General features: G+C 41.2%; 8 protein-coding genes and 3 long non-coding RNA genes across 23 annotated transcripts; 5 read left to right on the top strand and 6 right to left on the bottom strand.

Moving 5' to 3' along the window:
- The first annotated feature begins 25,710 nt into the window (after positions 1 to 25,710).
- Positions 25,711 to 114,283, top strand: CRYBG1 (crystallin beta-gamma domain containing 1). Its single transcript, XM_081904602.1, has 23 exons — positions 25,711 to 27,019; positions 54,491 to 54,629; positions 73,702 to 75,191; positions 82,916 to 84,338; positions 84,445 to 84,615; positions 86,397 to 86,444; positions 86,537 to 86,655; positions 89,154 to 89,316; positions 89,716 to 89,852; positions 91,629 to 91,755; positions 92,247 to 92,282; positions 95,208 to 95,365; positions 96,250 to 96,376; positions 97,603 to 97,748; positions 99,884 to 100,010; positions 100,155 to 100,187; positions 101,248 to 101,360; positions 101,931 to 102,060; positions 105,329 to 105,468; positions 107,890 to 108,013; positions 108,333 to 108,491; positions 111,280 to 111,442; positions 114,083 to 114,283. The coding sequence occupies exons 1-23, from the start codon at positions 26,460 to 26,462 to the stop codon at positions 114,169 to 114,171; spliced, it is 5,922 nt and encodes a 1,973-aa protein (XP_081760728.1). The 5' UTR covers positions 25,711 to 26,459; the 3' UTR covers positions 114,172 to 114,283.
- Positions 73,033 to 184,117, bottom strand: RTN4IP1 (reticulon 4 interacting protein 1). 5 transcript variants are annotated; one of them, XM_081904656.1, is made up of 11 exons: positions 184,026 to 184,117; positions 160,107 to 160,200; positions 128,920 to 129,071; positions 128,002 to 128,070; positions 127,057 to 127,181; positions 126,245 to 126,293; positions 123,653 to 123,789; positions 122,627 to 122,810; positions 122,399 to 122,491; positions 116,419 to 116,508; positions 113,438 to 113,980 (listed from the first exon to the last, which is right to left on the bottom strand). In XM_081904656.1, exons 3-11 carry the CDS (start codon positions 129,043 to 129,045, stop codon positions 113,774 to 113,776), a joined length of 1,080 nt encoding a protein of 359 aa, XP_081760782.1. In that variant the 5' UTR covers positions 129,046 to 129,071; positions 160,107 to 160,200; positions 184,026 to 184,117; the 3' UTR covers positions 113,438 to 113,773. The 5 variants fall into 5 exon arrangements, with proteins under 5 accessions (XP_081760781.1, XP_081760779.1, XP_081760782.1 ...); XM_081904655.1 differs by lacking the exons at positions 113,438 to 113,980; positions 160,107 to 160,200; positions 184,026 to 184,117 and adding exons at positions 73,033 to 73,068; positions 130,195 to 131,045; XM_081904653.1 differs by lacking the exons at positions 113,438 to 113,980; positions 160,107 to 160,200; positions 184,026 to 184,117 and adding exons at positions 84,653 to 85,113; positions 130,195 to 131,045.
- Positions 131,133 to 148,824, top strand: QRSL1 (glutaminyl-tRNA amidotransferase subunit QRSL1). Its single transcript, XM_081904649.1, has 11 exons — positions 131,133 to 131,279; positions 133,031 to 133,190; positions 134,402 to 134,500; positions 136,247 to 136,343; positions 137,183 to 137,359; positions 139,219 to 139,394; positions 139,501 to 139,613; positions 141,773 to 141,965; positions 145,053 to 145,170; positions 147,131 to 147,336; positions 148,186 to 148,824. Exons 1-11 carry the CDS (start codon positions 131,256 to 131,258, stop codon positions 148,395 to 148,397), a joined length of 1,575 nt encoding a protein of 524 aa, XP_081760775.1. The 5' UTR covers positions 131,133 to 131,255; the 3' UTR covers positions 148,398 to 148,824.
- A 14,470-nt stretch (positions 184,118 to 198,587) lies between the features above and the next one.
- Positions 198,588 to 204,008, bottom strand: CD24 (CD24 molecule). Its single transcript, XM_081905293.1, has 2 exons — positions 203,861 to 204,008; positions 198,588 to 200,134 (listed from the first exon to the last, which is right to left on the bottom strand). Exons 1-2 carry the CDS (start codon positions 203,927 to 203,929, stop codon positions 199,967 to 199,969), a joined length of 237 nt encoding a protein of 78 aa, XP_081761419.1. The 5' UTR covers positions 203,930 to 204,008; the 3' UTR covers positions 198,588 to 199,966.
- Positions 204,009 to 212,052: 8,044 nt separating this feature from the next.
- Positions 212,053 to 224,145, bottom strand: LOC309366179. Its single transcript, XR_014166551.1, has 3 exons — positions 223,137 to 224,145; positions 215,941 to 215,979; positions 212,053 to 213,156 (listed from the first exon to the last, which is right to left on the bottom strand). It is a non-coding gene; the product is annotated as an uncharacterized lncRNA (long non-coding RNA).
- Positions 224,146 to 229,248: 5,103 nt separating this feature from the next.
- Positions 229,249 to 236,822, top strand: MTRES1 (mitochondrial transcription rescue factor 1). 2 transcript variants are annotated; one of them, XM_081904685.1, is made up of 4 exons: positions 229,249 to 229,403; positions 231,745 to 232,189; positions 232,803 to 232,875; positions 234,993 to 236,822. In XM_081904685.1, the coding sequence occupies exons 2-4, from the start codon at positions 231,753 to 231,755 to the stop codon at positions 235,167 to 235,169; spliced, it is 687 nt and encodes a 228-aa protein (XP_081760811.1). In that variant the 5' UTR covers positions 229,249 to 229,403; positions 231,745 to 231,752; the 3' UTR covers positions 235,170 to 236,822. The 2 variants fall into 2 exon arrangements, with proteins under 2 accessions (XP_081760811.1, XP_081760812.1); XM_081904686.1 differs by having other exon boundaries at positions 229,294 to 229,399.
- Positions 236,823 to 238,598: 1,776 nt separating this feature from the next.
- BEND3 (BEN domain containing 3) lies at positions 238,599 to 250,596 on the bottom strand. Of its 5 annotated transcripts, none has more exons than XM_081904617.1 (4): positions 250,459 to 250,596; positions 245,287 to 245,339; positions 244,091 to 244,305; positions 238,599 to 241,856 (listed from the first exon to the last, which is right to left on the bottom strand). In XM_081904617.1, exons 2-4 carry the CDS (start codon positions 245,327 to 245,329, stop codon positions 239,631 to 239,633), a joined length of 2,484 nt encoding a protein of 827 aa, XP_081760743.1. In that variant the 5' UTR covers positions 245,330 to 245,339; positions 250,459 to 250,596; the 3' UTR covers positions 238,599 to 239,630. The 5 variants fall into 5 exon arrangements, with proteins under 5 accessions (XP_081760743.1, XP_081760744.1, XP_081760745.1 ...); XM_081904618.1 differs by lacking the exon at positions 250,459 to 250,596 and adding an exon at positions 250,044 to 250,064; XM_081904619.1 differs by lacking the exon at positions 250,459 to 250,596 and adding an exon at positions 246,876 to 248,703.
- Positions 250,590 to 266,922, top strand: LOC309366173. The gene is made up of 7 exons (XR_014166545.1): positions 250,590 to 251,077; positions 251,703 to 251,811; positions 252,014 to 252,721; positions 252,947 to 253,028; positions 259,073 to 259,167; positions 262,025 to 262,089; positions 263,456 to 266,922. It is a non-coding gene; the product is annotated as an uncharacterized lncRNA (long non-coding RNA).
- On the bottom strand, positions 259,740 to 330,737 carry PDSS2 (decaprenyl diphosphate synthase subunit 2). Its single transcript, XM_081904667.1, has 8 exons — positions 330,028 to 330,737; positions 314,463 to 314,597; positions 300,815 to 301,013; positions 276,382 to 276,456; positions 269,713 to 269,886; positions 268,386 to 268,517; positions 266,930 to 266,965; positions 259,740 to 260,770 (listed from the first exon to the last, which is right to left on the bottom strand). Exons 1-8 carry the CDS (start codon positions 330,303 to 330,305, stop codon positions 260,612 to 260,614), a joined length of 1,188 nt encoding a protein of 395 aa, XP_081760793.1. The 5' UTR covers positions 330,306 to 330,737; the 3' UTR covers positions 259,740 to 260,611.
- An 8,322-nt stretch (positions 330,738 to 339,059) lies between these two features.
- Positions 339,060 to 343,163, bottom strand: LOC309366177. The gene is made up of 3 exons (XR_014166549.1): positions 343,079 to 343,163; positions 339,532 to 341,943; positions 339,060 to 339,129 (listed from the first exon to the last, which is right to left on the bottom strand). It is a non-coding gene; the product is annotated as an uncharacterized lncRNA (long non-coding RNA).
- SOBP (sine oculis binding protein homolog) lies at positions 341,981 to 478,992 on the top strand. Of its 4 annotated transcripts, none has more exons than XM_081904613.1 (7): positions 341,981 to 343,111; positions 359,622 to 359,760; positions 361,871 to 361,990; positions 372,406 to 372,557; positions 419,246 to 419,341; positions 457,598 to 459,549; positions 477,050 to 478,992. In XM_081904613.1, the coding sequence occupies exons 1-6, from the start codon at positions 343,016 to 343,018 to the stop codon at positions 459,545 to 459,547; spliced, it is 2,553 nt and encodes an 850-aa protein (XP_081760739.1). In that variant the 5' UTR covers positions 341,981 to 343,015; the 3' UTR covers positions 459,548 to 459,549; positions 477,050 to 478,992. The 4 variants fall into 4 exon arrangements, with proteins under 4 accessions (XP_081760739.1, XP_081760740.1, XP_081760738.1 ...); XM_081904612.1 differs by having other exon boundaries at positions 341,985 to 343,111; positions 361,805 to 361,990; XM_081904615.1 differs by lacking the exon at positions 341,981 to 343,111 and adding an exon at positions 352,885 to 353,062 and having other exon boundaries at positions 361,805 to 361,990.
- Positions 478,993 to 494,268: the final 15,276 nt, after the last annotated feature.

Below are 494,268 nucleotides of genomic sequence, written 5' to 3'. Positions count from 1 at the left end.
TAATGACCATGGTCACTTCCAGATGACCTGTTTACTTAACATCCATTCCAGTGATAGTGAGGAAATTGTGACATCAGCTGTTACTAAGCATTCATTCTGAGGGATACATAGCCTTGTGTCAAACTATGGCCCCACTATTTCCAGTGCATTTTCCTGTCACCAATAATGGACAGCGTGGCCAGGCAGTGGCATTAACATGACCTCCTGACTTACTGGGAAAGAGAGGGATGAGGCATGGTGCATGGTAGAGAGATTGGCATGGTGCAAATGCACTGACGGAGCCAGCCTGGTGCTCCTGTTGGTGTGTTTGCACCACACTGACCTCCCCACTGCCTTCCTGGTTAGTATTGACTCAATTGTCAGGAGGTCAATGGAGTACTGTTGACCAGTTATCAGCTACTGCCTGTTGCTTTCCTTACTGCAAAAGTGTGCTGTTGTTTTAATGTAAGAGGGTTTGTTGAGCCAAAGCACCAAATCCACTTTTAATTGTGTAACCTGAATGCATTGGTATGTTAGACAAACAGTTTGGAAACACCCAATAATAATACTTTGAAAAAACACAGAGATCTGTCTTCAAAGAAAAGCCCACATAGAAATTTCATGTTGTTTTTATTATAAAATATGTTTTAAACTCATGTTTGAGTTACTTATTAAATGATTTAGTGATGAAAGTCTAACTCCAAGTGTATAGAAAGGGGAAAGAGAGAGCCTTGTAAACGTGACTGGATCTTAGAAGAACTTAAAAAGTGATTGCAACTTAAAACACCCACCACTAAAAGCAAGTTCTTTGGACAAGTTACATGCTCCCAAACCAATGATTTTAGGAGGGGTGTTAGTTTTTCTGGAACTATTTCAAAATAAGTTGCTTGGGAAATGTATTCTGTATTTTCGTTTCCTGCCAAGCAGTTTCCTAGGATGAAAGAATGGTCTTTTCAGATGGCAAGGTTGATGGACCAGTCCTTGCATGCAGCAAGGTTTGTTTTCCAGTAGAGGGAGGAACATGCAACAAGTTCTTTTCCCTGTACCTGGGCATCTCTACTTGGGTGAAGAATCAGCACACTGGGATAGGTGTGAACAGTCAGCCCTCGATGGAGGTTGTTCTTAGGAACCCTAGGCTCTACTGCCAAGTGAATATTATAAAGCAAAATGCATACAATGGTATCTCGGGTTAAGAACTTAATTCGTTCCGGAGGTCCGTACTTAACCTGAAACTGTTCTTAACCTGAAGCACCACTTTAGCTAATGGGGCCTCCTGCTGCTGCTGTGCCACCAGAGCACGATTTCTGTTCTCATCCTGAAGCAAAGTTCTTAACCCGAGGTACTATTTCTGGGTTAGCAGAGTCTGTAACCTGAAGGAGTCTGTAACCCGAGGTACCACTGTACTTAGATAAACTCACAGACACAATTCCTAGCTTTTAAAAAAACGAGGAGTTTGTGCTTCTGTTGAGAGTCATTTCAGATTATGACACAGTTGCAGAAACATTGCATATTGTTGCTTAAGTGCTACATTTTCTATGAGTTAGGAAGGAATGTTAATACTGTATCAACTATTTGAAACTGGAACTGATCCTACATGTCCACGTATTTTAAAAGTTATAAACAAACAAATAATTGCTGCAGTTGCGGGAAACATCCTTACTAATGATCTTCTGTTTCATCTTTGATCCCACATATTTTTAGTTGCATTGAAAACACTACTGAACTAGCTGCACAAGAGGACATTAAGTTAGTAAACAACTTAATGATTTGGAGCAGTCAGGACTTGCAGTTTCTGGTTATGAGCAACCACTGCTACTCCAACCAGTTGCTAGAGCCTTGGCAGATACACGGTTGCAAGCTAGCTTGTTTTCAAAGTTTGCATGGGCTTTGCTGGGGCTCCGATGCCTGCAGTGATAGTGAGGGGGGAAATGGAACTGCTTGTTAGTGCAGTGGCCTTTTTTGGTACTCCTTATCAGTGCAGCAGTTTTGTGTCATACAAAACTTTACATGCCTACTCAGAAGTAGGTGCCATTAAGTTTAAAGCAATTCATGCCCAGGTAAGTGTGTCTGAATTTGTTTTGTTTTGTTTTGTTTTACACATTCTCAGAAACATGCTATACAGAGCAATCTCATACAGTACTTACCAACTCAGAAGTCCCAGCAAGTGAAATGCAGTTTACTCCCAAATGGATGGATCTGTCAATTTCAGTTCTCTCGGTTTCTTCTTTTTCCAATCTTCAATTCAGCCCTCCACATTTCTGCAACAATTTGCATTTTAAAACATTTTCAAGAAAATACAGCACATTTCTCCCAATAAACAACTTTTTGTGTTCAGGTTTTACATTTATGCAAGCAATTCTCCCTACTGCAATGTACTTTTGTATGATATTTGCAGTAATGTGTTCACTTTAATAGCCTTTCCCAATATATTCATTTTTGTAAACAGTGTTTGGTTGGAGAATGCCATTGCAAAATTGAATAATTATGAATTTCAAAGGATGGCTGTGGTTTGGTTCACATATTGGTTCCAAAAAATGTATTACAGTGGTACCTCAGGTTACATACGCTTCAGGTTACATACGCTTCAGGTTACAGACTCTGCTAACCCAGAAATAGTACCTCAGGTTAAGAACTTTGTTTCAGGATGAGAACAGAAATCGTGCTCTGGCGGCGTGGCGGCGTGGAGTGGCGGCACCATTAGCTAAAGTGGTGCTTCAAGTTAAGAACAGTTTTAGGTTAAGAACGGACCTCCAGAACGAATTATGTACTTAACCTGAGGTACCACTGTATCTAGATTCTCATATATATATCTATATATCTCCTATCATGCTTTTCCCACCACTTCATTTTCAAAATAAAAAAAAGTATTATATTGTAGCTTAAACTAAATGTTGATGAAATCCTCATATCTTCACAATTATTAAAGGTGCCAGAGCCCTACCCTCTTTATCATCTGGCTACCCTATTCAGTATCCACACATATACCCCAAAATTGTAACTCTATGTATTTTAGATGGTCTACACCTACCTACACCATGCTGGCCACATGACCCGGAAGCTGTATGCTGGCTCCCTCGGCCAATAAAGCGAGATGAGCGCCACAACCCCAGAGTTGGCCACGACTGGACCTAATGGTCAGGGGGTCCCTTTACCTTTACCTATATATATTGGTTCAAATCATTTTGCATGTAGCATTCATGTATTTTCACACATTTTTCCCTCATTTAATATGAATTTGCTGACTTTTGATAGGTCTCCATTGCAAAATATTGATGATGATTGGCTTGCCCTAAAGAACCCCATTGTTGCCATACCCTGAGTCGCTAAAATCATAACGTATGGATGAATGTGCCGGTTTGCCCTTTCAGATCAGATCATTGGTTTCTTGTCCAAATGACTGTCTCTTTTAAGTGCTTAAGCAGCCACTGTGAATTCCACTTGGTAATATATGCACAGATCCAGTCACTCCCAAAAGCACCTTGCCGGCTTGCAGCAGAGAGTGAGATGGGTGAAGGGACAGAAAGGGTTGGGTGAGCAGGTGGGGGAAAGGAATGAGGAGCACAACAGGTGCAAACTCACCCACTGCCTTGAAGCATTTAAAAGGACAAGTCAGGATCTCTGTGTGAGGGCCTGGCAAACCTCCCCCTGACGCAATCTTAATTACATAGATCCGCACATATATTTATACTCTTGCTGATAAACTATAACAGAGCGCTTTCATTTTAAATGATTGATAATCTCAATATCCCTTGTTAAATTTGCTCATATAAGTAAGTGGTACTGAACTCAGAGGGGTTTGCTTATGAATCAACATGTTTATGCTCATCTGTGATCCAGTTGCAATGCTAGTTGTGTCTACACAGAAGCAAGTTCTATTGAATTCATGGGCCTTGCTCCCAGATAAGGATTGCAGCTTAGGCCTGTGTATACACTGTTCCTTTAAGCACATTCAAAGCACATTTACTCCCTCAAAGAATTCTGGGTATTGTAGTTTACACCTCACTACAGACAGAGTTACAATTTCCAGGAGCCCTTAACAAATGACGATGTGTTTTGAATGTGCTTTAAAAGTATAGTGGGTATACAGGGTAAGTCTATCATTTATTAATCCCTTAACGAATGAATGTTATGGATAAGAGCAAGTATTTCTCACGTTTCACTGAAAAGTATCCCATGCTTCCCCAGCAGTGGTAACTTACTGCTCTAATTTCGGTAACATTTATATGGCCAGATGATTCCATAACAGTCTTCAGTCGAAGCTTGCTTCAGATACAGTAAAACCTGTTTTACTGCAATAGTAAAAACAAAAATTGCTAGTGTTTTTCAACTGACTTTCATTCAGCCACGCCTAACACCCTTTGGCCCAAAATATTTGCTGTGTTAGTATGCTTCTTCCCTTTCATGTAATTTTAATGCACTGGTAAAAAACAAAATACTCAATTGACCGTCAGTCTGGTAGAAAGTGTGTACCGTATTTCAACACATACTTAATATAGATCTTTCCTAATGACAACTTATTTCCTAATGACAGCAATGAAGAAATCACTATTAAATTGTATGTTGTTTTTCTTTAAAAATTCCAGATTCAGTGGTGGTATGCTGTAAATCACCTATCTTTGACAGATTTGCAACCCTTTTTCTCATAGTTCAATTATAGTTTTTATATGAAAGCATGTAGGAACATTGGAACATAATGAAGCACCTGAGTTTCTGCTGACATATGTAGCTCAGGAGATTCATGTCTGAATCCATTTGCCTTATGGCTCTCCAGGTTGACAGATAGAAACTGTATTCACCTCTCTGAGTTAATCAATTGCAAGACACTAGAAAGAGGGACCATCTGCTAACTTCTGTGGCAGGGATGGGGAACCTCAGGCCTGGGGGGGAGGGGGACTCCAGCCCTCCACACCTCTGTCTGGCCCTCAGGATTCTCTCCAGGCTGAAAACCTTCTGAAGTACCAGCCCCGCTTTGCACCCTCCTTGAGAGAAGGAGAAATGTGAAGAAAAAGATGCTGCTGATTAGGCAGCTGGGAGCTGCTGGAATTGGCTTCTACTACAGCTATCCAGAGTTTTCTGTGCACATGATGACTTGTTTACAGATGGTGTGAACTGGGCTTAGAATGTCAAACCCACTCACTGCCTCTGAAGTCTGAGTCATAACATGAAGGTACAAGCAGCAAAGGACAGAATGGAGGCTTGTATCCAATAGTCATTAATTTTTTTTTTACTTTTAATTACAGTATTATTTTCCTGTTTATTATACTGTTGCTTTGATGATGATGATGGAAAGATGCAGTTTCACACAGTGGGTAGGCAAATGAGTAGTAGACGGGAAGCAGAAGGGATTCACGTTTCCTGTTTTTCCACATCATTTTCATGCCCCAAATAGTTTTTTTTAAAAAAGATACTCCACCCACAACCTTTAAAGAATGACGTCACAATGCCTGCTTTTAGAAATCGCATGAGTACCTTGGTTTGATTCATTGAATGTTGCTCAACATACTTCATGCTTGAACTGATTCCCAAAGTCTCTGCTGATCCTGTGTTGTTAACCCTGGGCTTCCTGTTCTGATCCTCATATTGGCATATCAAAGTATGGAACGCAACAGTGTTTTTCCCCAGGATTGACTTTCCTTTTAACCCTGACAGCCAGTACAGTCTGTACTTCAAGGTCTTCTTGTATGTAACTGCAGAAAAACATGAAGGAAGTGGTATTATCCGATTCCAGGGTTTGTCACAGATGGTTAATTAGCCAAAATTTGGAACACCAATTGGCATCTTCCTAAATATTCTCACTCATAGAATTGTAGAGCTGGAAGGGATCTCGAGCATCATCCAGTCCAATCCCCTGCAATGCAGGAATCTCAACCAGATCACACACGACAGGTGGCCATCCACACATATTAAGTTGAACCCAACAACATTCATCACGTAATCCACCAAATAGGCTCACAATGCAATTCAGATAGGAAGTAATTCCCCCCCCCCCCACAAAAGTCTATATCAGTATAATCATGCTCTGTATTTATGTAGTGCATTTCAGAGGACATTATATGCATTACTACTTCTATTTTTACACCAGCTCTGTGTGGTTGCCCAATACGATTATCCCCACGTTATCGAAGGCAGGCTCAAGCTAAGCAAATAGAAACTTGACTAAGACTAGCTAGTGAGCTCATGACTCAGGTGAGGTTTGAACCACAGACTTCTCTGCTCACAGTTCACACCCTTATCCAATACAATCTACATCCACACTCTCTACAGAAACTGTCATAGATTCTAATGCATGGATTCAGGGCACATCTTGGATTTAATATTCAGCCAAGAAACGGGTCTTCCCCTGGATGTGGGTATTAATATCGTTTCCGTATGATGGTCAGATCAATATGTGGTAAAAAGACAAATCACTATGAGCCACAGCCTGTGTTGACCTGATCTTCTCTCAGAGACTGATGGAATTATGTAGGTTTTTGAGTTCTCTGGAGAAAGTGGTGCCAAATTCTGGAAGTATGTTGGAGGTGGAGGCTGCAGCTTTGATTATGGCAACAGCGGCAGCTGTGGTGGTGGTGGCTGCGGAGGCCACAGTGGCAAAGGCAGTTGTGGCAGTGGAGGCGGGCAAAGATGACGGGCAAAGGTCAGAGGGAGGGAGCTGAGCGGGTGGGGCACTGTCTGTGAGATGGGACAGAGCTGCAGTGAGAGGAGGGGGGTAGCTTCTATTGAAGTTGTGTCCTGATTTCCCTCACTCCAGTGTTGGGAGGTATGGCAGTCGCAGCAACTGCAGCATTTCTTCCTTGTTCCCATTGCATTCTGAGGAATGCAGCTTAGCAAAGCCATTATAAATTATGGTCAGTTTAGTTAGATGAAGATGCCGCAGCCTGGATACTGACTCATCTGTGGCAAGCTTGTGTATGTGTGTGTGTGTAACTGCTTAGATTGGTTTGACTTCAAAGCAACTGTCACAGCTTGTCTTGTCCTTTGTCCTCTATTATCTGGATGGACTTCAAGCAGTGACAACCGAATAGTAAAAAATGTGCTTGAAGGTATGCAGGCGGTTTTATTTCTTTCATAAAATTTATATGCCACTTGTTTAAAAAAGACCCCTCAAAGTGGTTTACAACAATATGAGTTGTTTCTTTGTGGCTAGGAAAGCAAGCCAGGAGATGGTGGTCACAACAACCTAAGAAGAGCCCTGCTGGACCAGGCTAAAGGCCCATCTAGTCTTGCATCCTGTTTTCACATCCTTTGCTAGTAATGGCTGCCAGGGTCTTCTTAATGGTCTCCAATTTTAAAACATAAATTATGAGGCCAAGTTGGCAGCCCAGAAATAATCTCACATTCCCAATACGCAAGTGCTTTTTCTTTCCAAAACTGCAGATTCAGAACAATACTATCTACTGTATTTTTGCAAGCACCCCCATGTACTCGTGCACCCTCCATAAAGTGTTGTAAAGTGTGTGGGAAAGGGGCAAAGGAGTGGAGAATCTTGAGAGTTTTGTGCACTGTGAAGTAAGACAGGTTCTCAGTTGTTGAGCTAGAGCTAGACAGATTATTCTAGAGATTGGAGTTAATGAGAGGTCTTGGTGACCAGAACCTTAGCTGTGTGATCTTGCGCCCCTGGCAGAACTGTCCAGATTGTGCCCCCTAACCACGGACAAATTAACTCTTCTTTCCGCCTCTCCTTCAACCCCTCCTCCTCTACCCATTCAATTCACCCTCCATTTAAAACCTTTTCTTATGAGGCAATAATCAATATTTTTATTTATAGACATATTTATGGACACATTTTTAGCCAATTTTGCACCCACCCCTTGCCTGCACCCCTGGCGGGGGCCCACTTCACCACCCCCTAGCTACGGACCTGTTGGTGACTGGTGTACAGGTACAAATTTTCAGTGGGTGAGTCATTGGAAAAGTTCCATTTCCATTCTAAATGTCATTTTAAAAGTACTGCAAAGGAGGCACTAAGCTTGCTTTCAGAATGTTATCTCAGACTCTGCCCAAGGTCTTTACGAAATCAACAAATTTTACAACAGATACTTGGATAAAATTTTGTAAATAAGCAAGGTGCGTGAGAAGTCATTCCATCACAGGTTACTGAACCATAGCAATGAGGCCTATATTTAATGTTTTTGCTCCTCCTTTTTTTAAAAAGCCACACAGCACATTTTGAATTTCTCCTTTCATTACCTTTCTGAGAAGAAATTCAAATGTTGAATGCAGACAATCTTCCTGCATATCATTTCAGTGAATTTACTGGGTGTGGAAAGTTACAAGGGAGCCTGGTAACCACATGAAACTCTTACTATTACGGCTATATGCAACTAAATCCAGTATAATTGTATGAACACTGGATTCCAAACATCAAAGTATGACTAATTGAAAGGAAAGATTAATTTGTTCATTTAATAGCTGCCTCTTACTTAATATTAAAAGATAAAACAGCTCTTTGTCACTGAGGCTCCTGGTTTGTACTTTATGACGGTGAATGCTTCTTAGATAATGTTTGAACTTAAAGCAAGTACAGAGATTGTATGTCTTTGAATCTCTCCTGACTGGCAACATTAAAAGACCTCAAGGACCAGCTCTTCCCATATAAACCAACCCCGGGCTCTGTGATCATCATCTGAGGCCCTTCTTTGTGTGCCTCCTTCACAAGAGGTCCGGAGGGTAGCAACACGAGAATGGGCCTTTTCTCTCCTCAGGGAGGTTCGTCTGGTGCCTACATTATACATCTTTAGGCACCAGCTGAAAACGTTCCTCTTCAACCAGGCCTTTGGATGATTAATACTTTATGGCCTTTTGAATGTGTTTGTGGGAAGAGGGGTTATTGTTTTGTTTTGCTTTTGTTCTAACTATTTATGCTTTTATCCTGTGCTTTTATTTTGTGAACTGCCCTGAGATCTTCGAATGAGGGATGGTATATCAAAATAAGAAAAATAAAGACAACGACATTTCATAATAATTTGTTACTTTCCACTTCCTTATCTTAGGTAGAGGAATAAGGAAACACGTACACAAATGCATACATAATATACACAACCAAGCCTAGAGGTTGCAACAAGTGTTTCAGGTCTGTGCAAAGTTTAGAGCAGGATGCTGATCAGGTACTGGACAGGTCAGCTACTCATCAAAGCAAATTGCTCAGACTCAGAAGCTGCCTTGAACGTGTGGTGTAGTGGTTAAGAGCAGTAGTCTCGTAATCTGGGGAACCGGGTTCGCGTCTCCGCTCCTCCACGTGCAGCTGCTGGGTGACCTTGGGCCAGTCACACTTCTTTGAAGTCTCTCAGCCCCACTCACCTCACAGAGTGTTTGTTGTGGGGGAGGAAGGGAAAGGAGAATGTTAGCCGCTTTGAGACTCCTTAAAGGGAGTGAAAGGCAGGATATCAAATCCAAACTCCTCTTCTTCTTCTTCTTCTACAGGTTTATAGAGCAATGTAGGTTCCAGTCGGCATGTGGTGCCTGTCAGTCTTTGGGCTGGCACGGAAGCCCATGTGATTTGTTGTAGGAGTATTATGCTGGTGATGTGGGGCAGGGAGCTCCATTGCAGCATGTCTTATGCAGAATTGGGTGCTGAACGTCCTTTGCTATGAGCTTTTGTGTGCATGCACACTTCTTCAGAAGAAGTGTGCATGCACACGAAAGCTCATACCAAGAACTAACTTAGTTGGTCTTTAAGGTGCTACTGGAAGGAATTTTTTTTGTTTTGACTATGGCAGACCAACACGGCTACCTATCTGTAACTGGTCCTTTGCTATGTCAGCACAGGTGGTTTTTAACACAACCCACAGATGATACTGACAAGGCTAAGGAACACTGGCTGGCTACAGCATTTGTGCTATACTTTCTGGTTTTTCTTGTGTGGGCAGAACAATCCTAACCCTGCCCAGAGGATGATTGGAGAGGCAGAGCCACCACTGCATCTGAAGCCCTGCTGGCTTCTGCTGGTCAGGCTGGAAAGTGGAGTGGTTTTCTTGGAATGCTTCCCCCTCTGGGTGATTGTCAGCTACAGGCTGGTGCAGCAGAGGAGCCTGGCTTGGGCTCTTCACCTGACAAATGAGCCAGGAAAAAATCTAGCAAATCCTGGGTTGGCCCAGCCTTGCCCCCGCAGCGCTCTGATTTGGGCTGCTAGGCCAGCTACTGCCCATAGGAGGGCTGCTGTCAAACATTCCCACCTGCTTGGCTGGAGGTTAGCCCCTGCTGCAGTGCAGCCCCCCCATCAGCATAACGCAGGAGCTGATGCTTCATCACACACACACACACATGGGGGGGGGGACATTAACATTTGGGAGGGGGAATAAAATTGCTCCCAGAACAATGTACCACATTTAAGTAGTAAAAGCTTTCGTGTCCATGGACGTGCTTTCTCAACCTCAGTACTTATTAGAAAACAAGATAAAGTAAATCTAAAGCCTGCAGTTTGGGAAGGAAGTATGCATGCATCTGAAATGTGAAAAGAATTCTTTCTGAGCCAGCAGCTTGAAATGAAGTGAAATGTTAGTGACACAATTGTTTCTGCAGTGTTCTGGTGTTATGAGGGAGAAAAGCTTTACTCTAACCACTTTCTCTGCACCATGTACAATATTATACACTGCTATTGTACAAATAAATCATGCACCTTTTCTGCACTTGCTTTATCCTCTTTTAGCACTCCTTTGTTTCCAAAGGTCCAACTTCTGATTTTAATGATTTTTTAACAATAAATTATTTTTTGGTTTTTGGTCTCTATGTTTTTAGCAATGTACTTCTCAAATTCTTTTTTTTAGCATCCCTTAATGTCTACTTGCATGTCTTTGACTAAATTTGTGTTGCTTTTTGTTCTCAGCATTTGGACAAAAACATTTCTTGAAATCAAATGCTATCATGTTGGGTTTTCTTAGGAATCTGTTGGTTTGGGTGGGGACTATACCTTCTTTTTTGGTTTGTTTAATTTGTTTTTAGTGGATGTATTGGTGTTTTCCCTTTTTATGGGGCATGAGCTTTTATTCTGTGAAATGGGTATTCTGTGGTGCCTGTGACATTTTTCCAGTTTTGTCTATATAATGCTTGCATTGTTCTTTATTCTTAATAAGGTTGCACTTTAAAACAGAGCAGGTTGGTCTTCTCGCTGATGGTTAGGAATCCTACAAAACGGATTAATTGGATTTGCTGAAGTAAAGAGCTCATGTTGAAGATGCCAGGACTCTGATGGTCCATTTGTGCTCTCCCTAGCTCCAGCTTGAAGGATGTCAAAGGCTGCTGTGGCTACATTGACAGATATAGGGAGCTTCCTTTGACTATATGTGTTGTAGCCGTGCCTGTCCCCTGCATCAGATATAAAGTGGGATTGCCCTTAATTCTGCTACAGTATTCCCTTGACAGGACCAAAACCTGATTTGTCTGTTTCCCATCCCAATGCTTTATCAAGTCATCTGCCAACTTTAGCTGTTGCCGAAGTGAGGTTGTGGCTTCCCTTGTTGCCCTAGCAAAAGGTCCCTCCTGCAAGATGGATATTGTTCAGTTCTTCCAACTAAAGGAGGAGTGCTGGCATGTTTATTATACAGCCCAAATAAGTTGCCTAGGTGTTGCCCCTCCCTCTTTGTGGGTTTGTCATTCAAAAGAGTGGTTACTGACAGTCTGCAGTCACATCCAGACTATACATTCAAAACACTATGATACCATTTTAACATGGCTTCCCCCAACAAATCTTGGAACTGTAGTTTGTTAAGGGTGCCGAGAGTTGTTAGGGTGCCTGCCACCCTGGCCTTCTTTGGGAAGAAGTGCAGGATATCAATCAATCAATTAAATAGGAGACACCCCCCCACACACCCCTCACAGACCTACAATTCTCAGAGTGGTTTAACAATTAATCCCTGAAACTTCTGCATGGAATTTGTCACTGCTCTTCCCTCTTCAAGCCCCTTCTGGTTCAAGAGGACAGTGGGGCAGGGAGTGGTGGGGATTCAGCTGCCCTGTCTCCCACCTGAGCAGCCTCTTCCTCCTCTTCTGACAGGTTTTGTGCCCCCACCTCTGTCTTTGACTGCTCTGACCCTTCCACTTCCCCCTGACTTGGCTGCTGCCACACGGGTGGCACCAAAACCCATAAACCACTGGCCCCCCTCCCGTGCCAGTCTGACATTCCTGTGCAGATTGTGTTTTTGCTAATAGTTAATTCCAACCTGCACCATGTGATTTACTGCTGTCTTGCTTCTGACATAGCTGTGTGTGTTTTGGCTCCATCTATGCATGCCTAATGTGGACAGCTTTGTCATCATGAAACTCAGTGACTGGTGTGTGCCATTAATATTGGGAGCGTGGGACGATTCAGCTGCAACCAGATTCCCTTTTCCCCAGGATTGTTGACACAAGTCCAGAAGATCTGTATGGCAGCATCTTACTGATATAATTACAGTAATATTCAAAGTAGTACAGTGGCACATAAAGAAGATATGGAGATCTTATATGCTATTAAGTCAGGCTGAAATTATGTATTAACCATTGTTTGCAAAGGATCTTAATTACAGTTCTATTAGCAAGTTACTCATTATGCATTTCTCTGAAGCATTTACCAAAAAAGAAAAAAAGTTCTAGTTATTTCTATTTTATTGAATAACACTAAAATTGAATTATGGTATATTAGCGGTGTGATAATGCCACAGGCAAAAACATATGCATATGTAAAGGAACTTGGCATTCTAACATATGTAATTGACTTGTAAAAGATTTGCATTACCAATAGTAATTATCATGGCCAGTACTCTAGTGATGGCCTACCACAGCTATTTTGGGTTATTCTGTCATCTGTATGATTAAATTAAGTGATACATTCTAGTTTATACTAGAATAACAGCCCATTCATTATTTGTGTAAGTTCATCTTCTTAGTGTCAAAGGGCCAGGGGGAACCCAAAGAGTCTTTTGACCCAATGCAGATATTTTCCTGCGTTAACCTATTATTATTATCATTATTATTATTATTATTATTATTATTATTATTATTATTACTACTACTACTACTCTATCAGAGTGCCACTGATAGAGAATAGGCAAGGTGCATTGCACCAAACTGTCTACAGTTCAAATTGACCAAAACTACATGATCCAAACTACATCCTGCAATGGAGTACAAAATTAAGCCAACCAAGCCTATCAAAATGATTAATTTCTGATCCTCAAATACAGGGTTGGGTCCAAGACACCTACTTATGGAAGAGGAAAGTACTTAAACTTTGTAAGGTGTGGAGGGTGTCCCCCTGATTTCTGTGTATTTCTTCTCAGCTGCAAATCACATGTTATTCTGGCTGGAGGGTTTTCCACTTGTCAAAAATGGGTTTTTGAAGGTGAATAAAATTGCAGCAAGAGGCAGTAAAGCCTCATTCTGCCAGTAGATGTATGATTACAATTGTTTGGATCCAAACTGAATAAATGAGTCCTTTCCAGCCAGTAGCAGCACTATCCTTTAAGTGCTGACTCAGAAGGAAGTCCCACAGAGTTCAATGAAACTTAGTAAGTAACTGGGTATAGGACGGAAACCTAAAATCTCATCAAGAGCAAGTGCCATTGGGAAATTGCCCTATTTGCCATTTTCATTGTTGTAGAAAGAAGGAAGAACTCTAAGATCTGGGCTGTATATTATTATTTTTACCAGCTCTACCGGTTTAGAATTCTGAAGGCTCCATGTCAACAGCCAAAAAACAAAACTAAAGTCAACTGAAGTCACACACCTGGGGAAGGAGGAACTTGTTGGTTGGCTTTTTCCTTCTATTATTTTTATCTGATTATATTTCTATCATGACTAATTTGTCCCCTCCCCTTCTTCTTGTCAAGAGAGATTCAGAGATTTTGTGAGGATGAAATGGGATTAGACCATATATGCTACGTTGAAATCCTTTGAGGAAGAGCAAGTGGAAAATAAGATAAATAAATAAAGTACCGGTAACTCTTCCTTGTGTGTCTGGCTTCAATCCATTCCAGGTTTGTGGTGGGATGGGAGCTTACGTTTTAGCAGAGAGTCTTCCAAATTCTGAACAGGCAGAGTTGAATTACTTATTTTATAAGAAATGAGTAATAAGCTCACCCCAGCTGTGAGATCTTAGATCAGGGAATAAAATTCCTGGATTCATATGAACCACGACTATCTTTCCATATAAAAGTAATAAGATAAACCATAACAAATTATACAGTGTTCTGATGTCAAAATTGCTAAATATATTTGGATAATACAGGTTGGAACAGTACAGTCATAGGATATAAGTGGAAAAGTAACAGAATCAGATATTATAGTGCAGGGCTGTGATACTGGTAGCCTGTTGACTTGATGTGTCAGAAGAGGTGGCATAGACATACAGAGAGCCAAGGAAGAGGCAGATGTAAGATGTATGTGGCAGCAATACATCTGGCACCTTGATGGTACAGGGTTTCCCTCTGGGGATCTGACATGGGACAGTGTTTCTTGTGCCTTGTAGGAGTGTCTGCTATTTGTCTCTACATATGTTTTACTTTGTTTTTTAAAAAAGATATTAGGGAGGAAACCTTGTAAGTTTCAGTGTTTTCTCATCCAAATAAAGCCATACCCGTGTAGAGCTGCTACCTGCTGTCAGGGACTTGAGGAAATGGCCAGCAGGCAACAATAGAACAAGGGCATTTACAACCCTTGAGAGCCAACCTAAGTTCACCATTTGTTTATAGAGGCTACACACCCATAAACTTATATTTTAAACTCTTTAATCAGTTCTGAATTGTTATTAAGGGCTTATCCACACTTCATTTCCTCCATGCAAGGTCCGTGCTTCAAAGCTCCTTTTTTTGCTCCTGAGCTTTCCCTGTGAAAACCCACTCTTTACCACTGAATTAGACCAGAACACCCAAATTGCTGTTTGTTGCACTTGATATTTAAAGGGCAAGTTTTCCAGCGTGTGCCTGGAAAGTACACAGCAAAAGGTAAGTGTGGATAAGCCCTAAACTGATCTTTTAAACTTTAACCCTCCTTTTCAGTTTCAAAGCCATCCAAAAGTAAAGCTCTTTGCTGAAAAGAAAAATCAGTTTATCCAATACAGTAATTCTATTCTTCTTTCTAATTATTCCTGCACTGCAGGAGGTTGGGCTAGATGACCCTTCAAGTTCCTTCCAACTCTACAATTCTATGATTCTGTGATCTGTTCCCCATTGGATACAATGTTCCTCACTAAACTTGGAACCAGTATTCCATAGAAGGGCCTCGTCAAAGGTAATTATTAAGTTCCTTTTTATTACAGGAAATGCCATATCCAGTTCACATCCATGAACTGTCGGTTAGTCATTCCAGGATCAATTTGCAAAGCTCTTTTCTCATCTATCCCAGCTAATAATATCCTGATTCAAAGCAATTTTCTTTATTATTAGGTTTCAAGCTTATTAGCTTACATTATGAACAATTAAATGTTCATTATATCTAGCCCTCTTAAAGTGCCACTTATTTCTACAAAGCTCCTTCCAGTCTTTCAATGTGTTAACAACACGAACATAGTAAGCGTGTTTTGGATTTGTAAACTTCCTTTCTCTAGAAAAAATGAGATGAATTGAAAACTTGGCTACTTTGCTTCTACTTCATAGGTTAAATTCACACTCCATGTGTTTAATAATTAATTAATTAATTAATTAATTAATTAATTAATGAAAATTTCACTAGATTTGTACAAGGAATAAATTTGTATTAGTATGGCGGTTTTTCCTGGAGAATTTGGACCAGAGACTGTCCCATTCCTTCTGGTATCAGACAGAAGATGCCATTCTATGAGTAGTTGGAAAAAGCTTCATATGATGGTCATTCCTGCTATGCTGACTAAGGGATGGGAGAGAAACAATACATGGGCAGAAATGCAATGATCCACTTCTCCAAATTTTGTTGATGCAGTTCTCCAACCAAATATGTACAAAAATGCATATATTAAGGGAAAGTGTGCATTACAAGGCATATGTTTGTGACAATAACATACAAGACTGTAGTGTTGCTTGCAAAATATGTATATTAGGCAAAAGTGCATGGCTGTATTTGAAGAAGGGCACAGTAAAAGGCTGAGGAATTTTCATGTCACTTTTAAAAAGTTGCAAACTGTTGCTAAAATGTGGAGAACTTGAGATTTGCAGGGAAATTGAAAGAAATCAAAATGAACAGATTTCCCCATTCTACATGTTGTTGATAAAAAATGGTGGTTAGCAAAATTCACAGCTTGGTTTAAAGGTCTAGTCATGTATATTTAAGAGAAACTGAAAACAAGCTATGTAAAGTTTTTAAGGGAACTTTCAATCTGCTATTTGTTTATACTTCACAATAAATACAACAGTGTGAACAAAATAGGTCAGAGTCACTCCACTCTTTTAAAAAAGCAGGGAGGTTTGTGCCTTTGATAATCATGTCCACGAGGGATAGCTCATTCAGTGGAGAAGGTATACTTTGTACGTAAGTCCTTTTAATTATATGACAAAATAGTAATTCACCATGAATAGCCACTGAGTTGATCAGGATTATAGATGCTTTTTCGGAGCATTGCAATAGTCTTAAAACACAAGGGGCACAAATAATTTCCTCCTTTGCCAAATGGCACCCCTGACAGACAGCTGCACCCAATAAATAAATGTACAGGGCCTAATTCTGTGGGTGAAGAATTCGGGGGCCGGGGAGGAATGCTAGTTCTGTATAATGGAGGAGGAGAGATATTTCAGGTCTAAGAAAAGCCATAGTAGGATTATGGTGGTTTTGAGGTGTCAGAAAAGGAATAATTATGAATGAAGTGTGGGAGGGGTGGATTACACTAATTCTAAGGAGTGAAACAAGGGATCTATGGGTGAAGAGGCAGATGCTTACGGGAAGGCATCTGTTTCATTATCATTTTAATTTTCTTGATCCAACATAATTTTTATGCCTGCACAATGCTTCAGTTCTCACTACTCTACCCTGGCATTAGCTTAGAAAAACACAGTGCACCTGTATGGCTATTGTTCTGAATGTAGCAATGTAAATGACATGAGGGTGGAATTGAAAGTTTGGCCTGTAAGGACAACAGCATGTATCAGTTCTTTAAAGGGGTGTCTTTGTGGTTTATTTTATGATTGTAATAAAATGTATGTACTTATTTTAATTGTTATATTTTTGTAACCCACCCACTACAAATAATAAAGGCATGTGATTTCTATTTCTAATTTATCCTGCCTCATATCATGTTCCACAACAGAACAAAGTCTTACAACAACAGTATTGTTATTATTTAATTAAATTTGTATACCGCCCTTTATCCAAAGATTTCAGGATGGTTCACGTCTTAAAAATACAAAATAAAAACAACAAAATTTAGAATTATGCATTAAAAGTCTCCGAACCTTATGGTCTCCTTTAAAACATTTATCTGGTTTTATTAGAAGATGCCCATTAATTTAAGCTCAGCAGGGTACAAAAGGGCGATTTCCCCAATTTACATGCCACTATTACCTGCTTTAATTCTTTTGCCATTACAGTGGTACCTCGGGTTAAGTACTTAATTCGTTCCGGAGGTCCGTACTTAACCTGAAACTGTTCTTAACCTGAAGCACCACTTTAGCTAATGGGGCCTCCCGCTGCCACTGCGCCGCCGGAGCACGATTTCTGTTCCCATCCTGAAGCAAAGTTCTTAACCTGAAGCACTATTTCTGGGTTAGCGGAGTCTGTAACCTGAAGTGTATGTAACCTGAAGCGTATGTAACCCGAGGTACCACTGTAATTGACACTGGGATAGCTCAGGCAGTAGAGCACGAGACTCTTAATCTCAGGGTCATGGGTTTGAGCCCCGCGTTGGGCAAAAGAATCCTGAATTGCAGGCGTTTGGACTAGATGACCATTGTGGTCCCTTCCAACTCTAGATAGCAAATCAGAGGTGGGCAACTGCTGGCCCATGAGCTGATTACAGTCCTGGAGACCTCCCCATCTGGCCCATGGCACCCCTTCCTTGCCATCCCATTCCCTCATTGCAATTAGCACTTGATGAGCCACATCACCTCAAGATGCCTCCCAACCTTCAGCTCTTTGCCTCTTCTTTTTTCTCTTTCCTTCTGTATCTGTCAGTTCCAAAAGTCTACCACATACCTTTTGTGATCAGCCTTCTTACAGTCTAGTTTTTCCAGGTGAATTCCATTACAATTACTTTTAAAGGCATTATAGGAGATGTAATGGTAGTCATAATAGGAAACAATAGTAGGAATGCTGTAAAAAATAATGAGTGATGCATGCTACTGTATATTTAAGTGGCTTAGTTCCTGCAACAGTTCTGGAGCTCCGCATTATTTGTCTAATGGTGATGCCTTCTTAATACTCAGGTAATTATTGCTTCATTCATGTGTGCAAGTCAATAAATGTGTCAACAAAAACAGGCAGCAAGGTGATGTTAAAAGCAAGGCTCCCCCCACCCCTTGTTTCAGGAGCTGCTTCACTTCAAATCCCTGAAAAGAAGTGGAAAAACATACCTGAACCAAGGTACATCACTCTCCATTCACATCAGCCAATGCTGGAGGCGATGGGTTAGTGATTCTCCTTACCATTGGGTTCAAGCATGTGAGAGGCCTTCCTTGAAGGAGCTCTGGACCAAGCAGGGTCACTCTCCCCTTGCATCAGCCAATGCAGGGTGATCCTCCTTAGTGCTGGGTCTGGGTGCACAAGCAAGCTCCCTGCAGGGAATTATCTCACGCACCCGGACCAAGTAGGATCACTCTTGTCTCACATCACCTGATGTGAGGGGGAGGGATCCTGCCAGGTCCTTGATTTGCACAGCAGTTCAAAGGCTCCTGACAGTGAGTTGGCTGTTGGACACTTTGGAAGCTGCTCAAGCACATTTGACAAAGTCTCGCCCTTTGGGCCTAGCCCCAACATTGCCTGTATGTTGTTAGGTGTAGGGCGGATGGACATGGTTTGCCCAAAATGACTTCATGGGCCAAATGGGAAAGCCTGGCAGTCCATGATTTACCCACTGGCTGGAGTTTCCCCCACCCTTGCTATATATGAACAGATTAATGTACCCCTGAATGGGTTCAGAGTACATTTCCCCACCTGTGATAAAAGAATCATGGGATAGAGCTCCACATCAGAAGGTGCTGTTTAGGAATACATGGTCTCTACAATATATGTTGTTACACGCCACTCCTAGCTCCAAGCGATGTGAGATTCCAGGGGTTCTAGGTGCTTACCCAGGATTCGGGTTTCCTTCAGAAATCAGGCACAGTGGAGACTGTGGTGTCTTTATGATATATGGTTTAATTTACACATATATACAACCTGCACCTAGATGGTGAGTTTGCAAAGCATTCACATCTTATGAGTGTCTGGCTTCCCCCTTAAGGGCAGCACTGGACAACAAAAAGCCATACAGTCGTACCTTGGAAGTTGAACAGAATTGGTTCCAGAAGTCTGTTTGACTTCTAAAATGTCCAACTTCCAAAATGTGGCTTCTGATTGGCTGCAGGAAGCTCCTGCAGCCAATTAGAAGCCGCATAAACCACGTCGGATGTTCGGCTTCCAAAAGAACGTTTGAAAACCAGAACACTCACTTCTGGTTTTCGATTGTCTGGGAGCTGAAACATTTTACTCCCAAGGCGTTCAGGAGTCGAGGTACAACTGTACTCTGTGCCCCTTAGTTCCAGCCTGTCATTGCCAGCTCACATTCCCAGTTCTGCCCCTCCTTATCCTTCTTACTGGGCTCCAAGGACTTCCCCCAGCCGATGTCATTCAAAGTTGAAACTCTAAACCTGGCCCTTGTCTGCTGCCATTGGCTTTTTTCTCTGCTACTGAGGGGGGGGAGCTCCTCCCCTCTGCTGGCTGGCAATATTTGCATTACCAATAATTCTTAATGGCCCAGAACTCTGCTCTCTTTGCTTCTTGTGAATGGCCCATCTTGTCTCAAGTGACTTCCTGAGCATGGAAAACTGGTTTGGTGTGCTAGATCAGGGGTCAGCAACCTTTTTCAGCCATGGGCCAGTACTGTCCCTCAGACCATGTGGTGGGCCAGACTATATTTTTTTTTTGGGGGGGGTGAACAAATTCCTGTGTCCCATAAATAACCCAGAGATGCATTTTAAATAAAAGGACACATTCTACTCAGGTAAAAACACGCTGATTCCTGAACCGTCCACGGGTCAGATTGAGAAGGCAATTGGAATTTAGGAGGATCTAGCCCTCCACAAACTCCTAAAAGGTAAAGGTAAAGGTACCCCTGCCCGTACGGGCCAGTCTTGCCAGACTCTGGGGTTGTGCGCCCATCTCACTCAAGAGGCCAGGGGCCAGCGCTGTCCGAAGACACTTCCGGGTCACGTGGCCAGCGTGACATCGCTGCTCTGGCGAGCCAGAGCCGCACACGGAAACGCCGTTTACCTTCCCGCTGGTAAGCGGTCCCTATTTATCTACTTGCACCCGGAGGTGCTTTCGAACTGCTAGGTTGGCAGGCGCTGGGACCGAGCAGCGGGAGCGCACCCCGCCGCAGGGATTCGAACCGCCGACCTTTCGATCGGCAAGTCCTAGGCGCTGAGGCTTTAACCCACAGCGCCACCTGTGTCCCCCACAAACTCCTAACACCATACTAATTCCAATCTTTATGAGGAAAGTGCTTGTGCCCATGCAGCCAAATGTATGTACAAGGGGGAAGTGTAAGAATATTTGAGAGAGCAGCAAAATTTTTAGGAGGAATCTCAAAAAGTGCCACAGTATACTGCTGACTGACTGTTGGGGAAGGACAAAAAACTAGGTGAGAGGGGAAAGGAACAGAGTGGCTGGAATCCTGAACAGGGAGAATTCCACTCTGCAACATTTAGTTGCAAGTACCACTGGTACATGCTAATGGCAAACAATGGTGCTGAGTTGTGATGGCTATATAATTAAAACAGGGGTACTGAGAAACAAGGGGGGGGGGGTTGTCCACACAACTCTTTAAGAAAAATCCTCTCCAAAATAGCCCAATAAGGGTCGAGCATGCTCAGTGGCCACAAGGTGTTATTTATCCTGAACCATAACTTCTATAATTATTTATTGGCAACAAAACTATATAAAGGGGAATACGTCCTCTGTTACTATATCACCAACTCAGTATTGTGAGCTCAGCGGTATTTTCTGGTGGATCTTAGGCCCTGTTAACTATTTGAAGAATGTTCAGAAGTCAGTACGTATATGATTGCACATAGCTTGAGTGAAGATATGTCTCTCTTGACCATGCATACATTTTTCTGAAGGTATTGCTAGTTCTTTGACAGACATTGCATGCTGATTCTCTTCATAGTTTCTCTGGGTTGAGTACCTTACTTTTGCAACATCCAAATACAAGTTCTGCTGTTATTTTACTAATTCTGTTCCACCTGATTTCCACTGTACTCATGAAAGTGATATAACCTTCACCATGTTTCCATGAGTAAAGCAACATTGGAAATGCTGCATGTCAAAATGACACTTTGCCTGATTCTGGGTGTATTCAGATGTGGGGATTATTGAATTAGTTTTCCAGGTTATAATGAAAGCACGTCTGTCTCAGTTTCCTTTCACACTGCATTACCTTTTGCATTAATGGGACGCGGTGGCGCTGTGGTCTAAACCACAGAGCCTAGGGTTTGCTGATCGGAAAGTTGGCGGTTCGAATCCCTGCGACGGGGTGAGCTCCCCGCAACAGGGTGAGCTCCCGTTGTTTGGTCCCAGCTCCTGCCCACCTAGCAGTTTGAAAGCATGTCAAAGTGCAAGTAGATAAATAGGTACCGCTCCGGCGGGAAGGTCAACAGCGTTTGCGTGCGCTGCTCTGGTTCTCCAGAAGCAGCTTAGTCATGCTGGCCACATGACCTGGAAGCTGTCTGTGGACAAACACCAGCTCCCTCGGCCTATAGAGTGAGATGGGCGTGCAACCCCAGAGTCATCTGCGACTGGACCTTACAGTCAGGGGTACCTTTACCTTTTGCATTACGAATCTGTGGCTGCTTGATTGATATACCATTATGTTACACTAAATTTCATTCACACCAGTAGCTAAAGGGTGGACATCACCACCCTTAATGTGCATGCATGCTTCTGTTTCCCCACTATTCACCATGAAACTGGTGGAAAAGAACTATGCTGGAATGCCACCCCAAACTTAATCACATGACATGATCCATGTAATTTCCCCACCTGGAACTTCTGAGGCATGAAGTTCCAGGAGGGGAAGTTACAGCACAAACCTCCTGTGGATTTTTGGGTAAACGGGTTGAAAATGGATTTTTTCCCCTGGGAACAATTCACACAGAAATGAGTTCTAAGCTTCCACTAGATTTCCAGAAGTGGCTTTAATGTTGCGTTAGATCATTTCAAACATGGAAATTACCAGGTAAGGAAACATCAGAAAAACAGAATAAAGTGCTATCTGACTGAAACAGTTTTCTATTTGGCGAAGACACTGAATCATTCCCTGGTTCTCCAGATAATGCTTACTATTTTTTTATTATTATTTTTTGGTAGAACTGAAACACGGAATACTTCCAATGATTATTATGGATATCACACAGCAGTAAAGGTATATAGTGCTAGTGCAACCCTGAAATGAATTACTAACCCAACAGATTCAAATAATGTTACTCACAGACATTACCACTGCATACCCACAAATGCAGTCACACAGATTATATAGGCTCATAAAATTCATTGAAAAGGTGTGACCAGTTTCTCAAATCAAATCTATGTATTAATTTGGATCTATCTGTACTTCTCCATCTTGTGTAAGAATCTTAATATGCTAGGTTTTTCACCTTGTAAAAATGATACTTTAACTTATGCAGTATGTCTAGCTTGAGCAGCTTGCTTGACAATTAGCCAGAACAATCTAGTATGCTAAACTTTTAGTAGCATAACTGGATTTTTATTTTGAAAGGAAGCTACAGTAGCTAGTGTTTCCAGCCACACCTAGAAGGCTGTGCAGACTTTCCTGCTGAGCAATAAATACGATAAAGATAGCAAAGCTGCAATCCTAGGGTTGCCATACGTGCGGAAAGCTCAATAACTTTTGGGGGTTTACTTTTAAAAAAAGCTCACTTTGGGGGTGTCCTGGTTTTTACTTTTTGAAATATGGCAACCCTATAATCCAGAATATATTATTACAATCAACTACTACACTATGGAAAGAGGATTGTGGACTGAGAATACTGTGTAGCATGCATTGGATAAAGCAATGGAAACAAGTTTAACATGGGGTTTACAACGTTTCTCAAACAGTTAGGACACCCTTCTTCTGAGGCATGAAGTTCTAGAGTGGAATAGGATCCTGGGATTGGCATAGTCTTCATCTCCCATCATTTAACACCAGGATACATTGAATGCCCTCTGACAATGGATCCTTGCTCATCCTTTTTGCCCAATCATCCTAATATAATTTGGGAAGAAAATAATTTAGAACAAGCTGCTGCTTTGTTCTTTATGTTTTCCTAAAGTTAAGACCACATTAGGAGATAGTCTTCAGGAGAACTCTTCTGTTTGATTCTTCCTGTAATGATAATATCTGAGAGGCATGAGTAGGCAGTGTTAAGCTCAGAAGGGGGCTGTGAGCTCAAACTGTTTTGAGGACCATTGCTTTACAAAGACATCCATGTAAAAAGACATCCATCACAGAAAGAATACAATTTCAAATGGCTTATTTTTGATTATTCATCTAGTTTCTTTATCGTTCTGACAGTTTCAGAACAAAAAGTGGGTAGAGCCTTACCATCATGGTTAATCCCAAGACTTGCTGTGCTAGGAAATTGATTACTGACAGTGGTTCCAAGTGCAACATCAGAAATGACAATCACTAATGCCCCAAGTTTATGTCAATGCATATTGAGAAGTGTAGTGTCATGTTTCAACTCCCCCAAATACTTGGGGGCTATGAGTGTTCAGTCTGACCAGGGATAGTCAACATGGTGTCAATCATCCCTGATCATCAGCCATGTTGGCTGGAGCTGATGGGATTTTAGTCCACAACATCTGGAGGGCACCAAGTTCACTACCTCTCAGATTAATATTTATTTTGAGGCTTTTCCAGCCAGAGCTTCCTCAAGGTGACTCACAACAAGCTTCATTTCACTTCGGCCAAGCTTCCTTAAATGATTTGCGGACTGTGCCCTGTTAGGAAGTTCCTGAAGGCTGATATGTCAAGTAGAGGTATACTATTAAACCAATAATTACTGAAATATTGTGAATTCTCCAATTACCCCTTTGTCCCTCTACCCACACAAATTACTCCTTTGCGTGGAATAAGTGAAAATGGAATAACTGAAAATTACCATTCTTTCCTGCCCCACCCAATGGAGCCTCCACTGGAACAGTTTACAGAAGAGCAACTCAGGATCAAGCCATAGTGTACATAGTGTAATTGAGTTTACTCAATTAAAATTATGACAATTTCCTCTTGATTATAATAGATTTACCATTCTCTTCTCATGGTTGGCCCCAGTCTTCATCAGCTCCTCTTTTGAGCACTTGTAAACTTTGTTTCCATAATTGTCTACTGGAACTATTTTTTCTGCTTGTATATTTCAGTTCCTACAACTGACAGAGTGCACAGCAGGTCTATTAATACACCATGTCTACAGTTCACAGAGGAATTAAACCAGATTACTTGGGTTAAGACCAAACAGGGTGTTTTCACAGGTGTTGCTTAAACTTGTTTTTTTGACATCTTTTAATGCCATTGTAAAGCCCACATAGGATTTCTGTTCTACATTCTGCCCTACATTAGCAAGATTCACATATGTCATAAACAATGAAAAGAAAATTCCAAGGTGCATTTTTGTTTCATGCACAACTAAGGGTTGTGTTCCTACTTGCATTGCTCTCCAACACTGCCTACTCACCAAACCCCATAACCCCCTCCTCTCTCCCTTTACACTTTGCCACCCCCACCCCATTTACACCTCCCCACGGCTGCAGTTGTGAACATAAAGCAGGCTTCCTTTCCTCTCTTTGCATGGCAAGAGAGAGCAAAGGAGAGAAATAAGTTTATCTCCCCCCCCCCAAAAAAAAAACAACACCTTATGCTTTTTAGGACAGTAGCAACAATCTTAATCCTGTTGAAGTCTCTAAGAAAATTAAGAAAATATTATGGAAAACTGATTAAGAAAATTGGCTTTTTATCAGTTATGATTAGACAGATTCTGGCATAACTGGTCTGAGGGTTGTGCTGTTAAAAGAAACTCTTACTCATCTGCAATACAAACATAAAGCCTTTTCTAGTAACAAGATGCTAGTTTGCATCTTTTGTTCTGATGTTTACAGCAATGCAGACTGAGGGAAAGTGGTAGAAGTTGCTCCACTTGAGTCATGTGAAACCATGCTGAATAAAGCATTCCTGTATTAGAGAGAACAACTCTGGACTGATGGTTAAGCAGGCATAACACTCCATTATTAACTTGTGTGGTAAAATTCTGGTGGTAGTTGTTAATTCTACACTATGATAACAGATCACCCTCAGATAAAAAGTGACCTGGTCAGATAAAGAGTGATATATGTATTTAAAGAGAGAAAGATAATCTTTATTTAATGTCTTGGTTGATGATAATTCTAGCATGACACTGGACTTATTAATTGCCTAAGTATCTGTAAGGCACATCCTGCAAAACTCTGCTGTCATCATCTGATATGTCCACCGTCAGCTGGCAATAACTGAAGAACAGTTGCAGAAGTAAGCAAATGGTTACTTCTGAAGGCTAGCTTGAACAATATCTTTTCCTATTCCTTAACTCTAATAATTTGAATATATTCAAACGTCAGAATCAGACCATACTCTCTGTATGTGTGTCAGTAGACAGTCTAATTACTCGGAAATATCACTGTGTTTGTTATAAGAATTTTACTTATATCAAGTTCAATGGGGCTTATATACCCAGGGAAAATGGGTATAGAATTGCAAACTTAATGATACAAGAGGTGGGTAATTTCGGAGTCGAGCAATCTGCCCTCTTCTCTTATTGTGATCCAAAATAACATTGAGCTTTTAAGTAAGATTTTGGGGAAATCCTAACAAAAAAAGAACTCGCAGTCGAGAAGACAATTACAGTAAGGGAATCTCCAGAGTCTGTAGGAAACAGCAGCTGGTGTTCTCCAGGTGCGTTCCGAGCTCTTCTTGCAACCCTTGCACAAGGAATCCGGGTCTGTGGGTAATCTCGGCCTCATCAGGACAAACAAATGATAATGGCTTATAATTTGCACCCTCGGCGCGGATAAAGTCAGCCTCTCCCTTCCTGCGCAATAGAGCCCTGGCTAATGCGCTTCTTCCTTTGCGGAGCGAGATAACGATCGTCGGGCTTTGAGACGAAGGAATGCGAGGAAACTCCTGCATGAAGAGGAGGAGGAGGAGGCGGCAGTAGGAGCAGCAGCAGCACCGGGCAAAATAAGTAAGTAGAATGCAGCGCAGCGCATGGAATCTCCGCGGAGCCCGGCCGTTTTCGAACGCTCGGCCGCGCCGAGGAGGCGTGGCCGGGCGTGGGCGTGGCTTGTCTTGTCTTGGCTGAGCTGCCGCTGCCGCTGCCATGGCTGGTGCTGCCTTTAGGAGGCGCTTCGCCTTCCTCGCCAACCTCAACTGCATGGCTCGGCGCTACCAGGGCGCGCGCACAGGCGGAGCACCTTTTCATTTACCTGGCCGGCCTCTGGAGCCAAAGGCGGTTGCTGCTGCCGCCGCCGCCTCACAAGTGCCTCCGCCTGCCCGGGACAGGATCCCGTCGAGGACGCGAGCGGCGCCCAGCATGGAGAAAGGAGGCTTCAAGAAGCTCGGCAGGCTCTTCCACAAGAGCGAGTCCGAGGACTCGGAGCCGGACAGCGGCAGAGACGCGTCGTTCCCGTCGCCCTGCCCTTCCCCGTCCCTGAGTCAGGGGCGGCGGGAGCATCTCCACAGCCACGACGCCGCCGCCGCCTCCGGAGAGCGCAAGAAGCGCTCGGCTTTCGGGAACTGGCGCCTCAAGAAGAAGCGCAAGGACCGCCCGGCGGCGCTGCCGGACGAGGGGAGCCAAGGAGGGGCGAGCGAGCCCCCGTCTCCCTCGCTCTCCCACTTGTCCTACTTCACCACCTGGGAGCCCACGACCCCCACCAAAAGGTAACGCCGCCCCTCCCCCTGTCAGGGCGCGCCCACAGCCACCTGCCTCCCCCCAACGGTCACCTCGCGGCCGTTGGTTTCTCTCTCCCCGCCCCGCCCCTCCGGAACCTTCTGAGGGGACTCGGGGGAACGAGCTGCGCTATAGGGGCATCAGTGTTTTTCGGGGCTCAGGGGCTCCTCTGACTGCGCCCCTCTTTATGTTTGAGGGGGTTGTGTGTGTGTTTTGTGGAAGTGGCTGGGGCAACTCTATACGGGGCGGAATAACAACAACAACAATAGACGTCGCGTATAATTGTAGAGTAGGAAGGGACCCCAAGGGTCGTCTAGTCCAACCCCAAACCCTCTCCCCTCCGCCAGGCAGGTGCCCTCAGAGTGGCAGAGCGCTCCCATTGGACAGGTGTGTGGTAAGGGCTACATGCCCCGTCTCCCCCTGTCGTCGCCGCCCCCCCCCCTGCCAAAGAGAAGCGAAACCGACGAGCAGCGTGAGGGCGCCCCCCCCCCCCGCCAATCGCCTTAAAGGCACAGCGCTCTTTTCTGGGGTTGTTGATAATGCGGACCCAGCTGCCGTTGCCTCCGGCGTTCGCAACAGTTGGGAGTTGGAACCTTGGCTTCGCCTTGATTCGTCCTGCACAACGTCTCCCTACCTCCTGCAGCCCTTTCTTCGCGCGTTGTCTCCCCCACTCCGCCCTGGCTTTTAACCCAGGCTGCCATGGTCTCTGCTTTAAAGATTGTTATCTCTCAGTGCTTTGGATAAAAAGGAAGCTGTTTTGCAGGCTGTGCCAAACATTATCTCTCCCGCGCGCTCCACCCCACCCCCATTTCTCAGCATTAGAAATATAGTAATTATAATAATAATTTATTATTTATACCCCCGCCCATCTGGCTGGGCTTCCCCAGCCACTCTGGGCGACTTCCAAAAAAAAAATATTAAAATACTGTAATACATATAGTAAAATCTGTTCGGATGCTTAAATGTAAAGCTGCTGCAGGGGGCACTAAAACAGACCTGGGCAGTTGTATTAATCACCTGGAGAAAGGTGTTTTTGGTTTTTTAAGATCAAACCTGTTCGCATTTATGGAGGCTTCCCCTTGATTTCCTTTCCACTTCTTCATTGTAGGAATGCTACATTACTTGAATTTTAGCTGGTTATTCGTGGGAAGGGAAAGTGTGACATCTGAATATGCTTTTACTAGTTGCAAGGGTTTGTATTTTTATCTTGGTCCCTTTAACCTAAGATGGAATGAGCTTAAAACCATTTAAACGTATCCATTTCTTGGTTGTCCTTTGCTTGCTCAATGTAAGAAATTGCATTGGTGGATTAGAACAGGAGGGGGGAACTTCTGACCCCCAAATATTGATGGACTTCAATTCTCTACACCCCCAGCCAGCATTGCCAATGGTTGGAGATTATAGGAATCCAGCAGCTTCTGGAAAGCCACAGGTTCTCCACCCTTATATTAGACAACGTTCTACCTAGCCTCGCATTGTGTTTCCAACAGGGTCATCCAGATGTCCCTGAGAATCTTAAAAGCACAGCATGATGAAGGTGGCTCCCTCTTGCTGATCGTATCCAGAATCTGGCACTTAGGGATATATTCCTTCTAAATAGAAATATGAATATGAAGTTTTTGTTTAGCAGCAATGGCAAATAGAAAACAATTGACTGTCCTCCCATGACATTTTTGAAGCTGTGAAAACCATGGCCAACTCTGCATTTTGCAGAGATTAACCCAAATAGGTTAATTATGCATTGCATAATTCTTAATTGTCGGTACTGAACAATAGTGCCATTGCTTGTCAACTGAGATTGTAGCATCCTTGTTACTTTTTAATTTATACAGTAACAGGTACATACATGATCTCATGTGCTATGCTAGCATCCTGGGTGAATAGAACTTTTGTTTATGTTTAATGTTTATCACTTTTTCAAGTCAATGTGACATACAAAATAAATTTTAAAACAAGTAAATATTTTAAATGTTCAGGAAACACTGAATAAAAAAATATTGGTAGCTAAGGCTGCAGTCCCCTATGTACATTTGGTTATTAAGGCTGCAATCCAGTTCACAGGGGGGTTGGTGGCAGCCTAAGTATCTGTGAACTCAGGAAAACTTAACATTGAGTTCAGATTTGACTACATTGTTATTTTGGTTTATTTATATAGTTCCATTGGTTTTACCGGCAAGATGAAAATTGAATATCTGTGTGTGGAAGATTTTCTTTGAGGGCGTTCAATGCATGACCCTTTATACTTATAACAAATAATCTGGTGATACAGACAATACTCTCATAAAAAAGCAATCCTTACTACCTACCCTGCTTTATTTTGTTTGATTTTTTTTGACATAGTAAAGCTCCTTTTGTGTGTCATCTTATCTTGTGTTAAGCATGTACTAAATGTAAAGAAATTAGATAAATTGTGCAAACAAGCATGAAGAGAAATTTCACACACAAAACAAAGTTTCAGTCCAAAAGGGTCATATTTGTCTGTGAAAAAGAACTGAAGGATAATAGTCCATTACAACTATGTTCCTTATACCTGACCTATTACTCAAAATCTGTGCAAACTTGTAAATTTATGTTATTATTAATTAATATGTATTGCTTAGTAATAATCATTTCCATAGGAACAGTTAAGTTTTTATTAACATATTTTATGTGTACATCAGTTATTTTCTTAACAAACATAAATCATTTTATGCCTGAGGTAAAATTCCTGAGTAAAAATTCAAAATACAATCAAAATTCTGTTAAGTTTTTATTTACCTTCCAGATTAAAAAGAATTCTTGCTGTCTCCATCACTGAACCATCACTTTGTGTTCATTCTGATTTAAATCCCACTCATTCCACTGAAAGTTTGAAGTAACTATGCACAGGACATAGGAGCATCTTGTGGCACTGTGAAGAGTAACACATTTATCATGGCATTAACTTTCATACACTATAGAGTCCAAGTGGAGAGAGACTAGTCCATGAAATTTTATGCTGTAAATAAATATGTCAGGCTTTTGTAGTGTCACAAAATTCTCCTTTTTTGTGGCAACACATTAACATGGCTATCACTCTGGAAAATAAGACAACCCAGTTACATGCATACAGTTGACACACAATGTCGCTCATTGCGATGGCCCAAAAGCGGCCAGAAAAGGGAGCAGAATGGGCGTTGTAATGGAGTGGAGTGGGCTGGGGCAGAACAGGCTTATGCATGCTCTGCCATTACTGTATATGCAACGATCTGGATTGCAACCCCTGTTCAAATCAGGGGTTACTTTATTGCAGCTGTTCTAGAATTCTGTAAACTGCCTTTTAGTGGAGTGGATCTCACAGCATATTTTTTTGCTGGTCTGTCAGTTTAGATTCCACGAATTCTGTGGGTTGGTTTTAACTTTTAACCTTTAAAGCCATACATTGTCAGGGTTCTTGGGTTGGCTTGAGAAGGGGTCAGTGAAAGCAGGACCTTCTCAGACTCTAAAAGCTTCTGTCTGTCTGAGGCTGAGATGGAAGCTTCATGTAAACTGTAATGGTACAATGTTTGTCCAGTGCATTTATATCAGGGCTGGCCAAGACATTTTGGCACCTGAGGCAAACCACAAAATGGCACCGCATACCCCATTAGGGAAGAAGGAAGTGAGTGAAGCTCTACATCAGAAACAAGGGGAGAATAAAGATCTACGTGTGATGCTTTCCTTGGAAGATGGGTCTGCTGCTCCTGTCACCTCACCTTGCCTCAAGGGTGGGCTTGCCCTAATTTTTATATTTAGTATTTTTATGACTGAATATTTTGTGTGACAATTAGATTTTTGTATAATGCCTCATGTATTCTGCACAAAAGTTGCACAAAAACTGGAAAGAATTTAGAAATATTAATAATTATTTGGTTATGTGAGTAACAAGCATCATTATATTTTATGAGAGGGCAATATATAAATGCTTTTATAAATAAAAAGTATTTAGATGATCAATTTTGTGCAAATTTTAGTGGGGCCATTATCTCCCCTAAAAAATCTTGGTCAGTTTTGTTTGTTTGTTTGTTTTTGTTTTTTGCTGTTTGAGTGCTGTTTGTTCCCTGCACCATTTTGTTACTGCATAAGCAGGTTTCTTCTTATTGGCTAGGTCAGTGATGGCAAATCTTTTAGAGACCAAGTGCCCAAACTGCAACTCAAAGCCCACTTATTTATCGCAAAGTGACAACACAAAAATTTAACCTGAATACTGAGGTTTTAGTTTAGAAAAAACAACTCCTACATTAACATCTTTTGTCTTAAAAGAAAAACAGAATAACAGCTTTCAATGATGCAAATGACTTTTTCTTGAAAGGTAAAAGTTTGCCTTATCCTTGTTTAGGAAATCATGAAAAAGGGAATTACTCCCAGACATGACCGTTTTGATAATTTACCTCTAAGAAACTCTTCTTTGGGAGATTTCAAAGCAGAAGCAGAATGGCCATATGTCATGGATGCTGTAGTTGAGTTCCGTGTATTGCATGGGGTTTTACTTAGATGACCCTCGGGTTCCCTTCCAACTCACCACAACCCAATGAAAAAAACAGTCTCCTTTGCCTTCTGCTGTGTGTCCCCTAGCAGCGAGGGGACCAAGCAGGTGAAAAGGAAATGCTGAAGTGAAGCCCAGAGACATGCAGCAGTTCAGCACGTCACAGCCTGGAAGGGAGGCGCCCCATCACAAAGTTGGAAGGGCAGTGTGCACATCAAGTAGAACTGCACATGTGCAAGTAGCTGGTTTGCTGCCCGTGGGCTGCAGCTGAAATGCGAACGTTCCATTCCGCTGTCTTAATGCGCCTCGGTGCAGAATTGCCAGTAACCTGGCGGCATTTTGCTCTCTCCCGCACAAGCAGGCTTTAGAAGTGCAGCCTGACGGGCTAGCCGTCGAATCATAGGATTGTGGGGAGTTGGAAGGGGCGACGGCGCATGTGCTCACAGAGAGGGCTCTGAGTGCCCCCTCTGGCACGCGTGCCATAGGTTCGCCACTGCTGGGCTAGGTGATAGGTGGCCAGTGTAATGTAAAGTCAGTTTCAGTGTAAGAACAATGTTCTTTGCTCTTACTTGCTCTCATTTTGAATGGGCAAACACTTTTGGCACTATTCATGCATTCCCTGAGATTCCAAAAGACTTGCAAAAGGTTTCTTTAAAAAGCCACTCCCCAATTTTAGCTCTGGCCTAATCAGTATACTGTATGTAGATTTCAATGAGAAAAGTCAACCTAAAGTGTAAATATTGGTTCTTGAATGTAATGTCAACTGAGTTTGTTGCATTCTCATTTATAATTTATAATATGAATAATAAGTTTATTCAAATGAACAGGAACTTTGGAATGTAAATAGAAATATCAGCAAATATTTGAAGAAAGTGTGTGTGTGTGTGTGTGTGTGTGTGTGTGTGTGTGTGTGTGTTGTATGGTTAGTCTTCCCTCCTTGTTTTTAAAAAGAAACTTTGTACTCAAAGAAGCTCATTCCATAAACCATGAAAAGCATTTGTTATGACATCTCACACACAGGTTAGTAAGAGCTTTACTCATTGGAATAGACCATCAAATAACATAGAAAATGAAATAAGAACACCTGAACATTTATATGGCTAGTTCCATGTCTTCAAAGTGTATTAGGCAGCTCAGTATTCAGTAAACCAATATTGTACCCATAATTGCAAACTGAGTGGGGGTTTTGGCTAAAAGATAGTAGCTTACCTAAGTCCACCAATTGAACTTATGGATGAGGAGAGTTCTGAATTGGAAGCTTTCTTGTTTGTGGCTCAGGCTGCAGCACAATCCTTTACTTATCTATTCAGATGCAAGCCTCATTGATTCCAATAGGGCTTTTCCCCAGGTAAGTCCATATTTGCTGCAGGCTTTGCTATTATGCAACAGTCTGTGTTGAATGAGAGGGGCTGGGGAGTGTGTGTGTTTGTGTGTAGTGTGCCACTTAATAAACAGCAAAGGCTATAACTCATGCTACTTTTTTATTTTTCAAATCACTGTAATGGTCTGGTAAATTAGATTTAAGATGCTTAGTGAAGCTATTTGTTCCCAGCTTCTTATTATGGTGCTAAATCTGAGGATGGTCCAACATTTTATCTGTACAATTTTAAAGGAGCAGAGTTGCAGTCCAACTATTATGTCTGCCTCTGTTTAAGTTTGTAGGGCTTCTAAAATGCATAATACATCTTTTGACTTTATGTAGCCCTTTACAGAAGCTGCAAAGCTGTAAGACAGGCTTCCTCAACCTCGGCCCTCCAGATATTTTTTGGCCTACAACACCCATGATCCCTAGCTAGCAGAACCAGTGGTCAGGGATGATGGGAATTGTAGTCTCAAAACATCTGGAGGGTCGAGTTTGAGGAAGCCTGCTGTAAGGGAATAAAAACCTAACAATGCATGAATATTACAGTAAAAATTTAACATAAAACATTTCCAATTCTAATGTCCTTTTCCTCAATGCATGACGACCACCTGGCTGATTCTTAAATTATTTCATTTTGTATTTTTTGGTATTTTTAGGGTGCAATCGTGTTTGGGGTTTTTTAACACCAGTTAACATAAATCTCATTACATTTGATGGAACAGAGTTGCATCCCTAGTATCTCCCTGCCCCCCCCCCTTTAAGCTTGTGCCACCAAGGCTTCATCTGGGCACTGAAAAACTCTTGTAACAAGACAAGCATTTGACCATAGAAAGAAAAGGCAAACACACTGGTTTGGCATGGAGACAAAAGGCGTAGTAAAAGGATGTAAATGGATAAAGAAACATAATTGACCTAGACATGAAGAAGTGCTACATGATCAGTGGGAGACACCAAATTAACTCATGATTTATCTCTACTAATATTTCTTTTGCTCATTTTCATGGTGCTGTGCTATACTTTCAGTACTAGAAGTGTGGGAGCAGTGTCTCAGGGCATATGCAAGATGTAATATTTTGATGACTGAATAATTGAAGCTTACTGAGGGTTGACGTGTCCTCTTATTATTTTTTTGGCAAGTTTTATGAAAACAGAACATTTGTAACATAACATTCCTACCCCGCCCATGGGGCTTTGCAGAGCAGTGGAGCCACTGCCACATCTGTAGCCCATAGTGACAATGGTAGAGGATAGGTAGTGATCAGGTTGATCCTTACCCGAGCTCAGGTTACCAGCAGTTGAGTCCATATTAGGCCAATGCCATCGCCCCAAAACAGGGAAACCAGCTCAAGATCCAACAGATCTCAGGCCAGCTCAGCCCCATCTCCTCCCTGCTTTGTTTCTTTCCACTGGGTTCTACTGGTGGAAATACCACCTGCGGGCCTCCTGCCTCAATGTTTGGGAGCTGGTTGCTCAGCTGGGACATGGCTATTAAATCCAAACTCCCTGGTGTAAAAGGGATTAGGGTTGCCATGCTAATCATTATGTTCTGGATTTTTTATTTTTATTTTTTTGAATTTACAGTACAGTACATGTAATAGTGCTATCAGTGTGCCATTTCAGATAAAGCACAGCTTCCCAATGTGCATGAAATCATTCTGGCACCTTTGTGCTGATTTCTACCAAACACATGCAGAATTGTTTTACCAGAATCAAAGATTTCCCCCCTTCCATCTCCAAAAGAGGACCTAAGGGGGCAGGGAAATGCTCCTAAACATAATCCAATACAGTGGTACCTCAGGTTACATACGCTTCAGGTTACATGCGCTTCAAGTTACAGACTCCACTAACCCAGAAATAGTGCTTCAGGTTAAGAACTTTGCTTTAGGATGAGAACAGAAATCGTGCTCCAGAGGCGTGGCGGCAGCAGGAGGCCCCATTAGCTTCAGATTAAGAACAGTTTCAGGTTAAGAACGGACCTCCAGAACGAATTAAGTACTTAACCCAAGGTACCACTGTTGTTTGAAATTCAACCGCAGCAGCAGCAACATTTTCTATAAAGTGAGTGCTCTCTTTTTAGTCCTCTCAGGCACTAATAAAAACTCCTTGAGCATCTGTGCAATACACACACACACACACACACATATACCCCTGTGATACATATTTTTTGAGATTGGTTTGCAACTTTACTATAATTTTATTGTGTTTTTGAGGATAGAGGTGTGGTGCTGTGGTCTAAACCACTGAGCCTCTTGGGCTTGCCGATCAGAAGGTTGGCGGTTCGAATCCCCATGACAGGGTGAGCTCCTGTTGCTCGGGCCCTGCTTCTGCCAACCTAGCAGTTTGAAAGCATGCCAAAAAGTGCAAGTAGATAAATAGGTACCACTCCGGCAGGAAGGTAAATGGTGTTTCTGTGCGCTGCTTTGGTTTCACCAGAAGCGGTTTAGTCATGCTGGCCACATGACCCGGAAAAACTGTCTGCGGACAAACGCTGGCTCCCTCGGCCTGTAAAGCGAGATGAGCACTGCAACCCCAGAGTTGTCTGCAACTGGACTTAACTGTCAGGGGTCCTTTAACTTTTTTTATGCTGAAATATGAGGTACCAGAGCTCAGTCCTGGACTTAATTTGAATACTGTATTTTTACGAGATACAAGAGAGTAGGGTATCGTTAATAAACATGGTGTTTTTATGAATTTATAACGGCTGCCACTGATTCAGGAAATCTAGATTATTTGTTTGTATATGGAGGGTAGGATTCATCTAATGCGTCCTGTCAGCAGAAGTCTTTCTCAAGGACCTCCACTTGCACAATGGGGCTTCTCTCCCCACCCCTCCCCTTGCACTTCTCCAATTGTCTTGGGTGTGGTTGGGAGAACCCTGGAAACAGTGTATGGGGGAAACAGGGGGTATTGTTCTTGGGTATCTTTTTAGGTAACAGCAATACTTTTGATCAAACATAATTGTCCTTGAATTTATTTATTATTTTACTATTGTCATGTAACACAATATAGGACCAAGCTGAAGTTAGGTCTTCTAAGGTATCATTCAACAGCATCTTACACAAAACACATTTTAAAAGAATGTCAATGGCAAGCTAGGACAAGTCCTTACTATTACCGTGAAATAGTAATTACTATGAATTAATGAAATGTGGAATGTACCCTTTCATGAAATATTGGAGTACTACTCTACCCATAAAAAATAAAAAGTAATCTTTCAGAGCATAAGGATTATATAGATAAAATACAGCAAATATTTGTTGCAATTAATGGTTCTGCATCACTTATGACTAGGAAGTAATTGCCCTTGATATTTCATGATAAAATTCTATTCTTGTTATAATTCTTGCTTGTTAAATAAGTAGTGCTACAAATAGCTACATGATCCCACTTTTGGGATAATTGTTTACATAATAAATTATTCTTAGAAGAAATAGGTCTTAAGGTGTATGCATACATTAACATTTCATTCACTATCCACTATAGTGGATGATTTTAGTTTTTTTCATTAACACATATTGGTTGCATGTAACAGAGGTGTTATGTGGGAGCTGGCAGCCTGTGTGAGATATGTATGGGATACTGGGCTCAAATGGATTAAGCAAGGTGCTTTTTCTTGGAATGGGTCACTGGAGTTGTGTGGTTTATATCCCATGGATTGCTATGCTGAGAAGATCTGGGCATTGTATGGGCACTGGACATGTAATAAATGTATGGAATTCACTACAAAATGTTATGATGGTCATTGTCGTAGATGGTTTTGAAAACAATGGAATTTCAGGGTACAGAGATAGCAAGCCTTTGAGTGCTTGATGCCTGCAGTAAATCAAATGGATAAGCTTACCGCTTCTGAACTTTCCACAGTTGGCGGGCTGCTGTCAAAAAACAAAATCAGTTGGGCCATGATTTGATTCAGCAGGCTTCCTCTTAAATCTGTAAAGATAGTCTTGAAGGCATAAGGCTTGTTAAAATATCAGACTGGATACACATCAGAGTGTTAATATATATGTGGGCTCACAGATCCGATTTTTCTATGTGTGCTTTTGAGCATGTTTGTCCACATCTTAGTGCTTTTCACTTTAATGCCACCTCAGTCTTTCCCATCCACGCTAGTGGGCTGTGAGTGGTGGGATATATTTGTATTATGTATTGTTGTCCTCTCCCCTCAATCAGTACATCCCTACCCACTCTGAGTTCCAGAAACTTGAGGTTCATTGTGGACATGTGTGCAGGTATTTGTTTATGTATACATGTGGCTATTTTAAATTATTTTTGAAATGTTTTTTGATAAAACACTTGAACAAAACAGTGTTTTGATGTGTGTGTGTGTGTAATATAATATAATATAATATAATATAATATAATATAATATATAATAGGTATGTGTGTGTTATGAGTGTACCCAGTGGAGCCCACTGAAGAGTACCTCACAACAGGAGTAAGGTGTGTGTGGTAATAGATGGCACCCAGCAAAATGCCACCAACATGTTAGAAAACAAGCAGCTGCACAATGTACATCCACCATTGAGTAACACGCAATTTTATGTTGGATTTTTAAAATCTGTCTATCAGGTATGTGTAGGCAACCACTTTGATAAAGACAACATTATGTGAACTCAAAACATGCACAAATGGGATGCATGAAATCTGCTTTAAACTGTACACTGCCTCACAAGCCAAAGGGGAGTCAAGCAGGATTTGCAATGGCCAGATAATAAGCTTAAGTGTTTGTGATTCTTTGCTATTCCCCAGGACTTTCAGAATAATTAGCTTAATAGTTTATACAAGCTGTACAATTAGGTGTTGTGCAGATTTTGGGGTGCATGATATATTATTTGTTTTTAAAATGGCACTTAATGTATGTATTTTGGGGCACATCTGATTTCATATTGGAGTTTCTTGGTTTTCTGGTGAAATCAATTCTTGGAATTGATTAGCTTATGACCTTCTCTCTCATGCAACTAGGGCTTTATCACATTGTATACTAAAACAATGAGAACAGTATTGCAAGAGAAAGTTTAAAATATGTCATATGTATATTGCTTATACTCTCTGTGTGGCAAAGTTGTTGCCTGCACGCTATGGTTCCTAATATATTGTTTACTTTTCGCATTTAGCAATACTTCACTTCACACCTTGCAATAGTATCATTGTCATGCTGCATGTTTCAACTGGTTGACAAGCAAATGCAATCACATAGTGTAAAATCTTATGTAGTGTGTGTGTGTGTGTGTGTATGTGTGTGCGCGCATGCAAATTGTAATAAGGCACAAGAAATCAAGTGATTATCTGATAGAAAGATATATTGACTATTCATTGTGGAAAACCTGTTGATATTGGCACATCAGATGTCAAAGAAATAAACAACGACCTGATGTTTAGAAGACATCTGAAGGCAGCCCTGTTTAGGGACGTTTTTAATGTCTTTTTAATCTCTTGTTGGAAGCCGCCCAGAGTGGCTGAGGAAAGCCAGCCAGATGGGCAGGGTATAAGTAATAAATTGTTGTTGTTGTTGTTGTTGTTAAGTTATATTCATTTGGTAAGCCATGACATTCCTTTATTACAGCTCTTTGCTGTCTATAAAGTCGCCATGGTGCCCAGATGTTGAGTTCTACTCAGTACCTAAATGATGAGTATTCTGGTTCATCTCATCCTTCTCATAAACTCAGACTATATAGTGCACTAGGATGATGGTGCATATGGTGTGTGTTTTTCACAGTGAATGTATGTCACTGAAGGGGAAAGATTCAGATTTAGAAACCTTGCCAATGTAGAAAAAACAATGGCATTGCCAAGCCACTTGCCACCTGACAAGTCTGTTCCTGTGAAGCCAGCTGTTTAGTTCCTCCTCAAAAGGCCCGACTGAAACTACAGGAGCACACATACACTTTGCATAAATCATTCAACATCTCTCCCAGGCAAGCCCACGTGTGCTCAGTTTTAGAAAAGCACAATCTAAACCTCCAAATCATTTCCTTGTTTTCATTTAAGGAAAATACAGTATAGCTAAAGATATTTAGCAGAAGGAGCTTAAATAATTATTTATAAATTAAGAGAAAACCATGTATGTCAATAATCATTTTGTATTCAAAGTATGAAGTTTATATACTTCACTGAAAATAAATATATATTGGCACTGCAGCATCCTCACTGCTTGAAATATGGGAGAAGGAAGATGGTTTTATAGCAGGCATAGGCAAACTCGCCCTCCAGATGTTTTAGGACTACAGCTCCCATCATCCCTGACCACTGGTCATGTTAGCTAGGGATGATGGGAGTTGTAGTCCGAAAACATCTGGAGGGCAAAGTTTGCATATGTCTGTTTTAAAGGGTTGTATCCAAAGCAGCATGAACAGTGTTTGAGGCATATAATGGGAATTCCTTAGCTTCCCTCTTCCTGACCTGTACCCCACCCCCCTAAAAATTGTTTTGAAAGGTTTCCTAATCTGCTGGTGCAAATTATGAGGGTGCATGAGCGGCTGCAGGAGACAAGAGAGGAGGGTGTAGGCATGTTGCACAAGCAGAAGTTGGCTGTGTAATCCAAACAGCAGCGCTAAATGCAACCTATAGAGTTGGAAGGGTACCTGAAGTCATCTAGTTCAACTCCCTGCTGCTACAGGAGATTTCTGCTACAACACCCCTAGTATGTAGCCACTAGCTCTCTCCTTTAAAACTGCGCCTATCTTTGTCTGGTGCCAGTTCACACATGTCAACATATTATGACAACTTCAACGGTATACGTGTCTTCACCTGGCAAGCCTATGCGAACCATGTCATGCCAATGGTTTTTCACCAGACCACTGCTTGTGTATTAAGTGGTCACCATCCCATGGTTTGAATATATGAACATACCTTGGACCTATCATACACAACATAGCCTTTCTAGAGTTTAAAAAGTCAATATTCATAACAGCATTCATTGCACTATTGGGGGGGCAGACATATGCTAATTTCAGATAAAAAACGTTGGTAATTTAATGCTTAGAAAATGCAGTATCTCAATGAGAGAGAAGAAAAGAGAAGTGGGTATACAGTACATGTGTTCCACTAAATTAGGGTGAAAGGTTTTTCTTTTTCTGAAAGATGCAAATGAACCAAATTGTTTTGCTTTCTAAAGTATTTGGTCTATTTCCTTTTGCATCTATCTATTTCTACTTTTGTTTTTTCGTTTTCATGCATCTACCTCTACTACCTTGGAAAGGTTCAACTGCCTACTTAAGAGCCATGAAGCCATACCATGTGGAAACAGTTCAAACCCAAAAATGGATTGTGGAGATCCATTCTAGGCCTTACTGACAAGTTAAACATGAACAAAAAGTAACAAATTATCAGATAGTATCTACCAAAATAGAACTCAAGTGTGAAACTGCTAACAAAAATAAATAACATGTCCCTAAGAATGGTTTCTATATCTAAGGGCTGGAGAGTGCGCAATGTAATTCCATTTTTTAAAAAAGGATATAGGGGACATGAGGAAGATTACAGGACAGTTCTGGATAAATTGTAGAACATGGTTAAGCATAGTGGAGGAATTCTTTGTCACCCTAATTTGATCATTCTGTCAGTGTAAGGAGTTCTGCTTGTCAGATGGAATGATACCGCTCTTCTCCCTTTACATGCTGTTCTGGTTTAATATCATAAAAACAAGTTAATGTACCAGACTTTAAAAGTCCAACTGAAAAAAGGTGGGTTTTCACCTGACATCTAAAAGAATCTAAGGTTGTGGTGAGACACACTTCAGTGCGGAGGTGACGAAGCCCCTTACCAAAGGATTCTGAGCAAACCTTTCTCCCTTTCTCATAATACTAGAACCTGCGATCCTACAATGAAGCTGAAGGGTCGGAGAATCAACCCAGGCAAAATTAAGTACTTCGTCAAAGCACATAATTTAGCTATAGAAAGTTTGCTTTCCTAGGCAAAGTGTTTGCTTTCCTTGGTAAAGCATTGGTGTCAGAAGATCAGGGCTAGGGCTCCTCCTCCTCCTCCTCTTCTTCTTCTTCTTCTTCTTCTTCTTCTTCTTCTTCTTCTTCTTCTTCTTCTTCTTCTTCTTTCCCCACCCATCTGGCTGGGTTTTCCCAGCCACTCTGGGCAGCTTCCAGTACACATAAAAACATAATAAAACATCAAACTTAAAAAACTTCCTGATACAGAGCTGCCTTCAGAAGTCTTCTAAAAGTTGTGTCGTTTATGTCCTTGACATCTGATGGGAGGGTGTTCCACAGGGAGGGCACCACTGCTGAGAAGGCCCTCTGCCTGCTTCCCTGTAACTTCACTTCTCACAGTGAGGGAGCCACCAGAAGGCCCTCAAAACTGGATCTCTGTGTCTAGGCTGAACAATGGGGCGAAGACACTCCTTCAGGTATACTGGGCTGAGGCTGTTTAGGGCTTTAAAGGTCAGCACCAACACTTTGAATTGTGCTCGGAAACGTACTTGGAGCCAGTGTAGATGCTTTAGGGCCAGTGTTATATGGTTCCTGTGACTTCTCCCAGTCACCAGTCTAGCTGTGGCATTCTGGATTAGTTGTAGTTTCTGAGTCACCCTTTGAGTCACCCCACGTAGAGTGCATTGCAGTAGTACAAGCAGGAGATAAACAGAGCATGCACCACTCTGATGAGACAGTGCACGGGCAGGTAGGATCTCAGCTGGCATACCGGTAGACAGTTGCCCTGGACATGGAATTGACCTGCACCTTCATGGACAGCTGTGAGTCCAAAATGGCTCCCAGGCTGTGCACTTGGTCCTTCAGGGGCACAGTTACCTGCTGTCTCTTGATGTCAAGAAAGACTGTAAGATGCAGCAGAAGTTGGAATACCAATGCAGTGAGTTCTGATGCCATGCAAAAGAATTATTTGTAACTGAGTAAACAAATTATTTAATTTCAGACAATGGTGAGTGTTATAGTTGCTGTTTGAATGAGAATTAATAGGTTTGTGTGCAGGCAGAGAAGTCAGCTGAGGAATCTGACTGCTGGAAACTGCAGTGATGGAAAGCAGCAGGTCTTTCCAGTACTTTGTGTGTGGCCTTCTGTCATATTTTCCCCAAATGTATTCACATTGCATGAGAGCAAGAAGCAGAGAGCTCTCAGCTGCTTCACGTGCATGAACTGTAATCTGATGGGTGGGGGAACTACTTTGAAAGGCGTGTTTAACCTAACCATGTTTTCAGTCATTTCAGTTACTACACTGGATGTATTTTAAATAAAAGGACACATTCTACTTTTGTAAAAACATGCTGATTCCCGGACCGTCTGTGGGCTGGATTGAGAAGGCGATTGGGCCACATCCTGCCCTGGGCCTTAGGTTGCCTACCCCTGGACCGTTAGCATGATCAGAACTAGAAATCTGAAGTCAGGAGCTGGAGCTGGAGTATGGAAAGACCTATGTGAATCATTATGTTAAAAAACATGCACTGCACTGTTTGATTAGCCTGGGGCAAATTTCTGCCTGAAATGACCATGCATCATATATAGCAGCTCATGTTTACACAAGGACAAATTACAACATTTGTTGTAAATGATCTAAGATTTGAAAAATTAAGTTGTCTGCCTCAGAGCATTCAATGTACAGTATCACTCCATTCTTAATTTTCATAATTCTTTTTGTCTGTTGAAGCAAAAAGAAAAAAAAGTGTTGGAATTTTAAAAAATGTTTGTTAAGGTTCCCAGGCTGATGCATAACAATCTGATTTTTTAAATTAAAAAGTTACATCTGATTCATAAGTGCTTGTGTTCCTGTAGGATTTCTTAATGTTAAATCCTTCTTTCTTGTCTCACACTTATCTCTTCTGGCATTGAACTTGCAAAAACAACTGTTTGTCTTTTCAAATCAAGCTGAGTTGACCCTAGTTTATTATTTATAACTTCAGATTTTACAAACTCAGTCTGAATTCCTGATAATCAGGTGATAGGACTTCATAGATGCTTAACGCTTTACTTCTGAAGTGCTGGTGATCAGCGGGACATCAACGCACAGTGCCAGAGTCGTGTGTGATGCTCTGCGTCACCTGACATTACTGTGACACAGGGCAAAACTAGGCTTTATTTCACTTGGGTCAAAGTCCCAGTTTGGCAACCTCCCATGCACATTTGAGTGTATAGAGAGGGAGGGAGGCTGGGAGCTTCAATGTCACCCCTTTGGAGGTATAACCTGGGGCAAAAAACCTGGTTAGCCCCCCTCCCCGGCTCTGCTCTGACTTCAAGTGATTGATAGTATGTTTGTGCTTCTAGGGCAAATAGGATATTTACCAGGGAGAAGAATTTAAATTAGGAAAAGGGAAAAGCCTCCCTTCCCCAGTGCCACAACCCAGATCCAGTTTAGCCACCTGTTGCTACTTTTCAACTTTAAGAAGAAAAATAGGAAATCTGATTACACTATCTCTCTCTCTCTCTTTCAGTTCATCTTTATTGGCTTCTTTTAGCATACATTCATAAAATCACATTACTGCATAACATTTTGAATTTTCCTGTCATTAAACAAGTGATTCTAAAACATAATAAGGAAAACAAAGGTATATTCTTAATCATTTGATTAATTTATATTCCATTTACATGCCTGATCACACTATCTAAATCTTTACGGCAGGTTATCACTTTACAATATATTTTGCATTTTTCTTTCCCCTTTGAAAATTGATGTGGGGTGTGAAACCTATATTTTAACTTGTAATGCTGAATTGAGCAGGTGTACCAGATTTCATTTTGATATCCCAAAAAGATGCTACAAAAATGTGGTTTGTTCTATCTATTTTGCATTCCCCAAAGTCTTCATTTTTGTCACTCAGTAATGTAACTAATAAACCGCATGGCTTCTCATCAGATTTTAGATGCCTTATTCTAGAAATATGTTGTGCTTAATTCATGGGTTGTGTCATGTATTGGCCCACTGGGCTTGCCATAGGTGAATCTTCCTGAGTCACCTCTCAGGCAGTTTGCTTTTTGTTTCAGTTTTTCATTACAAGTATCAGCATGCCTCAAGGGGTTTCCCTTCATATACCATGTTGCGTAAAAGTTTACCTTTTAAAAAAACATGTTCGCTGTGTGACCATGTCGTCATGATATTGTTCAACGTGTGTGTGTGCTTGCTTCATCTCAAGGCTCATCAGATTCTACTGGGTAAAGAACCAGATGGGCTTCTGATATTTCTTACAATGCTATTTCATTGTCTTTTACACCCTGACTCTCTTTATAAACCTTTATTACTTGAGATCATAGTTACTTTTGTACATCACCCAGCATAATGTCTAATGGACCCAAGCTTGTAACCCTGAGGCAGTGAAGAAATGCAAATCAAACCATAGCTACCAATAATCTCACACATTATTTCCTTTTATGTTACATCTTTATGACTACTTAAGCTGTCTATGTTTTAATTGTTTTTCTTTCATTTTTTTCCCTGAAAGCTTTCTAAACCTTTTTTTTAACATTACTATAGAGTAAGGCTTAAAAGTTGTAAAAAACCCCCAAAGATTTAGCAAGCTCCTTGCTCCATAGAGAATTTATTTCACTAAGTAGAATGATGTTTACAATTCAGGTTTTACACAAGTAAAACTTGTGCATTACATTACTTGGCAGGACATTATGCTGAAAAACTTTGGCAGTAGTCCACTGCTGGCCTTTTCCATGCCTTTATTGAGAACAAACCTGATTATCCACTGACATTTCTTGGAACATTAATCTTCTTTTACTTTCCAGCTGTAATTCTTGTAAGTATTGTTCCCTAAATGTATCAGTTTACCAGATGCTGACAGAAATTAAGGAAGAACATTAATTTCATGTCTTGCTTATACATGCCTGGGAGAATCTGTCTGGCACTGCTGTTGCAAGTTGAAAGCTAGAAAGTTGGGTAGATCCAGACGGATCAAACAAAGCACTTCCTGTGTTCTCTCACCCTTATTGTTATGTTGCTGAAGTTGGTTACTCGTTCCCAGTTCCTTATTTGCTTGAAGATTCACTACACAAAGGAAAGTCAATATGTTCCTGAACTCTACAGTAAAGGGTTTCTTTTTGCCTGAACCTCCATATTAGCATGACCGGAGGACTCTCCCCTTTGAGGCCAACAATTTTATTCATTCAAAAGTATCATGGTTGTGCAACACTCATAAACATGTGATGACATCTAAAGACAATAAATAATAAAGACCTGAGCATCACAAAATATGCTTTGGGCCACCACATATAGCCACACATCTGGAAGAGTGTTTGTAGGAGATTCCCTTTTCGTATGAGATTCCCTACCCAGCCGAGGGCCTCCTCCAGGTGCAAGTCACCATCAAGTGCATCTATGCACACCAAAAATAGCCAAAAGATGTAGAAAAAAATAAAGGTGGCTACCCCCAAGATATGTTTTGGACTACAATAAGTTGTACACCCCACATATGGGAGAATGTCAGCCACAAGATGTTGGATGCTACCTGGCCCAGTGCATCTTCTGGACACAAGGCACCATCACATGTCCCAATGTACACCAACAAAAGCAAAAATAACTAGGGTGAGAAATGAGAAAAATGCTTAAATTGTGCAGATTAGAATGGATGAAACAGTGCCATCTTTCTTCCATCAAACTGAAATCAACTAGACTTGCTATAACCAACTATTGCAAACATTTACAGTGGTACCTCAGGTTAAGTACTTAATTTGTTCCGGAGGTCCGTACTTAACCTGAAACTGTTCTTAACCTGAAGCACCACTTTAGCTAATGGGGCCTCATGCTGCTGCCGCGCCGCCGGAGCATGATTTCTGTTCTCATCCTGAAGCAAAGTTCTTAACCTGAAGCACTATTTTAGGGTTAGCGGAGCGTATGTAACCTGAGGTGCCACTGTATAAGAGTGCATTTGGGTGATATTTAATAGCAAAATCAGTTGAATCCACTAGTCATTTCCACATTGGCTGCTCATCCTTTGTGTAGTCTTGAGATGTAATTTATGAATCTTTCTACCTAGTCAGATGCACATGCTCTCTCTGCATTGGGAGTTTTGCAGTCTGACTGTTGTAGGGAAAGATGTGGCAGTTTGTCGTTGAGCATAACAAAAAGTGTTGCCAAACAAATGTGGCATTAGATGAATGCTAAGAAAAATTTGTTTATGAGGCTTATTTTGTGAAAAATACATCATGTATTCAGAATATTTATAAAACTTTCTTATTTGAATATCTTGAGACAGTGTACGAAATATGACATATATAAACTGTAACAAATATTTTCATTTTTGTATGGTTTTTAATTGTACTATAATTGTGGTAAACCACTTTTATATTATTTATGAAACTGCAATAACCAAACATTTTAATAAATAAAATAAAAAGAAAATACTATAAAATGTTATCTAATTGCTCTCATAGTTGATAAGATCAAACTGCAGATTGGATGTTGACTTAAGCCATGTTTAATGATTCAAAACCTATGGAATGTATAAAGTGGGTTATAATGGTCACATATTAATATAATTGTATCCTTATGACTGTGCCTTTTTGCCTTTGGTTATGCTTCTATAAAATTAATTAATAATTTGATGGTAACTTCCTTTCTTGAGATCAAAGAAAGGTTTGAAGAGTAAATATTGTAAAAAAAAAGTTATTTGTGTCATTTTAACCTTAATATATACCTTCAGCAGGTATTTGTTAAAAGCACTATGTGTGTACTAACATAACTTGTCCTGGCAATTTACATGACTACTCCAAAGATCATTTCAAATGCTTCTGTCTGACTCTCTGGGATGAATGGGGTGGGTTTTTTTAACTATACTAAACATTTATTTTGTAATATGCTATAAGTTTTTGGAAGATGTACAATTGTTATTGTTGCATATGGCTTCCATTCACAGATACTCATTAATTCACAAGTTTCTGATCCTTTTGCATTACTGTTTTCTTCTGGGTAAGGCTGGTTTCATGCCAAAGCTGACTTTCACTATGGTTATGGAATTAGAGTTGAGAATGTGTTGGTTGGTATCAAACCACTCATTTGACTTTTTTTACAAAACCACTGTATACTATATTTTTCCATGTATAAGACGATGCTTTTTGCTTTAAAAATATAGGCAAAAATTAGGTGTCATCTTATATATGGATAGTGAATGCAGAGGGGACAATTAATGGCAGCAGCAAGCAGGAGATTGGCACAGCTGATTGATGGCTGTGGCAAGGCGGGCAGGTGATTGGCAGCTGTGACAAGTGGGTGGTGGGTGGGCTGTTGGTGGCTGCGAGCGGGCAGGTGATTGGCTGCTGTGGCAAGGTGTGCGATCGGCAGTGGCTGTGGCAAGCGATTGGCAGTGGCAGGCAGGTGAACTATTGGCAGAAGTGACCTCCCCCACCCCCAACAAAAGCTAAACAACTTAATTTATTAATTTCGGGTTAAAAAAATAGGGGGGTCTTATACATGCGTCATCTTATACACAGAATAATACAGTAATTTGTCTTATCGGATAATCATTGTTCCAGGAAACAAATTCATGGGGAGAGCAAGCTGTATTCCCGAAATCCTGATTTGTCTGCAGTCAGTTTACATCAGAAGCTTGCTCAGCAACTGTGACTTTTTAACAGTATCTATTTTCTCTCATGAATACTTACGTTGTTTTCAGAACATTCCCCGGCTCCTCCACTTACGTCTTTAATATTATATCAACATTGAAAGTTGTCTGGCCAAATGCAATTTGTGAAAATAATTGGAAGACCCTATAAATTATAGACTGCGGCAAGATGTTAAATAATGCTAATGAACTTAATATTGTACATGGTTGAAGTAGATCAAATGCTGAAAAGCTCTACTCACATTCTACTAGAAGGTACCTTTGCAAGAATAGTCTTGAAGTGAAAATATCTTTAGATAAATCAGTCAACAGAATCATATCTGGCTAAATACATACAAGTTATTCCAGGACCAGACAACAAAAAACCTCTGATTAGTTATACTGAAAATCCAATGACAGTATTGAAATATTATGTAAGGAATCAGTCTTATTACAAGGGGAGGTGATAGTATATCCCCCCCCTTTTAAAATGGAATCCTTATCTTCCTGATAAGGATTAGATGTGTGCACCTTCACTAGACTAGTACAGTGAGAGAAGCACTAATCCTCTGAGGAAATTTTTAAATATTTTCTTAATATTTAAAATATCAAAACATTCATTAAATGATTCAGGAATGGCAAATAAATTGTGTCACTGAAGACATAAGAATGAGGGCTGCCATACATTAAAAAAGCAGCTCAACAATTTGGGGGGTCTTCCTAAAAAACCTCAACAATTGAAATACGGCAACCCTACAAGAAGCCCTCATTACAATTGCGCAACCACATTTTTTGCAGCACTCAGTACTCTCAGATTAATTGCTTTTGTCCCCCCAGAAACAAAAATACGAGCGTGTAAGAAATTGTGATAACCCTGCAGCAGAATCTCTAACCAATTGAACAAAACATGCTGTTTATGTTTGTTTTTATTGCCAGAAAAGGCCCTTTATCACCTTTGTGGTTATTATAAGCATTAACTTTGCTTTGGAAACAGATGGCTGTGCCACCCAGTGGTCAAACTTTGTCTAGACATTATTGAAGGAAAATACAATATTTTTAAATGTTATCTGCCCCCAAATGTTATCTGCACCTACAGATCCAGCCTCCAAGGAGTGCTTTGCCTGCTGTTGCCACCGCAGTGGCATTGACAGCTGCAGCACATTCCTTGGAGGTGAAATTTGCCTTTTTCTAAGCAGTGCCCCCCCCATGATACCACCTCAGGGATGTGGCTTTTTGGCAAATAGCAGCCGCTGCTGGTCTCCTACCCCTCTTGTTCCTGGTGTTCATCTTTACTCCTTGTTGCGCGGGACAGGGACATTTTGTGGTTCTTCTCAGTTGCTAAAATGGCTTGGTCAGGCTCTAGCAAGAGGGCTCTAGAATCATAGAATTGTAGAGTTGGTAAGGTACCTCCAAGGGTCATCTAGTCCAACCCCAGCAATGCAGGGCATAGCTAAATCTAGATTATTATTTTTCTGCCTTCACCCGAAATTCATCCATAAAGTTTTCATATCAAACAATGATAGCACCTTCAGTTTTTAAAACTGCAGAGCCTGCTGCAGTCTGGCCATCTCTTTAAAATTGGTAGAATATTGCACTGGAGAGTGCAGAAGTAGCTACAATGCTGAGTACTGCTTTAATGAATAGATGTTTATAATATGTGTGTAATCCCATTATCCTTTTCCCAGCTACAAAAATGTTGCAATTTGAGTTCTGTGTTACTATACTTTTCAAAGAAGAACTAAACTATGAGGATCGTGTACAACAAATACAAATGTACTTTCATTGCATAGAAACAAATGATGGAGAATAGTCATTTTTATTAGTGACATTCAAAATATTCAGCTGCATCCCAAATCAAGATCTGAAGTGGGACCATCTTAGATAAATTCAGGGCTTTTGTGAGCTGAAGCAGGAACAGACAATGTGCTCAAGGCACTAAGGCATTAAAAAATACTGCAAGCAGTGGGCTCCTCCACACAACTTCACCATGCGTTTGAGGCTTTTTGAGTTCAATATTACTGGGTAGTGTTCACATGATATAGTCCTCAACCAGAACCCATTTCACTTTTTAAAAAATAGTGAACTAGCTGGGAGTGCTGTGTCCTGGCAGCCCTTAAGTAGGCAGTTGTAAGGCTGCCCCTGAAAAACCCTCCCTGAATGAAAAAAAATGACTGGTTGCTAATATTCCCATCTGGGGTAAGGTGAGTGAAGGAACAGCTGGTGTAGAGTCTGCATCAAGACACTAGCAGGAGCACCAGATTGACTCTGCTGGTATACCCACACAGCCCTGAGGTCACTGCCATGTGGCCCTGTCCCTTCATTGCCCAGGTAATTGCAACAGTGCTGCTATTGGTAGTGTAGTTCTATGGCACCACCCTGTGGCTACTCCTGCTCAAGTGGGTAACTCCAGGACATCTTTGATTACTCCAGTTATATGAATCCCAATACAGTGGTACCTCGGGTTAAGTACTTAATTCGTTCTGGAGATCTGCTCTTAACCTGAAACTGTTCTTAACCTGAAGCACCACTTTAGCTAATGGGGAGTCCTGCTGCCGCTACGCCGCCGGAGCATGATTTCTGTTCTCATCCTGAAGCAAAGTTCTTAACCTGAGGTACTATTTCTGGGTTAGCGGAGTGTGTAACCTGAAGCGTATGTAACATGAAGCGTATGTAACCCGAGGTACCACTGTACCCTATTGCTATCTTCCTGTTATTTGGGGAAGACCTTTTCATTAAAATGTTCAACCCTGCAATTGATGTGACTTTATGTTCCTGTTTTATTTTTCACTGTACATTATTATTGTTATTATTTAAGCACCCTGAAAATTTTATTTGAAGCACTGGAGTATAATAAAATAGGTAAGGTATAACCCAATAAAGAATTACTGTTCCGAATCTTATTTGTGAAAAAGCATAGTAATATGACCAAAACAATGCTAGACATGAGGAAGAGTTCAGTCGGTAGAGAATGGGACTCTTAATCTCAGGGTCATGAGTTCGAGCCCCACATTGGGTGAAAGATTCCTGCATTGCAGGAATCCAACTCTACTATTCTATGACAAATTTAGATTGAGTGTAGTTGCAAGTAGCTCTTTAATATACCTCCAATAATATAAAATATGCTTCTCTAATGAGATTGAATTCTATTGCTCTAATCTCAGCTCAACATAAGATACTCCAGCTCACTTTTTACCTTTACAAAATGTGCACATGCAAATTTAGGAAGAGTTTTGTGTGATTCAAAAATAGACATACAGTACTGCAATTTGAGTATTGGTTTAGCCAGCACTTTTTTTCAGCTGGAACTCACCAGAGCTCAGTTCTGGCACCTCTCAGGTGGGCACCATTGCTATTATAAGAGAAGTGAGGCATGGTGAGTTCCAGTGCTTCTTTTTCTAGAAAAATAGCACCAAGTTTAGCATTTTTCAAAAGCTTTTTATATTGCAGTACTGATTCATACAATAACTTGCTTGATATAATCAGTCCACTAGGTGGCAGGGTTTCATACAAAGTTGTAATATTTCCAACTTGCTCTTATTTGTTTCTATACATACTACTATCCTGAAATTTCATATCACAATGAAAAGGGTGTTTTCAGGCTTCATAGATGTGCAGCCAAATACTCTTCCTCATACATGCCTTTTTCATCCTTGTTTCAGAGGCTGTTCACAGCCCTGATTGGCTGCTGCTTCAGTGCCTCTGACATTGTGTTTTTTCTTGCTAGCAACATGGTGTCAGCTAAGTGGGAGCCGTACAGTCAGCATCCTGACACCACTGCTCCATGCAGCCAATTCAACTGACTACATGCTGGCATTAGAAAGCCAATTCTTAGTGAGGTCTAGAACCTTTGCCTTCATCCAGACAATATGTTGGTGGGTAGGAAGGCAGTTTACTATTCATCTCCCAGACCCCAGTTACAGTTTCCTAGAGAGGTACAGTTTTTAGACGAGAGGGATGCCCACATCTTGACTTTGCTATAGCTCTAAATCTATCTACATATCTCCTTACTATACTGTGTTGTTAAGTTCAAAACAATATGTGTCAGTTTTGCCTTACATCTTTTGTGAGTCTTTCTAGTGTGCTCCTCTGCTGTCAGATGTTGCTCTGCATTTTTCTATGTTCTCAGTCAAGAAACCCATATACCAAGTGTCAAGCCAAACACTTTTGTTACCCAGTATCTGATATTAACCTGGGTTAATGGGCAATTAATCAATTAGCTTCTCAATCAGTTAAATCTGCCTAAAAGTTTTTCTTGGTATTTAATTACAAAAATCCTCAAAACAGCTTACAGATAATCAACAAAAGTAAGATGGCTTAAAGCATAAAAGCAGTAACATCAGAACAGTATAATTAACACAACAGATATAAATCGCAGATAAAATGGAGGGAGGTGTCAGCCAATTCTGCACAACTTGGAGTTGATTAAGGAAAGGCACCCAGACAGAGTTCTGCATGAGCCAGAGACAGTTCCCAAGAATCCATGTACATGGGTTACATACGCTTCAGGTTACATACACTTCAGGTTACAGACTCCGCTAACCCAGGAACAGTATCTCGGGTTAAGAACTTTGCTTCAGGATGAGAACAGAAATCGTGCTCCAGTGGCGTGGCGGCAGCAGGAGGCCCCATTAGCTAAAGTGATGCTTCAGGTTAAGAACAGTTTCAGGTTAAGAATGGACCTCCAGAACGAATTAAGGACGTAACCAGAGGTACCACTGTACACAAACCTGCCAGGAGCTTCTAAACTGGTTGGAGAACAGCTGCTTCACTTCTGAAGACAAGTAGGAAACCAGGCATTCCACCAGAGGGCACTCAAGTGTGAGCATCTCCAGGAATATTAAACCCATAGGCCAACCAAGAATGAGATGACTCCCTTTGCTGCCTCGAATCAAGGCAGCCTAAGCCAACTCCAAATAAAACTGGTGCCCAGGGCTCTTCCTTGCCATGCCTGCTGTTCCTGAGAAACACGACAAAAGCCTTTATCTGGGGCTACAACATTTAGGCTGCAATTACATACCTTCGTGGAAGTACATGCTATTGAACTCAATGAGACTTACCTCTGAAAAGATGTGTAGGGTTGAACTTGTAATAGGATGGAACTGTTAGTCTGTTTTCATTTATATAAAGATAATGTCTGATTAAAAATGCCTTTTGTAATGCAAGTACGTATAAAAACTGAGCATGTAAGAGACCTGTGTAAGAAGGAATGAGAGATACTTATTTTAGCATGGTGTGTGTATGCTTTACAGTACATAATCTTTTTTTATTATTATTCTTTAGAAACATTATTTTTTCTCACTTGCAAATTTAGGTACTACTAAAACTAGTTTTGTTAATTGACTAAGATTCAGTGCTTTTTCTGGGGGTACGCAGGGGTATGCATACCCCTTAAACATTTTGTGAATCTAAGTTTGGCCTCATTGAGGAGCAGTATTTCAATATGAGTAGGAAAACGAGAGTACCCCTAAACATTTTTTAAGGGAAAAAAGCACAGCTAAGATTTATTTAATTGTAGGATTAATTTTGAGCCTAGTATTCTAAATGTAAGAAGGTCTGGTAGAACTCCCCACAAGAGGAATTCCATAACATAGATGCCACCAGTAAGAAAACTTGCATTCATTGAAGGCTGTAGTCTTGGCACAAAGGATTAATATTTTATTTATAACAAACAAACATTACATTAGGCATTAGAAAATGCCCACCAGAAAGCTTATGTCCTCAGCTGATTCAGGGCTTGGTCTTTGAGCTTTCGTGTAAGACCTGGAATTGACTGATCCAGACCCTGGTGAACATAAAGTAGGGATATTGTGCCAGTAGCTACCAATCTGGCCTTTCTAAATGATGGAATCCAGAGTAGGACTTCATTTGAAATTTGAGCAAACTGAGAAAGTGCCTCATACAGAAAAAGGTATTCTTTCCCAGACTTTAAGGTTACCCAGTTCAAAAGTGGCACTGTTAATTGTGTGTAGAACCCAATTAGTAAGTAAGTACAAATCTTTTAACACTTCTAGGAAATTTGTTGGCTAGGGCATTTTGCCTGCTGCATTCTGGATCTGTTAGAGTTCTAAACATACTTCCAGGCAGCTCCAAGTGGCATTCAGAGATAGAGCTGCGTACTGAAATTTAGGGCAATAGCACTCTCTCTATGTTGCCACCTAACAACAGTCACCTTTAGTAGTCATAGCTAATATCCATCGACAGACCTATCTTCCACAAAACCCATTTTATATCACCCAAATAAATGACCATGGCATCTTGTGGCAGTTAATTCCATTAACTAAATTATATGTGAAGAATAGCCTTTTTCATCTGTCTTAATTTTTACTGCTAATAAAGGGTTTTTGGACAGCATGTGCTCTGCGTGTTCTAGTGGGAGGGATTGGGGAGGGGGTTATTGCTTTGTTCTTGTTCTTGTTTTTATTGTCTTTTGTGTTTTTTGCCTTGTATTTTGTGCTGTGAACCACCCTGAGATCTACGGATAAAGGGTGGTATACAAATGTTAATAATGATGATGATGATGATGTTTATCTCCTATTGCCAGGCCAGCATGTATTGACAGATGGGAGTTCTGTATTATGTTTCATAATCTTTGTAAACTTTCTACTGTGTTTTTATGACCTAATAATCAGAGATGCAGGTGCTCCTGAGGGAATAATTGCATGGTTATTCAAAGGAAGAGACAGCCATTGGCACCACCCCTGAACCGCTGTAGCACTTTATAGTTTTTGCTATGTCCCAAATAGCAAAAGCTATAAATATTCAAGGCCTAAACTAAATCTAGGCAAAAATGAAAAATGCCTTTCAAAACTGGCCATATTTCACCTTCAACAAAACAGCCGTAATTTAAGAATAAAGAGAAATACAGTATGAGACCCTTCTTGATGCCTTTTTGGCCGGAAGTCAGGATGAAAGACTCATAAACCAGATCCAAGCATTATTAATTTAAAGGTTAGGTACAAAGCTGTTTTTATGTCGTTTTTGGATGCAGACACGCAATATTTATCAGATGTTAAGACTTTAATCACAATGATCTTTAATACAGCTTCCATTTAACATCCTACTACAATGTTTCTGGTGGTCAATTTAATTAAATGGCAAAAATATTATGTGTTTTTCAGAGATTTTGACATGCCAGATACACAATTTGCTGCTCAGGCCAATCAGCTGCCTCCACTACCCTCAAAAGAGACACAGTTTGCTTATGGTATTCCAATGGATTCAGTAACTACATCTACGTTGCCAGCATCATTTAAAAAGGTAAGGAGGAACTAAAAGTATGAAGTGTGACATTGTTTTTACTTTTTTTAAAAAAGTTAATTTTGAAAAATACCATACATAGAAATTTCTTAGGGAAGGTAAAAAATAAGTATCAAATTACTGGGGGAAATTTGATGACAAACAATGAAGCCAGATGTCTTTTTTCCATTTGGGTCCATGAAATATGTACAAAGTACAAAGATAAATTATATAAGAGTATAATGACATTGAGCTACACGTGCATTTATCCATAGATGGGATCAATAAGAGTTATAAAAACAAATAAATTCCTTGTGTTCCCAATTTTCTCCACAAGTAAATGCTTTTGATAGGCTGACATGAGGGAACTGGAATATTATCAATATTCTATATCAATGCTTATTCCAGTTTAGACCCACTGAAGCCAGTGAACTGAATTGGCTTAAACTGGTGTCCTTTGGCTTAGCAGGAGGTTTGAATGTACTGTACAAATTCATTTAATTCCTCCACTTGGGTTATTCATCTTATTTATATTAGTATTATATAACGCCAGCAACTTAGCATAGAGGGAGGGTGCTTATTACTTCTGTTGTAGTGTGAGAACTATGCTTAAGTGATTACCTTGTAGACAAGGTTGTGCAACGCCTTACTTGTCACAACTTACTTTAAAGGCGTCTGGCTTGGTGAATAGCCTAATTTTCTCATAAACAATAGTAAATCATAGGCTATAAGCTGAAGAAAACTGGCCAGTTTGCTTTTCTGCTGAAAGACAAGAATGTAAAAAAACAAAATAAAAGGATAACTTCATGAATTTTGTTTGTTTATTTTAAATATTTATAGGTTGCTTTTCTCAGGGCAGCAAGCAACAACATAAACATAACTTTATAAATAAAATTACAATGGCATTACACTATATTAGAAACTTTAGATGATAGGCAGCAAGGTCATACTTGGAGAAGACCCACTGAAAACACTGAAATGAGTACATTAAGCATGTCTAACAATGGAGATCACCCTTTAAAATAAAATAAAAAGTTATGCAGCGCTTTTTAAAATTGTGTTCGAAAATTTGCAAATATCGTAGCTAGGTAAGGAAGCATAGAATTTTATATCGATCAAACTTTTGCCTTTTAATTCAATATTGTACTTCATTTAAATATAGCTGATACTATATTTAATTTTGCCCGATTCTTGCTCACACTGTAGCTTCAGTTTCTCCTCTATTTAAGATGCCCATGATAACATCCATAGTCAGTATGTTCCTATTATTGCTTGATTGCTAAGAATTGTGACTTCTGGCCCCAGAGGTCGTGTTTCTCTTTCCCAGTGCTACACATCTGGCCATACTGACTATATTACAAGATCATGTTAATAGGAGTTCCCCTTTGTCCTTTATCATCTGTCCACTGCAGTAATAAACATAAGCTAAGCCAGTGAGCTTCCTGGTAAGACTCTTGCCTCAACTTCGAAAGAACTGATAAACATTCCTCCCACACCTGGATTTGCTGATGACATACAGTTTTAATTTCATTTGGCATCTTATCAGGCAAGGACAGCAAAATCCAGTCTGCTTAGTAAATGCTTTTGCAAAATCAATCCAAGGGTTGCCATAACAGGCCATTGCTTATCTCGAGCATCATCTGGCATTCTCATTACCCAGTGAATCAATTAATTGTTTTTTCTCTTCTTGTGAAAGTCTGCCTAATTCACCACTAAGGCTCTATTTGTGATTCAGAGTGATTCAACAGTAGTTTCCCAGCCTTTGATATCAGGCTAATTCCTCTGTAATGCATTGTCTCAGGGGTTTCCAAACTGTGATTGGGCTTCATTCAAGTGCTCCACAGCACGTCTGTGAAGAACACTTACAATTTGACTTCTATGGATTTCTAATCATAAAATTATAAAAATCATTTATAAACATGCAACATCTAGCACAGTTCATTACAGTTGCTTAAAATATTATTATTACCAATTATTATAATTATTACCAGGATCCCCACAGCAGTTTTCATAAAGTCTGTGGGGGACAGAGGGAGTTTGGGAAATTTTGTATTATCATAAACATTTTTCAAATGAAACAGTCTCTAGCTTCCTCATCACTTTGATACTATTATATAAAGTAAATCCACTGGTCTCCATTTGCCATTGCTTCTCAGATCAGTTAAATTTATGGTGGTAGACTTGATTTCTCTTTTTTTAAAATGATTGCTGCACCTTATTTAGTAAGATGCTCCCCTTTTTGTTGAGAATTCAACCTAGGACTGCAGATGTTCTTGATGCAGACATCCTTTATTTTCTGTTTACTTAGTCACAGTAATTTATATGTGGGATCAGTTTCCATAATGGTCTGTTTTCTTTACAGCTTTGTGTTGAATAACAATTAAAGTGACAGCTTGCTTTAAAATACACTTTATTTACCACTGCAGTGCTAATTGATTAATCAAACTACCCATTTAGGCTGCAATCCTGTACACACCTAGGAATATGTCCCTCTGAATTCATTGAGAGCTACTAAGATTAAACTGATAATCTACCCAAAAAGTGGCATTGATTAATTTTACATTAATATTACTTAAAATGTATTTTTGAAATGTGTGTAAGTATTGCAGAAGCTACAAAGCAGGATGATATAATACAAAAAAATTCAACATTTTATATGACAATTTAATTATTTTCTAATTAGATGAACATAGACTGTCTCTGCACTTTACCTTTCTGTACCATTAAAACACCTGTAAGCAGTAGAAACTTTCCACTGTTATATAGCTGAAATTGGAAGAAATCTTTGTAACTGAGCATAGTGTACCAGAGGATACTCTGAAAGAACAAGACTCAGTATGCCCAGTGCTATTTTTCTAGAAAAAAGGTGCCAGAACTCACCACAAATGCCTCCCTTGTTCTCTTATAATGACAATGGCTCCTGAGAGGTGCTGGAACTGAGTTCCAGTGAGTTCTGGCTGAAAAAAACCCTCGAGTATGCCCAAAGCATTACAGAAATACAGTGGTACCTCCAGTTGTGCACGGGGCATTCTGGAGCTCCGGTTGGATCCCAAGGTGTGCGTATCCAGAGGTGCCGCTTCTGCGCATGGCGCAGTTTAGCACTTCTGCACATGAGGTGAAACCCAGAAAAATACTTCCAGGTTTGCCGCGCATATATCCCAAAGGATACGTAACTGGAGGTGAACGTAAGTAAAGGTTCCACTGTATAATACAAAATATACAAGAAGGGCATTTAGATGCAATGGGAGCTTTTATATTTGTCCACTATGCATGCAGACATAAGATGGGCTCACCTGTAACGCTACACCATTTTTTATTTATATATATATAAATGTATTTACTGCTTGATTGTAAATAGAACCTCTGAGCAGTTTACTCTAAGCCAGGCATGGGCAAACTTGGCCCTCCAGCTGTTTTGGGACTACAGTTCCCATCATCCCTGACCACTGGTCCTGTTAGCTAGAGGTGATGGGAGTTGTAGTCCCAAAACAGCTGGCGGGCCAAATTTGGCCATGCCTGCTCTAATTCATTGTTTGTGTTAGCCATGGTTTGGTTAAGAAGCCAAACAAATGATCAAACCAACCAGGATTCTTCCTACTTCCTTTCCCAACACCACACCTTCTGTCCAGTATCTGGAATGCCCACCATGTCATCCACCTGCCTTGTCATTGGTTGGCTGACCAACACATCTGAGGTTAGGAGTGTGGTAACTGTAGAGTGTCTCTTTCTTGATTGGGGTTTGCCTCTCTAGGTGTGCTTACCTGGCATCTAGTCTGATGTCTTGATGGATCTGGGAATGACTTTTCTTTTAATTCGCCCAGCCATTTCAGCACACTGAATAGTTGTTTAATTTCTGTTTCAATTTTACTTTTTTTGTTTTTATTTCATAAAATTTATGTACCACTTGAGTGTAGAAAAAGAACTCAAATGTTTATGATTCAGCCTAGTTTTATTGTTATTTGGTATTGTTCCTTTGCTTTATGTCATTTTTTTATTCTATACTATATAGTTTTGGGGTGTTTTTTTTACTATAACGTATTTTGGGAACATATACTGAAGGATTGCTTATACATATCCCAAAACAGCCTCAATTGTCATTTACTGTAGGAAATATACACTGGCCATGCCTATAATAATGGCCTCAGGCCTACTTTAATGCTCTCCTTTACAAAAGCTATTTTTTCACCGCTACCAAAGGGGGCTGATTTGAGGAAAGCACTAAATAGAGCATTATGCAATCTACAAAAATCCCGTATTATATTGCTTAAATTCATCAAAATGTTAACCAGTTTGCCAACATTCTGTCAGTGTTGTTGAACATCTCTATTAATTCCTCCCAGTAGCATTAAAAAACCAAAGTATTTTTGGCTTGGTTGGGAGGGGGGGATGCCAAATATACACAGTGAAGAATTGTTATAGTTACAACACTGTCATGCCTTTTGTTTTATTTACTTGGTAACAAAATTACTGTTTTGCAAAACTGGACTGCCTCTTTAATTAGAGCTAAAAACAAGTGTGTGTCCACTCCCTCACTAGTCACTGTGGCAGTGAAACTTTTTCTTTAAACTTTATTTGCACTTTAGGACCTTCTATGGGAGGTATGGGGAGATAATATTTTTTCAATCCATGCTTGGGAATGAAGTGATAAAAATCCAAAGTTAAATTTATGGTGTTTTCACAAATATCACTGTCAGCTTTTCAGTCTGAAAGGGGCCTCTTGTGGATATGGAAGTGGTACAGAGCAGGAGAAATAATAATTTGAAAATATCTACATTTTAGCTACCGGGTATGTTTACTCAGGTATCTGTACCTTTCTGTGCTTTGTGAAAGTGTGATCTTCCCCTCTGAATTGAATCTCAGTTAAGAAAAATATCTGATAAGATCTGATTCAGCAGACAAGATCAGATTTTTGCAAGGCACAGCTGGGAAACTATAAGAAACAGGGTGTCTTTACCCGGGGGTGCAAGGGGTGCGGGGCACCTGGGCACCTTATTCTGGGGGGCGCCAGGCTGCTGCAGATTGCGCCCTGGTGGCTGTGTGGCTGGACTCCGGCGTCACTCCGAATTTGCGATGGCCGGATCTGGCGGAGAAGGCGGTACAGGGCCACTCCCTCCCCCAGCCCCTTCCATGGGCTGCTCAGCCGCGGGGTCTGCCGGTGATTTGCCTCACTCCACCTTTGCAATGCCCCGTCCACCTGGCACAGCCAATCAGGTACTGGGGCGCTGCCGCCACTATCCATGTGCACACCGGAGGAGAAAACCCCGCGCCGCCCCCAGCATGACCAGCCTCAACCTGCTGCTCCGAACGGGCAGCCAGAGAGGAAGGAGAAACGTAAGGAGCCCCGCCACGCGGCCCCGGGCTGGGCTGGTCCAGGCTGCGGAGCTTGGTGCGCAGAGCTGCACTCCACGTGGCTTTTCCATGGCTCCATCCCGCACACAACACAGTTTTCACCCAGGGCACGCACAGAGGTCTCCTGGTGCTTGCCTTTCCCCGGGAAGGAACACAGGAAGTGGTTAGTCATGAGATTAGTTGTGTCAAAATTTGAGGGCGCTGTGTGGATCTTTGCACCCGGGCGATGGATATGCTAAAGACGGCCCTGATAAGAAAAGCTCTCAGATACAATACAGTTAAAATATGGGTTAAGCAAAAGTGTGGATGAGCACTTAGTCTTTAAGGAGTTTCCCCAGTACAGTACTCTTTGTCGTTTTTGCTACTATGGACTAACACAACTACTTCTCTGGAAATAGTTTCCAGAGCTGCTTTATGTGCATGCTATCATTGGATCTCCTTTTGCTGATGAACTTAATTTTAATGAATTGTGTTAATGGCTTCTATATTTAGCAGTCAAGTGCAAGATATTTGAGACCCTTTGACTTTGTGAAAAATTGCTCCCTGACTTCTTTAGCAATAAGCTCCTTTTTATTGTGATATTGCAAGTGTTCTGAATGTTGTAAGACCTGTTTGTGCATTTTGATGATTGCACTGAAAACATGTTATGGGAAAGGGAGGCAACCAGCTGATGTTGGGGCCTCTTTGGAAATGTTATGCTTATAGTAAGTTATAAATAGAATTCTTAGGGAAAAGAATTCACAATATATGTAACTGAGGAAAAAGTAGGTGGCTCATTCTTATCCTTAACACAATCCTCACTGTTACAATCCTCACTGTTAAGGGGGCAGCCTCCAACTGACTAATTTTTATTTTAAACTGGCACTTCTTTCCTCACTCTTCTACAATCTTAACTATTCACACCATCCAGCATTACAGATGCATGCTTTGAAAAACACAGGATGCTTTACAGAGCCAGTATGGTGTAGTGGTTAAGAGTGGTAGACTTGTAATCTGGTGAACTGGGTTCGATTCCCCTCTCCTCCACATGCAGCTGCTGGGTGACCTTGGGCTAGTCACACTTCTCTGAAGTCTCTCAGCCCCTCTCACCTCACAGAGTGTTTGTTGGGGGGGGGAGGAAGGGAAAGGAGAATGTTAGCCACTTTGAGACTCCCTCGGGTAGTGATAAAGCAGGATATCAAATCCAAACTCCCCTTCCCCTTCTTCTTCTTCTTCTTCTTCTTCTTCTTCTTCTTCTTCTTCTTCTTCTTCTTCTTCTCCTCCTCCTCCTCCTCCTCCTCCTCCTCCTCCTCCTCCTCCTCCTCCTAAAATGAAGAAAACAATGGCTTTGCATCAAGACCTGGAAGTCTGGGTTCTGTGTGGGGGGTTTTTTGTTTTATGTTTTGCTTCACTGTGAAAGGAGACAAGCAAAACCAATTAATATCATTCCCTTGTTGACAGGGTGGATTTGATTTAAATAAAATTGATTTAAATCATGATTTAAATTGCCACATCGCCCCCATGCTGTACTGGAGGGTTTCCTGAACACCCAGAGCAATTTTTGAGGGTGACAAGACTGTAGGGGGGGGGCAATGCAAAAATAGTCTCCACTTCTGTTTCTGTGAATGTCAGGGTCCCAGCTATACTGTACTCAAAAGTGGAAGATGGGGGACTAAAGAGCTGGATAAAACTCTGCTTTCAGGGTAAGTTTAACCATGTGACCAGTGGAGTATTTTTACCCAGAAACTGAGATAAGATTTTAAATACTAACAATGCTTGAGCATTAATAATTTTATTGTTCACTTATTCTAAACTCCAGGAATGTTTGCCATTTCAGTATAGGCATTAAAAAATAACAACAGAAGATAATGTACCTCAAAAACATACTTTTAAGATTAGTCAGCTTTTTGTGTCAATTATTCTGTGAAAAGCATTTAGTTTTACATTAAAATTTCTGAAAGTATTTTTCATTACTTTGGAGCTGCGACTTCTAAAATAAAGAATATTTAGATAAGTGAAATTTTAATTTCATCATCAATAAATATATCATTACAGTCTTGTTAAATTAGACTCCAGAAAAAGCTCTCTTAATAAGCAGTGTGCCGAGTTAATTCAGATTGCCAACATATTTCTTTATAAGGCTCTAGTGTTGTCCTAGGGATCTTAGGTTTCATTTTGGAGAGAATTGATTTACAATGTTCAGCTCAACTTGGTATAAAATACTAATGTTTGAAGTCTGGAAAGACCTCTTCCCTAATACCTTGGAGAACTTCTGTCAATGACAGTGGACAATTCAGGGGTAAAAAACCCTTCAGTTAAGAGAAGAGCTAATGTAGTACTTGCACTTACTCATCTTGGAGAAGCATGCATTTGCTCAGGGGCAATACAAGCCAAGTACTGAGCATGGCCAGCAAGATGTGACCTTTCTATTTAAAACAATTAGGACTTTGAAAACCTAACCATTTAATGCAAATCCAATGGATTTTCACAAAAATAGGGAAAGACAAACTACACAAATTTTGGGTGCATTTGAAGGGGAAAGAAAACAAGCAGACAGTATGTTTTTATGGTAAGGAACAGTAATTAATTATTAGACTTGATTATTTTCACCACGTCTGTGTTAAATTAGGCCATCTTACTGTACTTGTCATATATATACTATAATAATTTTTGGAAACATTGTGCCAATTGTTTTAATCTTATTAACATTTAGACCATTCAGGGTTTTTAATGGGGGAATGCAGTTTGGCTTGCATGAGCTAGGTTGACAACTTCATATGTTTTATAATTTTTAATAGGCTGCAAAGTGGTTTTTAAAACTCAGTAACAGAACTATTACATTGTTCAATCCCAATTCTGAATTACAACCACAGCCGCCTTTTTTAATTATGAGAAGAGATTGTACCAAGATAATGCAAAATTGCAAAACCTATAGGAATGCAGAAAGAGCAGTCGGCAACATTGACTGCTTTTCCAAGAACATATATCTTGATTTGAATCCAGAATAGGGTGAGGCATTTTACTAAAAGAATCTGTCTTGAAAACAGAGGATTTTAGTCAAGATTGTTCAGCAAAAAAGGTTTTCTTTCAGTTTTTCTGATGTGATTTCATGCCTTCTTTATACACAAACCATCTGTATGGTCGATGCAGCCATTCTCTTTAGTGAACTATGCAGATAAAATGTGTGCAATACTTCAACACAGCATTGTGTTAATATCAATATTCTCACAGTATAGTTTTAAAATATTGTTTGTACCTATGAGAGTGTAGTGTGATTGGGAGAAAAATTATCTTCTGCACTCTCATTTCAATTAACTATATCTTGCTGTGGTTTCAAATGTGTTTTATGTATATATTGTGAAGCAGCTAAATAACTTGTATCATATATAAATATCCAGCGCAGGAACAAACAGGCTGTGCCCCAGGTGTGGGCTGCTTAAATGGGCAAAGGGCGGATCCGAGGGAAGCCCACTGTTGGCTCCATTTGCTCTGCCCCCTGGCACAGCCCACCTCCCAGCCTGCATCCCCATTCGCCAAAGCAGGGTGCAGGCTAAGATCCAGCTCCTGATAGGCGGTGGGGGCTTATGCCCCCTCCACCTATCAGGAGGGCACTGCTGTTTGAATTCCACCATCGGGGCCCCAGTGAAGTTTCTTCTGTCCAGCAATTCTGCTGCACCAAGAGAGGTGAGCAGACTTGCTGTGGTTTCAAATGTATTTTATGTATATATTGTGAAGCAGCTAAATAGCTTATATCAGTATACAAACATTCTAATGAAACAAGGCAGTAGGAAATGTGGCTACTTGCGCCTCCCTGTCCATCAACCCTACTTTTAATTGTACACCTGGAATGCTAATGAGAACTAATTTATGTGAAATATTTGTTTACATATTTTAAAAGTGCTTGCAATACCTGCTGTGATAATTAAGGACTTAAGGTATCTATTGAAGTCTCCCTCTCTAATTCTTTGTAATAAGTTTCTATCTTTTGGGGAGGTGCTTTTAGAAAAATACCTGTTTCCTTAACCATTATTTTTCAGAGGTGTCTCAATCTGTGACTCATGTTCTTAAGCGGATGTTAACTGCATCTGTGTACTGAATGGAACATATCAGTCAGCTTGGGCAGTGTTTTCTTTATGAGATTCTCTTGGCAGGAAATCAAAAAGGCAGCTAAGCGGTGGGAGGATCAGGGTTAATAGATGTATTGCATTAATGCACACATGACTGCAACTTTCAAATCCTTCTCTGCTTGCTGTTCTGAAAAAAGCAAATCTGAACATCACAATGGTAAGACAACTAATACTTTTAATGTCTATATTGTTTCTTGACTTGATATTATCTTTTTCGGAGTTTAGCCATAAAGCCTATCCTGTGTGACATTTGGGGCGGAGGAATTGTAATTGGTTCTGTTTTATAAAATTACAACAGAAGTAGAATGAAGAATTTGCTTTGGGAACATGTTTTGCTATTGTGTGTGTAGAAGCTGCAATCAGGCATGTCTTCCCAACCTTGCTTATTGTACTGTGTTCTGTAGCGTTTTCTAATCACTTGAATAAACATGAAGAATTTCATTTCACTTTCATTCATAACTTCCTCTTTACATCGTCTGGATGGCTCAACAAATAAACTTGGGCTTCATCTTGGAAGTAAGTCACATAGAGCAAAATTTGTCTTTTTTCTGATAGAGGAAGGGTTAATCATTTAGAATATATTTTTTATTGATGAAACAATGTGCCTAAATTTTCTGATAAATTCTCTGAGAACTGTAGCTTTGAACTGTGGCTAAATGTAGGAATATGGTAGTTTTATGGTGGTTAAGCTATGATTTCTGAAGAAAATAACAAATAGTACTGGGATTCTCATCTAATTTCATTCTGGAGCTCAGCGTTGTCCCTCCTGATTCCTTGCTAAAGCCAGTCTTAACACCAAGGTACATGTATAAAGCAAAATCAAAACACAGCCATATTGTTAAAGAAGCATAAGAAATAAGATTGTACTTTCTTAGCTAAGATTTTGTGGGAAAGTGTTTTATAAGAAAATTCTGAGAGATGTCTAGGTGAGTCTGCAAACACAAACTAGATCAGTGTAGCTGTTTAAAAAGTTTGAATACTGTGGTGCATTATGCAACATAGTTGGGTGGTTGTTGTTTTTAAATAAAAACCAATCATTTTTGTTTTTGCGATTTTTCTCTTGTCATTCTGTCATTCATTGTGCTCTATTAAGTTATTTCACTTCATCTCTCTTTTCTCTCTCTCTCTCTCTCTCTCTCTCTCTCTCTCTCTCTCTCTCTCTCTCTCTCTGTTGGCTATGTTATGGAAGAAAAATCAAACTTATTTATGTTTCTCTTCATTAGAATATACTTGTGTTAACATGTTTACAATGCAAATACAAGCAAAAATATGACCTTGACCCAATCCAACATATTTGTTGTAGTGCAGACAATAGGATCCCTCAAAAGCAAAACAGAGCCTGTTGAGGATCCTATTTTATCTCTTTTGCCTCACCAACACATACACACACCAGGGAAGAGAGAATTCTGTTGACCTCAAATATTGATCCCCTCTATCCTCCCTTTCTGACCAAGAAACATATAGAAGCATACTCAAAGAATTTGCTGAGCGCTCAGGTTCTTCAGGTACTCTGGTTGCCTTGTTTATGTTCTGTATTCAGTGTATCCTTGAAAACAAGTACAAAAATGTACTAGTTCACACACAAAAATTAGCTTGCCTCCCATTTATATCCTAAAAGAAAACACAATAACCCACTTATGTAATTATTTGCTGCCTTACTCTTAGGAGGCTATTATTACTCATCACAAGTACCTAGGTAACTAGCCAGTGGCATAGCGTGGGGGGTGCAGGGGGGCCGGCCGCACCGGGCGCAACATCTGGGGGTTAGGGTTAGGGGGTGCAAATCCACGGGTTAGGGGGCGCAAATCCATGGGTTAGGGGGCGCAAATTACTTGCCTTGCCCCGGGTGCTGACAACCCACGCTACGCCACTGTAACTAGCAATTTTCAAGCCTGAGCATATAGCTGATAATGAATTATTGCACACAGTGAAGAAGACTGTGACACTCCCTTTGTCAAAAAAAGTGATAATGACTGGTAAGCTTCTTTGCAACAGATGATTCCATAAAGCAGTTTCTAGAACTGTGGGCAACAGCTGTGCTCTGGAAACCAAGTTAATGCCTTTTCTGCATTTTTAATGCAGTTCCTCATTATTCTTAATCTCTATATAACTGGGATGAGCGGACCTTAGACTTGTTAGAGCTATTTCATTTTTCATTAGAACCCTAAGATCTGCCAGTCAAGGTATGCAGAAGGCAGCTTGAGCACTGAACCTGCTTTGGAAGTGAACTCAATGCATTTCAGAAACACATACTGTCATTTCACCTGTATTTAGCTAAGGAAGATCCTGTTTTTCTGGTTTAGAGGAGAAGCCGAGTATTCACAGTACTGATTGGCTGGTCCTTGTGTCATCAATGAAGCAACTGCATCTGTGTGTGCAGCACTGATTGTCCAGCACTTGTGTCAGTCACAAAGCCATTCACTTCTCTATTGGAGTAGTTGTAAAGGACTTGTGCACATCAAAGTTTAAAGGAGATTTATCTCTCTTGCTTTTTGGTGAGGTGGCTTTTCCTCAACTAGATTTGATTTTGCCAATCAGCAGATACAGTAATATGATAAGGGAAGAAAATCCAACATAAAGTTGCACGTTACTGAACCATATGGGTCTTTTCTTTCTTTTTTCCACGCATGGTGAGGTTTAGCTGGGTGCCATCTATTGCCACACTCCCTACTTTAATTTTGTTTCCATCAGCCCAAAGCAAAGAATGTTGCCTGCCCACCAGTTGTTGTTGAAGGCAGGTTTGTGGTAATTCTGGATTTTATTTTTAAACCATTCTTTTTGCAGAGAAAGGCTATTGCATAAAATAGCTGTATTAAAAAAATTGTCCTGCTTGCAGCAATACACACAAATTTTTGACTGCTTTTTGAGCAAATCTGAAATATTGGAAACATTCTGTTTAGCTCTGTACTGGCACCTTTAAAAATCAAACAAAAACAACAACGTATACCCATACTCGTGCCCACAAGGGACCCCTGATTTCCAGAACTTATGGTGGGTGAGGAAGCACTAATTGAGGGGAGAAAAACACATTGTATTGCACAAACAATGAGGGAGATTGTAGAAAAACCCAACTGAAGTGGAGCCCAAGAAAATTATAAGAGGCGAGAACAGAGAAAGAACTGTGCGTGGAGGGAGGCCTCTTTCCCCATCCTTTGGACACCCTAGGAAACTTTACAAACCTGCTGCATCTGGAACTGGGTATGGAGAGTGAAGCTGAATGGGACTCAGCTCTGGGCAGCCTGAGGAAGTAGCATCCACCCTGGACCTGCCCACAAAAAGCAAGTCTAGAATGAGAGACTAGGGTGATGCCCACTGTTTCCTGGAACTCTTCTCATTCTGAGAATTTTGTGTGTGAGCTGAGAATTTGTTTGGACCCCAGATGAGAACCTGGGAGTTGAGAGGGAGCAGTGTCAGAAAGAAAACAAATTGATATTATTATATATGTATTAGTAACTTTGCATTAACGTAATGTTTTTATATATAACTGTGCATTTTTGTAATATATCGTTTATGTTGTGTGTTGTTCTTTTTTTGCACACTGTTAGAGATATTTTAAATATATTAAGTAGTATAGAAATTAAATAATCAGTCAATCAAGCTCTGTCTACTATCCTGTAAACATTAATATAGATTTTGGAGGCATAAAATAGAAAGTGCTCATGTGTGGTTGAAGCGGCACAAACATGCACAAGGAAACAATGCATATTTGGGTCAAAATACTGCAAGAAAAATGGCGGATTTAAGCAACAGCAGAGATTTGAATAAAGCAGGAATGAAGGAAGACTGAAGGAAAAATTGGTGATTTTAAACAATGGCAGAGGTTTGAGTAGAGTGAGCAGAGGAGAAACTGAGTGGGGTGGAACTGGCCGTTTAAAACAAGGTTTGAATAGAGTGAGAAGGGATTTGGGAATAGCTCTGTTGTGTTAGCTTCTGTGTTGTACCCATTTCTACCATTTCTCCTGATTAAAACTGGTTTCTTTGTCTTACAAAAACAAGAACTCTGTCACTCCATCCTTGCTTTACTCAAATCTCTGTCATTGCTTAAAACCACTTTTTTTTAACCTCAGTGCCACTCCACTTTACTCAAACATCTGCTATTGTTGTGAATACAAGCTCTTACTGTATCATTTGAACGATACACTAACACTATCAACATAGGGCTCATGTGCAAAGGGGATTGTGGCATGGAAATGTGGGGTGGTCTGAGTGCAAGAGAGTTGAAAGAAGAGGAAGGAGGAGGTAGGAAAAAGGAGTGAGAATCATAATTAGGGTGCAAATGGAGTTGCAAAAAATAATAGGAGGCATGGGAATGAGGTTGAAGATTAAAGCAGGGGCATGAAAGGGTTTAAAGTATAGGCTTAGGTGGTGGCTGCATAATTGGACAGTAGGTGAAAAGGGTGCTTAGAAGTTGCCGTGTGTGGGAGGAGAAAGATGCAGGTTACCATGGGGGTTGTGCAAGTGGGGTTGCAGTAGAGGAGGAGGAGGATCCATAGACGGGTGCAGGTGAAAATGGACGTAAAGAGGGGCTGAAGGATAGAAGAGAGAAATTGCTTCAGAAATGGGGTTTGGAAGGGGCAAAGTGAGCTTTAGTCATTGCATGGGTTGGGAAAGGGAAGCTTTAGGGCAGCCCTTCTCAACCTTTGGTCCCCAGATGTTGTTGGACTATAGCTCCCATCATCCCTGAGCACTGGTCCCACTAGCTAGGGATGATGGGAGTTGTAGCCCAACAACATCTGGGGGTACAAGGTTTAGAAAGGCTGCTCTCTAGTAAGTTAATGTGGGCAGAATCACAGTGAGATTGATGAGCACAGTAAGCAAGGTGGAGCCTCTAGTTTAGAAATATTTACTTTCTGATACTGTGTAAAAGTTAGGCTTATCAGAAGGCAAATAACCATGTTGCCCTGTGGTTCTGAATGAATCACTCATCTGGATATTTTCCAAATTTGGAACAATGATTCATAAAGATAACCCTTAGCCCCTGCTATGATTTGGATCAGAATCCCTACTTCACCATTTACCTTCTGAGAAAAGCTCCCATAGTGAATAGCGGGCATGGGCAATTACAACTGTGACTGTGGTAGAGGCCTCCTCATCCCACCCCAAGGTTCTGGTCTGACTCCCCGCTTCCTTATTTTTTTAAAGGCTATGCAAGGACAAACTGCATGGCAAAAGTCATTTGAGTAATTCCTTTGTCTATATCAGGAATGATAAAATGATTTGATTACATGCAATGCAAAAGCATCATGAAATCCACCCCCACTCTCATCAGAGCCTGACTGGAAAGAGAAAAATAAAGATCAGATCAGCACATCTTGCAGATGTACAACAGGTAATCTTTTCTGCAGAAGAGGACTCTGGACTTATAGAAAGCTTTATTTCTCATACCCATACTAGAAGTGTGTGATGCACGTAGTGTATGTATAAAACATTAATACACAAAGGTCCGGATTGATATTAGCCAGAGGCATCTGCTCTTCCCCTGCCCTGAATAGATCTACTGAGAGTAGATCTATTGAAATGAATGGACCTAACTTAGTCATGTACTTTTCAGTGGATCTATTCTGATTAAAACTTAGTAGAATACCACCCATAGTCTTTTAGGACTCTGTTGCTTTCACTGTGCAGACTAAAACAGAAACACATATGTTGCTTAATGTTTTAACAGCTGTTTTTTATACATTATTATGTTAGAAACAAAGCTGAGGAATGTGAAAGTGACATAACACAATCTGTCTAAAAAGCTAAGCATTTTTAACTTCAGTCACCGACTTAAATCAGTGTTTAAATTTGATTGGGTTGTGTCGTTTTTAAAGAGTCTGTTTTCATGACATTAATCTGCCCTGCCCTGCAGCTGACAGACTCTCCAAGCTATATTTCATCACATATCAGGAACAATGGCAAATATTCAGTGACATATTTTGCTGTGGCCTTAAGGCTTGTAACTGGCTCTGGTTGACACAAGTTCACTTCTCATTCATTAGTGAAGGCGATTAACACAGTCAAGAGATGAGCTGGGGGCAGAATTCATTGATGGGTATCCATAGTTAATAAACGATGTTTGTTCCCCAATTGGTACTGAGTAAAAGCTTCAGAAGGACCTCCTCCTTAATTTTCAAAACAAATTTATAGTCTTTAAAGCTGCAGAAAAAAAGGACATGGAACTTGCCTAATGAAATCTGAGAAATGGAAGGAGTTCCTTGCCTCTCCTTATATCAGTAGAATTATAAACAAACTAATTACTCTGCCTCTACACAGGTCACAGAATTTAGCTCCTCCTTGCAAAAGACTTAGATTTGTGTTTAAAGTCCATAGCAGATAGCAAGTTACAGGAAAGAGAAGAGAAGAAGCAGAGTCAAGTAAACTATGACTGGAAGTTTGTCTTGCACTGTTGGTCAGTAAAGATGTGCTTAGGAAATCCCACTGGGTAATAAGAGTAGTGAACCTGTGGCCCTTGATACTAGAACTTCCATCATTCCTGGCTGCTAGCCATGCTGGCTGGTGTTGATGGGAGACTCAGTCCAACATTATTTGGATGGCCACAGCTTTCATTTACTGAAGGGACAGTCCAAGGGGAACATAATCTAGAGCAGAGCTTTCCAAACTCTGTCATGATATGTGAAGTGTGTCAGCTGCAGTTTGTAGGTGTGTCATGCAAATGCTCCTCCTGGGGCTGGAAAGGGGTTAGTTTAACTTCCAGTATGCTAGTAAAACGGGATTACTGGGTCATGAAATGATATATGTCTAAAAAGCGTGTCACCAACATTAAAAGTTTGGAAAGCTCTGATCTAGAGTCTAAACCCATGCAGTGTAATATGAAAACAGACTTAAAGGGCACTGTTAACCAGCATCTGTAACGGTACAATCCACCCTACAACTACTTGCAAAGGCAAGGTTGGGTTTTGGCTTCCTTTTCTCTGAGCTGATTGTGTGGAGGTTGTCTAATTATTTTAACCAGTCAGAGGCAGGCTGTTTAATCTAGACTTTTGAAAAAAAGTGCCCTTGGTAGAGCTTCCCACTTATTTTGATTTAGTGGGAGTGGCTCCACCTTTCTGAATTTATACATCTTAGTCTACTGAATAGCAATGACCATTGACTGTCATTGTGATCAATTAAGCCAGCAGAAATTGTATTTTGTTGCAAAAGCAATTCAGCAGGTATGAGAACACTGCCTTCCTGTGCTGTTGAGTTTGTTTTGCAGTGCTCATTTTGCATTTTAGACAAATGAAGCTAAAAGCTTTCTGGTATATACATTTCATGAATATGTAGAAAGAATTTATTTGCTAGTGCCTCTTCTGTCTCCCCCTGTGTATAAGTGAAACAATAAAGTAAGTAATTTTGGGGACGGAGTGAGGGTAATGGAAGTGGAAAAGTTTGTTCAATCAGTACACTGCATTCTTACCAGACTTTTTTGAAATTGGTGCTTTATAAATAAGGCAACTTCAGACATGGCATGTTGGCAGCGATTTTTTGTTTGTTTGTTTTAAATCCAACAAGAGCTTTTGGCTTTTCACATCAAAGTTTGTCGGTTTTGCTTGAGGCAGCTTTTTGTCCTGAATAGATGGAAATAGGCTGGGCAGAAAAGCACTTCATATTGCTCAGACTTGTGCAGGGCAATCAGCAGCGTGGAAATATCTTTGCATTTCATGGGCATTTGCTGTGTTTGTTGGCACCCTTTCCTTTTCACCTCTAGAAAATTCTGCCTGTCTCCTTGGCACCTCTGAGCAATCAGCCTTCTCCGCCTTTACGCTTTCCTCTGGCTTTACTTAGGCTGGAGAGGCCCTCATGAAATGATGGCGCGCCCTTCCTCCTGCTGCCAGTGGTTCATTTTTAAAAGGAGACATGCACTCTCTTATTACACGAGATGCACTGGAAACAGGTTTTTCGGGGCTGAGTGACCAGGGGATCAAATGTCTCCCACTACACATCAGGTTGATTTTTGAGGGCGTGTGGGGTTCTCTTTATCTCCCAAAAGATGCTGGGGCTCAGACGTGCCTGGAAGCCGCGTCCTTTGAGACTTGCGCTCTGATACACGTCCCAGATTCCTCTACCCGCTGTAGGCCTGACCTGGATGGAGGAGGCACGAGGGAAACCTCTCTCTTTGACGCCCTTCCTTCCCCGGGCGCCGAGGTCCCACGTGGCTCCTTCTTCCGTGCGCCGTCTTCAGCGTCGCGCTCTCCTCGGCGCGGACCCCTTGGGCGGTGACCGGAACTCCGCCGTCCTACCTGAGACGCCCGTGCCAGGGAGAGAGCAGCTGCTGTTGGCGCTGCAGGCGGAGGCGGGCACCGCTCGCTCGGGCGGCCGGGCGTGGCAGGCAGGCAGGCTCTGGCATTCAGACAGTTGGCGCCTCCGCAGGAGCCGGCTTCTGGCGCTCTCCTCTCGAGAGCTCCCCGCGCCGACTAAACGGGAAGCTCCTCTGAGGTGGCCGGTGAGCTCCGGACTGAGGCTGCCGAAGGAGGAGCGCGAGTGAGCGGTCATTAGCTAGTGAGTACAAAGCAAACCCAGCGCGGTTTCTCAATGGGCCGGAGAAGGGCGGGAAATGGACGTCGTTGGCGCGCGGGAGAAGTTGCCACGAAATCCCTGCGGGCCAGAGAGGAGCCTTATCTCCCCAGTCTTGCCGAAGGGTGGGGTGGGGGGGGACGGCAAACGCTTCCTGCCTCTCATTGGGCGGCAAGGATGCCCTAGCCGTAGACCTGAAGGGAGCAAGAGCTAGCTGGTTGGAAACCGCGCACCTGGGGCCGAAGTCCGCTTTCGCTCAATCACGGCAGCCCTTGAAGCCGGCCGTTGTTTGGCAGGGGCCTCAATTGCGAGCCCAGGGCCCCGCCGCCTCCGTGGCATCCAGATTCTTTTTTTAGGTGAGCGCGCGGAAAGAACTGGAGATGGATCCTCGTCCTCTCTAGGCAGTTGGTCGCATAGCGTCTTGCTGGGCTGTAGAGTTTAAACGCTTCCGTCCTTTCGCAACACAATTATTGGATTGTTGCCAAATATCACAGGATTATCGATGTACGCTGAAAGAATGGGGGAAACAGCTTTGTTTAAAAGAAAACTAAACGTATCTCCTAACAACGATTATAGTTCAGGCTAAATGCATTGCAATCTAGAATTTGTTTTATTTTTGTCTTGAATACTAAAAAAAAAGCTTTTTTTTATCCATGCCACAGATTTTAAGGTGACACAAACTGTGGCTGATAAAAGGAACATTTATACAACTTTTAACCTTCATACAAATTTTAGCAAAACTACTGCAGAAGTTTACTGCTAAAGGTGCCCTCTGATTTACCTTTACTTCAGTATCAAAGACACATTCCTGCTTGAGGCAGGTGCATACATAAAATGTAAGCAATTCCTGTATGTGTTTATATGCTTCATTCATTTGACTAAAGATATGAGGAAGTTTATGAATGTTTGCATTATAAGTCTTAAATATAATGATTCACATTAACATACTGTAATTATTATGTTAACTAAAAATGATGATTATGTTACATGTAAAGATAACCTTTTCATAGAAAATTCTATAGTTCAGTGAACAATTCAATTTCAGGTTTTTTTTCAACATATAAATGTTTAGTAATGAATTATGTGTCTTGAAAGAAACATTTAGTCTAACTTTTTTTCCTTTTCTTGTTCTTCTTTTTCAGTCCAAAACATCCTCTGCAGAGTCTTATAAGGAAGAAAACAAAAAGAAGCCAGTTTTGGGAAAGTTTGGAAATTTTTTTACTACAGGGAGAAGAAAAAATCCCAAAAACACATTAGAAGCTTCTTTAAGATCAAGTGTTAAAAGTGCAAGCTCGGGTTCGCCTCACAAGGGTATCGCTCCACTGGCATCAATAGATATTGAAGACTTCAAAGATCTGTCTAAAAGTGAGGAATCTCTTATTGACCAGGTTTGCAATCAGGACCAGGAAAGGATACGGAATACTGTTAAAGACACAGAAGAATATCTCTCCAAAAGGGATCTGACACGATTGTATAATGATATTGTTTCAGAATGGAACACTAAAGGAATTAATTCTGACAGTGAATTGTCATCTGATTGGCGCAGCAGTAGTGAGACAATAAAAAATACATTATTTGACAGCAATCTTACACTTCAGACACTGGAAGCAGAGAATGATCTAGTCGCTGACACAAAAAATACTACAACTCCAGATTTCTTTAGAAGTTTAACTAATATATCCAGTGAAGACCTAGAACATAACATATTAAACCACAAGGAATTAGTGGATGTTCATTCATGTTCAGAATCAGAATATGCACCATCAGAGGAGCCATCTATTTTGGAGTCCAGTGAACGTGCCCACACTTCTAGAGTGTTGACATTGGATATTTTTCTTCGTAGAGCTGAACAACCATATTCCAATGAACCAGTGACTGTTGTATTAGACGACTGTAGTAACACAATGGATAAAAAATCTGCAGTAAGGAGATCTGGAAAGAGGAGAAAATCTCAGTCCTCCAGTGACATGCCAAATGGGGACAGAAATGTAACTGAGAATACTGCAAAAGAAGAATCTGTTTTTGATGGTATTGCTTCAGATTTGGTTTCAGAAAAAATAACCACCCCTGAAAGAAAAGCTAAGACTTCTCAACAGCTGAATTCTCCCACAACTAACCATGACACAAGGACTGGAAGTAATCACAAGGGACTTACTAAGACAGAGTTAGAGAAAAACAAGCAGCAGACCCCTACTTCATCCCCATACAGGAGGAAATCCTTAAAAAAGAATCAACCTGACACAAATCCGCTTTCACCCACAGGCTTGAAGAGTCATGGGAAAGATTCATCCACCAAACGACAGATTGAAGGTGCAACAGATAGTAATCCAATATCAAAATGTACTTCAGCAGAGAAGCTGTCTTCTGGTGAAAGCACTGTAGAGACTCCTAAAATTTCTTCTATAGGCATCACAGACAATAGCACCGTGTCACATTCTGAAAGAAGAACAGAGTCTAAGGTACCAGATATTGTCAACAATTCTAATGGCAATGCTTTGCTGCGCACTGACAAGCAAAGAAATGGCGAGTTGGGAACTACAAATGGAAAGCAAACTACCTTTGGTTTGGATGGTGCAAAAGAGAGAAATCCATGCTTTGATGTTTCCAGAACTGTCACAACAAAAGTTAGTCTGTAAGTAGTTTCATATTTTAAATTACATTGCTTGTTGCAATAAGATGTTCCTTAAATCCCTTGATAAACATGTATTATAATTGCTAAATCTGTATCCTAATTGCATGGATTCCATGTCAGCATAATATTTTGACTACCTCACAGGAACTCCAATATGTTCTACCACTGCAAAAGTCCACTTAGTATTTATGTGACTGAAGTTGGTATAGAATATTTTCTTCTTGTTAGCTTCTATTATGAAGCTGTGTATTGCCACCCTTTGTCTCACTCATTGTTAAACTTTTCCTTACTTGGGAAAAATAAGTCTTGCTATGGAATATAATTATTATTTTTTTTAATTAAATAGCATTCATTGTCTATGTGTCCTCAATAATATTTTCTTTGGAGAAGACTTCCATTGTGCTTATTGTAATAAGTATCTGGCTAAGGGCCAAATAAATGTTACCTAGGGTTCCATATAAATTTCTCCCAGTGGTTGTTTTTTGTTTCATTAAAAAATGAAAACGACCTCTAGACTACAGGCTACCGTCAGAAGTAGAGGAAGACCAAGTGAGGAAGAGCCACATGACCCTCTCACTGCTGCTATTTGTCTTCTCATAATTATCTCCCTCAAGCTGCCTTTTCTTCCATCCAATGCAGTGGGGGGGGGGAAGGTCCAAGTGAAAGCAGCTTGAGGATGATTGCCAGAGAAAATAAACAGCTGTTGGGGTGGGGAGGGGATCCTCCCCCAGCCCTTCAGTCTTTTGAGTCTGGGTGTTCCTGTGGATGATGATGACTAAGAGAGGAACTGCAATGTTGGGGGAAGGTTACAGAGTACTTAACTGTAGCCTGCGGTTTGGACCTTATACTGAGTAACGCTACTGGCCTTTGTAACCATCTTGTCTGGCAGAGGTTTTCTAGTTTCAGACTGTCCTCATACTGCTATTGAAGGTCTTTTAGCTAGGGTTGGACTGAGTATCGCTGTTACGTTGAGCATTGCTGTAGAGTTCCTAAGCTATAGTTGATAAATCAGTGCCTTTTCAAGAACAGGAACAAATTTGTCTCTAGCTCAGTGGCTGTGATTTTTTTCTTGGTTTACTTGCTTGAGTCATTTAGAAGGATCTGTGCTGTGGAATCATAGGCCCAGACAGCATTTGAAATCAACTGGTCGGCAGTTGCTTTTTGCGAGTAAAAGAGGTTTGGTTTTTACTTTTGCTAGAATGAAACTGCAGCCACGCCTCTTACAGGCTGCTTTTCTGCTTGATTGCTATTTTGGTTTAAAAAAACTTGTCTTTTGCACACAGCATTTATTCCATTTTCAGCTAAATCGCCCACCTTGTCTTTATTTGCTTTGTAATCGTGTAAAAAAAATGTCCCTAGACATACTGTTGTGGCAACTGAAAACTAGGTTTAAGGCACCATTTGGCTACCAGCTTTTATATCTCAAACACTGGGCCAGTTCATAGACATGCAGGGCATACCCATGTGTTAAGGTGTTTATGGCGAGTTATGGCAGGTTTAACTATTCCAAAAAGAACCACAAAGTATTGGGGGGGGGCAGTTCATTGCCTCTTAGAGCTGTGTCCAACTGTATTTCAAGAGGCTACCCTGCAGCACTTTTAGGAACAGGAATTGGATCTTAGTTTTATATATGTTGCTCTTACCTCTTCTTTGTGCCATAATCACTAAAATAAGTGACTTAGGGGCTTGATGTGTAGTGCTGTGGGGCAAAGTATTATTTTTAAAGAAGACTGAAATATGTGGCCTTCAGCACTTATTTAAAGGTATGAGTGCACTTTTACAGCTGTGTCAAGAAATGTGAGACTTGCCACACCTTGAATTATCTTAATGAGAAAGCCTGGTAACATAACTGTGTGTATTATAACACAGCATTGCACCCTCATCATTAAACAATCATTTGGAAAAAAAATTGGAATCAAAAGTTATATTTCATTTAGATCCCGTCTACTAAAGACACTGAGGAGTAGAATATATTGTGCAATTTGATCCTGGGGTGGGGATAGTTGAATATCCTTTGTACTTTTCTTCACCTGTGCACTGATAAAGCTTATATTGGACATTGAATCAGGTTTTTTTTAATAGTTTTTGAATGAACTTGTCACTCATAAATTTATGTGATTTGGACTGATTTATATAATCTTTGGGTCTGATTGGCTAAATACCTGGTGGGGGAACGGGGACTCTTCAATTTTCAATTTTTTAAGGGTGCTGAATAGTTAAACAAGAACTTGAGCTTTTCTCCCACCATAGGGTAATAGGTTTCTCAATCACTTGATATGATGCCTGTAAGGAACTGAGTCATTAACCACTCCTGATTCCTGAGGCTTTTAAAATACCTGTTGAACTCTCTAACATCTTGCAGCACAATCCTATAAAAATATGCTCAGAAATAAATCCCACCGAATTCAGTGAGACTTACTTTGAATTTTTAGCTTTGATTTTACATGCATCTTATTTGTAAGTGCAACAGAAAAGATACAGCTTTAAGGTAATAAAGCAGTGAAAGTCTTAGTTGAGACCTAAGCTGCCAAACATTTATAATTATGGGTGGGAATAAAACTATGTTCTCAAGAAGATGACACATTCACCATGTTACTCATTTAAGTAGTTTTTGTGTGTGTAAGTTGTAATATAACAGCATGTTATACAGAAACTTAGAAAGCAGAGCATCTGTGTCTATTCAGAAATGAAAATTTAGTTGCTCTGCCTTTACATTGTATACTGTTATTAATTGATTTTCATATATTATCTGACTATGATAGGTTGGTTCACAGTGATGCTTTGTGAGCCACTGCTTGTCTGTTTACACAGAATTAAGTTCACTGACAATATCATAAAATGTGGGATGGATTACACTAGTGTTAAGTAGAGCTTCTTGAACAATTGTTCATTAATGGCTCTGCATCATAGAGTGAAGTATTGAACAGAGAGCCACAGAGATACCCTAGGCCAATTCCTTTTCTTGTTTTTATAAATGACTTGGATCGGAGTGTGAAGTGGATGCTTATCTGATCTGCAGATGATCCAAAATCGGGAGGAATATCTAACACCGTATAATATATCAAAATCGTAGAATTGTAGAGTTGGATATTTTTTAAATAGCTGGGACAGTGGCTAAAACCAACTAAAGTAAATTCAACAGAAAAGTCTTGTGTGTAGGTATAAAATAAAAAATAAAAGGATGAGAGAGGCAGACAACAGTTTTCAAATGTCTAAAGGACTGTCATGCAGAAGATAGAACAGACTTATTATCTCTTTCTCCGGAGGGCAACAGAGGTGGAAATTTCAGTGGAGAATATTTTGGGTAAATATGAGGAGAAACATCCTACCAAAAAGAGCTGTAAGTTTTGTTTGACAGTGAAACATACATCTCAGAAGGTGGTTTCTTTCCTTTGCAGAAGCTATTTAAACAGAAGCTTAATGGCTATTTATTAGGGAGATGAGCAGCAATATTGGACATGATGACCTCCAAGGTCCCATCCCTGCCAACTCTGTAATTGATTTTATGTGTGTTTATGGCTGAAACCTTAATTTAATATATTGAGCTTCAATCCTAAATACAATTTATCCAAACCAAAGTGGTTCTTTCTTCTGGGGAAATATGCAATAGGATTGTTCTGTAAAGCCAAAATTGTATGCATGCTTACCTAGATTTAAGCCTTGAACACAGTGGGACAAACATCTAAGTAAATATGCACAGAAATACAGATTTGCTTGGGTGGAAATACTTGCAGTTGTACATATACATTAAAATCAAAACCACTAATATCTGAGGAAGCATTGGGCTGCAAGACTATAGCCTTTCTTTGAATAAATTCAATTGAAATAAACAGAATATACTTGCAGATAAATATGCTTAGCAGTAGGGTGTTAGTGTCATTTTCCATGATATTCAAATTAATAATTCACTAGCACCTTCCCTTGATTTACATTGCTTTTCCTGTCCTGACACATCTGTTAGCATAGTTTCCAGTGGAGACTATGACTTATAACTGTAGGCGTTGTATTATGGGAACTATAAATCATTTATAAGTAGATGTTGTTTTCCCTTGTTTCATTTTAATAGAATGGATCATAGCTTCAACATCTGTCAAGGGTATGGGTCAGTCTTTTAGGAAGATATAGATCTTTTTCTTAACCATTTGACTTTGCATTCTCATCAAGTCTTCAAAAGAGAAACAGAAACATACACTACAATTATCCAACTAGACTATAACTCAAATATTTACTTCAGCTTTTACATTTTTTTGAATGAAAGTATGATGGCCCTCTTCGGGCAGTCTTCTTCAGTGTTAAGTTTACTGTACAAGTACAGTGGTACCTCAGGTTAAGTACTTAATTCATTCTGGAGGTCCGTACTTAACCTGAAACTGTTCTTAACCTGAAGCACCACTTTAGCTAATGGGGCCTCCTGCTGCTTCCGCGCCACCGGGGCCCGATTTCTGTTCTTATCCTGAAGCAAAGTTCTTAACCTGAAGCACTATTTCTGGGTTAGCGGAGTCTGTAACCTGAAGCGTATGTAACCTGAAGCGTATATAACCTGAGGTACCACTGTACATGGGGAGTCATGGGGACACTAGCCCCTTGCATTCCACCCAGATGCGTGTAGACAGCTGAACTTAATTTTTCAGAATCAGTGCTGTATGCAGTAGCAGTTGGTTTGTTGGCATGGGTGGTGTGGCATTGCTTGGACTTCCCAACACCAAACATTGTTACTGATTACTATGACAGGAGAGGAGCTTGAAACAGTACAGATGCAGCAGCAGAGCCAACCCAACACTCCCACTGCTGCCCCCACACTAGGCTCCCCTCCCCCTTACACCTGTCCTTCTTGGTAACTGGCAGCAATGTTCAATGTTGGAAAGCCAGGTAAGCAGGATTGCTCTGCTGACTGCTACCGAGTACATGATTCCAGCTAATTCTGTCCATTGACAGTCAAATTTTCAGCACAATATTCAGCACAAACTGTAGCCTCTTCAAGGGAAGATCCACATAGAGCACATTTATCCAGTCAGGAAGTTACCAAAGCATGCATCACTGTGGTCAGGCCATCTTCATCCAGGAATGGTCATTGTTGATGAACCAGCTGGAACTGAGCAAAAGTACTCCACACAACTGAAACCATCTGGGCCTCAAATTACAATGCCGAATCAAAGAGTTCCCCCAAATTATGCAAGTTTCTTTAGGGAGAGTAAAACCCATCTGGAACAGGCTAGGTTAGAAATATTCACCACTCCATTACTGTTTTTATATTGTAAACCGCCCTGTGATCTTTGGATGAAGGACAGGATAGATATTGAATAAATAATAATAATACTGCCTCCACTCCATTCCTGCCTTCAAGCAATAGTCCGGCATCTTAGATCCTCCCATTCTATTGGCTCAGTCTTCATGAGCACATATGAACATTTTTCTTGCTAAACAGGTAAAGTCAGTGTCTGCATGTGTCTACAGGACTGTGCACTGTTGATGCTAAAAAGATGGCATAATACATCACAGCAGCAATCAACTTTTAATTACATATGAAAGTATGTTAATGGAGTGCATCCATGCTGTATGTTTGAGTAAATAGGAAGTGTGAATAGTGTTTGTGTGTGTGAGAGAGAGAGAAAATTGCAAGTGATTTGCAGTCTATAATTTCTGAAAGAAATAAAGTGAGCTCTTGTGAGAGTAAATAATGCTTATAAATCTTTCTGATATGTTGTTGTTGCTGCTGTTTGTTGAATTTATATACCACCCCATGCCTAGGGGGTCTCAGGATGGTTCACATAATAAAATAGATTGTAAGAAACACTTTAAGCTAACTTGCAACTTAACAAAGGTAAAAGGAAATAATTGTATTAATGTATTTTCAATAAACCCACATTCTAAGGAATCATATGTTTTCTGTTAGGTTTTCGGTAAGGCTATTCTTAAAAAACCCCACACAACCCACTGTCCTAACAATATATATTTTTATTTCATTTCAAGGAAACTAACTCTAAATACGTTTTCTTAGGACCGTAGACTTTACGCAGCATTATAAAATTCATTTGCCTTTTTTATGCCGAGTTAGACCAGTGGTTTTCAACCAGTGTGCCTTGAATGATGGTCAGGGGTGCCACGGGCAACACTGGACTCTGTCCCTCTTTCCTTCCATCCTTCCTTGGATGCCTTCTCATTTCTCTGCCTCCCAAAGGCTTCCACAGCTGTTTGTTGCAGCAGCCCTGCCTATGAGCTCCCCAGATGAATGGTGCATCTGGGGCTGGCCAGGGAGTGCTGTTTGCCAGGAACTGAGACAGCCTCGGAGTAAGCAAGCAAGCCAGTGAGGGAGCCCAGCCAGCCAGTCCACCAGCCCTTACTGTTGGGAATGGACAGACAAGTGGGAGGCCAGGCAGGCAGGCGCTGAACTGGCCTTTCTTGTGCTTGCTGTGTGCTGAAGGGGAGTCTTTCCACCATGCAGGCCCGCCAGCGCTGGCCTCACATTCACCTTTGGCCAGTCTTGGTTGTTCCACTGAGGCTGGGGGCATCTTCTTCCCAGGCCCCTGGGGGGCAATGTGAGGAGGCACATCTCTCTGGGGCAGTGAAGCTCAGAGATCAGGGGCAGCAGCATCAGCGGATGCCTGGAGGACTCCCAAGGAGAGGGGAGAGGAAAGGAAGCTGAGGGAACACTCCACAAGGGAAAGTGTTCAAAAAAGGATGAGAGGCTGTCATCTTCAGGCAAGGGGTGACATAACTGGGCTCCTGAGCCCCACAGGGGTGCCACAGAAAGAATGTAGTTGGTCAAGGGAGCTGTGAACTCAAAGATGTTGAAAACCTCTGAGTTAGACCTATAAGGATGTTTCTTTAGCAGAAATTTTGCTACAATGTTGTGGGTTCAATTCAGATTTTCCCTGAGTGAAAAATCATTCCACTGATTGAAGGGGTGTGTGTCAATTTTCACCTCCACAAAATCTGCTTCTGAGAGTTGGGAGCCCCTCTAGATCAGAGTGTGTGTATGTATGTGGAGATGCAAAAGAAGGGGGAATTGGCAGATTGGAGTGTGTTCCATGAATGGAAGGAGGCCTTCTGTCAGCAGTTTGACAAGTCTGGAACCACCCATGCATATTTAATTAGTACATAAGAAGAACTGTGCTGGATCAGACAAAGGCCTGTTTATTTCAACACTCTGTCCTCAGAGTGGTCAACTAGATGTCCATGTGAAGTCCACAAGCAGAACCTGAGTGCACTTGCACTTAGAGAATAATAACTATACTCATATAACACTTTCCTGGGAGTAAGTCTCATGGAAGTCAATGAGACATACAGCACAAACTTATACATATTTACAGGGGGCACTCCTAGTGCCATCGCTATCTATTTTAGGCACCAGGTAAAAACATTTTTCTTTCGCCAGCCCTTCAATGCGTAACTCTGAATATTTTTAGTTGAGTGGGGTTGGGTTGGATTTGCTCTTTTATGCATATTATTGTATTTTAGGTTACTTTTACTCTGGTTTTTAATGGTTATGTCACTCTGAATTTATATTTTTTGGAAAAAGTGACTAAATGTAGTAGTAATAATGATAATTAATAGCAGTAAGTCCCCTTATATTGAATGTGGCTTACTCCCTAGCAGGTGTATTTAGAATTGCAGCCTTATTTTAAAGAGGCATGCATATAGGATTGTGCTAGAAATAAAATACATCTTTAAAGTATTGTTGACAAGGACTGTAAAGTAATTGTTGTATTATTTTGTTTTTACAGTCCAGCTAAACCAAAGAATGTAGAATTAAACCTTAAGGCGTCCAGAACTCTAGAAGATGTGCAAACTGAGCAAGATTCTATGGACAAAGCTGTTAAAATTAACTTCAGTATTGCCAATAAAATATCCTTGTTTGAAAGCAAACAAACTAATCAGAACCAATCTGCTGAGATCTCTTCTTTAAAAAAAGGTTCTGTATCAAATACATTTGTTGGCAGAGCAAAGCTGAAATTTGGGAAACAGCACCCTGAAAGTGAGCAGACCAAAAGAATAACAAATAAGCCAAACAATCGACAGAAAGCATTGCAAAATGGTGCAAAGGTGAAGGATGTATCTTCAGATATAAAAATCAAGTCTGAAGAAGGGACTCAATCAAATATTATAACTAATGAAGAAATTGAAAATGCTGCTGAATCTCAGTTTAGTCAGAATGGAAAAGTAGATGATAACCCTGAGAGTGTTTTTATTTCTAAAAAAGTTGATACAGAATTAGCCAACGATAATTGTTTGCCTAAAACACCATCTATACTACAAACTGAAGAAATTGAAACAATCCAAAATGATAACAGGAATACAAATGTCAGATCCATATCTCCTGAAAGTGGAGAGGAACTTTTCTTGAAAACAAACATGCATTCTCTAAGTAAAGAAGACCAGTGTCTCCTGCAGCCTGACCCAGTGCCCCCCAAAGTAGAACACAACATGACTTCTCAGACTGAAAATGAAGACACAAAGATGACAAATATGTTTTTGGACAACAAACAGATATTCGAGCAGAATTTCAGTGGACAACCTGATTCAAACAGTGATTGTAATGTCCCTAAAGCTGGCAATGAGGATACCATTTGTGATTCGCCAGACATGACGAAGTTTACTGAAACTATTAAAAATCTAGACAGCTCTATTTGTGTACCTCAAAAAAAGAAAAAATCCAAAGTTCCAAAATCTCCAGCACCTCCCTTTGCTATGCCTCCAATTCATGAGGACAATTTAGAGAAAATATTTGACCCCAATATATTTACAGTTGGTTTAGGAATCAAAAGAGACAAACCACGAGATTTAGCCCCATCTCTGCAGCTGAAATTGCATAGTCTAGAAACAGAGGCTAGAGTCAGACCCAAACGTGCCTCAGCTGAGAACAGCCTTCTTCTCCAATCTCTGAAATTATCCAACAGACCAGACCTTGCACTTACCCAGGAAGTAAGTGGGAAAGAAAGCAAGGATGGTACCGATGGCGACATTAAGAGATCTCGACTTGAAAAGAGTGCCATATTCTCAAGCCTTCTATTACCTTCAACTAAAGAAAATGTGTTTACTCCATCTGTAACATCTATAAACACTATCACAACAACCTTTGCATCTCAGAAGAGTGCTAATTGCCCAGGAATTCCTCCTCTAATATTTGATGTGGCTCAGAAATCTGAGGTAATAGGACAAACATCATATAACTACATATAAACTCATATGCTATGTATGTTGTGTTATACCTTAGCAGTAAACAACCACTGTTATTTTTTATTGTGCTGTTCAGTCTCTTTCAGATTTCAAAAATCCACAATTTATGGAGAAATTTTTGCAAACTGAGGATCCAAAGAAAGAGAGAATTTTGCAGATGGCAAACTTTGGAAACCCTGACACCAGTTTTTCAAGCTGGTTGAAACCTGGACAGTATGAACCAAATAGCTTCTTACCAGACATTGAGGTGTGTTTAATGTTGTTTGTTTTAGAAATCTGTCTGCATGCTTTGTGCAACTAGAATGTCAAATTGATTTTTGCTTTGCATTCTTTTGTTTGATATTGGTTTGATTTATATACATACCTACATATATTTTGTTGTTAGAACAAAGAAGAGCTTGAATTGGAAATGACTATTTTCCAGGAAAAAGATTATCTTTTCAATAAAGTGAGATTTCATTAGCATGCTGCATTTCTCTAACCAAATGGTCAAAATGAATCTGGAATGAGAAGATCATGGCTGCATCTAGGCACTACTGATTGCCCAATTTAGCATAAAGGCAGGAAATAGTAGAAGAAAAAATATACAATCATACTGCAGTATGTCAGTTGTTGTTTGGATTCTGCTGCTGACCCCACCAGTCCTCACATTTACAGATTGTTCAGCAGTCAGTTATGCTGAACCAGCATACGTGTTGGTTGAAAAGCCTTCTAGAATCACTGTAAGAATGCCTTCAGTCTGCAGCTGTTAAGAATGGTCATTTAAGATAGGTTTAAGATTTACTAGATAAAAATGAAATGTAATAGTAATAGATTCAGCAATCATTTGACAAACCGACTCCTCAAAACAATTTTAGACTGTGTTCCCACATCCCATTTAACTTGCGCGCATTCAGCTTTACATGCATGGCAAAAAATTAAACAAAATGAAAAGGAACAGTGTTCTGGGGGAAAAGACACTGGCGACCACACCTGCCATTGAACACAACATGATTTTGACTTTAGGCCAATGTAACCCCCATGTAAGTTGCAGGCTTACTGTATGTTCCTTTAGAAATTCTATTCTGAATAATAAAAGGCATATTGGGAATCTATGGATTCATATATATTACAGGTCATGTGTGTGTGGAGCGGGGCACATGGTTGCACAGATACTATTTTTGGTGCCCCCCTCCCCCGAAATTAGTCTTCAAAACCATTCTGTTGTTGGGGTGAGCCTGGTTGCCATATGTCTGCCATCCCACAACAGTTTTTTTTTGGTTTGCAACTGTGCTCATGGGTGCAAAAAAAATTGGTGGCCCCTGCTGTATATCATGAGAGGCAGGAAATTGTTATGCTTTTGAAATATACTTCTGACATACATTTTTCATAGACCAAGTTTTATGCTAAAATTAACAGTACAACAATGGAATAGGGGCAGCAATATTGACTGAAAACTCCTAGAAAGCAACCATCTTGATAATTTACAAAACAAATCAGACTTGATTCAAACAGTTTCTTCCTACCAGCTATAAAGATATATAACTTCTTCAGAATAATTGGCTGTACCACGTGGTGCATTGGGTGGTATGAGCTATTTGCAGGGCTGGGCTACAGTAATAAAATGCATACTCATGCCTTTATTGGCTAAAGGTGTAGTTCAACAGGCACTCCTTCCATACAAAGCCCCTGTTCGTTTTAGTGTGCTGTAAAATGACAGTGATTTGTGGTTGCAACTTCAGCATGTTCTGCATAATATATCTATGCAAACTTAAGGGACAGCTTTAAGTGGCTTAATGGTTTGCATGGGCAACTTGAATATGTGGTAATGTGTCAATAAGATTTGAAAGCATGCCAAGCACTTGCAGGCCGTATAGCCTTAACCTGACCCCATTTTCATAATACTAAAGTGTGACTTGTAAACTGTTTTAATGGATGTATTTTTTGAAGTTAAATACACTAAATGTATTTCAGCATTTTCCAATATTAGGTAAGATATATCTCTTTTACAAATTAATTTCTTATTGTTTGTTCCCTCTGCTTTAACAGGCATTTTCAGGAAACAACCAAAATAAAATTAATCCTAGGCCTGGAAAGGTGAGGTGATCCCCATCCCATTGATTACTGTTTTCCTTTATTTTTCCTTGTTGGATTAGAAAAAACTGAAGTTTTCCCCCCTATAAATACAGGTCGTTATCTGCAGTAAATCAGACCCTTTGGAAAATGCTATTGAAGTTTTTCATGATATGGAGGACTGCACCACTTGGGTACTGTCACCTGCAATTCTAGTTAAAGTCGTCAGAGGATGGTAAGAATAAAATGCTCGCCCTACAGCTAGTTCTAAATTCAATCTGCATGTTCCCATTCTGCTTTAACATACTTTATTCACTCCTTGACTGTATGCTTCTAAAGTCAGTTTGGTCTCATGCCTTTTTGCTTAGCCTAGCTTGAGTAAACTAGTTTTCACTAGTTTATTCTCATGTGTGTTGAGGCATGTTTTGAACTGTTCCAGCGTGTCTGATTCTTGATCTGATGCATGTAGAAGCTTATTGTTAAATTTGCTCATGTGTTCCTATTTTCCTTCTTTGATGTTCTAAAAAGCTTTTCCTGTGACCTTAAGTAACTTCTAATTTTATACTACGTTGCCTTAATTCTCTTGAAAGATTATTGCTTTTTGGCTTTGAAAAGACTAACAAGAAAGCTAGATTACTGTTAGGGATCTTTTAAAAACACTTCCTGAAGCTTTGATTAAAAACATCAAACAAATTTACATTGCTGGATTATCAAGTGATAAACTGTTTCACTTGGCAGAATTCCTGCAGCTTCCAGTGTGCTGCTGAAACCAAAGGCATACAGAATGAAACTGATAAAGTTTAGGGATTTCATGGGGTCATCAGAGTTTGCTAGTCAAAGCAAAAGAGGTTGGTTTCAATGCAGGAACGCATGTCTGTAATTATCTAGTTGTCGTTTAATGCTAGTCTTTTACCAAACAGCAAACAAATACCACACTCTATGCAATAAAAGAAACATAGTTCTTTGCACCCATTAGCTATATCTACAATTGTTTTTAAAAAATACATTTATTATATGCCATTTTTTCACAATGTGCCCAAGCAGATATATAACAAGATGGAAATGTCAAAATAAAAATATTTGCGTTTCAATTTAGTTTTCTGAAAAGCTTGTATTTTATTTATTTGTTGTGATTTGGTTTGTGGAGAGTTGTGGCATAGAGCATGTGACTCAACACCCTAGTATTAATCAATTAGTTTGATAGTCCTGCACTGTTTAGTTACTTGCTTTGTTCCATTGTGGTAGGATGCTTCATCTGCTTTGTTCAGCCATTTTGTTTGATTCATCCAATGCGAAACTTGCAAAACCAGAATTAATTTTATGTTGTTCAGATTTCCAACTTAAATTGATGTTAATTGCAAATTGTTGGTATGTCTTAGTCATCTTAATACAGTTACATGGCACACACTTTCCTCTACCCTACATGCAGAGGCTTCACACATACCGTTATCCAAATGTCCATTTCTTTCCAGAGTCCCAGCACACATCATTCTCATGCTTTTTATGGGATTACCATGCACGCTTAGGTGTTGTATGGGAGAGCCTAACATTAAATATGAATCAATGTCTTCTTTTCTCATGCCTTTTAAAGTTCCTGCCTTTCTTCATCCTCCTCCTTGACTTGTAATTCTTTCCAGCTCCTTACTTTCTTTCACCTCCTCAATGTTTCCTGTCTTTGACTTTCTTTATTAGCTGTTCAGCTTTTGAAGTAGCTTCGAGTCTTGACTCCACTGTTTTGACCTGCCGTTTGGATTTGGCTGAAGCTCTGTACTTTCAACACCTGATATCTGGTTTGGTCTGACTTCTAGCTCTATGCTAAATTATCTTTGGATCTCTGTTTCCTGGTTTCCCACTTGGCTATTTTCTTGATGTCCATCCTGACTTTGATCTTTTGAGGTAGACACCACCCTCTCCAAAGTCTTGACAACATCTCTCCACTTAGTGAGAGGTGCTCCAGGTGAAGTATGTTCATATTCTTATTTTGGAAATACTGGGTTATATATCTCTGTGTTCTTCTGATCTTCTCACTCATCTTGCTCACAGGAAAGTAGATGGCTTGTTACAACAGACCATTATTTCACCATTGCTGCCCTAGTATTTGAAGATATTGCTCTTTCCCTATGTTTATTTCTTTCATTGCATGTTAATCATCTTTCGGTGTTGCACTAACATTCTTGACTATAAGTAAGACATTGCTATTTATTGCATCTAGTTTTCTGCTATATAGTTGTATAGTTAAACCCCTACTGTGATAACATTATATACTGGCATTTCTTGGTATGGCCAATCCATTACAGTGGTACCTCGGGTTACATACGTTTCAGGTTACATATGCTTCAGGTTACAGACTCCGCTAACCCAGAAATATTATCTCGGGTTAAGAACTTTGTGTGGATAAAAACAGAAATCATGTTCTGGCTGCGCAGCAGCAGCAGGAGGCCCCATTAGCTAAATGGTGCTTCAAGTTAAGAACAGTTTCAGGTTAAGAACAGATCTCCAGAATGAATTAAGTACTTAACCCGAGGTACCACTGTACTTGTATTTGTCACCTCTAAATGCTCTACTATGAGTACCCCAGTTTATATTGACCTTAAACCATTCTCTTTACAGTTTTTGTTAATGTGAGAGTAATGGTAAACTAAATGCTTTAACTCAAAATAAATTTGTAAATAAACTAATTTGCATGAAAGAAAACGAATGATTCAATGTTTGTTTTGGTGTTTTAATTTATAGTTGGATTCTATATGAGAAGCCAAACTTTGAAGGGCCCTCTATTCCTCTGGAGGAAGGAGAAATTGAATTTACAAACCTTTGGGGTGAAGAACCACTTGATAACAAAGATGAATGCAAATGTCCCGAGCCTGCAGTGATTGGTTCAATGAGGCATGTAGTAAAGGCAAGTATGGATAGGAGTAGACTATAGATTATGGCTTAAACTTTGTAGACTATGGGTGATTTGTCTGACATGGTAGACCAAACTATGGCTTACCAAGTCTGTACAAATATGTGGGCTCCGGGAGAGGAGAGGAGAGGAGCTTGTAGCCACTTTACTCCTTCCTGGTTCTTTTGGGTGGTGCCCATTGCATAGGCCCATTCCAAGCTGTCAGGATGCCTCTATGATTGGCCCCTCCCAGTTTCAACATGGCAGCAGTATAGATTAGCAACTTGCTACAAGGGTGCTCTCCTGTAAATGCTAAAGGGGCACCACAAGTATGTTTTGTCTTTCCCTTTGCTGCACAGAATAGACTCAGTCCTAATTTTATAATTTATCATTCTGTCTTCATAATTTTGCCAGGATTATAGCATTTGCCGAATTGACCTGTTTACAGAACCAGAAGGGCTGGGTCTTGTAAATTCATACTTTGACGACACGGAAGAAACTCGATTTGGTTCTGCACAGAAAACATGTTCTATCAAAGTGCATCGGGGCATGTAAGTATATAGATATGCATCCTTTAAAAAGGTTCTAGTTTATAGTAGATATCAAATGCCCAGATTTGGAAATGATACATTTATGCATGAGTTTATACATATATATTTTTTGTTCTGTTTTGTAGTGAGTGATGATCATATAAGGCATTGCTTTTCAACCAGTGTGCCATAGCACCTTGAGGTGCCTTGAATGAGTCAGGGGTGCTGTGGGCAACACTGGCCTCTGTCCCTCTTTCCTTCCCTCCCTCCTCTGATGCCCTCTTGCATCTCTGCCTTCCGGAGGCTTGCACAGCCGTTTGTTGCAGCAGCCCTGGCTACAAGCTCCCTAGTCGAATGGTGCCTCTGGGCCTGGCCAGGGGGTGCTTCCCAGGCCTCTGTGGGGCAGTGGGAGGAGGCACCTCTCTTTGGGGGGGGCAGCTCAGGGACCAGGGCTGGTGGCAGCGGCTGCCCGGAGAACTCCCAAGGAGGTGAGGAGAGGAGAGGAGAGGAGGCTGACAGAACACTTCCCAAGGGAGGGCATTTGAAAAAGGGTGAGAGGCTACCAGCTCTGCAGGCAAGGGGTGATATAACTGGGCTCCTGAGCCCCACAGGGGTGCCACAGAAAGAATGTAGTTGGTCAAGGGACTCATGGACTCAGAAAGGTTGGAAACCTCTGATAAAAGGTATGATTCACTGATAAACATTTAGTGAAGCAAATATAAGAATTAATATACAAATACTTAACATATCTACATATTTATACCCTTGTCATCTTGTAATGCATCATTAGTTCTACCTGAGAGCAGGAAGACATTCAATTAAACCAGGGATTCTGGGCTGCAACAAATATGACTGTCTTCTAAATTATTTTTACTCATTTTTGTTGAATAATGGAAAAGATTGCTGTCTGTTAAGTGCATTGGTGATTCAAAATAAATCATTAATACATATCCCAGGATTGTATTAAAGCGTTAAACTGAGATATAGGTGCTGACTAAATGTCAGTGATGAAACTGCCAAGGTACTTTTCAGAATGGGTGAGAATGATACAAAAGTCATACTAAAAGAAGGGGGGGATTAAATGAAAGGATTTCAATTGAGAATCAGTATCTGTTATAGTTTGATTATTTACCCCCACCCTACCATGTGGCATTCGGGTAGACTGTAATAGTGAACCTTGGGAGTTGGTTTGTAAGTGTCATACAACTGTGTAAGTGGCTTTATCTTGATAATTAATGGAGTCACCAGTACAGATTTCATTAAGTGTTGTATCATAGCGTCATTATAAACACTGAGAATGAATCACAAGCATTGTCAACTGTAGTGGCATACACTGTTATACATCTGTCAACATGTCTGAATTAGAAGTATGTATTAAGAAAAATAAGTACACTACAGTCATTTTAGGAGATTATTTATGAGCTTTGAAGTCAATGCTGTCTTTCAGTAATGATGATTAATCGCTGCAGAATGCAAATGATGGTGAACAGAAGTTAAAAGTTGGCTATGTATGTATGTATATGCCACAGTGAATACCTGAAATTTAGTGAATGCTTATAAACACTATATATTTATCCTTCAGAGTTATATTTTACCCTGATCAGTAATACAAAAAATATTTTATTTTACTGTTTATTCTACCCTGTTGTCTTAACAGTGGTTTAAAAGGGGCTCTTTGTCATCTCCCTTCTGGGAAATAGCTAGGATGAGGTGTCTTTAGTTTTAATAATGTAATAGCATCATGTTTTATCGCAGCATTGTCTGGACCTTTTTTCCCTTGTTGTTTTCAATTTGTAGATGGCTACTTTATGAAGAACCTGGTTTCCAGGGAATCCCTTTAATGCTGGAACCTGGAGAATATCCTAATCTATCCTTTTGGGATAAGAAAGAAGCATATGTTAGGTCCATGAGGCTCTTGAAAATGGTAAGATAATGATATGAAGATTACAGGGATGGTAGAACAGTTGTAACTTTATAGTGTCCCATAAAAGGGCTTCTTCCATTGGAGGAAGGAAACCTTTGTTACATTTTTACATACTTCAGAGTGTAAGAGACGGCCTGCTGCATCAGGCCAATTGCCCATCTAGCCCAGCATTTTGTGGTCATAGTGGCCAACTAGATGCCTATAGGAAGCCTGTGAGCAAGGCAGGCTGCTTCCATCTTGAACTGTTTCTAGTAATTGAAATCTTTCAATAGCTGCCTCGTAGTTTATTGGGGTTTTTTGTTGTTTTTAAATCTAATTTGGCTGAATTTAAAAGGAGCATTTTTATTTTTATTCCAACAGATGGCACATTTAACTTTCAGACTTTAGAAAGTGAATAATATCTGTTGAATCATTCTTTTAACTTCTTTAACAAAATTAAAATTCAATGACATTTCAATTACCTTTCTTCCCTGCCCCTTCAATATTTGCAGGGTGGACGCAAAGTTGAATTTCCTGAAAGCCCAAAGGTAAAAATATTGTAATATGAATTTCCTATATAATAAAGTGTAATGATAAAAGTGTATCCCTTGAGCTATATACAGTTGTACCTTGTTTTGCGACCGGGATCCATTCTGGAGCCCCAGACTCTGGACGAAAAGGACGCACGACAAAGTGCCGCTCTGCACACACAAGCAGAGCAGTTTGCGCTTCTGTGCATGCGTGAGCGGCAAACTTGGAAGTACAGTGGTGCCCCGCTAGACGAATGCCTCGCAAGACGAAAAACCCGCAAGACGAAAGGGTTTTTCGGTTTTTGCGACGCTTCGCTAGACGATTTCCCCTATGGGCTTGCATCGCAAGACGAAAGCCCATAGGGAAATCTCGGGGACCTTTTTTTAAATGCTGGCGGTGGGGAGCAAAGCCTTCCCCCCCCTCCGGACTTCAGAAGAGGTCCAGGAAGGCCGGCGGGGGCGAAAGGCTTTGCTCCCCACCGCCAGCATTTTAAAAGCGGTCCGGGATAGCAGGGAAGCGCTTCCCGCTATCCCGGACGGCTTTTGAAGGCAGGCAGGGGGGGCAAAGACTTTTGCCCCCCCTGCCTGCCTAACCGGGGGCTTTTAAATCGCCCCGGGACTGTCCGGGGCGATTTAAAAGCCCCCGGACGGCTTTTGAAGCCTCCCCCCCGCCCGGCTTCGGGGCATCATCCCGATGCCGGGCGGTGGGGCAGGAACGCCTCCCCCAGCCGCCCGGCTTCGGGGCATCATCCCGATGCCGGGCGGTGGGGCAGGAACGCCTCCCCCAGCCGCCCGGCATCGGAACGATGTCCCGAAGCCGGGCGGCCGGGCGGGAAAGCCTCCCCCCCCCCGCCCGGCTTCGGGGCATCATCCCGATGCCGGGCGGTGGGGCAGGAACGCCTCCCCCAGCCGCCCGGCTTCGGGGCATCGTCCCGATGCCGGGCGGTGGGGCAGGAAAGCCTCCCCCAGCCGCCCGGCATCGGAACGATGTCCCGAAGCCGGGCGGCCGGGCGGGAAAGCCTCCCCCCCCCGCCCGGCTTCGGGGCATCGTCCCGATGCCGGGCGGTGGGGCAGGAACGCCTCCCCCAGCCGCCCGGCATCGGAACGATGTCCCGAAGCCGGGCGGCCGGGCGGGAAAGCCTCCCCCCCCCGCCCGGCTTCGGGGCATCGTCCCGATGCCGGGCGGTGGGGCAGGAAAGCCTCCCCCAGCCGCCCGGCATCGGGGCATCGTCCCGATGCCGGGCGGTGGGGCAGGAACGCCTCCCCCAGCCGCCCGGCATCGGGGCATCGTCCCGATGCCGGGCGGTGGGGCAGGAAAGCCTCCCCCAGCCGCCCGGCATCGGAACGATGTCCCGATGCCGGGCGGTGGGGCAGGAAAGCCTCCCCCAGCCGCCCGGCTTCGGGGCATCGTCCCGATGCCGGGCGGTGGGGCAGGAACGCCTCCCCCAGCCGCCCGGCATCGGAACGATGTCCTGAAGCCGGGCGGCCGGGCGGGAAAGCCTCCCCCCCCGCCCGGCTTCGGGGCATCGTCCCGATGCCGGGCGGTGGGGCAGGAAAGCCTCCCCCAGCCGCCCGGCATCGGGGCATCGTCCCGATGCCGGGCGGTGGGGCAGGAACGCCTCCCCCAGCCGCCCGGCATCGGGGCATCGTCCCGATGCCGGGCGGTGGGGCAGGAAAGCCTCCCCCAGCCGCCCGGCATCGGAACGATGTCCCGAAGCCGGGCGGCCGGGCGGGAAAGCCTTTGTCCCCCCTGCCTGCCTTCCCAGGGGCTTTTAAATCGCCCCGGACAGCGGAGAAGTCCTCCGCTGTCCCGGGCGATTTTAAAATGCCGCCCGCCAGAAGAGGTCGGGGGAAGGCTTTTTCCATAGGAACGCATTAATTGATTTTCAATGCATTCCTATGGAAAACCGTGCATCGCAAGACGAAAAACTCGCAAGACGAAGAGACTTGCGGAACGAATTAATTTCGTCTTGCGAGGCACCACTGTAACCCGTTCTGGTACTTCCGGGTTTGCTGCGGACGTTCGACAAAATGGACGCTCGACGGGGCCGACTCAAAACAAGGTAACACTGTATACTAATTTTGTTGTACTCTCTTTCTGGTGTAAGTTAACAAGTTTACTGCTTTATCAATCATTCTCCCCTTAAAAAAGCTTTCTGGATTCAGTCATGTTTAGAGTACATTTATTAAAATCAATGGGACTTAAGTCACAAGTAACTTTTGTCAGATTGATTTCAGTTGGTTTTCTCCCTTGTACACATGACTTGGCAGGCCAATCCAACTCCTTACAGTTGCTGCCAGGATGCTGTGGAGCAATGAAGCCTCCGCCACATCCTGGTCACTCGTGTCAATAGGGGAAGGTGGCGGTGGTGGTCAGGCACCAGGCCTGATCCCAGTGCCAGTTCTAGGCTGGACCCATTGTTGCCATCTATGAGACTGGCTCAGATTCCAGCAGATCCCAATCCTCTCAGCTCTGCCTCCTCCCATCTGAAGGTAACCTGTGAGCATTCTACTGCATATTTGGCAGCCAGCAGGCACAAGTCAAATGACACTTCTGCTCAGTACAAACCCCCACAGCCCAGCATAAGGGGGTTTGTGTTGCATCCTAGGTCTGGATCTGACTGCTGCTTAAAGGCAAGTAATGGGGTTATCAGTTGAATCTCTTGGGGGATTCACCTGAGCCTAGGAGTGGGCCATGAGAAACTTCTATCTTATGTGGCAATGGTATTGATTTTTTTTTAAGCCCCAGTTTAAATAATGTATAAAGAATACTAAGGCTGAAATCCTACTTACTTGGAGGTAAGCCTTGTATTCAGTAAGGTTAACTTCTGAATAGGCAATGATTAGGATTGTCATGTTAGATAATACATGTGAAAGCATATTGAGGTCTTGGAAAAGGCACAATATTAAATATTATTTACCATCTCCCTCCTTTTGCTAAAGGTCATTATTTATGAAAAGCCATTCTTTGAAGGAAAGCATGTAGAGCTTGATTCAGAATTAGTAGCTCTTGCTGTGGAAGGAAATGAAAAAGAAGAATCAGCAGAGCTGGAAACAGAAACACTCACATCAATAGGATCCATAAAAGTGAAGGGAGGAATGTAAGTATTGCCTGGAGCAGGTGACTTTTCAGCAGGCAGCTACTATAGTATAGAGACTGTATTGTGTAACAAGAAGTTGACTCGACTGTCTATGTCCACAGCATACACCTCCTATGAAGGATCATAATGAATGAGTCTAGGGTCCTGCAGCATGTATGCACAATGAGACAGACAGACAGAGGGAGGAGGGTTGTGGTTCTATTACATTACAGGAAACACAATGGTCACTTCATATATGATACCTGCTAATTTCCAGAGTGTATGAAGCAGCCATAATACTTGTGTGATATGCATGTTTGTGATAAGATGTTACTCTTGAAAAGTGTTGAAACATTAGCTAGCAAACCTTCTTAATGCTGTGTTGATATTGTGATGTATAATGCAATCCTTCTGAGATCAGTAGGTAAGGATTGCAGCATATGTAAATATAAATGCCACATGATGCTTAATTTTAGAGATGTTGCTTGACTTCTGGAAGATGTATCTGACTTTAGTTTGTTACTGCTGTAACAGCATACCTGCTTATCCTGGGAGTAAGCCCCCTTAACACAAAATGGCTTATTTCTGAATAGGCATGTATAAGATTGCACTGTTGGTCCACATAGTTCTTTCCCACCTTCTTTTGTTAAAATGTGAGGTATTAAATCGGATTAAATGTGGCTAAGTTGGTCATGTGTTTAAAGATCTCCCACTGAAATTGTGGGTCCTGTCCCTTATTTCATTTGCAGTTTTTATAACAATTTATTTTAATTCTCATTTTTGCTGTTCATCTCATTATTTTATTTTTTGCTGTTAATGCAATAAGATCACATGTTTTGTACATACATTATTTTGTTTACACGTTATACTACTACTTTTTCAAAAATTTTGTTTACCCTTTTTAGTTGGGTTGCTTATGAGAAGCCAGAGTTTGCAGGGCATCAGTATTTGCTGGAAGAAGGAGAATACCAGGAATGGATGGACTGGGGTGGTTATGATGAGCAGGTGCAGTCACTCAGGCCTGTTCTAGGGGTAAGTTTTAAAATGATGAAAACAAGTGTAGACTTGGGAAAACACGTAATAACATTTGCGGTTCGCTCTGTTTTGCTTCATCCCACTGTCTTTGTTTGCATGGGGGGTGGGAATTGAAAGTGGGAAGACATTTTGCCCTTCTCATAAAATTCCATTCAATCCCCCCCCATGCTCCCCCACATCCAGTATGTGGGGTGGTTGGGTGGGTGTGAAAGAGGGAGGGAAACAGAAACCTGGTGGATCACAAACAGCAGGCCTAATTAGGACGTGCATCCAAATATGGAATGTACAGGCATGCATACAAAGGAGATGTTGGTTTGAATGTGTTTTTGAGTATGTATTCCATTGAAAGAACTGCTTCTTGACTAGACTGTATAGTAGACAGAAGCTTTCCTGGGGCTGCTGCCTGATAATGTGCAAGTTTGGGCAAACATTGTCAGCCTGCCCAATGCCAGGAAACAGCAGATGCCAGAGAAAGGAAGAAGACAGGGTGGATCAGAGAAGAGGGAGTTGTGCCAGGGATTTCAACCTCTCTTGTTTTCTCTGGAGGAGGAGAAAAGTAGGCAGGCACCCATCCTGGTGGCTAAGGGGAGGAACAAGAGCAAGTCAGCCTCTAATCTGAAGGCCAGGAAGGAATCTGGGAAAGAGCAGCATGGTTATTTGTGGCCTTGCTTGGCTCAGCTTGACCAGTACAGAGTGCTTTCATTTGGACTTCCTTTATTTCTGTTCTCACATTAAAGCTGGCCTGTATTCATCAACATAACTGAACACAGGACAACAGTTCCAGCCTAGTGTTGTCTGTTGTTAAATGGAACCAGCAGGTTGAAGACAGAAGCAGTGCAATGCTTACAAGAAACTGCATCAGTGCTTTGATACACACTTCAGTGTATACCCATATTTAAAGTGCTTTAAAGTTTAAGCTGGCATCTGCCCTTGCAATTTAAAGATGTGGAGCACCAATTCTGCAAGGCCACTTCTTTCCCCTGTCACCGCATATTGTTTTAACTATGCAAGGCATCTTTTCTCCTTCCAATTTAAATAAATCTTTTGAGTTTTGGAGTGGACTTCAGAGGAAGTATGTCTTTTACAGTGTAGGGCAGGGGTGGGAAACCTTAATGCACCCAACATCTGCACCCAAAACACCTGCTCAGAGTTATAGTCTTCTTTCACAGAGACTGTATTTCTTTTGCCTTGATGGCTTTCTGTTGTTTTCTTTCTTTCCACAGAGTTTTATGCAACCTCACATGATAATGTATGCTGAAAAAGACTTTGGGACTAAAGGTTCCAATATAAGCGTTTCAGGAATTGTTTCCCATTTAAAGGATACTGGCTACGGACTAAGGACTCAATCCATAAATGTGTTAAGTGGAGTGTAAGTCAGATGTGTAGCTTCATTTTCATTTTAAATGGTTAATTTGCTGTAAAGAGATAAGTACAAGGAAAAGAGGCCTGAATCAGCAACTTGGTATTACTTCTTTGTTGTCTTTGTATGTGTTTCCTGTTGTTATAGCTGTTTTAGCGTTGTGTTGCAGAAAGGATAATCTGTACTGTTCCTACCATGCAGATTAGTCTTCTAGATTAGGTGTATGAAATGAGAGCAACATAGCAATCTTCATCCAGCACCTATGGTCGTGTGTCTGTTGCTCCTAATTGAGTAATTGAGTACTACTAAACAGATATTTTCATCAGAACATGCATTGAGAGTGTACTAGTTCAAGACAGCCTTGGCAAGCCATGGTTTATGAAGTTGAGGGTATGTGACACCCATCCTTTCACATACCAGCTTTGGTGCAGGGATCCTGGTTTGTATTGAGCAACAGTTACTTACTATGTCTATACCATGGAACTCGTTTAATGTCAGTTAACAAAGCAGGATAATAATCCAATTTTAGAAGAGAGGGCACGAGTGAACTGTCATGATGCACATTCCTGAGGGATAAATAATTGAATCCAGCTAGCCTTCCTTGAAGGAACAGAGGAATCTGAGTTCTTTTCTTCCATTACATTTTTATCTTTGGCTGCCATATAGTTCTGGGAGTTATGTCTCAAGTGAGATCTGGTATTTTTTCACAGTTTATGGCTTCTTTGCGCAACATGTTTTTTCCTGCTTCCCACAGCAGTTTTTATGAATATATATACAGGATTCCTTTGGGTGTACCAACCAGGGTAGTTGCATATCAGCACTAACAGGAAGGCAAAACCTAGTTCTGCATCTTCCTTTTCTGGAATAATTGGCACATGGGTAGCACCAATCACTCAACTCATTTTCATGGAGATCCCCTAGAGAATGAGTAAACAAACATAATTTGTGTGGATTTTCAGACCTGAACATTTGCAGCATAGCCTTAGTGTTTGCAGCACTAGAAGCCTGATACATTTATTTGTCCAAGAGACTGGCCAAGCCTGCTTTATTTTCAAAAATTCTATTGCATGTGATGTTCAAGTATAAACATGTCCCATTTCAGTTTGATCTTCATGGTTAACATACTGTTCATCCCTCCGTCACTTTGACTAAGCAGTTTACAGAGCATGTTGGGTGTGTGCTTAGGCATATGCCTCAAATGATTAATCAACAGTGTGTTGATGGATCTGTTAAACATGAGTCAGAATAAAAGGAAATGGTAAACTTTTAAAATGTGGCACTCCAATGGGCAAAACATACAGTGCTTTCATGCTAGGCACGCTTCATATGCCTGGTATAATTTTACTGAAATGCAACTTTGCTTTACTAGAGTTTATTATCCATGTCTTGAACTAAGAAACCTAAAATCTTGCTTCTTCGGACAGAAACGAACTATGAGTAGTGAATAAAAAAAAAATCCTTCCAGTAGCACCTTAGAGACCAACAGGAAAAAGACCAATTACAGTCGTCAGTCGTCAACAGGTTTACCACACCTATCAGCCAATCACCCATTCCCATCACCCTTCTGAGTAATACCTCTCCCCACCCTCTCACTATATATAAGGGTCTGGTGACTTCTATTTCAGTGTATCTGAAGAAGTGTGCATGCACACGAAAGCTCATACCAATAACAAACCTTGCTCGCTCACATTACTAGCCCAGTGTGAAATTAGACAATGGTACATATATCTCTTAAGTTGTTAGCAAACTAGATTTATTCATTGGGCTATGCTAAATATAACTACCTGAACCGGACTTGAGAAAATTGCCTTACTTTCAGAGTAATGATGTCATGCTTTACCATTTTTACCTTTCCCCATCATAATGTTGCTTAATATATTTTGGGTGTTTTGAACTGTAATTTGAGTGTTTTGAGCTGTATTATTAGAGGCAAGCAATATAAAGTTTCATTCTGATGACTTTATAAAATCCTTGCTGTGTTTGCAAATACATTATTTTTATATGAAGCTAAGTACATTGAGTACAACTTACTTAATGTCAGTCATTTCCTACAAGATTCATAATTAAATGTTTGATTTAATTGTTTTTTAAAAATACAATGCATCAATTAATTAGAGCATAAATCATGGTTTTTCCCCCCACAGGTGGGTGGCGTATGAAAATCCTGACTTTACAGGAGAGCAGTATATCCTTGATAAAGGACTATACCCCAACTATGGTACATGGGGAGCTAAAAGTTGTAAGATCTCTTCAGTTCAACCCATAATTTTGGTAAGATTTGTTTGTTTGTTCTGCTGGGTTTTATTTTATTTCCTACCAAGCTAGCTTGCTCTGTATTTCATTAATCAATATTCTTTCTGTATAATGTATATTTCTGGCGTCATATTTGTTTCTTTTTCCCTCCATTTATTTTAGGACAACATGAGTGATCATACGGGGAAATTTAAGGTAAAGCTTTTACATAGCAAATATAGCAAGCTGAATTGAGATAACATAAAAAAAGACGAGTAGAGAGGCTGTAGGCAGAGAGATTCACAAAGTGGAATCAGTACCCTGGGAGGAGGCAGACTGAGTCCTTGTCAAGTTTTGCCAGATGCAGAAAATGTGTATCTAATGCAAATGTCCTGGTCCTTTTAATGCAAGAACAAATGTATTTGCAGGTGATGCTCAGGGTTTCCTAAAATACTCAGGCTTTTTTGTGAAAGGACTTTTCAATCTTCCCAGGGTGCTTCTCTACATGGTATCATGCAGACCTGGCCAACACATGGAAGGACAATATTGGTTTTGGCAATGGGGAAAAGCCCACAAATTTTGGTGAGCCTTAGCTACTGGCCAAAATGTGCAGTCACCATCAGCCCTGCTCATCCCCTGACTCTTGAGAGGGATCTTGCCTGATGTTGGCTGAGTTCCAAGGCACTTGGAAGCATGGGAGCGCTCTGCTTCAGAAGCTCAGTATGACTATAGGAGTGAGTTCCCACCTTTGTCTGAAGTACCAAGCTCAGGAATGGGATCTCATCAAGATTGAAAAATCTCACTGCTTTCAAGTTGAACCAACATTCAGTCTGTTCAAGCTCTAGCCTGTCTTTTCATTCTTCACTGTGGCAAGAACACATCAGATCAAAAGATACTGTTCCCAGTGCAGCCATAACAATAAGGGAAAAGACAGTTTGTCTATCTTAGAATAAAGTTTCACTTCCAGGTCAGCAAATGGAATCAAGAATTGACTGTCAAATTCTACTACAAAGTCATCTTTGTAAAATAGTTTGGAAATACGTCTTACATAAATGTACATTACATACATTTTTATTTTAGTTTAAAAATGTTTTGCTTGTATTCATAGATAATTAAAATGTTATCAGAATTATCTGTTTAACAACATGGGGTGATACCCAACTAAGTGCATTAGTTAAATTCCTTTATTTCTGCAGGTCTTTTCTGACACTCACTATGTTGGAATTGTCCTGAGCACAATCTTTAGTGTTTAACGTGACCTGCTTTGTCTTTAAAGGTCCAGCTATTTTCGGAACCAGAGTTCCAGGGTAACTGTCAAATATTTGAGAAAGATACTTCAGAGATCGAGGAGACATTCCCTGTTATGTCTTCAAAAGTATTATCTGGCAGGTGAGTATGAAACTGCATCATTGAACTCCCAAGCAAGCAAGCTTCTGAGTTTGCAGCAGATACAAACCATCTGAGTAACACTGAATAGGCTCAGGGTGGATGCATCTTCCCATTTGGGATTAGCGGAATCAAGGTTTTTGTTCTTAATAGTAAAATCTGTCTAAAAATGTAAGGGAGCAACTAAGGATAATGACAAGCATTTTGTGTATTCAAAAGTGTAGTGGAAGGGATTTGAATGCACACTTTTTGCCTTCATGATTATTTCCCCACCCTTTAGAATGCATGTCTCTGCTCATTCTGAATAACTTCGCATAAGAACATGTTGATCCTGCATTGCATGATGCTAAGTCTCTTAAACATATCAGTAAGGAAACATGTATTTTTAAAAGCCCATTAATGGAATATTCTTATTCTTTATTGATGAAGAATAATGCTACATCTGACGGAGCACTCGGGCAGCAGGCTTTCAAGCTACACAGAGCTTGGGTTGAAATGGCAATTAACAATTAAGAAAACTGGCAATTAACAACAAAGCAAGAATTTAACATGCCATTTTCTTCTTTTTTGCAGTTGGATTGCATATGATGAAGAAAATTTCTCTGGAAATCAGTATGTGTTAGAAGAAGGAGCCTATCCTAATCTGTCTGCAATGGGTTGCCTACCCAAAACATGCTTGAAGTCCTTAAAAGTTGTAAATATTGTAAGTTTTACAAAGAGTTGGATAGCCATTGCAAGCTGAAATTGCCTCATTACTGAGCTAAGTTCTTATGACTAGGTTATAGAAACAAAAATTGACCTAAAAATATGCTGCTAAATAGTTTATTTGGGGGAAAGGAAGCATATATTGTAGCTCTATGGAGCTGACAGCAAATTAGCATGGAACAACCTGCAAGGTTATCCATATTTTTAGATATTGCAAAATCCTACCATTAATTGTTGGTTTATGTAACAAATTTTGTATCCCACCCTTCAGTACATATTCCTAGGGTAGCTCATGATTAGAAAAAAAGCAGTTCAAAGAATAATCCAGCAGTTAAATCTTTGCTAAACTATTTTTCAGGGTTGATTCTGTGACTTCAGAAAGATCAGGCTGCAAACATGAATTAATTCAATTAGAATATTAATCAACTAAAGCAAAAATTCCCTCCATTAGTTGAGGGCCAGAGTAAATATGACAGGGCAGCTACATGTATTTCATAGAATCATAGAGCTATAGAATCATAGAGTTGGAGGGTCTTGCAAGGGGCATCTAGTCCAACCCTTGCAATGCAGAAATCTCAGCTAAATCATACATGAGAGATGCCTCTGCTTAAAATTTTATTTACCTTGTAAAGTTTTCCCTTATAATGAGAACCCTTAGATTCCCAGAACATATTCTTACTTCAGATGGTACGTGGTGAATCCCTCACTTTCGAGAGATATCAGGATTCTACCCATCACAAAGTTTTTCTTGCTGGCTCTTTTTAAAAGCATCCAAATTAATCCTAAGCAACATAGAGCATTTTGTGCCCAGCCCTCCTCCCCTTTGTATAACTTGAGTCCTTTCTGCTTCCCCTGACCTTTTCTCGATTCTTTAATATTCTCTAAATTATATTCCCTCCCACCTTCCTTTATACTTGCACTCCTTTATCTGTCCTTAAATCCTTAGTTCTTTCTCACTTCCAGCCAGCATTAATGCTTTTTTGCCTTCTGATGGCTGCCTTTTACACAGCCATTGTACACCAGAATGTCTTCCTCAACCTCCCCTCTCCTCAGCATTTCCCTTTCAGCCTGCCTACATTTACAATCAGGTCAGCTGTCTTGCTGGCCCCGCCCCTTCACATACATCTGTTGATATAAAGTAGAGGATGAGTTTCTGGGGGGAAGAGGGAGGTAATTTTCATGAAATAAAATTCTTGAAGGAGGAAATTAGTGAGCAAAATGTTCAGAGGTTGCAGTAGGACAATATTGCCAATTGAGTTGGCTGATTCCTGCTCTCTTGCTGTACTATGCAGCAGAAGAAGACAGGAATGCTCAATTGTCCCAGCTTCCCAGGGTGGTCAATGCTGCCTTATTTGCCCTTATTGCTAATGGTACATAATCAAATCTGATTGGCTACATAATACCATGATGTCATATTGTTAGTTTATAATCCCTGATTGGCTAGAATCACACAGGGAGTGGGTATAAAGTGCCATGAAATGAATAAGACAAAATATTTGGGAAAGTTTCAGTGAGTATTTCATACTCCACGCTTGTTTTTCTCAAGATAAAAATTCATAGTTCCACTAGAAAAAAATGTACTAGAAGTGCTTACTTCTTAATAAATACACAGTATTCATTTAATTGACCATGAAGGCCCAAAGCTCATAAATTACCTGCTCTACATTTGTCTAGTAGTAGTCGTCAATTTTAGGCACAACAGATTCAACCGCAAAGCAAAGCTTTGTATTTTTAGCAATTTGGTAGTTGTTAATTTAAGTAAATGTTTTCTTTGAAAGTTCTGTTAACAAAACAAACAAATGGCAAGGCACCTGCCTTTTCACATCAATAAACACCTTGAAGATTTGCAGGTTGTGCTAACATACTAAAGAAGTATCACTAAACAGCATGCCTGGAATCTAATTTATATCTTGCTTATATATAAACAAGATAATTCCATAGACTTGGAAGGCTGTTTTACTTAGATGTTCATGGGCTCTGCTGAGAAGCCAGCTGCCTTTGGCTTTTCCTCAACTGTCACCTAGTAGCGCCCATTCCATCAAGCTGCACCAGAGACACAGAAGGAAAGCAGGACCATTTCATCGGCTCTGCTAAGAAATCAACTGCCTTTGGCTCTTCATTTTTCTCATATGTCAGCTGCCGAAGGCCTCTTCATCAGGCCAGCTGAATTGTTCTATCTCAGCTGGTTTATATAAGAATTGTAATTCTAAGAATTGGTGCCCAAGTTCTCCTACTCAGTTTGAGACTATTTAAGTATTTTTGTCACACCCCTGTCATTTCACTATATTTTTTTCTTAAAGCATATACCGTATTTATTTGAATCTAATGTGCCATTGAATCTAATGCCTACCTCAATTTTCAAAACCATGTATACCCTAATTTTTGCGAAGTAATTTGGCCAAAAAAGGTGTGCATTACATTCGAGTAAATACAGTATTATTTCTCTCATTCAATAATTTTAATGCTGCAGAAGGATTTCTGTGCCAACTCCAAATACTTCCCTACAAACCATATGGTCCTCACCAATCTAAGCCTTAGCAGAAATGCCATGAGTACGTTTGAAACATTTTGTATGACAGTAAGGCCCATGAATACACCTTGACTTCATCTATACCTTGTCTAGAATTATAAATTAGTAACTCTTATGCATGGAATAAGTGCATAAAATAAGTGTTATGTATAAAACCCTGAGTAGCAAAGTTTAGAGTTCTTACTTTGTAAAGAATTACAGATTTGCAGCACATCCATATAGCTGTAGGAAAAGTTCTGCAATTTTAGCTGTTGCTGACTCATGAAGATGCCAGCCAGAATGGAAGGTGTGGCTGTAAGTCATCACCTTGCTTCTCTTTCCAGTTTTCATCCCACACTTGGAATAACTTTTTCATGAGTAATGCCTTTTATACAGACTTGCCACCTAGTCAGTTCCAGATCAGAGGACTTGTTTTTCATTTCTCTGAAAAGATAGCTGTGTTAGATAAGTTATTTAGCTTGAACTGAGGACTTGAAGCCTTTCCAGATGCCATGGTTTACAGTACAGTATTACTGAACTAACCTCCCCAACCATTCCTCTGTTGGAGAATTGTTCAAAGGCAAGTTGCTGTAACATTACAGTTTTAGCTAAGGTAATAGCAGTGTAATGCAGCACTGAGGTAGGGGATGACCCAGATTTAAGTGGTGTATAGTGCTTGATGAACATCTCGCAACTGTCCAGCACATTAGTAAACATCAGATGTACAAGAAATAAACAACCTTCTCTTTTAAAACAGGAACTTTCTGAGCCAACCATAGCCCTTTTTGAAAAGGAAGACTTCAATGGAAAGAAAATGGAATTTACTACCGAGGTCTTAAATCTCCAGTTCCTTGGCTACAACCGTCATGTGGCTTCAGTAGATGTCCATGGTGGCATGTAAGTTCACTTTCTGACATGAGGGATTTGTTCTTTGTAGAATGAACTAAGTGAGGCTGACTTTTAAGTATACATGTACAGGGTTGCACTGTTAAGTGGAATTTTGTAGATACACTGTCTTTTAAAAAGATGTTCCTGTCTCTAAGGCAGGGATAGGGACTATTTTTCAGTCCAAGGACCACATTCCCTTCTATGGAACCTTCCAGAGACCAGATCTCAGCAGCAAGGGGACCAAAGGCATAAGTAAGAAGAGCAATGACTCTGACTAGGACCTTTGTATACTGGGCTACACACCAAAGACAGGTGTTGGTGCACTCTTTGTGCAATCAAGAGGCATCATACAGTTCAAGGATGCATTCCAGCCAGACAAAAACACAAGGACAGTGCAAAGTGTGGCTAGTGAGAGGTGTGGCCTCTGAAGAATACCAAGGACCAGACAGAAAGGCCTGGGGTTCACATTTGGGTCCTGGGCCTGAGGCTCCTCACCCAGTGTTAGAAACTGAGATATGATGGCTAGGAGCTAAATGGCACCTGAAACCGAGGTTATGGGTGCAACAACAGAATGTCTAGGCACACTTTTTTATAACAAGAATACAAAGCTGAAAATGAATGAACCGCAGCTAAAATTCTATGTTCATTTTTTACATGATCTAGTCCTTCCCCTGCCCACCCCCTAATATTTTTAAAGGGTCTCTTCTCCATTCTTCTCAGAGTAGCTAGAAGTGGGGAGGCAGAAAAAAGTCTTCCTTTCCTTCCACTCTGCAGTTTTAATCTGAAATCTTAGGTGCAGTACTGCGTCCAGAGCTCAGAAATTGCTCACGCTTATGGATTTCTCAGTTGCAAAATGCGCCTAGAACAATGGAAGTTTTGAACACTGTCCTCACCCCTGCTGTAAGAATTTGAACCTGGGTATTTTAGGCTGTCTTAACTGAAGCGAGGATGAACCCAGGTTTGTTACTCTGTCAAGTTTTCAGTAGTGGTTTATGTAGCAGGACATTATCTAAATACACCATGTTTAACAGAATTGCCAGAAAACTCCTTCCAGGTGAAAATTCAGGTACCTGCATGTCCTCACTTTTTTTAAAAAAAAATGGTTAGTTGCCTTGGGCCTAGTGGTGACATAAGATTTATCCATAATTTGTAAAGATCCCAAATAGTGAAACAAAGCCAAGTTTACGTGGTTTCCCTATCCAAGCTAAGGCCTACTCCAAGACTGTAGGGTAGGGAGATGTTAGCAAGGTCTGCTTGCAAGCAGAGGCTAGAAAAATGGAAAAAGGGGTGGGATAGGGTGCTCAGTTCAGATATAATTCTTACTACACACTGAATTTTAAGCCCACTTCATACCCTGGCTTCATATCCCAGTTAGCATTGGATCATTAATTATGGATTAGACAAGTGTTACTGCATAATTTTTTGATTTTTATTTTTTTAAAAACCCCTGTAAATTAATGTCTGTGGATCAGTTTGTTAGTTACTTTACAAGCTTCGGGTGGCTTGAGCAAAGGACAGACTTGAACCCATCTCAGCTTTCACAGTGACATTTCCTGCTTTTTATTAGGCCTTTTAAAAGATATTGGCTATTTTGATGGTTTTATTGGACTCAAACATACACCACTGTTCTGTGCAATACAGTCATAAAGCCACCCACCTAAACGTATTCACTTAGAGGCAACTCTCACTGGTTTTCATGAGGCATAATAATAGTAGATCTGCTGCTTAAGCAAGATATATATACTGTTGTATGTAATTGTAAAAATGTCACCATGCTGTGTTTGGCAGCCATGCAAAGTGCAGTGTGACAACAGAATAGACAGGCAAATGAGCAGGAAGCCCTGGCAATATGCATGGGGGTTGGGAGGCCCAGATGAGCCACAGGAGAATAACCAGGTCAGACCAGAGCAGCTTCCCAGCAACTGTCCTGCTCTGCTGTTGCTGTACACCTCAAATCAACGATGCTGTTTCGGTGTTAGCTAGGTAGGAGGCCAAGATTGGGGGGCGCGGGGAGAGATGGCAGCAGAGCAGGAGGCTCGGGCCTGTCCTGCTTATTCATCTGGAGAGAAGGAGAAAGCAGCTTTCATCCCCACCCCACATTCCATGCAAGAGGAAGAAGGAAGTCTGCTTTCTAACGTTTTCTCTCCTATTCACATAGCATACTCCTCACAGTAGCAGAGAGGATGACAACAAAGGGGGAAAGGACTTTCTCCTTTGGTTTCCTCCCCACAGCTGGCAACAGGGTGTAAAAAAGGGGGAAGGGGGGTTGGTGAAGTGTAAAATGGAGGGCCAACAATGGGCTGGCAGAAGTGGTGAGCAGGGTGAGAAGAGACACTAGTATGCAATACTACTGCAGTAAATATTTTTAAAAGGTTGTTTCTCCTCAGCACTTTTTAATGTACCTAGTTAGTAAAATATTGTTTGTTTCAGATGGATTATTTATGAATACAGTAACTATAAAGGTCGTCAGATTTTATTATCACCTCAGAAAATACCAAACTGGTATGAGTCAAGTGGCTACCACAAAATAGGTTCTCTACGGCCTTTACTACAGGTAAGACACTACAATTTACTCTGGGATGTCAGAAGCGTCTGTGAATCTTCTATCTTTTTACTAGTACTATGGCACTGATCAGCTCTCCTCCGATTCAATCCCTTTATCCTAGTATTGCACGAGAGTACCAACTTAATAACGTCATATTTTATGTATTTCCCTAATCCAGGGTTGCGACACTATTGTCTGTAAAAAGGGGGAAGCATCTTGAAGTGCTGTTGGAAATATTAATTATATTATTAGGTCAAGGTGAGCCAGACAGGGCTCATAATGTTTGCCGGTACTGTAGTGTTAAAAGCCATGATTTATTTATTTACAGAAAAAAGCATATTTCAGACTGAGAAACAAAGTAACAAAGAAGTTCATGTCAACTGATGGAAATGTAGATGACTTGAATCTTCTTAGGATCCAGGTTGTGGAAGATGCTAAATCTGATGAACAATTCTGGATTTATCAAGATGGATTCATCAAATGTAGGGTAAGGTTCTGCCTTAATAATTACTTGCTAACAGCACCCATCCTATAGGAAAAATAGGAAATAACTTTTCTATACTGTGATAAGTGAATAGTAACTGAAATGGGAACGTGAGCTCTTCAGCAGTTCGATGAAAAGCATGGTTCTATTTTGTGTCGGCAGCTTCGTAAAAGGGCTGGTGCCAGGCTTAGCGGGTCCTTGGCTTTTTAACACCAGTGGCTTTCCCCATCTGCCACTGCTGCCTGGCTCTGTTGCTGCCCCCTGACATTGCTACTACTGCCAGTCATTTAACTCCCCCTCGGATGTATTTACGTGGTCGAAGCAGCATTGAAGCCTGGGAAATGGAGCACACTCATGAAGGATTGGGGATGACATGGCTGCCATCCAAAAGGTTGCCCACTGGGTATACCCACTGGTATAAGGAGAGTAACAGTTTAAAGAAGCACCTGGGTGGGGAGGCTCTGATGTCAGCCCTGGTGAGACTACCAGGATGCACTGAGCCCCAACAGCTGCCCATGTTTCCTATGAGTGCAGCCCCACAGTGATTCTTAAGAGGAAAGCAAAAAGAACTTTGACCAGAGGCTATATTCCTCTTGGCCCCCCCTTATTATTTGCTGCACTAAGTAGCTGTACCTTGTGTTCAATGCAACTTTTTAATGCTTTATATTAAAAAAACAAGATTACTAAAGACATGGAAGTGCTAAAATAATAGCTGCTTTACAGGAGGAAGATACTGGATTTTTCAGGGTTTTTATAGTCTCTCTTGCTGACTTTTTTGAGCCCTTTGAAAGCAATGAGTCTATATACCATATTTTTTGCTCTATAAGACTCACTTTTTCCCTCCTAAAAAGTAAGGGGAAATGTATGTGCGTCTTATGGAGCGAATGCAGGCTGCACAGCTATCCCAGAAGCCAGAACAGCAAGAGGGATCGCTGCTTTCACTGCGCAGCGATCCCTCTTGCTGTTCTGGCTTCTGAGATTCAGAATTTTTTTCTTCTTGTTTTCCTCCTCCAAAAACTAGGTGTGTCTTGTAGTCTGGTGCATCTTATAGAGCGAAAAATACGGTAATTATTATTACTGACCTGGAACCTTGACAAATATAGGAGGAAATGTTGAGTTTTGAAAGCAGTCTTTTAGACAATTTATTAATAATTCTATTACTGTTTGGTTCCTGCTTTATAGTGGAAATATGTGTTGTTTCAAAATCAAATTGTGAACTTCTACATCAAGGCTTGCAACAGTGGTGCCTGCCAACACTAGCCTAGCAGCTAGACCTAAAAAAATTTGCTTGGAGGTAAATCCTACTGAGTTACATACTTTGATGATCAAAGTAAAAAAAAAATTCAGGCCGTAACATCAAAACAAAGTGAACAGGGCTTGAGTGACAAGCCATGTGTCTTTTTTTTTAAAGTTGTATAACTTGACCTAAAACATTCTGCCAAAGGAATAGATTTCTCAACTCACAGTGGAATGGGTTTCTTTCTTGCAATAAACCAAGAGCATGTCTCAACATGGAGCAAATAGCTGTGCACTTACAACAGGCTGCAACACTGAACTGGTTGAGTTTAATGCCTCATCTTAACACATTGGAAACATTAAAGTGATATTAAACCATTACTTTTCATATGTCTTCATTTCAGCACTCAGCTGAATTCTTGCAACCCAGTCTGAAGTAGATAAGAATAATACCTTTTTTGTCAACGTACAACCTGTATACAGTGAAATTAACTGAGCCTCCCCCCCCAAACACTCAATCTCATTGCACTCCGTGTGCTTGTCACACAACACACCAACCCCGAAAGTCAGTTGCACTATATTATTTTCCGTTCAGCAGCCTAGCAACCTAGAACAGTAGAACTATTACTTAGCCATTGCTCAGTAATATACACTTTGTATGATCTCCAGCTGGGAATTGCATTACATCTAGCTTGTTCTGTCTCTCATGGCATCAGTCATCCATTCAACATACCAGGGATAAATTATCTTTAATTCAGACAAGTTTATGTGGAAGGAGAGTGTTATTAGCAAGCTGCTTTGGTGAACGTATACAATGATAATGAGTTGTGATATTTGTTGTGATAGTTGTGATACTGCTTAATTATAATACATTGAGACTGAATTGCTAGCCACCTTGGGCATTTTTAAATCCTGCTTTTCCATAAAAACGTAACAAATAGTTCACAGGCAGAGGGCCTTCTAGTAGTGGTGCCTACCCTGTGGAACACTCTCCCATCAGATGTCAAGAAAATAATTACACGACACCTGAAGGCCGCCCTGTATTGGGAAGTTTTTTATGCTCTAATGTTTCACTGTGGTTTTGTATTTTTAATATTTTGTTGGAAGCCACCCAGAGTAGCTGGGGCAACCCAGTCTGATAGGTGGGGTACAAGTAATAAAGCTGTTGTTCAAGGTACCTTGAATGCCAAATAATTAGTAGGCTTTTATTTTTCATCTCTAAAAATATGGCATTCTGCTACTACTCCATATTTTGTATGGCAAAAAGTAAGCCATGACAAAACTGCAACTAAACAGTTAATGCACCTCTAATAATATGTAAGATAGTCTTTTTTAGAGAATGAATGAACAAATGTTAAATAATGTTGCAGTAACAGCCGCTATATTGTGGGAATACTACTAGAATCTCCGAATACTGAAAATCAGTTTGTTCAGAGGAAAGTATCAAGAGAGACATGAAAATATCCGCAATCCTATCCATGCATATGCACAAATATACTAGTTTTGGAAGTAAGACCAAGATTTTTTGACTCATACTTTCTATTTAACTGCACAGCTGGCAGAAGAACTTTGCTTGACAATTGTGGGTAACCTGATTACACCTGGTGCCAAACTGGGCCTGGCACTTCAGCAGAATGAAGAAAAACAAAAATGGAGTATTAATCCAGATGGGAGGATTTACAGAAAGATGAAACCAAACTTAGTATTAGATATTAAAGGTAAGAACTTCCCGGCTGTAAGTTATAAACAACTCTGAATTGGTATTTAGTGAAAATGAATTTTGGTAAGGTAAGTGGAAAGAAAGACATGGCTTTGTGTTGTTTGTATTGAGTGTGCAATCTAAATTCCACGTTTTTCAGCAATAGTCCATTATCTTCGGAAATCCTTATGATCTGGTTATGCAGAGCAATATTTTTTAAAGGCATGCTTTCCATACTGGGTTGGGGTTGGAAGGACACACCTTTTGAGCCCTTTTAGCTAATGTGAATTGGTAGACAGAAATCACACTTTTGCTTGGGCCAGTTACTGTAAGGAGTCAAGAGCACTGTTTGCATTAAACAACTGCTGAAAACCAAACCACCTTGCATCGATTTGTGATGCTTTTCAAAGAATCTATATAGACTTCAGTTTTAATAATAAAGTTTTTATTATTAGTTTTAATAACTGGATTCAGATTATTGTCTTTTCTGAACACTTGAGCAGTTTAATCTGTAGATGGCATAGGTATAGTGTCAATTTTTGTAAAGAGTTCAGGATTTACTGTTTTATCATAAGCCATGTAGTAAATCTGCTTTTTCTCTGAAAAACTGCATAGGCTTAATATCAAAGTACAAAATCATTCTGGACAGACATATTGCCCCAAATAAGTTCGGCAAGCTTTGTTATTTGCATCAGAGCAGTTTAGTGTTAATACACGGTTAGTAAAGTTAATATTTACTGAGTTCCAGTCATACTAATGTCAGGATCTTTAGTTTAATAGAAAAACAAGGGGCCAGTGGCAACTCAAAGATGAAAAGAATAGCATTTGTCAGTATATTAATGCCTATTCCAGTTTGTGAGCTGATACTAAGCTTGTACTTTCTAAGTGTGTGTTATGTTGCCCTCTTGAGGCTGCAGTTAGAACTGACACTAAAAGATAGATGGACTTTTTCTTTAACAAACAAAACTTGATCTACTTGTTCACTACTAGCTACTGCAAAAAACCATCTTGAGTAATTTATAAAATAACCAAAACTGTTCCAATAGTTTCTACCACATGATGTTCCACAGCTCATACTTTTCCAGACAAGTTTCTTGCCAATGGAAATCTACAATACAACATTTGGAGAAAGCAGTATTGTTTTTATTATTGATGTGTAAATTAAATGCCAAATTTGTTGTCGTTTAGTTGTGTCCATGGGGTCACGAAGAGTCGGATGATGTCCTGCAGTCTACTTTGAGAATGCCAATTTACATTTTGTTAGTTAAATAGCATTCCTTTGCGGGTAACAGAGCTAGTCATTTTGAGTAGTAAGCATCCTCTCGTAAAAGTCCCCTTGATCAGTTGTGAACATGATATATAATTTTGAGTCCATAGAGGTGAGATGCAAAAGATATACAAACATTAATGATTATCAACATAGGCAAATGCCTGTTTAAGATTTAATTACACAAATTATCATATGATACACAGTCTAAATTCTAGTATGATCAGCCACATTTTCAGGGCGTGGTCTCACGTTAACGCAATGCAACATTCTAAATAGATGCAACATTATAACACTAGAATGGACCTTTTCTGCAGTGGCTTCCCCTTTGCAGAATGCTCTCCTCAGGGAGGCTTGCCCAGCACCTTCATTACAAATCTTTAGGCACCAAGTGAAAATATTCAGTCTTTGGCTGATAGAACAATCTATGGCCTTTTAAATATGCCTGGGATTTTTTTTTGGTTGTTATGTTATGCATTTTTTGTTTTTATTGTGTTTTATGTTGTAAGCTGCCCTGTGAACTTTGGATGAAAGGCAGTATATAAATTTAATAAATAATGACAATAGGTATGGCTTGGTTAAAAACCATGGGGAATGGCCTGAAAAGCCTGTCTATGCCACCTTGAAGTTCTATCTTGGAAGATAGGTAGGATGTAAATGTAGCAAAAAACAACCACCCTACATTTCCCCATAAAACCATGTTCTGTGGAATAATAGAGCAAGAATGCTTTAAAAAAAAAAAAACCCACAGCAGGATCCACTTAAAAGCACCATCAATGGAAGCCTTGAACAATAGGGTTTCCCCCCTCTCTGCTGCCCCCTCAAACTGGCTCAGTGGGGTTGGGAAAACCCCCAGAATGGAGAGGAGGGGGGATCATTCCATCTGGCATGTTGAAATGTTTTCACAGATGCAACATCCATTAAAGTGTGACGCTGAATTCCTTGAGATTTACCCCAGTGGACCCAGTCAAACCAAAGTCATGACTCACCTTCTATGCAACAAGTTAGGACTTTGATCATAGCTATCTCAGACTAAGCTCATAGTTCCTGGTTATTAAAGAAATGGATTTATGTGTAAGCCTCTTACAGTAGGGAATATCTGCATAGCATTATATAACGCATAGCATTATACTTCATAGATTGGGCACATCTTAGACTGAGGATTAGAATTTCTGATAACCAGTAAGTCATGTATACTTGCAGGTTGCAAGATAAATTTGCATGGCAGCTAGGGTGCAGGGAAGCAAATGTTGTCTTGAGAGGAGACTGCACAGAAACAAGAATGCCATCCTGCAGGAAGACAACAAGTAGAGGAATTGTGGGGATTCAGTGGTTCATCGAAGATTTGTTTTCGCTCACAAATGCTATACTGAAACTATTGTTTAATTTTAGGTGGGGAGCACTATGATCAAAACCACCTCGTTCTCAGTTCAGCCAGCGAAGACAGGCCAACGCAGTGCTGGGAACCACTGGTCGTATAAATGGCACAGGCTAAGAATCAGTTCCATCAACTTTATGAAAACTGGCAGAAAACAGGACATTGGAGCAGTCTTCACAGTAATTTTTAAAAACAATGAACAGAATTTGAGTGAGTGAATGCTGTTTGTACCCCTTTCCTATTTGTTATTCAAAGGTTAAAACATATTGCAAGCAGTTATTATACATCATTGATAAGTTACTCATTCACAATACATTTTAATCTGGTATTTTAAATTATTTACAAAGACTTGTTTTATTCTCCTTGGCTTCATGTTGAAACAGAATTTACATTTTTGCACTGGAATTTTTTTTACTGAAAATTTGCCTGCAGCTATTCTGTTTGGACCAAATATAATGAACTGTTTACTCATAAAATGAACCCAATCAAATCAGGCAATTTTTAAAATGGAGTTACAGCATTATTAATGTATTAAAGTACACTCTTAAGCCTGTGGTTGTACTTTTGTATCAAAGACAAATGCATATTCCATAAACATTTGCTGCCAGATAGAATAGGCTGCCAAATAAGCTGCTCAGTTCCTTAAAAATCTGCATGTCTGCCTTACTTTATACAACGTGGGACTCATCCAGACTTCTGCTTGTCTCACCACTTTCCCATAGCCAATAATTTACCACTGAATTGGAGTAAATGTCACTCATATTTTCTGATTCAGTGCTAAAGCGTGGGTTTTCCCAGGGAGGGCAGTGGGGCAAACAGAAAACCCATCAAAGTATGGGACAAGCAGAAGTGTGAATGAGCCCTTAGTAACTCTTTGTTAAAGGTCAAAATGTACCACTTTTGAAATGCAAGAGGAAATACTATTCCATAAAAACTGGCTTTGCTAGCATAGTAATTCTCTGTTTTCAAGCAGCTGCACCACCAACAACTGTTTGCTTCCCAACTTCTGTGCCCTAAAATTTCTTGGATGAAAATTGTTGCCTAAATTTTCATGTTAGTTTTATACTACTGATAATGTATTCAGAGTTATTTCAGTGTTAAGCTCTTTACTTCTGTACCCTGCTTTACAACCCATCCTGTTTGTTTCCCATCTTAGCATGTAGTGGGCAGACATTGCTGCATTTGAAAACCCACAGCAATAGCTTGTGTGATTAAGTACAAATTTTATCTGAATTCCACAATAATCCAAATTGTTCCCTGAAAAACACTAACACCATACTGTTCAGGTGAAAAACAGTCTAGAGGAGTTGCAGCCATTCTATAAAGTAGTCCCAGCAAAATGTCTACCTCTATGCTAAGGTGGGAAACATTTTGAATTCCTTGAGTATTCAACTACAGGAAAACTCGCATGTTAGAGGCAGTCATGGAGAAGCTTGCATTCTCATGACAAATATAATAGATGCTTGGTACCTAGGCATCTCTAGCAAACCAAAGCAATTTTCCAATAGAAAACAGAAATAGGTTTTATATATAGAAACTTAAGATAGCTCTTAAAGTACTACTCTTTCCTAGTGTGAAGATTATTCTGTTATTTCTATTACTACTCTTTCCTAGTGTGAAGATTATTCTGTTATTTCTATTACTACTCTTTCCTAGTGTGAAGATTATTCTGTTATTTCTATTACTTTGATCTTGAATGTTCTGATGCAAACCACTTAATACTATTGCTACTTGCACACCTGGGATGCTCTGTGAAGTGTCCTGAAAAGCTGTTAGGATTTTCCAATTCTGCACTGACTTGGTTAGAGAACACTATTTTGTTAATTTGTTTATTAGGAAATTAGCACACTTCCACTTCAATCTGCTGTACAAATTATTGCTTTTGGTTAAAATATTTCTAGTGTTCTTAATAAGAAGCTGCTGCTTATTTCTTTGAAACTTGGTTTTAAGGTGTGTTACTTAAAAATAAACATTTTTCTGTGCCCCAAACTATTGTATAAACATATTTTACAAATAAATATTCTGATGAATTCTATTGTGTATGTTTACAAACAGCTCCCTTTCCATACACCTTAAGGGTTTTCCAGCCTGTCTTCAATAAGTTTTATGAAAACGTTACATTTTTGCTTCCCAAAGACTGTGCATTTAATGACCATGTTTCATGGTGTCATAACAAAAAATCATTTCAAAATAAGAATTCTATTGCTGCTGCAGTAACAGAGCATTAACCTCTAGATATTAGTAGCTTACCAAAGTCCCATGTAAGAAAACTCACATAGGAACTAAAGAAATTTCACAGAAATCAGAGTACCTAGACAGAAAATATTTATTTATCTGTTACATTAATCACCGTTTTTCCACGTGCATGCCCTTCTTCCATCTTCTGGAAGGCCTTAGGAACATCAGAAAAGGAGAAAACCTGATCAATAACTGGATGTATCTGCAGGGGGGTGGAAATACATTGTTATTCTAATGGTTTGTATACAGCACAACAGCACAAACCCACAACAAAAATATTAGCATATAGCATTAAAAGATAGTAGCAAACATTTTCAGTTTGCTTGAAACTAGCCTGCTTCCCCTACAGATTGTGCACCACTGTAGCTATGCATCTCAAGAGGACTAAATATTATACCTCTGCAGAAATAAAGCATTTCTCAAGAAAGAGAATGCAGGTTTTCCTTTCAATATTGTACCCTTATTGGTACAAAAGCAATCAATTATAGGGGAAGATCATGAAGATCTAGGAAAGGGCAAAACACATGATCAGGTGTATCATTTTTAACTAAATGAAAAACAAAAGCTGCAGATATTTTTAGTGATGCCCCACACACTTCAAGCAGTTATTTATCTAGAGTAGATGAAGCCAAACACTTTGTAAAACACATGCACAATATAAACTGTCCTTTGATTCCAGGTCTATCTGCTCTTTCTTCCAATATTTTGGAAGAAAAAAATGGGAGGGGAGCAAGAAGGAAGGACCCAACATTTAGAACAGTAATCCCCCCCCCATAAGTGTATTATCTCCATTTTGTTGAAAAGCACATCCTGGCACCATCTAATTATACACATAACTACAAGGCTTTAAAAAACAATAGAAAACTTTTGTGTCAGCACCCCAGTACTTCATTTCTCTCCTATGACCTTTATACAGAGTCATACCATTGGTCTATCTAGCTCAGTATTGTCCACAGTGGCTAGCATCAGCTCTCCTGGAGTTCAGAAACAAGTTTCCCCAGCCCTACCTAGAGATGCTGGGAAATGAGTCTGGATTCTTCTGCAGACACAGCAGATGCTCCACAACGAGCTACAACCCTTCCCTTCTATAGGTGGACTTTTAATAAGCATTGGCACTTTTAAAAAAAATACTTTAAGAGTATATTTTGGGGGGAGCAATTCAAATAAATGTCCTAAAGAACTGCACCACCAACACCAACACTGGAAGGCAATAAAATGTGCACTGATCACAATTGACCCTGGCACCCACAGATTCAGAGTGGATGAGCCCAACAGGCGCATGAGCTAGTCAGGATTCTCCCTCATGTGGAGAAGCTCTAAACATGTAAGCTGGTGCACATAGAGGGCTCCATCACACTCTTTACCAAATGGGTGGCTGCCATGAATGCTCAGGATTAGCAATACAAAACCCACTACAAGTCTTCAGTCTTCCAGCTGCCACTGCCTTAATGCAGACTACAAACAAATCAAATCTGCACGTGATCTTCACAATTGAAGCTAATGAGTTCTTCCATTAAAACAAGCCTCACAGCTCAGAAAAAAGTGAAATAGGATAATGAGGAACATACAGTAATTCCACACACAATTGCTCAAATCAGTAGAACATGAGACTCTCAATCTCAGGGTTGTGGATTAATGTCCCACATCGGGCAAAAGATTTCTGCATTGCAGGGGATTGGGCTTGATGGCCCTGTGGTCTCTTCCAACTCTGCAGGTCTATGAATGCAGGTCTATCTATCACACACACCATTTTGGAAAAATAGCTTGTGGTTCACAGGACTAATCTCTAGGGGGCACAATCTTACTATTCCATGAAGTCTACAGCACTCTTTAAAAACAAGGCAAGAGAAGTAGTGTAGTCGGAAAGTCCCTTGAATTTAAACTAAGATCATTTTTGAAGGCTGCTGCAAAAGGCTGAAAACTCATACACTACATTGTTGCAGACATCTGGTCTGACGGGCTTGTTGACCCTCAGCAATGCAAAAAAGCGACATGAACACTACAACTGATGATCACAGCAATCTGGCGCATTAAACACTTTATCTGGCCAGCTGATCCCGACCCATTGTTTTCAATAAACCTGAAAAGGGCTGACCATGTACCCAGCACAATATGTCATTCAGTGTTTACTGCAATCAACCTGACTAAGACAAATATTTCTTCCTGTGCACAGGCGGGCAAGTCAGACAAATGCATTCAGCAAGTGATGACGTGATAGTAAGTGGAGATTAACTAGGCAATGAAAACACTATCTGTTTACAACTACGCATCAGCCCCCTGGCCACAGAACACTTGTTTGTTCAAAGGAGAGAGATTAAAATCATGAAGTCTGGGGAGGGAAGGGATTACATGCACTAATACAGAACTGCCAGCCTGAAAAAAAGAAGTGAAATTATTGAGCCTGAGTTCCAGTTACACGTATCTTTTGGTTGTCCATTCATGATAACAGTGACCTGTGAAGTATTCTCCCATGTACTAACAGTGCACTCGATCTGCAGAGTGTGAATCTTTATACAGCTAACATGGCACCATCCGTGCACAAGAGAGAGGGAAATGGCAAGTTTTGCAGGATCCCAAAGCTTTGCAGAAGGCCAAAAGACAAATCTGAATACAAAACATGAGGGGAAGAGGTGTGGGTTGGAAAGAAATCCAAACAAGAAATCCAAATAGTGAGGACTGTCCATACTCGGTGGGCATGGAATACTGACTGGCTGTTGGAGTGGGGGAATGGATTGGAGTCTCAGAAGGGGCATAGCTGGCTGGCCAGTTTCCTGAAATTTAACTCAACTAGCTAGGACTGCAACACTACCAAGGGAAAGAGCCAAAGGAGTCATTCCATTAGCAGAAGATGGCTTGGAACCAATGGAGGATTCAGAAAATGGAAGTGGGGAAAGGCAGTTCTCAAGTCATGGAAATAACCCCACAAAATAAACTAAGCTGCAAACAAAACTAAACAAAGAGCTAGCTAGGATGTTTCTGCAGAGGAAGAGGCTTCCCTTTTCAATACCTATGATCAGTGAGAGAGCCCTCTTCCCCTTCTTTGTCAGAAAAGTGTTGCAGTTTCATAGATTTGCAACATAAATCAGAAACGGAATATAGCCCTTAATCCAAACCAGTGAGGTAAGGGGTGCATGTAGGGTTAGGGAGAGCGCTTGTCTATGGCCACCTACTGAGTTCATGCCTGAGGGTATATTTCAACCACAGACTTCGCATGTGACACCCCTAGCTATTTAGTAAGGTAAGCTGCAGTAGAGATCTACCCCCAGATTTCACACGATGACAAGAGGCATAAAAGCAAGATGACTCACAGTTGGCAATGTGAAGGCCCAAGTGTCCTCAGAACAGAACAAGGCTACATATTCATTGATTTTATTATTATTATTATTAGCATGGGAGCCTGCCCAGACTACTGACTTTAAATTCACGCTTGTCAAAGGAGGCAACCCCATCCAAGTGTGGTAGGAAAGGGGGCGGAAATGCACAAAGGCTCTGCAGCAAGCAAGGTGGGCGTTTTCAAAGCTCTCTTGTACTTGCGAAGGCAGGCCCCGAGGCCTGCTGAAAGAAAGATGTAGCTCAACATTGGCAAGTATGCTGCGAGAAGCTGGCAGGAGGTCCAACTCAATAACGCAATGGATCAGATGACACAAGCATGGCCCAGAAAATCTTTATGAAGTTGGATACAAGCAGTGGCATTCAATGCTAGTCCTACTCAGAAGAAGATAATGGCCAGAACTAACATAGGTTCATTAATTTCAAGGCAACTGCTCCAAGCAGGACTTAGTTGAATGCAACTCAGTGGCATATATTTTATCCTGGTGTTTAAAAAATACGCCTATATTCCTACCCATCCAGGCAAATACCTCATTCACAGGTTAAATCACTACTTTCTGAAGTCAATGAGCAACCCAAGAAGCAGAAGTCTATTCTTTCTAATACACCACCACTCCCAGTATTTTTTCCATGGCATGGAAAGGCATTCAGACTGGCATCTTGCCCCTCCCAATGGGAAAGGCCTACTTTCCAGGGAAGCAGGAAGGCAGTGGAGATACTTTCCAGGCTCTTCACTGTTTGCTTCATTAGCTGCATTTGACCAGATTTAGATCAATGGTGAGCCACATGCAGTCCCCAGCCTAATTTTATGTCAGTACCAAGAAGGGAGAAAGGGGCTGGCGGAGGGAGAGATAAAAGGGGGTGTTCCAGCCCCACCCACTGCCAGTGTGCAAAAGGATACTGTTATAAAAAGGCTCCCCATTTTTGCCTTAGAGATGAGCGAAGTGTGAGAGCAGACCTCTCAGATGTATCTCATTTTTCTGTCTACACTACTCCAGAAGAATCTTGCTTTTTATGCAGGACATCCCTTCCTGCCTCACTTTATCTACTTCATAATTATTACTCCTCTGGGATGCAAAATGCAATGTCTGCCCCTTTCCCAGATCCCTAAAGTCAGCACCAAATTCTCACTGAGCTGTTGTGGGGACAAGCTGACTACGGCAGAAAACATACTAAGCATACATCTGTTTCCACCACTAAATAAAACCACAGCTTATGAAAGTGTGCATTCATAAGAATACACAAGAGATGCCCCAATTCCAGAAAGAAATCATTATTCACAATGCAACATTTGGAAACGTTCTCTGAACTTTTGTGAGAAGGTAACGGACAGAACCCCAGTTTTAATCACTCTTGTTCTAAATGCCTTCCATGCTTTAATAATCTGCCAATTTAGCTCCACTGACTCCACTCGGCAGGTTTTTAAACAGAATGCGAAACCCAGAAGTAATGCTTAGCACAAGCCTTTGCAAGCAATTGCCAGTAAGCTTACAAGTTAGAATTTGGAAAATGCTTTGCTTATCTCATTTTTCGCCCTGCCCTATTAGGCTTACAGATTCCTGTAAGTACAGCTTTACCGATGTATACAGGCAAAACCAGAACAATGGAATAAATGTATGTACATCAAAAATATTGGCTCAGCATTGTTTACAGGGATCTACAGGAAGCTAAAGCAAATGAGGAAAGCATAAAAGCCCTGAGAAGGAAAACTTTGGCATTAAGGATTTCTCTCTGAACAGAGAGAATGAGAGGGTAAGCAAACATTTCTCCTTCTTTGTAAACCTTATGACAAAAGAAGCCCCAAGCCATCCACAAACACACAATGGGCATTTTCAATAGCATTAGCCTTCACCTGCTCAGAGACTTATGCAGATGACTTAGTGCTATGCCCTTCCTCTCCTCATTACGAAGAGTTCTTCCCAAGCATGAAGCAAGGGGCGACCCAGGAGGAATGGGGCATCCCCAATACATCATGTGGCTACGTAGAAGTGCTTGTCAGTTCTGTCTAGGCCAAAGACGTCTTTGCTATCACCACCTGAAAGAGGCCACTGAATCTTGCTATTATGAGAAGCATCCCTGCGTCAGCTTTTTCTTATTTGCTGCAGGAGAGTAGGCTGGAATGTGAAAGAGCAAGTGATATGAACAGAGCAAAAAGGTCACATTTACTCCATGTATGCAGCAAACAAAACTGAGTCAATATGCATAATACTCTAAGCTGGCGTAGCCCAGTAGCTAAGAAACTGAGCTTAAGAAGTCCCTGGTTCAAATTTTGGAACAATTAGGCCAGCCACTATCTCTCAGCCTCCCTTCCAAAATACAAGGGATAATGATGCCAGATTACCTTACAGCAGCCTTCCACAACCTGCAGTCGCTAATGGGATCTGCAGTCAAATAACACTGGAGTTATTTTGCAGTGTTCAGGTGCACCAGCCAGTTGCCTAGACAGTTAAGGCTACAGCATGTTATGTGCTGCATGTATTGTAAGCATCTATCTTCACAGATTTAAATGATTATGCTCCAGCAGACTGGAAGGCAGTCCTAACCTCCAGGCACACTTCTTCTTTTTTTGTAAGCTGATACGCTATATAGGTAAACAACAACAACACAGAAGCCCCTATTAGGACTCTCAACATGGCAGCTCCACAGCCAAATCATTGAACTTGCTAAAATTTTCTTCCTTAGTTACAAAAGAAGCATTTGAACCCAAACGGCACATGGTTTATAGCAGATAATGGGAAGTAAAACTAGCAATTCAGACATACCTTTCCTGCATCAACGAGATCAGCTATTTCGTCCAGATAAGGGCCGCTTGGTGCAAAAAATGCCCACCGGTAATGAACCCCTTTACAAAGATGCTGTAACAGATAGCAAGCACAAGTTTAGATCACGACTGACATTAAAGAGCAGGTGAAAAAACAGCACACTGGAAAGGAATTGCTCACATACAGCAAATGGGTAGGAAGCTAAAGCATTTGATTTTGTTAACAGACCTTGAAAGTTTTTGAACCGAACGTCATTCCAGTCCGTAACATGCCATCCGCTACACCAAGCCTGTCCATGTTGACCAAGAAGGGTGTTATCAAGGAGACATAGGTGGCTCCTGACCATTTTTTGAGGAAATCAGGAGCCCATTTTTCAGTGGATCCACCAACATTATCTAAGATAAAATCAAACCTAGGGAGATAAAACAGGAAGAAAATGAATTGGAACAATTTCCTTTCTCTCCCAAAGAACACACCATGTCCCGGCCATGATGGTATCAATCAATTACATAACAACTTGAGGAAAGCTATCTAAGCATGTTTACTCAGAAAGAAGTTCAAAAGCTTTCATGTGCAAATGCTCTACATTACATACACATGTCTTTATATGTAAGTCATTAATAGTCTGGGCAGGGCAATTTGAGCCCCCAGTGTTAGGATGTGGTGGGTTCCCTGTATGTCTCCACCTGCAGGTGTCCCACCATAAGATCCTGCTGTGCTCACAGTGGGGATTTCTGACAGGCTCCTGCTGGTGATCTTCCTGCTGGTAAAAACCCCCCAAACAGGGTGGAATAGGAGAGGGCAGAGCTATGTGTTTGCGGGAGGGGAATTATTGGTTTGTTTTGGTTCTTTTTTTCATTACATACTTTGTGTTCTTATGTTGTATTTTTATGTTGTGAACTGACCTGTGATCTTCGGATGAAGGGCAATATACAAATTTAATTAATAATAATAATGTTGGTCACGGAGCCACTGGATCCTAAGTGAGTCCAGCAGTCAGAGAGGGACCGAATCCTGACCCGGCAAAGCAAATACCACCTTCTGTCCTGGCTGGTGTGAGCAGCAGGGCTTCGGATACAGTGATGGCTCCACCTCTGGATTCAACCCAGTTGCTCCCTGTAAGGATTGCTCACTAAATTACCAGCGCAGAAGGCTCAGGTGCAGGCAACCTGCTTAAACCCACCCAAAAATTGAACAGCCAACTTGGGGTTGTGCACATTCACCATGCACACTCATGATTTAGCCCATACATACAGCGGTAACGTTTTCAGCTGTTCTTCCACACTTCCAGATTTGTAGTCGATCACACCATCTGCTCCGAGACGTTTCACGAGTTCACTGGCATCTTGGGAACAAACTGCTGTCACATGAGCACCCCAGGCTTTCATTAGCTGAACGAGAAGACACAGTACAAAAAGAACACAGCAGCTGACTAGACTTGCTTTCAGCAGATTGCACACAAATACCGCCCTTCTCTAACTCAAATTTGTATTTCTTCTCAACAGCGCCGGACTTACGGCACCTTAAGCAAGGACAAAATTCCCCCACCCCTTATATTTATTTTCACAGTAATTCATTTTGGTACAGCTGGGTTTGTATGGATCTTCTCAGTAGGTACCTGTATAAATTATAAGATGATTAGTATTATTAGTGTTATTAATCATCATAGAATCATAAAGTTGGAAGGAGATCCCAAGGGTCATCTAGTCCAATCCCCTATGAATTATTATTATTAATTATTATTATTATTATCATCATCATCAACATCATCACCACCATCATCATTTGCATCGCCGCCCCCCACTCAGCACCCCATGGAGGAGAACTGCCTACACCCCCCTAAATCTGGCGCTGCTTATCAATGGCAAGCTGTTCTGTGCAAGAAAGGAGGAACTTTCTGACAGTAAGATCTATTTGAGAGTGGAGCAGACTCCCTCAGGAGGTGTTAAACTCTCCTTCATTGGAGGTTTTTAAGCACAGGTTGAATGGCTATCTGATTTGGATACTTTAGATGAGATTCCAGCACTGCAGGGGGTGGGACGAGGTGACCCTTGGGATCACTTCCAACTCTACAGTTCTAGGAAAAAGACACCCAACCAGCCACTGCTGGGACTATCTTGTTTCCTCTGCCTGCCCCCCGCCCCTGAATCCGGTTACAGTGGTACCTCGGATTACAAACACCTCAGGTTGCAAACACTTCGGGTTACAGACTCCGCTAACCTGGAAGTAGTACCTTGGGTTAAGAACTTTACCTCAGGATGAGAACAGAAATTGCACGGCGGCAGCGGGAGGCCCCATTAGCTAAAGTGGTACCTCAGGTTAAGAACAGTTTCAGGTTAAGAGCAGACCTCTGGAACGAATTAAGTTCTTCACCAGAGGTACCACTGTACTTCCATCTGGTAGTAAGATGGCCAAACTTGATTCTGTTCTGAGGGAGCTGGGTCCATAACCACCTGATGCCTTTCAAGTGAGAAGGCTCACCTGGATTTACCTGTGGCGTTTTTACATTAAGAACAAAGAAAGAGCTTTCTTGGATCAGACCACCAAATCCATCTAAGTTTAAATGTTTCTGACAAAAGACCACAAAGCAGGTTGTAACAGTAACTGCCCTCCCCAGGTTGTTCTTAAGAACTAGGGCTGGTATCCAACAAATGTGTCCCACTTGCACAATGGAACTCCCTGAGTACTCACCAAATTTCCTCTGGAGGGTTACTGTCCCCCAGACCCTCATTTTTCCTACCCAAATAAAAAGCTCAGTTTGACTTTCAGAATTTAGTTTCGTTACAATATACAGACAGATGGTACTCATATTTTATACCTAGATACTTTTAAATCACATTTTAAAAAATGTCAGCTCTGGAAGGAGATTCTATTTGATATTTTAATTGCATGTAATTCAATATTGCATAAAAGACTGCTTTTCTGTGATTTCCAAAGAGTGGAATGGGGCCCCTCTAAGACAACGCGGAGTAGATCAGCAAAGGGCAAAATCTACCACAGGACTTTCAAGGGATCTTTAGGAACTAGAAAGGACCAATATATACAACAGATTTCAAGCTGAATTCAAAACCTTGGTGGTTTGGGAAGAGGGCTGCCTGTCCCCATATGTGCCTGTGATTCAGTAAAATTCTCATCAGTGGGCCTTATCTGGCTTCCTCAACCATCCGAGAGATAGCAGGTAGCCTTTTTAGTGGAAGCACTCTAACGGAACCCAAGTGTCATCATTGCATTTCCACTTTCTAGGGCCTTTATCTAGGTCTGATCTGTTTTATCTTGGGTGCGTGCCAGTCACAAAATTAAGTTCAGATCCTAATTTGGTGCTTCATGAAACCGTCAGCCTTGCCAAGTCCAGCTGAGACAGAGCAAGGGTTTTGTTTCCCCTTTCATTCACTCTTGGGAAATTAAACAAGACGATATTTTTTCCCCATTTTGAGAGAACTGAATGGGTCTTTTAGGCATGGTCTCCAACAAGAGTACATTGAGCCTGCAAATAGGTCTTGGGAGATTTCTTCTCTCGGTACCTTTAACATTTGATTCTTCTTTCTTTCTTAATAATGAAAAATCTGTAACTTTTTTACACATGCAAGGAGCAAAAATGGGTGCAGCAACAAATGCTAATTTACTCACAAATCCATCTCTACGCTTCATCTATGCAAGCAAGAAGCATTGTCACAATTCAAAAACACATTCTAGATAGGAAAAAGCACTTAACTAATCAGTACTGTTATCTCACCATTCCAAGATTATGAGGGGTGGGGGATGATGTTCTTAGTCACTCATTGCAGAGAATTATAATCTAAGCTTTCCCAAAATATCAGCCAAGGTAGTTAGTTGTAACATATTTACCTGTATAGCAAAGGTACCTACTCCACCTGCTGCACCAAAGATCAATACTCTGTGAAGCGAAAAGAATTCCAGGTAATGAGGCATTTCTATACCCCAGCAATTCAAAGGTGTTAAATTGATTGTCTTTGTTGTGAAAATTTATTTCTAAATAGTTCTGCCTATATAGGGCAAAGCCAAAGGAAAAATAAAGGTAAACTGGAGGGCGATAGATAATAAATAGCTCCTAAGCTAGTTTTTAAAAATCATACTAAAGCCAGAGGAGAAACTTTTCATTTAACTATGACATTTTCTTGTGTATGGCATAATGGGATTTCCCCCTTCCCTCTTGGTCCCTAGGCTCTTTAGAACCCTTTAACTTCTGAGACCACCTGAAGACACCTTACTTTCAGGTGTGTTCTCTTATCGTAAGATCTACACCAGTTCTGCTGTCACTCTCCTCTAGACTCACTAGTGATGTTACTAACCCCAGACCTTCCCCCAAGGTGCCTACTGGCTCCTTGCCTCTTCCCACTCTGGGCAAAACCCCAGCCCAAGAGCTCCTTCACCCAAACCACAACGTGTTAAGTCCAACACACTTCAACATGCACGATAATCAAGGAACCGCTCGCAGTAGTTTATATAATGTGGAAACCTATCTCACTTATTAAGTGACTGTGGCCCTCACACTGTTGTTGGACAACACATAAGCCCTGCCCATTAGTCCTGAGGGCTGGGGCTGTTGGAGCTGGGAATCCAACAGCATTTGAAGAGCCACTGGCTTCCCACCTTTGCTCTACATGAAACTCCTGCTTACAGAACAACTGGTAACTTACCTCTTATTGCTGCAATTATCCTGATTTAGCCCCCCAGCGAGGTGAATGGCAGACCATGCTGTTAGACCAGCATAAGGTAAGGAAGCTGCTTGAGTGTGGCTGAGACATCTGGGCTTTCTAGAGATCTGCAGAAAGGGAGGAAAACAGACATGTATCCAAGAACCGGAAAGATTTTGCTATTTAGCATTGTAAAAAAGAAAGGATTGCCAAGGTTCTGCAGCCCAGATGATGATGATTCAATACAAATTTCAGATGCTGAGGGACAGTTTCGGGTTGCTGCAAACACATCATTTGCCCCTACATAAACATATAAAAATGTAAGAAAAGGAAATACTTGTATAATTTAAAGAACAAACAAAACAGAACTGTATACATGTGTCTATTTTGCCACATGCACATGGCTGGTAGCTGAAATGCTGGGAAAAACAGGCAATCACACATTTTTCAAACAGTACCATGCATCCTTTCCCCCCTACAGATGTGTACAGAGGTCACCTGGTTGACTGTAGCAAGTAAGCATTACCCACACACAATGGGTCCTTTCTTTCTTCACACTGCAGCAACACACTGCACTATATATTCAGAAATCGGACCCTGAAAACTCATTGCTGCCATACAGCAGCTGCAAGTTCAAGCTCACTGTCCTCCCACCCACTGGCAAAGGGTTGAGATTATGGTTCAGTGCTTTGTTTTGCAAGCAGGGAAAATAAAACACTGTGCAATTGTAGCCATCACTCATCTGCCTTCCTCCCTGTCACCTTACCTCCCGTTCAATGTTAAATTTAGGGAAGAGACAGATCTGCTACAGCATAGTTCAGATCAAAGTGGAGATTTCTGACTTTTCCTTTAACAGGAGAAGAATATGCAAAATGCAAAAACAACCCCACCCGTTTTAGAAACTGCACAGAAACATTTCATCTCAAATTAAATACTTTGCTTCGTTACCTCATTTCCACTTGCCAGAACAAACTCTGACAAAGTGCCTTGTTTCCAGGGAGGAACTGCTGCCCATACCTGGGGAAAAAAGAAGTCCAAAACTCAAACATAGTCCAAAGCTTTTCCTGGTTTAGCAGAATTTCTAATCCTTAAAAATATTATGTATCAAATTAAGAACATAATAAGAGCCTGCTGGATCTGGAAAATTGCCCATCTAGTCCAGCTTCCTGTTCTCACAGTGGCCAACCAGGTGCCTATGGGAAGCCTGAAAGAAGGCCAGAGTACAATCACAGCTGTAATCCCAAGCAACATGTATTCAGAGGGATGCTACTTTGCAGGACATGTTGGGAGAATAAAAGGCTAAGGACTAAACCATACACAAATCTGGAGTGAAGTCCCTAAAATGGTTGGATGGCCTCTTTCCAGCAACTCCTGCAGCCAAGCTGGTGCCAAACATATTGCTCCATACACACTGCCCAGGCTTCCGCCCTAGAGAGGTCACTTTGGTGCTCCTAACACAGGAGGCAGCAGTTACAAGTTCCTGGTCTCTGCAGCCACCACTGCTGTGATTCTCCAGAGGTTTGACTTTACCCCCAGAGGCGCACTCCATCGTCTACTGAGACAAATGGATGCCAGCAAAACAGTGGAATTGCAACATAACTTCCAACATGGTATTACTCAAGTTGGCACCTCTGTATGCAGCTTATGTACAGGATTATCCAAATTTTCCCTTACTGGAACTCCTAACACCTTAGAACTGCAGAAGAGGCAAAACAAGGAGTCCAAGAAAGAGGCACCATTTATAACTTCTGGTTTGGCAGTGCACAACTGAAGCAGAACATGCACACTGAGGTAGTGTTTCTACTGAGAGTGAGGATTTATAAATCCACTTAGAGTAACTCCCATTCCTTCCTTGCTCATCCTTACCTCATCTCCAGGTTTGAAATATTTCACGTCTAGTCCACACTCCATCACAACTCCAGAAACATCCCGACCAAGTGTGAGAGGGAATTCACTGCCTGTGTTTGTGATGTGCAACGGATCCCGCTTCATCCTTATAGCAGCAGCTCCATAACCGCCTGCCAAGCAAACAGAGAACAGTTGTCGCTGGTTTACACCGTTCAATTTCCTATGCTCAAAGAAGCCCTGCTCTGCATTAAACAGCAGTGTTGGACTAGGACTTAGGAGACGAGAGTTCAAATTCCCACTCAATCAGGAAGCTCAATGGATGACATTGGGCCGGTTGCTCTCTCTCGGCCTAACCTACCTCACAGGGTTGTTGTGAGGAAAAGGTGTAGGGGGGAGAACAGCGTGCACCATCTTAAGCTCCTTGGAGGAAAGGTAGGGTTTGAACAGCCCATTTTGCAGCCTTCCTGCTGGCTACTCACTAATGGCCCTCCTGCCTTCCTGCTGGGAAGCCAGTTCAGCCAGGTGAGCTTGATACAGCAGGGACTCCTTAACCTAATCCAACCCTCTCCCTCCAGCCCAGCATTCAGGGGAGAGAAGTGTTGGATTGCTATGTCGGTCTTCATTTTTGTTGCAGCAGAGTAACAAACTGAAACATGATTGAATGCAGAGCATCGTATCCAATGGTAGTCAAACTCACAGAAGACCCATTGACATTAATGTGCAGGACTAATCTATGCCCTGTAATTTCAATGGGTCTGCTCTGAGTAAAGCTCAGGTGGATACAGCCGCGAGTAAGACACATCTAAGCCCACTGATTTCAGTGAATTTAGGCACCATTAATTCTGCATATGGTAGAAACATTTGCAGGCCTAAAAGAAATCATGCCTCAATATATGCATTAAGCTTTATGGTGCCATTTTAATTAGATTTATTTGGGTGGATTTTGTTTTGTTTTTTGGCCTGTTTTTTCTATAAGACAGTCATACTCAACCAGAATAGGGCCAATGAAATCAAACTGCATAAGGCTAAAAAGGATATTAGGAGCACTGAATATGAAATGCAGTATTTCACACAACTAATGCAGACTTTACAAAGACCATATATTTAACATCACACTCAGAAAACACCAAGGTATGAAAATATAAGTAATTATAAATAATATTCATACAGCTCATTTCATAAGTTCAAATCAGTTTACAGTTTAATCCAAATTATTAATCCTTACTACCAATCTGCGGAATAGGTAAATATTAATGGTATTAACTGTGACATGCAATGTATATAGGCACTTACTTCGCATGTTAACATCTATGGGATTTAAGCTTGCAGCATGGACTTTAATAATCACTTCATTAGGGAAGTTGATTAAAGGGAACATCATGTTATTTGTGAATCGCAGCACATCATTCTTTCCGTAACGGTCAATCACCCAGGATGGCATCGTTGTACATCTTTGGCAGGAGACGTGTAAGTTTCTACACGGAAGCTGCTGGATTAAACTTTTTCCCATCCCAAGGCAGGTAACACCCAAGCCAGGGCAGTGCAACAAGCTACTGAACACTTTCCTACTAAACGTGTGTCCTTTTAGCAACATGACTGCAAAAGCAAAAGGAATATATATGGCTTGAATGCTGTGCTCTTTAATGGATATGCCTCAAACACGCACTTTCTTACAAAGCAGGCCAGTCAATTCTGATCTGAAATGCACATTTATAAACTTTGTATTTTCTTTTTTAAAAAGACAATTCTGACGTTTCTCTTTTCTTCCCAAAAAGAAAAGACAGGGAGAGACAGAGAGAATGGAAAAACCCAACTTTTCCTGTTACACCTCCATTCCTCACTGGGTTTCGCAAGAATCTGAGGTATACAGGAAGTAAAACACAGCAGGGTTTTTCGTTTGGAAATGTCAATTATGCGCCAGCCCCTAGTGAGACTATCAAGTCCTGAGGCTGGAGACCCCTTCCGCCTAGATATAAGCAGTCCTTAATGTCCTAACTTCCAGAATCTCTCCCTCCCACCCGCCTCTCTCGCCTTTCCTCCAGGAAGACCTGGCCGCGTGAGGAAAACAAGCTCTCTTTTAGCCTGCCCAGCGTCTCCTTCAGGCGGGCGCCCTGTGTTCCCGGTCACCCAATTGACACAGCTTCCCGCGGCCTGACCGCCCCCCAAGCAATAGGAACACAACATCATTTCAACCCCGAAAGTCTGAGCCAATCAGAAGCGCCGATGTTAGAACGCGTTATTCAAGATGGCAGCGCCCATGAACTCGTTCGCAAACTACCGGTAACAGGAGCTACTAATACGGGTGAAGTTTCGCGAGGTCACTAGATTATTTTTATTCCGGATCGGTAGAGAAAATGCTGCGAGCTTCGCTTCGAGAGGTGAGGCGACGCTGGGATTGGCTGCTTCCCCCCACCCCCCGCACCGCTGCCGTGGACGAAGCAAGCTATTCGCCCCTCTCTTCCCAGGCTTCATCTTCCTGCTCGGTTCTCTCTTTAGACAGAGTTCCCTCTTAGCGGGTGGGCATTGCTTGCTTTTCGATAGCAATTCGGTTCCTGCTGCAGGAAAGACAGTCAACCCACGAAGCGCTTCCATTTATTGCATTTTTATGCTATGGAAAGCTTCACCTGTCGGATTTCAGCCTGCTGCGTACTTGAAACATCAGCAAAACGTGATTAAAAGCAAGGCAATCATGAATGTGATTTTGTTTATATACCAAGGTCAGTTCGCAGGTGGAAATTCAAGTGACAGATATTTCCAGCCCTGAAACAGTTAATAATGCCTGCTAAAAGAGAGCTGTTTTCTCCAGTTTTCCATAAGTGAATCCTACATTCCACCACCTCCAGTCCTACGGCAGCGATGGGGCAGGGGCACTCTAGCAGAATTTCCCTGAGAAATCTCTACAGAGAGAGCATGAATTTTCTGCCCAACAAAACTCAATCATTTGCATTTCAGGCTTTAAAAAAATCTTAATTTGACAATAAAGAACTTTTATTTACTGACTGTACAGTCTATTAAGCATATTTTCCCTTTCTTTTAATTTTATTTCTAGCTGCTGGTAAACATACATGTTCATAATTGTATTTTTAAAATACAATTATATATTTTAAATTCCAAGCATGTCAAAACAATAACAGCACACATTGGTTACCTATATACGATCAGTGCAACCCAATGCACGCTTAGAAGAAATAAGGCCATGCAGTGGGGCACTTTTCAGTAAACATGTATAGATAGGATTGCACTGTTCAAATATACATAATTTCTTTCTGATTTTTTTTTTCAGTTAGTGAACTTAACACCAGTGTATTGATAGTGTACCATCCTCGGCAAATATAGAGGTATCTAGTAACAACAAGATACCCCACATGCTAGCCTGTTTGGCTGCTATGCGGGTTGCTATGCAAGACCTTCTAATCAACTGTAATCACAAAACCAGAATTTGCCTGTCTGTAACTGATTCCCACTCAAAACTACTGGCAATGTGGAAGAACCCTAATTGAGGAGATTGTGCATGACACCTCCAGGCTGGTATAGGTAAAGAGCCTAAACCTGGGGACTTGCAAAGGAACAGAAAGCATTTGGAATCACTGCCAGAGGAAACACAACCAGTGGTAGATCTTTCCATGGGCAGAGCTGGGGAGCGCTGTGGTAGATGTAGGCCCACTATTGGGCAGGGTGACTAACTCTTTGTTCAGGCATCTGATTTGTTCCTTGCATGCCATTTTTTTGGCCCCCAAGATCTGGGACCAATTTTGGTGATGGCAAAAAGAAAATTAAAAATAAAGTAGACTAACTGCTGGGGTGGCTATAATGTAAAATATGAAGTGATTACCTAACAAAGCATCTACAGATAATAGTATTGAGAAATCATTTGTGACCTCATTACTCACCTGTTTGGTAAACCAACTCCAATATTACTCCACATTTAGTTCACATCTTGAGGCCATTTTATACAATTGCACATTTTAATAGTTATATTTCACATAATATTCTCGCGTTGTTGCTTGTTCAATCAAAGGTAGTGTAAGTACAGACAAAGTAGAGAAGTTGCTTTGAAAACCAAGTAGACATAGTTCTTTAAAGCTTACTCTTGAAATACTGCTAAAAATAGAAAATTTTGATGTTTCAGATATCTATAGCACTCAAGGAAGGCCAAGTGAGTCCAACAGAGCTGTGTCAGAAATGCCTCTCCTTAATAAAAGCTACCAGATTTCTTAATGCTTATATCACTGTAGCAGAAGACACAGCATTAAAACAGGCTGAGGCATCGGAGAAGAGATACAGGCAAGGTAATTTCTGCTGAACAATTGTTCTTCCTTAAAGTATGTTGGCTGTGATCCTTACACTTTCTGCCCAGAATATTTGTTTACTCATATTGGGGCGGGGGGAATACTTCACTGTATTTCTGTGGTATTAGTTAGGCCTTATTCGCACATTACATTAACCTATAGTTAAAATAAATTATGGTTTAATATGAACAAGCATTCAGGGCTGCCCCACCCATGAGGCAAAGTGAGGTGACCACTTCAGGTGGCTGGATCCACAGGGGGAGTAGATCCTGATATAGATCTTTATTTCCCCCTTGTTCCTGATATAGATTTCCACTTACCCCTTCTTCCCAGGTGGAGATGGGGGTGGCCAGGTGCCAGAATGTCTTGGGCTGGCCCTGCTTGCACTGTTTCAGACCAGGTTTGGATCTAGCAGCTCTTGGGCCAGCTCAATCCCACCCGCTATCTGTCCTTGGAATGCCCATTAAAGCACTACTCAGGCCAGAGACCTACTTAGACTTGTAGGCAAAACAACAGCAGGCATTTCATTAAAAGTGCTCCAGGCAGAAAAAATGATGTTGGTGGGTCCTATGACTCTGAAACCTAGTACAGCATTTGGATTTCTGCATCCTCTGTCGTTAAAAAAGAAAAAAGTCTAGCCATTATGGTTAAAGAAAGTAACTCATAACTTACCTCATTTACAAAATGCCTTTCTTGTTGTGACGGGAGGGTTGCTGAAAATGTTGTAGAGCAAATTAGAACTGAGGGCAATTTCTAATGGTAAACCAAAAAGTGAGAATTGATGCACCCAATCCTACACTCTATTGACCATAGCAGCAGTTCACTTTTCTGAAAACAAGACCCATAATGCATGTTATTTTGCTCTGGTATTGGCACTAATGCATTGGCATGTGAGGACAGCCCCACTGCTGCTTCTGTGCTCTGTGGCCAAGCTGCTCACATTCCTAAGTGCTACACCATAGCTGCAGCACTACTGACCTAGCACTATCCACAGTTGTGCTAGGGGGAAGGGGTAGCAAGAACAAAAGGTTTAGGAGACTGAGAGACAACTGTGTGGTTTTTTTCACACCTTTTCCAAATCTGCTGGCACAGCAGGTCTAGCAGTTCAGACAACATGTCAAAAATTATTTAGAACAACCTCAATCTTTAAATAAGGCTGTGTGCATGATGCACTGATTGAAATAATCTTCACACTGTCATCCGTAATATAGGTCAGATATTGGGGGATTTGGATGGAATTCCTTTTGCAGTGAAAGACAACTTCAGCACAACTGGAATCGAAACAACATGCGCATCCAAGATGCTAAAAGGTAAAGTAGCATTTTTAAGATAAGCTGACAACTTTGAGCTCTGCTCCTCAATCTATTAAGGATATGGATAGGAGTACTGTGGTTCTGTCTTAAATGGATTCATTCTTTTGTAGATAACTATGAGTAGATGTATTGGATCAGAGGTTTTCAACCTTTTTGAGTCCACAGCTCCCTGGACCAACGACATTCTTTCTGTGGCACCCCTGTGGGGCTCAGAAGCCCAGTTTTGTCACTCTTTACCTGCAGAGCTGGCAGCCTCTCGCCCCTTTTCAAACACTCTCCCTTGTGGAGTGTTCCCTCAAGCTCCTCTCCTCTCCCCTGTCCTAGGGAGTCCTCCAGGCAGCAGCCGCCACCGCCACTGCCCCTGGTCTCTGAGCTACCAGGTATAAACCTCTTCAGATACCAATGTTGCACAGACACCAAAACAAAGACTCTAATCTTCAAGTCCACAGGCACTGACTAGTTCCACTGATTTCATTGATTCACTTGAATATTTTTAGAGCCTTCGTACCTCCCTGTCTTCACTTTGAAACTTGGGGTACTCTCAATAACAGTTTGCAGTTTAGTAAAGAGGTATGATGAATTCATAGAATCATAGAGTTGGAAGAGACCACAAGAGCTATCGAGTCCAACCCCCTGCCAAGCAGGAAACACCATCAGAGCACTCCTGACATATGGTTGTCAAGCCTCTGCTTAAAGACCTCCAAAGAAGAAGACTCCACCACACTCTTTGGCAGCAAATTCCACTGTCGAACAGCTCTTACTTTCAGGAAGTTCTTCCTAATGTTTAGGTGGAATCTTCTTTCTTGTAGTTTGGATCCATTGCTCCGTGTCTGCTTCTCTGGAGCAGCAGAAAACAACCTTTCTCCCTCCTCTATGTGACATCCTTTTATATATTTGAACATGGCTATCATATCACCCCTTAACCTCCTCTTCTCCAGGCTAAACATGCCCAGCTCCCTTAGCCGTTCCTCATAAGTCATCGTTTCCAGGCCTTTGACCATTTTGGTTGCCCTCCTCTGGACACGTTCCAGTTTGTCAGTGTCCTTCTTGAACTGTGGTGCCCAGAACTGGACACAGTACTCCAGGTGAGGTCTGACTAGAGCAGATTACAGTGGCACTATTACTTCCCTTGATCTAGATGCTATACTCCTATTGATGCAGCCCAGAATTGCATTGGCTTTTTTAGCTGCTGCGTCACACTGTTGGCTCATGTCAAGTTTGTGGTCAACCAAGACTCCTAGATCCTTTTCACATTGAAAATGGGCAGAAAAATGCTGACACAGTATATGTCTTATTACTTGCTGGTTATCTTACTGGATTACTGCCAATATGTATGAAACCCTATACTGTTCTACTATTAGTAGAGCACATCATTGTATAGGCTTTGAAAGGGGTATTAGAACCCTTCTGTATTAGTTGGGCAGCTGAACTCAGTATTTGTGGAACAAGCAATAAAGAGAGGGGAGATGTCAAGGTTGCCAAGACACGCTGCAGTTTTGAGAAGAGAATCTTCTCTCAGGCAGCTATGATAGCAAACATCTAATCTTATTGAGGTAGTTTCCTGAAACAAGTTAAAAGTGCACCCCCATAATACAAAACAATGAAATACCTGTGGTAGTCATATTCTCAGTAGGAATCCATGTAAACGGGGACTAATGGTAATATACATGGCATACTCATTAAAAAACAACAACAACCTCACTAATATAAAACAATTCATCCAATCCAGTCTTTGTTTTTCAGGTTATATCCCCCCTTACAATGCAACTGTAGTTCAAAAATTGCTGGATCAAGGAGCTGTGCTTCTTGGAAAAACAAACTTAGATGAATTTGCCATGGGGTAAGCCAAGTTAAATATTTTTATGTTGTTGGGTGCCTGATGTGTTGCTTCACTTCTGTTTAACTACAGATGCAAGACTGCCTATCTTGATGCTTGGCTGAGAACATGTGGTGCTAAAGCTCTGGCTGCTCAGTTTTCCTCCTGCTTCTGAGATTTTAGCAGACATTGGCCACATGGTTTCAAGCCTATCTTTGCAACCATATAAATTGGGTCACATGCTTCAGAGATGAAATTTCTTCACACTGCAAATACATAGAAACATGGAAAATTGCCTTATACCAGGTCAGGCCATTGGTTCATCTAACTCAATATTTTCACACCAGTCTTCCCTTAACAGGCACCCTCTAGATTTTTTTGGACTACAGCTCCCATCATTCCTGATCATTGGTCATGCTGGCTGAGGCTGATGGGAGATGATGTTCCAAAACCTCTGGTGGGTAGCAGACTGGAGAAGGTTGGCCTATACTGACAGGTGGCAGCTCTCCAACTTTTCAAACAGAGATTTCCCAATGGGGTGAAACTTTCCAGAGTCTATAGGAGAGCTTCAGGTTGTTCACCCTGTGTGAACCAATCAAATTTAGGAGTGTCAACCGATTTATTTTTTGGTTCTGTTTCAGAGCAAAGGATTTCATATGTACTTGGAAAGAGAGACAAAAAAGTTGTTAAATCTCTAGCTGAATTGATAAGCTTCAGGGGGCGTTCAACTAAGTTTTACTCAGAGTAGAGCCATTAAAATAATGGACCTAGCTTTTTTTGGGAGGGGTATTGGGTTGTTGTTTTAATTTTTATTATTTGCTTTTATTTTTATTATTTTATTTATTATGATTTTCTCATCTTAGCTCTGGAAGTACTGATGGGGCATTTGGACCGGTTAGAAACCCCTGGAGTTACTCACGACAGTACAGAGAAAAGTGTGTGCAGAAACCCAGTGCTCAAAATGAAGACACCAGCTGGTTGATAACAGGAGGAAGCTCTGGAGGCAGTGCTGCTGCCGTATCGTCTTTCACATGCTTCACGTAAGAGGCTTTTTTAGAACAGCTTAATTAAAAGCTTCATAATGCAACTTCATAATATTTGCTGAGTGCCAACAAGGGCCTAAGTGCTGTTCATACCCAAGGGCCTAGGAGCAACCTGGTCCCTGATTAGATCCCTTACTGTCTATTCTATATAGATAAGGCAGGACTTGGTAGAGGAGCACTGAGGACAGTGTAAAGTCCCCTTTTATGTCCAAAAGGTTGACTTAAGCCATGTCATTCTAGACAAATTTCCATCCTCTCAGTGTGGGCATTTCGTATTGCTTGGAAAGGATTTATTGTGGCAATAAAGAAGGAAGGATGTTGCCAATATCCTCTGAACCTCCTCTCTTTGACAAGTGTTGTGGGATCTTTCCAGCAACTCAGGCACGCAAAAAAAGGAGAAGGAATTTCGATTCAATGAAATCTACAGCATCTCCTCCCTTACAATAAAACACCTTTTCATCCCAGGCTTTTGTGTTGACATCACTGTGGGCTAATAATTCATATAGAGTAGGATTTTCAGACTAACATTCTTTAGATCCTCGGTTTATTCTACATTTCATAGCTGTGCTGATACCAGTGCTTTATGTTTCTTTCTGTTTTGTGAAGAAATATAGTTTTGAAAAAGTTTAAAACGCAAGCCAGCTTTAAAGTCCTATTTGTCTTCATGGAAAAAAAAATCTAAGTGGATTTTTAACTCTCCAATTTTCATAGAAGCATAGAAGAGTTTTGAAGGGACCCTGAGGATCATCTAGTCCAACCCCCTGGAAGGCAGGGATCTTTCTCCCAATGTGGGGCTCAAACCCACGACCCTGAGATTAAGAGTCTCATGCTCTACTGACTAGGCTATCCCTCAGGGTGAAAGAATAGTTTTTCAGATTGCTTAATTTTAGCTGAATATAGAGCCACTGTATGTTTATTCTAAAAGGTAGAGTGTTTATTTGAATAATAATATTTTAATATTTAATTCAGAAATTTATGCAACAATACACTTTTTAGTCAGGAAAATGTCTTTCTTGTTGCTATATATCCGTGGTTCCCAACGTGGGGCAATTTGATTTTTAAGGGGGGCAATTCGAGAATGAGTTATTAAGAGTGAATGGTCTTTTAGGCTTCCTCCACGTGAACAGGAGTTCACTTTTTGAATAATAAGAATATATGTCACTGGGGGGGCGGGGGGGCATCAGGATTTTAGAGATGCTTAGGTGGGGCATGGCCAAAAAAAGGTTGGTAACCACTGCTATATATCTATAGCTCACTCTTTTTTCAAGGAAGTCAGCACCATAAGACTCCCAAGTGATCTCCCATCAAGGTGCTTCTGAGAACTAAATCCCCTTGAGCCATATAATGTACCTTCAGATGACTTTGGTCTGCTCCTGATCTGGAAATGGTCTCTGTACTTAAACTGCATGAGAGAGGAAAGTCTGCTGAAACTCCATGAAGGAACACAATGTGAAAACTGCACCCTTTGAATTTCTTCCTGGCAAGCCTATATTCCAGATAAAACAGAGCCCTTTCAGACTAGGCACTTCACAGGCTGGCAGCAGTAATAGTAATCTGTATGTTGCTCTTAGACCAAGCAGTTTACATATTGTGGTTAATTTCATGTGCGTTTCTTCATTGGAAAAGTGTTAGAAGTGATTGGTAGGTCATGATGCCTTGTTTCTGTAAAAAACAAAGCCTGGGGAAGACATGCAATGGCTTCCCGGATTCCCATAGGCATCTGCTGGGCCCCTGTGAGAACAGGATGGTAGACTGGATGGGCCTTTGGTCTGATCCAACCAGGCTCTTATGTTCCTGCAGAGCAAATTGGGATGTGATGTCCTGACTGCTGTTATTATTATTTTTTTCAACCATAGGGCTCTGGGATCTGATACAGGAGGATCCACCAGAAACCCAGCTTCTCATTGTGGAGTGGTTGGCTTGAAGCCAACGTATGGCCTGGTTTCCCGTCACGGTCTTATTCCGCTGGTGAACTCTATGGATGTGCCGGGCATCTTTGCCAGATGTGTGGACGATGCAGCCACCGTGTTGGGTATAATGATTACACCTGTCTCCCTAGGGAATTCTGTCAAAGCTAGTTTGGCTCAAGGATTCTCTTTTCTTTCCTGTAGCTCATGAGTCTTTCTGCTTTGTTTCAGGGGCACTCAGTGGCCATGATCCAAAAGATTCAACCACCGTGCAGGACCCTGTCCACCCATTTCAGCTGCCCAATTTGACAGATGTGAAGGATCTTTGCATAGGCATACCAAAGGTAACTGGTATGTAAATAGCCACTTGGAGGGGGGAAACAAACACCAAAATTAAATGTTAGTGAATTCCTATTGCCTATGACTGACATAGGCCATTAAAACATTTCTCTTTAACCAGGCCTTTGGCTGGTTAACATTGGTTTTCCTCTTAAATGTGTTTGTGGGAGTGGGGTTGGTTACTGGTTTGTTTTGGATCTTGTTCTTGGTTTTGCATCATTTTTTATTGGAACTTTTCAACATACAATAAAAAACAAACTAATCTAATTAAAAATAAAAAACAAAACGAGAAAAAGGGGGAAGCATAATGTTTTCATTGTGTATTTTGTGTTCTCATTTTTTAATTTTTATGTTGTGAACCGCCCAGCGATTTTCAGATGAAAGGCAGTATAAAAATTTAAATAATAATAATAAGTCAATCCGCAGAACACAATCAGTGTTGAAGAACAATGGTACTGTATGTCTTATTCGACATTCATTAATCAGAATGAAAATATGCTTTAGGAAACGCTCTGTTTGGGCTTCCTCAGAACTGTCAGGAACAAGAAGTACTCACTGAATGCCTGTCACACATACACTTTGAAAGAATCATTATATTTAATTATTCAACCAAAGTCTTCAAGGTGTTCTTCTAAGTTGACATGTGCACTCGCATTTCGAGATGCTTAAGGAATTTGGAGGATGTGAATTCCAAAAGTGGACTCCCCTGAGCTGCCCCTCCAGGACTAGTGTAAAGACTGGAACATTCGCTTCAGAATCGACACTCACCCAATTCCATGGGGCAGGCTGAGTGTTGGAAAAATAGGCACACACAACCAGGAACAGCTAGGAAGCATGGCTCCTGCCGCACTTGTTGTAAATGGATATGCAAGTGCCCCTGAAAGCAATGATAGGAGTTGACATGCCACCCCCTTCAGAAAGATTATATTTTTTTAAAAGGCAGCTGCTCTTATGGGGGCAGCCTCCCTTGGGAGTAGGGAGGGAATGACACACCATTGCAACTCATCACTCCCAAGGCAATTATGTATCCACCTTTAAAATGATATTAATGTGAAGAGGGATTTTTGCCTTCTGAAGTTATTTACACATGTTCCTCATTTTGGGTTATACACACGATTCCCCACCCTTCCTTTTGTGGATATACTTTGTTCCCCCCCCCCCCCAGTGAGATGGACAATGATATTGAAAACCCATTGGGTTTTTTAGAGAACTAAATTCATAACATCCAGACCAAAAGTCATAGCTGACCATTCTGACTTACTGCAAAAGACTGTACTAAAAATAAGAGAGAAAGAACTATGCATGCTGCGAAAGAAAGAAGTGTTGAATTACAATGTGATCTTTGCCATATCTGCTCAGAAATAGGTTCTGTGAAATTCAAAGAGGCTTCCTCTCAGGTAACGGGGGTTAAGACTGCAGCCTTAATCAACCATGGTGCAGTCTGCTTGTTAACTCATTGCCAGGAAGTAGTGAAAACTTACAGCTCCTTCTGTTGAAAAAGAGCTTGGCTAAATCAAGAGGGAAAGCTATATACCAGCTGTTAATTAGTATTAATATTTTTCACAGTTATTTAAAATGGTTACAACACTAAGAATTTTGTTCTGATTTGCAGGAACATTTTCACAATAGCCATTAATGGAAACTGCTGGAACCAGGTCATCCCTGAATGCAGAACTGCGCCTTATTTGCAATCATTGCCCACCATTTAGTTTAATATGTCATGTTGTTTCAAAATCTACCTCTATTATTTATATTAGCCTAAAGTCCTCCATCTGCATTGGGGCTTGTGGAAAATCCTGGCAGGTCTTGGTTCTCCTTTTGCCAATGAGCTCCCCGTCAGTCATTCTATCCTAGCTCATCATTTTGGTTCCCTGGGCTTTATGACTCAGCTCATTCCAGCCATTCCCAAGTACCTTAGAAAGACAGGCTGGCCTCTGAAGCAAGCTGCAGTTTGGCACTGAATCTATAACTAAAACCAAACACATGCCATCCTAGCTGCCTGCCAAAGGAAGTATTCAATAATACTTTTTTTTGAAAAGGACAAATTTTCACTTGGGAGTTTAACATGCTACAAACCACTTGATAATTCTGGCTCAGAACTGAGAAGATGCACATAAAGTTGTTGGTGCAGAGGCTTATGCTTTTCACCCTCTCCCTTCTCTAGGAATACAACGTACCAGGATTGTCTAGTCAAACTCTGGCCGTGTGGTCCAAGGCAGCCGACCTCTTTGAGAAAGCTGGCGCCAAAGTGATTGACGTCAGACTCCCACACACCTGTTACTCCATTGTCTGCTACCATGTGCTGTGTGCAGCAGAAGTAGCATCGAACATGGCCCGATTTGATGGCCTGGAGTACGGTAAGGCTTCTTTCCAACAAGTGTCATGTAAATTAGATAAATTCATTGCCCTCAAGAGCTTATGCCCAAAAAGGCCTTACTAACGAGAACAACTAGGGTATAATATTATAAATTATTCCTGTTCTTTAATGGGCAGCCTATGAGCTGTGCCAGACCTGGTGTCAGATCTGTTTCTAGTCTGCTTCTTCCAGTCATTATTGCTCCTGCACTTTTCTCTGTTGCTTACTGTGGCTGCAAGCCTTCACAGCGCTGGCCTGCATCTTTCTATATGATCTACATCATTTGTAGCATTGTAGCATGGGGCACAGAACTGGAACACTAGAAACTACTACAAACATCCAGTGTGCAAATCAGGTGGGAGTTCTTAATGTGGTGGAGAGGTGTTTTGTCTGTGTGTGAGAGAGAGGGAGATGAGGGGGTGGGACTAGTCCTCCCCACAGTATGATTGAGCAATGCCGGTCCACTTTATACATTTGCCATAACCCACTAATGACTACACATTGATTTAATAAATCTAAACTAGAAATAAGTTCAATCCGAATGCATTTTGAATGGGAATGTGTTTCTGTGGTTAAAATCACACCTTTCAAAAGAGGAGTGGTTTTTTCTGCAAAAACATTACCTAGGACAATCACGTATGCTTTCCTCTGCTTTCCCCAACCCCTTCCTCTCCTCTCTTTGTCCATTCTGCCCAAACAGAGTAGTGAAACTTCCATCTTTGAAGGTAGGGGTTGGCTGACCCATGGCTAGGACTCACACACCCAGCAAGGTCAGGCAGCTGCCTATAGCGCATGTTCCACCCAACCAAGCATCAACCGTAGTATACCTCCTCCTGAAGTTTGAGATACCAACAGAAATAATAATTAAAAAGTGGACTGATTACTGTGGATGTGTGTGAATGGTGTGCTACTTCTGGGAGAAAGAAAAGCACAGCAGCAGGAGGACTGATACACAAACCCTGGAGCTGATTGTAGGCTTGCTGGTTATTTGGTTTGCAGAGTGGCAAAGTATATGAAAATCACTAGTCTCTAAATTTGGCAGGCAGACAATGTCTCCACAGAACAAGGTTAGGGAAGGAAGCAACAGATCAGTTCTCAGAGGCAACCTGTTTTTGAACCGAATGCCCTGTTCCAGCGTAAACACAGGGATAATTTATTTGTAACTGGGAAGCAGTTCAAAGAGTGATGATCTGAAAGGAAGTTGGTTGAGCCCTGCTAACCTGCCCCCAACAAGTTTCAGCCATAGTAAGCTGCAAGGCAGACAGTTCTGCATTAAAAACTAGAGCCAAGTACAGTAACTTAAATATTATCTTTAAGTCATTTGTCTGCTTACGTACACCTGCTTGTGAGTCTCAATTCACAGCATGTCCCTAGTTGATTAAATGCAGATCCATTAATTATGTCAGAGAAATGTGCAGCCTGCCACAATATGAACCAGCATATCTGATGTGCTTTTTAATTACAGAAAGATTATGTCTCTGCCAAAGCCTTTTTAGCACTGTGGAAAGTCTCTTATTAGTTGCAGTGAGGTCTGCTGGTGGCCAAACTTTCTGTATTATTTCTGTGAGCATGTTTTTATTATGACAGAAGTGTTGTCTCAGCTGTGTCCTTGGAAGAGTGCTCTGCAGGACAAAGTACATGCATTGTTCAGCTCAATTGTTCTTCTGCACTCAGGGTCAACTGATGAGGGAATACAATGTTATTGAAATACCTCTGCACTTCCTGGTCAGAGACAATGGCTCCTGTTCGGTATCACCCTCCCTGTACTTTCCAGTGTACTTTTTAAGTGCCAAGTCAGTTGAAATATTGTACTTCAACACATTGACTCTCAAATGCCTGTTCCCAGCATTTTTATCAGGAAAAGAATAACAAAGCTGAACAAGTCCTGGCCCTTTTTCAAAACGTTTGTGTCAAAATATATTGCGAAACATATAAGCCTGCTGAAATCTGCAGCCACTTCATTGTGTCCTTTTCGAATCTTAGATAATATATTCTAAATCAATATGAATGATTGGATATTATCAGATGAACCCCCTGACAGGGCATAAGTACCCTTGACGTACTCTGTATTATTCTTGCTAGATTGAAAATGTGTCTGCCTTAGGGCTGAGTTGAAACAGAACTTCACAGTCCCATTCACCAATCTGAAAAGAGGCTTCCACTTTCAGAAGTTTTGAAGGAGGTTCCAAAGAGGGAGTAAACTGCTCATTCAGATTAACAATAGTAGGAGCTCTAAGGGTGAAGCTGCAGGAAAAGAAGCACCTGTATGGTCCAGGTCAGGAAAGGAGAACCTTCCAAGTTCTAGAACTCCAGTTCCTATCAGCCCCAGCTAGCATGACTGCTGAGCGGGGATGATGGGAATCGTAGTCCAGCAACATCTGGCAATCCTCAAGGTCCACCTTCCTGACTTAGGCGATGGGCAAGCGGTGGCTGCAATAGCAGCTCCATGCCCTTTGCTTTCCTGCCATGCGCTCAAGCGCAGCCCCACTACACACGCCCTTCCAGAATGAGGACAATTTTATAAAGGAAAGTTTGCTTTCATTCCGAATCGGCTTTATTGGCCCTCAGAGGATCTAATCAGACCCTTAGAGGATCTAACTGGCTGCTTTGTGACATAATGCTATCGTGTTCACAACACAATCCCTGATATTCAGGGAACGTGTGAGGAAGAAAAGGTGCGGGGAGGAGTGAACAAAAACCTGGCACTAAAGCAGCTGCTCCGAGGGGCAGCGGGCAGCAAGAAAATTGGTACAAACAATGTAAAATTTTGGAAGGTTTTTTTGGATGAGGGAACATTCAAGTTCTTCCCAGTTATCCCTCTTCATGCTAAAAATGTTCAACCAAGACCATTCAACTTGTCCCAAGTCAAACAGCTACTTGTGGTGGCTGCTGCTGCTGCTGAAACCCACGTGATTTGTTTAGCTTCCTGGCCCATGAATAAACAGCACCTGACATTTAGCTGTGTGCAACAGCAGCAAATAAACCTCGGATATATTTGTACAGCACAGTGATTTCTATTGTTTATTCATGATGTGACTTTGAATGGTTTAAGATGCATTTCCAAATCACTGATGACTTTTAATTTTAGGGCACCGCAGCAGCGCTGACAAGTCCACCGAAGCCTTGTATGCAGCCACGCGCCGGGAAGGCTTTAATGATGTTGTAAGGGGAAGAATTCTATCAGGAAACTACTTCTTGCTAAAACAGTAAGTTCAGCACATTTGAAAGCTCAAATTTACAAAGCTAGCATTTTATTTGTGGTTCAGTTAAGGGTGAAATTACTCATGTGGACAGATTTTTCCATGCAGTTAAGACAATATTATTATTGCTGATGCTGCTATAGCTGTAATATACAGCAAAACACTATTTCCTAAAATTATGCACAATCTACTAAGCGTTTTCTTGTTTTCTATTCTCTCCTATGTACCCTCTTAACCAGGGGCTTATTTTAAATAATCAGAAGTGAAAACCTCAACTTTTTGTGCATGTGTTAACTATAAAGCCTTTCCCCCCTTGGTCTCGTGTTTTGGATTAGAGAAACCTGGGTTCACATGTCAGCTAAGGCGGGAACTATCATAGGTGACTCACCCTCTTACAGGTCCATTTGAATGACTTCATGGAAGCAACCCAGACAGTTGAGTTAAATTCCCAAGAAAGCTATTTTGTTCTTACTATAAAACAGTATCCTGGCCAACTGGGGTGAAAGAGCTGAGCAAAGAAGCAGATGTGAACAATGGGTGACCAGTGGGTTATGGTGTTTCGTTGCACCAGAAGCGGTTTAGTCATGCTGGCCACATGACCCGGAAAGCTGTCTGTGGACAAATGCTGACTCCCTCGGCCTGAAAGCAAGATGAGTGCCACAACCCCATAGTCGCCTTTGACTGGACTTAACTGTCCAGGGGTCCTTTACCTTTTGTATGCCAGTAAAATCTGATGTGGGGCGTGGGACGTGGGTGGCGCTGTGGGTTAAACCACAGAGCCTAGGAATTGCCGATCAGAAGGTTGGCGGTTCAAATCCCCGCGATGGGGTGAGCTCCTGTTGTTCGGTCCCAGCTCCTGCCAACCTAGCAGTTCGAAAGCACGTCAAAGTGCAAGTAGATAAATAGGTACCGCTCTGGCGGGAAGGTAAACGGCGTTTCCGTGTGCTGCTCTGGTTCGCCAGAAGCAGCTTAGTCATGCTGGCCACGTGACCCAGAAGCTGTACGCCGGCTCCCTCGGCCAATAAAGCGAGATGAGCGCCGCAACCCCAGAGTCGGTCACGACTGGACCTAATGGTCAGGGGTCCCTTTACCTTTACTTTACTTTAAAATCTGATGTACTCTCTTGCTTAATAAACTGTGATCATCATTTCCACCCTAGTCTCGTTGAAATGCAACAGGGCAGAAAAACATTCTAAAAGGCCTACTATAAGACCAGGATCAGCAACATGAATGGCTGTCTCTAGCTATGTAAAGATAGGTATGTTGAGGCAGATGACTTTAATCCAACCTTCTGATAATCCAGAAGGTGAGGGAGAAAAAAGCCATAAGCAGTAGCTGCATAGCACATCTGAAAAGACAGCTGAGAGACACCCAATACTTGAATTTGAGGTCCAGTATTGTACTACCCCACGTTCACTAAACTGTTACTATGCATCTGCTTGTTTGGTTAAATTATCCTTTTCTCATTTGTCAAGATTTTAAACATTAGCAATACAGTCGTACCTTTGAAGTCAAATGGAATCCCTTCTGGAAGTCCATTTGACTTCCAAAATGTTCGGAAACTAAGGCGTGGCTTCCGATTGGCTGTAGGAAGTTCCTGCAGCCAATTGGAAGCCACACCGGACGTTCGGGTTCCAAAGAACATTTGCAAATCAGAACACTCACTTCCGGGTTTGCGGCGTTCGGGAGCCAAAACATTTGACTCGCAAGTTGTTTGTTAACCAAGGTACAACTGTACTCTTCATTTCTAAGAGTAGCTAAGCACTGAAGTCAGATAGTCCTCTTATCTGAACAACTGAGGCCAGCATTACAATGCTTTGACTTAATTGGTTTTCTTTAGCTGTAGACTCAGGGAGAAAAGATAACAACTTGTTTGCAATTTTTGCACACACATCCAAATGCTGCAATTGACTAAAAGACTCAATGTCCTGTTGCTAGTTCTCACAAAATTTGTTTTCCCCTCTAGGAACTATGAGAATTACTTCATCAAAGCCCAAAAAGTGAGAAGACTCATTGCCAATGATTTTGCAAAAGTCTTCCATTCTGGTGTCGATATTTTGCTCACTCCAACAACTATGAGCCACACTGTACCATATGTGGAATTCATCAAAGAGGATAACAGAACCCGCAGCACCCAGGATGATATTTTTACTCAGGCTGCCAACATGGCTGGTGAGAACATCTGAGTGGTTCAAATACTTATCTAATCTTAGTTGTTGCTTCTTGAATTTGCCATTCCCAGACAGACATCTTCTTTGTGCAGCATTCCTGAAGGCTTCCCAGCAGTATGCAAAAATGGGGGGAAACCCTGTACTGATCACCACTATTATAGGAAAGGTTTCTTCCCCCACATCATTTTTAAATTAAAAAAAAAAAAGCATTACAATGTTATAGCATAATAATGTGCTTTTGTGGCATTTCACTATTTTAATTAAAAAAAAAAGTGTTGAGATTCCTGCATGGGTGTTGAGATTCCTGCATTGCAGGAGGGTCAGACTAGATGAGCCTTGGGTTCCCTTCCAACTCTACAATTCAATGATTCTACTGCACTCCTATAGTGGAGGCAAAAGGGTTCATTAATTTTGCTGCCTGGATAACTGCTCAAGAAGCCAAATCCATGTGGCCGAGTCTATCTTGGATGCTTTTGGAAGTAGTCTGGAAAAAAGAGCCTATTAGAAATGGAAGATGTGTATGCCTTGTCCTTAGTTGCAGCATGGGACAGTGAAAATGTGCTTTCTCCTCTTATACCTGTGCATTCTCCCCATTGAGGGTGGATGAGAAAGAAGTATGTTTAGCATGTTGCTGCTTGTGTTGTTTAGTCGTTTAGTCGTGTCCGCCTCTTTGTGACCCCATGGACCAGAGCACGCCAGGCACTCCTGTCTTCCACTGCCTCTGGCAATATTGCTGCTAGGAGAAGCAATAATGCCAAATTAATGCCTTGTGTATTGGTTTTTGTTTTACCATTGGAATAGTGTGTGATTCTGTCAAATGATATAAATAATGATCTATTTTGTCTTTCAGGGCTACCGGCTGTAAATGTTCCTTCTGCACTTTCAGAGACAGGCTTACCAATTGGGTTGCAGCTTATTGGCCGCGCATTCCACGAGGAACAGCTTCTCACAGTTGCCAAATGGTTTGAAAAGCAAGTGCAGTTCCCTGTCTTAGAGCTACAAGGGATGATGAATCATCTTGACACTGTCTCTCACCAGGAGAAATCAGCATTTTTTTCATGATGGGTTCAACTATGCAATGGAAAAAAAGATTGTGAAGAAGCTTTTATTATAGACCTGGTTTATAATCGGCTTCCAATTGCCATTTGATTTAGCCCAAGCTCAGTTCTGGCCAAAAATAATGTAATAAAATTACTAACATGCTAGCATGTTGAAAATTTTGTTTCTTCTTCTAGGAATCTTGATCACACTCAAGGAAAAACAAGTTATTACAGTGTGATAAAATGGTGTTTGCTTCCCATCTGAAAATGAATCGCCCTGAGTAGTACTGTCACATAAGTGTAAGAACTGTGTATACGAAGCCCAGCCATTATTAAGGAAAACTTTAGGTCTTTATAATTTCATCTTACTGAAGAGGAGTTAACACCAATTACGAAGTTCAGCAAATAAAGATGGAACAAAGCAATCTCTCTGTGCCGCAAGTCTGAAACACTGTGGATGCACATCCCATTGATTTCTGTTAAATTTATTTCAAAGCATAAATGCTTAGGATCAGGCTGTAATTTTCTTATGAAGTATCTGCAGCTATCCAGTCTGATACAGGAATCCTGATACCTGATAAGGAATCCTGTTAATTGTTTATGGAATCAGTTTTGTCTCTTCCATCTGACTTAGTTTTATGGCAGGGATGCAACTGCAGCAGAGACAGTTGCCCCTTTCTTTGAAACTGTTGTTGTAAACCAGCAAAACTCCTGGAAGGAAAGAGAACCACATGCTCCCTATTAACTTAGAATCATAGAATCATAGAGTTGGAAGAGACCACAAGGGCCATCGAGTCCAACCCCCTGCCAAGCAGGAAACTTCTGTGCAAGAACTTTCTAACCAGCTAGCACTGCATCACTGCATGCAAAGGTTATGTCTTCCAGATTGGCATGAAAGTCAAAGAGTGGGCCCCCAATTTTTTTTGGGGGGGGAATGGTTGATAGGAAAGATTCCTGCAGAAAGTATGGAGGCTGCTGCTGTATGTAGTAACTGCAGGTGAACCAACTCAAGACACAGAGTTTATTGGGTTGGTTCATGAATAAGAGATTATGATGAACCCATTATCGTATCTACCTATTGAGCTAGCAGTCTTCATAAAGACAGCATCCCATTTTGTACTAGTTGTCAGTTCAACTCTGGAAACAGATAAGCTCAGAGGGCCTTTTCAGGTATTTCATTTTGTAATGAAAAACCAATTGTCAAGCACAGGGCAGGAGTCATTTATTAATTGTCTAACATGTAAATTAGGGCGTCCACCCACAAAATACACACAAGTGGTTAACTGGCAACTGGATTACCAATACGAAAAAGGATATGATTTACACATGCATGCTTTGTAAGATAGCATTGTATTACATTTTGTTCACAGTAGTTGCTTCCTAAGCACAACGTATGATGTGCAGCCTCCTAAATGCTATTTATGCTTGTAATATTCCAAAAAGAGATTTGGTTGAATATGAGCGGATCAGCCCACCATGAAATTCACTAGGATGATGCTCTTGAGAAGATGGGCTAATTTGGTCATAGCGTAATACACTTAGCAGGTAAGGAAGCTGCTCCCAGAACTATGTCTTCCAACCGACCTCCTTTACGTTAACATAGCCATTTGTCCCTTCTGAATCTGATCAATATTAACACAAACCTTGTTAACACCAACACAAAGGCACTCTGAAACCTGGGAACTATGGTTTCCAAAGTCAAGTTCAGAAAGTCTCTCAGTTTGTGTTAAGTGGGGTTTGCAGTCATTCAACCGTAATTCCATACCATCATGGAGAAAATAGGAGGAATTGCTCTACAACAAGGGAGGTTAACTTGGGAAAGGAAGTAGTATGGGCCACTTCCTTAACTCTGGGTAAATGTCAGCATTGTGTTATGCCTTTACTAGTCTCTCTGCCTAAAGTATTTAACAAGGTTAAGGACACAGAAGAACTGGATAAGGACCATCAAGTGCCTAATTCACTGAAGAGTCTACTCTGAGTTGGACTTAGTGAATACCACCCTGTAATTTTGCAAAGGTTCACTAACCATGGGTCAGTTGTAGTTAATCATACGATCACAGAAATTATTCCATCCATGCAACATTCAGGATGGCTTGCCAGAATGTAAATGCCGCCCAATAAAAATGTATTCATATGCAAAGAATACAACAATAAAAGCGCACAAAATATAACAAATAAAATGTGCAACATTAACATCTGTCAGAAAGTCTGGACTTTAGGAATAAAATATCCTAAGATATAAAAAAAAAAATCAAGAAGCTGCATCCAAGTGTAACATTTTGTAATTCTATGGAGGTCCTTGGAAATTCTAAATAGTACTATGAAGTTCCAAAGTCTTTGGAGCATGGGCTTTTAAATTTTATTTTAAGGCAAGCCTTTCAAGCAGACATTTTGAGATAAGCAATTGTTCAGTTTGCATTCTGTGAAGAAGGATGAATATTTTCGTTTAGCCAAGTGAGAATATCAAAACAGGAAAGCTGCATTTGATCTAGTACTTTTCTATTTTGTGACTATAAAAATGGAGTGTTTTCCTTCCTCCTCCCACTCCTCCCCCACCTTTTCATTTTATTTCCTGCCCTAAATGAGCAAACCTGTTTTTCAAAGGCAAGATTCACCAATAGGCCATGAATACTTTAGATGCCTTTCAGAAACAGGAAGAAAAATGGCTCTGGCTGCTGTAAACGGATATGCTGCTGTCAGGGAATGGAGATTTAGATGTCTGTAACCATAGCAATCTACAAGCTTATCTCACAGAGGTGTGCAGAATTCCCTTTTTCCTGCCATTCTCCCACAGTTCATTAAACCGTCACCTGCGGGTTTCACTGAGCAAACTTATTAAGCAAATGTCACATTTCCATGCAGCCCAGCGCTTTTCAGAGTAGATGTGCTAATGAAATACTATACATATTTCAATTTCGTTTTACAAAAGCATGGGGGAGATTGCCCTTCAAACACTATTTCTCATCATGGCACAGGCCAATGTTGTTACCATTTCTGGATAAATTAACATTACAATAATGTAGTGGGGCTCTTTTGCTTACTTTCATAATGACCCGGACGATCTGTTTTGTTGTTATTCTGGTATAGTTATTCTTTGCTAGGTTCTCGGCAATATAATTTTCAGTTGCCAAGTCAGCCTGGCAGGTAGCCAAACAATTTAAAGCCTTTTATTTTCATATAGTATTTTGAAAACAATTCCCGTGGCCTCTTCCACGCAAGCATTTGTGTTTTCCTCTCCCACCTCCCTTTAATTTATAGGTGTGAAGTAGACTCTGTGCATGAATAAAGAGCCCAAGTCCCTGTCCACAGCCCTGACCACAGACAATGGCCCACCTAATCCAGCCTCCTGTTCTCACAGTGGCCACCTGGATGCCAGGGGAAACCTGCAAGCAGGACCCGAGCTGTCACCCCTCCTGTGGTTTCCAGCAACTGGTATTCAGAAGCTGCCGACTCGAGGCAAAGCATAGCTATCATGGCTAGTAGCCAACTTTATATGCAATTTAAAGTTGCACATTGCTGGTCTCTGAGTTAATACTCATCAGCCTGCACTCCACAACCACCAAAGTAGCACAGTTCTTCTTCTTATAGCAGCACCAGTTACCAAACCCCAAACATACCAATGTGTTTTATTTCCATGTACTGCCACTCCTGCTGCTTAGCATTTATTTAGAGGGCTTAGAAGAGATGGATAAATAGGCCACGAACAGAGAAGTTAGTAAGAATGATCCGACCACAGATATACAGTTCTCTCTTATCTCCTAGTGCATGGGTAGGCAAACAGGCCTGGGGGCCGGATCCAGCTCAATCACCTTCTAAATCCGGCCCGTGGACGGTCCTGGAATCAGCGTGTTTTTACATGAGTAGAATGTGTGCTTTTATTTAAAACGCATCTCTGGGTTATTTGTGGGGCATAGGAATTTGTTCATTCCCCCCCCCAAAAAATATAGTCTGGCCCCCCAGAAGGTCTAAGGGACAGTGGACTGGCCCCCTGCTGAAAAAGTTTGCTGACCCCTGTCCTAGTGCATTCAGCTGGATGGAAGCCCTTTAGGAACACTTGAACAGAGTTGGCCTTGCTAGACAGCATCTTAAAAAGCAGAGACATCACCTTGCCAACAAACGTCCGTATATTTAAAGCTATGGTTTTCCCAGGAGTGATGTATGGAAGTGAGAGCTGGACCATAAAGAAGGCTGATCGCCGAAGAATTGATGCTTTTGAATTATGGTGCTGGAGGAGACTCTTGAGAGTCCCATGGACTGCAAGAAGATCAAACCTATCCATTCTGAAGGAAATCAGCCCTGAGTGCTCACTGGAAGGACAGATCATGAAGCTGAGGCTAGAATACTTTGGCCATCTCATGAGAAGAGAAGACTCCCTGGAAAAGACCCTGATGTTGGGGAAGATTGAGGGCACAAAGAGAAGGGGACGACAGAGGACGAGATGGTTGCACAGTGTTCTCAAAGCTACCAGCATGAGTTGGAGCAAACTGCGGGAGGCAGTGGAGGACAGGAGTGCCTGGCGTGCTCTGGTCCATGGGGTCACGAAGAGTCGGACACGACTAAACGACTAAACAACAAATGTTTGCACTTAGCTCCTGGTGTGCTACCTTTTGTCACAGAGGTTCCATAATTGCTTAGAAGCCTTTGACAAACCTCCCCACCCCCCAGCTAAATATGTCATTGAGAAGATAGTGGCTGCTAGAAAATGTTACTTGAGAAGACAAATCTCTGGGAAACCTTGGATAGGGATCAAAGCAATTCCCACTCTTTTACCAAGCAACCAGCCCTGCTTCAACAGGTACCCACACATTTTCCCCAAGGCCAAGGGACTGGTGGTTCTCTAGATGCTGCCGGGCTACAGCTCCAATCATTCATGTCCTATTGGCGATGCTGGCTGGACCAGGTGGCAGATGAGAGCCAGCAACACCTTAAGGACCACAGTTTCCCCATCTGTGTCTTAGAGTAAAAGAAGCTTGAGAGAGGCACTTTCAGTCATGAGGGAGTGGAATGGCATGAGGAGAAGGGGATATAAAATGGGGGTGGGCAGATTTCAGACCTGCAGGATCTACTACTCCTGACATCCATCAACAAGAGCCAGGTGATAAAGAATCATAGAATCATAGAATGGATCAGCAGAGGTGGATTTAGAGGAGCGCAACCAACCAGTTCTGTCACACTGGGTATGAAGACTCAAGGGCGCCACAGGGTATACTGCAACTATGATTCAGAAAGGAGCAAGAGAGGCGGGGAGCACAGAATTTTGGCATCACAAAGGACTCTGGTGAAATTTGAGACCCCAAGGTCCACCACTGGGATCAGGTAGGCAAGCATACACTCAGAATTGAGAAACATGGTGCCTCTGAGCACATGTGCAGACCAGGATTTGGGACTGATTCCAGATTCAAGTTCATAATAATAATACCTTTATTGTCACTGTACAACCTGTGTACAATGAAATTAACCGAGCCTCCTCCCCCCCCCAAACACTCAATCCCATTGCACTCTGTGTGCTTGTCGCACAACACACCAACCCCGAAAGTCAGTTGCACTACATTATTTTCCGTTCAGCAGCCTAACAGCCCACGGATAGAAACTGTTTTTTAGCCTGTTGGTACGACTGATTATACTTCTATATTTCCTGCCCGAGGGTCGAACATTAAGGAGGTTCTGGCCGGGGTGTGAATCATCCTTCCACAAAAAAGTCCACTCCTGGTTGTCGACCCCCTTCCCTAATTATTCCTTTCAAATCTCCCAGAGATCTACCTCCCAGCCACCTCTTATATAAAGCCCCTCTTTTTCTCTCCCATTTATATTCTGCTTCCAATTACAGATTAAGTTTTTCATCTTTTTTTTTTAATTTAAAAAGTAAAGCAAAGTACAGTGGACACTCGGGTTGCGAGCATGATCCGTGTGGGATGCACGTTCGCAACCCGCAGAGTTTGCAACCCGTGTCTGTGCACTCACGGGTTGCAATTTGGCACTTCTGCGAATGTGCAACCACCAAATCCTGGAAGTAACCCATTCCCATACTTCCAGGTTTTGGCAGTCCGCAACCTGAAAAAACACAACCTGAAGCAGCTGTAACCCGAGGTATGACTGTATCACTAAACTGCAGATACTGGGTGGTATGCAACTTGGTTTTACTCAGATACACTGAAATTAAGGGCATTACCAAGGTAGGTCTATTAATTTCAATGGGTCTACTCTGAGCGAAACTGTTCAATACCACATTTTTTAAAAGCTCCACCCTTGTTCGTTTGACCTTAGAAATTCCATTAATGGATTGCCATTTGTAGGAACACTTAGTGCTTAGTGAAATCTGATGGATTATAATAATAATAATATTTAGCCATAAACAAAGTACAGGATGCGTAGAGCAGGAGAACACATTCCAACCTTGACCTGAAAGAAACTGCATGGGTCACACACTTCCTTGCTGCCTTCTTCCTACCTGCCTGCCTGTTCTTCCTGGTATTACTGTTGTATATCCTGTTTTTCTATGAATGGAAATAAAAATATACCGTATTTTTTGCTCCACTCTCCACACTCACTTTTTTCCTCCTAGAAAGTAACGGGAAATGTCTGTGCGTGTTATGGAGCGAATGCTTACAGATGGCGGGGGGATCTGCTGCAGTCGTGAGCAGAGGATCCATGGTTCCCTTCCTTCCCTCCTCCGTGGCTCACTTTGCTCATTTTGCAACAGCAAAGCGGGAGAAGAGCCGCTTAGTGGGGAGAAGAGAGGGACAGAGAGCCTGGTTACAAAGCACGGATCCACATGGATCCTCAGGATTTTTGCACTGGGTCACCCCAAATTCACCATCAGATCACATAGCATGTCCATGGCTACAGCTTGCACCCAAAAAACACGCACCCACTGTAGCCTGGGGCCACAGTGGTGCAAAAACGTGGTTACAAAGCATGGATCCACATGGATCCTCAGGATCTTTGCATTGGGCTACCCCAAACTCACCGTCAGATCACATGTCTGTGGCCACAGCATGAACCACAAAAATCATACATCCACTGTTTCATTTAGAATATTTTTTTTCTTGTTTTCCTCCTCTAAAAACTATGTGCATGTTATGGTCGGGTGCGTGTTATAGAGCAAAAAATACGGGTAATTAAGGAAAATAAAAGGACGTACTTTGCCTTGCTGGATCAAAATAAATGTCTATTTCTTCCCATACTCTCTCTCCTACAGTGGCCAGCCAGGTAGGACTTAATTATTATCAAACCAGAACAAGAAAGGACTTCATCAACGGACAGTAGGAAGCCATACATGAAGCAATACTGTGGCCCTTTGTCAGGGGCAACTATTTTTTATTTTCTGTTTGCTGGAGAGTGGAAATAATTGTCTTGACTTTCAATCATATAAAATGTCTGCTTCTGTTGAACTGCAGTTACATAGCAAAACAAGTAGGAGCACGGGGAGTGTCTGCGTGACACACCTACACACTGCAGCCAACACACTATTGTGTCACAACACACAGTTGGGAAAGCTCTGGGCTACAGTGGTGGGAGGGAGTTTCAGTGAATAGCTAACAACATTCTAAAACGAGCCACCAACATAATTTTAGTAATGAGGTGGTATTTTCCCCAGGAACTTAGGAGCATGATTTAGGTTGGTGAAATGGTAAAAGGGGGGGAAGTTAAAGTCCTGAACTCGTTTTCCAGGACACACACACACACACACAAACACACCTGGTTGGTTTGTTTTTTAAGAGAATGTCACAAGATCAATTCACTGATCTCCCACATCTTATCTACTATTAAGGCTTCAGAGACTGTTTCCTCAAAGTTAACCAGCTGGACAATTTTTGTTAAGTTCCAGTTCTCTTAAAAACAACATTTCCAAGAACCATAGCAGCACACAGTCCAGCTCAAACTGGCCCTTGACTGTTTACTCATGGGTACCACATGTACTTCATTGTGTGCTTACAGAAGCGTACCTGGGTGCCCTTGGCAAGGAGCTGTACCAACGCCACCCCCTCCCTGTCCCTTGCACCGTTGGCAAGGAGATGTATTGGTGTGGAGAGGCATGATTTTTGCCCCACCCAGAGGCCTGTGCCTTTGGTGGAGGCCAACCTAACCAACTCCTAGGTAAGCTCCTGTGTGCTTACAGACTTCTTAAATCTATGTACAGCTAGCAGACTGGACAGTCTCTATTAGTCAATAAATAGAATGCAATCTAAATAAATAATAGTCATTGCTATGTTCAGAAGGAACCTTTATTACAAACCAATCTCATAGTAGTTGGCAGTTTTCCTTTGTTATTTTACAGACTTGAGAGAGCACCACTGAACAAGGTATGCCATAAGTGGTGCTACAAACACAGTGCTATGCATTTAACTGAGAAGTGAGCAGAGGACTGAATCCGCCTCGGTGCCAGCAGCGGGACTTCCCAGGTGCCCCGCAAGGTCTAGGTTCTACCAGCCTCCACTGACATCTCAGCAGAATGTGAGGATGAGAAAGGGACACTAAGGTGTTAAATGCTCTCGCACAGCCCCACCAACCTCTGCCTCACCTCTGCCAGCCCCCACTGGCTTATTAACTTACAACCTGTCCAGTCTCTGGTTGTCAGCTTCCTCCTTCTTAGCCTCAGTGTTGCCCTTGTAGAACTCAGCAGGGAAGATGGGGACAAAACCAAATTACCTGGCTTCCCCCTCATTGGCTTCGGCTCCAGCTACTGTTGGCCTCCCTGCTTTCCACCCTACCAGTCCCAATGCTGAGGACTGCTGATTCCCCCCCCCCCCCATCTTCCCCATTGCTACTTGCATTATGAGAATAATGGAGTTAGATAAGGGGTTTTCTAGGCTGATATTGGGAGGCTAATGGGACAGACAGGAAATGATGGCTGGAGTGTTGCATTTTACCAAGGAACATTACATTGTGGGTGGATGCCAGTGATGCTTTGTAGAGCAGCCACTTGGGTTCCCATGTCTGGGGATTAGATTGACAGTGGGCTCTTATTACAACACTGGTGACAGAACAGCACCCCTCCACTGGACCTGAGGGCTGCAGGGGGCACAGGGCAGAGCATGTGGCACCCATAGCTATCTCCTCCAGCACCTCAGGTCCCCCCAAATCTCCTACCTGATATAGCAGCTTCACTCTGCCTAAGAGTAGGACTGGCCACACCTATAGTTTATCTTCTTTAATCTTTTTTCAAACTGATTTTTTTTAATGGCACCAAGGCCAAATTTCAAATATTTGCACAAAATATGCACTAAGGCCCTTAGGCTTTCTGTTCTTAATTAGATAACTGACCATATAATGCAGCTGTTATTCATTTACTTAATTAGTTTGTTTTTTACTTAAATTCCACCTTTTCTCTAAGGAGCTCAAGTTAGCATACAGTGGTACCTCTGGTTACATACTTAATTCGTTCCGGAGGTCCATTCTTAACCTGAAACTGTTCTTAACCTGAAGCACCACTTTAGCTAATGGGGCCTCCTGCTGCTCCTGTGCCGCCGGAGCACGATTTCTGTTCTCATCCTGAAGCAAAGTTCTTAACCCGAGGTACTATTTCTGGGTTAGCGGAGTCTGTAACCTGAAGCGTATGTAACCTGAAGCGTATTTAACCCCAGGTACCACTGTACTTAGTTCTCTTCACTCCACTTTATCCTCACAACAACCCTTTGAGGTAGGTCAGGCTGAGAGGCAGCAACTGGCCCAGGGTCACCCAGTGAGCTTCATGATCTAGTTGGGAACAGAACCCTGGTCTCCCAGGTGCTAATATGACACTCTAACTACTAAACCACACTGGCCCCTGTATGTTCACTCTGTTGCTTAAAGGGCTGTATTATTACACCTTATATTACATTACCAGAGTATCCTTTTATCATGACTGTTACCTAAGTGGTTTCAAAAGCCTGGGCACAATCCACTACCAATTTCTTGCCCATGAACCTGTTAAGACAACAGGGTGATCACAACCTCTTTGCATGCTTCTTAAATATGGAAGATAAAACAACTGTCCACAACAGTTCCAAAAACCCATAAAACACCAGTCCAGGTAAGCACTTGAGTTTCTGATGTTTATTTCGTTTTCCTGAAACACTCGCCTCTATTGCTTCATTTTGCTTATTCTAAGATAAAATCTGAGCCACCAGAAGTCAACGTCACAAGCAGCTTTGACCTGGGATGGGTTGTAGAAGCCCATTTTTCCTTTTTGAGTGGCAGCCACCAGAGCAGTTTATAGCAGACTGTTGCTCAAGGGAGACTCTCCTTTCATGGGAGTGTGAACAGGTTTTTCATGCTTAAGGGGCTCAATAAGCCTCTTTTCAGAAGCTCTTATACCTCAACTGTCCAAAGATTGATATGTTAGAGAAACAAGCACATCCTTTGATCCTGGAGCAGAATATTTTACCCAAAAGAATGGAAATGAGATGCCAAACCTGCCTCTGAGATCCGGTTTAATGAGATGCCTTTGACATTACTCAGGTCTGCTTGGAATGCTACCAAATTACACCCCCCTCTCTGCACATAACCGTCTTTGTCTGCTGAATGAACATCTTTTGCTTCACACAGGATAAGGAAATGCATCTAGTACAACACTGGCAACGGTTCCGGGAACAAATTCACAATATTCCTCTACTGACAGTCAAATTTGCAATTGTGCTCAGTCCAACAGCTTGGATTTTAAAGACGCTTCAAAAAGATCAGCAGTCTGATCTCAAGCTATCATGATAATACTTAGCAGAGAAGTTTCCATAGTGCTGCAATACACCTGCAAAGAAATACAGTCTTTATTCCCATACTGGGGAAGCAGGAGGAGGCTTGTGGATGAGAGATACTGGTTTGCCTAAATGTGCAACAAAGCACTTGGAAAAGACCGAGCTTTCTCAGATCTGCCAATAGTGGCATCAGAAGCTGCTGAATTCAGCCAGATTCTTAAAACCCTCAGATGCCCTGAAAATACCATGGAAAGCAGTGCAGCTGTGAGTGTGTACCGGAGCCTACAGAAAGGGGCGGGGAACTGACTGTAAAGGAGAAAATACCGGAATGCCTGGGCAACATGCTCCAGACAGAATGGAACCATTCAAGATGTGCATTAGGCATGCTTGATTGACAAGATCATGGTGAGCCAGCTTCCCAAAACCACTCCACTTCTTTTCTAAGTTTGTTTGCATTGCTAGTGACGTCATGGCAGGCAGCGGGAAGGATGCCTCCTGAACCATGACCTTCCCGATTCACAGCTCAGCCTTATAGCCACCCAAACCATTGTGTTTATTTTGTAAGGTACTGTTACACTCGCCCTGTTTCTATGAGTGGGAGGAACTTCCAGGGGCCCCACGCTTGGTTTCTTTTCAAAGTCACAGGAGACTTACTGAGTTTTGTAATCCTAAATATAGAAATTCCTGCATTGCAGGGGGTTGAACTAGGTGGCCCTTGGGTCCCTTCCAACTCTAAGATTCTATGATTCTGTGTTGAGCATAGGGGAAGGCAAACAGCTTAAAGCAGTGATGGGGAAACCTATGTCCCTCTGGATGTTGTGGGACTAAAACCTCCATCGTGGTGACCAGCGGCCATGCTGGCTGGAGCTGATGGGAGGTGAAGTTTCACAACATCTGGAGGGCCTGTTTCCTCAGCACTGGTTTAAGAACTCCAAGAGCAGAATCCCTTGATTCATATCAGATCTTCAGATATAGGTTGCCCCCTTGAAGCCATTTTCCAGAGCTAAAAGTAAAACTTCTGTCCTTTCCTGTTATTCTCTCTCCCCCACAACTCTTACCTTGTTTCCTTGGCTTCCCTTTAGAGCAGGGGGTCAGCAAACTTTTTCAGCAGGGGGCCGGTCCACTGTCCCTCAGACCTTGTGGGGGGCCAGACTCTTTTGAAAAATAAAATAAAAATGAATGAATTCCTATGCCCCACAAATAACCCAGAGATGCATTTTAAATAAAAGCACACATTCTACTCATGTAAAAACACGCTGATTCCTGGACCATCCACGGGCCGGATTTAGAAGGCAATTGGGCTGGATCTGGCCCCCAGGCCTTAGTTTGCCTACCCATGCTTTAGAGGCACACATGGAGACCTGGATAACATCAGCTGGGAGTCTGGTTGGCGGAGGGGGGGAAGGCTTTTTTGTTTGTGTCAAAATGGCCCTCACTATCCAGAGATGTCTCCAGGTGTTTTCTAGCCTGTGTGAACCTTTTACCTGTAATTCCCCTAACAAAAGGGGCACCTGGCAACTTTAATGCTGACTATTAAGGAAGTCTCTCCAGCAGCCCATCTGATTCCATTAACCCTCTCCTGTCTAAACTAACAAATTTATAGCAATGCGTTTTGAGATTGCATAGTGTTCACCCATGAAGCTCATTAGGACCGTGTACACACCATACATTTGAAGTACATGGAAAACATATCCCTCCCCCCAAGAATCCTGGAAAAAAATTGTTAAGGGTGCTCTGTGAACTATAATTTCCAAAATTATTGGATGGGGGAATAGGGAGAATTACTCTTTTGTGAGAGTACTCCAGCAGAGATTTCAAATCACAAAACATGCAACCAAGTATGGAAATGCAGGCTATTAGATATTTAAAATATGCCATTTAAAGTCAGTTCCAAAACGTTCCCTTAAAAGGTTTCTTTCCAAAGTTTCCCTCTTCCTAAGCATAGGAAAATACAGCAATTTGGTAAGTTTAAAAATGGTTTACTTACAAACCCTTTGAAGGTCAGATTCCTGTGTTTCAGAGAAGTTGCATGGGCAGTAAAACTTAGCAGACTTACAGTGTCCAAAGTTTTGGTATAGCAAGAATTGCTAACAAAGGCACCAGCTTCTCTGGAGGATTGAGGGAGCCCACACATGACATCACATCCAGACGCCATGCGCAGGGGGCCCTCTGAACATTGAGGGGGCCCAGCCCTTTCAAAAAAAAAAAAAAGATCCAGGAGCCCACAGTGCCTCAGCCCCTGGCCAGTGCCTTTGATGGCTGGTGGGAGCCATGTTGAACAACCAGCTCAAACCTAGTTCCTCCCAAGGTGAAAGGAAGTGGATTTAGCTAAGCTTGGCAGGACAGCTTACTCTATGGTATTAACCCCTTCATGCATTTATTAGACTTAAGTATGTTGGTTATATGAGGCAGGTTGCCTCACTCTAAGCTGCTTGGATAAAGAATGGAATACAAATGCAGTTATAGTACTTTTTCTAACATTATCAAAATACACTTATTTTGTACCTGTATGTAGCAAAACATGTTAAGTTTAGCGTGGCTTGACAAAACAGTTACCTAAGTTATGTTGGCAAAGTTTCAGATTCAAAAATCTTCTCTTTTTACAGGTCCAGTTAATAGATTTGTTATCAGGTGTTGCTATTGCTACAGCTCAGCCCCATGGAAGAGTGAACCAATCTGGCTTCCCTTCCCCTGTCACACTTGAGTTGCAGGAACCAGGGAAAAGCAAGAGGCAATAACTCTGCCAAGACCTCCCAAGTGAAACTGGAAAAACACCTGACAGGAATGAGGAACATAACAAGCTTTGCAAAGCCAGCTCACAGGCAGGTGAAACTAAGTATTCTCAGCAATCACCAGATGGAAATTATTTGTGATCTTCAGGCAGGACTGCCAACTCCAAGAAATGGGTGGGATGTTCTACCAAAAGTCTTGGGGCTGCTTCACCTGTTACAAACGGATAATATACACCAATACCTTAATTCTACACAGAGTTGAGAACACCAATAGCTATTGAAATCAACAGACACACCTGTGTGTGCATGATGCTTATGCAATTGTGTTTGAAGAAACAGCAAACGTATCTTTCACAATATATACAGAAAATATATATATATACAGAAGATGTAATAGGCACAAATCATTTGAAATATCCCAATGGAAATACAACAGTATAAATTTTGTGGGTGATATCCTACAAAGTCATACCTAGAGTAGACCCAATGAAATAAATTGACTTGTAATGTAAGGATCTCAATGGGTCTACTCTGAATACTGTATTACTTACATCTACATTCACACTATACGTTTAAAGCACTATGATACCACTTCGAACAGCCAGCCCCACTCCTCCTGCATTAATTGGGAGGGAACTCAGGAAATTAGCAGCCTTGTTTGCTATTGTTGATGGGCCCCTGTTATGAAGAAGTGCCTTTCCAGATTATTCATAACTCCCTGGGGTTGAATTGTCAATACATATGTAGAATAGATTAAGGGAAAGCTGTCTAACCAGCTCCTCAACCTCCATGGCAGAATACTTCTTGACTCAAGTGAAAAAGGCCCTTTGCTGAACACAGTCACCTAACAGGACTAAAATCAGTCTGACTACAACTGGTATGCCATGTTCTTGTTCCGCTTGTAAAGCCACATTTAATGCAATGTGCAGTTGTAACTAAAGCATCGCATCACTAACTGAGGCTATAAACATTGCTGTTCAACAGAGAGGGGGCAGAGGTGCCTTCACTCTATGCTCAGTACCTGGTTTGTTCCCCCCTTCCCCCACTGAAGCTGTCATCTGTGCATGCGCAATGGCTGTCTCAAACATGCACGCCTCAACAAAACCACGGCTTACATATCTGAATCAAATGGAAGCTGGTTGAAGGGAAATAAAATCCAACAGGAGTATTTCTCAAGAAGCTACAGGATACTTATGGATTGTGGGTAATACCACATGTATTCGGTTTCAGACACCAGCAGTGGGAGCGCATTGGAATGGTAATGTGTACACAATCTGAATGTCAAGCAACATATGACTATAAAGCAGCCATTAAAAAATATTAGGGAAACAAACGTCCAGCTGCTTCTGTGTTTTGATTGCAAAAGGCACCTGTGATTGAACTTTGAGTTGACTTTCACATTTTTTTTCTAGAAGTAATGGAGCATTCAAATGAGTCTCGTTTTTTTTAGGGTGGTGGGGAATGAAATCGGAATATTACTGAAGCTCCAGGAGCATCGCAGCTTTCAGTCCAAGTATGTTAACTGTTTCTGTTTTGCCTATTAGTACTTGGCAGCGGCCCAAGGAATGCAGTTGATCTGGGAACAGAGGAGAAGCATTTATATGGTGTAAAAGTGTAAACAGATTTAGCTTAAAAATAATGCATTTCTACAAAATTATTTAAAATTAATGTTATTACTTTCTCAGGTACCTGCCTTAAGAAGATTATAGTCTGCATGAAAGCAAGAATGTGACAAGATTTTAGGCATGGCCAAACTCGGCCATTCAGATGTTTTGTGACTACAACTCCTATCATCCCTAGCTAAGAGGACCAGTGGTCAGGGGTGATGGGAACTGTAGTCCCAAAACATCTGGAGGGCCGAGTTTGGCCATGCCTGGATTAAGGCCTTTTGCCATTATGAAAGTGACAGGAAAGTGTGGCTTGGCACAATGTTCTCTAACCTCACCCACAGTTAAAGCGGAGTGAATGCTCAACAAACAGGTCATCTGGAAGCGGCCACAGTCTACCTCAGAGATGGGGGACTTGTGGCCCACCAGGATGCTGGTTGGCTCCATCAGCCCCAGCCCACATGATCAATGGTCATAGAGGGTAGGAGTTGCAGTCTAGCAACATCTGGAGGTCACCCATCTCTGACATGTAGCATTTGCACTGATCACATATGGGAATGGATACAGGCACAGCACAATACCACTGGTCACAAAAAAATAATATTTTGCTGATTTAGCTTACCATCCTTAAGAATATATGAAAAGAACAGAACACTCACTGAAACCAAGCACTTAGATTATGAAGCTTTTAAACAATAAAACATCTATTGTTTTAAACAATAAAACATTTATTGTTTGCCAAGAAAATTATGTGTCTATGGTTATTTTTGTAATTTGTGTGTAATTTGGTATTTGTGTTTTTTTGTGTGTTTTTTTCCTTGTTGTATAAATAAATTTTTTTTAAAAAAGATTATGAAGTTTTTATGTAGATCTTGCAATAAACACACAACATTTTCTCTTATTACCATTTAATTCTGGCTGAGTACAATGTACCCAGTTTGGAATCCTGGAGAGCTGCTGCCAGTCAGTGCAGACAATAGTGATATAGATGGACCAATAGTCTGACTCAGGGTAAGGCAGCTTCCTATATTCCTACATGTGTCGTTCCCACCAGAGATTATGCGAACTGAAAAAGCAACTGTAATACCAAGCAAAAGTCCCAATGGCCCAGAATAACCCAGTGTATGTGTACATCGTATGCATTTACAATACACCAAACATGGGAGAACCGTTTTTGCATTCAACAGATGTAAATAAATGCACTAAAGAAGCATTGATGTCTGACCTGAAGCAATTCCAAAGTTCCTGCGAGATCCACCTCTCTCTCTCTCTCTCTCTCTCTCTCTCTCTCTCTCTCTCTCTCTCTCTCCAGGTGCCTCAATGCAAAATCTGCCATCATCACTCTACAAAGTTTTGGTACACTGTCCAAACTTTCAAGCAGCTTTTGGATTCCTGACACTTTCCTTGCTCACCAAGCAAAAGATATGAACTTTGTTCAATTACCTGATCAATATCAGGCAAGAGAGACACGATTGCAAATACAAAACAGAAAAGCTATAACATAAGCAGCTCCCTGACTAGAATAAATGCATGGCAAGGCACTGGGCTTGAATCTGGCCTTTGCTGCATTAACCTAAATGATTATTTTCCATTGTGTGACAATTCATCAAGGTCACTTAGCAACTAGCATTAGCATAATGAACTGTTAACTTGCACCTCTCTTTCCCTTCCCCAGTTTGTTCCAGCTGAAACGTGTGCTGCTTACTCTCCATCCTGAACTAGTGAGATCATGTATTGTTCAAGGCCCAAACAAAGGTGATAGTGGAGATGTGTGAATGCACATCCACTCCTTTAAAAGTGTTGCTAGTAACAGCCAATGGAGCAGGGTTCAGATCAGGACTGCGCCCCAACAGTTTAGCTCTTTTTTCTCGGTGCCATTTTCTCAATGAAAAGTTGGAAAAATAGGTGTGCAAGTTTGTCCCTCACCCAACCATTTTTCTGATCTGGATTACTCTTCCACCTAGCTAGGTGCTTGACCTTAGGGCCAAGTCCAGAGTCCCAAACCAAGGCTCCTCTTCAGATGAGTACCCAGAGAGTGGCAGATTATTGGGAAAGCAGCAAGCAGGCCCCCACATTCTGTGCATTGACTGACCTGGTCATGCAAGGGCCCACTGAGGCTGACATTCATCACTACAGCATCTTTTTTCCACTCATTTTTAAAAACTCTAGCCACAGGGGAACCAGCCAGGTATGCACATGTTTATAGGTGCTCATTTTATTATTTTTATTTCCAACAACAAACATGCTGCATATTCCAAAGTAAATGTGCTTAGCATCAGGGTAGCAGAAGCAAACTCCATTTTATTCCTGTACTCACAATGGTGCTGTGAGTTAAGTGAGTTTAAAATGACAAGCTGCACATACTCAGAATATCATTTTTTAAAAAACAAAACAGGGTTAGCAAACTGCTTGTTCATTCGCTCCCAACACATCAGGAATGTAGGAGCATGAAATGGCATCGAAAGAAATGGTAATTACATCCTTCATAACACAAGACAACATCAGCTCGGAAGGAATACATCTAGCTAGCTAAAGGGGGAGCCATGTCAGGCATTGCATCCAGGGTCTAAAGTTGCCTTGTTGCATCACTACCTCCACCTCTGCATGTTATTTGCAAAAGTTAAAATAAAGTAGGCGATGTGACTCCATCGTCTCTGGCCCTCAATCTCTCCTGATCAGATATATTCCTATGCAATTAGAGGAGGTTCTATTGAGGTTACATTGGCAAGAATATACATTGCTCCCCACCATTTTCAGTACATAAATAAAACTGCTTGCATGTTTCCAAAGATTAATCTTCTTGTAATAGTACGCCTGTATGCTCGATCTTCAGTGCAATGCAAGCAAGATTTGCCTGCTACAAATTCACTGATCAGAAGCTGATATGCATAAGAGCAACCCATTACATTAACCAGAAGCTGGAAAACAGCCGTTTTATTCTCCAAACATTACAAGCTATCCATGCTTGGTTTGTTTTTGTATCTTCATGCAGGAAGTTGTAATATTCAGAGCAGTCTCTCCTTTGGGTTGATGTTGATGGTGCTTGACGTTTGTGTTTCTTTGTTTCAAGACAGGAATTGTCTAATACTGTACGCTGGTCAGAAAGTCCCAAACCCCAACAGTATTCAAAACAAGGAGGGGGAGGGGGCAAGCATAAAAACGTATTCTCAAGAGAAACCCTGACCCCGTCATGTCCTGAGCAAACAGGTGTAACTCTTTCCAAAGTTGTTACACTGATACCTTTGTGCACTATCAATTATTCACATAGCAGGTCAATAATTAAAATATCCCAGAATGGGCTTGTAAGAAAACAGCCTTTAGTGCAGTTTGAAATCTGGAAAGATATGCCATTGGTACCCAATTTAAAAACTAATTCAATGAAAGAAAACATGAAAAATTATATGATGCAGAAGGAGGGACGCTTTGAATGAGTTCTATTTATTTTTTTTTTTTTATAAAAATTTTTATTAAGATTTTTTACAGATACATATTTAACAAACAAAATAGGTTTCATAACATCTTTTCATTCTATTGCGGACTCCCTCACGTCTCCCGCTTCCACTCTCATCATTAAAAACGAATTTTTCCAAGCAAATTATCATCTTGTTTATACTCTTAAGTGCAATGTTTAGGTTAAACTCAAATAAAAAATTATAATTTAATGGTAGACAGTTATTTCTGCTCTGGCTTCCTTGTTAGGATTCAACCAAATTACAATACTTTTGTAAATAAATCTTAAATTTCTTCCAGTCTTCTTCAACCCTCTCCTCTCCCAGGTCGCGGATTCTGCCAGTCATCTCAGCCAGTTGCATATAGTCCATCAGCTGCATCTGCCATTCTTCCAGTGTTGGTAGATCTTGTGTTTTCCAGCTCTTAGCAATAAGTATCCTTGCCGCCGTTGTAGCGTACATAAAAAATGTTCTATCCTTCTTTAACACGTTCTGGCCGACCATGCCCAGAAGGAAGGCCTCTGGTTTCTTGGTGAAGGTATACTTAAATACCTTTTTTAACTCATTATATATCATTTCCCAAAAGGCCTTCACTTTAGGGCAGGTCCACCAGAGGTGAAAGAATGTTCCTTCATTTTCCTTACATTTCCAACATTTGTTATCAGACGAATGGTATATTTTAGCCAATTTCACTGGGGTCATGTACCATCTATATATCATTTTCATTACATTTTCCTTCAGAGCATTACATGCTGTGAAGTTCAGCCCGGTAGTCCATAACCTTTCCCAGTCCTCAAACATAATGTTGTGCCCAATATCCTGGGCCCACTTTATCATAGCCGATTTAACCAATTCGTCTTGTGTGTTCCATTTCAGCAGCAAGTTATACATTTTTGAAAGTACCTTAGTCTTAGGTTCTAGCAGTTCTGTCTCCAGTTTCGATTTCTCCACCTGGAATCCTAACTTTTTATCAATCTTAAACACTTCCTTAATCTGAGCATAGTGTAACCAGTCTCGCACTTTATCTTTCATTTTCTCTAAACTCTGCAGTTTCCAATTGTCTCCATCCCTTTCTAGTATTTCCCAATATTTTGGCCAATTGGCCTCCATATTGGGTCTTTTTCGGGCCTTGGCCTCCAAAGGTGACAGCCACCTCGGTGTTTTGTTTTCTAATAAGTCTTTGTATCTTGTCCAGACATTAAATATTGCTTTTCTGACAATATGGTTCTTAAAGACCTTGTTGATCTTAACCTTGTCATACCATAAATATGCATGCCATCCAAATGCATTGTTAAAACCTTCCAAATCCAACACATCCGTGTCCTCCAGAAGTAGCCAGTCTTTTAGCCAGCAGAAAGCTGCGGCTTCATAGTACAACTTTAAGTCTGGCAGGGCAAAGCCCCCTCTTTCTTTTGCGTCCGTTAATATCTTAAACTTAATTCTGGGCTTTTTGCCCTGCCAGACAAATTTGGAGATATCTTTCTGCCACTTCCGGAAGCACTCCGTTTTATCTACAATCTGCAATGTCTGAAACAAAAATAACATTTTTGGCAATACATTCATCTTAATAGCAGCTATTCGACCTAACAATGAAAGTTTCAGTTTTGACCAGCTATCCAAGTCTCTCTTAATTTCAGACCAACATTTTTCATAATTATCTTTAAACAGACTCAAATTCTTTGCTGTTATGTTTACCCCTAGGTATTTAACTTTCTTAACCACAGTTAACTCTGTCTCTCTCTGAAACCGTTCCGACTCAATATCTGTCAAGTTTTTTCCCAACACCTTGGTTTTTTGCTTATTTAGTTTAAATCCCGCCACCCGACCAAAATCCTGGATTAGTTGTAGTACTCTTTTCGTACTAGATTCTGGCTCCTGTAATGTCAGAACTAAGTCATCTGCAAACGCTTTAAGTTTGTATTGTTTCGCTCCGACCTGTATCCCTTCCACCAACCTGTCCCCTCTAATCGTGTTCAAGAGCACCTCCAGGACCGAGATAAATAGTAACGGGGAAATCGGACAGCCTTGTCGTGTTCCTTTTTCAATTTTAAACTCTTCTGTAACCACATTGTTAACTATCAGTTTAGCCTTTTGTTCTGAATATATTGCATCAATCCCATTCTCAAACCCCCGGCCCACTCCCATTTCTTTTAGATTCCCTTTCATAAACTTCCAGGATATGTTATCAAAGGCCTTCTCCGCGTCTATAAAAATTAAAACAGCTTTAGTATTTATGTCTGTTTGTAAAAGCTCCAATATATCTATAATGTTCCTTGTATTGGCAGACATATGTCTACCTGGGAGAAAGCCTGCCTGGTCTTTATGGATTACTTTGTTTAAAACCCTCTTGAATCTACTTGCCATAACGTCTGCGAATATTTTATAATCCACATTTAAAAGGGAGATGGGACGGTAGTTCTTAAGCTGTGTCTTTTCAGTTTCCGATTTTGGTATCAATGTGATGAAGGCTTCTTTCCACGATTCTGGCGCCTTCTTCCCCTCTAAAATTTCATTGCTGACCTCCATCAGTGGTTGTATCAAATAGTCTTTCAATGTCTTATAATACTTGGAGGTCAGCCCATCTGGTCCTGGTGATTTGCCCTGTTTCATATTTTGGATGGCCTGCTCAATCTCTTGTCGTGTTATTTTGCCATTCAGAATTGATCTATTTTCTTCTGACAACTTTGCCAGTCCATTTGTCTTTAGAAATTGTTTAATCGCTGCTTCATCTTGTGGCCCTTGAGTGTATAATTTTTTGAAATATCTCTGGAAACACTTTCTAATCTCTCCGGGGTTCTGGATACATCTTCCTTCAATCTCTAAGTTTGTCACTGTGTTTAACTTTTGTCTCCTCTTCAACTGCCAAGCTAGCAGTTTTCCACATTTATTAGCCGACTCAAAAGTTTTTTGTTTCATTAGTTTGATTTTCCATTCTATTTCCTGATTTATCAGTTTACAATACTGTGCTTGGTAAAGTTTGATTTCTCTCAGAATCGGCTGGGACTTCGGATTAAGTCTTAACTTCTTCTCCAACTCCTTGATTTTTTCCAAAATTTTATCTTTCCTTTCGTTTTGTTTCCTTTTCTTTACTGTGTTCTGTTGTATCAGGAACCCCCTCATCACGGCCTTACTTGCGTCCCAGATAGTTCTTTTTTCCACTGTGGTGTTCATATTGATCTCAAAATAATCCTTTAGGGCTTTTTGGGCCTTCTTAGTGATCTCCTGATCTCTAAACAGGCCATCATTCATCTTCCATCTGAAGGAACCGGTTGGAATCAATGTCATGTCCATTCTCAATGCGTTATGGTCGGAGCATGTCTTTGGGCAGATTTCCACCTTTCTGATCTTAGGTGCCAGACCTCTAGTTATCCATATCTGGTCGATTCTTGTCCAAGTCAGTTGGGCTTCAGAGAAAAATGTTCCTTCCCTTCCCAAGGGGTTTCTCACTCTCCAAATGTCAATCCAGTCCATATTGTCTGTCATTTCAAAGAAGGTCTTTGGTAGTCTCCCATCTTTAGAAATTTTTTGGCTTTGTGACTTATCCATATTGGTTGATACAACTCCATTCATATCTCCCATCATAATGATGTTGTTGTAGTCCAGATAGTCCAGCATGGTCTCATGCAACTTCTTATAAAATTCCGATTTTCCTTCATTTGGAGCATAAATTCCTAATATCAGTATTTTTTCCCCTTGATGTTGTATTTCTATCGCCAAAATTCTTCCATGCTCATCTTTAAACAGAAATTTAGGTGAAAGGCTCTCTTTTGCATAAATTACCACACCTCTCTTTTTAACTGTATCCGAAGATATAAATTCCTGACCAAGTCTTTTATTTATTAACACTTTTCTGTGGAGCCTGGTCACATGTGTTTCCTGTAAGCAAATAATGTCCAAATGTTCCTTTTTTAAAATGTGAAAGATTTTTCTCCTTTTTCCTGGAATGTTACAGCCATTTATGTTCCAGCTCAAAAGTTGCAGAGACATCCTGAATATATCTGGTTATTCTTGCTGTGGGGGTACCTTATTGTCAGATTTTTGGGGATCCGAGGGTGCAGGAACCCCCGGAGGTTCAGGCCCTGGGGGTAATCCAAGTCCCTTATGAAGATCTTCTCCGTGTGCCACCAAAAACTTGTCTCTATCCTCCGGCGTTCTAATTTTAATCTTCCTCCCTCTGAAAGTAAACGACAAACCTTGGGGAAACTCCCACCTGAAGATGATTGAGTTGCTCCTTAGCAGTTTTACTAATTCCGAGTAGTCTGCTCGAAGATCCAACAGCTGTTTAGGAATATCCTTATAAATTTCAATTCTTTTGTCCAAAATATCCAGTGACTTTCCGTAGTGCAGGCCTAGAATCTTGTCCCTTTCCTCCTTTGATCTCAATATTATCAAACAGTCTCTGGGCTTCTCCTTCTTTATAAGTCTTCCAAGCCTAAAAGCAGATAGTATTTTAAAGTCTTTTTCTTCTAAGTTCCAAAACTTGGAAAATTCCTTGGTAAGGAACTCAGTTAAGTTACCTTCTTCCACTTCTGGAATTGAGCGTATCCTTAAATTGGCCTCCCTGTTCCGAAGTTCTGTCATGGAAAAGTAGATCTGGTGTTCTCCTACTTGTTTGCTGAGTGGTCTTACTTCTTTTTCAAGCTGTCCCAATCTTTGGCTAGTGTCTTCCGCCAGTTTCCGATTTTCACCTACAGCCTCCTTCAATTCTCCAATAGATTGAACATTCTGTGCAACTTGTCCAGTTAATCTATTTAAACTTTCTGTGTTTAAGTCAATTTTAGCTGATTGCTGGTCAGCCTTTCTGTCCAGAGCCTCCAATTTTTCAAAAATTTTCTCCAAAATAGTGCCACTTGCTCCTGAGGCCATATCTTCCAGTTGTAATTCCTCAGTTTCTCCCTCCCCTGATTGTAGCAGGGAGGCCGCTTCTGCCTCAGGAGGCAAAGTAGTAGGCAAAGCAGGCACAGATGATCTACGCTGTGAGACTGTCGGTAAAGTTAACGTTGTTTGTCTGGTTCTTCCCCTTTTTCTTGTTCCACTCATTCCAAAGTTATCTAAAAGCCAAGGTCAAACTGAATTGTTCCCATGAGAAAGTAAGAGCCCAGATGGTAACACTCAAACAGGAGGCCGGGAAAGAGAAAGTAAAACAAAGTCACTGCTGTAAATCCAAAAATCCTCTAGGTGGAGCTTAGAATGTCTTTGGGGAGGAAGTCCAATCCAATTAAAGTTAGTAAGTCTGAATTGATCTCCAAAGATCTTCACAAAGATAAGTTTTAGCAGAGTTAAAACTTAAAGCCAAACATTGTTTCCAAAAGTGCTTAGACCACAAGTGTTTCAAAGTAACAAATTCAAACTCAGTATGTTCCAAAGTTCAGATTCAAAGTATCCAAAGCTTGCAGGCTGACTGCTCAGTTACTCAGGCAGCTCCAGTACCTGGGTTTCTTACTTTTATTTGTAATCCAATAAATCAACAGAAGACAGGTACCCTTGTCTCAATGAAGGTCCAAAAAACAGCCACTTAAAGTCTTTAAATCAGCCAGAAACAACAGTTTAAATAGATGCCAGATCAGTCAATGCAAAAAATTACTCTTTGTCTCCACTCCTCCTGCTCTTTACTTTCAAGTTCAGTGTCAGCGGAAGACGGACTTCCTGTTTTTCGTCACTCCGCTTTCAGCCAAATTCACAATTTTTAGAGGCTTTAGAAGTATAGTGTCCAAATTACTCACGGGTTGCTGCTTTCCAAAGTTAGCAGTTTCAAGAAGAAAGGTCAGCGCTCACCGGCAACAGCGACGCGGCTTCGCTCCGTTGATCGCGCAACGACCCACAGCGCCGCTACCCCCTCCGCGGTCCGGAGCCCCTTACGGGGTCCCTTCGTCGTTTTAGGGGCTGCTTTTGGCGCCCGCCGGGTCTCAGGACCACAGGCTTCTGCTGCCTGTGGTTTTTCTGGATGGGTCCCCGCTTCGCCGTAGCGGGCGACCCGTTTCAACGGAGCTACCCTCTCCCGTTCAGGAGCTGGCAGCCATTGCCGTTCGCGCCGCCTCCGGAAGTCTGAATGAGTTCTATTTAAACAGTGGATGGATATACTGCAGTTGTGTAACTGCACACTTTCTAAAATAAGTGTTGTATAAGTCCTATTAGGATGAAAGCAGCAAGGTTAAAAATTGCAGCCAAGTCAAAATGTTACCAGCCACTGCCAACCCCAGCAGAGTAGGCTCCACTGTGTGGAACTATTGAAAACGATGGGACATACAACTGTGAAGGCATGTATAGTATTTATTCCACTGTCAGTCTCCTAATACCTCCCCCAACCTCAACTAAGCTAATCTCTGCTGATAATACGGCAGAGCTAACTTTAAATTTGAAGCCATCTGGAACAATCTATCTTTCCAGCCAGATGTGTAAGTGATCTATATTTTACATTAATTCCTAGCATGGTGGATAACTGCAATTTATAGGAGCAGAGCGAAGGGCTTGGCTTAGTGACATATTACAAAAGGAAATTAATTATAGATAATAATTCCATAGCTTTCATTTCCATATATATTGAAGTGCTTTTGATCTTTTAGATGGAGGAAGTTCTCTGTTGTGGGAAGCAAAAGAATCACATTGCTCCCAGTGTGTGATAACACATTTTAGCACTCTTAATTATTAACATGAAATCCATTAAGAGTTAGTTAAGCCCAGACAGTATGTTGGCTGAACGAGTCACCAGAGAGTTAAAAACAAAGAAAGCTTTACAATACTTCTCACAGGTATTCCTCACCCCCACCAGAATAATAAGAACAACATAGAGGAAATGATCTGAAGAGGGAGTGGAGAAAAAAATAATATAATGCATATAGAAAACCAGGTTGAGAGAGACTCTTATTATTTTCCCTGCCTAGATGGGTATAGCTTGATGTGAAAGTGAAACAGGACTTCTGTTAGTATGCTTTTATTATGTTTTTATTGTGTTTTTATCATTGATGCTCTGTAATGTGTTTTTAATGTTGTACACCACCCTGGGATCTTTTGATAAAGGGTGGTATATAAATTGAAACAACAACAACAATAACATGGCCACTGCCTTTGTGTGAGTCATACCTATTTGCTGATGTGGAATCAAACCAGTTTTGGCCTTGTGTGTGCATGCATCAAAAACTGGGTAGAAACATCTTGGATGTGGCTGGAGTGAATAATTTTGGAAATTTTAAGGCACTGTTTTGAAATCAGTGGGACTAGTCCCAGAAGCCACAACTGCACAGTACTACACAGATTTTGGGGTCTCTTAGAATTCCCAAGCAACACTGGTTATGAGGCTGCTAGTAAATAACAAATTATAGTTTTATTGCCATCCATGGGTGTTCTATCAACTACCAGCCCAGGAAAGCTTAGTGTTTCCTTACCAGCTGGGTCCAACAGTTAACACAGACCCACTGACATTTCACAAAATATGCATAGTCTAATGCCCCTGGAGGAATGCACATCTTTGCCTCCAAAGGAATCACTCCAAAGCACTCTTTAATCCATCTCCTTCTTGAACTGGAGCACAAGAAGCAGGGTGCTTTCAAATTATACTGGGGGAGGAAAATACTTGGGAAATGTTATGTATTGTAATGGAGGAAAAATGCCTTTTCAGAATTGACCATAGGGATATTGGACTGAGCAGATAACTTGACACTAGCCAAATAGTCCTGATCGGATGAAAAGGAGAAATTCCACCCTACTGGGCCTGCTTCAGAACATTTCCAAATATCTCAGGAAACTTCACTTCAGATTGCTCAGTTGGCTTCAGTCATCACTAACCATCATCCCTTGGGGTCACCTGCCAGGAATAAGTTGAAGTGTTTGAGAGTGATCCCAGAAATACATGTAGTTGCAGCAGTCGTACCTCTGCCAAATGGACACTATATAATTTTCCCTAGGCAAAGTCCATTGGCCAAATCCAAAAGCAAAGTCACAAGCCATACTGGGGTCAAAATCAACGATCCAGGAAGCCAAGACAACATAAAGTATGCCAGATGATGCAGAACAATCACTGGTTCTGCTAATTTATCTGAAAGCGAAAGCCGGGGTATAAGCAGTTATTTATTGGTTAGTGATTCAGCATCTCCATTTGCAGAGTGAGGGACAGGAGTGTATTGGTTTGTTCTAGAGTGGAAGATCTCAGCCCATTATACTGAGACAAGAAGCAATTTACTCAAACATGTTTGTAAGCTGCCTTGAAGATCTTAATGGTGGAAAAGTGGAAAATAAACCTATTACAGTTAGTAAATTGATTGTAAAGGTAAAGGTACCCCTGACCATTAGGTCCAGTCACGAACGACTCTGGGGTTGCACACTCATCTTGCTCTATAGGCCGAGCGAGCCGGCGTTTGTCCACAGACGGCTTCCAGGTCATGTGGCCAGCATGACTAAGCCGCTTCTGGCAAACCAGAACAGCGCACTAAAATAAATGAATATTTTAATAAAATATAATCTGCCACCTCCAGTAAACAAAGAGTCATATTTATATCAACTGACTGATTGACCAAACCATTTAAAATGTCAAGTAGTTAAGCAAATAACAGCTTCGATCCTATGCATTGCTTGAAAGTAAGACTCAATTGTGTTCAAGTGGATTTACACCAGTAGGTATGCAGATTACAGCCTAACACCCTTTAATAGATCAATGGCCCTTCTACTAAAAGGTAAAGGTAAAGGACCCCTGGAGGGTTACATCCAGTCAAAGGTGACTATGGAGTTGCAGCACTCATCTCACTTTCAGGCCAAGGGAGCCCCACAGACAGCTTTCCAGGTCATGTGGCCAACATGACTAAACCGCTTCTGGTGCAATGGAACACCATGATGGAAACCAGAGTGCATGGAAACGCCGTTTACCTTCCTGCCACAGTGGCACCTATTTATCTACTTGCACTGGTGTGCTTTCGAACTGCTAGGCAGACAGGAGCTGGGACAGGAGCTCACTCCGTTGTGCGGATTCGAACCGCCAACCTTCTGATTGGCAAGCCCAAGAGGCTCAGTGGTTTAGACCACAGCGCCACTCGCATCTGTTGGCCCTTCTACTATTACAGCAAGAACAACAGCAAACAAAGCACCAATGGTAACTCAAATTGCATTCTTGCTGAATGTTACAGCTATAAGAATACTGTGCCCATTTAATGCCAAAAGGATCTTGAATCACTGGAAAGAATTTTGAATGAGAAGAATTAGCCAGACTGAACTGGTTTATTTCAGTGTCTCTGGAAATGGTGCGTTAGCTTTCTTAAGTCATTTGTTGGTACCAATATCACTTTGTTCAGAACAGGATGTAGAACTGGAAAGACTGACATAATTAAGGATGTTTCCAGACGACCTGTTTACTGAGCATTCATCCTTATTTGTCTACACAAAGCTTGCAGGAAAGTTAGATGATGTCAGCTATTTATTGGAGCACTCATTCTAATTTGTTTGCAAGGAGGCTATATGATGTTGTCTCAAGTGTATTAGCTCACTATTTCCAGCACATTCCCTTGTCATGTTCATTATCATAAATAGTGGTGGTGAGACAGGTTGTGCAGGAACACCAAATCAACTTTAACCGTGAACCTGAATTTGCTGGTGTGCGGTTGAATTCCTCCCACTCAAATGTAGTGATTGCCTAGATTCTAAGAAGCACCCTTTGATACCTTATGCACATTTAAAGCTAAAAGCTAACATTTGGACATCTAGGGGCAATGTTTTCCAAATAATTGCAAATATAAATAGTAAAGAAGAAGACTAATTTAGCATAGTTTAATAGAGATGAAACTGTAGAAAAGACACTTAATGACATGTACTGGAAGATATTTAATTTAATGATAGCAAAAGATTACCTGTATTATAGATTACCTGTAAATTACTCTCAAGGGAGCAGTAATAGACAATAGATTGCTTAGGTCCTAAGCCCTAGGATAGAAAGCCTACAAAAATGAATTGCCCTTTTTATTTAAATAGTGCATGGTCTAGACAAAATGCAATGTAAGCATCCACCTCTAGCATAATTCTGCTCTCAATTACTCAAGGTAACACTTTGTTTTCATTAAGCCAATTATCACCAATGAAGAAATTAGGAGTGAACACTTGCTGACAGTACGATCCATTTACTGTTATTATGAAGAGATAAATACCCTGTGGTTTGTCTACCTTCATCTATCTTTTAAAAGGGAGGTGGTTCTGGCATTTCAGAAATGCAGTCATACTACCTTACATTTGGCATTTAAAGTGTGAGTGAGTGCCCAAAGGGGAGAAATTAAGTTACATCTTCATAGTTAAACATTTGATTCATCACAACAAATGTGTTACATATCTTTTCCCCCCCTTCCCTATAATGCACCACAAAAAACGTTAGGTGAGAATTTCATTATTAAGGGAACCATCCTGGGATTTCCCTGGGGGGCATTTGAGGGGGCTCTAGAGGCTGGAGATTTTCCACCAGCATAGTGAAGCTCTGCCACTGCTAGAGTGCCATCAGTGGTACCAGGAGAGAACATGGATCCCTGGGATTTCAAGTCCATTCTTTCCCCCCAACATGCCCCCCAAAATGGGCCCGGAGCTAAATCTGGAGTTCAGTGAGAGTCAGTGAGAGGAAGAAAAGGGAAAAGAGGCACCAGCACTACTAGTCCCATTCTTCCTGGCCTTAGTGGGCTCACATGTGGTGGTTCCTCTAACATGTTACTTCCAACCATCACCACCCCCACTTTAGGAATGCTCAGTTAGGCTGCAGTGCAGTCCTGTCTTCCTATGCACACTTACTTGGAGAAAGTCCCACTAAAATCAATGTGTTGTACAGTACTTCTGAGCAGACAAGCATAGCATTTGTGAATTTGTGGTTAACAAACCCATCCAAAGCACATTGATATGGGAGTAAGCATAGCCATGGTCAATGGTTCTTCCTCCATAGAAGTGAGCATCATTCTGCAGCCTAAGCTTGGAATGATATGTGCACTCATGTGACAGGCTTACACTGAGACTTACTTTTGAATCAACATGGGTAGGATTGTTCTGTAAGACTGTAACCCTAAATACACTTACGTGGTGGTAGGTCCTAATGAACACAGAGGAACTCACTTCAAACATCTTTAGTATTACATACTCCCTTGGAAGTAAACTCCATTGCACACGGTTGAGCTTATTTCTGAGTAAACATACGCAGGATTGTGCTGCAAGTGTCTTCACAACAGATCAAAAACAACAGATCTTGGTAATCATCAGAGCTTGGTGTGAGAACATCTGCTGACATCTCACCAAGAGTATTTTCAAAAGAATGCTAAGAATGCTTCACCATAGTCTGGAATGCAACACTTTATAAATTGAATGTATATCCTAGCCAAAGTTGCTTTTTGCAGACCCAGGACATGAGTCACTTTTCAACTTGACCTAAGGACTGTTCCACACATGCATGTTCTCCCCTCAATGTCTCTATCACCAAACAACTTGCAATCCAATCTATTAACTGCCTCCAGTAAAAAATGGTGTGTTTCAAATCAAGTCAAATGGGATGCAAGCTCATCTCTGCTTCATCTGTGACAGGTGCTTCCATCACAGAGAAGCCATCATCCCAGGCTGCATTCAAGGAACATGTGTCACCTAAGAGCTTCTGAAGGTAGTTTGCATACTGCACAGTACTATCCACATCATATCACATTGTAGGTCTTCTGCTGGGAAAAGGATATTGCCTTGTCTCAGCATTCTTCCCCACCCAAGTGCCTTCCTTCCTACAGGAAATGCTGTGTCTGTGTTTTAAGTAGCAATTCTCACCAAACACATAAACTGCTATAGTGACTCATTTGCAAGGAAGTATCCAGAGTGAAAACTTTTATATAAGTTAAATCCAATTACCGTACCTCTGCAGTCAGTTAACCTGACTAGTGAGACTTGCATATGAGTTACTGTAGTGGTTTGTGTAACTGTGAGGTTTAGGTTGCTACCTAAAATAGTTTCTCTCTCTCTCTCTCTCTCTCTCTCTCTCTCTCTCTCTCTCTCTCTCTCTCTCTCTCTCCCCCCCCCCCACCCCCGTCTCTCTCTGTCTCTCTCTGTGTGAATTTGATATTATTTTATAGATTTTTCTCTAGGCTACACCTTGAGCTTTAGAAATAAGTGCTGCTTTATTTATAGGATCTGGCCCAATTCCCCACCCCTGGTGTAGGCAACAGAAGATGTACAAATGGTCTGATCTAGCACAATGCACATTCCTACGTTTTTCTGTCTGTTTCAAAATGCAACTTGGTTTAACTAAAAGTGAAGGGCTCTAATGGATCACCCCTGGTTGCTTCCATCACTGCAGTGGCACACCCCTCCATTTCTTGCAGGTGGGCTGGTAAGTGGTGGAATCATGGACACAGAAGGCAGGCAGGTGGGTGGTGCAGGTAAGCCGCATTATGATGCCAGTGTCACAAGGTAGCCTCATGGGTGACAATTGGGGAGATGTATTCTGCCGCTTGAGGTGCATACCACATTCTGCCTGAACCTGCTTGTAGCTTATCCATTGTGGAGCTGTGCCTCTCAAGAGTAATATGTCTTTTAGTCTACAAAGGAAATCTGTTGAAGAGCAGGAGTGCCTGGACTTGCATAAGTGCTTGGCGTGGTAGAAGACCCCAGTTTCACAGCTTTCGCTTTGAGTTCTCAAATTATGACTCTTCAAAATTCAAAAAGGTGCTGAGTAACTGGGTTGGGCACTAAAGCGAAATGAGAGTTGTGTATGCTGCCAAGTCTTTTCAGGAACTGGTCCAAAAGATGCAGAGTCATGCCAGGCTCACTCTTGTGTCAGAAGATGCTTCCATTTTGTATATTTCCCTGTGCTGCAGTTGATTAGCATGCCAAGATGTTAATCAGACTATTGCTGATTTAAGCCTTTTGACTCTGGTACCTTCTGTCACCTAACGGCAACCTTCCATCAGGCCACTGATCAGAGGGAGGAAGGGGAAGGGGAAACAGGGCTGTTTCATCACCTCTGTTGAGAGGACCAGCTTCCTTTGACTCTCTCCAACTGTCACCCACTGGCAGCTCCTTCATGAGCCTACTTGAACCTGTTTCCATCCCAACTGGTAATTACAAGAACTGTAACTTGAAGAACTGGTGCATGAAGTTGCTTTTTTCTCTCTCCTCCCCATCCCCTTTTCCTTGTGTACCATGTCTTCTAGATAACAGCAAGACTATCTAACATGAGGTTGATGCCTAAGAAAGCAAGACTATCTAAATGAGAGTGCAGAAGGAGGAGTTGGCAGCCACCTGGCACCAGAGGTGCCAAAACAAGGTAGCACAATGTATTGTGCCGGTGCTGGTTGTAAGCAACAGAATGAATATGAGAACTTATCAGTGTGATGCTGTAGGTCTGTCAGGTGGTAATGTAGTAGGATGTTTGCTAAAAGAGAAAGGGAAAAAAGGAAACAAGTGACTGCCTGCGATAATCAAAACCAAAGTTTTCTATTTCCATGGCACAAGCAAACACATAATTAAATGTGGTATTTATTAACTATAAATATCACATTTGTTTATAGTGGCTTGGGAAGTCCCTTTCCCACTAATTTTAAGTGCCCTGAAAGTGCTACTTCTTACTTGCAACACTCCTGTTTCAAATGGACTTAATTTCTTCTGTTTGCATGATATCAAAGAGCCAATGGTGCAGCAGGTGGAATAATTTAACAAAGGAGCATCCATGTCAGCACCCAAGCATTGAAGTTGCTTTGGGCAGCCCATTCTAAGGCAGCCATGGTGTCCAAAGTGAGACTGGCAATACATGCTTTTGGGGGAGTAAGTCCTATTGAAAACAATGGGGCCTCCTTCTGAGGAGATGTGGAAAAGATTGCACTGTTAGCGGTTCTGTTGCCACTGAATTTCAGCCTAGTTCCATCACAGGAGTCAGAGAGTTTCTAACTCAAATGTTTTGCTCTTCAAAACCTTTTTAAAAATTAGAACAGGTGGAGTGCAGGACTTCTGCTGAAAAGCTGGTTGACTATGCCAAGACACAAGATACAAAGTCCTTTTGTCTAAACGCCTGTGATTCGGCACTTCCACTGCCTTCGGGGTCAAACAAGGAAGGAAACAGTTGTACTCTCAGATAAATGAAAAGGTTTCACAGAAACTCGTTACAGCAAATTTGATGGTTATCATAGATTGTTCAAAGCAAGAGTTGGGTTGTTTCTCCCTCTTGTAGTTTCAATGGTCAGAATACGAAAAGGGCTTTCATGGATGGAAAACATGTACCAAAGGAAATAAAAGCTGAAGTCCATACAACTTTGAGGGATGACACAATGATGTAGTGGGGGCATTTGAAAGTGTCCTCCCCATGCTCAGTACAAATCTAATATTTTCTGTTTGTCTCAGGCGAAACTAGTTTTGAAGTTTCCAATTTGAATAAGCAAAAAACTGACTACTGAGGATACCTATTGGCTAACATGTGTAACATCACCAACTCTCCTCCCCCAAATTCCTGGAACACTCTGATTGTTTTAAGAATATCTGGGTATTGTTGTTTTCAGAAAAGTGAAAAATGGAGGTATAAATTAATAAATGTGCAGAAAGAAAGAAAGATGAAGAGCTTATCAGTCATTTTTTAAAAAAATTGAAATACAAGTTTTCCAGTACACCAGATACGCACAATAGTTGCTTTAAAAAATAATAATGTATGTGCCAACAGCAGCTCACTGAGGAGTGCATATAGGGGATGTGGTGATAGAGGGCCGCACCTGGCAAAATAACACCACACTAAAAAAACCCCAAAACAACCCCAGTCACATAATGTTCTTCAGTTGGGTAATGTGCAATTTCATGTAGATTTTTTTTCTTTTACCACATTATCTGCACATCAAGAAAACCAAATTAATTGGGGGGGGGGGAGTATGAGCTGCCACTTGGATGAGAACAACATATAAGGTCCAGCAGTACAAACAAGTTTTACATACCTTGCTATATACTGATGGAGAAGGGGGGGAAACATAAAAAGGAAAACAATGTGTATTCAGGCACCTTAAAGCCCACATATTATCAGAGTCCCCCCCCCCAATCAAGCAGTATATAAATGGTATGAAATAAATAAACAAATAAGCAAGCAAGCTTTTGTTGGCTAAGGTCCACTTCATTACATGCCTGATCCAATCAGTCAAATGAAAAGTACAAACAATTATAATTACGTATTTGTCAGTGGCTATGCTCACGCACACACAAAACCCCCTGCTGTATTGATGACACAGACTATCCTGGCATTGGCTGGCCAGTGTGTACAGGTAGCGTGATAAAAATCCATTGTACCGAATCTATTCAGAAGTGACAGCACTTAACCTCATGATGTATTATATTGTGATGCAATCATTGCACATTGAACTCTCCCTTTGATGTTCCTTTGTACCAGTTTGGCCACTTTAAAGTCAATTACAAAATGTCCTGGGAAGCTGAAATGTTCCCTCAGTGTGGGGTTGGGTGTTTTGGGGTGGTGGTTTTTTTGTACGTATTGCCATTTCTAATGTATTTTTATGTCCATTTACTTTTTCACGTGTGCTTCTGTAAATAAGTGCTTAATTGTGTTCCTACTGCTGGTCAGAGCCGAGTGGGAAACAATAATTTGTCCAAGATCATCTGGAAAAGGTAGACAGGTGGCTCTGGAACAGCTGTGACTTTCACAACAGAAACACTGACTGACAGTTGCTTCCAAACTATCTCCAAAAGGCAGCCAGCTGACTGTTCTCATTGCCAAAGGAAAATGATAATTCCGTATAATAAAGAAGGAAAACAAATCTGCTGGGTACTAAAAAGCTTAGGCTAAAATAACCATCAGTCAAAGTGATGTGCACAAAACTCTGGTGTTTATCAGCATAGGAGCATTAGTAGAAGCAGAACTTCCAACCCCACAGATGCTCTTCCAAAAAAGTCATGTTGAACGCCACCCCAATCTCGGAGCTGTGTGAGTTTCCAGGGGTTTCTGTTTCCTTTTGGAATAAGGCAGTGCCTTTATGATATATGGTTTATTTACACATATATACAACCAGAGCCTATAATGGAGGAGTTCACAGCATTAACACCCCAAAAGGATCTTGATTCTCCCATAGTCACAGCCTTGGATTCAAACAGAAATAAAACATTGCTCTTACTCTCTCAACTCAGGATTTGTCCTTCTATCTCTGTGACACAGAGCCCCTTTTCCTTTGTTCTCTTAATGGCCCATCATCACCCAGGCTATTATCTCAACACAGGAAGCTAAACTGGCTTATATTTTAACATTTCTGGATCCAGGGGTTAGATGGATCCAGCATACAGTCTACTTCCTCCACCCCAAACTCATAACAGCGTTAAATATTGTAACTATTTGGACGTAGAAAGGGAAATGGGGTGATAATAAAAGATGCTTCTGATGTTAACCCCTAGTCTCACACAGTAATTTACACCCTGAGAACAAATATGAATGGCTTTATAATTAGAAAGGAAGCAACAGAATAATGTAAGGTGAAATATTTTGCCTTCTTAACTGTCTTTGCAGCAATAAAAAGTAGGAATGGGAATGCATTCTACCAGCTACCTCTTGTTGCCCTGCCTTTCACAAGCATCTTGGTTAAAGTTTTATGTAACTCTTTATTTGTGAAGAATTTATGCTGCCTAATGTAATAATAATAATAATAATAATCCATTTACATCAAAACAATAAAACTTCAGTGATAACATTAAGTAAAAATTCCTAGCAACTAGATCAAAGCAATATAAAAACAAAGCAAAACTGAAGAAAATACTGCAGTGTGCAAAACAAAAAATTAAAAATTAAGGGAGGAAGGTTCTGGTAAGCATAATTTTTTAAAAGAAGTATTGAAGGTCATTATAAGTTATTCAAGCGGGAGCATTCCAAAGGGCAGATCCTATCACCAAGAAGGGCCACTTGTGTGTTGTCACCAAGTGATAATCTGCTGGTTGAGGAAAGACCAGAAGAGCCTTTTCTAAAGACACTAAAGAACAGCTGGACCTGCATGGGGGGGGGGGGAGGCAGTTTGCTAGGAATCCTGATTGTTTGGGAGCTTTAAATGCCAGCAGCAAAACCCTGGACTTAGTTCAGTTGCTAATAGGCAGCCCGAGCAGATTTTCAACACCGGTGTAACATGGGTAAAGTCAGGTGCCCCCCTAGCAACTGCCTTTTGCACCAGCTCCAGTTTCCAAACCAGGCCTGAGGAGAGGCCCACTTAGAGCACATTATAGCTATATAATTGTGAGCTTACCAACTTATGGACCACAATGGAAAGGCTGTTCAAGTCCTCACTGTGTAGATAGTTTAGTTCCTGGGTCAACGGGAAGTACCGGTACTTGAAGAGGGAACATCCTGTAGAGGAGAGGAGAGGAGAGGAAGTCAGTGTGGACCAGCCAGGCTCCTTGTTTGCTGTGCTGTACTTGAATGAGCTCTGACTTTACCTGTAGTCCATTCCTAAGGAAGGCAGCCCAGCTGGGCAACAACACACTCATGATTGTACAAACTACCCTGAAGTGAAGCACTTAGGAAACAAGTCTATTGACTACATATCCACACTTACCTTTTGCCCTGCTCTTTTCAGGCACAAGTTTAAAGATGTGTGTCTGAGCAATTATTATCTTTTGCCGCAGAGCTTTCCCAGTGAAAACCCGCTCTTTACCACTCAATCGAAGCAAACGTCAGTTCATGTTTTCCAGAGAATGACGTTTGCTCGGATTGAGCTCTAAAAAGAGGGTTTGCACAGGGAAAGCTCTAGGGCAAAAAACGGTCAGACACAGAGCTTCAATTTGAAAAAACCTGCCTGCAAAACCCTTTCAGTCATGAAACCCCTAGCTTGTGCCTACACACACACACACACACACACAGTGTGGTCTAATGGCAAGAGTGATGAGCCAAGACCGGGAAGACTCAAATCCCCAATTTCATGCCCATCTCATTTATGCCTTTCTCTTTCCTCAGATGTTTTCTTTTACTTTACCCATATTTGATAAGCATGAAAAATGGAATTTCATTGACGAAAGGACATTCACAGCTTGATGTATCTGCTTTTTCTTGTAGAAGTTTCAAACCAGGGCAAAACATTTGTGTTGTCCTTAGTTATCTGTACTTCATTTCTTCAACACCACTTACATAGAGAGTTGGAGTGTTCCCTTTTCAGGAAGTGTGCATAAATATATGCACATTTAATATCAGCATTCTCATTAAATGCACTCAGAGGGAAATGTTTACAAGGAAGAATTTTCAGGAATAATTCACTGTTCTTCATGCAATACATAAACAGTAGTTATTATAGGGTGGGGGTGGTGCTGTGGTCTAAACCACTGAGCCTCTTCGGCTTGCTGATCAGAAGGTCAGCAGTTTGAATCCGCGTGATGGGGTGACCTCCTGTTGCTCTGCCCCAGCTTCTGCCAACTTAGCAGTCTGAAAGCATACCAGTGCAAGTAGATAAATAGGTACCGCTGCGGCGGGAAGATAAACAGAATTTCCATGTGCTCCAGCACTCGTCACAGTGTCCCACTGCGCCACAAGCAGTTTAGTCATGCAGGTCACATGACCCGGAAAGCTGTATGTGGACAAACGCTGGCTCCCTCGGCCTGAAATGAGATGAGCGCCGCACCCCATAGTCATCTTTGACTGGACATAACCTTCCAGGGGTTCTTTACCTTTACCTACATAAGCAGCACTGTACATACAGTACATTAGGAAGTTAACTTATCTTTATCTAGGCAACCTACATTAAAGAGATGAAACACTGAGATGTTTAAGATCAAAGCAATGATTCCAGTACAATGAAATTTAGTTAATAACTTTTCAATAATATAAATAAATATAGTAGCTCCCTTACCCTTTTAAAGAAAGAAGTGGTATGTTTTTTACACACACATGTAGAATATTCAAGCATTCTGGAATGTGTGCTTGCTTTAGGAGACAAGGAAAACAGGGTTCTGCTGAGTCTTGTGGGATTCAATGCATGGGTGATGGCCAGCTCTCAACCAATCAAACCCATTTAGATACTCCAGGGATTTTAGCTCACTGAGTTTCTGACATTAAGGGTTCTCAAGTACTTCGGTATTTGAGATTTCCATAGCGTGAAGAGCCAGAGCCATAGCAAAGCAAAGTTGAATTGATTTTGGATGGAGAAAATCACCCCAAACTATTTAATTTGCATTTCCCAGCAATGTCAAATAATACAGTGCAAATTTTGCTTCTCTTTCTATGGTTCATTTGCGACAATTTCACAGCTTTGTGACTTCTTTTACACAATTCATACTGACACATATGATATTAATCTCCAGAAAGCAATGTCAAAAATATGTAGCATGTTTCCAAGCCAAATGAAAAAAATGGGGATTAATTTCAGAAAGCCTCATTTCGTTATACATTAAACTGCATGACTAAGATTAATTTCTCATCTTTTTCACCATTAATATTCCGTCAGAACTCTGTAGTTATTTGTTATGTTTGGTAGAAATATGACCCTTGTATTCCACTATGGGATATAATTTACACCATTCATTCTTTTTAAGCTTTCTATGATTGTTATTTTATTATATTGTAGTTTTCTTTTTTCCAGTTTTTGTGACTGCTTCTAAGTACAAATAGGGTGAACCTACAGAATCAGCAGCTTGCTGCAATCAGAACTTTGGAACATTCTTCTTTATCAGGGCCACTTACTTTTAAGGAAAGGGCTGGTGCTGTGAAGCTTTTATTGTTAATCTGTAAGTAATTTTTATATGTATATATTGTATATGTGTATATGTGAGATTTGTAGAGGTGAGCCTATGGAGCTGACTATTGGTCTGAGTGGTGTTCCTTCTTTGTGTATCTTGGGGAGGCCGTAGAGTTTGGGGCATCTGGATGATTTTTCTCTGGGGATGATTCTTAGCTGGATTTCTTCACTGATAGGAGAGGCTTTTATTTTGGATTTGGTGGTTTTTTCCAGATAGGTGGTGGGATCTGTTTTTATAGGTTGGTAGGTAGGATCTTGGAGTAGATTTGATAGTTTTGCTTGGTAGTCCGATGTGTTCATCACAACAGTGGCATTACCTTTGTCTGCTGGGAGAATGATTATGTTGTTGTCTTTCCTCAGGTTGGTGAGTGCTTTCTGTTCTTCTTTGTGTAAATTGCTTCTGGGTGGTTTGCTGGAGCAGAGGATGTTGGTGACTTCAAGTCTGATTTTATTGGCTTCATCTGGGTTGATTTTGGTTAGGCTAGCTTCGACTCCGCATATGATGTTTTCCGTGGGGATGCGTCTCGGGGCGACTGCAAAGTTGAAACCTTTGGAGAGTACTTTGGTTTCAGTTGTGGTGAGGATCCTGTCTGATATGTTATGTACTGTTTGTTTCATGGGTTGTTGTGGAGGGTGGCTGGGCTTCTGGCGTTTCTCTAGTTTGTGGAGTTTGTTGGTGTGTGTGTCTGTCTTATGTGAGGTCTCCGTTTCAGCTCTCCAGACGGCTAGTTGTTTGCATTTGTCCCAGAGTGCAGGGTGGATTTTGTTACAGAGTTTGAGGTGAAGAGTGAGCAGATCTTTGTTGGTTTGGTTTAGTAGGTATCTTTTCTTGTGTAGTTCGTTTCTGATTAGGGATAGTTCAGTTCGTTTCAGGATCCTTTCGGTAGCTGGGGTTTTAGAATGGAATTTAAGTTGGAAGCATGTGGGAATTAAGTTGTTGTCTCGGCAGTTGCGTAGGAACAAGAGATCACATAAGATGGTGGCTCTTCGGACTTCTAGTTTCTCATAGGTTCTTGTCAGCTGGAAGGTTTCCTCCCCGTAGAGGTGAGATATGTGTATATGTATATATTTAAAGAAGCAGCAGCATATATGGCTCTGCTTATCACACGAATAACGTTTGTACATAATTTAAAAAAAGAAACAAATCCATATAGGATTCTTCCCCCCACCATCTCCATGTGCAGTGATATCCTATATGGATTTTCATATATAGGAAGTAGGGTGGTAAATCTGCTATTTGGCCCCCAGCATGAACAAATGGGATCATGTTGTGGGGGACGATACATGGATCGGCCAAAGTTCAAGTATCAGGTTTAAAATTCATCATAAAAATGCCTATAGCTTCTATACAGGAGTGAAGTCTTGACTCAGATTTTGTAAGGTCATATGAATATTTTCATGCAATAAATAGGAGCAATATGAAGGGGGAGAAATATTTCCAGACTCTAGATATTGTAGGCAAAAGTGCCTCTGCTGATTTTTATGATAATGGCACAATTCCTTTATGATCAGTTCCTTAATTTAGAATTGGATGAGCCTCCTTAAAGAATAAAGATTATCTCTTTTACCATCATTTTTCTGCCAGGACAACACCTGCTTATCAATCAAACGAATATGTGCTATTTTGCAAAAGAAAATTATTTGCCATGGAGGCTGATCTGATTAGAGCCAGAGCTGTCAACAAGATTGCAAATAAATTTGCTTTGGTATGATATGTGTGCTGTGGAGTAAGTGTTGCATTTCCATATTCCATATTTCCTTTTCAAAAGCACACTTCACTTTGGGAGTAGATATCAAAACTCTCACAACAGATGGTTCATTGGAAGAGTTCACATACCATCATGTGGTTAGTTAAAAATCTCAGGCTTTTCTCTCCTAATTCTTCATTCAACTAGAACCCAGTTTTGTGACCAAAGGACATTACTGTCAACAAAATGAAAGAGTTTCATTTCAGATTCCCCACTAATGACACTTCCCGCTGAGTCGGTTTCTGCTTTATTCTTGCCTTTACCAAAATCATCAATTGATGGAAAGTGGGAGGCGGACTGAATTATCTGCACATTTTTGGATAATAATGCTTCACCGTATGAGGTGATGATTATTATCCACTAAAGGGATATTTTACTTTAATTATAATGTTTCTCACGCTTCCTCCAACCAGCTCCAAGCTGTGTTTTAACTTTTTCAGTGATTCACCGAGACAGGTTAGATTAGTTAGTGCTTTGCCCTAGACTGGCCTGAAGCTTCATTTGTCTTTCCCATGTCAATGTCATGCCATGATATTGTTGGACTCCAACTCCCATCATCCCCAACCAGCTTGGAAAATAGTTCAGGATGATGGGAACTGTAGTCCTGGATCCCAGTCCTAGTCCAACTCATTCATGGCTTTTTCCACACAGCTTCTTAAATGCTTTACCGTATATTCCTCACTTTGTTTCTTCCTCAGTACTGCTTGGGTTTAAGCATTCTATATTCAAATCCAGCTATACAATGACATAATACAAAATATCCAGATAAAGCTCTGTGACTCCCACAATCAAACTCAAAGCAGTTATCACAGTAGCAATTAGACTGACTTTTGTTGAGCGATTTCTCAGTTTACTTCTGAAGATCCAGGACAAACAGCCACCTTCTGAAAAATTTCCCCTGGACATCACTTCTGCTTTTCATAATCCCAGTAATGTCCAGATACATGGTAGCCCTAGGTTAGTTTAATATCCAGTTAGCTAGTAAAACTAAATTACTGTGTTGCAAAATCATGTATGTCTAAAAAGTGTGTCACCAACATGAAAAGTTTGAAAAGCTGTTACCTATTACAAGGCAACTTTTCTTCTTCTCTATTGTGGGGAAATTGCATTGTCCTAAGCCCAGGTTGCATTTTTGTCACTGGGAAAATGTCCTGGATCTTCAGAAGTAAACTGAGAAATCGCTCAACAACATATGAAGGGGTGGTGGTCCTGGTTTCTACCTTTTGAAATATGGCAACCCTAACCCTTTCCAGTCCTGGGAGGAGTGAGAGGAGCGTTTGTGCGACACACCTACACACTGCAGCCAACACACTAATGTGTCGCTACACACGGTTTGGAAAGCTCTAAGCTACATATTGGTTTGGAAAGACCCAAACAGAAGCTGGAAATGCCAGAAAAATACAATAAACATTGGGAAATGCTAACATAGTTGCTGTTGGGAATATCATCAAAGAAATATTGAGGAAAATTAAAATGTAATAGTATAAATTGTGGGAAATGAGATACTACTGTATTAGACACAGTTTCCTCTCCCTAATACATTGTTTATATGGTTAAGTGAAAACAAAAGCACATACTTATTTCATATATATCGATAGCAGCACATATATTTATGGCATATTGCATGTGCAAAAGCAACACAACCATTGCTCTCATTTGTGTTATGTGATTAGGGTGGACTTCAAATATTTCAAGTGTTTAGGGAAACTTTTAATGTTTGAAGGACTATTGTTTTTTAATATTCTGTTGGAAGCTGCCCAGAGTGGCTGGGGAAACCCAGCCAGATGGGCTGGGTATAAATAAATTATTATTATTATTATTATTATTATTATTATTATTATTATTATTTAAAAAATAGAAATAGTTTCATAAGATGGAGCCGGTAAGCGCTGGCTGGTATTTTTCTGTTTATTATATCCCAAGCTTGCTTGATATCTTCTGACATTGTCCTGATTACAGTTTGTGTGACTTCCTCCTATAAACATAGCTGTCAACGTTTCCCTTTTTTTAAGGGAAATTCCCTTATTCCGAATAGGATTCCTCGCAAGAAAAGGGAAAAGTTGACAGCTATGCCTATAAAGTCACCTCAGCATACAAGTAGAATTCTCTTTCCAAGTGTTGCAGGTACACAAAGCTAAAACCAATCAGGAAATTTGAGAAGCTGAAAATCAACTTTGCTGAGACTGGTAGCATGTGGGTGGATCAGAGACGAAACTAGATTAAATCCACACAACCGCTGCTTAAATTCTGGGGCCTCTATGGAGATTAACAAGGGTGGGGGGGAGAGAACTACCAGTGTTTCTTCTTAGGCAGGCTCTGCTAGTTTTCTATGTGCCAGGAAGCCCCACTTGTGAGGCTTACTCTTGAAGTTGCATGTTAAGAAAAAGAAGGAGAAAGGCCAAATGACATTGATTCCTTGCCTTGTTTTTCCTTTTAGTTTTTGAATATTATATGCTGTGAAGGAAATGAGATTCAGGTGCTGCTTCTGAAAATTGGATATCCATAATGACCTTATTATCATCCTGGTGAGACCACCAGTTCTGGCTGTATATAGGATTGAAACTACAGTCTGAGCCGTAATTAAAGCTGCAATTCCTAACACATTTACTAGGTGGTGAACCCCACTGAACACAGCATGACTTACAACACAAGCCTGGCCATGGCTACTGAGAAGCAACTCCTAGTGAATTCAGTTCAATGGGGCTTGCTCCCAAGTAAGTGAAGTTAGGATTACAGCCTTACATCTGAGAAGATAAGTATAAGATTCAATTGTCAAGTTCTGATTTCTATATGCCTTAAGTACCATGTCGTTCCCCCACAATCAGGTCATAGTCTTCATATTGCTTCTGTTTACTTTGGGGTAGCTCCACAGCATAGAACAGGCATAGGCAAACTTGGCCCTCCAGGTTTTTTTTTGGGACCACAACTCCCATCATCCCTGACCACTGGTCCTGTTAGCTAGGGATGATGGGAGTTGTAGTCCCAAAACATCTGGAGGGCCGAGTTTGCCTATGCCTGACTTAGAATGTATTGATTCATTCTGCTGCATTGGAAACCAAGACCAGAGTTGTGGATGTTTGATGCTTTCCTTCCTCTTACTGAGTTTCCCTATTGACCAGGGTAAAAGTGGCCTGTTGTGCCTGTCATAATAGTTTGGCTGCAGAAATCAGCAGGTGACATTTTTGCACAGGCTGCAACCCCATGTAGGTCAGATGGAGGGGTGGAGAATCTTCAAAGGAAGCATAGAAAGAGCAGCAAAAGATGAAGGAACCAGAAGTATCATAGAAGCAGTAATTAAGGGAACTGCTGAGGATGTTATAGTCGACAGTAGCAATATAGCACTCCTCTCAAGTCATGCGCGTGGGCCCAGGAGCAGATGCAGTTGTCACAGGGAGATAGCATAGCAATCAAGGAGGAATAGATTGAGAAATGCACTTAAGATATGGCGAGACCTTGGTTGGTGTCATTTCAATAGATGAGAAAAATAAGAATGTGAAGATCAAGAAAAATTAGGCATAGGCCAAGAACAAAGAAGAACTTGGAAGATTTGAGGGGGCTGGAAAGCACAAGCAAAGAAGAAAGAGACGTTTGAGCTTAGGAGTCAACAAAACTTTTGGACAAATGCCCAACAACTCTTTGGTTATACTGCTAGTGAGCAATGAAGCACATTAAGCCAACTATGTAATGCAGAGAAGAAGCACCTTGCTAGCAGGGAGTTCTCAGTGTCTCAGGACATCAGCATCCCTCTTCAGTTACAGGCTAATTCTGAACAGAGCAGAATAACTTGCCCAAGACTATTCACTGGGCAGGTAACCTGAGCACCTGTGGAAAGTTGAGAAGCCAAACCACAGTCCTTCTCAGAAGCATTACATCCCAGATTAATTGGTGCAAGGAGTTAGAAGCCAGAAGGCCAGATTCATTCTGACATTACAGCAACTTTCTATTATTTTCATTTCATTTCAGTCATCCGTTGCTTATATAGTGGTACCTCGGGTTACATACGCTTCAGGTTACATACGCTTCAGGTTACAGACTCCGCTAACCCAGAAACAGTGCTTCAGGTTAAGAACTTTGCTTCAGGATGAGAACAGAAATCGTGCTCCGGCGGCGTGGTGGCAGCAGGAAGCCCCATTAGCTAAAGTGGTGTTTCAGGTTAAGTACAGTTTCAGGTAAAGTACGGACCTCCGGAACGAATTAAGTACTTAACCCGAGGTACCACTGTATCTTGCTTTTCCTTCCCAATGGAAGTCCAGAGCAGCTAACAATTAAACCAGGAGGAGAGGGTACGGGAATTAATACAAAATATCAAAATGATAATATATATCAACATACAAAACAAGCCAAAAACCAAAATTCATATTAAGACACTTAACAATGCATCAGTCTGTTCAGTCCATAATAATTAATTGCAATAACTGTCAGAGGAGAACAACAAAAACAAGATGAGCGAATACTACTCTCAAGCTATTTGCACTAGCTCAGAGATGTTTGCAGTTAGACAGAATCAGGGGTAGCAGAGCCAAAGACACAAACTAGTCAACATCAAAATTGGCCAGGCTCCTACATCAGCTCATCATTCTCATAGAACTGGGGTGGATAAACTTTTGAATCCCAAGAGACAACCTCCTGGGGGTCATATGACTGTGGTGTGTGGAACTAGAAGCAAAGTGGGCAAAGCAATATGTGTGAACTTTATTTTTGCACAGTAGGCTAGTTTTCACACACATTCCTCTCTTGATAAATATCCCCTGCATTTCAGGAGACCTTACTGAGAGCCATCTAATATCCAGGCATAGACACAGCTGTACGGGAAGGAAGGAAGAAGTGATAGAGTAAAAAGGGGAATGAAAACAAAATATCCTGTTAACTTCTGATAATATGTGCTATTATAAGACTGTTCACCCTATAACAATGCACAAGGATGGGGCATAACAATTTCAATCCATCCAGCTCAGGGCAGCAACTTTGTTGTTGTTGTTTAGTCGTTTAGTCGTGTCCGACTCTTCGTGACCCCATGGACCAGAGCACGCCAGGCACTTCTGTCTTCCACTGCCTCCCGCAGTTTGGTCAGACTCATGTTTGTAGCTTCGAGACTTTAACTCAACTCTGTTTGTAGCAGCAACTTTAACTTAACCTTTAATACAGACTTGAGAATAGTGGGAGATTCAAGCCCTCTTCAAGTGTTCATAATCAGGCAAAGTGACCACTGGGGTGGGGAATGGGGAACAAGCACATCTGCCACACCTCCTCCTTTTCTAACCGTGGAGGCTCAAACACATTGTTGAAAAGCAGCTTTTATCAGCTTTGATTTATCAATGTGCTAGTATCATTCGCATCTGGGTGACTTGCACATTAGACTACTACCATAACGTGCTTGAAAGTAACTCAGAAACTTCGGCCAGGTCAGAATGCATGTGTTTTGCTCCTGTTGGAGGGTGCTGGTTGGCATTCTCATGTATCACCTATTTAAGGCATGTTCGCTGGCCCCTGATATCTCCCCATGTCCACTTAAAAGTGCTGGTTGTGTTGGAATTCCTGGAAGCCAAGACTCAAGTTTGGGGCAGGTACGCTTTGGTGAGAGAACCCCGGAAGAAATTTCACATGGCAAAACATGCAGCAAAGGAAAGTGTAAAAATATAGGGTGTAAAACCTTTTAAATGTGCCCCTTTGATGAGTTCCAAAATGCCCCCCTTTCAAAAGCTCTTTCCCATTTCCCTAGCATAAAGATAGACCAGTTAGTAAGTTACAAAACAGTTTCTTTACAAAACTCTTCAAAGGTCAGATTCGTGTACTTTTCCATATAGCAGTCAGAAAAAGTTGCACAAGCAGTAAAATGTTGCTTGTTTACAAAATGGTTCCTCAACTATTTGTATAGGAAAAATAGTACCTACAGACTCCATTATTGTCTGGAACAAAAGAGGCTAGTTAAAGCCATGCTGCTGGAGGGAGTGGCTCAGAGCTCCTCATATACCAAATTCACATGTAAACTGGGTAGAAGAAATGGCTAGGTTGCTCATTTCCTCCCAGGATAAGGGGGAGTGACATAGGCTATGCCTGGAAAGACAGTTTACTCTGTGGCATTAAGGCCATATGGATTAATTAGACTCAAGCATGTTGATTATATGAGGCTTGTATTTCAAGACCAAATGCATTGTTTCACAAATACCTGAGAGAATGCCATCTCCCATATAAAGACCACCACCACTGACAGCATTTTAGATCTTCTGAACTGGTCCATCTCCATATTCCAATATAGAGAGACTAGGCTACTCTCTACAAAGAACAAGGCCTTCTCTGAGGAAGCCCCAGTGTTCTAGAACTCTCTTCTGAGACATGTTTGCTAACCTTTTTCCTGCTGGTCTATTTGGAAGTGGCTGACTGCATACATTTTTCAGAAAGCCTTTGATAAACTCTTCAAAGGTCAGATTCATGTACTTTTCCATACAGCAGTCAGAAAAAGTTGCACAAGCAGTAAAGCATCGCTTGCTTACAAAATGGTTCCTAAACTATTTGCTTTAGTGTCATTTTATTGCTGCCATATGAGATTGTTTATGACTAAAATAAATTTGTTTTATTTGCTAGGCAATTTTTCTTTTACATTGTTTAATTATTTCATGACAAGGGGTATATAAGTTTATTTTATATTTTATATTTTTATATTTTATTTATTATTTAGAAGGAGACAAAGCAGTGAGGAAACTTTGCAAATAAATGGGGTTTAGGTGGGTTCTCTCAGGAAACAGAAGTTACATCTCTGAGCGCCTTGTAGGCAGATGCTGTGGAGCCAGACTATTTGTGGTTTAGGAAGTATGTTAACTAAAATATTTCAATGACTTGTATTCATTTGTTAATAAACATTCCCTGTTAGATTATGGAAGGGAATTTTGATACAGTTTAAAATTCAATTTAAGGCAAAATATTGCTGCCTTGTTTGTTTTTTAATTATTGAATCAATGTATACCTAATGCAAAGAAAGCAAGAGGATAACTAGGAGGATGAAAACATAATGCATTCATCTATATGCAGCATGAATATTACAGGAGAGTTATGAGTCTCTGTAGGACATAAATGGTCATTTCTGGATAGGGAAAACAGAAAATTGGCCAAACAGTATAGAATTAATCCCATTCCCTCTGCAGCCTTGGGTCATTCATTAGACTAAAGCAGACCAATTATGCATTCATGAGCAGGAAGCTCAGAGTTTCACTTGGCTAATCAGAAGCTGATAACTGAATGCAAGATCCAGTTACTTTTCAAGGCCTCAGCATAATAATGTAACCAGTAAGCCTTTAAACACGAAAACTTCTAAGTGTTTAATGCTGCTTTAAAAATTATTGCATTCAGTAACTACCATCTATATAATATAAAAACATAGCAGGCCAATATAATGGTGTTAAAGGCTACAGTACCATAAAAAACATTCTGCACATACAAGTGGGGATCCAATTTCAAATCTACCTTTTATCGTACAAAAGAAATGAGAGCGCAAAATGTTGGCAATTGTTCCTATCACAATATAGTAACTGAATGGCGTCTGTTGCAGTAACCATTTCAGCCATATATGGAAATTTGAACATTCAGGTGTCTGAAAGGAAGCAAGGAGCAGACGGTGGCAGAAATGACTTTAAAGGTATGCATGTTTGAATATGTGCAGAAGTTCTTGGACACAAACGTTCCATTGTAAGGCTTACTAGGGGACCCGACGTAACCTGAACTGAGGAATGAGGTGACTTTGATAAATGCATGACAAATAAAGAACCTCAATCAATGGGCTTATAAAGCAAGAGTCAAATCAACTCTCATGAGAAAGTGCCAGGCCTAGGGGTGAGGGAGAGTATGAAGACTGGGGAAGTCTGTTCAGATTACTTCTACACCAGAAGCCTTCTATCTAGGTTCAAAAAACCTAAAATTAGGGCTGGGAGAGTAAGTTCAGTGCAGTATCGTACCCTAGCACTCTTGTTACAGAATGCTGTTCAGCAGTTGCTAAGGCAGTTGGTCAAATTATGCTACAGCTGATCATGCTACTCTTTTTAATTACTACTAATTTTTAATAGCACGCTCAATTTGTATCATTGCTGGTCACTTTTATGGCCTGCTCACAGTCCAAAGATGGAGAAAATGTAAAACACACAATACATTTAAGGCTACAGAACTACTTTATGCCCCTTTATCTGGGAGCAAGACCCATTGCAATCCATGTGGGATGTCCAGTGCTAGTCATATGTGATAGATGCAGTGGATGACTTATGGCAGAGATTACCCAGTGGGACTTACCTCTAAGTAGGCATGCATAGGATTGTATTGTAGAACTCCTTGCTTGATTGCTTGGGATATGTCCATGCCAGCAAAAATAAAAATGCTTAAGACTGGGGAAATACATTAATGTTGACTGTTCCCACCCACCCCATAGATTATACCCTCAATCTTCCTATCATGATTATTACGGTACTATTTCAGCAGTTTATCGTGCATTCAATGTATTTACAGTTATTTTTTAGCTACACAAACCTAACAGTGGGGGAAAACAACAGAATTCTATTCACTTCTCCATTCTTTTGTCCAAGGAAGGATCACTAAAATGTTGTCTAGAGTTTCCAAATATGAGTTGATAGTGACCTTAAATTGTATTATCTGTTTGCATTGCTGTAGTAATTAAACCTTGGCTGCCACTGAAAAGAAGCAGGATCTTTAAAGTTTCAATTTACAGTATATTATCCAGATTAAGTCCATAAAATCCAGAATATAGTGGGTGCTGCTGTGTTCTCCAGCGCTCTGATTGAACATAGATGTGGGTATTAAAAGTTGGCCCTGCCACTTCCCCTCTAGCTTAATAAAGACATATTGTTCTCTCTGGCATGCTTTGCTGCTTCCTCAATGATTTCATTGTCCTGTGACTAAATTATACTAGCAGTCTTTCTTAGGTTACCTGATTATTATTATTATTAGTTTCCCAAATCAGTGATCAGGTTAGATAGAACCCATTGAGTTTTAATATGGCTAGAAAGACCAAGAAGATGACAAGCAGTACTCTGCTATGCTCCAGATCCCTGAAGCAGTCTCTTTTCCAACTCTTCATGTTTACACTGCATTGATTTTCAGACACTGGACATGTAGCTAAGAAAATTTGATTGACCTATATCCAGTATAACTTAGGATTGCCATATTTCAAAAAGTAAGATACCCCAAGACACCCCAAGAGTTGTACACCTTTTTTTTTTTTAGGAAGACCCCCAAATTGTTGACTTTTTTTTAGTAAAAGCTACAAGAATTTTTGAGTTTGGGATCTGTCTTTGGCACTTTCGGCACAATTAACTGTTGCTGGTTTTCCAGGTCATTTGCCCAATTTCCGTAATATATAAGGGGAAGGGGCTACACATGCAGATATTTGAGTAAGTGCTTATTCTTCCATGTACTTAGACGACTCCAGAGATGCTCTGGGCACCAGGTGTGGTGACTTGTCACATGGAGTCAAACAGTCTCTAAAAGAAACCCAGCATTTGCTACATTGTCAAGGCACTGGGGTCTTAACCGTTTACATCTGATCACCCTAACTTAAATCAGGATTAATTTTTTTTAAAGCATCCTTCCTCTGGAGGAGCAAGCTATGAAGTATCACCAGCATGTATACCATGCAATTCATGCAACTGCTTGAATCTAAAATGTATGCATTAAGTGTGCTTCTCCAGAACCATGTCCCTGAGATGAGAAGGCTGCATGCAAGAGTGCAGAAATACTGCAAGTCATGCCTGAAGAAGTGTGTGTGCACACAAAAGCTTATACCCAGCACTAACTTAGTTGTTCTCCAAGGCGCTACTGGACTATTTATTTATTTAGTGCAAGTCATGTGTCATACAACCAAGTTTTCTTTATGATTGTGTAGGGGAGCTACCTACATAGACAACCTGACAGTATTCCTGTGCCATTGACGATCCTTGAGAGGGGCAAGGGGAATTCTGGGAGGTGGATTCAGGAATCTAAGCAGCCTTTGTGGTGTTTCTAGCCATTTATGTAAGTGATCAGAGGTACAGAAGCCCCTAACAGAAAAATGCTAACGTTAGCAATCTATCAGCCGGCCAATGAGTCATCTTCCATTTGCCTGGCTTTTAATTGATCAGCTGCAACATTACATACTGCAGGGCCTTCATGAGTAAACCTTTCAAAACATCCTAAAGAAAATGGGCAGCTTCTCCCATGTGTGATGTCACCAACATACAAGAGGGCCAGAAAGAGCTATCAACATTTTCTGCTGGAATGCAAAAAGCCTTCCTTCTTCTGCATCTGTTTGCTCTAACTTAGTTATGGTAAAGTGCTGAAGAAATGCTAGAATACACAAATCTTAGATCAGGGTTTTTTTTATTTACAATTTGCCCAATTAAATTTAAAGCATAATCACAGAGTCACAAAATCAAAACAGTGTACTTGATACAAAAAAGGAAGTAGTGCACATATACCCTACCATAGTATTTTATGGAGTTTACCACATGGTTATTCAACAATGCAAACTGTTAGATTTTGGGTAAACTGTCCAAGTCAAAGGATGGGTTCTCTTTAAAAGCTATGATTCCACAGGAACAGGTCAAGACTCTACATGGACATAGTACTGTCAACAAGCCTCTCCATATTTCTGAAAATCCAAGCACTTAGCTCAACCTGCATCTTAGTGCCAGCTTTAGTTCAAATTATTTGTTATCTAGTACACTTACTTACCTAGAATGTGTCTGTGCAAGTGTTATTTGGTTTCAATCATTGAGACATTCTCTAAAATTCTTGATAATTGAAGACTTCATCCCTTCCCACTTTTGTTTGAAAAAGCTACTCTCCATTCTTCTGCCCCAACATTACATTTCAAGCATAAAATAGAGTAAAATACAAATTGCACCAAATCAAAACGGACATCTGGAATTGACTCTAGAGGCTTTATTTTAGAAGGCGACTACTATGAGAATGAAAAATTAATAGCATTTCAAGTTTAGCAGTGGAGGTTTGATCCCTTGTTCAGTTTTATTCAAGCGGTTTTTGCCACTGCTTTGCCAAATAACTTGCTTTGCTGGCACATATGGTTCACTTATAGCTTTAGTAAAATGGGGAAAAACTGAAATACCACAGTAAAAGTAATTTTCCAATACATTTTAAAACTACACAGGCTTGGTTAGAACAGCCACACATTAACTGAGGCTTAAAATAAGATCTGCCCAACTGAAGCTGGAAATTCCAAAGCAAAATGTTGGATGGAACTCTGTGTCTGCTGGATACATCCTTACATACGAAACTGAGTGAACTGAACCAGTGCCATTTGTATTTTCTAGTGGTTTTCGAAGCTTCATTTTCATTCAAATTAAAGAGTCCTTATTTTGCATATCTTCATGATCTCTCTCCTATGTTTTTCATGGTAGTCATTATCCAGTGCCAGTCAAGCTGTACTTCTTTGTCTTGTATTTCCAATTCCAGCTGTTGAAGACTGGAGCCCACCCCAATGCCTTCCAAATCTTGAATGGTCATAGGGTTGATTTTCAGGGGAAATGGCTTTGGATCATCAGGTGCTCCTATAAGACTTTCAGTCCAATTGGTACCAGTAACTGAACTGTAGCGTAAACTGCACTGACTTGATGCAGGTATTCTGTGGTTCTTTTTCATGCTGGGATAGGAAGGTCTAGCCATCTCAGATGGTTCAGGGCACTGGGTAGGGAATGGTGGAAGTTTCCCAGCCAGGGTTTCTTAACAAACGTATAGAAGAGAGATTGTGAGAATGAAGAGGCCCGTAGTTGATTGAAGAGAGCTTCCATGTCCCTTGGTGGTGGTATTGTTCAGTGTGCTAAGTGGTGCGGACGTTGGACTTGAATTATTGTTTGCAGCCGATGGAGTTGTTCCATTACCGCCACTCGTCTAAACATGAAGAAAGAAAAGACTGTAAAGCCACAATTAATACCTTTTCCAACTTGCATTTTGCCTTCAAGGGCATATCCGCATGTATTTTCATCTGTCAGTTCAGGAAAGCTACTACCTTTAAATGGGTGCGATGAGAAGTGCGACAACGCCTGTCCAAGAAGATCCATCTCTAATATAATTGTTTGCCTGCTCAGAAGCAAGTCCTGATGTTAGCTTCCTTGGACATTTTGTGCAAATGGTAATACAGATTTATTTATTTTAATGAATAAATTAGAGCCTAAAGCAGGACTAACAAGGTGCCATGCAACTGGAAGCAAGGCTGACTGAATGAGGTGTCAGCTCTTAAGATTAGGGACAATACTAAGGAATTTTAAGGGCTTGAAAATCACTTGAAAATCACTTTACTTTCTGTGGCACACACAGGTTTCTTTTGTTTTGGTCACTATTTGTCACACAGCTTTTAAAAAAAGGATCTAGCAAAACCATAAAGACTAGTTTTGCCAATAGTTCAAGTGAGATGAATACACACACGACTACTATCCTATCTCTGAACAGCCATCTTCTTTCTGTCTCTAGCTTAATAGCTTTCACGTCACAAAGAGACAGAAAGAACACACAGAAATAACTGTCTTTCTAGTCAAGATCCAGTCTTTCATGTAGTATTTTGCACTGCCTAGCTGGTAATTTTGCGCTAGGGGTTTCAGTGTGGCGCTATTTATACTGGAGAGCTATTCCAGAATCAAAGTGTCAGTCTCCAGCAGTTACAAGAGGAGTGTTTTGTATGTCTGAAAGCTGGGAAGATGTATGGAATAGCTTTGGATCCCAAGATACAGGAAAATTGATGTTTTCCACGATAATAAGCAGTAAGAGATTGCTGTTGCAGGCATTACGATTTGAAATGTGCCTCTTAAACCACACTTACTAATACAAGTTCAAGTCAATGTAACTCTGCCAATCTGTTTTGGATATCAGTTACTTTCAAGCAAGCTCCACCAGTGAAGCATGTAGATCACAAAGTTTCAAAAGAGAAAGCAAGGTGGACTTGCTGTATGGCTGCAATGGAGTCTGTGTAACACAAACTAGCATGGATGCTTTAGCAGAGATTCCTGCATTGCAGGGGATTGGACCAGATGACCCTTGGAATCCCTTCCAACTCTACAATTCTATGAGGGGGGAAACCAAGGCTGCAGTCGTACAGTCAGGCTGTTTTGCCTTTAAAATTCAATGTGCTTTAAGCAGCTTGCAGCAGAGATCTGTAGCAATGTTAACTTATATGCTGCTTACTGTATAGAATTTTATCATTAGAATGCAACAAGAAAGCATGGCATCTGTTAGCATGTGACTTTCATCCCCAGAGGGTCTATGCTGGCAGACAGTCTATGTGGCATAAGTGGAGAGTACTGTACTTAGGAGACCAGCGTTTTGCTGCACACCTTCATATCAAACATTGCTTTCAGGAGTTCTTTTATGGGAGAAACCTCAAAGAGTTGAGATGCTCAGTATTTGGATGCTGCTGCTGCTAGTTCCTAGTGTTTTCCTAACAGAGCAGCACACCTACCTGCAAATTTTGTTTGCTTTCTAAAAGCAGCTTCAAAAAGCAGATCTAGTCTCACAACGGATCTTTTAAATATTCTCAAATACAGTTCCAAAAGTTGTTTCTTGGATGGCAGTCAAGCCTTGCCTGCTATCTTGGCTGCCTTATACCAGCTAACCCATCTCTCCTGGCCAAAGTTGCTTCAAGCTCTGTCCTACCCCTTCAATTTTTTGTTTGTTTGGGGCAAATGACGGAGCTAGGGAAAAGGGTGACTCATCCTTCTTTCTGTAGCTGGCTGCGTGAAGTACTAACTCACTGCAGCTTTTGTCATTTTATAGCCAGCAGCCAACTGTTTCACCTCCAGCAAAAAAACTCTGGAGCAGAATGTGGAACGAAACTAACACCGAAAGCCAACGGACATTCCAAATTCCTTAAGTGGTAAAACTGTGTGCCGCTATCCTTTATTACAGAAACAGCCTGCCCTGAAACACAGGCTAAGTACACACCATATATTTAAAGCACAATCCCTACCCACCAGTTCTGGGACTGTAGCTACAATTCTCAGCACCTTTAATAACTACAGTTCCCAGCACTGGCGGGAGTGGGGGTGCGAGGGAAGAGCTGTGCTTTAAATGTATAGTGTGTACACAGCTTTCTTTTATTCTAGCTGTGGCATATTTGACATCTTTTTTTTAAAAAAGTCTCCATTTACATCCCTAGGCTCCATTATATCTTAGGTATTTGATTACTAAACAAAGACAGAAGAAAGGTGCCTTTATGGTTCCAAAGCAGTGGCTAGAGGTAGATTACTAAATTGCAAATAGGGATACTAATGGGTCTGCAACCTAACACGCTTACTAAGGGTAGGTTGCACTGAACATAGTAACACTTACTTATGAGTAGACGTGCCTAGGATTACACTGAGTATTTTAAACAGCCACTTGTCTGTACCTAACTGAAGAAAAACAGACAGAAGCTAGGTAAATGAAGAGGAGAGAAATCAATACTGGGTGTCTGCAGGAATTTTCCCAGGGAGGGGAAGAGTAAAACACTGAAAAGGGAAGCAGGCTAGCATCTTGCACACGAAACAATAAGAGTCATATCTGTACAGTCTGCCTCATATCCCAGATTCTAAAAACTTACATAAAACAAGAAAACTGGGAATTATGGTTACCTCCTCCTGTGGAAACCCATCATGCAAAAGACCCATTTTCTTACACTTGCCACAATTTAAGATCTTTCTATATCCATCCTTGGATAATCTAAATGAGGTTCATATTCCAACAAGAGGTCCTATCTTCCCCCATTGTCTACACAGTGCAGATTCTACATTAAACAGCTCAACAATGTAGCACTGAGGATTTACATTGAAAGCTACCTGAGGGAGGGTGTTCTGAACCCTCACTGATACGGGTGGCACCCATTTGTATTTTGTTTGAGGTGTGGCAGAATATTGCAAGCCTGGTGCCCCAAGCCTCCTAACACGATCTCCTATCCAGAAGAATAGGTGGAGGTAATAATAATACTTTTATTATTTGTACTCCACCAATCTGATTTGGTTGCCCCAGCCACTCTAGGTGGCAGAGATAAGAGAGAGAAGTGCCATTTAACACGGATTTCAAAAGAAAACGAGTCAAGTCAATCCACCCTAGTTGGCAAAAGAACATGTGGTAGGCAATGGCACAGTTAACATTGTTGGAATCTGTCTGTCTCGAGAGACAACAAGCCTCCCCCCAAAAAAATCGAGATCTGGAAAGGACAGGGAGAAAAGCGTGAATGTTTAGGGCTCGACCGCAGCGCCCAGAAACATCGCACAACTTTAGGACCTTTTGTGGGAAGCCAGCACTGTAGAATCCGCCCTGGCTTGGGGATGCCACAATTATGCGCGCATTGTAGGAGAAGGCAGTGGATTGCTCTAAACTCGGACGGGACCGGGTCCGGGATCCCCAAGGCGACTTTGTCCGGGGGCGAGCCAGTCTTCCATCCCTTTCACACGTGCACAGCCAAAAGGAATTAATGGAAAGCGCAAAGCGTGGGGGGCAGGTCGGGTCGAGAACCCAACAGTAACCTAGAATAGGGATGGGGGCGAGGAGGAAAAACAGAAGGGAAAAACAGGATCCCTCGACCCTTTAGATTAGAGTATGGGGTCATGAGGACGATGCCACGCCAAGATCGCTGCCAAGGCTCACCTGAGTGGGTAAAAGCAGCGCCAGGAGCAAAAGCCCCAAGCCGAGCCGCGTAGCAAGTGCCGTGCCCATGTCTAATCGCGCTGCAAGCCCCCGACTCCCTCCGAAGCTGCTCCTGAGATGCAACGTGGAGGCGCCTGCGGAGGGTTTTTATGCTGGCGCCGAGCTCCAGCCGGGGCGGGGCGAAGCCCCTGTAGACCTCCTCCTCCTTCCCACCCGTCGCGTTGCCTCCTGCCCCACCTCTTGGGGGCTTTTAAAAACCCGGATCGGCTTCGTTCCCGCCCTCTGCCTTGTTGTCAGCCCTTCCACTGATCCCCGCAACTCCGCTTGGCAATTCAAAGGTCTATTCACCCCCCCCCCCATCAAACGCGGTAGAATAGGAAGCAGAGGTCTTTCGAAAGCTCGCTTATTTCAAAACAAAAGGTTCCGGGGCTCAGCACAGCCTGGAATTCACGCCGCCCGACCTGTAAGCTTTAACCCCTGTTAGATACATAACGTGGGGTAAATTCAGTGGTAAAAAAAAAACAACTCTGGATATGCTCAGAGGTCTCCCTCATTTTACGGTGACATCACCTGGTGCACTAGTAAAACTACACAATGGGTGATCAGAATTTCATTTGAGTGATGGCTTTAGAAGCTTAGCCCTTCTCCTTAACCAGAAATAACACTGAAAAAGGAAGAGTGTCTTGGTCATAACTCACTACTAAGTTAACGCAATAAGCTAATGCATATCTGGATTTAGGGGGGAGGCTTTTGAAGTCCGTCAACACGGCTTCATATGATCCTAAAGCCCCTTCACCTGTTGTTTTAGAAATGCATGACTGAACTGTGTAAATACAGTGGTACCTCGGGTTACATACGCTTCAGGTTACATACGCTTCAGGTTACAGACTCTGCTAACCCAGAAATATTACCTCAGGTTAAGAACTTTGCTTCAGGATGAGAACAGAAATCGTGCTGCGGTGGCGCGGCAGCAGCAGGAGGCCCCATTAGCTAAAGTGGTGCTTAAGGTTACGAACAGTTTCAGGTTAAGAACAGACCTCCAGAACGAATTAAGCACTTAACCTGAGGTACCACTGTACTCCTTTCTAGAAATTGACAGAGTGGCTGACTGTAGGTGATGTTTTCCTTAATACTTTTGATGCATCCGAGAACTGACCTCTAGTCCTGCAAATAAGCTCATAGAGATGACAGTTGTTAAAACTATTGTTGAAAACTGTCGGTGATATTGGTGCCTATGTGGATTCTTTATATACTCACCACTGTTGTGGTACCTGCTAAAATACCCACATAAAGGAGGCCTATATTTCACTGGGTGTCCCCTGGCCCCAGATCAACAGTGGTAGGTGGCGACACATTACGATGATAATTCCCTTCCATCCATTAGATAATTAGTAAGAGACTTATCATCTCTTTACAGGACTGTATTGTTAATGTTTAATTGATTGCAATAAGTATTCTGTGTGTTTTTACACTTCCTGTATATTGAACTCTGTCTTGAGACAATGCTCAAAGGCCACAGGTGTTGGGGGAAAGTCCCACAGAGATTCAAGGAACTTTCTTCCTAGAGTGTTCAGGTCAAATAGAGGACGAGTTCCTGTACCTTTAACACTGGAGTATGGAAGAGGAAGTTTATGCAGGTGTGGTCAGTTGTGTGGAAGAGGGAATTTTAGTAAGTGCATAACATATAGGCTTTACTGCTCCTTGGTAAGTACAGTATGTTCAGTACTGCTACCTTAATACAGCATGAGAAGAGCTTTCGTTGGCAACAACCCACCTCAGATTTAACATACAATTTCCACCTCTTTCTTTCTCAACACACAAATATTATTTTTTCAGGCTTCATACTAATACTTCAAATCAACTATTCCCTAGTAGGTGCATCACCGTTACAATCTTGGCCATTTTTTGGAAGTTGTGTCAAAATCATCATGTAGTTTGTTCGTTAAAATTCTGGAAAAATAATTGCAACTCAATGGGAAACAGCCCCAAATCTTGCACTGGACACTTGGTACTGCTCGCTCTGGAATATAACTATAATGAAAATCATGCATAATTTGAGACTTTGACAAGGACTAGAAGCTCCAGATATGTTTTATATGATTTGGCATTCCTTTATGACATATACAGTGGAACCATTATTTTCAAGATAACCCTTGTCACAAGCCTGGCAAATAAGGAACTATACTTGATGATCTGATAAAGTTGATAGTCTTTACTTGGATTTTGTTATGTTAACTCATGTGCAACTACTCATTCTACGTGCCTATTTTATAGTTTTGTTTTTCACCTTTTAATGTTGGCCTGTTGTTATAATGGTTATCTCTGTTTCATATACATTATAAAATTAAATAATAACAACAAACAAATTTATTTTGGTGTAAGCTTCAACAGACTTCAGTACTACATGAAAGCTTATAATACTTTTCGTCGCCTTTAAGGTGCCACAAGACCTTTCATTGTTTTTCTTGCAGTAGGCTAATATGGCGACTCTTCTGGAACTGATTTTAACTCTTTCATAAACTGAAATGTAAAAAAAGAAAAAAAGGTATTGCTGGCTTGTAAGTTTATAAATATTTTTATAGTTTAAAAATCATTCAAATAAATTATATAATTTCCAGTTTAAATGATATGGCAATAGTGAATGACTTTGGAATCTAATGCACAGACCCTTAAGAGCGAGGCAGCAAGAGCTGTTTGATCTGCAAAGGCATTTTTCAGCTAAGCCAATTGCCAGGGAGGAAATCTTGAAGGGATTTTTCCAGGATTGTCTTGTGCCTAATTGCTCCTTGCTGCCAGTTCCTTATGAAAGGAGACTCATCTAGTAAATGGAGGATAAGGTAAGAATGCTTTTGGATTTTTTTTATTTATTGGAACGCATAATCATTTAAAGGTGATGCCCATTCTGAGGGGAGCAGTGAACATGACAACAATATACTTTCTTTAGTTACAGATAGGTAGCCTTGTTGGTCTGCCATATTCAAAACAAAAAAAATTCCTTCCAGTAGCACCTTAAAGACCAACTAAGTTAGTTCTTGGTATGAGCTTTCGTGTGCATGCACACTTCTTCAGATACACGAAAGCTCATACCAAGAACTAACTTAGTTGGTCTTTAAGGTGCTACTGGAAGGAATACTTTCTTTAGTTAATCTCACTTGTGACCAGTTCTCTAGTAGTGATGTTTCAACTAGATTCATTTTACCTATGTTCCATAAGTCTGTGGGAGTTAATTATAGAGAAAAAGTGAAAATTCCCTTTGACTCAGCTGGAGCTATGAGTGTGTGGTTGGGCTGAAAAAAATAGTGGCTTCTACTGAAAACCAGTTAACGGTTAGCCTAGAGGATCTCATCCCATTTCCAAAACGTAAATAAGTAAAGCCCACACTGCCTAGGCATTCTCCTGAATTCAGGCTTGCTTTTCAATTACCAGTGGGGAGCCAGAGCCAGGAACATTTCTAAATAGATGGATGGATAGATGATAGATAGATAGATAGATAGATAGATAGATAGATGATAGCACTAGCACTTATTATGTATGCTGTGAGTCTACTTGAGGAACATTATTTATGTATTTATTATTCCATTCCTATTCCTTTTCATCCAAGGAGTTCAAGGTGATTCTCCCGCTGCCCATTTCATCCTCACAGCAACCCTGTATCTTGGATTAGGCGGAGAGCCGTAGACTGGTTCACGGTCACCCATGTTCTTGGCTGAGTTGAGGTTTGAACCCTGATCTCTCAGGACTGAGTCCAATGTTGTAACTGCTTTGGCACACTGAACATTGATTAAGCCATCATCAGCTATGCTTTTTCAAACTCTACGCTTGACTACTACAACACGTTTTACATGGGAATGCCTCTGAAGAGTATTCAGAAACACTGAGAACTTCAAGATGTGTTCTGGCTGCCCTTTAGTTTTGGAACACAAGTCAAAGTGCTGGCTTTTTAAAAAGCTATGAAGATTTTAGCCAGAGTAGTTCACAGGCTAAATTTCCATCTCAAGGTTAGTCAGGTGTGCTAGTGTACCCTGCCTGATCACTCTGGTTTTGCTCTGCTCTGGGTACAAGACGGGAAACAAGCCAGGAAGCTGCAGTTAAGTTGCTCTTCCCCTACATCCAAACCAGGGGTCATGGTTTGTGGCTCTCCAACATGCCTGGTTTGCTAGCCAACCTCAAATCACAGCTTGCTGTCAGCTTACTCATTATGGCTTTTTAGGGAGCAACAAACTACAATTCCTGGGAAGCCAGGGCTGATTAGTAGTAGTAGTAGTAGTAGTAGTAGTAATAGTGGTAGTAATCATTAAATTTATTAATCATTAATCAAGAAAAGCAGCTTACCCCCCCCAAAAAAACCCCCTACAAACATATACTAAAATCAAGGAAAAGAATCTGTTTCCTCTTTCATTTCTCCTACTTGCAACAGAGACGAGTGAAGCCAGAGCAGTCAGGCTTTTTGTACTAGCAGCTGCTCATACACAATAAACAATAGGCTAGAAACTTTTTCAAATTCTCATGCTCACAGGGAGCTGTATCCCAGGAGTGGGGATTTTTTTCCCAGCCCTATGACCACAGGCCAGTGGTGGGTGAGGCCAGAGACAGGGCCAGTCCAAAACATTTTGGTGCCTGAGGCAAACAAAAAAACTGTGTCCCCTTCCCCATCAGGGAAGAAAGCATGAATGAAGATCTGCATCAAGAACAAGAAGGGAATAAATATCTGCATTGGGATCTGCTGCCCCTATGGATCTTGCCATATGAGGCAGTCACCTCACTTTGGCCAGAGGCAAAAGCGGGAAGAGCAGTGGATGTAAAATGTACCTTTGTACAGAAGGCTAGTTTCTACACATTCACACACACACCTCTCTACCCATCTTCCAGGCAAGAATGAGGCATTGTCAAGAGTTCAAGGATTACATTCCAGCCAGGCAACAACACTCAAGGAAGATGTGAAGCAGAGCAAGTGAGAGGGTGTGGGCTGTTGGGTATAAGCAACTTTGCATGCTTCCAGTCAGTAGAAGGCAGAGTTGAGACTAACAGACAGAGAAAATACACTTTGTTGTTTCCCACCAAACACCTAGGTTCCACTCCTTTCTCCTGTTCCTTTCCTCTTTCCCTTCCCCTAGCAGGAGGCAGTCATGCTTCAGGGTTCAATGTATTGCCATTATCTACCACAGCAGACTTTTTGAATTAGCACAAACAACAATCCATTTGTTCCCAACGGAGGAAGAAGGATTGGGGAAATGTGAATATGCTTCCAAATGTTTCTGTCATATCCTTTTCCTTCAGTGCAGCTGATCAGGCACTGAGAAAGGGGAAGAAGTTTCCCTCTTAAAGGAAATAACTTTATATACTACAATTTCCTGTGCTACAGTGTTCACAATGCAATGGGGAATTTTTATTGCCATAAACACAAATCAGCTGTCTGATAAGTGTTCCTCTGGCAAAAGAAAAGCAAAGAAGACCCAAAATCATTTGATAAGTGGTTGTTGGGACATCATCCTATGTATGCTCACTTGGAAGTAAGGAGATCTGGATTGGGTCCATGTGGCCTTCCTCCCCTGCACTGCACGCCTGATCCAAAAACTCTCCCCCCACTTCCTTTGCAGTTCCTTATACAAAAAGAAAATTGCATTGGCAGTGCCAAACACAGGATTTCAGTATAGCATACACTTTGGTTCTAAGTTTCACTGAGTTCACCAGATGTTAACCAAGAACATAGCATTTTATCCATGTAATCTGATCCTATGCATGTTTACAGAGACGTTAGTCCCATTCACTACAATGGAACTTACTCCCCTACATCATATTGCAGCTTCAGAGTCAAATGTTGTGTAATGGCTAAAATGAGATCTCCCACCTTAACCATTGGCCCACCTGTCAGCCTTGGCTGTTAATCTGGTGGTGTTTTCACACACAATGCTACTATACTACAAAGCCTCTCTGGCGCCATTTGTGCTCGTGTCTGAATATTGTGTATCTGGGATAGAAAGTGGATGGGAGAAGTCATTAAAATGTTTTGTTGTTTTTTACAGTCTTGCTAATGTGGCTTTGACATTCTGAATTGCAGAAGTGGGAAATTCAAAGAACACCTTCAAGGGCACAGGGAAAGATCATACATTTCTGACTGTAAACTTATATCAAAGTTTATATTTATATAAAACTTATATCAAAGGTTTTCATGGAAATACTCATTATCATAGTAGACCATATGGACATATTAATAATAAACTTCATTGCTGTGTTGGTGGGGAGGACAAATGAGATGAAGCATAGTAAAACAGTGATATAAGGATTTAAAGCTCAATGTCACTGAATAAAGGGTATGCTCTGTTTAGGGAAGCTTTTAATGTTTGATTTATACTCTGCCAGATGGGCAGGGTATAAATTATCATCATCATCATCATTATTAGGAAGGGGCTTTTCACAAAGAGATTCTGTAGCACAGGGGTCTCCAACCTTTTTGGGCCTGTGCACAAACTGCTCTGGGCACCACACAGTACAACAAGGAGCATTCAAGTTGTGTTATCCCACAGTATTGTTCTCCACCACCATTGTTATTTGCCACCCCAATCTCCAAGTGGTGAGAGACCCCAGGGCTTCCAGGTGCTTTTTGGTTTCCTTGGACTGAAGGCCAGTTGAGACTGTGGTGTATTTAGGATATACTGAAACAAAAAATTTCCTTCCAGTAGCATTAAGTTTGTTATTGGTATGAGCTTTCATGTGCATGCACACTTCTTCAGATGCACTGAAACAGAAGTCACCAGACCCTTATATATAGTGAGAGGGTGGGGAGGGGTATTACTCAGAAGGGTGGTGGGAATGGGTGATTGGCTGATAGGTGTGGTAAACCTGTTGACGACTGTTAACGACTGCAATTGGTCTTACAAGAAAAGCAAGGGGTGAGATGGCTAAAAATAGCTTCATCATGTATATTGAGATAATAATTCAATGTCTCTATTCAGACCAGGTCTCTCCATGGTTTTAAGTTTGGTAATAAGTTGCAATTCAGCAACTTCTCTTTCCAGTCTATTTCTGAAATTCTTTTGTAATAAGACAGATACTTTGAGATCTTGTATAGAATGTCCTGGGAGACTGAAGTGTCCTCCTACTGGTTTCTCTCTCTTGTGATTCCTGATATCAGATTTATGTCCATTTATCCTTTGGCGTAGGGTTAGGATATATTGTTTTATTTACATATATATGCAGCCTGAGCATAGGATAGAGGGCTCTACACAGTAAACACCCCAACAGATATCGCTTCTCCATTGGATTTCCAAATAAGACCCCAAATCCAGCTTCTGCTCAGCACAGAGCAAGGTATGCCTCTGTCATCAGCTTCCAGAATTTCTCAGCTCCCACCTCCCCTTAAGAACTCAGGCTATTGTTCTTCTACCTACTAGGCAGGTGAGTGGGATGGTGGAAAGGCCCACACATTTGCTCACTCTCTTTAGATGCATATGTTGGGTACTTGGCTACTCAGCCAAGGTCATTACCCTGAAAAAGGGACTAGTTTGACCTGTTCATTAAGTTCCCTCTTAACACATTCTAACCTCACAGATAAAAGTTCAAAGGTTTGGAAAGGGGACCCAGGGTTTCATCCAGACCGACACCCACTTAACATCATAAAACTATGCTTTCTTAAAGCAAGCCTAATTTCAGCAGGGGGGGGAGGCCTCTGTTGGCACATGTACACCTGTAGGCACAGTGTTGACTCCTGCTATTGCACATTCATGTATCTATCCCACTTCCTTACTAGCCTGGGGGTAGGTGGAAAATAAAAGGGCATTCTCCAACAGCCAGCAAGGAATATTGCCAAAATGTTCAAATCTGAGAGATTGCAGTGTGGATTTGTTTTTGTTTAGTTGTTTAGTCGTGTCCGACTCTTTGTGACCCCATGGACCAGCGCATGCCAGGCACTCCTGCCTTCCACTGCCTGCTGCAGTTTGGTCAAACTCATGCTGGTAGCTTTGAGAACACTGTCCATCCATCTCGTCCTCTGTCGTCCCCTTCTCCTTGTGCCCTCAATCTTCCCCAACATCAGGATCTTTTCCAGGGAGTCTTCTCTTCTCACGAGGTGACTGATTTCCTTCAGAATGGATAGGTTTGATCTTCTTGCAGTCCATGGGACTCTCAAGAGTCTCCTCCAGCACCATAATTCAAAAGCATCAATTATTTGGCGATCAACCTTCTTTATGGTCCAGCTCTCACTTCCATACATCACTACTGGGAAAACCATAGCTTTAACTATACGGACCTTTGTTGGCAAGGTGATGTCTCTGCTTTTTAAGATGCTGTCTAGGTTTGCCATCACCTTTCTCCCAAGAAGCAGGCGTCTTTTAATTTGTGGATAGATGGCTTTGAAACCCTGCACAACCGTATTGGAATATACAGCCCTGGCTCCTGTGATAAACTCTCATGCTCCAGGGGGTTGCTGCACACTGAACCACAGCGGATGAAAAGAATAATTCCAACAACCACCTGTTTTCTATTCTGGACTGCCCCCCACCTCACACTCCTGGTAATATGAAGCAACGTAGTTCACACAACCTTCAAGGGATTCCTCAAAAGAAACAGGAGAGAGAAAGAGGTGGACAAGGCAGAATGGGCTCCATTTGTAAAATAAGAGGTGTTGAGGTGGGATTTTGGCTCTGATCTATGGTACCCCCTTTCCAATTCTGACCATGTGGAGGATAGGTATGGTTCAGTTTTGAGGGCAGGAAGATGCTTTTCACATGCTTGAACACTACCTTCTCAATTACAGGGATTTAAAAATGTATTGTTGCATTGAATATTTGCCCTGAAAACTAGTTTTGGAGCTAGGTCCTGGCAGGGTCCTCTCAAGACTATTTGCTGCCTGAAGCAAAGGACAAGATGGCAGCCACAACCCCCAATTCAGTGTACAAAGGCTGAGTGATGGTTGACTTACTTCAATACAGGCAATGGGATAGAGTCCTCTGCTGCACTTGAAGGTAGTTATGGGGGTACAGGACATGCCACATGACATATACGGTACTTTCTGTTCTCCAACAAAAGGTTCTGGTCAGGGGGCTCAGGAAAAACAGCTGGGGCAGAGGTGGTTTTAGGGTAGTGTGAGTGGTTCGGCCACAGGGGGCACCACAACAATGTTGTAGCTCAAGAGGTGGGGGGGGGGACCAAATTTTAGCATTGCACAGGGTGCTGCTGAAATCTGAGTCCAAAGACTGCCACTGGCTGGGGGTGCTGCCTCCACTGCCTGCTGCCTCCCAAGCATTTGCCAGCTGGGGAAGTTGCCTCACTCTGCAGGTCAGTCTTTGCTTAAATTAATCCTGGAAGAAGAAGCAAGCAATGGAGAAATTGAGCTGATAACGATGGACCTTATAATTTAGACTGTCAGACTAGTTATAAGGTCTCTGTGCTCTTAAGAAGAGCCATCTCTCATTCAGTGTTTCGTGCTTTAACAACTGAGCAGTGTTGATTAATGTCACCCACAGGCAGTTTGAAATTTCCTAATGTTTTACAGTGACCACTCAGAGTGCTCAAATATTTCTCTTTTTGCTACTTCAGCCTGTTCCCAGGGGTAGAACCGCTTGTAAGATCCAGCATCCTGAGAATGAAATACATGAAAGGAAGGGAACTGTCCTCTTCTATTCTCCCCCCCTCCTTTTCAGGATGTCTCTCTCAACAATACCTCGTGTATTTTTCCGGCACATACATTATGTTTAAAGTGTTTTTGTTTGCTCCACTCCCATTGCCACCCTGCCTTTTACTGCTTCCATTAGTTCCTAGCCAGTGTATGATATCACTCCTCCTCATTCTCTGGGGTTGTTTTCCCCATTAAAAGTGATGACAACTGCGGGTGGCCTCAGAAGAGCAAGTGTGACACATGATGCTGATTCTACTTGTTTTCCCACAGCTGCTGGAGGAAATTGTAAGATGAGAAGGACAGGTTCAGTGAAGAAAACAGGGAAGTCATTTGCTCACTTATTCATGTCCCTGTGAGCTTATCCATGCAATCTCCACACCACCCTAGTCTATTATCCACGGAATCTTGCTGCAAACAGTTAGTATCATTCAAATTCAAAAGCAGATAATCTGACAAAGCTTTTTATAACATCCAATATATTATTAGCATTTTTATAAAGTGTGTGAAGGGAATGTTGTGTTATATATGGAGTTGTACTGTTGTGAAGTATTCTGTTTGAAGTACTCAGCAGCCTTCAAGAGCCCACAAGCAGGGCATCAGAGTAAAGGACACTCTTCCTATATAAATAAAAATGTAATGCTGTTGTCATGCTACAGTTCATGTGGCCACCAACAGGGCATCACACCAACTGCAGCATGACAGAATGGCAGGCAGGGAGGCAAGCAAGCAGCGCAGATGGCAGGCGGCCCAGGCAAGCTGTTTAACAAAAGGGGAAGGCATTCACAGAGCACTTTGGCAAAGTGTTCTGTGTTCTGTGAAATTCCGCACCATTAAAGATGGAGGGGTTTCAGAAAATTGGTCTCTGAAATGCCTCCCCCTCCTTTAAAAGGGTGTTGGGATGAGCTGTGGGGGGAGATGATGTGAGGTTTGGGCAAGCTATGAGGGGCTGAAAAGGGGGTGGGTGAGATGTAAACAGAGGTGGGTTGGACAGGTGGGGAAGGAGGGTTGGAGGAAAGGCGGAGTTAGCAAGCAGAGTGAGCAGGGCAGCAGTCCTTAGACTTATGTGCTTTATTTAAAAAACAAAACAAAAACCTGTAGTCTTTCATCTACTTTCTAAACCTGCTACCAATCAGAGGCATTATCAACAGGAGCAACTGAAATAAGCAGCAAACTGCTAGCTGTGAGTGGCTGACATTATACCTACAATTCTTCCCGCCACAATTTGACAAACAAACTGCAAGAGGAGTTATTTGCTTGAGAAAAGAACCGTGCAATTGCTGAGAGCCCCTCCAGACAAGAATTTTATTGTGATGCCACCACATTATTGCTGTCCAGAAAGGCTATAGAAAACAGAAATAAATGAAAACATGTGTGCTACAAAAAGTTCTAGGTTTTTAGCAGCAGGAAGTTATGGGATAGGCACTGATTGGAAATGAAACAGTCTGACCACCTCAAAACGTTTCCAGGCACAAACAGTATTGAAGGCAGGATTGCATGTGACTATCCCCATAGCATCAAGAGTGCTCATCATCATGGATATGCAATAAAAAGGATGTCTGGAGAAGCTCTATGTTAACAACTGCACTACTTTGAGGATAGGTGTTTGGCTGCCCTTCAACACCTGAGTAATGGTTGAAGATTGTTTGTTCCCCAATAATACTGTAATCTGGAAAGGCCTCCTTGACATGGCTTCAGGCTAATTGTGGAGATGTGCTTTCTGGTTAGAGAGTTTCAGTGTATCCAAGAATGCTATTTTCCTTTTGTGTGTCTTGCTTTCTCTTGTGGGTTTCTGCAAAGCATGATTTTTGTAATGAAAGCAATGTATGCAAATACTTCCCTGCAAGTGAGATTTGTAATGCTGGGCATTGGCTCTGAAGTAACCAGTCTTCAAGCACATTCTTGGTTAGTGTAAAATTTTTGCTGCACTTACATACTGCAAAACAGCTGTGACTTGGCTGATGTTGAACATGTACTTTGCATCTCAAATTTTGTGGCTAGATACACCATGCCAAAGGTGTATTTTTCCTAAAAATGGAGGGACATTTTTAGCCATCCAACTCCATATGCCATATTTAGATTTTGGTGTCAGTAACCACCATGATGTAATTATAATGTGTTGCTACTATTTTGCTTAGCACTCTAAATAGCAAAACATTCCTCTGTACTCTGAAAATGTACACTGGTGTTGCCAATTTCCCCTTAGCTAGTCTTCTGATGTTCTTTTTCTGTGTTCAGGGTGCTCTGCGATAAAAAAGGGGGGATTTAAAGCTTGTGATTCCTACATATGCAAGCTGAAATGTCTGCACAGCACAGTCCTATGCAAATTTACTTTGAACTAAATCTAACTGGGTTGAATGGGTCTTATTCCCTAATATAAATGCTTATCAGGACTTGCAACATGCTATTCTTCTCATCCCATGAGTTTTAATTCTAATGGGATTTCAGTAGCAAGGCAAAGCATACTTACCAGATCCATTAACATCGGCTTCTGAAGGAAAACTAACATCTGAAAAATGAAAAAAATAAAAATTTAAGATTGCTGCTAGTCTGTATTGTGCCTAGTATGTTTTAGGAGTGGCTCTGATCTCAGAGCATTTGTTACATGTAACTGAAACCAGCTATTGGAACTAAGGGCTACCACATTTCTGAAATAGCTCACTAAATAGAATACTCTAAAATCTCAGTTTATATTCAGGTCAATATAACCACAAATTAAAATAATTCAGTATAATTAGAAATCAATATAGCTGAATCCAAGATTCCTCTCATTGCCAGTGTCCACATCTCAAGCTCAAGGGCTGAACACAACCATTTAGGTCTCTCTACCTGGCCCTTGGACGGACTCTCTCTGAGCTGCACATTATTCCTAGTAACACCCCCCTCACCAGCCCTGATTTAAAGTGCTTCAGCCTGGCTGATAATTCCTCTTGCTTGCCTGGAGGGGTGGGGGGGTGGGGATTGCTTCATCTACTTTTGCCTCTGGCCTCACCCACAAGTGGCTGCTGAAAGGTTTCCCAGAAGGAAATGAAGCCTTTTAGCTCAGAACGGTTCGCCAGCTCAGTCTGACATTAACCAAGTCACCACAGCATAGTTTGTACACGTACTAGTGCAGCTGCTCAAGTTCTTTGTCCCCAAGTGGCCATGTACCTAGCCCATTCTTTCTGGCAGGTCAGAACATTGGGCCAGGGAGAATTTGTCCTTGTGCTCAAGGGAGGCAGCTACAGTCAAGAACAATCCCTCACTTGGAAGGCCTTGTGTAGGCATTTTGCAGCAGCTGAAAACAAGAAAGAATTAGCATGGTTCACACGGTTTCCCCAACTAACACTATGGGAAGGCTATTTGAGATTAGTGCCCACACCTTGGCAAAAAAATATCAGGGGCAAAAGAGTTTTGCAACAGGGCCAGGGAACCTTTGGCCTCCCAGATGCTGTTGGATTACAGCTCCCATCATCCCTCAATACTGCCCATGCTAGTTAGGCCTGATAGATTTGGGAGTCCAAAAACATCTGGAGGGCCACAGGTTCCCCAGCACTGTTTTAGAAGCCCCAGCTTCTTCTCAAGCAGAATTAGGACTGAAATTTGTTGGCAGTTGATTCTTGAAGAAGAGTGGGTGCGTTATTGACCTGTCTAGTGCTATTTTTCTATTAAAAAAAGAGGGACAAAGCTCCCCATGAATGCCTCTCTTGTTCTCTTATAATGGAAATGGTGCACATCTGAGAGGTGCTGGGACTGAGTTCCGGCGAGTTCCAGCTGAAAAAAGCCATGGACCTGTGGCACTTTCATTGTGCAAGCTCATGTAATTTATCATTCTAACAGGGTCTGACTCTTTGTGGTGAGGTGCTGCCATCTGGTGGCCAAAATAGGTGCATGACATTTTATTTATCAAAAGTGAGGGACATATTGTATGCAAAAGAGAGAGAAAAGAACAAACCTTGTTGTCTGATTGGTTATAATTAAACAAAAAGATGTAGAATACACACAGAGTTTCAAGTTGAATCTTTTTTAAATTTCTGCACCAAATAATTTCTCACAGTTCTCATCTTAATGAGACTGCTTAAATGTGGCTCCTAGCCACAAAATGGAGGACCAGGCAAGATACAGAAGTGAGATTTGTTCAAGAAGGACACTGACAAACTGGAACGTGTCCAGAGGAGGGCAACCAAAATGGTCAAAGGCCTGGAAACGATGCCTTATGAGGAATGGCTAAGGGAGCTGGGCATGTTTAGCCTGGAGAAGAGGAGGTTAAGGGGTGATATGATAGCCATGTTCAAATATATAAAAGGATGTCACATAGAGCAGTGTTTCCCAACCTTTTTTGGGCAAAGGCACACTTGTTTCATGAAAAAAATCTTGAGGCACACCACCATTAGAAAATGTTTAAAAAATTAACTCTGTGCCTATATTGACTATATATAAAGTAACTCTCTTTAATAGGAATCAAATAAACACAAAGAAAGTATTTTATAATTACTTTATTATGAAATAGTAAGTAAACAGAAATATGAAAAATTATAAAATACTTTATTCAGTGCGCAACCTGGGCCTGTTTGGCTGAACACAAAGCTGATATTCTGGCTGGAATCGAAGAAAGACACACACGTAGCTCTTCGTCAACAGCTCTCAGTCTCTCTGTGTATTTAGTTTTATAGCAATCATGCTTGAAAAGCTCAACTCACAGAGATATGTACTGGAAAATGGGAGCAATGTCAAAATAGCTTTGTTTGCCAGAAGGGGGAACTCCTTGGCAGTTTCCAACCAAAAACTGTCCAAAGGTAGATCAGCAAATCTTAGCTTGAAACCACGATTTTGGTTAGGTGCTTGTAAAACTAGCTTGTAAAAAAGGCTTAGGTGCTTGTAAAACTAAATTCCTCCAAACTTTTGACAGCACCGAATCTCAAACTTGGAAAAGGCAAGAACAGCAGAGCCAATCAGAGAGCAGTTGGCAAGGCTGTCATGACTTCAGAGGAACTCTTGTACTGTCTTCCAGAGTAGAACTGCCGGATTCACTTCTTGGTGCACAAAACACGCACGCAGCAGGAATGCTATTTCTACTTCTACAACCTCCTTGCCACCTTTTGATTTAAAAGAGCAGCAACACTTGGCTGAGAGAAGACAACTTTCAGCTTTGATTTCTGCTTGCTCACTCACTTCCTCCTGCCCCCCCCCCCGCTCCAAATGCTGTCTGCCAAAAGTCACTCGCCACCCAAATCTCTCCATGCTCCTGAATGCACTCAGCCCTTCATTTCTAGGGAGGAAAAAAACTAAATAATAATAATTTATTATTTGTACCCCACCCATCTGGCTCGGTTTCCCCGGCCACTCTGGGCGGCTTGCAACAAAACACTAAAATACAATAACCTATTAAACATGAAAAGCTTCCCTAAGCAGGGCTGCCTTCAGATGTCTTCTGAAAGTTTGGTAGTTATTTTTCTCTTTGACATCTGGTGGGAAGGCCGCCTGCGAGGTCTTGCCCTTGCACCCTGCGCAAGACCCACCTCGCCACCTATGAACAACCACGAAACACCCCCGACTAAGTGCAAGGTGCATTTATTTTCCTCGGTGCCGCCAAGACATTCCCGGAGAGAAACTGGCGCCGTAACGACAGCAGCCCCTTTTTGCTCCCACCTCTTGGGAAAATCTAAATTTGACTCCTGCCGCCCCCAAACAACCGAGAAGCGGCATGGGCTCGAGTTCGCGTGAGAAGAAGAAACACTCTGCATGTGCCCAGAGGCACTCCGCTTTTCTTTCTGAGCCCGCCGCGATGCACTCTGTACATGCTCGCGGGCGCGCCTGCCTGTCTTTCCAGCCCCCGCAGGGCCCCCCCGGCTCACCTGAGGCCCCGCCGCGCTTCTGCTGCCTGCGGTGGTCGCTCTCGTAGAAGCCGAGCGTCTTGGCGGCACGCTGCTGCTGCCCGGGGCCAGGCGACGGCGGGCTGGAGGCGGGCGGCGCGGACCGAGCCGGGGATGGCTGAGGGGAGCGGCACTCGCCGCCCGTGAAGCTGCTCCGCCGCTGCTGCCCGGAGCCCGGCTGGAGCAGGGAGAGCTCCGGGGGGCCGCCACCACCACCACCACCGCCCCCCCCGCCGCCCCGCCTCTCGCCGCCCGACTCGCCCGCCTCCCTCCCACGGCACACCAGCCCACGTCTCGCGGCACACTACTGTGCCGCGGAACACCGGTTGGGAAACACTGACATAGAGGAGGGAGAAAGGTTGTTTTCTGCTGCTCCAGAGAAGCGGACACGGAGCAATGGATCCAAACTACAAGAAAGAAGATTCCACCTAAACATTAGGAAGAACTTCCTGAGAGTAAGAGCTGTTCGACAGTGGAATTTGCTGCCAAGGAGTGTGGTGGAGTCTCCTTTGGAGGTCTTTAAGCAGAGGCTTGACAACCATATGTCAGGAGTGCTCTGATGGTGTTTCCTGCTTGGCAGGGGGTTGGACTCGATGGCCCTTGTGGTCTCTTCCAACTCTATGATTCTATGACTTTGTGGGGAGGATGAGCCTTGTAACTTGAAGATTCGGGCCCTCAGCAACTTGATCACTGGTGGGTCTCCTGTTACCTCAGTGGGCTTACTTAGAGTGTATTCAAGGCCTAATGGAGAGGGCCCATTGTCTGAGGCTGGATGGTTAAGATCCTTTGTGTGTTGTGCAACTGATGACTGTGTATGGCTGAGTACAGGCTAAGATGAAACAGCAGCTTTGTACCAAGACTATTATGTTGTACTTACTGTAGGTTTGAAGGAATAAAAGCTTTTCCTTTTGAATCTTTGCCTGTTGTTGAAATTTATGGATACTAGGGGATGGGGAACTTTGAGTTGCTCTTCCCCAAGAGAGGGATGGGGAGGGGAAGGCAGGACTCAACTTTGCAGGCTGAGAAGGACTAATTTCCCCTTATACAGAAATAATTTCATTATACAGATTTCCACCAAACTTCACACTGAAGATTTTGACCTCCAGTTAATACATTTAATCTTTGTTTAACTTTCCAAAACTTTTTATTTTAATAATTTTTACCAGTATTTCCAATAGCTTTCCCAAAAAGAAAAGAAAGCCACATAGAACTGTCGTTTTGAAAAACATTTTGTTGTCAGGGGAAGCTTTCATATGCTTCAGCATGAAGTTTTTCCAAAACAGATTTTACAAAGCCAGATGGACATTTAGAAGCTTTTTTTTTTAAAAAAAAAAACCAACACCAAGGAGCATATATTTTTTCCTCTATAAAAATACATTTATTGAAACATTGGAAATGTGTGCCGCTATCTCCCCACTTTGTGTGTTACAGCTGAATCTCTTTCCGCCCCACCCCCCATAATGCCATTTTTTTGGCTTTTCAATAGCACTACAATAGATTAAGAATCTACAATAAACTTTATAGATTTTTCTAAAATTCTGGATTGTTCCTCTTGCCTTTAAAAACATATTAAAGAAAGAAGCTTTCTTTGTTAGGCCGAATTGCTGCAATTAAGATGAATGTGCTGCCAAAGATGTTGTTTTTGTTTCAAACATTGCAAATTGTGGACAAAACAGAGTGTTTCCGGAGGTGGCAGAGAGATATTTCCAAATTTGTCTGGCAGGGCAAAAAGCCCAGAATCAAGTTTAAGATATTAACAGATGCAAAGGAAAGAGGGGGCTTTGCCCTGCCAGACTTAAGGTTGTACTATGAAGCCGCAGCTTTCTGCTGGCTAAAAGATTGGCTACTTCTTGAGGACACTGATGTTTTAGATCTGGAAGGTTATAACAATGCGTTTGGTTGGCATGCATATTTGTGGTATGATAAAGTTAAGATCAATAAGGCCTTTAAGAACCATATTGTCAGGAAAGCAGTGTTTAATGTCTGGACAAAATATAAAGACTTATTGGAAAATAAAACACCAAGGTGGCTTTCACCTTTGGAAGCTAAGGCCCGAAAAGGAACCAATATGGAAGGCTACTGGCCAAAATATTGGGAACTGCTAGAAAAAGACGGAGACAATTGGAAATTGCAGAGTATGGAGAAAATGAAGGATAAAGTGCGAGACTGGTTACACTACGCTCAGATCAAGGAAATTTTTAAAAGGGACAAAAAGTTAGGATTCCAGGTGGAGAAATCGAAGTTGGAAACAGAACTGTTAGAACCTAAGACTAAGGTACTTTCAAGAATGTATAACTTGCTGTTGAAATGGAATACACAAGACGAAATGGTTAAGTCGGCTATGATAAAATGGGCACAGGACATTGGGCATAACATTATGTTTGAGGACTGGGAAAGGTTGTGGACCACTGGGTTGAATTTTACTGCATGTAATGCTTTGAAAGAAAATGTAATGAAAATGATATACAGATGGTACATGACCCCAGTTAAACTTGCCAAAATATACCATTCGTCAGATAACAAATGCTGGAAATGTAAGGAAAATGAAGGAACATTTTACCACCTCTGGTGGACCTGCCCTAAGGTGAAGGCCTTCTGGGAAATGATATATAATGAGCTGAAAAAGGTATTTAAGTATACCTTCACTAAGAAACCAGAGGCCTTCCTCCTGGGCATTGTCGACCAGAAGGTGTTAAAGAAAGATAGAACATTTTTCATGTATGCGACAACAGCAGCAAGGATACTACTTGCTAAGAATTGGAAAACTCAAGATCTACCCACACTGGAAGAATGGCAGATGCAACTGATGGACTATATGCAGCTGGCGGAGATGACTGGCAGAATCCGAGACCTGGGAGAAGAAAGGATGGAAGAGGACTGGAAGAAATTTAAGACTTATTTACAAAAATATTGTGATTTAATGGAATGTTAAAAAAGATGCTTGGTTATAAACAATTGGCCATCACTAAAATAGATCAGGAAATGACGATAAGAGAGATTAAGAGAAACAAAGTTGAAGGAGAATTATTTTAATGTATTTTATTGGTACACAAGTTGGAAATAAGATGATAATTTGCTTGACAAAAATTTATTAATGATGTAAATGGGAGCGGGAGGCGTGAGGAAGTTCAAAGATGACAGGAAACTTTGTTAAAGCAAAACAATACTGTTTATTATTAATGTACTTTTTTCTTTTTTCTTTAAAAATCTTAATAAATATTTATAAAAAAAACACCATATTTTTAAAAAGTTCAAAAATGTCTTACCAGTTTGCTAGTATTTTTATTTTTTTTATTTATAAAACCACTCATATGCTACTAAGCAACACTAAATCAGTAAAAGAAAAAGACAAAAAAACAATGGCAGCATCTGACATTGAGGGCCTGAGCAAATGCATTTTTAAGAAGGCACCCAATAGTTTGTGCCTGCTTAATTTCTGAGAGGTTGTTGCACAGGCAGGTGCCACCACAGAGAAAGCCCTTTTCTGTACCCAGTAAGATGCTTTGGCAAGCTATAATAGGTTAACACACTGGTTCTCAAACTTTTTTCCTCTGGGCCACACTTTCAGAATAAAAATTTGCCACACTGATATTTTTTTAAAAATAAAAAAAATTGAAATACATTGGAAAACAAAAAGAAACAACTCCTAGCAAAACACTCCTTGATTTGTAACACAGAACAAAATAATATGTTAATGAAACATGCAGGAAGTGTAAAACAATGCAGCTACATAAGAACAGAATTATAAATGAGCTTTTTACATGTGTACCTTAAGCAGAACCATTTTTCTAGGAAAAGAGGTGCTGGAACTCACCATGAACCCCTCCCTTGTTCTCTTATAATAAGACGATGGCGTCCACCTGAGAGGCGATGAGTTTTGGTGAGTTCTGGCTGAAAAAAGCCCTGCCTTTATGTATACAAACTCAAGGAGAGGTATGAGCTTGCTTCTGCTGGGTAACCTCATTTATATTAAGTCTCGTTTGAGGCAAACAAACTCCCATCGACACAAATGAAATGTTTAAATGTTTCTTTGATTGTCCTTGAATCTTCCCGCCACACTTCCTGTCATGACTAAAGTCTTTGAGGGCAGAAACTGGAAAGTGCTGGAAGATTCTAGAAGGTTCACTTCTGAGGCAAATATTGTTTTGACTATCTCAAGGTCACGCTGAGCCAGGAAAGATAAATTCCTGCGATCAGGAAGCTACTCTCTCTCTCTTTTGTTTGTATATCGCGTGTCTGACTTTTTTTTTTTGTAACAAGCCTTTGGCTTTTAGTAAAAGTTTTTCCTTTTGGACTTTTGACTCTGTGTGGTCTTTTTTTATTTACTGCAAGAACTGTCCAACACTTCTTTGCCATTCTCTCCTGCCCCACCAGTGTGGACACCGTTTGAGAACCATTGTGAGAACAGGCCTTTGGCCTGACTCAGATGGTCTGAGTCTTAACTATGACTTCACTTTTCATGAGAGAACCCTTCTCCAAAGTCCTAACCCTCCAAGTGTCCCTATTTTCCAGGGTCGTTCCTGATTTAGAGAAGCCGCCCTGGTTTCTGATTTGATCCCGGAATGTCCCACTTTTCCTTAGGATGTCCCTATTTTCATTGGAGAAACGTCGGAGGGTATGGAATTATCTGACCCCTGAGCCGTCTGAAGGCAATCCTGTATAGGGAAGGGTTTTTTAAAAAATGTTTTTATGTTAATATATATGTTGGAGGCTGCCCAGAGTGGCTGGGGCAACCTAGTAAGATGTGTGGGGTATAAATAGTAAAATTATCATTATGGAATGGGATATCCCTATTTTAATCAGAGATATGTTGGAGGATATGCTTCTCCACCCCAGTGCTGAATTTCAAACAAAGACCTACACCACTTCCATTCTCCCTCCCACCCGACTAATCATTCCTTTCACAGGTTCTCAACTGTTGTGGTCTGCAAGATACCGGTAATTCAGCTGGTACTAGAAAGGTTGCAGGACAGCTGAGGATATCTGTACTTGGCCCTGGGCTGGATTTATTTCTGATGACAGAGACTGAAGCCATTTTAACCAGGGCTGAATTATTCATCAGGCAAACGTATGAACTTCCTGATCTGGGGTACCTGATTTTCATAATACAGCACTGTATTATGTCTATTAATTTCCCCTAAAAACATATTTACCAGATAAAGAGGTCATTCTCTGGAGCCTGGCCAAACTTATAACACATCTCTGGTTTGATGATGAAGGGGGAGGGGAGAATGTTATTTTTACTACTATATGTTTAATCAAAAAGAAAACGAATGTGTTCTTACAATGTTAGAATGTAAGTGGTTTGCTGTGACCTCCAGTAAGGTTTGAGAGCTGCTGATCTATTTGATGGATGCCTCTGTGAACGCACTAAATGAATTCTGCACTATGCTGAATAAATATGACTTTTAAACACTTATAAAATCTACTTTCACTTGAAATTAACACACATTTGCAAGCCAGAGACTATGCATGCTTGTTTAGGAATAACCCTGCTTGTGATCAGTCAGCTTAATTCCCTGGAGATTATGAATTGCACTGCAATCCAAATAATATTTCTTGAGCACACAAATGGGGGGAACCTACATCCCCCCACTGAGAACTAACCATATTAGTCTAGCATATATCTACAGAATTAGGCACTATTAATTAGGTAAAAAAACATCCTCTTTCAAGTAGTAAAGCAATTAATCAGAAACAAAACACATGAGAATACAAAAGTAAGCAAATAATTCAAACTAATTAACATTTGCTGGTGGAATGCATAACTGTCATGGTTAATAAGGATATTAAAAATAACTAGCACTTAATTTGATTGCTATTTCCTTTTTCACTGCATTTGCCACCTGCTTAATGTGAGCTAGATAAGCCCCCAGGGCAACAATCAAAGGCAAGGCATACCAGAAAGATTTTCTGCAGCACTTCTGAAATAGTTTAGCATTCCCCCCCCCATAGAATACTTAATGTATATGATTTTTTTCTCTAAAAGCAATGGGGGAGGGAAACTTTATTCAAATGAAGGAATATGAGTAAGGAAAATCATTGTGTTCATCATTTTTCAAGAAAATGGACAGAGCAATCATATTCAAATTTCACCAGGTTAGCTGTGAAACGTACTACTGGTGGAATGTCCATTGTATCCAGTACTCTCTCAGCCCAGGGTGGAATAGGAAAAATGCACACTCATTAGAAAATCTGAAAATGATGGGGAAATAGTAGGTATGCACACCTCCCACACCAGTGCCCCTGGAAACACCATCAGCCCCACCCTCCTTAGATATGCATAATCTGGTTTTAAAGCTACCCAAGGCCATAACTATCATATCATTTGGAGAAAAAGAAAAATCTATCTTCAAACCCCATTTAATTTTACAGTATTTAAACCTCCATTAAGCAGTGGCAGTGGGGCACCAGGTCCTTTTGGCTCCATGTTTACAGAACTCCCTCCCCTTAGAGACTACCTCTTGGTTTTTAGGCAGGACCTGAAATTCTGAAGCATGTTCCTCTTTGTGTGTATATGTATGCGTGTCTGGTTTTATTTATTTCAAAGGATCCAAGAATGGTGTGGAATGCACAGATTGGTGCCCACAGGCAAGTGGAGAAATAATTAAACAAAAATTCATTCTGAAAGCTATTTGACTATAACAACGGATGTTAAAAATCTACTAAATCTCCACTGCCAGATAATGAAGTAGGCAATAAAAATCATTTATAAGTCACAGTGGGGAAATTATTGCTCCTAATTTAATTTTAATGTGAACAGTTTTAATAAACAGGGCATTCAATTTATGCAAGCTTATTTTTGTCTTTATGTTGTGGTTCAGGATGAAGCCAGGTGTTGATAGCTGTGCACCCAATTTCACAATGTCCTGCTCACATTTTTTTTTTATACTTGGAAGCTGACATTAGCCTATATGACTGTAAAAATGTTTTTATTAAAAAGTTTTAAAAGTGGTAGAATTTTTCTTCAGTTTTTTTTTGCAGATGGGATAGTGAGAGATGGGAGCAGTGTTGACAATATCAGTCTCCAAGTTCCTCTCCAGTGCTTCAGAGTCCACATTACTCTTTGGTTTACAGAAGAGCCACACATCATGAAGCAGACTGGGAGATGACTGGAGTACAGGGGACAGAAAATGCACTCCAAAGCCAACCAAATGCTTGTTATGTTATATACGTAATTCTGCCTACCAAGCAGCAGTGAAGGCAAAACAAAACAAACCACAACTCTTTTACCACCCCCACTTCATCCTCAAAGAGCTGTGCAGCAGAGTTGCTTTAGGTTATACCAGAAGTAGAGGATGGATCGCCCTTGAACACTGGGCAGCATGCTGTGAACAATTTGCAGGGTACTTTGAGGATAACATAACTCAGCTCTGTAGTGTCTTAGATGCCACTATTGCTGCAAATCCAGTTAAGGTGTCCATTGCAGTGCCTTCCCACACTGTGTAGGATCGATTTCTATGGATGTGGTCTGATTATGTGGGCAGGAATCTTGCAGTGATGGGATCTGCTTCTCCTTTTCTTGACTCCTGCCCTCCTGTCGGCTGAAAACTGAGTGAGGGGGAAGGAGAGTGGACTGTGTGGGTCTAGGGTGGGGGGGGGAGCTTTACTCAATGGAGTGGGATCTGCTGCCCTTAAAACAGGTGGTATTGAAACTACTCCTAAAGAAACCCAACCTGGTCTTTTTGCTCACTGTCCTGAATTTCTCCATGTACAGGTACAGTATCTACTATCCGGCGGCTTAAGAAATAACTGAGTGGATGGGAAGAGGGGGCACACACTCACCTACAGAAACATTATACACATACAGGCTCCATCTGCACTGTACATTTAAACAGCAGCATAGCTCAGCCTCGCCTCCGCCTTGTCCCCAGCTGTAGGGTGGCTGAGGGAGAAGTGGCAGGCAGATGCAAGCCCCATGCTGCTGTTTCAGGTAGCGCACAGCTTGCAGGCACTCAAGCCACTATGTGGAGAGACGTGGATGTAGCCTACCTTGATTTCAGCAAGGCATTTGACAACGTGCCCCATTATATTCTTGTAAAGAAGCTGGTAAAATGCGGTCTTGACTATGCTACCACTCAGTGGATTTGTAACTGGCTGACTGACCGAACCCAAAGGGTGCTCATCAATGGTTCCTCTTCATCCTGGAGAAGAGTGACTAGTGGGGTGCCACAGGGTTCTGTCTTGGGCCCGGTCTTATTCAACATCTTTATCAACGACTTGGATGACGGACTCAAGGGCATCTTGATCAAATTTGCAGATGACACCAAACTGGGAGGGGTGGCTAACACCCCAGAGGACAGGATCACACTTCAAAACGACCTTGACAGATTAGAGAACTGGGCCAAAACAAACAAGATGAATTTTAACAGGGAGAAATGTAAAGTATTGCACTTGGGCAAAAAAAATGAGAGGCACAAATACAAGATGGGTGACACCTGGCTTGAGAGCAGTACATGTGAAAAGGATCTAGAAGTCTTGGTTGACCACAAACTTGACATGAGCCAACAGTCTGACGCGGCAGCTAAAAAAGCCAATGCAATTCTGGGCTGCATCAATAGAAGTATAGCATATAGATCAAGGGAAGTACTAGTGCCACTGTATTCTGCTCTGGTCAGACCTCACCTGGAGTACTGTGTCCAGTTCTGGGCACCACAGTTCAAGAAGGACACTGACAAACTGGAACGTGTCCAGAGGAGGGCAACCAAAATGGTCAAAGACCTGGAAACGATGCCTTATGAGGAACGGCTAAGGGAGCTGGGCATGTTTAGCCTGGAGAAGAGGGAGGAGGTTAAGGGATGATATGATAGCCATGTTCAAATATATAAAAGGATGTCACACAGAGGAGGGAGAAAGGTTGTTTTCTGCTGCTCCAGAGAAGCGGACACGGAGCAATGGATCCAAACTACAAGAAAGAAGATTCCACCTAAACATTAGGAAGAACTTCCTGACAGTAAGAGCTGTTCGACAGTGGAATTTGCTGCCAAAGAGTGTGGTGGAGTCTCCTTCTTTGGAGGTCTTTAAGCAGAGGCTTGACAACCATATGTCAGGAGTGCTCTGATGGTGTTTCCTGCTTGGCAGGAGGTTGGACTCGATGGCCCTTGTGGTCTCTTCCAACTCTATGATTCTATGATTCTATGTGTGGCTCGGGCGCACTGCAGGTCCTGCAGTAAGTGCCACCCCTTTCAGTGTGGCACCCAGTGCCCCGCCGCCGCCACCCCAGCTACGCCTCTGTATTTAAAGCAGTAATTTGTACCAATTTAAAACAGTCATGGCTTCCCCCAAAGAATCCTAGGAAGTGTAGCTTCTTAGGGGTGCAGGAAGCTGTCAGGAGACCCCCCCCCCATCCCTCGCCACAGAGCTACAGGTTTCAAAGTGGCTTACCAATCAATCCCTCTTCCATAGGAACTATGAGAACTGTAGTTCTGTGAGGGGGGATTTACTGCCACCTCTACTCTGGGCACCAACTGCAGTTCCCAGGACCCTTGGGTGGGTGGGCAAGCCGTGACTACTGAAAGGGGGCATGCCACTGATTTCAATGCACCGTGCTGAGGAGGCCACAAAGCCTCTGCTCAGCAACCTCTTGCTGAGAGGAGCAGCCTAGTTCACCTAAGTCAGGCTCCTCGTTAGAAGCGGACCCGGTTGCAAAATGGCCGAAAACCAGCAACCTTCCTTGGCTGCCGGTTTGCGCGTGGAGCTGCTGTGTTCCTTAGACCCGCTGCAGCCCTCGCGTGATCGGGGCGGTCAGCCAGACTCCTCTGCGAGCCGTTTTTATTGGTGTGCGGGCGGGCGGGGGGGGGGGTGGCGAGAGGAAAGCTGCTCCCACGAAGGTCCTCAGAACTGGCTCCCAGGGAAGCGCTTCGACTGGGTGAGGAGCTGGCGGCGGCGGCACAAGCCCGCGGCCGAGTCCTCCGAGGCGCTCCTGGCCAGCAGAGGGCGCCGGCTGCGTCCGACCGAGCGTGGCTCCGCCTCCGCTGCTCCTTCGCCACCGAGCTGAGAGGAAGCGGGGAAAAGGACGGGCACGGGCCGAGCACCGAGGAGCAGCGGCAGGGCCGGGGCTGCGGGCGCCCGGCGGAGGCAGGTAGCGTGGCGTGCGCGAGCTGGTTCAGGAGAGCCGCTTTTTTTTGGGGGGGGGAGGGTTTTTTGCTGTGGGCTAAGAGAGGCCGGGGTCGGGTCCGAAGCTCCACCAGCTCCCCGTGCAAATCCCCCATGGACTGGGAAGCCTTAAGTCTCACCTAGTTCAGTGTCGCTGTCCGAGGCTTCTTTTTATTTGTACCGCACCAAAGGGGCGGGTTGCAAGAACCCCACGCGTGCGTTTCCTTGGGAGTGAAGGCTCCGTTGAGCGAAGGCTGCAGTCCTATGCGCACTTTCCTGGAAGGAAAACCCCCGCTGAAAAACGCGGCACCGTTAATATTTATTTCCGAGTAATTATGAGGCGTAGAATAGGGCTGGAGGTGTCTGCAGTCGTAAGGTCACTTACCTACTGAACTTACGGGGCTTGATATTAAATGGTGATCACCAGTTGTCCACCGCGATAACTTACGTGGAAAGTTTCACTCATAGGATTGAACTGTAAAAGCAATATACTGTATGATATTCTATGAATGTTATAGGGGGAAATTCTTAAAAAATAAAATATCAAAAATCCCTCAGAGGTTTAACTCCAGTTCCCTTTCCCATCGGAACTTGTTCCAACAATCTGGTGATAAGGCATGGACTAGGGGTAGATCCCCCCCCCTTATTTAATGATGTGTTTATGCACAAATGGTTTTGGTTGTACAGATCTAAGAAACAGTAACTATTGTAGAAGTATTTGTGAAGGAAGAGTATGGCACTGTTCTCTTTTGTGTGTTTGTGGTTCACACCTGTTCCAGAGAAAATGAAGTTGTATGGTTCATCGCTTCCGCACAACTGGACACCAAGGGCTTATGAGGTGGAGGAGAAAAAAAGTGTGTATGGTGGTGGAGAAAAATACAGATTTTTGGTGGTGGAGGGAACACCCTCTGCCAACTTTCTAAGTTTTGATTATTAATTTATAGTATTCTTGGGCTGCCTTTAAAGGTAAAACTCCTCTCAAGGCAGCTTGTAGTAAAATGCAATGAAATACACCTGTACAGATAAGACCATCAGAAATAACAATACAACAGTACCAAGTCCCACCCCCCTACTGCCTGAGAGTGATTTTTAAAATAAAATATGAGGGGTTGATACTCACATATTGATAAAGGTGCCATGGGTGCCAGCATAAAATGTCTTTGATGGGCAGCAAAAGAAGAGGTAAGGATCTGGTGAGTGCTGTCATGAAAAAGGCCCTGTTCCTGATTATAAACACAATGATGTGGAGAACTGTAAACCAACTTTGGAAACAGCAGTTGAGAACAAGTGAGTCTTTAGGGCTTTGCAGAACACCTGACATGACAGTGTCTGTTGGAGTGCAGGTGGCAATGGGTTTCAGAGAGATGAGGGTCAATGCAGAAAAGGCCCTTTGCCCTTTAAGTCCTTGGTATCTTGCAGGTTATAGGGGAGTGGATATTTCCCCATTGTTTGGCAAAGGTGACCACTGCCTCCAATAAGAAAAGCCAATGCATGGCCTTTTTTGGTTGTGACACAGCTCAAATGGGAGAACAGTAAGGACTTCCTTCTTTTGCTGCAATATTTAGGACTGGACAAGTTTTAAGACAGCAGTATTATGTTGGTCTTGCAGATCATGGTATTACTGAATTCGTATAGCTCTTTGTGACACTATGCAGGGAGTTAACAACAACATCTGCCATTTTGGCTTATATGGTGGGACTCTGGACAGTTATGAAATCTGTATAAGCAACTTACATGGCTTACTTCAGGTACATGTTCATACAAGTGCAAGATGCATTACCAGTAAAATACAGGCTAAGTAGAGCACTTTTAAGCCCTAGTTCAGATAATTAAGGGAAAATGGGCTTTAAAAATGCTTAACTTAATCAATTATGAACTATGGTGAATAAATATTATGTTAATGATTAGAACCTGGTTCTCTTGAAAAAAAAATTTTATAAAAAAAAAACCATCTGAAACTCTTTCTACAGTACAGTGGTACCTCAGGTTACAGACACTTCAGGTTACAGACTCCGCTAACCCAGAAATAGTACCTCAGGTTAAGTACTTTGCTTCAGTATGAGAACAGAAATTGTGCTCCGGTGGCGCGGCAGCAGTAGGAGGCCCCATTAGCTAAAGTGGTGCTTCTGGTTAAGAACAGTTTCAAGTTAAGAACGGACCTCCAGAACGAATTCAGTTCTTAACCTGAGGTATCACTGTACTTCTGTCATTGTTTAATGCATGGGGAGGTGGATTACTAATTCTTATTGAAGAATACTCAGCTTTTAGGAATCTTGTAAAACTCATTAGTTACTGAGCCAAACTGACTGTTAAATCTTTTGTTCCAGGGTATGCTATGACGGGTTGCAGATTGCCGCTTGGTGCTTTTAGAAATCTAAATGTTTGGCTTGGTCTCGTGGAGAACTCCCCTTATAAACTCTGCACACCCTGGAAAAGGCTTCTTTATTCTGCAAGCCAGCAGCAAGTAACGGCAATTGCCCCCAAACATTTATGTGTTTCTCCTTTAAAACACCAAGTATTTTTAACACCATTGCCCAAAAGTGCACTGAGGATTTCTGTACGTCTCAAAAGCAACAAAAGTTATCGGAAGAACGCAAAACAAACTGTGCCAGAGGAGACTGAGGAAGAAGATGAAAATGAAGAGATAAGTGATTCAGAAGATGAGTTTGAGGATGATCCTAATATAGTGAAAGATTACAAAGATCTCGAAAAAGTAGTACAGTCTTTTCGATATGATGTAATAATGAAAGCTGGTCTAGACATTGCAAGAAAGTAAGTATAATAATTTGCAAATAAAATAGATCAAAAGAGGTAGCCAATGGTTTTCTTTTATGCTCCTTACTACTAAAGCTAGTTGTAGATTATCATCTGCCTTTTTCATCAGGAATAAAGACAGTGGAAATTTGTCACTTCTACCATTAAGAAATGTTTTCAGAAATTCCTACCGGAGTAGACTGCCCAGTTAAAAAAATAAACGGGACCCTTTGAATTAGCAAATTCAACTTTAATAACAAAAGAAATCTCATTTTAAAACTTACTGAAGAGTCTGTACTTCAAAAATTTCTAACTTGCAGTCCAGTGACCTTGCCTTCAAACCTCAAGCTTCGCTGGCACTATGATATACCCAATATTAAACTTTGGTTTAATATATGAAAGCTTTACTTAGACTTAAGAATTACAGCATTGATTCTACCTCGCTAAGGCCCTGTTCTTGCCTTTTGCACAGACATTGTGCTTCTAAATCTGCCATGTTAGAAAAGATATGTGCAGAAGTAGCTGAAGGTGTTTTACTGGCTATGTGTATTCTTGGTGGCTTTTTTTTATGGGACACTAGCAGTGGTTAATGTATATGTAAGAAAAATTAAGGATTCTTTTCGTTTCAAAGCAAAGTGGAAGATGCGTTCTATAATGGCGAACTCAGGCTGAATGGAGAGAAACTATGGAAGAAGAGCAGAGCGGTAAGGTTTTCCAGAAAATAGTTTATGTCTTAAACTGAAAAGAGGTTATATGCCAAAAACTCAAATTATCTTTAACTGGCAAATGCTTATCCACATTATCTCATTCTACACATACAATATTTATATTACTAGAATAATAGATCCTCATAAAGGGCACACTTGTTTGCAGGATCAGCGCCTAGGATAAAGGTTGCCACCTGCTGCACCTTCATTGAGTTACTAGGAAGAGTTTAAAACATCAAAAATAGGAACGTCCGGCCTACCCTAGTTAAGTGAGTGGATGATTTCAGTAGTATGGATTGCACCCTGTCTTGCTTCGTTTATAGTATAACAGTCAAAGATGAAGAGCCATTGTGAAAACTCTGCCCTCCATTTTATTGGATAAGATTCAGGCTGGTGCAGCAGATGGGCCCAAATGGGTCCCATTTCCAGTGGATCCATTGCTGATCCTACTTCATTTCCCAAAGCCCTCTTCTGGGCCTTATGCCAGTAACTATTGGCAGTAGTAATAATAATAATAATAATAATAATAATAATAATAATAATAATAATTTATTATTTATACCCCGCCCATCTGGCTTGGCCTCCCCAGCCACTCTGGGCGGCTTCCATAGAAACCAAAAATACACTAAAATATCACACGTTAAAAACATCCCTGAACAGGGCTGCCTTAAGATGTCTTCTGAATGTCAGGTAGTTGTTTATCGCTTTGACATCTGCTGGAAGGGTGTTTCACAGGGCGGGCGCCACTACCGAGAAGGCCTTCTGCCTGGTTCCCTGTAGCTTTGCTTCTCGCAATGAGGGAACCGCCAGAAGGCCCTCGGCGCTGGACCTCAGCGTCCGGGCAGAATGATGGGGGTGGAGACGCTCCTTCAGGTATACAGGACCGAGGCCGTTTAGGGCTTTAAAGGTCAGCACCAACACTTTGAATTGTGCACGGAAACGTACTGGGAACCAATGTAGGTCTTTCAAGACTGGTGTTATATGGTCTCGGCGGCCGCCCCCAGTCACCAGTCTAGCTGCCGCATTCTGGATTAGTTGTAGTTTCCAAGTCACCTTCAAAGGTAGCCCCACGTAGAGCGCATTGCAGTAGTCCAAGCCTCCTAACCCCTCACAATTTGGGTGGGTGCCTCAGGCCTCAAATGCCTGAAAGGCTGCCTCGTCTACAGACCCTCTTCAGTGTTGACATAAGTACAGAGGGCCTGCCTGGTAATTCCACCGCCCTCAGAAGGTAAGGATTGTTGGCCTGGGAAAGAGCATTCTTTGGGCATCCCCTAAGTTGTGGAAATCCCCAGAGAGTTCACTAAACAGTTTTCATCATATGCTGAAGACGCACCTCTTTCCCCTGGATTTTGACACTTGAGATATATATTTTGAAGACAACCCCCCCCATTATTATGATTGTAATTCGTAATTTATTTTGGATTGGGGTTCCTTTTCGCTCTATTTTAAATGGTCGCAAACCACCCAGGAACCTTAGGGTGAACAGCATGTAACAAATCAATTTAATAATAATAATGGTGGCAGAGCCTATTGAAGCTGAGAGACTACCTCTGCCTGTTCCTCATTTCCTCTTGCAGCACAGATTCGGTGTTAAGATTGCACTCTAATACTTCAATGATGCCATCAGCTTTTGTGCAACTACAACAGCTTGTGCCACCATAGATTAAGGACGTAAAAGCCCTGCTGCATCAGGCCAAAGGCACATCTAGTGAGGTATCCTGTTGTCAGTGGCCCACCAGATGCCGATAGGAAGCCCATACCATAAGCAGGACCTGGGTTCTTCCCACTTCATTTCCCAGCAACTGATACATTCTTTGCCTATCCCCCCACCCCTGGCAGTCCTCTTTGAGGTGCCACAAGACTCTTTGGCCATGGTTGCTTGGAAATCTCCATATTGTCCTCATTGCAGAAGCTCACAAGACAGTAGAGAGATGAAGCTGCAGCACTTCCATCATAGCCGATGCTCTGCAGCTCTGTTGGCTGCTTTTCTCTAAGGTCCCGGATGAAAAGTGCAGGGATCAAAATGCCAAGCAAGTTACTCCAACTTATTTCTGGAGGCAAAATAAAACATGTTGTGTTTCTTTCTCTCCCCCGCCCCCACCCCAAATCTTCAGGTAAAAGTCGGTGATACACTGGACCTGATAGTTGGAGAGGACAAAGAAACAGAAACTGCTGTAGTTATGAGAGTTGTCTTAAAGAAGGCATCTGACAAGGTCAACGATGAAAAATACAGAGTGGTGTTAAGGCGCTGGAGGAACTTAAAGGTGCCCAAGCAGGATGTATTTAAGTGAACTAGGATTTGCATGTGGCAGAGGTTTCCTTGTGAACAACTGTTGGTTATACAATATATGAATTTTGGTTAAACAAAATTCCTGCATTCTTTTTTAAAAGAAAATATTTAAATGGGTATGCGATGGCATGATGCCACCTTCCTTACTCTGAACATCACTTTGCCCGTGACTTTTTAGTTTACTGCTTTTGTTCCATACTGAGGGAGAAAGCAATGTTTCTATGAAAAGATAGAACAAAGGAATAAAAGGGAAGGCTAATTTTAAGTATTCTCTGCTTTTGTTTAAATGACATGACCCGGAAGCCCAAAACTAAACAACTTGAGTGGGAAGAAAGCCTGGCTTTTCTTTACTCATTGTGTGGTGTGATAACAGTAGCCAGTCAGTTCAGGAACCTGGTTTTTCTTTTTTAAATAATAACCCCCCAACCTGGTAGATTAACAATACAGCTTTCCATTTCCATGTGTAATCACTGAGCTGTGGTGCTGATGGTTTATGGTTGCTTTCCTTTTACATATTGTCTGGTGGTATCTTTTGTGAAATGTATTTTAGTATGCTGGCTGCTACGTTTACTAGAGCAGAGTTCCCTTACTCATAGGGGACATGGGCAAGATCAGGTAGGCCTTGTGCTTCCATGGAATGATTTGTCTCAGGAACTCCAGTGTATATAGGGATTGGCTTAGCAGTGCACTGTGTTATAAAGCCATAGTCATGTACACTGCACATGAAAAAGCCCCATGCTTGTTCCAGTGAGAGCATGGACATCTTAAACATGTAGATTGCTCCATCACTTCAACCCAAGTGGTGGTTCTGGATGCAGAGCCCTCTACATACAGAGTGATCTCCTCTGCAGACGTATACAGAAGTCTACATGCACACTGGAATACAGATGAGTCCCTGGATCAGACAGCATAGGTCTACAAATTTTAACGGGCATTAGCTTTGTATCACAAAGTACAGAGCTTCTGTTTGCAGGTAACTTATTGTGTCCCATGCATTAATTTGGACATGCAGCTTAGTAAAACACCTGTAGAATTCAGTTTGTTTCCATAGCCATTGTAGATTATGGGCTCATCCACACTTGCCTTTTGCCCACGCTTTCTAGGCACAGGTTCGCACTTTAAAGCAGTTTCCGGGCAATTATTTTTTATTTATTTATTGGCCGCAGCACTTTCCCCACGAAACTGCTCTTTAATGCTGAATTGGAATGAATGGTAATTTGGGTTAGCTGCGGATTGCTGTTTGCTCTGATTCAGAAGTAAAGAGTGTGTCTTTGCGTGGAAAGCGCTTGGGAAAAGAAAAAGTGCTCAGAAGCAGTGCTTTAAAGTGTGGATCTGTGCCTAGAAATGTGGCACAAAAGTAATTGTTGATGAGCCCTTAGCAACCAGATGAAGAGGTGCTCGAGGATAAAGAGAAAATCATGTGAAAATATAATGGTCGCCTTATCACCAACACTCATATGATATAGGAAATCAAAGCACATGATGAAACTTTAAAGGTAAGTATTGTATGTCACCCTAAAAATGCTTCCCCCACACACACTGTTATTTTTGTTAATACAGAATTGTGGCTGCCTTCAAATGTCATTTGTTGCCATGTGAATAAGAAATCCTAGTGTTAAAACTAGCTTAATAAAGTCCTTCAGAATATATGAAACAGTGTAAATGCATTCTTTGTGTCCTTTAAAGATTTGTAAGGACTAGTAAGGTCTTGGTTTTCAAAATGATTATGATGAACATAGTGAAATAATTATAGGACTGTATCCCATTGGTTGTATCAAAAGAAATTAGACCTGTTCTATGGTGTTACTCAAAATATTTTCTAAACATGGACAAGGGCACAAATCTATAGGTTTTGAGAGGGCATTCCAAGGCCCCAGGAAAAAGAGGGACGTCTGCCAAAAGTGGGTATGATGGGGGCTAATTTGGATCCACTAGGGCCAGAATATAGAGAGAAGTATAACAGCCAAGGGGACCAATCTGGGACCAACAGGAGGAAAAACCTAAAAAAACAACCAACCAATTTAGACAAAATAGGGGAAGAAAAACAGCACCTGTACAACTTTGGTGCTGCTAGGTTTGGCTGTCTTCTTACCCCAATAACCCTGTAGGATTTCAGAGATACACTGTTTTTTTTTTTTAAAAAAGTATAGTGTATATACTTTTAAGTTAAGAAATAACTACATTTTTCTAACATCACACTATTTTCACCGTTCTTTTATAAGCCTTCCCTAACATAGAACCTTCCATGTTTTGGTCGACAACTCCTATCACCCTTAATCATGCTGGCTGGGACTTGCAGAAATTGTAGTCCAAAACACTGGAAGAGCACCAGATTATGGAAGGCTGCTTTATGTTGTCCAAAGAAGTTGGCATTATTGGGGAGCACAACTAAAGAACACCCAAACCCTGCATTTTGCTAAATATGTAATATTATACAGAGAAATATAGACATATCAGTTTGCCTTGGGTAAAATGTTGACTTGACTCTAATTAGGACACAGGTAGTATATTAATGGATTCTAGTTGTGTTATTTTGGGATGTTGCTAACTCCTAAGTAAAAAATGACTATTGTCTACTACTAAACTGTCTCAACAGGGCCTGACCCATTCTTGGGGTTCAAAAGAAATAAAGAAAAAGGGTTTGTAATTGTGGGAGAAATATAGTCTTAAAAGCTGCTTTAATGTATCAAATTTAATTTGGTTGCTACAATATAAATTTTTATTTGGATATATAACGATCTAAATAATCGCACAAGAGTATCAAATGAATGTGCTAAACCAGAAATAACTGGTATTAAATGATCATTGTCACTGCATCAGACAAGCATCTGAGTCCAGAGCTCATTGCATAACCAATGTGCACATGGAGCTATTATTTATGCAGTCTGCCCTATTCAAGGAGACAGCAGATCCACAGACAGGGATTAGCAGAACTAAATGCTGGAAAGCTCCATGAGCATTTTAGAAATCCAGTGGGTTTCATCCAGAGGAAGTCAGCTGTGGTTTAGTCCCATTTATTTAAGCAAATGGGACTAAAGTGCAGTTAACTTCATCTGGATCCAAGCTGCCCAGTGCCTGTAAATAAAAAACCCCTGATGATTTTATTTATCCCTGTTACAACTGCCAAAGAAAAAGGAAAACAAAGCCTTAGTGTGATGTAGCCCTCCAGGAAAAGGGAGAAAGGCTGACATTTCACTGGTGTTTGGGCATACTGAATGGAAGCATACAATCCATTAGTATTTACCTAAACTCCAGTAAATTCAAAAACAAAGAGGTTTCAAGTTAATTATTAGTTACAATGATTAAGGAAAAGTTCACAGTCTCCATGATATTGAAATCCTCTGGGTGACACTGTACTTGAAGTTATAAATATAAAATCAACATACAATGAAGAGGGCCCTTGCTATATAGAAGTCCAAATAATCAAATATATAGATACATATAATATTTAATATTTTGAACTTTTCAAAGGCTGCAATCATTTTGCTAACAAAAATAATATGGGCTTAAATGTTTTTGTACATTCCTCAATTCAAGTATTTTTAAAATATAAGTAGTGAGAATAACAGGTAATAGCACCATATTCTACTGATACAGGGCAAGAGTCTAGTTCACAACCTATGCTTATACCAGTAGCTTTTATACCAAGAAGTCACACTGAGGACAATGGAATAACTTAGATGACTAACAACTGAAGTATTGGTACTACGATCTTAACACATGTTAAATAATGCCATGATCATAATCTTAACTTTTACAACCATCCAGCAACAAAATGGGAAACCTTTAAAGAAAATTGTAACTTTTCTGTTCATTGATTTTGTAGTACTTCACTCTCCCAATATTCAAACTAATACAAGGAGTAGCTGTAATTAGTACAGAAACTGTCTTGATTCTCTACTCTTTTTCAAAGAGTATGGCACTTCGAAAACTACAGCTTTGAAAAATTAAAAAATTAGTTAGTTTCCAAATGACTGATTAAAGGTACCTACAGAAACTGTTTTAAAGAGCACGAGACTACTCACTGCTAAAAAACCAATTAAAAAATTTAAAACTATATAATTTATTTTCACTGATGATTATATTTAAATGAGATGCTACTGGAACATCTGTAATAATTTATGATTATTTGCTGTGTACCAATTCAGGTAGGTAGCAAGGGCACTATCAGAAACCTAGCCTACATACAGGCATCCTGAAATGGTGTTACATCTTTTCCCACAATATGCATTCATTTCAATAGGTTCTTCTAAGTGACATTCCCACTGGATTGTCCTACACCCCTTTCCCCCATCCTCACTGTATTGCCCTTTCCCGTATGTGTTAGAGCAACATTTTTCTTATCAGTTGCCCTAATGCTGAGTGAATATTCTGAGTATTAGTCTAAAGCAGGCTGACTGATGTCTCAGTCTGCTTCTAAATAATTTAGTGGTCAACATCTTTGGAAACTAAAAAGATCCCATCACTTTTTTGCTTTCTTGGCTTTTTTCAGTATATCACACTTTTTTCTATTGGGACGTCTGCATCTTTCATCAATGCTTGGTATACATTCATAATGCCACACTTCATCCATTTTCTCAACAGGATAAACAGCTTCAACATAATGACGGATTAGTCTCAGTCTGACAGGATCGAGCTGCTTTTTGTTACAAGCCCCTGAATGGTTGTATTGCAGTCTGAGGTTATCTGAAGTAAACAGCTCTGGAAAAAGTCTTACAAGAAGTCTGGCAGCAAAATTACCAACTGAAAGGCTCTGCTGTACTATTTCTCTTACTTCCTTGTCAGACAGCAGATACAGAGAAGGCACAGGAAAGTCTGGAGGAGGAACAACAAGTTCCTCAAGTGGTATCTTGCAAAAATCTTTGTTGCTTCTTTCCGGAGGCAATGGCGGTCCTTCAAATTCTTCTTTAAATCTTTCCGGGTTTATTGCATAGGTCAAAAATTCTCTCCTTTCAGGTCCTGGCACATGGACCTTTCGCTGCAGTTGGTATGTGCGTCTTTGCTCTGTATCTCTTCGACGACATCTTTCATCAAGTTTTCCAACAAATTCCAATGTCCATACTCGATCATTCTTCGCTCTCGGATATAGCATTTGCACATAATGTCGAATTAATTTAATCCTAACAGGATCAAGTTGTTTCTTACCCAGTGATCCACTACAATTATATTGCTTCCTTAAGTTTTCATGGGTAAACAGTTCAGGGAATAAATGAACTAGCAACCGAGAAGCAAAATTGCCGATTGACAAACTGCTCTCATATATGTTCTTAAGCTGCTCCTTGCTTAACAGGTAGTCTGGAATAGGGACATCAAAATCAGGGGAAGGGATATCAAGCTTATCAAAGTCTATAGGCACAAGCCAAATCTTTTTTGACCTTCTGCCTGGCCTTTCATATTCAAAATTATCTTCCACTTTTATAATAGACACATCATCAGGCAAACTAGAAGAATCATAGCAATCCTCTCTCATCTGTTCACTCTCACTGTCATCCATATACATGCTTTCAAGTTCATCATTTATTCGCTGAACACAATGCTGCAACCAGGCCTTTCTCTCCTGCATAGCAGGAAAATAAATCTCTGTGTACCTGCGAATTACCTGAAGTCGCTGCGGGTCAAGCTCTTGTTTTCCACATTCTCCATAACAACTATATCTCTCGGCCAACTTTCTGTGATCAAAGAGTTCTGGAAACAATCTATGTAATAAAAAGACACAAAACTCTCCAGGAGAGGAAGCTTCATCTAAAAATTCATTTATATCCTGAGCATCAAATACCCATTCAGAGGCAATGGAACTACTCCTGTCCATGGGCAGAGCTTCATCCTCCTCCTTATCATCAATAACTTGATCAGTCTCATAAAAACTGGAGGACTGTAAGTCTGGCTGACTATTTTCCATGTCTCTCTGTGCCCAAAAGCTACTGAAAAAGTCATTGACCTGAGGCAAACACTCTGCCTGCCAAACCGCAGGATTCTTCACAGAAGGATAACAGACTTCTACATAATTTCGGATGAGCTGTAGATGAAGGGACTCAAGTTTCTTTTTGTTAAGATAGCCACAGGTACTGCAGGTCCTGCTTAACTCATCCTCACTGAAGAGCTCTGGAAAAAGCTGTACCAGTAGTCGGCAAGCCAAATCTCCACCTGATGTACTCTGATCCATGATCTGTTTGAGTTCTGAGGCAGTCAGCTGGTACTCAGGTGGTGGCCTGAATTCTGCTACAGCATCTGTAGGGCTGACATGCTTTTTAATTCGACTGACTTCTAGTGATAACAAGTCTACTTTGCTGTGAAGCTGAGTCATGTTGGAATTTAAGGTATTAAGTGTGTAAAACATTTTTTGTATCAAAGAATATATATTTGGGTCGGACTCAGAAGCAACAGGTGTGATAGCACTCATATCTCTTTTACGTTGCTCATTCAATGTCCGAAGATTGGAAGGACTGCTAGGATTAACCTTTTCAAACAACTCATAGGAAGTGAACTGCTCTGTTCCTGGCAGACTTTTCTTCTCTGTAATTTTGTGTGAGATCCCATACAGAGGTTTCTTATATGATGGCATGATTGTGTTATTTAAGGCTTCTTCTTCACCGAGCCACGTTATGCTAGGATTCTTGCTCTTGTTTAGCTGTTCCACATCTTCCTGAGTAGGTGATCCATCTCTGTGCATCAAGTTTGAAAGAAGGCCCTTTCAACGAACAAATGTAACATTAGTATTCAAATTAGTAACTTATTTATCCTTAACGAATAAATTATAAAACATGATTTTCTTAATTTTAAACACTAAATTAATTTAACACAATGCTGCCATAGGTTTGGATACAGACTATGTTAGTTGCTTCCACCTACCCTATGGGTTGGAAAGGGGGTGGAGGAGTTGGAGGGTATGGGAAAATTTCCCTGTGTATTTATTAGTATCTAAACTTTCATGTCTAGGAGCTGCCTAAAATACTCAAATCAATAGCCTTTCCTTAACATCAGAGTTCTGAGAATATTGCAGCTCATATATGCATAAGGATCCCCTACATCAAACTCACTGGCCTGGATTCCAAGTTTGTTCCTGTCAACAGGAGGGAGAGTCATCTTTCGCTGATTCCTCATTCCCTCTGTAGACTCTTATGCTCCGTGTCTGGACCAGTGGAAGACTGCAGGGGGAGTGTGAAATCAGGGGAACTGACTACCCCTTCTGCCAAAGAGATCCTCCGCTACATTTAAAACCTTCAATCTGTGAAAGGCATAGTTAAGATCCAAGCAACAGTACTGTATTCAACTAACAACACCCAGACTGAAAACCTTGCGATGCCCAGATTGAGAACCTTTCACAGCCTACTCACTTTCCACTAGGCACATCTGAAGGAAGAAAACTGTTGTAAGAGAATGTGTGTGCTAAATGATGTACAATATTTTCTGATAATGCAAATGGTAAAAGGTAGAGGGACCCCTGACCATTAGTTCCAGTCGCGGATGACTCTGGGGTTTTGGCGCTCGTCTCGCTTTGTTGGCCGAGGGAGCCGGCGTACAGCTTCCAGGTCATGTGACCAGCATGACTAAGCCGCTTCTGGCTAACCAGAGCAGTGCACGGAAACGCCGTTTACCTTCCCTCCAGAGTGGTATCTATTTATCTACTTGCACTTTGGCGTGCTTTCAAACTGCTAAGTTGGCAGGAGCAGGGACCAAGCAACGAGAGCTCACCCCATCGCGGGGATTCAAATCGCTGACCTTCTGAATGGCAAGCCCTAGGCTCTGTGTTTTAACCCACAGTGCCACCCGCGTCTTCCATTTCCATGCAAATGGAAGCAATGACAAAAGAGCTGTAGCCTATAAAGTGTTGACATTTGGAAGAGATCACAAAACATTTCAGGCACTATTTTATACCAGCAGTTCACATTATTTGGGTGTCTTCATTAATTCACTATAAGATGGATATTTTGCAAACATACTTTGCTTTGCTTTGCAGCAGCAACAGCAACATAAATTTCAATACTAGAATTAAAAAAGAAAGAATTTAGACTTTAAAAATCAGAAATATTTTTTCACAGCTTGCTGTATAAATACTAATTAGTAAAAGGTAAAATATACATATTCAAATACTATGAAGGCAAATCGGCAAGAATTGACTACTCCATCTTAAAAACATGAAAAACCTCAGCTTTGAGTTATGATCTCACTTTGTAAGCCACCTTGTGAGGGCTTGGCCCTAAAAAGCAAAACAGAAATAACTTAAACCCTAAGCATGCCATCTACAGAATGGAATTGTTTTTTTAGTTCACAGGTTTCTGGTGTAAGGGGGGCCAATCCCCCCCTCCAGTAGGCTCCCCGCCACACTGCTTTCCAACTCTCCAGAGCAATTCTTGGGGAACAGAAGAGGCTACAAGCAGGCGGAATCAGTGAAAGTACAAAATATCACCTAGGAAACAGCTCAAAAATAGCTGTTTGGGTTCTGGTTTAACCTTGCTGGACTGAAGTGCAAATGTTTATGTAGACTATTTTAGATGAAATCCAGACAAGAAACCATATTCATCAGTAGCAAGAAAAACTATGAAATTGGTTGCAACATCTTAAATAACTATTTTAGTAAGTCATGAGTTTTTACATGCAATGTCAAATTCACCATTTCCTCAGCTGAATTCACACATCTATTGAATTTTGCTCTTTAAAAAACAGCAATCACCTTGTTCCTCAGAAAAATCTATTGATCTCTAGGATGCATGTTTTCTCTTTGTTTGTTTTTGGCTAAATAGTGTCTTCTTTGCTTTGTTGCAGCCTACAATTTCCATAAAATAAAACACCCAAATGAGTATTTAATATTACGGAACAAAGATTAACTGGTTTGACTAAATTCATTGAACTGCTTGTCAATCTGAAATAGTTAACTACAAGTCTAAGCAAGATGCTGTTAATATCCATATGTAAAGGAATCACCTCTTGTGTAAGGCCTCTTTTTTTCAGACTTGGTAGAATTTCTTGGTGGCTTCCTGAGCTATCACAACCAAACGAGGTCCGTTTCCGTTTATTGGTTTCTTGCAGAGAAGTCACTAAACCATCCAGCGTGTTTTTTTCAGGTCTTGATATTACGGAGCAGTCTAGGACTTCATCTTCTTTGTCTGTTTCTACTTTCATAATATTTTTGATAATAACTGATGAAAGAGAAAAATAATTGGTCACTGACTGGATCTGAATTATATATAGGTAGCTATTCTGGATTCAACAATCTAAAGCTCAGCAATGGGACACCTCTGGTCCATGGGTCTAATTAGTCCCAATGGGGTCCTAATTTGACACATGAGGCCATTTCCCCCAAACCACATTGATCTGTCCCACACTTGACTCATTTATGACATCAGAGGTGGGGCAGGTAAAGTCACGGCTGCAAAGGAACGTTTGGGAGCCTCTAAGATGCTCTCCTGATTATTGCTTGCCATGAGAGGCTGGGATTATTGTTTTCAGGGACTGCCTGCATTAAGGAGTTCCTCATTGGTAACTCCATAATGCAGCTGGTCTTTGCCCAAAACAAGGGTTGCTGTAAGCGCTAAAGCAGGCATCCCCAACCTTTGGCCCTCCAGATGTTTTGCACTACAATTCCCATCATCCCTGACCACTGGTCCTGTTAGCTAGGGATCATGGGAGTTGTAGGCCAAAACATCTAGAGGGCTGTAGGTTAGGGATGCCTGCACTAAATGGAACTTATAGCAAGCTCCACAGGGAAAGCCTTTCTTAACCTACAGGGTTTGAAATGGGAAAATTGCTTCATCTAACACCATGATGACATAAAGTGATTTCCGGCCACCAACTTGTCAGTGTGACCATGAGGGTTGGTGTGGCAGATCCAGTTCCTCACCTCTACTATAGCTTAAACAGTCACCCCAACTTCTCTTGTTATTAAACACAGTAACCCTAGTTTCACTGCATTCGGAATGTAAGAGCTTCAACAGAATTACAGTGTAAAGAAGAAGCCAGAGAAGTGGACAAAACAGGCAGAAGGAAATTAGTGGAAAGCAATGTGTGATAAGATTTTTTCATTTGTTACAGTCTTTGTTATAAAAATGTAATTTTGGTATGGACTATATTCAAAAGTATTTTGATCTAATGAGAAAGTAGATTAAAAGGAATAACATTACCTTCAGCGTTTTCTTCATCATCAAACAGTTCATCTGAATTCATATTCCGTACTCTACAATAATAAGAGATAAAGAAATAAGTAAAAAGCCTATACAGCTTAGGAGAGACATGTTATGTGTACTGTAAAGCCATCTGCCCAAATCCAGCTTTTCTGGTTTATATTCAGAATGCACTCAAATAGTTTGCATACAAAAGCTGCCCCCATTTATATTGGTGTGAGGAACATTGCTGACTATTTATTTATAAAATTTATATGGCTCCCTTCATGCTAGGGTCCTAAGACAGTTTGCAACAATAAATAAATAAAGCAATAAATAATAAAAATTTAAATGTACAATATAGAAAAAAGAAGATCTATCAATTTTGGCAAGCTAGTCTTTAAAAAAGCATAATGGGGAGAGAGGTTTAAATGTGATGTTGCATGCAGAGGTAGCTTCAGCTCTTGCTTCTTGATGAACAAGAGACACCATTGCCAGCTGTGGAATAAGGATTAGCACTGGGGGTTTTTTTTAAGAATGCAGGGAACCATTATGGAACTTCATCAAAGTCTGAATGAAGACAGAGGTTATAATGGAGTAAGGGATCATAGATCAGCAAAAGAGATGTAGAACATGTTTACTTAACACAAAATCATGACGACATAGATATTTGTAATATACACGGTACTGAACCCAGCAGAACCTCTCCATTTGAAGAAGGGACTGGCATTCATGAGAGCTTCCATAAGCTAAAGCTGGGAGGGAGAGTGTAGAGAGGTGATTTACAACAATTCTCCCTACTTCAGTAGATTCCCAAAACTACCTCACATGTGTGGTATCCCAAACTTGAGAGATTTTGTTGGGGTAGAGGCATGTAGACCAGAGATCTGAACGTACCCTTTCTGTGAGCACAACCCAACTCGGGCAACTCTGGATACAACCCATAGTATTTCCTCTGAGCTACTAATGATTTCTTCTAGAAACCAAAACATCAGTTGACTCAGACATAAGTATCAACCTCGCTATGCAAAACCAGTTTTTTCTCGGAGCACCTAAGCCTGAAATCATTTTCCATTAAAAAAGTTGATTTCAGCATTTCACAGAATAATCTTATGCATTTGGAAGTAAGTCTCACTGTGTTCAAGAAGTCTTATGCTCAAGCCAGGTAGGTGTGTATAGGATTGAAACCCTAAAAATGATTGGTACAAAAAATGCTCATCTCAAGGTTTTAAGCTTCCAGGACCAATAAATACTAACACACTGAAAATTACAGTTAAGTATGAAATGAAGCTTTAATTATAATGGCAATAACTTGACAAAGTATTTAAAGTAATTACTACTCATAATTATTCTTTATTAAGGCAATATATGGCACACTTTTTAATTAAAAATTCAATCAGAGTCATTAGATTGTTATTGGATTCTATGTTGACTTCTAAAGTAGCTGTTCTCTTTGAAGAGGACACCAAATGGGTTAACACCAACAGCAGAAACTAACAAAACATCAAATAGCTGCTGGAGACCATTTAATGCAAGTGGTTTAAATTCCAACTCCTTTTGAGCAATTAGCTCTTCATTAGGGAAATGTCAGAAAAAGGACTAGCTCATACCTATTTCAATTATTTATGTGACTAACTCTGAAAAGAGTCACTAGCCTTCTAACCCCAACACTGTAGGCTCCTTTTAGAGCTACTCATTTAAACTGCAACAGATGCAAGTACCCTAATGAAGAGGTAATTGCAAGAAACACATTAGGATTAATGTCACTTTGATTAATACACTTGTCTCCTGAATTGTTTCGCTTTCTCAAAAGGTAGATCTTGAAATAAAAAATGTCTGCTCAACAGCCAACTGGCAATATCAGATTTCCCCTGTGACATCATAAACCCCTAACTGTGAGGCCTTCTCCTATTCATAAACATGAAGAGATAGTGACAGCATCCATGTGTGTTTGAAGTATTGTGTTAACTCCACAGTAAGGACCAGCAGGACCTAACTGGCCATGTGGTACGCCTGAGGTGGTGTGGTGGTGGGTGGGTAGCAGCAAGGACCGTATTCTCCAATTTTGTGTTATGCCACACCCAGCCAGCCATGTTATACCATGCTCCCATAACATTACTGGTTCCTACAGCATGGTCTCAGTGCCCAGTGGTCCAAAAACCTGATCTACACTTTTTCTGCCAACAGAAACAGAGACGTTTTTATTTTTCTACTCACAGAAGTAACCCAATGGGAATGTGTAATGTTCATGTGAGCTCATATATATGGCCAATTTCTCCCCCCCCCCCAAGTTGGCTTTTTGTGTTCCGTCAGAACAGGCAAAAGCGACAGTGAGATCCAGACTGTGGCCAGTCAACCCTATCCTGGATTCTTTAGTTATATTCTGATTTAAAGTGGGAGTGCAGGCGAAATATGCAAGAAGTATGGTTTAGAACTGTGCTATATCCATGGTGCACTTGTGGCAGCTACTACCTACTTAGGTTATTACCCCACTCTTTTCTCTTACAGTATTAGTGGGTGGCATAGAGAAGCTGAACCACTCACCTAGCCCCCCTCTGGCTAAGTCGCTGCTGCATACCAGGATGGAGAGGGGCAGCAGCATAACAGCAGTGAGGGCATGCTGGTACAGATGTGTTGGCAGAACCAATCTAGTGCTCCTGCTAGCATGTTTTCACAACCTCACCACCTATCTGTTCCAGAGTGAGGCCAGGCCAGCATCATAGCCCCACTGCGATTATAAAGTCCACTACTGTCTTATAAAGTTAGGTGGCTTTTAGCTTGATCCTATCATGGCTGCTCAGAAGGTTGCCCCACTGAATTCAATGGATCTCACGCCCCACATTAAGTTGAAATTCCCTCCATAGGGCCGTCTTGTTTACACAGTAAAAATATATGCAGTTGTCCATTAGTGTCTGGCCACTTAGAAGGACAAATTCTACTATGGCAAACAGACCAGTCCAAAGCTATTACTGAGATTTATTGAGAAATTCAATTCCTTATTCCATATCACACTTAATAAATTGTGACTGTAGTAGCAGATTTCTCAAGGTGGGGGTGTACTTATTTCTACATAGACAACCTTTACATATGTCTTTTTTTTAACTGCAAGAACAATTCTGAGCTGGATATTTAAAGATCAATGAGATTATATAATGTATTTTCACCATTTAAATACACATTCAATCTGAGTACCATGCTAGGAAACTAGACAAAAATATGAGGTTTTGTAATCTATATTTTATTATCAGGATATGAGACTCACAGTCAGTTTGGTGCCTCTACATCCAGTAAGAGTAATTGCACAAACCAACTTACCATTATAACCTAACTATGTGAGGTGTAGCCTTAAAATGGCCATGGATCCTTCCTGACTTCTGGCTGCCAAAGACAATTGTCAGCAGTGTCACATTGTTGCCTTACTGTAGGATTACAATGCAACAAATTATGTGCATTGCCCAGTGACTGCCCAAATTATTTGTAAGAGTTTAGCTACTTTGCGGGAAAAGGTTTTTCTTTTATTATGCAGCAAAATAAGAGCCAATGTGATCTAGCAGATAGTAAAATACTGATATAGGAAAGCAATGAAGACACACCACTGGCATAAACTAATGTAGTTTTAGCAAATCACCATCTCCTAGCCTAGCTTTACATTATATATGGGAATTAGGTTGCCCTAACTTACAGGACAGTAGCATCTTTTACTTTATAAATGATACCAAATACTAAGTACATAACTCAACATTGTAAGGTGTGTGTTAATTTGAATTTACAATATGGTTGTAACAACATCAAGACTGGCACCATCAGATAGTTGCCGGTGGGTTAGCCCAACAAGATTGACCAGGTACTGTAGTGGCAACTACCTTTGCAAGCAGCAACCACTCCAACTTTGTTTCCCTGCATGTTCTCTTTCTCTGAGCAGCATGGTGATGTCCAATCCACACAGCAGTGCTCCAAAGAGTCCTGTCTCTACCTGTGACCACTGCCTGGCCAGCCTATAGCTGTAAGCCACTTCCTTGCACACACTTTCTCTCTGGGCAGCATCACCCAAATACGGCCATTCCCTACTATGGCTCCACCCAGAGAGAACAAGTACGTGGCTGGCAAGCGGAGGTTGCTCCCAAGCAGGAGGAAAGGGTTGTTGCTGGGTGCCTTCCTCTCCAAACTCCAAAACGTTTTCCCCAAGAGCAGGATGAGTATCTCTTTTTTTTGCAATAAGGACTTTGTATTTGGATGTTGCCTGTAGAACAGAAAGTGCCGCCTGGAGGAAGAGAACTACGAGCCCCTCCCTAACAACCCAGGGCAACAGGAGGAGGAAGGTGTTGCCATTCCTGCAGTCATGCAGAAGCCATGCCTGGAAACTGGCCAATAAGACCAGGATCGCACCAGGCGCGCGGGAACTCGCAACGCCCCCTCCCGGCTTTGAAACGCGCGAGGCAGCGCTCGCGGGGTCACGTGGGCACCCCTTCCCCAGATTGAATGGAATAAGAAGGCGGCGGCGGCGGGGGGGGGGGTCCGGGGGCGAGGACGCTTCAATTATCACCCCCGCCTCCCTTTGCCTCGCCAGCCTTAGCACGAAGCGGAGCCCAAATTCCATTGAGGGAAGGGCCGACAGCGGCGGGCGCTGGGAGGATAGGCCTCGCGGCTGGTCGCGAAAGCGGGTTCCGTTGCCGAGCAGGGAGACAGGTTTCCAGGCAACAGGAGCCGGCGGTGCGTGTGCGCGCCTCCAGAAGCAGCTGGGGAAAGGGGAGAGCCGGCTGGCCAAGCTACCCGCTCACCGAAGCGCTTCTTGGGCCAACCCTCTTTTTGGTAGCGTGCCCCGCGGCTCGCGACGGCAGCTTCCGGAATGCCCCCACCCCCCTGTCCCCGCGCCCTCGCCGCCGTTCTCGAGAGCTGGTCTATGTGGCAGCTGGAAAGAGGGGGCACAATATAACATCCAGCTGCCCCCCTCCCCCGCTGGAGATGGAGGCGCCCGCGCTGCCTGGCCGTTCTCCTGCGCGAGGAACACAGCCATAGTTCTCCCCGAGGGGGAGGGGAGGCTGAGGGAGGACCGTGTTCCTCCTCCCGAGGCCGAAAGTAGAACTGTGGGGAGGGAGTTGGCCAACACACGCACACACCTACCTTGGGTGGGGGGGGGGTTGGGGGGGGTAAAAGCTGGTTTTCCTATCTAGAGAAAGTTGGGAAGGGGCTTACCTGGGTCCTTCTTAGGCACTGTGGGGAAAAGAGGGTGAGGGCCCCCCTTGGTCTTGGGTGGGTGTTTTATAAGAGCGGCCGTGGCTGGCTCCCGTGTCTTCCCCTCCCACTTAGCTCTTTGTGTATGTGCGTGTGTGTGTGTGTCCGTGTGCGAGAGAGAGAGGGGGTCCGCGCGCTGCGCTCTCGCGTGACGTGACGGGACCGTGTGTCATTTCCGCACAAGGACACTGAGCCCCGAGGAGCTGCTGCTGCTGCGGCCACCCGGGACAGAGAATGTGCATGCGGGTGGGGGCGGGGAGGAAGAGGAGGTGGGGGAAGGCGGACTGATTAAGTCGGGGCACCACAGCTCGCGCGCGAGGCAGAGAAGGCGGCGGCCCTCTCCGTTCCACACGCGTATTACGCATACCCCTCCCCCCCGCGCGCGCTTCTGAGCCCCGCCCCCTTTCCCCCGTGGCTGTACCTGGTGGAAGGAGCCGTTAGTTGCAGTCGGGTCACTCTCGCGCTCCTTCTCTTTTGCCCTCCAGCCAGCTAGTTTACACACTAACGGCCACTCCACAAAAAGCAACGGTTAATAAAACACCCACATTGCCCTCGTGAGGTTTGCCCGGCGCTACCGAAGGTGGAATTTCCGGGCTGCGAGAGGCGGAGAGGCATCTGAATTAATTGTCCAATTTATTTGTCGTCTAATACAGGACCATTCTGGGCGACTTAGATAGATAATAAATGTATATAGTATATATGGCCCTCTAGCTGGTCATGGAACGAACCAGGGGCAGCGACCCTGGAATTAACAGGCCCAGCACCTGCTGCCGCCGCTGTAAGATGTACATGAACCGATGGGGAAAACCAATACTTAACTGGACAAGTCACCTTTGACGTTGAAAGGTTCTCAAAAGTGATTGGAGAAATGCATATTGAGGGACAGAGGAGGTGAATTCTTTCTAGAATGCCTGGGGGCTGTCTTTGGGGTCTCGAATTTCAGGGGCACTCTCAACTTCAATTCTTTATCATATTTGCAGCGCCCCCAAGGTCCACTGTGACCTAACTAGTCACGCTTCCCCCTACATCCGCTTCTGGGGCTGTTCAAAATCGCAATAATAGTATCTTGGCTAAAACGTAGACCACAGATCAGGAATAGTACTGCTTAGGACTAAGGGGATTCAGGCATGCTTCATGAGCATTATAACTAAGAGAAGATTCACTGAAATTAATGAAGTTAACTTAGTGGTGTTCATTAATTTTAGGGGGTCTATTCCAAGTAACTTCGTTGAATATCACCCAAGGTTTCCTTTCGAAAATGGACATATTTTCCAAAAGTAAACAGAAGAAACACAATTTCTCACAAATACAGTGGTACCTCGGGTTACATACGCTTCAGGTTACAGACTCCGGTAACCCAGAAATAGTACCTCGGGTTAAGAACTTTGCTTCAGGATAAGAACAGAAATTGTGCTCCAGTGGCAGCAGGAGGCCCCATTAGCTAAAGTGGTGCTTCAGGTTAAGAACAGACCTCCGGAACAAATTAAGTACTTAACCCGAGGTACCACTGTACAAGCAGACAATAAGGAGTGGGGTGGGTGAAAGAGAATTTGAGGAGCACATTGATAAAAACAGAAAAACACCAACAAAATTATTATTTTTAAATACATTAGAAGCAGACCAGCCCACTGGTTGTTTAGACCTTTGTATAAGGAAGCCAAAAGTTTGGCGAATAAGTGAAAGGAGATTGTGGTGAAGCTGAATGTATTTGCGGTGAAACTGAATGTACTGTATCTGTTTTCACAATACAAGATGTAGGGCTGGTCCTTGTGCCTGAACTTTCTCAGGAAAGGAATCGGGTGACTTAAATGGTTTTAGAAGCAACTGTGCTATACTGTACTTTGAGCAAACTCTGCTATTAGTGTATCCATGGGTTTTGATAAAAGTGCAGAAAGTTATTCCTAGGCACATTCACATTAGTTTGGACCAGCATACGGAAGAAAAATCTGCTAACATCTCTCATATGCATGATGGCTTAATAGTCAAATTGGCTGAATATGACCAGGCAAACTGGTTTGCATATGTTTGGAAAACATCGAACAGCAAGCACTTTTATGATCACAATGTAAACTTGGGTAAGTCTTGATCTACTTATGCCTTAAAATACTAATATCCCAACTGGCAGAAATTATTGGCAGAATTCCAACAGCTGTTGCAGTTTCTTTCACCCCTGTGTAACAAACTACCGGCAGGAACACCGCCTTCCACATGAGAGCTATTCAAGGTAAAGGAATCCTGCCTTTGCACCGTTAATCATATATGTAATTAAAGAGTTAAATGATTTGGTACTTAGTTCTGCAGTCTTATTTGCTTACCTGAAATGCTTTACATTATGTTTAGCAAAAACACATTTTTAAAGTAAAGAAAAGCAAAAGTGTGCAAACCAGACTCTGCTTCAGAAATGAGAAAACATTTGCCAATTTGAACTCCACCTCATTTCTTTCTCTAGAGTGTTGGCCTCAGGCACTGTTCCCATTAGGGGACCCAAGCCCAGAAGGGACCCTGCAGGCCTCAGCTACCCATCCTGGAATGTGAGTATACCGTTCCTCTACCAATTTTGATTGAAAAAGGAATAAAAAGCACTGCAATTTCAAATAGACTATGCATAATAAGTTTTGCACACTTGTTCATATATGAAACAAAAACATTTGGGTGTGCTTTGCAGTGTTTTCAGTTTCCATTTTCATGCCTTTGATTCAGAAGTTACTATTTGATGCTTTTAAGAAACACCTCCCACTTAATTGGGGGGTGTCTGCTTTTCTTCTAGTTGTAATTAAAATTCACAGAGGGAAATGCAAGATTTATGATCTGGAACAAGCAATGGTCCCACGGACCTTCAGAAGTAACAGTTTATTTAATTTGAAAGCCTGAGACTGGTACCAATGCAATCAATAAAATGCAGTCTGCACAGATTTAATAATCTTATTGCAGTAAATACATGCAAAAACGACCCCATAAGATTAATACTTATATTTCCATTTCCCCTTCATTTAATGTGGGATCGAGTAGCATATTCTTGCTAGGCTTGTAGCCTGGATATTGGTGCATAAAAGTCAGAATGATTGTGATTTGGTACTGTGACAACAGATCATCTTTCACATACCCTCATTTGCCTCTATCATAAGAGGCCAGTCCTTAGGTCAAGGTGGGGCTGAGCCCTACTAGTATTTTTTCTGCAGGCCAGAATCCAAAGCTGTAGCCCAGCAATCCTGCATCACTAACAGGCAGATTCCTAAATTTCCTGTAATTCAGGAGTCTATTCTGTTACATCTTTTCTGCCAATCACTGCTGTGGCCAACAAGTTCTACCCTTCACCTTTGTCTCCAGGAGTAAAAGAAAAAAACAAAACCCCACTGGTTTGTCAAATCCAAACACAACATCCTTTAAATCTCCCTACACATACCAGGATATTCTTATTTGATCCAGCCCCCTTTACTGTATTCTAGTTCCTACAGGTGTAGCCTGTTCAGAGATCCAGTTAGCCTGACCCTTATCCAGGACACTCTATTCTATTTCCTATTCCTGCTTTTTAATTCCCTAAAGGTTGTTGATTTTTTAAAAAAATGTGGTGCTTCTGCAAATCTTTGGTATTTCTGTAAGCCTGCAGATACTGTATGTAGATGGTGTTGTTTTGGCTACTAAAGTATTCACAGATAACTGAGTTCACTATTACTTCATATAAGATTATTGTGTTTCTCATCTATTCATGCCTGAAGTGCAAGTGCGGGTTGGGCAGCTGATCTTACATAATCATATACTTGTTGATCCACCATTTCAGGCAGAGATGCTGAAACATCAGGCATAAACATTTAGGACTGGGATGCTAATGCAACAAGTTTAAACTGTATTCTGAAAGCGCTGGTGAAGACAGCCTATATATTTCTGTCATCTATGAATAAACTGCTTTATTAGCTAAAACGTGGAGAGTAGATTTGCCAAGACAAAACCACATTTCGGTAACATCCTTTGTTTCAAGCACTTTGTTATGCTGCTGTTGATCATAATGATGCAAACAACGAAGTAATTGTACAAAATTATTGCCGCTGATTTACATATGAAATGCACACCTTCCACTGCTGCATGCCAGCATTGTTGAACTAGGTTATAAATAGTGGATGTGGATGTCTGTGTATGTGGGGAGAGAAAATGGTCTCTGATGAGCAAAAGCGAGGAATGAAGAGTTTTTCAAACCATGTTGAAATTGGGAGATTTTTCACTGAAATCATAGTTCATTTCGCATTCATTATGTACAGAAACTCCCACAAGTAAATTTCTCTGTTTCTCAAAATATAAAACAGCGGAATCCTGGAGCTAGGTGAAAAGTAGAGGTCATTCAGTTTATTGGGGTTTTCTTAATAGTAGCGTGAAGGAGTCTGTTCTGTCAGCACAAGCATTTCTGCTTTCCTGAGCAATCTCCCCTCCCCCCCAATGCTGTTCTGGGGGTTCCCCCAGACCCTCCAGAGGAGATTTGGGGAGCACACTGGAGGAGAGGCAAAAAGTCCCCAAGGCCTTTTTTTTTATAAAAAAAACAATAGGTAAAGGGACCCCTGACCATTAGGTCCCGTCACGGACGACTGGGGTTGCAGTGCTCATCTCGCTTTATTGGCCGAGGGAGCCGGTGTACAGCTTCCGGGTCATGTGGCCAGCATGACTAAGCTGCTTCTGGCGAACCAGAGCTATGCACGGAAATGCTGCTTACCTTCCCACTGGAGCGGTACCTATTTATCTACTTGCACTTCGTGTTTACGAACTGCTAGGTTGGCAGGAGCAGGAACCGAGCAACGGGAGCTCACCCCTTCACGGGGATTCGAACCGCCGACCTTCTGATTGGCAAGCACTAGGGTCTGTGGTTTAATCCACAGCGCCAAACGTGTCCCTAAAAACAATAGGTAGCTGGTAGCAAATGCAACTGACAAGCCAGGAGTAGCTTTGGGGGAGTAATGAGGAAGCATTGACAGCTCTCTTGGCCCAAGCTCAGTTTGGGTGTACATAAATGAAAGTGCTAGGCAAATGATAGGGAACTGTCAGGTGACTAGCAAATAAGCAAGGAGAGCACTGGTTTCTCTAGATTAAGGATGTAAAGGATTACTTTAGCATCTTTGGGTCTGACTTACATTTTTCTATTCCACATTTTTGGTTAGGCAAATAACTTTCCTATCATCAAGTTAATACAGCACTGCAAAAATGTTTTCTTAACACCATTATGTTTTTAATAATATTGTTGCCAAAAGGTTGTTAGGAAATAAAATATTCATTTGAAAAACAATAGAGCCTCTACATTTACCTTCACTAACCTGATGTCCTCCCAATGTTTTGTGTTGCAACTCCCATCAGGACGCCAGCACACTGGTTTAAAGCACCTGGAGAGCACCAGGTTGGTAAAGGCTGCCCTTTATTGTATTAAGAAAAACTTTTTTAAAGAAAGTTGAAAGGTGTTCACAGAATATTTAATCAAAGGCCAACAATTCTATCATGCACACTTTAAATAATAATGTGTTTTCACCATTTGTCACTTTTATACCTTTTGATTTAAAAGAAAATATTAGAAGTTTAAAACATGCATTCATTTTATTTTATGGATGAGAGGAATCAACTCTCTTCCATCACAGGCATTTTTTAAAAACACTGATTCAATCCATTATTAAATGGAGGATTCAGAGCTTCATAGAAGTGTAAGAATCTCTTACACATGGGGGAGCCAAAGTACTCTTCTGACTAATGAAAAGGGTTACAGTGATTTTAGACAGTAGTTGAGCAAGAACTTAAGATAATTTGAAGGGAAAAGGTACTATAAAACCTGGGTATGCTAGGAGTAACACTAACTTTTCAAAAAACGGAAGGAGGTGGGTCTAATTCGGCTGGTTTGTAAAACTTGCTTCTTCATTTAGATGGCAGGTATTTTTATGCTTCACTAACTGCACTAGGTTTGACCACAAAGTAAACTACTATACAAACGCACTTACGGGGGGGGGGGGGGAATTAATTGAAGAAGATGTTATGGACAATACGTGGAGATTTTCAGTAGAATAAAATGTCTGCAGATTTTTTTTTGTAATGAAAGATTTTTGAACTACCTGTGTCATCTTTCTTTCTGCTGTAGAGGTTCTGTACATTATTGTTGATATCCTTGAGGATCAGCAAAAAATCTTCATACATGTGATGTGTTACTATTGGAGTCGTAAAGTCCTTGTGCCTATCTACTCTTCTCTGTGCAATAAGACACCAGGATCCTCTCCATTTATCAGTGGTAACAGAGGATGTGAAGTCTACAGTGCCCTATATAAGATAAGATGGTAGAAGTTATGTCTGTCTGTGAGGGAAACAAGCTCTCAGAGGTTGAAAACACTGACATATTACAAATGCTGGAACAAATAGTTTGAAGGTTTGTGGCAGTTCTCACTCACCAACACATTCTTAGATTGGAGAAAGTCGCTTTGCAGTGGTAACCAGGGCTTTTCTTCAGCAGGAACTCACCGGAACTCAGTTCCGGCACTTTTCAGGTAGGTGTCATTGCCATTCTAAGAGAACGAGGGAGGCTTTCATGGTGAGCTGCAGCACCTCTGATTCTAAAAAAACAGCACTTACTTGTGGTAACCAAGAATGTATATTTTATTTACAAGCTGTAAAAAACTGCATTTTTATTACCTCTGCAGCTCACAAAACATTCTGCATTAATAAATCAGGTTTTCTCTATATCTCTACACATAAATTATAATTTATCTTAATATTACAGATTGAAAAGTACAGACCAGGAGATTGAGTGGTTTGTGTAAAGTCACTCAGCAATCCTGACAGAACCACCTGAACCTCCTGATAATGTTTCTTGAAAGAGGCTACCTTGAGTTCAAGTGGTGAATTGGGTGTGTGTGTGTGTGTGTGTGTGTGTGTGTGTGTGTGATTTCTGTGCCTTTAATGTAACAGAAAAGCTATGATTACCTACCAAAGAACTGGAATATTTTTCTAATCACTTAATAGGACCAACCGCTAAAGGATCAAGCCTTTCATTTTTTACTGTCATACTTTATACTGAGAAATGTTAGGTTAAAAAAACACACTTAAAGGTACTAAGAACTACCAAGTCAGGTAGCTCCAAATTAATAAATGCAATATATTTTGTATATGTACACCTCTTGTCAAGGCCTATTCATAGTCTTCAGTTATTTAAAGTCACATCATTTTTGTCAGAAGTCAAAACAGCTTTGACTGGAATAGTTTGTAAAAATACGTATCATATGCAATTTTACTATAGTGGCTTAAACTGCAATCCTAAACTTTAAAAAACAATAGTAACAAGCTGTAGCAAAACCTCCCAGTATATTTTAATATATTGGTATCTGCAGCATAGTTCAGGTGGCAATGTTTTTGTTCAGTGCTTCAGTGAAATATCCTGCTAATGCACACAAATGAGCTTAATCTCTCAGAAACTTTTGCACGATCCAACAGGTATATCTCCTGTAATAGCCTTATCATTTTGTAGACTTGTTTAACAAGCCACTAGTTGATGTAAAAGGTTTGCTTGCTAGGATGAAGCATCCTTTGCCCATCTAGTAAATGTATTGCTTAAGAGTGTGTTGTAGAATTGGGTTGCACCAGAATCAAGGGGAACAATCAAATAGGTGCAATGAAATCATTAGTGGAAAATCATCCACCTCATCCACCATGAAGTTGTTAGATAACTGTGTTTACATAGAACTCACCATCAGATACAATTGTACTTGCATATGTGAGGTTTGGGGTCCAAATTCAGAGCAAACTTTTCGACTTCAGAAATATATTTGCTGGTTATTTTTAAAAGGTGTCGTGCAAGCTAAAATGATGTCTAAATCAAGACGCTTGCCAGAAATGCTCAGGTAGATGCCACAATTCAGCCCTTACATAAGTAAGGCTGCACCACTTAGTCCCAAGAGTTCTTGAGCTGTACCCTTTAGAAATAGTTTATGGCGTATGTATTGGGTTCCAGCTCATTTTTTCACTAATAAGATTATAAATACTGGTGATGTTAGTTGCCAAGAGCAGGACTCAGTCATTTTCTGGAGTTGTGTTGTAACTTGGCCTTTGAGGTTCCTCATCCCTAACCTAAGCAATAGTCTAGCATGATGCTAATGAGCATAGGTGAAGCTTTAGGCTTAAGTCTTGCCTCTCCATTTTTCTTCTCCTCCTCCTCCTCCTCCTCGTGCGGTTGGAAGGAGACAAGTTTGCCATTTCGTCTGAACTGCCAAATGGTGGTTAACATTAAGGGTGGAATTCAACATTGCTATTACAAACGTTCCATCTGTGCATGTATTTCAGCTCGCCAGAGGGAACAATTGCCTTCTTCCCATGTGCTGTTCTGGGGGTTCTCCTGACCTGCCCCCCCAGCCAATTTTGGGTGTGTGGGTGGAAGAGGGGGCAGGTTCCATTGTAGAAGCCCTTACGCAGGGGTTCCATTGACAGGGTTTGTTAGGTGAATCCCACCCTAAGTATGGGTTATTTGAAACAAGCCAACTTGAAGCCCTGTTTCTGACATAGTTTCAACAACAACATTCTCTTTGAAATGGAAAATACATTTATAACCCCGGATGTCCTCTTTTTCCAGACTGAATGTTGTTCAAGAGTATATCAAGAACATAATGGCTTGAGAATTCAACTGGTTTGATCTACATTTTCATCTAATTACAAAACTGAATTACAGTAAGCCAGCAATGTTTTTGTAGTGCTAAAATTTAAGGTATCAAAATACATAAATCATGTTAAGCTTTTTTAAAGTCCTCTGAGAATCACATACTGGCCCATTATATAGAAGGTTTGCGACACTTCACTTTAGTGTGTGTGTGTGAAGAAGTTAACTGAAATAACTCCACTTAGTGTTTGAGAGGGAGAGAGCAATGTAATGAAATCTGTTTGCTGTGCTAGCTGTCTCCAGATTGGGCTGTAATTACACCACAGAAGGAAGAAAGGTAGCTGAGTCTCAATCTGGATCATTTATGTAAACTCAGCCTTCTTGTCAACGATGTTCTCAGATTGCAAGCATGCAAACCACAAAAATCATCTCCTATGAACAAAATAGAGACAGTGTCAGATTGCAGGCTTCTGATATACCTTGTATTCTCTCTGTAATTGGACTTTAACATCTGACACAGTAAGGTTAAAAAACTTCTCATGTAATATACATCTATTCAGGGAATGAAATCCTGTACAGAAGGGGGTAGGGGGAGGGAGAAGAATGATCCTTTACTTCTTTATGGCATAGAATTGACACAGAGTTGTATGAAGAAACATTTATTTGGCGTGAATTAAAACAAAATGTTCAGTAAATCAAGGAAAATGTAGTACCTGCGTTTGCTGAAATAAGTGGCATCTTATACAGAAGGCAAATATATTACCCTGGAAGTTTAAAACCCCACCCACTGAACCAAATTGAAGACTATACAAACAGCACATTCAAAATTATTCTTTTCTGCAGAATGACATAAATATTACAAAGCTCTTACCATACCTGATGCGCGCTCTCAGCAACTCTTTCAAACACACAATGCATTAGGCAAAGGGTAATTTTATATGTAAATACATAACGAAACAGTGTGAGGAGACATAGCGGCATGTAGTCAGATAAAAGATTCCCTCCTTTCCCCTGCTAATTCATCGAGCTGCCCTTCATGTTGATAAATTGGTACATTAATTCTGGTTTTAAACAGCCCTCTCTCTGGCAGATTTAGAAAGCATTTCTCCCGACACCTGCAGCTTCAGGGCCCCCCTCTGTCTTCTCTAGTGCAGGAAAACCACAGGCCACCACACTGGCGCCATCCCTGGCTATGTCCAATCAATAAGGACTTATTTCCTGTCCATTTGCTGAGGTCACAGAAGCGAGTCTCATTAATTATTGCTACCAGTGCAGCCTCAAGTGTGCTTCTGGCATGACAAGTGAAAACTGTTTGACCTTTTTTCCCTAATTTTGTTTGTAGCAGTTCCGAAGGGTATATGTTAGTTTGGGAATGTGGTGAGTGGAACAGAAACACATTTTTTAAAGCCACTGACACATTTAGATGCGGAGCAATGACAGATCTTGACGCTCTCCACTATTATCTGTTCTGCTCATTAGCGCAAACAGAAAGTGGCTCCTTTTCCCAATTGTAGATCATGAAAATCTTGTCACAGCATAAACAATGTTTTCTAAAGCAGATCTGGCCTCCGAGGGAGGGAAGCACTCCAGAGCCTCCAGTGCTCTGTTTCCATGGTAACGACATAGGTCAATAGCTGAAGTCACACCTTTGCCAGCCTTGATTGCATCTTGCAACTGTGAGAAAACACATGCACAATATCATCAGTTTTGACAGAAATAACTATATGCAGAATGCTAAGAAAACATTATGGATTCTGTATTTTCATGACCTGAGCTTCAAAGGACAGTCTCGTTAAATGACTGACAAAAAAATGGAATCCACTATTCGATGAAACAGCCCTAATCAATTTAATTGTTCTTTCATTTATTGATAATTCAAGATGCACCTTTCAAAGACTAATGTAACTGCAGCAGAAGGCTCTCAACTAGTCATGTGTACAATTCTTGCCTAATGGGAATAAGCCCAACAAATAAACTTGTACTTATAATAAATTCATTAATATGCATTTTTAACTGAATTTCATCACAAGCAAGTAGATTAATATGTGCATTTACTTTCATGTTGTGTAGACTACAGCATAGTGTATATTGTTCTGTTTACACATTGTAATTTTAATCTGGAGTATAATTTCAAAATATTAATCCACAACCCGTTTCCTTTGGAGTACCAAGAGGCAAGAGTTCAGCCTATCTATGGGGATGACCCACCAAAGCCTGTTATTGTGCAATCTTCTTTCATAGGGGAATCAGATGGGCTTCTAGATGGTCTAATTTAGATCAGTGGGCACTGTGTGCATTAGAAAACATTTGCTATCAACAATCATAATTTCATCACTCTAGCCCTGCATAACAGAAAAGGAAAAAACAATCTACAGTGGTACCTCGGGTTAAGAACTTAATTCGTTCTGAAGGTCCGTTCTTAACCTGAAACTGTTTTTAACCTGAGGTGCCACTTTAGCTAATGGGGCCTCCCACTGCTGCCTTGCGATTTCTATTCTCATCCTGAAGCAAAGTTCTTAACCCGAGGTACTATTTCTGGGTTAGTGGACTCTGTAGTCTGAAGTGTCTGTAACTCGAGGTACCACTGTACTGTATTTCTGGATTTGTTTACAAGTATGACCAGGCCAAAAGTTAGATACATTTTAATCCCACTGATTCAACTGGAAAATGTTAAGAATGTGCTTAACTTTACTGTTGAAATAGGTGAATATAAAATGCTTAATTTCATCTGAATCATGCACTATATGAACCCTCTGCCTCACTAATGGAGAAGCGCACCACCATCTTGCACTGATGTGATTGGGAGCTTTCCCTAACCTGTCAAGATACAATGGAGGGGATATTTATTTATTATGTTTTATATCATGTCTTTCTCCAAAGAGCTCAAAGTGGAATACATGGTTCCACTCCCCTATTTTATTCTCACAGCAGTTAAATGAGTCAAGCTGAAAGACAATAATGGCCCAACGTCACTCAGTGAACTTCATGGCTTAGTAGGTATTCAAGCCCGCGTCTCCCACCCAGTCCTAGCTCACCAGTCTACAATACACGGGTGTACTGCTGTGCATCAGGAGTTATCAGAGTATCAAGTAACACAGGCACAGGAAAACTCCGGCCCTCCAGATGTTTGGGACTACAATTCCCATCATCCCTGACCACTGGTCCTGTTAGCTAGGGATGATGGGAATTGTAGTCCCAAACATCTGGAGGGCCAGAGCTTGCCTATGCCTGAAGTAACATATTTATGCCCTGTGTACTAGGTATTAAATGTACAGAATATGTGCAAATGGAGAATGTCTCACAGCTCTGTTAGTGAGGCCATGTGTCCCTTATCTACTGAAGCTTTTGCAAAACAGGAAATGCTTCTAAGTTTGTTTACACACCAGTTACCCTGAAGTGACTACTGGGACAGGTTAGAAGAAGAAGAAGACTCGATTATCCTGCCAGGGCTCCCCGCTACTTAACTCCTCCAACTTTAAATGAACCCCAGGGGAAATGCCCAATTTTGCACATAATGCTATGCCAAACAATGACTTACAATGTACAAGCAGAAGTGTGGGTTTCCTAAGCAAAGATTTTGTCAGTTGTGCTCCTCCCCTAGTCCTGCTACTGCTGAGCTGCTTGGGAAGTAAGCCATGGTTTGGCTCAGTGTTATGTCTGAAGCCAGGCGTGTGCTTTTTCTCCCCCAGACAAAGCATGAGCAATAAAGCAAAGAAGAAACACTGGCTATAGTTTGTGCTTTGCCTGCAAGACAAATAACACAAGACCTAGTTCAGACATAACTTTAAGTCAAACCATGGTTTAGTCTTGGGTAGCGCAGCAACAGAAGGACCAGGGGAGCAGCTGTAATTTCACTCTGAGAATCCACACATTTGCTTGTTCATACTTAGTCATGGTTTGGCTTAGCATTGTGTGAACTGGGTCTATGAAACCATAACTGATAATTATATGATCATTACATATGGAAGCTCTTAGAAACATGGAACACACATTCCTGTTGAAGGGTATATATAAAATTAAAAGGCAGGAAATAAAAAATTCCTGCAAGTAAAAAAATTACTCTAAATGACATGAAAGTAACTTGAGAACTAGAAGCTGGCTGCAAGATCCATCTATTTTATGTAGGCAATTACACTTATATATAATGAATGGTTGTTCTTATCTAAACATGTAACTTAAGTGAATTAATTATGTATATTTGAGGATGAACTCAATTCTTAGCAAGGCATGGTACTTTAGTGCTCATGTCCCCATTCATAAAAAAATTATTTTCCACATTACTTAGCAGTATACTTCAGGGGAAAATAGGTTTTTATGATATGCATGTACAGTGCAACATTAATTAAGCATTTCTTTTAGAGCCAACCACACTATACAGGATGGAACAAAGTAAGTGGAGCAAGGTAAGAACAGAAACTTAATACTGCAAAGGTGTGTTTGTTTTTATGCACATTTCTGATATTAGCAGGTGCTCCAATTGTGCAGCAAGCTGCTGATGTTTTGCTGAAGGTAAAAGGACATAAATTATTCTCTCAAATGATGGACAGGTTAGAGAGATTGCTTTTAAAGAGGTGGTAGGCAATCATCACAGATTAATCCTTTAGAAATGGTCATATTCAGAAGGGAAGCTAAGGGTCAGCTACAGATCTTGTAACTCAATGTTCCTTAGAAACTTGAGATATTCTGTTCCGTAATGGCTCTCTCTAAATGTCCTTGAACTGAGATACGTTGTACTTTTATCTATTTATTTATATCCTGCCTCATTTTTAAATAACCCAAGATTGCTGGCATAAGGCAGTGGAATACAATAAAAAACTAAAATCAACTAGACTAAGATAGCAGCATAAAAGTGTAATGACAGCTGTCCACTAAGTCATGACTAAAATCAAACTCCTCAAGATGCTTGCCTAAAGAGGAAAGTGAAAAAATGGTTTGCCAGAGAGAGCAAAGAGGTGTTCCATGTACTGCTTGTGGTCCCACCCACCACAAGCTCATATTGCCCACTACTATCAGCCCCACACAGGTGACCCACAAGGAAATGCAACCCTCACAGGAAAAGAGATCCCTCACCCCTGCTCTGAGGCCCAATTCCTCATTTCACATAGCCTTTCTGCAACTCTGCATGGTCAATAACTATTCTGGGGGTTCCCTTATTTGCTGCATAGAATATATTTTCCATTTCTGAATGTAATTTTTTTCAAACTTGTGAGGTGGGGGTAGTGATTCCTATCAAAGTGTTTAGGAGGTTTTGAAGAGAATTTCAGAGCACTGCTGAGGAAGGCCTTCTGATTCTCTTTAGGTTCCACCACAGAGGATACTTCAAGCAGGGGCTCCTGTAGTATTTACCCAAACTGTGAAAAGGACAGCAAAGACGAACAACTAGTTCTCCTTCCCTTTGCAAATCTATTCCTCCCTGCCCCACCACAACTTTCACTCATCAGCACTATTTCATTTAGTGCTCCAAAGCATTTTCCCATTACCATACCTGAATACCTGAATCACCAGGGCAAATATATTCCAGCCTTGGCACCTATGAAACTCAGCAAAGCAAACCCCACACAGGAACAATCTATCAAATGCACTCACTGCATTCCAGCCATCCACGGCTTCCCATGCAATCACTTCACACTCCATACATAAAACCCCACAGCCCAAGCATCCCAGTAAGTCTCCCTGCTCCTACTGGGAATTCCCTGTCTCACTCACAACCTGCTTTTCACTTTCTATACATAAAACTGGCTGTCCTTTTCTTACAAGGCATCCTATGTTTAACCTCATAACTTGCTAAAAAAAGAGAAGAAGAAAACTTAAATTGATTTGTGGTCAAGGAACTAACTAATGCATTAAGTGTTTGCCATGTTATGTACTGGATTTTCTAAATTTGTTTTCTCCTGTGAGGAACCATCTACTTTGCTGATATTTAGACTACCAAAATGTTACCTTGAGATAGAGCCAATACATTTTGTAAGCTAAGAGATTTACTTTCCCCCATTACTGTTGGAATGCTTCATAATTAGTTGCTATAGATCAGATTGGTGTTTACGGCTCTACACATTCAACTTTCCTCTTTTTAAATGGCAGCTGGACAGTCATTAATTTTAACTGCTATATTTTATCTATCTTTTTGGGGTATACTATGATGCCGTTATTCATGGCAAGACATAGAACTGCACTGATATTCTAACCTGATGAGTCTTCAAGCAACCTAACTTTTGTATTATAATGAAAAGTTCCTGAGCAAATTATACCCATTATCTTCACATTGCTCACAAGATGCGAAACTAGAAAATTTAAATGCTAAAGAAGGAAGTTTCAGTAAGATTGGATTTTTTCTTAAAAATATATGACGGTGCCAATCAGAAAAATATATTAATCTCTTTGTATAAAACTCTCATAGCAATACATTTATTTTTAAAAAAACATTGTTCCATATACAGAGGGTTATACTGATGTACATAATTCTGTGATACCCAAAAGGCCTTTCAGGAGGGTGCTTAGATAAGCCATCTGCTACATTGGCTGCACAAGTTATAGTGTTTATCATCTGGCAGCTCAGATGCAGATAACTATATTATGGAATATAAAGATCTGACTCCTCAAAAGAATAGTTTTGGAATAGGCTTTTTAGATATCAAAAAGGCTATTGATGTTTGTTATTATCAAATATCTGCCTTCAGTAGTCACCTGCACAAATGCTTCCCTGATTTGAATTATGCAAGGAACTCATTTTTAGCTTTACAATAAATTATAGCATCATGTATGAGATTAGCAGCATGAAACCAGTCAAGACACACAAAACTAGGTTGCAGTGCTCTGTGAAGAATAATCTTGCTTTGCCTTTTCCAAGCAAGTCAAAACAGAGAGATTGACTGCTGTTCTAGTCCCCAAACAATGCCTTGCCAATACAAAATAGACATTTGCGACATACACCCCAGGCATACAGTGGTGATTTTTTGTTGTTGTTAGGAGGCTTTTTTTGAGTGGGAGGGCTACATTGTGGTGTGAGGAATGTGCTAACTACAGTGCAAAATTTTAAATGACGGAAGGAGAGATATATGGCAGAGTCTGAGAGATCTGGACTCTAGTTGGGACTCTAGCAAATGTCACACAAGCATGCACACAAGAATTATTAGCTGTTTCCTTAAATATGACTATATCCAGCTGTGCTGTCCCTTCTGATGTCTTATCAGGAGAAAGTATCAACAGGAGCTGCTGCAGTGGACATTCTCTTCTTCAAAGGAGGAATTTCTAGCACTGATCCAAATTCACATGCATCTAACCCCAATAGTCCTCTTCTAATGCTTCTTTAGTCACCGAGTACTGAGGGAAAGGACTTTTCCCCCTCTCTGGAACAAGTCATCTATAATCATCATACTGGATCAATAATTTGTCTGCGTGTGATAGCCATACTCCAGAATACAGGACTGAAGTATAAACAGACTGATTAACTACTTGTGAGCAAAATGACTGTAGTAGCTGAAATGGGCATTTTGAAATAATGGAATACTGGGATGGGGGTACTATTTTAGAATACAAGCACTTATTGGCAACACTGGCATCGTACTTTGTATGCATATACCAGCATTTATTGTATCATAATTGCAGTGGGCTACTATGCAAGACCATTTTTTTTGGTTGAAAAGCAGGATGAAAATAATTAACAAATAAAATAAAGGAAATGATGAGATCTACTCCATCATGCATAAGATGTTACTGGGCCAACTAAACACTGCATACACATGCACAGACTTGACTAAAGCCATTTGAGAGAGAGAGAGAGAGAGAGAGATGGAACTTCTAAAAATAAGGCATGGTTTTTAAGCATTTACTTACCTTTGTATAGTCTATTAAGTTTCCTTTAACTTGAGCCTGAAACAACACAAGGATAAAAGTTAAAATCTGTTTTATTGTCTAAGGTATTATAATTCTAAGACTGCATGCTTCAAAATTTGTGTCATTGTCTATAGAATTATAGATTATAATTCTGAGACTGCAGATTTCAAACTAAACAATGGAAAACAAACATATTTCATCTAAAATAAGACACACAGATGGGCTATCGAAGGCAGTTGCAGAGAGAATGCCAAGCGCACCAGTGAACTGGTTCAATCAACTGTTATTCTAGTTCAGCCTTTCTCAACCAGGTACTCTTCAGTTTTTTTAGACCATTTTGGCCATTGGCTATGCTTTCTGGGGCTGAGGGAACTTATAGTCCACGACGTCTGGAGGGCACCAGGCTGGGGCTTCTCTGTGATGACTGTGTGGAAAGATTATAGGGAACTAAGTCTGCAGTCATAACCCTGCTTAGTTGGGAGTAAGCTGCACTGAATTCAATAAAGCATACACTGACCAAAGAACGTATTCATTAGAATAGATATGGATTTGTATCAAGATAGCAGCTTGAGAAGGGATAACAATCACAACATCAGAGAGCATATCAAAGCTAGTAGGCCTAAAATTAGTCCATCCAGCTGTGTTTTGAGTTGTAATCATATATGCATGAGCAGTTCCTTCCCTCTGCCTTCTCTTTGCTCTGTGCTTAGAAGTAATTAGTTGTTGAAAAACTAAAACTGTTATTTTATTTGTTTTAGTGACAGATAATGCTTGCATGTTTTAATAAAATCCCTACAGAATACAAAGCAGAGCAGTGTCAGGCTCAGCGGTGTCTAATACTACGAATTTTGATAATCTTGTTCCCTTAAGTGTCATAGTATTTTTATTGTAATCTTCATTTCTTGGTACCAACACTTTATTTTTATTGAATTTAAGTTGTAAATACACAGAAGCAGAATAATATTTTCATTTTATGCATGTTGGTTTGGTACCCATATGTTGGACGAATACACAGACACTTATGCCACATTCACTTGTATCACTGAATGGCAAAATCTGATGTTATACTAAAAACACAGTTTAGTGTGACAGGAACAAGAAAAACGTATGTGTTCCCCACCTCTCCTAGGCATGGCTGTGTAAAAGTTTGAAAGCTTTTGCTTCCCACTGTGCTTAACAATGATTTGACATTTTGTCTGAACTAACAAACTATGATTAATGCTAACTATGGTTTGGGACTCATTCCAAACAAACCATAGTTTAACACTAAGAAGTTTGTTGGTCTGGGCAAAGCAACAACTTGTGGTTAAACAAAAACAGAAGCTAAAGCTTTTGAACTTCTTGTGGCTCCAGCAGAAGAAAAGAGAGATTCACATGAGCTAGAGACTCATTCCTCTTGTGCTAAGCAAATGATGACTAAATAAGACTAAATATATGAACAGTGCTATTTGCCTACCTCTTCAACCTGCTTAATCCAGGCTTCTCTTCCAATGAGATCTTGATGCAAGACTACAGGAGCAGAATTTAAACTGAAGGCCACAGAATCATTAGAACTTTCATTCAAAAATGGCTGAATGTCGACATTTAGCTGTAAGAAGGGGGATCAAAATAGTTTGTAAAATAAAAGTAGTTCTTCACAGCTAATCCACTTCATCAGTGACTGACATCCCACGTGTGTGCAGAGTCTTATATATATTTTGTATGCTTGGCCATACAAAAATCCTTCAACCAACACACACTATTAAGGATTTATCAGGCTATTCCTGCCCCGTTGGTTCAAATTCAATTAATATTACCAGAGTCTCCAACTACAGTACAGTTTTTTAAGCATATTGGAAGATTCTGTGTCTGTGCATGTGCATACAAATGCCCTGTACTGTGGGAACTCTGTCAAAGCATGCCAAACCACCACAAGTGTGTGCCAAATTCAGCACTTTACTTTCCCAATAGGAGCTAACAGAAATTATTTGATAATAAGGGAGAAAGAAGTACAACTGCAGATACCAGAGTTAGGGGTTTAAGACTGCTCCCTGACTCTGGTAACCCAACCATTAAGAATGCGGCCTGCTCCTATGTGCACAACCCTACCCTGAGTTGTTTCTTGGTCATGCTTGTGACCTAGCTTTTTACAATGCATTGTTATGAAAGGAAAAATGATACACTACTGGTGCAAAACTCGGACATGCTTAAATCCCAGTGAAATCAACAGAACATGCATTCAATAGTAGAATTAGCTCTTCAGGGTTCTTTCAGTGTGCACCATTAAAATCAGTTCAGCTGGCTGGCACACACAAGAAATTGGGACTTCTGTGTGATGGCCCCAGAACTGTGAAACTTCCTGTTGACTTGTTCCTTGCCCCACCTGTACAGGTGCTTAGGCAAGCGTGGAATACTTTCCTCTTCAGTGCTACCTTTAACTGAGGCTGTAATTAGTTTGGGTGTTATGCAGCAATTTCTTAATTATTCTGAGCCCCTTCTTCTCCCCTGCATGCTGTTCTCCTTACCATCCCCCTCCCTAGCCAATTTCAGGAGGTAGGGAATGCAGGCACAGAATTGGGGGGGAAGCCCTATACATGGATGTCCACTGATAGGGGCTGGTTAAGTGAATAGCTTTTATGCCTACAATTTACGTGTGTGTGTGTGTGTGTGTGTGTGTGTATATCAGCAGCAGCAACCAAAACCTGCACCTGCTGACTACAAAGCTACGACAGAAAGAAAAGATACATATGGTTCTTGTTCATTATATCAGCTTTTCAGCTACTGCAGTAAAAGGAAGGGCATACCTTATGACTCATAGACATGTGCTTTCCATACTTAAATGCCATATTCTGGATCCTTGCATCATGTTTTGCCAATTCCATTGCAGCTTGGCAGCTTTTTGCCAGCAAGGCACTATGGGATAGGAAAACTTGCTCCTTCCACGTTGATATCCCAATGTCATTTGTGAGACCATTTCCCTAGAAATGCAAGAAAGAGTGAGTAGAATATGCTCCAAATCGAGGTATTATTAAACACAACAGTGAAACCATCTACTCTACATGAGACCTTCATATGGCAGGTGAAGCAGTACATTCTGCAGTCATCTTCCATCTTAAGAAGTTGATGGAAATTATAGAAACCAAAAGATTTGAACAACTTTTAGCTTTTATATTATCTTTGCACATGCTATTGGTGCCCATTATTAACTGAATATATTTTCTTTCGCAACTGATTCCATTTAACCCACAAACCAAATGTGATTTCTTTATATATCTGTATATTTGAATTATAAAGTCACTGTATTTTAACCACCAGCAACTAATTACCAACCTGCTAATCTAAGTTTATGTAATGAAATGAACATTTTACCCAACAGCAACATAAAAATTAAAAGCAAAAGATTTGCAAAAGTGACTCTGGAACTATGACTGTGAAAAAGCAGCCGTGGAGGCAGGGAGTTAGAGGAGAAGTGGTGCGTGGAGGAAGGATTAAGCAACTCTCTTCTCAGTGACTCTCCTCTTGCAATCCTTTGTTTTCCAGAGGAGAAGGAATTGCTGGAGCTTCAAGACACAGAAATTAGACTGCCTTAATTTCATTGGCCCACCAGCTTCTTAAAAAAACAAGTCTCTAGCCCTGCTAGAATGGGATGCAGGTGGTGCTGTGGGTTAAACCACAGAGCCTAGGACTTGCCAATCAGAAGGTTGGTGGTTCGAATTCCCGTGACGGGGTGAGCTCCCGTTGCTCGGTCCCTGCTCCTGCCAACCTAGCAGTTCAAAAGCATGTCAAAGTGCAAGTAGAAAAATAGGTACCACTCCGGCGGGAAGGTAAACGGCGTTTCTGTGCACTGCTCTTGTTCGCCAGAAGCGGCTTAGTCATGCTAGCCACATGAACCAGAATCTGTACGTTGGCTCCCTCAGCCAATAAAGCGAGATGAGCGCCACAACCCCAGAGTCGGTCACGACTGGACCTAATGGTCAGGGGTCCCTTTATCTTTACCTTTTAGGCCTGCTAGAAAGTAAGTTATGGGGCAAAATGTGCAGATACATTCAAAGCAACTGCTGTGTAATGAGAGTAGTGTTGCTACCTTGTCTATTTTCCAGGTACTAAGGAATGCTCCTGACAGGAACAGCACTAGTGTGTGCATGCCCATGTGGGGGTGGCGGGTAGGAGAAAGAGATCTCCATAATCAGGACCAGCAAATCAAAGCTGTCTTCCCAGCACAGCATAAACATAAATTTGTCAGGGGTGGTTTTCTTTCTAATTTTGCATTATGCCATGCTCCCCATGGCAGCCACCCCCATCCATTTTGTGAACCAAAGAATTCTCCTTTTTTTGTGGAGGGAGGAACTTTATGTAAGATAGCACCATAGTCCTTTTGTGACTTGTCTTCCTTGTCTCTTAGCCACCTTGAAGAGGATAAGAAATTTAAGGCTGTATGGATAAACAGCTACAAGGTTACTAAAACCTAGGATAAACGGCTACAAGGTTACTAAAACCTAGGATGCATTTTGTCATTGCCTTGAGGTTGAACCAGAAGGTGGATTTAAACAATCCAAACAAAAAAAGAGATTGTAGAAAAAGACCTATGTCATCTAAACAATCCTGTTCCTGTCAATTTCTTCAATTAAATTACTTAGAAACAAGTAAGAACTAAATCTGCATGACACCATAATTTTCTAGCAAGGTATTATCTGTCATGAAATTGGTAACAAATGAAATAAAATCCCTCCATTCAGCTCTAATCTTCCTCCCTTGTGGCTATTGCCAAGGAGTGCTGGGTTGCAAGGGAGGAGATAATATGAGACTGATGGGAAAAGTAGTACAATTCTGCAAAGCCAACTTACTGAACATTGTATCAAAATTCATTGCTTTCAAATACACCATTAACTTGCATGAAGGAGGAGGGGGAGGAGGGGGGGAGAGAGAAGGAGGCAAGAGAAACCACATGTTTATAGCTATATATGTGATGACAAAATCAAGATGAAAACTTCAGCTATGTCTCATCTGACAGTTGTGTTTACTAAAACAACATTTGTTTTGCAAATTTCCTGGATTTCCAGAATGACAAGGAGAGATAAGAAAAGGCACCCAAACAACAAGTCCAGTTATTTGGCCACTGTCATTCTATTCAAAATAAGCTCCAAAGATGAAATGTTGAAGAACTGGTGACTGCATTTGGGACCAAACCTCCTCAGATTAAAAGAAGAAGAAGAAAAAACTAAAAGCATGATGGACAATTAACATGATAGCCAGCTCAGAAATGTGATTTAGTATTATTCCACTTAAATTCCACTAAATCCCAGCCCTCATTAATGCAGAGATAAGAAGCATAAAATTAGTATATATATTAAAAAAAATCTACAAAGGAACCTGACAGGGATGGGTTGAAGGGAGCTCACTGGTTCTCAAGCGAGGTACACATTTATTTTCAATTTCTACATTTATATCTATGCTATGACTTATTTGGGCAACCTAAGCAAGGCCAGCAGACTAAATATGAGCAATCTGCAGTTTTATTGAAAGGCTGTGGATTCCAAAATACAAAAAACAATGGGTGCAAATCTACCAAGCACAGCTTCGTTCAGAACATATCATTTCAATGGGGCTCCTGCCTAAGTAGCCCCTCTCTCTAGTGGAATGTATATTTTCACATGATGCCACATTTGGTCAAACACCTGCACCAGTGCATCAGTCTGGAATGCCAGCACAAGGGCAATACTAGCACAGCAGTTGGGACGCTCTATCCTGAGCATCCTTTGCTAACAAAGACAATTTTAAGATTGTGCCACAAGTTTATATGACTTGATTTTTCAAATGATAAGTAGCAATGATAATACACAACACAAATCATTCATTTTTACATAAAATACCTAAAATGTTCATGTTGCTTTGTGTTTCATCTTAATTATTTTGGTGAGGTTTGTGAAATTAAAAACTAGCAACAGATTTGGGAACCGCAGTTATAACAACGTCTGTATGCTTTAGTTTCTAAAACAGCCTACTGGAGTAGAAGGCCATTCATCCCAAATGCCATTGCTGGGTATGGAACACTCACACACCTCAGCCTGGGGAGGCAATGATAAGGTTCTGTCAACAGAGACCTGTGCATGCACACACATACAAGAGCTTGAAGCCACTTTCTCTCAGTGAAATCTTACACCAGTGTTTGTTGCAAGAGAGATTTAGACAGGTGGGGCAAACAACTTGAGAGAAGATGCTGATCTATGCGATCAGCACCCTTCCTCTTTGCAAAGTGATAGCTGGTTGTAAAAGACCAATGTGATTAGTCAGTCTGAATGATTGCTTAATTCATGCATGTACACACCCAGCTGTGGGACTGCACATGAGGAAGCGGCGTGAGTGGAATAATTTATAATGGATGGTGCTACTTTCCAGTGCTGGCCTATGCCAAACCTACTCATAATCTGCAGAGACCTCTTACAGAGTACTATATGGATCCTAAGCATATTACTGTATTTAGAAATAAATTCCATTGGAAATTCTTTCTACAAAATGCATTTAGAAATGGAGAGCATGGTTGACTTTCCCCGGAATCCATGTTAAGTATATTGCGGCAACTCTGACATTTCAGAGTTACATTATCAAACCACATACCTATTGGAAAGGAAAGGAAAGGAAAAAGGAAAGGAGAAAGGAAAGGAGAAAGGAAAGGAGAAAGGAAAGGAGAAAGGAAAGGAGAAAGGAAAGGAAAAAGGAAAGGAAAGGAAAGGAAAGGAAAGGAAAGGAAAGGAAAGGAAAGGAAAGGAAAGGAAAAAGGAAAGGAAAAAGGAAAGGAGAGGAAAGGAAAGAGGAAAGGAAAGAGGAAAGGAAAGAGGAAAGGAGAGGAAAGAGGAAAGGAAAGAGGAAAGGAAAGAGGAAAGAGGAAAGGAAAGGAAAGGGGAAAGGAAAGGGGAAAGGAAAGAGGAAAGGAAAGAGGAAAGGAAAGGAAAGAGGAAAGGAAAGGAAAAAGGAAAGGAAAAAGGAAAGGAAAGGAAAGGAAAGAGGAAAGGAAAAAGGAAAGGAAAAAGGAAAGGAAAAAGGAAAGGAAAGGAAAGGAGAAAGAAAGAAAGAAAGAAAGAAAGATATCCCAACTGGGGTGGGGAACTCACGGGGTACATTTTTGGCCTCAAACAGAGATGTATAGGATATCTGAAAGCATTCAACTGGGAAGGGAAGAAAAAAGCTGCCCTTTGAAAGCACTGCCTTTTCCCAGGACTTTTCCCTTTTATAAAAGGCTTGCTTACACACACACACACACACACACACACACACACACGAGCCACAGGCGCATGGGGTCTGTTGAAAACCGTTTGCAAGCAGCAAAAGTGTTTCCACACCTCTCTGCACTTGCTTTGAAGACCCAGCAATTGGAACTTCAATGTGTGATGTCAATTGATTGACAGGTGGATGGCCTCACCCACTTGTCAAATTTGCCAGGAAGTGGAGAGATAAGCATCTGGCCCAATGGCCAGATAAGGTTCCCCTCCCCTTGTTTAGAACCTGGGAGCAGGGAAGGGTGGAGTGGCTCCTCCTGCCTCTATTTCTCAACTTCTATTTAACTCCTTTACTTGGTTTTGTGATGTGTTACTGCTGCTAAGCCTACTTAAAATGAATCTAGGTATGCTGCTAAGATCACTTGGATATCCCTGATTAAAACCCACAGCTTACTCATGATCCTTAATCATGGCTTGCAATACTTGCCAACAATTCACAACAGTTAGTTACTGTCAGCTGGAGATAACTTTAAATATTTACGTATCCCAGTTCCATAATCCCAACCCAACTATCTTAATTTATCCCAGTGAAATGCAACTACTGGGACTCATATGCAAATATATTATTCTCTTCAAGGCTACAGAGAAAAAGGTACAATTCTTCAAGGACTTCAAAATGATAAGCATGGACTGCTATATTCCTACATTTTAATTCTGATAAACTGCAGTGTGTTGCATGTACCACTTGGCACTATAAACATCAGTTAAATCTAAATCAGAACAATGCACAGACTTAAAAAATTGCCATTTGGATCACTCACTGTTTCAGCTATAAGTGAGATGATTCAACAATCTTTATTTTCCCATCTGGGTAGGAAAGAAGCCAATAAAATTATGAGTCTTCAGCAGCAACAACAGTTACCCTGCAAGCATCTTGCATGTGATTGATGTCTCACTTAGCAGATGTCTTACTGCTTGTTGAACATGACAGGACATATTTTATTGGTCTATTAATACATGCCTTTGATGTTTGTGATGAAAAGGGGCTAGAGTAAATGGGTCCATAAAACACACCCCGGAGTGCCTTAATCCTTTTATTTTACTCAAATTCCAGAGAAAACCATTTTTAAATTAAAAGAGGGACCTGTCCGTCCATTGCAGAATGCACCTTAAAGAGCAGAATAAACCCAAGGGAGGGAGGTAAATGAAATGAGAGTAAATTGTTTCCTTGCTACGATGTTATTTAGGGATGTACTTCAGTTCAGATGTGCCATCCCTTAAGGATCACATGTTCATTGCTTCTTGAACTCCGTCATTAGAAGCACTCCATCACCCCATTGTCCTCCTCCTTTGTCTTTCTTGCAAGGGGATTGGAGCATAACTGAAACTATCGTCTTATTGGGCCTCTGAAGAATCCGAAACCAGGTGAAAAAGCAGCCAGGGCTATTTGGGAGCATGGCCACTATGACAAAGAAACACTGATGACTAAAAAGAAATAGGGACATCCTGAAGCCACACCTGATGCAGCTGTTTCCAGGCAGGGCTAGCCTTGCATTTCAAAAGTCTTCCAGTAGCCATGAGCTGGCCAGTAATTCCATGCAGGCAAGTGGGCAGGTGGAGGTCTCTCCATCCCTTCCATAGCTGTCTACTTGGTTTCCATGCTAGCCGTGGAGGAAGAAAAGTCCCTTCCTCTGTGACCAGCATAAAAATGAAGCAAGCTGGCAGAGGAAGGATGGATTGCTCACTCTCTCCTCTGCCAGTCTGCTTGATAGATAGTTTTTCTTTTTTAGTAGTGTGTTAACATGCTAGCGGTCTGCATTTCCATGCTGGCTGCAGAATTGGGGGCAGGAGCCTTCATTTGCAGTCAGCATAGACACAGAAGCTACTAGGCTCTTAGCAGGCTAGTCATACATTTTGCAGGCTAGTGACTTCTGTGAGCTTATCTACAAGCCTTGACTTTATATTTTTTTCAGGCTGTAAGTGGGAGAATTGAATTTCGCAGTTCTCCCCACAAAATACATATAACATGTCAGAGAAAATTCAACGGGAGATAACATACTATTACATTTGGAAAAGATTTCAAATACTTGATTCACCTACCTACTACCTGAAATGGTACAACCCAGTAACTGAAATATCATGAGGAGTTTCTAATTTAATTCAGTTTGTTCTGTCAGACTCACACACCACCTTTTTTAAAGTGGGAGGGAAAGAGTGATTTATGCACACACTCTGAGTTTTGTAATTATAGGAACTTACGTTTTCCAAGTTTGAATTTTCATAATATATTCCTTGTATTAATTCACCAATGGCACTTGACATGATCTCTACCACCTGAAAGGGAAAAAAGAAATAATTGTTTTAAGTGGGTTGATTAATTACAGATATGCTAGAGTGCACCAAACTGAAAGAGCAAAGGAAACATTAATAAAAGAGAATCTCTAAGTTGGAGCCTTGTGCTTAGCATTTCCTCTTCCCACTACATTTCAAGTTAATGTAAACAAAAGCAAAATAATATATATTTTAAAGTATAAATTAAATAAGCTGCCAGTTATGTACACATTGCAAGATCCTCTGGAAATTGTTACAAACTCAAAAATTTATACCCACTGCAAAAAAGTCAAAGAGTCCATAAGCAGTTATTTATTATTCATTTTCATGCATTGGAAACATACTGTAGTTGTATTAAGTGTCTGCCCTGAGGGTCAACAGCAACACATGTATTGAAACTTTCACCAACATGCAGCTGTTCATATGATATTTAGAAAACTATTATCTTTAGGGTTCTCAGTTGTTCACATTAAAAAGCTGAATCAAATCCAAAATTTAAAAACCAGCCATAGTCTCACTGGAACTACTGGAACTCCCTTAACTGGAACAATATACCAGAATTTACTGTAATATATTCAATGCAGGCGTATCAAGTAGGCACACCTTAAGGCTATCCTGCCTGCTCACAGGTTTACTCTCTTCGGTGATTAATTTCCTATGTATATAGAGCTGTATCAGATTCCCCATCTCCCTTTCCTAAAATTTAGCCCATTTGTTATTGAATTAAAAAGATTTAGTTTCAGTTTTTATCATTCTTGTAACTGAAGACAGCATGGCCAACAATAAAGTCCCCAAAAGCAACACAAATAAACCCCTTAACATTCTTGGTAATCCTTCTTATTGTTTTATTTGCAAACCTCCACCAGCCTTACTATATTTAGACGGCAATCCTATGTACATTTGTCTGGGAGTTAGCATTATGGAACAGAATGGGATTTACTTCCAAGTAAGCATGCACAGATTGCACTCTTGGCCTCTTGCACAAACCTATGTACACACTTAGGCAAACAGTACCAATTAAATCCCTTTCTTAAAAAAGAAGACGCCTAGGAACTAATTTGTAAGGCCTATTTTAAAACAGCCTTGTTTGGGGAGGGGAAAAAATAGCCTTGCCTGTTCAGTAATCAGATACTTAAAGAAATATTGTAGCAATATGAGCTGCAGGGGAACTGAAAGGACAATGATCCTACAGTGTTAACCCAGATGTGTTGAGTTATTTAAGTGGGGAACAGAGAAAATGAGGGGCATTTTTTGGGAAGGTATCAGATAAGCCTTATGCCCAAATCCAGGAGGATTGTGTATCGCCAATAGGTCTATGAAAGCCTGTAACCAAATGCTCAGTGTCAGATTGTATTACGGTTTATACAAGCAACATCTCAAGATTTCTCTGATGGCTGGGACACATAATACAGATCAATCACTCACTAAAAAATATTATGGTTTGTGAAACGGTTGGAGCCCAGAGACATGGCAGTAATACGAAGAAGAAGAATTTACAAAGACACTGAGTCCTACCTCTAAATGTCAAAGTGATAGTATGAGCTTTAACAATGCATCTAGCTGTGAATAGCCAGAACTTCCTCCCCCCTCTCAAAACACACATCCAACCTTCTCTGAAACTCTAGACAAGACACAACTCAGCAAAAGTTCCTTTACTTCTTATACACACATATAAGGAAGTGGCAGGTTTTCACTAATTTCAAGGTAATTATTTCTTGAAGAATCATAATTTTTTTCTGTAAACATATATAAAACACCAAAAATCAAAACTATATGAAATTCATAGGCACACAATATACTAAACTGCAATTACTCATTACACCCTAAGAGCACTTCATTTCATCTGCAATGAATCTTTCTTGCAATAAAGCTACTGTTTATACATCCATAGAGTACAAGTCTATAAAAAGTTTCACATAAATACAATTGTGTTTTGCCCCTTTACAATCACCCTCTAAAGTTTATCTTCTCAGCAGCCTTGTTTAATGGTCACTAATGTTCTACTGCAATTATAACACTTAATCCTGGTTTAGGGATCAGGAGTGGACCACAGGTCCCTATGTTCACAGACCCTTCATTCAGGCACACGTTTCAACCCCTGTCTCTCTCTCCTGTTTCAGCATGGCATTATATAATCACTAGCCTTCACCAAAGAGAAATCTGATGCTCTCCTAACTCTAATTCAAAACAGTGGTCCACAATTGGCATGGGGCAATTGTAGAAAATGCCTGCTTTCATGGCCTTCGCACTATGATATACTGTAGGGTGCAGGACCACAAGCAGATTTCCCCCAAATGATTGAAGTGATTTTACAGGTCTACAAAGGGGCAGAAGAACTTGAACATGGTCTGGTCACTGATCAACAACCAGTTCAGCTCCCATTTCAGCTCAGGTGTAGCATGTGTGCATCCAGGTGTTCCACTCCTGTGGGCCACAACACCAGCTGCACCTACTGAACCAATCCCAAAGGAATGCCAACATAGTATTATGCCTGCACTGTGCCCTGCTGAGTCTATGGCTGAAGTGATATTTGAACTGAGGACCCAGAGCTCGTACTTTTGGTTACTGTACTACACAAGGTCATATACTTCTTTCCCTCTCCACTTCCCCGACCATCACCAGTGCTCCAAGTTTAGAAAGATGCTTCTGAAATCTGAAATATTCAGAGTATAGTAAGTTACTTAATCAGAACTTTACACCTACTAGATAAAGGTTATATAAAATATGAAAAATATTATTAATATTATCAATATTATTGATAGCATGATTAAGGTGCCAGGTAGTCTAGTGGTTTTGGCTTTGTGTTTTCGCCTGGGTTTAATTCCCAGTCATGGCAAATCACTTCAGGGAGGAGCTAAAGCTAAAGGTCTCGGATTCAATCCCTGGCATCTTCAGGTAGGTCTGGGAAAGACTCCTGTCTGAAATCCTGGAGAGTCTACTGCAATTCAGTGTGTAGACAATACCAACGGTCTGGCTCAATATAAGGCATTGTTTCTTAGGTATACAGCAGGGATTTTCAATCTTTGAACTTCAGACACTTGCTCTCCGAGTTGTGATTTTGGTTAATTTCTGCACATTAGGTTTTTAGGATCTGCACCATTTGTGCAAAGTGCCCAGGTGAATTGGACCTCAGTGTTGCTCTGCATGAAAAGCTCAGTTCAGATCACGCCCAACACTGCCCTGTAGTTGCAAATATTAAACAATGATTTGGAGTGGTAGGCAAGCTTTCTTTCATGGAGCCTGTCCATCATTTATTTTTTCATTGGGGATCACACCCCAGAAAAAAATTATGAGAAAAATCCAGGTTTTCTTGGAGCACAATTTGAAAACCACCGTTGGAGGACTATGCAAATTTTTTGGGGCCCCCAGAATTATCAGTCAAGTACATAGACTGAATATTGCCATCATAGCAGGACAGTTAGACTAATATAGCACCATATTTATGTTGCATTGCCAATCTAGTAACAAATGTCTATAAAGATGGTGGTGGGGAGAAATTCTCTGAGCAACATTAGCAGAATATAGCTTTGGAATACAAGAATAGGCATCTTACAGCTAAAGAAGGGAAAAAACCAGATCTCTGCAATATTTCAATAGCTATTGTATATTTTTCTCTAAGCATCGATGAGATTCAGGCTGTGTAAATTATCATTTTTGCTATTGTCTCAGTTGGGATCATCTGGGCGACTCAAATAATTTTCATTTTCTTCTCCTTGTCCAGCCCCTCTCTCACACACCCCATCTAACTGTTTGGACAAAATAGTTACATCAAGCAATGAATGCAGCCAACCAAACTGTGAGCAGCCATCTTAAAGGATCTTGAAGAATAAATAGCTTTTAAGAGCCTGAACAGGACAGGAGGGAGACAACATGCTGGTATGATGGAACACTTGCACTCCTTAAATAATCTGAAAAAAAGTTAGCATTATATGGAGAGCAAAAAAAGATACTCTCTGTTCATATGTCACAGAACGAAGAGTTTGAAATAACAAGGGAAACTCGAGAAAGCAGTGGATTGAGGCAAAAGTGTCCTGGGGAATTTCTTTTTAACTGAAGAGAAATAAAGGAAAAACGTTACAAGGGATGAACAAGAAAACTGCTTGTGCTGGACTCCCAAGTTCCAGATAGACTTGCTAGCTGAAAGCACACTTCACATTTCCAACTAACAATCTATTTGTTTGAAAGAGAGATGTTTTAAAAGCAGAATTAAGTTCTCTGTGATCATGCCTAAAAGTCAATTCACCATTAAGATAGAACTTGCTGGGTTTTGGGGAAATGCTATTAGATACCAGTAATTTGACGATGGCAACAACAACAACAGTGTGAAGCTGCTTTAAAGGGTCTCATTCAAGTTGCCTTCTCAAGTTGCCAATAACTTTGCCTCCTTGCTTCTTAAGGATATGTTTTCCTTTACTCTCCTAACCCACTGCTTCAGCAAGGGTGGGAAACTGCAGCCACCTAAGTCTCTCTGAACTCTGGTCTCTCCCAAGTCACAGCCTGTACTGGCCCAGCTTCACACCCACCATGAGTGTTTTTGCCTGACTAGAATGTATCCTTGAACACTGGTAATGCCTATTGCTTCTCTGGATGGAGGGCAAAGAGGGGTGTGTGAGTGTGTGTAGAAGCCTACTGAAACAAATACAACATTTACATCCACTGCTCTTCCCACATGCCACGCACCGCTGGCATGTGACCCTTGGAAGGTTGCACAGAAGAGAATGAGGTCCTTGAGCTGCAAAAGGTTCCCCACCCCAGGCTTAAAGCTTTGTCACACACTACTTTTTATTCCTTGGCTGCCTGTCCAAAGGGAATTGCCTTTATAAGACCAGATTAAAAATATTTTTGTAAATAATGAATAAATGCACTTAATAGAAAAGCACAAATATCCCTTAGCGCAGAAACTTGCAATTTGTAGACTGTGCACTACATGACCCCAGTGCTGAAAAACAGGGCTCCAATTAGAATTTTGAAAATGCACCTGAAAAGTTTCCAGACACAAACAAAACCAAGCCTTTATTATTTATTTTGTTCACCTCCAGACTTTAGCTGATTTGTTAAGTAAAAGCCTGAAGTGGACCTTTACAATTATAATATTGTCTGGCACGGTTTTAACATCTTCTTGGAAATGTAGAACTTGATATGTATCATTGCCATATTGATATAGTAGAACTCAAGGCAGTAATGTATCAGAGATTTAGTAAGCATGTGAATTATAAGATTAGTATTAAACTGTTGCAATAAATACTCTTATGTTTAATGATCTTCCAGGAAGTTTCATCTACTCAAGGGCTTTGCCCCCTATTATGACTTCCTATCATAATGTGTAAGTTTTCCTCTAGGTCAATGAAATGAACCTGGACTAATGTTTTCCACCAGCAGATAAAAAGTGTGTAGTGTCAACAGTGGAATAGACTCCCACGAGAGGTGGTGGGCACTCCTTCCCTGGAGGTTTTTAAGCAAACGTTGGATGGTCATGTATGAAAAATTGGGATTCCTGCATTGCAGGGAATTGGACTAGATGACCCTCAGGGTTCCTTTGAACTCTACAGTTCTGTGATTCTGTGTAAATAGGCTCACTTGGTACATAGAAAGCTACTTATACTGAGGCAGACAATTGGGTCCATCTAGCTCAGTATTAAGGGATGCGGGTGGCGCTGCGGGTTAAACCACAGAGCCTAGGACTTGCCAATCAGAAGGTCGGCGGTTCGAATCCCCGCGACGGGGTGAGCTCCCGTTGCTCGGTCCCTGCTCCTGCCAACCTAGCAGTTCAAAAGCACGTCAAAGTGCAAGTAAATAGGTAACGCTCCAGCGGGAAGGTAAACGGTGTTTCTGTGCACTGCTCTGGTTCACCAGAAGCGGCTTAGTCATGCTGGCCACATGACCCGGAAGCTGTACACCGGCTCCCTCGGCCAATAAAGTGAGATGAGCCCCGCAACCCCAGAGTCTGCCACAACTGGACCTAATGGTCAGGGTCCCTCTACCTTTAGCTCAGTATTGTCTACATGGACTGGCAACTGTTTTCCAGGGTTTCAGGCAGGGGTCTTTCCTAGCCCGACCTAGAGATGCTGGGGACTGAACCTACATACTGAGACTTGCTTAATACTGAACAGTTTTACAAGAACTTGCAAGAAGAGGTTAGGGATTCAACAGATAATCCAAGGTTGTTTTTTTTAATTAAATCTTTTTATTTTATTTGCTGCAAAAAGAGAGGTTGTCAGGCACCTGAGAGGTCTCACCAACAGAGCTGCATTCAGCTTGTGGAGTCACAAGTTTAGCAGGCTTGGTTCTACATCAATAAATAATGTTTAAGGCAGAAGTGCTATTTAGCACCCAATACATTAAACAGAAGTGTTTAGGAAAGGGTCACAGCTCAGTGCTCTGCATGCAAAAGGTGTCAGGATCAATCCCTGGAATCTCCAAGGGAAGGCTGGGGCAGCCTTCTGGAGAACTGCTGCCATTCAGAGCAGAGAACACTGAGCTAGATGAACCCAGGGTCTGACATCCCCTCCCACTTTTCCCCCATTAACAAAACGGAACATTAAGTCAACATTAGCTAACAGTGCTTGGATCCCAGACTAACATAAAAGGCACCTCAGAATGTGGAGTTCAATGACGACAAGATCTTGCAAGTTTTATTCTGTCAGTTTCAGTCTGTACAGAACAGCAGTACATGAAGAATCTACTTAATTATAGTCCCCCGTCCTTAAAAACTGAGTCAAGAAAATATTTTAAGACTTCTTACACCTTAAAGCAGGAAAATGCATTACAGATCTTTCTGTCCCTTCAGATAACAGGTGATCAAAGACATCTTAATCTTTCCTATTAGTTGCTTCTCAGGAAGGTTCTTAGTTTGGCACTTAAGCGTTTGCTGCAGTAGTAAAAACAATCACATACAAATTTATTACTTTTTTCCTGAATACCAAAGCACCATTAAAAACCATTAAGAAGACGCAGAATGCTCTCTAGGGAATATTTATCTTCCCTTTATGTGCTGAACGGGTGGGAAATTTATTCAAGCAAGAACCTCAGTAATCAATTGAAGCGAATATATATATATAAATGTCTGTCTACCTGTCTGTCTCCCTCACACACATCCTTAATCCATAGTGCTAACACTAGATTAACAAAAGTAAACCCTTTAGAAAAAATGGAGATGTCATTCGTTTGCCTATAATTCATACATCTCATTTTAGCACAAGTTTGGCATAGGACATTCATTTTCATTTTAGTGATGAGCCACTTTTTATCACCATCATTCTCATGCGCTGGAGTCTACTTTAGACATAGGACAATGGGGGTACTCCTGGATTCAGTCCTGAGCCCAGATTTCTACAGTGGCGATTCCTGGAGATGTCTGATCTGGCTACAGTGACATATTATTGTTGGAATTCTGGCCCGTCTTGAGGTATGTGCCTATCTGTTCAGGCACCGGCTGAATTCTTTAGACCTCCCTCCGTCGACTCCCGGCAGGAATAAACATACTCGAGGTCCGTTCCGGCGATTTTCCTCAGGCTGTGAGGAAAACACACCAACTGCTCCTCTCTCCCCTTTGGTGTCCCCAGGGAGGGGAAAGAAGCAGACAGAAATCTATTTACATCTTTTATTCCTGTCTTTTACTTCAGTACAGAGAAAACATGTCTGCACTCATCAGCAGTTAGAATAAACTCCACCCATGTCCTTCCAGCACAGGTCATATGACAAACCCACTGAGCTAACATCCGGTGCTCAGTACAGAATGGACTGCCCCTTTGTTCCCATGGCAACAGTCACAAACTTCCTGTTTGGCTTTCCAGCCACAAGCAGCAGTCTTGGCTGCTATAGCCTTTGCTTGCTGCCGCATTGCTGCTTTAGAATAACATACTCCCCCTAAAGTATCAATGCGTGCTGCGAGCAAAGCGTCATCCAGAGAAGAAAACAAACAGTTGTTATACTTATAACATTCCCCTGTTGTTTCAGTTCCACCCTTGGAACTACCCGCCACTGGTTTTACCAATGTACCTCTCTGGTTGTGTGACTTCCAAGGAATGAGTGCATCTGCTTTACCTTGGTTAGCAACTCTCTGTTGTGCCTTTGTCTCTGACTCAGACACAGCTTCAATCTGACCTTGGTCGTTTACAACAGCAACACATAAGTTAGCAAACTCTTGTGAATACCTCTTGGGTGGTACACCCTTCATTGCTCTCTCAGACCTACGTAAGAGGTGCTGCTCTTCTCTACTTTCTGGTTCAGCTTTTGAAGTCTCTGGAGAACCAGTACTAAGCTTAATCAGTGGTTCATCCTCCTCTTCTGAGGGTCTAGTCATTATGTGAGATTTCCTCTCAATGACTGTGACAACTGAGCTGTCTGAGCTATCGCTGTCATCATCAGTACCACTGAACTCAATAAGATCAAACTCATCATCATCAGAATCATCATCACCTGTGGGAAATGTTTGAACAATCACTCTCTCCTTTTCAGGAGCACTCTCTAGAAATTTTGTGAGAATCACCTTTCCAGAATCAGACAAAATTACTCTGTAGAGACCCTTTTCATAACCCACGAAAATGCCTCTGGCATTCTTTACTCCACCTGGAGCTTCTGTTCTCACATGAGACCCAAAAACCTTGAAATGGGCAACAGAAGGTTTTCTGTGGAACAGTTTCTCAAAAGGAGAACATCCCAACTCTTTTGAAAACTTTCTCAACCACGTGTAACAATATGACATTAGCGACTCAGCCCAGTACTCATGTGGCAAATGTGAACTTAGCAATTGCGCATGCATTCCCTTTTGCAATTCTTTGTTCACCCTAACACAAACACATTTGTTCCAAGCTTCTTCGGAACTAGCAGTTTTGTGTCTAATCCCTTTCTTCTTCAGGAACCTCTGGAACTCCTGTAAAAGAAAAATTGGCTTCTCATCTGTGCAAAGACAATCTATGTCAGCATCATGCATATTTTTAACCTTGTCACAAAACTCTTTAAACCTTTCTAAGGCTTCTTTCGGTCTCTCCAAAAGATAAATCCAGACAAAACCTGTAAAAGAATCAACACATATTAGGTAATACTTTGCATTGCCTCTAGAAGGTGCTAGAGGACCAATCACATCAGCATACACCCGCTGAAATGCCTTGTTGACCCTCGAGGTCACCTGCTTGGTGTTCTTCTTGGCTACACCTGCAAAAGAAATCATGTTAGAATCACAAGAATTACATTCCATGTAATCACTTTGATCAAAAGTCAACAAATACAGTCCATCTTTCTCTTTGGCAGAAAGATACAACTCTCCATCTTTGTAGATCTCGCAGTTCTGATCATCATAGGACAGTTTTAGTCCCTTCTTGGCAATCTGCGAAACGCTGAGCAGATTGTACTTCAACTCTGGAACCAAATAAACATTGCTTATAGTCAAGTTCAGACTTTTAAGATACACAGTCCCAATTCCGGTCGCTTCCAGCTCTTGACCGTTGGCTAGTTGCACCGCGAAGCTTTGCTTCTCAAACGTAGAAAATAGTCCTCTGTGTCGACACATATGCTGCGTGCATCCGGTGTCTAGGATAAAGAAGTTTCCCACCTCTGGTGTGGCTTTTAGCGACATCAAAGCCTTTGCAGTCTTTGCCTTTGGCTTGGTGTGACTTTTGTCTGACGCCTCAGACTTTGTGGAGCTCGCCTTGGCTCCTCTTTTCTGACGTGGCTTCTTGCAGTTCTGCTGAAGATGCCCAGTCTGGTCACAATTGTAGCATCGGACAACGTTCAAAGCTACAGCATTTTCTCCAGTAGCAACAGCAGTAGGGGCGTTAGAACTCCGTTCTTTGCTCCCCCTGTCCTTGACTTCCAGGGCGGAAAGTCTGTCATGTTCACAAAGAACCACGGCAAAGACCCTCTCCGAAGTCAAATCATTCGCTGGGAGGGACCCCAGCTGACTGGCAACTGTTTTGTAAGTCCGATTCAGACTGTTGATCACCATGAAGCAAAACACTTCCTCCTGCAAACGGAAATTGCGTTCCACCATCTGTTGACGCAGAAATTTCATTTCCGTCAGGTGCGCTTGAACATCTCCATCAGGCGCAAGCCTCAGGTTGGTCAGCTTCTCAAAATACAGCAACGCTGAAGAACCTGCATCTCTCTGATGTGTCCTTCTCAGCGTTTCCCAAACATCTTTCGCGTGGTCTAAATCTTGTGTGTGGATCAACTGCGAATCTGACACGCACAGAATTATAGCAGTTCTGGTCTTCACATTCTGTGACTCCCAAGCACGCGTTGGTGCTGCTGGAATGGGATTTTCAATCACCCCAAACAGTCTCTGATTCTGCAGCAGGGCCTTCATCTTAATAGACCAAGATGCATAATTGTCACTGGTCAGGAGGTCTGGAGTAGGCAGGCCTCCCCCCCTCTTGGCATCCATTTTTGAGTCCTTGCATTGACTCTCAATTACAAGCCTCTAAAATCCAATAGCTGGCTTGTTTACACTCTGTGCCACCTGGCAGCTCTGAACGCTGGCTGCGTTGGAAATTTCCAAGAGCTCCTCAGACTGTGTAGTCAAAACATCCATTTTAACTTTCACTTCTCCTCTCTGAGGCATGGCCTTCGTAGCTAAGCAACAGCATTCCTTTTCCTTGAACAGGAAACCACAGGAATGTTTGGAATGCGGTTTCTCTTTTGACTGGAGCTGTTTGCCAAACGTTTCTCCCTCGAAGCAGAGAATGAATCAATCTGCATTCACACTTCTAAGCCCGAAAATCTCATACCTGGACTCCGTTGCTTGGCTTTCAGATTCTTCTGGTCAGCTTCTGGCTGCAGAGAATCAGCTTTCTCACCTCAGGCTTCCATGGAGGCCACTTCTTGATGCAGAGGTCGATGAAAACAGCAACCGGCGTCTGCTACCACTGTTGGAATTCTGGCCCGTCTTGAGGTATGTGCCTATCTGTTCAGGCACCGGCTGAATTCCTTAGACCTCCCTCCGGCGACTCCCGGCAGGGATAAACATACTCGAGGTCCGTTCCGGCGATTTTCCTCAGGCTGTGAGGAAAACACACCAACTGCTCCTCTCTCCCCTTTGGTGTCCCCAGGGAGGGGAAAGAAGCAGACAGAAATCTATTTACATCTTTTATTCCTGTCTTTTACTTCAGTACAGAGAAAACATGTCTGCACTCATCAGCAGTTAGAATAAACTCCACCCATGTCCTTCCAGCACAGGTCATATGACAAACCCACTGAGCTAACATCCGGTGCTCAGTACAGAATGGACTGCCCCTTTGTTCCCATGGCAACAGTCACAAACTTCCTGTTTGGCTTTCCAGCCACAAGCAGCAGTCTTGGCTGCTATAGCCTTTGCTTGCTGCCGCATTGCTGCTTTAGAATAACAATTATATCCCATTTGGATCACTGTAACACGCTCTATATGGAGCTGCCTCTGACAGAACCCACCCGGGTTCTGAGCTCTTCAGGAGACACCCTTCTTTCATTCCCACAGGCACATTTGGTGGGAATGCAGGAGGTAGTCTTCCTGGTGGCAGATTCCAGACTTTGGAGCTTAGGGCAAGGAAAGAAGCTGGAAGATGGCTTGAATGCAAGTGGAGGAAAACTCTGGTTGAATGCAACTGAACACTGGTGAGGGCTCATCATCGAGCCTACCGAGTGGCAGTGAAGGTAACAGTACCACCTCTCCTCATATGAATTAACCCAGACCTTGTGATCATCATCTGAGGCCCTTCTTTCTGTGTCTCCTTCACAAGAGGTCTGGAGGGTGGCAACCAGACAGTAGTTCTTTTCTGCAGTGGCTCCTTGTTTGTGGAATGCTCTCTCCAGGGAGGTTCGCCTGGCACCTACATTACATCTTTAGGTGCCAGGTGAAAATGGTTCCTTCCCACTGATAACGTTCTATGCCTTTTTAAATGTTTGTGGGAGTGAGGGTTATTGGTTTGTTTTTGTATGTACTTTGGATTTTCATTTTGTTGTTGTTGTTGTTGTGAACTACCCTGGAATCTTTGGATGAAGGTCAGTGTACTAATTTAATAAGCAACAACAACAAATTTAATAAGCAACAACAACAACAAAACTCCTTTCCTAGAGAGGCTAGACTTGCTCCTTCTTTGTTGTCCTTATGCCAGCAGGTGAAACCTGTTTTAATCTGGCATGTTTTGGGGAACTGACTGCTTTTAAGGAATGGGCTCATGATAGTATGCTGTACTGTTGGTGTTTTTATCTGAATTTTAATAGATTTATTTTTACATTGTTTTATTTTTTAACCATACTCTGTTCTATGTCCTTAGTTATGTGCATTTTACCTGTATTTTTAAAATTTTTGTAAGCCATCTTGAGTTCTGTGAAAAAGGTAGGATACGTACTGTATATAAATGGCTTTGATAGCCTATTTGTATTGGGCTTGAAGATTGACTGTTTTTGCCGGCTTATTATTTAGTGCTGAAAACAATATTACAGTGCATCATTATAACACATCCCAAGGTGAAAGATTTAAGGCAGTAGGGCTGAGAAGGATGTCTGCCTGAGACCTGGCAGTAATAATGGGAAAACAGGACTGTGCTAGACAACCCACTAATTTAAATCTGTATATTAGCTACTTCCACACAGGTTTCAGAAACAAGACTATTTCTAGATCAAATGTTGCCTTAGGCAAGGAGTATCTCTCTCCCACTGCTCCACAATTGGTTCATCTTTTGAATACTCTCTTATTGTACTTGGAGCTCATTTCACAACTTCTGAGGCATGATTTGTATGACAATAAATTTGCACATACATCTGATCACAATTACAATCCATTTATTGAATGGATACTGAAACTGTAAAATTCTGCACATTTTTTTTAGGTTCACAATGCTATCTACACAGGTCAGTGTTGCCAGCTTTACAAGTGCAGATGAACCGATTGCACTATTCATTTCAGCTGCTGAGTGTATAGTTGAGTAGACAGCCCATGACAGACGCCCCAGGCAGTCACCTGGGTCTCCTGTTCCTAAATTCAGCCCTGAACAAGAGATCCAAATCCAAAGTTTAATTCTGGGCAAGTTACCAGTCTATGTGTAGATGGGTTGTTGTTGTTGTTTTTGTTGTTGTCTTCAGGCAGAGAGTTACACAGTCCTCTTTCTGACAGCATCTGGCAAGGTGGATTCCCAACAGTTATTAATCACTTTGCTTCTCTCACAACATATTCCCATTTTTATAGGAGGAAAATTCTATTCAAGTTTCTATATTGAAACTGTTGATAAAATTATGATAGTGTTATGTTGACAATGAAGGTACCAGTGATCTCATGAGTCTGGTATATTGTGAAACAATGACAAACATTTTGATTGCAATTCATACTGTCCAAAGTTTTAAAGATACCAATGGAAAATCACCCATTAGGGAGTGTCTATTGTTATGAATATAGAATCTACAATAATGTACAACTAGGAAGAACCAAAATTAAGTGGGTCTGGAAGCTTAACCTTTGGTTCTATCAGGTCTATAGTTTCAAGGGAAACTGTAACTACTATACAGAACTGCATCTGAAATCCTTCTCAGCAATGAGCTTCACAGGAGAATACCAGCTTGAATCCAACAAAGCCCTAGCACTGGCAAAAGTCACTTGCTCATTCAACAGGGCAGAGTCGTTTCTGATTTCTGTCAATTATTTCCCCCTTCTCACCCCTTCACACAGTATCTAATACTATTCCAGAGGATCCCTCATCACTTAGAAGCAGCTTTTCAAGGGGCAGAGGGGCTGCAGCAAGGAGGAGGAGCTAAGAAAGTATGTTCAGCAAACAGAACTATTCAAGCATCAAGCATCTAAGACTTTGCAAGACTGTACTTTCATTGTTCAGTTTGCTCCCCAATTCTTTTTTCGGGGCAGAGGGTGGTCTTATACAAGCAGAAGTGTATCTGTATAATGAAACTGCTGATAAAACCCAGCTATTATTGACACTGGGGGGTGCCAGCATACTGCGCTAACTACAACTCCACCACTCTATTCCATTTATCAGAGAGAACTGCTTATCTTCCCATTTAAATACAGGAATATTAGAATAGCTCTGTTGGATCACGCCAATGGCTCATCTAGTCCCACATCCTGTTCTCACAGTGGCCAGCCAGATATCCATGGGAAGCCTACAAGCAGGACCTAAGCACAACAACACTCCTCCTTTTGTGGTCTCCAGCAACTGGTAAATTTAGCCACTACTACATTTATGAACAGAAACTTAAGATTACTTGAAATTCACCAAGGTCAAACAAAAATAAACTTCAAGTCAAAGCTGGTATGCTGTTATTGAGAACCTTTTTTGTATTAAGAACGATAGGTAAAGATAAAGGACCCCTGGACGGTTAAGTCCAGTCAAAGGTGACTATGGGGCCACTTATCTCACTTTTCAGGCTGAGGGAGCCAGCATTTGTCCACAGACAGCTTTCCTGGTCATCTCGCCAGCCTGACCAAACTGCTACTGGTGCACAGAGGACCATGACAGAAGCCAGGGCGCACGGAAACACCATTTACCTTCCAGCCAGAGCGGTACCTATTTATCTACTTGCACTGGTGTGCTTTCAAACTGCTAGGTTGGCAGAAACTGGGACAGAGCAATGGAAGCTCAGCCCAATGTGTGGATTCAAACAATAATCCTTTGGGGGAAGGGCAGATTATGAATTTAATAAAAATAGATAATACAATTATTTTTCAATGTCAAAAGCAGAAGATTCACAATGTGATGCATAACAGAAAAACGAACCATGCCACTATTATAACAGCAAACTACAGTACAACTCCAAATCCCTTATATGGGGCCAATTAAAATCTAATATTTATTTGACAGCACTGTACTTTCAACATGGAAGAAGTCACATTTCAATGTTACACATGACTTGCCTTAATTCCCAGATGAAATATATTAGCTTGAATTAAAATTCAGCACACTGCTAACAGATAACAGCAATCCGTTCTCTTAGCAAATATAAGGGCACTAAGGCTAAATAAGGACAGCTAGTTATCAAAATGGTCACAAATATATGGTAATGTCTTGTTATGCAGCAGATAATGAAATTTCTCTGACAGCTTTTACAGTCCAAGCTTTAATTGTTTTTAACCTTAAACAAGCAAGCAAGCAAACTGCTCTGACCATCAATGGAGCTGATGGGCTTTCTGGAATGTGTGTGTGTGTGTGTGTGTCTGTCTGTGTACACCCCCACCCCACCCCCTCTCCTCTACACCTTTGTAGGCCATTTACATCCAAGAGAACATGCTTCCATATTGTTGGCCCAACTGAGCCTTCACACATGGTGGCTTGCAGGAGAAGTATGCAGTTGTAGTTTGCCCCTGGAAGAAGGCACTAATATAGGATTGCTAACATGCACTGAAAAAAGCTCATTTAGCACTATAGTGAAACTATCACTGCATGAAGCAGTACTGCAGAAGAAGCAAAAGCACCTTTGTTACTGGCTACTCCGTCCCCCCCCCCCCCCGCATGCAGGTTTCAGGTTCAATCCCCAGCGTCTCTAGGTAAGGCAGGAAGAGACCTCTTCCTGAAACACTGGAGAGCCACCACCAGTCAGAGTAGATAATACTGATCCAGATGAACCAATTTTCTGATTTAGTATAAGGCAGCTTTCTATGCTCCTCTGTGTGTAACATAGACATCTCATGAAGCTGGTTGAGGAACTTGTTGGAATTAAGGTGACCAAACAGCTCTTCAATGGGTTGTGGAAGGCAATGTGTGTGGGGGCGGGGGGAGGAACCACACTTAGCACTGGTATTAGACTCGGAACCTTATTTCTCTGGTTGGTATATGTAATGCTCCCTCATCAGTGATGTTCACAACACAGCCAGTAGGAGGCAGAGATATCCAAGAATAAAGACTGTGCTTAGACAGGGACCAGCTCTACCATATATCTGCCTGCAGAAGGGAGTGGGTGGTGCTGTGGTCTAAACCACTGAGCCTCTTTGGCTTTGCTGATCAAAAGGTCAGCAGTTCAAGTCCACACAACGGGGTGAGCTCCCGTTGCTCTGTTCCAGCTTCTGCCAACCTAGCAGTTTAAAAGCACACCAGTACAAGTAAATAGGTACCACTGCAGCGGGAAAGTAAACGGCATTTCCGTGCACACTGGCACTCGTCACAGTGTTTTGTTGCACCAGAAGCAGTTTAGTCCTGCTGGCCACATGACCCAGAAGGCTGTCTGTGGACAAACACTGGCTCCCCTGGCTGGAAAGTGAAGATGAGTGCCACACCCCAGTCGCCTTTGACTGGACTTAACCGTCCAGGGGTCTTTTATCTTTACCGATACCTGTCAGCATTCAGCTCCTGACATTACGACATCTTTCTTGGTCACATTGGTCATGCGGCCCTTTCCTTCAAGATGTACAACTTGGCTGCCCTTCTGTATTGTCTCACAACATCCCATCCTCACCTCAACCCTGCTGTTCTGTGCATAGCTGCTATTTGGAGCTTTATATTATGGTGCTTCAAATTTTCCTACCTTTTTCTCTTTTTGCCATCCCTTGGGTATTTCTTTTCCAAAAAGATTTTTCGTAACTACTTGCTTATCCTTATTGATCAACAATGCACAGGCAAACCATGTTGTAGTGAGACACCCAGATGTCCAGGCCCATCAAGTCATTTCCTTCCTTCTATGGCACAGGGATCTGGCATGTCAGCTGCTGCCAAAATGACAGTTAATCCAAACAGCCCCGTCACCTGGGGGCAGAAACAGCCAGGAGAAGGAAACATAATGCCAGATTTATTCCCACAGCTCCCTCTCTTTTCTACAGTTAGGTGAATAACTGGGTCACGAGGGTGGGGGTGGGATAAAGTCTTACGTTAAAAACCTCCAGGGGCCTTTCCCACAGAATAAAGCTACTTCCTGGGATGAGAAAGAATATGTGCACATGAGAGAGAAATCAATTAACACAGATGTTTTGAATTTGATTTGTTTACCATCACTGACACCCCAGCCAATTCTTCAAGTCAGTGGCAGAGCTATGGTGTGGCAAAATGTCAAGGATGTAGCAATAATCCCTTATATTTAACACATTCAACTCCACTGTTAAAACTAACCTACCCTTAAACTCACTATGGCCACATCTGTATCCTCTTCTACTAGATTTATCCTCATTTTGTTTTGTTACAGAAAGAACACCCTTTATGGAGTGCAGATGCCTTTCCTCTCTTTTTTTAGGAAAACCCCGACTGCCCCAACGGCTAGCCCATCTACTGCCAACATTTTCACTGGAAGCTTATTCAGACAGAGATCAGCTTTCAGCTTTGCCAGTTAGTCTACAGCAGGGATGAAGAATCTTTTTATAACTAGGGTCTCAGTTCCTTGGGGTGATCCCGCAGGGGCTGCACAACAGCAGTGGATGAAGCTGGGCCTTTTCTCTCACCCCCCCTTCATTCTCCTCTTTTGTTCTTCCCATTCTCTCTCTTTATCTTTCCCATTTTTTCTCTCGTTTTCTTGGCTAGGCAGAGGGAAAGAGGCTACTATTTCTTTCTGCCTAACACAGAAGTGCAAAGGGTTGGGGACTTGCAGCACAGTGAGGGGGATGCAGCAAGGGTGCCCCATAGGTCAGATGTGAACATGAAGGGGGCTAGAATTGGCCTTGAGGTTGGCAGTTCCTCAGCCCTGCTCTACAATGCACCATGTACAATAGCCAACAACAAACTACTATGAGCTAGTTTGTAACAGAACTATGAAGAGTTTGGATCCCAGTCCTAATCATACATACTCATAAGCAGCCACTACTACAACCTTTGTGTTCCAGTGTCAGCCCATATTGTACATTATTTGCCGTAATACAGGTAAATCCTTCCTATAACAGGAAGGGAAATTAGATCAAAACTTAGCTCAGAATTACTTAGATTCTGCGCAGAAGGAAGATCTGCTTGCATAAATCTGTGATGTTTATGTAAACAAATAGCTTATTTAGTAAGCAGCATATTTATGCCTTAAGGAATACATAAGCTAGCATACGGAAATTCAGCCACAATATAAGTAGTACATCTGTGCCACTGGTTATTTATAAACAGCTAATGTTCAATGAAACAATATTGCCTTGTGTATAGCTTCAGCTGACAGCCACATGTGCCAAACACAAGTGTTTCATACAACATACCAAACTCTTCCTTTGCTGGAGTCTCCACTTGCACTGACAACCCAGTGCTTTGATATCAAAGGTTGACATGGATCATGTAAGATTCAAAAATTCAGAACAACTTAAATTTATATAGCTGCCGCTACAATCCACAGAGGTGAAAAGCTGAAGGAATTTCCTATTCACACTGTGTTCTTCTCCCCCCCCCCCACCCCCAACATGAACCTCTTTAATTCTCTGTTAAGTCCTTAGTAATTATCTGAAAAGGCTCCTGTGTCAAAGGCTAGTGTGTAATAGCACAACAATTACTTTACTACTGCTCAGATATGGCATAACCATACTGTTGCATAACATATTGTATTCAAAGTAATGCTAAAGAGACTGTGTTGTTGGGCAAGCATAAATTCTCCTCTCCTCCCTCGCGGGCTGTTCTGTGGGTTCTCTTGACCCTTTAGAGCAGATTTGGGGATGATACAGGGGCGCATGGGCAGAAGACAGGGGGGAAGTCCCATTGTACTAGTAGGAGTAGTTGTGCCGGCTTCTGCTAGCACAACAATTAAATTGAAGATGACCTATAGCTTTTAAAGAGTAGCAAAATGAAATTTGCTATTTAGTTCTACTGGCCCCAGGACAAAATGCTAAAATGATTAGCCAGTAGAAACCAAGAAACTACAAACCAGAAGTAATCTGGACTTGCCATGGTAGCTCTAATATATTCCCTTTCATAAGCTTTATTCACATAATCTAGGTAATAAATGCATATAAGAAATTAATATCTAGCACAGACTAATTGGAAGTTGTCCTTGAAGCATTAGCAAATATCATGAAGATCATTCATGTTTACAGTTCATCCCCTTAAATTAAAGATTTATGATGATACAATATATTTTTCACAGTATTTATAAACCAAGGACTTAATAAGGCACTTCAGAAGAACACATGGCTGAAACAACTATATGCACCATTTATGATGCATTCTAATGCATATGGCAGGTTTCTGTGCAGTTCATGTAATAAATCACTTATTTCAGATAACGTTGAAAATAGGCTAAGCCATACATAAATCTGCACACAGAGCTCCCGGTTCACATCGCATACTTTTCTGGCATGAGACAATGGGGCAAAAGAAGAAATGACAAGTGTTAGCATTCAAAATCCATTTCCTTGTCATTAGGATTTAACTTTCAAAATAAGAACATAAAAAAGTCTTATGGGTCAGGCCAAAGGTCCATCTAGTATAGCACTCTGTAGTCTCAGTGGCCAACCAGATGCCCACTCGAAGTTCCCCAAAAGAATCTGAGCACAACAGCACTCTTCTCACCTACAATACAATAGTCTGTTTGAGCCAAGGCCAGCTACATGCCTCCAGGTTCAATGTGTGTGGCTTTCAAGTAGACTTGCCTCTTTTTGTTCATGTAAATTTGAAAAATGGCACCACAGTTCTTCACAAATGAACTGTACCTTTGCCATTTTGCAGATACTTCACTCAAAGGCTTTTCACAATCACAGTAAAGCATACAAGGAGGTCGACTACACTCACAGGTCAGCTGTCACTGATCCACAGATGACTGAAAAGCTGAAAAACTTAAAAATATGGTCTGACATGATTGCATTCTGCTGCTTAGCTCAACGATACTGAAGTGCCAGCTGATCTGGAAATCTGGTCACTTGTTAAGGATTTAGTGCAGCTCCTATACTTTATTTGCAAGCTGAATCAGCCACAGAGTTTGCCATAAAACCATGGATATGCACCCTGGAATTATACAATGATGTTTCATCTGACACATACTACATACACAAACAGATAACAGAATAGGATTCCATCAGAAAAAGAGTAGTTTAGTTTTTTTTAATAAACATGACTTTTCCTGAAAGATCCATTTGCTAAATAATACTGCTCACACGTTGTTTTGCAAAGTGGCAAGTTCACACCAACAAAAAACTAAGAAAGCTATGACATTGACCTCATCACCAAGACAGACACTGATGTTTCCATGTGCCTTCCTTGGAACAAGTTTATGCAATCTGCAGTTTCATAACCAACATTTCAATGTAGGTTCAGCCCTTTGATAGTAGTTATATTCTACAGCAGTAATGCAAAGAGGTAAATTGTGACAAGATTAGCAGCAATTCCTATATTTAATGTTATTTAAAAATCAAAGTGTTACCTAAGGCAATTATCATGCAGCCCTTTAATATCTACAGGGAAAAGCCTAAGGGGAAAATAATTGACTCTGCTAATTTTACCCTTGGCAATTATAAAACAGCTCTGCATTTCATTATGACTGCAAATTTTCACATTTAATTATCTGGCTTGATAGAAATACAGAGATAAACGCATCATACAAAATCTCAGACAATTGCCCATAACACCATGATAGAATTAGTTTGGGACTGACAGTACAAAACAATAATAGAAATATTGGATGTAAAATATATTGCATATCACAACTGTAATCACTGAAACAAATATGTTCTTCCTCAATCACTGTGGTCTCTCATGACCAGTACGCTTTGTAATGTGTCACACACAATTATTTGTTTCACTGCACTTGTTAGCACATCCTAATATATAAAACTGGTCACTAGCCGGTTTCCCACAAATCTGCCTTGGAAGATGGTCCTACATGCTAGGAATGCAAGAAATTAAAAGCTCTCCACAGAGTCTGGGGTATAATAATAGCACTCAGTGGAGCAACCTGCAGGCCACATATGACTCTTGGCCACTCTCTGTACAGCCTGCCAAGTCCCAGGGAGTTCTGCCCATCTTTCACTGCAGCTCAACTGATCAAGCCATCAGCTGGGCAGCTGGGAAAAGACTGATGCCAGCTATGCAGCTCAGCAGCACAGAAACGGCCATCTTGTCCATGCTGGGTTACAGGTTTCCTTCCAGCCCCCATGCTGAATCCAAGGGCTTGTAAGAGGAAGAAATAGCAGCAGCAGCAGCAGCAGCAGCAGCAGCAGCAGCAGCAGCTCCACCTGCTTTCCAACTTGAGGCAGACATTTTTCATGGATTACATATCAGAATTGGAAAGGCAAAGTGGAGAGATGTCTAGTGTTGTGTGCCTTCCAATTCATGGCCATCTGAAAATTTTAGGTAGTTTAAGAGTTAGCCCCACCTGGCTTTGAAATCACAGCAATTGGCTCCATTATTAGGCAAAATACTTACTGACTTACATGGACCATTACAACGCATGTCTACTCAGAAGTAAAACTCCACTAGGTCCAATGGGAAATACAGGATTACTGAATTAATGTTGCCCAGAAAGGTTTATATGGCCTTACCCTGTCATGTATCATCAAATGCAACAATGGTTAGTAAATGAGCTGAAATCACATTTCACAAAGTGGTGGGTGAGGAGATGGGGGAGGACTTCATGGCTTTATACACTTCATGCAAAATACACAAGTCCAAAAATCTCATCTTTCAAAATAATACCAAGTCAAGTCAGTGTAAGTGTCAAGAATTTTTACAGCTTATAGTCCAACTGTTCATGCTTTTTAAGATGCAAGAAAGAATGAGTTGATAAATTGCCTGTATTCCACTTATGGTATATAGGAGGTATTAAAGTATTCAGGTGTCAAAAGTGGGAGAAAGTGTTAACATGTTTTGGCAGAATTTTCAGACATGCCGCTTAATTGCTTGAGAATACAAGCAGTTTTTAGGCTACTGTGCTTCAATTTACTACAGATCTGATTCAAGGCAAGCTTGAAATAATTACACGTTTTTGCTCAAGTACTTAAAGACAGAATAATGAGCAGCATTTTATCCATGTTTTTCATCAATCTGAGTAGGACTGAGAATGATTTATGGCTACTTTCCCCCTTGATTTTAATTACAGATTTTATAAAATACTAAGTTCATGCAATAGCTCTCTGTGCATCTTAGCATGTGTGTACACAGAATACACTTGGTAGACAATACCACTTTTTGTTCTTGAGCACATGCTCACATAAAACAGGGTGTGAACCAGGTCATAACCAAGATGTCCAGCCAGTTATCCCTGTGATCACTGTTGCTCTAAAAGTTCTATGCCTATCACGAACAGTATGTGTGAACAGTCTACTCATTCACATTTTCCCATGGTAACAGATGTCCAAGGATGGATTAGACTTTTCACAACAGTTCCAAGTGCTCTTAGATGAAACTGCTTTTCTAGCTCCATTTCATTTAGGGTTCTGGCACTGAAACTGCTTTGGTTGCCTGTATGTTAGGAGACAGCCAGGGGAAACACCTCCCTGTTTATCCTCCTCAACCTCTTAGCAGCTTTTGATACCATCGACCATGGCACCTTTGTAGAGCAGTTGTCTGAATTGGAAGTGGGTGGCACTACTTTGTAGCGGTTCGCGTTCTACTTGGATGCTACCATATTTTTCGCTCTATAGGATGTACCAGACGATAAGACGCACCTAGTTTTGCGGGGAGGAAAACAAGAAAAAAATATTCTGAATCCCAGAAGCCAGAACAGAAAGAGGGATCTGGCTTCTGGGATAGCCTCTTGCTGTTCTGGCTTCTGGGATAGCCGCCAAAGCCTCTCCCGGCAACAGGATGAAGGCTCCCCCTGCCCGGAAGAGGCTGCGGGCGGCTAAGCTGCCCTCTGTCCCTTCCCCAATCTCCCGCAAGAGCTGCACGCTCTTTAAAGGAAGCGCGGCTCTTGGGGGCTTTTCTGGGAGGTGAGGTCCCTTCCCCCCACCTCCCGCAAGAGCCACGCGAAGCCTCCGCAGGGTAACGGGGAGCCTTCATCCCGCTGCCCTGTGGAGGCTTTGCGCCGCTAACCCCGAAGCTATTACAGCGAGACGGAGCGCAGCACAGTGCTCCCTTTCCCTGTTCTGGCTTCTGGATTAGCCACGCAGCCTGCATTCGCTCCATAAGACGCACACACATTTCCCCTTACTTTTTAGGAGGGGAAAAGTGTGTTTATAGAGCGAAAAATACGGCAATTTCCAGAGATGCTTGGGGAGTGCTCTTCAGCCCTGTGGAGCCTTGGATGTGGGGTTCCTCAGGATTCAATGCTGTTTAACATCTACATGAAACTGCTGAGTGTGGTCATCTGGAGTTCTGGAGAACATTGTCAGCAATATGCTGATGACACACAGCTCTACTTCACCTTTACACCTGCAGGTGTGGCAGCGAATGTGCTGGACCATTGTCTTGCCTCCGTAATGGACTGGATGAGAGCCAACAAACTGCAATGCATTAAGTAATTTTATCATTCTGTTATCATACTTAGATAACCTCTAGGTTAGATTACTTAGATAAATTATACTTATACATGGGGCTGCCTCTGAAGATGGTTTGGAATCTTCAGCTGGGACAGAATTCAGTGGCCAGCTTGCTCACCAGGACAAGGCAGTTTGAGCATATTACACCAATCTTGGTCCAACTGCATTGACTGCCAATTAGTTTCCAAGCCCAATTCAAAGTGCTGGTTTACACCTATAAAGCCTTAAATGGCTCAGGACAGCAATACCTCAGGGACTGCCTCTCCTCATATGAACTGACCTGGACCATGAGCTCATCATCTGAGGCCCTTCTTTGTGTGCCCCCTTCCATAAAAGGCCTGAAAGGTGTCAACACAAGAACAGGCCATTTCTGTGGTGGCTCCTTGTTTGTGGAATGCTTTCCCCGGGAGGCTCTCCAGGCACCTTCATTACATATCTTTAGGCACCAGGTGAAAACATTACTCTATAACCAGGCCTTCGGCTGATTAAACATTCTATGGCCTTTTAAATGTGTTTGTGGAAAGGGGGTTATTGGTTTGTTTTTGTTTTATTATGTATTATGTATTTTTGTGTTGTGAACCACCCTGTGCTCTTTGGATAAAGGGTAGCATACAAATTTAATAAACAATATTACTACTATAGAAAAAGGTTATGTGCAGTAGAGTTCTAAGTTTCATGGAAAAGATGAAAAAAAATTCTAACAAAAACTAGTTTTAAACCTGTTCCAAACAAAATTATCAATATTTAAAAGGGAATTGGTAAAGTTCATTGAGTTATGTTCAATTTGCTTTAATTCATCATTTCTACTTATGGTAGACATAAGTCTGCTATCTTACTAGTAGTTTCTTGGTGAGTAAATATGGTTAATATAGAGTTAATTTTATAGCACAATTTATTTGACATAGCTGACATATCGTATCTGATAAAATTTCAGACCTTTGGGCAGCACATACAGTTTTATATGACATCTAATGCCTCAAGGAATATGGATTTCTAACAAAATTAGCTCACAAAAGGCAGCAGAGAAATCTACTGAAATAATCACAAATGAAGCCTACACCTTATTTAAAGCAATAAAAACCCTATTACCTTAGTATTTTGCAGTTCAGCAAGGCTTGTGCATGCATTTGCTAGAAGAAAATCACCACTTAAGACAGCCATTTTATTTCCAAATTGCATGTCCTTCAACGGGCCATCTGATGATGTCAGTTCACCAATGTTTACTATCCCACGATGTACCAGGAAAGCTGTGTGAATCAACTCAGTAATCTCTGCCAGACTTCGTTGGCTTTAAAGCAAAGACAGGAAACAGTTCAATTAGCTGCAAAACAGCTGTATAATCTGGTTGTCTACAAAAGAGAAATGCTGAAAACTATAGCAGATGGGGTACTTATCAATACAAATATAGCATTCAGCACTTTGTGAGCACACCATTTTGAGCCTATCCTGCCTGGCCCACTTGAGGGGCAAAACTGCACATGAATTAACTCACACGTTTGAACAACTGTGTTTAACCTGATTGATTTTATTTTGGAGAAAAAGCAGCTGGTGCTGACCCCCCCCCCATGGAGTTTGCTACAAACAAGAATCTTAAGGACCAGAAAAGCAGCCAGGTAAGTGGCAAATTTCAGCAGCAAACAAGCACAGGGCCCATGGCTGCTTTCCTCTCCAAAATAAGAGGACTAATAAAACGTATATGATGCCATGTATAATAAGGCCCTGACATGAGGAATCTTACTAGATTTAAGGAAATACTTAACAATATAAAATAGTGTTTAAAAAGAAATAAAAATGTGGATACCCCTATTCTTCAAATGTGTACTAACAACCCTAAACCATGTTGATAATTGCAAGTAAAAACAACCACAACAAAAACACTTTTAAAAAAGGGCCTAAAAATACCCCATTTTTATGCACTTTGTCATTCTATTACCATACATAGATAAATTATAGCAATGGGTATATGGGACAACAAACCTTTTTATATGCTAAATTTAACCTTTTTGTTTCAGACAGTGGCAGGAATAAAAGCCATCTATTGAATGTGACAGAAAATTACATTCTGTCATAACCTTATGTCTAAAGAAGGGTTAACACATCCTAGAACGAGGGAGGGCAACTAACAAGACATCCTGATGCTTCTGCTGTCATTGTCAGGGCAGCCCTTGGAGAAAATGTCCATATCAATTCAGTTTATCAGATGGACAGCTGATCAACATTAAACAGACTTGCTCTGGGCAGATTGAGCTGAGATACCTGCCATGAATACCAATGAGTGTCCTCTGCTCTCAACAACTGAGGTCTGACTGCTGCTGATCCCAGGACATATGGGGATCCCTAGTGACGAGTACATAAAGCTGCAGCTTACTCAAGTGATGGCTCATTTCCCCCAGCTGAAGGCACACATTAATATCCTGAGGAGATCAAGCTCACCTCTCCGACCCACCCCCCCACACCACCCCCCAGTGTCCCTTTTCCCCTTTAATAAGCTTTTAATGAAGGAAACAAAAATCCTCTCTGTACAGCTTGCCACAAAAAGGTTACACAAATACATTAGTGTCATACTTTCTGAGCCTTCCTTCCCATTTTTCCTTAGGTTTCTGTGCTCTTGTTTGCTCTCCAAACAGAACCTGTATTATTCAGCCTACTGCATTAAAAATACAGCTCATGTATTTAGTATATTCAATTTTTTAAAATGCTAGACGACATCTTCTGATAATGCATACTTAATTTTTAACTAAAATGACAAACAAGGTAAAGCAGTCTTTGTCATCTGAGTATATAAAATAGCTCTAGGCATCTCTCAAAGAATCTGAGTTTTAATACAGGATACCAGAATAGGAGATTCTTAAGCAGTCTGAATTCAGTTTAATGTGTTAGGAGGGAAAACATCTTCTACAGAAATCTTGGGAGTGATGAAATAATAGTAATTAAGAGGTTGTCTACTTTGCAAGAGATTATTAACTATGGTCCCATTTTTACTTAAGTAAACCATAATAGATAAAGTACACTAAAGATCACTTGTTGAACATTTATTTACTATGAAAGCAGCCCTCTGAAATAAGAAAGAAGAATGTGGTATTTATACTGCTTTCAAGCACAGCAGTCATTTGAACCACGGTTTATAACCTAATCCTGTGCATTTTTATTTGGAAGTAAATATTCCTGTGTTCAGTGAGGCTTATTAGGATTGCAGCCTTACTGAATTATTCTTTCCTGGATAAATCAATGTTGACTGCCTATGGGCACAGAAAAGTCACAGAGACTGCCGTTTACAAAATGGCAGAAAAAAGCACTATAGGGAAGTGTAACATTGTTAGAAGTAATAATGATCAAAATCTAGTGGCTAAAGCAACAGATTTAAACTTTAATTAGCCGATTCACAAACAAGTAGACAATCTCATCGTGATCAGTTCTCAAAATCAGCTTTCAATACTAACACTGAGCCTTCAAACCTATTTAGAGAGAAGGGCATATGAACATAAAGTTCCAATACCTTTTTCCACTGTGCACATGGAGCAACCCTTCACTAATCTTGGGTTCGAAGCAGGGCGATTAGGTGAGACAATAATTGTATCCAACAAAGTTCTACTCAGAGTAGACCCACTTATATGAATGTACCTAAGTTAGTCACACCTAATTTCAATACAGCCAAATGTTTTTAAGGCAGATTTATATCCTCAGCATTCATTCTTTTTCAAAATTAATCATTTTGCCTGTCACTTTTACTAGCTTTCCACTTCCCTCCTGCTTTCACGTAATATAAGCAAAACAAAGTGGAATCCAATGTAGGACTAACTTTTGGGGGCTAGAAATAAAGGGCAACTGCACAACAAGACTTCCCCCTCTGCCTCCTCAAACCTGGGTGTTCCCTCAACTCTCCAGAGCTGATGGGAAGGTGGAAGGGAAGGGAAGGGAAGGGAAGGGAAGGGAAGGGAAGGGAAGGGAAGGGAAGGGAAGGGAAGGGGGGAGAGTCCCATTGTACAAGTCGACATTGGTCTGCACCAGTAACAACTGAGTTGACTCCTGCCTAGAGAATACTTTACCAAACCAATCACCAACAAGATACATTTCTGCAGCTCTGTAACGTTAGTAGCACATGCAATAGCCTTACAAAATATATATTTTGCCTAGGCCTATTATGTAACTGTGAGACTGAATTAACAGTTATGCTTTGAGAGCACCAAAAATAAGATGTGCCAGAACAGAGCTAATAGGGGAATTAAGAGTAAAAAAAGAAATAGAAACACTGGAAATGCTGTACAGTATTTTTAAAAATCCAGCTTTCCCTATCGACTTCCAAATGTGTCAGATCCATTTATTTATTTTTACGTTACTCCTTTAAGACTAAATTATTATTAACTATTATCAGCACAAATTATTATTGTTAATTATTTTGACAGGGTAGAGATATGGCTGCAGTTGGCAGTATACACATGAGCGTCCTTATCCTGAAGTCTTACACAAGCTATAGCTTAAGGCGCATATGCACTCACCCATTTTACGTGAGATGCACTAGCAAAAGTAAGATCCAACTTTGACTTTATCCCCCTTCATCAAGAGTCCCCACCACTGTCATTTCTGCCATTGCTCCCATTCCTCACTATTCCATGGGCAGCCCATCGTCCTTCTTAGCTTAGTCCGCAGTTTTGGAGCCCTGCTATTCTGAGGTCCAGCAATTTACCCTTCTGCCACAAACCAAGTTGTTTCGCGCACTGAGCACAACAGGAGTATGGGAAAGCCACAAAGGGAAGTCTGAATGGGGAGCTCCCTCTCACACTTCCTAGTAGACTAAGGTAAACAGCTCAAGCGCCACAATTTGCTTTAAACGAGGCAGTGTATACTTTCTATGCTATGAAGTAGCTCTGAAGCAGCTGAGCTGAGTGGGTATATATATTATCAAATAAAACTGTACTATCTGGATTATAATACATGGCAATGTACCATTACAAGCTACATCTTGCAGAAGATGCCTAGAGCGCAGCCAGATTATTTTTCACTATTTCACATAGAATAAATGGGGGGGGGGGTTGTATTTGACATACCATTTGCAGCAGAATTTCCAACTGACTTGGTTGATTCTGCTGAAATGCATTAAAACCCCACCAATCTATAATATGTTCACATTTCCTTAGATCATATTATAGAGCATTTGATTTATCCCTAATAATAACTTTTAACTAATATGGCTGTTTTCAGTTCAACAACAAAAACCAATCTCTACAATTAGGTAAGGAAAACGTGGAGCTCATGGAACTCATTGAGTATATACTCATATACAAATTCTGATGCAGCAGGAAGGGAGCCTCTTAGAAAATGCAGTGTGCAGATAATCATTTACTTCTAGATGCTTGCGTTGTCTCAATATTAAATCTACCCTTGCATCTGAAGGGCACTGTCCTCTCTCAGGATTGTATTACATTGCAAACAATGGGCGTTCATAATAACAATGATCAAGTGTTGTGGATTTGTCAGTGCATGTTCTGGAAACCACATTACAGTGTAACTAAATGGCACAACACATATGAATCTAAACTCCTTAGATTTAACAGTTTTCAAATAATTTTTAAACAGAAATTGGGAATCTAACAACCGTTAATATTTTATAGTTTTTAGTATTAAAAATATAAAGTTATTTTAGCAAACATATTTAGTGATCCAATCCAAGTCCTTGAGCTTGGCTATCCCTGTATCAGAAATCTTCCTGCCACACATACAGAGCTGTGAACAGAGGCGAGTCTGGATCATGCCCCTACTGTTTAATTTATTTTTTGTGGCCCATTATTTGGAATAATAAACCTTAATGTCATACAACTGTGTGTGAGAATTAAGATTTATTATGTTTTATTGGCCCTTAGGTTGGGAAAGATGGAGGGCACAAGGAGAAGGGGACGACAGAGGACGAGATGGTTGGACAGTGTTCTCGAAGCTACCAGCATGAGTTTGACCAAACTGCGAGGGACAGTGGAAGACAGAAGTGCCTGGCGTGCTCTGGTCCATGGGGTCACGAAAAGTCGGACATGACTAAATGACTAAACAACAACAACAAAATGTTTTATTGGCAAGGGATGCTTCCCTCCCCCCTAACTCTGCTAAGCATTTCCACCTAGCTACATCTGAAGAAGTGGGGCAGTGAGCCTATCCTCTGATCATCAACCTCACTGGGACCAATTGCTGCTTGGCTCCTCCAGGATTGCCCTCACAAACAGCAACTCCATCTGGTCACTGGGTAATCATAATGTAAGGACTGGTGAATGTACTTACTATCCTCTTGTGTCCCTGTCCCCCCCCCCTTCTGTCTTGTGTCTGTTAAGGTCAGAGCCCATTGTTTTAAACTGAACTTCCTTCAGTGCACTGCCAGGGGACGTGGTATATATGAAGGATGTGTATGTCTGTAGGAGAAAACAGAAAGTACGGTGTGTCTAAAAGGGTTTCTAGGCCTGTAATGTGCATGTGTGGTATGTCTAAAAGGATTTCTCTCCTTTGTCCCATGCAGCTTGAGGAAGACTCCAGCAACGTTTAGTTTCATTTCTTCCTCATCTCAACTTGTCATCAAAAGGGAACCAGAGATCATCGTTTGTAACGAACTCCATTCTGTTGCAAGACAAACCATCTTCAAACCATGGTTTCTGAGGCTTGTTAAATAAACTAACTAGAGAGTACCTAATCAGAGCCTGCTTCAGCTGCAAGCCCCCAAGGCCCCTTTACTACCAACTGCCTTATGGGAAGAAATCCAGGAGAGTGATGGAAGAGTGCAAAAACTGCCTCAATATGTCCTCCAACTAAACTTTCCCTTTTTTGCACTGGAAGTTAACTGCACAGGAATACAATTGTCCTGATTCAGAAAGCAAGAACTTAATACCAAGCACCTATCTGCATATTGGCTGATCCTTAATTTGATCCAACCGGATGCAACAGGATAGAAGGGTGGGTGGAGTCTCTCAATCCAGAAGCTAGGTTAGGATATAGAGTGGAGGTACTACTGAACATCCGGCATAGTCTATACCTATATCTAATCTAACATCACCAATCACCTGTTGGAGCAAAACTAATTCTAAACTCTCTCTCTCTCTCTCTCTCTCACTGACCATCTGTTCTGTGGAGGAGGATCTGTGGAGGTGGTCTTTTCCCGCACACAAGGAATCTGGACTGGGATTCAGATCTGAAAGACAGCCTTTAACTCCCTTGTTACAGTTTCCTATATACCAGCCCAAACCAGCCAAGTCACATTTATTAAAAGCAGCATGTCAAATAGTTCACAATTACAGTCTATATCAATACAGATTATGCCAGATGGTAATGAGCCATACACAAAGAGCCATCCATCCAAAATAATCACACTGTTTTCCACAGAACTGTTGAAGAGGTTATGGTTTATTACACCGTACTCATTAGATATACAGTGCCAGCATTAGCAATTTCCCCTTCATTTGTGTCTCATTTAAGATTCTACCTCCACAAGCATATTCAAATTAGTACACAAGGTTAAAGCCATTATGGTCAGGAATAAAATTAAGTTATATTTTATGTTATAGAAATGATAGATCAAAGGTCTCTTAAATTTTTTTTTAATTATCCAGCAGAGTGTACCAAGAGAGAGAATAGGAATATAATTTGTATGTATCAAAACCTATGCTTAGTAAGACAGATAAATACAATGACTTAATTGTTCTAAATAAAGATGAGCTACATTCAAATATTAAGGCTACAAACTAAGAAAAGTGGTGGAATCAGCAAAAACAAAACCCCCACAACTGAACTGCTAGCCTTGAATTTATTTCTTTGCATTTGTTTGACATCAGCAAAAGACTGGATGAGGATGAAGGAAATAAAATTTTATCCAGTCCAGTCAAAGCAACCATTTGGGGGGCAGATCCATTCAAAAGGTGTGCCGCCTGCTCCTGTTGGGGTTGCATTCCCTTGTAAGAACTGGATTTTCATCTTGTGGGTGCTGCTGGATCTGGAGTCACTTCTGCATGTCCAAGTGGTGGGAGTGGCCAAGAGCACTTTTTACCACTTTGGGCTGGTAAGCAAGCTGTGCCCTTACCTGAAGAAAGCAGTCCTAGCCACAGTCATACATGCTACAGTAACAAACAGCTATTCTATTGAATTCTGGATAGGGCTGCATTTGAAAAGTCCAAAATGCAGCAGCCAAATAATGGTATGCAGTGGCACGGTGAACAGGACAGTCCTCAGTCTCAATTGGCCCAACCCCACAGATCATATGGTCATTGCACGTATGCTCCTCATCATGCAGGCATGGTGGAAGTCGGCGTAACATCACTTCTTCCATACAGGAGTCCCATCAACCTGCTGGGACTGTGACATCTTAAATTAAGAACTTTCTACCTTAGAATCACCACTGCAATTAATATCATTAAACTATCAGTGATAGTTTAAACAACTGAGCTTACTTAACAGTTGCCACTAAAATGTGAAAACATGTTTTCAAAATCCAATATGAATTCTAAAAGGAAGATAATTAAATACAAGATTTTGGGCTGGAATCAGAGAAAAGCATATGGGTAAAGGAAGGGGGTGTTGGCAGAAGCTGACTGTCCTTTCCCCCAGCAGCTTCCTGGGAGTCTCTCCTGCACAACCTGAATGAGGTTGGTTGTGACAATGGAGGGTAGAGGCATCGCTGAAAAATCAGGCAAAAGGACCATCTGCGATCAGGAGCTCCATACGTAAAAGATGCCTCCACCTTCCTTTCAGGTACGCCACCTACCTGGCCAAGAACTGTGGCATGGTGCATTTGGGCAATGCTAGTTTCAGGACTGATATGTTCCATCAGGAACCTGCACAAGAGCTGGATCTGTAGTCAAACAGGAGCCCTGGAGACTGGAAGTAGAGCTGCTCACGAGAAAGATGTACTAGGAGCTGTTGGACCAGCAGATATCAGGCAGAGTCTACTGTTACATAACTATGCCAATACAATGACATTTAATGTTTCTGAAATTAGACAAGACTTATAAATTTGGAAATACGGTAGTTATTGCTAGTACTGTGCCAGATAACTGTGAAGACAGAAAGACAATTGAATGTGTTCAGGAATACTTTTACTATATTCCTAGTGACTCCTAGAAATAATTTTTGGTGGCCAAGTTCAGACACATTAACAGACCTTTGCATATAGCCATTATCACTAGTAATCCACTTCTCTGTCAATAATTTGGAGTTGGGTATGTATAGCTTGGAATGTTTAATCTGGAAAAGAGGAAACTGAGAGGAGATATGATAGCCATTTTCAAGTATCTAAAGGACTGTCACATGGAAGATGAAGCAAGCTTGTTCTCTCCGGCTCTGGAGTGTAAGTCTCAAACCAATGGATTCAAGTTACAGGAAAGGAGATTCCAACAAAACATCAGGAAGACGTTTCTGACAGTGAGAGGTGTTCAACAGTGGAACGGACTCCTTCAGAAGTGGACTCTCCTTCATTGGAGGTTTATAAGCAGAGGTTGAATAGCCATCTGCCATGGATGCTTTAGTTGACATTCCTGCATTGCAGGAAGTTGGACTAAAACTCTACAATTCTATGCGCCAAAAAAAGAGCAAACTCCTCCTATACATGGTGGACATCTTATAGAGCTCTGAATCTGGGAACAAATAAAGGCAGTACAGTGGTGTCTCGCAAGATGAAAATAATTCGTTCCGCGAGTCTTTTCGTCTTGCGAAGCATGGCCCGTCACAACTGTGCCTCTTCAAGCGGCTTTAGGAAAAAAGCGAACAAACTCGCAAGACGTTTTCGTCTTGCAAAGCAAGCCCATAGGGAAATTCATCTTGTGAAACGACACAAAAACCGAAAAACGCTTTCGTCTTGCGGGTTTTTCGTTTTGCGAGGCATTCGTCTTGCGGGTCACCACTGTATTATCCTTTATTATTGTTAATGTATCAAGACTTCTGTTTGTCTTTTAACTGTTATACCAGATTTAGTCCTCAGAACAAAACAGTCACTCTTGTCACTAATTTCTAGACTGGTTTATGCTAATCACTGGACATGTAAGGAGATACCTTTGAAACAAGAAAGGCTGGGAAATTGTGGGATATTATATTATTTAAATTGATGCCATGCCACAAATCTTCAACAGCATTAAAACTTGCAAAATATCAAGCCCAGTAGTAATTTTTATAAAGAACATTTACTACTGAGCTATTAATAATGTGATTAGTCAAACCCCTTACACAGGGTAATAGTCTGCCTAAGGCAAATATATTTTATCTTACAGAAAGGTGGCTTTAAATAGGTGCCGCTGCTGCAGGAAGGTAAATGGCGTTTCCGTGTGCTCTGGCACTTGTCAAGGTGTCCCGTTGTGCCAGGAGCACCTAACCCAGAAAGCTGTCTGTGGACAAACACCGGCTTCCTCAGCCTGAAGCAAGATGAGCGCCACACCCCATAGCCAGGTTTCACTGGACATAACCGTCCAGGGGTCCATTATTTTTACCTTTATATTTAACTTTCTTTATGTTCTGATAATTTTATCAAATAAAAAATATTTTAAAATGGAGAAGGTAAGGACCATTAAAAAAATGGCAATAGCTTTGCACATAATAGGTAGATTAAACTGCATGCTATTTTCTGAATTTTAGGTTTGTGCCTTCAAAACTCTAGTTAAAAGTTTATTTGCAATGACTATGCAAGACAAACTGAAGCAAGGTAAACAGATTCCCATTAATATGCATTGCCAATTATGTACAGACACCACCAAACCTGTGAACAGATGCTCATCTGTCCAAGTGTTTCCCTGAAATATTTCCACATAGCTTTAAAAATATATAGCCATACCAATGTAGCTGGAAAGTGACAATACTGATGGATTCAGCCCTATGATGCATGAACAAGAACACATTTTCAAATATAGTTAAGTGGCACTTGTTTCAAAATATTTGTTTCATTTCTCAGATCAAGATGAAACAGCTGAAAATCATTTGGTATTCCAAGTGTCAAACAAACACTGAAATAAAAATTTGCCTCATCCAAGTAAAGAAATATTTTATTATTGCAGAAATTTGGCCAATCTTATTGCTTACGTTCAAAACTATGTAAAATACTTGTATGATAGAAGCACTGATCTGTGGGTTTTAATGGCTTTGGTAGCAGTAAGTCCTTCTCAAGTGTTGGACCTGGGAGACCAGGGTATGAATTCCTGAGACTCCCTTTAAGGAGTCTCAAAGCGGCTAACATTCTCCTTTCCCTTCCTCCCCCACAACAAGCGCTCTGTGAGGTGAGTGGGGCTGAGAGACTTCAAAGAAGTGTGACTGGCCCAAGGTCACCCAGCAGCTGCATGTGGAGGAGCGGAGACACGAACCCGGTTCCCCAGATTACGAGACTACCGCTCTTAACCACTACACCACACTGGCTCTCAAAAGGGCATAGCCTTTTTCAAAATCAAAAAAGATAGATATAGATATAGATATAGATATATGGCACACACACACACATATATATATATAACATTTTACACTTCAAGGGTAGCTATTATTGGTTCTTTCCAGTTCTAAACATTAATATAAGGTCCATTGAGAGAGAGTAAAATTAAAGCTTGAATTACCAAAGAAAATTATTTATCAGTAAACAAGGATGGATATGAGATGCTATTAATGCTTTGAGAACAAGCATTAATTAATAAGAAAGGCACCAAAGTGTGGGGGGGGACCCTATGTTTTTAATTAATAGGGGGTGGAGTCCCCAATTTCCCTCCCACACCACTTTGAACCCTCTAACATTTAAACTTGCTTTAAAGAGATTTATTCCATCCTCTCCCCCAGCCACAATTTTCACCTCATCATGGTGCTTGTTTCCTCTGCTTTTGGCAAAATATACCAATGAAGCAGATGGGCCTTGCTATGTACATGTGATGATGCTAAACAGTTAAAGGAGATGGCAAGCTGCCTCTGAGCCCTTGCCCCTATCACCAGGTGTGCTGCTATAATCAGCAGCAGGGAAGGGATAAAAATCCCTTCTGAGGTTTGCAACTGCTGCCGCCTCTGGGACAGGATCAGATTAATCAGATGCATTTTGCAAAGTTGGCGTCAGCTCATTTCTATTATTAAGGCAATTGCCTTCCACTGGTTTTTTAAATAGTTTGTTCTCATTTTAACATTTGCAAAATGCTTTCTTGATGCATGGAAACCTGTATCAGTTGCTGATCTTCAGTTAGGGAGGAAGGGGGGTTACGTTTTACTTAATTTATGCCTGTTCTACTGGGAAGCATAATTAAATTTTCTGAATATCTTTCAATAGAAATGCATCTACAAGCCATGTATTGAAGTCAGAGCCATATGTTGGTATGGCAGATTTGTTAAGAAACTGGGAATTCTTCAGTAGGGCTTTTACATCAACATGCTAGCATATAGTGTATAATACTGTATAGACAATGTACCACGTGTGCAGTTGGCATACCCTTCCTCCATGCATCTGAAACAGGCACCTAAATATATTAGACATGAGTAAAATCTTTATATGCACACAAAATCTTAGAAAACTGCCCTTCTGCAAGGGAAGGGAACTTTCAGGTGCCTGCACCCACCACCAAACCACTCTACCATGGGTTCATGTCAGCAACAGTAGTGACCATTGAGTCCTTCAGCACAATAGCTCCGTGCTGCTGTCAGGCAAAATTGTTCACCACTACCATGCAGCAGGTACACCTTAAGTTCCCTTGCAGACTACTAAAGGTAGTGACAGTGAACCAGAGAGCCAGCACAAGTAAAGATTCTGCATTATCACAACTGACAGGTTGCTACATCTTCAAATCATACAGGATTCAGCATAAAAAATGTAGATGATGCATTAAATGTATAAATAATAGCCACATAGGACCCTGATCAGGACTGGGGCTATGGTTCCTTCCCATCACCCAACTTCCAATCCAAATCTTTATTACCATCACCCAACTTCATTCCTGACAACAGCTGCCAACACATCCAAAACTGCTTCTTGCTGCACAAAAAACTGCTGTTGATGCAATCACACCTTGTCTAATTTTCTTATATCTGGGCACAGCACAAAAGCTTTTCCAGCCATCTTCTAAATAAAGACATTCTGTAAGGATCATCACCACACTGCAAGTTAAATACAGCTACTCTTAACAATGACCCCTACGTGACCAATCATCTAGAACTGTCACATTTGAATCAGTTTTCTATGGTCATTATTTTGGTAATTCTCAGTGATCAAGAGTGATTTGATGAAGGTTCCTTGGTTTGGAAAACTGGTCAACATCATATTTCCTATGAATGCCTAAAGATCCACATGTGACTTCTTTTCAACTTCCTAAAACAGGAAATCTTTGTGAGCAGATACTGATTACCTGTCTTTCTTTAAAACACCCTGGAAAAGTAATAGTCAATGAAGATATACAGCTAACTCAGTAGGTCAGCTGTATTACTGTTGTCAGGGGTTCAGGAGCAGAGGCACAGGGGAAAGAGGAAGCGGAGAGCGAAGGGGAACAATCCGAGGGCAGCGTAGGTGAGGATGACAGTGGGACAAGAGAGTCCATGAGCCTGTCCAGTGATTCGGAAGATTTCCAGAAGGGGGCACCGATAGCCAGAGCAAGGGGGGTCCCGGGAGGGACGCACCAGAAGCAAGGGACCAGCGGTGACTCCCAAAGCAGCAGCTGGAGATCGGGACCAGTTTCCCCACCAGAGCGTAGCGGGGGGGAAGAGTCCCATGTGTCAGGACCGGCTTCCCCTCCAGGGAAAAGAGAAGATGAGTCAGGGCTGACCACGCCCCTATCGCTGAGTGAGGGAACAGAGGGGAAGTCAGATCCAGCTAGCCCCCCCGAAGGGGGAAGCAGTGGCAGGAGCAGTGTAACGGTCAGGAGGAAGGTTGCCGGCTGGGCGCGCGCGCCAAGTTCAAATGCACAGGCGCGCGGGACAGCCGGGAGCGCGGATTGGGAGCCAGGTCCTAAAGCACGCCGGAGGCAGGGGGAAGAATCCGGGGACTCTTCAGCATCAGAAGAGTCCAGAAAGGGCAACACCCCGGCGGGCAGGCGGACCCAGAGGAGAAAGGAGCAAAGGAGGAGGTGGAGCAAGGCTAGGGTCTTGAACTGGTGTCTGGGGGGAGGAGATTCAGACGGAACTTCAGCGGTCTAGGGTTGAGACGTAGAGCTGTGCGCCGCGGCTTTGGAATCGAAACTGAATCTTAATAAAGACTTTTGTATATAACAAGAACTGGCGTTGGTCCTCTGTGAGCTGGGACCTTGGGCAGCTCTGACAGAAGTGTGCATGCACACGAAAGCTCATACCAAGAACTAACTTAGTTGGTCTTTAAGGTGCTACTGGAAGGAATTATTTTTTTTTGTTTAGGGATAAAAGTAAGGATTGTAGAGATAATCATATACAAAAAGCAATATACAACTTTTCTTTTTAATGAAGCACAGATGGAAACAGGAAGAGAAGCTGTCTTTCTGAATAGTATTCTCATATATCTCAATAGTACAGTGGTACCTCGGGTTAAGAACTTAATTCGTTCTGGAGGTCCGTTCTTAACCTGAGGTACCACTTTAACTAATGGGGCCTTCCGCTGCTGCAGCGCAATTTCTGTTCTCATCCTGAAGCAAAGTTCTTAATCCCAGGTACTATTTCTGGGTTAGCAGAGTCTGTAACCTGAAGTGTCTGTAACCCGAGGTGCCACTGAATTTGCATATTTTGGGGAAAAAACAACCACACACATATTGGCATAATCTGAAAAGAAAATAGATGTGACTCTGCATCTTTTGCATTAGAAAATTCTTACCTAGGATGTATCCCACTGATCATATCATTTTGGAGGGAGCTCTCTGCCGTTATGCTGGGCCCAGCTGCCTTAGATATAAGTAAAACCACCAAGCCTCTCATCTGCAGGTTGTTCCTGCTATCCAACACAAAACCTCTGCAAAAAAGAATAAAAAAGAAAAAAGTCAAGTCAGATCAGAATTTTGAACACTCAAATAATTTTTCCTAAGACCAATTTAGATGACTGCCTAAATAGTGGGTTAGATGACTGAGGATGAGCCACAGCTTGTATCCTGCCCTGTTCTCCTCTATGTGTGAGAGGAGAGTATGAACTTCTGCTTTCACTTTAGAATCTATAGTTCTCTACTGCTTCTTTAGAAAGCTCCACATTACGTACAGTGTTAGAAACTGGGATTGAAAAAGCTAGGAGCAAAATGGCTTCTGGGACCTGGGTTGTGGGCACCAAAACAGAATATCTAGTCTTCATGCAGGGGCCTCCTGCTGCTGCCACGCCACCGGAGCACGGTTTCTGTTTTCATCCTGAAGCAAAGTTCTTAACCCGAGGTACTATTTCTGGGTTAGTCTGTAACCTGTCTGTAACCTGAAGTGTATGTAACCCGAGGTACCACTGTATGCAAGTCCAAGGCTCACTGGAGCTTGCTCCTGATCTCTCAAAATTACAGCTTCTATATCATTCTCAACACTAAGGGCTCATCCACACTCCCGCTCATCCTGCTGCTTTCTCCCAGGAAAACCTGCTTTTTACCGCTGAATCGGAACAAACATCACTTGCTGTTTACAGGGCTTGAGATTTACTCTAATTCAGCAGTAAAGAGGTGGTTTTCCTGGGGAAAGCAGTGGGACAAATGGAAAACCACTCAGACCCCTGTTTTCTAACCATGGGGCAAGTGAAGTGTGGACCAGCCCTAAGGCTAGCTTTCTCTATCTTAGTGGCTAAAGGTGTTTTGGGCTACAACTACCATCAGCATCAGCCACCATATTGTATGATCAGGAATGACGGTAGATAATGGTGTCTAAACAGTATTAGCAGAGGGATACCAATATATATAGCATATAGAGATGGCTTATATAATTGAAAAAGCAATCAATATGCAATGGCATAAAGTATTTTCTGGATAGGTATAGTGATTATGCAAGTTATATGACTAATTTCAAACGAAGTTTCAAACTAAAGTTATAATGTTAGAAGACAAGTTCAGTTTCCACAACCAACCTCACTTCGGTTGAATGAAAATATAAATGAAGTCTATTACCATATGATAGAGAATAGATAAAAATAGAATACGGAGGAAGAAACACGTGATTAACCCGGGAAGTACTCCAGTCTAAAAACAGCTGCTAATTAGTAGCAACCCTAGACAGAGAGAAATGTCAGCGGACAAAGTACAGAGCAGGAATTGATAGACAAAAGTAGTTGACAAGCAGTATGGCACCTGCTCATATTATCTGTATCACCTAACATTCCTTACTGTTTATTTACTGTTGCTTTGTCCAAGTTATCAGCTAAGAAAAAGCTGAAGTTCTTTTTCAACGAAAGTAGTAAACAGAATTACATTAGCAACATATACTCTATCTTCACTACAGCAAACTGCATAAGACTTGAAACAAATAAAGCCTAAGGTGGCCATCCTTTAGTAACTAGAAGCTACTGCAGTCACTTGACATGGCTCCAGGGGTCACATTCGCATTCCACCGGAATTCAGTTCCCTAGAGATATTCAACCCAAGTTACAGGTACATAAAAGTCTTCCAGATGGTGCAATTATTCTTGATGGGTATGTGGCATAAGACAGGTGCCCCTAGGGGGGAAAGGGGAACTGGATGCAGCCCGAGTAAAATTGGGCCTGCATGCACACACACATTAGTATCAAATTCTTTCTTAAAAGATTGGGGAAAACACAAGCAGAAGTGTAAATATAAATACAAAACTACCAAGATTAAGGTGCTGCCTGTTATAGTTTGTGCAGCTTGGTATTATTAAACACTGTGCCCTTAAGGTAAATAAAATTAGACTGGTACAACTACCCACAGCAAATACAGATCTACAGAAAAATGAAAAGACTGAGGGTTGGGGGGGATGAAACAATTATTCTCCATGTTATCCATGTGACAAAACCTAGATTTAAATGCCTGACAGATTCACAGATTTAAATAGAGCTCTTCTTTAAAAATTCATGTTGATGGGGGGGGGGAGTCTAGCTCTGAAACAAGTATACTATTATGGTATGCTGATATAAGACTCGCACCACCCACACAAGAAGTAACACTGGCTAATAGTTTATGTGCTGAAAGAATTACACCTCCTACTAACGTCCATCTGTTTAAAAGAATAAATCATGCAAACATGAGTATCCCCATTAAAGCTTTGCACACTTCAACTTCTAATGTTCAGGAATTTCAACTTTTCAGTTACAGATAAATCTGTAATTTCAGTGGTTTAGCAGTTATATTATTTTGAGTATTTTTCCCAGAAGAGAAAAACTTTCATTGGGCATAATGAGCATTTAGAACTTGCAGGCTGAGAGTTGTAGTGTACTAATAAAGGCTGTTTCTCTCTCTCTCTCTCTCTCTCTCTCTCTCTCTCTCTCTCTCTCACACACACACACACACACACACACACACACCAGACCAAGAACAGTTCAGAAGATACTGTATAGTAGAAAAATGTATTCCATTGTATTTCCAAAGCAGTCAGAAAAGTAGACAATGGTTTCTGCCAAACACAAGGTAGAAAAATTCAATAATCTGAAACATGATGAGCAAATAAAATCTAAAATGTATGAATACATGGAAGCATTAATGTTCCAGGTGATATGTCAGCACAGTGTTTATCATCCTGATCATCCAACAGTAGCACTATGCATGCCTAATTTTATTATTTACCTGTTTTATTGAAATGTTTATTGATTACCTTTCAGCCAGATACTAATCAGATACTAAAACAAAATTAAGAAAAGAGCAATAAAACCTTCAAAGACAATTTGCACAAGTTATACAGGCTCCCTGCTTTCCTCCTTAAAGGTTACAAAATTAACCTGAAGACAAGACAGTTGTTTAGCATGTACTGTCTAAGCCCCTACCCTGATTTGTATCAGAACTTTAAGATCAGCGAGAAGTAAATGACAAAAATAAAAAGAACTGCCAAAATTTAGAGAACGCACAGGCGTGAATACCAATATCCTGTGCAGGTACAGTTATGAAGCAGATATTCTGTCCAATTTATGCCTGTCACAAATACTAGAATCAGCAACTGAATAATTGTAAATATTCTTTTAAATATGCATTTTGATCACTTAAAAATACATTTACTTATGAGCCTGGCTCCATAAATTATTAGCACTGATAAAGCCTCTAAACTTGTCTAAATGCTGCACATACATTAAAAAGACAGTTCCTATTTGTAGGCTCACATAAATGATGGATACAGCACAAAAGGAAAAAGGAGTCTGGAGAGAAGGGGGAAAGCAGGTCTTGGAGCAGCTGCTCATTCACTGGCCAATGCAAGAGACCAGAGAAAAGGAGTGCAGCTTCCCAGTGACCCTTTGTCTTATAGCCAGTGGCAGAAGCTAGAGTGTATCCCGCTTCAGCTCTACAACCGCAGGACAACTGACAATATGAAACACTACTGCCTAGTCACCGAACATCAAAATTTTGTACTATGAAAGTCTAGGCTAAAGTGGCCCCCTCACTCAGCTATGATGATTTCCTAAACAGATGCCTGAAACAAGATTTTTGCTTTAGCAGTTTTCAAACTATTGTACTCTATGACCTGTAATTTAACATCCTCAGTGGACCAATTATAGCAACTGCATTTCAGTGAATATTCTCTCTCATACATTGGCTACAAATGTGCATTAAAATATATTTGGGTTGCACTGACAACTAAATAGAGCTGCTTATGGAATTTGGTTAGGGTTTGGAATTCTCTCTTATAGTAGCCCAGTTCTTCATTTAGATGATCTCAGATACAGGAGTTAGCCAGTTGCTATTCTGTTCCAAATGAGTCCTTCTGTAAGGTTCCACAAGGTTCTGTCTTGCCGTAAAATTGTTTGTGTGCATATGAAGAAGTCAGCCACAGATTGGGAGTGAAGAGTCCTCAAATATGCAGAGGATCTTTCATCTGACCTTGAAGTAGCAATGGGAGTTTTGAATCAGCACCCAAGAATTACCGTAGACAAAACTAGGATGAATCAAAACAAGATAGAAGCAACGACTATCAGAGGCACTTCCAATTATCAAGTGGTGTCAATTCTGGACAGTGTTTTTATTAGCTGATATTTTCTTTGGAAAGCTAAAATGTTCATGGCATCAAAAGGAAGACTTGGGAAATCTGCTCAACTAGAGCCAATTCGGCAAGCTACAATGTCCTGTGCAAAACTCCAAATAAATGCTATGATACAGATATCCATACAGACATGTCAAGGAGCCATGATAGGCTACAGATACACTGCATCTGATTATGCATTCTTGGGATAATTCCTGTGTCTGCCAAAACACCTGGATAAAAACTAGAGAACAGTAGAATTTAAACAAACCTGAAGGTAATCTAATATGATTTCTGAAATTTATGCATGATTGTCAACATTTTTACAATGTTATACTTTGCTCAACAAATCCATATTATAATATCCATAAGCAGGAGCAAGATTAAGCAAGTTGTGTCTCCCAAAGGTGCCTGAAAGCAATGAATGAAGTCCAGAAGCAGCTCATATAAATAGCAGTTTCAGTTTCTAAAACCTACAGTACATGGTAGCATTTTCACTCCATCGCAAAACCTCACAGTCCAACTAAATATGTTGCTATATACAGATGTAGATGTCAGTCAAAACATCTCTATGTCAAAAATATCAATAAATCTTCTGAAATGTGAATGACAACGTATGCCTCTGTGACAAAATACAAATATTGAACACACTGTACAGTTAATTGGTGGAAAAGTAACTGGAACATTTCTGATATATTTCCCATGTGTGTGTATTCATTCCTGAGAGAACTCAATATTTTAAAAGGTGGAGAATTTAAGCAACTTGTGGTTTGGGAAATGTTAGTTTCCACAGCAACCAGCATGATTTTCTTTATATAGCATTATAAACAGATGGCAAAAGAGTGGTCTTGTTTGCTTCTTGGCCAAGCATGCCAATAAGAACTGCTGTACTACAGTATTGTATATTTGAATTCTTAAATAATCCAGGTATACTAGTAACAGAATCTACTACTGTAAGCAAATACAATTAAATCTTTACTTTTCACAGATACAATTCTAAAAAAAACCCCCAAAAGCAGCATCACTGCTCACAGTGTTCTTTGGCAAAGCTTTCTAAAAACATTTTCTCACCATTTGGAAGATAAATAAACTCTCAACTATAAAATCTTGAAAGTGAATGCTAAAATTACAAATGTAACATTTGCTTCCTATATCTTTTTGTTTCTTAACTGTCCTTAGTTAAATGGCTTCTGAAATTCAAGTTCTCACAATACATCAGTAGAAAGTAAGGAAAGAGTTGTGTGATGAGCTTAAAAAAACAAAAACAAATTAAAGATGTATTTAAAGTATATATGTTTCAAAATTAACATGGTGATACTTGCTGCATTCAATGTAATTCCAAGCCATGGTTTGGTGTGGACATGAATGAGCAGCAATGACCCTCAAGCTTGTATATTCAGGTAGGTAGCCGTGTTGGTCTGACGCAGTCAAAATATATATATATAAAATAAATAAAATGTCTAGTAGCACCTTAGAGACCAACTAAGTTTGTTCTTAGTATAAGCTTTTATGTGCATGCACACTTCATCAGATACCAGATGGTATCTGAAGAAGTGTGCATGCACACAAAAGCTTATACCAAGAACAAACTTACCGTATTTTTTGCCCTATAAGACGCACTTTTCCCCCTCCAAAAATGAAGAGGAAATGTGTGTGCGTCTTATGGGGCGAATGCAGGCTCCTTGGCTTCAGCTTCTCTGCTGAAGCCAGGAGAGTCTGCTCTTTGAGGCCGACGGTGGGAGAAAGCAACGCTTCCCCCATTGCCAGCCCCAGAGGATGGGGGCAGCGGGAAGGTGCGCGACACCTTCCCGCTACTCTCCAACCCGGCTTTGAGGCTGGCGGCGGGGTAAAGCAGGCTTTTCCCCAAGGAGGGAGAAGGGACTGACTGGCGGAGTCCATCCCTTCTCGCGCCTGTGGGCTTTTGCTGGAGATGGGGGAATTCCCCCACCTCCCGCAAAAGCAGGCAAAAGCCATGCGCTCTTTAAAGGGGCTGTGCGGCTTTGCTGGCTTTTCTAGGAGGTGGGGGAATTCGCCCACCTCATAGAAAAGCCCGTAGGAGCCGCGCAGCCTTTAAAGAGGCGCTGCTCTTGGGGGCTTTTCCCCAAGGAGGGAGAAGGGACTGACTGTCCGAGTCAGTCCCTTCTCCCTCCTGTGGGCTTTTGCGGGAGATGGGGGAATTCCGCCACCTCCCACAAAAGCAGGAAGGTGGTCTTGGAGTAGCGCACAGGCTGCGTGCAGCCTGTCCGCTACTCCCAGAGCTGTGGGTGGGGTGGGGGGAATCATATTTTTTTCCTTGATCCCCCCCCCTGAAAACTAGGTGCGTCCTATGGGCCGGTGCGTCCTATAGGGCGAAAAATACAGTAGTTGGCCTCAAGCTTGTGATTGTTTCATCTCCCACTGATCTCTCATTATACTGCTTTTTTTCTAACAAACATCTAGTTTAACAAACCATAGTTTGCCATTACATATATACCTGCAAACTATTGTTTATTCAACCAGTTTTTCTGTATATTTGCATTTGAAACCAGACCCAAACCATAATTTTCCTCATCCACATGCAATGGCAATTATATTTGCCAAAGAACTGCAAGTCCTTTAGAAAAGCAAAGCATGCAAAGAGAAGAGGAAGAGCATGCAAGTCTGATGCTCGCTGCTGCATGTTCATATAACATCAACCGAGCCTGCATCTGAAACCAGCAATTGCTACTAGGAGTATTTCAAACGCTTAATCTATAGCTGGTATTTTAGAAACTTTGGCATATAGGCAGTCTGCTATCTGAAAGCTAAGGGTAATATTGAACATCAGTCATGGAGTAGACCCGCTACAGTCAATTGACTTAAGTCTCAGCAGGGATGCTCTGTCATCCATAGTATTTTTTAACGCTTATCGTGGTTCAAGCCTAGACTTCTTTTATACCTATTTTCTCATCTAACTTGCAATGGTTATATATTGACCCACCAATAGAAGCATAAGGCATAATCATAAGAACCATTCAAGCTTTTCTGGGGTCTGCATTTTTAAAAATATAACAGGCCCAATGTTGTCTCTTTCTCCTCTGTATTCTTGAAATCTCATCCTGATCTTCTTCATCTGTTACCAGGACAACAAGCACTCTGACACTCCGATCTTGATAGTTGTAGCTTTGCTCCACTGTCTGTTTCACATGCATTAAAATAGTTTCTAATGGTTTGGTTCCTCTATGCCTACATGTACACTCCAGATTTCCTTCAAGTAAAAATAAGTGGCAAAGATTTCAGGGGTGAGGGCATACATTTTAGGGAAGCAAAAACTCAATTTTTAAAAAGGAAAATATGTTTAAAATCAGCAATGACTGACAACTAGTATAACCAGAGACCCAGACTTAATGAACAAGAGGTGAATCCACACTAGCACACTGATGCTGTTTTCAAGATTACTTAGAGAAAACTATTTTTAGTAATTAAAAGTTATCACTAAGTGTTAACTGGGAAGATGGGAAAATGAAAGAATAAAATTATCGAAATGTTTTGTATTTTGCACTAGTCATGTGAAATTTGCTTATGCAATTTATGAAAAATTCTCCCATTAATATTATATAATTTCTTGGGGAAGAATGATTCCAGAAAGTGTAAGCATGCAGAACATTACATTTCTAGTGATATATGATATGCTTTTTCAACATTTTTACAATTTAATTTTATTAATTCTAAGAAGAATTTGAGCCAGTCACTTTAAGTCCGCAATCTTAAATTCTGCAGGACTTACTTGTGAGTAGACATATACTACTCAATACCTGGTTTCCACTTAAATCAATGGGATTGAAAAGTATTTCACTTGGCTCAATCATGCCTCTAGTTTTACTGGTAAAAATCACCACTGATAAATTCTGAACCAACGTGCTTGCTTTCAAGGGAAGAAAAGGAAAGAAAGGGGAAATGTGGGAGTCAATAAAGAAGGAACACTAAAAGGATCTGAGGGCAGGTGGCCTATACAATTTATTTTCAAAGCTGCATTAGCACCCTGCAAAGCTGCTTATAAATCATGTGGTTAAACAACATGTGCTGTCCCGATCAATCACTAACATCACTTACCCCATTTGTCATGCTCTAGTCTACGGATATTTCTCTAAATGATGAAATGACTTTAAAATGATGATGATGATGATGATAATGTTAATAATAATAAACAATGCTGAAAACTTCCATCTTAAAACAGAACTATACACAGCTATTCTGGATACAAAATTTCAGTGTTCTTGCTCCTGACATGTTACTATGTTGATAAATGTATCCCTTAATTTACCTTAAAAAAACAAGGGCTTGTCAGTGAGCATGATAGTTACACATTTCTGGAAATATTTAGAGGGGGCAACGATGAATCTATGACTAAGCTTGGCATTTAGCAATATTGGAAAGGCTGACTCAGAGGGTGTGATAGCTCAAGAAACAAATCCAACGAGACCTGTTTTACACCTCCGTTCAATATTCAACAGGACTTCAAGAAAAGTTCCTGCACAAAATTCACTTTTGTGGGATGGGTAATGGACACCGATCCTTACTCTGATAGATGCATTAACAGGTTAATTCAGCATCTATAAGAGAAGCACTTGACCCAGTGGAAAGACTGCAAAAATATAGAATTGTTATTGTTGGACTGTCTTTTCATTTTACTTTATACAGTTCAGGTTATTAGCTCCCCAGCACATAGGAACATTGCTGTACTCTGTGTTTTATGTCATCCTAAATAAAATAAAAAAGGTTTTTAAAAATGAGTTTTTAAGAGACCAGGTCCATTTATAAATTGTTTCCCAAGTAGTTCTGAGAGTGAAATGAGGAGGAAAAACTAGCATCTTGACCTCTAGAAATCCGCCACTTTCCAGCAGCATTTCATGCAAAAGTAGTGGCACTTTCTCCAGCAGTTTATTTAAAAAAAAAACCTCAGCTGGCCCTTCAAATTGGTTTCTGCTTCAGCTAGGAAGGAACAAGAACCGGTTCAAATGCAAGACATGCCACCTTTGTCATTCTGTACCGTTCACTCTTATCAGATAAAAGGGAAGAAGACAGAGACACGTGGCTCGCTAATGCTTTAGGTGCCAGAGGGAAGCGTTTGGAAAAATACACAACTGTCCCACCAATTCACAGCACTGGCAGCAAACATCAGTTGCTGTCCAGTCACAACAGATTCAGGGTGGTCAGGGAGCTTTGTAAACTACTGTTTTTTCGCTCTATAAGACGCACCCGACCATAAGATGCACCTAGTTTTTAGAGGAGGAAAACAAGAAAAAAATATTCTGAATCAAATGTTGCTGAAGAGGCTTTGTGTGGCTATCCCTGAAGTACTTAAAAGCTACTTAAATTGCAACATCCAAACCAAGTAGAGTAGGGATGAAGAACCTGTGGCCCTCAAATGTTGTTGGACTACAACTCTTAACCTTCCCTGATCATTGGCCACGTTGGCTGGGAGTGATGGGAGCTGGAGCCTAATCCCTGACAGCCACAGATTCACCTTCTGTAAAGTAGAAGGAAGTCATAAACTACTTGTTAATGCAAGTTATGCAGTTTGAGTCACTCTTCAAGTCCTTTGATAGTTTTGTTTCAATATTATGTATTAAATGAAGGTTCTGCTAAAACCTTGTCATTTTTTCTCTGTTGTGTTTACCTCTTGTTCTCACTGCCTTGAACTTAGATGAGTTCTTTTTCTTATCAAAATCCCCAATATTTTAGAAAGCCTCAGTAAGAGGAATTTGGCATTGAATTTTAAAGACTCCCTCCCCTCAATTGAACATGTTATTTTCCTCCCTCCCTTGGCGTTATAGCCATCTTACTTTAGAGCCAAGAAGAGTTTTACGAAGGTTTTAATAGAAGGTTTCCTAAAATGTGCCAGTATGTGCCTCCTTTCCAAATCCTTCATAAGTCATTGAACAAACCAAATCTCTGTGTGAACATGAAAAGGTCATTCAAAACACAGAGCTAGCCAAGGACACAAATTTTGAGCAGGCACCACAAAGTAAAACAAATTTAACTGCTAGGAACAGAATATTTCTTCTTTAGAAGTTTATAACCAGGCCAGGGTTGGAGGAGTGAGGAAGTAAGGGAAAAGTCTGAAATACTGAAAGCCACCTCGGTTACAGAAATCCAGTATCTGCCAGCTGTCATAAGTGATTTGCCTGAAACTTTCCATACAGCATAACAGGAAGCATAATAATAATAATACAACTGCAAAATTTCAAGCAGCTTTGTTAAGTTTGGAAAATCTGTGGGGTGAAAGTGGAATACAAGGCTAAATTAGGCTTATTACAGAAGAATTTGCTTCTGCCTTAAAAGCCAAGTAATTTCAGCAATTGGGAATGCCCAAACAAAAGAGTTTCCTGTCTCCAACACTCCAAATTTAAGTCTAGGTTAGCACAGCTATGCATTTGGTGGTCTATTGAAAATATGGTGATCTTGGGACAGCTGTGAAGTGAAACTGTCTGCCATCAGACCCAGAAGACTAGAGCTGTATGGAGATTACCATATTGTCAGTATAGGGGGTGGGGGTGGGAAACTTCTACGATTAAGCCCACTGCAAAGTGTGCTTAAGCCCACTGCAATCAATGTCCTAAGCATATCTAATTCTGTGATGGGCCATACTCCTTAGCACTTTAGTTTATGGGACACTTCCAAGTTTTGAGCAATAATGCTACCTTCAATTTATCTCACTTGAGAAATCTGAAAGTCAATAGTACCTATTTCATGGCTGTATTTCAGTTCACACTATTTAAATGACTTAAACAAACTGCAATTACATGAGCTGAAAATAAACACAAAACATATTCTTTTAAATAGCACCATTTCATTTATGTTGTCAGCATAAAATTAAGATAATCTCTTGAAATGTTTTGATGTGGTTTCTAATATATAGCAGTTTTGTTATTCTTGAGCAGTTTTGTATTTTGCTTTTTAAAGCAAAATATCTAAGACTTCTAGTCTGTTCTCAATGATGTTTTTAAGCTGTCGTATTATAGCATACACTTGTCACATATCCTTTCCTTACATAGGCTGCAGTCAGCATCATGAGGCTTGTGTCAAAGAAATATCTATAGGACACATGAAAGTCAAACATACCATCCTTTTCACAGAGCAGAGGTTTCTGCCCCTGCCTGTAACTATACTTACTGTGCTTATATTGAAACAGGTATTCTCAAACTATCAATAACTTTCTCTTTGAGTATAAGAAAATTAAAGCTACCCTAACAACTTCTTTTTTGGACCGTTTTCTTAAACAATGGATTCAAACTCAAATTTAAACCTCACTGTTAGCTGTCAGTTTTTTGTCTTTTAGCCTATAAACAAAGGTGGATACTGTTGTGCGGACACTGCCTGAGTAAAGCTAATCACAAATTATGACGGCCTCACCAAGCCAAAGGTGTTTCCTTTTTTAAAAAAGCAAAGCTACAGGGTTCCCCAGTTTCAGCAATGGCTCACTGACCAACCTCCTCATGCTTTAAGTTCCCTTTTGCCCATCTTCGTGGCCTTGCTGGCTTTGCTATTAGTAAAATGATAGTATGTGACCAAGGCAACTACCCTGGAATATAAACAGTTTTACCTCAAATTGACAGACTATAAAGTGTTTTGTCAAAAACATTTTATGCACCTGACAATCTCAAGCCCACTAGAACAGAGTATAAGCTCTTAACAATCTACCCGAGTAAATCTCATGCAGAGGTGTCTTTCATCACCTGTGGATTGCAACGCCATGTCTCAACTTGCTTCAATATAAAAGCAATATATGCAAACATCGTTCTCTCAAGAGGTACAACAGAGCAATCAGATACTCTGAATTATGGTGTGGTGGGTGGGAGATGCACAATGCTGCTGTCTGGGAAACGGGGAGAGAGGAGGGAAGCACTTAAGATAAAATAAAAATAAAAACAGCAGAAAGAAAAAGAGATGTACATGCCTGCCAGAACTTCTGGAAACACTAGAATCTGGGTCATCAGTCACATATGGAGACAGTCAATGAACTCATGATGGGGCCTTGTGTTACCTCTACCACACACACCACCATATACAAAAATGGGACCATCACAGCACCCCCAGTGGCACACTCAGCAGTAGCCCCAGTATAGCAACTCCCCTAATATCACTATAAGCAGAGATTCAAATTTTCTAGCACACCAAACAAGAGGAAGAAAATCACAGCACCTATATAGCTGAATGGTCAGGATGCCTGTAAAATGCACACAGAGCAGTCCAGCAATGAAGACATCACCTTCAAAACACTTTAATGTTTGTTTCAAGTAAATTGGTGGAAAACATCATTAAAGACAAAATTATCAAGTGTATACAAGGACACGTCTTGCTAAAGAGAAATCAGCTTAACTTCTACAAAGGTACACCCCGTCTCACTAATCCATTTGTGACTCTCAACAAACTTGTGGAACGGGTCAGCATGTAGACATTGTTTACTTGAAAGCTTTTGATATGGTTCCTTACTGCACACTCCTGAGCAAACACATCAATCACGAGTTAATTGGAAATGTTCTCTTATGGACTGGGAACTGGTTAAAGAGCAAGAAGCAGAGAATTCGAGGCATGCAAATACAGTCTTAACTTGGAAATCTAATGGAATCTGTTCTGGAAGTCCATTCAACTTCCAAAATGTTTGGAAACCAAAACACGGCTTCTGATTGGCTGCAGGAAGCTCCTGCAGCCAATATGAACACATGGAAGCCCCGTCAGACTTTCAGCTTCCAAAAATAGTTCGCAAACCGGAACAGTCACTTCTGCATTTGAGGCGTTCAAGAGCCAAAACGTTCGAGAACTAAGCTGTTCAAAAACCAAGGGACGGCTGTAGTGGGGCCCCAAAGGATCTGTTTTGGGACCAACATTTTTTAATACGTTCATAAAGGATCTAGAATTAGGAGGAGGCAGTGAGGTAGCCACGTTTGCTGACGACACAAATATAATTTGGGTTGGAGAGATTAAAAACAAAAGAAGATCTCTTTAAAGTGGGGAAATGGTCACTAAAATATTAATGAGGTTCAATGTATACAATGTTAAGTGATGTATGCTGGAAGAGGAAAGGTTTATCAGTTTTTAAACCAGTATATGGTGTGCATTTTTGCCAGCAGAACAATTCTACCAATGGAATGTTATACGGGCATATTTGTGATGTTCTGCTAGGGTTATATGTCATATTGGTGGAATATCTGACAATCCGCATGGCAGTGCATTTGGCAAATTCTATAGCCCTTCAGTCAATGGAACTAAAAAACTAGAAATATTATTCACAATCATTTATAATAGAAAACTAGTGCAAATTATAATGACTTTCCTAAATGTGAGAAGGATTCTTGCTAACCTTTAAATATAAGACTAATAATACTGCCTCTAAATTTGATTATTTTAGCTGAAACAGTTCTCATTTGCTCAAATTGGTCTCTCTAGAAAAGTATTAATTATGTCTGGAGATATTCTGAGAACATTACAAAGAAATAGCTTTGAAGAGCTATTAAAGAACAGCAAAAACACACATATTTACCCTATACTACTTAAATTTCAAGTCTGCTCTCTTAGAAGAGTAGTATTACAATAACTATCAAACTTTTTCACAACTGTTGAAGGATGTTAATAAATCAAACCAATCTCTTCTGAAAAGTATTGTTATCTTGGAAATAGCTATAAAACTACATCACATAATCTTGTATGACTTGTCCAAGACCATAATAACCATTGTAATGAAATGAAAACAGCAGACCAGAGTATCAGGCAATGTTCCTATAAATAACCAGTTTTTACAGTCAACACCAGAAACAGCAAAGGAAATTCACTGTGATGATCAGCCAATTAAACAAGCAGGAGGGTCCAAATCCCTAATCTGCTGTGCCAGACAGCATGTGGATGCGGTGGAGATGTCAGCAGGGCAACCCTGTCAATGAGAAGCATCCCAACGGGCCTACCCAAACACTGGTCGGCAGAAGCTACTGCTAGCTGTATCCCTGCTGGAAACTGCCAGTGGGAAACCCAGAAAACAAGGTGTTTCGGGACTGGGACATGATCCAGGGGATCCTGAGTTTGTCCTGTTACTATCTTGTGATGTCCGGGGGCTTGATCCAAGCATCTTCCCCTGGAAGCCCCTTCAGTCCGAGAGCTGGTGCAGTGAAGGGATATTTTTCCTTGACCCCACCCCCTAACTTGACCAGCATGAGTGGCAGGACCATGGATAAGGTGATGGTGATGATACTTCAACAAGCCCTATTGCTTCCAGCCTAGGGTTTGGATTGCCCTCATAGCTGTTTTATCAACCACCTCTTAAATAAATCTGCATACTACAAAAATCTCCAAAACAAGTAGCTTCTTAAGAAGTTGAAGGAATAAACAAAAGCCATCAGTGAATGTCAAACAGAATGCCTTTAAATGTTTGTTTCCCATGAAGTATTACAGCAGAGCTTTCCAACTATGTGTTGCGACACATTAAGTGTGTCAACTGCAGTGTGTAGGTGTGTTGCGTGAACACTCCTTGTGATCCTTTCAGGGCTAGAAAGGGGTTAGTTTAACCTCTGGTTTGCTGGGTTACTGTGTCATGAAATGATGCATGTCTAAAAAGTGCGTCACCAACATGAAAAGTTTGGAAAGCTCTGTATTACAGTAACAAACAATAACCAATATAGTCTCCTTCACCACCAAGGTCCTTAATTTATAGTCCCTACCAGTTAAAAATGGCCCTCATTAAATGATTTCACTTGGTGCTCATTAGCTAAAAAAGAATTTCATATGGAGTTTCTTGAAAAAACTATATCCCCATGAGCCCTCTGCACAAAAACCAGGAACATTCCTATCTTTAAGTGAGTGTTCACATCTTGGCCTAAAACAACTCTCTTCATCAAACTTCTACTCATGTAGAAAGTCCCTGTTTCGATTCTTGCCATCTTTGGATTTCTTTTCTTCCTAATAGTTTTTTATTGATTTGTTCTGAAATATCAACAATATCAGCAACAACAAACAATTCAAACTAAATATGTTTGCCATTCAACATAAAGCCGCCTCTGGTTTTGTTGTTTTAAAGAAAGGCTTCAGGCAGCAGGGCTGCATAATCTAGACAATGCTGACGGACCAATGGTCTGACTCCACACCAGGCAGCGCCCTACAGGTCAAAGAAGAGAATCCTGGGGTTTCGCAGCACCGGAAGAAGTGCTGTGATAGGAAACGTGACTGGGCAATTGAAGCGAGTAAGAGTAAGTATGCCTCTCATTTACCTGGCTTGCAGGAGTGGACGATTGTGTACGAGAAAAGTGACAGCCAACTCGGTGCCCAATGCTTCAGAGGCCCCGAGGGGAGCTTACCTGGCCGTGTTGAGCAACGGGTGCCTGGTCCCCACCAGTTTGCGCACCTGCATGGCGATGTTGCTCAGCTCGTCGCTCAAGAGGCAGCGGAGGCTCAGGAAGGAGGTCGGGTAGCCCACGATCTTCTCGGCTTCAGAGACCACTTTGCTCCAGTGGGAAGCGGACGAGGGAGAGCCGGAGAAGAGGCACCGCCGCTGCCTCCCCTCCGCTCCCAACTGCGGGGGGCTCCTCCGCAAACAGCCTCGAGCCAAGGGCAGCAGCAACGCGGAGCGCAGCATCTCGGCTCCTCTTCGGGACGCCTCTTTCGGAGGAGCCCAAGGCAACCACGCGGGCCCTTCCCCGACTGCCCCGAGCTCTTGCCTCCCGCGAACTCCGGGGCGGGACCCAGCGCAGCTGCTCCCTCCCCCTCGGTCCAGGCCGAGCAAAAACCGCCTAAGGGCCTGCGCCTCCCTCCCGTCCCATGAGGCGCCTCGCAACGGTTCAAACGCCGCGCGCGCTCCGCATCCCTCTCCCAGGCGCTTCCTTTTTCTACCTCACGGTAGAAAAGCAGAAAACACTACTTTTCTTTCTTCCGGTTCTGTTTTGGCAAAACCCTCTGAATCCGGTGGCTGGAAAGGAGCTCGGCAACCCCTCTAAGTAGCTTCCCCGGCACAGAGCCCACAAGCCGCTTTCATGGAGGCAGCCATCTTAAGTGTCGTAAAAGAAAGGCTGGGAAGATGCGGGCCTCGTTGCTTTTGCGCTGCTTCTTTGCTTTGCGGCATCGGCTGCCGGGAGGGAGGGACAGTACCTGGCGGGAGCGGAGGAGCAGAGTTGTTAGGGCAACGCGGGAGACGGGAAAGGCGCGGGCGAGCCGCTTCCTTGCTTTTCCAACACGCTTCCAAATGCAGCGTGAAAATGGGTTTCTGCAGCCACTCTGGGCGGCTTCCAACAGAATATTAAAATACAATAGTCTATTAAACATTAAAAGCTTCCCTAAACAGGGCTGCCTTCAGGGCTGCAGCCAGAGAGACTGCGGAAGTCCAGCGACACCAGAGCTAACCTAACCAAATCACCAATTACACGACTAGATTCGCAGGAACCACAATCGGATACCCACTCAGGGCCATGAATGTTACACAGGAAAAATGACCCAAAATTCCAACTAGTAAATAAATAAATAAATAAATAAATAAATAAATAAATAAATGTGACTAGATGGTAGCTACACAATGCAACTTAAAATGTGCCCAGAAACCACATCCGCGTACCTGTTCGAGGCCGTTCTGAGCTTGCCAAACAAATCAGATTCACCAGTCGCATGAAATAGATGGGATTGATGCAGTCTGGCCACAAAAAGCTCACAGAAAACCTGTTCCAATACTTGATCCAGACCATATACAGTAATTTGGAAAAGTGACCCAGAACACCAACTTCCGAACCAAATTCACCCGTCATGCATGAGTAGATGGGATCCATGCCATAAGGCACAAAATATCCACAGAATCTACATTCTGGAACCCATTCCAGGCAATAAATATCATTAAACAACAGCCCATAACATGAACTCCTGAACAATCCAGATAAATGATTTGCACAACTCACAATGGGCAATACGGAAATGGTGCAGCAACAAATCTTTCACAGAAACCATACTCCAATACCAATTTCAGGAAAGGAATAGTATCATAAAAAATGGCCCAGAACATCAATTTCTAACCTATCCAAACAAACTAAATTCACTAGTCCTATTGGACTTAGTAAGCATGATGGAATATGCCACAAAACCCACATAGAAACCACATTACAATCCCCATTCTGTGCAATAATAGATATTTTTTTATTTAAAAAAATTATGTGGAACAAAAATGTCTGAGCTATCCAAATTATTGAAATAAAAAAATCTAACTGGACCAGATGGGAATGATGCAGTAAGCCACAAAACAGTGGCAGAAACCAGATTCAGGAGCCTGGTCTAGGCTAAAAGGCTTATTCCAGGAAAACAGCCCAAAATGCTATCTTCCAAGTTAGATAAAACTTCAGTAGAAACCATGTTCCAATGCTACTTCAGGGCAATAACTCAGGTGTTTTGTTATTTAATTTTGTTTTACACAACTTTTAGAAGACATTAGAAGGCAGCCCTGTATTGGGAGGTTTTTAACATTTGATGTTTTTAATTATGTTTTTAGATGTGCTGTAAGCTACCCAAAGTGGCTGGGGAAACCCAGAAAGGGGTATAAATAATTAAACCAATAGTTTTTTCCCAGCTGGAACTCACTGGAACTGCGTTCTGGAACCTCTTTGATGAGTTCTGGAACCTCTTTGGTGAGTTCCAGCACCTCTGTAGCGTTTTGGCACAGGGACACATCACTCAGGGCTGTGCAACAGAGGCTGCAGGTGGCACGGCACTCTGTGTTGCACAATGGAGTCTGTGGGTAGCACCTTGGGTGGGTAGCACCTTGGGTGGCTCCTCCGGCACCTCTTTTTCTAGAAAAAAACACCCTGATTATTATTATTATTATTATTATTATTATTATTATTAAAGAACATACAGAATATACATACATACACTAGTCATACATTTCTAGGTGGGTTTGAAACATTTGTTGTTCGTATCTGTCTGTCTTGAGAGAACAATGAAATGCAACTTGCGGGGTGAATTCAAATCACAATTTTGCTGCAGTAGCAGCACCAATGTGACCTCTCCAGGGCGCAAGCCTGGGCAGTGTGTATGGAGGGCCGAGACTGCCCAGATGACAAGAGCCCCCCTCTCAGCCTCCCTGATGTGGTCCAAAGGAAAGCAGAACCATACTTTGGGCACGAGTTTGGCTATAGGAGTTGCCAGAAGGAGGCATACAAGATGCCATCCGGTCTCCACTCTGGATTTTACTCTTTATCTTTTTCTTCTCCTGAAGATGTCCCACAAGGCAGTGGGGTCAGACTTTTCCTCAGGATTTCCTCCCAAAGCCTTTCTCACAAATAAGTATAGCCGCAAGGCAGTGGAGGTTTAGGATCAGAGTTTTCATTCTCCTACATTGGCCACCTTCTCAGGTTGATGGGCCCCATCGGCCCCTCATTTCCCTCTACAGCACATGCAGAATCCGCCTTCTTGTCCGTTAGGGTGCCACTGAAATTTGAGACCCAAAAGTCCACCACTGCCCTTCTCTGTCCTCAATCCAGGCAAGCAAAAGGCATTATCAGAGTTCAAGGACACATTCCAGCCAGCCAAAAACACTTGGGATACAAAGCAAGACAAGTGAGAAGTGTGGCCTGGGAAGAGAGCTCTGAGGGCTAGATAGGCCTGGAAGGTCACATTTGGCCCCTAGGCCTGAGGTTTCCCACCACTGATACACACATAAGCACAATAAACAATTATTTACAAATATCTTATTTAGTCATCTTCAGTACAGCCTGATCCAAATATCCATAATACTGGCTCGGCCTGGGATCACTGTGCAGGTGTTGATTCAGCACTCCATAGAGGTAGGTAGGATACCAACTTATCCTTCTAGTCATGCCATTGTATTGGGGAGCTGGAAAGACCTTATCCAATATTTCATGGTGAATAAATAGGGGTGGAAGGAAGAACAAGCAATATCACAACAGCAAAGGGGAAAAAACTTAGCTCAGTATTCCCAGAAAACATGAAGCATGCATATATAAGACCAACTAGAAGGTAGTAATTCTTAGGCCATTTCCTTTTTAATCAATTTTATTCCATTAATAGCAAGATTATTATTTTTTTACATTACACATACATTTACGCACACCCATGCACACAAATTTGAACTGATAGATTTATTTTCTAAAACTCATACAATTAATTCAATAAGAGTTCTTGTGACAGTCTTAGATATAACACATATAATTTTACACTGGGGCGGCGGGAGGGGGGGGTGGTTTGAGACAGCTAGTTGGTAAATGTCCTGGCTCCCACACTCAGTCACAGTACTCAGACTCTGGACTCGATTATTCCCAAAGGCTTTATTCCAGAAGTCAGTACACGGTTAAAACATAGATCAGGTTACAGGCTACACAGTTCATGAGTTCAAAAGCAGAGCTGTAAGATATATGGCTAGGCACAAGCTAAGAAGTCGTCCTAACACCTGAAATGCACCCTGGCTTTTTTTTTTAAGAACGTGGTGACCAGTCTTTTGTGCTGTTCTCATCTCAAGCAATGGGATTGGGCAAGCAAGCAGGAACTCCTGCAGGTGTGGTGGTGCTTGTTCTGGTGCACCCAACAGTGTATCCTTGGGAACGGACCCTGGGCTGTCTGGGCCAGCTCACTCTCCGACTCAGGCTCAAATGGCTCCATGGTTACCTGAGCGACCTTGTTGACAGGAGGTGGGATGGAGTCTTGATCAGGTGAAGCTGCTTCCTCTGCTGTGACATCCAGAAATGGCGGGGCAGCTATGGCTCCAATGAACTCCTTGGTCCCTACCCTTCATCAGACTAAGTGATTTCATCCCAATCCTTCGGTCCCTTCAAACAGGATTTTTCCATGGGATTCATGACAATAAATGACTGAATTATTTCATGTTCAAGTTGAACTCCCTTAAGAGTACAGCTCTTATTAAAGTATAGGCTCACTGAAAATAAAGGTAAAGGACCCCTGACAGTTAAGTACAGTCGCGAACGACTCTGGATTTGCGGCACTCCTCGCTTTACTGGCCGAGGGAGCCGACATTTGTCCACAGACAGTTTTTCTGGGTCATGTGGCCAGCATGACTAAGCTGCTTCTGGTGAAACCAGAGCAGCACACGGAAATGCCATTTACCTTCCCGCCGGAGCAGTACCTATTTATCTATTTGCACTTTGACGTGCTTTCGAACTGCTAGGTTGGCAGGAGCTGGGAGCAACAGGAGCTCACCCCTCTCGAGGATACAAGCCGCCAACCTTCTGATCGGCAAGCCCTAGACACAGTGGTTTAGACCACAGCGCCACCCGCGTCCCCCCATCACTGAAAATAGTAGTACTAATTTGTAGCAAGTGGTCCAGATAATGCAACCAACAGTGTGATGCTAACCCCCTCTACTTAAAACGATGTCCTTTTGAAATAAAGCAGCTTAAATGTACGGTATACACGGGGTTTGTTTCCAAATGGCAATGTTTGTTCTTTTAAAGTGGATTTTGGCCCAAAGCAGTTGCAGTGCTTTTCAAAATGCCCCTTTGTACTGCACAGTAATCCCACTCCACAGACATAATAAAATGGAGGGCTGGGATTCAACTTTAGATATGCCCTAAGAGGCATGGGCATACCAATGGAATTTTCTTCCAGCAACAGAAAATGTAATTTAAAAATGATTTGGAAAATCCCCTCAGTTTCCAAGTGTCTTGTCATGCAGTATGGAAAGACTGTTACAAAAAAGGCCCATGGTTTCAAAGGCCTATACTTTGGAGGACTACAAAAATAGCTGCGCCTGTTGATCTTGGGATCCCAATCAAGACTGCAGCTGCAGCTATTATTTATTTAATTATTTGCTTGAATCACTTGTGTGCCCCTAATATTGAAAAGCAAGTATCTAATACAGTGGTACCTCGAGTTACATACACTTCAGGTTACATACGCTTCAGGTTACAGACTCCGCTAACCCTGAAATATTACCTCAGGTTAAGAACTTTGCTTCAGGATGAGAACAGAATTTGTGCTTCGGTGGCATGGCAGCAGCAGGAGGCCCCATTAGCTAAAGTGGTGCTTCAGGTGAAGAACAGTTTCAGGTTAAGAACGGACCTCCAGAACAAAGTAAGTACTTAACCCAAGGTACCACTGTAATTAATTTCTCCCATTGATTTCAACAGAACTTAAATGCAACTAACTTTTTGTGTATTTGCTGTGGATACATGACTTGTCCATCTCCAGGCACTGCAATTGTATGCAAGAGATTCCCATACTGTGGGGTTAATGTTGCCAGCCTTCATGCCACGTTTGCAGACATCTTTGTAACACACAGTTGGTCTGCCAACAGGCCTAATGCCTGATCATGTCATATCAGATCCTGAACTATTTAAGACCTAGGAGTGCTTTGTTATTCACTACAACAGAAGTATAACAGTCTTTTAAAAGAAAGGTTGTACATATGCCTTTTGGGAATCACACGATTAATTAACCACAGAGCCTAGGGCTTGCCGATCAGAAGGTTGGCGGTTCGAATCCCCGCCACGGGGTGAGCTCCTGTTGTTTGGTCCCAGCTCCTGCCCACCTAGCAGTTCAAAAGTACGTCAAAGTGCAAGTAGATAAAAAGGTACCACTCCAGCGAGAAGGTAAACGGCATTTCCATGCGCTGCTCTGGTTCGCCAAAAGCAGCTTAGTCATGCTGGTCACATGACCTGGAAGCTGTCTGCAGACAAACGCCGGCTCCCTTGGCCTATAGAGCGAGATGAGAGCGCAACCCCAGAGTCGTTCGCGACTGGACCTAATGGTCAGTGGTACCTTTACCTTTACCTTTATCAACAACAGTAAAACCCCCAAAAATGTTGCAGGGTATTCTCACCTGCTAACTGGAACCGTAGCCTTGTGGTACTGCTCAGAGCTCTTCGTGGATCAAGGAGGAGTTTCAGAAGCTGAGATAAATGGCAGTTTACCCCCCGCCCTGCTCCCCTGGCCTTCCCCTTCTATGCAGTACAGCACCAGGGAGTTGCCAATTCCAAACCTGCATTTTATAGTAATAATAATAATAATAATAATAATAATAATAATAATAATAATAATATCTTTATTGTCATTGCCCCCTCTCAGGGACAACGAAATTACTTATACAGTATAAGGGGGTTATAGACATTGAGAAAACATATCAACTCTATTTGTCCCCTTCCAATATAATTACTCTAACATGTTAGGTCTTCAAGCAGGCCAATTCCTTCTTCTCCCGATCTCTGTTATAGATTAACATAGCCTACCTGACTTCAGGTTTCTTGGGACCACCATAGCATCAACTGACAAGTGCATAATTCCAGGCACTTTGCTGTGTGTCCCCCCCTCCTTTTAATCCACAAACTTAGGTATTTTTTTGTACAGAGGGCATCCCCGAGTTTATACTTTATTTTTGGGTGGTCCCATTTCACTTTCAGTTCATTGTGCAAGGATTGGCCTTATGCAAAGAGAGAGAGACTATGCTTGTCACTGGGTTAAAGGGTTAAGAAAATGAGGAACAAAAGAAAGGAGCTGTTTGTGTGTATTGGCTTATCCTATGGACAAGCTGCCACCATGTGGTTTGTCTCCTTGCTGCCACAGAAAACATCCTGTTGCTTGTTTCTGTTGGTATGAAGAAAACCACCTAACAGAAGAGTCCCTATGGCAGGCCATTGCACTTGAACAGTTCACCATGTGGAACAGCCACTGTGCAAAGGTATTTCAAGAAGCCATCATGCATTGGATGTGAGGGCGATCTGGCTGCGACATCTGTCACCCCATTGATCGCCAGTCTTGATTCGGCTGATCTGGCTGGCTAGGCGGGTGTCCCCTTCCTCCCTCACCGCTCCATATGCGTCCCTCCCGAAGCTGCGCGCTCGGTGGAAGAGGACGACCATCCCAGATAGAAGGAGTGTACCGTTCTTCGGTCAAGGGTATACGATAGCTGCACTCCCCTGCTAGAACCTCCAAACAAGCTCAAGAAGCCATCATGCATTGCGGTGCTTGTTTCATATGAAGTGGGCCTCACTGTAATGGAGGTTCCAAGGACAGTTCCCGGGGAGGTTGCAAGACCATTAAAATCAGTGGGAAATTCAAAAGAGCCAGGCTTTGAAAAGGAGCTGAAAGCAAGAAAACAAGTTTGTGACCTCCAAACCAAGAGAGAGGGTCTGTACATTTAAGAAATGCTTGGAAAGGAAAACCAGGAGTTTCTTGACAATTTAGCATGAGAGGGTTAAAGCTGAACCTATTGAAATATAAACTGAGATAGGTTTATAGCCACGCACATCTTTTTTTCTGTCTAGCACAGTATATTAAAAACCCACAGGCACAGTGACATGCTTGCATGTATTAAAAAAACCCCTCAGTGATTCATTATCATTTTTTGGTGGGGTTTGGCACAAGAGTGAAATTACTGTTCTCCCCTTCTACCCAAAATAAAAGCCAACTGAGTCAGAAACCTGTTAAGCTGGAACACTTGATTTTAAGGCTATGTAGTCCTAAACACCTGCTATTCACATACACTCTCCTCACTATAGAGAAGGCTGTAAGTATTCTGCCACAGATCCACATTCTACACTCGACTAGACATGTTTAATTTCCAAAATGTTACAAATACATTCCAAATGTCTCTTTTATTATTTATTTTTAGAGCATAAGCCCACCCACACTTGTGTTTCATGTATGGACAGCTACAATTCTAAGAGGAAGGTTTATGGATTCTAATTTGTGTAATTGGCTTGTTGATGAAGCAAAAAGTTATTGCAAAAACATAGTGTTTACTGTTTGATTCAGCATAAAATTGACAGCACATTAAAACCAATTGCAAAATTCCCACATATTTTTAATAGGGTTGGAGTACAATTCTAGGCTCAGATTTCAAGCAACTCACTTGGACATAAGTATGAATTGAATCAAAATCACACATATTCAAATAAATTTGCTTGCTGCTAGGTACTATTGTTTCAAAGCTTCTTTGGTGAGGGAGAGCTTACATACTGTAATTCAAAGCCCAGCGCTTTTTGCTATAGTTGTAATTGTTTTCCTCCTGTGAGAAGAAAGTGAAGCGAAGCCCACACCATTGGTTCTGCTGAGAGACCAGCTGCTTTCAACGTCTCTCCCTGAACCGTTTCCATTCCAGCTGTTATGAGACGTTTGCCACTTTAAGAATTGGTGTCTTACTTTGCCTTACTTTGTATTGTTATTATATTATTTACCTATACCCCACTTTGCTTTCCTTTCCCTTCCCATTATTCTCTTTTCCTTTCATGCGGTTTATTTTAGAATGTAAACTGAGGATAGGGACAGCCTATATATATATAGTCTTTCTGGCTGATGAATGGTGTAAAAATACTAGACAATTGATTGATTACACTAAGGCTGTGTTTTCCAAGTAAGGTTGCAGGCCTATAGTATAGTACACACTTACCTAAGAGTAAGCTCTATAGAACTCAACAGGGCTTCTAATAAGACACATATAGGATTGCACTGTAAATTACCTTATTTTTTGCCCTATAGGATGCACTTTCCCCCCTCCAAAAATGAAGGGGAAATGTGTGTGCGTCCTATGGGGCAAATGCAGGCTTCAGGAAGCTATCCGCAAGCCATGGGAGAGCTGCACGACTTCATGCAGCTCTCCCACGGCTTGTGGAGAGCTGCCTGCACCCCGAAGCCTGGGGCACGCTGAGCTCAGCGCCCCCCAGGCTTCGGGCTTCGGGTGGCTCTCCGCAAGGCTTGCGGATAGCAGCCTGTTCTGGGGGCTGGGGTCGGGGGAAGCTTGGGCTTCCCCCGCCCCAGCCCCATGCCTGGGGGGAAAATAACTTTCCCCCCTTTATTTCCCCCCCAAAAAACTAGGTGCACCCTATGGTCCGGTGCGCCCTATGGGGTGAAAAATACGGTACTATGAACCAGTGTTCAGGTGGGTGAGGATTGTGAACCCTGAATGCAAGTTCTACTTCTACTGTAGGCTTATTGCGTGGATCTGGACAATACCCTATTTATTGCCCAGCCTCATATTTGTACTAGGGTCGAAATGCAATAAAGATGAGGCTGTTGAGAGCTCTTGCAGTGTAATGGCTAAGAACACAAGAAAAGTCTGCTTGATCAGGCCAAAGCTCCATCTGATCCAGCATCCTGTTCTCACAGTTCAAAAAACTTGAACCAGGAATCTCATAGTACAGATATCACCTCTGTCATGAACTGAGTAGGTGGTTGCCCCATACAATCTACTGTCCCACCACTCTGTTATAGAGATAATAACAGTGACCTGTATCACTGGTGGATTTTTCTATGGGGTGAAGGCAGTAAGGATTATAGTGGACAATATGAAATGCTCTAAAATACAATTTCTAATTGCTACTGTTAAAATGGCTGTAAAACATTTTACAGATTAAAAGCTGAATACAACGATTAACTGAGTGTCACTGGCAATCTCCCTGCACATTTGGAAACAAGTTATATTGCAGTCTATGGAACTCGCTTGTTTGCTTTTCAGACCAGCAGGGATTTAAGGCTGTTCTCAGATGACTCCCGCTCTCCCCATCCAACTTTCAGAGTACATCCTAGCAAATTCCACTGGACTTCAGTGAGATTCTCTGGAATAAGAGATTTGATGCCTTCTGCCATAAATGTCTTTCAGAACTCTATTTTTGCTGAAGTACTTCTACCTTGCTGTCTTAGCAGAGTCAAATGTGGCACATTCTAGTCAGGAATCCAGCAAAAAAAACCTTCTTTTTTTTAGCTCATGTCTAAACTTAAACAGAAATGCAAATCAGACATTGTAAGGTATAAAACGAACTTAGCTAGATTTGACAGGCTAAAGGGGGTTGTTGTTGTTTTTTAAAAGAGAGCCTCTTCATAGCTACACTGAACACATTCTGTCTTTAATTTTTTTGAAGTTTTTTTATTTAAGGAAAAAGGGATATAATTTTAAGCTCAGCTGCAGTCATAATGACAAATTCCTTCACAATTACAATTTTGACTAATGGAACAATGGACACCCCCATATTGTATTGTATCAGGTAATTATGAACTGCCAAAGTGTAGGAAAGCACGAACCGGGAATAATCAAGGTATCCCCCTTCACTGTGTGCAATAATTCAGAGCTTCGTTTTGCAAGTTCACCCTATCATCAGCACCACACATCACCCCCCACCTTCCTCTCCACGCTTATAAAGACGGAAACAAAATAGATGTAAGCAAAGCCTTTTAAAATGACAGAGTGAGTCTGCTTCGTTGGGGGGGGGGGGAGTTACCTAGATCTATAGAAGATCGAAACGTGCGACGTGAGGAAGGGGAAAGAGGGAAGGGGCGCTGCTAATGGAGTGGGTATTTAATTTCCAGCTTACTTTCCAAACTAACGACTGGGACCAGTTAGCCCTGCCTTTGTAGAACGACTGGGGGCAAAGCCGAATTATTTGGGGGCTGCTTTCAAGCTAGCGGTGGGAAGGAGGTAATGATGTTTATGAGACAAAGGGCTGTCCACACAGAAGAGAAAGAGGAGGCATTTACCGTGTCTATGATAGTTATTACTTCTTCTTCATCATCAATTTATTATCAGGCACGGATAGGTGTGACCCCTGGCTTCTGACGGGGGGGGAGCGCTCTGGCTGTGGTGAGAGCGGTGAGGCAGGCAAAGGCACTCTGCCTTATCATTCAAGAACACGCTCTCGACCTGACTGTGTTGGCACTGGAGGGAAGGGGCTCTGGGCCAAAGCCTTGAGGGCTCGCATTAATCCCTAGAAAGGAATGGCGGCGGGGGGGGGGGGAGCCCAGCCCTCCTCTTGCTTCTGGGACAAACGGCCCTTTTCCTGAGGACTAGTGCCTTTTTCTTCTCTTTTTTGGAAGGGCCGTTCCCAGCCTGGGCGTGCGTAAGCCTTCCTCCCGCCAAAACCACGCACAACAAAAGCCTCTCCTTCTGCGCGAATGCCTCTGCTTCTCGCCTGCTAGCGCGGCTTCAGCGGCTCAGCCCCTCGCCAACAGCCGCCCACCCATGGAAACGTCAAACTCCGCCCCAGCGGGAGTGCTTTCAGGGCGACGACAGATGCGTTGCTCTCCGAGTGGCGTGGGCAGGCAGCTTCTCTGCGCGACGTCTTTTTATTTTATTTTATTGGTGATGGGTGTATTTCTTCTTCATCACCATCACCGTCTTCCCTAAAGGTGAAATCGCGCTGCAGAGAGAGAGAGACGCAGGCCGGCGGGCAGCCGGCCAAGCCAGTATCGCGCGCGCAGCATCCTCCATCCATCCTGGCCGCTTGCTCCGGGGCCGCTGACTGGCGGGCGCGCGCCCCTACTTCTCTCTCTCTCTCTCTCTCCTACACACACACACACACACACACACAAACACACAATTTCTCAGTCCGCTCCCACAGAAACAATCCTGCTCCTGCCACCCATTGGCTCGCTCCCCAGCCGAAGGCAACCCTCATTTCCAATTATCTCCCCTCAAACACACACGGTCTGAGGAGGACACAGCCTTGCACGCACACACGCGTTGTGTTGTGCATCTCTCTATGAGGGGACTGAGGGCGTTAAAAAACCCATTCGCTCGTCGTCTTTACAGAAGCCCTGCTGCTGCCCCGGCCACTTTGTTTTGTCACAATGTTTGCGGCGGCGGCGGTGGTGGTGGGCAAGAGCGTGTAACCGAAGACGGTGTCTGTCTGTCTTGTCTGTGCGTGTGGGGAAGCGTTGTGCGTTTGACGCGGGGTAGCGGGAGAGAACAGAGACGGGGCGCCTTGGTGTGTTTTCCGCCATGGACGACCGTCCCCGCGGGGGAGGAGGATGACAACTGAAGCATAAGAAGTCTCCCCCCCCCCTTTTGAATTTGAGCCTGAGCAGCAGCAGGAGAAGAAGAAGAAGAGGCGGAGGATTTGGTGACAGTAGAAGCCCCGCCCGCTGCCTGGGCAGGGGGGCCGTCCTGCTTGCTTGCCTGCCTCCCCCCCCCCCATCTCCCTCAGAAGAAGCTGGCCGGGCTCCTTTCTTTCTCTTTCCTCTCTCCCCGCACCCCTCCTTCCCTCTCGCATTCACACACCGCACACGCACGCCGAGCGAGCGAGCCTCTCTTCGCGCTCCCTTCATGCAGGCGAAGAGCGAGGCAGAAGATGGCTGACTCGCCGGCGCGACCCACACAGCCCAGCCCGCCCGCCCGCATCCCCGAGCCGCCCAGCGGAGAGCCGCTTTCTCCTCTTGACACTCGCTGACGCCTTCGCCCAGCGCTGAAAGCCGCCGCCGCCGCCGCCCCCCTCCTCCTTGGTTCCCGCCGCCGCCGCCGGCCACCATCCTCCCTCCCCTCCCTCTCCCTCTCGACAACCTTCCCCCTCTCCCTCCCCACCAACCCAAATAATACCAGCAGCCATTTCATCTCCGCCAAAGTAGATACACACAAAAATGGCAGAAATGGAGAAAGAAGGGAGACCTCCGGAAAATAAAAGGAGCAGGAAACCGGCTCACCCCGTGAAAAGGGAAATCAATGAAGAGATGAAGGTATGTGCGCGCGCCCTTCCTTCCTTCGCTCTCTCTCTCTGTCTCTGTCTCTGTCTCTCTCCTTCTCAGATGCGAAAAGGGAAAAGGGAGCGATGGGGGAGGCTCCTTGCAAACACCCCTCCCGCCCCCCGTGCGTGGAGATGCCATATAAATAAGGGATTTCTCGGGTTTTTGTTTTCTGGTTTGGAAATAAGAATAATACGAATAAAAAAACAACAACACATCGCCGGCACGAAATACAAGTCCCAACTCTTTCTCCTGAAATGCAAACAGAGACCACTTCACACAGGCTACGTACAAAGCCAGGTCACTGAGCAGCTTTGATTTATTGCTCTTAATCACCATCAGTGGCTTTTTTGGTTTTTTGTTTAAAGGAAACTTTCCACCCCGTAGAGGTTTCAGTGACCCCTCCTTTTTGTTTGTGTGCTATGCCAAATAACCCGGAGGATGTTAAAGTTAGAGAAGAAGGGAAGTCATTTAAGTCCTGTCTTTCCCTCTCCTCTCGGCAGCCGCCCCCCTTTTCCAGTAGCCAGCTGCTGCAACTGTGTAATTAAATTGTCAAAGTGAAATGTTATGGTCTGAACTGCACATCATTCTTGTGCTTTGGACACAAGGGTCTCTTGTCCTTCTCCTCCTCTCTTGCTTGCTCCGTTTCTGTTTTCCATGCTTCGTTTCACAGTTAATCAAACCAGAGGAGTGTTGTGTTGAAAGAGAGCTGTCCGAAAAAAAGGTTCATGCATATGTGTTTTGTGTGTGTGCGCGTATATATATATATATATATATATATATATATATATATTAATTACAGGTTTGTTTGGAAAGGTTGGGGCCAGAGGAGAGAAAGTCAGTGTCTTGACAGGAAACGATGCCCATCCAGCTGTGCTCCAGAGGTAGGGCTGTGGGCTGCCTCTCCAGATGTTAGCATAGCAGCGGCTGCTCAGAAACACACCTCAGGACTTCTTTTCTCCTGGGGTTGCAGGCTGAGCTGAAATGGTCCTCTGTTGCATGTTTTTATTATCCAGAATGCCCACGACTATGTTTATTTTATGCTTCTCATCTGTCTTTACCCTGTGGCTTACACGTGTTGCAGGGCTGAGATGAACTTGCTTTAAAAAAACAACAATCAAAACCCAATAATAATGAAAACAGCACAGTTTTGAATGTCTGATCACAGCTGTTACATCCTGAAATGTGCAAGTTATGTGTTGAGCTGTAAAATATATACTGTATCTATGCATCTACATCTACTATGAGTATAAGGATAGTAAAGCATATGGATTACATTTTGTTTATTTTCACCACACTGAAGGATAATCTTCAGGTTCACTTTCAGTTCTTAATTTAATATTGGGGTAAGTTCTTTCAGTTTGCTATATTTGTATTCCTTCTTTTTGTGCTTACTCGGGATTTGTTCAAACAGCAGGCAGGTGGCATGCGTAAGAGCAAATGTCCTGCATATCAATAACATTTATTCATTCTCTAGACTAGATCCTCTACATTCCTTTGCAACAGCTTTATTTCCTTGAGACATGTATGACACCGTATCTTGAGATGAAGCATTGTACACACTTCAACTTAACAGTAATTGCACAGCTGGATGGGTCTTGAATTTGTTTTTGTTTTCTTTTTCTTGTTTTCTTTTCTGTCTTTTTTTTAAAAAAAGAGGGCAGAAGAAGGGGGAACAGCGGGTGCAGAAAATTGCCCCACTATGCATTATCCCTTTAAGACACTGCTTCATGCAATCTGTGTGGACTGCAGTTTTTAAGTTTCATAGGTTCTAGGATTACAAATTAGCTAATTTTAATCAAAACATGTGAAATGTTATCCTGGCTGGATATAAAGGCTGACTGTGCTGGATCCTCTGGGTTTGTTTTGTTTACTTTGGCTGCAGGCACACTTGGTGGTTTGGGAGATAGTTGTTCTTCTGCAGTATAACAGATGTTTGTCTGAAATGGCGAGGAAGAAACAAAAACAACACTCTATGTGTGTGTGTGTAAGGAGGAAAAATTACTCACATTTTGTTTTTATAAAAAGGCCATGATATTAAGTGTTTGCATTACCCTTAATCAGATAAGTTTCTCCTTTCCTTAAGCCTCTGTTAGCAGTTGGACAGTATTATGACAAATAAATAAATCAGAATTTTAGCTGTATGAGCAATTGACTCCAAGGTTGTGGACTGACCTAGCTTTGGAGACAGTTTTTATAGTTTGGGTGGTTGAAAGGTGAATAACAGCAGAAGCTTTCAGACAGCCTAGACCACATACCAGAGCAAGTTGTCTTATTAAGCTTGGAGACCACATTCTTTTAATAGGATTGGTGGGTTTCTCCAGAATGGTCTTAAATTATAATGAAAGTTTTAAGCTGATTGGCATCCGAGTGTGTTGCATATGTGGACAGTTTGATTGCCATTCTGAGAATAATTCTTCAGTTATTGACTATATTGGAGGGATTTCCTCCTCTTTACAGAGTTAAAGAGCATAGTGACAACAAACTAGTAACACTGTATGCAACAAAATGTCATTGTGAACACAATGTGCCCTTGTGTAGGTACATATCTGTACTGTTCAAACAGCTTGACTGCTTCCCTTCATCTGAACTGCTTTCATCTGGACCTGTGTAAAATAAGCTCTGGTAAGTAATCACGACAGAGCAGAAAGAAAGGAATGTATATACAGCAATAGACAGCCTAAGCTGTAAAAACTGTAACCTGAGTCCCAGCAGCAGATCAGATATCAAGGCTGTAAGGTAGGGGGAAATGAAAGAGATGAAGGGGAGGGAAACAGGAGAGAGAGGGTTGGGGAATGGAAAAGTCAGCTTGGAAAATGAAGGACTAGTAGGAGGGCCCCCTCAGGGAAATTTGGCTCAGGGATTAGGGAATTTTATCATGGTGTACAGTGACCTACTCAAGTTTCAGCCCATGTTGGATTGAATTGCTTCCATTTGCTAGGAGTAAGAAAAAGGGCTGGCGTGTATGTGATTCCCTCTCCCCACCCTCCTTCCAGTAATAAAAAGCCACTGGGTACAAGTGTCTATTTTAAGTCCAGCAAATACAAGGCACTATGAATGAGTAATAAAATTACCTCATCCTACAGATTTTCTTGAAGATTGGCTGTTTGATAGAGCCTCATAATTTGCTCAGTAATGATGGAGGGAAACTCAGGCACTAGCTTTTCCTGTGTCACATCAGCAACATCACTTGCTTCTCAGTTTTAATATAACTGGAAACTGGTGTTGTTTGCTGTTTCATCATGGTAGATATTACCTAGCATTACCTAGCATTTTGCTTATCTCTCGCCCAATGTAGGTGACAGCTGTAGAAAATGTCAACAACATTGTGTGCAAAAAAGTGCATGGGTGCATAGTTTGCCTATGTTGAATTTCAGTAAAATTCAGTGATTTTTTTCCAGACAGAAATATTTTGTTTCACTCTGACCTGCAATGTATTTCCAGTGTCTTAATTTCCCCCCAGTTCTTCCTTTCTCTTTGCTTTCCTTTCCTGCTGTGGATAAAGGATGCCCTTAGAATTGTAGTGTTGGCTCGTAGTGATGTGAATACTGCACAAGGTTTAGCATTTACCATATCAAGAATATAATACTTACGTATGAGACGACAAACTTAGTATTTGCACATATATCTCATCTAATATAAGAAATTCAGAAATCCGCCTCCCTTTTACTCAAGAGAAATCTTATTCATGTCAGAAAGATGGTTCCATATAAATAGATTAAGGTCACACACAAGTTTAATGCCAGATAATGATGCAACTGTCAAGAATGCAAGAAAAGTGCTTTGAACCATACGTAAATTAATGTACATTTGAATGAATTAATGTGATTGCACCTATCAGATCGTACTGGAAATTTTTCTAAACAAACTAGACTGAGTTAATCTACACATTTACCTTCTTTGTCTATTGTGAGGATCGTGATTAATCTGTTTTATAATTTCACAGGGCTGTCTCCGTGAGCCTGTGGTGTTTACCTTGTAGATTCTCAATAAGTAATTTGTAACTAAAATAGGCTTTACTCCTGATGCCTCCATCTGTTATTATTTATTGGTAAACTCTGTTAAAGATTCTTACATTTCAAAATTTCTGCTGGCGGTGATTGAAATATGTATCACAATATGAAAATCAGTAAAAAAAAAGAAGGTTCTGACAACAAAAGAGAGTGGGAGACATTTAAAATTATCCTAGAGAAATGAATCCCCTGATTAACAAAGACATATAGTCAAGGAACCTCAGGACAGATACTATGAATATACCATTCATAGATTTCATGAAAGTAAGGGGCCACTATAAAGCCTGGATGACTTATACATCCCCCTTCAGTGTAGGTAGGTGAGTAGGTATATTTTTAGAAAATGCCAATAACCCTGGGAAGTGGAGCTGTTCATATAGGCTAGTGTGTGTTCATTGACATTATTGGCCTCCACTCTTGAAACCCAACAGAAATAAAGAGAATGATGAGTCTCTCTCTCTCTCTCTCTCTCTCTCTCTCTCTCTCTCTCTCTCTCTCTCTCTCTCTGTCTCTCTCTCTCTCAAAATTTATTAGCTTCAGAGAGATGTTTAACTTTGTGCTTTAGTACTTAAGTTCATTCATGCAAGGAAGTAAAAAGAGAGAGAAAGAATTCACTCTGCTTCTTTCAAAGTCTGAAATAGGCGTTCAGCGACATAACCTAGAAGAAAATTATTCTGACAGACTTGTCTTTCGTGTTTCCTGTCTGCAATTGCCAGGTCTCACCCCTTGTTTCCTAGCAGAGAAAATGACGTATAAAAATTTGGAGAAGCACATATCATTGACATCTATATCTTTTAAGAAATGGAAGGAATCTATTATCAGTTATGCAACAGCAAGCCCTATGTTCTCTGCATGATGATATCACAGTAAAATATAGTCAATATACAGTACTGTGTAAATGAAAACAATTGCTGCTGCATTTTTAAGCCTTAGTTTCTTAAGAGAAAGATATATAATCATATATCCACAAGTCTCCTTCTCTGTGTCATGTATGATAAAAATGCATATTCCCATGCAGGATAACATGATAGTCTTTTCCACCAGCCAGATGTGATATGTGTGTGTACTGCAGAATCCAAAAGATTAAAGTGATGCATATTAAAAATATTGCAAAATGGTGGCCTGGGCTCCTTCAGGTGAAAAATGAGCAAAAAGCGAAACAAAAACAATTTTAGTTGAACAGAAGGTTCTGTAGAATGTTGAAGGTTTTGAAGTAGGTTTCTTTGGCAAAGATAATTCTCTCCCAATTTGACAGCACACAAGCGCTCACCTGCTTTGTCATTTTAGGTATTCCTGGCAACCTGGTTTTAATGTTTCCTTGGCTTTAGTTGTTTGATTATATATGAGCCTTTAGAATCACAATTCAGAAAGTTATCAGTGTGAAATCAGAAATAGTGAAAAATATAGTGCTGTCTGGCTGTCACAACATCAAGAAATATAAAAATGACTAGTGATTTCCCCATTTTCTGTTATTTTTATTGATGGCAGACATAACTATCATTTGGACTTCCTATATCTTTGCAATCCCTCTACAGTCTAGGCACAATAACTCTTGGCTGCCAATTCTTGATTGCATAGCATTGTGAAATGCAGGCTTCTTCTCCATCTCCTCTTCCTTCATGCATTCCCATTCAACCTTTCTTCATCCATTGTCTCCTTTTGAGTGCTCAAATCTATCCTGTCCTTAAAAATAAGTTTTAACCTTTCTTGACATTGCATCTTCCACCACGTACCATCCTCCTTTCCTTTCCCCCTTCATTTCTTTTTGAGTGTGTGGTGTGTATTTCTTTCTTTCCCCTCTTTATCGCTTCTTTCCCAACCTTTATACTCAACTGGAAATGTCATATCCAGCATTTCCAGTGAATTTCTCTTTGTTTATTTTGAGTGTTCGTATGTGTCACTGTGTCTGCATTCTTTGATGTTTGATCTCCAGTATTATACTTCTTGACACACAGCACGTTTCTATTCTTGGTACTCAGAACTGAGACTTGTCCTGGTGGCTCTTTCCAACCACTGATGCTCTGTTTTCTTTGGTGGCTGTTTCTTATCACATAAGCCCCATACTGCATTACTGGGCCAAGAGGGAGGAGCCCATCCTGCAGCTGGGAAAGAGCTGCCTGCAATGCTGGCATGGAGAAGAGACACAGCAAGGACAGACCACATTGCTTGAGGCTTTTCACCTAGCTGCTTGCAACATGGGAAGGGGCAGTGATGCAATGGTTCCCACACAGCCAGCGTCACACAAGAAGAGCTTGCTCTCTCATTTTCCCACTTGGTCTTCTGTTGTGCATCTACTGCCTTTCTTTGTCTTCTCCTTCTTCCCATCTATCTGCCTAGTTCCATCTGCTGCCTTCCTCTTCTATTTGTCAAGTTATTTCCCTCCTTCAGAAATCCTGTTTCTCTCACTATCTTAGCCTTAACTGGATTTCCTTTGCTGCCTTACTTTCAGAATTCTTTTGAGCTGTCCCTCCCTCCCATATCTATTGATGATTTTAAAATTATCTGGCGGACAATTTCTTTTATCACATCTATAGCTTTTATCACATCTATATCACATCTATTACACAGGTAGTGTAAAGTAAATGCTTCACCAGGGATGGAGAATCTAGATCAGGGCCAGTGCAGGATGCTTTGCCGTGTGAGGCAAAACAGCAAATGGCACCTCCACTGCCTTCATTTCTTCCACCTTCTCCACTGCCTTAAGCGCCTGGAGGCAGCCTGGAGAAGCCCTGGCATGCTGAAGGTGGCGTCAGAGAAAAAAGGGGACTAGAGAGGAGAAGGCAGCAGGGGGCAACAAGCACAGGGGATGGCAAGTGTCATATGCCTCAGGGGCCTGGATCTGCCATCCCTGCCAGCTGTTCCCAGCCTGCCACCTGAGGCAACTGTCTCACCAAGCATCATGGGTCAGCTGTCTCTGTTCCAGATACTGATGGGTGCCAACCCTCATCTGCCCCAGCCAGCACAGAATCATAAAACTGTAGAGTTGGAAGGGACCACAAGTGTCATCTAGTCCAACTTTTGGCAATGCAGGCATCTTCAGGGGTGATGGGACTTGTACAGTGTCTAGAGGGGCACAGGTTCCCTGTTCCTGAACAAAACACTAGTTGTAGAAGCAGCAGTAGTAGTTTGGTATTCTATCCTTAAAAATGGGAACTGCTAGCTTGATCTCTTTAGGACTGCAGTGCACGTTCACGAGAGGTAAGAATCCTATTTAATGGGCAATAATGGACATAGGATTGTTCAAAGGCTGTTAAAAAAACAACAATCTTTATTGATTTCCAGGCATGCATCCAAACATCTATACTTCAACATGGAGAAGTACAAATCACATGAAAAGGAAAAATAGTATTTCAAATACCCAGAATAAATAAGTGTACAGCACATAATATCTACACTTGGATAACTGAGGGTTGGAATCACAGCTACTTATTCTGCAGAAAATATGGGTATTGCTATTGATGTAGAAGAGAGGCAAAACAATGCTGCAAAAGGGGCTATAACACATTTATAATGTATTCTGTAAATTGCAATTTTCCCATAATGTTGGGTCAACTTCACCAATGCAAGGTACGATACATTATAATACCAATTAGACTGTCACCTCCTTCAGACTCCCCAGTGCTTTGCTACTGTTGTCATGAGCAGATACCCCACCAGAGCTATCATGGAATCTTAGAATCTTAGTGTTGAAAGGGACCCCAGGGATCATCTAGTCCAGCTCTCTGCAATGCAGGAATCTCTGCTAAAGCATCCATAATAGATGGCTATCCAACCTCTGCTTAAAAACCTCAAGGAAGGAGAGTCCACCACCTCTCTTGGGAGTCTGTTCTACTGCTGAACAGCTCCCCTTATTCATCCATTCTGTCTACCAAAGGCACAACACATTTTGGTTCTTTAGGCAAAAGATGGACCCCAAGGGACATCTAGTCCAACCCACTGCAATGCAGAAAGCTCAGCATGCGATCCTCCATCCAATTTGAAACCATACTGGACTTTGCTTAGCTTTGCAAATGTGCTAGCAGTTTCATTATTGCTGCACCACTAGGACTATACCATTAAATTGCATTTCTCCCATGTTGGTAGAAAGACTGCAATAATATAAACAACTGATAATTTTTTGCTACTCCAAAATATGCTGCTTGAGCATGTGAGCCTAAAGGTAGAGCCAATCCTCCTCCTTCCCTCTTCTTGTTTTAGCACCTCTGTTTTTTCTCTCTCTTCTTTTCCTCAGGCAGAATGGCATACAGTATCTTATTTTTCTTTCTATAACATCTTAGTATGCTTAATCATAGCAATAATGGTAACCTTCTGAATGCATGTCAAAAAAGGAAGAGTGTGTTGGAAGGAAACCGAATTGATATTGATTTATATATATGAGTAGTAAAACAACATTTTAATATGTAACTATTTTTGTAATATTTTGTTTAAGTTGTCTGCTGTTGCTTCTTTTTTGTAGTCCTAAAAGAGGCAATAATGGATATGCTACTCTATACTATTCAGTTAGGGTTTCCATATGTCTGGAATTTCCTGGACATATCTGGAATACTGTTGTCTCTAGCAGTGTCTGGACGAAAATCAGCAAAAATGTCCGGCAAAGTTCGGACGTATGGCAGCCCATGTTCCATTTTTGCTGATTTTCCATAAAAAAAGCTCAAAAAATGTAATTTCCCAACAACTTTCCTTTCCGGATTTTCCCTGTTTGAAACATGGCTACCCTATACTATTCCTGCCAGCACCACTTATTTCTCAGCCACCATAGAAAGCATATCACCACACCAATTTTGTATGTTGTATCAGAAACTGTTAATTAATTTCATATACCATATATGCTTATTGGGTCTGAACTGGAGGTGACAGACCAGGAGTGAGACCATGGTGTCACAGTTGAAGCCCCTCCTGGTCCTGGGAGACAGCGGTGTGGGAGAAAGTGGGGAGTCTATTGACCTGTCTGTTGGCTGAAAAGCCTCTTCTTCTTCTGTCACATCTGGTGTACCTTTCTCTGACTTGTCCCCCTACCTGGGCTCCTACCTTGCGGGCATTGTCAAACTCATATATCACTGGTCCCCTCTCCTGGGTTACTGTCTTGGTCCCCTGCCTCCACCCCACACTCTTAGGAGTACTGCCAGTCCCTGACACAAGCTCTTCTTCTTACGCTCTTAGATATTGCCTTAAAATATTTTTTCTCAATGGACTTTCTACATCCACACATCCAAGCTTTAACTAAATTTGTATTAATTCTATTACTTCTTTCCATATTGTGGTCCTGGCAGTATCCATTAAGCATAATTCATTGCACATTGCTTTACCACAGTGGTGTCCCAATGATATAATATGATTTCTATATACAATTATATTTAATCCCAAGCTTCCTCCAAGAATGGCAGGATGTTGTGTGGGGGGGTATCATGTTGGCTGCATTTGCACAATATGCTAAACCATTGCTTGTTTTAAATACGGTTTGTTCCTTTCACAGAGGGGCAAAAAAGAAAGCTTTTTGTCCACTGGTTTTTAGTTGCTCTTGCCTCATGCATCTGTAGGCTGGTAAGTGTCTTTGGTAGAGTTGCCAAACAAACCATGTTTAAGCAACCCATGTCTGTTGGGTTCAGATGCAGTGCTAAGCCTTTGTCACAATTTGTAAGCCAAAAAGCTATGACTTCACATTGTTGTTTGTTGCCATGCAACAATCCATGATTAATCTGCTGGGCTAAGGCCGGATGTTCAAACAAACCACACTTTGGCTTAACAAATCATGACTTAGTGCTATATGTGAACAAGGCTATTGCACCATCACAGCTATTCTGCGTGGCAGCTTTGGCTGAGGGATCGTGATTGCATTCATAAGTAATGCTAAGACAGGTTAAAGAAGACTTAGCAAACATTGGGTTCATGCATTTGCCCGTCCTCCTCTGGTGCAGTTACATGGAGATCAGAAGTACGTGTCATAAACTATAGTTTGAAGCTAGCTTGTTTCAACTAATCACAGTTAAGATTAACCACAGTTTAGGGTTCAATCTAAACACACTAAACTACAATTAAACTGAATCAGAATCAGAAGCTTCTGGTATCCTACTATCTTGGTTGAGCCAGGCTTTTAACCTGGATTTTCTACATACAGTACACTACAGTCAGATGGAAGAGCTTTCCAGGGAATATACCTTTGTTACTATTTTTCCATGGAGATTCTGGACACATTTTCTCAGGCTAGCACTAATGATGTGGGGTCATCACATCTTCTCAGAACATGAACAGCAGAAATTTGTTCCTCAGGAACATGCAGTTGTTCTGCCATCTAATACATTTTATTGTGGTTGTGAACAGTCTGTGAAATGTGGTTGTGTGATGCAGTTTTAGGGTAGTGCAACTGGTGGGGTTGCCTTTAGCCCTGCAGGGGACACCAAAACAATGCTATAGAACAGAGCACAAGAGGCGGGGGGGGGGGCACTGAATTTTAGTGTTGCACAGGGCGCTGCTAAAATTTGAGAGTCCAAAGTCCACCACTGGTGTGACTGCCACAGCCTCTATGGCAATGACTATGATGAATGGCATAACTTACTTTTATACCTAGTATCAACATTTATTTTTGTAAATAAAAGTTTAACCATAAGTAACAGTCATGTAGATTTTCTTATTTGTTTCTTATTTCATTGGTTGAATGCAGACAATTTATTTATCATATGGCAAATGTGATCAAGTCTGTCCACTTTTTAAATGTACTGTATACTAATATAAAGCAGTACAGGTGACCATGGCTGGTTTTGGACTATTCTGTAGTGGCTGTTGCTCCATTCCTGATTGCTGACAAGTTCTGTTGCTAAGGAGTGAAGGCTCTACCTGTTCCTCTGTGCATTTCTGCAGTCTTTTATCACTGTTTCCTAGTTCTTTGTTTAGGGAAACTGATGGTTAATCTGTTCTAATCTCTTCTTTCTTTCTTTCTTTCTTTCTTTCTTTCTTTCTTTCTTTAAAAAAAGGAGATTGTGTTGCTTTTAAATCTGTGAAGTCCTTTACTGAATTTTAAGAGCAAAATGAACATCATTTTAGTTTTTCTTTTAACCTTAATTTGTTTCCATTGTGGTATAGGCAACTCCCAATTTATGTGGGGGTTATGTTCCAAAGCACTGCATGTTTAAGTGCAATTGCGTATATTTGAAACACCACTGAAAAAGCCTGCAAACACCCTGTTCCACCCCATCCTTTTTTATGATGTTTTTGGGTCACTTCTGGGTGTGGTGCAATGCATGCACGTGCGGTTGTGCACAAATCGGATGTGCCAAAAATGGTCACTGCCTGTATGTACATGTGAGCAAACCACAATTGCAACGAAAAGATCTAAGGCAACTCTCCCCTCCCAATAATGTTCACAAAGGGTACAGTAACTTCAGAGGCATGACTGTAAAGTTTATCATTTTTAAAAAAATGCTCCTCAGCAAAACCTCAGTAAACAGAATGCATTTAAATCTGGGCTGGGGAACCTCAGTTCTGGGTGCCAAACGCAATCCTCCAGGCCTCTGTATCCAGCCTTTGGGATTCTCCCCGGCCATGCCCCTTCTTCCCAGGCCCCCCCCCAACAGTCCTGCCCCACTTCTTCCTTGAGTAATTTGGTGTGGGTGGAATGTGTCCTTGGACTGTGATAATTTCACTTGCTTACCTGGATGGAGAAATGGGCATGGGTGTTTAGAAACCTCTGGTGTTTGCATGGGTGGAATCTAGCCTATAGTACATAGGTAAGAGTCACGTCCACTGCCCCACCTCCTTTTCCTGTAGCCCCACCCATTTCCCCCTTTGACCCACTACTGCTGCACAGCCCCTGGAAGACTGTGCATGCAGGATGTGATCTTCAGATTGAAAAAGGTACTCCACTCCTGATTAAAATATTTCAGAATACATAACCACACTCGGAAAAGAAATATGAATTTAATCATACCACCTTTGTGTGTATACAAGCAACCACATGGTGGAAAACCTTATCATGTGATTAGGTGTTGCCTGTATTCACTGATTAGCACAATTTAAATTTTTAAGTTGTACAAGAACATTGAAAGAGACACTCTGGGGAAAGTTTGCATGTCACAGAATAGTGGTGATAGGGCTGTTAATTGTTTAAGCAAAAGGGTTCTTTACCTTGCTGCTAAAAGTGTTGCTGATGGTAGATTACATTTTGTATTTATTTTATACATCTGCTTTAAGTAGTTATGTGTAAACTTTGTCTTTCAACAACTGCAGCCTTGGCCATGCAATGTTCCTAAATGTACGTTTAATGTTAAGAATCTGCATGGTGTCAGTAATGTTAATGAGGCTACTCATGAGCTAAGATTTGGCATGCACTTACAGCTCCAAAACTGCAGCAGGAAAGTGCCTTCAGGCCAATGTATGATTGTAGTAAGCTGAGTTGGATTGTTGCAATGCACTCCTTTGTGCTTCATCTGGAGCTGCAATTAGTGCAGAATGCTGCAGCACGGTTGCTGCCATGACACTGTCAGAATGTAACACCTTTGCTCAGAGATTTGCACTGTTTGCCGATTTACTACCAGGACAAGTTCAAGGTGTTACTATTAGCATATAAAAGAGCTCGGGACCAGTTTACTTGTCGGATTGCCTTAGTCCATATATGTCCACTCCTCAGCCACTTTGATCTATGGAACCAATACTGTTACAGGCGCCACTTAGATTTCTTACAAGAGCAGAGAGATTATCTTTTTGTGTGGCAACCCTATTGACATCAGGCAGACAGGCACCTATGTTTTACTCTTTTTGGTGCCTGCATAAAACATTTTTGCTTAGACAAACTTATCCAGACATGTAGAAATTACATGTTGTTGTTGTTTTAAGCCACTGCAGATTGTTATCACCCTTTGAATATTTTAAATACAGATATTAACTGTTTTTTAATCAATAACTTTCAATGTTTTATTCTGTGTTGTTGCAAACTGCTTAGAAGGCAAGCAAGCAGTATATACATTTTAAGCAAGCAAGCAGTATATACATTTTGTTTAATAAATAAAATTAAATGTTAATACTTGTTTTAAGAACCAGCTTTATTAAATGTGGTCCTCCTCCCTTTCTTGAGGGTTCAGAGTAGATTACACCATAGGAAGATTAATTTCTTACAGTATCCCAAGGCTTTAGGCTGAGCCATAAATAGTAATTTACTGTGTACCCTTATAGCATGTTATTCCTGCTGAAATCCTGGGATTGATATTGTTTTCTCAATGAAGGAGGTCAGTTAAGGACATATGCTTTATTAACTGTAGAACATCTGGAGAAAACAGTGCTTAAAGTTTTTGGACATGAATGGGCCTTTTCTTGAGCTATGTCCTCTTTTTGCTGAGTCAGTACAGAACTAGCTTCAAAACAGGCCTATAGGAAGTTACCGGTAATCACACCAGATAAATATGGAGGGTGAGCACAGTGGTACAACTATCTTACAGCCTATGTTTATTTCAATGAAACAATGAACAAAATTTATGTTGAGGAGCTGCCCTGCCTAATGGTCTATATGCTAAAAGTTATTACATTTCTATTAACTTTCTGGGTTCCTAGTGATTTTTGCATCACTCCTTGTAATAGTGAAGTTATCGGCTGAGTACCAGCTGCAGCTGAAGTGGGGCTACTGAGAAACAAGGAGAAGGTATTACTATGGTTGGGGAAACCCCAGGGTTTGTAGAAGTACAAACAATATTTTGCTGTGTGGTGTCTACCTGTGAGTGGCATTCAATGCTGTTCTTTAACTAATGGAAGAAAACCATCAATGGAATGAATAAGGAAATACATTTTAGGTTCCCTCTCCCCCACAGGCCCCTAAATATGCTTAGACAGTTGAGAAACCTTATGGAGCAGATTTAGGGGGACATTGTGGGGTACACAATTGTCTTCCTCCAGGCCCATGTGGGGCACAGCTGGGTACACTAGCCCCAGGTATGTTAAGCTGGCCCCCGCCGGGTACCAGGTGCTTTACACAGGCCTCCCTCCCTCCACTGTTCCACTGACAGATTCCTTCCATCTATGGACAAACAGCATTGGGTACAAAGCTGGCTATATTGGAAAATTTATAAAGTACTCAGTCCATTGCCAACAGATGTTTAAGTCCTGTTAGGTTAAACAAATCAATTTCAGTTTTATCCTAATGAATTGCTAGTTGTTCATGTGGTATTGCTTTTTTCCTGTGAAAATCTTGGCATTGCTTACACATTCTACAATTCCTCACAAATAGATCTGCTAATCTGTGACCAGAATACAATTACTTTAGCTCTCTTGTGAGATGTGGTCATTCTTACACGTCCATGCACATGGTGTAGTATTTTCTTCCTCATGACTGTGGGGACCACAATTTGTGTGGCTTTTACAAATACCACTGAGATGTCCAATAGGTAATTATTGTAATATGCGTATGCTCTTATGACTGATTTCTTGGGACACATAACCTATTGCTTTAAATATATATTTTAGAGTAACGTAAAAAGTAGAAAGCAAGCCCCTATTTATTTCTTGTATAACTGAGAGTAGCATTTAATCTTTGATGATCTCAGTTCTATCTGTGATATAAATTTGGGGAATTGGGGTGACAAGCCTTTATTTGGTTTATATGAATGTTTGATATTTGTTCTGATTTATCAGATTGAGCATTTATAGGTGGAACAAGTTCTCTAGAAAGTGATTGAAATGCAACCTTATGTAAGCTTGTGCAATCAGACTTCCTCTTCTTCTTCTCCACCCTACAGCCCCTTGTCATCCTAATCATCCAGAGTGTATTTTGATGGACTGCAGTTTCATCACTGAAGCTGTGATAATAAAGAAAATCATAAACCTAGTGGCCAGGACCAGCATTCCCTTCTCAGTTACTGAGCCTGATCGGCTTGCCGATCAGAAGGCCGGTGGTTCGAATCCCCACGACAGGTTGAGCTCCCATTGCTCTGTCCCAGCTTCTGCCAACCTAGCAATTCGAAAGCACACCAGTGCAGGTTGATAAATAGGTACCGCTGTGGCAGGAAGTTAAACGGCGTTCCATTGCGCCAGAACCAGTTTAGTCACGCTGGCCACAGGATCCAGGAAGCTGTTTGCGGACAAATGCTGGCTCCCTCTGCCTGAAAAGTGAGATGAGCGCTGCACCTCATAGTCACCTTTGAGTAGTAGTGAGTGCATAACCCGCATGCCATGCATCACTGGTACCACATCTTCATAAAATCATATTTTGGAATTCACTGAAAGACATCCTTGACCAGTAATTAAGTACAGGTTTCAAAAAAATTCTTCACAGAACTAAGGTCTTCACAAGTCTTTAGGTCTGTGACTGATGCTTTCTTCTGGCTACTGTGCAAGTGGCGGCATTTTCTTTCCCTCTGTTGTATGTAACAGTCAGAGCACAGTCTCCTGAAACTGGGATTCTTCCTTAATTAAATATTTTAAAGACACTTTTGACTATTTAGTATTTACTTATAGCTCTGTATATTTGTTTGGAGCATTAGATTTGCCTGTACTGTATTCCTGCATCTGCCATATACTTGCCGTTAGTGGTTAAGTTAATGGTTCAGTCTTTTGTGTTTTGGGGTCTCTTTTGTGATTGCATTTTAAAATCATTATTTGCTTACAAAGTATCCTTCTGCAGCCAGCATATGCACTTTCCAAGGCATATTTTGGAGGAAAAAAATGGTTACATCTGCTGCAGATTATACAAACACTGGCACCTTTTAATCTCATATTGTTGCTTTATCTCTTTCACTGTTTTTGTAATTAATTGTTTCTGTCTTTACTGGCTTTGTACTCAAAATGCTCATCTCTTCCCGATTACATTCACTGTTGCTTGCTCTACTGTACTGTGCTGCTGTTTATCGGAATGTCCATGTATTCTATGCCATTTCTGCTGCCTGTGACATGTTTGAATTGCCTTTTCCAGTGTTAGATCAATCTCTCTTAATTAATACTTCCATTATTTTTGTAAAAAGTATTGCATGGGAAACCTACACCCTCGGGGGCGGGGGGCGGGGGGGACGTACTGAGGGCCCCACCAGCAAGCGGAGAAGCCTGTATTTCATCCCCTTCTGTGTCATCCTCAGGGTAGCCAATTTGAATGGCTGTAACATAGCTGAATTGTTTCTCAGGCACTAGTAAATCAGTCATTGTTCTTTGGCCGCTTTCTTGAGGCACTTTAAAACATTTTATGGTAGCACGGGATATAAAATGCTGTGGAAAAAATATGTGCTAAAAATATCACTGACTATCAATTCTTGTACAAAAAATGATAAATAGCTCTCTTCCCCCTCATATTTTTCCTTAAATTGCAAATTTGTGAAGGTCTGTCATAATTACATGTGTCAGTCAAAGATTTAAATGCATTACAGTCTGTGTACGTGACTTGATAAATGAACATTAGTCTAGAAGAGGTGGGACAAACCTGCTATTTCACGGTACGGTGCAAATAGATTTCGATTTATGCATTCATCTCTAAGTTCCAAATGATTATTGATTGCATAAATAAATAGGCAATTCTTCTCTTTCAGAACTTTGCAGAAAACACCATGAATGAGCTCCTTGGCTGGTATGGTTATGATAAGGTTGAATTAAAAGATGGAGAAGATATTGAATTCAGGAACTACCCCGCAGATGGGGAGAGCCGACAGCACATTTCTGTTCTCAAAGGTAATGACATTTAATGTCCCTTTGATCAAATGTGTTAGTTTTCTTGTTTATTTTATCAGTTTTAAAAGGTGACTTCACATGCCAGTGACTTCTAGCAGACAAAATCCAAAAGAGTACAAAACTGAATAAAATACTAGCAGTTATGCATATATAAATTTGCAACAGTAGTACTTCTTCCTGAAAGAATCAACTCTCCTGAAGGCACCATTCAGTGGGTCTACAGTTTGAACATGGTAAGAGAAGGATTATTGATAATGGTCAACTGTTATTCCAGTTTTCTGGAGGTCTTCAGTGCTAGATATTAAACCTCAGACAGTCATGAAGATGCTAAAGAGCTGTTTGTCTTGCTTTGGAATACTGTAGTAGATACTGTAGTCTTGGATAAGGGGCCACAATTTGTGATAGAAGAGTTTGTAGCATTCACATGTCTATTCCCAAAGCAATGGAAAGGCTGAATCAGCCATCAAAATGGTTAAGAGAATTTTGACCAAAGCCAGAAAAATGGGAATTGATCCATATTTAGCCATTCTGGATCTCTGGAACACAACTTTGCTAGTCTTAGATAGGAGTCCAGCAAAGGGACTGATGGGTCAAAGGAGAAAGACTTTGCTGTCTATATTACAGCCAGAGGGCCACAACAGGTGAGCTAAACTTATAGCAGAACAGAAATGAAGAAAGGCTTGTTACTACAACCAGCCAGCTGAAGGACCTACCCAAAATATACATGGATGAGCATGTCTGGGTAAAGCCAATAGAGTGACAGGAAAGCGGAGGTCCTAATTCAGAAGAGCATACGCTTATTTGATGTGGTGACCCAGAGGTTCCAAGTCTTGAGAAGACATTTGTGTTGAAACCATTGAGCTGTAGCAGACTCAGAACCAGCAGGACAGAATGAAAGGAGGCAGTTTTGGGAAGCAGAAGATCTTGCTCAAGTTGGAGAGGGCCCAGATTCTCTTCCCCTCCCTCCCCCCAAGTGAATGGGAGACAGATCATCTCATTCCATGCTCCTTGAGATGCAAAATATATCAACAGGAAAGTATAACTAACTACATATTATAACCGATTTAAGACTCTAGTAGGTTGACAGATACAGAGACCACCACCTAAAAGATTATAATTGAATTCAAGGAGTTAGATGAGGGTTTTAAAACTGTGCATATTCACTTTAAAAATAGTTCTCTTTTATTAAAGTTGTAAAAGGATATGTGCAGAAGACTACTGTATAGGAGAGTTGGGGAAGTAGGACAGGAAGAGTAGCCCAGTGGCACAGATTGAGAGGACAGCTGCCACTAAGTGACTCTGCAAACACCACAGAGACCTAGCAGGAGGGACAAAAAGTTCAAAGTAGCCTTGTTTAATAAAGGGCATATATAAATATCCTGCCTGATTCATTAGTGGTTGCAAATGCCACATGATACAACAGAAGTACAAATAAAACGTCATATTCTAATGACATGACATGTTTCAGGGGTAGCCAGTGTGGTGCTGTTTAGATGTTGCTGGACCACAACTCCTATCATCCCTGATAACTGGCTGTGATGGCTGGGGCTGATGGGAGTTGGAGTTCAGCAACACTTGGAAGGCATCAAATTGGCCACCTCCAGCTAATGAAGGGCAGGGAGGAATTAGGCCCTCACATGCCTCAGTATCTAAGAATACAGTGGTACCTCGGGTTAAGAACTTAATTCGTTCTGGAGGTCCGTTCTTAAGCTGAAACTGTTCTTAACCTGAGGTACCACTTTAGCTAGTGGGGCCTGCCGCCGTACGATTTCTGTTCTCATCCTGAAGCAAAGTTCTTAACCCATGGTACTATTTCTAGGTTAGCAGAGTCTGTAACCTGAAGCGTCTGTAACCTGAAGCGTCTGTAACCCAAGGTACCACTGTAATCACTATGTATTAGTTTGCAAATGGTTGCATTCTTCACACCACAAGCCACATGGCCAAAAGGAAGGCATGCTGAGTTAGTTGGTCCCCAAGTAAGTATATCTGATTAGCAGTTTTTATATGTTATATGTTTATATGTATTGTGTTTTTTTTTAAACAGAAAATTCTTTGCCAAAAACAAAATTACCTGAAGACAGTGTTATTTCATCCTACAACATAAACGCAGGCTATCCGGGGCTTACCACAGGAAATGGACTCTCAGACTCACCAGCAGGATTGAAGGAGCATGGGAATGTACCCATTATTGTACCATTAATTCCACCACCTTTCATAAAGCCACCAGCAGGTAAATTACTTAATTTGTAATGACCTCGGGCAGAAGTTCTGTTCTTGTTAGATACTGCTTCCTTATAAAATATTCTATTTACAATTATAAATGATTGATCAAGAATTGCAGAAACATGGAATCCCTTAACAGTTTCTCTCGCTAAGTGCTTTTTAAAAGTCTTTGGATTATAGCCAAACTAAATTAGTTGCACTTAGATCCCATTGATTCCCATGGGAACTAGAGCTGCAATCCTAACCCACTTATCGGGGAATAGCATCACTTATGACTTACTTATGAGTAGATATGCTTAGGATTGCAGTCTAAGTACTGTAATGACTGAATTATCCAACTGATTTCAATGGGACTTACGTGAAACTAACTTGGATGGGTAATGATTTCAACACAGTGGGATATATAGTATATTTTAGCAGCCAGCATTTTCTAAAAATGTCTTTGTTCACCCCAGCCTTTTCAGAGTAGTGCTACTTGTCAAGGTGTGGTGTGTTTGTTAGGGATATGCAAGGGCCCCAAGATTCATCTTGTATCTGAGTTGCTCTGTTCATTTTGATCTGTAATTCAGGTTCCAAGCCACTCAGTATAAAACAAAGCTTTGTGTTCCTCATATACTCTTATGGGGAATCTTAAAAAATGGGTGTAAGTCCCCCCCCCCCAGAAGCAAATAAAATTTGCTGGCACAGGAGCCCCTCCAGAGTTCAGGGGCTTTTGTGGGGATTCACTTTGCTCCATAATCCATATTAGGGTAATACCTTTATATTATGCCAACTAAAACTTCAAAATCCCTATTAGTTTCATATTTTCAAGGGGAGAACAGGGGGTTAGTCTCTTGCTCGGTCTTATCTTAAAATAATTAAGATGTTTCTGAGTGGTGTGTATTCTTGCTTGTACATTTTTTAAAACATTGGCATCTTCACCCCAGTGAGCTACTTTTCCCTGTACTTGTTTGTGTTGCAAAATGATGCCCTCCAATGGGCAAAGGTGAAGCTGTCCCTAATACCTCCTTCAGAGTTATAAAGAGGAGGCCCCTCCTCTCCCAAGTAAAGCAGTATATCATTTTTTTAAGGGTTAAATGAAGCTCTGCTTAAAGGTGAGACATGTGGCTTTGTTGGTGTCCTGCTCCAGCTTGGGGTTAGGGGATGTTGACATCATGATTTGACCAGAGGAGGAGTAAAATTACCCTGAATCATTAGCAGCATTATTTTAGCCACAGCACAGAAAAGTTGCACAAACCTATGTTTTGTTTTGTATTTATGATTTATACTTGCACACCACTTTGCAGTTTTTAAGTATAAAACAGTTTGTAAATATTTTAAAATAAATCAGTGGTCCCAAATCCAATCCATCATATCGCCTTGTAGGACTCTGAAATCTCCCAATCTGAAACTCTGGAGAACTACTGCCAGACAGTGTAGACAATATTGAGCTAGATGGATCAATGATCTGTATAATATAATATAATATAATATAATATAATATAATATAATATAATATAATATAATATAATATAATATAATATAATATAATATAAATGTATTCCTATGGTCCAACAGGAATAATTTGTGAAAGCTGTGCAGTTTTAGGTGTCATAGATTTCAATTACAGAGATCACGGCACAAACTTAATTCTCTCATTGAAATCCATGCTGCATAAAAGTGATTAATTTTGGCCAGGTGGTCCTCATCTAGGAACAATAGATCCAGACACATAGAAGAATCCTGTGCCTTTTTGAGTAATGTTACACCTAACTCCTACAAGCTGCAGCTCCTCTAGTCACCTCTCCATCAGGTTTGGAAAAAACCCCAATAACTTACTCTGAAAGTTGATGCACATAATTAACGGTTGTGTGGCCAGCCTCAATTGCAGCCTAATATGGCAGACAGGTTGTATGAAGGCTTTGCTTGGGATACCTCTTCAGATCTGAGCAATAGTAACCACATCCGTATTTATTAACTTCCCTGAGGTTACGTGTGAGATTATAATGTCCTGCAAATTCCATGCGATTTCTTTTAATCAAATGAATTATGCATTCATACAGTAAATTTTTAAGTGATTGATTGGTATGAGTTCTATTCACCTCAGTTGGGTGTTTCAGCGGTAGAGTGCATTAAAGAATGTCTGAAAGTATTTAAGTAATATAAAGGAAGATTATCAGGATTAATATCAAGCGTGTAACTAAACAACCGTAGTAGTGATATTAATATCATGTGCCTGTCATGTTGATGAACTCATCTAGGGAAAACTGTGTTTCAGTTCAGATTGAAATCCTGTCTATTGCCTCTGAAAGTCTTGATATGATCAAATATATATGCCCTAGAGAGACTGTGCTGAAATGTTTTATATTTTCGTGACATTCTTATCTGGAGCAATTCTCTCCCATGTGGCATTTCTTGAGGTTTATATGAGGTATGATTCATTTGTATTGGGTGCTGTTTTTCATAAACTGCAAAAGTAACTGTTACTGTAGGGTGTTTAATTGCTATGTTATTATTTACTGTTGTATACATTCCAGTAATTGCTGAATTTATATAACAGCAGGCTCAAATGTGTATCTGTTTAAGTTGTTTGGAGTTTTGTTGCACTCTATTGACTTAATTGAAGGGAGAAATAGACCTAATATAGACTCAACATGTAGTAAAGAACATTGTTAATGCTTTGTGAAAAAATTAGGAATCATACAATGTACCAATCTTGTCAGCTATATAGGTGAAATTCAGGTTGGCATACTGGTAAAAAAGGGGAAATATAAAAAGCAGGAAGATAGGAATGAGGCGGGTGGGAATTAATGAGCAATACCTGAGTGTCTTTCTCTGTATATTCTTACATAGAAGTTGAGATTTGTGTAGGAGAGCCATGGCAGTACCAAAGGGCTTTGGAACTAACTGCCCGTTGAAATTTGACTAGCACCCACACTGTTTGTCTTTAGATGCCAGTTCAAGACATTTTACGCAGCCACTGAATTTGAAAGAGCAGTGAGACAAAAGCTGAAGGCTGTCTCACATACAGTTTCTTTTGCTGAGCTTTGATGATTTTATTATCTTGACGTTGCTTTTTATTTAACTTGCTGCGACCTACCCTGAGACCTTTTGTTTATATAAATAATCTAACAAATAAATAAATATGAAGAACTAGATTTAAATCTAGGAGATCTGGGTCGAAAGTACAGATGCAATGGCAGAAGATGTGGTTCTTCCTCCTGCATAGGCAGGAGGTACTAAATCCCACCCCTGCTGGACTGGCAGTTTACCTCCCTGCAATAGTTCCTGGTGCCATTTTTCCTTCAGTCTTGTCTCCAACACCTGAAGTGAGCCCAGGGAGAGAAATACATTTGGTGATGGGGAGTTAAGGAGGGATAAGAGGAACTGTTTGGCACCCCTTGCCCCCTCCTGCTTGCCATATGCTGCTGAGGCTGAGAAAACATCAGTGAGGTGGCATGCAGTGGTGGCAGCAGAGTTGGGATAGCAGCTGAGAAGATGCTCTGGCCTGTTGTGACTGTTCCTCTGTGGCTTGCCTGGGCTGCCCACTGCTGCTTCCTCTCTCATCTGCTGCTGTGATGAGATGGCTCCCCTCATTCTGTAGTGTGCAGAGCTGTCTGTTGGTGGCTAGTCAAACTACCACATGAAAACAGCCTTCAGGCAAATATATAACAGGAAATACTAGACACCTCAGAAATAGGCAACGTTACAAAACCTGTCAATATGTTTCTTGTAATATTTACTACCTTGAAAACTGACAAGGCAAAAACAATATCTGATTTTAAGAAAGGGAGACAAAAAACTCCAAATTCTTCATTCCTGTGAGCTCTTAACAGTTTTCTTAAAAGCAAACAAAGAGAGATAAGCTCTTGAATTTGAAAGTTTCTCGTCTCTATATAACATCGGCCTAAAGCTTTCACATTGCTGATAATCTTCTTGGAAAATAAAGCCAGGGTGGGGGTGGGGAGAGGATATGAGAACAATTTAGTTATACTAGATTTCCACTGGCTTTATTCATTCACTTCAGACTGAAAGAGGGAGGGGGAAAAGCAGCGAAACGTTCTTCTTAATTAAGACTTAAAATGACACTGCAAACTTTTGATGATTAATTGAAGCATGCTTTTGCCTGATACATATTTAGTTATTATAATGTGATAATTTTACCTTGTTATTCAAACTGTTCCCACTGGGAGCATGATTTAACACTGTGAACGCTCCATGTTTATTGCATTGTTCATTATGAAACATACACAGGCTGGAAAACCATAAGGAGACACGTATAAGTGCTGTTTGTACAACAGTTAAGGGAAGTACTGCTTCCACCTGTAATGACATAACCCTGGAGTAGAAAACACAAGCTGGAACTCCTTGAATATCTATTAGCTATTTGAATGGCAGAGACAGTCATTCTGGTCCTTAGACAGCAAGGATAATAAATGTGTTGATAATATCACCTCCTCTAATTACAACAGTTAAGATGTTTATTGAGATAAACAAGTGCAGATATTGTTTTGTTTTTCCAACAAATGGTTTTCCAAACTGTGTTTGAATTATAACACATGGTGGTCTAAATACGTTTTTTATAGCATTGAGGAAAAAGAGGTAGCTCGTTAGCAGGATTTTACTTTAATAGCAAGTAGCTCAGAGTGGGGGGTATTAACATAAAGATTTGAGGGTGATTGACACATGATCTGAAAAGTCACACTCCTTCCAGTTTGTTGCTCCATATTCCAGGTACACAACAAAGATACCAGCAGTAAAGAATGTTTTTCTTCACTAGATCTATAAAAGCATGCAGATTGATATTTTAGGAGATGGGCAGAGCAATCTTTACCATGATGCTGGAGGGGGTTAGGATACAACAGAGATTCTTGGGGCCCCTGCTGAACTTGTTGATGAGGCAGTGGCAGTGAATAGGCTATTGCTGCTGCTAGTGTAATGCCCTAAAATGGGATGGAATCAGGTCAGGGTGGAGACAGCTGCATCCTAAGTCCACTGCATCCTAAGTCAGCCAAGCAGCTGGAGACAGGTCTGATCTGAGCCTCTCCGCAGTGCCAGCCTGAGGCTGGAGTAGCAAAAATTCAGGGGGGAAACTGCCTCTCTTCTACCCTGACCTGATGGGATGACTGGAAGACCATGGCATTGAATCCCACCCAGAGCATTTGGTTACTTTTAAGGCAATGTTTCATGGAAAGCTTGACTGCTTTGTAGCAATGGCAAAACAACTTCAGCTTTGCTTAAGTTCTGGTGTAGATTCCAGACTTGTTCTTATAAATGTTAGTACCAATTAATATTTGTTGTTGTTTAGGAAGGGGGAGGAAACCACCAAGTGGGGGCCTGCAACAAAATATTGCAGTATGGCATGTTCGTGTTCAGCCCGTTAGTGCTGCCATTTCCCATGCTACTCTGTTCCATCCCTGTGCCTTTTATTCCCTCCTACCGCTCAGCAGACACTCAGCATTCTGTTGGTTTGTTCTGGCGTTTAAAAAAATCCCCATAGGTTATTTTTCTGTATTTCTTCATACCTAAGGGTTCCGCTGAACCAGCTGATACTACTCTCCTGTGTGTGGATAGTGCTATTTTAGTTATGGCTCTGTTCACACAGCACACTGCCCCATTAGTTATAAATCATTATTAAGTTAACCATAGCTAAAATTGATTGTTCAAATGCAGGCACACAGCTTAACTATGGTTTACTAACTATAGTTAATGGGAACTCATTGATCAAGATTTGTAGCTGGTTTATATCAACCGTTGCTTCGCATGATGGCCAAACTTCTTAGCTATGGTTATGAGACAGGAGGTACTTAAAAAGTCAATGAGCTGCCAATATAAAACGGCTGTAAAGCAAAGCAAAGCAAAGCCATCCATGCTCTGGTCTCAGTGGCTCATGCTAGTGTCTTTTACTCTGCCTAGCAACAGCTGCCCTGCCCCACCTATAGGGAACAATTTATACAAGTGCTTCACTGTGCTGCAAGCCAAGGGAACCCCATAGCTTGCTCTTAGCTACTGACCACTGTAGCATTCTTTTTGCTTTTCAGCAAGGCATAATAGAGGGGGGAAGTTTCCATCTTTTGTATATGCTGGTAAACTCAGAACAACAGAAGGAGGGAGTTGATTCTGTTTGTGAATGGGCGACAGGGACTGCCACAAGAGAAGGCATGACTCATGCAGCTGACCAGTACCAAATGGGCTGCTGCTGCTGCTGATACAGTGAGGCACTGCTATGGGAAGGATGCTGCAAAGGTGTTTCAGGTAGCTGGCTGGAGTTGTGGAGAGGGTGTTTCTGATACTACCTCAGATAAATTCAGCTGTGATATAGTGAGTCATGGTTACTAACATCTGCAAGTTACCTTCTGATTATATAGGACATTGTTGTATATATCAATGATGGATTCACCTTCTGGGAGTCAATTTACTCTAGATATATGGAATTCTGTATCTACAGTGTTGCAGATTGTAGAAACACAGTAAAGAAAAGAAAGAATGAACTTTGATCCTGTTGCCTGTACTTTGTCTGAGTGACTGACATCACGTGAACCCATCCCTGTTATCCTGTTATCTGACAAAGGATACCTGTCACCCTGCTTTCCTCAGTACAAAACAAATGCGTGTGTTTTAGTTAGAAGCCAGATCTTGAAAAATGCTTATGTTTTGTGTATGCTTCTCATATCTGATGCATTCCATAAGGTGAAACAGGTCAAAATGTGAATGTAAATTATATTTGGTCTGCAGGATCATAACTTCTGCATTCCATTCTCCTTGTCTGAAATAGTGGATATTTCACAAGGACCACTTAACAGTTTTTGTATATTTAGTACCTGAATAATATGAATGCAATCCACAGACATACTACTATTTCCTCTAGCCATGACAAACTTTCTAATGACTCTAATTGCCAAATGACTCATAGGATGTACAGCAGCCTTCCAAACTGGTGGAAAAGTTGCAGAAGCTTCTTGTTAGGAGCTGCTATTCTGTTCCAGGACAAGAGCTGTAGTGCAGTTCTTTAAAGGTAATGGTAAAGGGACCCCTGACCATTCGGTCTAGACATGGATGACTCTGGGGTTGTGGCGCTCATTTCGCTTTATTGGCCAAGGGAGCTGGCGTACAGCTTCCAGGTCATGTGGCCAGCATGACTAAGCCGCTTCTGGCGAACCAGAGCAGTGCATGGAAACGCCATTTACCTTCCTGTCGGAGCGGTACCTATTTATCTACTTGCACTTTGACGTGCTTTCGAACTGCTAGGTTGGCAGGAGCAGGGACCGAGCAACGGGAGCTCACCCTGTTGTGGGGATTCGAGCCGCCGACCTTCTGATCAGCAAGCCCTAGGCTCAGTGGTTTAGACCACAACAGCACCACCCAAGTCCCACCAAATCTTATGCAGCCATCAAAGTCTGTACTATATCAGAGTGCAGCACAGAGTGCAGGGGAAAGTGCAGCACAGCCATTAATAGATATACTACACAGTAAGTACTTAGTGTTTTGGTATTTTTTCATTAAATTATTTTTTTCATTGTTATTCCCTCCATCCTAATTGCAGCATTGATCTTAATGATCCATAGGAATAGCTTGCTTTCCGATACATGTTGCATTCCTTTATTTACATTGTTTTTTAAATCAGAACTAGACACATTGTATTCTTTCCTGTATTTGTGTGTGAAGGGAATACACTAGATCAAGAGTCAGTGGAGTCTCCACTGGTGGTAAGGGGAAGTAATTTTTGCCAAATTTGCCCTTGCTTCTGTAACCCCCAGACCATCTCCCACATTGTTCCAAAGAGTCCCCCAGATTTTATTTTGCTAGGAGGTATAGAAGGCTGCAAGGGAACAAGAAATTGGCATATATTATCTCCTCCCTGCTTCCCCCTGCAGATGCATTCAAAAAGTTCCACACCTGTCAGGTATGGATCCAACCCCATGTCTTTAAATAAAAATGTGAGAGGCAAAACCCATGCCAGCTAGGCAGGACTTGGGGTGAAGGTTCAAGTGAGAGGGTCCCACAGAACATCATTGGGATCAAGTCTGTATTGAGTGAAAGCTATGATCAGGTACAGGTAGAACCTTGGCACAGGCTCAGATCCACAAAGAGCAATTCAGACAGGCCAATGGGACCAGGACTAAAAGGACAGGTAAGAAGTAGGCAGGCAGAAAGGAGCACAATGGCAATAGGCATCCAGGGCCAGCATCAGGCTCAGGCAGAGATCCCGTGCAGTGCATAGTTTTGCTGGTTTGGTTGTAAGGTTGGGATCAGTAAATGCAGGGGAAACTCAGGTAGTGCTTTCATTTCAAGGAAACAGGGTGCCTTTCCATTGGGCAGTTAGTGCTACAGCATCATCTAGGAACTACCTTCTGGAGAGCACAGACTAAAGTAGCATTGTTTTAATCCTTGTCAACCAGTGTAGACTGAAGCCAGGTCTGAACCATAAGATCTATTTTTGTTGAAATAGCACAATCGATCCCTAGAATTAGGGCTCTCTGGATGTGCCCTTGAATGACAAGTTCAGTGTTTATGTCATATATGCAAAGTAACTTCCCAGTACACACACACACACACACACACACACACACACACACACACATATATATATATATGCTCAGAAGTAAGTTGATGTTGAACCACTTTCAGAAAAGAAGTTCAGCAGGTCAGTATCAAAGAAAGCAGCATTAGGAACCCAAGCTTGTGTTTTCAAACTCAGTTTGCCACAGTGATTACAACGCTGGTACTCTGTTTGATTGCTATAAAGATGCCCCAAAGACTAATTACTAAACCAGTTTGTAGTCCATGCACTATGAACAATTCAAGGTTCAGAGAATCTGTCATAAAACCATCCCATTCCCACTGCAAAGGATTTGTTGTGTAGCAGCACTGTCATAATTCTGCAGAATTATTGGCTAACTAATTTGTACTAAAGGCATTTGGCTCCTTTCCCCAGCTACTATAACTCAAAACTATGTGCCACATTTGATTAATGTCAACAGAATAAATATTGCCAGTTTAATAACATTTTCCCCACTCCCAATTTGTGTTGTGATTTATATTTGTCAATAAAAGTTGCACGATGTTGACAATGAGCTTTTAGATTTAATCAGGCTCTTCATCTTTAAAGCCATGAGAGTTTGTGTTTTATGCACAGAGATTATGTGTTTTATCATCCTTTCGAATTCACTAGGTCAGAAACTTTGCAGGAAACTGTGACAGAAAACTGGCTGCCTGGAAAGATTTGAATGATTCTGAAGCTAGGATGCTTAGGAGAAGGGAACAGAGAAGTGTGATCATAAAGAATGCATGCGCATGAAAATGCAGTCTATGCAGATTGGAACTCCATGAGAACCATGCTGCATGATCCTTAAATTTGTAGGAAGCAGAGCATGGTGAAGTATAATTCAATCAAATACCGGTAATGCATACATACATACATACATACATACATACATACATACATTTTAATGTGAATTCAGCATATGGCACCAGTATATAGCAATTATATTAAGGCAACAATACTATGCAGATATTTGAGGATCATTCTAATTGAACACAATAGGACTTAATTACAAATAGGCAATCACAAGAACAGGCTCACACAAGTATTGGTTATGCTCGAGAAATTTCTATTTATTTCTACATACACAGGACAAAACAGGATCAAATGCCATGTTTTAGAGTACATGTGGATAACCTGCAGCCTGTGGGATACATACAGCTCTTGTAGGTATTCCATACTGCCTGCTCTAAGTCACTTCCTTCCACCACTGGACTTCGCATGTAATTTGTGGGTTCCCAAGCCTATTAAGTACCTGTTTGGTTGGATGTATGGTAGATAATGCAGTTGTGATGAGAATAGCTGTGGGAAGGGGGAAAATCAATTTTGTGTGTGTATGTGTGTGTGTGTGTGAGAGAGAGAGAGGCCTCATCTGCCCAATGCCCAATGCCCAGGCTCATGTCCATACCCAGTTCTATTTGCACCTACTGGCATGCCTGTGGCCATTGGGGACAAAACATTGCCAACTCCTGTTGTCTTGTTCTTCCATGTGTTAACCTACTCAGATTAGTCAGATGAATAGAGCTCCTGAGTTTCATGAGCAGATGATGTTGATTCAGCTCTCTAGAGCTATAAATAATGTGAATGTTATAATATTATTTGGTGTCAGTTTCTGAGTTTAATGAATTAAAGTTCAGCGTTTTCTTTAAAATGCTAAAACCCCTGAAAACGGCAGTGCATTGGATAATCTATAAAATTGATAATTGTTTCTAGACAGTTGAAGAATGAGGCAGCCTGTCACCAGCTGCTTTAGCAAACAGGCAGGCAAACAGAAACGTGCAAATATTTGATTGCTTACAGAGAAGTAGATACAAGAAAGATGACTGAAATAGATGTTTGAGGTGTAGCGTATGGATGTTTGACAGGATGCTCATTTTACTCTTCTTGTCTTTTCGTTGCAGAAGACGATGTGTCAAATGTACAAATAATGTGTGCCTGGTGCCAGAAAGTGGGAATCAAGCGTTATTCTCTGAGTATGGGAAGTGAAGTGAAATGTTTCTGCAGCGAGAAGTGCTTTGCAGCTTGTCGAAGAGCATACTTCAAGAGGAACAAGGTAAGAGTATAAGGAGTGCAATATACAGAGAAACTGATTCTACGCAATATCTTAGGTGACATTTTAATTTTAGAAATTCTAGTGTCTTCCCATTCCCCCCCCCCCTTACCCATGCACCTTTTCTGCTGAACTATCAAGACTTTTGTTAATATATACCCTATTTAATCAGTTTTTATCAGCTGGTTGTACTTGCATTCTGTCAAGTCAGGTGTCTGTAAAGACAGGCAAGGATACTGTGCCATAAAAATAAGAGCCAAAAGTATTCTAATTGCAGTTACGATTTTGTAAGGATTATTGCTGAAAGGAATCTTAAAACCTATGCAGGAAAGCAGCAGGAATACAAATCTCATTTAGCATTTTGCTACCTACCTAGATAACATTAGTGAAGCGTTTATCACTTGCTGCAGCTGACAGCAGGATTAGAACTGTGATTAAAAGCTTGATCCAAAGTCCTTTGTAGGTGACTTGAATTCTTTCCATTGACTCCAGTGGATCCTCTGTTGCTCTCTCATTCTCTCTTTCTAATTAATTTGTGTTAAGCATTGCAGACATTTCTGTTTTTTATTTTAGTGGTGTTGGCAGTACCTAAAACAACATAAATAGTCTAAGTGAAAATTTCAAAAGAAATTAGATAATAAGATTAACATGATTTGTGAAGAAATTTGGTTGAAAATTGTTTTAGTTTACACACAGCTAGAAGCTAAGAAGATGCATTTGAAAAAATATATATGTGCAGGTCCTTCAGATGACATTTTCAGTTTTAGTTAATGATGCTGTGCTCTTTTTTGGCAGAGCACATAATGGATATTTGAGGCACCACTAATTTTATTTTTTAACAATTAGGGTTGTAACAAGATTTCACTATGCATAATTTTTATACAAAACGTGATAAGGATTTTTGTATATATCTGAATACTTACCATATTTCTAGGGCAAGGTTGCTCAGAACTTTACAGAGAGTTGATGGCTGTTGGTGGATGTGGGAAAAGCAAATGTGATATCCAACTAAGACAAGTCATACTCAGAGTAAACCCAATATATTTAAGTAGCTTAAGTCCATTAATTTCACTGGTTCTTCTCTAAGTATGACTATCTTTGGCTATCACAAAAAATTCACAAAGTTGGAACATACCCGGCTACAGGTTTGCAGTTGAGCTGGACCAGAAAAGGATGTGAAAAGAACAAAGAGAAGAGAAGAAGGGGGGGAGGAGAGAATTAGATAGCAAAGCCTTAAGTAAGTAGGCAAATAAACCTTCCAGGAAACTGGAAATGCCTGTTCATCGCTGCATACAGGTATCAAGCCACAGTACTGTACCACATGAACATCAGTTTGTGAACATGCTCCTGGACCCAAAAGATCCACCTTTGTGGATTCCTCCACACTATATCTTTGGCAAGCTAATGTAATCCAAATACAAAGGAGGTTAAATTTGCTGTGGTAACATTTCCCCCCACTTACTCTCTTTTTTTCTCATTATAAGTTTATAAATATAAAATACTGAGTTCTTGTGTTTGAATCTTCTGGAGTGGAGGTACAGAAATAAGCAAATTTATATAGGGAATATCAGAAGAGGACTGCTTTGAAATGGCTGTTGTCATTTGGTTTGTTTTCAGTTTCTTTTGAAGGGTTAGTATTTCCAGTGGTCCTTTTGATTTGTGAAAGGGGGTGGGGCATTTTCATGAAGTTAGCATATTGGCACGGAACATTTTAAAGCTAGGTGCTACTTACCGGTAGTCATCAGGGACTGGGATTATGCCACAGTGCTTATCAGATGCTTGATATGATCAGTTTCAAGGGAGTAAGAGTGCTTTATGCCAGATGATGAAACGCAGTCAGGACTGGGGTTCAGACTTTAGTGGGCCCTTGGCATGGTACCCCATTGGACAGCTCCACCTGGACCCCCACCTTCTGCTGTTGTGTGTTACCACCGTGCTCTACCACCATTGCCAATCACCTACATCAGCCAAGATTGCACATGTTTCCTACTGCGGTATGTTGCTTTCACTCTGCTCTAGTCGGAGGCAACCATTGGTCATTTTAGATTACCCAGAATGCAATAGTCAACCTGATGTTGATGTTGGGTTGACCATTGGATTTTGGGTAATCTAACATGGTGATTTGTCTGCTGCAGGACAGAGTTAAGCACTCAAAAGTGCTGCAAGGCTCCCCTAATAACAAACCAGGGAACGGGGCAGATTACAGTTGAGTGATTATTAGTGGCCACAATAAATAGAGCAATATGGACCACTATCTTTTAATCCACAGGAAGGTTGATATTGGAGAAGGCGTTCTCCCATAGGCATTTTGAGGGTGGGAACTTTCAATGAGGGATAGGAACCTGTGGCTCTCCAGTTGTAGGCTACAACTCCCATAATTCCTGAACATTGGTCATTGTGGCTGGGGCTGGTGGAAGTTAGTAAACATCTGGGAAACCACAGGTTTCCCATCCTTGCTTTAGATTCAGAGATTATCTATTTCCACAAATGCTGGTATTCTTCTACCAGCACCATATTTTCACAGGAGTTCCCCAATAATAGTCATCATAGTAACACCCTCTAATTGGACAACTGTGTTGCATAAATAGCCTCTCAGGCTGTGTAAACAGATAACTTCTAATACCTATAAATGCATGCTTCTATATTTGGTGGTCAAATTCTTTGTTTCTGTTGTATTTCTGTATTTTGGACCTACTAGTGGTTAATATGGTCCCCATATGTTTTGTGCTGCTTTAAAATGTGGATTTTTATTATGATTTTTGTGTATGTTTCTGATGTTTTTATTGTAATGTAAACTACTCGGAGATTTCTTTGAAGTATGGAATGATATATAAATTACCTAAATAAAAAATGAAATAAAATAACTAAAGACGAAGAATTGTACAGAAAACTTATGTAGGTCTCCAGCAACCAAGCTGAGCCTTTGGTTTCAAGATGGCCACAAGGACATATAGTGATCTGCACGTTATCATACAGTATGTCTTTAGACAATGCCAGTTCAACTTGAAAAAGCTGCAGCTTTAGTTTACCTTGTGCCTACTAAATCCTTTTTATAATCTTTTTAACAAAAAAGAGGTGCCGGTACTGCGTGCCCTTGAGTACCCCCTGGGGGAGCACTGGTCCTATTGAAGCCAAACTACTTCAGGACAATTTAGCACTTATTGGTGTCAGGATTTTAACTAATACCTCTTCAGGTTTTTAATCAAATAAGAATGCCATTTCTCCATTAGTCGAATTTCATTGGTATTTTCAATCTATACATGTGATCAAGAGTAGACTATAACGCTCAGACATTTTCCCTTCTGCTCCTCATTTCAGGAAGGTGTGATAAAGCTTTACTAGCCCCTTATAGTTTTTATAGCATGTGCTAAAGCAGCACATTGAAAAAGAATATAGTATAAGATCAAATTTGCAAGGCTGGAAATGTTTCACATTTACCAGTGACCTTTGAACTGTTATTGCCAGACTTGTTGTGTACCTGTCTTCCCCATTAGTCTAATGTTTATTTATGTATTTGAGGTTATGCCACTCTACACCTTCTCATTTTCAAACAGAGAAGTAATATGGTCACGTTTCACCTGCCTTATGCATGTTTTAAACAGCACATCTCTGCAACAATATAGTGTTATGTTACAATAAATATGTACAGCTGCTGCATTTCTGCTAACTGATAGGTCTTTGTGGTCATTTCATTTATGGCTTGGATTTCCTAATGGATTGTACTAGGCAGACTTCCCTTTCCTACCCTGACTAAGAACTGCAGCAATAAGCACTTAGCCTAGTCTGGGGGGGGAAAAATAGTAAAGAAGGGATACTCATTAGCGCTTCAAAAATAAAAAAGCAGAAATGATATATCTATTATTACCAGGTGTTATGTGACCCATTAGGATGTAATCTACATTTACATTTTAAAAACTCACTGCAGGGTATGTGCCATACATAAAAAAACACTTTCTTACGAATATTAATTTGAGTCAGATTATTTATGGCAGCCACCTGGAAATTGTTCTAAAGCATGTCATCCAATATCACAAGCACACATGCTGCAAACTAATAGAGCCACATGCGCATGCAAGAAACAAAGAATAGAACACTGCCCAATCCAAGTACAGTGGTACCTCGGGTTAAGTACTTAATTCATTCCGGAGATCCATTCTTAACCTGAAGCTGTTCTTAACTTGAAGCACCACTTTAGCTAATGAGGCCTCCTGCTGCCACCGCACCGCTGGAGAACGATTTCTGTTCTCATCCTGAAGCAAAGTTCTTAACCTGAGGTACTATTTCTGGGTTAGCGGAGTCTGTAACCTGAAGCGTATGTAACCCGAGGTACTACTGTAAAGGTTTTTGAAGCCCTATTCATTTCCATGGGAGACCTGATTGTATGCCCTCTCTCATACAAATCAATGGGACTTCACATTTACCACATTTAAGCAGTTCTAATCTTTATACAGTACACAAATGACAGATACCAGGTAATCACAAAAGTGGCTTACATAAGAATATAAGTATTTGGTTTATTTACACTATCCATGCCCAATTATCCTATCTTAAATAAGCCAAAATATAAATGAGCCTTTGGGCTCAAACCAGGAAGTCTTCCATTAACTATAGTTTCTCATTTTATTTGAACTGAAGTTAAAGGCCTTTGAAAAACTAGGGATGTATTGAGTTGCTAGTCCTACACAGAGAAGATCCATTGAAATCCATTGAAATTAATGAACTGGTTCAGCACTGCTGCTCTTCCACTTCCTCAAGCAGAACAAATCCCTGCAGGGAGTAGTATCTAGTGGCTCTCAGCTAGTCTTTCCCAGAGTTGTTTGTGGCAGGAGGAGTATTCACAATTGAGTTCTGCTGCCTGAAGGTGTTCTGTGTATGTTCAGGAAGAAGCATCCAACACTCTTTATTCTTGCCCAAGGGAAAAGCTGGCCAGGATAAGGGAGCACACATTGTTAGGCACTACTACCTGAATAAAAGGCCAGCTGAGGAAGGGTTAAATTGCCATTTTGGCTCTGTTTGAATGAGCATTCTGGCCAGTATAGGTTTTATATTTGTATTACACTCACTCTTGAAGAAAATCAATGTGAACTTCATGTGTGTAAAAAGTGTCTTAAAAGAGCATTGCTCAGAACTCACAAAATCTTGTAGAACGACCAGTTTCAGGCAACCAGAGCGTAGCAGAATCTGACTTTTTTTTTTACATCTTTAAAATGACAAGTGACATTTCCATTGCACATCACACTAATCAAGTCTCACAATTTCACTTGGATGCTTTTATTAACAATTTCCATTCTTATTTTGGGATTGTGTGGGGATTCAGTTTAATTTTCAAAATTTGTAGCCTTCATAAACATGGAGAAAACTTCAACTGAAAAGTCTTAAAAATTGGAAACAAAGCTAATTGTGTGAAAGTAACATTTATGTAAATCGCAGTCTGGAATAGTTTTGTTAAGTGGGATCCATACAGTTTACTATGTCTGTGTTTACCCTTGTACAAACAAATTTAGTATGTGCAAACAAAATGGCATCTTGAAAATGAATATATGATGATGCATCAAATTATATTGCATGGTATAATCGGCTTTGCTTTCAGTTGCATAACAAGCAAGTTCTGAACTAGATAATGATATAATGATGCATAGCAATCTGTTTTGAGGAATCCTTTTGTAATTGGAGTTCATTGCCTTATGATTAATAAGGAGATATATACCGTATTTTTCTGTATATGACGAGGGTTTTTTAAATTATAAATAAGTGTTAAAAATGGGGGTCGTTTTATACATGGGGGCGTGTTATACACAGAAAAATGCAGTATATCTCAGGCTGGGAGTAAATATAGGATATTATTCACCAGAATTATTTTGAAATTGCTGGTTTAAATGTATAGCCCAGGAAGGTATAAGATGCATTAATCCCTGATAAGCCAATGAATAGTGACAAAATATTGATCACATTTCTTAAAAAAAGAAAAAGAAAGAAAACTAGAAACCTGAACATTTTCCTTCAGGGAAGTTTGAAAAATTGTAGATGTTGCTCATTCACCTAACTGTAAAAAACACACACCCAAGGGTTAGGTTTGTTTTTCTTGTGGATTTATTCTTTACAATAAGCTTTTCAAATATAACCAAACTATGATTTATAATGGAGCGAGAAAGGCAGAGGGACAATGAACTCTGGTGATTGCACAGGGCATCACTGAAATTTGAGTCCCCAAGATCCACCAGTGGCACAAACCTCTCTCTCTGTTTACTGGGCCAGTGAAGTCCTATGTATTTCTACAGTACTTACAGAAAAGCAGAAGGCTCTAAAGAAGGCAGTTTATCTACTGGACTGGTAGACATTTAATTCCAAATCATGGTTTGGCCCTTTTTGTGTTGTGGTTTCAGGAAATAGCCTGGAGAAGCTAAATGTAAAAAAATATAACTGAGAAAAGATTTCTGTTTTACATATTCTGAGCAAATATTCCAATAAAAGCTATTTAGATATAACTATTTCCCCCAAATTTACTCCCTGGATCTTAAATAAGGCTCCTTTAACTTGGTTACAAAGTCTAAAGTCACTTTAGATCATGTCCATGAAATAACCTTCAAAATATCCAAGGCAACTTGGACCCAGGATTCAACTACAGCATTTCATTTCCTCAAGCTCCTGCTGGCTGGCTGTGTCCCAGTGAATCTGTGTGTGTCTTCTCTAACAAATGATTTCCCTGCTATTTAACTCCTGTCTCTTAAATAAAGCCTCATATTTTTTCAGCTGATTATCTCTTAGAAGCTCCTAGGCTGGTATTTTTCATTGCTTAGTATATGACCTTTTAGGTAGGTACATTAGAATGACAAAAGCAAAGGCATCTACAGCTGAGCATTGTTCCACTCGGTTCCTGGCTGAGATGATGTCTCTTAAACTATACTAGACTGCAAGCTTCAAAGCAAATAGGGCAAACCAGAAATTTACCAGCAGCAATAAGAAATCTTTTCTCAATTTCTTGTGGTGGTGAAATAACTTTTGACCACAAATGCCATTTTGTTTAAAAGTGGAGCTGATAAGCAAGGTTTAGTGCAGACTATTTTAAATTTGGGGCATGTTCTTAGATAATGCAAGTGGCTGAAATATCAGGATTGTAAACATATATAATTGTTGTTTGCAAAGCTTAAGGGCCCATGACAGGATAATATGTTTGGATTTATCCACACAATTCACATCAGGCTTAATTTAAAACTGGGATTCCTTTTTCGTCAGTAGCCTTGTTTAAATCAGTAGTCAATCAGCCAGTGGCATATGTATGTTGTGTGTTCAACCTCAGAACATCTGTGAACACTAGCAGCTGTGTCAATTTGCACACAGACACTCAAGGGGATTCTGGTGTCTGCCTTCATGACAAGAATATAGTCTTTATGCTTCCCACTTCCTACACATGGTGGGAAGTTTCAGGGGGCATGTTTTACAGCATCAGTTTGCTTGCATGGCTAGAAAAATAGAGACCTGTGATATCCCTCCTGTGTAATATGTTTTTGAATATATCTATGAATAGAGGTTGTGTAAGGTATAGATCAGGCACATGACATAACTCCCCACAAAATCTGTCAAAAGAAATCTGGATGGATGCTCATTTAGAGAGTTCATCTGGAAGTGACCTCAGTTTCTTGAAAACTGAATTACAAAACTGCCATCACACAGAAGATTCTGGAGCCACACTTGTAGAACAAATGTGCTGTTTACTGTCTATGCTAATGTGGCAGCAACAATGAAAGCCCATCAACTATTTTTTAACTAACTTATCAAAATTTCCTCACTAGCAATTATTTCAGCACCAAATGCAGCATTTTGGGGACTGACTGATGCCACCAACATATCCTTAATGGAGGTAACTGGCAGAATGGAGTGCTCATCAGTGTATGCATGCTTAGTGGAGAGTTTATTGTCCATCTGCTGCCATTTAATACCCTAAATTTGAATCAAATTCCCATTGTCCAGATGATTAGCAGGTATCCAATGCAATTAAGAGGCATGTTCCCTTTTAATTATAACCATTAAGTTGTGTTACATCAGTCATGTTGTATTCTGGCATCATTCACTCTATAGAGATGGATGTGACTAATTATGACTTAAAATCTGACCATCTCCTTCAAGTAATGGGGCATGTGTTAGAAACAAATTGACCAGAAGAATCCACTAAGGTCCAGTGACAGGCTGATTTTGAAATACAGATTTAAAGCTGTGTGTGATATAAAGCAGAAATGGGGCACCTGGGTAGGAGACACTAAACCCATCTCCTGCCCACCATTATTTCCTATGCAGCACTTCCCCTGAAGTCTTTTTTCTCCCAGCAAGTTTCAATTCCAGAAATGAGGCTGCCTGCAAAAAAAGCTTGTGGGAGGAAGGGCTATAGTGGGAAAGATGACTGGGAGGCAACAACAGTCCTTCCTAATGGGATCACACCCTGTCCCTTGTTTTAGAAACTAAAATATACTCGGAGTCGAGAGTGGATTTCATGCTCTTTATTCAGCTCATAGTGGTGAGGAGGAATGGAAGTTCCCCCAGAATGTCTGCTTTATATACATTATTTACACAATGGGCCCCACGTGATTGGCTAATTCCGGGATTCTTCTGCAGGCCAATCAGGTTGCAGATTCACTTCCACCTGGAGCTGGATTGGGTGGCTCCTGTGGACCAATCAGACTGCTGCATTCTGAATCCTATTGTTCTAGGACCAATCAGACTGCTGCATTCTGAATCCTATTGTTCTAGCCCCAATCAGACTGCTGCATTTTGGATCCTATTCAACTCAGTACATAACAGAAATGATTGGGGCAGATATGTTTACTACCACCACCATGTGTATCTTGGAAATGAAGGGACCCTAAATCAGTTTAAATAACAACCCAACCTATGGACAATTGTGGGTATTGTTTCTATTCAAGCATAGAGATGAAGCGATCACATGTCTAAAAATGTTCATTGCTATATTTTATATGTGGTCATATTGTAACTGCATGTGAAACTGCTGGGTCAGCTCTCGCTGAGAAGATAACATTCTATCTCATTCTGTAGAAAAATCAAGCATGCAGAAGACAGCTGTACATCGGTTAGTTCTCAAAGTGACCGAAAAGAAATATTGTATTTCTTTGGGATGCTTTGTTATAGCATCAAAACATACTTTTTTTCTCAGGGCATAATGTTCAGTTAGAAAATGGTTGGTGAGCCTCACTGTGTGCTGACAGTCTTAGAAGGACATTTAGGAATATATGTGATCTCATTTTCTCCTCTGGAAGGAAATGTTTTGTATGCACTCCAGAATTTCCCTTGGTACATGCCAAGATTTTCCTACTCGTGGAGAACTGGGGAGCCCCTACATACTTTTTACTTTGGAAATGCTGGATTGCAGCAATTGTAGCTGCTCAGTTATTTGAAACACATACACACACACTGTAGAAAAATATATAATTACTTATGTTCTGACATTTTTGTTGGCTTCCACTTCATTTCTAGGTACAATTCCAGCTATTAAATTCACAAAGGCCCTTTCTGCCCCCTGCCTGTTTGTGGGAGTTGAGATGTCAGACTGGTGGTGCTACAGCCTGATCCTATGCATGTTTACTCAGAAGTAAGTTTCGCTGAGTTCAATAGGACGTACTCCATATTAAGTGCAAACCAAGGCCTAAGTCTGATTGATTGGAGCCTTAGTGTTGCATCTTTGGAGAGCCAATAAAAGCGTTCACTATGAAGGGCCTGCACCTTTAACCTCCTTTGTTGCCCTGCTCGGGCAATTTCAGTTTGCTTATTTTCAAGGAACAGTTCAAGATCTGTCTTTCTAAAGGGCCAGTGCTGGTGTGTAGTGCGTTGGCTTGGGTTTTGGCTTATTGTGGTTTAATATTTTCAAGTCCATATTAATTAATCATGTGTTTTATTTGAAACATGAAGCAGAAGCCTTTAGTGAGTATATATTTTTTCCAAAATAATGCAGTTATTGGTGAAATGCCCATGGTGTCTTAATAGAATCAGAGTTGGAAGGGACCCATCTAGTCCAACCCCCTGCAATTCAGGACTCTCAACTAGACAATACATCCAACCTCTGCTTAAAAACCTTCCAGGAAGGAGAGTTCACCACCTCTCATTGGAGTCTGTTTCACTGTTGAACAGCTCTTATAATCAGAAAGTTATTCCTGCTGTTTATTTGGAATCTTCTTTCTTGTAGCTTGAATCCATTGATTTGGATCCTAACCTCCCTCTCTCCTCCCCCAGAGCAGGAGAAACCATCCTCCAAGTGACAGCCCTTTAGATATTTGAAGATGGCTGTCATCTCTCTTTGCAGTCTTCTCTTTACCAGGCTAAACAGGCCCAATTCCCTTAACCATTCTTCATCAAGCTTGATTTCCAGACCCTTTATCATCTTGGGTCATCTGCACACATTCTATCTTGTCAATATCTTTCTTAGATTCAAATAATACAGTGATTGATATAATAGTGTTCAGATATTACAGTATTAAAAAGGTTTGTTGTTAATAGGTTCCTTTATGTACACTGTCTTGATCCCATAACCACACTTACCCTGTGTCAGTATGCCAGTGTTTTCACAGTGAGCTGGGAAGTCCCCAGTTCATAATCACAGCTGAGGTCTCAACTCAGACAAGCCACAACACTTGAACAGGTTCACACAGTCCATGCTTAAAGCATGGAAGGAAAAAGTAGGCAAACTATCCCCATCCCCACTAACCCCCCTGGCCTATAACCCACTATTCCAACACCCAGCACAAAACCTCCAAATAAAAACCTGGCAAGCCAAAGGTTTACACTGTTTAAGAGACTTCTACCAAAACAACAAACCCATACCAACAAAAGAAATGCAAGACAAACTACCTTGGCTAACACACCATCAACTACATGACTTCTTAAACAATCCAGCAGTAAAATCAGCAGCCACTAGGCCCTTGACCACCTTCAAAAACCTTCTCCTGACAGCAGAGGGACACAGTAAAGGGATGGTATCCACAAAATACAAAATACTGCTCCAAAATCCCACAACCCCCCTTGATGCAATCAAAGAACAATGGGAGCACGACATAGGCTATGAAATTAACCCCACCCAATGGACTAGAATGTGGTCTGAACCTCCCTTTAAATCCATATCTGCCAAAAGAAGGGAACTCACTCTGAAACTCACCTACAGGTGGTACTTAACACCACAGAAACTGGCACTGATACCTTCTGGACAGCAGTCCTACAAGAGATAAGCAAAATAACTAAACAGGTATTAGAACTCACCCCAGAACTGGCCCTATTGAACATCTTTCAAGATCACAATGACCACTCGCACAATACAGAGCTTATAACCCACCTACTCTGAGCAGCCAGAAGCCTCATAGCCAGACACTGGAGAGACCTGTCAGGAGTAAACATGAAGCAATGGTACCAAATTGTATGGGAAACGGTTTTGCTAGAAAAGCTAACCAATAAACGGAAACTGACACAGGGACAAATAGAAGAGGATGCCTTCACCCCAGTATGGCTATACACAGCCCAACAAGACAACAACAGGAATCCACCAACAGCATACGAATCAATCTGGCTTACCTGACCCAACAAGCCCTCCCCGCCCCTCACAAATGCAAACAAACCCCACTGCAGCCAACCACAGGCAACAAACCATACCCTACCCCAATACCTCTCACTACCAAGGAAATGTGCTAAATGAATAGAAAGAGAAACTACCCAGTTGATGCTGAAACAAAACCCCACACACATACTATACAAAAGAATATAAGCCTCATCACTGCACCCCTCCTCTTCACCCTTCTTCTTCTTCCCCAACCATATACTGTACTCAACACTAAGGTCTCACAACAAATGTAACTGATTTGTTAGAAAGACTGTGCAACCCGAAAAAAGAGACAAGACATGTTGTTTGTTTCGTAAACCACGAAAATATTTAACAAATTATATATATATATATATATATATATATATATATATGCTTTCGTAGATTTTCACGGGTACAGGAATGCAGGTTTTGGTGTCCTCGGGTGTCTTCCCGTGTAAAAGTTGGGGTGTCTAGGCGACGTTTCGACGAGGTCTCACTCGTCATCTTCAGGCTGGTGCTTTCGGCTTCTTGTTACTGGAACAGAGCAGGATCTCAGTGTTTGAGTTCCTATAAATACTGTTGAGGGGGTGTGGTGTATAGCCTCCAATGTTCTGGGCAGAGAGGAAGTTCCCAGGCTAGTGTGCCTTTTCTTCTTTTGTTCCTTAATTACTTGAGGGATATCTTGAGTGATTTCTTGAGTGATATCCTGAGTACCACTTAGGTGGGTCATTAGGTGTGGATTAGTTGCTAAAGTCTTTGTGTCTTGACCTCTTGAACTTTGTGAAGAGTTTTTCTGAGAAGATGGCTGTACTGCACTTAGTTGTGCTCTGGCTTGGCTTCGTGTATAGGGGCGAGCTGTGGTTTTGTGGCCTGTGTCAGCTAGATCTGTGTAGGGATTGCAGGGGGGTGCAGCATCCGGAGGTGCCACCATGGTTTGGCTACTGGATGGTGTCTGTAATTTATCTGTGGAGAGGGTCTGGGTTTGGGTCTGGTGTGGTTGATTGGTGATGGCGTTCTGTGTGCCTCTGGATCTGGTGTCAGTTTTTGTGGGGAGGGCTAATTTCCAGATGTCTGGCAAGCGGGATGTGTCGTCACGCTTGTTCATGTTGTGGGGGTGTTTCTCTATCTCGATGGCTTCCATGATTATTCTCTTGTGGTGATGTTCCATGTTAAAGAGCAATTTGGAATCTGCAAAATTAATTTCGTGTCCTGTTTCTTTCATGTGTTGGAAAAGAGAGGAAGTTTTTTCTTCTTTTTTGACGGCATTCTTGTGTTCTGCGATACGTGCATTTATTCGTCTGTTTGTTTGTCCAATGTACGTGGCTGGGCAGACTTTGCAGGGTATTTCATAGACCCCTTGGTTTTCCAACTGGATTTTATCCTTGGGGTTTCTGAGGATATTGGCTATTTTTTGGTTGGTGCAAAAGGCTGTTTTGATATTGTGTTTATGGAGGATTTTGCTAATTTTATCTGTAGTGCCCTTGATATAAGGAAGGAGGGCCATGCCATTGTTTTCTTCTGTGTCTTGGTTTTTGGGGGGTGTTTCTTTTTGGATTAGCTTCGTAACCCTGTTTTGCTGGTATCCATTGGCAATTAACACATTTGAGAGATTCTGTAACTCAGTTGTCAAGTGGTCTTGGTCAGCCAGGCGTTTGGTTCTGGAGATGAGAGTCTTGGCTACGGAGTTTATTTGTGCAGGGTGGTGGTGTGATTGTGCATGTAAGTAGCGGTTGGTGTGTGTTTTTTTCCGGTAGATAGTGTGTCCTAGGGAGCCATCAGGTTTTTTGTAGATTAGGACGTCAAGGAAGGGAAGTTGGTTGTTGGCTTCTATTTCCATAGTGAATTGTATTTTGGGGTGTAGGCTGTTGAGATGTGTGAGGAAGCTATCCAGTTTTTCCTTCCCGTGTGGCCAAATTACAAAGGTGTCGTCAACATATCTGAGCCAAAGTTTGGGTTTGTGTTCTGACTTGTCTAAAGCATTGGTTTCAAAGTGTTCCATGTACAGGTTTGCGATGACCGGTGAGAGGGGTGATCGCATAGGTGCTCCTTCTATCTGTTTGTATCTTTGTCCATTGTGGATGAAGTACGTGTTGGTTAGGCAGTGGTTGGTCAGGTCCAAGATGTATTCGGGGGGATTGTATTTGTTTTGAATGGCTGTCAAGGCTTCATTAATGGGCACTTGTGTGAAGAGAGATACAACATCGAAGCTCACAAGTAGGTCATTAGGATGTAGGTTTTGCTTCTTTATTGTTTCTATGAACTGGAAGGAGTTTGGAACGTGTGAAGAGATGGATTCTGCATAGGGCTGAAGTTGCTTGGCGAGAAATTTAGCGAGATTTTGTAGAGGTGAGCCTATGGAGCTGACTATAGGTCTGAGTGGTGTTCCTTCTTTGTGTATCTTGGGGAGGCCGTAGAGTTTGGGGCATCTGGATGATTTTTCTCTGGGGATGATTCTTAGCTGGATTTCTTCACTGATAGGAGAGGCTTTTATTTTGGATTTGGTGGTTTTTTCCAGATAGGTGGTGGGATCTGTTTTTATAGGTTGGTAGGTAGGATCTTGGAGTAGATTTGATAGTTTTGCTTGGTAGTCCGATGTGTTCATCACAACAGTGGCATTACCTTTGTCTGCTGGGAGAATGATTATGTTGTTGTCTTTCCTCAGGTTGGTGAGTGCTTTCTGTTCTTCTTTGTGTAAATTGCTTCTGGGTGGTTTGCTGGAGCAGAGGATGTTGGTGACTTCAAGTCTGATTTTATTGGCTTCATCTGGGTTGATTTTGGTTAGGCTAGCTTCGACTCCGCATATGATGTTTTCCGTGGGGATGCGTCTCGGGGCGACTGCAAAGTTGAAACCTTTGGAGAGTACTTTGGTTTCAGTTGTGGTGAGGATCCTGTCTGATATGTTATGTACTGTTTGTTTCATGGGTTGTTGTGGAGGGTGGCTGGGCTTCTGGCGTTTCTCTAGTTTGTGGAGTTTGTTGGTGTGTGTGTCTGTCTTATGTGAGGTCTCCGTTTCAGCTCTCCAGACGGCTAGTTGTTTGCATTTGTCCCAGAGTGCAGGGTGGATTTTGTTACAGAGTTTGAGGTGAAGAGTGAGCAGATCTTTGTTGGTTTGGTTTAGTAGGTATCTTTTCTTGTGTAGTTCGTTTCTGATTAGGGATAGTTCAGTTCGTTTCAGGATCCTTTCGGTAGCTGGGGTTTTAGAATGGAATTTAAGTTGGAAGCATGTGGGAATTAAGTTGTTGTCTCGGCAGTTGCGTAGGAACAAGAGATCACATAAGATGGTGGCTCTTCGGACTTCTAGTTTCTCGTAGGTTCTTGTCAGCTGGAAGGTTTCCTCCCCGTAGAGGTGAGATATTTGCTTTCGTAGATTTTCACGGGTACAGGAATGCAGGTTTTGGTGTCCTCGGGTGTCTTCCCGTGTAAAAGTTGGGGTGTCTAGGCGACGTTTCAAACAGCAAAACAGGGTTACGAAGCTAATCCAAAAAGAAACACCCCCCAAAAACCAAGACACAGAAGAAAACAATGGCATGGCCCTCCTTCCTTATATCAAGGGCACTACAGATAAAATTAGCAAAATCCTCCATAAACACAATATCAAAACAGACTTTTGCACCAACCAAAAAATAGCCAATATCCTCAGAAACCCCAAGGATAAAATCCAGTTGGAAAACCAAGGGGTCTATGAAATACCCTGCAAAGTCTGCCCAGCCACGTACATTGGACAAACAAACAGACGAATAAATGCACGTATCGCAGAACACAAGAATGCCGTCAAAAAAGAAGAAAAAACTTCCTCTCTTTTCCAACACATGAAAGAAACAGGACACGAAATTAATTTTGCAGATTCCAAATTGCTCTTTAACATGGAACATCACCACAAGAGAATAATCATGGAAGCCATCGAGATAGAGAAACACCCCCACAACATGAACAAGCGTGACGACACATCCCGCTTGCCAGACATCTGGAAATTAGCCCTCCCCACAAAAACTGACACCAGATCCAGAGGCACACAGAACGCCATCACCAATCAACCACACCAGACCCAAACCCAGACCCTCTCCACAGATAAATTACAGACACCATCCAGTAGCCAAACCATGGTGGCACCTCCGGATGCTGCACCCCCCTGCAATCCCTACACAGATCTGGCTGACACAGGCCACAAAACCACAGCTCGCCCCTATACACGAAGCCAAGCCAGAGCACAACTAAGTGCAGTACAGCCATCTTCTCAGAAAAACTCTTCACAAAGTTCAAGAGGTCAAGACACAAAGACTTTAGCAACTAATCCACACCTAATGACCCACCTAAGTGGTACTCAGGATATCACTCAAGAAATCACTCAAGATATCCCTCAAGTAATTAAGGAACAAAAGAAGAAAAGGCACACTAGCCTGGGAACTTCCTCTCTGCCCAGAACATTGGAGGCTATACACCACACCCCCTCAACAGTATTTATAGGAACTCAAACACTGAGATCCTGCTCTGTTCCAGTAACAAGAAGCCGAAAGCTCCAGCCTGAAGATGACGAGTGAGACCTCGTCGAAACGTCGCCTAGACACCCCAACTTTTACACGGGAAGACACCCGAGGACACCAAAACCTGCATATATATATATATATATATATAAGAAATTGGGATGGGGCCATGACTCAAAGTTAGGATATAAGTCAACAGAGTGATATGAAACTTGGCAGTGTAGGAGAGAAAGGTTTGTGGATGGTCCATGCCAAATTTGGGGTAGCACAGATATGAAATAGCTTCCTTTGAATGAACTAAATATTTGCTGAGAGACAGTGGTATATCCGCAGGTATTTTTCTGCATTTTGTCTAGTATTGTCCAATAGTAGTGTAACATATATGCAGATTGTATTAACAGGGCATTTTTCTGGTCAATGTTAGCCTATAAAGGTGAAAAAGAAATTCATGTGCATGCTCAAAGAGAGCTCGGTGCTCTACAGTAGAGGCTAGTGTGTGCTATTTTAGATCACCTTATATGGGCCCCAGCTTGTCAGGTGAAACCCTAGTTCTCATGTGATATAGCAGGCTAGGTTCTCATGTGATGTTATCTATAGAAGGTTCTAACCACTTTGGAGTCTTCTAAGAAAGTTGTCAAACATGTATAGTTTCATGTGATGGCCCTTGAGACCTAAAGTCATCCTTAAAGCTTACGAAGGAAGGAACGCTGTTAAACGTCTTTAAAATAGCAAATTAAAGAGTTAATGGAAAGGAAGTTTTTCAAAATGAAAAGTGATTAAAAACAAAAACTGAATCACACTGGAGGCTATTTAAGAACACCATATTAGAGGCACAGATGGTCCACATACCTCAGAGCAAAGAAAAAGTAAAAAGGGGAGAGTAAATATGCCACAGTTAAGCTTAGAATTCAGAAGTTTAAAGGGACATTGTCAACTTAAATCACACCTCTTGAAGCAAATTTGTTACCTGCTACTGTGACAAATAACGCCTGTGAATGCAGACATTAAAATAAGTAGCTTTAAAAAAAAAAAAGTGTTCTATTTACTGCTTCCTTTCTTTGGTGAAGATCCAAAACACACTGGAGTCAGTAAGAGTCTTCTGTTGAGTATTGGATCACATATTTTGCATATTTGGAAGCATTTGTATGTGTATTTTGCCTTTTTCATCGTTTACCTTGTAGCCACTTTTCACAGAATGTGGAAAAATCAAAACTACAGATAGAAAAAGTATTGATACTACAACTGCAGTAAAGTTACAAGTGGGGGGAAGGTTGGCTGTGTGTCATGGATGAAATTCTGTCCCCATTCCAAATCATTTACCCGACAAAGCTCTAGGAGGCACAATAAGTTCAGAAAAAGTCTTCTGTTTTGTCCAAGACAATTGTCATGTAAGAGAATGGGAAATAACAAGGAGGTGGAAAATAAGCTGTGCTTTTTATACTCCGTAACATTAACTCATTGTTTCCAGTTGGACTTCAAAATAATAAAATACAATTTGTGATATCTCTTGAAATGCTAGCACCCTAAAGTGTTTGATACCTTGTTGTGAAGAGAGTTGGAGAGAGAGAAATGACTATATAAATGAACAGAGAGTCTTTCTTTGAGCTTTTTTTTAAAAAAAATTGCCCTACTGTACAAGCATTGCGTTTTCTGAAAGAAATTTGCATTGTGGAAGTCTTCCATACTCATTAAATCAATTCTGTGGTTTCGACAGTGTGAATATATTCCACCCACAGAAATTCACCCACAAAACCCCTCTGTGTTGAACATATATTGAAATAATTCATTCTGTGAAATATTACTCAAAACCTGTGTTGTAACAGCAGCAGTTTCTACTACTACTACAAAACACATGTGTAACTCAGGGGAGCACTGCACACAGAAGATGCTCCTTGAGGCAGAAGTGGTAGGGCATGACTAGTTGGTTCTTAGTACACCATACAAGTATCCATAGGGGTCATATCTTCTTAGCACACCATTCTAGACCATCCTGAATGCTTTCAAAACCTCGTGCCTTCCAGAAGTTGTGACAAATGATGTATTCCCTTATATTTAGTGGCAAGTGAGTTTAACCTTTCTGATTTTGCCCTTCTTGCGTGGTGCATGTATCTTTATGTATTGCAAGGTAACAGAAAGGAAATTGATTCTATACTTGTGAACACTGCATGATGGCTTCTGTTGTTGCTTTTGTTACTAGGGTTTTGGTTTGTTTGCTTTCTCTCACTCCCTCTCCCCAACCCTTTTTAATTTGAAACACCAGATACTTTCGGACTAATATTGGAGGAAATTCAGCAGTATGGCTGGCTATACTGTTTTCATATCAAGCGTGAAGGAGTTTGAGAATGAAATGTTCATGAAATATCCAGTTTTCCTGAGGTTATGTAATGTATTGAAATTAACTCCATTTTGATATAGCTTACTGTCATAAGTTAGTGGCTCATTAGGACTCTGAACATTAGAGGCACAAATTAGAGTGTCAAGAAGACTGTATTTTTATAAACTTGTTTTTCTACCTAATATATCTTAATGCCATTGGAAAAAATATATATTCAAATATGTTCATATTTAAAAGCAATGTTTGCAAGTAAAAGTGTTTTAATGCCTTCATATTTTGCCTAGTACTTAAAAAATATTAGAGGATATTAAAAGAACAACTTTATAAAGTGTAGTTGTCCCTCAACCTCCCCAAAAGAAATACTGAAATCTGTAAAGTAGTATTTATTCCAAAAAGTTACTTTAGTGATATTTATACTTTAGCAAAATGTTACATCTGACACAGGGAACATCTGTGAAGGTTTCGTGTTTCCTTTCCCAAGGCAGTGTGAGTATCTCGATCATTTTCCTTATCTGGTGTTTGAGAGTAATTTCAAGCTCATACTGAAGAGGGGACATATATACTATTGTCTCTTTCATCCATGGAGCAGGTTAAATAAACTTTACTCTTCTGAAAACACAGCTCACTTTTTATCCAAATTTCATAGCTCCCAGGTAATAATGCGTAGGATTGTATCCTTAGTGATACAGCAGAATGATGTAACTTGGGAACTGACCATTTCCTGTCTGTTTATTTAATACTTTTTGAAGTTCGTCACATATTAAATGTTAATAGTTTAAAACAGACAAGAGAAGGATTAGCTAGAATGGAATAATGGAACAAGCAAACACTATTTACCTACCACAAAATTATTCAGTTCATTGAGATATAATGTGAAATGATAGTTGAGTGTAACAAGATTGAGAATAGACAAGCATTGGTCTTGTCCGCACCCCACTTTGAGTCTCCTTTTCTGGTGTGGCTGTTGTTTGTTTCTGTTTTAGATTAACCACATATTGCTGTGGCATCCAACTTGAACAAACTAGTTCATATTACAAGCCAATTTCAGACCATCGTTTAAGAAATTGACTTTTTGCCAATAAACTATAGCTAAGATTAACAACAGTTTAGTGATGGGCTGTGATGCTAAACTGTGGCTAAACTGAAGCAGCTGGGTGTTAGATGTTAACAAGTACTTTAATTTGTACCAAGCAGTAAATTATTACTTTGCCATGTTATGAATTTATATTTATTTTAGTGATTTATATCATATATTCTTGTCAAAATAGCCTCAAAGTGGCTTGTAACAGACTATAACAACACAAAACAAAAAGCCCCACACATGTGTACACAGTCACTGGCCCTTAGTCGTCTGTCATTGGAGGGAGGCAGACCTTTATAGGAACAAATGCAGCTGGCACACCAAACTAAATTTGGCAAAGACATCTGGCAGGAGAGTATTCTGAAAGCAGCCTGACCAGTCACTTAACCCAATAACAATGCAAATAACATTGATATAACCAAGGATTTTTTTTTACTATCAAGCAATATATAATTTTTTTGAAACAACATAAATAAAATAGAATTTATGTCCCCTTCCCAATGAATTATGGAAAGAACTAATACCTTGTATCACTTGTACAACCATAAATAAAGTGCTCCAGCTTACGTTGTACAAGTTAGACTAATTTGAGTTTAATTCTAAGCAGCTGCACAACTGCTGGCCATTCAGTTTCAATATGTGCTCTTTGTGTATGCATCTTTTCAATCTGCCGGAAATTCAGATACACATGCATTAGAAGTAGGGTATAGGACAGTCATTCAGCCCACAACCTTTATGGAAGAGATGCAAAAGCTCCTTTACTGGAAGTCAAGAAGCAGTGCATAGCCACAGCTGTAAACATTTTTATGTTTGATCATCGATGGCTCCGCTGGAGCACCTTCCAAGCCTAGCTGTATGGAATCCCCCTGCTCTCTAGAAGGCACTACACCCTACGTGCTGCTTCCAAGCTACATTTAACACAATTGCCATCAGCACTTAGAAGCAGTTACCACAGAAACCCAGCAGAGACCAATTAGTCACATGATTAAATTATTTAAAATAACCCAGGGCATCTGCTGCCTTATTCAACTTGCTTATTTTCCTTTGCATGGCACTCACATAACATAATGGAACTGTAAATGGTGGCAGAAGTCATGTGCTTTCAAATACCAATAAATAAGTATTTATTTTACATTTCTAGCCTACTCTATCTTCTAACATTCAATATCACTAACAAAAACATTTTAAAAAGCAATGAACATGCAGACTGTGTTAAGAGGGTCAGCGTGGAAAATCTTTATATGCACATCTTCAGACCTTTGTTTGTACATACTGAGGAAAATAGGCATGCCGTTTTGTATCCTCACTTTGCCTTTTTATTTTTATTCAGTTTCATTGATTTATGAGTCTGTACTCAAAACCTTTCCTTATGTGTAGAATCAAATTACCAAACTACAGGCTTAACAACAGTGAGATTTGTTATATTAGGGGAAAGAGGACTGAAGAAACATTACCAATTGCACAGTTGAGGTTTTCGGAGGGCTATAATGACAGTTTTAACAATACTTGCCTCAGTAATATTTAGTACTACTTGACCCAAGAATTGTGAACTACTATGGAAAAGAGTGTAGTTCAGATTGTATTTCTCAGGTAATTGTGTTATAGCAATTGAACATGCCTGAGTGGTCCACGCTGCTTCTATTGTCATACTGCAGTAGAGCTCAATGGCAGTTTAAAAATGCAGGTCAGAAATACTAGGTTATTCTGAAAAGTCAGGAAAGTACAGTCTTGTTGCTGCTAAATTTATCAGGTCATTGTCCTTGATTCCTTTATTGTCCTGTTAATGATATACACAAAATACCCAAGCTGTAGCAAAGGGCTTTGTGTATTATTGCACTTCTGTAGTTATTGAGGAAAGCTGTATTTTCTTTCTTTCTGTGGCCTCATTCATTGCTGTATTCATGCCATGATGAAAATGAGGTTATCTTGAGACGCACAAGGTGAGAAGCAAGACCATAAGATCAGCAAACAATAATGAGAATAAAAACTGCAAGAGAAATTCACAAGCCAATATCTCACTATGAGCGCAAAAGTACTTGCAATTGCTTTGCAACAGAGGCACTTCTAGAAGGGGTGAATTCCTTCTCCCTATATTATTTTGCTTTTGTCCTTAGAAAAACTTTCCAGAAAAAGAGTGAAGCTTATATTTATAGGAAGCTAGAATCTGTTACACAAACAGTGGGTTGTAACTTTTTTAAAAAAACAACTTTTAAAGCCATGTTCCTGTGTCATTAACAGCAGCTTGGCAGACAGAATTTAATCAGGCAAGGATTTACCTATCATAGAGATAAAGTGTGTGGGGGGGTGTCTCCTACATTTTAGGTTGTCATGATCCAGTTAAAGTATGAGGAACAGGGGAAAGTAACAAAGATGGCAGCTCCAGAGGTAGTTAAATGTAGCTATACTGAGGCTATGGTTATACCATAAGAAATATGATCACTCTAAGCGAGTTTTAACTAAGTACACATATTAAATAAATAAACAAACAAATATTCAGTTCTCTCCTTTATTATGCAGTCTACCCCTCCTTCTCCTTCATTGCCATTGTCCTAATTACGGGCTAGAATAGAAGGACATCCAGCCTAAAATCGTGGGCCACATGTATTAGATCAGCGTATAAATGATACTGAAAATAAGCAAAGGGCTGAAATAGAGTAGTTAAGAGAATATTTGCTTGCTGTTTCTGAGCATGGCAATAGAGAGTAATGTACCTTTCCAGTCCTGTTTCCTTGCAAAGGGGGTTGACAGAATAGCATGAATAAATTACAGGTCCCCTGGTGCATTAATGCATGCCTAACAGAGCAAGTAGCAACAACACTTAATCTACAGCGCATGCTTATGAGATTGGGGAGGGGGGGAATAGTCTGAGAGTTAAATATTTTTTTAAAAAAATGTTACAGAATTGTTACAGAGATACCACTCAAAGGGGAAGGGGAAAAGCAGAATATACCTTACATTTTATTAATTTATACTGCTAAAGTGGCAGGCATTATAAACATTTGGTACATTTGGCTACATCACATAGCTGTTGGAAAAGATACAAACACCTGGCAGTGCTGGTGTGCAGATGCCCCACAATGAGGCTCAATCTGATTATGTTGTGAAGTCCTGCCCAAGCAGAGAGCTTTCACACAGTGTCCTAAAATCCTGCAGGAATGGAATTGAAAGTTCCACCAGATGTATTGCCGCTAATACGACTTTGCACTTTATATTTGATACTTCTATGATGGAAACTAATTTAAGGGAAATGAGAGCTCTAGAAAAAATAGCTGCAAAGATGGATAGACTTAAGGGTGCTAGGCAGAATGGCTATTTAGTTGAAACAAATAAGTGTGATTTCTAAGGAATTTTAATTATGTTCATTTTATTGAATTGATATAGCAAATACTACCAAGTTATTTGATCAGGTACATGCCATTAGCAAAAGCAATAGTTTTAATAAGGACTTTCTGGGAATTTAAGCCTATTATTTTGCTGAATGAGAAATTAGGGGGCAAGTACTGGCTAAATTATTAGGGACGCGGGTGGCGCTGTGGTCTAAACCACAGAGCCAGTGTGGTGTAGTGGTTAAGAGCAATAGACTCGTAATCTGGTGAACCGGGTTCACGTCTCCGCTCCTCCACATGCAGCTGCTGGGTGACCTTGGGCTAGTCACACTTCTTCAAAGTCTCTCAGCCCCACTCACCTCACAGAGTGTTTGTTGTGGGGGAGTAAGGGAAAGGAGAATGTTAGCTGCTTTGAGACTCCTTTGGGTAGTGATAAAGCGGAATATCAAATCCAAACTCTTCTTCTTCTTGCCGATCAGAAGGTTGGCAGTTCAAATCCTCGTGATGGGGTGGGCTCCCGTTGCTCGGTCCCAGCTCCTGCCAACCTAGCAGTTCGAAAACATGTCAAAGTGTAAGTAGATAAATAGGTACCGCTCCGGCGGGAAGTTAAACGGCGCTGCTCTGGTTCTCCAGAAGCAGCTTAGTCATGCTGGCCACATGACCCAGAAGCTGTATGCCGGCTCCCTCGACTAGTAAAGCGAGATGAGCGCTGCAATCCCAGAGTCGGCCACAACTGGACCTAATGGTCAGGGGTCCCTTTACCTTTACTGGCTAAATTCTAACATTTAAAGTTATGGTTTAGTAGTTTGTAGATATCTATCCTGCCCTCACACACAAAAACCCAAGGGTGAGTCAGGGAAGTACACACTCAGAAAGGAGTGGGTAAGTGAGCACTGGAGAGAGCCTGTTCTAGGTGATGAGTTATTGTATTAGTGGGAATGTATGTATAGGGCTCAGTATTAAGAATGCCTTTCTAGAAGAGATGTCAGCTCTGGTTGCTAAGCCAATGCTTCTGGTCCCAGGAGTTTCCAAATCCATTGGGGCAACATTTTAATGTTTCATTTAATGCAATAGAACCATCCAAGATTGGTTCCTTTATGAAAGCTGCTCACAACAGCCATAGTTTACACAGTGTTAGAGGCAAAGCTTTCTAAAATAAAGCTATACAAACTATTTGGATGTAAATAAATGCAGCCAAGAGCCATGCTTTGCCAGCTGGAGCAAAGAACAGTCTGAAAGATTGTAAAGTGAGATATGTCAGTTTTATTATCTCTGATTTCTGAGCTGCATACATCATAGTAGACTCCTCTGTCAGTTCTAGTCAGATTAAAAACTGCAGTGACATGTTTCTTTCTCTGCTTCTGGACAGGAAATCAGAGATCGCTTATATTCCTAATACGTACCTGAAAAGGCATGTTTTATTTTTCCCTGGTGAAGTGTGTCTAAGAAAGAAACAGTTGTCATGAACTATTGGTAAGATGATTCTCTTCTCTAGAGAATTTATTACCCTTCATCTTTCATTACTTTGAGATATTTACAGGTTGCATATTCATTACCTTGAACATCCCGGCATAGTTCTATAAACACACAGAATTTAAGCACTCGCAGTCAGCCAGCTTGTTTTTGCCATTCCATCTTCTTTGATGTTTTATTCCGATGTAGCAAAATATATGCACTCTGGAGTATTTACTTCAAGTGCAGAGAGTATGTTTAAGGGAATTTTGACTGATCAGGTTACCTATTAGACCCTTTGTTTCCATTTAGCTTTTTGAAACATGACAAGTCATATTTTCTATTAATATCCTTTCTTAATGAGTTTTATTACAATAAAGGCTTCTGGGAGACTGCATTTTGACAGCTGTCTAAAGCCTGTTTGCTTTGAACTGCCTGGGCTGAAAAGGATAGGAGGATATCTCAGCCATATCAGATAAGGCTGGGGAATCCTTCTGCACGTAAATTCTGTTGGATTTTCACAGGCAAAAATGATGCAGAATTACAGCCAAAAGGGCGCAGTCTTATTGCTCAGCCTGCATTCATTTTGATTAGGCTTGAACAAAGCCTTGTGATAGTTCATTCTAAATTAAAGGAATTTTGAAACTGCAATGCTCTCGAAGGTAACAAACCTAAGCACATTTCAGAGGGGCATTTTATTTTATGTTATTGTTTTATTTTGGGGTTAGTTTGTACATCCTCAGACACATCTAGGAACCACATTTACATACTGTACTGCTGTGAACAGCACTTCAGTCTGTTTCTAAGGCTGAAATCCTATACCCACTTATCTGGAAGTAGACTTGCATATAATTGTGTGGTGAATGAGTTGTATACCTTAAAAATGTTGCTCTCTATAGTTTGGTCTGAAGATCATTTTGCCATTTAGTAAGTCAATGCAATTTGCTTATGTTTTTGAGAATATTGCATGGTATATGAAGCTAACATCCCATTGTTTTAGGGCAAGCACCCCATTTTATACAGGGTCATATGCAAGGCAATAAATACCATATAATATTATACAATTTTATACTACTTCAATGTTACAGCTGGTAAAAACTACTTTTTCAGCTGGATAAATTATTGCATCTGTTATTCTGAATAATCCTTCCATGCCTATTTGTATAACAATGCAAGGAGCTTTTATTAGTCAATTGCCAGAGCGATCCTTGTTGTGGTGAAGACATCACCATATCAAAGCCGAAGGCTGGCCCAAGACATTTTGGCCCTTGAGGCGAACCACAAAATGGGCACCTCCCTGCCCCACCAGGGAAGAAGAAAAGAGTAAAGATCTACATCAGTAGCAAAGGGGGAAATAAACATCTACATTGAGAATCTGATGCCCCTGTGGATCCTGTCACCTGAGGTGGATCCTGTGGCTCCTGTCACCTGAGGTGATCACCTCACCTTGTCTCATGGGTAGACCGGCCCTATCCAAGCCCTACCATGCTCACCAAATTAGGGGGCAGGGATTTCTTCTGCCAATTCTGGTGCTCTTGTGCATTTGATTTTTTTTTTTTCAATTTCCCTCCCTCCCACTGGCTCCCACAGAGGTGATGGGTGGTGGAATTCATTGTCATTTTGAGGTTTGATGTACTTTTCTTCTTGTTTAGGGGCTGTGTTATCTGGAGGGTGGCAGGAGGATACCTCTGTGGCTATAGTGAGGAGGACTTTGAGCCAGGCTTTCTTCTCTGCCTGTGAAGGGAGAGGACAGCAATATCCCAATGGTCCCCTGGATACTCTTCCAGAGACCATAAGGGTTGTAATATGTTTTGCTTAATTTTTGACCATAGCATTGTTCTGCATTTTCTACTCATATCTTCAGTTCTGGTGAGGGAAATGAGATGAAAGAATGTTTTGGCTTGATAATTCACATTTTGAACTAGATCCATTTTTTTGGGGGGGGGGGAGTAAGCTATTGCCCAGAAACAGTTTTGAAAGACCAATTGAGTTATAAAGTTCAAATACACACATGGTGTGAATATTGTATTTCAATTCCTGTTTGGTCAAGTTTCTTTGCAAAAATGAGCATACTCTGAATTTTTAAATTCTACTAACTTCCTTCATACTCCCTAGCTTCCTTCTAGTTTGAGTCTCATATATTTCTTGTGCTGATAGAATAGAACTTCCTCATTGGAAAAGGTAGACAAGTTACTTCTGTTTATAGTAAGGATTAAAAAGGAAAATTATTGTGACGCCTCGTCATTTAAGACATGTGCTCTCTTTCCTTTAAAGGCCAACCATGTCACTGCAGGGATGCGGGTGGCGCTGTGGGTAAAACCTCAGCGCCTAGGACTTGCTGATCGCATGGTCGGCGGTTCGAATCCCCATGGCGGGGTGAGCTCCCGTCGTTCGGTCCCAGCTCCTGCCCACCTAGCAGTTCAAAAGTACCCTTAAGTGCAAGTAGATAAATAGGTACCGCTTTATAGCGGGAAGGTAAACGGCGTTTCCGTGTGCTGCTCTGGTGCCGGTTCGCCAGAGCAGCTTTGTCACGACCCGGAAGTGTCTGCGGACAGTGCTGGCTCCCGGCCTCTAGAGTGAGATGAGCACACAACCCTAGAGTCTGTCAAGACTGGCCCGTATGGGCAGGGGTACCTTTACCTTTACCTTTATGTCACTATAGCTGTGAAGAATATGTTGCATTATGGTCCACCCAGAATCACATCATTGTTATAATTGTCAGAGAAGTGTAAATGGCTCCTTTCTTGTTACTAAAATATAGCCGAGTGTGGATTTCATGCTCTTTATTCAGCTCGTAGTAGTGAGGAATGGAAGTTCCCCCCAAATATCTGCTTTATATACATTATTTACACAATGGGCCACACGTGATTGGCTAATTCCTGGATTCTCCTGTAGACCAATCAGGTTGCGGATTCACTTCCACCTGGAGCTGGATTGGGTGCTCCTGCAGACCAATCATGCTGCTGCATTGTTCTAGGACCAATCGGACTGCTGAATTCTGAATCCTGTTGTTCTAGAACCAATCAGACTGCTGCATTTGGATCCTATTCAACTCAGTACATAACAGTTACTGCTCTTGAAAAACGGGGAGGGGCACTACTGTAACCTCGTCCCTCTGGCAAAATGTGTAGAATAACACTGGGTTACTTTGCAGCTTGGTGTAATCTGTGCTCTGATGACCATAGTCCTGTCCTCTGAAACATGGTTTAAAAATGCTGGACTTTGTCTGCTTGGCTTTCACGGAGTAATTTTTAAAATGTTCATTTTTATTCATTTTTTTGCGGGAAAAAGACCTGTGTTTGAAAGTTCATTGGTACTTGTCTTTGCTGCCACCTTTTGTTTCTGAATTGACACACCACTGCTTTATTACAGCTATAGTAAAATCTTGGATACCTCAATCAATTGTTCTCAACAGGGCAGTAAACTCTTCCCCACCAAGGATTAAAAAGGCTTTAAAATGAACCACAAACCACGATACTTTTCTATATTTGAGTAGACAATGCTTGTTTCGCTCTCGCCTTCTTTGTCTAACTGGCTATATCTTCTTTCCTATATGTCAGTTATTACTATTACTTCATTCGTTGGCTATAAGCACTGAAAGGCTAGAGGGTACTACTTTCTCACAAAACAAATGAGGAGAAAAGTGCCTACACAATTTGCATCACATTTCAGGTCCTACAAATGCTAGAAACTTACTTTTTAGCAAAATGAAAGCTGGGAATCCGGTTATTGTAATTCACCCAGTGGGGCAACAACCCCCTGGTCCCACCTTACAGAAGCCCATGTTGGGGTGGATGGTATCTTTTTTGGGTGCACAGATGGTGTCATTAGACGAGATTCTTAAACCAACAAAATAATGTATACAACATTTTCACTAGTGGCATTTGAAAGCGAGAAAGTAACTAAATAACCCACAATTTTAAATATGCTTTATTTACTACCTCATATTTAAGGGGGGGGAATCATTTGGGATAGTAAAATAACACTTTCTGGTGGGGGCATCCAAATATAGCTAACATGTTATACACCTAAATATGTTTATTCTAAAGTAAATTTCATTGAGTTCCATGATACTTGCTTGGGATTTCTGTCTAAGTTGTCTGCAAACTTTCAGCTTCACCCAGACGCTTCTTAAACTGGATATTGAGCCATCCCCCTTCACAAAACAAATGCAATGAATGTAAAAAGGGTATGGGAAAGAGAAATTATATTGCCTTTGATATTTTGAAAGAGAACTGGTCATTGCTTCTTTGTTTCAGCATACCTGATATCTTTTTATACCAAAGCACAGTCTAACTTAATTAAATATGGAAATACGTCTCTTACATTCCATTTTAAGACTATTGCAAACTGCAAACTAGATGTTATATTCTGCCTATAAATATATTTTTCTTTCCTCCTTTTATTTAACTTCTATCCTGAAGAAGAATTCAACTGAAATTGGAAGCTTGCATACCACTTATAGATTGGTCTCATGTATGGGATTTTACTTGAAAGTAGGCTGCACTGAAAGCAATTGTACTTACTTCCAAGTAAATGTGGTTGAAACAGAGGTGTCCTTCCAATGCCAGCTCTATATAGTCACTTCTCTAGAGTACAAGCATGATTTGAAATAAAGCCAAAGTTCAAATACATGAACACTGTATTTTAAGGAAGTGGTTCTTGGCACACTTGATGATCCAGCTGCTCATTTATACACACATCACTTTTGGTATCCAGCTGATAAATTGCACTAACAATTTATCAGAGCCTCTCCCTGTTTTTCAGTGCCATATAAATAATGTCTGTAGTGTTGCCACTGAACATTGGTTAAGCTATGGTAGAGAATGTGTTCTGCTGAATTCCAAGTGGCAAAGGAAGTGGTCTTTTAAAATTCGCATGTGAAGAGAGCTTCATAAGATACTCTCTCAAAGAAACAATATACCCCATAAGCCCTACCTCGTTCCCAAGTGATAGTGTGAAAGAGAGAAAATGTATTTTCCCAAAGTAGTAAGGCTTTGATGGAATATGTGGTCTCCTCTAAACTTACATGCCCTCTCAGATTATCCAATCAGAACAATGTTGCACGGCACAAAAATTTAATGCATCGGGCCAGACTAAAAAAAAAATGTGTTTAGAATGAATATGTGGGTATGCAGGCTCTGGGACAGAAGATGGCACCCCCCCCCCCAGTTGTTCTGCTGCAGCACTGAACTAGTCCTTGGCTTGGTTTAGCTGCAGTCTATTAGGTCTATTGAAACCATGTTTTACAGTTCATTATTTATCTGGAGCCCGTGTTTGGACAACATGGTAAGCCAATTCAGTGCAATGCAGCAACAAAATGACTAGGGAGAAGCAAAGTGACTGCGATCTTTCTGTGAGTTTGTATGCTTGTGTGTACAAGTTACACCATAGCTTGGTTTAGCATGATATACAAACCGGGCTAATATCTAATCATGTATAGACATTGGGTGGAATCTAAATTGATACCATAGTGCTGTTGCTCCAACACAGGCATCCACTAATGTTGCGGGGTGTTGCTGATTTCCCCTATAGCCCACAGCATTCCCTGAAAATCTGTTCTGGAGGGTTGTGGGACTCCCCAAAACAGGTTTTTTTGGGGGGGGGCACCAGAGGCTGGAGCAAAAGGGCACAAATTGGACACACTCTATTCTTTTTAATGTATTTAGAAGCTGCTTTGGACACTTGTGTGGTTTTAGGACATATGCATGCCAGTCAGGTTCTTAACAGATGTGCAGCCCAAACTTTTTTTTTTAAAGTGATGGACATGGGAAATGATTTGAATATTTTGTTTACACACTTTTAGCTGAAAGTTGTGCATCACTTTTTGTTGTTGTTCTAGAGCAGATTAACAAAAGCCCACAAAAGCCAAAACCACAAAGTTAATACTGATAATATATTTTAAACAGCTCTTCTCCCACTTTTTTTTTAAAAAAACTTTGCTAGGAACTGTCTCACTTTTTCCCCTCCATGGGGTAGGATATTGGCTTCTGTCACAACCTAATGCATTTTTGACTAGCTTCTCTTGATAATGTTGTTGCTTCACAGAAGGTTTCACATTTTATAAGCTTTTACAGCACAGCTGCACTGAAAAATAAAACAGAATGTGTATACAGTATAATATGCATTCGACGGCTCTGCTAGATTCTTCCCACCATATGTAGAGAGCGGTGTGCATTTCACTCTGATATTTCACTGCCAAAACTGCCAGAAGCAAATAAACAAATGATGAAGAGGGACACCACACAATGTCTTACACCACACAATGTCTTGCCAGACCTATAACCACAACCTCCAAAGCAGACCGCTGCCGCTTTCAAAGGGCTCGCCATGTCCATATTACAATATCATGGACACAGGTGATTTTTTCATACATTTCCATTAAAAAAAACAACAAAAAACTTCCATTGTCATGTATTATTATTTTGTTACAGACTGTTATTCCTCCCAGTCTTACCTATATTTAAGATTGACAACTGATACAAATAATAGAATCAACAAAGGCTATATTTCAGTTATAATTCTGATATAGAAAGTGTTTGAATGTGCACATTCTCTTTCTGCCTGGCCCACATTGCAGAGAGATGCTGTTTAGAGCCATGACTGGGCCATCCACCCCTGTGTAGGCTTCTGCGGTATATACAATGTGAGTTAAGTGTGCCTGATTCACTAATACAATAGCAGATTACTTGTTAAAAATGTCATCAGTAAAGCAGCTCTACATCTGTGAAATGAAACCTTCTTAATTAGAATGATGTTCTGCTGAGACCTGTGACCACTGTCCCTCTCCAAATAATGTGCTTATAACCAGGGAATAAATCACATTTGTTGATTAAATGTATTGGTCATGAGCTAATAAGTTGGGACTGTTTAAAATAGATTTTGTTCTCCATATTGAACTTTTTTTGTTTGTTTTTTGCTATTGCCAGTTATTCTGTTTTGAGGCCTACCTTAGAATTATTGATGATTGCCTGAAGAAATAAAGCAGCTTCTGCAGGAGATTTTATATGCAGCCTTTAAGCACCATGAGGCAGCTCCCATTGCATAGCAATGCTGGGTGCCAGCAACAAGAACAAGTTTCTAGACTTTTAAAGTCAGATGAAGATTACAAAACGCTCCTGGCCATTTGAACAAGAAGAAGCACTTAGTTACTTCAACTTTTGCTTCAATGCTTAATCTGCTACATTTTTATATCATCTGTAATTTAGTTCTCATTAGCCTTGCAGCCTCCCCTCCTGCTCCCAACCACAGAAAACATTCACACAATTTATCTGTTAAGAAAGGAGGTGGGATGCAATTTGTGCAGAACACAGAGTCATTTTAAACAGGGCACATAATGTGTTTCACATCTTGCTTTATATTGTGCTTGTGGCCGTGAAGCCTCTTAATCAACACTGGATGTGTCGTAGAGGAAGAGGCATGTTAGTTACATCCTGGGTAGTTAGCAGGGGGTAGGATCATTAGAAGTATGCACTATACAGTACCTTCCTTTTGTATTGTCGCACGCCTCTCCTATCTCCAAATGCTGTGAGGTTGCTTATCCAAGGTTCAGTTTCTTTGGAATGAGGGACAACAGAGACTGTGGTGCCTTTATGATATATAGTTTATTTACTCATATACACAACTTCAGCTTATGATGGAAGGACTTACAGCATTAGGTCTTGCTTCTCCCACAGTAACAGAATTCAAACAGAAAATCAGGCATGGCTGTCATTCTCAGGCTTCTGCCTGCAGCCTGCTTTTAGCCTAGCGCTCTCTCACACACTGACTGTTTTCCTTCTCACTACCAGCCAGGTGAGGGATGGGGCCCACCCATTTGCCCTCTGGCACAAAGCCACTTCCTGTCTTATACTAACAACCCCTACTTAAGGGACATTATGGCCCTTGCCTGTCTCATTCTGCAATGAAATCATTCATTAGATTTTAGTTCCTTTGCAATTAGAAGGAACTCAGACATCGTACAGCCTAACCCCATCCTCCAAGCTCTTCTGTTTGCCTTTCCTTGCCTCAGAGAAACACACACGTACATGAGAGAGACAGAGAGAGAGAGAGAGAGAGAGAGAGAGAGAATGTGTGAGACTGAGTGTCAGGCATGAAGTTGAAAATTTACCAAGAAGCAAGAAGGGTTGGTGCCTGCAATGAGTGAGCAAAGATAATGTTTCCCTTTCAGCTTGCTGACTCTGTCAGACACAGGGCGTGCTCAAACTTTGACTGACAGACCCAAGCTGAGCAGTTAGTGAACACACAAAGCCTTCTCCAATCTCTTGTATCCCTTTCAGATGTGGGTAAAAGAGTTGTGTGCCATGGAGGAAGGAGAGGAAGATTAGGTAAGAGTGGAACACTGTAAAACATATGCCAAAGGCTGCACTTCTTGTGCTCCCCTTCCACTGGCCAGCTAGATATAGCACACCCCCAAAAAAAAATTAGTTAGCAGCAAAGAATTAGAGCTTAATAGTCCCTTGTTTCAGCTCCCCACTCCTCCATGAGGTTCACTGAATCAGCTCCATACTTACCAATGGGATTCCCTTCACTTCCTGCTCATCATGGCATTGCAACCTTAAGGATTTTTACACCTCTGTTGCTCAAACATCTCAGAATTCCTTGATTCCCAAGAAGGAAGGACCTGAAGGGGGTGCATCATGGGGGAAAAAGAAAGAAACAGCAGCAAGTTAAAGCCTGACAGCTGGTGGGGGGAGGGCTAGAAGAAAAACTCACACAGAGGGAGAGTTTTGTGCTGTTAGCACCAGCAGAGTAAATATGAATGCAGAAGGAGCATATTAGAGTTTCCCAGCCATGGAACCCAAGGAGGAACTCCTTAGGCAAGGAGCCCAAGGGAAAATAATTTCACATATCAATTGGAACTTATAGGATGAATATTTGGCTATAGGCCACTAGTGTCATTTGATGTGAGATATGCAGGTCCTGCCCCATATTGCACAACAGGATAGAGTTAGGATACAGATAGTCCCTGCAGGGTTTGTTACATTTCGTCAGACTCTGGAAGTCCATAACTCATAGTGTTTCAGAAGTGGTGTATGTGTGTGCATGCTAAACTCCAGAACAGACTACTGTAATAATTGTATGTTGGATTGCTTTTGAAGACTTTCCAGAAACTGGAATTATTTTAGAGTACAGGCTGCTGATGGAGGCTGGGTGATGGAAACATAATCTTGCCAGTGCCTAAACTATTGCACTGGCTCCCAAAGTATTTCCTGGTACAATTCACTTGTCTTTAAAGTTCTAAGGTTTTGAGCTTGGTCATCTGAAAGATCAATCACCTGCTGTTTACTGAAGAGATGTAGGCCTTTGAGTTCGACCTTTTAATTTGTCATACTTTTGTACTTTTCATTTTCTACTGTACAGTTTTCGGCTGTCTCCTGCTTTTACCATTGATTTTCCTTTCCATCTTTTATTATCTCATTTGCGAGCTGACTTCAAAATACTTATACTGAATGGCGTCATAGAAATAGTTTAAATAAATAACATATTAGTGACACTGGCATTTCATAGTATACAGAAATAATGAGGAGGAGGATTTAGAGGAGGTGAAGTGAGAAGAGACAAAGTTGTGTTGACATTTCAGCTAACAGAGGGAGAAAATGATGCCAAAGCATAGTGAACTCAAAAGTTTAGGAACAAATAGGGTAAGAAAATATCATAGGTATGTACTGGTGTTACAGATGTGTCAGTGATTTTTTATTTTATTTTTGAACAGTCATTGAAAAGTTAAGACTTTTGCATTGCGTTTTCCTGACAGCAATACCGTATATAATTTCAATATCACAATAAATGTAAATGAATGTCAACAGATACTATCATTTGTTAATGTTCCTTGTGAACTACAGTAACCAATAAAGCTTTCAGAGTATGAAGAGTTAGAGAGATCACTTCAAAAATAAATTGACTTCAAAGAGAATTATAGCTTGGAGTACATTTCTCAAGCCCGCATTTCAAAGGACAGGCTTAAAGGTGAAGTCAGTATGAATTGCTTGGGAAGTTCATTGGACTTCCTGCATGTTGACAAGTTTGGGCAATGAGTATATTTCTGTGTGTATTTGAAAGCATAAAACACATCTGGCTCAAAGTGAATGATAGATAAAAAGTTAAAATGTTTAAATAAAACGTAAAGCTAAAGGATCCCTGGTTAAGTCCAGTTGAATTTGACTATGGGATGCGGTGCTCATCTCCGCTTTCAGATCAAGGGAGCCGGCGTTTGTCTGCAGACAGCTTTCCGGGTCATGTGGCCAGCATGAGTAAACTGCTTCTGGCACATGGAAATGCCATTTACCTTCCTACCACACCGGTACCTATTTATCTATTCGCGCTGGTATGCTTTTGAACTGCTAAGTTGGCAGGAGCTGGGACAAAGCAACGGGAACTTACCCCGTCGCATGGATTTGAACTGCCGACCTTACGATTGGCAAGCCCCAAGAGGCTCGGTGGTTTATACCACACCATAACCCACACCCCTGTTTTAATAAAAACAATGCTAGGAATTATTTGGGAGTTATCATGAAAGAAGGCAGCACATCCAATCAGTAGGGTTGTTGGAACCAGCCCAGATTTTCCCAGTACAGTAGTTTTGGAGGCACCTCACAAAACTCCCTGGAAAACCTAGAGCCAGAGAGCTTCATAACAGAGCCCCTTCTCTGGATATCCTTAGTGCTATCTGAAGGGGCACAGCAGGGCTAGTGGTACAACTAATTCCTGAATCATATCAAACTCTTTTTAATTTGTTGCAGGACAGGGTGGCTTGTAATAGATATTGTAGAATATTCCCCTCCCTTCGCCTGCATTTGACATTTGTTTTGAGGCTTTTTGGTCCTATCCCTCAGGCATTTCTTGACTCCACATTTTGGCTTGTAGTCAGGTGCAAGTTTCTCTTTCCCTCCTGCAATTCAGGGCTATCAGGGACCTACTGCACACGCCCACTCTCTCAGATCGGCACTCTCTTGGTTGGTAACCAGTAAGCATATTTTGCACATGAAGCCAGAGTTACAACAGGTCAGAATTATAACAGCTATCTTCTGTTGTGACTGCATTTGGCCTGTTGTAGACTGCTAATTTTCTGTAAATTTACAGAAAGTTTCATTTAAAAAAAAATCTGACCAAGTCTCTGGGATGCTGTTAAATGTGTTAAATTGTGCCCAAACAGTACTTGGAAGTTTTTGTGTATTGCTATGGTGGAGTGTGCGGAAATGAAGCGTGTATATAAAACTGGTTCATGCTATAGTAAAGAAAAGAACATTGGAAAAATAGCCACCTTGAGTCTAACAGGCCATCCTCACAGTCCATGTGCTTCTTTTTTAAAAAGTAAGAGCCAAAGAAAAAATTGGCCCATGTCATTGTTACATGCTTATAACCAAAGTAGATGACAATATTGAGATAATATATAACACTGATTTACAGTTCAGCTGTCTCAGTTAGTAATACTTTTAATCAGATTTCACTTTTTACCTCCTTTAACAACCCCCTCTATCCTTCCTACTATTATAGTCATTCATCAACCTCAGTAAGATTAATAGAGAAAATTTAAATTGTAGAGAATGCTGTTTTCTCTCTCTCACATACACACACACTCTTCATGCAAAACCACCACCATGTTCAATTGTAATTTATAAGGAGGGCTAGTGTCATATCAGTTTTAATATTCAAATTAAAATACAAACATTTTCTGCTCTTTGAAAGACCTGAGGGAAATACCGAAAAATAACTAGTATATCTCCCTCTCCACCACCTTCTTATGCATGGAGTCATAAGCATTGTATGCCTACACCCACAATGGGAGTTTAAATAATGTTAAATTTCAAATTTCAAATGGGTTGTTTTTTATTTAAAAAATGAAACTTAAATATGAAGACTTATTGATATCCTTGGTATTGATCTTCTGTGGTTCCCTTTACTTGTGGCGAAAAGAATGAGTTGCTGCAATGCAAATGTGGGCAAACTCATGAGGGAACAATTTCTTTTGAGGATACCTTGATAAAAGGCCATTGAAAAGAGTTCATTAAGCCATACCTAAAGTCTAATGGATTATTTTTACATGGGAAAATTTAACAAGTTCAAATATTTGTGGCTGAGTAAGACCATGGGGGGTCTTACTCTTACTCGTTTGGATCAGTTACAGTAATGCATTCGAATGATAAGCTCCAAATTTCTGTAGCCAGTGCTGGAATCTCCTTCTCTCTCTGTAGTTGTTCTGAGCATGTCGGCTGCTCTTCACCTTCCTGAGTTTTAAGAGGCTCACTGAACAGCTCCCTCCCTCCCTCGCTATGTATGATTTTCATTTCTACCATGGAGTAATGTTAAGTGATGAAATGTATTAAAAGATAGATTGAAGTGCCTTGACAGTGGAGCATAGAGAACGGCATTTCCCCCAAAGGTGGGGGCTTTCCTATTATAAATTAAATGAGACATATAAACAAAGAGGGCGATGGGCAGATACGGTTGACTGTTTTATTGCTTTCTACCCTGCACACAGATTAAATCTATGTCATGTGACAATTTGTATTTTAGATATATATATATTTCTATTACATTATCATTTATGTACTTTATTAAGATATATCACAGCATTTTTAAGAAGCATTTTATAATGCTATATAAAAATATCAGAAAGCTGACATTAAATAAAAATACTATAGATCTGCAGGATTTGAAGATGTGCAGACAATCCTCTACATCTGGTATCTGAAGAAGTGTGCATGCACACGAAAGCTCATACCAAGAACTAACTTAGTTGGTCTTTAAGGTGCTACTGGAAGGAATTTTTTTATTTTGTTTTGACTATGGCAGACCAACACGGCTACCTATCTGTAATCCTCTACATGTTTGCTTCAAATTAAGCCCTACAGTCTTCAATGGAATTCTGTACCATGTAAGTGTGTTTGTGTGTGCGTGTGCTTTTTAACTGAGGATGGTCCTTTGTTTGATGGCTTGTCAGAGGTCAACCCAGACAGGATTCCCAAGGATGTGCTCTACAGAGAGCTGGCTTCAGGCAGGAGTCCTGTTAGCAGACTTATCTTTGTGGTCCAAAGACATCTGCAAACATGACATGAAGGCTGGCAACATTAACCCCGCCATGTGGGAGTCCCTTGCAGATGACCACAGTGCCTGGAGACAGTCAGTCAGTTCATGTATCCATAGTAGTGACCAGAGGAGAAATGACCGCTGGGAGTGCAAAGGGAAGAATCACAACCGGACGCCTTCATCTGCCCCAGCTGCAACAAAACATGTCTCTCCCATACCTGTCTCTACAGTCACAGCAGGAGCTGTAACTCTCCGATGATTTGACTTTACCCCCAAAGGTGCACTCTTCCATTGTCTCCTGAGACGGATGCCGACCAACCTTCCAACTCTATAATTCTATGATTGTATGAACTAGAAGATTGAGCAGGCACACAGACCTGCCCAGGTCTTCCACACGATAGTGCAATGCATTCTATTTCTAGTTAGATTGTTGTAATTATTTCTGAATCTGCATATAAATTAGCAAATGCAAATTTTATGCAAATTAGTTTCCTCTGTCAACCTTTTTTTTTTTAATGATCATGGAATCATAAGAGTTGGACGGGACCCTGAGGATCATCTACTTCAACTGCCTGCCATGCAGGAGTATGCAGCTGTCCCTTACGGGGATTGAAACTGCAACATGTATGGTGTGTAAGTAGCCACCCTATGAAAGGTGGAAAGGTGTGCATGTTAGAAAGAGAAAGAATGGGTGTGTAGGGGAATGAATGAATATCTGCCATGTGTGAAAATAGTGTGAAAACAGCTGTGTGAAGGTATTATGTGTCGATATGTATGAGCGTATGAGTGAAACAGAGACATATCCACTTATTTTGCATTGACTCACTTATTTTGCATTGGTTCTCCCACTGTTGGTATCAGGCCTTCAGAAGGTTCGCCATAAGGGAATGTAATCTCTGGACTAAAAATAGCTCACGACCCCTGGTCTATAGGGAGTGTAGCCTTAGTTTTTCAGAGAACTGCTTGAGCACTTATTTCTATTCAGTGAGCTGTCAGGGTGGGATGCAACATGGTCCTAAAAAAAGACGGCAATAGCAATAGAATGCCTATTTATTTCTCAACAGAGAAGGGATAACAGCCATATTAACCTAGAGTTTAGTTAATATTACCGTGTTAGAGCAGTCATTCTTTTTAAAGCTTAACAGCGAGGTGTCAGGGGATCAAAGCCATTGTGCAAACCACAGATCAAGAATTGTAATAGGGAAATGTATTTCTTTCTCTCTCTATATATATATTAAAAAGAAACATTCATTGGAATATTTGAGTACAGCCATTAGTATTTGCACCTGTACACCATTTCATATGTTACCATTTCTAAAAGGCATTTAATCCATTCTGTAGTCTGTCTGCAAAAACCAAACCAAACCTGGGATAGTTCAGTTAGTGGAGCATGAGACTTTTAATGTCAGGGTCGTGGTGGGTTCAAGCCCTACATTGGGCAAAGATTGCTGCATGCAGGGCGTAGGACTAGGTGACCCTCATGGTCCCTACCAATTCTGCAATTTGATGATTCTATGAAAAAACAAAACAAAACAGGTTTGTGCTACTCTTCATAATTGATTACATCATTATTTCATACATGACAATACTTTTCTTTACAGAAAAGTTGATCTAAGAGGTTGCATGCAAGTACAAATATGTTTTTCTGGGCTTATTGGTTAAAGAAACATAAAGAGAGGCAGAAGTTTTAAAATTAAGGTGAGAACTCACCCAAATCCAGGAGTTTTGGAATCCATGACTGCCACTGAATGCTCTTGAGATGGGTCTTAGTACTTCAAGTTCTGCAGTTTTCATTTTGACAGTAGTTATCAAATTACAGTAACAAGAATTGTGGCCTAATAAGCTTGAGTTAATCTCAAAGACATTGATTCAGTTCACAGCTCAGCAACTGCATCAAACACTTGTGGTACAGGCATTGAGCAGCTATCATTTTCTTGGCTTTGTTGATTTCAGTTTCTCTTTCAACACAGTAAATTATGGTTGAAACAGTGTGTAAACATGCTCAAGTCAGGGTTTTTCCTCTGTTAAATTAAATAACATAAAATATATTCTGACTATGTATAAAAGGAGAACAGGTCTAATATAAATTCTCACCTATCTAATATATGAAGGGTAAAAATCCTGAAAAGCAGTAATTCAAAAAATGGTTTCTCTTGTTCATTGTTATCATTTCAGAGTTTCAAAGCATTCCTGGTGCAGTGAAAGACAGGAACCTGATTTATTAGTTTTGAATCACATTAATTCTTATAGCCCATTCTTACAATGAGACCTGAAGGTTAATCCTCAAAACGAGGCTAAGGACCACCTCTTCCCTGGAGGTTTGCCAGGAAATGCAATAACTTTATGAGACAGAAGGATTATTGGTAGATAATTAGGTGCATCATTATATTGAGTTTCTGAATTGGTTTTATTATTTAAAAAAACGCACATAGGCACACACACAGAAAATGCAGAGCTGCTCAAGACACCTAAAATCCTGTCCATGTAGCACTTTTTTTGGGAGTAAAGCAAACTGCTGGCCAAATGTATGGCTGCATAGTGAAAGGGAAAGAATAGGAGCATAGTTTGACAGTGCGCAATTATACACCCAATATATACCGACACTGAAAGCGAAATGCTACATAGAAATGTGAAAAGTTAAGTGGCATATAAATGTCTTAAATTCTTCCCCCACTCCGTATCAAGAAGCAGCATAGTTCTGCCATGGAGAGATGGCGCTCACAATTCATATCCTAAGATTAGGTTGTAGTGGAACACGTCCCTGCACTCTTGCAATGCAGATACACCCACCCTATCGAGGAAATTACTACGTAGCAAGCACCACCTGCACACAGTTCATAGACACCATTCTGCACATCACAGTATTCTACACCAGCAATACTGGCATGATCTCTTTGGCCAGTTGGTCAAACGTTATCCTAGATATCCATAAAATTAAGCAGAATGAATATCATCTCACTCCCCTTGAGACTAACATGCTTCTGGGTCCCATCACCCAGTTTGTTATTCAGCTGGTCACCATAGCTGTCAACTTTTCCCTTTTTAAAAGGGAAATTCCCTTATTCCGAATAGGATTCCTTGCAATAAAAGGGAAAAGTTGACAGCTATGTTGGTCACCCATCAGTGCAACAGTGACTATAGCAATGGTCCAGCTACCAAGGCAGGTCATCAACTGGATGCCTGTATAAAGTTATGTGTGGCAAGGAACTCCCTTTCCAAGAAGAGGGAGGAGTTTGTGGGTCTGAAATAGTTGCATCCTCCATGAAGCACACTGCATCAAATCTGGGCTACATTTACTACCTAGTCTTTTCTTCAATTCCATTGACTGTTGAAATTATCATATCAAGAATAGTTGTAAAGACATTTTTACCAGTGGCCATGAGATGAGGGTGGGACTTTGGGTAAGGTGATGGGGTGGGTTAGGGATGGGTTACTCTCGCCCACATACTTAAAGATAGCATTGTACCTTTTTATACACCTGCATGAGTATACTTTGCTTGACAGCTAGCAGTTTGTTGTGAGGAATACCTATGTTTTCCTTATGGGCAAGGCCACATAGGTGCAAATGGCACAGAAGAAAGCTCTTTGTGTGGCTGATTACACATTTTTACTTCAGTTTTTGTTGCACTGTCTTAGGCACTTTGAGTACATTAGTAGAGGCATCTTCTGCAATTATTGCAAGGGGATCAACTAGCATCATGCTGGGGCATGGACTGCATATTTCTTCATGGTGTAATTTTGCTCCAGAATTCTCCTTATCTACATTTTCATGCTATCCTTGAACGTAATCACTAACATCACTCTCTCCCAGCAAATCGTCCTTCTCTTGAACAATAACCTGCATTATCACTGCATATGGCTCAATGCTCCCCATCAGCTTCTGCTCCAGGATATTCACCCACTTTAGCAAAGTAACCATATTCCCGTCTAGATAGAGGTTCTGTGCTAATCCTTTGAATTATACGAAACGAGCACCTTCTCAGATTTGTTAAAGGTGCACACACAATAAAGACGGAATAGAGTAGGTGTATTAAGGTAGGGGAAATGAAGAGTGGTGGGGGAATTATAAGATGAATAGTAGATAGTTATTTTGGGAACAGATATGGTAGCTTTCATTCAAGCCCACTCCACACACCCATTCAAAACAGTGTGAGTAAAAGTATCCTCCATTCCATAAAAAAAAAAAATGGGCAAGGCGTATTTACTGTTCTCCCTATATTTTCCAGATTCATGATTCGTAGTTCTTGCATTACATGAGGATATTATATGGGCATTTTGGGGCTATGTATAAGCATCTAGAAACATTTTACTCTGCGCCCCCATTGCATTACTCCTGTCCCTAAGTGGTGTAGGCAATTGTGATTAAAGCACATTTGGTTATCACTGTACACTTTTCTATTGCACATTGCTGCTTTCCTGTTCATCCCATTATAGATGTTAGCTAGGCATAAAGGAGAGTGGTCCCATTACATTTTCCTCACCTTGCAGTGCAGCAGCTGTGAAACGAAGCTGACTGCCTTGTGACGGAGGGCTTGTTGTTGCCAGGCAGAGTTAGGAGCAATGTCTTCTTTGGGAAAAGCACCAGTGAGAGCAGCCTATCTTCTGAAGCAGCTTCATTATCCAGCTGCTCTCGCTTCACAGCTCTGTACATTGTTGAATAAATTGGGCAGGGTAGCTGAAGTAACCATGATTCAAGGTTCATATGCAACACCAAGCCGTAATTAAAACAAACTCAGGTTCATAAGTCAACAGCAAACTGTGGCTTTATATTGTGGTTTGCTGGAAATTAACAAGCCATATTTACTTTCTGGGCAGGGCTCAGATGATCAAACAAATCATGGTTTAATGTGTTTACATGCAAACAAGGCTGTTTTGTCCAAGTATGGCATACAAGACATTAATTGGGTTTTTCTAGGTAAAGGTGACAGAATTAGGAAACACTGAATGTCATCTATTCTGTCTCCATCCCTGAAGCCAAAATGATCCAGTTACAGGTTCTGCCTGAAGGTATTTCTAATCCAACATTGGTATTAGAAAATAAAGTCAATAGGCTATCTCTTGATAGCTGCTATCAACTACACAAAGGAAAACATCATTAAATTATAACAGTGTAGAACTCTTTCCAAGTGATCTAAGGAAGATGGAGCAAGTAGAGGATCAGTCACTGCAACAAATCCAAAATGGATCAGCGAAGAGCATAATATGATTGTATGATTGGGCCAGTGACCCATCTGGTTCATCATCTTGTTCTCACAGTGGTCAACCAGATGCCTGTGAGAAGCCCACAAGCAGGACCCGAGGGCAACAGCACTCCCTGCCTGTTGTTTGAAGCATCCAACCCACCTATGCATTAGCTGCTCATAGAAGCGTTTCTCTCAGGAAGGTTTTATTTAGCTGCAATGATTCAACTCCATATAGCAGAGGCCGTATGTTACACCTGCCAACTCCATTCACTTTTCTTTATGCTATCATTCTCATTCCCTTTAGTTAGAGTTGACAGAGTCAGGGCCAAACTAGACATGACATTTGTTATATGGTTTTCCCTCGCATGGCTGATTTTTCTTTAACAAACAGCTGGGGGGACCCAAAACAAAATGGGACCTTGGTGTGGGGAAAGCTCAGGACCCCTGCCATGGCTACTTGTTAAGGAAAAATATCAGCCATGCAAGGGAAAACCAAATAACAAATGCCATGTATAGTTTAGTCCTTAGGCAAATAAATGCCAGTGTTCCAGTTACAGATAGGTAGCCGTGTTGTGTGTGTGCAAATCAACCACCAATGGGGGATTCCCTCCTAATTAAAATGATAGCTTCAGAGGAGATATTTTCTGCAGAATTCCAGCAGGGAATTCCCCCTCCATCTCTGCTCTGATCCCATTCATTGTCAGCGCCCCCCCAGCTGATGCAGATTGCTTCTTTAAAAATCTGCAATCAAATGCAGTGTCACGTTTAGCTACACATCTGGCTTATCCCTCAGTGTAATAGAAGGAGGGAACCAATGAGATCAACTGCATGTATAGGAAAAAAATAAGATAAGTGAAAAGAGATGATGGGGAATGCAAGAGGTCTCAGGAAGATGATAAGCCATATATGTACGGATAACTGAAGCCAGCACAGAAAGTAAAAGGACAGCCTGCACAGAGACCGAACAGGGCCTCAATGTCTCTCCTTTTTAGTTCTAAGCCTGATAAGATCTAGCCCAGCAGGACCAAAAGTAGGTGATCAGCCTGGTTAGCTCTTGGTTAGAGTATGGCGCTGATAAAGCCAAGGTTGCAAGTTCAATCCCCGTATGGGACAGCTGCATATTCCTGCATTGCAGAGGGTTGGACTAGATAATCCTCAAGGTCCCTTCCAAATCTACAACTCTATGATTCTTCTAAGACAAGACTGGACTATAAAAGCAACTGTGGACATACTTCCAGAATGGAACCATGCATTGCCCATCCCACTTTTACATAGGAGTCCACTCTAGGATTCTCCCTTTTATTCTAATATTGAAAGGACAGGAGTCCTCTTGAACTCTAGCTTTCATGTAAATTTATCTGATTTTCAAATGTAAAAACAGCAAGCCAGAAAGAAGGGGAAAACTGAGGTTAAACTCTCTTTTCTTTTAGACTAATACTGAAGCTCATCCCTCCAGTGAAATGGCCTGCTACTCTGAGGGTTCATCTCTGGAGTCCTTTTAAACTGAGGTCCTTTAGGTTGGTTAGTCAAACAGGCCTTGTATCTGTGACAGAAACTCCAACAGAATACATTATATGAGAATTTTGAAGTCACACCTCTATCAGTTCTAGGTTTAATGACAATTACTTTCAAATAAATATGCTCAGGCTAACAGCCTGGTGCATAATCTGCATCTGTTTCAGAAATTGGGACAAAGGTACAAGATACCTTGCTATAATGAAGTATCTGTAGTCTCCATAGTTTAGACAGAAAACATAGTGAAAAGGAGCTTGTAGGCAATGCAGTTCAATTATTTCAAACACATATTTCAGAAAGGGGAAAGAGCCTGGGGTGAGCAGGAGGGTTGATAAGAGATGTTAGTTTGGCTCTGGAAATTGTTGAAACAAGCTGCCTTCTACTGGGGAGCTGTCCTTGGTGCTGTGGGTGTTATCTCTTGATACTTGCTTTCCGAGGGCCTCATGTAGATGTTCCCTGCTTATTGGGTTGTGACTTTGCTCTGTGCCTCTTGGTATCCTGTCAACTGAATTAGACCAAACTCTCACTGTAGATTCTAACTCTCCCCCATGGTTCTCTACTGCCAAGTTTAGTTTGCTGGGTGTGCATTTTGTTTTTGTTTTTTAAAATGTATATTAGAGTAACGATCATGGCTACCACCTTTAATTTGGCCCTAAGAGATTATACCAAGGGAACAGTGTGTGTGTTTGTTGCATGTAAATGTGTCAGAGACAGAAATTATAAAAATCTTGACAAGTTCCAGATATCTGTGTTTGTTGTATCAAAAACAACAGAGTCCTGTTGTACCACTGTAGGCCATAGGATCATATGCCACAATAAATGTGTTAGCCTTTAAGGTACCATAGGACTCTCTTGAGTTTACAGTTTGACTTTCCTAAATCTTGTTTGGCAAGTAATGTTCACTGTGTAGTGCTATAATCTTAGAAGTCAGCCAGATTTATAAGACACACGTTTATATTTGAAGTGATAAGTTTATTTTAAATGAATATTAATAGTTAAGGAGCTGCGTAGAAGTTTAGTAGTATCGGTGCAATTATCTCCCTTTACCTTTACATTGGGCGCAGTAATCCTCCAGTTTTTGTTGCTAACCAGGGACAGCAAAAGCAAGGGACTATCTAAGCACCTGGCAGACTGGAGATATGCCTGGTGAGCTGTGTTAAGCTTGGTAGCTCACAAATTGGCAAATTGTGAAATTCGCGAAGCTTTCATACCCTAGACACTACTATGACCTTCTGCAGCCTGAAGTAGTCTCTTTCGGGTCTACAAATAGGGAGAGACAGCTTTTCTGAAGGCAAGAAACAAGACACAAAATGCATAAGGTGCAAATATCTCTTACAAATGACAACACTAACAAAAATTAAAAGCTCTGAAATGACACATGAAAATAGACAGTTCACACTACATTAAGGAGGAGGAATGTCTAAGTGCTGTCATAGATACATGTTAGATTTTTGCCTCTCACACACTCTTGATCTATATATCACACCAGGTAATTCTCCTTTAGTGTATTATTATTATTAAACAACAGACACAGATTTAATCTTATAAGAGAAGACAGAACTACCTGCTGCTTGCTGTATGGCTTTCCTGTCAGCCTCTCTCCCCCCCCCCACCCTTCCCTTCCAAGTTCATTGGGTCTTATTTAAATTAGCTGGCCTAAAGCCAGGAGCTCATCATTTTAATGCAGTGTAAAATGGAATATGCATAATTATATGCAAGCCATATGTGAGGGAGACAGCTCAGCTGTGAATTTCAGGAGGCCAAGAGAGAGGGAGAGCGAACAGTCAGGGATTAGATGAGATGAGAGTGGAACAGAGTGCAAGTGTCATCCAAATGAACGGTGTAATGAGCATGCTGCCGACACTCCTCCTTTCACCTACTTCTCCCTTTGCTTTAACTCTAAACCAGAATATGTTGTAGATCAGAAGTAAAATGCTGCATGCAAGTAGTATAGTTGCTAATGGATTGCATTAATGTCTCCATTTAAATTTAAGCTTCCTTAATTAGCAGTGTAGATCAACACAACCCATAACTTTTAATGCATCTTCTTAAATTAAATATTTTAAACATATTTCATTGCCCTTGCATCATGGCTACTCAATTCAGAACTTTACTTAAAGAATCGGGGGAAATCAATTTAATAGCATTAATGTGTAAATCATGAATTTGAAAACCATTTTTGAAGGGAATGACCTTGTTACTTTAAAAAAAAAACGGAAATGGAAGCATATTACTGGTTGAATATTTTTAAAGGATAAAAAAAGCTTATAGCATATGTGTAATTTAAATATATAATCCTTAAAAAGAAACAAAGTAAACTGAAACCCTAACAGAGCAATCCTATACATGTCTGCTCAGAAGTAAGTTCCATTGAGTTTAATGGTGCTTACTCCCAGGTAAGTGTGCATAGGATTGCAGCATTTAAAAACTCAAAACAGCCAGCTGAAAGACTTCATTTTGGGGCTTGTCTCTTTGTTGATTTTAACTCTTACACCAAAATCTATTTGCATGTCTTTTTTTAAAAAAAAGAAATGGTGTAAAGAGCACTCCAAGTTCTAATATCTAACCGGTGTATTGCATATTTAAGCAAACTTCTTAATATTGTTGTATTTTGGAATTCCCGCTTGTTTTAATGATCTGAGCTGTTATGCATTTAGCTTATTTTTTTTCTTCCATTATTTGTAAGTCCCTAAATAGGCCATTATATTTCCCTTCAGGCTAGAGATGAAGATGGACATGGTGAAAATTTCCCCCAGCAGCACTATGCTAAGGAAACTCCAAGACTTGCCTTCAAGAATAACTGCGAACTACTTGTAAGAATAACATACTTACAACAAGTCTAGATTGTTACTTTAGCACAGTGAAAACAGTTTTTGAAAAGCTTTTGTTCATGATTACATAACATAATGAAGTATTACAGTTTTTTTAAATAAAAAATAACCTGTACCAATTGCAAATGCTAACTGATATAATTGAACAATTCTGAGCTCTCAACTTGCTTGCAAATTTTTTATAATTTATTATAGAATCTGAATGGCCTTGTAATAGGAAGTTAGTGGAATCTTAAGCATGCTTACACAGAAGTAAATCCCACTGAGTTCAATGGAGCTTACTCCCCAGCAAAAGTGCTTACAAAATTGCAAACACAGCCATACAAAGTATTCCACTAGAAGTCATTTGAGGAATCACAAGTAAAGCACATGTTAGAAAAAAGAGGGAGGGAGGGAGGGAGAGAGAGAGAGGGAGGGAGGGAGGGAGGGAGGGAGGGAGGGAAGGGGAGAGAGAGAGAGAGAGAGAGAGAGAGAGAGAGAGAGAGAGAGAGAGAGAGAGAGAGAGAGATGATACTTATATGAGAAAGTCACTTCCCCTTCCCCAACTCTCCCTTTTTACATTTTAGCAGTTTCATTGTTTTCAGACAACATTAAAAACAAAACACAACAAAACACCACAGCAGCACTGACATGCAGTACTCCCTTTAGAATTCAACTATTTCTCTAGTTTATTTTAAAATACAGTGAGACACTTTCTCTTGTTCTCTTTGGCGAGGAATGAGTGAAATCCAGCAAAGCACTGACAAGGAGTCTGGAATGTTTACAAGACATAGAAGAGATTATATCAGCTGTGAACAGATATCTGTTCCAAGGCAGGGTTAATTTGCTGCTCATTTTAGCAATTGTAGCTAGGCAAAATTAACAGCAAATAGGAATGGCCATTATATTTCTGTTCAGTAAAGATCCTAATAGTCTTGATTTGAAAGTAAAATGAGCAATTCAAGCACTAAGTATTTCCTCTTCTGTTTACTAAAACAAATAGAAAATGTAATTCAGGGAGGTTTAAAATCCTGATGAGTATATGGCTGCTACTTCCCTTTTGTTTTTGTTTCTTCTCCATTGTATTTAAGTAAAATAGGAAATATTTTCATTTGTGTGTGTGCAATGTCCGAACAAATTAAGTCTATAGCTATATTTTAAAAGGGACATTGTTTTATTTTACAGTAAGTAAAGAAAATGGAGCATCAGGAAAGATGGCATTTCACTGAGACTTTTAGATGAAATTCTATAAGGAATCCAAAATTTCCCCGTGAGATTTTGTGGTCATCTTAACTGTTTAAAAATTTAGGCTTAGATGCTGTGTTGAGACTGAGCAGATAGAGCAAGTAATAATAATAATAATAATAATAATAATAATAATAATAATAATAATATAGTATTTATATAATTCTTTTCCTATGTGCACAAACCACTTGACATACATTATTCTCAGTAATCCTCATAACAACCTTGTAAGGCAGGCCAGTTTTATTATCCCCATGTTATAGGGAATTGACTAAGGCTGAGAAATGATGGCTTGTCTAGATCCATCCAGTGAGCTCATAGCTGAGTTTTACACCGTGGACACCTCAGTCAGCTGCAATCTAACACCCTTAGTAGGGAACTAGCAGTGCTATCCTATACATGTCTACTCAGAACTAAGTCCTATTGAGTTCAGTGGGGCTTATTTCCAGGGGAGTGGCTATAGGACTGGAGCCTATGAACTTCTGGTTGCAGTGGGATATACTTGTGAACAAACATGCATAAGATTGCACTGTTCTTCCTATTATTACTTTTGTGTTCCCCTAACTGGTCAGTTAGACAATACGGGGCTTCTCGTGACACAAAAGCTACAAGAGGTGTCCCAGAAACACAGATTAGTCGTATTTCAGAGACATACTGCTCACATCACCAGCCTTCATGTGCTATGTCTGAGTCTTTGTAAGCCAGCTCAGATTAGTAGTCCCATATCCATAGTGTTGCTCCTGGAATGATCCAAGGGTGTACGGTATATGTTTGAAATTGTTTCATTAAAATCAACTGTCAGTGTAGCTTGCTGACAGGCAATTTCATGGATAACAGCTGTTTAGGAATCTAGTCTTAGTTCATTCACACATAATTCAAAAGTAATTGCTTGTAGCTGAGAATGTGAGTTGCCTCCATTAAAACATATTGAGTCTGCCATAGTGTCACATAACATTAAAACTTTGTCTTAGGGTTTGTTTTACACATACAGTTAATCACTGGATGTTGTAGTCATTGAGTAGTAACCACAAATGTGTGGAGTAAACCTTCACAGAATTCTCTATGATCAAATTTTATGAATGACTCGTGGCAGTGAAATGCTTTTATATCACCAAGGGAATTGTTTTAAGCATCAGGCCATGAATACAGGTGTAATGTCAGAAGTCACTTTATGCTGTTGTCAGATTATTTCTATTTCTGGGTAATTGGTTCATGTTTCCTAGTTGCCTCTTTGCCATTCTACTTAAATCAGATTATTATTTTGTATAGCTTCGCTGAAGTTTAAATATTTATAAAGGATGTGTTTGGGTCTCTGGATCTATTCCCATTTAAATCGATGGAAGGCTTGTGTTGATTTCAGTGTGAGCCAAGGCATCTTCAAACAGATTACAAAATTATTTTCCTTTCATGTCAGTTTAAAGTTACATCAGCAGTGTCTGAGCCCAAAACCCTAATATAGCCCATACTGTCTCTGAAGTCAACAGAGCATACGCTATGAAGGACCACATATACAAAGAAATGCAGAACTGGACCCAACAGACAAGCATATTAAACAAATGCTTAAGTCAGTTGATGTACCTGAGTCTTAAAATACAATACGCTGATGACCTGGTTTGCACATAGTTCTATACCATGGTTTAGTGATACACTGATGAGCTTGAATGAGCCTGAGTTAAGTCTTCAGCTTGTGTGCTCCCGCCGCCCCCCTCTCCCACTTGGCCAGGAAAAGTCTTTCTGCAAAGTTTAGTTTCTGGCTTAGTAGCATGTTTGATGCAAGGATGCTGGTTTAACAAGCCAGCTTCATAATTCATTGTCTGAAGATTGCTTGTTATAAAACTTACCAGGATTCATTTTCATAAATAATTGCTTGTATGAATGCAAAGTGGTAAAAGTGAAATTAAGTCCTGCTGAAGTCCTCCCCCCAGACATGTGAGAGGCAGAGAAGAGAGGGGAGGTATACAAGCCTGACACATCACTTGGGTTCATTTGGGCTCATCTGCATAGCGTTATAATATCTTAGGGCTTGTGCACTTGTCCCATGCCTAGAAGGCACTGGTCTGGGTGGTTTTTTGCTTGCCCCACTCCTTTCCCAGGGAAAATCCACTCCTTAGTGCTAAATTGGAGCAAATGTCAATGTGGAGAAAACCCAGATTGCCATTTACTCAGACTGAGTCCTAAAGAACAGTTTTCCCTGTAAGGAAAGCATTGGAATAAGAAGTGTTTAGGAAAGTTTTTCTTTGATGTTTTATCGTGTTTTTAATATTCTTTTGGGAGCCGCCCAGAGTGGCTGGGGAATCCCAGCCAGCTGGGCGGGGTATAAAATTATTATTATTATTATTATTATTATTATTATTATTATTGATAGGCCCATAGTGTTATGTGAATGAAACCAATGAGTCAAATGTCACCAGGGTTAAACATTATTATAAAGAACAGCAGAATCAGTTCATCTGAATAAGTAATTATTAAAAGCTGTTTTTCATTTTCATTTTTTCCTTTCTAGAGATATTTTAAAAGTTCTGGAAGGTGTTCACTTGTAGTTAATGTGTGTGTGGGGGGGGAATTTTTCACCATTGCTCCTTCAATTAGCCTTTGGTGATATTGGAATGCTGGTGCTATGATCCAGCTCTAGTTATGCATTGAAAAGGTATTCCTGCATGACTGCTTGCACCAAATATGACCTGGAACAGGCTTCCTCAACCTCGTCCCTCCAGATGCTTTTGGCCTACAACTCCCATGATCCCTAGCTAGCAGGACCAGTGGTCAGGGATGATGGGAACTGTAGTCTCAAAACATCTGGAGGGCCAAGGTTGAGGAAGCCTGAATTGGAATGTACATTTGAATGCACATCACATTGAATTCAGTGCAGTGGAAGTGAATGGTATCCATACACCGAGGTGGATGCTAATGTACATTTATTTGGCAGCGCATTGACTTGATACCTGTGGTTCCTGTTCCAGCAAGTGAGATGCATGTTGGTTTTCAGAGCTTGATTAGAGCAGTTGCTGTTATTTACTATAGAAAAACAGTATTTTACTTATATTGCAGGCATTTCTGTACCCGTTTACAGTTTGGCTGCTCATAAGTTAAATTTAGTTAGCACAAAGATAGAGTTGATAGGGGAAAATCAGTCTCCTAACTGCTTTCTGTAGTTTTGTATCTTGTATTCTCTCCTTCTTTCCCCTATTTTTGGATTTTTTGGACAAGTAGTTTAAAAGTAAAGGGGGGAGGGAGGGAGCAGGAATGACTGTGTCCCTGAGGAAAAGCTTAGGCAGCCATTAATGGTGGGAGACAGATGGTGATTCTTTTACAAAGCAGCAAAAAAGTGTGAGGCTTTAAATGAAGGATAAATTGAAACTTGTTTATTCTTATGAGACTTGGGAAATCCTTGGGGTTCTTTTAGTACAATGCAGAGTCAGTTTTATAATAGTCTGTCAGAGGAAATGGGAAGCTTAGGCTCAAAAGTGCTTTCTTAGCTTTAGGGTTCAGATGCCATTTTCCAGTATGGATTGCTGCAGCCAATGCAGTCTCTTTAGTTTGGGAAAGGCTTCTGCTCTGAGGGTGCTGCCAGGATGGATTGAGGGGATGAAGCACTGATGGAAGTTGTTTGCTAGCAAACTCCCAGAAGAACCAGAGTACATTGTTAGAATGTTAATATCCTGGGTCACAGACATGCATTGAAAAGCCTTAACTCCTAAGTGCTTGGGTAGATTTCTAAGCCAAATAACCTTACTCTGTTATGAACCATGTGCTTCTCCTCAATGCTTGTATCTCTGAGCAGAATATATATTTGGTATGTTAGCCAGAACTTCACAACTTTCAAAAGAAAAACAGATAGCTGACGAATTGGGGGAAAGAATAAGCTGCTGTTGAACAAATTCCCTCCATGCATATGGCAGGTCTATTCATTAGGAAAACCGTGACAATTACAGTTTTGGCTGGTGAAAACATCCACAAAGAAATTCCACTATGCAGTTATGAGCCTACTTTAAAGTATTGATTTCTCACTATAAATCCAAAATGTGCTATAACATTTAATAGAGAGCATAGGAAACCAGATACTAAACTTGGTGGTTAAGATGCTTGAATTAGTGAGGATGCGGAATTTTCCTTGTGTATAACCAGTGAATTCAGCCATTTGCAAAATTAGGTTTCCTGAAGATTAGTATAATAAAAATAGGAAACTAGTACAGAATACAAATATTTTATAGCAAAAAGCAGGCCAATTTAGTTGCTTCGATAGCATTGAGAATTTAGTTTTGTTTGTATCTCTTTCTATTTATGTATCTATCTAGAACTTTAGAATTTTCATGAGATATAGATAATTTGCTCTTTGTTTTCAGGTAAAGAAAGCATAGTCCTTTGGAAGCTGATAATGGCACACTAATACTATGGAACAGTGATGCCACTGTTGGTTGTCAGGAAACAGAGAGGATTAAACACTGTAAGAAAAAGGGTGGGCATAATGAAAAGATTAGTGAAAAGGCTACAATTCCTGCTCTGAGAAGCCCAGATTCCTGAGCCATTGCCTGAGAAATTGCAACCTCTCCAGCTTGTGTTAAATCAGAGCTTCTGTTGGGATACCCTGCTATGAATTTACAAAGGAAAGGTCTATCTTGCTTAGAATTGCTACCCAGAATATTAAATAGAGCATCTGGGTTCCGCCTGCTGCTGTTTGAGCTAGTAAAATAGCAGATGTGAAATTCTTGGTTTTTCTTTCAATTCATTTGTTCATAGAGATAAAACAAGCATTGCATACAGATCAAGCTACTACATAATTACCTAGGTAACAGCAGAAAATGCTTTACTTTTTAATATTATACCTTTTAAAGAAGGTTTATGAGGAAGAAGGAGAGGAATTTATGGGTGATATTCCACTAACATATTCAATCAGTGCAAGGGTTTCTACTTGTGCAGCAAGACGTCCCACCTTCTCCTTTCACATGCACCCCAATATTCTCCAAAGGGTTACGGGAACACCTAGAACAGATTTAGGTGGCTCGTGGTGGGAGGAAAGGGAAAAGAGCATTACATTGTGCAAACAGAAATCCTTGCACTGACAGAATGATTGCCTTAGTGCTAAACTGGATTCTACCCATTGTGTGTGTGTGTGTGTGCGCGCGCGCATACACACACTGATATAGAACTTGGCCTGTAAATATGAGGGTTCAGGTTCAGTCTCTGGTTAAAAGTTCTCAGAGCATCAAGGCTGGGAGTTATTTTGCATGACACCCTGGCAAAATAGGTTTGCTAATGTCATGCAGGTCATTCATCATTTTTGTCATTTATCAAATGGAATGATATGAAAGTTGCAAGGATCCATGACAAGAAATGGCAAAGGGCATTGGTTAAAATGTGGTTGTAATAGCTGAGCACATCATTGCTTGATGCCAATAGGTACATTTCATTGCTGTCTCTTGACTCCCTTCTCTTTTTATAAAACTTACCAATAAATATAATCTTCACCTGTTCTACTGCGTCTCCCTCCCTGATATCCCCATGTTAGTCATTATTTCTCATATTCTCAGGCTTCTTTCACCTACCTGTCCCAGCACCATAATTTCTACATGTGAGAATATCTATATATACATTTGCACACATTGGCGCTCACTAAAGATTTGGTTATTTTCAGTGAATTTCCTATGGGGAAAATTATACATCATGTGTCTGATCCTTCATTCAGTTTCTTGGTTTTGCTTTTTAAGAAGAGTGGGTGTGTGGGAGAGAGATGCTATGCACTAAATTGGAGCATCAATGCAAAGGGAAGAGGTTTTAAGTCTTTTTCTCCCAACGTTTCCCAACTCATATCACTTTCTCAAAGCTGCTTATTAGTTCTGCAGTATGGGGAAAATATACAAACCCATTTTCCCCCTCACCACCATGAAGAAGCTTCAGGGAGAATGAGTTATGTTATGAAAATAGAAAAAGGAAAAGAAGACCCAATTCTTTACATGTAATGAACAGGCTTACATACTAGAAGCCCTAAAATGTGCGCAGAAGTGTTATAATATTGGCAGCATAGTTTGGGGACAAGGCTGCCCATGAGGGGTACAAGTCTCTCTCTCTCTCTCTCTCTCTCTCCCTCTCCCTCTCCCTCTCTCTTTCTCTCTCTGTGTATATGTATGTGTGCTGATAAAGGCTTCAAAAAGTCCTTAAGTCTATTCTGATCCTCATCCTCATCTATTTTCCTGTGCCATGATCACCACAGTTAACCTAACAGCACCAATTTTATTTTCTGCAGTGGAATTACAGTCTCCATCTAGTAACATGAAGTAACTGCACACTTTTTAATGGGTCTCTGACCGTGTAATTAACAACTGATTGCACATGCAACCACCAGTGCCAGATAAGGTGACACAGTGATGTGAACCATGTATATACCGTACCTCCTATTTGGGTACAGTATATGGTTCCTGATGCAGAGGTGGTGGATCAAACCTTTCAAAGCTGCACTGATTTTTTTGGTATCTTATAATTCCCAAGCAACGCTCCTAGCATGTGCACCATTTTTGGCAAAATGACATGTAAGTTGCATACAACTGTAGTTCACAATGAAGCACCTGCAAAGTAGAATGCAAAGGGAACAATTTTGCCTTGTAGAAATAGCAGGGGTTTCTGAATGCTTCCTCTGCTTACTGGCCTAATCGCTGTAGTAGCTCCACTACCAATTTTTCAAGCTCATTAGTGGTTTCAAAGTTTATCTGGAGAAAAGTGGGAAGCGGGAGAGGACTGAGGTCTAAAAGCAGTGGGTGGAGGAAGCTTTCAGAATTCCCCTCCCAGATTTAAATCACACATACACTTTCCAGGTGTTTGGTGGTACTTTGAATGTGAAGACATGCTTTACCCACCATTGTCTATAGATCTGGTGACATAATGTACAAAAATTAGGGCTGCTTTAGAAGTTACAACTTTGGTTGTGTTTAGATTATCCCCTGTAACAAATCACAAACTTAATTTAAAAAAGACACGTGTGAATGTTGCAAGTGATGTACACATGACTTTCAGGTATAAAGCAGCTTCCTATGTACCTAAAGGTGAAATGTAAGCTGTATCTATGAAGAGAAGGTTTTATAATGACTTAGAAAGGGTAGAGGTAAAGAAAAGCCCTTAGGGGAAGTTGATAAGCTGCGTAGGGCAGAACTTTCCTTTTAGGATATAGAACTAAGAAGACATAAGGTTATAGAGAAGCCAAAGTGAAGGGTAGTAAGCTGTTCTTTCAATGAAAGGTCAGCAAGTAAGTCAGCCTGAAACTGTTCACATCATGATCCAATAGGGATCCCTGCCCACAATGTTTGGAGGAGAATGCGCATGCCCATCTATCTTGCAGTGCAGGTGGTAGTACTCATCCCTCTCCACTGTTATGAGCACTGCATTCTGACAACTGGATTGGGGCATTTGTTATCTTAAGACATGCCAACCCATTTCTGTAGGAATAATATCCATTTTGTGGCCACTGGCTAACAAAGACTCATGCATGTTTATGCATGCACTGAAATCACAGGATTTTAAATGCACTTAAATGTCTATTTGATTGCGATAAATTAATAAGATTCTCCCCCCCTCCATTTAGACTGCAACTTTTTGGATTATTGTATTTCTGTGTAGAAGGAAGGCTTTTACATTTTATGCTCTACTAATTGCTTAAAAATTTAATGAATATCAGTTCTAATTTGATTGCTTTTTAGTACTTCACTTAAGTTATTAAAAAGTAGGAAGGACACATAATGAACAGTGGAAGCTTTGGCCTAGCATCTGCCTATATTCTCTTTTTATTTAATCAATTATAGTCCAGTGGTGTGTAATTATACATTAAGAAAGTTATTGGATATCACAGTATGATGGTCCCAGGGGGCTCATTAATATACTAATATAATACACCTGTAATGACCTGTTCTCAGATCTGCAAATTTCTCTCTTCCTCTCTCTGCTAAATGAAGATGAGAGCAGTAACCATTAAGTTTGAATCACCTGTAACAGTTAATTGGAGAGGAGAAAGGGGTCTCTGGCGTCATATGTAATGAATCTGCCCTTTCGGTGCTGAATGTTAAAAGAGAGCCAGATCTAAATGGACCTGTATCTGCCTTTCTGAAAAGTAAGCAATATGTGTCTGAGAGGAGCCAAGGGCAGCCTCAACTGAGCATACATGTTCCTTCTTCTTTGGCTCTTCTTCATTCTGTCTCCAAAATGAGAGAAACAGACAAGTAGGAAAACCTTGTCAAATCGCATCCAGACACTATTTGCTTGGCTTGGTTCAAATCAAACCAAACTCTGGAACTGATCCCTGTACAATGGCTCTGAGTGTTTGCATAGCAACTAAGCTGTGTTTTGTTGAAGCGACTTTTTATTATTAAAAAAAAAAATGCTAGAAAGAGCGAAATGACACAAAGGCTTTCCTTGTAGTCAATAATAGGTTCAGTGGTGCTCTCTTATTAATTCATAATGAATGAAACCAAGTAAAGACTTAATTCACCTTATCGGTTCTATTGGATTTTATATAGGTGATCCAGAGGAATAATAAGCTAGAAATTGCCCTGTGTGGCTGGCATTTTTATGGCTGCAGGAGACAACCAAAGTCAATATTTTCAAAGCTCTTTTCCCCAACCCCACCCTAAAAAGTTATTTTGATGTATCAGAGTGCACCTCAGAAATAAAAAAATCCCTCTTGTTGTCTCCCAAAGTAAAGGCTTTGATTTACTGACCAGATCCCTGAGGAATGCTACAGTGGCAGAAGCGGGTGGAGGCTGATAAATTATACACTGATGTAACTAGATGAAGCACCTTGCTTGGGGGGAAAGAAGCCATGCTGCAGTCATATTTCTGAGATGGTTACATACATTCTCAACTTCTTGGCCTCAACAGCAAAGTATAGGAGGCAATAAATAACACTGCACCCTTGTGCTTGGGAGAAATCATTGGAAGGCGCAGCTATTTTCAACCACTGCCTCAATTCTGCCTCAACACAACCCTCTGATATCAAGCTGCTACTCTGTTCCCCATCCCACAAGGGATTGAAACTCACTGTGGCAGGACAGGGTTGCAGTCAGTGCAGAGTTCCAGTGAAGACCTTAGAGGTCTAGTTGTCATTTGAAGCCTATCCAGACATGTAGATGTTGACATCATTTAATCTCTTTTGTAGTTTACTGCTGATTTTTATTATCTTTAAAGTTTTTAATTATTTGTTTTAAACCTTCTTATTGGTAATTCTAGTATTTCTTGTATACTGTGTAGAGGTTTGTTGGTTTGTTTGTTTTATTGAATTTATATACTGCTGTATACCCGGAGGTCTCAGGGCAGTTCACAGAATAAAATCAAATAAAATCAAAATATAAAACTACAAAACACATAATAAAAATAAAAACAATCCAATAGCCCCCCTCCAAAAACCCCCCTACATTTTAAAAGGGCATAGGAAGTAAATCGGATCAACCAAAGACCTGGTTAAAAAGGAACGTTTTGGCCTGGCGCCTAATGGTGTATAATGAAGGCACCAAGCTAACTTCCTTGGGGAGAGCATTCCACAGATGGGGAGCCACTGCAGAGAAGGCCCATTTCTCGTGTTGCCACCGTCCAGACCTCTCGAGCAGGAGGCACATGAAGAAGGGCCTCAGAAGATGATCTCAGGGTCTGGGTGGGTTCATATGGAAAGAGGCGGTCCTTGAGGTATTGTGGTTCTAAGCCGTTTAAGGCTTTATAGGTCAAAACTAGCACTTTGAATTCGGCCTGGAAACTTAATTGGTAGCTAGTGCAGTCGGATCAGGATAGGTGTAGCATGCTTAAACTGTCTTGATCCAGTGAGCACTGAATTCTGCAGTAGCTGAAGTTTCTGAACCCATCTTCAGAGGCAGCCCTATGTATAATGCATTGCAGTAATCTAACCCTGAGGTTAGACAGCATTAGTTAGGATATCCCTGTCCAGATAGGGGTGTAGCTAGGCCACCAGCTGAAGCAGATGGAAGGCACTTCAGGCCACTAAGGCCACCTGAGCCTCAAATGACAGCAAAGGATCAAGTAGTACCCCATGCTACAAACCTGCTCCTTCAGAGGCAGTGTAGCCCCATTGAGAGCAGACAATCTCCTACATATCCAGTCTAGGGAACAACCCACTAACAGTGCCTCAGTTTTATCTGGGTTGAGTTTCAGTTTGTTGGCTCTCATCCAGTCCATTACCGAGGCAAGACACTAGTCCAGTACTTCCACTGCCTCACCTGCAGATGTAAAGGAGAAATAGAGCTGAGTGTCATCAGCATACTACTGACAACGTACTCCAAACCTCTGGATAACACCATTCAGTGGTTTTATGTAGATGTTAAACAACATAGGGGATAGGAGGAACCTTGAAGGTTCCACAGGGCTGAAAAGCTTTTCCCAAGCAACACCCTTTGTGAACGACCATCCAAGTAGGACTGGAACCACTGCAAAGTGGTGCCACCTACTCCCAGTTCAGAAAGTCACTCTAGAAGGATACGATGGTCAATGGTATCGCGAGCCACTGAGAGGTTGAAAAGAATTAACAGGGACATATTTCCCTTTGTCTCTCTCTCTCTCGACAGAGGTCATCATACAAAGCAGTTTCTGTGCCAAAACCAGGCCTAAACGCTGATTGAAATGGATCCAGAAAACCAGTTTCTTCCAAAAGCATCTGGATCTGGTCTGCGACCACTCATTCCAGAACCTTGCTCAGCAAAGGGGGATTAGCAACTGGCTGGTAGTTAGTTAGGTTAGTTAGTTATGTTTTCGTAATCCAGGGAAGGTTTCTTAAGGAGTGGTTTTACCACTGCCTCCTTCAAACAGGCAGGGACTGCCCCCTCTCATAAAGAGGCACTGATCACCTCCCTGGCCCAGCCAACTATTCCCTCCCTGCTGGTTTTTATCAACCAAGAGGAGCAAGGGTCTAGAGCGCAAGTGGTCACCCTGACCGATTTGAGCACCTTGTCCATATTATTGAGCCTTACTGACTGAAACTCATCCAACACAACAGCACTAGACTGTGCTCGGGACACCCCATGAGATTAATCTGCTATAACAGCAGAGTCAAGGTCTTGGTGGATGCAAGTTGATGCAAATGCTTTGCAAACAAATCACAGTGAGCTACTGTTGGTTCTACCACTTCCTTTGGGCTAGCCTGTAAAAGGCCCCTAACAACCCGAAAAGCTCTGCCAGATGACATAATGTGGATGCAATGGATGCAGCAAAGTATGCCTTCTTTCCTGCCTTAACAGCTACTAGGTAGGCTCACTAATGAGCCCTTATCAGTGTTCGGTTTCATTCATTCAGATCTTTTCTCCACTTGCATTCAAAGCCATCACCCAGCTTGTTTCCTCGCCCTAAGCCCTAGAGTATACCAGGGGGCCAAACGGGCTTGACGAAGTGTGAGAGGGTGCTCAGGGGCTATTTTGTCAATAGCCCAAGCCATGTGGGTGTTCCAGAGGTCGACCAGGGCTTTGGCAGGAGTGTTAGTCGTATCAGCTGGGAACCCCCCCCCCCGAGCCGTTTGGAATCCCACTGGATCCATCAGCCTCCGAGGGTGGACCTTCCTAATAAGTCTGTGGAGGGGGAAAGGTGCTAAATCTCAACAGGAAGCAATCAAAGTTTTCTTAAAATAAAGCTGTATATAAATTGTTAAATAAATGAAATAGATTTTTCATAGGAAAATCATGCCTGAAAGATGACACTGCTCATGTGGACTTTTGAAAAAAAAAAAGCCTTTCAAACTGCCTCTTTACAAAAGCTAAGTAGTTAGGGCATAAAAGGAGTGACTTTTGCAGCTCAGCAGATGGTTAAAAGCTAAGAAGCAGTGGGAAGGCATGAACTGTAAATTATTGAAATGGAAGAAGATGTACAGTGGAGCACTTCAAGAATCTATGCTCAGACTTAAAAAAAATAATTAATAACCTAGAAAACTTGTGAACCGTGTAGTTGCAAAATCTGCTGATGATATCAAGCTGTTGAAAGGTTATGCTTATATAGCAGCCCATAGAGTTGTGGATAAGGATCCCGGCTATTGTATGAGGGCACAACTTATCCCTTTACACAGGCATCCCAATCTGGACCCAGTAGTAAGCTGGTAGAGCAGACTGTCCTCATCGCTGTGGCAATTGTGCTGCTTTTTGTGTAGCCCAGATATCTTTAAGCAGTGGTGGATCTTGGGGTCTCAAATTTCAGCAATGCCCTGTGCGACATCAAAAATCAGTACACCTCCAAACCTCTTGCACTCCATTCTAAATCATAGTTGCGGTGTGTCCTATGGTGTTCCAAAGGCTCCACGTTGAGTGTGACTGAACCAGTTGTGCTCCCCTAAATCCGCCTCTGCTTTATGTTAAATACCTTAAAAACACACATTTCACAAGTATTAGCTTGCCATATCAGTGTATAGGAAGTGAGCATAAAACTCTAGTGTCCTTGTTATCCTCCTCTGCCTCACTTCCCATGCCAATTCCCTGCTGAACATCAGTTTGTTGAACTCTATGTATATAACCTGGAGGCTGTGTGATATTTCTTTCCACTCAGAAGTTCATTTCTGGTGAAAAACCCTGCAAAAGGTTATAAGTCTTCACATGGTCAGGTCTCCAGCGGGGCATTAAACCATGTGTTGTACAAGACTTCTCATTTTATTTTGGGGAATAAACATAATTCTCCAAACAAGTGAGAAGAACAATAAAGCCTTCTGTTCTTTTCGAACAGAAGCAAGAACGATGACTAGAATGCAGGTGGTGAAAATCCCAGAATGAATGTTAATAAAATGCAGGTACAAGCACATTTTCATGCCTAGCATGTTGCAGCCGTGATGGCAAAGGCGGCATACTTCTTTGCCAACATTTAAGATTAAGAACTGTGTTTTATTTTCAAGAAAAGATGTTTGTTTCACTACAAGTTTGTCTTTTAGTGTGGGGTGTGTGTGTGTGTGTGTGTGTGTGTGTTGCAAGGGCAACCAAGCTGAAAAGAATGTGGTATTTGCAAATGTGTTGGCCCATTTTTGCTTCCTGGCTCAAACTTTACTGGTCCATAAGTTTATATTATATTCATGTCCGACTACACTCCTGAGCATCTTCAATGGATGAGGGTGACGTTCAATTTGTTATTTACTTACTTATTTATTTTCAGCCAAATTGGATATGGGAGTGCTGAAATGGCTGGACTAGAATCAGGTCTAGAATCAGGATCATATGCCCTGACAGCAAGCTCCTCAGTTCCACATTTAGTATGAAATTTTGGGGATTTGCCCTTTTAAGAGCAGTATAACTACTAGACAGTGTTGTATAGAAGGGAGTGCTTAGGAGCAAACAGAATGGGCATTGCTTTCCTACACTGACATTCTGCTCCTAAAGGAATAATGGCAGGAGTGAGAAATGAATGGAAGTTCATTTAATGGAGGATTGTACTGCATGAACTGCATTAACAAGGTTTTTGATAACCTGTGGATAATTACTCCACAGTCTGTATTCTGAGGGCTTGATACATAGGCGCCGACTCCATGGGGCCTGAGGGGGCCCGAGCCCCCTCAAAAATTCGTTTGGGGGGGCTCCGCCCCCCCAATAATTTAAGAAAATTATTAGTTATATTATGCTTTGTAAAATCGCAAAATTATGTTGGTATTTTTTATTTTCCTTGTTTGACGATAGTTACCTTTTAAAATACATTCAGTAATGAGTTAAAACAAAGCCACTCCCGATCTAGAGAGGGGGTGGGGTTGCGGGCTCTTGACCCATCAACAATCTCACGGGGCTGGCGTCAGCCCCGCGAGAAGCTGGGATTGCCCCTAGCTCATTAATATTCACCGCCCACGGCGGCAGCCAATCGGCTGCCGCAAAGGGCGGGCCCTCACAGGTTCACTTAAGGTCGGGGCAGTCCGGGGCTCGCCCCTTTCGTTCCCCCAGCAGCAGCGGTTTGGAGGTCTTGGGCCCCCCCAATATTTTTTTTTAGTCGGTATGGGCCCCCGCCCCCCCCAATATTTTTTATAAGTCGGCGCCCCTGGCTTGATACATTAAGGACCTACTCAGTTGGTCTTCTCATCCAATGATTTTTTCTGTGGAAATATATTGCATGGATGATAGAGGAACAGCAGTTCTGTGGAGCTAGAGTTCCTAATCAACTGCTTTGCTTGTGCCATTCTGACATCCACAAAGGGGATCCTGCCCTGAATGAATAACTTTACAGAAAAAAACATGTTATTCAAATGGTCCCCAAGTTCTAGACCAGCCTTACCATTAGATATAGTGCCTCAGACAGAAGTTGCTAAAGTGGTGAGGTGTTGAAGGATGGAGCTGTGTGTACTATGCAGTCTGCCCTGTGCCCTAAGTTTGCTTGTCTGCAGGTGTGGTGGAAGATTATGCCCCATGACTAGCGTTGAAATGAGATTCATCTACCATTCCAACCAATTTCTTTCTGTGGTACGGGCCATTTTGTCCTTTGTCTCAAGCAGAAGATTATCTTGGGCTGGCCCTTTGCGATGCTACCTTTAGCAGTGATGAAGCCACTTGACCCCATGCCCTTCATGTGCTTCATTGGTATAGCTAGAAGATCTTTATGACATCATCATCATCATTTATTTATACCCTGCCCATCTGGCTGGGTTTCCCCAACAACTCTGAGCAGCTTCCAACAAAAGATTTAAAATACATTAAAACATCAGTCATTAAAAACTTCCCTAAACATGTATGTGGGGACACTCATCTCCTGAAAAGTGAAGCAATAGTGACATGTCAGGGAGCCAATGAGAGGACTTTCCCCATATCGTTTGAATCTTCTCATGTTACCAGATTAAGAACTGGAGGGTTGTACATGGTAGGGGCTCACATGCCCTTAAGGGACTCTAAAATGTCCTGCAGTACAAGACGATGACATATTCTTTATTAAAATAGTTGGCAGCATTTTGAAGTTTCTGAGAAATTTATAAAGACAAGGATGCCGTTCTATGGCTTTGTGGCATGTATTTCTGTGCCTGCCATTTCCCTGAAAGGAATTTTTGCAATGGGAAGGAACTGTAATTAGATGTAGTGTACTGTAGAGGAGGAGAGAAGGTAAATCCCCTTACTTGCAGATGCGGATGGGAAACAACCCAGAGACAATGAGACTATATTTAGCAAGCATAACATTGCAAGCACTGATAGATGCCATGGGGCTGCTGTCACTAAAATTTGGCTACGAGCAACATATTCATATTTAAACGTGTTACCTTTGCAAATGGAAATGAGCAAACCCTGTTTCCTTGTTTGCTGTTCTTAAGCTATATGGGCTCGCATCACAATCCTTATACTTCAGTAGTGGCATTTGATTCCAGACATTCGATTGCCTTCCTTGTTTAAGGCACCAGTAATATGACAGGCTTGCATTGTTACATCAGAAAAATTATGTTGGTTTCTCCCTTAAGAAATAAAAGATAACAGTAGTATTAAACATCTGCACCTCTGGAAATAGTTTTGAGTAATTTGTTCAGTAATTTATAATAAAAATATTTTTATTATTTATACCCTGCCCATCTGGCTGTGTTTTCCCAGCCACCCTGGGCAGCGTACAGCATATTTAAAAACATAACGAAACATCAAGCATTAGAAACATTTCAATACAGGGCTACCTTCAGATGTCTTCTAAAAGTTGTGTATTTATGTGTTCAGGTAATTGTATGCAGTGTCACCAGTTATGCGTTCAGATAACTGAACACATAAGTGGTGACACTGAATACAATAACAACATTAAAGAATTTACTTCTCTTAGATAAAAAATAAGCCAAAATGATTAAAGTTGTCAATGTGGTAAAATGAAATGAGCACACTGAGCACATGGTTGGACAGAAACAAATTATTTGGGTGGGTGGGTGACTGGTGTTATTACCCACAAATGGGTGGAACAGTTTCTTTATTATTTGCTCCTACCAGAATTATTGGCTTTCACAGTAGTCATCAGCACAGGTTGGGTAACTGAAATGCAGGGTCTCCTTTCTAGGAAAGCGAAAGAAACCAAAGCCTCCCTCATATGCAGAAGGAGACATGGGGCCACAGTGCTGGCCCCACCCTCAATATTATGACCCCTATGATGTCCAGACATTGAGTGTGCACATCTGAAGAAGGGAAGCCTAAGTGTGTATACTTTGTGTACATAGGTTTCCTTTAGATGCTCATGTTCAATGCATGGATGTTGGGGGCATGGCCAAGGATAATTTAGATGCTGGGGGTGTAGCCACATTACATATCCATTTCCCCTTCTTCACATGGAGCTGACTTCATATATGCAAAGTGAGAAGGGGGCTCAAGAGTAAAGCAACATCTTTATTCTGACACTGTAGGAATAACATTCTGTACACTGAAAACACTGCCATGTTCTTGCTCATCTGGCGAATGAAAGGGATTAGTTGCAGCAAATGTTAACTCAAACAAAAGCTGTCTGAAAGGACATCGAAGAAGAAATTTTAAGGGGGGCTTAATCCTTTTAAACAACAACTGACTATGCAGTCAAAAGTAGCATGTGGGAATAGAAGACACTGCCATCATGGCTTCTAATGAGCCCTTTACCTTGGCATAAAGGTTAAAGCAGCCGTTCAAAGAGAAACATATCTCAGACAAGTCGGCTGACCGCAAGATGCCAGGCTCATAGGAACGATATTACGTTATATGGGCTCCCAAAAGAATAATAATAACATCATCATTATCTGGGCCCATTCATTTAACTAGCTATTGTTTTCTCCAACATTATTCTTAAGTACTTTATAACATACAACATAGTTACAAAGGTAAGTGTGTCAGAGAGTTGGTTTATTTATATGTAGATTTAAAACTAGCTTGTTAAATATTTTCCAGATTTTCCAATGGAACCTATTTTACTGTAATGTCACACAGACTGGGAGCGCTTCCCCTAGACAACAGATCACACAAATTAGTTTCAAATAATCTTGGTGTAGTGATAACTTCTTCACCAGTGTGACATGGAGGCTTTTTCAATGATGGCACCAGTGTAAAGCAATGCACTCGCTGCTGAAATACAGGAGGTTTCACCTATATTGGCATTCTGCCAGCTTTTGAAGACACACCTGTTTGTGTAGGCATCTCCTTGATCTCTCCCTCCCTGAATCTCCTCTTTTAATTACCATATTGTTTTAATGGGATTGCTTTATTACATGTTTTAATTATGGATTTTTATATTTTGATGCTTCCATAATTCATTTTTGTACTTCTAAACTGCTTAAAACAGATTTGCACATCAAGTAATTAGTAAATAAATAACTTAATATTGTTCCTGTAAGCCTGGCATCCAGAGCTTATTCGGCATGTCTCCAAGATCCCTGTAAATTTATATTTCCCCCAACCCACCCACATTCCCACTAGTCCTACCTTGATGTTGTTTACTGTTGTTCAGTAACATAACAGGTTGCTGTAGGCTATTTTTAGCCATAAATCTAATAGGTTCCATTCTCACTGAGTATTCACTGTCCCCATTCAGCTCCCCCCCCCCGCCCCCGCTTGGGGGAGTTTCAATTTTATTTTACTTTTGTACTTCTGTGAACCGTGGAGTTCCCTCAGGCCTGTTGAGATCTTCCTCTTGTGTGTGGATGATGCCATTTTGGCTACAGAAGTGGGTGGGACAATTATTTTCCTATTGGTATATATGATTTTCCTTAACCCTGTTAAAATACACACACACACACAAACACAAACACACATTGCAGCAGAGGTGGATTTAGGGAAGCATGACCAGTTTGGTCACACTGGGCGCCAAGCCTCAACTGGCTATGTTGGCCGGGGCTGGTGACAGGGAGTCCTACCCCAAAATTCACCACTGATTACAGAAGACATTTAGAATGAGAACTATCCTCCTCCTCCTCCTCCTCCTCCTCTTCCTTCCCTGTATTTAATAGTATGTTGTCCGAGTTTTCTTAGTTGATTGTACTATTTTGCTAAGCATAAAAAATGTCTCAAAGGAACAAGTCCTTGGTGTAAATTCCATTGAGTTAAATAGGTTTATAAGACAGATGAATTTGCCCAAGTCTATTCTTTACACATCTTACAGAAAGGTCAACAGTAGCACACAGATAATATGAGCCTTTTTATGCAATATACTGGAAACTTTGCTTCAAGCATATTTGAAAACTGTTCCTTGTGAATATCGTGTGTATATGTCAATTTGTATCTTATGGACTCTCTCGAGGTGGCAGGAAGGTTCTTTGCATTAATTAAATTTGTTACAAAAGCTCTGGTTACATGAGATGTTAACAGCTGTTCTCAAAATTATAAGCTACATGAAGGGATATTATTGCAGAACTTCACCTGGCTTTAGTCCATTATTTTCAGCATTTGGCCCCTTGTTTTTCTGATGGTTTTTCCCCAATAGGGGAAGCTATTTCGGAACTTCCACATGTTTTATTAGGAGTAATTACATTCCCATTAGGGTTGCATATCCAAAACTTTACACTGTCATTTTCAAACTCCTATGCTGATTATAAACCCTTGTAGCAAGTAACTTTTTCAACCTTCTTTTCAATCTGTGTAGTAAAAGTAGCACTTTAGCAAGAATATTATTCCACCTTCTTCTTGTTCCTCTGTCAAATTTCTTAATTTGTTTTCCATCCTAATACCTTTCACCTTCTTTCTTTTACTCCAAAGTTGGTTTTACTAACAGCACAAATGTATGTGTATTTACTTGGAAGTCCAATTGGTTTCAGCAGTTACATGGGAGTAAGTCACATTGAACTCTGTAGAACTTATGTTTTTTATTAATTAGGTTTGCTCTATATGGCTGCAATCCTTTGTGCTCCTACTTCAGAAATAAGCCCTACTGAATACTGTCAGCATCAAATTCATTCTTAGCCCCAGAAACAATTTACAGGATTATATTTGCACTTCCCAAATATTATAAAATTAAAGTCTATTTGAAATAGTAACAGAAATTGTATTTGGGTGGTATTCAGCTAAATTCTACTCAGAGTAGGTCCACTTAAATTAATGAAAATGACTCAGATCTGTTAATTTCAATAGGTATTTTTTGAATAAAACTTAGTTGGTGGTCACCCTTGGTTTAGATATAATGTGTGGACTTTTTTCTTCTTCTTTATACTTTCTACAGACCATTCCATGACTGAGCTTTGACTTACATAGTTCAAAGAACATGCAGTATATTATTCTGGCTGTACTCCTGCATACATGCAGACATTGAAATTTCAGTGGGGCTTATGTGCACATAAATGTGTGCAAGATAGTTGCATTTTTGTTGTTTAAAAAGGGAAAGCAGGTCCTGTGATAAAGCATTATTTTACCCTCCCACGCTCTGTTATTCCATACTAGAAAGGAAGAAAGAAAATTACAGTCAATTAGAGTAAAGTCATATTGACCTTTAGGACTCTTACTGTTGTCAAATAGTCGTAATACCACTTTCCCTTTTCTATGATGCATACTTCAGAGTGCTAATGTAGCATAATTATAATAATACTGCAAATGTAGGTGCCCACACACTCAATTTATCTAGATTTAATTATTATATTCCAAATAACAGGTATAAAACATATTAATTGGACTTTACCACCAACTTTACTGAATCCTGCCAAAATGATTTACATTCGTTGTTATGCATCAATCATTTAAAGTCTTCATTGCTAAACAATTACATTTTATAGTAAAATAGATTTTGGAGCCTTGTTAGGAAGCTGACATTGAATTGACATAAGGGAAGAAAAAACCAGTTTGTGTGGAATCATAACACAATTATATCGTATAAGCATATTCGCTTTTTAAAATTAATTAACTGTTGCTGGCTTACACTAAACATTCCACTGCACCTCCTATTTTTAACCAGCAGTATGATCTGAACCACCTATTCTGGCTTGTTTATTTGCTGTGATCCCAGTCTAATTAGCCTTTTTACACGCAGTAAAAGAAGACCCATGCTCCTTTGGATTGGGGTGCAGTCTCTGCAAAGCGCCCAACTTTTTCAGATAAATAACTGGGACATGCGTCTTCTGGGATGCGCTTCTGGGAGAGTCACATGACATGTGCTACAACATCAGAGCACAGAGCAAGAGCATGGCATCCAAAATGGCTGCCGCCATTTTGGGGGCAAGAGCTATGCCAGGGCTGGGGAACATCAGGTCCAGGAGCCAAATTCTGAGCATTTCTTTCTGGCCATCAGAACTCTTTCATGGCACGGCCCTCAAGCCACAGCACCTCTCCCGTGCAATGCCTTTTTTCCTGGCCCTGCTCTGTGGCCACCGCAAGTCCTTTTGCCTGATTGGCTACTCTCTCTTCTGCAGGTAGTTCAGTTTTGGATACATAAAGATCAGTACTCAGAAAATGAGTTCATTAATGGTGTAGTACGCATCTGAATAATATTTTTAACAATGGAAATTAGAACTCAGTATCTAGGGGAAGGATCACAGCTCAGTAGCAGAACACATGCTTGTATGCAAAATATCCCAGGTTCCGTTCCAAGCACCTCCAGATATTATTATTATTATTATTATTATTATTATTATTATTATTATTATCATTATCATCATCATCTAAATTTCAAGACTACCTTTCACCCAAAGATCACAGGGCAGTTTGCAATATAAAAACACACAAATATATACCACTATAGCAAACAAAAACAATAGATAGGGCTGGGCAAGTCACTTATTTGAAAACCTGGAAACAACTGCTAGTCAACATAAATAGTCACCAAGGTGGATCAATGGTCTTGCAACTTTTTACGCTCCAGTTAAGGGCCAATTCATGTTACAGGAAGCAATTAGAGGCAGTTTGCCAGAAAGAAAAGCTTCTAATTAAAGTTGCAGATGTCCTTTGCTGAACAGGACTTTTTTTTTGAGTAAGCATGATAGAAGCATCTTGACCTTAGGGGCAAAAGCTGCAAGATTATACAGCACTATATTAAGTGCTATTTGAAACCCGCTTTTACAATTCTGCTTCCAGAAAAGCGATACCTCTACAACCTTACAGTGTTTCATGGAAGCAACTTGTGAAGAGCATTCCCTGAATCAGTCCATTGTGGCTTTCAGGCTTAATTTTTAAAAAAAATAAGCACAGAAATATAGAGGCATAGAGGAAATCAGCAGGGTCTCCATAGAGCATCCCCTGCCTAGGCAGTCTGGATAAACTTCCTGCTGGCTTTTTCTCCCATCAATTGACCACCACCTGCAATGTGATTGTGCCTGGCCCTCCTGCCTTTTGAAACAGCAAGTCATTCTGAGTGGTTGACTGCTGACAACTGCTGCAGTCATGCCTACCCTCTTGAAAGGATGCACTCCTCTGTTCTCTGGCAGCATTCAACATTGCATGAAGAACAGAAGAGACAGGACTTCCCCATGCGGCTTACTATACTTCACCAAATTCACCACACAAAAAAGTTTTTAGGAGTTCACAAGAATTGCTGGGGAGAGGAGGAAACTGTGTCCCTTACACAGATGGATGGAAACAGTTAGATTTCACCCTGTGTTTTGATGGTTGCATTTGCACCCATTGGGCATGGAGTTATAATTCAGTATTTTCTACAAAGGGGAAAGATATAGGTCTAGAGCAGGCATAAGCAAACTCGGCTCTCCAGATGTTTTTGAGACTACAATTCCCATCATCCCTGACCACTGGTCCTGTTAGCTAGGGATGATGGGAGTTGTAGTCCCAAAACATCTGGAGGGCCAAGTTTGCCTGTGCCTGGTCTAGAGATTAACATTCCCAACATCTCTGTATCTGGGGAAGGAAAGAGTATTGATACTGTAAAGGAAGCAGGAAAATGTAATTGAATGTTGGGTGTTACTGGTGTAAACAGAGTCTCTCTTGTATGGTTGGGATATCAGTAGTGGGAGATCTCCTGTGTTTGGCAAGAAGCCAGGAGGATAAGCCTAAGTGTCCCAACCTGAATGAAATAGGATGGGAAGCTTTATTGTCATTGTGGGTTGTTTCTTGGAGGGGAAGGTGTTTTTATTTTGACAGTTTTAGTACAGGTAAACCGCTTTGCTTTTTTTTTACAATCAAGCGGTGTATAAATTTTAAGAAAGAAAGAAAGAAAGAAAGAAAGAAAGAAAGAAAGAAAGAAAGAAAGAAAGAAAGAAAGATGTTTTAAACAGTAGTTATAGTACTACTACACATTTATGGGAGCCTTCCAGATGGGACAGAATAGTAAATAATAATGAATAGCATGTAAAATAATGTAAACAGCATGTGAAATAAAATTATTATTGCTGAGAATAAAGGAAAGAAATTGGGGAACATAATTGACTGTGCTCTTATTTTTATTCAAATATATACTGCTAAGAGCTTTCAAGAGCTGGTTTTTTTCTGTGGAGACATGCAGCATTATTTGTGCTAATGACTGAATTGTTTTAACAGAAAACCACTTACATATATTTCAGTTTTCTAGAGCACGTAACCTTTAGCAAAATCCTATGCATGTCTACTCAAGAATTAAGTCATGCTGAGTTCAATGTGACTTACAGGATTACAGCCTGAATTGCATTTTTGTTCATTATTCTTATTTTTACTGTATATGACAATAAACATGTGTTAGTGTCACCATAAGATGAAAAAAATTCTCCTACCATCATCCTTACTCACTTTTATGTATTTAGTTCCATGAAGTGCAGTAGATGTAAATACAGATTAATTATTTAAAAAGTAATAGGAAGGAATGAGATTCCAAACATGTAGTGCTTAATTATTAAACACCTATAATGGAATTTCAACCCTTACACATCCTCCAAATCTCACATTGTGCTTGGACAACTGCCTGAGGTTAACTAGTATGCCTCTTGCTGCCAAACCATCCACTTAATACTGCAAAGAAAAGATTTTGTGCACTAAAATGTAAAATGCAGCTGGTATTCTGCTTCTTGTGCAGTGATATCTAGATTTGCAAAAACATTAAATAATAATAGTTTTAAAATGTTTGTGCTAATATTGTACTCGGCTGCTGTCCCATTCCAGCTTAGCTACAGCAATCCATGTGTAGACGGAGATTCTTCTCAATGGATTAGCTGAGGGAGACTACAAAGGCAACTGTTTTTGTGTGCAGGATCCTGGATCAGGAAGCCAGCTTGTGAGTTGCAGTGTGCTACACTTGGGGTGGCCACAGACAAGCTAGACTTTCCACTAAATGCATCAGTCTTAAGATAAATATGTTTTCATCGATCTCACTTCCCAGGGGACTCTGGGGATTGTAGGTCTGTGGAGGGAACAGGGGTCTCTTAAACAACTCTCAGCATCCATAACAAACTACACTTCCCAGGATTCCTTGGGAGAGGCCACAATGCTTTAAAGTGCTGCTTTAAATGTATAGTGCAGGTGGTGTCTGCAACAGTATCTTGTGATGACACCCAGCTGTTCCTCATCCATTACCAGCAGTTGCCAATGATGTGGAGCTAGGGCAAGTGGGGGAGAAGCAAACATTGTAATGTCAGGATTTGGGTAAGGTCCATGAGACATTACAGAGGAAACAGAATTTCTTAACACACAGCTCTTGTTTTTGGTCGTAAGATGCCACACATCTAGCACCACTTAGATATTATGTTGTCCGTACTGAAACCCCTGGTCTGTTTTCTGTGAACAGTAAGAACAGAAGCAGTGATATAAATCCAAGGTATTTACAACAGGATGTGATAAAAATGTTTTTTTCAAATTGCTGCTGCTGCTGCTGCTGTTGTTTAGTCGTTTAGTTGTGTCCGACTCTTCGTGACCCCATGGACCAGAGCACACCAGGCACTCTTGTCTTCCACTGCCTGCCGCAGTTTGGTCAAACTCATGCTGGTAGCTTCGAGAACACTGTCCATCCATCTCGTCCTCTGTCGTCCCCTTCTCCTTGTGCCCTCCATCTTTCCCAACATCAGGGTCTTTTCCAGGGAGTCTTCTCTTCTCATGAGGTGGCCAAATTATTGGAGCCTAGCTTCACGATCCTTGCAGTGCGCACTCAGGGCTGATTTCCTTATGAATGGATCGGTTTGATCTTCTTGCAGTCCATGGGACTCTCAAGAGTCTCCTCCAGCACCATAATTCAAAAGCATTAATTCTTCAGCGATCAGCCTTTTTTATGGTCCAGCTCTCACTTCCATACATCACTATGGGGAAAACCATAGCTTTAACTATACAGACCTTTGTTGGTAAGGTGATGTCTCTGCTTTTTAAGATGCTGTCTAGGTTTGTCATTGCTTTTCTCCCAAGAAGCAGGCGTCTTTTAATTTTGTGACTGCTATGTTTTCAGTTAAGGCTCATTATCACCCATAGAAAGGTATTTTGAGTGAGTATTAAAATGTTATTCACTGGTCCCAGGAAATGAAACATTTAAATTTGATTTATTTAATGGGATTTCATAGGTTATTTTTGCCTAGTAGAAATAGCACTGGCCTGGAGCAAAGCCTAGGGCTGAAAACATATTTGTCTAAGCAAAAAGCCATTAGTGTGCCCTTCTTACCAACTCATTACTATGTTTATGTTCCAGCTAGTCTTGTGAGCTATAGAAATGTAACGTTAAATGTGTTTTATGTTTTTTTAGATATAAAAAAGAAAATAGAATAAACAAAAACCACACTTTCCTCTTTCTTTTTTTGCTATTAAAAATTATAGGAATCCACAGTTATGCATTATATCATGAAATGATGTATGGGCTGAAAAAGGTTATGAGGAATTGATACAAAGTTTATTCAGGCACTGGTAAATGAGCATGGAGGGAAAGGACCATATAAAAGAATTTATCTAAATACAGCAGTTGACAAAGGAGATACAGTGTGTATGTGTAAGAGAGTTGTATTATTTTATTTAATGATTATTTTTGGAGGCTGTGGGTTGTACACCTCAGCCACAATCAACAAGAACAGGTGCTTGTAAGAATTTTTCTTACTCTCACATCTACTAATCAGAAGCTGCCATGTGCGTTTGATAGCATGAAATAGTATTTAGAATGTATTAGAAATTAATATACAACAGAAGTATTTGATGGTTGATATGCAGTGGTGTTTTGATTGCAATCCTGTGAACCTTGGGAGTAAGCTCCATTTAACATAATGAGACTTACTTGTAAGTAGAGATACATAGGATTGTGCTGTTCATATCTGAAGGCATTTGATAGCTGACTTCTTCATATTTAAGGTCAAAGGATTGTGTATTTGAGTATTGATGGCAGCATATCAAAAGCATCTGAACTCTTGAGTAAATTGAATAATCAAAAATTATGAAAATTGAATTTTCAGAATTTTGTTTCTGCATATTTTTGAAAAGGTAACTTCCTGTAAACAATTTTTAAGCACAATTAGGGTTGAAAGGATCTGTCAATTTCAGTTCTCTCTGTTTCTCATTTTTCCAATCTTGAATTCAGTTCTCTACATTTTCTACCAATTTATGATTTTTAAAACCCTCATAAAAAGAATTTCTCCTGTTACATACCTTTTTATGAAATTTTGACTAAGGTACATATTTTTGCAAGCAAATATTTTCTTATTATAATGCCTTTTGTATGTTTCACTAATATTTTCATTTTCATTTTTCATTTTTCATTTCATTTTTATGCACTTTCTCTTAATATATGCATTTTTGTAAACTTTGGTTGGTTGGAGCAAAGTTCAGATAGGTTCATAGCAAAGTTCATATAGGTTCAAATTTCTAAGGACAGCTGTGTTTCAGTGTGCACATTGTTTCAGAAAGTGTGAATCTTTCTCCTCCATCCCTACACATGATAGGGAAGCTCTAAGCCACATTCCCTGTGGCATGTCCCATTATTAGCTTTTTGCCATTTGTTTCTTCAATGGTCCGAACCCAAGCCAGTATAACTCAACAGTGGGCTTTGCTGTGGTATTAGGGATGGCTTCCAAACAGCCTGTTGTTTGATAATACAAGTCCAAGGCTTTCTATGATGAAACAATAATCTTCTGCTGGTGCATATGCTTTGAAGAAAAATTACCAGCTTAAAAAAAAGTGTAGTCTACTCAAAAGCAGCTAAGAATAACACCTATGCAATTTGTCCGTTGTTTCTTGCTCCTCATGCATAGTTTATGAGGGTTTGAATGAAGTGATAACACAAATTACACAAAGTCCTAACCCTGCCCTCGCTGAACCTGGTGGCAATCTCTTGCTGATTTTAATAGGAACAGTTCTGGAATCAAGCTGAGCCCCTGTGAAATAAATTAAAGGCTGTGGGGCAGGTGTCTTCTCCACAGAACAAGTATCAGCATTCTTGTACTTTAGGAACGACAGTTTTTACTCTCTCCAACTTTGCTCTTTTATTTCATTTCTCCTTTATTATTGCAACCAAATCCACACAGTTTACAGTTTTGCAAAATCTAAGTTCCCAAAGAACTGAACTTGGGCCAAATAATGTTAATATAAGATATAACACAATTCTATGTACGTCTGCTCAGAAGCAAGCCCCACTGAATTCAACAAAGCTTACTCCCAAAACCATATCTATAGGATTGCAGTTATAAAAGTTTACATTCTTCTTTATGAGCTTTGTATAGTCCCACAATTCCTGCACAGACAAAGGATTTCTGGAATTTTCTAGAACTTCAGTGAGGGAGTTCGTGCTCTTACTTTTCCCTTTGTGTATCCCGAGGAATGGCTTAGAAGCCTTCATTCTCATCAGCTTGTCTCAAAAGCCCATCTTTTTCTGTATTTTAAATGTAGGCAATAACATTTTCCCCCCAGTATTTTTTAATGAGCCTTAATCAGGGCTTTGTTTCAGCTGGAACTCACCGGAACTCAGTTTTAGCACCTCTTGGGGGGGGGGGTGTCACCATTGTCATTATAAGAGAACAAGGGTGGCGTTCATGGTGAGTTCCAGTACCTCTTTTTTCCCTAGAAAAATAACACTGAGTCTAATCACTTTTCGATTAGTTTGGGCAAACTGTCAGTCCACCAACATCTCTTGACCTCAGTAGTGGATCTACTTCCAAAGGCTCATTTCTGGCTACAAAGGCCACCAAATGCTTTGAATGTGATTTAGACCACACTTCTTTGAATCCATCAGACTCTGAAACTTCTTAAAAACAAAACACCAACCCAAGGAACAAGAATAAGAGGTAAAGAAGAAAGAAGGATCATATAACCAGTGGACTATAAATAGCATCTCTGACTAAATCTTCCAAGATTGTGCTCATTCTACATTCTACTCTGAGACCTAAGGCCTTTTCTGTCACACTCATCCTGGACCACGCTATATAGTGCCAAAGCCAACATGAACTTGTGATGATGTTCTGTTTAACTAAACACTCTGGTTGCTTGCTACCAACCACATCTCCAGTCTTTATGGTCCACTAAGTTACACTTCCAATCATTTGGGAACTCTACTTTATACAGCCCTCTATTGAGAGGATTTTCCATTCATTCCTACTGTTTGCTTCCTTTCCCTTAACTGATTCCTAAGTGAATCTTTCTACTTCTTATGCTATGATTGCTAAAATTATTCAGGATTCTTTGGTGAGGTTTGTTTGTTAGCAAGCTCAGAGAACTCTAAAAAGGCATACCCTTGCAGAAGCCATACTGGTTTTGCTTCAACTTATTATTCTATATATGCTTGGCAATATATAATAACTGACTACCGTTCCACCAACTTTCCTGGAACATGAAGACTTGCATGCACTAGTGTACTACTTTCTATTTTGATAGCTTCCCCCATATTTGCTTGTTGTAAAATATGAATTGCCCCTCATTTAACATCTAGTAATAAGAAGCACAGATAATTGGATATGATAGGCCAGAAGTTTTCTTTCTTGGCTGCTTGAGCTCTTTTTGGGGGGATATATTTGTTGGATATATCTTCTTCATTAAAAAAGAGAAAGAAATCTCACCCCTTTCACCCTCCTGAAAGCAGGAAGACCTAATGACTTTGAACAGAACATGCTTCACTGTTCACAAATGACAGCTGTAAGATTCATTAAAAACCTACTCCTTGCACTTGATTTATCTCTCTGTGTAATGAAGACACTAAACACAGATGATATACAGAGGGTCAGGGGGAGACACATGTCACTGTCTGCACAGTTTGTTAGGTTATCAAACTAACTATTTTCTGTAGTTTGTTTTTTTTAAAAAATCTGTATATTACTTCTTGTGCACACGGATGATTTTGGTTTGCTATATTATTACTAGCACCATAAGACAAGCCCCATTGGACTAGTTCAAAGGCTTTTCTAGTAGTACCTTAGCCATACACAATCCTTTGAGGTAGCTTAGACATAGTGAGTTACCAAAGGACACTCAGTTTGTTTCACAGCTGACCAGGGAATCTGAATTTATTTACATTCAGTACTCCAATAATTATAGCATGATCTGGCTAATTTCCCCCCTCAACCCCCAATCCCAATTCCTTAACATGATTTTATTTTTCCTGGCTGCTTATTAACTAATTTGTTAATGGCATAGATACCTCACAATTTTTCAGTGCATTTCACATGCAGTTCATCTAGTCACTGGGCAGGCACAGACAGACCTGCCTAACTTAGCAGTAGAATGACATCACTTTGCTACACTTGATCTTAGCCAAAAGGCCGAGAAGCGATTAGAATGACATCACTTTGACCAAGTGGCCTTGTTCAAACATGACCACCTACTTCCTTTCCTTGTCTAAGCTTCTTTACCTAGACCTGATCACTCATTGAATCACTGAAGTGTAGAGTTGGAAGGGACCCTGAGGATCATCTAGTCCAACCCCCTGCAACGCAGAAATATGCAGCTGTCCCATATGGGGATTGAACCTGTGACCTTGCTGTTATCAGCACCATGGTCTAACCAGCTGAGCTATCCAATGATTCAAAATGAACCCTGTTATAATTGTCTCTGTTTCATACACAAAACCAGGGAAGTGAAATTTGGTGAGACATTGATATTTTTTCAGTCAGGGATTCCTAGCTTCTGCCACAGAATCACAGTTCTCAAGGGAGAAGGAATTACTGTACTATTTAAGGATTAAACTACATTCTAAGGAAAGTTCAGTGAGTCCTTCCTCTCCCTTCCTTTCATTCTTTCCCAAAGCATCCTAGGGCAGTTTCCACCTTAGCAGAAGAGTGGATAAGTAGAGGCTGATAAATTCTACCTCTCACCCCCCCCCCCAAGATAAAAAGCAGCTTCGGAAAGGTAATTATGACTTGAAAAAGGAATTAGAGGGCAAAGGGCTTAAGCAGCTTCTTTTCCTGTGCCCATTTTTTGCTCAGAGGTAGCTTGCCCTTGGCTGCATAGGACTGAAAAAAAGACCAAAGTAACATTGCTTTAAACTGAGCTATCTGAGTGGTGTACAGTAAAACCAATCTACAAAATACGTTAAAATATTAATCACAAGTCCCAATTACAGCAACATATGCAACTTGAGCAATGTTTGAAGAGGTTTTTAAAAAATGCAATTAAGCCTTAATCAGAAAACGCTTGAGTAAATAATAAAGTTTTTTTAGAAGGCATTGAAATGTATAAAGATTTGGTGCCTGTTATATGTCCATGAGGCTGCATCAGGGAGTAGCCAACTGAAGGCCTGGTGCCATATTACTGCCAACCAGCCTGCTGCTGGCATATCCAATAAAAAAGAGTCTCAGCTGATCATAGTGACCAAGCAGGGCTTTTATAAACAGTTTGAGCCCAAAGTCACTTCCAGACAAACTTGTTTATTGAGCGTTGATCCCGATGTGTTTTGCACAAAGTTAGCGGAGAGGTCAAACAATTGTCATTCGACATTGCATCTTCTTGTCATTTCCCTTATTATGAATGTCTGAATTACCAGGGAACGGGGAAGCAGGTTTGTTTTGCAAGAGCGCCAAATTCACCTTAATTACGCAACCTGCATTTGCCAGCGTGTGACTGAATCCCACTCGCAAAACAGTGACATTCTCAAAGCACTCCCCATTGAATAGATATTGGCTCTGACGTATCTATAGTGGGGGTAAGAAAAGGCTTGGTGTTAATCCACTGTTTTTCGTGGAAAATAAAAGTTATGAGAAAGGCAGAGGCATGACCATGAAGCTGTGAAATACTGGCAGAAGTTGCTGATGGTTACTGTTAGCTCCCCTTCACTGATATTTACTGTTGTCTCTTGGAGCTTGTTCGCCATTTCTTCTTCCTCCCCGCTGGGTTCCATTCCACATGGCAAACCTGACCAGAACAGATGTCCTTTTTGACATTTCCACATATTGCATCCCCAAGAGTGTGTGTGTGTGTGTGTGTAGCTGTTCAAATAGCAATAGAATCCAAAAGAAAGTCAATTTTCTTTTATCAGCGGGAGAAAAAAAAGAGTTAAAATGTTAAGCATTTCAAATCAGAATCCTCAGAGGTGCATAACATATTGGATGAAACACCGAATTAATATATGTAATGCAATTTACTACAAGGACCCAACTAGGGCCAGATAAAACACACAACAACACTGATTATATGAAAGCCTATGAAAATTTTGAATAATTGCATATTAAGCCGAATAGACAGGTGGTGATGCTCTTTCACACATGCACAAAGGAAACCTGATTGTGTAATGAGGCCATGTAACAATGAATTAGGATAAACTAATCCTTCAATGGATTGGAGGCAGGGTGCCCCTCCCTACTAAGCATCCAACCAAATGCCTCTTCTGCCAAAGGAACGTTGTGACGATTGCTATGAGGTAGGCAAAAACCCGCAGGATCCAGCCATCTGCCTTAGGCAAAAATTCTTCCCAGTCCTGAAACCAATGACCAACACCTGTCTATAGCAACCAATATACTAAACACCAACCTGTTTAAGACAGAAAAGCACAACTGGAGGCTCAGGATGCCAGCCCCCCCCCCCCGCCCCCCGTGCAAGGCCAGAAAAATCCCTTTTCAAAATGTACAAGCTGGCCATCACTACATCATCTAGTAGCGAATTCCATAGTTTAGTTGCACTCGGTTAAACCAAAGTTTTATCTGAACTGGGCCCCATGCTTAAGCTGTCTCCTCACGAACCATAAGCTATTGCTAAGAACTAACCTTGGCTGCAGCTTGTGGTTAGTAAGAACATATCCATCCTTGGGTTAAACACCACACTAAGCTAAATCATGGCTTAGCTTAACATGGTATCAATGAGGAACAGGGAGGAGCTAAGTGGCTGCAAGTTCTTCCCCAGGTCACAGCGTTAAACAGGGTTTATATCCTAGCTGAGTGGGTTTAGAGCAGCAGCCTTAATTTCAAAATTTGTATAGCTGTTTATATCACAAATGGAAAAGATATATCATATAAAAACCTGAAGAGATGCTAAGGTTTCCTACCATTTTGGGTGGGGAGGGGACTCTGTCACCCGCAGAATCTACTCAGTACACAAATCTTTTCTAATATATTGAATGCGTATATTTCAGAGACAGGGGGAAAATGTTGTTTTATTGAAGTGAAATATATGTATATGGTCTATCTGTCACATCTTAAGTAATCAGAATGAGCTCTTAGGAGAAATCTGTAATTACTTTGAGCATGATATTAGTTAGAAGTAAAATGAATAATTTTGCTCCATTTTATTACCTTTGGTATATAGCCATTTGTATCATAAATTCATTGACCTCATCTTAAATGACCAATCCTGTAGGACAGATCTGATTCATTAATTCTTAAGTGACATTATTTCTACTCCAGTAATTTTTACTCCATGTGAAGGGATGGTGTGCTGTATCTGTGGCAGGATATGAAAGAGAGGAGGGAAGAGAGAGAGCTAGTTATGTGTGACTTCGGAGTGCTGAGTAAAATCAATTGTATAATGACTAGATATTTAGTTCATCAGGGATGTGCTCACAAATTGATTTATTGCAGTTACCCTCAATATCCTTAATTAATTTTACCTAATGATAAAATATACTGAATAGAGGGTGATCAATATGTGAGTGAAGTAGACCAACATTAGCATTTCTTTTAGTGAATTATTAAAAGCAGGGGGGAATTCTGAGAGAATTTGCAAGAAGTATTTCTAACTATTTTTACAGGAGAACATATTTACTCACCACACAGTAATACAGGAACACATTGGGTTATCTAATAGAGAAAACACTAAAATGAACATTTTGACCAATCATTTATAAAATAAAATAATTAGAGAAGACCTAAACTTCTGTATTTGCAGTGCAATCATAAAATGCACCTTTGCTCAGAAGTAAGTCCCATTAAGATGGGGAAAAGAAGAAAAAAACATTGATGATGAGTTATGCTAATAAGGGAAGAGGGTTGGGAAGATTGTTTATCTTTTCTTGTTGTTTATGCTTGTTTATCTTAACAATAAAAAGCTTTCAGAAGAAAAAGTAGTATGTCAGTGTAAATTACTCCCAGATAAATGTGCATAGAATCCAGTGATCATCCAGGAACAAACCCCATTGGACATCATGGGGTTTAGAACTGGGTAACAATATGTAGAATTGAACTGTCTCTGTTTTTGGATCTACAGCACTGAAACCATTTAACCATGAAATAATGAGATGTTTTGTGAATGTAGATGTGGGTTGTTGCTTTGCAATCAAACCCAAAAGTGGAGCAGCCTGTAATTACATTTTCTGACCAGGTTTAAGTAAGTCAAGGGAATCCATGGTTCTTAGCACATCAGCGGAACTAACATTCTGCTTCAGACCTTTTCATGGGCCAAGAATCCTCCCCTCCAAGTCCATCAAAACCTCTGAATTAGATTCTTGACTGCCAGGTTTGCACATCCCACTAGGAATACAGTTGGTAGCACCAGGAATGATCCTCACTAGGGAGCAACATGTTATGATGGAGGTAAAGCCATGAAGGGAGTAGAGTATGTGCCCGCCATGCAAACAATACATGGAAACATATTTGACAACATTCAGCTAAGTTTTACTCAAATTGAAATTAATGGACCTACCTTAGTCATGTTCATTAATTTTAGTGGGTCCATTTTAAGTAAAATTTAGTTGAATACTACCCTTTGAAGTGAAAATCCTTGACTGATACATGTTTGAGGTTTTACGTACCTGGCAAAATGTGTGTGCATTATATATTTGGGTACCTTGTACGCAGATTCAAAATAGGTGCTCTCACATACATGTTCTTGAATGTCAAGAACTGGCATTCGAAGAGCAGTGTGAAAATTTGCACAATTTAGTTAAACTCTGGGCCAGGTGACTTCTTTTCTGAAGCTTCACAAGAAGCAGACAAGTTGCCAGCAGGATGAAGGAAATATTTTGAGGGGAAAGGCCTTGAGGATGCATCTCAGAAAGGACCAAACTGTGCAGTGAGAGTGAAACATTAGGCATGATTCAGTCCATAAAGAAATCCCAATTTCTTTGGTTTATTTTAATAGCCCTTTTCTATCCATTCTGGGTACCGTCTTCCTGAGGGAAAAGTTCCAGGTAATCAGTTTAATTTACCACCTGTGTGGAGAGTCAAGGCAAGATTGCTCCATGTCATAGTGATGGTGTAAAAACTAGCAGAATAGTTGCAGCTGCATGGTCTTCCTGCACATATGCCCTCTGGTGCTGGAGAAAATGGGCCCTGGACCTTGATTGCCTACCTAAAAAACCCGGATCTTTGACTTTGGTTCTAGGTCCCCATTCAGATGAAGAATTGTTTTGCTGCAGCCACAGGTGTCTGGATGCAGTTTGGTGGTGAGGTCCATGAATCTAACAGTTGATATTAGGGCGAGGCAAGCTAGCTTTGTTATTGTTGGTCTATACAGCGGTACCTCAGGTTACATAAGCTTCAGGTTACATACGCTTCAGGTTACAGACTCCGCTAACCCAGAAATAGTACCTCGGGTTAAGAACTTTGCTTCAGGATGAGAACAGAAATCGCGCAGCGGCAGCATGGCAGCAGCGGGAGGCCCCATTAGCTAAAGTGGTGCTTCAGGTTAAGAACAGTTTCAGGTTAAGAACAGACCTCCAGAACGAATTAAGTACGTAACCAGAGGTACCACTGTACCTAAATTCCAAAATATGCCTTCCCCCAATTTTCTTAAATTGTACTTTTAAGGTCAAGAGGGTTCTGTTTGGCTTTGTCGTCTCTTAATAAAGCAGATACATTTATCTGCTGGTATGGCTTTTTAGGGTAAGGTAAGCTTTGTCTCTCAACCCTGAGTGCTCACTGGAAGGACAGATTGTGAAGCTGAGGCTCCAGTACTTTGGCCACCTCATGAGAAGAGAAGACTCCCTGGAGAAGACCCTGATGTTGGGAAAGATGGAGGGCACAAGGAGAAGGGGACGGCAGAGGACGAGATGGTTGGATAGTGTTTTCGAGGTTACCAGCATGAGTTTGACCAAACTGCGGGAGGCAGTGGAGGACAGAGGTGCCTGGCGTTCTCTGGTCCATGGGGTCACGAAGAGTCGGACACGACTAAACGACTAAACAACAACAACAACAAAGCTTTGTCTCTAAATGTGGTACCTGTCTGTTGGGTCATTGCTACTGTGTAACATGGGCTGAGGTCTGAGAGGCCAAGTGAATCTTTGGTTGTTGTCTGGGTGAATCCTAAGGGCATCCAGAAACACATCTTAATGTTCCCTGACTCCAATTTGGGGGACTTTTCAGGGGTGGTGGAAGTAGGGTTGATTTTTCCTGTGCATAGTTTGGCTAGGTTGCAGGGTTAGGGAATTAGCTCTGGATAGAGAGGAGTCATACTCTCTCCTTTGTTATATGCTAACAGGAGTGAGATAGAGATAAGGAGACCTTGCCAACACATTTCCCATGCATTCAAAAATCCAGTTTTTCATTCCTTCTTTACATGGTGGCAGTGGTGGCATTTGAACCCAGAACACTGAAATGATTGGAGCCCAAATCCAGTGTCTGGATTTAATTTCTAGAGTCTAATTTAAGTATGCTTAAATTCTACTGATTTCAAAAAGATGGCTACTATTATAGGCACACTTACATGGGAGTAAGCCCCACTAAACCCAATATAAGTTACTTCTTAGTAAATATGATTACTGTGAGAGTTAAGTAAATGCCTATTGAGATCAGTGTGACTTAACAGAGCTTAATTTTGTTTGCATCATGCCTAGGCTTTAAAAAAGCACTTTTTTTTTAAAGTGTCATCACCATTTCAGATAAAGAAAAGCTGAGAGTTAAATGAGATGAGTAATCAAATGCCCAGCATATGTTGTTTTCAATTTGTTTATATGGCCAATGGTTATTAAAATTAAATTACCTATTTAATGCTATCATTTTATGATCATTATCTTAAAAGACATACACACACACAAGTAGTATTCCTAGTTTTGAATAGTGAAGGTGTACGAAGGACATTGCTTTCACGTGGCCATAAACTCAGTACTGTACATTTAATGTATAGTACTAAAGACAGTCTACAGAATATTATGAAAACTGAATAAACAACAAAACAATCTAAAAGTTTTGTATCGCTGTATAAAATCGGTCCAAAAAAAAAGGCATTGAAAATTCTGACATCTGTTTATCTGTTTATAGCTGTGGAAAGATTACTCATTTTAATTCTTGTTTAAAATGCCATATGACGGGAAAGGCATTTGTGCAAACAAGAGTCATATTTGAATTGTAGATCATGTCTCCGCCATCTGTGAGAGCTGTTAGTGTTGCAAAATTAATGTGTTAATGAAATCACAATAATTTCTCTGAAGAAATGGATTCTGAAACCTAGAATGACTATTTTTTGAACTTTGGTTTCTAGTGGCTTACAACTGGGAAAACCTTTCACAGCTTAATTAGTTCTCAAGCCTTATTTACTTTTTTATAAAAAAAAGAATTGGCAGTGTTTTCACCACACCAATAGTAGCACAGAAAATAACTTCTTCTTTTTTTGGTAAGGCTCTAATAATAAAAGGTTTGCCTTAGTTTTTGAAAAGTTGTTAAATAAACTGTTGTCTGCCAAGAAGTTATACAAAAGTGACTAGTGAAGAAGAGTGGGCAAACAGCTTGGAAAATCTTTCCAGCTTGTTGAAATATCACAGCTTCAGAATATTTGAAATCCACCCAGATTTTATTACTATTTCTGCTTCATATTTGGAAGGCAAAGCCAACGATGTATGATGCTTTTGCATTTTGGGTACCATTTAACATTTACATTTAAATAATTTAAAGTGTACTGTGTTGTGGGCTTACTACAGATGATTTGTACTCAGTTGTCACAAGTCATTGGGCTCATATTTGCTCTTATTTATGCATATAGTATCTATGTGACCATTACCTAATGTGAAAATCATAATCCACACAGAATTAAGGTGCAATGAAATTATTGTGCTTAAGCACTTTTTGGCTAAATCCTATGCACATTATTTATCTGTAACTAAGCCCCATGAAGGGCAGGGGTACCTTTACCTTTAAGCCCCATGAAATACAGTGGGGTTACTTCTGAGTAGACATCTATACGATTGTACTATAACGCTGCACTAGATTTATAGGCAATATTCAAATAATGCTTTATATATTTACTTGGGAAAAGTTCTCTCTGTGTTCAGTGGAACTTACTCTCTAGTAAGTGTGCTTAGGATTGGTGCCCTAGACTGTTCCAGTGCTTTATATACATTTTTTTTTTACAATTCATACAACTCACAAAATAGGAAACTATTACTATAACCATGTTTCAAATGTGGGGAAGAAGCACTGAGTTTGTTAAAGCCCAATTGGCCTACAATCCTATGCAGAGTTACTATAAAGGAAATCCACCCGAATGTCATGAGGCTTACTCCTGAGTAAACATACATAGGATTGGGCTATTTGTGAGCTCATGGGAGTGATAAGATTTGAACTGAGTATTTCCCAATGGATAGTGCAGTCTCTTACCCACCAGAGTTCACCACCTTTTATGCTTTAGCTGAAACACCCTTAAAATCATGAGGATCTTCCAGAATGTGGACAGCACACAGACACACAAGTATTTTTACAGTATTATGCTTTCATGTTTTAAAGCATCATGGATGAGAACTTTTCAAGTATTGTAATGACATTTATACATAATAATTTATTGAGCATGTATATGTAATGATAGGATTTTGGGGTCAAAATATGCAGGTTTCATAAACTATACTTTCCTTTGATAATTCAGATATTTGGAAAGCAGTAACGGAAAGTTAAAAAAAATATATTTTTAATGCAAATGACAATATAAAGAGGAAATCGCTTCTTTTCTTACCTGTTTTGATTTTGTTACTGTGTTGTAGGTATGTGACTGGTGTAAGCACATAAGACACACAAAAGAGTATCTGGATTTTGGGGACGGGGAAAGAAGGCTTCAGTTCTGCAGTGCAAAATGTCTCAATCAGTACAAAATGGACATTTTCTACAAAGAAACACAGGCCAATCTTCCAGCTGGACTCTGCAGCACATTACATCCTCCAGTCGAAAATAAAGCAGAAGGCACTGGGGTGCAGCTGCTGACTCCAGATTCTTGGAATATACCGCTAGCAGATGCTCGGAGAAAGGCCCCATCCCCGGTGTCTGCTGCTGGCCAAATTCAAGGTCCTGGACCATCAGCATCTACCACTGCCTCTCCGCCTGACACTGCCAACTGCTCTGTCACTAAAATCCCAACGCCAGTTCCCAAATCTATCCCCATCAACGAGAATCCAAATATGCCACCGGTTTCTGTTCAGCCACCTGCTAGCATTGTGCCTCCAATTGGTGTCCCACCTCGAAGCCCTCCCATGGTGATGACAAACCGTGGGCCGGTACCTTTGCCCATTTTCATGGAACAGCAAATTATGCAGCAAATCCGCCCACCATTTATTCGAGGGCCACCTCACCACGCCTCAAATCCGAACAGCCCTCTATCCAATCCAATGATTCCGGGAATTGGTCCACCACCAGGTGGTCCTAGAAATATGGGCCCCACTTCCAGCCCTATGCATAGGCCAATGCTGTCTCCTCATATTCACCCTCCAACAACTCCAACGATGCCTGGAAACCCCCCAGGTTTACTACCCCCTCCACCCCCAGGGGTCCCTTTGCCCAGTCTTCCCTTCCCGCCAGTAAGCATGATGCCAAATGGTCCTATGCCCATGCCACAGATGATGAACTTTGGCTTGCCGTCTCTTGCCCCACTGGTGCCACCCCCAACCCTGTTAGTGCCATATCCTGTCATTGTTCCTCTACCAGTTCCTATCCCCATTCCAATCCCTATTCCTCACATCAATGATTCCAAGCCCCCAAACGGCTTCTCCAGTAACGGGGAGAACTTCATTCCAAGTACATCCACTGATGCAACTGGGACAAAGCCAACAAATAACTCTGTGTCCCCTAGAGATTCGAAACAAGGGCCTTCCAAGTCCTCTGACTCAACTCCAAGTTGCTCAGGCCAGTCCTTAAATCAAACACAAGTGCATCAGGAGCACAGTAAAAACGAAGTTGTTGATTTGACTGTGAAACCTAGTAGTCCAGTGAACAACAAGTTTGGTTTTCCTACAGTGCTACAGGGACCACAGGATGGTGTGATAGACTTAACTGTAGGTCACAGGTCTAGACTACACAATGTTATCCATAGGGCTTTACATGCTCAAGTCAAAGTTGAACATGAAGCTAGCAGTGTTGTCAATCTGACTTTTGGTAGCTCAGACAAAAGGAACTGCAATGACTGCAGGAACAATTGCAGCCCTACTGAAGCAAAAACGTTACCTTGCAGTGACCCAGTTCATTGTGGCCCCATCGCACCGCCATCGGGCACTTCGGAAAACAGTACAGCTGCAGTTTGCAATGTTATTGTGAATGGCACAAAGGGCCCGGAGGTTTCAAAGAACTCGGAGCAGCCCCAGGAGCAGAAAAAGTCTCAGCCTCTGGAGGAATTGCCAGTCAGTGAGCTGGAGTCTGTTAAGGAGAACAACTGTACATCAAACTGCCGACGGGAAGGAGAATCCGGTAAGAAGAGTGGGGAAGAGCCCCTGTTTGGGGGAGACAAGCAAGACCCCAACCTGAACAATCCTGCAGATGAGGACCATGCATATGCTTTGCGGATGCTACCCAAGGCAGGCTGTGTCATCCAGCCTGTGCCAAAACCAGTGGAAAAGACTGCAATTGCACCATGCATTATTTCAGCGCCAATTCTCAGCACAGGGCCAGAAGATCTGGAGCCACCACTGAAAAGGAGGTGTCTCCGAATTCGAAATCAGAATAAGTAAAGGTTTGTGTAATCACTACAATCTTCTGTGTGAGTAAAATGAATATCAGTGTTTTCAGGTAGGAGTGAAACACATGGAGGTAGCCATTTGTGAAACTGGGAGAAAGATTGTGGTTTGTGAATGCACAAGAAGGTCATTATTTATGTTTTGTCTTTGTCCTGTGACACCTTTGTATCTGTTTGTTTTGCATCCATTAGCTGTATATATTCTGTTATTCTCGTGGAATATTCTCTTAGAACTCTGGCAGTGACGACTTTAGCGTTGCTTAGATCCTAACTAATGGATCTTTTCCTATGCCAACTTTTGAAGCCAGGAATCTGACCAAGTGTATATGGCTAAGCCATCTGGGTAACAGCAATTCAGGATCTCTGTGCTTAACCATCACAATTTACCTTTTGGGGTAACCCATAGCAGAACAATTCAACCACTTGTAATTAGCTAAAATGCAAAGGCATTCTCATTTGACCTTCATCATTTTTCAAATGTACAGGTTTTAAGGCACCATAAGATTACTTCACATTAAAGGAAAACTCTGATCTCTGTTTAAATGGAGAGACAATTTCATATGTTCCTTACCATTTTGGTTCTTACCGATGCATCCCAGTACAATGGGACCATGTTTATGTCACATTGCTCCATTTACTCCTTGGCCCTTAGTGTACTGATTTCAAATGCATTTTTAATAGTCTTTGGCTGGGGCACCTCTGCATACAAAAACAACTACCAAAACAACAGCTGAGTCTTCTCTTTGAAACAGTATTATTTTCAAACAAGTAACTCTCTCTTACACCTTTGTATTATTGCTGCAATAGGCATTTAAAGAAATGCTTAATATGCCAGATGTATAATTCAGATTCAGAACAAATTAATGTTCTGCTTTTAAAAGAAATTATTTGTGTTTGAGAAGCAGATGCTTGGATTTCTGACACTTCAAGACTGATTCACTTCAGTATTTAGATGCTTTTTATATTGAGTCACTTTGAATCTCTTTATAAATAACTGTTCGGGGACTAAACAATTGCAGTCAAGTATTCATTATTTTGCTCATTTTTGTTTGATTAGAGGCGTGGGAGATGAGTGAATGTCTTCTAAGAAAACATTACCTGACACACGTACACAAACACACACACCTTTTAATGGCTTTTCCACACAGTTAGGTTTCTGTACAATTACATATTTGATGCAAACATTTGCCTTCTTCCTGCAAACACAGCTTTGTGTAACATCTAGTTCAGCCCCCTGATCTCACAAAGGCCAACCTATAGGAAGCCTGAAAGCAGGACATATACCTTACAATAACCAGAGCAATGATATTAGCACAAATCAAACCAACACTCGTTTATTTTTTCCTTTCTCTTAGCAAAAAGGAATTGAGCCTTTGACAGCAATATGCCCAGTTAAGTTTTTATACCAGCAGCGACAACTCATCTCAGTCCCAGTATTCCACCCCCATGTGGGTTGTTAGGAGGCAGTTAATCTTTCCCCATCCCACCCCTAGAGGTCGCTGCTACAAGCAACGGCCCTTTTCATAAATTTTCACCTCCCTAAGTGCATGCACACATACACAAAACTGGATGTCAGTACTGGAATATACCCCACACACTTGCCATACATTGTTCTCTCACAGCCTAATTCCTCCAGCCATATTAGTATGGCAACACCAAGCTGCTTTTCAAGTCTGCCATAACTCACATTTTCTCAACCACCTGCAATATGGATATACCAATGGTGGTTTTTATTTGAATTTACAACAGCAGAATATTTTTTTTAATGGTTACATACTCACAAAAACAATACCATTTTTGCATGAAGTTAAAACCTGAGTTAAACACAAACTCCCGTTTTTGCTACTACCTTTTGCTTTTGGGTGGACAAGCTACTGCCGGTGGAGTCACCGCTGCACTAAAATCCTGGATTTTTCATTTGCTTCCTCTGGGTAACAATCATAGAAAAGGGGGAATTCTAAAACAGACCAGAACACAACTTCCTTCTTTCAGAATGAAGCAGGCAGTCCATCTCTGCTTTTATTTTATTTTTAATCTAGAGAGGAAATTTAGAGTGACATATGCATCAAGAAAGACCCCCCCCCCACTGGCTGAAAAGTGAACCAGGAAGTCCTCTCTCCGTTGTTTATTTTTGGATCTTCCTTGGACTTGTATGACTCTAAATTTCTTCATAGTAGTCATCAATCACAGCTGTGACTTCAGCAATTGGCTAAAAATATGGAGAGGAAGGAGCAATTGCTTTGAATGGTGCCTGCCCATTTCATTTCATGTCTTTTCCACTAAGTGAGCTCAAAACTTTTTTTAAAAAAATGAAAGTTCAGCATCTGGGCCCCCATTGGCTCTGGGCCAGTACAGAGGTTCCTTTTGTACCTGCTTCTCAGTGGCCCCTGTTTAAAATATTGCTGCTCTATTCTTCTTCCTTTCATCTTGTCAACAGATGTAGTTGCATTTTCTTACGATTCATGAGCTGAGAAAACCTAACTCTGCCATCTTAAAAAAAAGAAGTTGGTTCAGAAATCGTATTGATATGCCAGATGAGGTTTAATGACATGCCATGTTTTACTGCAATGTGGAGTACCCCTTAACCTCTAGTAATTTATATTTCATGCTGTCATAGCAATGTTTTGCCATGACAGTGCTATCAGTACACACAAAAGTACCATGGAGAAATTTCAATTCAAAACAAAGAGAATATGGGGTATCTTAGGATCTGGCAACATTTTCATTATTATAGAGCAGAAAATCACTGACCTGGGATAATTATTGATGTAACATTTTCAGGATGACCATAATATAAACTGGGTAAGCTCTCACATTACTGCAAAAGTGTTTTTAAGGCTGCAATTCTAGACACTTAAATGGGAACAAGCCCCATTGACTCAACTCAGTAGTTATACAGTAGTTACTTATGAGTAACTACTGTAAGAATCCACTGTAAAGCTATTTAACATATATTCATATATATATATATATATATATATATATATATATATATATATGCAGGTTTTGGTGTCCTCGGGTGTCTTCCCGTGTAAAAGTTGGGGTGTCTAGGCGACGTTTCGACGAGGTCTCACTCGTCATCTTCAAAGATGACGAGTGAGACCTCGTCGAAACGTCGCCTAGACACCCCAACTTTTACACGGGAAGACACCCGAGGACACCAAAACCTGCATTCCTGTACCCGTGAAAATCTACGAAAACATATATATATATATATATATATATGCAGGTTTTGGTGTCCTCGGGTGTCTTCCCGTGTAAAAGTTGGGGTGTCTAGGCGACGTTTCGACGAGGTCTCACTCGTCATCTTCAGGCTGGTGCTTTCGGCTTCTTGTTACTGGAACAGAGCAGGATCTCAGTGTTTGAGTTCCTATAAATACTGTTGAGGGGGTGTGGTGTATAGCCTCCAATGTTCTGGGCAGAGAGGAAGTTCCCAGGCTAGTGTGCCTTTTCTTCTTTTGTTCCTTAATTACTTGAGGGATATCCTGAGTGATTTCTTGAGTGATATCCTGAGTACCACTTAGGTGGGTCATTAGGTGTGGATTAGTTGCTAAAGTCTTTGTGTCTTGACCTCTTGAACTTTGTGAAGAGTTTTTCTGAGAAGATGGCTGTACTGCACTTAGTTGTGCTCTGGCTTGGCTTCGTGTATAGGGGCGAGCTGTGGTTTTGTGGCTTGTGTCAGCCAGATCTGTGTAGGGATTGCAGGGGGGTGCAGCATCCGGAGGTGCCACCGTGGTTTGGCTACTGGATGGTGTCTGTAATTTATCTGTGGAGAGGGTCTGGGTTTGGGTCTGGTGTGGTTGATTGGTGATGGCGTTCTGTGTGCCTCACCAATCATCACCAATCAACCACACCAGACCCAAACCCAGACCCTCTCCACAGATAAATTACAGACACCATCCAGTAGCCAAACCACGGTGGCACCTCCGGATGCTGCACCCCCCTGCAATCCCTACACAGATCTGGCTGACACAAGCCACAAAACCACAGCTCGCCCCTATACACGAAGCCAAGCCAGAGCACAACTAAGTGCAGTACAGCCATCTTCTCAGAAAAACTCTTCACAAAGTTCAAGAGGTCAAGACACAAAGACTTTAGCAACTAATCCACACCTAATGACCCACCTAAGTGGTACTCAGGATATCACTCAAGAAATCACTCAGGATATCCCTCAAGTAATTAAGGAACAAAAGAAGAAAAGGCACACTAGCCTGGGAACTTCCTCTCTGCCCAGAACATTGGAGGCTATACACCACACCCCCTCAACAGTATTTATAGGAACTCAAACACTGAGATCCTGCTCTGTTCCAGTAACAAGAAGCCGAAAGCACCAGCCTGAAGATGACGAGTGAGACCTCGTCGAAACGTCGCCTAGACACCCCAACTTTTACACGGGAAGACACCCGAGGACACCAAAACCTGCATTCCTGTACCCGTGAAAATCTACGAAAGCATATATATATATATATATATATATATATATATATATATATATATATATATATATATATTCTGTCTTTTAGTTCAGCACCCTTAACAAGCCATTACTTTTTTAAAAAATGAATACGTTCATCCAAGATTTGGCCTAAAGATTTGGTATTTGATATCTCGGATTTGAAGTTCCAGTCCAATAGTGCTCTCAGGATTGAATCAGAGCCCCATTGCTCACATCTAAATGATGGGCGTCTGTATGATGTCTTCCTGCTTTGTTGCTGCCACCATGATTAATTATAGTGTTTATCATACACATAAACAATGCATACAGTATGTTTGTGCATGTTCACGTACCACACAATTACAGTTGTGCTGGGTGTGAGTAGACAGTATAAGAGGAGTTATGGGGGGGGGCACAAGTCTGTAATATCTGTATTTTGGCTTCGGATAGGGTTATTATAAATTTCTGGACAGATCCAAACACCAGTGATGCAAATAAATTATATGTTATCCAACCCTTATACTTAACTATTTCCCATACACCTGGGAGGGGAAACTGCTTATTTTCCCATAATATTTAAAATATCAGGAACTGTTCATATGAACAATTCTGATGTATCCCACTTGTCAGAAATATAGTATATAGGTTTTATTTAAACCTTCATGTTACCCTATATACTGAAAGATGATTCAAGTTAATACTTGGGTTCGTATATGCACACCTATAGTTTGTATAAGAAATGTGCTGTAGCATGTAAAATATTTCAGTGTTTTGATTCCCTATTTCATGTAAAGCTAATCCGTCATTAAATTGCATTGATCTTCCATTACATTCCTCATAGAGCATCTGTGTCTTGTCAGGTCATGTTCCTTCACTTAACTGTTTATTATAAAATGTGAATGTTTAAGCAAAGCAGAACCTTGGTATGTTTTAAGGATTTTGTTTACAGACATGTCTTATTTTCTCCTCCTCCAGGTAATTCTGTATAGAAACTTGTAGACAATAATTTGACACTGGACAAATTGCCGTTAGAAAATTATTGATAAAACAAAATGATTCATGAGTTATTTCCAATATAGAGGCCCACAAAATATTTTATGTGAAAAATAACAGCGAAGGCATTACCATGAACAGCTTTTGTCCTATTATTTTAACAATCTGGTATTATTGTCTATCGTCCTAAAAGTTCTTTTTGAAATATGTTGTTGATATTTTCATTTTCCAAGTAGAAGTTCATTGTTCTGTTTTCTGAGGGGACTCTGTAACATCAGTTAGACATTTGATGTTAATTCATAGCTTAGAAGGCCTTACTTTGTATTCTAACATTCATTTTTATCCCCTATTTATGACATGTAGGCAGTAGACCATTTTAGGCAGGGATCGGTGATGGTTTTCAGTTTTCCAATACCATTCATTTGCTAGAATTGTGTTTTTTTCTGCATCTACAGCTTGGCCAAAGAAATTGAGCTGGTGCAGATTGTCAGTCTCCACTGAAGACCATATGGAGTTTAGATCCTGTATCAGCTGGGGGAGTTCTAGGAATAAAAAGCTGAGTTACTAAATTATCTCTTATATTTCCAAGAAAAGAGGAGTGAAGTCTTTCACAATACAACCACAAGACCTCTTGTGTACAAATTCAGCAACGCACCAACGTTCTGCAGACAGAGATTAAAAATCCAACTACAAGATAATAATGGTTGCGCAGACAGTGCCAATGAAAGAGAGCAACTGTCCATCATCACTAATTCAGCAACTCCACCACTAATTCCACCCCTTTCCTTACAATTTCCTTTCTCATAGCACACAAAAGAATGCTGAATCTGAGATTTTGGGGGTCATCAGCAAAGTGCTTTTAGTGTTCCTCTTATTCTGTAATGAGGTAGGGCATGCAAACAGTAATTCTCTCATGCTCTCTTCAGCCTTCTTGCATATCAACATCTACAGTGAGGCTAGTAGCCCCTTGCCAGTCTTAGGAGAGCTCTTGCAAGTGCCATGCACAAGGAATGCTTCTCGAATCAGGGAAGGGTTGTGTGTGTGCATCAGAGTTCCTGGATAGCAGTGGCTAGCCACAACCCAGTGTTCTGAGTGTTTTGCATAATTTGAATTATGATTATTTTTATATGCAGATTTTCCCATAGGTTAATTTGCTCAGTGTTCTACAGTGGTTTCATGAATGTGTTAATTGTTTACCAGTATTGCAGGTTTTAAGGTTGTGTGGGTCCCTCTCATGTTTTACATTAATAGACTTCTTTGTGCAGAACCTTCTCTTATTTGTAGCTTGTACTTACATAGTTGAATACATCCCTTATGATTTTAACATCTAAATAGGTGCACTAGCAGGAGCCAGCACTACGTGTCCTGCTAATACTACAGGACTTTCCCCCCTTCTGTCCCCATGCTTCCCCCACAACTGGCCTGAGGGGGTGTCTGGAGAACCAGCAAAACAGTGCAAAGGGGAGGAGAGGTGAGATGTTTCTATCAGGCAAGCTGAAAAGTTTGCACTGAAGGAACAGTGGGAAGAGTACAACATTGAGTTCTTCCTTAGATGCTGTAAGGATGGGTCTCCTTTAATTGTCATGGGTAAGTATCCTGGACAATGCTGGATTTACATATAAGCTAAACAAGCTATAGCTTAGGGTCCCACTCTCTTGGGGCCTCCAAAAATATTTAAAGGGGGGGGGGAACCTGGATGCACATTTCCAAAATATAAGAGAAAAAACAAAATGAAACCTACATACAGCAACAGTGTTTTGTGTTGTGTAGGCTCCTATGATGTAAGAAATGTGCCCCGCCTGCTAGCCTGCTCCCTAAAATATCACTCGTTTGCTCATTTCTAACAATGACAATTTGTTGATGACAAAGGGCAGCTGGACATATAAAGGGCCCCATTACTTTCAGTAGCTTAGGGCCTCATCAAACCTAAATCCGGCTCTGATCCCGGAAGCCTTTTCTGTGTGTATTTTTAAGCAAAAACTATTTAAATGAATGGGAACTGCACAAAATACATTTCCAATGGGCTTTGCTTATGTTAACAAAATTTATTCTATCTATTTCGTAGCCTACTGCAATAATAAAATGAGCAGGTATGTCCATGGTAGCATTTCAGTGATACAGAGAGAATCCTAGTTGTAGTAGTTGAAGCCAAGGCAGTCAATACAATAGCACCATTTCAGGCGCATGTCCAGACTCTAGAAGTGGTTTCTAAATGCACTATTTACTTGACACTTGATTATTGGAAATACTAATTAGCAACACACTCCCCACTGACTGAGAAGTTTAGCCATCAGAGTAAAGGCTGTCAAGCTGATACTGCCTGATACAATTCAGACAGCCCACCAAAATTCTGCATGTCCCAGCTTCACAGTGAGAGATTAGGACATGTTGGTTAAAGAAACATTTTTCTGGGTTTAATTGTTTTGTATTTGAGGAAGGAAAAACTTTCGAAATTAACCATGTGAAGTTGGCTTGTGCATAACTGCATCCAAATAGAATTATTTTAATTCTACATTACAAGGAAAGGAATTGCTAAAATGAACAAGATTGAATTATACACATATCATTTAGCTGCCTTACTGTATCTATCTCTCTCCCCCACCCCTGCCAGTCATCCCCAAAGTAGAAAATTAAATGCCACACTTGACTAAATACTGGACTAGAATCTTGCACATGCAGAAGTCGGCTTTTTGGGACAATATAAAAAACATCATTTGTGGAATACTAACAAAAAATGGATGCAAAAAAGCTTAATCCTGCATATAGTAGAGGATGCAAATAAAGGACTGGCCACAATCGAAGCTGGCATTAGCAAGATGACCAAGTACATTTCCATGGGTATCATTCATGGACCCAGTGAGTTATATGAATCAGCCCTCAGGCATCACTATGTGTTACATGTTTACCCCAAGTTGTTGAGGGGGGATTATTTCCCCCCCACACACAAAAGACCTTTTATTTTCTCCTCATAGAACAACCTTAATATTTATCAGGAAAATGCCAATATGCATTGCTTCATAAGCAGAATATAGAGCAACCAACTGTGCTATACAAATTTTGAAACAAAGATCCTTCAAGGGAAGCCCCTGCCAGTTGCCATTTTAAAATCTGAGTTAAATAAATTAAATATGGGCTTGCTCTTTTCCAGCTCCCCATCCAGTTGATCAGAGATCTTAAGTTGTGGATCTCAAGTAACTTGAAACAAAAATAAAGCAAATTGCTCCCAGTATAAGATTGCTGGTTGCTGGACAATCATTTTCGGCTGAGAAGGCATACAAAACTTTAATTTATGAAGCCCAAAACTTGCCTTTTAAGCAGCTTTCAAGCTTCAGATCCATGACATGTAACAAAGCAGCCTTCTGAATTCATGCATTAGGCTTTTCCTTTACAACCTTTCTGCTGATATTTTATTTGTTTTATTAAATTTATATCCTGCCCTTCTTCCCAAAGCAGCTCAGGATGGCATATGCTTCTGACAAACTAATGTTTAAGGACACCTCCAACAAAAGGATGCATCACAGTCAGCAGCTATCATGTACCAGGATGCCGATCTTTGGAAGTTATTTTTTTCTTTCCTTCAGACTCATGTTCCTATCTGTGATGGGCTAGTAAACACGTATACAGAACCAAAGCCCCAACAGGACTCTTAAAATGAAAAGCATCCTCTGGAGGCTGCTATTCTGAGCAGAGAAAGGACAGGAAAATGTTGCTTAATCCTTCCCCACAACCCTTTCCCCCAGTAAAAATCATTGAGTTGGCTTCTGTAGGGTACCAGATGTGCATATATGCAGATAAATATGCACCTAGAATGCTGACAGGTGCAAGAATTGGGGGTTGAGAGAGCTGCTTGTGGGCCTTCATAGATGGAGGGACAACTTGAGCAGTGGGAGAACAGTTAAGTATTCCCTTCCCTTACTGCTTTCGCAGCTGGAATTAGTCTACTGAGGCTGCTTAAAAAAAAAAAAGGTTTTCACTACATACATTTGTGTGTAACATCTAGTAGACATTGGAAGAACTGCCAGTAAAGTCCTGTTCCGTGGCAGCCATAAGGGAGTAACAGTCAGGAAGTGCTGTAAGGTGCTTATGGGACTCGCTGTCTCTGCTTTAGCATAGGGAGCCCTGCAACTATTCTACCTCAAACATACTCTTAAACTCCATATGCTAACTTGGAAATATGTGACTTTAGGAAATGCAACATGGACCACACCATGATAACCAGGCAAGTAAAGTAATTTAATGTAATAAAGAGAACAGAAGTATAGTGGTACCTTGTGTTAAGAACTTAATTCGTTCCGGAGGTCTGTTCTTAACCTGAAACTGTTCTTAACCTGAGGTACCACTTTAGCTAATGGGGCCTCCCGCTGCCGCCACGCCGCTGGAGCGCGATTTCTGTTCTCATCCTAAAGCAAAGTTCTTAACCCGAGGTACTATTTCTGGGTTGGCAGAGTCTGTAACCTGAGGTACCACTGTAATACAGACACACAGTTAAACATTAGAAAAATAAATAAGATAGAATATGCAACCTAGCTCACTGATAATATTGGCTTAGGGCCATACCACACTTTCCCTCAGCAAATCCATAGTCTCAACCTCATATTTTGCCAAGAAAAGTGTGGGGTTGGGGGCAGCCACAGAGGCTGATCGGTGGGTGGAGGGACAGGAATGTATAACCCTTCCTTAACCCTCCCCTAAAAATGTGCCATATTTCCCACTCAAATCCGATTTTGGAGCCTCACCGCTGGGAGCGGGGAACACAACTTTATGTATGAGGGCATTTGCCAAGGGAAATCAGTGAGCAGGAGATGAATTAAGTCCCCAGCCCCCATCATAAGAATCAGGAAGAAAATACAGGATTAGGAACTGTTTTCCTCATAATGTCTAATTCTACCCTAATCCTATGAGGTCAGTTAGTCTAAGAGACAGCAAGTGGCTTAATGCCATCGGACTGAATTTCATGACAGGGTATTTGAATGTGAGCTTCCAACATCCAAATACAATTATCTAGCCACTATTCCATTCTGGCTCACCTTACTTCCGATTTGCTTGCCCAACCTATTTCTTCATTATTGGCCATTTATGCATCCCATGGCAGTTGTCCAGATCCAATGTGATCTGTTTCCTGCAAAAAACACTGCTTTATTTCTCTTTCAAACCTAGAATCTGTCCATTGGATGTGCTCAGACTAAATAAAAACCAAGTAAATATTTCCCAGGCTAGCACCATTTATGGATTCTTAGTATGGTGGACCAGTTCTCCTTCTCCCAAACCATCTTCACTTTGGCTTAAAGCCCAGCAAAGTTCTTGGCTATTTTTGATTAATGCAATTATGGAAACCACGGGCATAATTGAACAGTGACAGCTGGAATTGAGAACACAGTTAAAACTCCACATGCGCATCAGGGAAAATAAAAGTGAAGTGGCATCTATGTCCTTCAATATGCAAACATGGAAAGAGATAAGACTAGCTGTTCTTTAAGCACTTTAACTAGATAGATTGTTGTCTCAGGTTTGTCCTTAGGCCACAGTGTCAGCAGAGCCTACAACACATTATTATATCAGATTTGAGCCTTATTGTTCAGTTCTGCTGTGCGTTGTCCATCAGGTACCTTGTGTGATTTGTTCCCACTATGTGAAAGGTGTTTGTGGCTGGAGGTATGTTTGTTGCACCAGAAAAGGAATGCAAAAAAGGTAAATATGAAAACTATACAAGCCAGAGAAAGAGTCTGAACTTGATAGCTAAGTAATCTATGTTTATTTAACTCTGTGATGACCAGTCTGCTAAACTCCCAGTGCATCGGCTTACAGCAGGTTTAGGTCCCCTTTCTCAGTCTTATATCCAAGGATTTATTTCTCTAGGCCTCTTTGTGGTATTTGAAAGAATGATATTCCTGTTTAACTTGTGCCTCAGTTTGTAATAAGATCCACCCTGCAGCTGGATTAGTTTTTCAAATGTTCCTAAAATGTTGCTTAAATTTAAGCCAACCTACAATAACAAATTATATAGAGACAAAAAGATCAAACTGAATTTTTTTAAAATAAAAAACATCCTCCAGTCCCCACCAATTAAATTCCAGTTTTCAATCCTTGTTTTGAAAACTCAGACTGTGTAACAAAACCATTCCCTTTGGAAGTGCAGACATGTAGGAGCTTGGATAGTGTAGAATGAAGCAAACAATCAGACTTTGATTTGTCTGCAAAGTTCTGCATCTTAACAACCTATTAGTATGTTCACCCTATATTTAGAGTAATTTTAAGCTACTTATGAGGAGCCTATGTGGTTAAGCGTAAGCCTTGCTGTCATTGTGAACTACAGTATGTGTGCTGGTGCCTTAGACAGCTGTATGTTTTGTATGAAGCTACCATTTCAAAGTTTATTAGTTTGTGTGTTTGTTTGCTCATTTGTTTGCATGTTTTTCATCAAAAGACTCCTTTTACACAAGCATTTTGATGTATGAATGGTTATATGGAAGAGGTGAACAGTGAGTTCACTGCAGTTTCATACGTTGCTATTAAGCTTCTTCACTTTAAATATGGATGTCATGCTATTCTGCATGTATGTTAACTCAACTTTTTATGTAAAGGGAACCTGCGGAGCAGCCCAAAGTTTATCCCATATCAGGTACCAACTCCCTTGGGCCCTGGCTGCCTGAGCAGCCACAAAATTTCCCATGAAGGGGCTGGGCACCCACAAATATTGGTGCCAGGGCCGTGCATGCTGCATAGCACCCACAGTCACGAGGCCAAGCTGGCACTCCTGACCCATATATCACCAAGTCATAGGCCTGAAAGACACATGTTAGCTGAGTTTGGCCCTGCATGTTTTTAGTAAGCTAACCTTCCTCTAGAATTCTCTAGAGATATTCTCTATATCTCTAGATATAGAGTCTAGACATCAGTCCCTATCTTTCCCCTGGCCCTCCTGCTAACCTGATGCTGTTCATAATATCTAGTCAGGACCACCAGGTGACTCGCTATTCAGGAAGTGTACCCACTGAGGCCCTGGTGGTGCTCATAGTAATTTGAACCATGGTGCTATTTGAATCACAAGCAGTCATGATTAAACAGTGGGACTGATAGCTCAGGTCCTAAAGTTGCCTTCTGGTGTAAGGGAAATGGACACTAGTATTATGACAGACAACCTAGTTGTTTGGTCAAATAATGAAAGATGGGGTGCTGTGCTCAGTGTTGCCCAGAATAATTCTGTGGGAGGTTAGACTTATTCACAACATGCACACAGCTACAGCACTCTTCCCAAGAACTTTATTAGCTGCATGTAGCACAAAACAGCATTGCCATTTAAAAATGAATTGGGGCATTTGGTTGCATTTTTTCTTGCTTGAGAAATCCTTCATACGCCAGCCTGCAGGCATATGTATCTCTTGACAATGCTACTTGAATGCCTTTACATGGTACTTAAATCTCAAGGCAAGGGGAAACATTTGCATCACACCTATTATGCAATTGCACGAGTGCCAGGATCCTTAAGCAGAGCACCAGAATGCGGCTACCCTACTACTCCCATTTATCTGACAAAAATCTGACCTTGAAGCACTTCAACTAGAGGAAACACTCCTGTGAACAGAAAGTATTTCAATATCCATAGGCTTCTACCCATGTATAATTATGGACCATCTATAGCACAGCACACATATAGTTGTCACCTTCACCTCTCCTGAGTCACAATCTAATAAAGTGGAGGGGAAAATATTTATCCCACTTCTGTAGTGCATGAGCTACACAAAATAAGTAGCAGCTCTGTATGTCTAACCTGATCCATGTAAACCAAGGTACTAGATGTACGGAATTGAAGACAATGCGTGTTAATGGCGGTTGGATTTGAGTAAGAACTCTCTGAGCTAAACCACACACTGACTATTTCCATGGCTCCCAGCTTGTTGTTTCTCCCAAAATAATATGTTGCTGGCCTGGCTTTGCACTTGGCATGTTTCTCCCAGCTCCAGTGATGTGGTGTCATTTATATCACTTTATAGGGAAGGAGGGAGAAATCACCAGCTGTTCAAAAGGGAAGGCTTTAATGGAAAGCCTTGAACTACTTTCAGGGTTTTTAAGAAGAACAGAATTCGTGCACATAACAGGCAAACCCGAAGCGTTTACAGGGGCTGCCTCAGCTTCACGCTTGTGGTCGATGACCTCAGCAGAGCCTCCCTTAGAAAATTATGGGCTTGACTTTGCTCCGAGCCCATTTCTGTCCCAAAGGAGCCAGGCATATTCCGGTTCTTTGTCACCAACAGCATTTACATTCATTGCTCTGTTGGATCAACTACTGCACTGCAGCACGTTAGGGAACGGTAATCTGCTAGCCTGCGTCAACACATTCCCAATACTCAAAAGCAAAGAAGGCTGGGTGGGGGGGGTGGACAGGAAGAATCATAGGGAAACCCATTTCCCCACGTTTTCACCAATTTGTTGGAAATAAATCAGAAAAAAAACAGTCCCCACCAAAATAAACTCTGTTTTCCCCTGAGCCCTCACATAGAGATTCAAGAAGTAGAGACTCAAAAGCCTCCTAAGCAATATCTGCCTTGTGTTGTAATACTGACAATACAAGTTGTTGGTAGTGAATCATAACATTAATATGAATTGGATTAGGAAGCGATTATTTGCTTGTTAGCACATTGGCAAGGCAGAACCTTTAAATGCAGGTAGTTTAAGGAAAGAGAAACAGCTACACACGTCGCATGTGCCAAGACACACCACTGCCTTGACCTTAAATGCACGTGTCCCTCAGGTTTAAAGGGCAAGTCTACATTTGGCTCCTTTTGGGCACCAGGTGTTCCTATTTAGCTTGCATCTGATCCCAGCAACCTGAGCTAAATCCACAATGCTGTCTCATCTGTCTAAATAGCAAATGGGAATGAAAGCAAATCTACCAGAGGCTGCTGCATCTATATGATGCAAGCTGCAACGCTGGCACAGGATTTCCCAATAACCTATGGTTCCATTCTTTTGGTGGCAACAGCTCTCTCCCTTCTGTAGTGGTATTAAGATGTCACACTGGAAACATGAATTTTTTCTGTGCAGGTACACCTTGTGTTTCTTGCAGTTTCTTATCAATCAGTTGATTGGCCAGTGGAATAGGCCTACATTTTTGAGGCCCTAAAGCTTGAACTATTATAGGGGTTTCTTCGCAGCCAGCAACAAGGTCTGGGTAACCACTGTTTTCTTCAGTGAGGTTGTTCCATTGCCACATTTTTTTTTTGTAATAAAAACGCCTTTACTACTGCATGTCATATTTTGAATAAAATTGCTGTACTGGATTGTCTCACATGTCAAAGGCATGGGTGTGAATAAGACTTTTCCAGCTATGGTGTGTGCGTGTGCATGTGCATGTGTGCGCGCGCGTGTGCAAATTAGGGAAAAGTTACATACATGCATGATGCATCATAAAATGATTTGAGTCATGTGACTTGTATTGGGTCTACTACTAAAGTCACTTCTGGGGCACCTATGGGATTGGGGGACCCTGAAACTTAAATTTCATTAGTTTCATAGGAGATCCACCCCTGGGACTAGGTGGACTGTCAGCATCCAAAGGAAAGCTTGAGGCAGTGCAGAAAGGAACATACCTGCCCATGCCATGAGTTTGGTGAATCAGTAAGATCAGTTTAGATTTTAGAAGATGGTGGAAGAACCACGAGGCCCAGCATTGGCACCAGACATCCTTGGGCCCACCACTGATGGGTTCTGGGCTCACTTTAAAACAGCAACAACAACAGCAGAACAACCTTTTTTTGGTGTAGAGTGGGTTGATCTAGCCACTGCCAGGTAAGCCTGCCATAGACAGCACCCTCCAACATGGTACATTAGGCTCAGTGACTGGCCCAATGGTGTGCATGACTGGGTGGAGATTTGAACCTAGGTCTGTCCAGTCTAAATCCAAATTCTAATGACTGTGCCACACTGGTATTTTAGCACTGAAGTCCTGAACCCCTAGCCTACCTGGAAGGAAGTCAGTATGTCAAGTCCAAGTCCAAGCCACACAAGCAAAGTCCAAGGGTCAGAAAACACAGTCCAGGGACAATCCAAGTAGCCAGGTCTGAAGTCCAGCAGTCAGGATACAGTGCAGAATCAAACCAGAAGCACAGTCCCATAGAGGTTTTCCAGGATCATCCAAGCCAAGGTCTATCAGCATGGACAGCTGAGCAGACACAGCCCCTCAGCTCTGCTTCCCTTTTGTACTTTGCTGATTGCAGCATCTGTTCCAAGCTTCCTCCAGTTGAGGAATCACACCCCTCCTCCCAGAGCTAGGGAGCTGGGCTGTCGGCCCTTGCTTGCCTCAACCTCTTAGAGCACCCCTCCTGCTCCTCCCTACACCTCGGAGCCCACCATGTTCATGGGGACAGAGGCCCCTCTGGCTCTGGTGATGGGTCCTACTGCTTTCGTTCCTGTGCACTAACCGCCGACCCCTCGCCATCCTCCGCCATCCTGTGAGTACTTCCTTCCCCACCCCCAGCTTGCCCCAGTGTGTCCCAGTCCTGGCTACTCACTGGGATCCTCTTCCTCCTCCCCTTTGTCCTGCCAGTTTTTGACATAAAGCATGCAACCAAAAGGGCAGAGCCCAGCCTTGTCAATACAATGTAACTGCTCAGTGTAAGACACTTCTCAAAAATTAGTATTAACATTGATGCTTCTTTAGTTTCCCTGGTACTGATTCTAATTTATCTGGCTGCAACGTCACTTCATTAAACTTGATAGTGGAGCAGCAGGAGACAGATTTGGAGTGGCTCAAAAATAAGCTGTGCTAATTCCTGTTTTGGGGGGAAGTAGCTTGGCTTATTTCTGATAATGAGTTGCTTCTGGAAATAGAAGGAGAGGATTGTTTGGCTCAAACTATGGATAATATAATTGTGGAATTAATATTGGTAAGTCTAGAGAAAATCATGTGACAAGTCTAGAGGCATCATAGGCTCCAACTCCGGGGGGAGGGAGAGACAGTTTAAGCCCCCCAATGTTTTCTTTCTTAGGGTGGCAGGGCCCCTCAATGTTCAGAGGATGTCATGTCAGGCCTCCCTAATTGTCTGGAGAAGCTGGTGCCTCTGAGTTTGTTTCTCCCCTAGAATACTGAAGTTAGACTGATATAGGCATCACTGCTCACAGTGAGCACATTCATCTCACTACTGTGTCTGGTCCAACAGTTTTGCAGAATGTTTTAGGGTCCAACTAATTCACCAGACCTGTTTGGCCACAGGCAATAAAATATGCTACCTGTTGCCTCATCATGCCACTGCTATCTATCTTAAAAAGTATTACCTGTTTACTGCCTAAGACATGGATGTTACAGCTCTCCACATCAGAAGCATTCATATATCTAGAGGTATGGAAAATAAAACTGCATAGGTTCTACACCTTCATTTCCTAACCAGCAAAAAGAAGGGCTATATTTGTTTCTCAGGTCAGAACCCACCAAACACTGAGTGGGATTCAACTACTGTAAATTGTTACGTGCATGGAATGAGGTCCATCCACGCAACAGGACATCACCCCTTCACCTCCTGCTAAATCAACTCTGGAGAGTTGGGGGAACCCCAGCACCAGTTTAGGGGCCATGTGGGGGCACACAGGAGAAGAGGGAGAGAAGCCCAATGGTCTGTGTAGGCCTTGTTTTGTGCATGCTGATCCCTCTTAGGGCAATTCTGAATTCCACCTGTGGGTCCCAAGCGCATCCTGTGGCTGTTTCAATAGGATTTCTTTGAAAGCATCAATCCAGTATAGGTTGTGCCCCAAAGGTTATTTCAGGTCTCCAGATGAGAATATCCATTTCATCAAGTGAAAGGAGCAGGAAATAGTATGTGAGTTTTGTACTTTTCGCACACTGCAAGTTGGCCATTCATCACCTGCAACCATTTTGCAGGCCAAAAGGAAAAGGTGTAATGTTGTGCTGACACATTTTCACGGTATCAGAGCATAAAGTAGGAAAACTGTAAATGTGTCTTTCCCAGGTGGTACCAGGCATGTCCAGGGTCTGATCAGAACATGCCATCATTCCCACCTGCGATGAATCATAAGGATGCAGGGTGGACACTGACTTGCCTGCCTTTGTTTTTACAGGAATGCTCACTTTGACAGGGTACCTTGCATGGAGAAAGGGAGCAGAGCAAACCATGCTACTTCACCAAACAACACCAGCTGGTCCACTCACCACCCCTTCTGGTTAAAAGTCCAGCAAGCAAAGCCACTTCCCGCCATTAATTCTCTCGGAGGGAAGGCTGAATCCCTCGGGTGCCTTTGGCTCAGAAGACTGTAAGCACATCACGGACCCCACGAAGTACGCTCAGCATTCCAACTACCATCTCCCCTTCTCCCTTTTCCCTTTGGTTTCTTGCCGACGGAGGATTTTCCTCTTGATTTCTAAAGCCACATGGACCAATGTATGTACTTTGCCCCCTCACTAACTTCAAGGTTCAGATATTTGAGGCTGGACAATGAAATGGATTTTTCTCTCTCTCCCAAAAACTGCTGTGGTTTTGCTGCTACACTAAGAATTGTGATTTGCATTGTATGGTTTCGGACCTATTCGCGTTTTTTGATGGGAGGGGGGATGAAGGGGTTATACTGGAGTTATTGACACTTCAGCGTCATCTCTATCTCCTGCCCATGATGCACTTTTAAATGAAGAGTTATTAGAATATTTTATTGGCTAATATACTTCCCCCCCCCCCTTGTTATTTTTTACAAAGGCCACCTTTATCCTTTTTAATGCCATATTTTCAGTGTTACACTTTTATGGCTTTTTTAATTTTTATTTGACAGAGTAAGAAGCAGCATGAATAGTTTATACTGTGGTTTTTCAGAGACTGAATGCCAAGAGAACTCAGTAAATGTTTATTCCTCTCAGCTTTCTCTTTCAATTCCCCTGAATAGCACCCCATTTGGGAACAGAGCAAGAGTGTTGAACTAAAGACCAAAAAAGAAGAAGAAGATGATGAAGAAGAAAAGGGATCCTCTCAAGGTGTAAAACTATCTGGGGGAAATATTTTGCTGGGTGTTATGAAAGACTTGGATGAAATTTCAACCCTGATGGTTTTTCAGTGATCCAGGAAGCCAGTGAGACAATCTCGCCAGATGCAGACCCCTTTCATGATAATTAGAAAGGTATGGCCAAGCCAATGAAAACACAGGGGTAAAGTGAGAAGAGAGCCCCCATGATTCTGTTTCACTGTTTGCTTTCTCCTGTCATGGTTAAAAAGAAAATGTGCAATTCGATCCTCAGTCGGTGGGTGGAGGATAACAGGGTAGAATTTACTTGTGTGCACTTGTATAGTTGTAGCCAAGAGTCCAAAAGAACACTAGAGCATGTATGCCGGCACTGATTTGGTAAAACAATTGTGGAGTATCCCATTCTGACAAAATACTAAGGTGGGGGGGGGAATGGGGAGGGGGGATCATTAAAAAAAAAAGTTCAAATCACCTTGTGATCCAGTGTAACTGTTTACTAACTTGAATAAAGCAATTGTTCACGCTACAATGCCTGGAGTACACCTTTACTATAAGGCTATTGTAATTAGCATACAGGAAGCAGTTTGGACAGGGCGTGCTTCAAAGAGTTGCGGGGTGGGGCAAGGTTTTAAAAGCCAATCAAACCCGAGCCTTATAGCAATGGTGTACTGAGGGCACTATGTACATACTGTATTTCTATATTTTCCTTTGTACAGATTCACTTAAGTCAAGCTACTGTTTTACAGGTGCTCCTTATTTATTAGGGCTGTGAAGGCTTGGAAAACTACACCCGACGAGCAAGCTCGCTTTTTAAAAAAATAAAATAAATGAAAAATTAAAAAGGTGAAGGACTGGAGGGAGGGCAATGGGGGGAGGGGGGAAGAGCTCATGAGCCTATGGATTGATTTCAAAACCTAACAGAGACAAATTTCTATGGGGAAAACGAAGCACTTTTAAGATGCTTCTGGTTGTTCTGGGCTCACACCATTTTTTTCCCCTCCCTGACTGGTGTCAGATTTATTAAAACAAAATAAATCTCCAAGTTTAAAAATGCACTTAGCTGTGCTGTTGTTTTCCTTTTTATACATAACATCTGTCCACAAAAAAGGTCTTCGTTTCTCACTAGAAGTTGACAGGTATAATGGATATGATCAAAATCCAATATTTCATCTAAAAAAAATATCCTTACTTAAAAAGCTGTTTAGGAGGAAGGCTTAGTTCTCTGTTCCTCCTTGGTGATCTCATTCCTTCTAATCTTTTAGCTTTTTTTTAGCGAAACTGGAAAAAGCATTTAATTGGAAATACAGGCTCTCTCACTCACTCTCACTATCTCACTATCCCTGGTTTGGTGATGCTCCAGACCCCTCTCTGTGCTTTGCCAGACTAAGGGCTAATACACAAATTACTTCTCCATTCTTGTACAAGGAACAATTCTAACTAAACTTGCCAGCGTTCTTCCACATAGATGCGTATGTTTCATTCTGGGCATCATTCCTAAACTTCTTTCCTTCTTATCTTTCTACGTACCTTCACTTGGTTAGAAAATGTGACCTATATAGGAGCTGCTTACATGGCTGTTAACACATTCTTTTCTCTAGTCACTAATACCGTATTGCCCCAAATATAAGCCACACCCGAATATAAGCCACACCTTTAAAATTCAAGGGAGGGAGAAAAAAAGACAATACCCGAATATAAGCCGCTCCCTTAAAATTCCGCAGGCACTCACACCCATTCCGTTTTACCATATGTCTGTTTCAGCAGCAATATTGTAAAAGCCCATTTTTGTAAGGTTGTGAATTTAAGCTGCACTTTAACTTTTCACGGTCGGAATTGGGGGGGGGGGAGTACGGCTTATATTTAGGCCAATACAGTAGATGCTGATCGAGGCCCACAGAACTAGCGTTTTGCTGTACAGATTTCAGATGCTTTTCATAAATTGGTGTGGCCTTGGAAATAAACTTCCAAGCTGAGAAATGCTAATCAGGATTTTGAATGCTGAACTCAATGGGACTTTTGCATGGTTGTTGTTATTCTTGTTATTTTCAGCAATGTCAGCGATAAAAACATAAGGATGGTAATCGTGGAGGCATTTCCGAACAGGAGCTTAATATCACAAATGGATCTCATATATATATATATATATACACATACAGTGGTACCTCGGGTTAAGTACTTAATTCGTTCCGGAGGTCCATACTTAACCTGAAACTGTTCTTAACCTGAAGCACCACTTTAGCTAATGGGGCTTATTGCTGCCGTCGCGCTGTCGGAGCACAATTTCTGTTCTCATCCTGTAGCAAAGTTCTTAACCCGAGGTACTATTTTTGGGTTAGCGGAGTCTGTAACCTGAAGCGTATGTAACCTGAAGCGTATGTAACCCGAGGTACCACTGTGTGTGTATATATATAATTTAATTATATATATCATTTCAGTAGAATGGGTAAATCTGGATTTTAAAAATGCACACTGGCATTCTGATGCTGATGACATAGCAGAAAACTTGCATATGTGAGCAGCACTGATCACACACAAGTCTGGAAGCTCACATCCACCCACACAGAAAAGTACCAAACTGCAGACGGAGAGCAATATAGTAAGGAATTTCCAGGCATGAGAAAAAGAAGTAAAGATTACTATAGTCTCTGTGAGTAAATTGTGATTTACTTTATCAGACAGAAACTTATTTATTATATTTATTTATTTATTTCAAAAAAATATGATTGTAGAAAAAAACACACCTCAAAGCATTTAGAAAAAAAGATTAAACCAGGAAATGTTAACTACATTTTTTTTACAGCAAGAATTTAAAACATACAAAAAGTTAAAACAACAATATAGTGAAACAGTTTAAAACTCACATCAACTTTAGCAAGTGCCAAATAGAATGCAGTGAAAATGCCTGCTTGATTTCAATTAGGCAGCCTTTTTACAATATATAATTCTCTTTAATTTTATATAAACTTTGAAGATACAAATGCATGTTCTAGGCAAAAGCATCTAAGAAAGCCAACCACATGTTTCATTCCTATGTGAAGCAACTTTGAAAGTGGTGCCTAAGTAGCAAATAATTTGCATAACATGCAGATTAAGTCACCCAGATTTGGGGGATACACTTGACACACTTTCCCAGATCTCAGTTTGTTATATTATGGCTGGGGAATTGGCATCTTTTCCTCAGCTAGAAATGTGGAGTGTTACCTTGAAAGCAATTGAAAGGTGCTACTGGCACCTTTATCGGGATGCGGGTGGCGCTATGGTCTAAACAACAGAGCCTAGGGCTTGCCAATCAGAAGGTCGGTGGTTCGAATCCCTGTGATGGGGTGAGCTCCCATTGCTCGGTCCCTGCTCCTGCCAACCTAGCAGTTCGAAAGCACCTCAAAGTGCAAGTAGATAAATAGGTACCGCTCCAGCGGGAAGGTAAACGGCGTATCCATGCACTGTTCTTGTTCGCCAGAAGCGGCTTAGTCATGCTGGCCACATGACCTGGAAGCTGTACACTGGCTCCCTCGGCCAATAAAGCGAGATGAGCGCCGCAACCCCAGAGTTGTCTGCGACTGGACCTAACGGTCAGGGGTACCTTTACCATTTTACTGGCACCAATAATGAGTGATGCAACCTTCTCACGCTGTGACCCTAAGGGCTAAACTTGAAAAGAGGAGGACTTGTGTGGGAGATGGAACTGGCTAGTTTCAAAGCAGAGCATAAGCACCTTACCGGTTTGGATTGCATGTGTACATGAATGCCTGCACACCAATCATGCACTCCAGCTCATCCATCTTGGCTCAAGGGCTTTTAGCATCACCACACCAACACCCATGCCTGGTGCCTCTCCAAAATGACTCTGGCACATTCATTTTATCCAGTTGGCCCAAGGCCAGTCTACCCATGAGGTATGTTGCGGTAGTTGCCTCAGGTGCCCAGGGATGTGCAGTGGGCACAGAGCGGTAGCAGCACTGCCCCTGGGAGCCTGCCAGCCTGAAACAGCTACCTTGCCGGCCTGGTCTCATGCGTGGGCCAGCTCTGGACCAACAGGATATGAAATAATTCTTTTTTTCCTTGCTTAACTGTTTTTGAAATGAAGCCAAAAGCTAAGTCTTTAACTTGGACTGAGGCCTACCCTGCACTTCATAACCATACACCATGCTCATACTCTGAGCATGAACTGATTAAAATATATATATAAGTTGCCCTCTGGCTTTAAGTTGCAACTTGTACTCTAGTTCCGTTCTTAAGAAGGAACCAAAAGCTGACATTCTAGGGGGTTTTTTATAGGGTTTTTTTTTTAGTGGAACTAGGTTTCAACTAGGGGTTTTTTTTAGCAGTAGCAACACATGTGGCAAGGTGGAGTGTCAACAAGCTTGGGTCCAGCAGTGGTCCAGCCAACTTTTTCATACAGCCCCCTCTTGTGCCCCCTCCCAATACACTGCCACTTTTTTTAAACTGGTTTTAAATGGAATTGAAAGTTGACACTTTTAACTTGAATTGAGGCCTACTGTTATGTTAAGCTTACATCCTGCCCTTTATAATAGAGGATTTTTATTTATTTTTTTACTCTCCAAAAGTGGAATTTGAGGGATTTTTGTTGCAGTTTACTGTAGACCCTCAAGGCTGCTCTGCTAGGGTAGAACCGAACACTCAGGTTCTACAGGCTTATCATCTCTAGAATTCAGTTCCTAAGATGTGTGTTTTCACAGGATTTATCCCTCTGAGATTTAGATTCTTAAAGTTTCAGCTGATTCTTTAATCAGGCAAAAACTATTCTGCCTCCAAACAGGTGCCTAATTCACTTGTTACCTCAATACTTTGTTCCTATTCATCAGCTGAGGCTCTCCCTCATTGATATAAACCAATATTCTAAAATAATATACTGTTACATGGCACCCCAATTTCTGAGTGGTGTGAAATTTCAGGGGTAGCAGGTGGGCTTACCAGAGCCTATGTTTGGAACTATGAGACACAGCGGAGACACTGGTATCTTTATGCTATATGGTTCATAAACACATATATACAACCCAAGCCCAGATGGAGAGAGTGCAGCGCATTCACATCCCAAGAGGCTCCTCTTCCTTCCATTGCTGCAGCTTTGGATTCCAAGAGACCCCAAACCCTTATGCTGCAGAGGTTTGCAGCATAAAACAAACAACTTGCCCCATGCTCTGACATTTTTTCCCTGTTTGCTTACTTACATCATCCAAACTGCAAATCTGGAACTTCCCCCCCTGCACTCTGGCATTGTCTCTTGCTAGCTATGCAGAGAGCAGGGTGGGGCACCTGGTATTAGACTTGCTGGCTTCTTTCTCTGTCAATGACTCGGCCATTTTGGTGATTTACCTCTTGATGGCTCCTCTGACAGGCAGACAGGGAAAACTGAGTCCAGCTATTAGTTTAGTCCTCCAAGCATTGCTTAATTCTAATACTTACTAAATCAAGGAATTATGGAGAGGATCTAGCACCAAGGAGTTTAGGGGATCCTTGTGCATGCGCGCTCCACACAACTTATAACAATACTTTTATTTCAGTATTTTTACCTTTACGCTCTTTCTGGCGACTTGAGGTTTTAAACCTTACAAACCGTTTTTGATGTACAGTACAACACAGGCGTTCTTCTTCCTGTGAAACACTCCCCAAATGCACATGAAATTGTAAACGAAATTTAAGAGCAAAAGGTGTCATGCATTATGCAAAAGAAATCTGCTTCATATTGAAACCAAATTATTCCCTAGTGGAAACTGAGCAAAATCAGTGACATTCTGCGGGTCACAAATATAGCTGTCTTTTCCCCTTTTGGGGGGAGAGGGAGATGGCTACTTAACAAAGTATAACTCTGCCAACCCTTATGTGCCACTATTTATTAAGCAGAATATACTATAAGAGACACAGTTAGCAAACCAGACCCTTCCCCGATTCTAGACGACAAGATGTGTGGAAAGGTAAGAAGAGAAATAGCTTCTTAAATACAACATAAGAGGGATTGAGAATGACAAGGGCTTCATGCCCTCATGGACAGAAGTGAGTCCAGAAGTGGGCGGGGCCAGAAGCAGAGCAAGCAAAAGGAGTCTCACCTTTGTGTGGGAATGCAATGCAAAATTCAGAGGTTTCTGCTGCTACACTCTCACACATCTCTCTCTCTCCAGGCAAGCGAGAGGCAATTGTCACAGTTCAAGGTCACATGCCAGGCAGGCAAATGCCCCTGTAGCAGAAAGCATTCCAATTCTTATTTGACACCACCACAATTGACGCCATTGGCTAATTTAAATTCTCTACTTCTTCCTCTTTTAGCAAATAATTTTATTTTGTGAATTGCTGTGCAATAAAGAACAAGGGCAACAAAACAAACCGGTGCAGATCTCTCACATGTCACTGTTACTGTAAATAATTGGAAAAAAATGGATAAGCATTAAAATCAGATAAAATCTGTGAACCACAGAGATTCCATGGACGAAAAAATGTGAGAGAAAGTGCACTAAATGGAAGGAGAAAATGGCACCTCATTAGTGATGAACAAACTTACCCATCAATGACCAATCAACTTCACTCATTGTCCAAAAATGCTAAAATGTGGAAGCAGCCCTCCTGGCCCACCTGCCTGCATGTTTTGCTTCCTAACTTTCTCTCTATGAGGTCAATTGATTTACTTTTTTAAAATGAAAGCTCAGACTCTGAGGCCCCTTATAGGCATGGGACCTGGTGCAATTGCTCCAATCTGGCCTTACCTAGTCTTGAGTTGATGTCCAGACTATCAATGATTTTGCAAAGTTTTTTGCAGATAAAATCACTCAGATTCGGGAAGAAGTAGACTCCACCGTGGGAGCAGGGCCAGGGCAGGAGAGTGCTAGAGTTCTGTCTAGTCAAGTTGAGTGGGATCAATTCCAATCTGTTACCTCCGAGGATGTGGACAGGCTGCTTGGACGAGTGAAACCAACCACCTGTCTCCTGAATCCTTGCCCATCCTGGCTTATAAAAGCTAGCCGGGAAGGACTGGGCGATGGGCTTCGTGGGGTGGTGAATGCTTCCCTCCGTGAGGGAGCCTTCCCAGACCCACTGAAAGAGGCGGTTATTAAACCTCTTCTTAAAAAACCATCTTTAGATGCGGCCACAATGGCCAACTATCGCCCAGTCTCAAATCTTCCATTCTTGGGCAAGGTGATAGAGCGAGCGGTTGCTGAACAACTCCAGGCACGCCTGGAAGAAGCGGACCATTTGGATCCCTTCCAGTCGGGATTCAGGCCTCATCATGGGACTGAAACTGCCTTGGTCGCACTGGTTGATGATCTCCGGCGGGCTAGGGACAAAGGTGAGAGCTGTTTCCTAGTTCTGCTGGATCTCTCAGCGGCGTTTGATAACATCGACCATAACATCCTTCTGGACCGTCTTGAGGGGCTGGGAGCTGGGGGCACTGTCCTACAGTGGTTCCGCTCCTTCCTCCTGGGCCGTGTTCAGAAAGTGGTGGTGGGGGATGAGTGTTCAGATCCCTGGGCTCTCACTTGTGGGGTGCCTCAGGGTTCTGTCCTCTCCCCCATGCTTTTCAACATCTACATGCAGCCACTGGGAGAGATCATCAGGAGGTTTGGGCTGGGTGTTCATCAGTATGCAGATGATACCCAGCTCTACCTCTCTTTTAAATCAGAACCAGTGAGGGCAGTGAAGGTCCTGTGTGAGTGTCTGGAGGCGGTTGGAGGATGGATGGCGGCTAACAGATTGAGGTTGAATCCTGACAAGACAGAAGTACTGTTTCTGGGGGACAGGAGGCGGGCAGGTGTGGAGGATTCCCTGGTCCTGAATGGGGTAACTGTGCCCCTGAAGGACCAGGTGCGCAGCCTGGGAGTCATTTTGGACTCACAGCTGTCCATGGAGGCACAGGTTAAATCTGTGTCCAGGGCAGCTGTTTACCAGCTCCATCTGGTACGTAGGCTGAGACCCTATCTGCCTGCGGACTGTCTCGCCAGAGTGGTGCATGCTCTGGTTATCTCCCGCTTGGACTACTGCAATGCACTCTACGTTGGGCTACCTTTGAAGGTGACTCGGAAACTACAACTAATCCAGAATGCGGCAGCTAGACTGGTGACTGGGAGCGGCCGCCGAGACCATATAACACCGGTCTTGAAAGACCTACATTGGCTCCCAGTATGTTTCCGAGCACAATTCAAAGTGTTGGTGCTGACCTTTAAAGCCCTAAACGGCCTCGGTCCAGTATACCTGAAGGAGCGTCTCCACCCCCATCATTCTGCCCGGACGCTGAGGTCCAGCGCCGAGGGCCTTCTGGCGGTTCCCTCATTGCGAGAAGCAAAGCTACAGGGAACCAGGCAGAGGGCCTTCTCGGTAGTGGCGCCCACCCTGTGGAACACCCTTCCAGCAGATGTCAAAGCAATAAACAACTACCTGACATTCAGAAGACATCTTAAGGGAAGTTTTTAAAGTGTGATTTTACTGTATTTTTGGTTTTTATGGAAGCCGCCCAGAGTGGCTGGGGAGGCCCAGCCAGATGGCCGGGGTATAAATAATAAATTATTATTATTATTATTATTATTATTATTATTATTATTATACACCCACCCACAAACCCTCAGAGGTAAACACTGACGTGACTGTCCCAGGTGGTTTGAACCTGACTAGTGGGAGTTTGGGAGTAGGGAAGGAGTAGTATCTCTGGTGGGGGACATGTTGTGCTCCTTCTGGGATAGTTTGTCTACCTTTGGTCTGCACTCAGCTCCTAGAAGCTGTCAGCATGTGATAGTGGCCACATCCCAGAAAAGGCTTCGACTGGCCAGCTAAGCAAAGTGAGGATCTCAAACCCTTGGTGAGTTAGGGACTTCCCCTGCATGTGAAGACAGGCTCTGGCGGATTGAGTGGGTGAGACCAATAGTGGTTCCAGTGATCAAGAAGGCAGTTTCTGCACATGCTGCAGAGGGAAGTGAGGGACAGATGGGGCTCATGAACCTGGGAAGGTAGACCATCTAGGAGAAGGAAAGCTCTGATCCTAAACCTCTGCTGCCTTGCAGGATGTCTTCAGGAGAAGAAAAGGAGAAGTTAAACCTATACAAATCCAGATTTGTGGCTGGTGCCTTGTATACCTCCAGGCAATTGCTGAAGGCAAGCTGGTGCCAAATCTATTGCTCTGCTTTCCTTTGGACCACATTAGTGAGGCCGAGAGGGGAGGTATTATTGTCTGTGCAGCCCAGGATCTCCAAACACACGACCCAGGCTTTTGCCCCAGGGAGGTCACTCTGGTTTGACTTCTCCGCCCAGAGGTGCACTCCATTGTCTATCGAGAAGGACAAATGCCAACCATGGTTGTTGAAGATGACCCTGGTTCTGGTCTTCCTGTTCCACTTTATAACCTCTCTACAAGTTGTTTCTATAAGCACCAAGATGCCTTATGCCTCCTTTTGTATCAGCCAAAAGAGGTTTGCTTAGAGTGTGGGGTGCCTCTTTCCAAAGTCCCAGGGGGCCCTTTCCTTCACTTCCTTCCTCTTTGGGGTGAAGCTCCTGTAGCAGCTGTACAACTGAAGCACATCCATAAGGCAGAAAGCATATCACTTAGCACCAGAACAAAGGAATATTATCATTATCATTATTATTTGTGGCCCACCCATCTGACTGGGTTGCCACAGCCACTCTGGTCTGCTGGTCTGCACACGCTATGTATAGCTCTCTTCTTCTGTCTCTTGTTTCCATTTCCCTTTAGTTCAGCAATTCCCCAAATGTGGTCCAGAGACCACAAGTGGTCGGCTAGCTTCATTCAGATGATCTATGGCAGGTTTGCGAATTTTTGGTTGGATATAGAAGATGACACAGCCACAGCATTAAATATTTATAAAATATATTAATTTTTTTCTTCTATTTAATTGCTTCTTTTATTTTAATTGCTTCTTTTATTTCTTATATTGTAATAGAATTTGGATTTTATGGAATACAATATATAAGAGATAGAAGAAGGAAGAAAAATCTAATTAAAAACCATTGAGCACAGCACATTATAATGGCTGCAACAGGCAGGAAAGGCACTAAGTGCTCCACCAGGACCTTTACCAATTTTCAACTCATCTGTGAGGGGAAAAGTTTTGGAATGACTGCTTTGACAAATGGGATAAGAAGCTAAAGATCCTCCCACAGTGGTTTATGTTTGGATCCTATGGTCCCCACAGCTGCCCAAGGAGGAAGCACTTCCCTCCATTTTATGATTTAGCTGCCTGGTCTTTGCTTCCCAGGGATCCTTTGGGAGGAATGACGGGATAGAAGGTGAATAAAATGCTGCCCATGTGCAATGTGCCCTGTAGGGCGCTCAACTTCTTAGACAACTCACGAGTTCTGTAAATTCATTGGGCTAGTGGCAGGGGCATTACTCATTGTGCCCCCCCACCCTACCTGAAAGGGCATGGCACTCCAAAATGGCTGCTATTTCTGGAGGCTCAGTCCTTCAAGTGCTGCTCCTTATGGGGCCAAAGCAACATTCTTCACATAAAAGAGGAAGACACCAGCAGACTCAGGGAACGCAAGTTTACAGAACAACAACAACACTTTAGGGGGAAAGCCCTCCCCCCCCCCAGTGTTTATTGAAAGCTAACTGTCTGCTTGGGGGAGGGCTGGAAGACCAGGGACATTGCTGAAATGGAGTGTCTCTAATACTGAACCAAAGCACTCCACACTGCAACACTTTGCTGTAGATCCCCACACTGTGGAAGGTTGCCGTATTGTTTTCTCTTTAAAGGGGGGCACACAAGCATTCACGTGGTTTAGCTGGAGTGGCACTCACTCTAGCTGTCCAGCAGTCTTTCTATCAGAAAAGATCTCACAACAGTTTGGAAGCTGTGTGGGGATGGCGGAGACCAGGGTGTGGATTCATAACATCCATGATGGATGTTGTCTCCATCCAAAGATGTGCTTTGAAGAAGGTCACACTCTTCCTTTAAGTATGCAGGTGGGCAGTGGAGTGCAGGAGAAAACATCTCTTCCCTACCCAACTTCAAACTGTGCTTCTGCTAAGGGGTTTAATCCCCACTCATCAGCCGATAAGCAGGGATTCAACCTTGCTGCCTTGGCTGTGTGATCCTGTTCCCTGTTCTCTGTGATGTCATCTGATGAGTAGGTGGGTAGCTGTGGTTTGGGATTAAATGACCTCACTTGCCAAGATGGACTCATGGGCTAGCAAGTCCCCACTCCTGCTCAAAATGAACTTCCTGTGTCTTCTTTAATTCATTTGCTGCACAACCTGGATTTGCCAGTGCATGAATGAATCCCTCCCCCCAAATAAGAGTCAGGAAGTGTTGGCTGCATATTTGTCCCTTCCTGAGACTTTGTTTTGTAAATTTATAAGTGGTCTGCAGCATCACATAACCCAACCGTGTGACAGTAGCAACTGACCAGAATTTGCATTCTGTTGCCTTATATTCAGGGCCTCATTAAGCTTGAGAGCCTTTTTATTTTTAGCTCAATGTTCATGGGTACAGTGGTACCTCAGGTTAAGTACTTAATTCGTTCCGGAGGTCTGTTCTTAACCTGAAACTGTTCTTAACCTGAAGCACCACTTTAGCTAATGGGGCCTCCCGCTGCTGTCGTGCCACCGGAGGACAAGTTCTGTTCTCATCCTGAAGCAAAGTTCTTAACCCGAGGTAATATTTCTGGGTTAGCGGAGTCTGTAACCTGAAGTGTATGTAACCTGAAGCATATGTAACCTGAAGCGTCTGTAACCCAAGGTACCACTGTACTTAGAAAGCTTGAACTGGGGGCTGGGGAACCAAGGCAGAACTTTATATCCAGTTAGGTCATTTGAATTGGCTGCATTTTATGTTGCTGAAAATATTTGTTTCACTGTAAGAAAATTCCATCTCTCTCTCTCTCTCTCCATTTCCTGTGTTAGCAGGACAGTTGAGCAGGACCCCAAGACCTACACAGAGCAGTGTCATTGTTCAAATGTTTGACCTAAGGAGTTAAGAAGGCAGGAAAGTGCTGGCATATTCTTGGCTCTCTGCCCTCAGACATCAGATTTCTTGAAACTTCTCTCCTTACTTATTTTTTTCTTATTTTTTTTAAGCAGCAAATCACATTAAGAAACAAATACAATGCTGTCTTTCCCTCTACTCTGTTACTGTTTTTAAACACACAGTACACACATTGTATAGAATAGTTAGAGTGATCCAACCTAAAAAAAAAACAAAAAAACCAGGAAAGCAACCAGATACTTTTCTACTTATTGATCTTTTAAAAGGGGGCTGGCGGAGGAGAGATTGTTTTCATAAAGGTTTAATTCACCCCCCACTTTTTTTTAGCTTTTTAACCTAGCTGCCGCCCATTTCATCCTGCTTCTCTTTGTGAAATGCTAATCCATCCACAGGGGTTCACTTTCCTGGTGTAACTTTCCAGAAATTGTATATCTGCATAGCAACTTCTCCGCAGGCAGCTTATGTCACGGTATCATGTGTCAGAAAGATGAAAAGAACTCCAAATCTGAGCTGCGCTACAAACTTGTGCCCCTGATTCTGGGGGCATACATATCCTGGCATACTTAAAATAAGTGCTAGGCCAGGCGATTTCAGGACAAGAGAGGTGCAAACTTTTATCAGGTTGATGACAGGAAAATGACACACACGGGCTTGCCTCAGTCCTGTGTGGATGATCCGGCAGAAAACAAAGGTTGTCTTTTTCCTCCCTTCCCGCTTCCAATCCCCTCGTCCCTGTTGTCTGCCTCCAACTGCAACCTGAGCCTGAATCTTGAGCCCAGTGTCCAGATTAGAGATTGTTGACTCAGATTTAGTAGTGAAATAGGAGCCAGGCCCAGTTGATGGGCCGGCCTTGCAGAAGCAGGTTTGCTTTAAGCCAAAAGAAAGATCATGTGTCAGCCAGGAGCCTGGCTTTTCTTTATCACAAACTTCCTAATCTGCATCTTCTTTTCTTTTTCTTAGCTTACCTGCTTTCCATTCCTTCTATATGGCATCGTAAATCAGGGAATTAACAAGTGTGGCAAGCCTTTTGCCATAGCGAGAGACAATGAGCTTTCTGTATCTTTTAACGAGCAAGCAGCACTTAGCATAATCAATGGTGAGTTCAAGGCCGAAAGGATGAAAAATAGTGGCTTGGTCTGATCACTTTGAGGGTATTTCTCATCATCTGAGTAAGCTGCTTTTATGAGAAATATGACATGCTCTGGAGGCTTGCTCTCCATTTTGCAGGAGAATCATTAAAAGAAATCATTACATCTCTCTTTCGCTCCCTTCCCCCCCTCTCTTTGGCACACATGCTCCTTTTTCTTGGCTTTTGATTTCATCCATCTTTCAGACGCTTCGTGCCTTTAGTAATTTATGTGCAAGATTTTTCCAAACCTCCAAATGTTTTTCCATTTGGCAAACCACCTCCTGAAACCTCCACAGAATGTAACCGTAGAGTTTTCTTGTAGTCAAAAACATGAACTATGAATGTTAACACAAAGATGCCTCTAATACTTGCTAATCCTGCACAGAAACGATCTATTTATGTACAGGAGGATTGTTGTTTCTCTCTGTTATTGTCCATTGTTAGAGCTTGTTTTACATGCACCTTAAGGTTTTCTGCATGAGGATTTTGTTTTTGTTGCTTGTGTGTGCGGGTTGTTTTTTTTAAAAAACACAACCTTCTGTTTTTTGGATGCTTCACGATACCATATGGAGAACTGTTTTGTACTTCTGCTGGTAATGTTACAAGCCCTGGATATAAACTAGTTGTGTGTGTGGCTTTTCTTTTTTAAAAATGCATGATGACCTTGTTTTATATTCTGCACATGCTTAGCTTTTATGGAGTATCTTTAAATGATATATTAAGAAAGGCTAGCCTTTGTAATGGGCTTCATTCCCATAACATTCTACAACTCCTGCAGTCTAGTTTACAGGTAGAATATGTCTTTGTTGTGATGTTGCTTTATGTTTGATATCTGTCCTCCTTGATTCTACACACTTTTCTCATGGGACGGGTACAGCAAGAGATTCTCAAGATCCTACTCCCCTCCTTCAAGGAACATAGGAACATGGGGAGAGCCTGTTCTCACAGCGACCAACCAGATGTCTGTACAGAGCCCGCAAGCAGGATTCAAACAGTCTCCACACATCTGGCGTTCAGCGGCATTGCTGCCTCCAACTGTCTATGGAAGCATAGCACAGGATAGCCACCAGGGCTAGGAGCCTTCAGCAGCCCTCTCCTCCATGAGGAAATAAAGCATTGCCCTTTAAAATAAATATTTAAGCCATTTTCATGCATAAACCTCATAAATAGGCTCACTAAATTGGTTTTATGACAGGGGCAGAGAACCTGTGTCCTGAGAGATGTTATTAATCCGCAGCTCCAATCCCCCTTGACCATTGGTAGAGGCCAATGGGAACTGGGGTCCAACAACCTTTGGAGAGACATGGGTTCCCCATGCCTGCTTTAAAACAACCACACCGGTGGCTTATATGGCTCGTGGCTCTTAGGTCCCAAGGTCCTGTGACTGTTCAGAGAATGGCTTCTGCCAAGGGAGCCACAGCAACGTCCTGCACAAGCCTCTTTCTGCTATGCTGCCTCTCAGTTTGCCCTCTCACTTTACGCACCTTCTAGATTGTTCCAGGTGAGTAGAGATAAACCAACGGGAAGAATCATGCATAGCTAAGTTGTCTCAGGTCCATCCCTTCATCTTTCTTACTTACTGAAACCTATGTAACAGTTTGACAAAACACTGATGCGCTCCTCCCTCTCTTCCACAAAAAAACTCCCTCAGGTAGGTGAACATCAACTGTTTGTGAAGAAAACCTTCTTCTTCTTCTTCTTCTCTGCAGTCCACCTTCTTAATACGCTAAATGTAGTTCAAGTATAATCTAGCCACTTTGTGTTTCTTGAGTAAGTGGGAGAGCTTAGGTACTTTGGGCAGGAGCAACGTAATTGCCTCCACTTTTGCGCTCTACCTTCTTTTGACATGTTTCCGATTGGGGCACCCACTGTTATGCCCCAGCAAGCAAGCATTGCTGGATGCCGGATGCAATGGTGGATGCAGTAATGGGAAGGAGATTGATGTAAAAACAGATGCTTCTGTATTAGTTCACTTTCAGTGGAATTTATAGGAAGACAAAGATAGAAACCATTTTCCATTGTAAAAACACTGAGCTGTTATGCTGGTGCTCATCTGGAAAAAGGTCCTGGAAATTAAATACTGTATTTTTCTGTGTAAGACTATACTTCCCCCCAAATTTTTTAAGCTTTAAATTGGGGGTTGTCTTATACACAGAATGTTGCAATTATTTATTTCTTAATTTTGGGCTCAAAAAATAGAGGTCGTCTTATACATGGGGGTGTCTTATACAGTGGTACCTCAGGTTAAGTACTTAATTCGTTCTGGAGGTCCATTCTTAACCTGAAACTGTTCTTAACCTGAAGCACCACTTTAGCTAATGGTGCCTCCTGCTGCTGCTGCACTGCCGGAGCCCAATTTCTGTTCTCATCCTGAAGCAAAGTTCTTAACCTGAAGCACTATTTCTGGGTTAGTGGAGTCTTTAACCTGAAGAGTATGTAACCTGAAGCATATGTAACCTGAGGTACCACTGTACACGGAAAAATATGGTAGCTAGGCAGAATCAGTTCTGTCTAGAGCTGATGTATGATCTTTCCCATTCCTAGTGATATCCCATATCTTTCATAGCTATTGAACATGCTGGGATCACTACTGGCAGGAAATGCCTCCTAGCTCCCCCTTGTTTGGAGAGCCATCTCCATCATCCATATTTAGCAGAAATACAGTGGGTATACAATGCTAATTTCTTACCTCCAGTGGTATGTAAACACCCTTGGGTCAGGAATTCATTCTTGGATTCAATGCAGTAGTTTTCATTACTGCTGTGGGGCACAGAGAGAACGTTGCATTCGCTCACTGCCTCTCAGACCAAAATATCAGAGGGTTTTGTGAAAATTCACTGCGGACAAATACACTGTGAGCTCTTGGAGGAAGAGTAATATATAAATTAACAAATACAAATAACAGTGGTGCATTGCTGTGTCTATATTTCCAAAGTGATCTCAAATAGTATTGTTTTTAGTTGCATTTCTGTAAATCCATCAGCTGGATTTGCCCCGGAATTCACAGGAAAAACAATCTCCTTGTTAGCAAATCTTTACAACTGTACAAGAACAGGAACAAGGGGTCAAAATTCTGCTTTTGTTCATCCTACACTGACGGCCACTGGCCATCAGTGGAAATGCTTTGGATTGATACCCTTGTATCAGTTGGCTCCTTCTAGTATAGCATTTCATTTTCCAGGCTGTTACTCGCCTCTCTCGGTGACTGTGACATTTTCTCTGGAGACACACATAATCCATATTAATAGCCGAAGACTTCG

The sequence above is a fragment of the Podarcis melisellensis genome (assembly GCF_964234715.1).
Source record: "Podarcis melisellensis genome assembly, chromosome: 3".
NCBI lineage: Eukaryota > Metazoa > Chordata > Lepidosauria > Squamata > Lacertidae > Podarcis > Podarcis melisellensis.
This window is presented reverse-complemented; position numbering and strand designations above follow the sequence as displayed.

Excerpts from the sequence above, each read along its gene's own strand:
- CRYBG1 (XM_081904602.1), top strand. The coding sequence starts at position 26,460 with ATGGCTGGTGCTGCCTTTAGGAGGCGCTTCGCCTTCCTCGCCAACCTC. Across the intron at positions 92,283-95,207 it reads AATTTCCTGAAAGCCCAAAG|GTCATTATTTATGAAAAGCC; the intron begins GTAAAAATATTG and ends CTTTTGCTAAAG. Across the intron at positions 108,014-108,332 it reads CTCTACGGCCTTTACTACAG|AAAAAAGCATATTTCAGACT; the intron begins GTAAGACACTAC and ends ATTTATTTACAG.
- RTN4IP1 (XM_081904652.1), bottom strand. The coding sequence starts at position 130,495 with ATGTTGCTAAAAGGACACACGTTTAGTAGGAAAGTGTTCAGTAGCTTG. Across the intron at positions 129,072-130,194 it reads CATAGATGTTAACATGCGAA|GCGGTTATGGAGCTGCTGCT; the intron begins GTAAGTGCCTAT and ends TTTGCTTGGCAG. Across the intron at positions 122,492-122,626 it reads TCGGTTCAAAAACTTTCAAG|CATCTTTGTAAAGGGGTTCA; the intron begins GTCTGTTAACAA and ends TATCTGTTACAG.
- QRSL1 (XM_081904649.1), top strand. The coding sequence starts at position 131,256 with ATGCTGCGAGCTTCGCTTCGAGAG. Across the intron at positions 137,360-139,218 it reads TCGTCTTTCACATGCTTCAC|GGCTCTGGGATCTGATACAG; the intron begins GTAAGAGGCTTT and ends TTTCAACCATAG. Across the intron at positions 139,614-141,772 it reads TTTGCATAGGCATACCAAAG|GAATACAACGTACCAGGATT; the intron begins GTAACTGGTATG and ends TCCCTTCTCTAG.
- CD24 (XM_081905293.1), bottom strand. The coding sequence starts at position 203,929 with ATGGGCACGGCACTTGCTACGCGGCTCGGCTTGGGGCTTTTGCTCCTG. Across the intron at positions 200,135-203,860 it reads CGCTGCTTTTACCCACTCAG|ACGAGTGGCGGTAATGGAAC; the intron begins GTGAGCCTTGGC and ends CTTCATGTTTAG.
- MTRES1 (XM_081904685.1), top strand. The coding sequence starts at position 231,753 with ATGACGGGTTGCAGATTGCCGCTTGGTGCTTTTAGAAATCTAAATGTT. Across the intron at positions 232,190-232,802 it reads GGTCTAGACATTGCAAGAAA|CAAAGTGGAAGATGCGTTCT; the intron begins GTAAGTATAATA and ends TTCGTTTCAAAG. Across the intron at positions 232,876-234,992 it reads TATGGAAGAAGAGCAGAGCG|GTAAAAGTCGGTGATACACT; the intron begins GTAAGGTTTTCC and ends CCAAATCTTCAG.
- BEND3 (XM_081904617.1), bottom strand. The coding sequence starts at position 245,329 with ATGAATTCAGATGAACTGTTTGATGATGAAGAAAACGCTGAAG. Across the intron at positions 244,306-245,286 it reads TGATGAAGAAAACGCTGAAG|TTATTATCAAAAATATTATG; the intron begins GTAATGTTATTC and ends CTCTTTCATCAG. Across the intron at positions 241,857-244,090 it reads AAAGAGGCCTTACACAAGAG|GGCCTTCTTTCAAACTTGAT; the intron begins GTGATTCCTTTA and ends GTTCGTTGAAAG.
- PDSS2 (XM_081904667.1), bottom strand. The coding sequence starts at position 330,305 with ATGCTGCGCTCCGCGTTGCTGCTGCCCTTGGCTCGAGGCTGTTTGCGG. Across the intron at positions 301,014-314,462 it reads ATCAGTGGGATACATCCTAG|CCAACGAAGTCTGGCAGAGA; the intron begins GTAAGAATTTTC and ends TTTGCTTTAAAG. Across the intron at positions 276,457-300,814 it reads CTGAACTGCAAAATACTAAG|GTGGTAGAGATCATGTCAAG; the intron begins GTAATAGGGTTT and ends TTTCCCTTTCAG.
- SOBP (XM_081904612.1), top strand. The coding sequence starts at position 343,016 with ATGGCAGAAATGGAGAAAGAAGGGAGACCTCCGGAAAATAAAAGGAGC. Across the intron at positions 361,991-372,405 it reads TTTCATAAAGCCACCAGCAG|AAGACGATGTGTCAAATGTA; the intron begins GTAAATTACTTA and ends TTTTCGTTGCAG. Across the intron at positions 372,558-419,245 it reads CATACTTCAAGAGGAACAAG|GCTAGAGATGAAGATGGACA; the intron begins GTAAGAGTATAA and ends ATTTCCCTTCAG.